This window comes from Falco biarmicus, chromosome 4 (genome assembly GCF_023638135.1).
Source record: "Falco biarmicus isolate bFalBia1 chromosome 4, bFalBia1.pri, whole genome shotgun sequence".
Taxonomy (NCBI): Eukaryota; Metazoa; Chordata; class Aves; order Falconiformes; family Falconidae; genus Falco; species Falco biarmicus.
In genome coordinates, this window is record NC_079291.1 from 50743993 (window position 1) to 51320708 (window position 576716).

General features: G+C 40.7%; 2 protein-coding genes across 12 annotated transcripts; one reads left to right on the forward strand and one right to left on the reverse strand.

Moving 5' to 3' along the window:
• The first annotated feature begins 51642 nt into the window (after nucleotides 1-51642).
• On the forward strand, nucleotides 51643-376873 carry DIP2C (disco interacting protein 2 homolog C). 4 transcript variants are annotated; one of them, XM_056336759.1, is made up of 39 exons: nucleotides 51643-52179; nucleotides 228562-228633; nucleotides 231138-231305; nucleotides 240302-240412; nucleotides 257673-257798; nucleotides 258638-258847; nucleotides 264903-265034; nucleotides 266394-266513; nucleotides 267505-267702; nucleotides 277748-277839; nucleotides 281742-281852; nucleotides 292294-292417; nucleotides 293044-293153; nucleotides 294494-294596; nucleotides 294952-295016; nucleotides 296852-296945; nucleotides 297063-297182; nucleotides 297997-298111; nucleotides 302595-302734; nucleotides 304313-304449; nucleotides 306712-306920; nucleotides 307717-307831; nucleotides 312310-312511; nucleotides 314604-314713; nucleotides 315503-315583; nucleotides 319303-319426; nucleotides 321069-321190; nucleotides 323902-324013; nucleotides 324133-324242; nucleotides 326996-327126; nucleotides 337096-337264; nucleotides 338200-338370; nucleotides 345891-345920; nucleotides 347624-347685; nucleotides 364906-364963; nucleotides 366081-366155; nucleotides 367259-367433; nucleotides 369107-369230; nucleotides 373718-376873. In XM_056336759.1, the coding sequence occupies exons 1-39, from the start codon at nucleotides 52095-52097 to the stop codon at nucleotides 373968-373970; spliced, it is 4866 nt and encodes a 1621-aa protein (XP_056192734.1). In that variant the 5' UTR covers nucleotides 51643-52094; the 3' UTR covers nucleotides 373971-376873. The 4 variants fall into 4 exon arrangements, with proteins under 4 accessions (XP_056192734.1, XP_056192735.1, XP_056192737.1 ...); XM_056336760.1 differs by lacking the exon at nucleotides 345891-345920 and having other exon boundaries at nucleotides 51644-52179; XM_056336762.1 differs by lacking the exon at nucleotides 231138-231305 and having other exon boundaries at nucleotides 51644-52179.
• Nucleotides 376874-389105: 12232 nt separating this feature from the next.
• On the reverse strand, nucleotides 389106-495470 carry ZMYND11 (zinc finger MYND-type containing 11). Of its 8 annotated transcripts, none has more exons than XM_056334511.1 (16): nucleotides 495248-495470; nucleotides 449840-449974; nucleotides 432343-432502; nucleotides 419061-419105; nucleotides 416104-416265; nucleotides 406960-407037; nucleotides 406480-406572; nucleotides 404931-405018; nucleotides 403660-403715; nucleotides 402860-402937; nucleotides 402201-402319; nucleotides 400181-400388; nucleotides 398249-398317; nucleotides 396162-396434; nucleotides 394910-395095; nucleotides 389106-390123 (listed from the first exon to the last, which is right to left on the reverse strand). In XM_056334511.1, the coding sequence occupies exons 2-16, from the start codon at nucleotides 449953-449955 to the stop codon at nucleotides 390001-390003; spliced, it is 1854 nt and encodes a 617-aa protein (XP_056190486.1). In that variant the 5' UTR covers nucleotides 449956-449974; nucleotides 495248-495470; the 3' UTR covers nucleotides 389106-390000. The 8 variants fall into 8 exon arrangements, with proteins under 8 accessions (XP_056190486.1, XP_056190487.1, XP_056190488.1 ...); XM_056334512.1 differs by lacking the exon at nucleotides 495248-495470 and adding an exon at nucleotides 494016-494169; XM_056334513.1 differs by lacking the exon at nucleotides 495248-495470 and adding an exon at nucleotides 476068-476090.
• Between the last annotated feature and the right edge of the window lie 81246 nt (nucleotides 495471-576716).

A 576716-nucleotide genomic window follows, 5' to 3' on the forward strand; every position in this document is an offset into this window, starting at 1 on the left:
GCTCCTTTGGGTTTATGCAGGGGACTAGCTCCAGCACGGCACCAGCTCCTGGCTGTTGTAGCTCTCCCTGAGGAAACAGGTATCATTATTCTCTGGAACAAAACATTTAGGAATTTCAACATGTTTTATGGGATAGAATTATTTTCTAATTAAACTGTGAAAGCTTAAAAAGCTAGGTCTGTGTGTACGTGCACCTGAATAACTGATGATCTCCTGAGACTTCACAGTCTTCCCAAGTCTAGTCTTTAAGATTTCTGAACCTTAGTTCTCCTCTCCCTGTAAATTTACATATTTTCATAGCAGAAAAAAAAATATTTTAATTAATGCTATTAAAAAAAAAAAGACAGGAAAGCTGAGTCTTCGCTGGTTAGGGATAGTGCACTGAGGGATCAAGGACTTGCTGCCTGGTTGTCTATGGCATTTATCATGCAGCTGATCTAGATCACGCTGGTTCCTTCTGGACTTGAGTCTACAAATCTCTGCAGAAACACCCCCTGCCCTGCGCTTTCTCAAGCAGATGGTTAGGCAGATGAAGACCAGAGATGTGCTACTTCAGCAAGCGCCTTGTTGGTGCCAGAAATTTTAAAAAGCAAGTTGGAGGAAGGAAAATGTGCAAGAAAAGTGCAACAGAATGGGCTGAAACTTCCCGGCGAGGAGCTATGTGCTGGAAGGACATGCAGGATGGCGCCTGGGGAGGAGTGAGGTCTGTGGCGGATCGGTGAATTGACTCTGAAGGGAAAATAGGAAAGGAGGGAACAGTGTGACCCTGAGGTGTGAAGAGCTAGGATGATCTCTGCTGCCTTGAGCGTGTTGCTTATCTCTCAGTGGCATGGGGAGTTTGCACAGCTTCCCTGCGTTAGATGAGCATAACCACACCGGCCGAGAGTCCCTTTAAATACTGTGGTGCAAAGGGCATGCAAACATCTCAGGCAAGTGTGAATTTTGCTATGTCAGGTGGGAAAATTAAAATGACAGAGAAAGCAGCTGGGAAGTGGGATGGGTAGCTGACATCACAGTGATTTTAGCAATGTCTAGCAGAGAGGAAAGGATGCTGACAGGTCAGGGAAAAACCAAGGATACAGAAAGTGGTTTCTCAGCTGAGATAGAGGAAAGCCCTCTGTAAGTGCTCTGGGATTTTTCATGGATTTAGGAGGAAGGTGACTTATAGCTGGTCCTGGAGCTCTGAGCTGAGAAAGGTGACGTCTTGCCCAAGACACCTTCAGCACTTTAAACCAAAGTCCATTAATAAATACCACAGCTCTGACTGTATTCTGCTGTTTATTGGCATGAGAAGTGACCTTTTTGCTTTCTTCCTCTCTCCCTGGGAGCCTGATGGGCTGTGATAACCCACTTAGCGGGCGCGTGGGCGGCTGGTGATGGCGTCAGAGTGACGAGAGGGAAGCAGCTCATGCCATATCCTTACTGCTACAGCACTAAAAATAAACGCCATCTCATGTCGGGAGCCTCTGGCTGTGCCTCGGCTGTTCCTCTCCCCGGCGTGTCTGTCAGTGCTGCTCTGCAGCAGCTGATGCGCTGCGCTGCCTCTGAAGCGTCTGAGTCACCCGGGACCAGGCTATGGGGAATGGGATGTTTTTGCACGGCAGAGGACAGAGAGCAGCCACGGAGCTGTCACTGGGCCCCGCTGCTGAAATTTCAGGGACCAGGGCACCTGCGGCCAGCAGCTCCTCTGGGTGCCCAGCTGGGAAGCAGAGGTTTGGTCTCATCCAGGTCGGCATCGGTGGTGACGAACTGTAGAGTGAGCTCATTCCATCACATCTGGCACAGGGAGCAAAACCACACTGGGAGCATCTTTGCAGGCATGTGAGCAGCTGAGGTAGCTTGGGTAGGAGGAGATCCCAGGCAGGGCCTGACCAAGGACGGTACCAGAGGTGGCGGAAGCAGGGGAAGGCAGCTGCCCCCATGGGCTGCCAGGTCCCTGCTGTGCTGGCCACTGGGTGCTCCCAGCATGTCCAGATGTGGGCTGGGGCAGCGCGGCTCCTGCTGTGCAGCTGCTTCAACACCTTCCGCTGGGTGCAGCAGCAGAGGGCACAACCTGGGCAATCGGACACATTCAGCGTGGGCTGAGAAGGCTTATCTGGAGAGGCAACACTTTGTGTTAGGCGACTCATTTACTCATAGCATGGATGGTTGACACAGGGTGTAGGATGGATTCTGCAAATGCAAACATGAGAAGGGAAAGAGAACAAAGCAGAAGACAAAACCCAGGAGGACAATGTTGCTGTAGGAAAAACACGTGTGTCGCTGCTATAAGAAAAGCACGTGCCACATCATCTCTCTTTCTCCCTTGTTTTCCTTGCATTTCGATGACAGGCCCAGCATGTCAGCCACACAGGGTGCTCCAGCCCCGCTGGGTTGGGCTGGGCTGGGGAGAGCTGCATCTGGGCTATGGTGCTCATGCCATCAGTGGGAGTAGCAGCTGTTCAGTGGGACCTGCTGCTGCTGAGATCCTCATTACCTTGTCACTGGTTCTTTATCCATCACCTACACGGTTCCTACTGCCTCTTTTTTCCAGTCCTGAGCTGGGACTGTTCCGCCTGGAGAAAAGAAACTGAAGGGGGTTCTTGTGTGTCTGTATTAGATACTTGCTGAGGGGAGTCGAGAAGAGAGAGCCAGGATCTCTTCAGGCTATCCAAGGAATGGATGACACAAAATGGGCAGAAACTGAAACAAAGAAAATTACATGGGAACATTAAAAAAAAAAAAAAAAAGAAAAAAAGAGCTTTTTCTTTTTTTTTTGATGAAGATGGTCAAGCACTGGAGCAGGTTGCCCAGAGAGGTTGTGGAACCTCCAACCTTGGAGATATTCAAACCTGACTGGTTGCAGCCCTGAGCAACCTGCTCTGGCTGACCCTGCCTGAGCTGGGGTTCGACTGGATGATCTCGAGGGATCCCTGATGTTCTTAGCCAACGTGTGGTTGTACGGTCACGCTCTTTTATCCTTCCACCAGCTCCTGCTGGACTTTTGACCTGCTGGCACAGCCATGCATAGCTTTCAACAAGCTGTTTCTGGTATAGTCTTTTTCCCCGTGAAGCCCATGGGTCTTCCCCTTGGTGAGCAGTGTCAGGTGAGATGGATGCCTCACCTTCCCTGGGGTGCAATAAAGTGGTACGTTTTCTTTGGACTGAGGGAGATTCAGTGGTAGGTGAGGGAGAAAAGAACTTCTCTTTAATTGCCTGTGTGACATGAAGGCAATGCTTGTGACTTCCAGCACTGCTCTCACTGAGCTGCCCTATCTCAGAGTTTGTCCCTAAAAAGATAACTAGAAAAGGCTTAGATTGTTTAGGGGTTTTTTTTAATAAAATTTAAAAGGCTTTAACTGGTAACAGGTCAGAGTTTTTAACATAATTTCAGGCTGAGATAATTGGGCAGTAGCATATACCAGCTTGCTGAGGAAGAAGGCATCAGTGTCAGGTAGGAAACACCCCTGGCTGCTGTGGCACTCGTCTGGCTGGGCAGGCTGACGGTGGGTGGGAGCTGGCACTGCTGGGCTACGGCCAGTGTGGGCAGGCTGCCGTGCCTCTGGACCTGGCTTAGCGCTGGTGGAGCCGGGACTCCATCTCGTGGGGCAGGGAACAGGCTGCTGACCCAACCCGCAGCATTGCCCTGCGTGCTGCCCAGTTGCATCTGAAAATGTTCTTGTGCAGGTGTGAGCCTAAGGAGCACACGCGTGCGTGTACATGTCTTATTCTTTATGTGACCTGAGATTTGTCCAACCATCCTGAGTACGGTTACCATAAACAGAAGCAAATTATGTCGGAAAGCTCTTTTCCTGTGGTGCTACCCTTTGTTTATTCACAAAGAGCACGTACTGTTTTCCTGCATCACAGGAGTTAACTGAAGTGAAGGTAAGCTTCAACCTCTCATGGGCAAAGATGAACCTCAGAAGTGCCCTTCCTCAGCTTTTCCATCCAGGCTTGCCTGTACAAGATGCTTTTCTGTTCCCCCACGTTTCACAACCTTCAGAGAACCCCCTGTACCTTGCCTGGGCTGTGTTTTCAGGGGAGTTCAGGTCTTGGCATTTTGCTGTGGAATTGTGACTGTTGCCACAATCTGATACTGTAAGAGAAGACTGGGGCTTCCCACAGCCAGCTGGAAAAAAAAGCAATGAGCATGTACTGTGCTCTACAGCATGGTTTGTGGGGGCTGGCATTTGGAGACATCACTAACTTACCTGAAATGTCCTCCTGTACCAGCCTGCAGAAGCAGTTGCCATAAGAAGTTCCCATATTTCATCGTTTCTTCCCACAGAGTGTGTATCAGATTGTAAGTCCCTGAGAACAGTAGGGAGCGGAAGAAAAAGGACAGAAAACGAGCATCCTCCTGAAACTCCAATTTTGATGTTGGAGGAAAGACCTCAGCCCACCCCTGACTAAACTAGGGGGTTTGTCCTGTTATCTTGCCTCCACTAGCATCGTCATAGCTGACTCCTTGTATCTTAGCTGAAGCTGCACTGCTGTGCCCTCCCCTCATCTCCTCAGTTGCAGAACCCTGTAGACCCTGGGTTTGGCAGGGACTTCCCTGGAGAACTTCCTGGGCACCTTGCTCTCCCCGTGCCCTGTGCAGGCAGGAGTTCTGTGCGTAGGAGGGTACGAGGAACTAACTGAGCAAATAAACAGACTGAAAGAAGCAGAAATTCAGACCTCAACTTGTCATTGTGTGACCCTGAGCAGCTCGTCACCTTGCAGCACTTGGAGTCGAGAGGGTAACACACTGGAAAGTTCACGCCAGAGTTTTAAAACATTTTGATTAGGATACACAAGAGAAATAGATCAAAATCAAGGCTAAGCATTTTGAAACTGACATTTAGTAGTTGGGCAAAATGTACATAATCACAACTGGGTGTTTCAAAGGGAGGATGTGGCTTAAAGCTCTTATTTTGTCAAGCAACAAAGACAAGAGGGAAGACTTTGTTCTGGTCATTCCTAATTGCTTCTTCTGTGACTGCAAGATGTGCACAGAGGATGAAAAAGGAAAGGATGGGAAAGACTGGGGGAACACAGCATTTTTGGGATGTCGTTGGTGCCCAGGGCAGCTCCAAGAGAGCCATCAGTGGCAGCCGGGCCCTGGGGCTGGACAGGGTGGGTCAGGGTCTCACCTCACTGGCCCAGGTGAAAGGCAAAGCAGCAGGTGAGGAAGGCGGCAGAAAAATCGCAGGGTTTAGAAGAAATGCAAGGAGGAAAAGTTCCCGTATCCCAGGGCAGTGCCCCTTCAGAGGGACAAACAGTTGGTCAGAAACCTGCATCTGATGTGATGCCCTAAGCATCAGAAGGACGTTAGAGCTTCGGAACCGCAGCCTGATGGGAGTTGAGGCAGGTGCGGCACTGCTCCATGGCCTGGGGAGCACTGCCTGTCCTCCCGTGGGCCCCTTCTCTGTTTGGTAGGCAAGCGTACTTAGCCACATTAGCCCTCACTAGGCTTGCTTGCCATCAGTCACCTTGGGGCAACTGATTTCCACGCCCACGCGCTGGCTTACCAGGTCCTCAGCATCACCCTTGGGTGGCATCGGTCAGCCCCGCTGCTCGGACTGAGCCAGTCCTTTACCTCCCTTTTGCATTTTCTCCTGTTGCTGTTTGTACCTGGGATGTCCTGGAGCTCTCATCTACTTCTGGCAGCCGAACATGCAGGTGACAGCTCCCCTCTTTCACAGAGGCTGCTGAAATTGTAGCCGCGTGGCTTTTCCCTTACGCCTTTGGTGAGCAAAAAGATGTCAAGTCTAGAAGCATGCAAAAGCAAACGCCGGCACCGAGAGTGCTCCCCCGGCGCAGCTGCCTTTCCCACCACATTTTTGGAAGAGAGCAGTCAGGGTAACAGGTCTGACTCAGCCCCATGAGGTGGTGTTCAGAGGCAGAGATTAAGAACAAGTGTGAATTAAATGAGGTTCAAAGTGTTAAACAGGAGGCACTTCCCTAGTGTAAATATTTTGGCACAAAGCTTTGTCAGGGTTTTAATCTAAAGGAAGCAGTGAGACGGGAACAGACATAACTTTGGGCGCTTATGGAGACACACTCATCCCGACCTGCGGCACCCCGTGGGGAGCACCTGCCTTGCTTGGGAGTCTCCGTCGCCTTTGGCAGGTTTGGGTCTGGTTCAACAACAGAAGCAATAGCACCATGTTCTGTCCCCAGCACGCCCCTCACAGCAGCGCGGCTGGCTCCAAAACCACACCATAAACCCTCCCTGATGGTGGCCCCTGTGACATTGCTTTTTCGGCAATGTTTTACCTTAACCGGTATCAAAGTATGCAGCCACAAATACTGTTTTCTCCCTCCTCTTCTATTTACCTAGTGCACTGTGAGAAAAAATATCGCAGTCTTTTTTCTTTACATTTAATTTTTCTATCTGGCACTAGAGGGCAGAAGGAAGGACGGTGAAGCCTTGCAACCCAGACTTGTCTCTTCTCAGCGGCTAGCCGAAGGTGCAGAAATAAATCTGGCTTGAAAGGCTCCTCCCTTTGCCCATTACAAATGTGCATCAAGGGTTTCATGCCCCAGCCTCTTTAGTGCTATTAAAGTTTAATAGTTCAATGTTGCATTTCAGAGGTAACACAATGCAAAGCAACCCGACGTGCTCCTTGGCAGGCACCATGCCGAAGCGGCGCCCCAGTTTGCTCTGGATGTAAAGTGAGTGTTTGTGGTTTCTGCAATTTGGGAAATGACTTTGTGTCATGGAGAACTTGCTTTCTCCCCTGCAGCAAGGCTGCTTGCCTTGCCTGCCCTTAGCGTCCTTTTACTTTGAAAGCCTTGTCCGGCCAGCCCAGCGCCTGCAAGAGGGTATTTCGCAGCTCCACCGCAGGGCAGGGGGAAGGGAAGTGGGATGTGCAGGGGGCGATTTGTCCAGTGGCACTGATGGAGCCAGGTTAGGAGCCAGGAAATACCAGCTCTTCACAGGCTCGAGGGATTTCTCATTAAAATCGGTGAAGATGGGGCATTTTCATGGTGTGCACAGCTGGGTGCCTCATCACATGTTTCTTCTCTTTGCCAGAGAAACGCTGTCTGGGAGCCACCAAGGCTGTGGCACAGAGGATTAAACCCCGCCGTGATGCCCCGGTTCCCAGACTGCCTTTGTCAGGAGGAGAAAAGAGCATGTGAGCCCCGGGGGCTGAGCACCGCGTGTCCTGGTCAGGAGGTCCCCAGCTGCTGAGATGTTTGTTGCCTTCTGTAGATAAGGAGGGGTCGCCACGGGAAAGCCACGGCGGGTTTAACACTGGTTCTCCTCTGGGATGAGGAGAAGCAGAAATTAACTGAACCAGCTCCTTCTGCATGTCCAGCTGCCGCTATTTGATGGCTGAAGTGCAAGGGGCAGATGGCAGCCGATAGCAACTCACTGGTTTTACGCCCCTGTTGAACTAGTTAATTTCATTTTTCTTCTGATTTTTGTAATGTCTGTAATTAACATGCATGATATAATCAGCTATTTAATCAACAAATACAACTAAAGATATTCTTCTGTTTTATTTTTCATTTGGTTCATCTCTTCCATGTACCACTTACTAGGATGAAATGATCTGACAGTTGTGGGTAGTGGAGAGAAACTAAATTTCTTAAATTCAAATGAAACTGTGCTGAAAAGGGTTTTCACAGTCTGCCACACTTTTTGAGATTATGAGTTTTATTCTGTTTTCCACAGAGGAAAAGGAATATTTCATATGCTGACAGTATAAAGGACACCAAAAGAGCTAATAAGTAGTCCCCTGGTCAGGACACTTAATTTGTGGAAGAGCTGATACTGGGTTTGTCGTCTAGTCATTTTGACCTCTTACACACGGGTTTTCAAAAGCCCTATTTTTTTAAAGCAAAAATTTTGGTTTCAACTGATCAGCATTTCCTGCCTGGACAAAAGGACTGTCAGAACTCCTGACCACATCCTACCAAAGGAGCGCTGAATGCTGAGGGAAGCTGGGACCGAATCCAGCGCTCCCTCGTCGCACCATGCGCTGCAGCAGCACCTGGGAAGGAGCGATGTCCTAGGTCCCAGCTGTGCTAAAGCTCTGCACAGACCGACCACAACGGTGCTCTTTCCCTGAACTGTCTTGCAAGGTCAGTATGCTGATAATTGCATCCTGAAGCTAATTTAGCAGCTTGGTTTTGTTCATGGTCTGACGCATAGTGCTCCGTCCCTGGGACGGAAGGGTCCATGCTGCTGGCCCTCAGGAGCCGCTGCGATGTCCAGCTCCTTCTCCTGGCCCTAGGGGAGATGAGCAGAAGGACATTGTCAAGGAAGAAATATGTGTCGTACCTGAACTCCTCTTTGTTTGGACAGCCGACACTTCTGTAGCGAGGCTTGATTGTTGAATTAGCCTTTGCTTAACTCGAAGACTATTGTCTTTCTGAAAGAAATCCTCCGAAAGCGGTTAACAAATGATACACACTCATACACAGGTTTTCAGGTGACCGAGTAATCCATTGTCTGAAATGGGTTTATAGGAGTTATTCAGCAAATACCTCATACCTTGGTGGCAAGTAGGATTATTTCTCAAATAACACGTAAAAAGAAAACATGCTTGCCATAAGTCATGAATAAAGAGTAATTCAACAATCCAAAGCATAATGTGTGCAAGGGACATCCAGGCTGGGGCTTCTGTTCCACCACCAAACGTTCAGGAGGTGGAATAAGTCGTGAAGTGTTTCACCCAGGGTAACATTTGGAAGATTTCAGGAATACGTGAACATAAACAAAGAGATGTGGGACAGGCATAGGAAATTATCCTCACTCACACGGAATAAGACTTATTCTTTCTCCAGTGGAAATAACCAGTTTCAGGCAGGAGGTGTTTGTGTTCAGTCCTGTTGGCCTTAAACCACTACTGAGCATTTTCATTTGCTCTGTTCCTTAGCAAATACATTAGACCTATGGGGCCCATGGAGAAGAAACTTTTACCTCTGTTGATATTTAATTTTACCTCTGATAATATTTTTATATAGCACAAAAAGTACCAACTAACTCAAAATCACTGCAGGGAAAAAGCTAACTGAGATCACTCTCTGGGACAGGTGCACATCCTTCCGAAAATTTCTGGATTCCGAGAGCCAGCAGGACCTCTTACTGTTTGTCAGAATAAACCAGTGCTTGGCTGGCCATAAACTGCTCCAGGAAATATTTTGGTTAATAGAACATTTGCACATTTCTGTCCTTTTTCCTTCAGCTGGATGCTCTTTAGGACAGAGATATTATTTATTTACTCCTTCATCCTCAGCTCACCTTCATCCTAATAAGGTGGAAACATGAAAGAGGATGGCACAGGCTGCTTTGGTTTGTATTGCCTATGGAACTGGTGGCTCCCCAAATGATTTTGTGGAGCAATGCAAGTGTTTCACAGGAACCATGCCAAAGAATGAGCATAGCTCTTGCCAGCCAGGATTTCCTCCAGCTGTAGATGTTAGCCTAGGGCTCTGTCTAACCCAGCTGCGGTGTCTCTAGCACAGAAAAGCCATCGGTGTGGTTTGTAGCACAACAGTGTGCTCAAGACAGCTAGAGAAATGGCCGGTGTATATTAGCCAGTGTATGGTTAGCGAGTCTGTGGTCCTGAGGGAACAGGCAGATAAGTTGCTAAGCCACTGTCCATATCTGAGAAGTTGTGGCAGTATGGTGAAATTCCCACTGACTGGAAAAGGGGAAACATGACCCCCATGTTTTAAAAAGGGAGATAAGGAAGACCTGGGAAACTACAGGCTGGTCAGTCTCACCTTGGTGCCCGGCAAGATCATGGAGCAGATCCTCCTGGAAACTATGCTAAAGCACATGGAAATGAAGGAGGTGATTGGTGACAGCCAGCATGGCTTCACTAAAGGCAAATCATGCCTGACAAATTTGGTGGCCTTCTGCAACAGGGTTACAGCATTGATGGATCAGGGAAGAGCAACTGACATCATCTACTGGGGCTTGCGCAAAGTTTTTGATACTGTCCCATATAACACCCTTGTCTCTAAACTGGAGAGACTTGAATTTGATGGGTGGACCACTTGGTGGATAAGGAATCAGCTGGATGGTCACACTCAAAGAGATGTGGCCAATGCCCAAGTGGAGACCAGTGACAAGTGGTTTTCCTCAGGGGTCCATACTGGGACCAGTGCTGTTCAACATCTTTGTCAGCAACATGGACAGTGGGATTGAGTGCACCCTCAGCAAGTTTGCTGATGGCCCCAGGCTGTGTGGTGTGGTCAACGTGCTGGAGGGAAGGGATGCCTTCCAGAGGGACCTTGACAGGCTTGAGAGGTGGGCCCCTCCAAACCTCATGAAGTTCAACATGGCCAAGTGCAACGTCCTACGCATGGGTTGGGGCAACCTCCAGTATCAAGAAGCTGGGCAGAGGATGGATTGAGAACAGCCCTGAGGAGAAGGGCTTGGGGGTGCTGCTGGATGAAAAGCTCGACGTGGCCTGACAATGTGCATTTGCAGCCCAGAAAGCCAACTGAATCCTGGGCTGCATCAAAAGAAGTATGACCAATAGGCTGAGGGAGATGATTCTCCCCCTCTACGCTATTCTTGTGAGACCCCACCGGGAGTGCTACGTTCAGCTCTGGAGCCTCCAACATAAGAAGGACATGGACCTGTTGGAGTAAGTCCAGAGCAGGGGCACAAAGATGACCAGAGGGCTGGAGCATCTCTCCTATGGAGACAGGTTGAGAGAGTTGGGGTTGTTCAGGCTGGAGGAGAGAAGGCCTCAGGGAGACCTTCCAGTACCTAAACAGGGCATGTGAGAAAGCTGGAGAGGGACGTTTTACAAGAGCATGTAGTGATAGGACAAGGGGAATGGCTTCAAACTGAAAGAGGGGAGATTTAGGTTAGATATTAGGAAGAAATTCTTCACTGTGAGGGTGGTGAGGCACTGGCCCAGGTTGCCCAGAGCAGCTGTGGATGCCCCATCCCTGGCAGTGCTCAAGGCCAGGCTGGACGGGGCTGGGAGCAACCTGGTGTAGTGGCAGGTGTCCCTGCCCATGGCAGGGGGGTTGGAACTAGGTGATCTTTAAGGTCCCTTCCAACCCAAACCATTCCATGCTTCTGTGATTCTGTTTGCTGGGGAAAAAGGAAAAAAGGAGAGCAAAGAGGATTTCTGTGAGTTTCCTTCGTGTGGGGTGTGATACTGCAGCTCTGTTGTTCTGACCAGTTTTTAGGAAGTGAGAGGAACATTTCCAGTGTCTGTCACAATGGCATCTGAGGGCACAGAGGGATTATTGGCCTGGCAGCAGCTACCCCAGGGCACAGGGTGCCCACCCCCTGTCCCACCACCTGCCTCACACCATTGTGGCAGATGGTCGCCTCCACATGGTCCACCTCTACAGATGTACATGCCACCACTTCCCCTGCCCGTTCTGCTCCCAAAGCCCACCTGTTAAAGCCTCTGCTGGAAATGTTCAAGTGAAGAAAGTGCTTAAATGGACTGATGAGACTTAGGGGTCAGCTGCAATCCCCGCGTACTGGCAGTGCCGGTGGTGGTATTCCCCAGAGTGGAGACATGGATCTCAGAAGCCTGACCCAGCCCGTCCCCACCGCAGCTGACAGCTCAGTCACACAGGCTTCAGGAGACCCTAAAAAACCTTTCCAGGTGTTCACCACCTTCATGTGCTTCAGAGACTGGCATGGCTGTCGGCGGAGCAGCTGGGTGCTGCTGGGCCAAAGCAGTTCCTCTACGTGATGTAGCTCAGCACCATTATGTTGGGGGCTCCTTCTGTGTAAGATGCCAAGGGGAGAAAATCTGTATCTCTGAGCAACCATTGCTGTTTCTTTTTTTTTTTTTTTTTTTTTAAGGCTAAAGATAGACTCCATATGGGCTGTGCGCAGTGCGGTCTGACCATACATGACATGGATCTTTTCTCTCACCCTTTTTTCAGGCAGCAGTAGACCTACGGTGAGAGGTATCCCAGTGGTGGACCTACTCCTCCAACAGCCTTGACAATGAGCGCATCAGATGGCTTTCACTCAGGTCATGACAATAGATAAACTTTCATTTTGTCAACTATACCTTACAAATATGACCTGATGCTGCAAATTGTCACCAGTCTAGGGAGGAGAGATGCACACAGGAAGGGAAAGCAGGAAGGGTTTGTTTCCCACAGCACTTGGGATGGATGCAGGGAAGGATGTCAAAACCAGTCCAGCTACCCAGCAGGATGTGGCTGGGCTCACTCAGACAGCCCCAGCCTCTTGCACAACGCAGCAACACAACCAGCTCCTTTTCTCTTCTTCCTCTTCTCCCCCTTCTTTCTCTTCCTCTTCTTCATCTTCTTCCTCTTCCTCTTTTCCCTTTTCCTCATCTTCCTCTTCTTCTTTATATTATTATTATTATTGTTATTATTGTTGTTGCTGCTGCTGCTAATATAAAAATTATTGTTATTGTTATTGTTATTATTCAGGAGAAGACAGCCAAAGCTGAAGGAGGTATGGGGTTCATGGGTGGGCAAGGGGACCCTAAGGTCTGATCGCAGCTAGCCCAACATGGGGGAGATATGAGAAGGTGACAGCGGTGCTCAGCACCACTGCCCTGCCTCTCCTGCAGCACCATGCCACAGCTGCACATGCAAGCACAGCCTCCCAGATCTGTGCGCTGGAAACTTGCAGCTCACAGCATCCCTGCATGGGAGCGGGACCACGCTGCTGCCGAGGGCTGCAATATCCAGTGGGGTGGCTCGTGTCCATCAGCCACAGCCCCTGCCTTGCCCATTTTGGGGATCGCTCACCCAAAACCACCCAGTCACCATGTGATGGTATTGCAGGGCTCCCTCTGTGGGGATGTGGACATGGGGATTGCCGAGTAGCTCTCATCCCAGTTTGAAAAGCCAAAAGGAAAACAAAGAGATCACTTTCATGTGTTTTCGCGGACGTGGTTCTGTTAGCAGGGCTTGTGACATTAGTACTGTCTGATTACAGAAAATAAAACAATTCCCACCTGACTGTTATCATTTCCACTGCAATTTTTTTCAACAGTCTTCAGCATCTTCAGTTTCCTGCTGAAGTGATTTCCGCAGTGATGGAGAGAGGAAGGTGGTTCCAGGGAATGACAGACACCACGCCAGGAGTGAGACAGCTTTGCTTCTGTTTTGACTTGTTTTACCTTGACATTTCTCTACCTCAGATATGCAACCAGCAAGCAGACCTAGGGAAAGGTGCTCACCAGCTTCCGAGTCCTGTTAATGACCGGGAACCCAATGCCCTGAAGGTTTTTGCATGTTCTAGGCATGGAAACTGGAGCAAATGCTGGAGCTGAAGCATGCAGCCTTGCAGGCCTGGTTCTCCCACCGCCGCTGTTTGGTTTGCTTGCTGCACCCATTGCTCAGCACAGAGCTGCTCTTCTGCGTTGGCGGGCCCAGGGCAGGAGGGGGAAACCTGGTCCCAGGGAAAAACACAGGAAAAACATGCGAGGCAGCGGGAAATTGCAAAATTTAAAACCCAGGCATGGAGGCTTCCTCCTCCAATCATGCATAGCACGACATGGGACATTTTAGGGGAAAAAACCCATCATGGCTTACTTGTACCTTGAGACACAACAGTTCCAAGACTTAACTTTGCTTTTCCCTGTGTATCTGTAGTATCTATTTGCGGGTTTGGATCTCAAAGAGCCTCTTCCAGTGGGAACCACTGCTCGGTACAGGACAGTTCCTCGGTGGCTGCCGCATACAAGCAGGATGTTTCCTCTCACTGCCCATCTGATGTGCCTATGAAGGTACGTGTTCTGGGGACACCACCTGCACGCAGCCGTTTTCCACTGCTCATTTTCTTTTCCCCTACCTACTGAGCTGTGAATTCCCTTATGCACCAGTGGAGCTACCGCTCATTAAAACTAATCAGCTGAGCAGATGCTGAAGGAAAGAATGGGCTGGGAATAAAGAGGACGTTGGTCATACATCGCCAAAAATCTCTGCAACAGGCTTTTGTAGTTCACTGAGTTTTTATTCTATTCCAAATCAACATGCAAACCAGCTCCACTGGGAGGAGAGCAGTTCAATGAGGAAAGGGAACTTCAAATTATGAAGGATTGATTGCCAAATGATACAGAAGGAACCCATCATATAAAATATTCTGCTCCGAACAAAACTTGCAACACAGTAATGGATGTAAATGCAAGTCAATCTCATCCTACTGCCACCACAGCCATAATTGGCAAAATGAAAAGTCTCTCCCTGCCTATGCCCTGAATGTATACCTGTGATATGGGAAGCTAAGAGGGATGCTCTCGCTTTCAGTAAATTGATATACGATGCAGAGAGGAACTAAGCTCGGAAAATGGCCTACATTAAGTTAATATCTGAGTATACAAATAACTTGGGGCCAAAATTAGCCTTCAGTTGCATTAGTGTAAACGCAGCATAGCATCACTGGGTGGGTGGGGCTTTCTGGACGTAAGTGGAGGGAGGATTTGGCCCTTAGAAGCCTGTAACGGGAAGAAGGGAGAGTAGATCCCGTTACCTGGCTTTGCAGGGGAATTGATAGTGGTTTCCGTATGAGCGTGCTGCTCATACCAGATGGCACGCTGGTGAGAGCCCTAACACCCAGCAAAGGCAAGGCTCAGGTGTCAGCCTGCAGTGCAGGAGCACATGGATGAGCCTGGAAAAAATACAGCAACAAAAGGTGGGGAGGTAAAGCCACGTTTGCTGAGGTAATTTTTTTTCTATGGATTCCAATTAAAAGTCAACATAGCGGTAGGCACATGTTTAGCATGTCAAACATACCTACTGTTTTTCTGGCAGGAATGTAGAAGGGGGCTTCGTCTTTCAGCTGTTTACCTTGGTGATGGTGCCTGGCGCTCCCTCGCATCAGATGCCCAGACAAACACATTTTCACTCCTAAGAAGATTTTGTCCTTTTGCTTTATAACTTTAATTTTTGATAGAAAGCATGGAGTCTCTTTTGGTTTTGATTCACACTGGCAACTTTTTGAAAGGTATTTCTGATCAGTATTTAATTTAGTTACAGAACAGGAAGAATTTTTGGGGAGGTTTTATTTGAATACAGCAAAAAAATCTGGTGACATTTTTATCAAACTAGCTCAAGCAGCTTCAGGAATTAATTTCCTCTTTCTCTCTTTTCTTGGTTCTTTGTTTGTTGCATTTTCCTGATTTTTTATTTCTTTTTGTTCTTTTTTTGCTTATTTTTTAAATCATTTTTATAGCCAAGAACACAAATGACTCACAATCCGAGCTGTGCAAACAGCAAGTTTTCCAGTGTAGTGGCCAAGCTGGAAAATGAAGGGTCAGTGAACTACATGCATTTGGAGCTGATTTGAAATGCAGTATTTCATCAGGAGCTAATTTTTACCCCCTTTAAGAAATCAGCTTGGCATCAAACGAGAGCAAACATTTCATTTTGCAAGGTCATGAATCCATCTCTCCTGGCTGTTTTTTGTTGTCTGCAACGCTTTGCTGGGCTTTGTTCCCCAGAACTGAGCTCTGTGGAGGTGAACCCTGGAGGAGAGATGATAACAGCACAGGATAAGGAAGAAGACGCTTTCTTGGAAACAGCTTCCTGGGGCTGTAAATTAGGAGTGAGGCCAGACTGAAGGATTCAGGTCCGAGTGTCCTCATGCTTTTTATGAGTTCATCCAAATATCCATGTTGGGGACCTGTCCTTCTGTAATTGATGGGCTTGAACCTCAGGTCTGAATGGGAAGCTTGTGAACAACCCTTCGTGAAGCCAAACTTTCATAACGCTGGGGCTCGACTCTACTTGGTCTCAGTGTTGCTAAAAGCAAGTTATTCTTTTTGTGGAGCTGCCAAGACGAAGCACTCAGGACCACTGGGAGAACTGAGTCCCCAGTGCAGTCTTAGAACAAAGACTCTGAATCCCCAGTTCCCCTAAATTCCACGTGTCCTTTCCTTTCTGCTTCCTATCTCCCTCTACACGTTCCTCTCTCTGGCTTTTCTCGTTTCCTTCTTTTGCCCATGAGAGTCTTGATTTATTCCCTCAAGCTTGGTGTGGATGGAGCAGCTCCTTCCCTCCTCCGCAGGCAGCAACGGGGGGTGGCTTGGGCCCCCTTTGCTTTTCATATGAATAGTACGAGGGTCACATAGGGAACATCTGTTTCCCAGATTGTTATTCCCAATGAGGCTCAAATGTGTAAGGCTTTTTTGCGTATGTGCTGCAGGTCTTAGTGGCTTCCCGGTGGCTTCTGAAGCAGACCACTGCGAGGTCAGGTGGCCAGCATGCAGATGGCTGAAGAAGACAGGACCTCATTCTCATACCCTACAGAAGGCATGGGCTGATCCCTTTTCCTCATTCATAATACTACACCTGGGTTTTTTTCACTGCCCCATTCAGTGTCATATCCCATGTCTCTTCCCGTGAAAGAGAGAGAAAGCATCTTTCTTTCTCGCATCAGCAACTCTTTTTTTCTTTCCTAAGCCTATTTCTTCCTATCTACTTCACTCCATCATCCCCGCTTCTCTTTACAATTTTTTTTTTTTAATGTTTTGCCACCTTTTCCCTGTTTGCATTTTCAGTAACCTCAATCTTGGGGTGGGGGAGAAGGAATAAAAATAACAACAAAATCCCTTACTCTTTTCATTTTTTAGATCAAAGATGACTGAGCAACTGAGGGGGAGAATTCAGGGCAGCCTTTGATGCACAGTATTGATGTTGGCTTAGCATGAAAATCTCCTTGTGCTATATTTGGGCCAATTACCAGGGGTCCACACAATTAACCTGAGACACACTAGCCCCATGTGAAGCAATGAAATTTGAGGCCTAGGGTAGTTAATTCAAATCTCAGATGTTTCTGTGATAGATTACCTACCCTGTTCCTTTGTATTTGCTAGGAATCTTTGTGACGAAGATTTTGATACTCCGTCAAAGTTGTGCTCTGGCAGCATGCCTCTCGCTGTGGTACGTGATTGCCTGCCTGTGCTGTTGGACTCTGAGCACCGTAGCTGGGCTGTTTCTACAGCAGAGGTGCTTTTTCTCTCATGCCTTCCAGCTTCCCATGGGAAATGCTTCCTAGACTCCTGAAACGGCATCTGAGCTTCTGCAGCGCTCTTCACGGCAGTGCAACACCCCCTAACCTCTTCATCATCCTGGTTCTGTTGGATTGATGCTTTTTCTTCTTTGTACAGAGTTTCCACTACCCAAGTTTTGGTCAAGGCAAGATGTCACACAGCAGAGACAGGGATCTCTGAGACCCACTTGCAGGCTGACACAGCTTTGTCTCCGATGGCTGATGGGTGCTGGGGTTTTCTGACTCCAGCCACTCCTCAGAAAACTCAGAATTTTCTGTAGCTATGAATGTAATTCTTCTGTAAATGAAAACAGCCTTTATTTCCCACCTGCCTTATAATGAAGTGGTACCAGTCCTGGCATCTCCTGCACCACATGATCTTTGTGAAAGGAAGAGCTGCTGGTTTGGGAAGGAATGCCTGACTGAGCCCCAAAGCAGCAAGGGACTGCAAAGAAGGTGGAAACAGGGACAGGCTGGTATCACTGAGTTGTGTTTGGGTTGCGTTCCTGAGAGTGCAGCTTGCAGGTCGAGGGAGGTGGTTTTCACAAGTTTTCACATGCAGGACTTGTAAAATTGCCCCAGTGTCCAATCTGTGGCTCCCCAGGATGAGACAGTGGGAGACTGGAATAGAAAGCTACCAAGACACTCAAGGAGACTTGTTGTTTTTAAATTTGCAGGCCTCAGTGTGTGATTTGATTATGTAGGACACCATGGCTCAGATCCACAAAATAATGTATCCAGCTGCCTGGGTCACTTTGAGACCATTGATTCAGAGAGGCTCTGAGAAAAGACCCCTCTGGGGCTTGCCTCCTTAGAGCCAGCTGGTGTTTCCACAAGATCAGGTGTGTCAACATCTGGAAGCTGGCACCCTGTCCCTCATACCGTCTTCTCTTGGTGTTTACTTTACAACTAGCTCTTCCCATGCTTGGAGGCAGGACAGCCATACCTCTTGCCTCTCCTTCACCTCATCTTTGAGAATAGAGCTGGTCACATTCATCCATGTTCTGGGCACTGGTTCAGTGCTAAAAGCCAGCCCCAGGTACACTAGCCATCTCCAGAGGTATGGCCTGGAGTTACAGTTCAGCAAGACTATTTGCCTTTGCTGGTGTCCTGAGACTCCTACTGGAAGAAAACGGACAAGGTCTGGACAGCATCAAAGCCAGATCCTATACACATTCCCTCTCCAGGGGCTGACGAAACTCCTTTTATTGCTTGCAGTCTGGCATGGAACCTGCTGGCACACACAACCTCCCTCCTCTTCTGTGGGCTCTGAGGCAACTGGCAATGCTTTTGTCTCCATCTGACAGGTCTACAGTCAGACATCACTGGACAGCTGATGTGGTTTCCTACAAGGACCTCTCAGCACCTGAAGCTTGTTTCTGCAGTCAGGTTTCTTCTGCTGGAGAAGGAAACATTCCTCTCAAGCCCCGAGAGCATAATCCCATATATCAGTCATGGGCACACCTGTTTTGTGAGCTGGAGGCTCCTTATCTCTAATTCACACACTACTAGGCTGTGATGAGAGCTTTGTCAGCACTTCTACTTTTTGTCTTTTTTTTGCGATTTGTACGGCCGGTTGTTTAATGGGTGGTGTGATCCCACTCTGGCTTGAAGAAAGCAATCTTTCTTTCAGGTGGACTCGGGTCACTTTTGAGATTTCAGATTTTTGCATTTTGCATCGCTGGATTAAGCAGCAGTGATAGGTTATCCCTGGACTAAGGATAACACAGTCACAGTTCAGACTTCTGCTGCACTTACACTAAGGAGCTCGCCTCAAATTGAACAGGCTTGCTTTCTGTCTTGGTCCTGTGTAACAAAAACGCATAAAGAAAATTTGTACCAGTTTGTGCCTTGGCATATGGCAGCCATGGATTTCCTTAGCCCTTCTCTTGTTTACTGCATCATTTTTTGTTACATGCTTGACTCTGACCATATGGACAGAGATTCATCAGCTTTTTTAGCTGCAAAGCACTATACATACACACTGACTGGGCTTTACAAATCTGAAGTGTTGCAGAAGAATGGATGGCTCATTACTTACAGGATGATAAAAGCTGGGGGACAGATAATAAATAGCCCATTAAATCATCCAGCCCCACCACTGGGAAAAGGCAATCTCTTTTTTTTACTCACGACACGACATTTCATCTTCTTGAACCAATTCAAACCCAAAGCTGATCCACCGCCGGGTTCATCAGCAACCTGCCAGCAGAAGACGGGAAGGGTGAGCCAGCACCAGCCCTTCTGCCGGAGTGGGGCTGTGCCTTGCCTCTCGCCGCACATGTTGCAGCAGCAACACCCGGGGCTGCACAGGCAGGGGGGCAAAGCAAACCCGTCCCCCTGGGGGCAGGAGCTCCGGGTCAGGGCTCAGGCAGCCACAGAAGCTGCCCATAAGAGGAGCTAGGTGAATTTGTCACTTTTTATTCTATGGAAGTTTTGCAGATAAGAGGAAGACTTAAGTCCCCAAGGCGCTCCATCTGGCACCTTTCATGAGCACTAAATAATTTAGTAAAGAAAGTCTTTACATGTTCAGTGCTCCCTTCCTATATCTGACATGGCTTGCCCAAAGCCCTCTTGAAAATAGAAGTGTCTCAAAGTAATGTTTTCTCAAAATAGACCAAACCCCAAATATTTTTAGAGTTAACATTTTCTGACCATTGGTCACTGTTCTTTATTAATGCCAAACCTATATAATATTAAAACCAGAATTACACCTGTTTTAATAGCCTTGTCTTTGTTAATTGCCTGTGCAGCAATTTGGATGTCTTAGTAGGTACAGTAAAAGTGCTTTTCTTTGTGAAGAAATTCTTATTTCTTTTTATATTCTGCAATTTTCTTAAGTGTAGTTGCTAACTGCCATTTTTCTATGCAAAACAGTTTCTTTTTTACCCCTATTCCTCATGTTCTTTCAGTTTTATATAGAGAAGGAACAGGCTGCCTGAGTTTCACATCCTAAATGCTCAAAAAAATGATTGGTATGTCTGGACAGCCAATTTGAGAAGTCTTCAGAGAAACCTGATTGGAAAACTGGGGGTGCTCAGTACTTTCTGGAAAAAAAACCAACCCTGAAACCCAGAAAACAAAAGACATGCCACTGCCAAGGTATTTCAAGCAGGGAATCTATTGCCACCAGTCTTTCTGAAAGCTTTTATCCATTTCCCTTATGTCTTCTCCAGACACAAAGGATACAAAGAAAAAAGTAATGTGACTGCTGCTTTTAAATACTCATAAATTTCTGCTCTACCTGTGACAATGGTGTCTGGCTTGTGGGAACTGGTGATGGGGTGCCTGATGTTTAGGGCCTGCCAAGAGGTGTGAGGTGTGAGGCTGGTCATCCTGGAAGCCAGAGGCTCCAGTCTCTGGGGGGGAGGTTGCTGCCAAGGAGGGATGTGAAGTCCTGCCGTGAGGGGCCCTCTGTGGTAAAGTGGATGGTCTCCTAGATAAAAACACATTTATATTCAAGGAAAGGATTCAGACAGACTGTAATCGGAGTTTGTGTGGGAGAAGGGGGCAGCACCGACTGCAGATGTTCAGAGGAGCCTTGTGGAAGACCATTTTTAATGAGCCACAAGATGTATTTTTTGAATCTGAAAGAGCTTGTTATTTCCCTGTCCAAGTTTAATCCGAGTGTATTTACTCCAGTCAGAAGCCCTATTCAGCGGGTCCTTACAGCCCATTGAAGTCCATAGGAGTTGAACACATGCTTCAGTGCTTTCAAAGCCATAGTATTATTTTTTTTCCCCCTATTTCTGTGTTCCTCACACACTGGTCCGTGCATGTGCCAAAGCAATACAAACAAGTCAGTAAAGCTGCCCGCAGATCACAGAGTTTCATCCCTGGCTCGTTTGAAACCTGTGGTCTGTGCCAACTCAAATCTCACCAAAAGTCGCGAGGAAATAGTGTGTGACATGCTTTACTTGTGAAAGACACACAAAACGGGTCTTCAAAGGTTTGGTGGTGGGTTAAGTCAGCAGACACTCGCTCAGAATGTGGCTGGGGAAGGTGGCAGGCTGGGAGATGCGGGCAGGAGTGCGGCAGGGGCCGGCGCGCGGGCTGCGGTGCCCCGTCGGGATAACCCTGCATGGGGCTGCTGGGAGCAGTCACCCTGCGTGTGACCTGGTGCCACCTCCAAATGCTGATCTTGTCAGCCCTTCTCACAAGTACTAACTACTCTCCAGGAACTTTCCCCATCTCCAAGGCAAAAGTTTTAAGGAAGCATCATTTTGTCCCTCTGTCCATCTATGCATTTCACGGTAGAACTGGCTCATCTACAGCCTAAAGTTTTGGGTCTCTTGGAAATTATCTGTCCAGTCTCTTTGATAGGAGATGTGCTGGATGAGTCTTGCCGTGTCCTAGTCCGGGTTAGGGAATTGTATCTGTTTGGAGCAGGAGCTGTGTCTTAATGGAACTGGCTGCCTCTCTATGAGCAGCTGCATTTAGAAACCAAGCAGCATGTACGGTGCTACGGTCATCGGAGCATAATGTGGATGAACTAGGCTGCACAGTGAATATGAGGTATATTTACACCACTTACCTCCCCACGGGTCAAATTCCCTCTTGGAAGGAGAAGCTCCAGCTTTCTGGCACACAGGCAATTTCAGAGACATTGCTAGGAATATTGCAGGCTTACCAGGAGATACTATCCTCCAGGGCCTTCCAAAGCTCATCGGTGAGCAAATGAAAAACAACAGCTTCTGGAAAGGCACCTTCTGGGACTGGGAAGCAGTGGAGCAGCGTAGGTAAAATGCAGGAGCTTTGCAGAGGCTTGCAAGAACCTAGGTAAAAGCCACGATAGCACAAGATCGCCTGAAACAGAAGGCTCTTGTAAATTAACATAATTTAACATAATTACACCTTTGATCTTGTCCACATTTACGAAATAGCAAATGTGGAACCCTGAAGGGATTCAAGGAAGAACTGACTTTATATGAACCCTCTCCATAAATCAAGGCCCATTGTAAATCACGTTTCTCAGCTGCCAGAACCTCAACAGAAGGGCTGAGCTTGCCCCCAGTGCTCCCAGCCCTGTTAATGTCAGCTCTGCAATGAGCTCTGCCAGGCCACTGCTGGCCAGGCTACGTTTTGAAAAATCACAGGAAAAGCAGCATAAAATGACTGCTTAGACTGCACAAATTTGGAGACGTGGGCTACATTTTTCCTGTCTCACCACCCTACGGTGTCAGGATACTTACCCCTGACTACCATCTACCTAGGATCCCAGATACTGCCCTACTAGCTATTCTTGTAATTACAGCTATAAAAATCAAGAGAAACCCACATCATTCAGGTATTTAAAAATAAGGCATTTTAATTTTAACTTTAACTTCCTTGAGAGCTGGAAGGTTATGTATATATGCTTGTATAACCCTCTTACTGCAGTGCAAAATGTTTGTTATCCTAATATGTGTTTTGAGAACACCAGGGGTAGTTCTGCTATACAAATAAACAAGCAGAGGAATGAATGGAAATACTGTTCAGTCAGGAGTCCCTCATTGATAAAATACCTGTCACATACCTCTGCCTAAAGCACACAGGCGCACTTGTATAGCAACGTGGCAAGTGGCCCACTAATCATGTTCCAAGTATGTCCCGAAAAGGAAAATTTCTACAGTCTTCAAATCTATAGAGGAGCAGATGGATGATGGTAAACTCTAAGTGCTTTACTGGCTGCCTGCCTGCCATCCTCTGAACAAGGGCTAATAATAATATCACTTAAAAGAGCCACTGAAAGGTTAGATTAGTTTCACTGCTGCAATTTGCAAATAATCCAATATCTGAGTTTACTACATCTTTTGCTATGACCTTGTTCAACAAAGCCCTGGGTACAGTATGTTTACCCACTGATACGGGCTTACGCTTACCTTTCGGGAGGAAGAAATCGATAGAGTGGATCTCGGTCCTAGTGAAGTCACTGGCAAAATACGAAGTTTCACCAACCATTTATTTTTACAGTAACTCCCAGTCTCTTCAGTCAGGGGGCAGGGAGGAAAGCTTGCTCCCACTCACCTTCTGTCTTTTTCTGCAGGTTTTTAAGCCTTTCTTGATGGGAGTTTGGAGCCATTGGTGTTGCACGTGACTCAAGGGAAGCACAGTCTCACCTTGAACTTCTGGGCAGGCATGTGGTTCACGCTTTTGTGGTTTGCTTGTCTCTGCCACCATGCAGAGCTCTGCCATGGCCAGGGCCTATGGGGACCTACCCTGCAAGCCACCTGCACCCACGTGGCCTGGGGCTTCATGCTGCTGCTGGCCTGGGGCTGTGAACAGCCCGGTCAGTGCACAGCCAAAATATTGCAGTGACTCACCCCCAGCAGAAAGTCCTGCTCTGAAGGAGGCGAGCATGGTGTCACCAATAAATGCGGTGAACTCTCTCATTGGACACCAAGCTGAGACAGGGCTCAGAAGTACTACTGAAATAACTCTGAATATATGAGTTCCCAGATTAAGAGGTTTGATTCCCCTCTTTTTTCTCCTCCTTTGTTTCTTACATGATGAGGCCTGTGAATGTTTGAGGTCAGAGCCATAAGCCACTGCCACCACTTTGCCCTCCCCCTCCAAGGGTTAATAAACTCAGATTTGGATTTTACTAACTGGTGAAACATGGAAGGCCATGTTTCTACATGAAACGGTTATTGTCAAAGCTACATCAGAGAATAAAATGATCTTGGAATGACTGTGGTTTGACCCCAGCCGGCAACTAAGCACCACGCAGCTGCTCGCTCACTCCCCCGCCACGGTGCGAGGGGACAGAGAATCAGAAGGGTAAAAGTGAGAAAACAACTTGTGGGTTGAGATAAAAACAGTTCAATGGTTAAAGCAGAAGCCATGTGCACAAGCAAAACAAAACAAGGAATTCATTCACCGCTTCCCATGGGCAGGCAGGTGCTCAGCCATCCCCAGGACAGCCGGGCTCCTTCATGCGTAATGGTGACTTGGGAAGACAAACGCCATCATCACTCCAAATGTCCCCCCCTTTCCTTCTTCTTCCCCCAACTTTATATGCTGAGCATAACATCATATGATGTGGGATATCCCTTTGGTCGGTTGGGGTCAGCTGTCCTGGCTATCCCCCTCCAAGTCCCTGTCCCCCTCCAGCCTCCTCGCTGGTGGGGAGGAGTGAGGAGCAGAGGGGGCCGTGACGCTGTGTAAGCACTGCTCAGCACTAGCTAAAGCATCCCCAAATTATCAACACTATTTCCAGCACTAATCCAAAACACAGCCCCATACCAGCTACTATGAAGAAAATTAACTCTATCCCAGCCAAAACCAGCACACTTAATTCCAAGTATCTTCAGAAAACATCTGAAAAAAAGAATAAGGAGGCTCGGCACCTAGAAAAAAGGCTGCGGCACTTGGATCTGTACAAGTTGACTGGTGTAAGATGGAAAACACTTGTTCTGCATTTCCTGAACCTGAGATCTGAATAAGACTAAATGGCCCATCCTGCTCATTCTGTGTATTTCTTTACTTATTTCCTTTCTCTGATCAGCTCTTCAGAAATGGTTATTGCTTTCAGTTTGATTGTGAATAAACAGGAGCCACCCCAGCTGCACCCTCCATATCGGTTCCCACTCAGGTCTTTGACTTTCTTGGTAGGAGGACCAGATTCAGTCCATTTGCCAGGAGTTTGGTCACTGTGTGACTGCCACAATGTCCTGGGCAGGGCAGGCAGGCTGTGATGCTCTTGTCACCGGGTGATGTTACCAGCAGGTTTTCAGTCCCCTAGATCATTTACGTTTTGATACCAATACGACATCTCTGCCTGTTGCCAAGCAATCCGAACAACACAGGCAGGGCAAGCATTTGCTGTACAAGGCCTTTCTTATACTATTGTTTAATAGCAAATGGAAACAAAATAAATCACAAAAAATGCCCGTAATGCTACACTGACCCACATTTTACAGTCAATGAAAATTTTCTTTCCCCCTGCAGCAAGAGCTGCCAGCATTCCCTAGGGAAGAGCATCAGACCGACATAGCTCACCACATTCTGGTTCCCACAGCAGACCAGGCTGATGCAGAAGGGACACACACACACAGACCAGCACACAGCTTCCCAGTGACACCCCCACACACACACACAAAGCACAAGGAACCCCAGCAGTCTCACACTAACCTAAGGACTGATGACAGCAACATCCAAATGGACTGGTGCAGGACTGTGTTATCACCACTGCTGTCAATACAAGCTCATCTATTTTGATCATTTAATACTTTGTGTTCCTGAGAGGTTCTGCATTGCTGATGTTTGCAGCTGGCCTCTGAAATGTTGTGGAAGGAATCCCTGGAGCTATGGAAATGCATTTTTTTCCCAGTAAAAATTAATCTAGGTTTTGCTGAGTTATGAATTCTGAAAACATTGATTTCTCTTCTGTCCTTTCACATTTCCCCTAGAAAAAGTTATTAGTAGCTTTTCAAACTAATTGCTCATGACTCTTCCTGTGCCCCGAAGCACATCTATGCCTGCAGAGGGGGGCTGTGTAGGAGGGCCGGCTCGAGAGCCACCAACAGGACAGGCTCCTCCAGCAAGAGCATTGCTGGGGCCTCCCATTAGCAGAGCAAGGGTGGGTTGGAGTGGCCTCAGCTGCCCTGTGAGGCCCTTACAGGTCTGACAGCCAGCTCTGGCTTGGTTCACGGAAACGGAAAGAAAGAGACAAGGATTCTTCAGCCCTCCCCTCTCCTCCTGTCTCCTGGCGGGCCACCCCGCACCCTGTCAGCAGCAACCTACACGGCAGCTTTGCACAAGCACCTCCTGGTGTGACCAGGCATCAGCAAGGTGGGAGAGGTGGTCGCAATGCCGAGTAGTCAGTGTGCCCTTCCCAGTAATACTGCATAATGAATGCAGACAAAAAAAGACATAACAGACATAAAATAATTGAGTTTTTTCCTCTTCATTTGAAATTACATAGAAAGCGGTATTTAGCAATACATTAAAAGAATTCCATTTAGGCTTCAAAGTCAAGCATTGGAGATGAAGGAAAGGAGTGATTAGTGTGCAACCTTAATTCTGTCCCCTATCTGCATTATGTTACAGAATTTAATTGTTGAATCATTTGTGCCTCAGGGAGAGTCCAAAATGGAAGTTCAAGAGGCAGAATCAAGACAATTTTAATGCAGCATTAATTTCCCAACTTTGCAGTACACATTTTTGCATCCTGAGCAGCTTTTTTTTAAAATATAATTTATAAGACAAAGCAAAAAAAATCTGCAGAAAAGAATATACAATTGTTTATGAATGGGTAACTAAGATGTGCAGCAATTAAGGAACCTGTTCAGCATCACACAAAAACAAATGACAGTGAAGAGGGAACTGAAACTAGTTTCCCAGTAGAGTTTTTGATCACAGGAAGCTGATCCATAGTGAAATACTTCTGTTCAACTGTTTAAATTAAGGTGACTTTTATCAACAACTTTCATCTACAATGCCTGTATTTTTACAGAGTGTTGGACCGTCATTTTCAGTTTCTCCTATACTTTAAAAGAAAAAAAATCCCATGTCCTAATTCATATGTAATGATGGTGAGATTAATATAGGAAAATCCTTTCTATATTTTCCGTTTATTGCACATCCAGGATTTTGCTTGCATTTATTTTCTTTGCTGAAAGATGAGTAAGAAAATGATGGCACTGGGACATGCCTTTCCTGCAGGCCACCCGTTCCTCCACATCGCCCTCTTGATTGTGGGGGCCCTGTGTGATGCGGAAGGCTTTCTGCACTTCTGGTAAGTGATGCTCAGCACCATTTTCCAGGAAAAGTAATTGCTCATTAGTTTTCCATCTTTGCACGTGTTCACACAAAGAAGGAGAGCCTGACAGGCATAAACTGCATTTGGTGAAGAACAAAGAGCTACAATTCAGCTACTTACAGCCTGTACCAAGACCCCACTGGTCCCCCTGGCTGGTAGGGATGGACATGACCAACAAAACAAGTATGTCTGGAAAGCTGTGTTGTGAAGGCTGGTTATCTCAAAAGTCCTGCTCAGTAGAAAAAGGATTTTGTGGTGTGCTGGGTGTCCTCACTGACACCTTGATGAGGCTGCTGTGAAGCTGCTCTGACCACTGAGCGTGAAGCCTGGGAGAAGACTCAATGGTGGGGTCTCAGCAGCTTCAGCAGAAACATCGTTGTGGCTACATCCTCCTTTGGTCCTTTTCCTGCTTATTTCCAAAATGCCCCATCCATGCACCCTGTGGCCCACACAGTGCCTGCAGCCCCTGGGGAAGGGCAGGGTAGGAGGGCCAACGAAACGAGGCTTTCCCCTCAGCCAGTGTCGGAGGGGACACCAGAGGCGTATTGCTCCCACCGCTCTCACCCCACCCCATGTTCCCAGCCCGCAGAGGGAGCATAACTGCTTTTCTCTGCAGCCCTCGGAGTTCAGCAGCTTCTTCTCCTTCCCCCCTTCTGCCGAGTGCCCAGCCCGGACCTGCTCATGTACACCAGCACCTGACTATCCCTGCCCCTATAGGCACCACATACGTGTGCCCCCTCCAGCAGTGAGACCCCTGGGGCAGGCAGCTGGGAGCCAGGGCAGGGCAGCACTGCGGGGACCCCCTCAAGCAACAGAAACCTCCCTGCCATTAAATCCAAACTCCTCCGGGACCGCAGCTCTGCCCTTCCTCCCAGCTTTCTCTAGGAAACGGCTGTGAGCTTTGGGGATTTTGTTCCATCCCAGGATACAGTTACGCAGCCTCTGCTTGTTTGCACAGATTTGTCCTGCCGTTAGCTTTGTGCTTTGTGCAAACAGCAGGGAAGCACAGCTGATGGCAGATGCAGAGGTTCCTGGTGCCTGGGCAGAGACACTATGCTGTGCTCACCAGGGCTAATGCTAGAAGGGTTAAGATGTATGCCTGAGCCAGAAGAGATAAATCAAAAAAATCCTGTCTCTTCAGCCTCTCTTTATCTACATATATGGCCTTCAGCTCTGCCTCCCACCAGATTACAAACATATCCCCACAGCTCCCTGCAAAAAAGCCAGGGCTTGACTGAATCTGTCAGAATACTTTAGGTACAAGATCATCCTCCCCTTAGCCTGAACTCTGAATGAAACCATCCCCATGCTCTGAAAGTGCTGCTTAACCAGTGCTTTTATTTTCTGCGTGCCTCAGTTCTGCCATCGGGACACCTGGTACACACAAAAGCCTTTATTTACTATGAGGGATTTATGGCACAGCCAGAAATGGAAGGGAAATGCTACTCCAATGCCTTGAGATCACTTTGCAGCTTCCATCCCACACAACCACCTTGGAAACTGTGAGCTGCTTTGTGTCCCCTTCTGCAGAAAAAATCCATCTTTCCCAGTCTTTCCAGGTAACCCCTCTCTTGCTTGGCCTCCTCAAGGACGCAGCTATATTTCCTTTACATGCACAGAGGAGTAACTCTGCAGAAAGCTGGAGACCCTGCTCAGTACTGCGGGGTAAATGAGGAGTGAGGGAAGCTGGGCAGTTGTGAAGATCTCTGCTGTGGCACAGGGGTTTTCCTGGAGCTCAGTACAAGCTCACTGAAGTGGCTGGGATGCTTGGCAGTGAAGGAGGATCAACCCTTTTATTTACTTCTGGAGCTGCTGTGTCTCCCTTTCAGTGAGGTCCTGACCATGGCCTTTTCTCCGTGACAGGCAATGGCTTAGAAGGTCCATGCAACCCACGGTGGGACCCAACACAGAGTTTTGAAGTTACCAATACTGACAACAGCCTAATTCAGGCTTTTCTTTTGCAGCTTACCCTGAGGGGAGCCAAGGGCTCAGGCGCACGGTGAGGACCAGCTGTGTGCTCACACCCAGAACACGAGGCTGGGCTCACTCACCCCAGCATGGCTCCCGTTGGGATGGATGACTCTCTGGACCCAAGCGACGTGTCACCCGCCTCGGACACGAGGAAGATGTCGGTTTCAGCTATCTCTGTTTGACACTGCAGATGTATGTCCAGACGTCTCCATGCTAAAGCAGTAGTAAAGGCACTGCAGAGCTGCCTTGAGCCTTTTACATTGCCACCTTTTCATGACCAAATGAAAGCTGGACAGTTTGGTCACAGACTCCTGGGAATATGTGGAAATCAGTGACAAATTCCAGCCAGTTTATAACATAATTAATGAGCAGTTAATTACCTTGGATGTGATAGCCTAGCTACAGGACTGCAGCATGGAGAGACACTGTGCACTGTAAAAATAGAAAAAACTGCGGAATTAAAAAAAGTTAGTTTTCAATGAAACAGATGCTAAAATAGTACAAATACCATGACAGAGTAAGCAAAGCTACAAGCTACAAAGGAATCACATTTGTTAAAAAGAAACGTTGACACATCTCTCTGGACTGTTTCTTCACCAACTTTCTTTCCCTAGCAGCAGGGTGTCTGAGTTGGGCTACAGTCTCTCCAAGGATGTAGTACAGCCTGTGACACAGACAAAATTAATTCCTGACCAAACCAGCTCACTGTATTTGGCTTCTGCAACAGTGTCCCACACCAACTGCAGCAGGGCACTAGCACAGCCCTGGGCTGGAAACCCATCACTTGCACTTATGCTTACCCAGGTGACCAGCGATGCTCTATCTCCGATACCAACCCAAGAGCATCTGTGCCCTCATCCTAGGGCTGAATCCAACCCTTGGACTAAATCTTCTTGGGATTTATAATGCAGTGCCTGGGTCGGAGTTTGGAGGTTGGAGGCCGAAGTTTGGAAGGGGTATCCTGAGGCACGGGGCTTCCCCCTTCTGGTCATTCTGCCCTGTAGGCACAACCTTCTGGGGTTTTTTGTGTAACTCCCATGGCAAGGACCTTTGTGGTGTGCATGTGTGAAAAAATAGCTGCTGGAGCACAGCTTAGTCTTGTGGCCTGTCTCTTGGGCCCGCCTTAAGGGTGTGGTGATATTTCCATGTTATCTAAACTACACCCAACTTCATCAGACCCAAACTGCTTCCAAGAAAGTAAGCATGGTGTCACGAGTGCTCCCTGCAATCTCCTGGGTATGCACCATCGGAGGGGTTTCTTCTTACCATGGCTTACAAGATCCAGTTCTCACTGCAGGTTATCCTAGGCATGTTTAATGTTTTATTTTCTCCCTGGATTTAAATGTCTTCCCACCTTACAGTCTGTATTTGTGACTGGCTCATAGGAGTGACTGCTGGGTGTGCCATCGTACATCCGCCTCAACTGTGAGATCCAGGTGGTTTCACTCTTCCCATTATTTCATTCCTAAATCACCAACCCATTACATGTTAAAATGTCAGAACAGATTTTGAAAGCTTTACTCACAAAGGTGAGCATTTACTCATACAAATAAGCTTCCTTATGTTATGGGTGTGCTTCTACGCCCATTGAATGAATAAAAATAGTATGACCCCTCAAGTATGCTGTTAGGAGGCAGATCCAGCTCTAATTTTGGTTTTACCCGTTCCTTATTCTTCCAAGACTCCCAGAAAGTCACATCTACCAGTGAGTCTTCCTGAGACAGGCTGGAGGCATGCAGAAATGCAGGCAAGGAGCTCAGCACTGAGGCACAATCTCTTGTGCAATCTTGCCAGTACACACATAAAGAAAAAGGGAACGTGGTAGGTTGTTGGGCAAAATTTGTCCATCACGTCAACTATGGGATGGATTTAACCATAACTGCTTACCACTTCTGAGTACCATGTGGAGCAAAATTTATGCTGTATGAATCTAATTTGAAGAGAGGGCATAATCTTTTCTTAGGACTTTCTCAAAGTCTGAGAAAGCTTAGAATAACTATAAGGTTAAAAACAGGGGGCAAAGCAATTATGGCTAACTTGCAGTCTCATACTTCTGTGGAAGATCAAAGTAATCTATGTATTCCAGGGAAGACTCATTCCCAGTGTAATGTTTCTTACCATTTCTGCAAATGTTGCTCTGTCCTTGAATTAAATTAGATTTTTCTATGGGAATTATTCTTCCAGCATCTTATATTCATCTTATATTCATCTTATATTCCCAGATAGGAATATGTTTTAATTCCAGCTGCATCAGTCCCATCTCCTCTTCACTTTCTGGAATTTGCTCTTGCTCATGCAGAAGTAACTGCAGCTTGGGAAACATAACTTGGGAAACATAACGTAATTTGGGAAAATAACTTGGCAGGTATTGTACTAGGAATATGGTGGGGGTTGACCATCTGAAGAGACATTACTTACAATGAACTCTATTTCTCTAATTAATTCAAAATGATTCTAGAGATTTAAGAAGCTAAGAAGCATCATCTTAGAGTTAAAAAAAAAATATCTCAAGATTTAAAATAGTGCTCAACTAGTTTCAAAGATGGGATATGTTACCCGTAAGAGCAGGAAACTCAGCCGAATTCAGTAGCCCAAGCAGACCTGCCCGTCTACCTCAAGTGGTCTATAAAACATCCCTGCTCCATAACCAGGCAACCAACAGCTGTGACTCATGCTGGAACTACACACAGCAAAGCGATGACTAAAGAAATCTATTTTTCGCAGTATAGATGACGGCTATGGATCCATAGGGCTGAGGAACAAGTCAGTAACACTCTGTATTTAATATTGATCTTAGTTTATGACCTCAGGTAGTTTGCAAGAGGAGCGTAGCTTGTAGTTCTGAGCTTCTTGTTTTGATTTTAAGGACACAAGAAACTAAACTAAAACTTCTTTAAAGGATTGTTTCAGTCCTTAAAAATATGGCACTTCTTTTCAAAGCACATTTTGCTAGCTGTGAGATTTACATATTGTACCAGCACGTATGTCCCATTCAGAGTTATTAGTGAGGGGTGCTAAATAAATTTGCTCTAGGAACTCAGCTGGAAAGTGTGCAGACTTTAGCCTTAATGCACTTCATGTTAAGTGTGACACTCCCTCTCTTTTCTATGTTCAAGTAACTTGGAATAACTTTATTTTAATACAGTTTGTATACAGAGCACATATTCACATGTCATCATTTTAAGTACAGATATATTTTGGCAGCAGGGTGATACAGCACATGAGATGCGATAAAAACAAAGCGTCCTTGGTTAGGCTCTAAATAACTGACTAATGCTCAGATTTTATGTCCCTATTTAACTTTCACTGGCTCGAAGTAACAGAGTGGGTCAATTAATCCTCATAACAGGAAGTAATTGCATTGCTGTTCCAATCTAGTCTGCAGAGAAAAAATGCTGTACTATTTTCACAGAAAGCAGCTGCTGTTACCAAGCCAGGGTCCTGGACAATTTATTTAGTGTCAATTTGTGACAGTCTCCAAGATCTGTGCTGCCACGTCTGTGCATTTAATGTCATGGACCTGGACATAATTGCTTGTCATGAAGGTTGCAAAGTCCATTTAAGACCTTACTCCCTCCAGGAGGAGCCAAACCTGCACCTGTGTTTTGTGTGGCAACGGCCTTGTCTGCATAGAACTGATGCAGCACTTGTGTGTCGTTTGTTCTGTGGCCCCAGATATCATGGAGATATTCCAATCAGCTTAAGCAGCTGATGGATTTGTCCTGAAGGCTTGCTGAGGAGCGTGCTCACACAATGTGCAGGCATTTCACGATTCACTATCTGTATTGCAAGAACGGTCCTATGCATTGTGTACTGCAAACTGTTTATACTCTGCTCCAGAGAAAAAGATGATTAGATAGGAAATTTCCTCATTAGTCTATTACATTCACCACAATACTATCTGAGGTCTATATCCAAAAGAGGAGGTGTGAGCACACTGGGTGTGGTGGTGCCTGGTTTCTAGACAACTAAAGGACTGAAGATGTTTCCTACCTACAGGTAGGAGCTGGGTAACACCTGGGTACCCAGAGCAGGAGGTACCAACACTAAGGTGAGAGAAAGGTGTCATTTACATTTTTTCCACCTCCCTCAGATTATTGTGCCTTCTAGTCCTGAGTCACCTCAAAATAAACAGTAAGGACTAAGCGCTGCAAAAAGCAGATTGTTACATATGCTTTTCTTTCCCCAGAAAGGAGGCAGTTCTCATTATAGCCAGTAACGCAGCGTATGGAGCATTCGCCCAGGATGTAGGCGACAGGTTAAATTCCTTTCTTTTACTGTGGAAATGTCCCATTAATTCCACATACACTCTCAGTTCTTCTTTGATCCAGTGAATGTGCCTGGAGATCAAATTTGGCGTGGTCCTTGCAAACTGTCTGTGTTTGTGGCTTTACCTCCTTCTTCCCATGTAGCCTTTGCATCATGCCTCATCTTCTCTGGAAGTATTAATAGTGTCTTTGCCATTACCTCAATGCTGGGAACCAGCAGTGGTCCCGAACAGAAATCTTGCCAGAATTCATTTAGACAATGGCTTGTTTCATTTTCTGTTTTATAATTTAAATAAGCCATCTTTCACACGTCTGTCGCTCTGCATGAAACTTTATATTCATGGGCCTGTGAGTAATGCTCCAGCACAATGTAAGTCCCTGAGGTTTGTTTCCCAGTGCCTTTCCTGTTACAGGCAAGAGTAACTGGTCACTGAACAGCATCAGAGACAGGAGAGAGAAATTCCCATGACAGCTGCTTGCAGAGAGGAAAGGCAGGGCCTGTGGCTGATGTTCTATCGATTGCAATGCAGGCGTGCACTTTGCTGTGAAGGGACGCAGTGTCACTGTCGAGCAGTGTGGGAGAGTTTTCCCGCCAGGCTGTGCTGCAGGCGCAGCAGGTGTGACGGCCACCCACTGCCCAGCAGAGCGGCCACCCAGGGCCCAGCAGAGCGGCCACCCACTGCCCAGCAGAGCGGCCACCCAGGGCCCAGCAGAGCGGCGAGTGCCTGGCTGCAGTGCGTGTGCCACGGGGAAGCGGTAGGTGCAGAGTTTAAGGGATGGCTTTGGAGGTACGGATGCAGGAAGGCTTTTCGCAATAAAAGTAACGGCACACAGCTGAAGGTGTGTTTGCTATGCATTCATGTCTAAATTTTCAGCGGGCCAGATTCACATGCCTGACAGACGGCTGCGGGGTACCTGCAGCAAAGGGCGCAGGATCACTGCAGGTGAGGCACTCGCACCCTTCCACAGGTTCACCACTTTTGTAAACATTTCACCTATGTAAAGAGCCTTATGGGCCTCGGCAGGGACAAGAGCTCTTGCATGATGTGTGAAGCAGCAGCAAACAAGGCTGCTCAGGATTTGCCTTGGTCAGAAGTCTTGGTTCTGCTGTACCTTCAGCTGATTGCCAGTTACATCTAATTAGCCGGCACCTTAATTAACCGATGCTCATCCAGATGAGACTGAATGGAGGAAGGCTGGTGTTTCTAATTCATTATTTGCAACTGTATGAGGGAAGATTCAGATATCCTCTTATAAATATAACTGACAAAGTTTAAAAATTAATGTTTTGACAAAAATGAGCTGATGAGGCAAACAATACTTGTTTCCTTCGATGAAAAATCAGCCTTTCTGGTATAAGCCAATTTATAATCATCTGCCTTGAATTACAACACAACAGAAATTATTTCTTCCAGTCTTCTATGTAGAAATAGGGAAATAAATAATTAGCATGGGATGACACAACTTCAAAGGGTGTCTTTAGTTCAACCATGTAGTCTGCTACACTACCCACATGTGGAATGCAATATTTTGATGACAAATGAGAGCACTTACTACATTCCTTACTGTGTAAGTGATTCTGCAGCCATTGGTAAATAGGTTTACATAAAGGCCTGGCACAAGGGATGCTATATTAAAAAGAACAAATTTATGGGGAACATCTCATGAAAGGCCTCAACATTCCTGCAGACTGGATAAAATTATCAAGGAATTGCAATCACAAGTTTCGCTAGAATATTTTCCTTTTAATACTGAATGACGGACTCCCTTAAAGTAGCATGAAAGGAGGAAATAAAAAGGAAAACAGTCTATTACCCTAAATTGATTCTTAAAAGCATGAAACAGTTTAAGAAAAAAATAGGAGGAAAGGGAAAATTGGGTTGCCAGGAAAACAATCTTCTCAATTTCCTAACTAGAAATTGTCTGAAGAGTGACACAATATTCTCTTAGACTGGCGCTCTAGAATTATATATCCAATTCTCATCAAGAGTCGTTCAGAGGAAAAGACTTTATGCAAAGCTGATACTGCTACTTGACAAATCTAAGACCTGAATGGGACACATCATTGCTTTCTGAGTACTATGAAATGAAGGAGAAAAGCTACTGTTGGTGTTCCTGCTTCTTCTATTATCTTTTATAATGAAAGAATGATATCCTACTCAAACACACTTCAGTTCAATCAGGAGTCCCTCCCATTCTCCCATCAAAGATTCCTGAACATCTGCAGGATATGGGCTTTGATTTTTTAAAAAATCATTTATAGTCTCTGTTTTTGAAGAGAAAAAACCCACAACTTTCAAGTGTGAAGCGAGTGCAAACTGGTGCTATTCTCTGCAATGAGCTGAGATAGTAAATCAATAGAGGTAAGGAAGATGACTCCCTCCCCATCTCCCACCTTTCATCTCAGTAGGCTGAAGATGCTGAAGATTGTCTCTGAAGGCTGATTTTAGTGTCAGTGTTGTTATCAATTTATTTTTCTGACAAAAGGCTGTGAGGAACATGGAAACAGGACTGAGAGGTCCTTCGGGGTCACCAAATTGACTCCCCTCCCATGGCAGCACTGCAACATACAACTCTCCCCATAAATATATAGCACTATTTTTTAAAAATCTAACTCTAGTTTTTGGCACCCACTGTTCTGATTAAAGGCTTCACTGCCCCAGGGTAGCAGGTACTTTCTTCTAAAACCAAAGCTGAATGTATTCACGACCAGTTTTTATGCATTTGATTGTGTGCCAGTACCACTCTTTGGTGTAAATAGCTCTCCTGCTTTCTTGATGTTAACCCCACAATGTAACAGTAATTGCACCCCTCTCAGCCTTCATTTGCTGGACTAAACAAGCAATACTCTACGAGTCTCCTTGATGCTGACACACCTCCCCCCCCCCCCCCCCATTCCCTGATCCTGCTAGAAACGTACAGACTATTTCCAATGAACATTCACCAGTACATTGTGTAAGTAGCAATAATATTTTCCTAGTTTTGCTTGGGGAAAGCCTCCTGAGAGTCTTTCTTTTCTTAATTCTGGCAGGTCTGAGAATAAGAAACCTATAAAAACTACCCAGACTGACGAGGCTGTTTAAAATACGCCTATGGGCACCTGGCTGATGGAGTGGCAACCCTTTCGATTGCCGAGACAGCACTGCTGAGGCTGAGGTCCCCAGGCATCTCAGCCCACACACAGTCTGGAAAGAAAAAGGGAAACAAGGAGCATTACTTCTTATTTCTTAAGTAATTGTTTTTGTAATACATATATTTTTTTAAAGCCCAAATGCTCTTCTCATATTCCTTTTCCCTGCCTTGGTGCTTGACACTCCCTGCTTCATAACAGAAACCAGTAAGGAAAACCGGGAACTGTGCAAGGCAAGGAGGAGGCTGGGGCATGAATGGACATGGGAAGCCTGGCAGGGGAGAGAGGAGGCTGGCACAGAGACGTCCGTCCTGAGGATGCTCCTTGTCCCAGTGGTGCAACCAGAGGGTGCTCCTGTCAGCCCAGCACTGTGTATCACCTATCTGAATGGTTGCCTTATGCCATCAATATTCGTTTCCCTGATGTCCCCACAATGATGGGAATTTTCAGAAAAGATACATTATAATAAAATGCAAATAGCACACTGTCTCTGAAAATGCCCATAGCTGAGTGGGTAGCATAATGGTATTAATTCAAGCTTCTAAACAACATCACTGGTACTGGTATTGATCTGACACTCATAATTGATATTAATGGGTCATATATTCAGTTTAGTTACTCCCTTCTAAAATATCACCTTGAAATTTTCCACTGCTGATAGTACGCGGCCGTGAGTTCATTTCCAGAAGAGGTAATGGAAATGTGGCCAGAGACAGAAATGAAAAGCAGCAGAGATGCAGACAGAACAGCTATGAAAGAGTGTCCATAACAAGAGAGGAGAGGAAAGGCAGAGGAGAAAAAGGAACCAAAATGGGCCATACTATAGACTGGCTATATTCATATTTATATAATGGTCATATCTCTTGCTGGGGATCTCTGAGTTATGCAGATATAGGGCAATCATTTTTTTTTGCTGTCAGCTTGGCTAAGAAGGAGAGTGCTGGCCCTCTTGCTGAGGTGACGTTCCAGCAGCAGGAGAAAGGACCAAGCGTGCTCGGTGCCTCAGGTCAGACAGCAGCAGCAGGACTGCCAGGAGCTCCCCCACGCACCGCACCGCTTGGAGCACCAAGTCCCCACCAGAGAGAGCACTTCCAGACCTTTTGGTCAGACAAAACAAATCTTGGATTCAAGTACTGAGGTGAGTACTTACATTTGTGATCTGTGCAGACCTGCTTCACCAGCAAACAGTTTAAATATAACCGACGTGTAAAGTGTGCAACCTGCTGGAGTGTGCTGGTGCGGATGCAATTCAAACTCCATTATGGGCAAGTCCATAAAGACACCTTAGCCTGAATTTAAAAGCACTTCAATAAATCTTGCATCCTTAGGTATGAATTCTCAATTAGGCTTAAAACACCAGTTATGTGGTTTGATTTCTGAAAGTGAGCACTCAGGACCTCTTTCCCAATGTTTCATATTGGTCTAGGGGCAGATGGAAATACCAAGCTTTGATCTTGGGGAAATGAGTGCTGAAAGCCAAGCTTAAGTACAGAAGAGGCTCCATTACAGTATTTTCCCTGACCTTATGATGAAGCAAATTCACAAGCTTGCTTTGACAGGCTTTCCACATTAGGTGTGTTGTCCCCTCCCTCCCTCTCCCCCATTTTTCTGGCTGAATATTCATTTTCTCCACCATGCTAGCTTGAAACTACAATTGCAAAGCTCATAGCTTTCCAGTGCCTGCTTTCCATAACTATTGACCTTTACTGAGGATGATGAGGGAAACCAAGGGTTTGCTGTCCTCATATACCTCCCAGAATGTCTGATAGAGACAGAGCACTCTGGAAAATCTATGATCACCTGTAATTTTCAAGAATCCCATACAAAAAAAATCATCCATGTAACCAAAAATAAGAAGGAAATATGCACATCATCTGAATGTAGTTCCAGTGTCCTCAGAACTAATTGCTTGAAGTACCTGAAGGAAATCTGATGGAGCATAATGGTTGTTGAGGTGTTTTCCCACTTCCCAGGAAACACGGTGCTGATTTTACTGGGGTTTGCATGATAATTTTGTGCAGCATTACTGATAATACTCAGAAACCTCTTGCTGTGTGGGTAGGATTAATGCAAGATGGTACTGATGCAAATATAGCCTGCTTGCTGAAAGAGAGCTGGAAAATTGTTTCACATGTTGACTAAACTATACCCTGGCCACATATCAAAATGTGTTCAGAAGTTGTTGTTATTTCTGTGCATCAAGAACACAAATCAGAATCCAGATTTCACAAAGACAGCAAGAGATGTATCTACCAGAGTGGGAGAGAGTATAGATTAAGACACACGGTTGAGTTTCCTCAGTTTAACGAGTCACCACAGACCACCTGAGCTGCTGCAGCTAACCATGGACATGCCCTTCACCTGTGGCAAAGCTGGCAGGAGGTTGCAGGGCCTCCACAACAGTGGCCCAGCTAATGCTCAGTAGCATGTCCAACCAGGAGTCACATTCTGCTCTGCACTCAGTGCAAATAAGCTGCTACCACCATCCTCAAGCTCCAGTCTGGGAAAGAAAGGAGTGCCTGGCACTGTTCACGAAAGGGCTGCCAGACCCTGTGCTGGTAGCTCAGTTGTGTGTTTGAGACATGGATCTCCAAAGGTCTTTAAAGGTTACTTTGATCCCTAGTGGTGCTGAATACAACATCTTGCTGTGAATTTAATGGGATCCAGAAAAGCTCAGCACTCCTGGAAAATAGTCTGCTTGAATCTATTGATGTTAAATATATTCAAGGGTTTTTTTCTTGTACTAGTTACTTAAAATGCTGAGTCAGCATCTTAGTTTCGGGGATAGTAGACAATGTTCTGAAAGCAGTTCTACCCCTGTCTGCACTGAACCAGACACCCTTTACAAGATGTGATTAGGGCAAAGGATCATCACAGTCAGGTTACGCTGATAGCACTGCTGCTAGCTTACACATACTGCACTGGGTATCTCATGAGTTGTTGTTACCTTTTCACTGGACAATACCATGATTTTTGTTCTCTGAAGACAGATGTGTAACTTGCTAGCTGGATGCTCCTGTGGATTTGGAAAAGCCTGGAGTACCAGCAACCCCAGCTGCTGAAGAGTGCTCAGGTTTCAGGGCTCCCTCCCTGACCTTTTGCATGTTACCAAGCATGGCTTGATTTTTGTATGAAAAAAGTCATATTAAATAATAGTCTACACCTACTTTTATAAGAGACATGGCCAAATATCAGGTAATCTACATATTAAACTCTGTTAATGTTTGTGATGAGGTCCATTTCGTGTTCTCATTTTAACTGTTATCTCATCTCTGTTTCCTGGCCCTGCACCTCCTCTGCTAGCTCCCAACATGAACTGCACCGGCTCTGATTCCATTTACTCTCATTGAAGACAGAAACTTTGAATATTCAGTGTACTTTAAAAGGCTATTTAATAGTTATAGTTCGGGAATATTTTAAGCTGATGACGATTGTTCCACAGACCAATAGCTTCTACTCATGTGTCAACCTTTTTGGCATTGGATATCATCTTTTAGCTTTTTGACAGTAAGTAAATGACCCACAAAGAGTAAAAAAACCTTAAGCTCCCTTTTGTTTCTGTTCAGTTTTTTTAAATAAACCTGCCTTCTTGCTTTTATCCCTTTCTGCTGAATTTGGCAGAGGAGGGAAAGACACTGAAGTTCTACAGACTTCACGGAAATGGATAGTGGGCAGAGGAAGGGATACAAATCCCTGTTTGTCGCAGAGAGAAGGGCTGTGGGTCAAGCCCAGGTGTGCTGAGGCATCATGCCCTGTCATGGGGACTGGGAACCAAGGAGGAGCTGAGGCTGGAATTCCCACTCCTTTATTAGGGCAGGGAGGCAGTGAAAGGGTGTCTCTCTCTCAAGCCCTCTCGCAGGGAAAGCTGAATGTAACAATTCTCATACACCATATAAAAACAATCAGACGAAAAGACATCGTACACTTTTTATCTTATATATAAACAAAAAGGATATAAATCCAAGCCAAGAAAAAATCCCAGTAGCCACCTAGTTCACCATCCCACAATATATATAACTCCAGTTGAAAACAGTACGTATTTACTCTGTATCACTAAGAAAAACTCAGGCCCTTAATATACTACCAATTACAGTTAGAATTATATATGGATTATTTTAATGGTTTATTGACATGCTAGTGAACTAAGTACCTTGTTTTATTAGCATCATTTAAGTCTGTATTAGAAAACATTATAGAATTTCACTCCTAATAACAATAATAATCTGAATTTTTGAAGAAAAGGAAAAACTGTCTATACGTCATTTCCATGATAGAGCCACATAACAAGACATGATCCTAAAAGTATATGAAATTCGGAGTTGATCATAGGACTGTTAGCACGGTAATTCAAGAGTTTTTAAATGCCACTTTGTTCACAGTGGTAATTTACCTTTCATGTGATATCCCTATAATAATCAATCATATCTGCATTGCACAGATCTTTTTTTCTGATGTATGCCTTCCCATTAATTTATCCATCGTAATTGTGCTCCAGTTACTACCTCTTTCTCTAAATTGCACCATTTTTGAAGTAGTCTATTAAAAAAAAAAAAAAAAAAAAAGAAGTGTCCATGACAGGATACACTGTAATGTACAAAAAAAGCTATTTCACTGAAGAGTACCCATTACATACAATAACAGTGATTTGTTTTGCAACATCTATTTTACGCTTCAAGCTATATAAAAAACACTCTTGTCCCAGAGTAATTAAAATAAGACAACACAGACAAGTTGTTTTACTCCCCGTTCTGTAACAGAAAGAAACCTGGAGGGACAGAAGTTTGTCATCCTTTTATGTGCCTGGAAAAATGACAGCTCAGATAACGGAGCAGGTGGTGAGCCATTCAGGTGTCACTGGCAACGGGTACGCAGATGCTACCAGGTCTTGACATTAATCTTATCCGGAAAGGTGGGTAAGCTGCAGTTCCTAGGAGCAGGAGCATTTGACACGTCTTGCTTGGTCTGAGCTGGAGTGCAGCCTCCCAGCGCAGCCCTCCTCACCCACCAGCAGCAGCTCCTTCAACACCAGCCCTGAGGAACCAGCCCACTCAGGGCTATCTCCTGATTGCTGTTTGAAGGTCCTAGATTATTTAGCTGTCCCAGCCCAGGCTGATCCCTCATTCAGGATCAGCAGAAGGTACAAAAAAGCCCCTGGGGCTAGAGATGTGCCCAGCACCAGGCTTTGGGTCAAACAGCAGAGGCTCTTCAGAAGCCAAGTCACAAGGACCACAGGGTCCCCAACCCGGTGGCCAGGGCCCCAGTGCACAAGAGGGCTGTGAGAAGCGAGGATTATGAGTGGCAGCGAAGACGAAGATTTCTGGCTAAACGACTAACTGAAAAATTAAGTTGGGCATCTCAGAGAAACAAAATTGCCTGTGAATTCTCTCTAGTGTGTTCAGAAAACATTGCTAAATGAAAACAATACATGAAAGAGTATACCAAATTTGTATAATCTGTATTTTCATCCTGCAAATGCACTCAAGCAAGGTATTAACTGACTACTCCGGCTAAAAAGGCAATAATATCCTCTTCCTTTATATGTGCGAAATTGTCGCATCAGGATTTCTTTCAGATAAAGTCCCGGAAAGCATTATAAGAAATCTGGACTTACCTCACCTGTGCTGACATAACATCACATCTCGGAGAAAGGTGACACCTTGGAAAAACTGTGAATCAAATTATTTCATGCAATACAAACTGGTTTGTTTGTTGGTTGGTTTTTTTTTTTCTTTTGTTCCAGAGGAATTACATGTAAGAAACCTGAGGACACAGCTTAACTCCAACGGGAAGATATTTTTCTTAACAATAAGAAAAAAGCAAGAAAGCATTGGGACATTTAATAAACTGTGCAAAGAAGGTTAGAAAAAATGAAGATACTTGAAAAATTCCCCTGGGCAGAATTTCATCTGAATAAATTATTTCAACAGTGCACAGTACTAAGTCTTCTCTATTACAGACAGTCACACCAATTAAACTGGTGCAACCATTTTTTTGGATTAAGGGCACTTCTACTTCATCTTAGTTTTGATTTGTTCTGAACTGATGCAAGCTAACTGATACAACTCCAGTTTAATTTGAATTAAAAAATGTTTTATATAGGTTTTAACTAGTGATACACCAGAAGGCTGTGCTGCTGTTCAGCGAGACTTGGACAGACTGGAGAGCTGGGTGGAGAGGAACCTCATGAAGTTCATCAAAGGCAAGTGCAGGGTCCTGCACCTGGGGAGGAACAACCCCATGCACCAGTACAGGCTGGGGCTGACCTGCTGGAAGGCAGCTCTGTGGGGAAGGACCTGGGAGGTCTGGTGGACAGCAAGGTGCCATGGGCCAGCAGTGTGCCCTTGTGGCCAAGAAGGCCAATGGGATCCTGGGGTGCCTTGGGGAAGAGTGGCCAGCAGGTCAAGGGAGGTGATCCTCCCCCTCTGCTCTGCCCTGGTGAGGCCACATCTGGAGTGCTGGGTCCAGTTCTGGGCTTCCCAGTTCAAGAGAGACAGGAAGCTGCTGGAGAGGGTCCAGCAGAGGGCTATAAGATGATGAGGGGACTGGAGCATCTCTCTTACAAGGAAAGGCTGAGAGAGCTGGGCCTGCTTAGCCTGGAGAAGAGAAGACTCAGAGGGGATCTTAGCAATGTCTGCAACTATCTTCAGGGTGAGTGGCAAGATGCTGGGGCCAGGCTCTTCTCAGTGGTGCCCAGTGACAGGACAAGGGGCAACAGGGACAAACTGCAATGCAGGAAGTTCCATCTGAATATGAGGAAAAACATCTTTACCTTGAGGGTGCCAGAGCCCTGGCACAGGCTGCCCAGAGAGGCTGTGGGGTCTCCTCTGGGGACATTCAAAACCCACCTGGACATGGCTCTGTGCAATCTGCTCTAGGAGACCCTGCTTTAGCAGGGGGTTGGGCTAGATGGTCTCCAGAGCTCCCTTCCAACCCTGACTGCTCCGTGATTCTGCTTAGAAGCAGTCTGAAAGTTAGTCCCATGTGACCTGGAGACCTCACATCAAAATAAACGTGTTCATATACAGACTTGCACCAAAACTATCCAAAGGTTTGAATTTCGGCCCATCTCGTCATTTTCCTTCTCATTATTGCCCAGACAAACCTGTGGTTGTGTACTCAGCAACTCTCAGTGGTTCAGCACTACATACCTTCGATAACATTGCGAGTCGAGGCAAGAGTCCTTTTGAAGTGATGCAGGAGAGCTTTTTAAAGGTCAGTAAACAGATCAGCTAAAAAAACAGACCAAGAAACAGTAGACTCAGAGCAAGAAAAGAGAATGAAGCAAGATCAAAGCACGTAACTGAAAGATCACCAGTTCCTGGGGTGCAGTGTTGCCCTGTTCAGAGAATACTAACCAATCCTGTTTTCTCTGAAAGGTCTAAATCCCAGAAAGCGAAGTGCTGTTCCTCTTAATTATGGTTAAAGGACACTTTTGTAAAATCTCAAGGACATTCTTCTCAAAACCAGAAGGAAATACTGGAGGTATTTTAATGCATAGAGTTGTCTTTGTTATTAAGTAATATTGCTTTCTTATATTGCTGAAGAAATGTTTAGCATTAGATTAACATGGTATCTGTGGCATTCATGGCATTTCCTAGAGAAACACACAAGTACTATTAAATAACTGGTCCTCACAACACCTGATGAGGTAAGTAAATATTATCCTATTTCTACACTGCTAGATGTTACCCCATTCTCTGGATGACGATGACCCAGAGAAATTAAGTGAATTCGTTGTCAGCTCCAATGGCCCCAGAAGCCAACAGAATTTAGATGGGTGTGTGTACTTAAAAGCATTAAGAAGATGAAGAAAAAAGTAATCTTAAACTTGGGAACTTAAGCTCCTAGCTGCCAATCCTGACCTGAATTTCCTGGACTATTCAAAACATAAATGTAAGAGCTTGTCATTGGAAGTTAAACAGTATAGGGATGATTAATTCGAGCCCCTGACATGGGGTTGTAGGCCAATGATATTGCGTTTGTGGAGTTTCAGTCTTTTCTGGTAAGAATAGCTCCCATGGCCAGAGAGGAGAGGGGGTGGGAAGCAGTGTCTGCTGTAATTAAAATGGTCTGCTGATCTCATGCCTTTGAGGAGGCTTGGATGAATAAATAGTCAAACATTAACCTTTGTAGCTTAGAAAGGAAAAGAAAACCTCCACGCACAATGAAAAGCAGTAAGGCGGTGAGCCATCCTCTGCCTGCGGCTCCGAGTGGTGCTGCCCAGCTGTTCGGTACCCCTCTGCTGCCAGATGTGGGTGCTCACAGCGCTGCTCACCGCAGCAGGCGTTTGTCCATATGTCAGGAACAGCGAGCAACGGTTTCTCATTTGAAGGGTATACTTTAATTCATTAATTGGCTGCATAAGTGAGGTGAAGACTAAATCAATGACTTAAGTAAGCCTTTGCAGAGAGTAGACAGAAAACAAAACAACTGCTGGTTAATCTTTTCAGCACTGAAATTAACTTCCATGTAATTATTTAACAAACAAAAAAAAAGTGACACAAAATCACAAATAAGTTCCTCTTCCAGGGTGCCCTGAGGTAGTGCTAAATCACGCACCTTAAATAAAAACTGTGACTGTGGCTTCATGCAAAACCATGCAAGTACATTGCCCTGGATTTTCCACTCATAGACCAAGTAAGGAAATGGCACACGAAGAAGAAAACAACTGGGCCATTTCATTAATGGTTATGTAAACAGCAAATGCTTGCCACTTAAGCTCTGGCAGGACTTATTTTTGCAAAAAAATCTGTGAGAAGAGTTTTTGCAGGGTAAAGTTTTAAAAGACAGTAGCAGGCCAACTCTTTCTACAGTATTTCTACAAAGAAGTTTTGTACAGTTCTCTGCAAGTTTTCTCCTGGACTTAGAGAGCCCTAAAGGACATCAGCCCATAGAGAAGCTGGTACTGCAAACTTGAATACAGAGAAATGTTAGAAGACATCCTTCAGAGGTTCATGGTAAGATTGGAAGGTAGAAATGGCTCTGAGACAAAAATAAGGATGGGAGTTTCAGGATTACAAGATTTTCTCAAAAAAAAACCAACCTAAAAAATCAGCTTTCCTACAGAAAGAGCTCAGAGGTGATGAGTCTGGCCAGAATTGAGGCAAGAATCTCAGGACAACTAGGAGGAATATCACAAGTGTTGACTTGCCAGAGGGCATCCCTGCATCTGGACTACCTTTGCTGAAGGCTGAGCAAAGCATGTACTTGCTTTTTGGAACAAGTATCTGGACACTGTTGAGCCAGCACCAAGGTGCACAGACTAAAATGTGAGAGCTAAGACTGAGTCTAAGTGCTATTTATTTCTATCCAGCTGAATTACATTCTTACATGGATCGTGACGGTGAAAGCGATGATGATAGCAGCATCTTCTCAAAAGACAACTTACTGTCTCAGAAAAGAAAGGGCTTTCTAGCTTCCAGAAAGATAGAAGAAAGTACTTTATACAGTTAAATAGTAAGATCAGTAATTGTCATACATTTACTGCCTATTGTGCCAAATTGCTAATGGTAGATGTCAGACGTAAGATAGTATGCAATTGGAGCAGATTGTAAAGATAATTATAACACAGCTTCTCAGAAAAGAAATCAAACTTTTTTTTTTTTTTTTTTGGTTGCTAAGTAAGAAAAAAAATGAAAATGTAAAGGAGGTGCCATAGACATTGTGAAAGCGTTTCAGAATGTTTCCACTATTGCTCAGAGGGTCATTTGGATGCAACAACAAGAAACTATTTTTGCTTCCAAGATTCACTGGTAATTCAAATGCTACACCTTGGTGGCATAAATGCTCCAAGTCTTATCAGTAGTAAACTAGCTTCCATGTCAGGTAGGAAAACAAGAGAAGATTAAGAAGAGTGTATTTTTTTCTGTAACCACTGATATCTCAAGTCAGAGAGTTATTCAAATATTTTGGATATATATCTGTTACTCTGCATTAACAAAGAGCAAGCTGTCATCTCCTTGATTATCTTCAAGAAAGCATGGAATTCTGCTAGAACTATCTCAAACCATCAAAAGTATTCAAAAGTGGAACGTTTTGAATTTTTATAATGCATCTTCATTGCAGATGCAAAACTTAATCCTAACTTTGGGTGACAACAATCAAGCTGAAATGGATTTAACCTATCTCAGATAGTGCAAACCAGGCAAAATGCTCAAGTTAAAATAACCTTTTGTTTGTAATAAAAAAAAACCCAGTATTTTTTCCTCGTTTCCCAAATAATTTCACATTTGTAAAGGACATTTTACATTGTCTGCTGTGAAACCAAAAAATATTAAGTCATGTCCAACGAGGAGCTTGAGTAGTCCACAGAGTAGAAAGAATCTTAAAATGTTTTCCAGGTATTAACAGTTATTTTTGTACATTAATTGAGCATTGACCTGCTGTAAATTTAATGTTCTGCAGAAAAGGTGAAGATGGGCATCACAGAGAGGTCTATTAAGTGACAGAATATTACTTATATTGCCTTTACAGTATGCCAACAGTTTTGTGTGACAACATCTTAAAGCAACAATCTGATTTTTTGTGCTAAAAAATATGCATTTACTGGAGGACAAGCTATAAAAAATTATTAGTTTCTTTTCCATACATGTATAGTCTACTTGAAAAAAAGATAGGAAAACAGGAAAATGGAAAATAATTTAGTTCAGGGAATTTACTGCAGGAAAATTGTTCTCAAATACTCAATTTCACATTTTAGTTTCAGTAGATTGCAAAATTCACTAAATCCAGTTTAAGAAATTTTGTTGAAGAAAAACTGCTGACTTTTCAGAAAACTGTCAGCATCACTGAAGTTTCAAACCTAGATGAAGGGGTGTACAATTATTATTCCTGTAAGATGCACAGTGCAGTGAGACCAGCTGTGTGTATGCATGTGTTGGGATCTTGTAGTAGAATATTGGGACATTTCCTATCTCCAGATGCCAGTTCCCTCGATTTCTCTGAACTTTTGAAATGTGTTCTCAACTCCTACCTCAAATGCAGCAGTGGAGAGGATCTTTTGTGTAAGCAGACTTCGCCAGACTGCAGGAGCCTAATAAACACTTTGTATGCAAGGCTAACTGTCAAACCAAAGTTAATTTAAACTGTGCCAGTAAAGGCTTTTTATTATATTTGTTTTCTTTTAATAAAAAGAAAGATGTAGGAGAATTATTAAAATGCACAAAATACCATTGTAAAAAATACTTTTAAATTGATAGTAATCAGATTGTTCCTCTAAGAACAAGGGAAAGGCAAAGTGGAGAATCATAAGAATATATTAAGGGAAAAAGATATTTCCCAAGGTTTCCTTTTCCTTCCTTTTCCTGTGCAGTACCTCACTTCTAGCCAAGAAAGTTCCCTTTCATGCATCTTAGCTCAAATCCAGTTTCATCAGCATGTGAACTAATATGCCAAACTATGTGCAGAAGGAGCTCAGGCATGAATTTATGTTCCCTGCTGCCAGCTGTGCTACCAGGCCAGTAAGCTCTGGCACAGGGACAGGCAGAAAAAGGAACTTCTCAGTTCCCCCACTATCAGAGCTCACCTGCAACAACACGAAGGAAGAAAACAACTGAAGATCATAGTCCCTCTCAGCTGTCTGGGATTTGCTTGCACACTTTTCTGTACACTGAGGTAGATCAGTCTATCTGCAGTACTCATTTGGCTTCCCTTGCATTCACTTTCATAAACCATAGTGAATTAAGACAGGATCATCTACATTATTTTAAAGTATTAAGGCAGAGAAATAAACGCCAAGATATGCAATGATTTACATCTGTCACACACCCACAGTAATTAAAGGGATCTAGGGTGTCTAAACAGCTTGGAGAAATGGCACTGGGCTTTTGCCCAGGCAGCACAACACAGAGTGAAAATCATAGGTGAGAAGTGCTGAGCGGCTGCCCCCCCTTTCCCTTTCCCTCTCCCTTTCCCTTTCCCTTCCCCTTCCCCAGGAGAGGAATTAGAAGATGAGATTGGCTTTAATTTTTACATGTTAAAAGAAATTAGAATCCAGTTTGGAATTAATTAAAGAACCATTTGCATGCCATTCGGAGGTAATTTGATTAATGCATCTAATCAATTATATTTTGCTATTTGAGGCACGGCAGCAGGTAGCCATCCAGCCACATTTGTGGTAGACACTGTAAAAGAATAATACAGTTCACAACCTGCGTATGAGACAGAAGCAGTCAGATGCAGATAGCGGGAGTGGGAGTGGAGAGGTGAAGGGAAAAAACAGATTGAGTTCAACAGGGAAAAAAACCACCACCAGCATTACATCTTTGCATAAGCAATGCCAGACAAGCATGTTCATCCCATCCCACAGTAGGATTATTTCCCTTAGCACATTCATGATTGCTTTGTCTGCTCTGGTTTTAATGTTTCAAATTATGGGGATTCCACCATTTCCTTTGAGAGCTTCTTCTGCAGTCTAATGCTGTTCATCCCTTGGAAGCTTTCCCTGATATGTTTCAGCTCCCTTTCTTATTTCCATCCGATTATTCAAAGTTGTATCCTCTTCTCCCTGCTTTTTCTCCCTCTTCAACTTCCTCGGTGCTTCTACTTTTCAAATAATCGTGGGCAGCTATCTGGGCCATCCCTTGCTGTTGCAAGTTGAGCAAGCACTCCTGTAATCTCTCCTTGTAACTCGGTGTCCAGAAGACACACACATTATTTTAGGATCTTTAGGTCAAGGTAACAATGCCTACATGAGAACTTTTTCTTTTTTCTAAATGTCTTTAGTGCCTTTCTCCCTTCCTAAAGTTATGATGCTGGAAACATTTTCTAGTATAGACCTGGCTTTGGGCTAAATATCTGCAAAATTGGATACATTGGATTTATCTAGTCAAGGACAATTCTGTGTGGTCCTTCAGAGGTTTCGCTCGGCTACCAACACCATAAGGTGACCTGTATGGAGCATAGTCTCCAATAGGATTTGACCACTACAGTAAATATTGTTCAGTAAAAGTACACTTTTTTTTTTTTTTTTTCATGAAGATACACGTGTTCAAATGGATCATTGCACACAAATAACACAAATAATTTTAACAAAAGCATTTGCGTACAGTCACTTGTAAGCTGTGTTGACCAGGGCCAGGGTTGGAAAGGCATCACTGATCATTTCTTCTTCTTGAAAGCAGATGACACCATACACCATGCAACTATCACCACGCCTATCAAAAAGCATGTCTTGATAGAAAGGTGTTCTACAGATCCTGACCATGCTAATTAGTCACTCCATCTAAAATACAAATAATATCTTGCTTTTCTTGGAGTCACGTTCCTACCCCTCGATAATTAGGATGCAGCCTCTTACCTATAAATCTGAAAGGATCCATGAATTCAGACCAGCTAAGTCAAATCTCCTGACTTGCTTCTTTTTCGCTGGAATTTCAGTGTTTCATCAAAATCATTGTGCAAATTTATAAGCTTGAGGTTTCATTCCTGGAGCTTAGGCCCTGATGCTTTGATTAAGTAAGAAATCTCTCCTTTTGAGATCACCCTAGGGGAACCAATGGGCTTTCCAAGGGAGGCTGCCATGGCCCCGCGTGCATCCCCATGCCGGCTCCATCCAGAGCCCCAGGTCAAGGTTGCCACAGTTCTTGCTCCTGTCTGCACCCAGCCCCAGGTGGTGGGATGGCCCTGACTGCCCAGGGGGCCCCCACAGCCCCCCCAAACGCCCTCCACTGGAGCCACCACCCAGCACATTGCCCTGGCAGAGAGTTTGCTGAATTCAGCCATTTCCATTTCTGCCAGATGAGTTCCAACCCCAAGTGACTGCTCTTCCTTGAGAAGGACCTGACGCTTGAAACGCGGGGCTTGTTGTGGAAGCGCCAAGAAAATTTCAGGTGCAATGATGTGAATGTTCAAATATTTCCCTTTAGGTTCCTTTATGCAACTTCACAAAAGGAAAAGGTTGGAAAGCAGGGTGAACACCACCAGTACAGATTCTGTAATGATAGATAACGAGTACAATAATCAGCTCCTATCAGGACTGGGGGACTGAAGGTGCAACTCAGAGATACATGTAAGCGAAGGAAGCTGGATCACCGCAAAGCCTTCCCTTGCCTCCCTTCTGGCTGCCTCCATCATTCCTGAACAAGCCACTCCTGCAGAAGGCTGATAGTTTCAGCCTATTTCATCCCACACATCACAACAAACAAACAAAGCTCTGATTCTCAGGTAGGAACCCTGAAGCATATTTGGATTTAATTGCTTTTCATTGTTTAGGTCTTGATGTAATGAACAAGAAAGACTTGGATAATTTTTTTTAATGTCTGTATTTGAAACATGCAGTGCTCAACAAAAGGTAAAACAATCTTACCCTTTCGTAGCACAGAGCTGGGGAGAGGTGTTTGCACAGCCCTAGACGGCGTGTCACCGTGCTGCTACGAGGGATGGCCCTCTAGAGAGAAGCGAGACACATGGCTCTCATCTTGCAGTGCATGAAAGGGTGGCCCAGGAACGGCTGCTAGAAATCCACATACATGACAATAAAAAAAAAATAGTAGCACAATAAAACCAAGGGACTTTGCTCAAGCTTTTTTTACGGCAGGCAAGCTCACCAAAGTATCCCAACCAGTTCTGCCACTGGTCTGGCTGAAGCGATGCTGGCATTGGCCACGATCTGGGTGTAAACAGCTCTCCTGGGTCTGGGGCTAGTAACCAGCGAAACCAGGAAAAACCACCAGCCCTGCACACGCTGCAGGAACTGCTCCAGCGTTGACGCACAGCTGGTAATATGACATCATTTGTTTTCATTCCACAATGTATCAAAAAATTATATTTTGTGGTATAGTCACGGCCTAAGAGTTACCTTTTGAAGAAATTCCTGCGTCCCCGCTTTTCTTGCACCGACTGAGGCGTGCGGCGGTGGGCCGCAGCCGGCCTGGGGAGGATCACGCCTTTCTGCTGCTGGCGCTGTGTCCCACCAGGACCCGCTCTACCATGGGGACTCCCAGGGGATTTTGAGCCGACAGGTGCTGTGGTGTCTCGTCCTTCCGTCTTGTGAGGGATGAGGGACGTGAAGAAAAACTCACCCAAACCCGACCCAAAGGGGAAAACAAAGGGAGAGAACATGGACAGGGAGAACAAGCGGGGAGGGCAGGTGTTCCCTGAGAAATTCGTTTGTTGATCTGGAAAGGGCTTTTACCGAATGTTTTCAAAGCGGGCCCTTCTCCCGTTGGAGCGGTGTCGCTGACACCACTTCGGGAGGGGGTGCGGAGCCGCTCGCCGGTCGGTGCCGGGCCGCTGCCCGCCCCGGGGGCGCGCCCCCCGCCCCGCTCCCTCGGGAACACGGGCACCCGAAGAGCGGCCGGCCGGGAGCCGGCAGGGGAACGGCAGCGCTCCGCCGCCTCGGCCCCAAGCCGCCGCACGCCGGCGGAGCGCTGGGAGCGGGCGGCCCCGGGCCGGCGGTGCGGGGAGGCCGGCGGAGGCCGCCGCGGCGCCGGGAGCGCGCGGTGGGGCGGCCCCGGTGCGCGGCCGCGGAGCGCCCCGCGGAGCGCGGCCGGCGCTGGGGCGCCCCCTAGGGGCCGGCGGCGGGGGCGCGGCGCGGCGCGGTCACGTGGATGTGACAGCGGCGCTGTGCCTGGCCGGCAGCAGTCGCGGCAGCGGCACCGCAGCGCCAGGCGCCGCCGCCAGCCCGAGCCGGGCGGGAGGAGCGGGCCGGGCCGGGGCGCGGCAAGGCGAGGCGAGGCGCAAGCCGCCGCCGCGGTGCCGGGGGGTGGGGGGCGGGCCGGGCCGGGCGCGGCGCCGATGCGGAGCGATCGCGGGCGGGCGGCGGGAGCGGCCATGGCGGGGCCCCGCTGAAGGAGGCGGCGAAGGAGGAGGAGGAGGAGAGGGGAGGAGAGGAGAGGAGAAACCTCCGCATTCCCTCCCCCCGCGTCCCGTCCCCCGCGCGGACCGCCCGCCCCCCCCCGCCCTGCATGCCCGGCTGAGACCGCGGGGAGGACCCAGCCACCCGCCGCGGCCCCGCCGCCTTCCCTCGCCCCGCTCCGCCGCGGACAAAGGGGGAGAGCGGGGCAGCCAGAGGAGGGGAGAGCCCGTCCCCGCCGCGCGAGCATGGCGGACCGCAGCCTGGAGAGCGTGTCCCTGCCCCTGGAGGTGCGGGCCCGGCTGGCCGAGCTGGAGCTGGAGCTCTCCGAAGGTAAAGGGGCGGCGGGGCGGGCCCGGCCCTCGCGCGGGCGGCGGCGGGCGCGCGGCAGCGGAGCGGCAGCCCCCGGCCCCCTCCCCTCGCACCCCTCCGCCCTGCGGCCCTGCCGCGCTGCTCGCCCGGCCCCGGCGGGCTGCCCTGCCCGCGGCCCCCGCGCCGCCGCCCCGGCGGAGGGTACCGGCGCGGGGGTTTTGTTCTGCCGGTGCGTTGCCGCTGCGCGCTCCGCTCCGCCGCGGCGCCGGCGGGGGCGGGATGGGGGCTCCGCGGCCGCCCCAGCCTCGCACGCTGCCGTGCGGGAGGTGGAAAAATCCGTAGGGCTGGCCCGGAGGGGCTCCTGCCCTGCCGGGGGAACGCGGCGCGGCGGGGAACCGCCGGTACCTGCGTGCAGACGCCCCTCCTTGACCGTACCGGGAGACTCGCCGCCGGGTCCACGCCGTGTGTGTGGGCTGCAGCGGAGCACCCCGCGATAAGGTCGTTTTGGACAATACAAGTTAGGTCGCCTAGAGGAAACATCCCCGCGCCCCCAATTGCGGGCTTTTATTTATTTATTTGTTTCCATGTCTAACTGAAAGCTTGCGGTGGTTTTCTTGGCGTGGTGGGTTTAGATGCTCGGCCGGTGCCGGGGCTGGGAGGGCTCTCCTGCAGCCCCCATGCTGCTGTTGCCGTGGCTGGGAGGATGAGCAGGAGCTCCAGCCCGCCCTCCCCACAGCCTGGCTCCAGCTCCCCGTTTCCATGTGTGTCAGCTCCGGTTAAGGAACGAGAGGCAGGCGGCGATTAGTGCCTGTCAGGATCCCTCGCTGATGGGGATTGAGCGTCCATCAGTCTTGGAGACAATTTTAGTGTATCAGATGTAATCTGTTCCTCCCAGTGGAAGAGACTGGGGAATATTTATATATACCGATGCTAGGGTTAGCTCTTGCCTGAAATGCAAATCTGCTGTTAGCTTCCCCTTTCTGGAAATAAACCCCCCCAAATATCAGGGTACGGTCACCACCAAGAGGCTACAGCACTTAACAGAGGGGCAAATGACCCAGCGTGTCCCAAATTAGTGATTGGAAATGGTCGATACATTGAGCTGTCTGTCTGTCTTTCTGTCTTTTTGTAACGGTTTGTAAGGGCTCCGAGCCAGAAAGTAAAATGCGCTCCAGTCGGTTTCATCAGCAGGGAGGAGCTGATGTTGACATTGTATTTTCCTTTTAACGCTTTGAGGGTGAAGAGGAGAAGGAGCTGGTCGGATGGCTTGTGGCTCTCATTTCTGTGCCTCCCCCTCCCTAAGGGTGCCCTGAAAACCTGAAATAAGAGGAGTTAAATGCAATACTGCTTTTCTGTGATGCACTGCCAGTCGATTGGCGCTTCTCTGTGGTAGTGAGGGTGGGAGGAAGGACTGTTTATATCACGGTATACATAACGGTCTTGCTTTATGCAGAAAATGCTTCTTGGTCTGTCTTGCATCGTTGTCTACACACCAACGAGATACTATTTAAACCAGCTGTTAGTAAATGCTTGCAGCAGACCAAAATCAAAGTGGCATAGACCTTCCATAAGAAATACGCTAATTCAGTGCACTGAAGTTGTGATACAGTTTTACGGTGTAGTTTCTGTTGCTGTAAGCATCATCCAAGAAGGCTCTGAGGAAGCGGGATGTGGTTTGCAATTGGACATCTGTATCTGCACTGCTGTAACTTCCCTGCAGCTAGAGCTGGAATGAATTTAGCCCACTGACAATATCTTTCCTTCTGTGCCACTGACGTTACACCCAGCAGATGGGATGGCTCGTGTTTTCTGACTGTGGCAGCCTGAATGAAGATCAGTTGGAATTGGGAAGCAGTGGAGGAAGGGTCAGCATCCTGGTTTCAGTGTCTTCCTCCAAGCTGCTCTTGATGTGCTCTTAGTCAAGCACATGACAGTGCGCAGTGCCTAAGAAAATGAAATAATTCACCGCTTAAAGCTCCTACCTTTAGGCACCCATGTTGCAACTCCTGGCCTGTTCTCAAAACTAATCCCTGCAAATAGCGGGATCAGTAAGTTGTAGAGTTTTGTTGCGCCATAGAAGACTGGGCATACTGTGGCCATGCTGACTCTGGGCTAAATGGGTTTCAAGGCAGCTGTGCGTCTTTACACCCTGAACATGCAGCACCTTGCGTATGTGCTTAACTTACGCCAGTCCATTGGCTTCAGCTGAGTGCATTCACTGAGGTACAGTTAGGCATGTACATAAAAGTTCAGAAGACTGAGGTTTTACCATGTGTTATGCTTGTGGTGTGTCAGGGTGTCTCTGCTGCCTTCGTGAAGCAGGAAACTGTTGAAGGCAGTAGACTGGCAATTGCATGCTTAAACATGTGTTTGGGTATCATTGATAACATTGGGAACTGAGTGACTGCTGCAGATTCTATCCCTTTGTAAAGTGCTCCCCTGAGCCAGACTTGCTGGGAAAATGTTTTTCAAATGCTGGATGCCTGGGTCGGTTTATCTGGTTTGTGAGCATGAGATTTTCAGTTCTGGTGCCGCTGAATGCTGTGGGTCTTACAGCTATGGCTGGTACCCAAGCAACCCAGTTCTCTGGTGCCAAAACCTGTTACAGACAGTGCAGCTTTAGGAACAGCTTCTGAAAGAAGCTGCTGCTTTGTGGCAAAGAGAGGAGCCACCAGCATGATCATTTCTTGGCTGTGACCTAAAGCCGTCTCCTTCCTAGCTCTTGGAAGTGTCTTGTGTAAGAGCGTGGGTCCTGCCCACGCGAAGCATCTCGAAACTGAACATAAAATAACTGGTGTCTGCGTGATCAGACCGCTAGTTACTGTGTCACTAGCACAGCGGGCACTGTGCAGATGTTGTAATTACAGTCTTCACTGGTAAGTCAGCATACATTTACATTTGGCCGTGGCATTTCCCCCCCACCTTATAGCCAAATTCAGAGTTCCTTGTTCAGCTGTGCGCTAGGCATAGCCTCACTCACGGCAGGGATGCTGGCAGGAGAACCTCAGGAAGTGGCTGCCGGACAGGTAGCTTGTGCTTTTTAGACGATAGAGCAAAGTGCTTATTTTTTTGGGGGGGGGAGGGAGTGTTTAGGCAGTTCTGCGCTGCTTGTTCGTTGAGAGGGAGGAGCAGTTCATCAGGAAGGTGTTTACTTGGTTTTCTGCTAAGATTGCCTCTGTGGCAATCCTAACCCCTTGGTTATTGTGGGCAAGCCACATGCCTTCTACCTCCCCTTTGTTGTGGTCTGAATAGGCTTTTTTGTTTTAGGCAAAGCTATTTAAAAGGTACTATGGATGCAAATGAGAAAAACCATTTTAGATTTCGTTAGTTTCATTATGATGATTTAGAAGGTGAAGATCAGTCAGAATCAGAAATGTTTACCAGCGTCCTCCGTGCTTGCGTGCTGGGAGCCTGCCTCACGCAAGGAGTGAGTGACGGAGGTAGCCTAGTGCTCTGATGAGTGCTGAGAGTGACTTTCACGTTGATGTGTTGGCATGTTATGTTTAGCTTAAGGCATCAATAGCACACTTCTTGACAGTGTTTTGACTTAATTTTGGGAGGGGGAAATTGCTTCTGTGTTTCTCAGAACACAGGCGTGCAAGCAGCAGTTTAAATTTTATGAATATTAGAAGTTGTGAAATCATCCCTATCTCCCTATCCCACCAAATCTTCTGAAGACATTTGTTTTGCTGTGTTTGAGTGAATGTGCGTGATGCTGGTATGTTACATGTGTGTTCTTTGACGCTCTAGTAAGTTTCCATTGAGCATACTAAAGCTTGCATTGTTCAAAACTATAACCCTTCTAGGCTGATGCAATCAACGTGTCACTCTGCAGTAGTTGTTCTTTAGGGCTGCTTAGAATTTTACGAGGCTTTAGTTTTCTAACGATGTATAAAATTGTACTGGGTGGAAATAGATGAATCATCTTGTTTTTTAGAATAGCTTGGGGGTTGTTAACTGACGAACGGATTTAATAAAACCAGGAGTCCTGAAATGTGCTGTCTTATGAAAAAAAAATCTAATTCTAACCCCTTCATTCTTAAAAGCACTTAAGAATTAAAAAAAAAAAAAAAAGCCTCCTAAATACTTTTCTCATTTTCCCCTCAATTTAAGGGTATACAGGGTTATATTGCCCTTCCAATTACTTCCTGAACCAAAATTATTTGGGAAAAGATGCTCTTTGTATAGTTCTTCCAGTGTTTTATGCAAGAGTCAGATAACATAGCAGAAACACTTAAAGATCCACAGAGGCCACATGGAAAATGTGAAAACTGTCCTGTTGAGAAACTATTCTCCTTATATTCCATACTGTACTTCCAGTCCTCTTCCATTTTAAACATATGAGGCATAACAGGTTTTGGGTTTTTTTTTCGGAAGTCTGGACTTTTCTCCAAAGAGCACTTTAAAAAAAAGTATCAGCAGATCATTAATGAGTGGTTACTTATTCCCAAAGGCACTGGACGTCCACTCAGCTAATTAATTTTGTCCTCAGCTTTTGTTGTATTGAGTGGCTCGATTATATTCCGTAATAGTATTTGCGTTGATTGGGTCATTGTCTAGCCAGGTTTATTATTTTATTGGGTATAAGTTCTGTCTTCTGTTGTCTGCATGGAGTTACTGGGTTGGGGCCAGAGAATGGGAGTTAGCTCCGCTAGTTACTATTTCTCCGTAACATTTGCCAGCTGACTCTTCACTTGTGGAGAGGTTTCAAGGTGTGAAAATTTCAATAACTAGCACACCTCTGTGATTTGGGACACAAAATCATCCTTTTAATTCACTCCTTGAGAGATAGTGCTCTGCTTAGCAAGTGGATATTACCTGTGCAATGACAAAGTGTTAAGACTTTCTGAGTTTAGGTGAGAAATAGACTAAGAAATTATGTAGTCACATTTGCTTCTTGTTTTTTTGAGCTGTTAGGGTGCAGTTGGCTCAAGTTTTAAGTTCTTTTTCTGGCAATGAGAGGACTAATTTACTCAAAATACATGAAGCTGAAATTTACATGTAAATTGCGTACAAGATCTAAGACTTCAAGAAAATTTCCCAAATACCACGGGAATTATGATGAAATTGAGAGTGCTGGCAACAGCAACTTTTCTTTCTTTGTAAGATGAGCTCCTCTCATCAGCTGTTTTGTCTCTGGATTGGTGCTCAAGTGGGAGAGGGACAGTACTTATTTTAAAAACAGGTTAAATTCATTCATGAGTTGCTAACCATTTGCATTTTAAAGCACTGGAATGTGAAGGTTTTGTTGTTCTGGTTTTTTTTTATTTATTTTATTATTATCTGCCTACTTCACTTTGCTGTGCTATTTGGACTTAAAGACTTTTAATGGGTGGTGGTGTGTTGAAAGCATTCTCTGTCACTCATTCACTTGAAGTACATTGTAATGCCTTGTGAAATAGAGTATGCAAATCTCCAGGATGCTCCTGCTGTCCTGAAGGCATACTGTAAATATACCTTTATTGCCAGCTGATGTTGAGCAGCATTGATGCCCAAGGGTTACACTTAATAGATCGTTCAGATGATCTTTGCTGTATTACACAACAGACATACGTGGAAAAACTTTTCCCAAGGATGTGTGAAAATTGCCGACGGGGTGTCAGTTTTATAGGCAAAACAGGCAGTAAGCAACGTATTTATAACGAGAACATGCACTGTAAGGAGCTGCCTTTTGCAGCTTCAGGGTACGTCTGGGTGATTCGGCTGCACTTTGCATGGAGCAGAAGCCAGCAGCGCGATGTACACCTATGGCTGCGAGTCAACGTGCGGCTTTTCTCTAGAAGGGTATTGACCTGCCTTCGTTACTCCATTATAAGGGGAGTGCTGTCATTTTGATTTGAATAGTCTTTATTCTAGCAAACTAAATATCCTTTGGTATCGAAGAAATACAGATTTAGCACACCTCTTCCCTTTGTGTTTAATTTTTCTCAGGGAAAAATACTTCCATGCTGTATAAAAGGCAGATGTAATAAACTAATTTTTGATGCAGGGTTTGGATTGGGAGCAGCAGAAAGATCAATGTTTCTCTGAAGGGACATCAATAGGCTCCTTTAGGTTTTCATAGCTCAGAATGGATGTTTGTGGTGTGGTACAGAGAATCCTAAATGTACCATAGCTCTTCTATGCTTAAAAATGCATTGACTGCATTTTAATTTTTTAAGAGGCTATTTGTATAACGCGTCAAGCAGGACATATAATTTTTTAAAAATAACTGCTTTAATTCCCCGGCAACTGTCAGACAAGATGACTCACTGCAGTGTAAGAATTCACCACAGCACATCACAGATTTGACACACACTCTTAATCTGTGTAAAATTATGTATGTATATTCCCCTACTTTCCTGGTGGGTGAGCTTCATTTTTGCCAAAATCCTGACAATCCCATTCTGCCTGCTCTCCTCCCTCGCCTCCTTTTTTTTTTTGCCCCTTTCTTCTTGAGAACCTCCTTGCTGCCAGTAGCCCCAGCCGCAGGGTCTGGGTGCAGCAGTCTCTCCCTGACTTGTTCAGAGCCTTTCCAGATTGTTAACGGCCCCTGATTCTCTTCTTGACTGTGGTGGTGGTGGTGGTGGTGGGGCATTTCCAAAACATGATTGCTCTGTAGGGTTATTTCTGGTCTTTTCTTGTATTACTAGGGTAAACATACACTAAAGAACTGGAACTGGTTTCATTTAACTCAGCTGGGTAGAATGCATCAGAGAATTGCTCATTTGAGGCCTGTGTAAATCAATCAATTTCCTCCGCGCCCCCCCCCCCCCCCCCCCCCCCCCAAGTAATATTAGCTAGGGCTTCTAATTGCTAGCCAGTATTATTTAACACTAGGATTAAGTATAACTTTGAAACATGTATAAAACATCCGGGGGACATCATGCTCTTCTGCAATAAAAAAGCACATACAGGAATAGAAATACTCAAAGCAGTTCTGCTGGAGATAGATGCTGGGAAAATTGTGGCTTTGGCTGGAGCCTCTGGCCGCAGAAGAGGAGGCTTTTGCCCTGAAGCCTTATGGAGTCCTACCAGGGCAGCCAGCGCATGGCTCTTGCAGGATGGACAAAGACATCCATGGTGCTTCTTGTAGTCCCTTTTCTGGGAGCTGATGCGGTTGCTCATTCTTGGCAGTTTGATGGGCATAGTCTACGTGACACATAACCTGCAGTGCTTAGAGCAGCATGAAGTGCTGGGGTGTGGATAGTTGTCATGTTATTTTACAGCAGAAGTTAACATTGAAAAGTGTATGATGTCTGGTCTTGATGACCTCTTAAAAAGAGTATGGTGTTAAATGGTTGAGTGACTAGAGAAAGAAAGAATTCTTGTAAAGTATCTTGATAACTTGGAAGGGAAGGTGTTTCCGATGACTTTGAGAGGGGCCGTTTGATTTCCAGAGTGAACTGGACCATGGATAGGCCATCTTTTAGGATGCTTGAGGTGGTGTTTGCTTTTATGTGTGCAGCTGGGTCTGCAGAATGGTGGCAGTTGAGGGGAAGAAGGGATTCTTCAGATGTTGTCTGCTATATGGAAGTAAGAATGGATGTTAGGACCTGTGTGTGTTCCCATTTCTCTCTGCATCCAGAAACTGTACCACCACACTAACCATGACATCTGCAGTTTCTTCATTCAACTCTTGGCTTGATCTATATGTAAGATTAAAATATCAAAAAAAGATCTTGTAAGTCTGGTCTGGTAGGTGCTGTTCAGAAGCCAGGAAAAGGTTTCTTAATGAAATCTGGGAGAAATACTGAAATGTAAGTAATGCTGGTAGACTGGTGGTTGAGTCTGCCTAGAATAGCATAAGTTTAGAGACTTTTGGTTGGCTTAGGCACCTAAACCAAGTTTGCTGGTGCTCTTTTTTCCTAGTGTGTGGATGTCCATAAACAGCCTGGCAAAATAAAGGCCCTAGCAACAAACTCTTTGCAGAAAGCAGGCCTGTATTATCCCCTCTGTGTGGCCTCTCCAGATAGAGTTACATGGTATTAGCAGAATGATTACAAGGCAATTGCATCTATTACCATTTAATGAGAAAACTGGCCGAATTGGTCTTTGGGATTCTAGTCTCTTGTTACGGAATGCTTCTGAAACTGTACGGAAAGTTTCCTTCTAGCATCCATATACTCTATAACTACAGTCTCATACAGCTAGATGCCTAAAGTTCATAACAAATAATGAAAATTCACTTTTTTTTTTTTTTGGAGGGTATACCCTTCGTTATATTAACTCATATTTTTCATTGTTATAATTGCAAGGAGGATGAGCAAAACCTAGGATTTTGCATGCCATGCCTCTCTTATCCTTGTTGAAATAAATGTTATTCAAATAATGGGATAATATTTTTGATGAATGCCTGAACAAATAAAATGATGGCATTGCGGTGACATGCAAACAGTTCAACTTTGGTAAGGAATCTTAAAATGGAAATTGCATTTGAAATGCTAGACTTCTTTGACAGATGCCTGAGGATGAACAAACAACAGTTATCTAGCAAAACAGTAAAATGCAGAAACCTCCCTATTCTTTCCTGAATGATGACAACGGCAAACCCCTCTGCTGAATTCGCTGGAACAGCCCAGTTTCATTTGGCATGTTTTTAAGTCTAAAAAAAAAAAATAATACATTGTTTAGAAGATGGCATAAGTTTTTCTATGTGTTGTGAAGTGAGGATTTAACTTTTTTTAAGGAAAAAACGAAAAAATACTGTTGGATTGTGGAGTGAGTTTTACTTCTTAGAGGGAAAATAACAGATTGACAATATTTTTAGTTGGCTCTACTTTTAATCAGCTTTATGTTGTAATGGAGAAAGTTGGTTTACTGTGTTGAGCAGCAACAGTGGATTAGCAGGAATTAAATTTAATGATTTTTTTTTTATGATGATGAAACAAAAGTATTGCATTTATGTTTATGAGTTTTATTCTGCTAAAGCATTTGACATATTCCGGTCATAACATTTTATCTGTGTCTCTTACAAACTCAGACTTTAATTGTACAAATATCCATACCGTAGACTGAGGAGGATTTGACGAAACAGTTTAAAAGAGGTCTTGAAGAGTGACCAAGAGTAGAGTCATGGATATTGGGGATTAAATCAGTCCTAATAAACATTGTTAACCAGGAGAAAGATAGGAAGTTAATTTTGATTATTTGACAAACCTTGTGTTGGGGCAGGAGGAATGCTTTGCTTCTCATAGCGCTAAGTTAGTGCAATGTTAGTGTTACAAACCATGAGAAGATCCAACTTCTGGGAATGGAAATTAGACAAATTCAGATTGGAGGTAAGACAGAAAATATTGATAAGGCTAGATAAACACTAAAACACTTGCATAGGGAAGAAGACTCAACAGCTTTCTAAAAAAAATTACCCTCTACTAGACTTGATAGAAGGGTCCTTTCTAAGAAATACTGAATGTAAGAAGTTTGTATATGTAGATATCTAAACCACTGAATCCATCCTTGATCAGAAATATACCGCTTTAAGTATGATTAAGTGCTTTTGTAGTGGCATTTTATAAATGTTTTAGTTCAATATTATGATATATATATTTTCCTGGTAACTTCGAAAAACACTGCAACAGTTGAAAATTTCAGTTTTAGTATGTTTTTGGTATTTTACAATGGCTTGACATTTACTTGCAGTAGTAATTTGTTTTAAATCAATGTTGAACACTGTAAGGATGTGCATACACTACAGTTTGAGAGGATATCAAATGCAGTTGCTTTGATAATACTTGCTTAAATACTGACCTGTAGCTCAGGGGACTTCTGTATAAGCACGAAGTGGCAGAACAGTAACATTTTTAAAAGCTCCATTACAATTTCTTAGATGTAGCTTGATCGTTGGATTTTACGTGAAGGTATTGTCCTTTTTAATCATTTGGATAAAGAGTGAGAAAGAACTTGCTTCCTCTGAAGATTAATCCTTCCTTCATCCTGTACCCCAATACTTCAGGGAGGTGAGGTCCGTACTTAACAATGGAATGAGTCGCAGTAAGACAGTGTATTATTTTCCTGCTTTAGTTGTATATTTCCTTTTAGCTTTCTTAAAGTAGATATATGTCGGGGTATATATTTTCAGTTAATAGATTTATGAATATTGTTTCTTTCATTCCCCTTCAGTTTTTCTTGAATTTTTTATAATTATTTGTAATTCTGTATTTTATTTTAACGCACCTTGAATCCATGCTTTTCCAGCATGCTAAGTTGCAGCTAATGAGAAGCCCCTTCCTACTTTGAAGGCAAACTCAGATGTCACTGGAGGATTTCATCAGGATAGCTGCTCTTTGCTCTGGTATCTTTGCCTATGCCTCACTGACCAGTCACGGTAACTTCGATGTCTTGGTGAGAGGTGAAAGGTATAGGAGCAGTGAAAATGTCTTTGTGCTTTTGTGCTGCCATTGGAAGGTCTGTGAAAACTGTTTTGTTTACTGGGAGTTTCACAAAGCTGGTAACTTTGACCTCCAGAGGCAACTACTTCTGGAGCACAGTTCAACATGGAGAGAACATATTCCTTTGTCTGCAGTGGGAGAAGTAATGTATTTCCTTTTGGCTTAGCCCAGACATCGTTTTTCTTCTTGAGCACAATGATGCCTTGGCTGATATCACCTGCTGATGGTAATTCTGAGGATGATGAGGGCTCCTGGCGAGTCTGATATTTCTTCTTCAGCTTTGAAGGTCAGCCTCCTATCTGTTTTTTGTTCCACAATGGATGCTGTGTGGCCGAGCGAGATGATGAGGGTCACCTTGTGGAAGAGTGAAGAAGCTGTGTGTGGGATGCCTTGAAGCAGAAATAGGCACAGTGGTGTTAAATGTCATCTTTGACTGCTGGACCTTTTAGAGACATTTGGTAACTGCTGGTAACCTAGTCTGTAACAGTTTTCCCTCCATAGTATACTTTTAGAACAAGTATGTGAAGCCTGGGCTCTTTTCTCATCAGTGCCAGTTTCTCTGTCCTCCTGGGAGGAATCTAGGCTGGTTCATGCACCAGCTTTTTGTACCATTCAAGAAATGGGCTGGGCTTTCTTCTGTCCCGAAGATCATGCAAAGACCACAGCATCTCTGAAGCTTGAAGAATTTCAGTCTGAGGTCCCGGTATTGTATAATGCTGTTTGTCATTCCTAGATGGTGGTCTGACTTTGGCTGACCTGCACAATGCTTTTCTGTGTATTTTGGTAGGAAAATACTACCTGCAGTGTTGGGTCTGTTGCACATCATTCAAAATGTCAAATTGCATATGTATGTTGCTTCAGATGCACTTTGCCTGTTGGTGACTGTAATTGGTTAATTCTGGTAAATAATAAATGTAGTTTCAGATTTAACTTCCTTTATGAGACATTCTGCTTCAGGATATACTAGAAATAACTCCAGTCCTCATCTGCTAGCTTGTTCTTCTGTACTTTTTTAGGACTGAAGCAAATTGAGTGTCTAGGACTATGGTAGGCTGGAATTAAGAAGAAAGAAGCCAACTCTAAAGAAGAGTTGGTTTTTTTTAGCATGAACAGCTTAGTGATCTGAATTTTACACAGTCTTTTTACTTCTGTCATAAATCTGGTCTAACTCAGCTGCCCAGAGAAGTCTTCCCTGACTTCTCCCTAGATACAAGGTTGTTTTGCTGGTAGAGGCCTTGTGAAAAGTAATAGTTTGAAAATGGCAGCTGATAGATGCTGTCTAAATGTCTTATTTAAGTAATGATAAAACATGTGATGTATGCTTCTTCATCAAAAATTGCTCACATGGGTATGTTAGGGTTAAGAGGGAGAGCATCTAAGTAACCATATCCTTCTGAAATACCGTGGCATCTGTTTTACTCCAGGCTCCTTTTGAACATACTGCATGACTGTTGTCATGGACTGGGTCACCCCCCTCACTGGTTTCTGCATTCCACCCCTGAGCCCAGCAAGGACGATAAAGTAGCCGTGCCTCCTGGAGCTGGGCTCCTTTGAGTGCACAATAGGAATTACAATAAAATTACAATAGGAATGGCGGTCAAAGGGGTGATTGAAGTCTCCCCAAACTAGAAGCATGGGAATGCTCTCAGTTTAAAAGCTGAAGCTTCATTTCCAGGGGCTTAAAGAAGGTGGGAGTCTAAGGTTTGCCAAAATATATTCTTGTATTTATTTTTTCACTCAGAATCAAGTCCAGGTCACCTAAAAATAAATGGCAAAAACTATGTTGGCATCAGGACTGCACTACTGGGTGTACTTCCACTTAAAGCTATGTCTGTGAATAGTCAGAAACAATCTGTGGTACTTAAGGATCTGTGCCGGGGAGTATGGTAGGAAGAAACAGATACTTTTTCTTCTCCTCTCTTTGTGTCCAGTCATTGCTGGTACTAGGAGAACATTTTGCATTTCAGACAGAGCATTTACATATATGGAACAACAGGCCAGGATGTACTCCTGGTGGAAAGATAGGGACCCTACTCAGGACTGGAAAACCAGTCCATATTTAGAGAAGTTGTTACCAGTTTGCAGGATGCAACCAGTTGTCACAAAAGCTCTGTAGCATTTCTGGTCCTTCGTGAAAGGTCGTTATTTACCTCTTCATATGTGACAGACAGAGAAAGCCAGCATATGTTCCTTTTGTTTTCAGTTTTTCCTTCTTCTCACCTCTCTTTTCCCCTCATAAACTGACCTTTGAGGACTCTCACCATTAGCATCTGAACCTTGTATGGCTGGTCAGGGTTAGTCCTCTGTCCTGCCCCATGTATTTCCCATTCCTTGGTCGTCTGTCTTTCCACCAGTCCTATTAAACAGCAGACTTGTGTGCAGGATCATGAAGTAGATAATTCATGTGATAGCTCCTTTTGCAATAGCTGCTTTTTTTCACATGAGAGAGTGCCCATGAGATATGTCAGGACCAACATGCTGAAAACTGAAATCTTTTATTCTTAAGCTGATTTAAAACAGGTTTTTGTCTTGGAGTAACAAACTTGTTAACTACCGAAGCTCAAAGACTGTAGAGATACTAGGTGAAGTATATGTGTTCTGCTAATCATGCTTGATGTTTGCTTTTTTGGTTTTTGCTGTCTACTTCTACTTTGTTATGTTTGCTTAGAGCTAGATTAGGCTTTTCTCCATGCAGTGTGAGGCATTTATGGAGAAACGTGCATTTTAAAAGTCTTGCAGTCTGGTCTGCAGATAAGTCATGACATTTATTTTCCATCTAAAAATGCATTTCTCTTAATAATACCCCCAGTGTGGTTTGTGTTTTTTTGTTTGGTTTTTTTTTTTTTTTTTTTTTTTTTAATTCACATGAAACCCACACTGAACAAAACTATACAACTTAGAGAGCCCGAAATTATAAAGGAACTACTTGCAAGAGCCGACAATACTGTCTACATGATGAAGACATAAAATTCATTTAAATTGTTCAGGCATATATCATGGATTAGAGACCGTATCTTCAAACCATCTTTGCATATGTATGAGTACACCTGTTACATAGGGAGTGGGAAATGCTGAGATTCTCCCTGCCCTGTGCCATGGTGAGCAGGGTGAAGAAAAACAAGATCGTTTGTCAGTTTTAGTCTTTTAAATCCAAAGTGAAGCCTTATCTGCCCAATAGCCTAATACCAGAGCAAGATACTCTTTGTGTTCAGCAGGGTTGTATTCATGTGACTGCCAGTGGCTGGATTACTGCTCTCTGTTCTATATAAAGATTCCTGCTCCCACCCTGCCCCTCCCCGGCACTGTCATTTAGCACAATGCTCAGCATGCAGTACAGCTATAAAACATCCCTGAAATAATCAAGTGTGTCTCCTTTTGCACTTGTATATGGAAAAGAAGAAACAAATTAAGAACCATCTTCTTGGCTTGTATTAACTTCCTAGCTCCGTTCCCGAGTCTTGTTACTTGCATGTATTTTCAAGCACAGCCTGTATTCAGGGGAAGAGTTGGGGAGTGTGTGATTGCTATATCCTGCGCCTCTTCCCTGCTCAGTGCAAGTGTTATGCTCAGTTTAGACTTTGGTGTTAATTTGAGTACCCACAAAATACTCCCCTGGGGAGCTCAACTTGCAACAGCAATGCTGAGGGTGCTGCATGATGTGGGGTGAAGCTGCCTGTTGAAAGTCCTACCCGGGGTTGCTGCTGCCGCGCTGCTCTTTGCAGGTGGGTCATGATTTCAGTGATGCTTGGGTTTACAAAGAAAAAAGCAAAACCAAAAGAAACAAGAAAACAAGAAGAGGAAGAAGGTCTTGTGGGTTGTTCTCCCCACCCCAAGGAAATTTCCTTTTGCAGCTTTTAGAAGTTGTGTCAATTCAGCAATCTGCTCTATAGTGCAGCTTCGTAAATAACTGCATTCTACTGAGAACAGCAATCTCAGCAGCATGGGTGGAGGCAAAGATGAATGCATTGGGGAGGGATGTGTGTATACAAACATGTTAATCCAGTTTTGCTGCTGAATAAAATGTTTTTGATAACTAGGAAATTTTTTCTTACTGTGAGGTACTAGGACAGGTTGCCCGTGGAGGTTGTGGACTCTTTATCCTTGGAGATACTCAGAAGCTTTCCAGACATGGTTCTGGGCAACTTGTTCTAGGTGGCCCTGCTTGAGAGGGGGGGTTGGACAAGATGTCCTCTAGAGACTCCTTCCAGCCTCAACCGTTCTGTCATAAACCCTTAAATTTCCACCCTTTCACTGATAAATAATTCTGTGTGTCCCAGTACATTTCTCCTGGATTTCACAGTGTATGTGGTTCTTGGAATGACGTGCTGAGCTTCTCCTGCAGTATGTTCATACCTGCTACATCAGTGGCTCCCTAGCTGACACCTTCTGTAACACTGCATTTTAAAATTTCGGTTGTAATTATGTCATGTGCACATTAGTGATAGGCAAGAAAAATACGCAACATGGGAGGTGAAGCATAATGAACTGAACAGATACTTCATTTTGAAACAGTTTCACTTAAAATAATGTTACTGTTTTTTATATGCAAAACTTCATAATGGCAAAAAATTTACATCTTATGTAAATGATCTAGAATTCAAGTGTGGGTAAGGTTGCTTGTGATGATTTTAATACTGTCATTATGATCATTGCTCAGGTATATGACTGCCAATTAAATAATTCCTAGGGTTTTTTTCTGTACACTAGAAGTATATGCCTGTTTATATCTGTGAAAAAGTAATTTCTTTGGTTCTGTCAGGAGCAGGGAAATGAACAGAACTGAAAGGCTTTGAAAATCAGTTTGATTACTTACTAATGCCAATTTTAGAGATGACAATATCTAGAATGTTGATGAGATCTTTTATTGAAAACTGTTTTGAGAGTTGCATGCAGCTGTAATAATGCATTTAAATATCACATATTTTTTTCAGAGTTTTATGTCAGTAATGCAATAATGAATCCTCCTGACTGAGCTGGAAAGCAGTCACCAGATAACTTGGTGTTGTAGAACCACCCACAGTAAGATCTTGCTTTGGTGGCTGTGGTCCCCTCCTGAAAGTTTGGCCTCACGCTGTTAATTCTTTCCCAGCCGCCAGGCTTGCTTTTCCTGTCTATAAAAAGGGAAGCTGGACTGTATTTTTTTGGGTATGAACACAGGTTTTAAATATGCAAGATCTTCATATCCACATCGTCTCCTGACTATTCAGTGAGCAGCTGGACATAGCTTTTGCAAGAGAAAGTTATGTAGAGTATGGTCCCAATTCAGCAAAGCATTTTAAGCATGTGCTTCAGTCCCATTGATACTGCCAGTTTAACTTAAACCAAATTGTCACAAACAGAGCGAGCATATCTGATTCCTGCACAGAAAAAACAAATCTTGTTTTTTTCCAAATCTTTGCATCTTCATTGCTTGCCTAAAAAGGAGACTCAGTGTTAATTAAAGGATCAGCAATCTTTCTGTGGGATTACTGTGTGAAAAGTTAGGGGTCTTAAAAACATTTTTTTTTAAATGACGCTCCACTATATATTTAACATTGTCAGGTTGTTAGATGAAGAACAACAGAACTTCCTATATCTGGTTCTCATTTTGTTTGCTTTCTCCATGCTTTATTGAATTCATAGATTTAAAAGATTTTGGGTGATGACATTCTGCATTTCTACAGTATGAGGCTGGAGGTCCTCAAACTTAGCTTGCTTCTGTGCCACAGCCTCTGAAACAGAATTGTATCACCCATGTTCTGTCTCAAGAAGTGTCTTTGGTTGCCTTCAGGGTAAAGACAGTGATTGCAGGTGTCAGTGTGGCAGTACTGGATTTCAAGACCTGAAATCAGGTTGATGAAAGTAAGTCAAAACCCTGCACTGCAGGCTACGTAGTAGCCCCAGTTCTGAGACGGGCAGGAGAGGAAAGTGTGAAGTCTTGTGATATTTGAGAACCTGCTTTAAAAATCAGACTAAGTAGATAACAAGGAGAAAATCTACTTTTATTTCCATGAGATGGTGCACGTCAGCAGAGGAATATAATATAATAAATGTTTTGGTGAAGAATACATTCCATATGCGTGCAGTGCGTTGTCAGGAGCCATGTGTCACGGAGAGGGGCTTTCTGTCTGCAGCCGGAGGAGTGCAGTCATCTTCAAAGCCCAAGACAGGTCCTTGCATTCAGTAAACCTGGTGCCTTTGAGTGACAGTGAGCGAATGAGGGCTTACAGCAATTGCCTTTCTTCCTAAATACAAGGAGATCTAGGCACCCATTTTCTGGAACCCATCTTCTGAGTGTGTTTCTCTTTAGCTTCTGCTGCAAGGCAGGAAGAGGGAGGAAACAAGGAAGAAAGAGCGAGGCTGGAGCTGTTACTTTTCTTCTAGTACTGCCTTAACAAGAGTGGTTCATAGGTCAATTACTGTCGTCGCCAGCCAAAGACAAAAATGCCTATCTTCTGTTTTCCAGGGCTGAGTTTGCAGCTCAGGCATATGGAAGAGATAGATCCAAGCAGGTAGCTTTCCCGAAGACTATACTCAAGCCCTGGACTTTCCCTATGGGAAAGGGGCAGTTGAGGGATGAGTGAGAAGATATTTTTTCTTTCATTTTCTGGATTTTCAAAAGGTCAAAGAAAGAATGGGAGAGACCAAGTGATAGGTATCTCCATCCTTTGACATTTTATGGTAAAGGCAGCATAAATTGTGTAAGTTTTAGGAATTTGATAGCGTATTACTATGATCAGGGCATGAAAGAAAAGATTCCGTTCAGGATCACAGAATACGGTTATGACTTGTTTTGCATTTTTATATTCACCTTCCTTTTACCATCCATCATGGTGTTTTCCTCAGTGTACCTGGGATCTACTGAACTTGGTCTGAGGGATCATTGTTTCGCACTGAGTTTGTTTTGCTTCATTAAGCTGTATGAAAACAAAGGGGCTGCAAGGTGCTTGGTCCTCTTGCAACATCCTGCGTTTATGGTGGTTTAGTCCTCTGTTAACAGTGTTTTGTAAGGTCTGAGTAATGAAAGAAGCTTTTGATCGTGCAGTAAAAGAAATGGTTTGCAAAGTCCAGTACAAAATTCTTGTTTGTACCCACTGCTATGGGGTGAGGAAGGTGAGTTACTCTGTCACCGTGATGGAATAACTAAAATTTAGGCATAAAAACTTACTTAGACAAGGACTGTGTATTCTGTTAAAGGTTAAATGTGACACATTAGAGAACCTAAGAATTTAGCTGTGGAAACGTCTCTTGAGGCAATGATTTATTTTCAGTGATATTTAAGGAAGTAGTTTCTGAAATTGTAAAAATCTGTACACAGACGTCATTATTTTTACATGCGCTGTGTGTGTGTGCAGGCATATTTAAAGATGTAAAAGAATATATGTGCAGAGAAGATGGGGAAGGAAAAACCTCACGCACTGACTCCCCAGATGAACAAATCTTCCCACTTCAGGGAATGTTATGGGAAGCAGCAACTCCCTTAGGCATAGGCATGTACAAGTTACCCCCTTCTGAGTCATGGATTTTTCCTCAGCTTTGTGGCTCAAATGTGCAAGCCCCTTCCCCACCACACTCCCAGTTCCTTAAGTAACTGCTGAGGTCAGGAAGGGCAAGGGACAGATCACTGTCACTGGGAGGCCTTCTAAATCACACCAGGGTATGTGGGGTTTCTTGATGCTCAGTCTCAACTGTCTGGTACAAGAAGATAATTTTAATCCTATTTTATTTATCACTTCACAGTAGTGTTTTGGGTTTTATACTGACTCACACCCTTTCTAATGAGTCACCGATGCTTTTGTTGTTAAACTGACTTAAGAAATATCTTTATTCCAGTTAGTTTTGTGATGTGTATATTTATACTCGGTCACATGAAATGAATTACACGCTGCTGTTGCTGAATTTACAGCAATGTCTTTTGGCTCAGAACAGTTAACCATAATAACCCTTGGTACCTCGAGATACAGAGTGAATAAAGTAAAACCCTATTGTATATATCTTGAGGCTTATTTTAACACATTGCGCCTTTCCACTTGCTGTATCTGGTGATCTCTGTAGGAGCATTTTGTTACAAAATACTTTGGCTCCCACTGAACCAGATTTAAAACTGGAGCAAATTCAGACCCTTATAATTGGTTGGGAAAATAATGAGAGAGGAAAGATCAATTTGGCAGACGGGGACACAGACGTACAGAAAGTCTTTGGATGGAAGCAAAAGAGCTTTGAAATCCAAAGCTGGCTCAAAGACTTCTCAGCAGCGTTAGGCAGAATTGAACCATAGGAGAGGTGAATGCAGCTTCTGAGCAGGAGCCCTTCCTCTGTCCTTGGGGTGGTGGCTGAACGTAGGCGCTCAAATGTTCCTGTCAGCGACAGAAGCAGTGTTTGCATAGGCAGAATAGGCAGCAAAGCTTCAGTGGTTTCACATTGTGAAGCAGTGGCTGCACCGACAGCAGCTTAATTTGCCAATGTCCAGGACTAGTTCTTCTGAAATGTCTCTGGATGAACATGTGCCCTTCAATTTATGTCTCCAGCCAACGCGTCAGTAAGTGCTCCAGCATATTGCTCCAGCATATAAATAATGACGTATCAGTAGCTCAAGGCATGAGCAGGGATTTTTAAATTTATCTTTTCTCTCTTTTTTTATTTTTTTTTTCCTGTGATATTTCAGGGATTTGTAAGTTGATAGCTGTTTTGTTTGAGTTTTTCTTTCAGGTCAGAAGAAATTAGTATGTCTGCAGATCACACCACACACACATGAAAAGGTTATGCCACTAATTCATACCTTGGGTCTAATATCCTGTGGATGAACTACAGTTCTTGTTAGATGAACATCCTTTCCTGTGCTGGGGGAAAAAACTGTGGTTTGTTTCCAACTTGAAGTTCTCCAGCAGTGATTCATCCTCAGGTCTTAGAAAAGGCTCTTATGTTTAGGAAACCAGTACTGTTTATGGCTTCTTAAAAAAAGTATTAGTTTTGGTGGTGAAGTTATGTATTATTGACAAACTTGAGGCTGATATAACTTATTATATTGAAGTTGGACTCTATTATACTTTTAAGAAATGGAATTGCTGCTGTGGGAGCACTGTGCTACCGCTTAAAGCCAAGAGCAAGTACTTACATCTTTCTTTACAGTGTATTGTAAAAGGCTGTGGGGCATTTTATTGTGGACTGTCCTGTGAAAAACTGACTGGATTGGAAATTGCAGTATGACATTCACATAGAAGAAATTTATATGGGAATAGTGTTGTGAAGTTGTGCAACTATGGATTATTTTATTTGTTTATGGAAGTGTGTAGGTCCAAACATAGTTGTGTGGGACATACTGTTTTTATTACGGGCTTAAGTCATGTTGAAGAACTGCGACACATGGTTAAAAGTGGGCATATACTTAGGGCATGGATGGTTAAGGACTCTGCTGTTTTGGGATGGATTACAGACCTGGAGCTAGAAGAAGAATTCTTCCACAAGGGCATGTAAAAAGAAAGGATACCTGGAAAATCCTGAAAGAGTTCAACTGGTGATGTAAGGGATTCAGTACGAGGAAGACCCAAGACTATATGAGGCATGTCAGCCATTTTGGGAGACTAAGCTGGTCCAGCATTTTTAGTTCCAGTAGTACTGTAGTGACTGCAAAACCTGCTTCTGCCCCATGATATTTCCAGTATTGATGTGATGTGGAGTTCTTCAGCCTCAAAGACTTTCACATCTGGAATAGTTTTATTCACTTTTTTTTAATAATCTAAACAATATTTGATTATAATACTGTAATCCTGTACGCTGCAAGAGAAGTCTTAAAGAAGGAGTGAGCCTGAAGGCCCTTTAAATTTTGTCTTTTACTGGACTAGATGCTTCCACTTTTAAGGCTGGATAAATAGTATTCTGGATGTAGCTGTAATTTTTAAAAAATGTTCTTTTAATAGGCAGGAACCGTAGTCCTGGAAACACATGGTTCTTATTCTCTCTTGCCCTTTTTTATATCTGGCACAGGCAGCGAAGGAGAAACAGTAGTAGTGTCCAGTGGACAACAGGAAAAATACAAATTTGGAACATTCTAGCAATGAAACAACAAGCATCTGTTCTTCAGCACCAAGACTTAATTTACCTTCAGACACGTTCTGTTGTTGAGGTGGGAATCCCTCAGGGTGGCATTGCCCCTGGAGTCTGCACTGTCCTTTTGCTTGTGGGTGAAGCTTGAGGCAGGTACCAGATGTGTTGTGGTACCCAGCTGTGCCACTGCTTAGTTCTGTACATTCACTAATATCATGATTAATGTACTGAACTGTGGATTGAAGGACCTGGTGGCACACGTTCACTTCTGCCACATATACCCTGGCTTTTGTGGCTGCATTCAGAGGGAAATGGTGGCAGCTGAATCCCAGCAAGAATGAGAGCATGTCTCTGCAGTTAACTTTACCCCAAAAGATGCAGCAGGATTGGAAATGTTTAGGTTGGTGTTCCAAGAGACTTACTTGACTCTCACACTCTGTTCTTCATGGATTTTAAAGCCCATCTCTAGTTTAAATATACTTATGGGTGTTAGTTTTCATGCTGGGTATAGTACTGAAAAAAAAAAAGTTCGATTTTTCAGACTTAATCATGGTAGTTTATCACAAGCTTTTATCATGGCTCAAAACCATTTAGTGTTCTTGAAGCTTTTAGAATTTCTTCAGTTAATAAAAAAAATGTAGGGAGTTTGGAGCATACTGAAGAGGGTGAAGGATGATAGGTCAGACCTCCAGAGGCAGCTAGTTTAGGTAGAGTCTCAGAGCGCCCGCTTGTCGTCTTTTAAATGAGATATCCACATCATTCAGCTGTGAAAGATTAGGATCTGAAAATCAGGCAACAGTTTACCCAAACAGCATTTGGTTTCTGTTCCAGAGTTCAGGTTTGTATGAGCTTTGTAAGTGCAATATATACTTGATTAAATAATTCCATAGACCACTTGCTGCACAATTTCTCATAGTTAAGATTTGATATGTAACATAAGAGTTCAATCAATCTGTTGTCTTTCCTACACAGAATATTATTTTGGGGGGTGTGTGTGTTGTAAAAGTAACACCTGAAAGCCTAAGCCCTGATCGACAATGCCAGCATAGAAAATCTTGCAGGGAGAGGAACCTGGTCCTGTGACCGAGTGGCTCAGCCTGGCTCACATGTAACTGTCTAAATCTTTTTGCAGCGTATGGTCATATCCAAACTGCCTACTGTGAACAGTCTGTGATATTCCCTGAACTGTGGCTGGGCGTTATCTGGGACAGTGCTGGCTGTCATGGGCCAAAACTGTGTCAGTGAGAACACTAACTACTAAAAAGAAGTGTGGGTCTGTGCTTGACCCTGTGCCCTGGCCCGGTTGTATTTCCTGGGTTTCTCAACTGTGAATGAAAACCTTTGTTTTTAAGAAGATAACATGAAAACAACCTCAAAACTGAAGCTCTTCCCAAAGAAAAGAAAGTCAGTGGAAGATTGCAAGCCAGCCTGAATACTGTGCCGTGGCAGCCCTGTGTGGGGCTTTTGCCATCGTATTTGCCTTGCTTCTTCCTTAAGGGGGTAAGTAGAGAACAGCAGAGAACTTACATTTCCTAGAAATTATCTATTTAACAGAAGGCTAAGAGGGATGAAATAGCCTTGCCTTGAGACATGGAGATTTCGAGTATTGGCATGCACACCTTTTGTTGAAAGCAATAAGAGGGAACATCACACAAAGGATTACTGCAGTCTGGGCTGAGCACTGTGTGGTGTCGATTCAGAATTTATGAGCCTGTAGTTGGTGACTTGGCATGAAGGTGGCTACTTGGCTTCCTTATGAGGAGAGGTTGTTAGTGAGAAGCAGGAAGAAGAAAATAGAACTGACAGAAAAATAGTTTCTGAACTGAAAGCATTTGCTTTTAATCAGAGATGCTAATAAATACTTATTCTAAGTTTTGACATCCTGTATATTGGTCAAATATATTCCCCCCCCCCCCCCCCCCTCCTTTTTTTTTCCATGAGCTGATGTCATTACTGGATCCACCATGCAGTTTCAGAAATACTGCTTTAGATTGCATCACAGTGTTAAAACTTTCCAGTTTTAACCCAGAATGCCTGTTTTAGTACGGTAAGCAGATATGCCATTTTAACCAAATCACATCAGTTTTAAGCAATGCAAACTGTAGAAACAAAAGCAAGCTGGAATCAAGCTGTTTGTGACTTCAGTGGGTACTTTTTTTGGAAACTGCAATTTTATGCTTGTATTTAGTGTGAGCGTTTCCAAAGGTTTGGGAATATGGCGGGAAATAGGTGGGTATGGAAGAACATTGATTAAAAAATGCTGTCGCCTCCTCTTGTTTTTTATCACCCATTTCCTTCTGCCCCCTTGTCACATCTCTGAAAATACACACAAGATGACCCTTCAGTCCATATTGTTGCGTGTTATTGATGTATTTTTCAATTTGATTAGGGTTTAGAATGTATTATTAAAAACAAGGATAGCTTATAGTAAAAATGAAGAGCCAGCCACATGCTTGTAGGTAGTTTGAAACTGTCATAGAATCATAGAATTGTTTGGGTTGGAAAAGAACTTTAAGATCATTGAGTCCAACCATTAACACAGCACTGCCAAGTCCACCACTAAACCATGTCCCTAAGCACTGCACCTACACTGTCTTTCAAATATCTCCGGGGAGGGTGACTCAACCACTTCCCTGGGCAGCCTGTTGCAATGCTTGATAACCCATTTGGTGAAGAAAATTTTCCTAATATCCAGTCTAAACCTCCCCGGGTACAACTTGAGGCCGTTTACTCTTGTCCGGTCGCTTGTTACTTGGGAGACCGACCCCCACCTCACTGCAACCTCCTTTCAAGTAGTTTTAGAGAGTGATGAGGTCTCCCCTCAGCCTCCTCTTCTCCAGACTAAATCCCCCCAGTTCCCTGAGTTGCTTCTTGTAAGACTTGCTCTCTAGACCCTTCACCAGCTGGATATTAGACTGCTTCTATACTTTTTTCTAAGAGGGTGCAATTATGCTCAGAGGGAAGGGATTCTCTCAGATATGTGCCTAACCGTGTAGGATTGCCATCAAGAAAGTGTGAAGTCTTAATTTCCTACTGTTTTAAATGAAATAATGATGAAGAGAGTTACCAGTAAATGACAGTAATGACTGTCATAAGAAGGTGCAGCATTCAGATTTGAGAAATTATTTATCATAATCTTTCAGTCTAAAAAGTAATAATGTTTACATCTGTGGATATTGAAAATATTTCTCTTGCATCATAACACTGATACGTTCTCCTGTTTTGGTTTGTGTCCCATCTTTAAATTAAAAGAAGTGAGGTTGACTGCCACTCAGAATAACTGGAGCCCAGCTGTTGGTAGCAAAGAGAATTTGTAATATCTGAAACTATCTGGGGCTAGCATTTTGATTTTTGCTCTATTTTCAGTAAGACCAAATAAAGGAGGTAACAAAGGCAAGATAGGTCAGGAGATCTCCTGTGAAAGAGGGTGTTCATATTACCACACATCATTTCTTCGGTCCCTTGACTGTGACATGATTCAAAAAAATACTCCATTATAAGCTTACATTAAGCCATAAGAAGGACACTATTTAAGCATATTTAAAAGTTACCCCGTATATCGATGCTTTTTCTTATTTAAAATAATTTCTGTCCGTTAAACACAGGTTGGGCTCTGTCCACTGAAGGACAGTGATTGTCAGGGTATATGCCAGTGTGTTTGTTTCGGGGAGCGCGGGTAACAGCACGGAATCGTTCAGTGTTGTTATTTACTTGTTTGTGTTTAGATTCATAAATCTTCTCTGTTTTTGCAAACAAAATATTTTCAGTCTTAGCAAAAGGAAAAAAATAACAATGGAAAAACATGCCTGGTTTCCATTCTTATCCCAGATTTATATGAATTTGCTGTATTAATCTAGCTCCATTTGTTTGTGTTGGATCTCTGCGTAGAAGACTTTTTGGCTCTCTTGCGTCTTCTAATTGGGTTCCACTTACCGCAACAATGTGCCTAATGGAATCTAATTCTGTGATCTGCAGTTTCGGGGTTTTATTATTATTAATGTGTGGTTTCAGATATTCTGGATATTTGTTGTTATGAACTATTACAGTTTGCTTTGTAAAATGATAAATAAAGTTAATAGTTAATCATGTTCTGCCAAGAATTCCATTTGTTTTTTGATTTTGGTTGAGTGACAGACTAAGCAACCCATAAGTATATAGCTGAATTTTCTTTTAATGTTCTCAGCCCTAGATGGGTGAGGTTGCCTCTCATGCATTTCAGTGGTATCATGCCACCACACCTGTGAACATCCTTATGCCACATCTGTTTGCATGAACTTGCAAAAATTTATTCCAGGTGTACAAAAATGCGACATCGCAAAATATCTTTTGAAGCAGTAGCACCTTTAACAACAGCGATATTTGTTTAGTGATCTCATTAATTCTTAGTGCATCTGTGTGTGCATATCAACCTGCAATAAAAACTGTAGGCCTGACTGTGGTGCTGGAAATGCAAGTTAGTTAATTTGTCTTAAAGACCATAGAAACAGTATGGTCAGATGACATAATCCCAAATCTCATTGTTACATCATGTACGTCTTGCAGAGGAATGTTCCTACCACATGTTAATTTTTCAGTGGACAGTGTTTCTTTTTGTGTATGAAATAGTGCATTGTGTTGCAGAAAACAGTGCCATACAGTATCAGGCAGAACTATAGATGGAAAGAAATTCTTAACAACTTTCACGTTTTCCGTACTTGTTCTGGGCAACATTATCTTCTGTTGGGTTAGCTATATAAAGATCTGATGTGACAAGATTTCATATCGTCTCCTTCCTATTTCAGTACATCTTCAAAATCTTAATGGTGTTATATATATACCTTCTATGTTACTATTTTCCCTTCCTATACAGATTACTGCTTGGGGCATATCCACAAAGCAAATTTAGCTGTGTCCTAGCTCCGCTGACAGCCACAAGATTAAATGTCTGTGTTCTAACTTTGGTGTTCTGATGCAGAAAGTATCAAAGATATTCTTGAATTCTTTGAAAGAGCATTCTGCTGCCTGCACCCCCAGCACCAATGTGAGAATTTCCTTACCAGCTGCATCTGCTTGCTCATGTTTTAACTGCAAGTTTTAAAGGAACGGTCCTTAAAGATTTAGGATTAGCTGGCATTCATTGGAATTTCCTCTAAATCTTTATTAGTCAAAGATGATAGTCTTGTGGAAAGTGTTAATCTGCCTGTTTATAGAAAAAAAAAAAGTTATTAAAATTTTTAACAGCATACATGCCCATTTTATCAGTTTAATCTCTAAAAACAGTCGAGAACCTTTATGTGATTTGAACATTTTGGATGTAGCGTAGACTCCGCAAACTGAATATAAGAGGTCCCTAAGGGTTTTGGAGTCACCTGGCTGAGACCAGTGAGAAGAGTGATACCCTGGGTGCATGATTGCACCTCTGAGCGTGAGCAGCGGTTTGCTGGAGGCATGAGAGTGTTCTGACATCAACTCTATACCATTTGTCGTGGATCTTACTAGACTGTCCTTGTGGAAGCCTGCTGCTGTAGAAGTACACCTTGGCCATACATGGAGGGCAGTTAGGTATAGAGAAATTGGAACACCTCTACTTGTTTGCCATCTTATCTGGAGTATTGGGAAGGTCTTCAGAAATGGTTGACTGGGGAAACAAGGGTTTGAGATTGAATATTTACATCAGATACTAGATATAAAACCAAAAGCTTCTGTTAAGTTATTGTTCCCTGCATCCTTTTCCCCAATAGACAAATCTTTCATTTTCATTTTACTTGCTTTTACCTAGGAGAGAAATACCAAGAAATACTGAGGAGCTGTTAACTGGAAAATTCTGACTCTTACTGTGTTTCTTGGAGAATATTTCATGTACGCTCTTACTTTTCCTAGTCATATGTTCTGTTGCTAGCTGATTTATTTATTTATTTTTAGTATGTCTCTTAACTGGCTTCATAGATGCTTTATGTGACAACGCTAAAATCATTTAATCCCATCCTCAAAGCAAAGCCAGGCAGTTTTCTGCACAAGGTGTGGGAGGACCCATTTTCGACATTACCCATTAGCAGCAATGAGCTGTTACTCTTATGGTGCCTTATGGAGGAGTTGTCTGCATCCAAAATAACCACTGCAGTTACTCCTGTCTAGAGATGTGAAAGCCCCTTCATAGTGTAAAGGTAAACTGGCCTACATTGCTGAGAAGTGCTTACAGTGTGAAATGCTATATTTGTGTCACCCAAGATAAAGATTTGAGGCTTTTTATAAGGTTGCAATCAGCTTTATATGGCTTATTGATTTTATAAGCCTTCTGTGACTGTTGGCTTAAAATGTAGTGTAAAAATGTGTTTGACCTTCAGATATTGTATCTAGTTCACATTTGTGGCTTTTGCTATAACAATAGAGTAGTATGGGGAAATTTTAATTGTATTTTTAAATTATATTTCTATTTTTAGTTCAGGTCTGTTGGACTAACAAAGTAGTATTGTAGAAAAATGGTAACTTACTGCATACTGTATAGCAGTGATGTACTTCTTATGCAAACTACTTCAAAGCAGATTGAACGTCAATGTCTGTTTTCAATCTTCTTGCAAAAATGTTATGGTCTGATGACTTGAGAAACGGAGACTTAAAGGTGAATGTGTCCAATATTGTAAATAGCTTGTATCAACAGGAAGCTGAAGAAGATACTGGTTTTGTCCAGTGTGAAACAAGAGGCAGACATGTCATATTCCTAGGTATTACCTCTGGATGCATGGGGAGATGGTGTGGATGCTCCTTGCTCATTCTTTGGGTGATAGCGTGTGAAGCTTTCAAAATTTGTGAAATGGAGACTGAAGTATTTTTCTTTGGCTATTCTTTTTGGGAGCATCCTTGCTTTTGGTGAGTGCAAGGATCAGTCAGTGGTATTACAGAATTATGTAAACACCCTGTCTCCCTTCCAGACAAGATTTATAGACCACGTTTTTCCCCAGCAAAAAGTTCTGAGTGAGTCTTAGCCCAGACAAAGCCAATGCAAAGCTTTCATCCATTCCTGTGGAGCCGGGGTTTAATCCCAGTGGTTTGGTGGGTAACAGCAGAGAGGAATTGGTGCGAACCTCGTCAGGATTACTGCTGCTTGCACAGGCGTTTCTTGCCAGCAGCCTGGGAGCCATGCAGGGTACCATATGCACCGTAATGTATATAGCAGAAGTGTGGTTCAAATGCAAAAGTGTTTTCTCATGCTTCAATGTGTGTATTACTAAATCTTAACTGAATAGTCTAGAGAAGTGAATGTTCATTTAACAAAATTCACTTTTTTTTTGACACTTGGACACTGAAAGCAAATAGTTACTTGTTTTAGTATCAATTTTTTAATCTACTAAAAAATAGTCAAAATCACAGAAGCATATAAATGTAAGAATATCACTGAATGGGCTATTATTCTAGAGATGTTTTTCTTGCTGCCTTGTCAAACAGGCAGAATTATAATGCATTTGTTTTTGAAGATGAATACATTAACACCATCGGTATGTCTCTCTCTGCTTGCTCATTCTGTATTTTTACTCCAGGGTTTGGACTGCAGGGGAGATTTAAGGCAATATCATTGTGAGCATTTTGTAGATCTCAGTCTCTAAACACCAGTTACAGTAAACGTCTGCCACTAAACAAGCTTGGTTGAAGACCATGGCTTGCAAATCTGTTTTTCTGTTTTTTCTTTACTTAAAATTACCAGATCTATAAAAATCTTCCTATCCGGATTGGATGCCTGGTTGCTGGTGTGGCCTTCTCTGTAAGAGAGGACTGGAATGGTATCAGCTGGTAGCTTGTGCCTTGGCTGATCAGTAGTTTAAGGATTCCTGATGAGTGGCTTTTTGTAGGCAGATTGACTGATGTGAATAAAACAATGCTGAAAGGTATAATAAAAGCACTTGAAATATACAATGAAAGTAGTTAAACAATGTGTGTTTGATAGTGATGACGTTGTTATTCATCTTAAAAATTCTTGCTAAGATGATTTTGGAAAGTGCTAAATTACATATATATGGAAAAACAACAAAAAAAAGGCAAAGCAGAACTTTACAGCAGAAGTTCCAGCTGTTAATTTTTTGTTATGACATGCCTTTTGGCCAGATGGAGGTTTGTGAGCTTAGTGTTTGTTAAGTAATACATAGCTCTTTTTCGTGTTGTGTGACTACTTTTTTTAATACTGTGGTTTTTTTAGCAGTAGTCTTTGAAGTGGTGGTGGGTATAATGCGTGTATGTGCTGCATAAATATATATAGTCAATTAATCATGAGTGAAGAATCTTTTGTAGAGAAGGGAAACATTAAGTAAAATAAAAGGTAAAATTATAATTAACATGTCATAAACTTGTATCTGTTACACTGTCTATGCAAGGAAGTACGCTGCTTCAGAATAGTGTTGTAGCCTGGTAGTGTTCTCTATGTAAAATTGCAAAAGCAAGTGGAAATGCTGTGTTGCATAGAGCAGTATTTCACACCCTGTGTGCCGTGAAAGTATGTGAACAGTACAACACAATATTGTACAATAAATATAAGCAGTATAAAATGAATCATATTAAGATAATCGGAGCAGAGACCTAATAAAAGAGCAGGCTTGTAAAATAGGCTCTACTTGAGACTAAAAGTGTATCTGTAGGCAGAATGGGAATGGGAAACATACTATTGCATTGTCACAGGAAGCTCAAGATACATTTATAGGGTAGTTTATAGCTTGCAGTGCTTTTAAAAACAGCAGGGGAGAAAAGAGTTAATGTCTTGAACAGTTATTTATGGCCTTTTTTTATTTGTTAGTTATTCACATCCAGGAAACAGAACTTTAAACAAAGCAAAGCTGTTTAAGAAGTACTCAAGATCCTTGCTAGTAACAAGGGCCTTGCTATAGCCACTTAACAAATTAAATCTAGCGTCAGAGCATTCTCACTCTCTGCTTCATTATCGTCATTGAACTTGACAAAGACTGATTTGTCATTGCTACAGTAAGGTGCGGAGAGGAGCTACGATCAGGGTGCTGTTGTGCAAGGATTGCACAAGTACATAACCCCTGCTTTGAAGGGCTCCAGAGCAAATGGATGGGCAGACAGCAGAGGGGTGCTGCGGTGGGTAGCAGAAACCAAAATCAAAGACTGATTTCCTTGTTGACCTTCGTGCCTTGGAAGCGCTTGTTGGTTGCCAGTTTCTCTGCTGATCCGTTGTCACAGCTCAGAGGCTCTCTTGCAGGAATCGCACATTTGTAATGCACATCCTACCTGGGATTCAGCTAGTGCTGGTAGTGAGCTAACATCCCTCCTCTTCCCACATTCCTCTTGTGTTCATCTGGCAGCCTGCATGCAAACACCATGGGTTAGGTGTTGAGAAGGCACATAGCAACAGACCCAGGATACAGCTGTGGAGAATGAAAGAACTGCTTAGAAATCTCCCTGGACATCACTGGTAAGAAAGCAAATGCTGCTTCACACTTACTGCCGGACTTTATCCTGAAGGGTTCTTTTTCCCAGTTTGTGCCCATAAGGGTATTTATCCCTTTTTTTCCTCACTGACCTTCCACAGTGAAGTTAGATGCCACATAAGCTATTCTGCTGTCATAAGATGTTAGTCAGAGACCTCCCCCAGGAGATCTAGCAGGGCTCTGTGTGAGGGTAGTAGATTGAAAGTGTGGGCAAACTACTTCCATATCTGTAAGTGATTGCTCATCATAAGGAGGATTCGGCAGTATCTGTTAAACTAGAGGGTTTTCTCCCTTTTCAGCTTAAAGAGCTTAAATATAATTCTGTTGAGAAAATCGTTCAGCTCTTTCACAAATAGTTTTTATTGATACAGCTGTTTTTCTTTGAAGAAAGCACTCTCTGTGCCCTTATTTCCCTATTAATCAAGGGATCAAGGAATGCCCTTCCTAGCTCTTGGATGCTGCAGAAATGCTGAAATTCTGATAGCAAATAGTCAGACTTGCAGTCATCTTTCCATTTAGAAAGGTGGTAATATCTGAAAATTATTCCAAAGGAAAATCTCTTAAACTTCCACGGAGTTTTTGCATTCTGGGGTAGACTGTAGTTGTCTTACGGTATGCATTAACTCCAGTTCATTTGTTTCCACGCCTGTTTTGAATGTTTCCCAAAATGAGCTGGATTAGAAGAGGTCATGAAAATGCCACTCTTGGATATATTTAAGTCATATAGATGCATATTAATATATTACAAAACTTGCTAAATGTTTAAACTAATTCTACGGTACTGCCAGGACTAATGAAGGACTTGTCATGAAATCCTTTTCAGTCTCATGTCTGGCCTAGTGCATTTAATTCTGCAAGCTGCAAGCCTGTGACTGTGAGACCTTATGCTGTTCCCAAAGTCACATGCAAATCTGTTGATTCCTATGGTATACTTCTGTGAAATAATATCTTGTCCTGTCTGGAAGATCTGTTTGTTTTTCAAAAGATACGCATTCTGCACAAGGACAGTTTTGCCCAGTATTCTGGCAAAGTAAAAAGCCTGTTTTGAAATGCATGGAATGGAACCATCTAGATATTTTTTTAACACAGCCCAACATTTTTTTCCTAATCAAAGCCTGAATTCTTAGAGGAAGACTTTAGGTTGCATCGTAGTGACACATTTGCTCTTCATCAGAGAGCAGCAGGTGAAGGAATAGTGATCTTTCTGACATTATGAAGTGCCTGCCATCCAAATTCTAACAAGCGCAATCACTTGTACTACTACTATTATTATTATTATTGTTATTATTATGACAAGAGGAAACTATTATACTGATCACACTATAGGAAAATGCTGTAACTGTTGTCTTTGCACTTTTGCAGTGATGAAATGTATTTAGTTAATGATAAAAATACAGTACCCTAGCTGGTAAAGTGACAGCGTGACATTCTGGAGACTGTGCTCAGGTATTCTGAGGTCATATAACCCATGTCGTGGGTTGCTCTCAAAATGGGCAAGCACCCTGAAAATACTGTATACCGCGTATGTGGCTTCATAGTGAGGTGTACTTCTACAAAGTGGCAGTGTGCCTTTTTTATATTCTGTCGATGTAGCTAGCAAACAGCAGCTTACTGTTTAGAAACCCATGATACTGTAATTTCAAGTGTGCAGAGAGAGTCTTTGAAAGACTGGAAGTTTTTTTGAACCTTTAATGGATTTTTTTACAGCAGCAAGAAAACCATAGGCTGTGCCTGAAGTACGTTGCTGAAAAATTCTATTTCTTGAAAACTTTTTCCCACCTTAGCTCACTGCTCTCCGGAGACATCAATAGAACCCCTCCTGAGGCTCTGCACAGCAACTAATTTTTCATTTCCATTTGTTTTCCTTCAGAGTGTCCTTGGGGCTTTGCAAACTTACAGGATGAGGGAAGAGAGATGCATCTGATATAAAGCGATAATTCCATGACGTTTAGCAATACAGTTCTGCAAGATTTTAGCAGAGAAAATCTGCCTGAATTGGATCCATTCTATCCCATCATCCTTATTGAGTGTTACAGATTAAGATCTGAGACAATATTTGGTTAACACATTTCAGATTTAAACTCAGGTGAGCTATAACAAAAAAAGAAAAATAGAATCTAAAGCTATCAAAGGGAAAAGATTAAACTTTGGAGAAAATTAAGTATTTCTGTGTTAGAGCACATACAGAATGGCACACTATTTAAGTGGACTGCATTTGGTTTCCATGGCGTCTTATCCTAGCAACACATTTTCATGTTTTGTTATTTTCCGTTCTGCCTTCCTTTTGCTGCAGAAGGTACAGAATGCAGCATGTCAGTTGAGGTCTCTGGGTGATACTATTGTAGGAGGATTAGATAATTTTAACTACAAAATATGTAGCTAGGATGGTACCTTCCACTTTGATGTTTAGGCTTCTTTAAAGTGAGAGTGCGACAATGTTACAAATATTAAATCTTAAGATATTGCACTTTATCCCATAGGAGAAATTCCAATTTGTGTAGAATATCAGCAGAATTTTATGCATATTTAGTGGTTTTGGGAAAAGATTTCCTATGATCTGATGTTGCCAGGCATCACTGACTTCTGGGAGATGTAAGAGTTGCACAGCTTCTGTGGAGGTGAACTTTGGAAGAACTTGGGAAGTATGAATGTGTCTAAGTGTTTTGATACTGTGGGCCGAAGTGATTGAAGTTAGATCCAGTACCCTTTCCAGTCTTAGGAATTCCAAGTAAGGATTGCAGAAATGGTCAAACACTCAGTGTTATGTAGCCTGGATGACTAGCTGCTGGGGCCTGAAGCCATGCTATGTAATTTGAGTCCTTTATAGTCCCTTTTTTCTGCTTTTCTTCCCCCGGGATTGCTGGTGGGTGATGAGTAGGCTCAAATGGGACCTCCTGCATTCCATGAACTCAATCCAAAGCCTTTGGAAGCGTTCCTGAATCTTTCCACTGATTTCAGTGGCACTTGAAACCGGTGTCTATGTTATTGCCTGAAATTTGAATACTAGCCCACTGCCTTGAGGACGAAGTTTAATTTAAATGAATAATTCAAATTACCTTATAGTACAGGGATCTACTCTGTTCAGCATGTTGAATCAGTATGTCATGCATTTTCTGTGTGAGTAACCGCTGCCACACTATGATTCATGGCCCATGCAATGCTTAGCATGGTAGTTTTGTCATTAGGCAGTGTGAACGAGTCTGGGGAGGTTATAAAAACAGCCTCCATAGGCTGCAACAAGGTGTTTGAAACCACCTATTTAGAGACTGTCAGCTTCCCCCCTCTGGAAGAGGCCTTGCTGGGTTCAGACCCCATTTCAGTTGAATTTGTGTGTGTAAATAAATAATGTAGTAACGGTTGCAAGGATTTGTACATCTTTGAAATGCCTTGGAGCAGGCTGAGGCGGTTTTGGTAGCTTTTGACACCAGGATCGCTCTATTTCTTGTTTTCTTACTCTTCAGCTGTAAATTCTGGTGTAAGACCTGTTGGGCCAGTGTAAGTGTTAGGGCAGTGGTATGACTGAGGCCATGTTTAATCTGGTGGAGTTCCTGCTACCTCTTGCTTTGAATGGAATTGGATTTTTTCTAGATAACTTCATCAGGAAATTGCAAGTAAAATGAGCTTTTGAAATCTCCAGTCGTGTCGGATTGGTCCCGTGGCCTGTACGTTGTGGCACAGCAATGATCGGTAGCAGCTTTGCACTGAGGATGTGGGTCCAACAGTGAAGTTTTAGCTGAGCTCCTGGTCATCTCGTCTCACAAAAGGGGCTTTGCTGTTAATGTCTGGGATCTCTCTGAACTCTGCCCAGATTGGAACATGTACAGCAGCATCCCAAGTCAGAATTCCAACTCTGGTGTTATTGAAGCTTTTTTCATTTGTCCTCATTGTAGTTCCTTAGAGGTGACAGTGTTTATTTTATAAAACAAAACCTGCAAAGTTTGTTTGGTTTATAAAATTCTCTTTAGTGTATTCTGAGATTGCTGTGTGGTTTATGCTATGCAGCAAATGAATGTTTGTTGACAGTTTGATTAACCTGTACTACTAGATTTCTAGTTCGTTTATTTTCTATAAATACATAATAACATATAAGTTAGTTTTAACTCCAAGTAATATCATTAAATCAATATAGCTCAAAATTATTGAGTCAGACTGTATAATGGCTTAGTAAGTTGGAAATTTTTCACTAGTTCATTTTTAATAGGAAGTTTTTTTTAAAAAACACCACATTCTTCTCATCTTTCATCACTTTATATATGTACAGAAATAAATGATGATTTAGACACGTGCTGGTATGCGTAACATGAGAGTATGCCTCCGGATTTCATCGAAGTGTATTTTCACTTCGATCTCTTTAATGAACATAAAGTATGAGTTAAAAAGCTTTAAAATCTGGTATTTGAGCCACAGCATTTCAGTGGAAGTTCTTGGGACAAGAGATTTAAGCTGGGCTGGCCTGCACATGTCGCTGCTGGGAAAGTGCTGAGCGAAACTTGTTTAGACCATGGAGGATGAGGAATTCCTGGTAAGAGCTGCCAGTGCTGCCAGGTGGGGGTGATGGTCACAGCAAGAACACTAGGAGGGTGGGTGTAGGGAGAGGCCAGCCTAAGGCCGCAGTGGGATGTTAGGCTTGCTTTCTGCAGCGATTCCTGCTGTTCTCTTTTCCCAAGCACTCACTGTTGTGCCATCCCTGCAGAGCTCTCCATACCAGGGTATTGGTCAGGCTTGAAAACTTTGCAGAGGTATTTTGTAGCTGGATCCCGTTCTTGGTGCAGTTAGCGGCACAACTCCACAGAGGGTACCAAATGCAGGAAGGCAGAGGGTGAGCCTTAGTGGTGGCCGAGGTGGGAGGTCCCTGGTGAACCATGGCTGGCAGCAAATGCAAACCCACAAGTTACTGGTGAAATAGGGGACACGATAGCAGCAAGAAGAGGAGAGGAGAAATGGAAGCCTATGGTGTATGCAGGACAGAAGTGAAAAGGGAGGTTAACACCTGGGGAGGTAAATGGGATCATAGGCTCAGACTGTGAAGTTAATATACATGGTCAGTTGGCAAATGGCTAGTGAAATACCTTGCTCCATCTTTCCTCAGGTACTTGTCCGTGTTCTATGTCTGGTTGGACTGGAAGTGTGAGAAACACAGAGACAGCTACTGTATATATGAAAGTATACACAGGAGGTGCAAAGCCTTTTCACTTCACTTTCAGGAGGCTGTTGTTTTACTCCTGGAATAAGAAGTCAAAAACAGAGCACACAGGTAGTAGAGAAACTGGGTGTTGGTTGCTGGGTTTGGACTTCTATGGAGTGCACATGGCATTAATCTGACCTTTTAACTTCCAACGTGTGAAGGTGTTCTGAGATAAATATTATCTATTTCTGAACATTGTTCTGCTCTTCTTTACTTTGAGACCACAGTCTTTTAAAAGACTATTTTATTTTCTAATCTTATTTTATTTTTATTTCATGTTACTTACAAATTTATCAACATCATTTGCAATCTCCAGCTTTGTATTCTCTTGAATTTTTATGATACCTTATTGCTCTATGAAAGAACACAAGCTGTAATAAAATACATATTATTTAATATTCTAAGTTTCTTACCAATCAAAGATGATTAAGAGTTACCAAGGTAAACTAGTTAACTGCTGAAACACACTTAGCAGTTGTTTTGTAAGGTTAGTATCACATAGTGCAAGCGCAGATTTCTCCATCCCTTGCTGTACTGTCCTTTTGTTTCTCTGAAGATGCATTTCAGTGGGTGTGGAGAGATCTGAATTCATGCACGTGCACTTTGTATTGCATTCCTGCATTAATTTAGAACCTCTTGGAGACCAACTGCGGCCTTATTTAAGAAGAGGAGAGGGTGGGTGTTACGCTGTGAAAGTGTCCTTCAGAGTAGGAACAGTCGTTACAGTTGTGAATGGAGGTGCTTGTTATCTTGTCTTGAAACTGTGGGGTGTGTATCGTTATTTTTTTCAAGTTCAAACGCTCATTTGTTTTTTGGAAAACTAAAGCTACCATTTCTGCAAAATTATAGTAAACAAGAAACCTAACGTGAGAAAGAATAGAGAGGGATGGATGCCAGTCTCAAGATTTATTAGAATTTTACAACTGTCTATTAAATCAAAAAGCCTGTTCAGTAGAATATAGATATTAAAATGGCAGATGTTAAGTACAGTGTTTGGCTATTGATTCTGTTAGAACTGCCCTGCCAATATTTAGTATGAAGACGCTGTTTCTGTAATATAATTACTACAAAGAAATGGAATTTGTAGGATGTATCATTTGTGCGCTTTTTTCATGAGAACAGTAGCAGAGGATTGAACGAGGTTGTGCTGAAAATTGCTCATCCTTTGAAAACAACCTTTTAGTCAAAACATAATAAACATGTGATGGCAAAGGTATTTGCTGCTTTGTTTCTAAACAAACTTTTTGCTTAGGGTAGAGCTGAGCCTGGAGCCCATGACTTCACTTGCTGCTTTTACTCTCTGAATTCTCTCACTGCCTGCTAGCATTTTATGGAATCACCCTGATTTATTTAAAACTATTAATTGTTGCTTGTATACATTTATTTATTTTTTTAACTGTCTCTGGTGTTACCTCCTGCTGCGTGACTAACCAGTTCAAATGAAATAGCGCAAAAAATCCTCCTCCCATCAAGAAGGAAATAGAGTTGGCTTTTAGTATTGAATTTAAGATTTATTTCTTCTGAGTTGGAGATGATTTTATTGGGCAGATCTTCAGGTGATTTAAACTTTTTCAGAGGCGCAGTCTCCTATAAGGATGGGCAGCGCTGCTGTCTTGTCAGGGCTGCTGGCTGACCCAGCTGGGGGCTGGAGCCTCCTCCTGTGCTCCCCACTTGCACAACCCTGCAGTTGTCAACCTCCTGCCACCCTGCAGTCTAAAACAGCCCGGTGTCACTAAAGACTGCGCTAGTGCCAAGCATATCTTCAGGCAAAGATCAAAATTACAGGCCTGGTAATTAAAAGTGATTTTCCTTTCTTAAGTATTTGGCTTACTTTTTACCTGTCCTCATCCTCAGGCTTGTGGCTTGGGAGTGGGTTCTTGTAAGAACAAGTAAAGGCAAAGGATTCAGACTTCTGCAGATGTGATAGACAGTTGAGATATATTTAAGGAAGCTGATTAGCTGTAGGATGAAATGACAACTTGGTTAAAATTACAGGATTTCAGATACAGTGTTTGGTTCCTTACCATGCTTTGGCTGTAAGCTGCAGCAGTGTCTTACCAGTAACTTCAAACATTTAATTCACGTGCTTAAAAACAGCTGTGTAGTATGTCTGATTTTTAGTATTTAAATGAACTGTTTGTTGTATTTAAAGTAAGAAGATGCCGTGAAATATAATTTGGAAGTTGACACTTCCCGTAAAAATTGATTGGCCTTTTGCTGTAGTCAGACTTGAAGGGCCAGATTGTGGCTACTGTGTAAAAGGAGGTGGGGGCAGAAGATCAATCCTCTCTAGATGCCCTAGAAAGGGTCAGGCACATTCAGACTGTAACTATGCATTTTTGTTAAAACAAAGTGGGATTTCAGACAATAATAAACTCTAATCAGCTCCTGTGGCTAGAGTCTTATACCTTGTCTTCCATTTTCTCTGCTTTTCTCTTGATTCACCCTAAACCCATTTTAAATTATACCATCTTCCCTTTATTCCTTTGGTTCTTTTTAATTAATTTTGTTTTAAATGATAACTTAGTCATTTGATATATTTAATCTTAAATTAGATCTTTTTGGATACTCTTGTCTTTTCTTGGTGGCTTATTGGTGCTTTATGAGAACCTTGTTTCATTTTTAAGGGGTGGTGAATAGACAGATGCTTTTTGGTAAGATTCTATGATTTTTTTAACCAATATTTTAAGAAAACACCTAGAACAATGTTTGTATTCATATAACACTTTCCATCCTAATTCCCAGACTGCAAGCCTATTTCTTTGCTGAATTGCAGTCACCTCGAAGGACTGTAGCAGCCAAGAACAAGGAGGCAGGAATCTGTTTTTTTTCCAAAAAGCCCCAAGGTATCTTCTTTGTCCAAGACAGGCCCACAGGTTATGGATATTTAAGGTCTCATCTGAAATATGCAAATGAACAGACTGCCATGGGTTAGAGGTAATTAAAACCACATACTTAGATAATCGGCCAATTCAATCCTTACTTTATTGCAGTCTGTTTTCTAATGTGAGGGATATGTTTTTATGGTGTTAAATTTTCTGTACACTCACCAATGCACAGAAAAGGCAGCTGCATGTCACCTGCTTGGGCCAGCCGAAAAGAAATGTGTTTGCAAGCGTGAGTGATTGGCATGCCATCATTTGTAGGGTGCATGTGTGAAGCTGTGTATGGACAAATGGGGAACATGTGAAAACTGTCCTCTCAGATATTTCGCTCCTCATGAAATACGGAGCAGAACTGAGCCTCTAGAGTCTTTGGTCACTTGGAAATGTCCAGGGAGAGGATTCTTTTTAGTGAAATTGTTATTACAAATTTCTCTTCCCTCTGCCCAAGTGAGTCATTTCCGGTGGCTGGTAGTAATGAGTGTAATTATCTCCTTGAAAAGTGGGATGGTAACAACAACCTTTTCCACCAGCGAGGGTGTATAAAGCAGTTATAATGTGCATGTGCCTGTGTCTGTTGTAGTTTTAAACTAGTGTTTCTCATGGTACTTGAGGACATCTTCATAGGTAGTGTACGATAGACTGACTGGTTGTCATGATTTTCATCTCTGAAAAATTTGGGCATTTATTTTCTAGGCATCTCTTGGAGTCTGTGGTGGTGACTTTCCCATCCTTCTACACTGTACGGATGTCACGGGCTGTGAACACCTCTTGCTGGGGAAGAGCTTTTGGAGCAGCAGCTCCAGTCCAAGCCTTCCCCTCCAACCCAAGCGTGGGACCAGTGCTTGGCCACACGCTGTTTCCTCTGCAATGGCAGCTGCCCCAGCTGCATCCAAGGGGGAGGCAGCAAGGTGCACTTGGCATTTTCCAACACAGTCAACAACTGCTTCCAGGGCAAGTCCTTAGTAGTTATCTAAAGCACTCCTATTTTTGAAGCTCCTTCTGTATTTAATTCACTACAGATGACATGGCCCACATGCTGGTCTATGCTTCATTTGTATTTACTTCGTGAATGAAGTCTCTTTTGCTTTGTCTGAACTTCTGTAATGAATGGCTGCTTTTAAGAAAGCTGGATCTTAGGTCTGAGAGGAATTAACCCAGAAGCAAGAATAGTAGCAATAATTGATGCCACTGTTAATGACTTAGCCTGATGTGGGTAGCGCTTCAGTACTCCTTCCAGGGCTGAGGAAATGAAGGTGAAGTGAGTTAGAACAGTATGATTTCAGTCTTCTGAATAATGAAAGATAATGTGATAGCCACACACAAAGGATTAATTTTTGCTTGGTAAGTTTGATTAATAACTTGCAGGAAGTCAGTTTCTACCTTCAGTCAAATGGATGAGGGACAGAAGATCAATTTTCCATCTGCATCTAGTTTCTGGCAGGTTTAGGACTGCAGGGGTCCTTTTTCCCCTCAGTGCTCACTACGTTTGGAGGCAGCTTCTTCTAAATGTGTGTTTCAGCCACGGTAGGGCAACAGGTGGAACTGATATTGTCAAATCTTACCTCTATTCATTAATCTTAAATAGTTATATGCCAAAGTGTCTGTATAAAAGCAATTATCATAGCCTGTCTTTCTAAATCAGTATGCCATGGCTAATGTTTTGGCCTCTGTTCCTGTGATGCTGTCATGCTCTGGTGCATCCTATGTTTTTGCCTTGAAAGACTTCATCCCAGAAGAAAACACTTGAGGGTATTTTGTTTTCTTTTTACATTCCACCCCCTACCCCCTACCCCCCCCCCCCCCCCCCCCCAATGCCTCCCAATGGATTCATTCTGTTTAACTGGGTTAATTGGTGTTAGCTAGAAAATAAATCTGTCCTGGCAAAGGTGTTGGATCGCAGACTGAAGCGATCTGTATTACCTAGAGATCTTTAACCCTCAGATAATGTGATGCCAGAAACCGTGTGTGGTGTTGTAACAGGTCTCCTTAGCAAGGAGGGATTTTCTGTGCACGGTAAGTTAGCTGAGGCTGTAGAAAGCCTCAGGCAGGGTTTCTCTTGCAGACAGCTCTGACATGAGTTCCTCGTGTGCAGAACAGAAATGAGGGTTCCTCTCTGGCCTTAGCAGTGTTGCCAGGTGTTTGCAGTAATGGTGTGACTTGTGCATTGAGCAGAGAGGAACACCTCAGAATATGAGGATCTTGGATAATAAATGGGTCAGTTGCTGATTGAATGCATGGGAGTATCTTATCTTTATTGTGGAGCTTAATTTTCCTCCTAACTCTTCACAAATCTCGGCTTTGATATCTGTTTAGACTGGAAGGAGAAATCAGGCATTAGAATTACTGCTCTCCAATTCCTTTTCTTATTGCCAGACTGAGCATGAGTTACTAGTTTACTCTCTAGCATTTCCTACAGAGGTAACTGGTAATACTTAATATTGACTTCTTAGCCGACAGAATGAAAGATCTGGGAGTTGCACTTTAATGCTTAAAAGTATTACTACTTGTGAAGCCTTCTTCAGGTTTGAGCTCCTTTTCCCACCTTGGTGCTTTCATAAAAGAGCAAAGAATGTAACATGATTAGATATTAGGAATAAGTTCTTCACTCAGACACTGGCGCAGGCTGCCCAGAGCAGCTGTGGGTGCCCCATCCCTGGCAGTGCCCAAGGCCAGGCTGGACGGGGCTTGGGGCAACCTGGGCGAATGGCAGGGAGGTTGCAACTAGATGATCTTTACTGTCCCTTCCAACCCAAAACATTCTATGATTCTACGACTGTATGTTTCTATGGTGATTTCTTTTCCCAAGAGGCTGCTCTCTACTGAGATGAGTGAGATTGGTGCTATTTCAGTTGATTTTAAGTTTACTATAAGAATCCTCTGCCTTGTGTTTAGGAAATACATTGCAGTTCTTTTTTGCTTCATTTTTGTGGCCTTGGATTTGTGTGTGATGTTAGTGTGAATTATTAATGAAACTTAACTCCTTCAGCAGCATTTATATGTAATTTACAGAGACTACTAGTGCCTTGAAGCCACTGCCTTGTAGCTAGTTTGGTTATCTGTGTTGACTGTGAAAGCATACTTTATTTAAGCATAGTACCTTTTGTAAATAAATCAAGAAATCAGTCAATAAATAAAGGGTAGATTCTAGGCTGAATTTAATTTTTGTTTATGGTAGAAAAACCACAGGATGCATCTATAATTCAGAGATGGTAAAACTACTTTCATACTCTTCCCATTGCGTTTTATACTGGTTTTGCAACTTCTTAATTTAGTTAACAGCTTTGCTGTTTGTGCAGTCAAGCAAACAAATGACTCTAGTATGTGATTACAAAGAGTGTAACAGATACTTCAATTTGAACATAACAAAAACCTGATAACCTGTAGAGTATCTTCTGCAAAATACTGTTCTGGCCTGTTAAAAATTAAACAATTCATTGACCTGGCCCAGTTCCCATAGCATTGTTACCTGTGTGTGCGCCCTTGTAGTGCTCTTTCTTGTAGGGAAATGCTGGTGTCTTTGCTTCACTGGGGGACGTAGCCTTATGAACAAATCAAGAGAGAAACCTCTGGAGGTCTGTGGGCATGACAGCACGTCATTTTTGGGTGCTTGACCCCCGTAGCTGAGTGCAGAACCAGAGCTATCTCCCTCCACATGCAACCAGGTCCTGCATGAGACGAAGTTGCCTTTACATGTTACCTAAAAAGAAATGCAGAAATCCTATATACTGCTTACTTGGGTTTTATCTTACCCTGCAGATAGTGTCCTTTATTGACTAAACAATAAATACTGTTTGTTACTGACTAAACAAAACAGTATATCTGAAATTCCAGCTCTTCTGTAGTGCTTTTTCTGCTGGGGATACAAAGATGCCTCACTCCTACTGGATCAACATCTTAATTTCCTTCTTGAGTTGTCTGCAGCTCTTACTTCCAAGAGGTGTTTGGTCATGCTCTCTGAAGGTGTACACTAAAAGTAGCAGGTGGTGATCCTCCATACCTTTTGTATTCGCTTTCCTCTACTATCCACAGTTGGCACTGCTGGTTTCCACTGCCTTGATAGCTTTGGAGTTCTGGTCTGTGGCTTGATGAATTCCCAATCCGCCCTAGTGTATATGGGAGTAAACCACTCTGTAATGGGCTATACAGACAAGGTAGGCATGCTAGAACAAAGAGTGCAGAGAATAGCTTGCAGAGCAGTTTGCCTCCTTTTATTATCTTCTTCTGTGCATTGTGCAGTGATGAGTTAGCTTACTATGCAATTCTGGTTTTCTCCCTCCAAAATATATTACTTGAAACATAAGATTAGACCTTGAATTCAGTTGTCCTAAAATAAGTTAACTATGCAGTTTTAGATTCCATAGATATTTTACTTTTTATGCAGAACAGGAGGAGAAAGCTTGAGAACACAGGGTCTTTTTTCCAGCTATATACAGTGCTGTTAGTATGTATGTAGAATTTAAGTGTCTGCAGCTCAATGGTGCTGTCTTTACTAATTTTTTATTTGAAAATTCAATCCATTCTCTTGTCACCTGCCAGCAAATATTAAACCAGGAGAAATATGTACAGTCTTAATGCCATTTGAATAGTACTGCTAAGAAGTGGTATGATCCTGGTAGATCCTAGCAACACCAACTGTGCTAATGTGGGTTCACTCGCTGGCAGGTCTGAGCATTACTGGAGAAAATGGAAATACTCCAAGCCAAATCTGTGTGTGTAGCTAATAATAAGGCTGATTAGGCTGTTTCACCAGGCTGCAACTCTGAAATAGTTAGCTTTCCTTTCCTGTAAATAGGAGACTGTAATAATAACTTGGGTCTGTAATATTTTTTTTCTCCCCCCTAACATCAGCAAGGAACTGTTGCATATGCTGTTACATACCATTTTTATTGGTACAAATGCTACCAAAGGGTGGATGTTCAATGACTACTCAAATCATTCAGAAATGAACAGGGTGTTTCCTTACAGCACGAGGTGTAGTATTTAGTAATCTGTTATTTATGAATAGGCATTGAAACCATTACCAATTACATGCAGATTCCCAGTTATAGACTTTCTAGAAGGGTAATACAATTCTGTAATTGTTCCAAATAAAACTTCCAGGGATTACTCTGTAAAAGGTCCTTAACCCAATGAGGTGTGAAAATTCTTTCAAATTTTTACCTTAATTAGTCATTAAATACATGATACATTTTTTTCTCTATTTTTCTTTTTTTCCTATGGAAAATGCATACAGCTTCTGCTTAAAAATACCGTCAGGATGACAAAATGCCCTGCATCTTAGGAACTCTAGGCAGATCAAAACAGGTAGTCAGGATGAGCTCTTGGATTTCTCTTTCTGTACCTTACCAAAGCTACCATTTCTTTCTGAAGATGGCATCCTCATTGAATGTAGAGCATAAATGGGAATCACATATTTCATAAAAAAGATTACATTCCTGGAAAGGTACCTGGATAGAGAGTCTTCATAAACGTGTTCTCAATTCTTGCCTGAGCCATAGACATCCTTCACGAGCAGGACTTGTTTTATTTGTGGTGTTTTTTTCCAGTTTCTAGCTCAGTATAATCTTTCAAGTAGAAATTCCACTAATGACTACTCTTCTCTGATACCGTGGTGGTGAAGATTTGGTAACTAGTTCATTGGTGAAGTATTTATGATACTTCTGAAGTTAGCAGCAGAATGCTCTAAGAGATGTATATTCAGGATCACGGTGCAGTAGGAAACTCCTTATGGAAGTTTTAAATGGATGCTTTGCCTGTCAGAATGGGAAGAATCTTGTCCGTATTTTGTAGGTTCTCATATATTCACATCCAGATGTTCTAAGTGAAAGCAAAGTGATTGAAGTAAGAGGTGGGCAATGTCAATTGCTTATTTCTTTGTTGTTAGGTTCTGTATCATGATGTTACTGTTACAAACCTTTCTAGTCAGCAGAAATCAAAAGCCTGAAAAAGCACCGTTTGTGAATCATATAATCCAAGTGGTTGGATTGGGTGGAACCAAGGTGATTCAGTTGTTGCTCTGCCTCTTCTGTGGATGCAGTAAGATAGTTTCAGTTACTCTAAATCAGACACCAGTCACATTTAAGTATTTCCACTTACTGCCCTTAGAAAGCTGTCTGTAGTAGTCCAGGAAGAGTCTTCAAGTTGACAGCAGCTGTGCTCTCTGCTTGGTAGCACAAGAGGAATGCCAGATCACCGCATCGTAGCAAAACTGCCCTGACAGAGGCACGGTCACCTCCGGTGTTCAAAGGACTGTTGTGGTTCAGGTACAGGCTCATGTGCACTCGGAAGAGACACTTCTTGCTGTGTCAATGGGACACTCAAACCAGGCTGATAAAAGGTTGGAAGCTCCTTGAGGCTTCTTTGAGAGGTCATTAATTGATGTTGTGTATTAGTTCCTCCGTAAAAAGTAGTACGGTGACAATATCTCCTTCTCCTCCTCATTTCATTAGTTTTAGGAGCCATAGCTGGTAGTAAATCTGAAGGCAAATGGGAAGGGCATATCTGGAAGTGATTTTATAGAAAGTAAAATGGATATATGTGGAGAATTGTTTATATTGTATCTTTTCACCTTTTTTATGAACCTGATTATGTTCCACAGTTTAAAGTCATATTTTTCCTGTTTCTTCTTTTCATTCTTTTAAAAATTCAAAAAGGCTGTATTTTTCTCTCCTCACGCCTACACTTCAAATACACTTTGGCAGGATGCATGAATTTGAAATGTGACGTGAAGTTTTCTGAACTGTGTGGCTAGCTAATAGCAATGCAAATTGGTTACCTAACGAGAAAAAGACATCAGAAAAATTTTGTTGAAGGTCCTATTGGAAGAATAGCATCATTCTAAATCTCGGCAAGGTCTGCCTAAATTCAGCGTACAGCACGTGTGTTCTAGGCAGTATCTTAGGTTATTTTGGTTCAAGAGATTGGGAGAAAATGGTTCAGTTTTTGTTTTTCCTCTCCTGCTTGTTCTCTTGATGTACTTGACACCATATTATGTTTAATTGTTCGAATGGCTTGGAAAGACAAGGCTCATTGATTTGCTGTGGTGATTGAGCTCATAAAACATTAGGCCCTTCTGGAAATCTTCCCCGTTGGTGGGACATCTGTGGCGCTTGCCCAGCACAGTGAGCCGGTGCCCTGCCCCTGCAGGGGGGCTTCCCACGGCGGGGGGCTTTGCGGCAGGGGGTCTTACTGGTGAGATGCTGCTTTGATTCATGCTCTCCAAGGCATGGCAGGGGACCAGGCTTCAGCGTTGGCAGCTCGCTCGGCTGGATTCTGCCCTCCAAACAGTGCTGTGCCGCTTCTCTGCTTTCTCCTTAAATGCCCGGAACACAGTTGAAGGAATTAGTACAATGATAATTATGTAGGCTCATGTCTTGGTATTTCTCTCAGCTGAGAAGACTCATCTGTTGATCTTTCAGGACTGCTTTTAAAGTGATTCTTAATATATCATTGGATTTTTTTCCTGTGTTAAGAGACCATGCTATTTTGCAGTGAGGCAGTTTCAACCCAGCTATATGTTTCTTAGGGAAGAGCACTTGTCTCATGGGATGACTGCTGCCAAGATCAGTGTCCTCACCTCCATGTCTTCAGTGCAAGTTCTTGGGAAGCCCAGTCCAGGCTTGGATTTGCAGGCTGTCCTACTCCCCACTTTGTCTGAGATGTGGCAAGGAGAAGAAATGTGGCAGGGCTCCCTCTCCTGCCACAGAAAGCAAGCATCTTTCCAAGTTTATGGAAATCCAGTACCTTTCCATCTTAGCTGCATGCTAGATCACTTAATTACATTTATTTTCTAGCTTCTTCCTTACTAGTATAAGCTTGGTGCTTTTCTCCTAAAAGTAATATTGATTTATCTGTCCCTTGGCAAGTTGTCTTGTGTTCCCCACTCCAGAGGGAGGAAAGGGAAGTTCTAATCTAGTATCTTTAATCTACCAGTCTAGGAATATATCTCAATTTGTTCCTTAAATACAAACAATTATTTATGCATTTCTCAAATACAAACAATTATTTATGCATTTCTCTAAAGCTGTCGCTTCAAGATGTTTCCATCCACTGGCTAAGGTAAAACCCGTAGCACACTTGTGATAAGCTATGATGAACAGTCTGAGATGTAAGCCTCTTCGAAATACAAAATTCAAGAGCTGAGTATTTCATCTTGCGTTTACCATGAAAAACTCTTTGCAAAAACTGAGATTGAGGTGTTTTCAGGCATTTCTAATAGCTTTTCTTGTCAGCATTAACAATAATGCATACATGCTAAATATAGAATGCAAATTACCTGTTCTGTGCTGCAATTATTTTTCTAGGTATTGTATTCATAGAGCTTCATTTATCATAGTTTCTAGGCAATTAAGTGTGGTGGAATGAGAGCTTGGACTTGGAAGAGAAGTGGCTTTCAATAGTACTTTTTGATGCATTTATATTTGCTCTTTATTTTATGTCTGCATCAAATTAGATGCAAACCTACTCTTTTTATTTTGGTGCGTCCGCATTTCTGGTTCTTGTTGGATCTTATTAAAAGGGAACGGCTGTTTAACGGCAGAACAGGTTTTAATGTATGACTCAAATGAAGTGTGTGAGCCCAGAGAAGGCAGTTGCTTCTAAGAAATGCAAATTCCATGTAAGATGGGAAGGAGTAGAAATTCACCATTGAAAATGTGTTATTTTAAAATTAAAATGTGATTAGAGGCAGTGTGAAATTGTGTTAACGATGACAGCTGTAGGTATGTTCTAAGGAACACAATCCCTGCATCTCGGAGGGCTGCTTGTGTTAAACTGCCGTGATCCTTGCGGAGGGCTCCTTGCTGCACATGGCTGGGGCTTTTGTAGCCAAGTGTCAAAGCAGTGAAACTTCCAATACTTACTCATCCTGCTTTGTTTCCTGCATAAGCCAGTCCTCCTTCATAGGCCAGTTGTAACCATTTGGCTTACTGTGGTTCCAGACTTGGAGACTGGAATTTCTTACGGGTGTTCTTCGACTGAGCATCCACTGTAGCAAGTGAACAGGTAGCGTTCCTGAAGTGTAAGGCTTAAGCAACGTTGCCCTTTTTTGAGTCCTGAGCTACTTTTCTCTGACCCCACAGAATCTGAGCCCTGTGCTTTTAGCAAATGGGAAGAAAACCCACTGGAATCGGTATGGCTGGACTAGCTGTGTTTGGGACATTTGGGACTGCCCCTATTTGGGACAAAAGATATGCATGGCAAGGTAAACAAAAGCAAGCTTATGAATAAGTAAAGACAAGTACCCATTTAAATGAAGGATCTGAGTTACCTTCCTGGTTTGCTTCCTTTTGATTTTCAGTTTGAGATGAAAAATGTTGCACGGGGGAATAAGCTAGCTACTTGATTCATAATGGTGTCAAGCAGCTGTAAGTTTGATTCTGCATGTGACAGACCGAGTGCATTTTACTCAGCAAGTTTCTGATGAAAACATGCACTTCTTTCATGATAATGTCCTTGAAGTAACCTCTATGCTTGAAGGATGAAGTTAGTTTACATTCATTTTTTCTTTCTGATGTGAATGAAGTAGAATCTAACTACTGTTAGTGGTTCCTTACTGCTATAACCATGAACTTTTTGGAGCAATCTCATGAAGTAAACACGTAACTGTTTGTAAGATGTAAACAACAAGGTTCATTTCTTAGTCCGCAATGAAGACGTCATCTTAAAGATTAATGATGGGATTTTATATATTTTTTCATTTTGCATAATTATTCAAACCTTATAATTAACCTTTTAATTTAGTTGAAATAGATCACTTAAGTAGGGATATTATTGCAATGGTCTGAAATGTTTTATTATATATAAGAATTAAATATCAAAGTTATGAAAGTTATATTCTTTAAAGAACAGAGGCCTAATTTGGTTTTTTCTTACTGTTTTCTTTCCCTGACGTAAGTTATTTTTTTGGTTGTAGGCTGAAGATGTTTGTACTTAACGGCAACGAAATGAAAAACTGTAAAAATTGTGTGCATTCATTTCTGACTCCTTTTTCCACTTTAGCAACTTAAAATGGCAGCAGGTATTTCACTGAATGGAGAAAGTGTTTTGAAAGAGATAATGGCTTAGTTCCACACTAAGATTCACACTTTGTTTCCGATGCTAAGTATTACGGTTCGGATTTTTTGTGATGAATAGATTCGTTTATGTGAAGTAACCAAAGCTTAATCTGATGATAACATTTGTCTAAAGCCTGGTTGTTGCCTTTGGAAGAGGATTCCTTTTAGAAAAAACTGTTTTTATCCACTGTGGTTGTTTCTCTTGAGATTCCTTTTCTCGTGTGCTTTGAATACTGCGCTTACGGAAAAACCGGTGGGAAAAAATCAGCTAGTCCCTGTGACCGTCCACTGTACTGGAAATGGGTAAAAGACAGATGGAGGTTACTGGGGAGCCGCGGTACACAGCATTCTGATTCTACACAGCTCTGACAGAACATGAGCCTTTAATGATGTTAAACCCCAGTATCTTTAAAACAGGGAAAAAAGCTCTTGCATGACCACTGAATTGCTGGAAAAATACAGTGAAGGTAATTTGCTATAAAGATCTCTTGAAATAATTTCAGCATGTTCACTGTTGGTTGTTCTTTCTAAACCAATCCTATTACCATAATGCAACTTTGATGTGTGGACAAGGCTCAAATTAGGTGCAGGACTGAATTTTTGCCTCTCTCACCCCATGGTTTAGATGTTCAGACAGTGCTTTATCAATCAAGGTTTTATGAAAGTGAAAATTGTTTTCTATAAGGGTGCTAATTTTTTCTACCTGACCAGTCCTCAGCTTGCCACATCACCTCTTAATATTAATTTCCTTTTTAGATACATCCAGGCAAGTCACCATTTCAGACTCACAAATAGCTCTGTATTAACTTCAGTAAATCTGCTGCATTTTCTTTTGTGTAATATAGTGGTATTGATCACTAAAAGGATTAAGTAGATCTTTATGTTTTCAAACACTTTCAAAAATTATTTGGAGAAGTTAGGGAATTTAACCTGTAGCACAGTTTATCATTTAAAATGGTAAAAAAATCATTCAGAGTTAAAGATGTCACATTACTGATGTGTTTTATGAGATCTTTTTAATTAGTGGCTGTGCTGGTGACTTCCTGTGGGTCAGTAGTGATTTTATATCATGACAAGTTTTAGCTCTTAAAAAAAAATAAAAAAAATGTTGCCAATCTGTATTATCCTTCTTGCTTTAAAAAAGCAGTGATTCATATTATCCACTCCTAAGTTATCTCTTTGGATTTGCTGTGACTATAGAAGTTCAGCTGAGAGAGTCCTACAGACAAAAACTGCTGAAGCTTGCTGCTTTAATCATAATTCCAAGTGCAAGTTACAAGCTTAAGCCTATTATTAGCTTGCAAAAAAAATATGTAAAATTAAATATATAATTTGACAACCAACTCCTACAAATTACCCATTATCCCTTTCTTTAAAAACTGTGAGCACTTCTGTATTCGGGCCAGTTTCCATGCTTGCTCTTAGTCACTGTCATGAGGCTCTGTGTTAATTTGACTGGAGCTGGCAGATGCAGGGTGTGCTGCTTAACGTGCTAGCCAGAACCCAATTGGAGGTTAGTTTGCAAAGAAATAATACAGGATTTGTTTTCAGAGAAGCAGACTTTGGGTTCGCATGTTTTCCTTTCTTCACATTCATCCAGCGGCCAGCTGCACGAGTGTCTCTCCAATTTTAGGGCTGTATTTCTGTTTGGATATCCAGGTTTAAACCTGAGTCTGCAAGCTAAAATGCCTGACTGTGATTTCAAAACCCACTAAAAAACAGGAGTAAGTTTTTTCTTTGTTTTTCCTTTCTTAATTGCAGCCTGTTCTGTCAGTAGTTCATGTGCAGTATGGGGCGGCAGTGTTTTCAGAAAGCGCCTATCTGACAGAATTCAATGGAGCCTGGGGACAAAGAGAGTTACTTTTTTCTGCCCAAGGAAAGTGGAGGAATACTTTCAAGTGTTTTTTCTTTTGTTTTCCTACATAATGGTATAAAGGCTTTCTTTTACAACCCTGGGATTGAATTCAGGGCTTCTCAATAGCATGACTGGCTCTGGCCTTTCACGTTTTGAACACAGAACCAGAATTAAAGGAGAAGGGAATGAGGGATGCTTCCTCCCACAAGTCACGCCAAACCTGAGAGCTGGATGCTCAGAATTCAGCAGACTGATTTGAGAGACTCCAGGTCGTGAGGTTATGCTCTGTCATGCTGGGACAGGTCACGGTGAAAGGATCCTTGACTCAGTGTTACTGCTAAAGGGCTCGGTCTCCCCGTGTAAAGCTCTCCTAGGAGAGGCACTTTGGGGTCATGGCTATTCTTTCTCAGCACAGGCAGGCTGTCTGTGTCGGACGTGCTGGCTGGCGGAGTGAGGTTGAGAGCTGTCACTTGTCTGCATGGGGTAGGGACCACTGGATGAGCTCCATGGTCACACAGCAGAGACTAGCTGAAGAACGAGCGTTAAAAGTGTAGGGAATAGTGGAGCGTATCAGGGAAGCATGAAGAAGTTCAGTTGTGAGGAAGAAAGTTACATGCCTGTGTTTTGGAGAAAGGAAAGGTGTAAACCAAGCTCACTGTGTACTGGGATCAGCTGTCTGGAGCATGACTGAACTGGCCAAACATAGGAAAAGTGGACTGAGGTCAAGGGGATGGCAAGCCTTTGGCAAAGGTTGAAAGGTCTAAAATGTCACGGTGGCACTTCCCTGCTTGAAAGGAGAAGGTTGGGTCCAGACATTCACACTGGCTGTTTCTGGATCACTGAAAACATCAAACAGGTTTTGAGTGTATAATGTGTGCCGATGCCACCTACTTTAAGAGGGAATTTCTGTGTTCATTACTTAGGCAATGTTGCCATTTATTTCGAGCGAATGCTGGCTGTAATGGCTGAGAAAGCCATCGGAAAATCTGGGCCTAACAGAGCAAATAATTGTATAAGGAACAAGCCTGTAATGATTCCAAATAAGAACTGGAACATTTGAGCTTCAAACACACAGATTGCTGTGTGCAGAATCTCTCCTTGCTTGATGTTCATTGACATTACCATTGGATTATAAAGACCACAGCATTTCTCTCTGATAAATTTTGTGCCCTTCTGTACTGCAGAAGTAATGGATAGAATCAAGTAACGCAAAGAGCAAGAATCGACCAGCAAAAGCCCCTTGTCAACATGTATTCCTAATGGAAAATGGTGGTTTCAGCAACCAGTCTTGGATGATTCCTAGAGATCTGCTTTAGGTTTTCTGTGGATTTGAACCAAATTCAGAAAAAAAAAAATCATTCCTAGTATCACCTTCAAGATCATAAATGGAGAATCATACTGAGTTTAATCAAGTTAATGAACTAGGCTTGTATTTCTCCCCCGATTAAAAGGCTCTGAGGTTGTGATTTTGGTTTTGGCCTTTTTTTGGCAGGAAAGGTACAGCAGAGTGGAAGGAAAATTGAAATGTGAAAGCGTGGCCAATGCATATACTCTGGTGTCCGTCCCAGGCTTTGCCAAGCAGCAGCTGTGTGTGCTCACTTTCTGTAGCAGGTGTCATAGTGAGACATTGCCTTTGGAAACAGCAAAATAAGTTAGATGTAGACTTGCAAAACTTTCAGTGTATTTAGTTGGAAAACAGTAATGAGGTGAGAAGAGATAAATGGTAGTGCAGAGACTGCAGAGATACCGTCTCTTTGTACTGAATAATTAACAGTGTCATAGAGAGAAGGAGCTAAAGTCTAGTGCGTCATGCCGGTTGCTTTCCCGTGAAATGCCCAACGTGTTGTTCTTAGTCCTGGCCATTGTGTGGGGAAGTAGGATCTGTTGAAGCAATTTCATAGAAAGGATCTGCTCAAGTGGTTCAGAATTACAGTGCAATTTTTATAATCCATTTACACTTGATGTATAACTTTATAAAGCAAAAAAGAACACAATACATCATGTTCTCAAGAGCTTTGTCATCAAAGCCTGAATAAAACTGTTACATTTTAAAGCACTTGAGAGTTTTTTTCCTCAGTTACATTGGTTACTGGTCCTAATAGAAAAAGTGAAAGCTGAAATGAAAACATTCAGGCATTTTGTTGAGGGGGAATCACACTCTGTTTTGGAAAATGAACTGGTGATGGATTATACTGTATTCAGGGAGGAACTGGGGTTAGAAAATGGCTTTAAACTGAGTTGGTGGAGTCTTGGGCTGTCTTGGAATGGCTGTCATCAGCTATGGCACTTTTGTCCCATTTTAATTTTACTGAAAAATGGATTGTGGATAAAAGGCTAGAATCTTTGACCTCCTTTTATAATCCTTATCTTCAACAGGTTCAGGTAAAAAGTGAAAGCAAAGACCATAAATTAGAGTGAACCTTGATAATGAGATCTGGTTAATTACTTCCATGTGCATGCCTTCAGTGGTGAGGTGAAATTTACTTAAACGCTGAATTCTCCCCTTACATGGAGGTCTTTCAGATTATCTTTCTTATCTAATGCCACAGCATGGATCATGGATTGACATTTTTAATAGTTTGTAAAATACCTTATTATAATTTCTGATAGTATTCTGATTTATTTTCTCTTGCTTTTAGAGGCTCAGTTCACAAGTAAGGAAAGTAGAGTCACACTCTCTAGGTATTTTAGTTATTATCTTGTTTTGTTTAATGAAAGAATCTCCAGCATATCTGCCTTTCATAGTTGGTGTGTGAAAATCTTTTTATAGTGTACTGTTTACACTGGGTAGAAGTTAGAATAATGTGTTTTGGACATTTCCGAACTAGAGGTATGCTTTCCACCTGATTGGAAGAGTGGTGTATCTTATCCAGAAAACCCTGTGCAGTAAAAGGATCATGTTCAATATTGTTCACTCATATGACTTACATGTCATCAATTGTTTTGCGGCCTCAAGGCCATTTTATACATGGTTGGACAGTGAGTGTTTAAAATGATTTTGGGAAGGGCCAAGAGCTAGGAGTCATTGGATTTCTTACTGTTGTGTTTGAAATGTTACAAGCAGCAGTTGTGTTGTGTGCATCTAAGAAATGTGGGCAGGCCAGCTAATCCAGCCGAGGGCTGATGGGCGGTTTTGCAGTTCATCTGTGACAAGACCTCATTAGCAGTGCGTAGTTCAGCCGTTGGTTAAATCTGGTGGCAAATGTGCCATCTGCTTGTGTACAGTCTAGGACCCTTCCAGACTTTCATTCAAAGGCATCCCTTAGATCTGCCTGAGCATGCAAGTCCTGAGAACGTGCTCATAGAGGTGATGGTTGTGACCGGTGGGAGCATCACACGGGGATCACCGAGGTGTGTATAACCTCAACAAAAAAGCAGGAAAAACTGCACTGAAGTGACATTGTGAGTTTTGTGAAGTTAGTCCAAGAAAATATACATACTGAACATGGTGGAAATAACACTCAGGTGAAGTGAGCAAAAAGAGGCTTCAATTATAGCAAGTAAAGTAAGTGGTGGAGATTATGGATATAAACTGTCATGCCCAGGGGCTAAGAGCAGTTGTAAATGAATGAGTCGTATGGAGAAATTTCCACAAGAGCAGATTATTGTGTAGTGGTTTCCTGAACCTTCATTACAGTATTTATAAGTCCCCATTGTCAGGGATAGGATATTGAACCAAATAGCTGACTGCTCTGATCTGATATTCCAGATCTACTTAAAAAAAAAGGGCTGAGCAGAAAGATACTGCAGTGTAAATTGTGATAGCAGAAAATTGCTTTTAATGAAAAACTTATTTAGGGCTCATACAGGAAGAACATGGAATGAAGCATTTTTATTGCAGATAAGAAAATGCATAAAGCAAAAAAAGCATTGTTTAACTGTGTGGAAGATTGAAGTTAAGTGATTTGAGATTTTAATGAGTCAGGAATACAGAGTAGAAATACACTGATATTTCAGCTTTGAAATATTTTGCTGCTTTCTTTTTTTGCTGAGATGCTGTAGCGTATGTGAATTCTAAAAATATCACTCTTGAGTCCTGTTGTGAAAATAGATCTCTTTCCCTTTAAAACTGCATGTAACAAAGCAGTATTTTCACTATCCAAAACTATCTTCGTGTGTAGTTATGCACATAAAGCTATGCACTTGAAATTATGTAAAAAACCATGAAAAATAGGTTTGTACAGTGAAATCTATATGCAGGGCATTGCTTAGCTCTGGTCACCTGCTTTGCCAGTTAGTAAGGGCTGCTACCTTGTGAGGTGATGTTGCACTCTGAGCAGTGGTTATCTGCATAATGCTAGGGACAGAAATGGGAATAAAGTTGGCAAATATAGAACTAGTGATATTTTAGAGTGTGTGTTTTTTTTTTTTTTTTTGTTTTACAGTCATTTCATACTTGGAAGTTTTGAAAACTTCCATGGTGTTGCCGATGGCAGTGGTTTGGAGTGCGTATGTGGAAGGTTGGTTGTCCTCCATCCTCCCATTCAGTGCAGAACTGCAGCCCTGTGTGTAAATCCTTGATTTTCCTGACCAGTGACCGAGGTGTTGTGCACACTGGAGAGATCAGTGACATGTTGTGAGTTTGTAGGAGTGAGCTTTTATGCCAGTGAATTCTGACCAGAGAGAGAATATTCCCATCCAGTTATTCTCCAACAATGAATTTCTTACAAAAATATCGCAGACATAATTTTGTCCTTACCTGTGTAAAGGAAATCTACCTGTATATATGAAAAGAAAGGATGTATTTATAAGGAAAAAAAATGCCTCTCTGCTCATGGAAGGTTTTTAGGTGAGAGACTGTAACCCCTCTTTTTTGTTTCAGGTCCAGTTATTTCTTTCTCTTCTTTTTTCAGTTGAGTAATGTGCATTGTCGCTCCTAATTCTGTACAACAATACAGGTCCTGTTTCAATCCTGTTCAGAACAATAAGATATCCAATTTGCTGCTAAACAGCTTGACAGCCTGTTTAGTTCTCCATAAGCTCCGAGTGAGTGTGAGCTCTTCCAACGTGGTATTCGTATGTCAGCTGCAATTTTATAGATACTCTTTACTGCTTTAAGTATATAAGGACATTAGATGGCAAAGAGAAAGTGCTGGTATTGTCTTCTGGAAAGAAAAGCAATTCAGTGTTTACAAAACTCGCATGTCAATGAGACAGTTATTAATGTTTAATTTTTGCTAAGAGAGACTGGAAGTTGTTTCGGTTCCAGAATAGGAAGAATTACATAATAAAATCCTGACACTAAATTAGGAAAGGATTATGCTGAAAAGAAAGCCCCATTCATTACTCAGAAATCCTATCATAGACAGAGAAGATCTTTACCGTTGGCTGAACAGACTGGAGATTTTGCACATGATGTATTGTACCGTTGTATGACAGATGCTCATTGTTTAATGACTTTTATACTTCAGCAAAATTCATACAGCTTACTTTGCTAATAAAGACTAATTATTAGAGTTGTATGCTGTCAGCAATGCACATTATAGGCTTACTGGATTTGAGAGTTTCTTTAACATTCTTAACAAAGCCAAGACCATTTATTGAAATAGGTATATTTTCCTTTTTTCCGCCTCCAGAATAATAAGCAATAATAATTCAAAATCTATCAGAAAGAGGGAAATTGGCAAATTCATCCTTTGAGAAGAAATCAGATTGTTTACCACTTGTACCGATACTGTCTAGGACTGTGTCTGACGATCATAATTGTTTTTTCAGACAATATATACAAATTAATTGACATTGCTATCTGGCATTCATCTAAGATGTAAATATGGGCTATGATTGCAATTCAGATTAGTCTGAAATTTAATATCTGGTTATAATCAGAATTGCTAAAGATGTCTGGCTAATTTAATTGACATAATTGTTATAACATCTCTAATTTTATGTTGAAGTCTGAGGTAATGACTGCTGAGTCACCTCTGCTTTGGGAGGCTTTTAAAATAAAAATGAGGGATACATAGGACTGGGTTAAAAACATGTAGGAGGAGAATTTATATCCGTTTTTCTCTCTCTTTTGATAGGTTGCTGGAGGGAAATGAATGAAATCTGGAGGTGTACAGCAGTATACCAGCTCTGTCATTCTCTAGTAAAGATCAACATGAAAAAGCAAATGGCTCATTTATTGGACTGAATCATTGTTACTTATTTACAGGACCAAAATAGTTTCCTTCATATAAAAAGCCTTCAGCAAGTTCTCCTCGGATAGGAGGATTTATTTATGAAGTCGCTCTGGGATAATGTAGGATGATTCAATGTTTCTGCTACTTGCCAAAAATTACTCCAGCAGATCAGTAGAATTTAAGCTATTGAAGTATTGAGTAACTTGTCAAAGCCAGCCAGTGACCTGACTCTGCTTAAAGTGTCAAGGGACAGTTAAGAAACTCCCTGATGTAGAGGGCATGCTGGCTGGCTGCTGACGTCCCTGTGTTGCCACAGCCAGTCCCAGCTACTTGGTCCGGGAGTGACTTTCCAGTGCAGAAATGAGGACACGGACAGTCCCCAGCCTTCCGACTGATGCAAAAGCTTAAAAATTTTCTTCAGTCGGCTGGAGTAGAGCTGAACATCAGTTTATGAGCTAAAATTATCTGATTACTTGACCGTGGAGACCAGTCTCCTGACTTTGACTTCACCCCATGTCTCCAGCTGAAGACAAATGCGTGATTATGTGTGGATGAGATACCAAACTGACTGTTTAATTCAGTACATGCTGACAGATGGACCTTGTTTGTAATTTGGGGGAGGAGGGGAGTGGGGGGAAGCTGGAGAAGTGATAGGAAGAGAGAAACTGTTGGCAGTTGTGCAGCCAGGCGGCTCTAGGGGATGTGGGCACTGCAGGCTGTGCCTGATGGGTGGCTGAGGTGCGTGGACCAGGATGGTGCTCGAGAGGTGGGCGTCTGTCTGGCTAAAGCCTGGGGTATTACTGCCTTCAGTTCTTTGACTACATTGTATTTTTTCCCCTGAAAAGTATAGATTCTGTACAGAGGTAATGATTGCCAAGATTTACTTTTTCTGTGCTCTGTGTGGAAGAAAAATGAATATGTTGTGATCTGTCTGGGTTCCATTTTCAGAAGGTTTCTCATTTCTAATAGAGTACCTGAGTTTAGGCTTTATGTGCTGTTCTTGAAATTCAGGTGGTCTCTATCAGCGTAATGGCTGTCTAACAAACCCTCCATCCTGCTGCTCTTGGATTTTCAGTATGCTTTTCAAGTGTCTGAGAGGATCAAGCTCTTCCTAGAGCCACGGTTCTGTCCTGTAGTCAGGTTGGTATTTTTTTGTTTGTTTGGTGGGTTTTTTGTAATTTGGCAAATGTCAGCAGATAATGTCAAATGTGAGAAGATGCATTCACAAGAAGATCCCTTGTCAAAAATGAAGTTTTTTTGCAAATAGGAGGATATGTCCAGGCTGCCCTGCAACAGTGGCTTGGATCACCTGCAGCCATGTCAGAGCAGACGATCACAGCAGTTTTGGGCTGTATCCTACTTGTATGGTTTTGTAGGTACCATAGAGGGGTACAATGCCGTGTATTATTTGAATATTGTTTTAAAAGCGGGAGGAGGGATTAATATTCCCCAGGGGACAGCAGGGGGATCTGCTGATGTCTCCACCTGCTCTTTCCCTCCCTGGAGTGACTGAGAGATGAACTTTCTGAAGAACCTTGTAGCATTTGGGAGCAGCGATTGCACAGAGGTATCCGTCAGTGCTCTGACATCAGATATCTAATAATAACTCCCTAGCAAGTCATCTGCTGTCTTCTGCTTCACCCACTCTTAGTCACTATACCAGTTTCTGTAGGCTACAAGTGGTAGGCTATTTATTAAAAGCAGTAGCTAGTGAAAAATGGTTTTCTTAATCAAGTTTCTCCTGCCAAGAATGTAAAATCAGTGAGACCAATTTTAGGTGCCTTGAATCCTGTCCAAGTCAGATTACTTGGCAACTTGGGTTACCTCAGCTGCTTCCATACCTTCCATTCACATTCCAGTTGCTGACGGCCAGAGTCCTATTTGAAAATTTGTGGTTTTCAAAAATAATGCTTTAAAATTCTTTGTAAGGGATTTGGCTAGGGTCCTTCCTGTGTCCCACCCAAGTCTAGCACTGCATTGCATGATACAGGGACTTCATTTACTCTGAAGGAGAGGGTCAGGGTTGTCTGAGAATAAATCGCCCTCTTCTGTATCCCTCTCATCGACATGTTACTCAGGGGGCCATTCCTGGAAATGCCAAGGGGAAGCATGAAACTGTTCAAAGTCTGCCTGTAGGCAAAGGGACTTGGGCTTTTTCTGACCTCGTTGGCTTCACATGCCAGTAGCTGTGCTTATGCCAGCTTTCTAGGTAAGCTCCTTGTCCCCACGTGTTTGCGGGAATGTGACATTTCACTTCTTTTTTATAATTGGTCATTGATTGACAAGCTCTTTGCATGTGGGAGCTATTCTGATGACAGGGGAGCAGCAAAACCGAGCACCCACTCCTTCCCACACAGGCAGAGGCTTGTCCTGTCTGCCAGGGAGGATGGAGAACTGGGAATGCCCTGAAGAGTTGCCTTGAATGCAATGCAGAAATTTGGGTTTGTAGAAAAAAACCCCTTTCTAATCTAGTTTGTTCAATTTATAGGTCAGTATCCTGTGATCAAAGAGGAAAAAGAATTTTATAGATTTGAAGTTGTCCAGTGGAAGGTTATTTCTGAATAAAAAAGCTTATGCTAGCATAACTCATTGCTCAGAAGTTACAATGATTTTTGACACCACATGACAATTTACAGTGGAGGCTGTCTAATGGTACAGAGGAGTGCACTGGAGCCTCCACATTTTCTTTTTACTTTGTCTTAGCTACATAAGTTTGTCAGTGTGCTAATTTGCAGGCATGTTCCTCTTTAATTTTTGCACCATCCTTTCTCTGTATTCAGTTTCCTATTTTCAGTATGAATTCTTGTTTTTATGGTTGGAAGAGGGAGCACAAATGAAAAACTTCAAATTCTAGAGTTTTTCCTCCAGGTTGGTTTATACCCTGTGTTTCTGGGCCAACTTCTTAGTTTGAAGTGGGTTCTTTAGTGGGTTTGGATTAGGTGTTTTTGCCACCTGGCTTCTTTCAGCCACCGTTTGTACCTCTGAGATGCAGCGTTGCTCTTTGGTACAGAACAGGTATGTTTGACGGCTGAGCTGGCTGGTTAAGGGAACTCAGTTTTAAAAAACTTACCTGCACTGAAACAGCTGGAAAACATCTTGCCCAGTCCAGCTTCAAGAAAGTGATAGATCTGTTTGACAGCATTAGTATTTCGCTACCAGTTGCCATTCATGATTAGAAATAAAGCAAAAAAGGCTCAGGAAAGCACTGGGACACAAATGGGTCTTGGTTAAGTGTCCGTCCAAGAGGCAGATGGCTGAGAGAGGGTCTCCATGAGCACGGAAGGGTGGTGTGCTTGTGGTTGTGTGAGCATGCTACGGTAAAGGACCGTGATGGGGAGAATCTGGGCCTTCTGTTGTGAGCGCCCGGAGGGTACTGAGTTGCTTTATATTTTATTTATTTAATTGCATTTGTGAAAGAGCGGGTGTATTTTTATATCGTGTGGTATTGTAGGACTACATTATAAATAGTTTATGGGAGGAGTAAAATATCATACAGCAGTAATTTCGTCTTTCTGTGTTGAATGGTCTGTCTTCTGGGGATGTTAAAAGTTCTTGCTGATGTTTAATTTTTGTACCTTAATAGATTGCCTGGAGTTTTAACTATCTTATAAGATTTGCTGTATGCTTTCTGCTTGAGAAGGACTTTTCTGCTCCCTTCCTCCTGTACAACTGCACTGCTTTGCAGCTGGTCAGCCTCTGTAGTATTTGCTGTTGAATGAGACGGCCATACAAACTGCGGTGGTAAGATGCCTGAGGCAGGCACCTAAGACCACTGTCTTTTTGGCCCGGGATCAGGCAGTGTAGCTGTATTTTTACATTCTTTTAGGTTTCCTGAATTTTGGCTTCTGTCTGTGAAACGAGGAAGGTGGGGCTGTATTAGGAAGAGTGTGCCCACAGCATCCTGGGCTGCCTGAGGAAGAGCATCACGAGCAGGTTGAGGGCTGGACTCCCCAGTTTTGTAAAGGACATAGGCATGCATGAAGGACCATGGCGACGATTAAGTAATTTGGAGCATCTGCCATATAAGGAGGGGTGGAGAGAGCTGGGGTTCAGGGGGGGTCTAGTCAGTATGTACTAATACCTGGTGGGGGGAGTAGAGAAGCTGGAGCCAGGCTCTTCTCAGAGTGTCCAGTCACAGGACAAGAGACAATGCGCCCAAACTGACATACAGAAAACTCTGCTAAAACACAACAAACAAGGCTGAGAACTCTCCATCCTTAGGGGTGTTCAAAACCCACCTGTTCATGGCACTGAGCAGGGTGACTCAGCTTTGGGCATGGGCTGGGATGGTCCTGGGAGGTGCCTGCTGACCCCAACTACTTGGTGATTCTGTGAATTGGTGAGAGCTGATGTGGAGGGTACTAGACGCTGTGCATGTGACTGTAGCATTCACTTAGATGTTGTCTGACCAAAACGGCTGCAAGGATATCAGTAAGTGTGTTGGCAGCTTAGGTTGATACAGACTATTTGTATGGACACCCCTAAAAGCATTTTACTTATTGTCCATTACTTTGAGAGGTGTCCGTAGTATAAAGTCAGCTTAAGCAGGTATGGGAAAATTCTTTCATGTGTTTCAGGATGTGAATTGTTTTTCACTGCCCAAAGTTAGGGAGATGCTGCACCCATAGAAATACTTTTGGATATATATCCATTAGGTGGTTTTGTACTTGGACAAATGGGTTGATTGAAGAGCCTTGTGAAAGACTCATTAGGCCTTTCTAACCCTTTTGGTTGCCCACACATTACCACACAGGCTAACGTTATCTATTAAGAACATGAGGGAAAAAAACCCATGGCCCGGGACTGTGTAAAATGAAATCGATTTTCAGTCCTTTGAGAAGCAGACTCCTTGCTGCTGTTTTCAGTCACATGAACAGCTATACGGGATCAGACAATCCCAGCGTGTTCCTGGCCAGTAAGAGACAGTATCAGGAAGGGGCCAGCACAGGGCAGTTCTTTCCCTGGTGAATCCCTTGAATTTCCTGCAGTTGGCCAGCCGGAGACTTTCCGAGCTACACTGTTAGCTTGGTCACATTGTTCAATAGTCAGCGATGAATTTACTTCCCCTGAATTTTTTCCATAAAACCATTTATACTTCTGGCCTCTGCAGCATAGAGTTTCACAATCTAATGATTTTGTTTGTGTGGAAACATCCATCCTTTTGTTTTAGAAATTTTTTTTTTTAAACCTGCTGAATGATAATTTCTGTGAGTCCCCATGAGCTTTCTGTGTTTACAAGAGAAGGAATAATAATTCCGAAAGTTAGATAAAAAACGAAGCTGCTAGAGAAAATATTCTCAATCAGATGGACCTTTGGCTTCATCCAGTATGACAATTCATGTGTTCCTGTAAGTGATTAGGTAAAATTCCTGTAAAGTCCTGTAAGTAATTCTTAAGGAAAGTGATAACTCCAGACAACTGGGCAGCTCCAGCCTTCGCGTTGACTTTTTATTCTTCTGAGAGTATGTTCATGTTCACCGGTTTTTGCCTTAGCTACTCTTCAGCACTGAAGTATCTCAGTAGGCAACAGTATCTAGGAGTATGGAAAAATCAGCACATAGCCAGGAGAGCTCTATGTTTTGAGAAATGGGGTACAGATACCTGAAGTATTCAAGCTTCATTTGAAAAACAGAGAATTAAAATGCTTCATTTTTCTCTGTATTGTTTCTCTCGTTAGCTTTCTACAGCGACTTTGAGATGTGAAGAGGTGGAGTGAGAAATTAATACAGTTATAAGATATCTCAAAGGTTAAAAAAAATCGAGATACATGCTCTTCATCTCTTTCTGTTCGAACTTGAGAATGGCTGAATAAAATGAGAACAGGAGATCAGGAAAAGGCATTTAAGAGCAGACTCATCCGAAAAGGGGAGCTGCAAATTTTGCAGTTTGCTTTCTTTTCTTTGGGATGTGTTTTAGCATATGCATTCCTCTTCTCCATAGTTTTAACAGGTATTTTATTACTTACCTTTTACAGAGGTCTTACAGATTTAAGAATGAAAATGTTGTGTAAAAACTGATGAGATTTTTTAGAGTGTCACACTCAGAACAAGCTATGCTAACCAGATACCAGGTGGAGTTCAGCAGCAGTGACAGCAGGAAGGGAATTCGTCTGGGTCTTACTGCAACCTGTTTTGAAGCAGGTGATTTTGTTTCTTACTAAAAAATACCTAGGCTTATTTGGAGAAGGGTAGTTTGGTGGTAAGGGTTTGAAAAAGTTGAAAATCTATTCACAGTCTTGGAAAAACAAACTTCACATTTGATGGAATATCTCTGTTATAACAAAAGAGTCTTAGTTTATGGTTATCTGATCATAAACAAATAGAACTGTCCTAGTTTTTGGTTTTGACTTGCAGATGGAAAAACTGGTGAAAGTCTGGGAGAGGAAACACAGCTCTCCTCTTCCAGCCTCTCATCATCCTCCCACCCAGAGCCTCCCCCCCAAGTATGCTCTTGTCAGGGTTAGCTGAGTCTATTGGTTTGTGTAGTACTTGCGTTTACCTTCCTCTCGAATGGTAGGAGAAAGAAATACAGAGTATTTAAACTGTATCTGTTGCCTTTTCAAATTCAATTATACTTTGTAATTTCATTCAGCTAGCCGTTTTTTTCATGAAGACTACATGTGAAGTTATTTACAGCTGTGATACAGATGGATGTTTAAAATAGCATTCTCCTAAAGCTGGTGCGGGACTTCATATGGCTCAGCTGTTGCAAGGTACACATTTTTAGTGATGTGTACATTTTAACAGGTATGTCATCCCTGTGGTCAATGGATCTTCCTTTTTTTTTATTTTAACGCTGCTGCTGCTTTCTCCAAAAGAATAACCAATGTTTATGCTGCAGCTTTTTCCTGTATAATTAATTGTAAGGTTTTTGTATTGACTCCAGAGAATCTAAATGGCACAACAGAAGACTAAAAGGAAAAGCGTGCTTCATAAGGTGATTGCCAGAGATGGAATTACACTGTTATTGTTAGGGTAAAAACAGTGTGAGAAAAGTTTGATCATGATGATGTTACAGCTTCCATTTAGTATGGGAATACGGTATCTAGAAAATGAACTGTTAGGTTTTCAAGAGTGTTTTGAAGCATGGGATTAAGCAGCTAGATTAATTCTGTATAAAATAATCAGTTCACAAGGTTAACATGAGCCAACTGGGTTTTCTAAAACAGATTTATTTATCCATAACATGCAATTTCAGGCTTGTGTGTATGCACAGACCTTTTACATTTAGAGTTTTAACATCTAATTGCACTGCTTTTCCACACAGCTTGCCACCAAGACTTTAAAACGTGTCACAAGAAAGATTTGAGCTAAATATAGCATGTCCTCTTCATTTGAAAATGAGGGCTCAGGAACATGAATGTGTAAATGATTTCTGTGATGTGGAGCTGGAGGGTAGCTGAGTGGCTGCTCTCTGCCTTTCTGAGCTGTCTCACTGCCGCTTGAGCTTGTGCGCTGTGAGTCACGCTGATGTCATTCCTCGTGTTGGCAAGGCAAAACTCAGTAGATCTGTGACTCTATTTTGGGATTTACAGATCTGGGTTTGGTAGCATTGTAAACATCTGAATATAGGAGTAACGGTTTTGCTGTCACCCCCCGCCCCCCCCCCCCCCCCCCCCGCCAGGACTTCAGACGTCATACATGTGATTGCTTTCCCACTCAGTAACACCTGAACAATACCATTTTCTCAAAGTTTTGTCTCTCTCTCTTCCTACCCCTTATTAACGCTTCTCATTAGAGGTGTTAAAGCTTTATGAATTAAATACTGCCAATACAACAGGAGCAGTCTAAAGCCTGGCAGTTGCTGTTCTAGGCTCCTGCGCGGCGTGAGAGCACCAGCCCCTACTGTGTGTCTGTCTGAGAGGATCATTCCTTTATGGCAGTGGTGATGGTACTAATGCAACTCAAGATTTCTGTTTCAAATAACTTTTCTGTGGAGGTTCATCACATTGTACTGCTTTTTGAAAGTAAAATTGGACATACTACTTACTAGATGTGTTGAGAGTGAGGATGCAGGTTGCTGAAGCCTAAAATTACTCACCGTGATGAATAAGAATTTTCATTAAAGGAAAGCAGCGGTGTCTCTTTAGTGGTGTGCAAGGTTTAATGACTGATGCATCATCTACCAAACACCTTCAGTTTCCAGGTCTGCTGGAAAAACTGGCACATTGCAGTTGGCCTAGGTGATCATTGTAGGTCCCTTCCAAATGAACTGCTGTTCTATTCTACTCTGCTCTGCTCTACTTTACTCTCCACTCTCTACTCTCCACTCTCTACTCGGTTCTGCTCTGCTCTATTCTATTTTCCTCTTCTGTAACTATAGTGAAAGTTGTTGCTAATCAGTTTTTACATTGAACTTAGATTTTAAATTAGTACTGGGTTGCCATAGTTTAATTATTTATTTTTTCCCAAGTGTTTCAAATGCAGTCTGTACATGCAAGCAAATTCTGTATAGTGTTCCCAAAGGAGGATTGTCTCTTCTTTTTCCATCTTGGATTTTGTTGAAGTGCTGCGTGTCTGTCAAACTCACTTTTGCCTGATGTCTAAAATTCTTTGAGCCCTCTGCTTTGCTCTCTGTAAGCCTGACTGTAATAGGACCCCTCAGGGGTTAGTTTACTCACAACACACAATGAAGTAGGTTGCAACTACATCTGAATGTTAATGGCAGCTGTAATAAAGCAAATGTTCGTTCTGTTTTTCATTACCCTTGCACATATTGCACTCCCACTAGTAATTATTTTGTGATTTTTTCTGAATGGCGTTTCACACTTAATAAAGACATTTTCAGTAGGTTGGGGATGTAAAGAATTGTGTATGAGTGCTATATTAAGAATATTGCTGCCTTCTTACTTGTTGCTCATAATAGAAGTATCAAGACAACAATCAGAAGCTGCAACCAAAGATAATGTAACTTAGTAGATCTTGCATTTTAAGGTCATAATTTACGGAGGCATAAACATTTTAATCTTTTGAATATAGCCTCTACTACTGCTCACTGGAAATGGAAAAATTTACTGAAGATAATGTGTCTAAAGCATGTGGCATGCACTGCAAAAGAAAGGAATTAGTTAACTAGAAGACTTCAGTGGGTTCTAAAAAGTGGTAGAGGTATTTATACAGCATTTGAATCTTCATAACCTCTGAATTTTGGATGCTGTTTAGTGTGTGACTAATTAGTTTTTTTTCAGTGGAGGCAAAATTCAATGTGGAAAAGCTTATTGCAGTAATCTTTTAGTAGGAACATAACCACAGACAGAACCCATCAGTACTTAAGGAATATACTCTTTTAATGCACTGAAATGCATTGAAAAAATGAGAGTGGGTTGGAAAGCAACAGTCGGTAACTCAGACAGCAAAATGCTTTCTGATTCCTGCCTCCTTTTTGGTATTATTTACACTTTGGAAATTACAGTATTGGTTTTAATTTAGATTAATGACAGGAAAACAAGGAAAGATTTATGGTGATGATTTTAACTAGACCTCACATACTGCTGATGGCAGACTGATGGGCAAACTCGATCTTATGTTTTCAGAACTGCCTTGATTGTGATGCATCATTGTGGCCAAAGCAGAGCCATGCAGTCTTTTCTATGGAGAAATTAAAAACTGTGGCCATTCTTTCCGTATTTACTTATGTACAGGACCACACATTTACTTGGGATTCAAGTGTAGCTGGCTGTAATGAGAATTGAATTCTCTGTATTTTGCAAAGCAGAATAGTTGGCGTGGTGCAATGTAACGGTGTCAAAAGTCTCCTTGTTATCCAGAGTAAATGAAACAGATTTTCTTGTTAAGTACTTAAACATCAACATTAGAACTAAAATATTTACTGTGAGATTTAGAAGTTTCTCAACAAAACTTTTGTTCTTGCTCAGTATAAAGAACTTCATGGTGGATTAATAGCATTGAAACTAAGGCTGTGGAAAATAGTTTTAATACCAAAATAATTGTTTAAATACAGTCTTAATTACAGTGATTAGTGTCGTTCTTATTGAGCGATAATGTATTCCAGCTCAAAATCTTATCTGGGTATTAGGTATTACTGTGTCACTATGCACTGAAGAGTTATTTTATTTAAAAACAAAACGAGAACAGTTTATCGTGAGAATGTAAAAGACAAGTCTGATTCAAATGCGTCTAGCATTTTTGTTTCATACAAGCTATCTCAAGAACGGGATGCCCATGTGTGTTCACAGGGGCGCTTCCCTAGCGGTCCAGTATTGAAGGAAAAATGTATTTCCCCTTATTTCAGTTTATAACTGCTGCTCACTCGGTGTTCTCTGGGGGGTTCTCTATGGTTCTGCTTTCCTCAGGACAGGTGATTCTCCAGAACAAGGGGCTCTCAGGTGCTTCTTCAAGGGACAGGGATTTTTTTGCACATTCCATGGCAGCGGATCAGGGCTTGAGCAAGTCATTCCTTACATGTGTTGGGTATCTGCTGTTAATCAGTGCGGTGGTAGCTGGGCTAGAAACTGAGGCATCCATTCAGTCACAAGTGCTAGTGTGTTCCCAATGGGGTGGTGTGTTACGCTCCATCTTTTCTATGCCAATTTTTAAACACTTCTTAAATTCCTTGGCTAGTTGACTTCTGTTTTCTTTCTCTAATTACATTTGTTGACAGAGTGGGTCCATGTAATAAACCTGAAGAATATGTTCACCATAGGGTTTATATAACAATGTTTGGAAGGCAAACATTGCCTTTCGACACGTTTGAATCATTATGTGTCTCTGAAGCAAGTCTTGGGCCTAAAGGCGATGGTATCTAGTCTGGGTTAAGTTCAAGGCTGCGGTCAGCAGGCTGCAATGATAGCCAATTTTGGCAAAAGGAAGAAATTTAACAGGCGTTTTTTAGTGTGATCTGAGTTATGTTCTGACTATTACATGTGAACAGCTAAGCCATGAGCCTGCTCAAATTTAAACATGTGACTGTTCCCGCTGGCTGAAATGAGACTGCCCATGCCTAAATGAAACGTAGGCATTGGAGTTTGCAGGGCTGGAATACAATGGAAAATGCCCTCTTGCATTTATTGTTTTACGCTAAAAAGGGGAGTATGGTCTCTCAAAAATGTAACCAGTGCACTAACAACTGCAGTTTATTTAATTGTACGGTGAACATAAACCACCTTGATCAAGCAATACTGTATGTTTAAGTTGATAGCAACAATTTATGACACAAACTGTAACCATTGCACACATCAGATTAAAAGCTGCATTTTTAGAACGGGGCATTTGATAATTATTTGGAGCCCTTTGTTTTAAATAGTCATGAAATTTCTGGTTGTATGTATATATATTTAATCTAGAAGTGCGTATACTTTAATCTCCCATTTTTTAATTTATGCTGGGCATAAATTAAATGTTTTGGACTCTGTGTATTAGGAGGTATGCTTGTCCTCTTTTGATTTCACACTATTTAAAGAAAGAGAATTGGTGTACTGTATTTTGCTAAACTATAGGAGGAATCCAGAATTTAGTAATAACATTCTGGATGCATTCTCAGGGAAATGGTTTCAAAAGAAAGCTTGGAAAACCTTGATTAAGTAAAGCTCAAATATGAAAGGAGCAGGAGATCTGTAAAGTTATTGATCTTGGCAATGCTTTTTCTAAGAATTGAGTGTTGCAAAACCTAATCAGTGGCCTGGAAAATATGTGGTAATTAAGAAAGGCCAGAATGGTCAGAGCTCCTCAAGCACAGGCATGAAAATTTGTATTACAGCAATTGAGTCAAACTGAATGGAAATGTGGCGCGGGTGGCTGCTCCTTTTCCCGATTAATGTCTGAAGGAAACAGATGGTGCAGCACAGCTCACAACTTCACATGCAGTTTTAGGTCGAGTTTCTGTAGCTCGAGAGAGAATATTTTAGCTAAAGTCAAGTCAGAAAGCATTCAAATGATCAACAAATCAGAAAATACACCCTGAGATCAGAGCTGCTTTATCCTGATAGATAAGTTTAGTAGTAGGACCTAGATATGTCTTTCTTTTTTCTCATGGATGTTGTAGTTGTGAGATGCAGAAACAATACCATAAATGGTGGTAAAAGCTCTTCACAGAACCTCCACTGTACAGTTTGGTTGTAGCTGGATTTTATTTAAATACAACCAAGAATTGTTAGTATGTATGTTTCTATGAAAATCTATTTTAATAAGAACTGTATTGGAGGAGTCCAAATAACCTCATTTTCATGTAAGACAGATCATAGCTTGTGTCCCAGTGTATTTTTTCAGACCTTTCAACCATGCAAAAAGGAGTATCTCAAAAATCTAACATACAGTTGCCAGTGTGCCTGTGGGGTTACAATGCATACTGTGCCAGTGTGTGAACATATATCGTTCAAATTATCTTTGTTAACTTGCCTTTTAGCATTTAGATAGCATTAGCGATGGGACAGGCGATTTTCATATTGGCACCACGGGTACGGTCTTGGGCCAGACTTTACAGCTGAGAAGCTGGTCTGGTCTCTGTGGCATTCGTAATTGAGATGTTACAGGTTTTCCCAAGGTAAAAGCTGTCTGGATCCAGGTAACGGAACTTGAAACATGTTTCATAAAGAGTAATTTTTACCTTTTTGGTCATTTTGGCAATTAGATCCCCAATTTTAAAATTATGTATAGTTAACTGTGCAGTTTTTACTATCTGTATTATGTTGATAGTTGCAAGGGGCCCTTGTGTTTGTAGCTAGTTTGTTTGACTGTGCCCTTGTCATGAAATTTAAATGTCTTTTAAATTTAAGGGTTGCTGGGCAGTAGGCCTTGATGCAAGTGACCCGGCCTCTTTTCCTTTGCTTTGGGCCACCCAGAAAGCTTTACTTGCCTTGCCTACCCTACCCCACCCCATCCCACCCTACCCTACCCCACCCCACCCCACCCCAACCATTCAGGACTTTATACCCATGCAGGAGAACGTGGCCGCGGCGCCATCCACTTCTCTTTACGTCAGGCCAAGGGCCTAGGGCTGTCATCGGTTCCTCCTGTGCTATTTGCATCCCAGTCATCGGTCCTGGCTTCCCGGAGGGTGGTGTCCCTGCGCAGGGTGAGCCCTCAGGCACCCAGGTGGGATGTGCTTCCTCAGCCTGCCATTCCTTGGTGCCAATTCATTGTTACGGGTTTGTCCTGGCATTCAGATTCTGTTGTTTATAAAAGTTTACTAAACACTTAAAATTTATTTACTATGCGGTAAGACACATTTTTCTTCTTGCCTGGCTTTCACTGCATAGATTAGTGTTTCGCCAGGGGTATTATGACACTTCATTATTTAAGTGGAGCTGTTACTTTTATAATGTATTCAAGCCAGTGCAAGACCCGTTGTTTTAATGCTATCAAATCCTGGTGCATGGTGATGGATGTGTTCCTAGCCAACAGGAGAAATCTTCCAATGTCCTGAACTTTTATGTGCAATCTGAGAATTTAAATGAAAAAAAATGTGTTTGCTTCCTTTGACCTCTGCCAGGACTTCTGGAGCAAAGTGACATTTGTCATCGCCAGTGTCAACAGTTCTTCAGGGGACTTTCAGGTTGACTGGCTATTACATTATCATACTCTTTCTCTGCGCCCCACCCCGCCTTTTTGGTCTATCTTTTATGGTGTTATCTAGGCTCTGTACTCTGTTGGAGTATGCTGCCATAGTTGTGTAAGACATCTAGTCCTGCTGAGCTGTTTTGGGGCATTTTTCTGGTATGGAGATAATAAATGGTGTAGATTCTTAATTAATTACAGTAGTGTGTAGTTCAAACCATTGCTGTTGTGTGTTGTGGAAAGTAAGAGGCAAAGCTGTCATAGGAGTTGACAATATAAATAGACATGAGAAATGAAAGCTGGTACATGAGATGCATTATTATCTCCCCCAGGTATGAACTCACAGGGTAAAAAGTAAAATGATCTATCTAGTTTGAACCACCTTAGTGACATTTGAGGTGAGACAGGAGACATCAGAGCCCTGTCATAATATCAATTGTTCTAATTAATGTCTCCTGGAGGAGCCATATAAATGTGTAGTGCTGATATATATGCTTAATACAGTCAGCATCAGGCTCAGTTTCTCCAGTTTACTGTACAAATGTATAAAAAGAAACAATTTTTACCCCAAAGACGTTACATTCCAGCTTCAGAGGAAGTCCTAGCAAGCAGATGTTGCAAGAGGGGGAAGCAGGGAAGAGAAGGTGTGTGTATCACGGTGCTGACAGACCTCATGGCTATGCAAAAGTAACTTTCAAACCACAGGAAGCTCTTGGCATCTTGCAAGATAAGGCCTCTTCAGGTCCTCATGCAAAGAATATACTCCTTATTCCACCAGGTGATAAATGTCTTTCGAGTGCACTCTAGCTCTGCTGCTGTTGATAAGAAATGCAGATGCTTAGCATCTTTCAAGTATTCAGAAAGAATGAAACGGAGATTTATGCCTATGATTTTTGTTGAACTGTTTAGTTTATCTAACCTGTGTGCATCCTTTCACCTGTTCCTTAAAAAGTACGTGTATGCCGTATACTGACTATCCTATTGGCTGTTGTGACATTGCAGAAGCATAATTGCCGAAGCTTCTGACGGGACTGTTCTCCATACAGATGTGTCTAGAAGCACGGCCTGATAAGAATAGCTAGTGCTTCTGTATGAAGTTATCTGTGTGAAAGCAAACTGCATCAATTATGAAATCATTTTGCATTTAGACTTTGAAAGTTGGTAAAAGCTCATGGTAACACTGTATAAAGAATTGATAAGAAAAGTGAAATATGTTTATTAATGCTGCTGTTGAAATGAACCCAGTATTTAGCATTCTGCTAGCCCCAGGTTGGTCCCATTAATCAGTATCACGCCAAACTTGATCGAAGTTTGTCACTGTATCCTGTATTTATTTCGCTGTCTCTGTGTCTCCTGTCTCTTAGAATCATCGAATAATTTAGGTGGGAAAAGACCTTTAAGATAATTGAGTCCAACCATTAACCTAGGCACTACCAAGTCCATCACTAAACCATGTCCCTAAGCACCACATCTACAGTCTTTTAAACGCCTCCAGGGACGGTGACTCAACCACTTCCCAGGGCAGCCTGTTCCAGTGCTTGACCACCCTTTCTTGTGAAGAAATGTTTCCTAATATCCAATCTAAACCTCCCCTGGCTCAACTTGTGGCCAGTTACTCTTGTCCAATTGCTTGTTACTTGGGAGAAGAGACAGACCCCCACCTCGCTACAGCCTCCTGTCAGGGAGTGATAAGGTCTCCCCTCAACCACCTTTCCTCCAGGCTAAAAGTTCCCTCAGCCACTCTTCGAGTATTCCTGCCTGCTCTGCTAGTGCTGTGTGTTGGGTTTAATCCTGCATGGTTTTGCCCAAGTGCACTTTTATTTCAGAATGAGACGAGAGTACTTAGCCGTAGGACTCTTACCAACCAAACAGAAGGGTGACTTTTTCGTAAAGGTAGAAACCCCCCAGATCTAACCAGGAGACCTTGTTGCGTAGGCTCTGGTGAGTCTCCGAGCAAGATGCAGGCAGGCTGCTTTAAGTTGGGAGGTACCTATTGGCCTGTCTTGTTGAAGGCAGCCTGCCTGTGTGCTGCTATGCTATAGGATCACCCAGATCACACAAATGAAGGGACCACAGTGTGTTTTGTAACGAGCTGGGATTTCCATGTGTTCCTGCTACTCAGCCAGAAATTTTCACTCCAGGGCATTAGAGCTTGGATTCCATGTAGAATTTAATGTCAAAAAATGGTATCTGAAACAAAATGTTTCTGTTTTGGCATTTCTCTTTTGTGTAACATTTGGAAATGTTATTTTAATATAGAACACAAGAGACTTACCTTAGGACGAAGGGCTGTGATTCCTATCTGGCTGTGATAACTCAGCCCCAAGGTAGCAGTAGAACTGTAAGAGTATATTTACTTCTTATTTTATCAGCCAGCAGTGTGATCAGCCATGCTGGGTCCTGGCACTTGAAGGTATTGGTATATTTTGGCTAATGGCTGCACGGAGGTTTTGATGTAAATTCTGTCAAAGCTACTGAAGCTGTGAATTATCTTGTATAACATCAGATAGCAGTTTAAGTGTCTGCCTCTGATCAAATTGTACTAGGATCCATATGTAATCAAGGGAGAAGTATAGGTTTTTTTCTTGGACACAGTTCCTCTGATCCCTCTTTTAGACATCTGAGGGTCAAGTGAATTGTAGGCTAGGAGTGCCTGTCTCTATCCATTGTCTAGGAGTAGAAACCAGATTAATGACATGGATTCGTTTGACAAACCTGAGACATCCTAACCAGAGAATCGCACTAGTGATTTTAATAAGGTTTCTGATCATGCCCCAGATGGATCGACTCAGTGATTCTTTCTATTGCCAAACAATGGAAAAATGGGACGTGAATTCTGACTGGAACTTTTATGTATTCTAGAAATCCAAGTAACTTGATAAGCGTGTATTAGTAAAAGTTATTTTAAGTACTGTATATATAACCAGAAAAGTAGAAAAGAAGGTTTTTTTTTTAATATATATGCCTTTTCATGTAAGAAAGAATGAATTCTTTTGTTGCAGCAGGAATAAGATTTGTTTGTTATAGAGAAAAAGTCCTTTTACTTCAGACTTCAGGGGCCTTTTAATTCCCAAAGCTGCTTTACAGATTTTACAGCTGTCCAACTTCAGACTGATAGTCTGTGGATAGATGTATCACAGGCAGTTACAATGCAGGGATGCATTACAGCTGATTCTCTTACAAGATTTGCTTATTAGAAGGGAAAATAACAAAAAAAGGAGTATTTTTGTTCATGGCTGACTTGCATCTGGGGACATTGCCAGGTATGTTCTTCTATTCCTAGGTTCCTTAATATGTCCTGAAAGGAAAAGAAAAGAACCAGCATATTACCACTTCCAAACTTGCTGGGAGCTGTTTTGGTCAGCGTACAGCTAGAAAACATCTGGGATGCTACCCAAGGTGCACCAGGTTGGGATGCCACCCACATGCTGGCAACATTGTCAACATGAGTGCCATGGGCAGGGAGGGCTCCGTGGGCCACCACCTCTGGGCCCACACTGAGGACATCTGGGGAACTCTTCCTCCACCCAGAGGGGCTTCCATCTGATGTCCATTCCAGTCCCACATCCAAAGGTCTTTGCTTATTGAAGTTAAGAGGGCAGCCTTTGCAATTAAAGTTCCATTTCACAACCCTTTCAGCTTGTGGGGTTGTGTTTTGTTTTTGTAGGAATGGAAGTTTCTTACAAGTTATTTACGTATTTATGTGCTGGTCAGAGAGACCATCCTTGCCTGGACCTCGGTGCACTTGCCCTGGAACTCAAAAGACCTGCTCTTTAATGGTTTCACGTGGCGCCCAGAAATGTATGAAACTTCAGGCACTGAGTTAAACATCCCTATACGGGGATAAGGTCTGAGATATGACTAGAGTTCATTGCCGTGTACAAGTTAATTGGCCTGCCTCTCTACTTTATGGGGGCACACTTGTCCCTCAGAAAATAAAGGAATTCCTGGACATAGCCAAGATTTTACTTCATTTTACTATATGGACCATACTGTACCATCGCTGCTTTCAGCTGTAGTCAGTTGAGATCTCAACACAAAAGATACTGAAAAGTGTAACAGAGTGCCACTGACCGAATGAACAGCTTTCCCACTGAACATCAAGGTTGTTTTCATCATGGTGCAAACAGTATTCTTTGTCTGCTTCAGTATTGGCACAGGATCACAGATTTGTAAAGCACCAATATAGTGGGAGCCCACTGACCTTTGTCCAGCATGCTGCCCTGCTCTTAGCTGCTGATTTCAATGACTAATTTGGGAGAGCAGAAACTCTTTATCCCTGTCATCCTAAAGGGTACCGTTGGCCTGTCGCTGCAGGGGTGAAACATGCTGATGGGCACTGGAAGGGAAAAAAAAAGATGGCTACTTGCACTGCAGTAGCTGTACTTCCCACAGACCCTGTTTGTTTACTCTGAGAGCTGGCATCTGTTGCAGCCTTTCGGAGACCCCCACTGTCACAGCAGCGTGTATTGTGGAGCTGAGGGAGGGTCACACACATTTCACCTTCCAAAACTCCTTAGGGGGATGGAGAAGAACCAGAGAACATGTGAGACCTTGATGCTGCTGCTACCATTGAAAGAAAAGGTACTGTTTTGGATAGGTGCTTGTAAGGATGTTCCCGAACACTTCTGTAGCATCAGCACTGCCTACAGTATCTACCCAGTTACTCACTGGGTAAGTTGTAGTGGTGCTTTGGTATTGTATTTTCTCAAATCTACAAAAGGCATCCTGGCTTCTTTGCATTCAAAATGAAATCTCCCTTAGCTGTCTTCATTTAAAGTACATGGCAGGCACCAACCCACTGCTTAATTTACATTTTGATGTGATATTTAAAAAAATATTTTCCCCTAGATGCAGAGAAGTTATCTGTTAACATAGAGCTAAATTATTTTTATTTTATTACAGAAATATTTTTATTGACTTCATTGGGACAATATCGTATCAATGAGGCACACAGTTTTTGGCTTGTAAGCAGCTGAATTCAAGATGCTATGCAATTTAAACAAAAATGCGGAATCTTAGATCCATTTGTCCTTTTGAGCTCTAGAATATGCTAATTTAATGAGTGTTGTGTATTGTATTGATTATAGTGCCTTTAGATTTTAATGAACATTTTTATCTTTGGTGTTTCAGCTTTGGAAAGCTAAAAGCATTTACTTATTGGCAAACAAAATCATTTAAGGGTTATGGGTGTATTGTTTATCAAGATGTTTTTAAGTCAGTCTTTTGACCATTCACAATTGTTCCCTGGGCTGGCATCCCCTGAACACAAGAAATCACTGAAAGCCATCTGTATCTCTTCCTGACTTGAACAGAACTGTTGTAAAGTAACTAGATCCTTTTTAAGAGCTTCTGGCCCATATCCTAAAAAGTGAGATGGGGAGGACTGGAACAGGGGAAGTCAAAAAGACCAAGTTACACTTTATGAGCACTTATGAGGTTTGTGCAAACTCTGTAGCTGCAGTGGGCTGGGCATGGTCAGGTGGAAAAGGAGTAGAAGAATACATTTTGGATGAAGAAATGTTATATAATTCCCTGCCAAGGAAAGGTTGGAATCAGAGATGCTGCAGCACAGTGGATTGTTTATGCCTGAATTGTAGTGGTTGTATATAGTTTAGACTTTTTGGACTTGACCTTGTGTATGTCTTGTATGTTTGCACTTTCCAACCATGCTGTTGAAATACTGGCAAAAATGGTGGGTTCAGAATGCCTTTTAGGTTCCAAATTACAATAAAATTTGCCCTAGATTTGCCCTAGATGGATCAAACTAAGCTATTGAAACCAGAGAGGCTTAGGGGGTTGCCTTAATTGCTAGTACAGAAATGAAATCATCGTGACAGCAGAACTTCTTAAGTTAATGCTAATTCTGTCCAGTTGAAAAAGCTGTACTGAATTAACTTAATTATGTAAATTACTTACATAATTGAAAACATGTTAAGGGGCTGGTTGAGAGAAGGGTGTATGGGAAGTTATAATGTTGAAAAATCATTCATTTTAGGTTTTGCGCTGATACTGTTTTGTTTTGAAGATACTTCCAAGGTCTTGCTTGCGGGTCAGGAGGGCGAGAAAAGGGATTCAGTGATTCTGAAATATGTTCTCCCACTGGTAACTGGTTTTTTTTTTACCTTCAGAAACCTGTGGGAATTCATTCAAGTGCCTAGTAATTGGTTAATGGTACCCATAAAGGTCTGGTGAGGAACATTGAGTTGTAAAATAGGATTCTAGGATGTACGTGTCTAGGATTCACAAAAGTATTATCGTGGAGGAAGAGAGAGGTTTACTCTGAAGATACATTGGCGAGTTTGGTATTTGTTGCTTTGGTGTAGTGTAAACATAGGTATTATTCAACCTTAGCTACATACGTTTCCTTGGAGGTGCCTGTTGTTCTCCATCTTGGATGTGTTTAAGCAGCAGGAATGGGTGCTGGGGGAGTGGGACCTTCATGCATGCCTTACCTTCAAAATAAAGGCTGCGTTGTGTGTCTGTCTTGCCAGTCAGTTGGAGACCTGAAACGGGTGGTATTTTCTGAGCTGGGAGAGGCTGGGAACGTGGCGTTGAGCTCAGCTGCTGGAGGAGAGAAACATTTTACTTTCTTCGGTAACAATACCTATGCCTAAGGATCCAAATTAGAGTTTTTGGCCTCAGAGGGAGTTGTGTTTCCTCAACCAGAACAAGGGTCGTGCCAGGTATTGGCTTTATCTGGTAGAGCAAAGTGGTAAGCAGCACGTCAGCACATCTCATCAGTAGGAATGCCATTTTAGCCCGTTCTGGCTCTTTAAAAGGAGTTAATAGTAAGTTTCTCTGAAAAAAGCTTGTGTTTAGACTGGTCATTTCAACGGGAAAGCTTATTTCTTATTTCTGTGATAGAATGACTATATGAAGTAACACAAAGTACGAAGAAGGCCAAAAGAGGGCTTTGTAAGGGGACCAGCAGCATTTCTCTCGGAGTTGAGTTCTGAGCAGCACTCACATGCGAATGTTTGCTATTCTGTGCTGCTTCCCTCTTTTTGTTTAGACACAGAAGAGCTTGTATCCTTGGGACGGGAGTGTGTACTGATTCTGGCTTGCTGTCACAAAACTCTTGAAGCAGCAGTAAACTTGTGGTTTCTGCACCTGTCTTCATGGATTACTGCCCAGAACCTGTAATTAATGTGAGTCCTTGTGTGTCTAATCTGCCTTGAAAAATTAGACTTTCACCCCAGAATGCACTTGGTGCCACACTCAAGGCAGCCCATGCAGGCTGCGGCACTGGACGGGGCGGGATGAATGCGCCATGTGAGATGGCAGCACCGACTCCCTGCTGTGGTGTGGAGCAGTGCTGGTCCCTGGGCGGCTTCTTGGTCTTGTTTTTCCCTTCTTGGCTTCATGGCCTGTTTTCCCTGCGTGTACTGCCATGTCAAACAGCACCAGTTGTATGTCCGCCGGGATATGCCAGGTACGTGCATTTCCTCTGTGGTAGGTCCCCATCTTAAGCCATCCCACGTGTCCTTGTGGTGACAGCACGAGGCAGAAACACTGGAAGAAGTGTGTTTTGGCAGTTGTCCTAAAATCCTTCCTAGAAAGAATGTGAAATCGCCTGTGAAGGAGACAGATGGGATTCGCAGGCTGCTGGGCGCAGGTAGCACGTGGGCTCTCCCTGAGCGGGGACGCTCCCAGAAGGTGGCAGGTATGCTGTGGGTGCTGGCCCCGTGCTGTTCCTGCCAGGTGCCTTGAGGTGCCTGTCGACTTTTAAGCTGGTGTGTCCTATAAGACCTGTGAAGAGCACATGTATAGCAATGTCAGTCTAAATTGCAGTAACCAGCTTTGGCAGACTGTTCTTGCAAGTGGCGTTGGCCCACCAAGCATCCTCGTTCCTTGCTTGGCTCATGCGGCAGGTGATGAATATGGATACGGACAAGGAAAGGATAAGGGATATGGAAGAATCTGAAGAGCTAGAGCCCGATTTCCTAGTGAGAGCTATTGTTGCCATTGTGTAATTGCAACGAATTTATGAATGCTGTGAACTTACTCAGCAACAGATTACCAAATTAAGAAATAAGAAGTACGATACACGCAAACCGGAACAAATTGCCAGGACAGATGATTAAAAAATACCAGGTTTCAATCTTGTATTTTAGTTATAAACACAAGAATTTTTTAAGCGCTAAGCAGCGATAGCTATGCAATCCTTGAACAACAGCTTTGTCTTTGCGTAGCTGACACTAAATGCCAGCTGAACACTGTTGATTGTGATTTTATGCTCTCTGGGAAGAGCTGCGCTGTGAGCCTGCCAGCCCCTGAAGGCTATGTTGGTCGGATTTGTTTTCCAGAACCAATTTCTGGAAACAATAGTCAGGAAAAAAATGTGGCACGTCGTATGTGCTCATCATAATTTTGTAATAAAGGGACTCTGTTTTAACAGGATTTGTGGAGTCTTTTTAGGAGAATTAAAGGTCACCGTGGCCTCAAGGTAATGAGGTATTGCTCTTGGTTTCTTTTCAGCTGGGATCTCACCATGGGAGTTAATTGTATTTGATGAGGATGAAATAGTGCACACAAGTACCAACTACCTTGAGCTTGTTACAATCATACTTTATTTTAACTGGGGATCATTTCAATGTTTGGGTAACTCTGATTGCCAAACCCATTTATTCCTTGCTCGAAGTAGCTCATCAGACCTACGTTTGTGAAATGACTGAAGGGGAACTATTGCAAAATATCGTAGCAGGTGATTCTCCTGATTTTTCCCAGCATACTTTTTTCTGTCTCTGTGCTATAATGTAGACTACAAAAGTGGCATGAATATGGGTTTTCCCTGTATCACCTGGAGCTGCAAAGTGGAGCTTATGTAACAGAGGCGGAATGATTGAACCAGCAGTACAACTGCTGAGATACACAGCGCTTGATGTCATTTGTGATAAATGTAGCTAATTATTTTGCTTTTAGTGGTGAAATTAATATAATCTGTCTGCAGTGTTGATCGAGACAAATGCAGTTGTAGAACTAATGTTTTGTTCAACCAAAACCTTACACAACCAAAACCTTAGCAGACTTCTTTTACATGTTGTTAAGAAGGAAAACCAGCTTCCCTGGTCTGAGATGTAATGGATTTATACTGCAAGTTTGGCTTGGTCATCGGTCCTGCTCAAGCAGCAGACATTTGTGCTGCTAAGCCTGCGCACGCATGAGCAATATATTAGATTGCAGAAATAGTATTGTCACTGTTGAATGTCTTAAAAAGTTAGCTGAGTGTTAAGGTTGTTGGCATGCACCTAATGCCATTCTCATTTTAATTTTCTAAGCCAGGGTGACACACATGTATATGAGCCCCATAGCAGTGAGATAAAACATGCTCTTGTGTGTTGGTGCATTCTTACTTTGGAGGGCTTCAGCCTTGCTTCGCAGTGGGTTGGGTGTTGTGCTCTCCTCCGCGCCTCCCGGGTTGTCATGGGGATATGTTTTCAGCTGGTGAGCTGAAGCAGAAGGGGGTTGCACTTGGCATCAGTGAATCACATCTTGCAAATACTGCAACAATATCGCGTAAAGGTTCGGAGGCTTTGTGATTTTTGGCAACTCGTAAGCACCGTTTTGTTATCAAGCACATTGTCTAATATGAGATCTCAGGATGGCATTTCCCTTCTGGAGGTTGGCTACCTGTAAAAATACCGCTGCCACTAGCTCACGTTTTTTCTATATTTACAGTACTGATCATACCTGATTTAAACATGCTGCTGTTTGCATGAGCAGGATAGTCTTCTGCCTTCGCCTGCTACTGATTCCAGCTCAGAAGCTGATAGCTACTGTAGCTGAAGCTGCTCAGCTGCGGAAGGACAAAAGAAGACTGGGTTCTAAGTGGGTTCAAAGTGTATCAGCATCCATCCATCAGAGAAGAAAACTCAAATCCATGAAACCATTGTAGAAATTGGTCCCCAGTTCTTGGTTAATTTCCTTCCCTCAGTCCCACTGAAATAATTTCTTTGGTGTTTCCTGAATATTCAGTCAAAGTGAAAATAAATCTCAGTGCTAAGAGATTAAAAAAACACAACAACAAACAAACCACAAAAATCTTCTACCCTTTTTACAAATCGATCATGTTTTATTGGGACAGAAATCTTCCTTTCATTTGTCAGAAAGAGGAACAGGTTTTAATTTTCCCAGAAATAAGACCAGAAGATATTTTCTTGTATGTTATGTGTGTATTATAATATCCAATTTAGTTAGAAATGAAATTGAGAAAGGATTTATAAATGAAACAGTATAATTTTTATTTAACCAGGATCTTTTATCTTAAATAACTTAAGGCATTTTGATGCCTTTGGAAGCATCACCCAATCAATTCACAAAATAACTCTTGATTACTGTCTTTGTCAAGTCATCTTTTCCTTTCACAGAAAGAATCTTAATTGATTTCACCTCTGTTCCTGTGTCCACTAAGCTGATTGCTTACTAACAATTTGCCATGTTATTACTGTACCATAAAACAAATTCCTTAAGTCTTGCTATAATAGCGATATGCCGCTTCCCCAGATTGTCAGAATTTATTTCTTTATTTTGAAGACAGGCCTTTGGTAATACAGGAAGCTTATTGTTGGTGCCATCTAAGAACAAAACCTGAAAAATGCAGGTACTTAATTCAGCTGTCTATGCCAATGAAGTGTTAGAACAACACCACACAGATTTTTGGTATACCCAAATCTATTGGTATCTAAGGCAGAAAAAATACTTTATACTAATGTGTGGACCAATCCCTTGAACACTGTAAGGAAGAATCTCGATAGAATTCTAATATCTTAATCTCAGGTTTGACTTCTTTTAGAGGAGCACTGAACCAAAAATGCTGTCTATTACATCTCAGCTCTGCAGCTGCATTTCAGATCCCCATAGGCAGATGAAAAGTGAGGGGTGGTAAGCATGCTGTGGAGGTTAATAGTTTGCCCCAAACTGCAGGAGAGGTGAGCTGCCTGTGCTAGACCTTCCCCTGTCTTTCTGGTTGTGAGTGCAAGATTAAGTTTTATTTTAAAACAACTTTCTTTTCATACCAAACACAACTGGAATGGTTCTTCATGGCCCTTTGCTGTGTTTGTAAAATATGTGTTTCTGGCTGTACGAATGTTATAGTAAAATGGCCAAAATTCCTTTACTTATTTTCTGGCAGTATCTTTATATAGCTTAAGAACTCCTGTGTTTTCCTGTTAGTGCAGAGACCATTAAATACCAGGTTTGGAATAATACAGCTTACCTTCTTTGTGAAGTAGATGTAGGTTTCATAGAGTAGGATTAGGAATCTGGATGGTAAAAGTAATAATCGAAAGTCATGTTTGATCCGTCACTGTTTTCTGAAAACGGATCTGTTCTGGGCTAAACCATCTGATGCATGAATGCTCTCGTTGCTCTTGGTGCTTTCTTTTGCAGAGATTTGTATTTCCTTGACAAGGTAGATTTTGCTTGTGTGATATATACAGACTGCTCTGGGACTCTGAACAGATTTGAAGTGCACATTTAAAATATAATTTCATTGAGTGAATGACCATAATTTATATTTATGGAAAGGTATTAAGTCAGTACTGTAGCAACAAAATGGCCAGAATGCAGCAGATACTTTAGCATGTTGTGTTTGACTGTGGGAGTAGGAGTACCATCATTAATTGATAAATTTGCTGGACAGTTGACCAGAGTCTTGTGTACTGGTGAGAGTATCTTTTGTCTCATATTGGGCACAGAATGTAAGTATCTTGAAGAAATGTATCACACTTTTTTTTTTTTCTCATTCCACACAATAATAATTCCATTGATTTTGGTAACTAACTTTGCATAAGGCTGATGTGGAATCGTGATTTCCTCTTTTGCTGTGTTTCCTCTAATTGCTCATATTTAACCAAAAATTGGATACTTAAAAAATGGTGATTCAGTACAGGGAAGGAAGTGCAGTAGAGGTAGTGCTGAGATTTGTAGAAAAATGCTTTGAAATCTGTAAATGTTCTAAAGTATTTGATGAAATCCCAGCCATTTCTCGGTTGATGCAAAGAGACATTTTCACCCCTTTCTCGGTGAACTAAGCAGTGATTGGAAGGAAGTGAAAAAACTGTTCTTTACTATGAATTTTCCCCCTTTTCTCTCTTGTCTTGTTTTCTAGCCAATTGAAACAAGGTTTTATCAGTGCATGGTACCAATTGGAAACTTCTGAAGCTTTTTATGTCTTGCAAATGTCCTCCCACATCTCTTTCTTCCCCCGCAAGCATACAGGAGAAAGGGAAAAAAGTGAGTAACATGTTTAGCTAAAGGGTGATTAAACAACCATGTTTCTGAATAAAAGCAACATTTCTTTCACAGCAAATGATTTTAGTATCATTCTCTGTAATACTATTAAAAGTATAAAATAATGTGATCCTTATATAAGCTACAAGAACCCCACCACCAGACTGGTGAACAGATCAAGGCAGTCAGCTGATGAGCCACATATGGTAGAATATGCGGTATATGAATTGTTAATGATCTTCACTGAGGAAAATAACCTTCTTCCTGTTGGTATGGAGCCCAACTGGAGTGTGGAAAAATCCATTAAATATATGAAGATTACAGTGAGTCAGACTTTATATCCTCTTTCAATAGGCTGTTGTGTGAAATGGTGATTTAGAAATATGTTCTGGTTTTTATTATATTCCCTGGCATCATCTGACCGTGATAACACCACTAGCTGAAACACCATACCAAAAGCTAGATGTTCATCTGTTCAAGGCAAAACCCCCAAACTGGAGTGTCTCAGGATGGGCATTTGCACTTCAGCATTTCAGTGCTGAGGGTAGGATGGGTGTTCGATCCTTCTCAGTCAAACGCTGTTTCACCTGAAGGCATAAACCAGAAGGCATAAACCATAAATGACAATGTAAAAATACACATTGTCATTTATGGTGGGTCATGGAGAGTAGCCTGGAAGTTCTGTCTTGTAGGCAAGGAAATCATGGTGGTTTAATACCACCACTGAGGTTTAAAAGGGATTTTTTTGGATGAGAATTAGAACTACCCTTAGAGTTGAGGATGGGAGCATCCCCCCTCCTCTGTTGGGAGCATCTGTGGCTTTTCAGGGGGCGGTGGATGTGGCCAGCAAACCGTGTGGGTCCCTGTGGAGCTCCCAGGACAGGGTCTTGGATCCTGCACCTTAGGGAAGTTTTGCTGCTGTAAGCCCTTGCCTGGCTGCTTGCCCTGCTCCCTTACTGTAACTGATGGAGGCAGAAGAAGTAAAGGGGGAGTTAATGGTGAGGGGTCTTGTTTCTGTTTTCCTCTGGCTTTGGAGACTCTCTCCACCTGTGCCATTGAACATGTTTTCTGTACTGGTGGGAAACTGTGTGGGTGAGGATAAACTTCCCTGTGCCCTGAGAAAAATGAACTGTGTCATGGAGTTCCTATTGCTAACTTCTTAAAGAAGTTACGGTATGCTTGCTTGTAGGCCTAAAAGCAAGGGCTGTCTTGATTTAAAAATAAAATGCGGTATACAAGGGCAACCTGCTGTTACATTGTCAGTGCTACTGACTTGACTGCACCCGAATGCACAGGATAAATTCAAGAATTTGGGGTTTTTTTGCAGCCTGGGGAGCTGGGAGTGCGGGACCCCAGGCAGGCAGGCAGGACAGGCAGCTGGCAGAAATGCCTGACCCAGATCGTCTCCGTTTCGTGTTGGCAGATCGCTAATCCATTATACTTACCAAAATATTGCAAGTACTTTAAATCTTTTCAGTGAAATTAAATGACAATGATATAAGTATTTCAGAGAGGTTTTAATTCATCATCTTTGAGGAATATTTCAGTTAAATCTGCCCTTCTGTAATTTTTGGTTGAGTTTATATGATCAAATACTAGAGATCTGTGAATGCCATCTGAAGAGAAAAATATCAGCGCAAATTTATCAGTTGAAGAAACTGAAAAAAAAAGGTAGAAGGCAGGAAAATGGAATACATTGTTTCTAGGCCTGTATTATCAGCCCCATTTAGTGCTCTGTTCCGCGCTCCTTTCTTATGTAATGCCGCTGGATAAATTCAGCTCTGCAGAATTTGGCCTTCGGTAAATATTTTTAAATCTATTTATAGCCTGTTAAAATGACAGCATAAAATTGCTACAACAGAAATGCTTTCTCTCTGCAGCTTCAAGTATCGTCTACTTATTTTGATCACCAAAGCAATTTGTAGCATGAGTTTTACTTCTCTCAGGATTGTGAAGCTAACGTGGTGTTAGTGGTGGGTCTGATGGTGCTGTGCAAACCAGGGAGATTGCAGCTTTGGTGCTTTGATGGAGGTTTCAGCCCTGGCGGTCAAATTAAATGATAGTTTTATTTTTATCATTGAGGAGCAATAAACATATCCCTACAATACCATTTTGAAGTTAATTTTCAGAGGAGGTCTGCACTCCCATTAAAACATCAGTTATCAGGCAGTAATTGTTTTCCCTGCATGACTTCCTTTTAGAAGGCCTAAGGGCTGTTTATGATAGAACTGTCAAATTTTGTGTCCTCCGTTTTACAGATCGCTCGTGGCCAGGATGTGATATTAAGTCCTGCCTGTGGGCATTGCATCGTTGTGCAGCCTCAGGTGGAAAACTGGGGAGGAACCATGGCTCAGAGGTGATGAGTAGGATGCATCTACCTTCACTCAGATGTCCAGCTTTGAGATGCCCCTGACTGAAGCGGTCCTTCTGGCTCTATTTATGGTCACTGGAGGGAAGCAGGTGCCTGCCAAGGGTGACTCACCTCTGCCTCAGCCTGCGCCGTGGGGCTGGGGTGGCACTGGGAGCAGACCTGGCTCTTCCATGGTGGCCCCGTTGCAGCAGGGTGTACAGCTCCAGCATAGATGGCCAGCAGTAGCCACCGCAAGTGTGCTTCTGACCGTGCAGACGTGCTGAGGCTCACTTTTCCCTGACTCGTTACATTTGCATAGAGGATTGGGGAAGAAAGTGGCAGCTGCACATTCTCAGGGGCTACCTTGAGCTGGAGCCTGGGGTTCACCCATTGCCTCCACCAACCTCTTGGCAGCAGGAGCTGGCGCCTGCCTTGCTCTTTAATCCCCATTTCCTATGGCTGTAGCTTGGACTTGAGAAGGTTAGAGAGGGAAATGCGCACATAGCTGGTGCGGTTATATACCCCTTTAAGACTGTATTAGAGCTATGAAAATCTGACTTTTGAATGGTAATGCCTTCAGAAGAGGGACTGCGTATTTTATCCTTAATGCTTTCACATATGACACAGCATGTAAGATAAAAGCAGCTAGTGAAAACTTTGGATGTTAGAAGTTTTCATCTCTGTTTTTATTTTTGTTATGTGGCAATACAGGTATGTGCAGATATGCTTCCAAGTGTTTAAACTCCGTAACAGATTGAGTTGAGTTGTTCTGCCAAGTTGGAAATCGTTTACTGTTATCTTTATATCCATCATCAAAACTTCAGTGGCTCTTCATGATACTTTTAAATATTTTTGTTTCTAATTGTGTATTCTGATATCATTGCAGTTTATCATGCACCTTCGTTGTCTATGTAATGCTAAAAACAAGGGGGTTTTGAATAGTCAGATGCAAATTTATGGCTAGTTCCTCACAAGTATTTTTTGTTTGGTTTTTTTAGTTGTAGTATTGAAATTTTTATAATAGACTGTATTTTAGAGAGTTTCTGCTGTCTCCAAGGCTTTTAATAGAACATCATGAGATATAACACTAAATCCTTGATGCTGCAAAGAATGGTTACTGCAGAGGAATTACCCCAGCGGGGCTGTGCAAGTGGTTTGCTTTGCTTTGTTTTTTCCCTGCTTGGGGATTAATCTTTGCTATTATTGTAGCTATTATTGCATTAGAAGTACCCCAAAGAAGTTATTCATCATTTCTTATCATGTCTTTTCCCAGATCAGTTATTTTTTGTAATTATTGTTTGAACTATTAACAACAAACTTGAGATGAGAGACTGTGTAGAAGTGCTTCAACTGATAAAAATGCACAATAACTTGCACGTTAAATATTTTAATTGAAAGTCTGAATGCTGTTGTGCTCCAGCTCTGTCCCGTTAAGGACGCTTCTGATGCTGATGCCACGTGCAGTGTGAGCTGGCCGCCTGATAGTTTCTGTGCTGAAATGCAGAGATGTAGAGATCTTGAACAGTGTGAAGTTCTGCCTTGCGCTGTGGCAGGCCTGTTAATTTAAGGCCAGTTGTGGGAAGCTGACTTGCTACTGAAATCGCATTTTACGTCAATAATGCTAATTAACAAAGACATGTGGTTCTCTCATGGGTATAATGGTGTGAATGCAGTTTTCTTCATTTACAGGCAAGCATGTCCCGTTGTTACTCTGAGGAAAGCTTCTGTGCTGTGGCACTTTGGTATAGAGAGGAGGGAGGAAAATCCTGCCCTCTGATCCAAATAAAACTTGGAGCACCTGTGGTGTTGAGCCTTGGACCAGCACAGTAGAAGTTTTACAGGAATATTTTTGATCAGGCACTTTTCCGTGCAGAGGGAAGTGCTGCGTTGCAGCATTGGAATGGTTCCCTGGTGTTGTGTGTCTTGGGCTGAAGAGCAGGGAGGCTTTCGGTTCACGATTTGCTCTTGAGGCTAACTCCTCACCTTCTTCAGGGTGTTTGTGCTTCAGTATCCCACTGTTTCCCTCCAGGCTCTTCACTTTCACCTAGTTTTGGGGGCTATGGAACCTGCGCCAGGGTGCTCCCTGATTAAAGGCACCTCATTTCTGCCAGGCTCTGTGGCACTCCCATGCTCCAGAAGCTCCCATGGGCAAAGGCTACCGAGATCTGGCCAGTCCCACTGGAGCTGGTGTAGGAGCGGAGATCCACCTGGTGACACTGTGCTCTGGATTGGCCCCGGCAGCCCCAGGCTGGGGTGGGCTGTGGGGTTCTCAGTGTAGTCCTGAAGTCAGGGTTGCCCTCCGTGCGTCGTGCAACTACTGGCACACCAAATATATTCAATTAATAGCTGGGATTCATTGTAAAGTTGACCGATTCCTTAACTCGCTAAAGGACATATGAGGTACTGTATCGTTAATTGTTACAGCAACAACTTAAAATATAGGAAACACAGCAGTGTGTATAATAACTGCTCATGCGTGTTCTTTGCATCCTGTTTCAGTAATTATTGCCACTGGAAATAAACATCTATTTGAGTGATTCATTTTTTTCAGACTACAAAAAGTGATGCATTGAATGACTTTTTGTTAAAATGTAATTACTGCTGTTTGAGAAGACTCCTGAAAAGAGTCAGCCATGTCAGAGCCATGGCTAAGTAATACCTTAAAACATACTTTACATGTGTAATCTTCTGGTACTAGCAATGTCATCTCAAGTCAAAGCTGCGCTAATTAACTGTTGCAGTTTCTTAGTGAGCTAAGTTTGTACTTAACGTCTTTCTGTAAAATTGTTCTGTTTCCAGGCTTTACCCGGAGTCATATCTGGGATCGTTAGATGGGAGCTAGGAGTGAACTTCAGTGAAGTCCACGGAGTGGCTGTGGGAAGTTTTTGGGTTTTGCGTGGGCTTCTTTTGCTCTCTAAGTATTCTTGGCAAGTGAAATTAAAAGAGTTTTGTAATTAAAATGTTCTCTTTTTGAGCTTTTATCATCTGGAGTTGGTGGGCAGTACTGATGTATCTCCTTTGGTGACAGAAGTATGGTATGCAAAACCAGGGTAGCTAAGGAGGCTGTGCGGGAGAGGGCTGGGAGAAATAATTTTCTGCAGTGTAAAAAGTGATTTCTCTATTGTGTGCAGAAGCAACATAATGGATCTAAGATAGCATTTGGGTTTTGTTTTTCCAATTTTGCGGACTAAAACTCCCTCCCAAGATCTCCTGCTCCTCTGGACTTCCAGGGCAGGTTCTACAACTGCACAGGCTGGTTGTCTGGTTTATTTATTTATTCACTGGAGAAATTAAGTCAAGCGCGTGCTTGTTGTTTTCCTCCATGCCAATCCAGCCTGGTGAGATTAAGTGGGGGAGGATGGGCTGGGCAGAGATTTCTGTCGGCGGGGCTCTGGGTTGCTGGTTATTAGATGACCCACATACATCGGGCCCCTGTTGTGACGTGATTTTTCAGCTCTTTGGTGGAAACTGATAGTGCGCAAAGCCCCCTTTGAGATGTGGATAGATGAAAGGAGATGAAACAGCTGGTTTGGTTTTATCCCATTCAGGTCAGATCTTTTGTAGTCAATGTGCAGCATTAATAATAATAAAACCAGCTGTTGTATACCAGAAAACGTGCCAGAAAAGGGACATAATTACTGAGGGGGCTGGTAGTGTCATTTAACCTATCCTCACTTCAAAGCAGAAATCTTAGTTTTAAGATCAGGAAGGATGAATGGCCATGGCATTACTATTAAAGTATTTGCATTGATTATTTTTGTGTTTGAAAGGGTGGGGAGGGGGGAGTGGCACAGAGATCATCCTTGATCCTGGAGTGTCATACAGACATACTTGGATGCATACGTAAAAATGTCGCAGAGATAAATGGTTGATAATTAACTTTCAGCTCTTGAGGTTTTAGTAGGAAAAGGGGAAGCCTTGAGCAGTCAAGAATCGGCAGAACCAGGAGGGTGTGAAGTCCATAGCAGAGAGAGGAGGACAGACCTGGTGGGTAGAAGGAGGAGGGATTGGCGATGGAAAACACTAGAACCCCGAGCCAGTGCAATGGCCAGACCCTGCTTTCCTTGCAGCTCTCCCAACTAGTACCCTTCTGCAACCAGTAACAAAAATATGACGGGTCACTGCCGCCACTTGTGCCAGGAGTAATTTTTTTAATGGAAAACATAATAAATTCGACAGTTGAGGACAGTTACTTACAACGCGTAGAGGAATCTGGATTCATGTAAGCCAATTAGTGAAGACTGATGCAAATCAAGATTTGATGGTAGATACTTGTTAAATCAATATTAGATATATTTAGCCTAATCCTGGCCTGAGTTATGTCTGTGCAAGTTTATCAGACTTACTCTTTTCTTCTGGGTCTTTCTGCAGTGAGCTATTTAGCATATGTCCTTCAACTGAAGCCTGGGGATTTTACGATAAGAGTCACAAAAGTCATTGTATCACTGACTCTGTGTATAAGCTTCATAACCATCTGATTCCTTCAAATACGTCTAGCTTCAAGTTCTTTGACTTCAATAAATTGCTGTTATAGCTTGTGCATTCTTATTTAGGAATTCAGTAGGTATCTAAGAATTCAGGAAGAAATGACAGTCATAGCTGACCTTGCTGACAAATGAATATTGAGATCACCTATAGAGTTTTCTGAGCTAGTTGCCTACATGTTTACATCCTATAGGTAAACTTCAGCTTCCTCAAATGCTATTCTGCCACAGAAAAGAAAGGAAAAAAAACAATTTCAGGGAAGCTCACCAAAACTCCCAGTTAAGGAAGTAATTTCATTCTCACTTTTTTTTTTTTTTTTCTCCTATGAAGAACTGAATGAACTGTAACGTCTTAGTATTGTCTAGTAACTTCATTTTGTGTAGCCGAGCATGGAGACAAAGGTCTACTTTTACTTGAGATACAAAGTCATGAGGGCAGGCAGGAATACAGTGGGCTTTTGAGATCCAGCTCTGCTTTTTTGTTATTTTAGGGGCATCTTGAGCTCTGGCTCGAACCGTCAGTGATCCCCACGTGCCCTGGGCTGATCCCCACGTGCCCTGGGCCGGGTGATGGCAGAGCTCCCCTAAGGAAGGTGCTGAACCACTTTTCCTGTCTGATCAAGTGGTATTGAAAATAATATGATGCTTTAAAAAAAGACTATAATCTGTTTTTACCTTAAACATCACCAGAGAGGTATTTAATATAGATTTTAAACTTAATTTAAGATGATGCTTGGCCTTGCCTGATTTTGGTTTGTATTTTAGATCCCGGGGTAGAGCAGTAATTGCAAGAGATTTTAAAAGCTTTTTAATATGAAGCACAAAAAGATATATTAAAACTATTTCTTTTATTGTTTGTTTTTAATGCATATGATGATTGATATAAACCACAAACTGACTGTTATTATTTCTAACTTACATTTGCTACCTGACTGCTGTGTTAACTCCGTCGATGTTTTGTGGCTATTGTGAGTATTCTGTGCTTAATTCTGCAGCAACGCTAATGAAACCCAGGGGATTTCTTCAGCAGCAGCTTGGGGGCACGTGGCTCGGAGAGGGGGGACCCGCAGAGCTGATGCAGGGAGGGATGTACACACCACTGGGAGAACAAGGGATGTTTTCTGCCTAAATGTGGGAAGTGGCGTTCTGGTATTGGTGAAGCGAACCTGAGATTGCTAACGATCTGTAAATTATGTGAAGCAAGATATTAGCTGAGGGTATGGCTGTTTTCTAGGTAGTTTCAGTGCTCGCTGATGTTTCATGTTGTTGGTTTCCTACATCTGCTAATAGATTTCAAGTTATAACTCGAAAAATCTCTTTATATGTAGATGGGCAATACGGGCTGTGTAGCTACATAATGGTCACAAGGGTGTGTGTGAGGAAAGTGTATGTGTGTTTATGGATATAAAGTAAATATTTATGCTAGCAACACCAACTCAGTTTCAAGTAAACCAGAGAAAGTTCACTGGTGTCTTACTATTGACTATGAAATTACTGTGGAAAGACTTTTCATGTGCTGTATGTGCCTTATTAGCCCTAAATGCAAACCAGCCAGATTATGATGTGTCAAGGGCGGAAAGAGGGAAAGGCAAGCACAGTTAAGTTTCTTGGGCTTCAGGAGTGAAAAATCAGAATCTTTTGCCAGCTGGGGAAAGGCTGCATTGCAAAGTTGGCTACAAATAGGTCCCAGTCATAGCTGGGAGTAAAAGAATAGATTTTATCCTACACTGATGGTACAGTTTGCTACTCTGAAAATTGAGTGATGTTTTCCACCTTTTTTCCTTCATCTTTGCTCCATATACTTTTTTTAATTCTATCTCGCATTAATCCTTGCTGAGTATAAATTGTTCTCTAATATCAGAACAATGAAAAAATAAACTTAGTTCTACTTGAATGTTTTTTTAAATCGTATTATTTCCTTCTCCTGCACAACCACTAATGTGTATCTCATTTGGTGACTGAATGTTTTTAATAGCTGAATAGTGCTAGAGTGGTCTAACCTCTAGAGAGATTTAAACAAAGTGGTTTAAATAATTTTTTTTTAGGAAGGTATTCTTTAAAGAAAACAACAGTGGTGACACAGAGTAAGATTAAAAAACCATGAGGTTGTTCTTGTCAACTTTAATATTCAAAATTCAGAATATTTAATGTTTTCTACTCCATGGGAATTCTTTTCATCTTGATAGCTTCCTGAAAATGTTTTCAGAGTGTCCTGATTTCAGCTGGGATAGAGTTAATTTTCTTCCTAGTGTAATGCTGTTTTTTGGATTTGGGGTGAGAATAATGTTGGTAACACACTGATGTTTTAGTTGTTGCTAAGCAGTGTTTATACTAAGTCAAGAACTTTTCAGCTTCTCATAGCACCTCACCAGCGAGCAGGCTGGGGGGCACAAGAGGTTGGGAGGGGACACAGCTGGGACAGCTGACCCCAGCTGACCAAAGGGATATTCCATGCCATGTGACATTATGCTTGGTATATAAACTAGTGGGAAAGCTGGCCAGGAGCTGCTGGTTGGGAACTGGGTGGCTATCAGTCAGCAGGTGGTGAGCAATTGCATTGTGCACAACTTGTTTTGTATATTCTGATTATTTTATCATCATCATCATCATCACATTATTGTTGTTGTTACTATTATTATTTTCCCTTCCGTTTCTCTTCTATTGAATTGTCTTTATCTCAGCCCACAAATTTTAGAATTTTTCCCTGCAATTCTCTCCCTCATTGCCCTGCAGGAGGGGAGTGAGCAAGCAGCTGTGTGGTGTGTAGCTACCTGCTGGTTAAACCACGATGGTCTATCCAAAACACAGAGTAGACCGCAATAGAAGAGTGATCTATAAACACACATTGATAATGCTGTGGGGATCAGTGACTGTTTGAAAATGTAACTACTTTCATTAGTAAAAATTCCTCAAAAACGGCACATTTTTGCTTTAGTTAGTCATATAACTTCACTTTATTTGGTTTATGGGACCATTGGCAAGGCACAGAAGCAAAACTTGTTTGTCTGGTCATTTATTCTATTTTATATCTGAATCTTTGCATATGTACAGTGGAGTGGTGATTTAAAGTCTGTTGGTTTGACGGAGAAGGCAGTGTTCTTACTTTATTCCAACATCTTGGAAACCTGGAAAACTGTGCATTAACTTCTGAGGAGAATGTATGCAGTGGGCATCTGATTCCATGAAAGCAAAGCTACATGAGTGGTACCCGAAAGAAAAATAAAGTAATAGTAGTCTTTTGTGTATCATTGGATCTGATCGCATTTGCTGGGCACTGCTATAATTAACAAAAGGATTGTTCCTTATAGTTTTACTTTGTTTTTCTGCTGTCTGTTGATTTGTTTCATTTATGTTGGGAAGTTGCATGGGTAACACCAGTAAGAGAGTTTTCTGAGCATCAGCCAGATTCTTGGTTTTCTTGGACTCCTCTAACATACAGTAAAACACCAGGCCACACCGTAGCAACAGTTACCTACATCCCTCCGTGGCTTAACTACAAGAGGGAAGCAGGAAGGCTCATGTGCTTGGGTACCCAGTGTGTGCTGCAGATTCCTGCTGTGTTGTCTGGGGTGATCATGTTACCTTGACAACCAAGAACATCCCTGTTTTCAGGGCTCGTCCCTGCATCACTTTAAATTTTATGAACACAACTGTTTTTGTTACATGCGCGCCAGTTTCGTCGTGTGCACTCTACAAGCTGGACATCTACAAACCGCCCCAGCAGAGCAACAAAGAGATCTCCGTTTAGGAAGATGGATGACAGGCTGCCTCACCACATGTGCATCACATTTGCCTGCCAGATCCTGACTCCTTTGTACTTTCCTCTCAACCCATTTCTTACATTATAGCCTTCCTTCAGTTCTGCAGAACATAGTGATCCCAATTAAAGCCAGTTCCTGTGTTCTTTCTTCCTCATTTAATCATTCGTTATTTATTAATTTTGGTCAGTCTAATGGTGTCACGTGGCTGGAGCAATGAGCAAAGTCACCTGTTTATTCTCTTGGAGCAGTCAAAAATAATGGAAACTAGAACCGGTTGGGGAAACGATTTAATATTTCAATTTCCTTAAGGAAGTCATGAGCCTGTGTAAGTGTAGTAAGTACGTAAATTTTCTACAGAAACTATGTATTTGAAAACATCCCTGCAGACATGAGTCCACATTTGATTTTTTACTGCGTCTCTTTTTACTAGTTCAGAGTAAGAAGTTTAATTATCTGTTAAAGTATTTCTTTCATATAATAGATCGCTTTAAGATTCATAGAACAGTGTCTAGAGACCTGTGCGTTCAGTTTCTATTTTAACAGCTATTGGTTTATTGTCAAAACAGAGCATTTTGGCCAGCGTGCTTTCTTGGTTGCCCCTTTCTATAAATTGAACATAAGATTGTAAAAAAAAAAAGCAAACAAACCAAAAACACTTTTGGGGAAATTTTGTAGGTTAAAGAAATGCTTAATATGCGATAAAATTCTGAATAGTGGTTCATTGGAAATGGCATTCCTTATTCAAGACTGTTTAATGACTTCTAGCTGAAATATGCATCATCTATGAACATTTTTCTCTGTCTCCAGACACCAAAGTGCCAACCCTATAAACTGAATGCTGGGCCATGTTTTTCATGGCTCAACACATTCCAACCAGGAATAGCAGCTCTGCAGCTGGAGTTTAACGGGTCCAATGATGTATGAGCCAGAAACAGTCTAGTTCCTGCTTTCAGTTTGTGCTTGATTTTGCATTGCAAAGAGCTGCAAATGAGTAGAAAAGTAATTTTATTCTCTAAAGCAACTAGAGCTAATATGGATGTCACATGCAGAGCATGTCTATTAAGAAAGGGTGGTTTTCTCATAGCTGCTTTTCTGAACATGAGCACACTTTTAAGACCACGAGACTGGTTTTGCTGTGCTAGGAGAAAACCTTCACAAATAAAGAGGGACTTTGCTAACTGTGAATTTAAGAAATAGTTTGGTTGGGTTTTTTTCCCCTAGAATATATTAAAATAATTCCTTCTTCAGTTTTCTTACATGGAGCTGCTTGTCAAAAGATGTTCAGGTGTCAGCAATCATCTCGCTCCTTGCATGGCTCTAAGATGTTACGGGAGCCATCACTATTTGTCTTTGCAGTTCTGTATTTTATCTCATACACTGTGTGGTAATTCCTCATTTCAGGAAGTTGGGCTTTAGCAACTGCTTGGTTGTACAGCTGTATTGCTGAGATCCTTGGGCAGGTACAGTGCAACAGACATTGAATTTATAGCAGTAATAGAAAATGGGTTTTGTTGAGATTTAAAGGCCTTAGGTCAAAACCAATTCACTTGGGATTGCAGAAAGGGACTTTACTGATAACGTTCTTAGGAAATATGGTTTGGATTGACCTGGAGAGATTGTCCAGCCTGTGCCTTCTCTTGCCTGGAATCAGCTGCATATATTTGCTTTTCATATATGTATATATATATACACAGAGACACACGTGTGTGTGTCTCTGTGTGTGTGTGTGTGTGTGTGCACGCGCGACTCTGTGTGTGTGTGTGTGTGTAACAAAATAACAAAGCTTCACCTGGACACTAAACAGGGCACAGAGGAAGCTTTCTAGACCTCTGCCATTCCTTGTTGAGTAACTCCAGACTGTTTTTATAGGTGCTGTGTTAACATATAGTGCCCAGAGCTGATGACTTGGTTTCACGTGAGGTCTAGCAAAGCTGAACACTGTGGCAGGATTGTTGGGGTACTGTGTAGGCGAAACACCTGTTTGTATGTCCAAAATGAGGTGATTTAGCTGCTGTCCAAGTGCGTGGAATTAGTAATATGTGTTCTGCAGAAAACCAGTTGTTGCCCCTTCTATAGTTTTGTGTGTGAAATTTTCTTTTCTCTGAACTCGAGAAAACAAATAACAGGCTAAGAATGGATCAAGTACCACAAAATTTAGGATATAAGCAACCCCTTATATCCATTGAATTTCCTCTTTGCTGAAAGCACATGGAGATCTTTTCCAGAATCAGTTTTTTTCAACAGAAAGACCCTGCTCTATGCAGTTTTCCTGTGGGATCAGGAATATTAATTTTTTTCATTTATCCATGAAAACTTACATGAAAACAATGGAGTGTAATTCTGAATTAGAATTCAGTTTTGTGACTGTTCCTCGTATTTTCCGCCATTGCTCATTCTTCTCCGCCTTTCCTTCATTTTGTATGTGAAACATGGAATCATAAGTAATTTTTTTCTTGCAAGAGACACTTAAGCCGCAGTAAATTCATTGGGTTTTGCACAGGGCTGTTTATTCTTCCCGACATGAACAGGAAATGCACTTGTGTGTCTGAGGAGATTAGATCTCTGTGTTTTTTTTATGACAGCTCTCCATCATGTTTTATTCATCACAAATAAATGAGTCATTTTAAGACTACTACTGTTAGTTATAATTATTTTACTGTTTACTTGTGCATTTCCATAGATGGGGTGCTCAAGAACATGGGAAAAATTTCTTTCTTTTTCAATAGAAAGAAAGTAGAAATCTGCTGCCTTCTTTTTGTCAGTATTGACATACAACACCAGAGCTAGTGACATGTGGGTGGAAATTAAATACAGCTCAGCCTCAGAACCCCATCTAAATTCTTGACTTTCCAAGTGTATAATAGCAAGTTATTTTCCCACCTCTATAGATTTTGTGGCTTAATGGTTTTAAATCTAGAACCAAAGGGGAAAAACTCCTTCGTGGTTGTTTTTTTTTTTTGGGTTGGGGTTTTTTTTTTATATTTTATTTTAGAGTTGTCTGAAGGTTAATGTGATCCTGGTCTTACTGTCGTTATTACAGACTAACAGTACTGTACCAGCTGACTGTACTGAGTGTCTTGCAGCTTTGGCCGTGACACTCTGAATGTGAAACTGAAGTTATGGTTGCCACATCTTAGTTCCACCATCTGAAGTACTCAGATAAATAACTTGAATGCAAGATGGCTTATGCATTCTGCTGGTGAGTGCCTGAGGAACTCCAGGAATGGAGACCAAGGTATAGGAAGACCAGTTGTCTGTGAATGGCACTTTAATTTCAGTACAGGCACTGGAGAGTCAAGGCTTCTTCCTGGATTTTAATGGCACCCTCTTACTGTAAGAAAAAGTTACATTCATGATTTAGAAGTTAACTGCTTTCTTTTCTTGGGAGCTGGTGTGTTGTGGTGGTGGTGGGCGATCTGGGAAAAAAATAAAAAGAAGAGTGATAGCTTTAAAATCTCCAGTGACACCAGAGGTTTAATTTGAGATCTCTAAGTAAAACCTTTGTGCTAAAGCCCAGGAAATAAAGGAAGGCGGTTTTTTTTTCCTCAGTCTTAGAAGCGTTAAGTTCTACTTTGATAATTAACTCTCCCTGCAGTTTTCTATAAGGAAACAATTGAGCTATTATTGGCACAAGTAGCTGAAAAATGCAAATATGTGGGAGTTTGGTTCTTGGTTCTGTTCTGTTTTCTTTTTTTCCTATCACTGTACCTTCATGAGTCGCAGGCTTTTGCATAGATTGGTCTATGTAGGCACAAGCATAAGCAGTGGCTTCCGTGGCACTTGCTTTTAATTGCTGTGCAATGAACAGCACAATAATAATCTTAAGATGTGATTTAATAAAATGCTGTGATGATTTAATTGTGTATTTTGGGTGATTTCTGAGGTATTACATTCGCTACTTTATTTAGAACTAGGCTATGGCAAACCTTACAGCTGGAGACATGTACTGTGGTGGGTGGTGTAGGAGATCAGCAGGAGCCTCACAGAGGAAGACTTGGTGCTAGAGATTTCTTAGTGAGATAGGTTACCCAGAGGGAATATCAGAGCTCTTTGGTGTAAGCAGTGAGGTGTTATCACTGTAGTTGTACCGTGGCAATTTACTTGGGCACAGCCCTTGGTGTACACTTCTGCTTGATGTTGGACCTTCTTCCGTCTTGGCCCTATAGGAGCAGCTGCTATGAGGGTTGGAGCACACGCCTCAAAATGCCTCGTTCTTTATTATATCAGTATGTCTGCTGTGGTTGCCACCAAAGCCGGCAGCAAAAGAGCTTTGTGAGTGTTGCTTTGCATGCAGTATTTCTTTTCAACTTGAGAGATAAATTTGCTCATAATATGTGATAAAAATAGTGAGTTGAAGGTACTCAGCAGTGACAGTTCATACTTGTGTAGCAGTTTTCATGTCCAAACTCTGCAGAGGAGCGCCTGGTGCTCCTCTCTGGTTGATGTGACACGACAGAGCCAGTTGCTGCTGTGAGCAGTGAAGCTGGCCATGATTTTATTAGAAATCTTGGGTATTTATCTTCCCCCTTATATTTTTCTTTGTTTACTGAGAAACGCTGGCAGCCCAGCCTGTGCCAGCTGTCCCTGGATGCCAAGGGCGTATCCAGCAGCTGTGAGTAGCTGGAACAACTTGGTCTTGGGCCCAACTTGGGGATGGCTTCTTGGTCTTGGTGTTGCCCAGCTCTTGCACACCCTGCGCGGGGTGGAGCGAGGCTGAGGCTGCTGAGGAAGGTACCTCCGTCAGTCCAAGGGGCTGGTGGGCTGTGCCCTCGCTGTTTGCTGTCTGCAGGGCTGAAGACCCACCTCGGCTGAGGATTCTCCTGTTCCACATGGTGTAAGTTTGTTGGCACCTGTGAAGCCATTCCCTTGGGATCCAGTGTATCCTTTTTTGTGTTGTTTTTTTCCCTGCCAAATTATACATCAAGTACATAAGTACTGGTGTGGGTAGTGGAGTACAGAGCATGTATATGCATATGTTAGACATGTTTTCTTACTATTTTTGGCAGTATGTTTTCTCTGCCTGAAATAACAAGTTTTGTATAGCCCCTCTCCATTTCTACCTCTCCAGTTTCTTTCCTTTTCTGTTCGTAGGCTTTTAGATTTTAAAGCTGGAAAGCAACTTTAGATCCTCTAGCCTGCTCTCTTGTATCACACAAGTCATAGAATTTCATCCAGTTATTTCTAACTTCATTAAAATGTAACAATTCAAAATGCCTCTGGTCTTTTTTAAAGAATTCTAGATATCTTTCTGCTTCCCTTTTTCTTTCTTTCTTCTCTCTCACATTCAGTAAGTTTATCTTCTGGTTAAAATTTTTGCTTATTTATGTCACATCTTTTTTTGTTTCATTGTGATTTCTCATTTAATATTAATTTATCTCTGCTTTCATATATACTCTCCAATGGGATTGTCTGCGTCACGAGAAAGGTGTTAGCATTCTTCCTTAAAATAAATTCCCAGCTGCTAATGCTGCTGCTCCCAGCAGTTAATGGCTGGTTAGCTGAAATATATGGCTGTAGCTTTGCTTGGTCACCTAATTGTGCTAAAGTATACTAAGGAATTCATATTTAGGGCATGTAAACGTTACTTGAAGTCCCAGGTAAAAAAAAAAATTAAAAATTGACCTAAATGGGCAGTTCATGCTTCCAAGCCCTGTTATAACACTGACTTGCAAACAGGGACTGCTGAGCTAGTCATTCTGAGCTTCTGGAAAACCAACCATCCAAGCAAACAAATAAATAGCTGCTGAGGGGTGCTGGGGCTGTGCATGTGAGTGCTGCTGCCGGTCGTGTCCCCAGGTACGGTGCGCGGTGGTTCTGCGGGATACCAGTGCTCAGGCACAATTTTTGAAGTTGCTTGACTTGCATATGCCATGCAGTTACCGCAGTAATTCATTGTCAAGTATCAGGTGTTTTCTGTACGTGGTACCTCCACCTACTTCTGAAGGTAATGGGAATGCTGCCCTAGAATAAGATTCCTGCCTTTTCTTATAAGCACAGCACTGACAGAAATTCATGAGCTCTCCTGATGCTTACCTGGGTGAGTTCAGGTGCTCTTCACCACTTAGAAATACCAGACAGTGACTAAGGTGTGTTTCCTGTTCTGTGCTTTGTACAAGATGATGCAGCACTTAGGAACGTGCATTCATAATTGGGCTCTGGTGGAACTGCTGGGAACCATTATCACTACTGTACTGGTGAAGGCAGGCACAGGGGACGGGAGCCAGGGACCGGGACAGGCAGCAGCTGAGTGGAGCCCCTGGAGAGCCAGGTGAGTAGCAGCCTTACGTTCGGCATTAAGTTGTAGGAGGACTTTCCACTGAACAGAGACCGTAGGACTCAGCACGTAAGTCTGACTGTAGATGAACGCAATCTGTTGTTGGCTGTGTGCATTAGACCCTCATGATGTGTATCATGTGAAAATACAGATTATAACTAATAGAAGGGTGCAGCCCAGAGCCACAGCCTGAATGCTGCTGAAGTTCAGCAGCTTCTGGTATGAAATTGTGGCCATTTGGAAAGAAACACGTCTTGGTCTTCATTCTCCAAGACAGGAGACTTTAAACATGTGAATAATCTTGTCTGGACTGAAATGTTAGTAATTTTGGCTGAGGTTTTATTTTAATGCCACATTTTGTACAGGGAGATTGTACAAATAGTTGCTTGTTACCAGGGTGGATAATAAATACTGCTGAACAGCTGCTGGAAACTTTGGGCTTTTTGGGTCGCTTTTTTTTTTTTTTTTTTTTTTTTTTTTGTTTTGTTAGTTTTGTTTTAAACATGCACTGTCAGTTTGGGTCTGGATTGGAACCGGTGACCAAGTTGTGAAATGCTCTGATTAACTGCTCCCCTGGGCCATTCAATCACCTGTGAAAATGTCTCTTGGTTTAACAGATGTTTACAGGTTAAAAAACAGAAAACATTTGAGTTATTTTCATAGCTGCTGTGTTTTGCTAGGAATGGGAGTGGAAGGGATACCCATGAGTTTTGCTAGGAATGGGAGTGGAAGGGATACCCATGAGTTTTGCTAGGAATGGGAGTGGAAGGGATACCCATGAAATGAATCCAAATGGATAGTAGAGGCACTGACTTTTTATTCTAGCATTACTCAAATGGGAACAAAAGAATGTGTTAGTACTTGTTTTTCTGTATGTAATGGTGTAAGGCTCTGTTTAGCTTGGTGGATTTTTTAAAAAGTAATTTTCTTTTGCTGATTGTTTGATTCCCCATTTGCAGCTCAGGATATTGGTGACTATGGTAGTCAAAGCTGAAGATTTTGCCACTCACAAATTTGTTGTGTACGCTTAAAAATGACTATATATTGAGACATTTGCTGAAATGTTTTTAAAGGTACATTTTCCCAGTGTAATCAACCATTGTCTATCCTGTTATTTTACTTAGAGGGTATTGAAGAGATGAATTCCCATGTTGCTCTGTAGTCGTGATCCTCAGCTTCAGACCTGGAGGTAAATCTCACAAATTTCCTCACGCTGGGCGCTATCACAAGCTGCTGTCGCCCTTTGGAATGACTGACCAGCATCCAGTTTGCAGCCAGGGCTTCACTCTAAGAAAATGTGAGACTCCAGATCCAGAACTAAATTTAGTCTGAGTGACCGTAATGCGGCTCAGAGCACATGTAGGTCAGACTTTTTTCACAGGAACTTGGGAGACTTAGGTAGTGCCGTTTCAATAAGGTTGTCATGGGTCAATGCAGTTTTTCAATATAGTTAAATTCCACACCAAGCTGTCAAGAAGTTAATTGTGACGCTTTGGAACATTTTTCTCAGCATGTAGCCAGCCTGGTAAATCATGAAATTACATCTGTTTCCATTAAAACCAAACCAAAATAGTTTTACATTAAAGCTTTTAATAAAAACATGACTGAAGTATATAGCTAACAGTTCAAAACCACAAGAGAAGTAATTGAATCAAAAAAACCCCAAACCTTTATAATTTGGTTACCTAAACTTATGATTTTGTGGGTCAACTTGATTCTCAAAATGGCAAACCCCTCAAACTGATAATTTTACTTTCTGTGTATACCTCAAGGGAACTCATTCAAGAACAAGCATGTTTCTAGCGTGGACTGAAAGGCATTTGAACTTGGTATCCGTATCTGCATATAAATCGATATCTATGAAATATCTTAACATTTTAATAAGATTATCTTTGTTTATTTTATGGTGCATCTTCATAGGGACGTTTAATATGTGAAAGACAGTAAGAGGATGTTTCTTATCCCTCTGTTCTTTCATACCAAAGAGTCGTCTGGGAGTTTGTTTTAAAATAGTTTATTCTTTGTTAATCAGTCATGGCTTTGTTTCAAATAATCAAACATTTTACATTTCAGGATTTTTAAATTTTGGACTTTTTAATCCAAACCTTGCTTCCTAAAGCCTGCACTGCAGAGGCTTTAAGTCTAATAGAAATTTCATTTTAGCTATCATTTATCATTCCAAAGCCTTTGGGGAAAAAATGTCACACTGCTTTCTTGCCAAGTAGGGTAGCTTCAGTGAAGAGAAAACACTCCTTTGGGATGGTTATGAAATATATTTATTACTCTTGAAAATGAACTTCTAAATATTTCAGAGACTTGCTGACAGGAGTAAGTGCGTTTTTTAGATACCTTGCCATCACCCGGAAAATATGGCACTCTCCGAGGCCTTCCCAACTTAAATGTCTTGTGGGATCCTGGGATCCACCGCAGCAAACAACTGGATTTTTTTGGGATCCCCAGTTTTTGATCATACATGATGGAAGAGTGTGTGTCTGCTTGGCTGCTTCTTCTCATGGGTTGCCTCCAGCCTTAGGTGATAGTTGTGGATGATCGCTGCAATCTGCAGCACCAGCTTTCCATCGATACATCACAAGAAAGGGAGTAGGGAAGTGTACCTTGCCACGCGTAGCTAGTGTGCATCTCGGTACCAGGGTTATAAACAGGGCTTGATGTATAGCATCAGGCTTGTCTTCGCTTTAAATGATGGGCATTCAACGTCTTGTTGTGCCCGGTCAGGTAGGCAGTGCTTGTCACAGCAGCAGTGCTGGGAGTGTTTCCATGATGGAGCATCTTTCAGCTCCCTGTTTTCAGGGTGTGTTTAAAATGACGTATGTATGCCTGCGCATTCATAACATATCAGTCTGTTTACTCGTAAAACTGAACTCCAGCTTTATGTCAGGCAGGGAACTCCGCTGTAGTTGTTTGTTTTAACTAAGCCTCTCCTGGGGTGCAGCCCAAGCAGGGAGACTGGGCAGTTTCTGCTGTAACAGAAAAAAACCCTGTAATTTCTTCTAGTCTTGTGCTAAGTGGTTTCTGTTCTGGCCGCAGCTCAGGCCCCTGTGTCAGATAGATACCTTGCTCCCTGCTGGACCTCTGTGCTTTGAGCCATATCTCAACAGAGGGCGAGAAAAATGAGGCTCAAGCAGATACATGTAACCCAAGGCATCACAGGCAGTGTGGCACAAACTTACAGGACACACTATCTTGGTTTTATCTTTTTGCTAGGTATTTGTTTTCTGTTTCTAATAGGCATAGCATGCAGTGGCTGGAGACTTGCACTGAGCCCTTTTGCAGTTGAGTTTGTCTCCTGAGGATCTACACGTTAGCAGTAGACAGGAGAATTCTGGGTGCCTCAGCCAGGGTGCATTGCTGCTTACCCCCACTACTGAGTCTAATCCACCATCATCCCTGCAGTTCACATCTCCCCAAGCACAGAGGCTGGTAAAAAGTACTGCACAGTCATTTGCAACTCCCTTTGTGCATTTCCTTTTCTTGAAAGAGCTCTGTGAAACTGAAAAGCTTCTATCAGAGAAAATAAATACTTCCAAGTGACTTCTGAACGTATAATCAACCTATGTAATATTATGACTGTATTAATGATGCCTGCTTCTTTCAATTATTTGCGATAATCATTAGTTTCTTTGATTTTTTTTTTTGTGTGTGTGCTTTCCTAGAATAACTCTCAACCTAATTGAGATCTCTGATGGTTGTTGCATTGCAAATAACCTTAAAATACTGGGTAGACCTGATCTAATAGAGGGCATTGGAGAGCAGGCGCTAGGCTGTGTCTCTGCTGTGGGAGTTTTCAAAGGATCTGCGGTTCCTCCAGACTTTTAAAGTGATTATACTGTGTCACACTTATGAATGGGGTGCAAAGGCTTCTGTGGGGGGAAGGGGTTTGCTTCCTTAATGAGTATGTTTTCAAAGGAAAATTACATTTCCTTGTCACATGAAAGAAAGTAATGTGTACACAAATGCTAGCCATTATTTGGGAAATGGCTCGAGCTCAAAAATTCTGGCTGGAAACCATTAGGAAGAAAACCGTTCTCCACCATCAATTAATGCATTGTTTTTCTTTTCCTTTCATGTTACTAAGCAGGCCAAGAGATAAGGGGCCAGCTGTAATCCATCTTGTCAGATGAGTTAAGTCGCTTCGTGTTATACCGGTCATCTGGAAGATGAAAACTCCATTTCACTCTGAGTGTGATTTTTAGATCATGTTTTTCAGATTATCTTTGCTTTTACTTAATGTTCTTGTATTCTACTTGTATTGATTGAGCATTCTGATCCAAAAGTATATAATATCGTGCTGCCTTTTACATGGTGTGGTGTTAAAGAAAAGGTGTTTGTGAATACATGCTGGGTGTGATAGATTTTGGTCATTAACTACCCTCTCTATCTTGAGAGCTGCATCTTCATCACTGGCTGATCACAGAGGGTGGGTTTGGGTAGGAGATACCCAGCTCTCCTTGAAACCAGCCCGACCAGGCACTGCCAGCACTGCAGCCCAGGAGGTGGGAGGCCAGTGTCGGACGCTCTGCAGAGCTAAGAAAGGCTAGTGGCAGCCGAGCTCCGGTAAAATTCACAGGGACAGTTTGAGATACTGGTGCATTTGGGTGCACACCGTGTTTTCACCACCTCCAGCAGAAGGGCTAAACGAAGGCTTTGGGAAACAATGGTAAGACTTAGTGGTAACACCTTCAACTTTTGCATCTCATCTGTCATAACCCAGAATATGCCGGTGCTTGTCCTGTGGCCTGAGTTTGCAAAGTTAAACCACCAGCAATACTTGAGCTAGTCAGCTGAAATGCTGGTCTTTTCCTGACTGTCTGTAGTACCACTGGTGCTCAGCTCGTTGGGTCCAAAGGGAGGGAAACACAGATGGAATGTGTACTGTGCACCATCCTCTACTGTATTAGAGGACCCTGTGTATGTGGCTTCCCCCCCGTACCTCACTTCAGGTGCTAAGCAAAATGCTGGCAGAGTTAGTGCTGAAACCAGACTTGCTGGAAGCTTCATTGGAATTAGCTTTTGTAGACACCTCTGACCGCAGGAGATGGATGAGGGACCTAGGAGTGATACGGGTCTGAGTCCTGGGAGCTCCATGACGTGGAGCATTGGCTGGGGAGGGGAGTAATGCCCTTGGACCGCTTACTCTCTTAACCCTTGTATTTAACTGAAACAATAACATAAAATCCATTGGCACGTTTAAAGGCACGTCTGACCTTTCCTATGTACAGCAAAATATTTTTGGGCTGCAAGAAGGTAGAGAAAGGAGCTTAATTTGTCATTTTAAAGAGTTATATTCTAGGCATTTTGGAGTGCCTGTGCTGAAACCTCAGTGCAGCTGTAGAAGGGAACTGTACTTACAGCCTGTGTTCTGCAACCATAAAGTCCCTTTTAAATAATGGTTTACTTTTATATCACTCAGACTTGTATACTAACAGAAATAGAACATGTTTCCCAGAGTTAAACTCACTGGGTTTTTAATGCTACCAAGTTGGTTACAGATACTTTTCCCTGGACCACAGGAGATCACTTCCCAGTGTTACGGTGTGTTGTCTGCTGGAAACACTGGCGGGGATTTGGGTCCACAGTTGGGGCAGAAGCTAACTTGTGTGGACCACATACCATTGGAGCTGGTTCTGCTCTTCAGTGGCTGTACATTAGACTGTTAAAGACAATGAAATGTAAAACAGTTGGAGATCCAAGGCTGGTGTGCCCTGTGTGATGCTGGTGGCCTGCTGTTGGGATTTGTCGGTGCACGAAAACGCTGCGGCTGCTCTGGCAGTGGGGCCAGCTGGCACAGAGGAGCCCCGGCCAGTACCACTGAATCCGTTACGCTCCAGAACAGGTTGGTCACATCCCAACTCATGGATGGGCAGAGCTCATTCCGGAGCTGGGCCAGACGTTGGCTTGGAAGAGCACTGCTTGGTTTGGGGCCAGGCACTGTCAGGGACCATCTCCCACTGTGAGAGTGTAGATGATCAGGTTCCTTCTCCAGGGAACATTCCCTGGCACTGCTTAATGTGCTGGGATAGATGGAGCCTGCAATCCTCAAAGAGTGATTTTATTAATATAAATCTTACGTAGGAGGACAGCTCTCATTTTATGAAGTAGGTTCAGTCTTGTGTGGGAAGTCGAGGAGAGGAGGAAGATGAGAAGAGGAATTTAACCCCTTGATTGCTGACAAGCATTCTTTATTCAAAGAGGAGATTGAATAAGCTATTGCTAAGTGACATGACGGAAAAGTTTGCATTGGTCATTCATCGCTGGGACACGCAGTTGCTGTTCTGCTGCCTGTGAAGCAGATGTTCAGTAGTTCGGTTGGTTCTCTGTTGTCTGGGAAGAAATGCACTTTGTCCTTCTTGCTGACCATATTTTTTCAACTGAAATTTCAAATGTTAATTTTAAAATAATTCTTCCTTTTCTGTCAAAGATGCACTTTTTAAAAAAATTTGGGTTTACTTTATTATCGCACAGACGTAGGGTAGGTACAGGACACTGTTGAAGTTTCATTGCTGTGTAGACAAAGATGCGTCGATTTTTCTCCAACACTGAAGTTGTCATATACAGCTCTGAAAACAAAAAACCTGTTAAGGGCTGTTTTTCAATTACTCAGGAATCATGTAAAGATAGAGACAAGCTCTGCCCTCCCTCTCTACCCAGCAATTTGGGAGTAGGTTTGTATTCCTTTTGCTTTACTTGGGCTTTATAGTAACAGATTTTAAGAATGAGTTAAATAAAAAGCCTGTTTTGTTTGATTTTAGACACCTGGTCAGAGTGTCTGAGAACAGACTTTAGAATCAAGAGCAGACTTAATAGTCTTGGATCCCATCTGTGAAGTATTTTACGTATTGCTGTGTTTCATTTCAGTCTAAACAGTTACATAGTTTTATTAATTTCTGTGGACTTGCTTGGCAGTCCTGACAATATAATATAATGGGAGTAAATTGTTTATTACTGGGTTTTGAAGTGGTGAGCTTTTCCACACACACACACACACACACACACACACACATGTATATATATATATATATGAGTTATTTGTTGAATGCCTTCATTCCTCTTTTTCTCCTTCTTCATGGAGTGTATAAATTATATTTAAGGTTGTGTAATCCTTTTCTTGTGGTGAACCCATTTTAGTATGTTTCTGTCTTTGACTTCTTCAGTTGTCTGAAATGAGAAACCAGTCAGTGTGTGTTTTTGTCACACAGACCCCATGGACAAGATGCAGGAGGCAAGGAATCTTCCTTAGCAGAAACTTACTCTATACGGAAGCTGGCTAACTTCTTAGCAGATGCAGTCGGTGATGCTATTCATTTTAATTCTGTTTCAGAATAAACATGGTGTGGTTTAATTTGTGGCGAGCAGGTCTCTTCTTTTGTAAATCACATCTTCTGAGGCTATTTACATGAGATTTTTCTTTTTTTCCATCTCACTCTCTTTTTTTGGCTACAATCTGGAGAAAATGAATTCTCCTTCAAATAGATAACACCTCCCACACCAGCTTCCAAAGGCTAAATGAGAGAACAGAAAAATGGGAAGCTCTGCAGAGCTGAAAACCGTCAGAACCAGACAAGCCCTGGAAGTTAAGTTTCCTGCCTTGGAGGATACTTTCTTAGCTTTCTGCAGTTGTGGATTTCTTGCACTACTCCTTTGCTGTTTTTCCTAAAGATTTAAAATATGTGACTGTTGGTCTAGGAAGAGAAATTGGTAATAGATCCAAACAACATTATAAAGCTGGCAACATAAATTAGATTTCTTGGTTTAGTTTCTTTTTTTTTTTTTAAACCAGAAAAGGAAAAAGATTTCAAACTGAATTAAACTTATGTTTAATTCAGAGAGCATTATATATCTAGTAGAGATATTTTAGTTGAATTTCTTGTCGTATGGTGGAGAGAAGAGTGTGCCAGATTATTTTATGTTTCACAGAAAATGTCATTATATCAATGTTTTGCATTTCATCTCAGTTTTCTGCCAGATATGTGCCAAAATATTTTAACAAAGCAACTTAATAAACATGCCCTTCCAATATTAAAAAAGTGAAGTCAACCTTTGATGCTCTTGTGTGAATGTACCCAAACATCCTATTTAGTGCTATTAACCAATTTATGCTCTGAGAAAACGGCACTACTTTTGTTTTATCTACAAATGTGATAGAAATAATTCCTACCAAGTCATGAAATTTGTCATTTTGAGGGCAAGTTACAGAGCCTGAGCAATATATGATGTAATCAGTTTAAAGAAAATTTCTGTTATTGTGCAATATGTGTCAGTCAGAAGATTTCCAGATTTTGTAGACCTGGCAAATTAATGCGCCAGTCTTTTAATTGGGAGCATGCAAACCTGCCTGTGTCTTGAGCATCACAAGATTACAGGTTCCAAACAGAGTGATTTTTGTGATTGACTGACTGTTTTTGAAGCAAGTCGAAGAACAAGCAGGAAAGTTAGAAATGTCAGCAAAGCATTCCTCTGAAACTCAGCAGAGTAAAAGGAATTGCATCTGCAGAACTAGCTCTTTTCTAATGCATCTTGAAACCACTGGATTTGCCTTAAAATGTTTTTTTCTGAAAAGATAAGCTCATTTCGTTTATGTCTGATTTGTACCAATAAAAATCAGTTTTAGGCATTAGTGTAGGGCAAATTTCTGTGGAGAGATCTCTGTCGAGAAAAGGAAATCATTGTAGTTACTATGTGGTATGTGCTGGCATAGGCTGACTTGTTATTAGCAGCCAATGTATTTGAAAGGTTTTCCGTTAGCGTGTGATGCTGCTTTAATGCAGTCGTTAGGCCTCGAAGTAATGACTTTCACAGGTAATAGCAATAACATTTTTTGTGATCCAGTTTCTTTCATGAATGCATTATGGAATAGTTTCCAAGTTCCATAGCACTGCATTTTTGGCATACTGGCATCATTTTGAAGTGGTATGTTAGGTACATTATTCATAACAAAAACGCCTGTAAAACCTGTACACGTATCTATGGAGTGGGGGGGGATTCTCGTGAAAATCCTAACTACAAGTCTGAAATAAAACGGAAAACTTCATGAGAGAGAAATGGCAATATAATTATTTTCTGCTGTTCACAGAGGTGCTAAATGGCAGCTATTAGATTCTGAGTTACTTCAAGGTATAATTTTAAAAAGAAGGAATTGTTTATAAAAAATAAAGTTGGATAAGGTCACAAGATAACAAGTTACTGTTGGTGATTTACACTGGAAGGAACCAAGAGGTAAAAAAGCAATTTTACTCAGATCAGCTTTCAATGGAGAGATAACGGCAAACAATAAGCGTGTGATATGATGACTGTTGCCAAGATGATGGGAGAGTGTGTCCGGCAGCCTGGGAATGGGATGCTGCTGCCTTCGTGTTTGGGACCGCAGTTTGCCACAGGATGCTGGGGCAGGGCAGGGCAGCACCGCCGGCTCCGAAGTGCACAATCCTTCAAAAGAGAGAGGGTTAAGGAACATGATAAAAATGCTCCGGTGTTGTTCATTTAAAGATAACTCCTCCATGGTAGCTGGAGTTGGAATGTGGCCTGTCAGGCCGCCCTGCTGCCCTGCTGCTCCGTGCCTGCAACAACAAGTTCTGTACAGTGACTCTGAGGCAGCAGGTTGTAACAGCTTTTCGGTTATTAATTTTTACTGCTGGTGCATAGATGCTGTGCAGTAGGACAACTACATGCCTCTAGTAGTTGTGCAGTACTTTTTTTTTCTGAATGCAGGTATTTTCAGATGGGCGATTCCCTTTTTTTTCATGTGTGCTGCTTGGGGTGGGAGGGGGTTGGAGGAGAGGGTAGTTTATTTTTTATTTTTCTCTCCCAGAATGATTTCACTTTTACAGAAAATGGTATTCATTTACACTCCTGAAGCCTAAGGGAAGAGAAAAAATCAAATGTTTTGGGAGCTGGCAAGTCTTGTTTCAACAACAGTTTCCTTTGTCTTGTTTTCATGTATGTTGTTGGGGCTGGTTTTTTCATGGAACACAGTTCATGTTCCTCCTTTGTATATGGATTTCTCTGGTAATTATAAGAGCCTGTCTGTGTGAATTTATCACATTTTTGGCAGCCAATGTTCATCTGCAGACACTGTTTCTGTAAAGAAATGGCGTACGTGGAGCAAGAGGAGGGAACTAAGGCTATTTTCCTTCTGAGCAAGCTTCTGAGCCCAGCCGCAGATGCTGCGTGAAGCAGGACAGGTGTCTCCATCTGCCTGGGCACAGTGCTCCTTGTAGCCACTAATTGCTGTGTTACTGGCTTGGTTGTATTTCCTCTTTTAATATAAATGATAGTGTGTACTAATAGCAGACACACGGTGGTCCAGCTATCAAATGCCTTTACCCCAGAAGCATCCTCCTCTGCCAGACCTTTCCCTTTTCTTCATGCCAGGCTTTGTTCGTGAGGCTAAAAACACTGTTTATAACAGAAGCCAAAAATAAAAATGATTAAAAATAGAAGGGGAAAACAGCAATTGCTCAGGCTACTGAGAGAAACCTGTGCACAGCTGTGCCATGATGGGTACCTCTGTCTCCTCTCTGACTACCGGGCATCCCCAGGCAGAGGGAGAGGCTCCATGCCCACCCCCCACCCTGGGTACCTAACTAGAGCATCAGTCTCCAGCCTGGTGCCAGGCATCCGTATTGCTGTGCAAAAGCCTGGGCAGACTTCTGCTTGCAAGGCATCCCAGGCCGCAGGATGTGTAAAGGGCAGGGATACCTCTGCTATAGCTCATTTAATCTTTCTCCTCCTTTAATTTCAATTTAATCTATTTTTGGAATTAATTAGGGGGTAAAAGAAATTGCCATAGATTTTCCAGTTGCTTTCTGTCACAGCGAGAGCAATGAGCAAAATCACAAGTGTAGCTTGGTGCTCCTGACTCCTTAACCCTTTGCTCTGCTCTAGTTGTTAAATAAATACCTGAGCAGGTAAGAGAGAGGTCTGGGATGCTTTGATTTCTTTTTCTTTTTGAAAAGGTGTTTTCCTCCATGTCTTATTACATTCTCTAGTGTTAAATTACTCTTGATCTGCTTAGAAAATGAGTTGGAGTTGGAGCTATACTTAGGAAAAAAAACCCAACTCAAGTTATTTTTCAACATTCTAATTTTATTTAGATATTTAATGCAAAATTCTGCTGTCTCAGGATGTTGGTTGTATTGTTCTTGCCAATTCGAATACATGGCTAGATGACAGGAATTGCTAAAAAAGCAGGAGACCAAAGATGTATCCTGAAGTTCTGTGCGCAGTTTACTTTTCATTTTTGAAATGCGTATTACTGCAGTCATCGTGTTAATGTTCTTCACATGAAGGTTTGCAAACTCGACGTTTCTTTTCCAGGGAGATGCTGTTCAGTGAAGCTGAGTGAGGCTGCCAGTTAAGTAAAACCAATCTGTTCACAACTGCTAATAGGTGGAAACAAGTCTGGCAGCAGTTATTAACGTTGGAGTGATCTGAGGCTTGTCTTGATCTGATAATCATTTAGAAAGGAATAATAACTTCTTTTTTTAGGTCCTTAGAAGCTCTTATTTCTAGCAGTCCAGAAAGCAGAGTAAATTAGGCTTGGAAAATGTAAACATTGGTCATCCCCAGCTGTGTTGTGTTATGTGTAGTTAGAAATGTAGAGGGTGTTGATTTGAAGACAAACTAAGTGGTTGTCAAATTATAATGAGATGTCCGAAGTGTCATTTTGGTTAAAGAAATTGTTTTTGGGTAATGTTGTGTGCTTCCTTAGACACAGATGGAAAATTAGAGGCATTTTAATGTATTTAGTAATTTTTAAGGGCATTAAGGTAGAGAGATAGGGGTAATAAAACTAATGGGAGTACCATTGGAAGCTGTAATAGAGCTTCCTTTAATTTTGGCTACCCCAAAATTTCCATCAGTAACAACTTCCAGTGTGAAAACTGCTTCCAAAACTGTTCGAACTACTTCTGAAATAAAGAGCAAGAAAGATTTTTGTAATTTTTTCCCCCCCATTAAAACCGTGCTTTTTTTTGACATATTGGTAACCCATAACAGTGTTTTACCTTCCCCCCCCCACCCCCCCCCGCCTCTTTTCCTGTGAAAGTCTAGCCCAATGTTTGCCAATTTTTTAAACCTCTGAAGAGGTACCTTTCTGGGAGGGAGTACACAGGCTGCTCAGAGCAGATAGTGGGACTGTTTGGATAAGGTGGGAGATGGGGGGGGGGGGGGGGCGGGGGGGCGGGGCGGGAAGGACAGATGGAGTCAGCCTGGAGGAAAACCCCCGGACAGAACACAAACCTGTGCCTCCTACCAGGTTTGCAGCCACGCCAGGCAGTCTGGGCTTTACCTTGACTTGTGGGAAGCTGCAGCTGAATATATGGAGTTAAACCTGGGAAAAATCCCAGTATGAAGTGTCCTGGCCACTTCCCTTCAGCTCTCTGTAAGACGTGGCCTCGCCGAGTTGCTTTTCTTGCCCCTGAATGGAGCCAAGGGGAACTGGCACCCCATCAGGCTCCGGTCTCGCTTCCTTTGCTTGGCAGAAGTCACCTTCGTGCCTGGATTATGGAAATGCATTTTCAGTGTGAGACTCCGTGGGAGGAAATGCCAGGCGAAGTTTGGGACCGTACCGTTAGTGGCAGTATTAATCGACTCACATCAGGAAACCATTTGTGAGAACGGTGCTGTATTTTTAGGGAAAGACTGCAAAGCAGCTGCACACCTTCTCATGAAAATACTTGTATCGAGTCTTTTTAAAAGCTGCCTGAATTCGGGTTTCAATGCAGGAAAGATTTCCATAGCAGATGGAGACAAGCAAGGGATTTGGGGGTACAGTATCCCCTCACCTTTAAGGGGGTGTGTGTGTGTTTAGAAACAGCACACCTTTTGATGTGAACTCTTGGCTTTTCTAGCTGGCTTCTTACATGTGAAGTGCTTTGTATCTAATTTAAACAATTCTCCCATGAAGAACATCGGTAACATCCAATGACTTATATACTGTATTTTCCTCAATTAGAGCCTGACAGAGCTGCAAGGTCACATGGCCATCTTCCCACTTAGAAATTCCTGCTAACTATTTAACCTTGATCTTCACTTTGCAGTGCTCCCGCGAGCGTGTGACTGGGGATGGAATAACTTAGCATGCTGCATTGGTAGTCATCGCTGCAACTGGCAAAGAGGGAACGTAGTTATTTATAAAGCCTTAGGCCATCACACAGTTTTAATAGACGTTCGGTTCCATTCAGATACTAAAAATATTAATCTCAGCTGCAATATAATCTGATTTTTGGATAATGATAAGAAAAGCTGCCTTTCAAAAATACCTTTAATTATTTAAGAGATCTCTTTTCTACATAGGTACAAGCTCAAATTAGTTTTCTTTTCCTATGCGTTTTTTGACACTTGCTTTTTTCTGAAATGATGAAAGATCATCAGAATAAAATTTTGCCACTGTAAGGAGGAAAAAGTGCAAGTTTTGAGCATATTTTTCTAAGTCACTTTCTATGCACAGGATAGGGAAACAGCCACATGAGGCATCCATTTCATTGCTGATCTTTCAGTGTTTGCAGCATTAGGCTTGAATTATAGTGCATTGTATCACTTTGAAAGTTTTTGTTTGTTTTATGAAGGGGTTTGTTTGTTTGTTTTATAAACGGGTTGGTTGGTTTGTTTTATGAAAGGGTTGTTTTGTTTGTTTTATGAAGGGATTGGTTTGTTTGTTTTATGAAGGGGTTTAAATTGTATCTAAGTGAGAGTGTATTTTGTAAACTTCTGCTTTCTTAGAATGTCAGCTGCTTTGGCTTTATTCTCTCCATTTTTGGGGGGGATGTGTCAGGGCTTGGTTATTCCATGTAAAGTAAATTTGTCAGTTGTATAGAATTTGTGTGCTGTGGTGCACTGTAGTTGAGCTGCTCTTCCTCTGACCGTAGGAGGCAAGCGCTGAAGGAAGCAGGAGCAATGCAGTGAACTCAGACAGGTGCTGCATAAGAAACCTGAACTATTGACATGGTGTTGGAAGACAGGAGATGCATGCCTGTATGCCTTTGCCATCATCAAGGGAAAGGCATACTGATAATGGTTAAGGGGAAGAAAGAGGGGAAGAGGATTCATGGTGACAGTAGTATTGCAGTAGTGTAGAACAGCATGGTGTGCTGCCCTTTGGATAACTTTTTTCTTGTTGTTTTAGATGCTGTTCCTTTGATAAATAGTTTAGTCTTTCAGATGTCACTAAGCATCTGCAGTCCCCTTTCAGGTGGAGGGTTCTGTCTGTGTGTGGACACAATAACTGTAAAAATCAGACCTTTGGTTTGCGATGGGAAGGGGCAAATACAGCAACGGTGCGTTCTTTAACCTCATAGACCATATATTCAGTGAATTGCCATTTTGTAATTAAAGGTTTTAACCTAGTTTCAGCCACTCTTGAAGAGGCCAGGATGCCAGGGCGGCTTTGGACTTGCAGGTGAAGCCCTACTTTTTCCTACCTTTTTCCTATATGACTGAGGATGCCATCATTTCTGGAAACAGCAGTTGACTGAATATCCAGATGTCTTTTTCTGTGATTTTTAAAGTGACTACTTCTACCATATGGTAGAAACATTTTTTTGAAAGGAGGACAGAGTTGGTGGAGTAAAAAGAAGTGCTCCAACATCCCCATCCAAAGTAGTACCTTGGCAGAGCATGACAGAAAGAGGAGGATGTTCAAATTCTTTTTTCTTTCCAAGAAACTATTAATGTTGGGCATTGTACATGGAGAGCCTTTACCTGGTGTTTACACCCTGCTGGGCTTCCTTCTCTGCTGCTTCTTCCTGCTCGCCAACTGTTCTAATGGAAGATTGTGGAAGAGGCTGAAGCTGAACGACGTATCTCACAGTGTCACTCCTGAATCATCCTCACTTTATCCCCAGCAAATCTGATGCAGGCTAAACCTGAACTGAATTAATCTAGCCAGAAGACTTCCATTGTAAAAGGATACAACACATGTCCAGTGAAGAGCTCTCGAGCATATTACTAGTCAAAAAACATTTTTTTTTCTTGTATTACAGTATTTTCCAGTCAGTTCACCCATTATGCAGCTTTTTATGTGTGCATAATGGGAAACAGTTAACTATCAGTGAAAATCCCAATAGCTCCTTTGGTAACTGGAATTTCAGATACGTCTCATGGCAAACCTAAGCCATGGGTCTGTTGAGAAAGGCTGAACTTTGGCATCTTCTTTGTAATGGCCTGTGGTGCAGCAGAAGTAGCTGCTGCAGCTTTCCAGTCCTGGAGCACACACCACTGGCACACTGTTCCTGTGCTTAGGATGGAATTAATATTAATGCCATGTAATTATTAATGCAATGATTTTATGAAGCAAGGATTCCTCTTAGCCCTTGCAGCCTCCTGACAGGTTTAGAACTTAATTTTCCTTCTCTAACTTATAAAGGGCTAATACAATTTCTATGCATCTCTTCATATGTGTGTGCATGATAAGGTCCTTTGGAATAGTTGCAGGCTGCTACCCCAGCTTCATCTTCCCCTCTCCATTTGCTGATGATGTGCCTCAGGCCCCAGTTATCTCCTGGGCCCTCTTCCCTTCTTCCTTGTGCTTCTTGAACTGATTGATGCCTGAAAATGGTCACAGTGTGGCCCAGGTGGGGTGAGTCAGTGGGATGGCCCTGTGATCCTGGCTGTGCTCCTCCTGATGTAGCTCAAAGCGTGGTTTGCTGGGGTCACCCTGAGAGCGTCCGGGTGCCCTTGCTTTTGCCGGGGTCTGTTCCAAACGTGCTGTGCTGTTGGGTTGCTTCTGTGTCTTCTCCGGTTTAAAAACATGTTTGCATGACTGCAGTACTACTTGGGGTGCTGAGGGCTCTAAATCTACTTTAAAGTCGTGATCATAAAAATCCTCAGTGTGTGCAGGCGAACAAATCTTTCTTGTGGATTGTTTTATAAAACTAGCTGAATATAAGCAATGGTTAGCAAATTCATCTGTTTGAAAAGACAGTATAAAGATAAATCAGCATTTATGTATTTAAAATATATATATATATATATATGTCAGCAAAATGGTCAAATACTCCTGATGTTAAATGTTCATTACTTTAACTCCCGATCTGGCTCAAACTCAGTTCCCCTGCCCCCTCTACCATATATCATTGATCAGTGTGAGCCTAGGCTTCAGAAAACTGTAACTTAGGATAAAGCTTCTTTCTTTTGAAGTTTTCAATTCTAGTGAGTGGAAAGATTGAAAACCTTTGGGAATTAAGCCTATCTTCGTTTTATAGCTAGCAGGACGTGAAAATTACAAGCTGAGGGAAGGAGAAGGAACAGTTTCTAAAATGGACTGTTGGCAAAACCTCCCTGAAAGATTTCATTACGCTTGTAATTTCTCTGTCATTATCAGGTGTTACTTTGAACATTAGTGATATCAATTAGTAATAAACAGAGGTAAAAAGAAAATGTAAAGATTTTGAATACATTTACAGTATGGTGAAGGATTTGGCCTAATTTGCATAGTGCTAATAGCCACTGTGAGGGGACACAGAGCTTTACAGTAGCTTTAGCGAGGAGTTGCAAAACATTAAACTTAAAAAAAAATATCCCTTTGATCCCTTCTGAGTGTATTTATAAACTACACAGTACCAGTCTCCAGAAGTGCCAACCTGGACTTTTGCTGTCACACAGTAAGGGCAACCCTTACAGCTTGCTTACAATATTTTCATAGGTTTAGAAGTGAGTATGCGGTGTTTAAGTCTCATTTTCTTTCTTTGAAGACAACTAGGGTTTGTCTAGGTGTTTATAACAGATATTAAGGATTGTGTGTCTGGGATAGAAAGGGAGTATTTTCATTCCATGATTTCAGTTTATCAGGAGGTTGGAGGGAAGAGTTGACCTGGTAACTTTTCAGTGACAGAATTTCTGCAGGGCTGCAAAGTAGCGCAGTTTAAGCTGTTAATAAATTCCTTTACTGGAGAGTGGTTACTAGCCCAGGAACAAAATATTCCCTAGCCTTCAGTGGGTATCACTTCAGGAACCTGTGTTTAGAAGAAGGAAGAGGTTTTCTCCAGCAGTTGGCATTTGAGTCAGTTTGGGAGATTGATATGGCAGGTTAATTTAGGTATCTGGTGTCTAGACGAACCCCGAAATACTTCCTGGTGCTGTGGCCTGTGTGAATGTGGTATTTGAGTGCCAGCATCCTAGATCTCAATATTCTCTTGTCTTTGGTGATGTGTCACAAGGATCAGCTGGATGTGCTACAGAAATACATCCGGGTGGGTTTTATCAGTATGAGGAATTGCTGAGCTGTTTCCATACCATGTACCTTGGCAGGGCTTCATTTACTCAGTAGTTCATCTCCCCATGTCTTACTCCAGAGTTTTAAACCCTTGGTCAGGTCCTGCCAGCTTCTATTTAGAAAAAAGGAGGGCGTTTTTAGTATGTGGGTTGTTTTCACCATTGTTCCTAAGCCCAAACACAAAACAGGAATGCTAAGAGTGCATGGAGGACTTCCACAGAGGTAGCCAGGAATACTGAATGGCCGTAACATGCAGCTTGATGTACATACAGGTCAGCTAGTAGCAACAGAGGAAGAAGAAAAACTCACAAACAGACATTTTCTGGAGCAGAGAGGCACTGATTCAAGGCAGCCCCATCACCCTGGCAGACACAGTCTCCTCATTCCTCGCTGCCACGTGGAGAGCTGTTCCCCGCCGTCAGTTCTCATCCACCCCAGGCACCAAGGCTGGGTGTTTGTCCACTGCTGTCAGGACAGAGAAGGGACTCTGTGTGCCATGAGTATGGCAACAGAGGACTAGGCAAGGACTCTGTTTTTTCCATACCAAACCTTTCCTTGCAAACCAAAACTGGGTGTGGGGGTAGAATGGGAGGAGTGAAGGTCTGGTGGAAGTCCTCTGGCAGCCAGCTGGGGTCCCAGCTGGAGACCCCATTTTTTTTCTCCCTCTTTCATGGGAGGTACTGTTGAAATGGTCTTCCTTAAAACTCTGCTAGTTCACCTGTGTTCTGCAATTGTCTGAGTGTCACGTTACAAATACATGATTTCATAAGGAACCAGAATTTTAAGCAGATTATACAGACAGTTGAAAAATACAAAAAAGCCCAAAGCCTCAAAATAGCTGTTTTCAATTTTCACTGCTTGAATAGAGTTTCAGAAGGATTTAACCTTTGTTCTTTGATCATGGCACAAAAGAATATATACATGCAAACGAGGAGGCTGAGGTAATGATTATATGCAAAGATGCTGCTAAGTATATAATTAAAAACTGCCCTGTGAGACACCCCCAAATTTTATATCCTAATTTTATTTTATACTGCCATGTAGGGGAGAGATGATTTCACCTCTCCCACACACTCTTTGCACCTGTTTCATTTAATGGGCAAATTCAAAATCTATCTTTGTAGGAAGTCTGCTCCATATTATTTAGATAATATTATGCTGTATTTGTTAGCCTAAATTTTGCCCCCATCAGATACTTCAGTCTAGACTAATTGGCTGCAGTACTTAGCATTTAAATTATCAAGCGATGGGTTCTGTGAAAATTGATCTCCCAACATTGGATACTAATTCTTTGTTTTCTACTACTTCACAGAGAAAATTGCAGCAATTGTTCTGCAAAGTTTGAAGTGAAGGAAATAAACACACGCTTATGGCCACGCTTACAAACATCAGGAATAGATTTTTATTTTAGGGCATTGTTATTTTATGTGATGAGATGCTGAAGCCAGGAATTCTCTAACCTTAGAGTTACAGGATATCATATTGTAACATACATCACACAGTTATATGCCAATGAAGTATGTGAAGATGAGTATCTTGATGCACCAAGGCAGTTCTACAGTAGTCCTTGTAGTTTATGTCCTGTCACCAATATATTTGTTCTCCTACTCGTAACTTCTATATTTTTTTTCCCCCAACCCAACTTCATGTCTCTTTGTATTTGAACATCCTGTGGAGTGGGGCCTTGATACCAGCTGAGGCGTCTGTGGCAACGCAAAGACTTAAAATAGAATTTCAGAATATAATACCACAAACTCCGCCGACAGTGTTGCAATGTAATGCAACAGCCAGGTTTTTCTACTGGCAAAGGTAGGAAATTTACTTTTGCTGGGATTTTCTTTTTCCTGATCCACAAATTGCTGCATTCTTTTGAAGAAACTTCCCCTGTAAAACATATTTTCCCTATAGAATCTGACCAACAGAAAGCACTTATGTGTGCTTGAGATAGTGCAAACATCCATTGCTGTTCCTCCCAGGAGCATTTCTCAGAGCTATTAGCAATAGAACTTGTAGTTCATGTGTTCCTGGCTTTTCCATCTCATATACCCTTTTTCAGGAGAGGAATGTAGGCTTGAGGAGCAGCAGATACACTTACTTATCAGGAACGTCTAAGATTATGTTTAGGTATCAGACTGCTTCTGTGACCCTTGCTGCAGTTGCATAGGTTCCAACAATGAATGCATCTTAACAAAATGGGTATTTGCACAGATAAGCTCAGAGAAATACAAAAAATTGCCTTCTGTAATTATGGCATTTAGCAGATACTCTACTGAGTGTAGTCAGAGCAGATTTCCAGGTGAGTTTAGGCCTGAGCTGCGAGCTTTGTATTTGGGAAGGGGATTCCTCCCAATGTTTTGGAAGCTGTACCAGAAAAGCAAAGGGGCCAGCTGCAGAGCCAGGAGTTGCAGAAGAGGAGGACAGGCTGTTGCATGGTCTGCAGGTACCTGATAGGTAACTTAAATCATTGCTCTTCAAGTTGAAGTGTCACCAAGGAGCCACGCTTCAGCGCTAGGTACTCTGTGTTACAGAACCCGGTGTACTGGGGCTGGCTGAGGTGGAGTTAATTTTCCCCGCAGCAGCCCTCATAGTGCTGTGCTTGTACTGGAGGCTAGAAGGTGTAACTCAGCCGTGTTCTGGTTACTGCTGAGTAGTGCTGGCACAGCGTCAGGCCTGTCTCTCCAATCTCCACCCCCCTCACTAGTAGGCTGGTGGTGAGCAAGAACCTGTGAGGGGACACAGCCAGGACAGCTGACCCAAAGTGACCAGAGGGATATGCCATCATGCTCAGCAATAAAAGCTCAGAGAAAGGAGGAGGAAGGTGGGGCATTCATTTTTTATGTTTGTCTTCTGGAGCAACCACTACATGCACTGAAGCCCTGCTTCCTGGTAGGTGGCTGAACATCACCTGCTGATGGGAAGTAGAGAGTAGCATCTTTTGTTTTTCTTTGCTTCCGTACGTGTCCTTTGATACTGCTTTATTAAACTGACTTTGTCTTGACCCATGAGGGTTTTTTCCATTTTATTTTTCTCCCCATCTGCCCTGCTGAGGAGGGGAGCGGTAGAGTGGCTTGGTGGGTACCTGGTGTCCAGCCAAGGTCAACCCTCCACACCCAGTTGTATTTCTAGCCCTTAATGACCGAGTAAATGTTTCCCTTTGTCAGTTCAATACTTGCTGTGTTTTGTACCATAAATTACACACATACTTGCATTTCATTAATGCTGCTGGCAGTTAATCTAAGTGGAAGAGCTGCGGTCCATCATTGCTACATCTCAGATGTCTGGTCAGAATGCTTTCATGCTCCTTGTTTGCTCTAGGCCCATCTGGCACGAGATCGCTGTGCCTGCAGTACACTGTTGGCATTGGGCTGCCCCATAATAACGAATGATTTGTTGCTGGATCACTTGAAATAACAGGCCATCATCTTGCCTTGCACAGTGCTAGATTTTCAGGAGCACGGTCTCTGTGGGGGGCCGGCCCTGTGCTGCCCCTGTAGCTTTTGGGGGAGGCTGTGGCAGGCGTGCGGGGATCAGCCAGGCACCGGGCAAGGAGACAGGTGCCAGAGTGGGACATCTCAGCGCTGGTGCCCCAAGGCTCTGGGGGCTCCATCACGTACATGGCACGTGGCTCGGGCTTTGTGGGCTCTGGAGGAAACAGCCAGCTGCAGGACAAGCTTTAGTTTGTGAATACAGAAAATAGAATGTAAAGGAGCATGGGTGTTTCATGCACTGGGTAGCTGTAATTACGGTTTTGGATTCCTGGCAGCATTGAATGCACTGGAGGAGCCAGGGCCAGATGGGCAGAGTCTCCTGATGTCTACCAGGAATTGTTTCAATGCCTTTTCCCAATATCAATCACCAGTTTGTGTAACTCTTTCCCCCCCCTCCCCCAAATCAGAGCAAATAAATATCAAACTCATTTGCCTCACACAGCATCTCTTTATTACTGTTAAAACAGTGGCAAATGAACAGAAATTGGAATGACTCCTCAATTTATCTGTGACAACCGCTGTTTATTTCTTGTGGGAAGAGAGGGCATGTTCCTTTGTAAACATTTCAGCTGTCTCCCTAGATGTACTGCTCTTCTGGCCCATGTCTCTGTAGCATGTGAGCATCTTGCAAATGATAATGTAATTGCTGTTGTAATGGAGCTCAGGTAATGGAAAAAACGCTGTTATTCACACAGTCCAAAGGAGAGGTGATGTGATTTCTAAAGATTGCACAGGATGTTCATGCAAGAAAAGGGGTTTGAACTAGCTTTGATAATTTTGTATCAGCCTTTTCTAGATCAGTTGTGAGAGGAAGGCTTAATCCTATCCACTGTCAAGGAAAGCTCACCATCCATTTCAGGATGCACTAGGAATGGTCTTAATTCAGTTCAGTTGTATTTATTACAGCTAAGGTTTAGGCATATGCTGTTGAGAGGTAAGCTAGGGTGTAGACAGCCGACGTGTGAATGAGCTGCCTGAGAACATGCTCTGCCCTGTGAAAAATGTGAGTTTTCTTTTGCCTGTGTTCTGGTTTCTGCCACACCATGCAGTATACTGAAGTGTTGCAGAACTCATGAATTCAACACAACAAATCCTGTACTGATGTATGTGCATTCACTCTTCACTTGTACACAGAAATACAGTTTTAATCACATTTTTAAACTGGAGCAGAAAAAGTAATTTTTAGAGTATGTTATTTATGGTTTTTATGGAAGATGGTTTTGCTTTTTTGTCTTTTCTGAGGACCATTTGTTTTTTTTACACAGCAGTGACTGTAACAGAGTATTGACCAATGTTTTGGCAAAACTCTTAGTGAGCCACAGCAAATTAATTATTTCCTCTTCTGGAGTATTATGTACTGATGCTCACTGCCATTGAACAGCTACTGTAGATCAGTGGGTAACAGAAGGATTGAGTGTGTATGTAAGCACTAGGTAGGTAATGGAGGATCATCCTTGATGACGGCTGCTTCTGTATTTAATGTCACATTGGCAACCTTCCTGATCTTGCTTGGAGGGCAATCCTTGTGGCAAATGCCCAGTGACTTCAGTGGGGGGGGTTGACCCTGTGCCTTTTCCTCTTGGGTTTATTTCTTTGTGCTTGGTGGTTATGTGACAATCTCACCTCTCCCCCCCCCATCCCCCTTTAAGTAAATCAGTAATCCTCAAGATGTGGAGAAAATGTTGAAAATGGGACTTGGGCATACGCTGTAAGTTAAGAAGCAAGGGAGGAGGAACTTGAGCCCGTTATATGTCAATCTCATAATTTGGAAGTTGAAGCCAAGATTATTTTTTAATGCTGACAGTAGTGGTATTGCAGCACATAAAGTAATTGCTTTCTTATTACTGATGTGAAGGAAATTTTGAAAATTAAGTTTCTCAATAAAAAATGTGTAAATCCTCATTCAGCTTTGGCTATACTGCCTGTGCTTCTGATCCTGGTGGGGTGGCCAAGATAAATAGAGCTGTGCTGTTATGTGAATGACCCGTTTGTGGCTAAAAGAATTGGCAACAGTGTTATGAATCAATTTGCATGAAGGAATTACCATGAACATCTAATTAATAGAATTCAGGCCATTTTTGTGTTCAGAATTAGTATAGGAGCCAAATATTTTCAACCTTTTCCCTTCCTGCCTGCCACATGTAATTGTTTTTCACACATTTTTGTACACAGTTTAAATCCTGGGAATAACTCAGGAATAATTCATTACACCTGTTCCATAGGATGGTTAATCTTTGTGGTTCAGAGAGTCTGGCTATATGGGTGATAATATAAATAGCATGTTATTTCTTTTGATCAGATGGTTGTTCTGCAACACTTTATGGTCTGTGACTGGACAAACCATAGCCATCCGCTCACTTTTGCTTTGCGCAAACAGCTGAATAGAATACTTTTCAGTACAAACAGACTGAAGAAGTAAATTGAAGTGTTGCAGAAATCAAAACAAAAATTACTAAATTCTTGAAAAGATTTTCCTTAATATTATCTTGAGCAATCAGTACCAAACGCACTCTTTTCTGAATGTTCCATAGAGCAGCCTTCTTTCCTTATGTGGGTCTGTCGGCTGAATATCATTAATTGATGCAGTGAAGCCGATCATATTAAAACATCAGACTCAATCTAGCCTTCGGTGGCACTCCTCTTACAGTCTTGTTTGAGACTGGACGCAGTATTCTAGAAATGTTGTCAGAAATGCCAGATAGGGGGAAATAATAATTTCTGTAAGCCTGCTGGCTACACTTGCTAGTACAGCCTGCATGCAGTCATCCTTCCTTGCCACAAGGGCATACAGCTGACTCGTGTTTGCCACTTTGATTCACCAGAGCCCTCAGGTCTTCTTGAGTGAAGCTGCTTCCTTGCCAGTTGGTCCCCACTCCATATATTTGCATAGGGTTATACCACACGGGGCGCAGGACTTCACGCTTTTCATTGCTGAACATCAGGAGGCTCCTGTCGGACCATTCCTCCAGCCTCCTGGGGTCCCTCTGAATAACAGCCTGGCTTCCAGCATATTGACCGCTAGCTTGGTACCACCCACTAACTTGCTGAGGGCGTGCTCCGTCCCACTGCCCAGGCTAGGCATGAAGACATTCAGCAGTATTGGCCCCAACATCAGTCCGTCAGAGATACCACTAGAAACTGGCCACTAGTTGGATTTTGGACCACTGGTGACCATCCTTTGAGTCAAGGATACATTTTCCACCTGCCGTGCCCACTTTTCTAGTCCTTGTCTTACCAGTTTAAAGTCTCACTCATCTTAAAGAAAAAATCTTTGTCTCAAAGAAGAGGGTTTTAATCCCCTGCCTTTCTCCTCCCACTCCCAAAACCTCCTCCAAACAGTAAGAAAAAGTCCTAGTTCAATTTCATGAGAAAGATAACTCTAGAGAAATGATTCCTTTTGTAGTCATGTCACATGCTTGATGGTGGGATGCTCCAAATACAGCGTGTACACTGTGGTCACCGTACTCTCTGGTTGAGAGGTCCAAGATCTTCATCAGAGGGCCCAACTCCGAAGCTCAGGTGTGAGGATGCACCCACCCCAGTTTGATCTCCCTCTTCTTGGGTGAATACTAATTTATGTGTCATCTAGCAAATGGAGGTTATTTTGGCAGTCATTAATCAGTAGATCTGGTTCATCACTAACATGACCCCGGAGTTCATGTGTCTATCCTGTTGATTACAGGAACAGGGCTCCTGTTGCTGTCACTTCTTCCCTTTAGCAGCTGTTCCCAGGGCTGAGGCTCATCACTAATCTCCTTTGCCAAAGTAAGTGGCCAGGATTTTGTCTAAAAGTAGGTGTGATTGCCCAGCACTGGAGGGAAAAGCTTTGAGACCAATACCCACATGGACACCTTGAACACTGTATGATAGGATGATGATTATATGACTATTTTATGCAGCATATGTGAATTACATGTACCGAGTAAGAAATTTTTGGCCGAGGAGGGTTCAGAAAAAACAAGTAATGTGTTTTATTTCAGTCTGTTTTAAATGTATTGCTGATGATTACCTTTATCTGCATACATTTTATTCCTTCTGGTCATTTTGACTCCCTATCTCCACTTTCTTTCCATTATTCTTTCCATTACTTCTGCCACTGGGTTGTACTCCTGTTAGGAACAGAGTGTGTTTTCAAGTACAGATTATTCTGTTAATGTTATGAGTGGAAGGGTTGCAGCTGTTCGCTGTTTAGGTATTCGAACCATGGAGATAGTCTGAGGGCAGGTATCTACTTTTCTTGTTAATGATCTAGTCAAAACCTAATTTAGAATAATATGAAAACTTTAGTTGAATCATAAGAGACTGCAGATCAGGGCTTGCTGGAGCCATTTTGGATGATTCTTGCAAAATGAAAATGCTGTTGCATTTTATGATATCAAATAGTTCTTGCTTACTATAGTAACTTGGTAACTAAGTGGCAGAGCTCAGGTTTATAATAGAGCAAAAGCTCTCTGGAATGTTAACAGTCAGAAATAGATACCTCTGGACACTTGGACATGCCTGTAATTACCCAAATTGTGTTTCATCCTTCAAGAAAGTAACTCCCTGGGTGTGTCACTTCAGGATTTAACGGAGAGGTTCAAGAAGAGGCATCTTTTTTTTTTTTTTTAAATATAAAGTGCAGTGTGTACAATTTAAGCATCAAATGCTGAAATAGTGAAATTGCTTTTAAAAAGACATTTACATTGTCTACCTAACAGCAGAGAATTTACATGAAGATTAAATTTGGGTAGGCCTGATGAACTTTTAGATTCACAACCCATTCGGAAAGTGTTTTGTTTGAAAGGAAAGAAAAAAAGAGAAAAAAAAAGTGTGTTTTGAAAGACAACATATTTGAATGCAGTGGCATATAGAGAAATATAGACTAATTAGACTAATGTGGCTGCTTTTCCCTCAGGTGGAGCTGGAGCACTGGTCCAGGCTGCTGAGGGTAGAGTTTCCCAGTAGGAGCATACAAGTGGTGGCCCAAATATGTGATTTAGGGAGAAAGAAGCTGTGTTTTGGGAAGACTGTCATAAATAGTTTTCATTAGGATCTACATGTTTGGGTCGTCTTTATATGTACTGAAGGGCCCAAGTATATTAACTATTTAATAAATAGGTTTTAGAAATTGGAGAGATGGATTTGGACATGCTGCATTTCCATGTGAACACAACAAAGTTCCCAAAGAATCCCGTGCATGCTTTGTCCTTAGATTTAAGCACTTTTCTCTTTGAGTCAAATAATTACAGTTTCCTTGGTGATCTTCACGTCAGGCACTGAAGATTGGACTTTTAAAAATCCTTTTCTATTGTAAAGAAAGTATTCTGAACAAGACTCAACAGTGTGTACCAAAGGCATGTTATTAAATAATAAGTGGTCCAAGTATAGGCTTCTGAGTTAGGGTATCTAGAGTTTTTTGCTTAAACAGGCACTGACTGTACTTACCATATTTACTTACAGGTAATAGAAGTTACTAGAAATTTGGTGTTCCCATTTTATTATTAAAACAAGGAAGAGTTCCATATGCTGGTCTGTGAAATTGTGAGTGATTTTCAGTTAGGAATCTGCAGATATTTGCATATACCTGAAAAAGTGGAAATAGAGGAGTATGCATATGTAATTTAATGTATGTGTATGTAATTTCTAAACACGTCTTCTGTTTATGAAGAAGTTTTACTCTTTATAAAATTGATATTTATGAATTCTGATGTATTTATTTATTTATTTATCTGTAAGTAGATTTGAGTTCTCAGCTATTCTCTTTAAACCCCAGGAACACCATAGTAATCCTATTAAAAACCCTTAGGGCTGTGTATATGTCCCAGTGCAACTGGAGGGATATTCTGTGCAGGTAGTACTGTTCTTGACATAAGATGGAGAGGAAGAAGTTGAGTTTCAGTCCAGGCGGAGGGCTGGGTTCTGGCTGTTGGGTGAAAACACTTTTTATTTTGCAAAGGAAGCAACCGTAATATGGTAGTGTCTGAAATCCTTCAAATACAAATCCAATAATGCTAATCTTACAAAGCAGTTTTTTAGTGCAGATACTCGTTACTTACACTGGGTTGTTTGTCTTTATCCCTTGGAAAAAAAAAATGCAGTCAGGAATGGAGTTAATCGAGGTGTCGGCACTGGTGTGCACGTCAAGAGTATGCAAAGAGGAAGAAAGGTACATGAAAATGGGAAGTGGGACAGAAGTAAGTTTGTGTCCCAGACATGACAAGACATGCTATCTGGATTGAAGGATTTGCAATCTAAATTTAGGTAATGAGAAGCAGCAGGCAAGAGGGAAGGAGAGGGCAATGATGCTGAAGTCATGCAGTGTGTTCATCCATGTAAGTGTATGCTCACACCTCCATCCGGTATGAAGGTGTGAACGCCGAGTTGCGGTCGTGATGCTTTTGGCAATATTTTCCCTTAAATACAAGGAATTTGGAGTGAGTTTTAGAGCCAGAGTAAGGGGAAGGAAGGTGGCAGGTCCAAGGGTTGGAGGTGGTAGAGCTGATGGGGGAATGGTTGTCTCTGTTGTCTCCAGGGAAGCCGAAGCTCCCTGCCGGAGAGGCCACCTGCAGATGTGGCTGGAGGGCTGGGCAGTGGGCAGAGCTGGGGGGTCCGGCTTGCCCTGCCACCCCCCTTCATGGGAGGGACAGGAGACCTGGGCAGGCCAGGGGGGTCCCTGTGCCTGCCCCACACTCTGCCCACAGGCTTCCTTATTTTTGCCATCCTCGTGACAGGGGAGGTCACCTGAAATACTGAATAGAATGAAATATGGGACTTGTATGGATGCTCATCACATCAAAGCAGAGTGTCAGAAGCAGGAATCAGAGCTGATCTGATTTTGTCATCGCACCCATAGTAGGATGCATGCCAAAACGGACCATAAATACAGTCACATTCACGTTCCGATATGCTAAAAGCAGATAGATACACTTTTAATGGACTTGAGGAATCTGAAGGATATTATAAGTCTAAAGAAATTTGATCTTATATATTTAGTTTGAAGGTGAGTCTGTCACCTTGTGGCTTTGCTGTGAGTGGGGAGATGGAGGCTTTTCCACCTGCCTACCTTTCTTCTACCACGTTGGACATCGAGGTGCTGTACCCCAAAGTAACCTACGCCCCTGGATGATTTTTCAGCCACTGTGAAGTCCAGGAACCAGCTATTCCCCACTTCCTTCATTTCAATAGAGCTTGTAAGGAGGTTTCTGCTAGGAACTGAGACTGGACAAGTAGTGGAAAATATGCTGATCATAGTTTAATTTTGCAAAGCTCATTCAAAGAGGTGATGTGATTAGGTCACTATTGTTTTGCATGAACTGTGTTGTCATTAATGGAAACATAGTTAAGTGTAACAAGATTTCTTTTGTTAAGTAAAGTATATTGCGTATTTATGTGGCCTTGCAAAGACCGTAAGGGCTGCTGGACATTTCCCCACGCTGTGAAGGAAGGCTCTGTTGGTTGCCTACCCTCAGACCACCTGTATCACAGAACTTACTTTACTTTTTCTTGTTCTGTCAGCCAAACATAATTCAGCATTTAACACTGTCTTGCAGTCCGAGTAGCTGCTCTCTCCTATTTTCTTTCTCTTTACTAAGCCATCAGATGGCAGCAACTCCATCGTTAATTATCAGTGATGGGGGTGCAAGTTTATTTTAATGTCTTCTTTGAAGCTCACCCAAGAGGCATGGAGTGAAGGTGGGGGCAGCTCCACAGGTGGCACTTGCTGCCCCGATGTCCCGAGCCAGCTCCCTGCACACGGTGTGATGCTTGCCTAGCTCTTGGCTGCAGAAGGGAGGCTGGCAGCTCCCACCTCGCTAGCAGATCCCTTTGGGAATGTCCCCTGGAGAATACCTTCCCAGCAGCCGAATGAATAGCTCCTGGCAGAAGGATGATCTGCGTGTGGCATGGGGAGGTGCGGCGTTTTGCGCGCTGCGCTGTAGGTAAAGTTCTTGTGTAATCACCTCTTAATTATATTGAATTTAGTTCCCAACATGTTTTCTTGGAGCCTTTAGCCAGAATTTGATGTTCACTTTCCTGTATCCATCTGATAAATGGTGACATAATTTTTTTGTTAGAGACATTGGCTGATTTCCTTTAATCATCTCCTGCTGCAGTTACTGATTTCTTCATGATGGGAAATGCTTGACTGATAAGTGGCTGGCAATCTGATACTCGTTTGTAATTACGAACTAGCAAGATTATGCTTCCTTAACATTCATGAGCTTTAAAAAAATTATCTTCTCCCAGTCGTCTTCTCAGTTAGAGAAAAAAAGTGGAATAGTGGCAGGACTGAGTAAAGGTTGTTCCAAAAAGTATTGCCCTGGGGGATCTGAAGGAGCTCTGTACTGAGAACTGCGTTTCTTCTTCTGTCTGCAGTGGTGGCATTCAGAAGCACATAATTTAGGACATTAGTATTTTCCATAGATACATATTTCATAAAACGGTGGAGGCTCTAGCTGAATTCTTAACTTCCTGCGGTAGTTTTAGGATGTATATACAACACCTCATAGAATTTGAAACCTTACGCGTTCCCACAGAGCACGATAGTATGTCTAGATAGAACGTGTAGATAGACGTGCAAGCAAATGTAGTAGATTAATTGCTCTGTGTTTTCTTTAAAATATCCACAATTCCTTAAAGCTGCTGTGCGTTTAGCCCAGCTCTGGCCAGCAGTGCTCTCCAGCGGCGTTGATGGAGCACTTGGTGTCAGTTCTGGGGCTTGCTGCTGCCACTGGGCAAAGCCCCTTTCCCTCCCTGACCGCAGGTCTCACAGGCTTTATGCAACAAAGCCACCTAAAGAAGATTGCAGGTCACTTGGCCGGTATTAACCTGTGCACTTTTCACACCTCTGGCAGCGTGTAAAATTCATGCCACAATAAATTTGCTTCTTCAAGTCATCTTTTTAAGGAGCACTCAAACTGAGCCCAGGAAAATTAATGTACCTCTAGGGCCAGGGACTGTGGCGGGGAGAAAATCATTCTGCTGTTAATATTTAGTTGTCATAATGGACAACGTTTAGTTCCTTTCATCATTCGAAAACCAACTGTGTTCAATTTTTCTCAAGTCGTATGTCCTCAAACTAATAATGCAGTTCACGAATGCAGCCGGGAAGCCTGTCTTTTGCAAAATGTGGTTTACTCTGCAGAGCCTGCAAAACCCAGACAAATTTGTGTTGTGGGGCTTCCTCGTTTTTTTTGTGGACACCCGATTATTTTAATAGATCTGAATTAAAAAGTACAATACATGTGAAAAAAGATTGTATTGGGTGTGTATGGCAAGGTTTCAGTAGTGGGGAGGCTACGGGGGCGGCTTCTGTGAGAAGCTGCTAGAAGTGTCCCCCATGTCTGACAGATCCGATGCCAGCCGGCTCCGAGAGGGACTCGCTGCTGGCCAGTGCCAAGGAGGGAGAGAAATCGGGAATGAAGTTGAGCCCGGGAAGAAGGGAGGGGTGGGGGGAAGGTGTTTTAAGATTTCTTTTTTCTCATTTTCCTACTCTGATTTGATTGGCAATAAATTAAATTCATTTTCCCAAGTCGAGTCAATTTTGCACATGATGGTACTTTGTGAGTGATCTCTCCCTGTCCTTATCTTCCTTATCACAATCTGTGAGCCTTTTGCTGAATTTTTCTCCCCCCCAATAATAATAATGATGATGATAATAATGATAATAATAATTATAATAATAATATATTCCCTGCCCCTGTTAAGTAGAAACTGAATATTGCAGTTCTGTAGAAGCACTGAAGTAGTAAACGGATCTTTTTGTTTCCTAGTTCAGGTGTTCGTTAATTTCATGTTTTCCCTGGAATAAAATAGATTTCGAGTTTTTGAAACTGTTTGGAAAGGTGCTCCTCACCTTTCTGTATTGGTAATTGCTGACGATGTGGTCAATCAGCATCTAGCTCTGAAAATACTTCATTTCTTATCAGAACAGTTATCTGTGATGACACATCTCAATTCAGAATATTAAACTTCTCCGGGCTAGAGACAGGGAAGGAGTTATTAGTCTGAAAAAAAAATGCTTCAGAGCAAGAAAGCAGTTTGGAAGCGCTTTGCCCCTTTCTAGCAAGAAGCTGCTGGAGGAGCTGCCAAGGGACCTGGAAGGTGCTTGTTTCACCTCCAGGGCAGCCAAGAGGCTGGCACTGGGCAGGTGGGAGCTGTGCCGCCTGCTGTCAGGCTTCCCTTTCCGACGGGCTTGCATTCCCAGTGGAAAAGAAATGGTGTAAAGCGTTTATACAGCAGTACTGTGGTGCAGAAATATGGAAGGGTACCTCATCTAAAACACGGTGCAAGAGAACAGGGAACTTCAGACCATTTACTTTCATCCATCCTCGATTAACTTAGAGACTTACAGATTTAGTCATTAAGCATATTAAATATAACTAAAATCACACACAGTGCTGCGAAAATTTGAACAGAGTATAATACTACAAAAAACCAAACATACCTAAAATAGATTTGGGTATGGTAAAAAAAAAAATAATTTCAGGGCACAATTAAGAACAAATACTGTGCCACAGAAATATTTGTTTTAACCAGATGGTCTTAAGTAATGCAGTCAGAGCTGTGGTCACAGTACATTAGTTTTGTTTCCATAGTAACACTAGTTTGGCAGACTGAGTTATTTAGATCTGCACTGCAGTGTTCGTAACAGCCTAATCCTAATATACATGCTTTTATTAAAATTGAAAACGATAGTTAGGTGGTCATACACACTTAAAAAGTGTGCAGACATCACAAGAAGTCAAATTTCCCTAAGTCGAGAATGTCCACATCTTCAAGATGGTGTTTATTGTTTCATGTTAGTATTAAATTTTCTATTAAATATAGTGTAAATAGATATACACAAATATAACTGCAAATATAGACATAGAATGTGTGGAAGCAGCTGTGTGCTGGAGAGGTAGCTCTTGAGTGGTGAGAGGCAAAGCTGAGCTCCAACTTTTCTGTTCCTGTAAAACTTTGAAAGAAGCTAAAGGGAAAATAACTGCCAACAGTACAGAAAACTTCTCAGCCAAACAAATCTGATGTAGATATAGTAAATCATATTATTAGCTGTGATAAGTTGTATGCTTATGGAATATGCCCCAAATAAATAAGAGTGATGGTGATTTATGAAACTGAGACTCAGTTTTGCCAGATGGCAACGGCCAGAATTGTAATATATTGTTTGCTGGAGAAACGCGGACAGGTACCGCAGCACTTTGGGATGCAGATGGGATGTCCAGGTCCATCTGCAGCTGGGAATCCCAGTTTATAGCGCAACAGAACTAAATTTGTATCTCTTCTAAGTTAATCAATTTTGGACTTTTGCACACATTTCTGCAAATATTATTCCCTCGAAATGTGGATGACAAAGTAAGATGATGCATTTTCTGTACACGGCCACGAAAAGGGACCTTGGCTAAGGGTGCGGGTGCTCTAACCCAGCAATTTCCCTTTTGCCCCTCGGCATGCCAGCAGTACACTAATTACAGAGAGCCTTCAGGCATTCGGGAGCAGGAGGGGATTCAGAATTGGTTTAGCCAGTTTTGACAAAGGCCAATAATCTAATTAAAAACAAATGTCCTTTCCTTTTCAGCTACAAGTGAACAAATCAAATGTAACTATATCTCACTTCTTATTGATCATTAAAAAAAATTATTATCTTAATATAATCTTATTGTGTCTGAACTAGATAAGCAGCAAAATTCATATTTTTAGCAAAAGTGTGTTGAGCACTTGCATGGAAAGAGAGAACATATTTTAGTGTATCAGATTACTGGCCTGTGTGCTTTTTCCAGGGTCATTGGCTTGCTTTACATTCAAATTATAAGTGTCCAGTTATTTTTAAAGTTGTTTTAGCAAAATATGGCTTGTAAGGGGAACAGTGTAATACTCAATGCGTCATTTCCCTCTGCCACAGCAGAGATGCTGGTCACCATCCTTACTTAACATTTGAGAGCCCTGGACTGCGCATCATGTGCCCTGTGGAGAAAGAGTCATACGGTCTGCATGAACCGAGTTTTCCATTCATCTTTGGAAATGCCTCTAATGGCGAGATTCTGGGCAGGCGAAGGAATTGCCTGAGGAAGAGTAAGGAATGTTTATTTCTGCTGTGTCAAATCTGTTGTACACAGAACAGTGATTTTTCCACCCATTTTGATTGTTTTCCATAAAATTGGTGTGTTTTTATAAACATCAGCCTAGTGGCTGACTCTTTGCTTTGCATTTTGAGAGCTTCTCCCTGGAGTTTGTGTTTGAAAATTACGTAGCACTGGATATATCTGTGAACAGCATCCTATTAAAAAAAAAAGAAAGTAATTTTAAACCAAAATGAAGTAAAGATGTAATAAAGGGAAGCATACTTACTAGTTTTAATATACCACACTTTGCTGGTGTGCTATAGTATATATAGAAAATATTGTGACGCTTTTGGAGTGATCTTGACTACATAAGGAACGATGAGTTTAAATCGTCAACATCAGTTTTGAAATGGTGCACATAGAAATATCTTTATTTCCATTAGGAGAAACACCTAAGAAGTCAGTGACTGAAGTAGGTCAGGGGAAATTATTTTGTACTGTTTGTCATGGGCTTTTTGCTTTGCCTTTGATGTAACATTCAGTAGTGTTTACAGAAATAGCTAGGCTCACAAATAATTTATATCCCATTGATCTTTTAGGTGGTATCCTGAATTAAGAAAAAATGTTTGTGGTCAGTTTTTATGCTCTCCATATGGTTCTGTTAGGGGGTTTTCTGCTAAAACTTTGCTTTGTGGAAGAGAAGAAATTTGGTTTTCATTTCAGAGTAGGAGGTGTAAGCCAAGGAATGCATTTCCAGCGCAATAACTATTAGTAATAGATATTAGCTGAGAGCTGCGTCAGGGGGTGTGTTGGGGGTGCAGGATCAGACTCTCTGCTGACTGTACACCCTGCTGCCAGGCAGCTGGAGGTGTTCTGTGATGCACAGCGCTAACGTGGCTACCCCGTCTTCAGGTAGAGTTGCCTGACCGCTGGCCAGCTCAGGGCAGCGGACTCAGCCAGCCTGCCTTCATCTTCAAATGGTCTTGGTAGAAGTGCGCGAAGTGTTAGCAACTCTGAGCTCTTAAGCGGTTTCTATATTTATTCCAGGCAAAAAGCAATCACGAGTTACAAATCAAAGGTCCGCACAAGGATTGCTTTAGAAACAAAAATTAGTGCTGGACCACGGTGTTATTATATTTTATTGGTGTAGTGTGTGATAATATTACAGCAAAATTAAATTTTAATAAACAACTCTAAATACAGTTTTTCACTTAAATAAAAATTTTCACTGGAAAAAAACTTTTTTTCTAGTAGAATTGATGAAATTAAAATACATAGTAGCAGAAACAAAACTACTTTCTTATAAAGTGAGCACATACTTGACTATTACACTTTCTCCTGAATTGCAAAAAACCTTGTATTAATATGCTTTAAGTTAGAAAAAACAGAAAAAAAATCTTTTATGAGGTGTAGAAAGCACATAAAATGACCTGAATATAGCTATGCACAGCCAAGTAGTGTGCAGCCCTAACACAACCAGCTCACCAGCATGCTCTGGCCCGCTTTCACCCCTATTCCAACAGCAATGAACTGTTGCTAGCACCCTTAAATACTTTTTTTTAGTTTAGATTCAGTGTGTTTTGATGAAATACGTTTTAATCAGGGAAGACACAGTAATTTTTGATTTGTTGCCCCTTCAGGAAAGAAAGGACCAGGTCCTGCAGGATGTTAAACTCAAATCATGTGACTGATGGAGTTTCATTCCTGATCCAGTGCTAGCAGCGATCATAAGCTCTAATTTAGACTATGCTTATCTCTCCCCTCCCCACAACATGCATCTGTGTCTTCTGGACTTGCAGGAATAAATTTACACAGGCACGAACAGTAACTTGTAGGAGTTCAGACCATGCCAATGTAAAAAGCAGAACATTAAACCAAGTCACTTTGCAGGCAGGATGGCTTTACAACAGCTAAGCCAGCCAGTGAGACCACCATGTGATATTTGACAAATCTATTAACTTTTAACACCCTTAAATGTACTGACGTGTCCTATCTAACCACGTGAGATGTAACAGTGCCGCACAATACATACCATCCATAGCAGCGTGCAAGAAGATTTTCCATGGTGCCTTGATACCTGCTATCGCTTTGGCTGGCAGATACACTCAGGCTCGGGTTGACAGCAACTAGCTGAAATAGTGAGAACTGGTAAATGGATCAAAACTGTTTGTAACATTTTGGCATTTTAAAGCATCTTCCTGCTATATTTTGAGGAACAGAAGAACGAGCGATGACAGTCATTTACACCTATCTTGGTGCTCAGAAATACCTATGACCTGAGCAACGTGGTGGTTTAATTAAATGATGAGACGGGCTATGGAATCAATACCTTGAAGCACTTGAGCACGATTAATTTTAAGCATGTGAATATTGTGCTTGTACTTGGCTGTTGTCAGCTGAGTTGGTATGGCAGACTGTCAAACTGATAAACCGTAGCCACTAGGGTCAGCTGAGGGCTGAAAGTTAAGCATGAGCTTGAGCATCTTTCTCTGCTGGTGCCAGCGTGGAGTGGGAATACTGCCCTGGAGCATTATGGCCTCTGTCAGGATGGCTGTCGTGCAGTTCATGTATGCTTTTTTTAAAACACAGCAAATGTAACTCTTTTCACTTGGCCTTCTGCTTCTTCATCTCTTAATCTTTTCCCAATATTGTTATTTTAAAATAAATTGCAGCTGGTTTCCTGTTAGCTGAATGTAGGCATACGCCATTTTGCTGCAGGTGTATTAGAAGATTCATAAAACCTGTCTTATTTTTATATCCGAACATCTTTTCACCTGCAGTCTGTACAGAGCATTCTTTGCCTACCTCTAGCTTTTTTATCAGTGGATATGGTTAAGTTGCTTCCAGAAGGAAAAGATGTGCTATTGAGTAAGTAGGTCATGGGAACAACCAAATGATGGCGTTTCTGCAAAGAAATGGAGAGTTAAGACTGGAAGTGGAAAATTGCTCTGAAGAAAGACCGGCATCTCCTGGGAGAGAAGGACATGCACAGCCTGCGGTGTCGGGCTCCGCAGAGTGCTGTCCTGCCAGTCATGCTCACAGAGGTGATTGACTCAGTTTACTTCAGGCGTCCTATTTAGAGATTTATTCCCATAGGTTGCCTTTCCTAAAGATTACACTATTTTCTGCATTTAAGTGTACAAAACCGTTAATGCGCAGTAGCAGAGGAAAAATGATCTGTGCGACTGAGTCTCTCCTCACCCAAGAGAGCCTCAGTCATTTTTTGCAAATTAGTCATGAGAGTGGAGATAACTCCCTTGAATGCACAAGGTGTAACTGCTGGAGGTTTCTGGGAGGCAGTAGTGTAGTAAAGGTAATCACTGTAATATTACTTTGCCTGATTTTCTTGCTTTCACAACTCAGATAACAGCTTAGAGCTTTCTTCTTAAAACCTTTGGCCAAGCATTGCATTCTTGGTACGTGTTACATTCGGAGTAGCATCATTTTTGTTTGAATTGTTTAAAATCCTTCAGATGTGTACAAGGTGATCGTCAAAAATTGTGTAAACTCAGGTTATTATGAAGGCAAATGTTTCCCTTCATTTTTCTTAAAAGTTTCTTCCTCGTTACCCTACTTAGAAAAAAGTTCACTTTATTCCTAAAGAAAAATGAATGAACAAATAAATAAAAGCCTAATGTTACCTTGGTGATTCAAGAATGGAAGAATAGAATGGTACTTATACTGAATCTGTATCCTTTAAAAAGAATGGAACAGCACTGCAAAATTTTTTGAGCAAGTTGGTATCTGGGGAAGCTTTTGTGCTCTGTACCAGTTGCAACCATCAGCCGTGTCTGCGGGGTGGGGGGGAGGTCTGGAGTGCTGACAGTGCCTGCAGAAAAGAGCTCTGCATTACTTGGCGTAGCGCATACATTTTTTAAACAGAGGCTGCAGATGGAAGAGTACAACATCGTCAGCCAGATGTGGCTGACTATGTACGACTACGTGTACTTAAATGGCCAACAGATAACGTGGTCATGGATTGCAGTATATCGTGTAATTGGGTGGTAGGGTTCAGGCCATTCCCACTATTGGAAAGATTGCTTTAACTTAGCCAGTGAGTTAAATTGCTCCGCAACAGAAGAAATACAAAAAGTTTTACGTTTCACTTGAAAAGTCCTTGACTGGAAGGCAGCGGAGTGCAGCGTTTGTGCCAAGGCTTTCTGCGCCGGGCTGGGATGGCTGTGGTATCCATAACCCGGAGAGATCCAGCTGTGCGGATTTGAAAACCATACCGCATTTTGACTGTACTTTAGGAATCAGTTTACCTGATGTTACAAAAAATAGTAATCCATGAAGAGTCGGTGGGGAAGAGAAATGGTCTTTTTTTTCATTGTTATCCCATTTTCCCCTCTTGTTTCCCATTTAAATTTTAAATGCATTTTAACATTTCAACAGTTTATGTCAGAGATTTTAAATAATTACTACATTGAGCTAAAAATGAATTTTTAACCTCTTTTCTTCAGAAGCAAAGAACACGTAAATTTACAGTTATTTTCCTGGCCCAGTGCCGAAACGTCTCTTTTGTCATCGTGAAGGAAAATAGAAAGGTTTGATTAAAACCTTGCTCGGTAATTAAATGTCTGTAGTTTTTCTCCTGTAGCTGTTGTTCCATTTTGGTGGTACTTGTTATAAGGCTCTGTGGAATTTTAATAAATCCCTCAAATGAACCCCCAGACAGTTTTCAGGATTTTTGTACTACATTAGCAATTACAGAAATAACACTGCAAAAATAATAAACGCCTGTTAATTGCAAGCATTTAATTGTGCAGATTATTAATTTAGCATGCAGAGCAAATGACGGGCTATATTCTGCTGTCTCTTGCAGAAGTCTTGCACGTATTTTTAAGTTCTGTAAGCAATTTCATTTGGAGTAATGAATGATGCGTCTGGTACTTGGATCTTAAACTGAACACTTGCTGAACAAATTTATTAGTACACAGCCCTGCTCAGCGCTACCTGCTCAGCATTGGTACTGAACACAGCACGTCTGAGAAACCTACGGTTGGCAAAGCTCACTCTTAGAGTTTGATGACATTTTAAGCTATATGATGCGTAAAGGTCCTAGAATAACTCATATTCGATGAGGCATTCAGGAAGCATGAGGGCTTAAGGCTACTTCCATGCAGAGGGAGCTGGGAAAAGATGTGACTACTGGGAGGGGAAGAGCCGTTGAGAAGCACGTGATTCTTTTGGTGGAGGTTGACTCTTCTGAGTTAAAATTAACTAGACCATCTAGACCTTTTTCAAGTTTTGCTTACACATGATTACTCCATTAAATATCTGTAGGATTTTTTTTGCTGGTGAAAAAGCCATGACCAGTATCAGGCATGTTTCCTATACTCAGAGCTTGCAGGCAGCAGTGCTTCAGGCTCTGTTTTTAATTTGCTCCGAAGAAAATCACCACTACTGGTTAGAGACTTGTCTGGGAAGGGTTTTAGAGACGATGGTCCATGGGACCTGCACCAGGGTGAGAACTGATGCTTTCTGTTGTGGGGCCTTCCATGCGTTCCAGCTTTAATTTAAGAGAGAAAATTCTTTTTTTAACCGTTCTAGTTCACCCCCGGCAGCACCCCAGCGGCTGCCACCTTCTCCCTCAGCTTCCGTTCTGTCACTGTGTGGTGCTGGCTGTCATTTCTGGGACCCGTCTCTCCTGTTTCTGCCTTTCCTGACACAGACTCATGCTTTTCTTAATTTTCTCTTCTCTTCTGTACTTTTTTTCCTGCTCATACAAAGCTGCTGAAGGACTGCATAATTTTTGTAGGTTTGTGTGCGGGACATAGTATCCTCCACCCATTTTTCTGCAGACATGACACTTGTGGTGAGCCTCTAGATTTATATACATTGATTTCTCTGAGCTTCCAAGTGGAGGAGAAAACCTTTAACTTTAACTTTTTTTAACAGTTCTCTTTTAATGAAACAACTGAAAACTGCATTATTTAAAGCAGAAACCAGCCCCGGAATGCAACCTACAGCTTGTGAAGGAAACTGGGAAACTCTGTTTGCACAGGCAGCAGCAAATGGATGTGCTGGGCAGAGTGAGCTCTTGCAAGGGCAACAGCAAGGTGCCACACAGCAAAACCAGGCAAATAACGCGTCAGCAAAGCGAGCAGCTACAGAAAATGGATTGATTTGTGGAAGTATACAGATCTCCTCTCTGCATTGACTTCTGGGGTGTTTTGCCAAAATACGTAACTGAGATTATAATAGATTCTAACAAAGGCCGTGTAATTGCCAAGGACGTCAAGGTTTGGTCAGCTGGTGTAGTTAGATATAACAAGCAGTTCTTCAGGTTACGGAAGTATTTCTGCGTAGACAACCCTGTAATTTAATAACCCAGAGGCAAGTGCTTGCTAAATCAAGGTGGTATCGTCTTTTATTTTAGGTAGACCTGCTTCATGCTGACTTTAAAGCATGAGTTTCAGTTTTACTTGCAATACTTCTGTTTTAATGTGCATTAATATGCTAAAATCCTTCAGTTTGAGGTTTAGTAATAAAAAAAAAAAAGACTATTAGTTGGATTTTCTGTCAGTTGTTTTTAAATCGCATAGAAAAAATTAAGGTTGGGAGATGTTTTGTGGGGTGGTGTAACAACTTGCACTAAACCAAAATACTTGCAAGGAACCAAGAAGGTTTTGGACCCGCAAGTTTTTTGTGAAAGCTATACTTTTGGTGATCTCTGCCTCTAAATGCCATTGCTCTCTGACGCTCTTTCTTCCTTCCTTTTTAATGGTGCCAGTAAGAAAACAGGGCTGTGCTGCCTTTTGAATTTCCCTTTCACCAGAGTGTGCTGTCTTCTGCGTCACACAGGAGTGCTTTGTGCGGCTGGGGCGATGTGACAGGTCTTATTTCTCCTTTAATTAGGGACAGGCGGTGGGTGTGAAGGCTGCTTTTGTAGCTTCAAGATTGTCATACACTCCTCCCAACAAATCAACTAGTCACCTGCTACAAAACATCTCCTCTTTTTTTTATATAAAAGTGGATATTTAAGGCTGCGGGAGGGTTACGGTGTTTATTATCCCACCATGGGGAAGGATTGTACTTGACGGTTGGCTGGCCAGACCTTAGTGGTGGTCAGCAAAGCTGCGGGAGGGGAGAAGGAGCTCTGGTGAGCTGGAAATGGCAAAAGGGTTTTAATTTATTCAGCCTGGACAGTGTACGGTTGCTGTCTGAGAAAGTCTCCCGTGGCTGCCTGGCGCGGCTGCTCTGCTATTTATGGATAGCCAAACTGCAAGTGCGAGCTGCAGCTTTAATTCAGCGGAATACTGCCAATCCTTTGCAGCCTTATGATCCCCTCCACCCCTCCGCAAGACTCAGCCCTTAGCTATGCATTTTATGACTTTTTTTTTTTTTTCTTTTTTTTTTTTTTCCTCCTGGTATGATTTGTATCTCACACATCACGCTGTTGACTGCAATGGTGTCACTGTAGCCCCAGTGAAGCCAGAACAGCACCAGCCTGTTGAAGCAGAGGAGGAATGTGAAACTCCTGGTAATAAAAATAGCCTGTTTTATATTTTACATGTAAACTAAACTTTGCCGTTGATATGGGGCTTTGCCAGGTATGCATACCATCTGCTTGGTGACCTCTGTAGGACTAATGCAAATAGCAGTTGACTTCAGATAATTTGATGTTATTTAGCTCGTTATTTTATGTCAGTCAAAAGACAGGAGGACTTTTCTGCCAGCAATAAATTAGTTTCTGGTATTGATTTACTGGTAGTGACATGGAAGAATGAGGAATGGCATTTAGTGTGGCTATGTCAAAAACTATTATCTTAATATCACAGCGGTCAAATTGTAATAACAGCTGCCATGTTACTTCCCTGAATAGGGTGTACTTTCCAAAGTGTGGAAAAAAATACATGGCATTACAGGGTAATAAAGGGTGGGAAATGCTTTTTCTATACTCCGGCAGCACCGCTTCTCTCTGGATCAGTTGCGATTGCTATGTACCTCTCAGAAGAGGTTATTTTCTGGTTCTAGCAAGCAGAATTGTTGGATCCTACACATGCCTTCAAGCCATCTGGCCACATCTCATTGCATTCGAAGAATGCTGCTGGGCATGTTTAACTAGGTCCCCATGCCAGGCTGCTCTGGCTGGGGGTGCTCCTGGGGGGCTCAGGGGGGATGGATGCTTCCCTACTGCAGGATACAGCTTTTCCTTATAAGTGTGTAACTGGCTTCGGTTTATATACATATTTTACTGCCTTGTAATCTTTTTATCGGAGCTTTTTTTTCTTTTCTTATGTATATCTGGCTTTCTTTTTGGAGATGGGAAATTTTTAGCACATTTTCAAATGGTTTGTTTTGTGGCATTTTGAGGAAATATCCCTACAGTGTTCTCTGTGAAACATTTTATGCATGTTAAAAAATAATCCGTAAAGGTCTTGTCTGCCAGAGTTTATACAATGAGACCTTTGAGTTTGCATGATGTGTCTCATTTGTGGAATGAAGATTCTTTGCTGTGATGCTCTGCCTTTGCAGCTGAGACGTCTGTGCAAGGCCCATTAATTTTCCATTAGTGTAGGTCCCAGGAGTTCTTTTATCGATGGTGGATATTTACCATTGCCAGTATCGGGTGGAACAATCTCTCACTTCACAATATTGTTGTTGACAGTTTCTTGTCTTTTGATGGCACTTAATGCTTCCTTTTATTTTGCTTAATCTGTTAATCTCAGACTTATTACTGAGTTTGTTTACGTGCAAAGCTTTTTCTTTTTTTTAAGAAAGGAAGAAAATGCGCAAAATCTGTCTGGCCTAAATTTACATAAAGGAAGAAAAATGGAGAGCTTTGGAAAAATGGAGAGCTTTGTGTTGCTTTGCATGTCTGCCTGACTTTTCCATGGACATCCGTAGAGAAGCAGCCCCCTGAAATTACATAGTCTGTTACATACTTCAGTATATTCATTTTGGTTGCATAGAAGTCAGTTACGCGTTTGTACAAGCTTTCTGGCTTCATTTATAGTACCGTATCCCTAGAAATTTAAAATACATGCTGTGTTATGAGCGATGTGAGTGTGTTATTTATTTTCCTATCTTTCCTATGGCCTTTTACATATATTGTGTGATTAAAGAGTTAGCTTTTCAAGAGGAAATGAATGCTACTTCTGTGTAACAAACCTTCCTAATGAAATGTTCTACCCTGTTACATAAAGAGAGTAATTTCATTGTTGAGTTAGGTATCTGTAGTTGAATATAGTCTACTTTTAGTAATAAATTTTCATATTTTTGTTATTTATTTTGAGATCTATTTATTTTGCCACTAATTTATCAGAAGTTGGAGTACTAGACTTAAACAGACATCTTTGCATTTGTGCATTGGTAGACATTAGGCTGAGTGAGTGCACGTGGGTTTTCTTCTTAAGGTTTCCCAAGGAAAGGGTCATCTGCTGCCAATGTAGTTTCTTCTACGGTCAGGAGCAAAACACACACTTGCCAGTTAAAACTAGGTTTCAGAAGAGGAAGTAGTACATAATATAACACCTTCTTTAGGAACTGGTGGTTATTTTGAGGAAGAAAACTAGATTCATAGACAGTTTATCAGAAAGAAAAGAAATCACATGGTTGTTCTACATGGAGTGTAGCTGCATGAATCAAAAAATCCTAAATATTAGCAGATGAAGCATGCCCAGAAATGAGGCTTTTTTTACTATACCTCCTTTCCTCAGCTTTATTTCTTATTCTCCAGTTGGCAGATATTTTTGTGCTGCGGCTGGTAAATTAATTTCATTTAACTTTAGCTGCTAAGTTCAGTCCTAGTCAGTGGATGTGGATTGAATCATCCTTGGAGATTCCTGTTTTATAAACCTATTTTAGGATCCAGTGAATCACTAGCTGAAAGTGCCTGTCTTTTACTGCTCATTCTAGAGGAAGTATCAGTCATCGCTGCAGAACAAATGTCAAGCATATATATGGCTAAAATGAATCTGATCTCAGGACCAAATTAAAAAAAAAAATCACATCTTCATTTCTGAAATACAACAGAGGGTAAATTTAGGGTTACTTGAAAAGTACAATCTGTAAAATCCCATCTACCCACCTAGGTGTCACAATGGCCATGGGTATGAAGCCTCCCCGAGGCGAGGTGGCTGCAGTCCCACTGCCCAAGGTACCTCTCAGCCTTCCTTCAGCGGTGGAGCTCTGCCTTTCTGACTGAATACCATCTCACCAGGCATTTGTACTCCTTCTGTAATGTGTTTATGGTCCACGTAACTCTAAACTGGCAAATAACATGGCATTGCCACTCGCTGGTGATCTGTGTCGCTTTCATGTTTACAGGCAACCTTTGCCTTCCAGAGTTGCAGAAGAGAACTCGCTTAGTTCACTACCATTTAATAGATCTACTTGCTTCTTTCCCAAGGTATTTATTTTGGTGAGATATTAATTTTTATGGTACCGTGGCACCTAATTTTTGATATTGTATAGAACTGAAAGGGCCACTTGAAACAAGTTGCTATGACTGTTAGCTAGCGCAGATTTTCCCACTTTTTTGTTAGATGGCTTTTTAAATGCCTTTAATAGTTTTGTAAACACTGTCTATTTCTTTTTCCCTGTTGGCTGCTTTTCATTTCCCACGCAGGTATTGCTTTTTCTGTGAGGCAGCAAAGGTGTACACACCTGCAGTGGATTGCTACCAGAGCTTGCACAGAGAGGATTATCCTAGCAAACTTTAAAGTTCAACCTCTACCATTTACTACCAGTGGGAAAATGCCTTTTCTTTGGTCCCTGTGGCCATATTGCATTAAATAACCAGTGATAGGTGACAGCATCTCCTTCAAATCTTTCTGCTGTCGAGACAATGCATCGTAATTTGAGGCCCTGAGTATATAAAACACAATTTTACTCTCTGATTACAAATTATAAAACCATTAAATGAAATCTCTATAAAGAAAACATGTCAACAGCCCTTTCACCTGAAACCAAATTAATATCTTCTAATTTTCTAGTGATGTTAACCGATGTACGAGATTGTCTTGAGTGAAAAAAATATAATCTGAAAAATGATCTAGACTTGTTAAAATTGCATCTCTGATGCACCTAGTATGCCTTCCAGCTGAGAAATACACTGATTTGACTATGCTTTGGGTTTCTGCGTCTCCTGCAACAGATTTCTTTACGGGATAAAGAACAAGAGAGAAGAACAAAGCACCACACTAGGACATACTGTTCAAGGAAGTGATGTGGCAAAGCAACGTCTGGGTTGAATTAAAATTATTACTTATATTTTCTAAGTACCTGCTGGCTTCCTCAGCTGGGAGTCTGGCAGTGAGCAGGCAGGGCTGGGGGGTGGCTGCTGCCCCTGTACCAAGCACTCAGAAATGACCCCCCCCAGCATCTCTTTTGATGTGAAGAACTCACTGCGGTGGTTAGAGGCAGTGGGTGCTTGCAGGAACCCAACTGGGTACCAGAGTTACTCAAGTAAAGCTGAAATCTCTCTGAGGTGGGAATGAAGTGTTTGAACGTGCATAAAATACGTTGATTCACAGCCTTAGAAGTAAAATATGTGATTTCTTCTCCTGATGGACTGTGAATGATTTTAGTAACAGATCTATGAAGAGTTTGAGCCACATTTTAAATTTTGTAATTTTGGAATAAACCCAGGGTAAGTCAGAATGCATCGATCTTTGTCACTGTGCTGCAGTTGGAGATGTAGTAAGAACAAGTACGGTGGTGGCTGGGAGCAGTCCCTTGACATACCAGTTCTGCCTGGAAATACTGGGATCACATATCTGGCAGCAGAGAGGTTAAATCCTTTCAGCCGGCTACCAGCAATCTGCTGGCAAGGAAATGAGTTTTCCAAACTTTTGCATAACGGGACTGTTGAACAAGTACATTTTGAAGCTGGCTATGCAGAAAAGCTTTCTCCCTTAGCATTTCTGTCCTTCCAAAGACAAAATGAAAACGGGGTGAAGCCTGGAAGGTTAAACACCTGCATGGTGAAGTAAAACATTAGCATTTCGATTGAAGTCCGAATGTTTCTGCTCCTAATTCCAGTGATTGTGGTGTTTATTGTACCAACATCTGGCTTTTGTCTGTGTGTCCACAATACTGAAGTAAGTTTACAATTTGTTTTCACTGCTTAATACTTTTACCTTCCAACTGATAACTTCTTTTTTCGTCACCCCTTGGAGTCATTAGATATTTGCCAAGTTACTCTTCTTGCTGAACTTTTTTTGTAAGAAGCTTACATTTTACCAGGTTTTTCTATTAGACTTCACAAATAATTGAGCTATAATTGCTACAGATCAGCAGGCAGCTGTCTTTAAATGTGCAGACCTACAAGAATATGGTTGGATTGAACTAAAGAAATCCAGCAAATAAAATACAGCACTGTCCGGGGCCTGCCTCCTCCTGGTGCACAGATTCTCTTCCCTCTGCAAGCACATGCATCCTCCCTTCAGAGAGTATAGAATCAATACATCGAAGAGGCTGTACAGCCAGCCTGCCTTGCCGAACCTCAGGCTTTGTGAGCAGCCTGTCTCCCCCATTGGGTTTGCAGGGCCACTGGCCCAAGGAATAGGATTTGTTCTGGGTTTCATCCACTGTTTTCCAAGCTATCCCATCCTCTGTGGGGCTGGAGCCTAGGCTATCTCCTCCATATGCTTGGTCCTCTTCCTCTCAATTAGTTTTGCACTTCAGGAAAGAAACTGACTGGAAGGAAGGGTCTTATTTGAATGTCCAAAATAAAAAGGCTACGGGGATGTGCAGGCTGCTTGTCCCTTGTCTGCCTCTGTGACTGTCCGGTAGCCAACTGGCTGGCCAGCGCTTGTCTCATCACATCAGCCCAGCCATGGTGGCTCCTACTTCTACCTGCTTTTTCATTAGAAACGGACAAAGAAAAAAATAACAGGAGTATCTCTCTGAACAAGTTTTGTTTGGAATTGTGTCATTTTGCACCAGATATGTTACAAGGAATATGCAGAGATACCGATGCTAGAACTTACTGAAAAATAGGAAAGGCCTAATGAATGTGGAAACTGAAGTGACATAGGATTACTAAAAAGACTAAGAAAAATACTATTATTGACCGTATGATGGCTATAATAGAGAATAATGTCAATAGAAAACGCGTAATGGAAAGAAATTGTTTTCAAAAGGATAAAGATAAATGACAAAATAAACAATATTAGCTTCTTCAGGAAAAAATACCGAGCTGTCCCAGCAGATAAAGGCACCCTATGGGAAATATCAGTGGAAAGAATAAGAGGGAGGGGTGTTGGCATTTCAGAGTCCACTATCTAAAGGCTACAGTGTGACAGGGTAGCTCTCTGATGACTACTGGGTTTCTGCCGCTGGAAAGGGTGTTTTCTGGTTTAGACATCACATCTGATAATTTAGCAACATGAAAATGTAGAAGTGCATGCAGTCTTCTATAATCAGAAGAGCCCAGGCGCTGTTCTGCATCAGGAATGATAAAATGGGGCTTAGCTGAAATATTTAGTTTGCCTATATTTCTTTCACCAAGCTATGAAAGCTATTTCTGTAGCTTTAGTTATCGATGTCACCTTCCACTGTTCAGATACTGTAATGGCTTTCATGGGGGGATAATCATACAAAGGGCTGTGCTTTTTGCATAAGTATATATGCTTTAGAGGGCAAGGCTGGCATACAGGGGAGCGGAGAGCCAAGGGAGAGCTCTTACTGATTTTGTCTCATAAACTGCTGAAAAATGCATGCAAGGCTGAGCCCCTGGAGAAACCTGTCCTGCTACATAGATATATATATATCACTGGCTTTGACATCCCAGTGTGGGGTAGACAAAATTGGGGAGCACTTGGCAAAGCATCCGCTCCTGCTCCCCTCCCACACACAGGCACTCCCGCTCCCCTCCATCCTTTTAAATTGTGACAATGGAAAGAAAAACGCAGAAGGACTTGCAAATGGGTTTGTGCTTTTCAAAATGATGTGTGCAGGGGGAGAAAAATGGGTTTAAATTTAAGCATTAAGCTTTAAATTGAGGCGTGTGGTGGAAAGGTGGGGGCAGTGTGCTTGAGCAGCCGGGGCGATGCCTTGTATCGGTCCTGCCTTCTCCCGTAGCAGCAGGGTCTGGCCCTGTTCCCAGAGCCTCCCTCCATTGCCTGGGAGAAGTCCAGTGGCCAGGTGGACATTGCAGAGGGTCTGGCTCTCAGTTGGAGTATGTTCGCCCCAGCCAAAGGGTGAGGGAGGAGAAGCAAATCTCCAGCTGAACTCCTCTGCAGGCTTCCCTTCCTGGCACGGCTTAGGAGGAAAGGCAGCCTGATGGCTGCCTTTGGGTCTTAAACATGGAGATCTCTTCTTTGGAGTTGTCTAAGGCTGTCATTGCGTACCTCATGCTTCCATGGAGCAGCACTGCAATGACCAGGGACCAGCTTGGCTTGCCTCTGCACAGGGGAGCGCAGCAGCCTCACACCCTGCGTAGGGCAAAATGCTTCCCAGCTGAGATGGCAAGACATACAAGATGAAAAAAACCCCCGAAGGTTGGTTTTTTATTTTTATTTTTTTGCCAAATAAACATTTCTTGGGTGTTGTGTTTTCAACTAAAAATGAAGGGGTTTGTTTTTGCTTTTCCCAGCAGACAGAGCACTCTCTGTCCAGCTGTACAGTTTGCACTGGGTCGAGTAACATCAGTCCTGCTCAGCTGGACCAAAACAAAAGTGGCTGGCTCTGAACCACTGCTTGGTGTGGCTTTGAAGCGCAACGGTAAATGTAAAGGTTTCTTCAGTGACACCTGTACTGTATTTAAAGAGTTTTCTGATTAAGTTTGCTGCTTGTAAAGCTACTTAAAAAGAAGAGCGGCTACAATTTAAAATATCGGTTCACGGGTCAAATGTCTAGCTACATGAAAATTTATTTTTCTTTTAACATTTGGTTGGAAATTGCATGGTGGAAGCAATCTTTGATGCATAATGAACTTGTATTTTTTGCAAATATGCAAAGAGTTTTGAACAATGCTTTGTATGTGCTTTGAAGTGGGAATGACGGGGCCGGGGGGGGGGATTGGGCCAGAAGGCTGTATGCACAGCCTGCGTATAGGCTGTATCAGAAATCCTCAACTTGAAAGTGTTTGCTTTGGCTGTGGCGAGTTGTCGGAGCGTCTGGATCTACACTCAGTTATCACTACCAGCTTTCAGCGAGGAACACGTGGTGCTTCTGTACACAATTAATGTGTCTGTTCCATAAAACATGTTTCCTAGCCTTGAGGAAGGTGCTTTTTCTTGCTTTCAAACCTCATGAATGAGGGGCAGCCTTTTAATTAAGTATACATACTCTATTTTTTTTTATGTTCACTCTAATGCCTTTAGTAATAACATCTACTTTTTAATAGCTTGAGGAACTGTGTTTATATGGATTTTCTACTGTTGTGTAAGCTCTGTCTTTTCTGTGATGGAGAATAGCTACTGTCCTCTGCCAGTGCTGTTGCAGAAGGGACAGGACAAAAATGGGTACAGGTGCTAGAATAGCACAGGGAAATGGGTCTGAAGAGTCCTCAAACCCACGTGGTCATCTGGCTTCCTTCCTAAGAGGTCATTTCCTCTAAAAAAAGTGTTTTGAATGGTTTCTTCATGTTCAAACTGCATGAGGTGTAAGAGGAGACATGGCAGTGCTTACAGAGGTGATGAGGAAAGGATCTGTTTTGGCTTAGTGTTATTCATTCCTGAAGCTCTTGTAGGACCTTTTTGGAATTACATTTGAAGGGGATGTTTCTAAACAAGCCAAAAAGGTTAAAAAGCATGGATGAGACTGATGGACCAGGGCAGGGAGTGGGGTAAGTGTTTTGTAGACCGTTCTCATTAAACATCTGCGGTATAGATACTTTGGGCTGTGGGGTACTACACACAGTTGCCTGTGGTGTTCTTTCGGCCCTGGCATGCCCATGTTGTTTCCCTCCTACTAAAACAGAAGACTTCATGTAATAATTACATTGCAATTTCCTGTCATTCATTTATTTTTAAATGGACAGAAGATTTGGAGCACAAATGTCTTAGCAGTTAGTGGGAGGAGAAATGTTAGATTTCACAAGCTGTGCTCGGTAGTAGGAAGAATAAATTCAATATTCATCTTAACTGTAAATACAACTTTCAATAATACACTTGCTTGCCATATGTACAGACCTAGACAGACGTAAATTGAGCAATGCTATGCAACACCCAACATAAATGTAATAAACGTGCACACAAAAATGTGGTCTGAAAAGAGGGGTAGAAATTTGAGAGAAGTGATACATATAGAAATACAAAATCATTGTCCTGCTGTAATGAAGTATTGTCACATAGACATTTGTGTGCTATGAATATAGCTATTCTTATATATATATATATATATATTCTTATATGAATATATAAGAATATATTGCTACCACTTCCCCAAGAATCTTCTTTCTTAACCAGTCTAAAGACATATATGCAGCTGCCGGCTTGATAAAATAAGGAATTGTATTGCTTTTATATTGTTACTCTAAGGAAAAGCTTTTTATTGCAGTATGGGGAAAGGAGGGCAGTAAGTTCCAAGTCATGATTTTAATAATTTTATTTTTCAGTATAGAAAACTGTGGATAAATTTTACAGTCTTACTACCTAAAAAATGCAGACTTCTGCTTTTGAGTGTCACCAGCAAAGCAGTAGGGTGAAGAGAACAAAGAAGATCAAAGAGAAGTAAGAGAGTTTACTTCAAAGACAGCCATAAAAATAGTGGGGGTTTAAAATTTTATTAACAATGGCCTGAATTAAGCTTAACCAATTTGGGCCCCAATCTTGAAAATAATTTCACGCATGCTTAACCTCAGTCACGTTTGTTGTCAACTAATTGCCTCTGTTTAAAAACTATTAAGCAAGCGTAGAATGTTTGCAAAATGAGCAAAATACAAAAGTTGATAAAAACCAGATACACTAATGTGAAAAAGCAGGCAGATACTCAAATAATACACGTAATTCCACTTTTTAGCACTTGGAAATTCAAGAGATGTTAATTCCATATCTTTTCAGCCATTGTTGAATTTGATGAAACCTTTTGATCTGAAAGAATGATTTAAAAATAATAATAATAATAAAAAAAAACCCCAAACCCAAACATCCCAATTGTAAGTTGATGGGAGAATACTGAACTTAAATAAACACTGCAGTAAGTTATGGAGACCAAGTAGATTTTTGGCTTAAGGCCAAAAGTTGTTCGGTTTGGCACCAGTCTTATAGGTGTTTGGCTTATCGCTGGCTATTTGAATGTATATTACATTGAAGTCGTTAAAATAGTTCAAGTACCGCACACAAAGTAAGTAGCAGCATGACAATTAACTGTTGTTCATAGCAATGCCCAGTAAATCAAAGCACTGGCATTTAAAATCAAAAGCAGAAATCTTCAGCCGTGACTTCCAAAATAATACTTAGTTCAGTCAGGCTTACACAAATGAAGGTGTAAAATTGCGAAGATAGCAGGTAAACCCAGGCAGAAGAGAGAACCAAAGCCTGCGATTCTTTTCCATGCATCTTCTTGCTAATAGAGAATGGATTTTTTCTGGGATGGGGTTGATGGTGTACTATATGTAAATGCTTTAAAACAAAACAATAACTGAAGAACAGAGGCACTGTACATTTTGCCTTTGAGTAATTGACCTCTGTGGAAGCCATGCATGTTAAACTGCAGATGTGAGCGCGTAATGGATGTCAGGGTCACTCTTTGGTGGCGCTGCTGGCACTGCCACGCGACTTTGACAAACGGGTTTATATTCTCTCCAAATCAGTTTCCTGCAAGTTTATTTGGTTTCTACCAGTTTACTTGGTGGGCAAGAGCTGTACTGAAAGTACCTTTTGTCTGGAAGTGAGCTGGAGGCACTGTTTTAGGGAGACTGTGGCTGATGCAGGCTGTGTCACCTGTCGGGACTTCTGTCCTGGTAGTTCCCAGGGGTTTCTGAGCAGAGCCAGCTGGAGGGGCGAGCGGCCCTTATGGGATGCTTGGAAGTGAATAATTTCCACTGCATGTATGCTTATCTGCTCTTTCGATGTGGAATTAAATGAACACAAATCTAAATTCTCCCAAACTTGCAGCTTTTGTGTGGTTTTGGTAGAGAACCCAAACACAGCACAGTTGGAATGTATGGGGTTCAGATTTGGCAGGAAAGACTGCAAACCTTTGGTTGGCCTTGCCTCAATTTTGGGTTCATCACTATCAATCCAAGTGATGTAAGACAGGTTTTGGATGTTGTTGGTAGGGATTCTGATGAGTTTAATTCTACTGAATTACTGTCTGTTGTACGTGGGAGCCGAATTGGGGCAATCGCCTGTCGTCACTGCGTTGCCCCTTCTTTGCTGGACTTGCCCCTTAGGTCAGTGAGCAGTCCCTGCCTCTGGCACCTGTCAGGTGGGGAAAGCAAAGGCCACCTACCCAGGAGAAATAAAAGCAAATATAAATTATATTTGCGTACCTATTTGGTATACAAATGTTGGTCTTGGAGTGTTCTTACTAGTTGAAAGGACAGGGAAAAACCAAAGGGCAGAAAACTCGTTAAAAGTCTGTGATAATTTCCCCGTGCCTATCTCAGCTCCTGCAGAAGATGGGACTCTTCTAACACAACTGAGTACTGCTGGGTTTGGATTTGTTGGGTTTAAATGCCCGCATAATTCTCCATCATCTCATTTCCATTGGACATTTCTGACAGTTTGGGACTTTTTTTCTGAGGAGGATTTTGGAGGGGAAGATGTTGAGAGTTTTTCCTATTCTTCTCCTCACCTGGGCTTTTACAGTACTGCAGGGAAGCAGCTCCAGTCCTCGCTAGCTTCAGTATGCAACACCTCCGTGCCCATGTGTGCGCTTCTATTCCATGGTGTGACACCCCAGATCTGCAGCCAGGAGGGACGGGCACTGGCCAGATCCCACCAGTGACATCAGGCGCTCGCAGTGGGGCCCGGAGCTGGTGTTTTCCCTGTTTTCCCCGTGCCCTCAGCAAAGGCAGCTGACCCAGGGACTCCGCAAGTTGACTGGTCTTCTGTTTGGGAAAGGTCGTGCTAACAACGGGCACACTGGGGCTCTGTCTCATGTGACAGGGAGGGGGAAACCTGCGCTGGGTCACAGGCAGCCGTCAGTTTTGGCGCCATGAAGGCAGCATTGTTTCCAAGCAGAAGCTGGTGTTTCTCCAGCCTATGGCTTGAGGTCGCTCCTCGTGAGTGATGGAGGGAGCTTTGTGTTCCTGCCAGGGCTGTTTGCATCCCCTAGCTATCGTGCCCTTAGTTACACATGGGCTGTGGAGAAAGGACCATCCTTCCTGGTTGCAGAAAGCTGCAAATTACACCTCGCCTTTGCTAAAGAGGTCCATTGTGTTCTGAGCTGGCAAATCACCCAGCTCGAATAAGCTTTAATTTCTCATAGGACCCTATTGTTACCCTGTGGTGAAAGCTACAGTGGGAAATTTCCATGATAACAACTGTAAATTCCTACCCGATCCTTTCTGGCTGCTGCCTGCTTGGAGAATGAGGGCAGGAGCAGGGGCCGTGCTCCTGGAGCTGGCTGGCCATCTCCTGTGCATAGCGCTTGGCCTCCTCCAGCACTCCCGTCCCGACGCAGGGCTATTTCTGTGCGGCTCTGTGTTGCTGGTCTTCCCCAGTCCGAAGCGGTGGAACATGAGGGCTGCATTGACGGGTAAGGAAGGAATTTTGCGTGCGTTTGATACCCTGGCACAAGGCACGGGGCAGGTGAGGGTGCTGGGTAGCGCTGAAGGAGCAAAACCTTCTGCTTCTCCCTGGCGCCTGGTGGAAGTGAGCCCTGTTGCATGCTGTCATGCCACCCATCCCTGCCCCTGTGCCAGAACCTGCCAGCTGGCACCGTCAGCAGCCCTGTGCTGGAGCTCATGCCCTCACCCTGTACGCTCAGCGCTGCAAATGCCGCTGGAGACTGCTGGTCTGCAGCCACTGCTGGGTTTGCTGGAGGCTTCACAGGCAGAACGCGCTCAACTTCTTACTGAATTTAAATTCCCAGCAGAAAAACAGCATGTGCATGCACAAGCATACAGCAAAGGCCCGCGTTGGTGTTTGCCTGGTTCGCCCAATGCCTTTGTGTCAGGCTCTGGTGTGTGTTTGTGAGACCCCGGTTATCACGGTGGAGAAGGGAACCCAGAGCTGCTCCCAGCTCACTGCCTGAAGAGGGAGAGTGAAATTGCACTTTTGAACGTTCATTGAAGGAATCTTAGAGCTTGAGACGTTGTGGATACACATGGCTGCCACACATACTCATTTTTTAATTTCAGTCTGTACTAGTTGATTTCCCCCCCTGCAAAATTCCTGGGCATCGTTTTGACTCCATGGTCCTCCCTGTCTGCAGAAGGTGCTGGCAGGTATATGGTTCTTCACCACGTAAAATTGCAGCATGTATTCCCATTTTAACATTTTATGGCAGTGAACCACTTGTGAGAAGGGTTAGTGACTATCTGAAATACCTTTGCACCCTTTTCTGCGTTAGATAAGGGGTTATTTTTATTGCATTGCAATGAAAAGGCAAAAATTGTGTAGGCAAAAGAATGTTTCTGAGACAACTCTGAAACCATAAGCTTCTCTTTCAGTCTTGCACAGGAATGGGGGAGGTCAGACAACTTCTGAAGTGTCATTTAACTTATGTTTCTGAAATGATTGGCTCCAAAAAGTTTATTTAAAACATTTATTTTAATTGCTTTCTTATCCAAATGTCTGTCTTAGAATAACTCCCCATGCTTTTTGATTCAGAGATGCAGAAAGATAGGGTGGTACCCCTTTGCATGGTTTCACCTTTTGTTTCTTGGTAGGTGTCAGCTGTGAGACATTTTGGAAATGCTTTACCATTTTGTTTTGGAAGTGTAGGCTGGAAATTATGCTTCAGTGTCTGATAAATGCATGCTGTCCATTTTAAACTTTCTAGACAAATATTTTTGTAAAACTTTATAACTTTCTTTTGCCTGCTTAAAAACTTTAATGTTCCTGACTGTGACCTTGTAATTGCTCTCTGGAATATTTTTGTTAAAATCTTAAATCCAGTGCAGCCTGGAAAATCACTCAATTTTCTTAACAAGAAAACCCAGGAATGGGCTTTTAGGTTCCTGCCTTTTATTTTTCAAAATCAAACTCTCTTGAACTTGGCAGTAGTTGTAATTTTCATTTTACTTTACTTTAGTTGCCCACCCCTCTGTGGCTTGTATTTTAATGTTTTCAAGTAAAATGGTAAAGGGGTTGGCAAATAATATCAAACAAAGCTATATATTCTAGAAAGATTCCAAATCCCATGGATTTTAAGTTTGTGAGGTGCACCATTTTTAAGTTCTGTAATGCAGGAAAATTTCATCCTGATTTAACACCATCTATCCTACATGCAGGAAGGAGATGTAGGGTTTTTCTTAAAGTACTATAATATTAGTGAAACCAACTCCATTATTAACTCTTTCTAGTTCTAATGTTTCCAGTCTCAGGTAGTTCTGAGCACACATCTATGCTTTTTAAACATTCTCACCCTTAGCTCTACACTATTCAATGCTGTCAGTTTATATGCAGTTATTTCCCTTTTTTGAATAGTTCTGCCCTCAATAACTCACACACTATTCGTGTGGACACTGGCACAGGCAGCCAGGTGCAGAGATGCTTGAACTTGTGCTTCATATGCAGGAATAGTGTGTTTGCATGTGGGCGTGGAGGCTTGTGGATCTCCAGAAAATTAAAAAGCCATGTCACTGGGTTGTATAAAGCAACAAAGGAAGAATTTCTTCTCCTTGTCAGAGCTTTATTCTAAATCTGTGGTACCCATGAAGCCCCTTCTGCACACATTGCAGGGCTCTGTACACCTGCTGAAGATAATTATACCTTCTTTAATGTTGCCTGCTAAAATACTCATATAAATTCTTACCTGTTTGCTCAATTTTGTGGTTTAAGCTGAAATTGTACAGCAGAAAGAGGCTTTCCCAGCTCTCCCTTGTTTTTGGAAACAGCAAGGAGGTTTTCTTAGGGGATGCCTTCATCAGACATGGGACTTGTGAGCATTTCAGAGGTAGAGTGGTATTTATCCTGAGCCATCTGGTAGCTCAGCAGTGAGGGAGAGGGGGACTTCCAGACTGGCTACCCACTGTATTTAGCTACTTGCTTTTTCTTCTTTTTCTTCCAACCCTCTGAGAATTTCCTTGGGTGGTTTTCCCTCCAGAGTGGTCATGCTCCCTGCCCTGCAGGTGTGCTTTCAGAGGTGCTGCCGTGGTGGCTCCACAGACTTCCTCCCCAGACTTCAAAGGGTCTTTTAGAAGCCCTTTGAAATTTAAGCACTTGGACCATTTTCCAACAGCCTTTAAATCCCTTACAATTGACTCAGCTGATTATTTTTTTTTTCTCCAGTAGGAAGGAAGAAGGGCATGGGCAGAGTAAATATGTAGCAATAATAAAACCTGCAGATGATCCAGCTTCCATTATTGTCCCATTAATGTATTTGTGCACTCAGTAAAGGTGGCGAAAGAGTTAAAGATACTCAAGACATTGAAGTCTTTGAGTGTCCTCCCAGCTTTGGTCATGCATGGAGAACGCAACCACCTCCATTTCATGCTGATGAAGTCTTCACATCAGCCCATGTTTTATATATATGCAAATACCTACAATCACATATCGAGTTGCACATTCAACATCCTTTGCAGGGTGACCTGTCACACCCAGCACACTGATACCAGCTGAAGCTGTCATGTGCTTTAGCGGCTGATGGTCACATGGGAAATGTTGGGTTTTTAATTGAAAACTCATTTCTTAGAATTAGTACTGCAGTTCAAAAGATTTCTCATGATTAGTGGTGCGTGTGTCTCACCTTCACAAGTCTTTGTTTCGTAGATTAAATCAACTTCCTTCTGTTGACAACTGCTTAGGAAATACTTTTTTCCTGGAATATCTATTTTTAAATTGGAAACTCAAAATAAGTAGGTCATACACAGCTTACTGTTTAAAATGCTTTTATATATATATATATATATATATATTTAAAAATACACTAAATTATTTAGTTATGAGGTAAGATGAAACACAAGATGTCAGGGGAAAAAAATCTCATTACCTGTACTGTCAACCAAAGAAGCTTTGAATTGCTTGTCTTTTAAATTAGTATCCTGCAGCTTCAAGAACATGTTCATATATAAAATGAACATACCTGCTAGTTTAGATTGCAGATACAGTGTGTGATTAATACGATCTTTAATTTATGTTCTCCTTCATTTGCCAGAAATACCCATGCTAGTGCTTTACATGCATAAACACAAATCATACAAATGTAGCAGGAATTCCTGTGCCTAATTCATATGATTTGTCTTCTTGCCTAATGAAACAACTGTGCCCAGACTGACATGAATAGCCACGCGTCCCTCCAACTCTTCACTTCTTGGAAGACTGAAAGCTTGAATTATGTCATCTCCAAGGGAAGGGGAGAAATTATTCCTTCTTAGAGAAAACCTGGAGAAAACAGGCTGCTGTTCATTCCTGCTGCTTCTTAAACTGAGCCCTGGCAGTTTGACATCAGTGTCTATGTAGCCAGGTGACTGGTTTCCTTTCACCATTGACCTCACACACACAGTGATAGGAGGGGTGATGGAGGAGGCCCCAGGTGACAACCTCCTCGTGCACTCCAAACAGTGCCTGAGATCCGCTTAGCAGTGATTCATCTGGTACCTGCTGGAGGCTGCAGATGAGACTTCTTGATGAGATTCCCTGCTTGATAGCAGTTGATCTTTATCCGCATTAAGGAGAAGATGAGCCTGTGCAAACAGCAGCTTCTGCACCATGCCCATGGATGAAAGAAGGTTCAGTAGAGGAGAGGAGCCAGGATATCTGAGAACTCCACCACAACAGATGTACTGCATCGTTGAAATCATTCATCTCATCAGACGCCTGTGTCGGCTCCATCAGCCACCAGTTATGGATAATTAAGGGAAAAATATAGCACAAGTTAGGTATAATATGACTCAGCCTCTCATAGAACCTTCTAGTTCCTGAAAGTAAGAGGATAAGTCATTTTATATCTGGTCCAACATAGGTCTGGACCCCCTTTTTCCGTAGATCCCTTTTTGCAGCTGATCTTGCTGTTTGTCCTTTACAACATGCTGGAGCAATCAGTTCCATATGGGAGTTACATGCTGTGTAGAAAAGTACTTTTCTTCAGTTTCTTTTAAATCTGCTGCTTGATAAGTTTCCTTGGGGTACCTGTTTCTCCTATTTTGTTAAATGGGAAACCGTTGTATTGCCATGCGTCTGCTATTCATGATTATATAGAAATCTACCATATCTCCTGAAGAGACTGTATCTTCATAGACCTTCATTATACAGAAATGTTTCTGCAGGTCTCTTCGCCCTCACTGTTGTTATCTCCCAGATATATCCTCTCTAAGCTGGGGTGACTACCACCAAATACACTGCAGGATGAGGCTCACCATGAGTTTAGATGGTGTTCTAGGTATGTAGTTTCCCACTCTCTCATATTATTTCCATAATCTGTTTGCTTTTGGCTTCTCGTTGTTTCTAATCATATTTCATAGGCTTAATCCCAATAATTCACACATTTTTCTTGTCTTGAATTGGATATGTACATTATTATATAAAAGAGAAGAGCAGAGATTATTTTTTTCATGTTGTTTTAATGTTCTTTTGCCAGGCTGTGATGTTTACCACAGCTCAGTATTTAATATGATTCTATGGGGGACACGTTTGGATGCAATGTCTTGGGACAGGTCCTTTCTTCCTTTCAGAGATGCGAATCACTATCATTAATGGGTTTGCTCTTCATCCTATAGCTTTTCCCCAACAAAAGCATGAGTGAGCTGGTAATGATATGCAACCAACCTTGCCAGGACTGCAGGAGAGCATTATCCAATATTAATCAAAAAGGCCACATCAATCATAAAGAAAATCGGTGGGGCCCAAGCATTTGTCAGCCTCTGTACTTAAACAAGATGTATAATCAGTCCAGCCAAATTCAACTGAGCTGTCTTTTTTTCTCATTCGGAACAAGCCATTTGCATAGCCCAGTGACCTATGAAAGCAAGAAAGAGGGAACACAGGATCCAGTTAATCATCAGAAAGGAAGGAAAACATCATGTTCTTAGGAATCTTCTACTTTTCTTTAAGGGGTAGTTTAATAGTATGGGTAATACGCTAGCTGGCAATCAGTTCTCTTTACTGCCGTGGTCTGCCTACATGACTTTTGGCAAGTCACACTTATTTTATTTCCTCATGTACTAAAATAAGTATAACAAGAGGATATGATGCTATGATGCTGTCGATAATCACTGCTTTACATGGAAAGATTTGAAATGGAATATTGCCACTGTCGTATGCAGAAGAGCAATGAAAATGATCCTGTATTCTGGCCTCAAACTGAAGGAGACAAGAGCTGCTGCATATCAGGCACCTCAAATGATGGATGGGTAGATGGATATGTTGAGCTTTTCATTTCCGTGGCTTTTGTAATATGTGGGTGGCATGTGGTATTGGAAACAGTTTCATCAAAACTCCATCCCTGTGCCACTTGGCAGGACCTATGTATGCGTGCAAATACAAAAAAGTATTCTGTATTAGCTGCTTTAAGAAGGCAAAATCTCAGATACTGTTGCTTCTGTAAAGCTGTCCTTGTGTAGTATTGCTTTCTGAAATGAATGTATATCTATAATTATTTATAGTGTAGTTCTTTTCTTTAAAGAATGATTTATTTTTGGTTTTTATTATTTTTTCTGAATTTCCCTGTTCTTTCTCTGGAGCATCTAAAGGAAGATTTATGTAAAACAGTGATTTGCCATCAGGTTGCCTGTGGTTGGGTGCCAGAGAAGTAGGAGTTTGGGGATAAATCATGTTCCTTGTTTTCCCTTTTATGAGGTAAAATTGTGATGAGTAACACGTCAAAGCCTTCTGCACCTATGACCAAGAGTTTCTTACGTGGGTTTGTGAAATACATGGAAATGTCGTTTCAGTACCTGGTGTTTCATTAACTTTATTTCACATTTAGTAAGTGCATCCATCTTTTTGCATCCATCTTAAATGCTGAGTATGACATGGACAAAAGACTTCTGTTGTTCGTAAAATCGGGAGGGGAAGTTAGAGTGGTTCCCTTGTGTCATGCTGTGGTAAAATTTGGATTATAAATCTCAGTATTCACTCTGGAACTGGAACTAGAATGCAGTAGTAGTTTCTTTTTTTTTTTTTGAAAGAATAACATATAAATTGTAGAGAGAGATTTACATAGGAAAACTCATTCAGATCATAAAATCAAGTCACATTTTTCAAGCACATTAGCATTTATTTCTGTGGGAGCAAATTGCAGATGCAAGTAACTATACAACAATACGCAGAAAGCTGAGCTTTCAGAGGCTTTTTCTTGTGTCTGTACTGGGATTGCTGCTTGCAAAAAATGGAGGCTGTGGCTGAAAGAAGAGGAAATGTAATACTAAATTAGGTTTGTATAAATGAGAACAGAGCCAGCCTCCATGTTGTCCAATGTAATGTTGTTACTGAAGATTTGCAACCTCTTGAATTTTCATGAACAAAAGAAAAGTGTTGGTTGCTGAGGTTCACAGATCTGCAATCTATCTCCTTCACTTTTCTGAACATTGTCCCCGTACAGCTCGTATTTCTCAGCCAGAACCAAAGATTTCATCCCATGTCTTGGTTTTAAGTTTAAGAAGGGAGCAGCAGCAGAGTTCTGCTCTTAATGTCTTTCAGATTGGCCGTCTCAGCACCGCCTGGAGTACAGCAGGAGCACAATGAGGGTTATATGCCCGTAGCTGAAAGAGAACAGGTTGAGGTTAAAAGAAGAAGCTGTAGGCGGTTTAAATGCCATTTGGGTCCCAATGTTCCATCTGGGTTCCCCGTGTTCCTCCTTTCCTCCCTGTTCTAGAACGTAAGGTAGTTTTGTTCAAAGTTTACTGTGGCTCTGTATTTTGGTGTCTGACAAATGTAACAGAGACTTTCCATTATTGTACTTAGTTCCATTTGTTATCAATAATGTATTTATTATGATGGATTTATATACTTGCTTTTTATAAAAATAAATACATAATGGAATATTATATAGTAATATAATAATATTCCATTCTGATATTGGTTTCCACTCCTATCAGATAGCCATTGCAGCCCACGGCTTTGCAGGAGGTGGCAAGTTTTAACAGATTCTGTTAGTCCTGTGTTGGCGGGGTAGCCAGATAAATAAGTAGCCTGCTGACCTGAGGATCTTTCTAGTATTTACCAGTGGGAGCAATACCTGGTGAGTCCATCTCTGAAGATCCACCAGTGGATTAGCCATGCCTTGCAGGCACTGCGTGAGGAGAGAGAACTGCCATGGTTCGTGCTTTAGGAGGACAGAAGAAGGGGAGGAAGGGTGACACGGCAGTCGGGTCACCGGGCTTCAGCTTTGTGTGGAAAACTCGTGCTTGCAAGCAGTGCCTGCCTGCAGGTTGGGACGTGGAAGTCCAGCTCCTGTGCAGTTGGTAGTAATAACATCACTGCAGCCCAGGGCAGGCTGCAGCAGTGGCTTGGCGGATTCTGAGATAAAAGCAAGCAGTGCCATTTTCTGTAGGACATAGGTACGGTCAAGAAGAGAGGACTCAAGCTGTGAGTCTGGTAGGGTCTTGAAGAAAGTGCATTGAATGACTCTTACAGGAAAGGGAATTCATAAAATTACAAGGAAAGTATCGAACAAGTTTCTGGGGGGAGGGAAGGCAGTGGTGAGGCTCAGGACAGATCTGCGATACTCTGTGGTCAATAGAATTACCGAGTTGGATTTTGGGGATGCATGTTTGGGTTGTTGTATTTTAAATAAGGTCTGTGTCCTGCCCTGTGATCTTCACATGTAGCATTAAGTACTTTGGCTGCGTTAGGGCAGTTATTTCCCTTGGGAAATGAAGGATACTTTCCTGTATCTCCTTCTAATCATGGACAGCAAGCATCTTTCTTGGCTCACCTTTTTATCTGGCTAGTGTCCTCCCAACCTCCTCTGCTTATAGTAGAAAGAAATTAAGTAAGCCTCTTGATAGATACATGCTGAGAGTGGAAAGAAGAGTGAATGCTACTGCAATACATCTGGTATTCCCTACATATACAAGCAGAAGTAGTGAACCATGGCCTTCATGTACCTGGAAGAAACATGGGCCTGTCATTCATTACGTTAGGTCCATGGCGAAGGTCATTCATCTGTCAGATGGAAAAAAAAATTGCAATTGCACTCCAGTGACTTCACTGATACGGTAAAAATGAATCCAATCACCTTTTTGATTAGGTGACCAAAAGACAAATAAGCTGAGCTACTTTTTTTTCCTGTAAATTCTTCATACATATGTATGCAGAGTGTAACTTCTGGAATAAGATATTATGCAGTGCCTGACTTCGCAAAAACTTGTGCTTTTTAAAGGGGCTGTTTGACATACAGCTCGCAGAGGTTAAAGAGTAAAAATGTATACACAGCCTGATTTACAAAACCCAGGGCAAGTGTTTTTTCATGGTGGAGGTACAAATGTGCTGTTTGTTATTATGCATTATTTATTTTACAGTGGTACTTAGAAGCTGCAGAGGAGAGTGCTCTCCGAGGCTCTGTGTGACCTAATACGGCTCTGCCGGTGCACCTGAAACTGCAGAATAAGTCAACACTAAACCAGGATGGTTTCTTGGTCTAAAGAAGTCGGAGTCTCAGTTTTGTAAATTAATACAATTTAATACAATTTAACAGGAAGGTATGTCAGTGTTTGTTCCTAGGAGCTGTTAGCTTTACAGCTCTTTCAGCAGGCAGGAACTTACCCTAATAAAACCATTGTAGCCAATATATTTTTTTTTAAAAAATTAGACTCATATCCTTGTTCATGCACTTTCCTGTAGTCAGCTATTTACCAGTGGTGGCCCGCTGGTAGGTAAAGATACCTATAGAGCCACTCCTGAATTTGCCCAAGTTCTTCAGAGCATCAGCCAGTCTTGCCTGGACGTGCCTGCAGTGTACATGTAATCACAACCCTAGCTGCAGCTTTAGCATCCTCTCCTATCTCAAGCCCTTTCGGTATTTACAAGGCCAAAGAGTGATTTTATGTTGTACCATAATTTTGTGCAAAAGGAGTCTCAGAAACCTTTACGCGACAAATACTTAAATACCAGTGTAAATGCAAGTGGAAAACTGAAGGACTTTAGAGATTATAGGAATTTATGGCTCTAGTTTACTGAGATGGGTACTGTTTTCACATTGGTGCTCATTGATAGGACATTTGCATTCGAGTTTTTCACAGTAATCCTGTATTTGTGCAGATCTCTTGTATAGGAGTAGCCATGTATAAAGAAATCAGCAAATATTTGGGTGTAGAAGCTTGGCTGCATTGCTTTTTGAATTAAAATGGAAACTGTTCTGGGATTGTTTTCTCCAGCGTCTTAAATAAGAAATAAATTGATAGCCCCTGGGGAGAAGACGTGCTGTTAGTCTGTTTTGGACTGCTACATTGCTCTCGCTAGTTGCAGCTCTCAAGTATCTCAAGTTTCAGTCCCCTCTATTTTATATATATATGTATTTATATATATGTATTGCATTTCAGACAAATAAAGGAAAGGAAACTGTATGTGCTTATCTGATTTAAAAGCACAGACTACTAAGATACTTAGAAATATTTATACGTTTGCCAATTACATTAATCACTTTTTGGAGAGAAGTTGTAGGGAAGAGGTTGCTAAGTGTGGTGCATGCAATGTGGTTTTTTGTTGTTGAAAGATTTGGAACAGAATCCTAACAAGAAAGAAGGGGGAAAGCGACTTTCTTTTATTAGCTAAAGTCTTCTTTGTAACATTGAGGAAGCAAAAATAGGTCTTCGTCTTTGCAATCTCTTCAACCCTCTGAAGTTGTGCCATCCTGAAGAAAAAGTGGGTTTTACATCAGAGCCTTTCAAAGTCAGTACTGGGCGGCCAAGGAAAACAGAGGGGGAAGTACAAAGCAGAAAAACACAGCGAACCAACAGAAAAACTCAGTCCTAATGACAACATAATGATTGATGGTCCTAAAGTCGCAAACATCATAAGGAAAGCTTTTATTAATACACAAGTGTATGTGATGTAGAATTAAATAATAATATTGTAAATTTTTAAGAAGTTTTGGTTTTCTTCAGATGTATGAGGTACTCCAGATGTGTTCTGTGTGGGATCTGTGTGCCAGGATGAATAATTATTATTTTTCTTTTAAACCTCTGGCCTTGGACCACCTGAGTCTTAACCTCACTATAAAATCAGATCTGTCAAGTTTTCTCAGTTAAGTGTAGCTAATCTCTGCTTTTGGGAGCTCACTCTGGGATAAAGGTTTGTATTTAGAGTTTTTTAGATGGAAACAGTCAGGTCAGAATAGAGATGTGAACACTGGTGTGGGCACTTGGGGTAGGTGAGCAGTGCTGCACAGGGCTGGCAGCCATGGACTGGGAGCACTGGGAAACCCTGGACTGGAGCATCGTGCCGAGTGCTTTTCCCTGCGCTACCCACTGCCTCACCTTACCCGTGGGGGAACTGGCCTGGAGCGGTGATAGGGGAATGAGAATGATGAATGGCATGGAAAAAATCTGTATCTAAAGCATGTTGAAAATCTGGAATTAATTACCTTGCAAGGAGCCAAACGAGGAGGAACTGACAAAAGTGTGTCAAATAATGAATGCTGCAGAGAAGGTATGTCATGAACTTTTCATGGCAGAGGGTAGGGGGATATTTAATTAACTTAAAAGTTGGCAAATTCACAGTGACTGTAATTAGGTTGTGGAATTAATTCCTCATTGAAAGTTACTGAGGCCAAGACTTCAGCCAAGCCTTCAGCAAGATTCAGAACAGGATTTCAGTTTTATTTGGGCAGCAAAAGGTACTCTGTAGCAGTGAATCCCAGAAGTTTTTCTATAGTGTCGTGCTCTGAGGTTTAGGTGAGTTTCTAACAGTTTTGATCAAATGACACTGTGTGGAGAAGGAGGATAGATTATTTACTTTTTCTGTTTCAAACTTTTTGCCTTACTTTGTCTTCTAAGTACCTGTAAGCGCTGAAAGACATGAAGGAGCATTGGGAGGGATCCAGTGTGACCACTCCTCTGTTTCTGACTCTGGGCAGAATCCGGTGTGGTCGTGCCTGTGTTTCTTACACTCTTCCTGCCATAAAAACTAGTAACTACCTCTTCAGACATTCAAAGCATGAAGTTTATTAGAGAAGATGCAAAAGCCATTATTTGTGTGCTGGAAGACACGAAGATGCTGTCCCTCTCCATCTTACCTGTACAAGTTTTCAGATGCCTCTCACTATTTTAATTACATAATAGGGTGGGAATCACATTTTATTTGATGAAAGCATCTGATTCTAGTTGTGCTGTCCATGTTTGAATTCTAAAAATGAAGATTGTAGTGAAATCTGGGATGTTCAGGTGGGGAGATAGGCATTGCAGTCTTACCGTGACATGAAATCATCCAGTAGGTGTGACGTCAGATGGCAATGGTGAGGCATTCCTATGGGGGCCGGATAGTGGAACCCCAGGCTGCGTGCAGAAGGGAGCAATTGTGAGGTCTGATGTTAGCCTTGGCCATGGAAAGCCTTAGCTGGACAGCCGCTGATCCACCAGGATGTTAGGATGAGCAATATCTGAGATTGTAGATGATTAATAAAGGTAAATAAATAATAAAAAAAAAAGATCATAAGCCTTGCAAGTATTACACAGCACAGGGGTGGTTAAAGACCGTTGCAGTGCAGCTGTAGGATCAGCAGTTCTGCGTGTGGCCAGCCAGTGCTCGAGTAGCACATGGAGACTGGGACATGGGCACCCATGACCTGAAGCAGAGCCGAGCAGCTCATTGTTTTGCAAGGCAGAAAGGAACGAAGGTGACTGCAAATGTGATTCTCACCCAGCCTTGCAGCATCACTGGAAAGAAGAGAGGAATGGGTAAAGTATCAAGTCTGGGTAAGAAATAAGCAGAAGAAGATAAAAGCATGGCTCATGCCTTGTATTTCAGGATTATCAAGTTATTTCTAAGTAATTACCCAGGCCACCAGGTGATCTGATGTGGACTTGCAGTCAGAGGAGACCTGTTTGGATGTATGGATCTGCCTGTGTAGGACAGCAAGCAGAGGTACAACTTCAGCTGGGACTTCATCTGTGGCTTTGTCAGGTTTAAGTGGACAGTTGTCAGCTCATGCTGGGCACTTGGATCAGCAACATTTGGGGGCCAAGCAGCTGCTTGAAGACACAGCTGCAGGACTGAGAATCCTGGACTTCTGTGTACAGGTTTGAAGGCTGACAGCCAATGTGTGCGTGTTGGTCACAGGCGTTTCTGTCCGAAGCAGTCTACGTGTATGTTCCATCAGAATTATGCTGAAAAGTCAGTGTTTTGTGTAGACTCATAAGAGGCTGTAAATCCTACCTTAATTCTTGCATTGTTCATTTCTTAAAAAAAACCAAAAAACAGCTACTTGCCAGGCTCTGCTAGTCCTATTTCCCAGCTAGGGGTTCATAACGGAGTATGAAATGAAGTCTCTTGTTGATTTTCTGCATGTTAAGTAATCTTTGTTGGCACTTCTAAAGTATAGCTGTATTGTAACTGTAAAAACAAATGGGCCGATGGCTTTTGTAAGGTATGTGATCCATGTTCCTTTGGACCTCAGGCATTGCGTGTCTGCCAGTTTACCTACTGATGCACAAAATGAAGTAAGCCGCAATGGCAGTTCCTACAAACCAGTGAATTAAGAAACATTTCTGATAGTAATTAACTACCTGTCACCTTGTGAACAATTGAGAAACAAGGACAGAACAGTGTTGGGTTTGACATCTTGATACAAACATGCATTCATGGGCTTTCTCAGAAGCGTCTACTTCCAAACCATCAGTCCTTTCCATGAAAGCCAAACTGAAGTGCTGAACTTTATCATGATGGGAAATGACCTTTGATAACGCCTGTGAGAAGGGCATTTCTAGTTTTGGGTTCTAGTACCGATGAAAATGAACATTACTCAGTGAAAGTTTGCTGCTTTTATTTTACTAAGTATAGCTATGGTTTAATTCCAGCTTCTTTTCTAAAATAACTCTGTACTGCATGAAAGAAGGTAACAAAGATGTGAAAGCGGTACCTTCTTTCAGATTTGAAATACTATGTTATTTTTGAAATCTGAGGGAAAAAGATACAGAAATCATGGCATAACCTCATTAACATATGAAATAAATCATAAACTCAGAACAGGGGAAGAAAAGAAAATGTTTGTGCATCTGTCTTACCGCAGCAAATTTCTGTATCTTGATCAAGAGTTGTTCTAAGCTAGATGTGGAGAAAAATAAGAAGGGTGAGAATAGGGAGATCTGATTTTCCAAGTGCACAGAAGTGTGTGCCTCAGACCTAGCAGAAAGTCCCAGGTTTCCAAGTGCCATATTTCACAGGCACAAGAGGATAATGCCTCCTATGAGAACAGCTGCTGTGTGCTAACATCAGTATGAGCTGTCACATTGGGTCTGTAATAATGTCCTGGACCTTTAGGAGCCTTCAGAGGTGCTATAGCAGGGAAAAAATGGTATTGTCAAATATTGTGGAAGCTGTGGAGTACAGGGACACAGATTGTGTCTTGAGGTAATTGAAGGCATGCAACTATTTTTCCTTTTGAGTTGTTTTGCAGGCTTAAGAGAGTAGGATCTGAGTCGGCCTTTGGGTAACAGAAGTCCTTGAGTCAGAGGATGCGTATTTTCAGCACTTCATAAACACCTGGCCCCGTAACAGAGAACAGCGAGTTGCTTTTGGGCTCTTCTGTTCTTTTAGTAACACACTTTGAATCGAGTTGAGCAACCAGGTGACGTTAATTCATCTTGCTGTTTCAGGTCTTTCTGGAACAAAGCGGGAAAATGACATGAATATATTTTAAGTTATTTCTTTTAAGAGTGGAATTTCAGTACTTAGGTGCATACAGAACTTACGCTAGTGACAGTTTTCAAATGTTGTTTTTTACATAGAAAAGATGAAGTGATCTGGGTACCTTATTAACATGCATTGCAGTTCACGTATTGCGAGTGCCTTTAAATAGCTTTCGTTTTATTGTATCTGCCTGTTAGATCAAATAAGCTGTCAACAAAATGTATTTTGAAAAACCATCCTAAATTGCATCTGCAGGCTGTGAAACAAGGTTTAATTTTTTTACTTCTTGAAACCAGAGACAGATTTCTTTTACTCTGCATTACCAGGACAGGCATATTCTAACATTTATAGTTGGACATAGATCAGTTTGTTCTGCATACATCTTCCTTAGTTTTGAGCCCCAGATTTGGTTAAAAATCCAAACTGGGTTTTCTTTGAATTGCAAATTAATTGCAGTGAATATTTAGTTATGTTAGCAGGAAAATAAATACTTCCAGTAACTGTGCAGTTTGGGAAGCCTTCATCTTTTTAGAAACAGTTTGGATAGTGGTTATTATATGTTTACAGCAATGGGAGAAAAACTCAGTTTGCTGAAGTAGGCACCTAGGTAATATCAGTGCTGGAATATTAAAAGCAAAAATACTCGTGGGGGGAAGTCCAGTGGTAAGAATTTGTAATTTTCAAACAATAAGTGGCATTACGAGACTTACGAGTCATGACTAGGAATGACGTTTAGGAATGGGGAGAAAAGGTGATCTGAGCCACACATATAATTTTAATGGAATGGGGTACTTCAGATGCATTTTGAAGGCAATGTAGAGAAAGACAAGGAGATAAATGGAAAACTTGATAAAGTACAACCTGAGTTATCTTTGATAAGATAGGTTGCACAAGACAGGTGTGATCAAGACTCTTGCTTTGTTAAGGTAACTCACTTTTTTAGACAAACGAAGTTTGTCTACATGGAGGCCAGGAAAGCCTGTCGTACAGGAGAGGGTGGAAAAGAATTATTTCAAGATGAAAAGATGCAGACCAGTGGGAAAATTGCAAAAAAAGGTAAAGAGGGTGCTATAATATCTTGGTATAAAAAGTTGAGTCCAGCTGAATTTAGTTCCGGATGGAAGTGGATTATTTTCTGTAAGGGTTTGACATGCTCTGCTGCAGTACAGGGGGCTGGACTCAGTGACCCAGAAGTTGCCATGTACCCGTCTGATGACACCTTTTAAGACCTCCTGAAGGATAAGGTTAGTAAAACAGCAGGTCAGGTTTTCCTCAAGTGAAAGTGAGCAGTGAGGTTTGTGAATAAAAGTATAGTCCTTCCCCCTACAATGCTGCTTCAGTGAAGGCATCACTTGCAGGTGGCTCCATTTATTCTGTGTGCAGCCTCCGTGTTCTGTCTCACCGGTCGGCAGTTCGCCCCTGACCTGCAGTGGGACAGATGTAGTAATTCAGAGCATTTGCTCTGCAGCTGGGGTGTAATTTTGTGCTAAAGTGAAGTTCCGAGATGCAAAATGATGAATGGATTTTCTTCGAAAGTCAGCACCAGTATGTATGTGCTGTGGTATTACAGTTCAGAAATTCCTGAGTGGAGTGCTTTCTGTGTCTACCAGTAACACCAGAATTGTTTTTCAACTGCGTGAGAGGGAGAAGGGTAACACAATTTTGTACCTGTTTTGGATTTGTTGGGCTGTGGGTCAGGGAATGTTGATTAGATCCGTCAAATGCCCCTGAATGCTAATTCTTGCTGTGTCTAAGTTGTGAGAGCTCTTCTGCTTGCTGAAACCTTGGTTTCCAGGCAAATAGCATTAGGGACCATCACAGCCATCTTAGCAAGAATGTAATTGAAATCTGAGAAGAAATACTGTAGAAAGAGGTGTGGGTTTTGAAAACTCTGTGACTTACTTTATGATTTGGACCATCTGCAGCCCATCTCACAAAATACAACTGGGGAAGATGTCTTCATTCAATGCACATGTTAGAGCACGTTTATCTTCCAGAGGAGATTTGGAGCAACATCTTGCCTCTTAAGTAAATCCATCATTAACCATCTTGCAGAGGGCATTCTAAGAAGAAAACTCTAAATAAAGTAGTCCTGTTTTGCACAGAAATGTTAAAAATCTGCTGAGACAGAGAAGATGTGAGCAACTGGTGAACATTGTTGCTAGAGTGCTCATCACTCGAAGGATGTTGGCTTTGATCTGCTCTTCCTGCAGAGCAGGATGTTGAACATGGTGCCTGAGGGGGTTATTCCCTTTTGTATGCTTTTAAAATGAATATGTTTCCATGCTTAAGATTTATTTTTTTTTTAAGTAAAGTTATTTTACTCTTGTTTGGAAGCTTAAGAAGCGAACCGGAGTTCCTAGGGACTGGAAGAGAGGTAACAGCGGTGCGAGTTAGGTTCTCGGGAGGATTGCTTATCAGAACTTGTAGGTATCTGGAGGCTTCCTCAAGCATCACTTAACAAATTAGGGTTGGGCACTCTGAGCTTGTGTTAGGGTTGTGTCTCAGCTGTTGGAAATATGAAAGCAGATGATAGGTGTATCAGGTGTTTCTGGGCACAAGGCATTTATGGTTCTTGAGCACTGGCGATGAAGTTTGTGATTGAGGGGTTGGACTTAAAGCAGTAGGAAGTAACTTCCTAACTGGACTTAGTAAATTAACCACTGTCATTTCAAGAGAAAAATGTGAATATTGTTATGGAAGACACTTATGTTCCCTTCATAGATGATTATGTTTTTTTAATTAATCAAAATCGTATGTGTCATGTATGTACTAAAATGGTAGACCAGATTATTGAGCACGATGGTCTCCCAAGTGATGCATTTTTAAAGACATTATGGTCACTCAGCATAGTCATTATGGTAATTCAAGTCCCTGTTCACAACTACTTACAACTTCTCAATATTCTTCCACAACCATTAGCAGTCTTATAATTGTTTGAAAAAAAGTATTCCTGCTTCAGTTTCCCCTTGGTAGTTAAGAAATCTGGGCTTTTCTGCATTTACATCCAGCTGTCAAAGTATATGGAAATTTGCATTTGCATGAAGGGGTTTTTTTTGCCCAGAAGAGGTTCTATTTTTACAAAAACTGTGGGAAGATATTTGGACATTTTGGTGCTCTAATACTGTAGTACAACTGCTCTAAATACCTGGGGTTTTTTTTCAATCAACATAATAACCCACATTACGGTAAAATAAAATTATTTTAGGTAGTGCTGAAACACTTTGATTGTTGACTAGCATAACTAATCTCAAACACAAAAGCTTTATGTGAACCCCAGTCAAAAGTGAAAAAGTTGCAATACATCAGGTAAAAGCCATTTTTTTCCCCCTCTCCCAGCATATGAAAATAGGAATTCCAGTTTCTATTTTTACATGAAATTTGGGAAGAGCGCTGCAGTCATACTGTGCTGTATCAAAATACTGGAAGCACAATGATGGATGACAGATTTGGAAATCTGTTGCTTTTTGGAAGAATTGCATTCTCTGCCAGGAAGGTTAACCCATTTGGACTTTTTGGTTAAACTTAGTAATGGCCAAAGTAGTGAAAAAACAAATAGTTAAAAAATACAAAGGCACAAGCAGGAGAGTTTTTTTCATAGGCTGTTTCCTAGAGAATTGGCAGAATAAGACATTGGCCTGTTAATCAATTTTATCATTTTACTTCGATATTGCAGGTTTTTCCTTCTGGAAAGCCTGGGTGTATTTTTCTGTCCAAAGGAGCAAATGTGCTTACAGATTGGTTCGGATAATGTATTCTCGATTTTGTTTCATACATCCATTATATGTTCCTCCTTTAGGATTCCTCCTCCTCCTCTTTTTCTTTTTTTTTTTCTTTCCAGACATTTTCAGAGCTGGGAAAAAAATCGGGACACAATTTTGCAGTACCCAGCACAGTGCAGCATTTATGGAAATGTTTGATTTGCTGTGAACTGTAAATTCTAAATAATGATAAGTGGAATTATTGCTGTAATTATCTTTCTTTAGGGAACATTTATAACTTGAAATATCAGGCCTGTCTATTAAATAACATTTATCAGGACTGTTTCCTTAGGCATACTTTTCAGAATTGTGTTTTATTTTTATCTTGAGCAAGATCTGACTCTGCACAGTCTGTGTTAGAGACAGGGAGAATAACTGGAACAGGCAAATGCCTCATAGGCAGCAGGAAAGCGAGTGGAGAGATGAAAGATGAGCTTCCAGCAGCTGCAAAAAGGATATACACTTCAAGGGTGCCCTATAAGCCTTATAAAGCAATAAAGGAAGGAAAACAACATTATGAAGGGTCCTAACGACCATAAAATTCCAAAAATGGCAAGGATTGCTTTCATCTTATAAAGTGTTCGTTAAAGCTTTAAATAACGAAACAAACTCTTGACTCTGAGAATGGAAACCCTTACTGTTCAGCCAGCCTCTGTTTACTTTACAATATTTCAGGCCATAAAAGTTGTGCCGCAGAGATGCTCCCTCCTGGGGAGCCCCGGTGTGGCTGAGGACCGCACAGGTCAACTGGCTTCAGTGGCGCGGGGTCTCCGGCTGCGCACCCGCTCCCTGCCCACCGCCACACCAGCTCGGCCGAAAGGGAGAACGTCTGAGTCGGAAAATCCTCAGGATTGTTTTCGTTAGCTTAAATTAGGAGTTTTGGGGTTCTCTTTGGAGGAGGTTTTTTTTACTTTCTTTCTTTTGAAACCCGGGAGTATTTTGGGTATTGGAAAAATGTGCTGAAGACTCTGGGAGCAGAAAGGAAGTGGGGGAACTCAAGGGGTCCTCTGGGATTCAGGGTGGAGGTACTCAAAAGTGTCTTCTATGTAAACTGATTTACTACTCACTTGTTTAAAAATGTAAAATTTGAATTAAAACTTAAGAATTTCGCAGATTATGCAACAGATATTTGTCTATCAAAAGAATGGGAAGAAAGTACCGATTTTGAACAGTAATACTTTCAACATTCAGAAGACATTGTATCTTTTATTTTAGCAGTGCCAATATAGTTTACCTTATCTGTTAACAGCATAATCTGTTTAAATATTTTTTCCTGAATTAGAAGCCACTTTAGAAAGCATTATAAGCTGTAAAGTACACATGGAGCACTCTTCCTTATCTGTCATTGAAATTCAGCCATATTCTGCTTTGCTTGTGACATACAGGAACAAAATGTATCCTTGGGGGAAAAAAAAAAGAATTCAGCTATATGTGGATAATATTATCATTGAAACCTTCAAGCTACAGCATTCTCCTCTTAACAGGCACTTGAGCAGTACTGTAATTTATGGTATTGTTTGCACTGAAGTGTGGGATAACATTAATTTTTTTGCCCGGTGCCATAGTTTACCGTTTGTTTCTTTGTCTTAGTTCTGAGTAGTTTTCTGTGCTGCTGATGAGGTTAAACATCTTTTTTAAAAGACATTGGAAAAGAAGGTGGCTCCTGATAGATATTTTTGTGTTCATGTACGTGTTACATGAGATGTATTTGTGCGGTTTTGAGATCTCTGTACTTGCACCATCCAAAATGAAATCCTTTGTCTCTTGGCATATTTTTGGAAGACCAGACAGGGAGACTGTCTGCATCATGAGTGGGAGAAGTAAATGAGTCACAGTTCTCTTATGAGGAGCTTTGTTTCATTCAAGTCCCTCCTGCCAAGATGCTGACACTGAATTTGAGTCATCAGCAATAAACAAGTCGTACAGAAAATTGAATCTTTAGAGGGCAGAAAATCATGGGCAAAGGAAAGGCACTCACCGGCGAGCTTGGTGTTAGTCTGTGTTTGAGAGGAGTTATTGATTGCGTTATTCCCTGTGGTGAATTTTTCTGTAAGTGCCTTAAACTAATTCAAAGTCCCAGCCTGACTTTTCATTTCAAAACACACATGTGTAGCAAAAACCAGCAGCATCAGTCAGGCTTCGAGATCACTGAATATGAAATTGAGTTTTCACCGCGCTAAGCAAGGTGATTGTAGTCCCTGGTTTTATCATTGGCTTTGCACCTGTGCTGTGTCCTAAAGGACTGAGATCACTTAAGAAGTGCTGGCATCTTCCAGGAAAAAGGAAAAATTTGGTGTTAAGTTTTCTTCTGTTGGGTTTGGTTATGTTTTTTTCCCCCAGGTATAATGCAGTTATCTTTAGCTTGAATTAATTTACTTCCTATATCATGGTAGCAGTCCATCAGGACTGGACATGTTTGTGTTCAGGGCGTGATAATAGATCAGCTAATTTATATTTCAATTGAAAAGGAAACTTTTATACTATATTGACTCTAAGCATTTTACTGTCACAAAAGTAGCACAGCACCTTGCTTGTCTGTGGTACCAGCATTTCTAGCTGCTCAGCTTTTAAAGTGTAAATGCTTTAAAGGAGGGTGGTAATGTACAGATATTTTTCATGTGGAAGTATTTTCACATTTAATAACCTTCTCCTCAACAAAAAGCTAAAAAGTCAGTATTTTGCTGATTACTTAAAATGTGCCTTTTTACTATTTTCATTTTAAGGTGTGATTCCATGATCATTCTAGGACATGAAATACAAATGGATGGAGCTGACTCATGGAGGGGCCAGGAAAGGGGATAGGGTAATAGGAACGACTTCAACATTTACAGGCATTTCTTACTCCTCAAAATGTCTTGTGCAACATGGAGTATCCCAAGGGGCTCTCTCTCCTTCCTGGCTTGTGATGAGCATGTGCTGTGGTTGTATTGCTGTGACCTGCCTCCCCCTGCTTGTCCCCGTTGTCTTTGTAAAGAGGCAGAAATCCAACACTGTTGAAGGAAAGAGAAAAATACAGTAAATTTTCAAAGCAAATGGAGGGTATAATGCAAACAGTAGCAGTTGTGGTGAGCGTAGTCGAATGAACTCGCACCACAGAGCTGCTTTGCTAAATATAGCTACAAAATACTTGTTTGTGAGTGCTGATTGTAGGAGAGCATTGCCATCTGCAACTTGGCAAGTTGCAGAAACAGGGGCACAAATCACAAATAAAGAGAGATGGCAGTAGGATTACAGAGTGACAGAGCGCTGGTTACATACTCTGCTCTTCTGGGCAGCCTTCTTCCTTGGAGGGTTGGATGGGCTTCCGTTTGTCCTGTCCCTTCCCTTGCAGAAGGGGCATTTTTCCCTCCTGTGCCTGCAGAGTCTCAGGAAGAGCAGAAATAAGAAATGAACTTGGTCTTGTGGAAGGAGGCTTGTTGTACTGCCTGCCTGTTACAGAGCAGTCCTTGACAGTCAAGTTGAAATATAGATGGGGGAAATATCAGGGTGAAATCTGCTCATTGTTGGTGAGTTCAGGGTCCAGGGCTTGTGCTCTGCTCTCCCCGCTGACCCTCCGGCACAGTACCCTCCAGAGTGCACGTCTGTGGCCCTCCGAGGGTGGGAACCCATCAGATCCCTAGTGGAGGCGAGGCGGAGAAGAACGACGTGTCCAGAGGAAAAAAAAAAAACAAAACTGGAGAGCGCTGGTGCAGATGGAAGGCTGCGGTCCTTGGGTGCAGTGAAGTGAGTGTGCAGCTGGGGGGAGGGGAGTGAGGAGGAGGAGGGCCTGGGGACCAGCTGTGGGATGAAGCTGAGCAGTAGCGGAGCAGGGCAGAGTGCTTGGGAGCAGAGCCAGGGCCAGGGGCTGGGGCCAGAGCCAAGGAAGGAGCCAGGCGGGCAGAGCAGAGGGCTGCAGGGAGCTGCTGAATGGAGGTGCCACCTTTTGGCTGCCCAGCATTATGTCATGGTGCCTTGTCCCAGGGAGACCCATCCCCAAAGCTCCCTGCAGCCGCCTGCTCCTGCGTATCCCTGGTGCTGGAGTCTTTTCTTCACCTCAGTCCGTGGCCTGGCCTTTTCCCTTGAACCCACTGCCAGCCTTGTCCTCTGCTCACAGCGGCGTCTCTCCCGGACCTGGGCTGTGCAGCATCACCACCGGGCTCAGAGATACCACACAGAAGCAGGCAAAGGAGCCATCAGAGGAAAGCTAGAGAAGGATGCAACGAGGAGGTCTAAATTTGCAGGGGCTTTGAGCGTTTTGTTCATGTAATAAATGGAAAACCCAGCATGTACTGTCTGCTCAAAGGATGTTGTGGATGAGACCCTTTTCCCTCCTGTCTTTAGAGGTGGACTCTGAATGCATGCAGCGTCCCGAGAGTCTGCTGGCTTTTTAGGAGAAGAAGTGTTAATGAAAAACAGAATTGTAGCATAAATCCTCTGTTTTCATTGCAAGGAAGTGTAGTTCTTGTAATCCTGTTGATATTCTCCAAAATGCCAAGCCCAAATTCAATATTGTACTGTAGATGAACATGATCTAGCTGCACTGACAGCTGAAGAGGTTTTTTTTTTCCTCAGATGATACTTCTAAAATTATTGCATTAGTTTGCAAAGGAATGAAGGACATAGACCAAAGGTCTTAATATTGTGTTTAGAAAAGTGAGTGAATGGTAATTTATGATAAAGGCAGAGTTTAAGCTCAGTTAACTTTTGGTGAGCTGTGTTAATTGTATAGTAGGAGCTTACACAATGAGTTCAACAGAGCTTTGAAATGCAATAGTTTTGCGTATGGTATGTTGTACTAATATTTTAATGGTTAATCAGTTACTGTTGGTATCCTGAAGTCAATCTACCTGAAAAAATACAAATTGGTACAAATACCATTAATCCTGATCAATAAAACATAGTACTTTCCCAGACTACATGATGCAGTCGTCTTCCTTCCACCTCAGAATGGTAACAGTGATACTACAATGAAAATCTGGTGATTTTCTATTTTTCTTTTACATGGCTTTTTTTAGATTTGGTTACCAGGGCAATGATGGACATGATTATAGAAAGATTAGTGTTAATTCTAAATGAATTGGCTGCTTGCTCCTGGGAGTAGAAATAATTGGATATTAAATTGTCTCAAAGAATCATTTTTTTGGTGATTTTTTTGGTGGAGACAGTGGTCTGAGGAAGAAGTCACCATTGTTTCTTCTCAGAATAATTCCTTTATGTGGTGAACTTCAAAAAAGTAAGTTTGGATACCAACTTGAATGAAAACTTAGTATTGACAAGAGAGAACACTTGATATTTATCTTTCCCACTTCGGTGCCAAAGAAATTGCTTGTTCTCTGCATTTCTTCCCATTAAGGACAATATAGGTTTAGAAAGTAGTGGACAAATCTTATATTGCACGAATGGATTCAGGCTGCACGAACAATGTCTAGAATGTATAGCTTGAGACACCGATTGCCATGTGTATGTACTACCATGTGTGTGGAAGAGGAGCCGGTAGTTAAGCACCTGTTCTTAATAACAGTTTCTTATTTAAAATGGCATTACCAACTTGCGTGTACCACCATGGAGCTGTGGTTCTCCATAGGACATCTCTGTTCTCATTAAAGAGCAATAATAAAATAAGAAAACCAAATTTTTACTCGAATTGAGATACGTCTGGAATACCTAAGAATTTGGTATTGAGGAACACAGGAAATCAGTGGTAATTTCTTTAGCAAAACTTTTAAAGATCATTTTGTCCATATTTTACAATTTTCAAATAGAAGTAAACACATTTTTCATTAAAACATTTTAATGAAATGGTATCTATAGTTACTGTCTGGTTTGTGAGAAGGTGGTGATTACAATGGAGAGTTTCACTAGTTTGAACACATGCCAGAAGTATTTAAAATGGGAATAAATGTGCTGCAGGAGTCACTGGGTTTGAACTTTAAAGGTTTAGGTCTTCTTGCCAAGTCTGCCACTTCTTTCCTGGGTAAATATGGGACAGTTATCACTTGCAGTGCTTCACTCTCACTTCCATCATTTAAAAACACAGATATTTTAGTGGACTTCTTTTGTTGAGCAGTTTGAGATATGGTAGTGAAGAGGATAGGTGTTATTTTAAGCACTGTTTTCAACCAAGGGTGAGGGGTTGGCTCAGGACACTGGCAGAGAGGCTTGGAGAATTTTGCCTCCTTATTGCTTATTGGAACCATCCCCAAGAAAAGGTCTTTCATCGAGGAACATTGGAAGACATTTTAATGTAATTACTGATTTCAGACAAGCCCACAGGAAGCTCTATCTGTACGTTGGTGCTAATTTAGCATCCGTTTACCCAAGCGGCTGGGATTGAAATGAGGATGTCATTCTCTTGGCAAATGGTCTCTTTAGGTGAAGGTTGAACGCAGGGGTGGAATGCATTACTGTGTCTAGCAGGACATTACTGCCAAAGCTCCCCTTCTTTTTGTGGTTTCTGCCCTCCTAAGCCCTCAACGTTTTACAAACACAAGTCCAGCGTTGCAGCTGAGCGATAACAGCGTGATTGAGTCTCACAGTAGCAGATACGCTTATTGAAAGGGCAGGGAGTACAGTGTTACTTCAAAGATCTTATAATTGTCAACCCCATCTCTCTTTTTAGCATCCCAAGCAGCTTGTCTTGAATTTAATACATACTTTTATGTGTGTGCACACGTGTTCACGTATTTGGAAAGAAGAATCTGGATACTTGAATTATACTTGAAGAACTATTTGAACTATTAAAGGTAGCTCTAAAGCTCCAGAGCCAGGACTGTATCCCAGTTTTGGTGCTAAACCTCTCCTGAACTCTAATAAGACTGAAGTTATATGGTTTTTTTAACATATCTAATTATCCACCACTTTTTTTTAGGAAGCTTTTACAGAAAAGTATTTTTTAATCTTTACATTAAAAGAAACTTACCTGAGGAAATTGCAGACACAGTGAAGGGTAATGTATTATTGAACTTAAGAAATTCAGACATTTGTCTCCAAAATTTTTTTGGAGATCTAATTGCCAAGTCAGACAAAGAGTCTGTATGGTACTATTTTCTAGCAGATCTGTGATAGATTTGTTTTGGTTTGGTTTTGTTCCTCTCAGTACTGTTTAGAAATCAGCTAAAACATTTATATTGCAGAAATGATATAGCAGCAGTTTCAAGTCTTTTGTGCCTTACATGCTTTATTAGAAAAATCCCATTAATGATAGAAAATGCTAATCAGTGATGTGTTTTGCCAGCCACCACAGGCCCCCGCACTCTGTGTAATCCATTGTTTATTAACCTAATGAAGGTCATTGTAGCTTTTGAAAGCTTGTGTAACAGCATATCAAAATGGTTTTAAAACTCTGTGCCACTGGACTCCAGTGCTGGAATTAATCAAGGCTGGGTATTTACTTGTCAGAATGGCTCTGGCGTAGATGAGTTCTTTCTGGGAGGAATTATCATATTGTGCTTTTCATTTGTTCATTATAATTGTCAAGACAGACAAACAGTGCAGTGGTGGCTAAGCTGATGGTGCTGCCATTAAACAGCTAGATACTGTTTTTATCCACGTCTTATTGATTTTCATTTTCTTTTCTTGGCAGGTGACATCACACAGAAGGGATATGAAAAGAAGAGATCAAAATTAATTGGGGCCTACCTGCCACAGCCTCCCGGTACGTGTATCTATGCTTTCAATATATGAAGATGTCAAGTGTACTGATAGTTGCCACCATAAAAATCTGCATCTCTGAAGAAATATATGTGGCAGAAACAAAGCTATTTTATGCAGAAAAAGCTTATTCCATCCATTTTATGTGTATTTATATATATATATGTCTGCTTTGATGTGTGCGTACATTTTTTACATACGTTGCTGTGGGTTTGGCAGTCATGTCTGGATAATAAAGTCAGCCAAGGCTTGTTAGAGAGGCATTGTTTGTTAGAAGCAGTCCAAAAATACAGGTGAAAACATAATGTCCTAACTCATTAAGACCTCAGCCAAGTAAAGCTTTCTGAACAGAGGCATACACAAGAGTGGAAGAGAACTTCAGAGCTTGATACCTTCCAACATCTCTGGGTTTTCTGTCCAGGTCTGCCTTCTGAAGATGCTAGAGAGACCAGCAGCATCCCTAGAGTTCAGCTTGTCCCGTAACATGTGGGCAACCAATCCTTTATACGTACTTGGTCTCAGTGTTGAGGGATGGGTTGCATGCACTCGGCCAAAAGGTATAAAAATATCTTCAAACGGAGTTTAATAATGTATCGCTTCATTGAAATTTTTTCATAAATATTTATAAGAACTTTTCAGAGTTCTTTCACTCTTCTGAGGTACTGGATCGTGAAGTTGAATATGTATTTGCAGGTATTGGTGTTGGCCTCAGTTTTCCTCTGAGTCCCGTTTTTGTTGCAGGCCTGGGAACCAGTTTCCTCCTCCTTTTACAAAATCATGCTTTTAGGGTGGAGTTGATGGTTTTCTATTTAAACTGCTCATGTGTGGAGGCACTGCCTTGTTCTCTCTTCTGCAGGTGTACATATATTAGCTAGCTCCATAGCAGAATGGTATTTTTGTGCCTTTGGATTTCACTTGGTCTGCTCCGCTGGTGGGAACTCCACAAAAGAGATCAGTGTTACAGACACATCTGTTTTCTGAAGTGATCCAGCCTGATTTGAGGGTGTCTGTGACATTTCCTAACCATTGGGAGCCACTAGAGAATGAAACAAATCAAATCAATAGAATTAGAATACCAGAGGTGCCGTTATTAAATTTCTGGGTGTTTTTTGGTCTGACCAGACTATCAGACATACAATATCTTCACAGTATGTTCTCATGAGACCTACTTAGGTTTACTGAGTTATGGAGTGACTGTTGCCTCACAGTAATTCTCAACACAGCGGTGCAGTTGGTGCTGGTATTTGTTTATACTATCAGTTGTGCCTTTTTTTCCTTCACACAAGAAAATACAGCTTTTTCCCCAGAAAGCTCATAGTCTTCTGGTCAAGCTGTTTCCATGGCTGAAACTGCTGAGGATTCATCATGCATGTAATGATGAAAGGAAGAAGGTGAAGAACCCTCTGAGGTTTATCTTTCAAGGTCTCTGTAGTGATATTAAAGTTCTCCGGTGTAAAGAGAAGCAGAGGCATCTCTGTAACTCAGTCCGATAGTGGGGTCCATTCAGTAATTTGAAGAGGTCATGATTGAAGATGCAGCTGGTTTAGGTCTGTTTTAAAGATAGGACGAAGTGAACATTTTCTGCTCTGCCACTTCCCAGAAAATCCTGCACTAATAATGTGGGATATGGATGAGTGAAGGAAGATTATAATAGGATGAAGAGGAAAAGTACTGAAATATTGTCCACTGTTTTCTTGTACAAACATCAAGCTCAATCATGTAGCTGATGGCTAAATTAATTATTTTATTATAGTGGAAGACACTGCTTCTTCTGTATTGAAGTGTTTTCCTCCAGAAACTGATATTATTTGTGCTTGGGTCTTTGCTGTCTTTGTACTTTTTGTTTGTTTTGTTGTGTTACCTTTTGGACAGAACTTGAAACAGTTCAATTTGATATTCTCCTTCTAAGACTTTACTGATCTGAATGGCTTGAGGTCCCTGCTCATGGGGTTGGGGGAGGTGAATCCTTTCCAAGAACAAATAGGATAACAAAACAGATGCTGCCTTTTGTAAGCCTCTGTTGATATCTGAACAACCACATACATGACCAATTAGTCATTTGGACTTTTGTTGTAATTTGTTTTGCTGGGGAACTGCAAGAATTTATAAGCTCTGCTGGTCTTGGATCTTGCTGTTAAAAGGGAGTAGATGTTTTGGAGGTATTTTAAAACGGTACGGAAATGGACACTGTGCTTTTGCTGGGATTGGAGGCGTTGGGGAAGGGCAGGGATTTGCATTCTGTGATGGTGTTCAACAAACTAAAGGAAATCCAAAGGCAGTTCCCCTCTGTTGGGACATCCAGCCCTCGCTGCACCTTTGCTAACATTACTAACGCCCATGTTGGCAGAGTGGAACATTGACCCGCATTGGCTCCGTGAGTGTCCTGTGGTGTCTGTGTGTGCGTGTGCGTGTGTGCTCTACTGCATGGGGGCAGCAGCTCCATTCGTTGCTGTAACAAATGTAAAAAAACTAAACTTGAATTAATTAGTTTTTTTCAACTTGTTACAGCAGCGAATGGAGCTGCCGCGGTACGGTGTAGACTGCAACACAGTGAAGGAGCTGCCAGAAGAGTGCTCCGCACTGCCAACATTGGTGTCTGTGACATCCGGGAAGCGGCCGCTAGAGAGAGAGCAGCCAGCACAGCAGGAAACCGGCCTCTCTTTTATTTTCGGTTTGGTGAGCACAATGAATGTATCTTTTCCAGTCCATATCTGTCTGTAACCGTGCCTCATCTGGAAGCCTCTGGTAGACACCTACATCAATATGATAGACCAGGAGCTGCCAGGGACAAATCAGGACAACCCAAGGAGAACATCTGGAAGGCCGTTACCGAATTCTGTGTGCCCAGGAGTGCAGTGATGGGAGGGGAGAAGGAACGGTCCTTCTTACTGTCATTTGAATGTTAACATCTCTCTAGCTTCCATACGGTGGATGCGTCAGAGGAGGTTTCAAACAATAACTGGCAAAACAGAGGAAGGCATGTGTTTCTAATTCCCTTTTTGGCACTGCCTTTTTACAGGGCTCTGGAAAGATCCGAGCCTACCAGAATCTGGAGGAAGCTATAAAACTAAGCACCCCTAATTCCATGCTATTTTCAAGTAGAGATTCCTGCCTGAGCTCCATTCACATCCAAACCATTCTGAAGCAGGCTGACTTTTAGAAACAAGCATCAGGATGGTAGAGCAGGCTGGAGCAAGAACATTCCGCAGGGCCACGTGTCTGCAGTGTGGACTGGCAAGGTGTGAGCCCAGCCCTGCCTGCATAGCTGTGCCCCTCAGCAGATACCCGTCCTGCCTGCTGGGGGTGGCCAGAGGCTGGTGGCCAGCAGCCTGCTCCTACTCCCTGGGTTTGTAGCAAGGCTGCAGAGGATTCACAGCCCCTCAAGACCCCAGATTTTCTCTTGCCAGCCATGTTGACACATGGACGATATCACACTCTTGCCTGTGTGCTTATCCACGCTCCCACAAGGCAGTCCAGACATGGTATAAGAAATGGCTAGAGGGAAGATAAGATCTGCAGTTCTGTCAGGACAAGACATACCTGTAAAAAGATGTTCCCTTTGAGAAACCTTCCCCACTCATTTTCAAACCAATTTGATGTAATACTATGGGAGAGATCTGTATTGGATTCTGACTGTGGTGTTTGTATTTCTCCTCTTACACGGGACTGGCTCTAAGTCAGGTTCTCTCAATCTGACATGATTAACTTCCTCTGCCTAAGATTTTTGCAAAATGGGAATGATTAAATTGCAATTTCAGGTTTAACAGAATTAATGATATAAAATCACTTAAGTGCTAAATGTAGGCAGTAGAAGGGTTGGCTATATATGTATATAAACGTGCATACATACATGGTCATTTTGTTGTGCTCACTGGGATGCTGTCATTTTAGAAAGGGAGAGCTGTTACTTTTCAGTAATGGGGTTAATGAAAGGTGAAGCTGGGCAACGACGCGGCTGATACTCTGCCAGGTGATGTGAGTTCACTCGTAGGCTCCCTGTTTTGGACAGGACAATCCCAGAGAGTACAGCAAACGTGCAGCAAGTGTGACACACAGGGGACATGCTGGATCGGCTGCACATCTGCAGGTTGACTCTGCAGTGAATGCACAATAGGCCTGTCACATCCAGATGCTGCACAGACTGCACATATGCAAAGGACATTTGTACTGTTCCGTTCAGGCTGTTGAACATCCAGAAATCCGGAACGGATATGCTGTGTTTGGCAGTGTTAATGGGAGAAAGGATAAGGGGAGCCCCCTTTTTCTTTCTCATTAAATCCCCACCTGCTTTAACTTAGGGAGAAAAGGTACAGCTTTGTTTCCTCAGAATGCCTTCTCAGGATCTCAGTTTGTAGCTGGAGATGTTCTGTGTGCCGAGTAGGTTTTCTTTTCTCAGTTTACTCGTATGTCAGATATCTAAAAATAATAGTGATTCTGGACTTTATATCTGCACATGTATCCCACTCTCTCTTGTGCTGTGACCTTTCTCTTACTGCCTCTGTAGAGGAGCCATGACAGCCAAGAGCTGCAAGAATAACCACTTAAACGGGCTTTTATTTGCAAATATCTTTCTGAAGATTGTCTTGATTAGATCAGTCAGTTCTGGGTAAGATAACATGTGGACAGCTGCATGCACACTGTTAAGAGAAACCCTCCCTAGATGAAAAAATAACTAAATTACCTGCATCCCCCATAAGCTGTGTTTTTGCCCAGTTTGCTTCCAGACTTTTGCCAGGAAATGTGATTGAATAATCACAGAACAGAGACAATGTTGTTATCAATTAAGCTTTGCTTCTAACAGCTTAGACATGGGAGGTTCATTCTCTCTTAATCAAGTGCTGTGTCTACACTAGATTACTTTCTGTAATTTCCCATCATTGGTACCACCAGTGTAGCTCTATTTGTAGTGTAACCATGTAGACCAGTCACCAGTGCTTTATTTATTATGGCTAATAAACCTGTGAGACGCAGTGTTTAAAAGGCACCTGCTGCTGCTTTCACAGGCCTAGAGACAGATCACTGCATCTCCTGCTGCTGGAGCCCCGACAGCACAAGCACGGGGAGATTTCAGGCTATGCAGTGCAGAGAAGATAATACATTTGCACAGAAGATCCCTTTACCGTATGAAGAAGTAATTTTCTGTAGAATTGCAGGAGCCGATTTTCATAACCTCTGTTATTAACAAGACACATATATTTATATATATGTAATGTGTGCATACATTTGCATACTTTTCTGTGTGTATGCGTGCATACATTTGCTTTCAGCTGTTCCTGCTGCTAGCCCTTTGGGCAGTCAAAGTAAACCTGGTGATTACAATTTCATTTTCTCTTCCACAGACATCATTTGGATTGCAACATTATTTGGATTGCAAAGTTTGCAAGGAAATGTTTAAACAAAGCTTGATTCTGGAATTGAAAAAAACCCCTCATGTATTCACTTTATTAATAATACTGAGTATTCCTATCACATCTGGTTTCCTAATTCTTAAAGATCTTATCAAGGGATAACCACGATGGGGCATTTCAAAGCATATATGTGTTGTTGAGAACATGGGTCTCTGTGGAAGGCATATGCTTCGCACAACTCATGGACACATTTCTGAAGACAGTGTGACAGATGTTTCGCAGATGAGAAACTATGGCACATGGACGAATGCTTAGTAAGTCTTATTTTTAAAAAAAGAGTTTTGGTTTGAATTGGTGGATGCCTTGCAGAGCCTAGGTTCTGAAAGCATCTGAGAAACTACCCCTTGATGCCATCACTTAAAGTATGATGGTTACATCTTTGCTTTTGCCATGCTGACTGAGAGCCCAGTTTTATGCATTCTTTGTTTTATGATGGCACCTCTGTTTCCTATCCTGCTGTAAAACCTCAAAATATTAAATCTTGTTCAAACACAGCAAAAAATACCTTCCCTCAAAGACTTTACACCCTAACAGTAAGGCAAAAAAGCAGGTGTAAAGAAAGAAATGAGTACACAATGAAATCAGTTTGTAATGTAGGTAGTGGTTTCAGCACTCAGCGTGATTTTTTTTTTGGGAGAGGATATTTTTAACACACATTGGAGTCGGGGTGTTTTTCAAAGGATTTGAAGAATTTCTATGAAATATCTGTTGATGTTCATGGAGACCATCTGTGAAACATAAGGGCATAGGAGGAAACATGAAGATGTCATTCTAAAAATCTGGCAAAGGGGTGAGAAAAGATGGCTCAGTCAGAGGTGAGTGGTAGAGGGTAGAAAGGAAATATGCCTTGGAATAAAGCTTGCCTGTGATGGAGCAGAGGAGGTGAAGCCAGTGGAGGCATGTGAAGAACTGGGTCCTGCTGTCAAAATGAGAAACTGCTGGAATTCACAGTACTGCCCAAATTTCTCTGCAGTGTAAGTTGACCAACACATTGGTGAATGTGCTATGGGGGTAGGTAGCCTTTTCCTACATACTCTTTTAAAAGAATCTTCAAATGGTACACTGAAGCTGTGGGACTATCTAGATAAAAATGGAAATCAAACATTGCATGTGAACTGGAGCTGTAATGTGATCTCCGCCATCACTGAGATAATGGAGAGAAAAAAGAAGCCCAAGATAGCTAAAGCTTGTAAGGAAATGCTGGAAGGCAAGATCGAGATTGTAATCAGCAAAGAAGAAGATCGGTTTGAAGTATGTGCATTGTTTGAAATCAGACCCAAGTGCAGGAGGAAGTGTGAAAGCACACCTGTGAAGAAAAGGTGGTTAATTAAACATATCTAATCAGAAATTCCATTTTCCTCAGATTTGTCTGGCATAAAGTGGCTCTACTTTCCTGGATATCTTTGGGTAGGAGTATCACATTTTAAATCTCCTTTGGCTTATCCATTAAATTCATTACTTAGATACACATTTGATGGGAAGAGTGAAATGAAAGTTCCATGGGGATGGTGTGACATTTATCCTGTTTACAAAATACAGTATGTTATCACCTGACTTTGCTTTTAAAAGCTGAGCCACCAGCCATTGCATAGAAGCTCAGGAAATAACTTCGAAAGGAAGGTAAATACTGTTTCTTAAAAGTGCACTCAAACACTGTTTGCCTTCCTTCCCACTAGTCCTGGAGCTGCTGGATTTACCCTACAGCTCTCTCCTGGGGGCACACACTTCATAAGATAGTTTTAGAACAATAGATGTAACCAGTGTCTAAGAATGTCTTCTATTTCTCGTCAATTAGACGTTTCAGCTTTTAAGTATTTTTAGATTGAAAAATTTGACACAAACATAGGAATAAGAGACACATCAAAAGCAACTTGTCAGCTGTCATTAAGGGAACGATTGTCCTCTGTTGGAGAGGGCAATGCAGCTATTGCCAGTTATCAGCACAGAGCACTGCAATTTAGCTACAAGAAGAAGTAATAAAGGGGGAACAAAGAGGTGAAGGGAAAAAAAAAAAAAAAGAAAGAAAAAAAGGAGGTGGAGCCTGCTTCCAGCTGACAGTTTTGTGCTTTCCATGCACTTAAAAATACAACCATAGAGCTTGCTGTGGTATTGCTTAAATAGCTTTACGGAGGCTTTTACATTTTTAGCTAAATACAGTCAAGGCAGAATCCAGTTTGCCGATTGGGATTTGTAGATTCATGTATCTGCATTAAGTTGTCCGTCTGTGAACCTGGTAAGAGACACAGTTAATTCAGTTGATGAAACCCAGACAGCTTTTCAGCTTATTCCAAAGCAGATACCACCACTGACCACCTGCGTGGCTTTCAAGGCTTCACTGGGCTCATGGAGTTACCTGAAGATGGGTATCTAATACTGTTCAGGATTTACTATGGTACTGGAGACATCTGGACAGAGCGAGCGTATATAAAAGAGGTCTTAAAGGGGACATATGCCATTCTGCTCAAGCCAGGTATCCTAGCGCACAGCATCTCAAAAGACACTGGACACCTCTGTTTAGACTCCTGAGCCCTGGCCTAGGTCTCTGTTTTTCATAGCAGGAGCTTAGCTTAAGCACCTTCTTGTAGACACCTAAATATAGGTGTCTTGATCTGCAGGCTGAATCCCACATTAGCAGCATTAGATAAATGAACTAATGCTTGTATTAAGAACGTGGCTGTTTGCTCCAGTGCACCTGGTAGTGCTTGTGTAACGTGATGAGCATAAAGCACCTATTTCTCAGCCTTTTGTATAAAATAACTGTGTTCCAGGTGTATATATTTTGCTAAAATTCTTCATGACTTGTAGGAGTCAATCTTTAGCGCTAATTATGCTTACTTTTTAAAGTCCTGCTTTAGCTGCAAGACTGGGGTAGGCTGTGGCGTTACTAAGAATGATGCCGGTTTGACAGTGACTGTGATTGTGTCTGTGGACAGGGCACTGGCGTAACACTGTCCTTTCTTTTATGAAAGCCATTCATTTCATTGCTCTGCTGCCTCCTTAAATTTAGGAATTGATCGAAGTATGAATTCTCAAAGCCCATTATGCCACCACTTTCACTGATTCACAAATGCATCTGGGCGAAGCTGCACTTGAACAAGCATTAGCACTTAACTCATGGACCCCATGTGCTGGCTGTGAAAGCTATCAATTTTTTGGGTTTAGTTATGTTCAGAAGTAGAAGTGAAAAAAAAAAAAAAAAAAGGATGCTTGTTAAAAGGGATGCTTGTTACTGCACTATATTGCTAGAGCCTTCATGGAGGTGAACAATTCTGCTGTTAACACCACTTTGCTATTTATGGCACCACTTCACTGATTTCATGGTATTCATTAGTCTGTATGGCTTTTACTCCTACCTATCGCTTAGGAATGGCAGGGTGTAGGTTCTCGCTATTGTGTACTTTGTCTCACACCGTTGTCGGTGCTGTGCGAGGGAGCAGGTGCACGGGAAGCGAAGGCTTGAGTCCAGGCGGTGCCAGCTAATTCCTGCCTTGGCCCCTTCAGTGAGGAACTATCACCAGGTTTCTTACTGTCTCTCCGAAGCGGGGCGATGCCTTGTGTTTTCTCACTTTGACGGAACTTAGTGCAAAGAGAGCTCTCCCCACACATTGCTGATGGAGAGCTTTTCCTCTGTGTTTTAGTGCCGAACTGACTTCCTCGTGTAGATCAAGTGCTGTCAGCAGCCAAGTTCACATCTCCTGCTTCATACCTGGGTAGAGGTTTATTCGCTGTTTTCATATTTACGGGAAAGTGTGAAGTAAAGCCATCAAATGATCCCCAGGCCTCATAAAAGCAGAGTGTTTGATACTGTCCTTGAGTTTGCTATAGCCTTAAATGACTGCTAGTGCAGGGTGCTGGGGCTGTGTCTTTCCGAACTGTATGCAGGAACTCCGTGTTAGCTGTTGTGTCAGAACAGGCTTCCTTAAAAAGAACAAACACACAGATACAAAGTAGGAGGGAGGTAAACTAGTTGAAGTGTCTCAGTTTTAAGATTAGATGAGAGATTCCTGTTACCTGCAGTAAGAGCAAGTAGCAGCATAATCTCTGTAGTGAAGCAGAGGAGGGACGAGCCTTTTGCAGTGTTGGGGACCATCCTGGGCAGCAGCACTGCCTGGCCAGCTGGCTGTCCTGCTGTCCTCTGCAACGATGGGGTCAGTGTTTGAGGTTACCTTACAAGCACTGCCTTTTTTACATTTTGAAAAGGAGCTTTGTGCGGTGCCCCCGCAGCTGCAGAAGAGACTGAGACACCTGAGGTGTCTCCTAGCCACATGGCCAGCAGAAGGACACCACAGACTGGAATGCATGTTGCCCAACGGCTTTCAGGTCTACCTGAAAGGTCTCCCACCGCAGCTGTGCACCTCTGAAACTGATGATTTTCCTCACAATTCCATTTCCCGTTAGTATTTCTAAAGCCTATTGCATGTGGTTTTGTTGTTGGAAAGATGCTTTTAATCCCCTTTTCCTGTATCGTCATGATGTTGTACTTCAGCAGCAGCACCTCAATTATTTTTGTTTGCTCTCCACACGCCGTTGCTCTGCACAAGTCATTTGCCATGGGAAGTTGTGACACTGCTTTCTTCACAAAACCTCTGTCACACGGCAGCAATTTTAGGTGCATGATTTTGGGGTGGTGTTTTTTTTTAGGATTTTTGAAAATGCATGTCATTTCCAGAAAGTATTTACTTCCTGACAATATGGATAGGGACTGAGATGAATTAGCATCTCGTACAGACCGAAACGTTCTTTGAAAATTTTTGGTCAAAATTAATTTTATTTTTAACTTTGCATTGCTGGTTCTCAGAGTGACCCAATAAAGAAAGAAAAACTCTAAATATACAAATGAGGAGAACGTATTTCTTCTGATGATATCAATGATTCAGCAGTTAGGTTCTCCTGCCTTAAAGAATATAAAGGCTTGAGGGCAAGTGAAATTACACAGTACTATAGTGTGGAGACAGAGCAGTTAAATGAAGACATTTTATTTGATTTAAGAGTATGAATTATTAATCACAGTCTGAGTAGAAGAAAATTTATGGATTCAGTCTTTTATGCACCAATGAGATTTTACTCCAAGTATGTTTTTTAGCCGACTAGCCACTTCTCCACAAAATCAAAGCAGAGTGGACATAGCTGATAGTCCAGAGATTTAAGAGAGAAGCTCTATTGTGAGTTCAGTTTGTTTTCACAAAGAAGTAAGTGTACAATGCTAATTATTTTTTAAAGTTGCTTTTGAAAGAGTCCATTGAAACGTAATTGAGAGGTAGCATTTTTGTTTGGTCTGTATTCTACATGGAAATTCTTGTTTCCACGAATGTATAGTCTTATGCCTCTCCAATAAGCAGGCATTGAATAGTTCAGAAATAGTAGTGGAGAGTTTTTACATTGTGTCTTAATAAAAAGATATGAACATGTTTCCAACCTCTGTTTTGTTGAATCCAATTTCAATTTATTAGTCATCCATTTGAATACTTAATTATTAATCATTTAATTAAGTCATTTTAACAGTGTCATTTAAGGAGCCTTCAAGAAAATACCTATTTTTTTAAAACAGGAAATTCACTATGAGAAAGGGATGCATACAAGGTTTGACTCCTAAATACTGGATGTTTAGACCCAGCATTCTGAGATGCTGCAGGTATATATATATTATAAGGCTGAGTTACTTTAGTTGTTTTGCTGGAACAGATTACTGTTTTCAGCCTGGTTTGGTGCAGTTATTGTTTAATTTCTGGCCCTTGGTAGCTGAAAATTTCTATAGATATTAAGGTAGTTCCCACAGGGTGTCTAGTTTCCATAAGTTAGTATTGTGTTGTCACCAGCTGATACCACCCAACCGCGTAAGGATTTAGATAATATGCGTGGGCTAAGTCTTTTTAGGAACTGTTTTTAACCAATTTGCAGGAAAGCTTCAAGAGCCATTGCAATGGTGTCTGCCATTATTAGCACATTAAAATATTTCCAGAATACTCCTTTATGAAAGGTCACCAGTCTAGGACAAAAAAATCCATCACCAAGCTTACTGTCTGTATCCTGTTCTTATGTAGTCCATGATCCTGGAAAACGAATGTCTTAGAGAGAACTAGGAAAATAACCACACCAGAAAAGCTGACCAGAGGCACGTACCATGTAACTATGGACATGACATGGTTTAGCCACTGAATGTTAATTTTCTACTTCTAATGTAGGCTGAGCTCCTCCTCACTAATAAGCTTCTGGAATTCAATCAGAATGAGCTGGTTTGTTTGTTGTTTTTTTTGATTAATGCAGGGGTGGACCAGGCATTACCACAAGAACGTCGAACTCCTGTTACTCCGTCCTCTTCCTCTCGATATCACCGTCGCAGGTCCTCAGGGTCACGGGATGAGCGCTATAGATCGGGTAAGTAAAACTGAAGGCCACGGAACTGGAATGAAAATTTGAAATGGTTAGTTCTGTTCATTGCTTTTTTAAAAAGAATGTTGTTGTATACTCAATGTAGTAGCTACACATGGGAAATATTCATTGTACAAATACAGAGACACTGTCCAAGCATGCAAGGGTGGAGTTACAAAGCCGAGGTACATCTGGAATTGAATCTGGCAACAAATGTGAAGGGCAGCAAGAAGGGCTTCTGCAGGCACAGCAGCTGCAAAAGGAAGACTAGGGGAAATGTGGGCCCACTGCTGAATGGGGCAGGGGACCTGGTGACAAGATACTTAATGTCTTCTTTCCTTTTGTCTTTAGTGGTGAGATCTGTGTTAGGGACTGAAGGCCCCTGAGACCAGTGGGAAAGTCTTGAGCTATGAAAACCTACCCTTCATGAGGGAGGATCAGGACAGGGAACATTTGAACAAACTGAACATGTAGAGGTCGATGGGACATGATGGAATACAGCATTGGCCACCATCATTGTCTGGCCACTCTCAATTCTTTGAAAGGCTGTGGCAATCAGGGGAGATTTCTGAGGACTGGAAGAGAGCAAGATTCATTCCTGTCTTCAAGAATGGCAAAGTAGGATGTGGGAGACTACAGGCCAGTCAGTCTCACCTCAGTCTCTGAGAAAGTAGTAGAGCAAATAATCCTTTTTTTTTTTTCCCATTAAATTTTCATGTATTTTTTAAATACATGAAGGACAAAGAGGTGATTGGGAGTAGTCAGCATAGATTTATGAAGTCCCCTTTTTAGGTTGGTCAATCCATGCTTGATCAACTTAATAGCTTTCTATAATGAGATGACTACCTTGAAGGTTGAGGGAAGAGCAGTGGATGTTGTATGCCTTGACTTTAGTAAGGCTTTTGACAGCATCTCTCATAACATCCTCATTGACAAACTGGTGAAATACTTTTTAGATAAGTGGATAGTGAGGTGGACTGAAAATTGGCTGAAGTGTTGAGCTCAGAGTTAGGATCAGCCATACAAAGTCCAGCTGGGTAACAGTCTCCAGTGGTGTACTCTAGGGGTAAATACTGACCTAACAGCTTCGTCAGTGACCTTGCTGGTGAGAAAAAGTGCACCCTCCACACATCTGCAGATGATACCAAACTGGGAGAAGTGGTTGCCACTCAGAGGTATCTGGACAGGCTGGAAGAGTGGGCAAACAAGAACCTAGTGAAGTTTGACAAAGGGAAATGCAAAGGCCTGCGCCTGGGGAAGCATAACCGCCTCCGCTCGGACAGGCAGCGGGCCCACCGGCTGGAAAAAGTCCTGGTGGTCATGTTTGTAATGTGAGCTAGCAAGGTGCTCTTATGGCAAGGAAGGCCACAGCCCCCTGTGCTGCACTAGGAGGAATGCTGACAGCGGGTCGAGGGAGGTGATCCTTCCTCTCTGCTCAGCACTGTGATGCACACCTGGAGTGCTGGGTCCAGTGCTGGGCTCTCCAGTACAAGAGAGAAATGGACGTACTGGAGTGAGTCCAACAAAAGACCACAAAGATGAAGGACTGGAGCCTCTGATACGTGAGGAGAGGCTGCAAGAGCTGGGGTTGTGCAGCCTGAAGAGAAGGCTTAGGGGGGTCTCATCAAAGTGTGTAAGTGCCTGATGGGGGGAAGTAAAGAAGATGGAGCCAGACTCTTCTCAGCAGTGCTCAGTGACATGGCAAGAGACAGTAGGCACAAACTGAAGTATGGAAAATTCCATTTAAGCATAAGAAAAAACTCTTTTCACCCTTAAGAGCAGTTAAGCACTGGCGCAGGTTGTCCAGAGAGGTTGTGGTGTAACCGGGCTTGGAGATATTCAAAACCCCACTGGACATGGCCCCAAGCAATCTGCTGTAGGTGACCCTGCTTTGAGCAGGGAGTTGGACTGGATGATTTCTAGAGGTTCCTGCTGACCTCCACCAATCTCTGGTTCCGTGGCACAGATGGATTTTATTGTACCAATTCTAGTTTGGTGAATATCATAAGAAAAATATTTAAAGTATAGCAAGTTTGGAACATCATTATACCCTAAATAGAAGCACTGATTAAGGGAAGATAAAATTAATTTCTGAGCTGAACAAAAGGGTAAAATCTCATTTCCAAATGAATGGGATCCAAGTTTCTTCATGATGCTTCCAGATATAACACAAAGTTAAGTGATTTGTTTATAACTGAAGGAAAAGTGAGCTCTGAAACATCTTTGCTCTCAACTTTGAAGGCACAAACTGCATGTACTACACCTTAACTGGATGAAGGATAGGTGTGCCCAGCTGTTGTTCCAACTGCTAGGAGGACAGCTGCAGTACAAACGCTCTTAGATGACAGCCAGAAGCCATGAGCTGCTTTATCTGCTGCTGCCTCTTTTGCAGCTGCAGAATAAGGGAGCGGTAGACAGCAGAACCCATCAGCCGTTGTGGCAGGGAGACCCTTGCAAGCTGAGTCAGGAGCCAGGGACTGATGGGTGTGGAGGGTGCTGAGGAGCCAGCTGTGGAAGTTCTGGGTGTATTTGAGTGATGCATCTTGCTGGACGCAGTCAGACTCATTGTGCTGACACAACTGGAAAATGACAGAGAACTCCTTATTAAACTTTTTGTAACATACCTCTGGTTCATTTCATTAGTCAAAGAGCTTGCCAGTCCTATTTAAAGGGAAATGAAATTATAAGTGTTGGCAGGAAAAGTTCACGTATGTCCAGAGCATTCTGATAAATTTGAAAAACTCCCCTCTCCCCTCAGAAACCTTGGGTTCACACCGTAGACGCTGCCAGTTTTTCACTGAATAATGGTTGTGGGATCTGCATAATAATTCACTGATATATAAGCTCCTAGAAGCTTCTCCCACATTACACAAAAATTTGTCTGATTTCTAACCAGTCTTTTTAAACAGGTAAAAATACTATTCCTGAAATTGTCTAGTTTGTGGGTGTGCAACCCATGGTCCTGAAAGCTCCAAGCTGTGACTCTCCAGAGCAGTTCTGCTAAAAACATGGGTATTTGGCCGTGTGCTGAAAGTCATCTGCTTGAGCTGTGCTTGCCATTTGTAAACTAAGATGCTGAGTCAGTCAGGCGACAGGCAAAAGGAGACATCGTGCACATCTTCCCTGTGTGCCTCTCCTGATACCCCAGGAGTGCTCTCAGTTGGTGTCGCTGCCTCTTGGTTTCAGTCACCGCCTGCTGCCTTAAAAGAAAGGTGTTTGTTCAGAGAAATGGTACATAAGGTCCTGCCTTAGGAATGGGGCAAAGTGTTGTAATGATATGTAAAAATACTAAAGACACAAACTTTGTCGCTGAGAGGAAAAGTAAGGAATTGAGTGCAAAGGGTTGCTTGTTCCTAGTGCAGGAGTCTCAGGAGAGTCAGGTCTATAAATTCAGATCTCTCTGCTGCTCTGAAAATGTCCTTGGTGTTAAAACTGGAGAGCTTCACAGTATTTTGGGGGCTTATGGCAGGGCTTTGAATTCCTGATTCCTGATTGCTGTATTGCCTGACTCCTCACCAAGTCACCATGCTCTCCAGCAAATTGGTTTGAACAGCTACTGCATGTTCACTCACTCAAAAGAAACCAGTGTGTAGAAAATTCAGTGAAGGTAAAAGTAAACTTCCATTTCAATTTTGAGAAGTTATCAGATCATCTCTTCAAATGTAGTTGCAGAGGAGCTTTGCTAAGATACAGTGCAATGTTCCTATCCTGAATTATATTCTCCCCTTCTATACGTTGCCCCTGTGAGATCAGAAGTCTATTTCTTTCTTGGTCTCCTGGCTCATACTCTATTACTGCAGGTTACAAACTTGCAAGTCAGATTGCTTTTTGGTTATCTCGTCTTCAGGTTCAGGTTTGCCTCAGGTAGAAGCCTTTGTTTTGCTTGTTGTTTTGCTGTGCTTAATACCTCAGCCTCTCTGCTCTGATCACATTGTGATTATTAGATCCTAGCTGTTACCCGCTTTCAGTGCTTGTTATCATATTTGGCACATCTTCTTGGAAAAGGCCCAAAACAAGATGAATGCACAGTCTTTAACCAGTAAGTAATTCACTTCTAGGAAAATACTTCCCTCCCTTAGTTTTTTTGCAAAATTTATTTCAATTAACATCTGTAAGCAAATCCTCTATTCCAGTTCTGATCAAAGTCCTTTTCTGTCTCTTCTTGGTAAGGTTTTCCTAATTGGAAGCCTAACATCCTGAAAGTCATCCAGCTCTCCTTCCATGCCTTTGTTTTTTACATAAATTTAGGTGTCAGCGAAGATTGTTTAATGAACTCTCTTTGGAGACTCAAAATCGTTGCTGCCACTAATATCACCTTCAACTTATGTTCTTATATTATGGAAAATGTCAGAATGTGACATTTTAAATCCCTACCTATTTTCTCACTTCAGTCTTTTTTATTATTATTATTTCATTAATGTTGTAGCAGAATTTTTCAGCACTATAATTTTCAAAACCTGGTTTCTATGATTTTTATATTCTAAATAAAATTGACTCTGAGTTTATGGAAGTTATTTTTTTTCTTAAATGTTCCTGATACGTTTTGTGTTAAGGTAATTTGATTTTAGAATTCAGCCTACATTAGGAATTTAGCCTAACTCTTTAAAAAAAGAGTTTAAAAAAATTTCCTGGCTGCTTCTTTTTATACAGGAAGGGATCCTGAAATCACTATATTTATTTCAAAATGTCAGCTGCTTTGATCATTTGTTGGGTGTCTAAAGAAACAGATAGTGCTATAAGTGTAGTAACTGAACCAGTACAGGGTTAAGCTATACGATTTTATACAGATGTGGCAGCTAGTTTAGCTGATACTAATTCAAAGCATTTTTTATTTGTTTACTACTGAATATAAAAATCCTCTCGGCATTTACTCACTTAGTATTTGGAAAGGTTTGCCAAATGTAGATCGTGGCGATGTTTTTCTCTGAGCAGCTGCCGTTCCTGTGCCGGTGCCTGTACTAAAACATTATCTGGGGGCTCAAGATGACACCGAAGCCAAATGTTGCTGTCCGCTGAATCAGTAACTTTTGCCAAGAGGCTTTTCTGGCCAGTGGCTTTCCAGGCAAGAAAACCCAGTCAAAGGAGAACTGGCTTGCACTTCTGCTTCTGCGTGCAGAATAGATGTCAGCATCTGGCTTGACCTGGCTCCAGCGGTGTGACTGCAAAATCAAGCACAGACTTAAGTACCAAGTTAATAGTGGTCATGTAGATGTAGCTGCAGTTGGACATACAGCTTTGTTTCCTTTGTGCAGTTTAGAACCTAGGTTTCTCAGGTTTTGGAAGCTGCAAATCCATGGATTTGGTATGGTGTCTTGAGATAAGGAGACAGGAGTTATGTGGTGGAGTAAAGAGGTCGGTAACCTGAATGGCTTAGCTTTCACAGTCTTATCATGCTGTCTAAATGAACTCACCCAGTCAAATCCTAAGATTTTCAGAGGATGTTGACCCTGATGTCTTCATGCAGTCACTAGGGACCTGTTGGCTCGCTGGTTGGCACTGGCTACATCCTGCTCCTGCTAACATTGAAATCCCTCATAGGAAAACCTGGAGCTTCTGCCGCCGTTATTTAAAATACCGTCATGTAGGCGGTCTTGCTTTTGGAGGAATGATCTTACTGATTTGGTGCTTAAAATACTGATCTGTAACCTCTCCACCGCAAAGCCCTGAGCTATCACTGCTGGGGGAGCTTGGCCCCTCACTGTGGCTGGCGTGCGGGGGCCTGAGGCATTGCTGGGCTCGGCTGCGGCAGAGGGGCTGCAGCGCAGAGACGGTGGCAGTTCTAAGGAAACACCCCATGGGTGAACTGGGCAGATCCTCCTGATCAGAAGTTGTTTTGTTGGTCACGGTAAATCTCCCCCAGATCTGTGTTTCTCAGCTGTTCATGGCCTGCGGGGTTCAGAGAGCAGCTCTCCTTTCAGAGCCCTTCAGCACCCATTTTCACTCTCCAGAGAACAAGTATGTTATCCTCCTCAGCTGGGTGTTCAACACATGGAAACATGAAATGTCAGGTCCTTAGCCACTTCATTTTTCTGAAGGGGCGCCACTGTGGCCTTTAGATTACACCAAAACAAAAAGCTTAGGTTTTCCATCCCCGTGCTGGAAACCAGAGCACCTTCTCACATGCCAGGCCCCAGCTTTTACTGTTTCCATGCCTGTCTATAAAAAATAACAAGGGTTATGTAAATGCACAAAAAGTATGCACCAGCAAAAATGAAAAAAATCAACATTAAATCATAGGGTGTAATATGTTCAAATGGACATGCATGTGTTAGGAATGAGATAACGACTCTTGGCTCTATGGTTTCTGCCATAGAATTCTCCTCTGATGAGATGAGGATATGACAGATGGGTTGGGCCAAGTTTATTGAATCCCTTGTTTCTCTAAGAGGTCTTGAAGATGACCAGTGCTCTGCACTGCCTGGAGCAAGTGTAAGGCTTAAGAAAAATGAGACCGGTGAGCTCTAAAAGCAAGTTTTCCAGATGTCAGAAATGGTGTGGGAAGTAGTAGTGTAAGTGAAATTGCACTGCCTCTGTGGCTAAGGGTTCACAGAGTCCTAGAGGAAAGCCCAGCAAATGAGAGCACATGTGTTACATGAACTATGTGGACAGATTTTAAAAGGCATAGCAGTAGATGAGCATAGAGCTGGGAGCTGAGAAATGGTGTGTTTTTAGAAATACCGTAGGTGAAATCAGCATCTCCCAGCTGGTAGTATAGAGAAAGGGTACTGCTGGAAAGGTGGCTGTGGTACCTGGACTCTCGGCGGGGAGCACCTCACTTCTACTCACGCTTGCTGATTTTTTTTCACATGTAACTTCTGAAGATGAGAACGAAAAAATCAGTCTAGTACACCATTCTTGGGGGGCTGCCAACCCCTGCCCCAGAGATCCCACCGCTGCAGAGAGCAGCTTATTTTCCAAGCACACTCAGCACTTCTTTTAGAAGACATCTTCATACAGGAGAGTTTTGGAGATACTGCCAAAACAAACGCATCCTAACTACAACTCTCCCAGCTCAAATTCCTGAGCCACCTTTCCCACACTGTGGTTCGATAGGGAAAAGACTGAACAGCTTATACTGAGCGTGAAGTCATTAAATGTCAAAACAAATGATCCCAGGCTAGGTTTGAGGGACATGTGAAATAAGGGAGCTAGCAATGAAAAAACATTCCCTTTAGACCCAAATCCTAGAGGAGAAGTTGGCACCAGGCCCTAAGTAGCTGAGCTGTTCTGCTCTAGGAGCATCGGTATGTGCCTTACGATGTATTTATTCTCATTTACCATGAGGTAAGGGTGTGTATGAACTGTAACAAAGGTTGCCGACATTTTGCGTGTTTACAGCTTACCTCATGGTGATTTTAAAATATATGGGTAGCTTATATTTTGCGTTTTTGAAAGGACATTCAAGATCTCATTCTGCAATCTCGCCAGAACTGACAAAAAAATAATTACACTATGAGAGTGTAAGAGTTGTAGTGCGTGGTAGAGGGAAAAATGGAATGGGAAGATTTGAGGAATCGTTTTTATTGAACCCTTATCATTTTTCATTTCTCCAAGGAATAAGGAGAAGGAAAAAATATGACAAATGTCCTATGTGTCAAAATGGGACTGCACATAAGTGTTAAGGTGGCTTGTCATAAACCAAAGAACTTGTTAAACCTTCAGGTGAGCAAGGGTCATTTAGAAGAGTTGATCTGAATTAGTTAACCTGGCTGTAGACACACCTAATTAATCTCATATTTGATTTAGCTGACTTACAAATACAATTTCAAGCTACAACTCAATCAGGGCAAAACAGAGGTTGAATAAAAACTTCTGCAGAGATGTAATTTATATGACCACATCCTTGCTTTTGACCCAGCAGAAAAATTTGTAAGGGTAATTGCAGAACTCCTGAGGAAAATTACTCAAGGATCTCCAGAGAGAAACAAATAGAAAGTTGATTTACTTCAGATCACATAATAAGGGGGCCTGAGATGAAGTCACTATGTGAAGCTGACTTCCAGATTGCATTACAAATGAGATAATAAATAAATGGAGGGATGGAAATTATTAGTGGGAGGCCTGCATGCTGGGGGTTTTTTTATTATTATTTCACTTATGAGTGGAGTTATATAGTTTTAAATCTCAGAGTTTAGAGAAAAACATTTTAAAATCTTTATTATAATATCTGAAGAAGCCAAAGTAAAGCAAAAAGTATGCCTTCCAGCAAAACTAGCCATGGTGTCATAAAGAGTTCAATCTTCTGTTTTGGTGTCCTCTGTTTCCATCACATAACCTCTGTACACACAACCTGCCCGTACAACTTTCCCAACCGCGCCTTAGCTTTTACCTTCCTCCCACCCAGAATTACGGGTTATCACCACTGCCATCCAAAGTGGGCAGTGACAGCCATGCTTTTCTTTTTTAGGGTTAAGCTTTCTGGCCACCTGAGAACATACAACGCTTCTAGCTTCTTCATGTGTGCCCCAGGAGGTGGGCACCAGGTGCCCCGGAGGTACTCGGCAGCGGCTGAAGGATGGCACAGCACAGCCCTGTGCCGAGTGCCCGGAGCGCAGTCTCCTGCATCAGTGGAGTTTGTTGGCTGCAACATCTTAGAAGAGCCAGGCCTTTTGCAGTCGCATGCTCGTGGGAGTGCAGATGTTTTCTAAAATGCTGACTTTTCACTGTCAAAAATTGTTCAGGTCAACAAAATCTGGCTGAGAATTCATGAAAAGTCAGCAGAACTTTCCCTTGCATATCCATGTGTCCCCTTTCTCAGTAAATCCAGAGACCCAGTATATATAGCTTAAACAGCCCCAAAACTGAAAAAAACCCCACACTTATTTGTTCTTTGAAATGTAAGGAACAGTTTATTTCTGTTGGTAACATCCACGGCCCTTGTATAAATGAGTGTCATCTTAGAGCAGATGTTCTTGCATTCAGTTGAGTATTCCCTGTGTTTGTTGTGAATGCCTTATTTCAGAGTTAATAGCACACCTGCTTGCAGCTGGAGCGAAATTAGGTGTCACAATGTTCGGACGTTGCACTTTCCTATCTTACTACCCAGAGAGATTGCAAAAGCATTCTGACACTGCTGCATTATAGCGTCACCCACAGCAAAGATCTGTTATTATATGGACTCACTTACTTTCACATTCCCAGGGGTGAGATGATTTTCCAAGGACTGAACTGTGTTGGATGAACACTGCAATTTTTATGAAATCACTTGTCCTGTGTCTGCCTGAATCTAAGTCAGTGTTGTCAGCCCAAGACAATCAAAAGACAAAGCCTAACTGTAATCTCTTCTGATGATACCACATTTACTGTGTCTCACCCTATTTAGTACGTCCTGATTGCATTCCCAATAGTTGTAGCTACCAAATTATCTCTACTCAGAGTATTTACAGGCCATGTATTAGGAAATGAATTCTCAGTATATCCTTTGTTTCCATGGTAGCTACAAGAAAAAGGTCTGATTAAACTCATAAGAGACTTTCGTGCTTTCAACTACTAGTTTCCTGTAAGGCAGCAGCTGCCAACCTTTCCTCTGTATAATTACTTAGCATACTATTGCTATACTTAGCATTACCTTATCTAGGATTTTCAGCCAAAATTCACCTTTGATAGTGCTGTTTTCCCATAGTACCAGTTGCCTCCTTAGAAGCTGAAAGGGTTCAGCTGTTACACTGTGTGTTGATGGAGCAGTGACTGCTCTCGCTCCTGTGTCCTCCTGCAAGCCGCCTCTCTGCCTGTTCTTCCAGCTCTTTTCCTTGATGCCGCCCCATTTGCTGACTTCTCTGAGACAGAGATTTATTTGTAGTTTTGCTTATTTGTTGAATGTCTGACTTCAGAGCTGATCCTTTACCGCAATATAAATAAGACCTAAGTATATATTATATGTACATAAATAACCTCTTTTTAAAAATCCTTTGGCATTCTCGACTCGTTAAAGCAGAGCATCAACCTTCTTGATCTTAATAATTTGCCATTCTGCAAGCAAGTCAGTTGCATTTATGGACTATCCCACAAAAAGCAAGGATGCTAAACCTTCTCAGAATCCTTGGGCCTGTCCTGCTCCCAGCTGTATCGTCATGTTACTGGGAATTGGCTACTAAAGCAAAGGAAGAAAGATTGCTTCCAAAGCCTAAATCAAAAAAAGACAAGAATAGCTCAGGGGAGAGGAATTACATGAGACAAAAGGAATAAACAGATGAAATGGATGCATTCAGATCACATCTAGGTAAGTCTCCGAGCAGTTTTATTCTTCCAGGGGTCAATCAGTCCCCTGAAAAGAGGGATGGAAGTACCATTACTTCAGAACTAGAAAACCAGGCTGCAGAAGATGATAAGGACTCCGTTAGATAATTCTGCATCTGTACAACAAAAATTAGGCAACAGCCTGTTTTTCCATATTTGTGTTTCTTAAACAGCTGGTGATTGGGGTATCAAGGCTGTATAATTACTGGGAAACTGAAAATGTGAGTAAAACCAACAGAAGGAATATATTTTATCAGAAACAGGTAGAAACAGACTTCTGCTATCCTGATTCTAGCAATGCATGACTCCTGTCTACAGCAGTCTTAATTTCTTGTCTTAAAAAGGAACAGGGCTGTGTGATAAATTAGATACAAGATAACTACTTGACACAAAACTGCAAGACCTGATTTAAGTACAAAAGAAGTCACTGTTTTTCTTTTGTATACTGCAGCATTTTATGAAAGGAGTGTGAAGAACAGTTTTATAATGTGGGAAATTTTAATGTAGCTGGTGCTTTCCTGGGAGGAGCACCCTGTTTCATGATCCATGCAGAACTAACACCCAGATCCCTGATCCTTAAAGAGGTATCATTTTACTTACAATATGTTGAGTGTTTGACATGCCTATGGAGCAAATGCCGCTAATGCTGAATAAAGGGAGCCACTGAGGCATGTTAAACTTATATAGGAAAAAAAAATTAACAACCCCTCCACACTGAGAAAGAAGGCAACTGTAATTTTTGAATATGTTTTTGTTTTTTAAAAAGTAAGAGCTGAACAAAAAGGAGCAAACTCATGCTGCTAAAAGCTGCAGAAGTCTGTGGGAGGACTAGGAATATGCAGCATATTTCAAATGTCTCCGTTACAGTTCAGAGCTTTCCAGGACACTCTATCTGGCCCAAGTAAGGAACGGGGCATCCCTGTTCATGGGGTATAAGGGGAAGGGCGCATCAGGGTTATGCGCCATGCCAAATGAGGATGCACACTTCAGAAGAGTGCTCTTCTGGCAGCTGTAGAGAAACACGAGATACTGCAGCGTGGCTCCATATGTGGACCAGGAAATGGGTGACCTTGTTCATCACACAGTTGCTTTCTTGCTTCAGGAAAGGAAGGCTGATTTGCTCGTGGAGTTCATCGGAGCCTAGAAGGATCATACGTACTGTCTCCCCCAAAGTAATGGGCTAGGAGAGGACAGCTTGTCATAGAGCAAAGTCGCCACTTTTTCTAAGTACACGTGTTTGTGCAAGGAGGAGAGAAAGTATGTTCTCCAGAAAAGACTTCAGTAAAAGTTCAGAAGACTTTTCTTATCCCAGAACCAGTACAAACCAGACTAAAATTCCTGGCCAGCCTCTCTTTCTGTGTGCCAACCCAACTTCTGACTGGATAAAAAACTGTTGTGTCCCCCTGTGAAAAGAGGATTAGGTTCCAGGTCTTCAACAGCATAGGGAATAAATGGTCAAAGAACACTGTGAACAAGGAGTCAACAGTGTGAGCAACCTGTAATTAGCAGTGTTTGCTTCTGTATTTCTGAGCATTATTATTTAACCGTTGAACACTGCGCACCTATCGGCAGTTAATAACAGTTCTCCCCCAAACAACCTCTGTCACCCAGTTTTTCATCTTGAGAGTAGGTTGCTCCCTCACATGTCACCACGTGTTTAAAAAGCAGTCTCTGAGCAGGGGCTCATCCCTCTGGCTGGGCTGTGTACTGATCACCATCTCCTGTCTCTTGCCGGTTTGTTGTGCCAGGGGAGATCACATCGAAGCAGCATGCCAGCGCAGGTAGGACATCACTTTGTTCCACAGAAACAGAGAGGTGGGCTCGTCGTCTTTTCCATGGACAATCAAATGCACCAGTGTTGATCATACAGCCATTGGATCACACTGAGAGATAAAGAGGGGAAAGACGCTGGAGAACATGGTGTCCGTATCGAGTTGGTGCTGTGTAGTAACGTCTGTTAGTGGGTTGGGTTTTTTTCCTAAGCCTTTTCAGTTAAACAAGGAGCACAACAGTGTGCCAAGTTATGAGATAAACCAGATGAAAAGAGGGACTGCGCTAAGCAGAGCCCCTCCTGGGAAAGCTGGGCAATTTGTCCTGCTGATGGAATGAGTGATTTACCTCTGTTTGCAATGGATGAGAGTTTCGGATTATGGAGTGCAATGGCCAAACCCATGGGCCATCACTCGGGGAGTCTGAGCTTATGTACCATCATTCTCTATGCCAGTTTTAATTTCTCTACCCTTTGTTTTGAGGCCTCATCTCTTGTTTAATACATTGTTAAATCTTTGAAGGGAAACCACCTTTCTATCATGTGCTTTTTTTTTTTTTAAGTTCCAGATTTTTGTATTTTACTTACTGGCTTTGCTCCCAGAAGTATGCTCGCCCTCTCTATCCTGTCATAGAAGGTAAAGGGAGAGAATAAACAAATAAAAATTCTGGAATGCAACAGACAAAAGACTGGGAACAGAGCTGTTTTGTCTGAAGTGTGCTAAGTATTATCAGGCAGCCTGTAAGAAATATGTGTCAGGTTGATTACTGAACGCCGGGTTGATTGCAGTAGCACAAGCTGAGCGATTAGCTTTCCCAAGCATTTGCTTTATTCTTCCCCATTTATGGATTCCTTGAGTACAAACTCATAAATTGGATTCAACGAACAGTTGGCCAACCTAAAACAGTGGACAACAGCAGGTAAGGAACTGCACATTGGTTCCTGCTACCAATATAATAAAATATCATCACTCTATCCCCTAGATTTTCCATTGAGACTTTTGTGGAAAAGCCAGGTGGGAAGAGTATAAAGGTTTTGTTACCTATAGGCGTACTTTGAAGGGTCAGGACCTGCAGTGGTTTTATCAGCTGTAACAGGGTAGTTAGGATGTCACAGACTCCTACATGAAAGAATATTTCGCCTAAAAGTATATTCTTTCCACTTAGACCTGGGACTTTTTCAGAAGGCTTGAGTGCAACTACATCAAGGTATATCTGTGTTTGAAACTCTATCAGAAGTTTATAGTAGGTGGGAAATTGTAGCGTGCCACACGGTGAGGAAAGAGAGGACACATCGGGGGTTTGTGGCTTTTTTTTTTTTTTAATGATAGCTCCTGTGTGGCATTTCTGGACAAAATCTTCATACTTGAACAGGTTTTCTCAGGAAAATTTAACAAGAAATCTGTATTTTAAAGCAGTGCTCAATCACAATATGATGAATTCAGTTAGCCTGAGTGTGCCAGGGTAGATTGAGAAGACAGTTCAGACACTTTTGTCAGACCTGCAAGACAAGGGGCATCACCCTGCCAGAGACAGTTTGAAATTCTAATGTGGTGTTCTAAACTGATGCTCTGTGTGATATGTGGAGAATACAAATAGGATTCAGGGGGATAAGCAGTTTTCTGTCCTGAGGGAACCTGGATATGTCTTCTTACCCTCATTATACTTTGTCCCAGTGTGTATCACAAATGTGGTTTCCTTCCTTTAGTGAACAAGGAGCTTCCAGTTACTGTTGTATAAATTCCTATTACAAGTCTCCTTGCATTTTTTCAGTAGCTGCTAGGGACAGATTGTGGGCAAGCAGTGGGAGAGAATGGGTCACATACATTCTGATGGGCTCCATAGCCCATCTTTCACCAAGATAAAGGCAAAGAGCTGCCATGCTCTTGCTCACATTGATGAGACGCAAATCACCAGTCACCTTTTGGTGAGGAATGGATGTTTCAGTGTGGGTTTGAATCCATACTTCATAAAAGTAGGAAAAGAGGTTCTTAGTTCTGTTTTGGTTAACATTCCTTATGATACATCAGCAAAGTTCACTTGTAGAACGGAAAAGCAAAGCTAGACCCTAGAGGAAAGCAAAGGATGTGTAGGGCAAGTGCATACCTGAAGCTGATATTTGGTGGGAACAAACCTACTTACTGTTTCTACCTTGCTGTGGTGACAGGATAGGTGGTGTTGTCTAGTGCAATTCGTAAATACCCATCTGGCTTTCCCTCATCTCTCCAGATTTTTCAATATACTTTGGGACTTAGCCTCTAGGTATGAATGGCTTGAATGCTGTTCATTCAAAGCTTAGCAAGTCCAACTCTGTACAAGACATTCAAAATAGGTTGAAGAGCATCTTCAGAAACCATCAATAGGCTTTCATTCAAAAAGAAGACCATACAAACTACATTGGCTATTATTCATTCTTTACCTCATCATTAGCCTGTTTTGCTATGCTTAGAGACACTTGGTTTAGCCAAGAGTTTTATTCCTGGGAGAGAACATTGTAAAAAGATTTTTTATCCAAGCTTAACTGTTTTTGCTGCCTTCCCCACCCCACCACCACCCCCCAAAGAAAAAAAAAAAAAAAAAAAGCCTATAAGCTCTTGCTCATAGTCCCAGGACCATCTCTGGACTGTCTGTCCTCAGCCTTTTCCAGATATGTGTCCTGGGTTTTTTGGTAGCCTCCATACTCTGAGTAATGCCTTCAGAATAGTTGACCTTGCAGGCTGGGCTGGAAGCAGGTGTGCATGTTCCTTCTCCCCAGTCGGCTTCCCTATGTTTTTTCAGTTTCTTATCTTTTCCATTGTTTTTGCTTTCCTGTGGGGTTTTGTTGTGTTGGTTTTTTTTAGGAATCTATGGTTTGGTTTATTCCACAGTAACCCATTAGAAATAAACATATCAGGAATGTGCTTTATTAAGAAAACAATTCAATTCCTGGACTCCTGTGGTCTCATTTGAAAATCAAAACCCTGCAGAGTGGTTTGTTGTTTTTTTTTTTTAAACTGATGAGTTTACCTTCTTACATCAAAAAAGCACCAAAAAGAAATCAAAGAATTCACAAGTTATGATTCAGTGTCCAGCTGTCACTAAGCATTTTAATAATGATTTTCTGTCAGCTGTCCTCCTTTAAAAAACTTCGGAAGAATTTGAGTTACAGCTCATCTCCCTCCTGACACTTAGGGTAAAAACCACGCCTAAGTACAGTAATATACGTACAGTTCCTCCTTTCTTGATCAGCAAAAATTATGCTCTTCCCAAAATTGCTGTAGAGTTTGGGATTTGTTTTTAAAGGGAAAACTCATTTTTTACTGATTGATATCTAATTGCTATCCTTTGAAGGAAAACCAAGAATTTACCCTGTTGGATAAGAAACACAAACTATTAGTGAGCATGTTCGGTCCTGTATACATTATTGGCATTGGTGTGGAGTGAGCAGGTAGGAATTTATCTTGGGGACATACTGTTAGAACTTAGATTATTTTCTTAGGCTGATGATTCTTTTTACATAAACTTTTCATCAGGTTTTAATTATAAGAAAGACCTTAACTCTTCTACTTTAAAATAGTGGCTTGACAGGAGAGAAATTGCTTTCTGGTTAGCATCGCAGTTTGCCTCCATTGTGGTCGATCAACCACACGGCTCTTTTGAGTATGCTTTTCCAGCTTTGCTGTTTGCTTTTCTTACTTTGCTTTCACCGACGTGCAAATCCTCTTCATGATTTAAAACAAAGCAAAAAAACAACTCGGAGGAACAGCTGATAACATTCTTTTTCTTAGACTTACTCTTCCCTGCAGTCTTTCCACTAAAAGGTGTTTAAACCTTGGCAGAAGATAGGGAACACCATTATGAAAAATGAGACATTGCAGCTTATCAGCAGAGTGTATCATCTAATGCTTCTAGTCATCCTTCCCAGTTGTTACTTACAAGTTGTTTATGCTGATGTGATCCGACCAACACATCTTTAAATAAAGATACGTATACTCTTCTCTTTCCTGTTACTTTTGTTGGGGAACATTGCCCATTCAGAGCTGCCACCACATTGACACAGGAGTAGGAAACAGGCTACGTACTGCCGACGCAGCCTGCAAGGGTGGTCTTCAAACAGTTTCAGCAGCAGTAGAAGTGGGATCACTCTGGATTAAACCTGCTTCACTCTGCTCCTACTTTACAAACGGGAAAAGCTAAATCATGCACACAACTAGCTGCAGTTTCTACAGCTGACTAGCAGTGACTGGTTAAAAGGCAACATCTAATGTGCTTCCAGTTGTGTACCAGATGGTCAATATGTGGCAGCTTCTTTAACCACAAGTGACTTTTGTTGCCTGCCATGAGTTTTGCATACAGTCTCCTCATGTGCGTCTTGTCCCAAAGCCATAGAAATATGCAGACAAACAGTGCAAGATGGTAAACTAAAGGCAGTCTTACTTCAATGTGTAGTTATGGTAGTAATTAAATAATTTGCACAAAACAAAGTCCTTATCAAAACATGTCACTGGCATCTTTTAGACATGATAAATGGCCTTTTCCAAACTTTGGGAGGCAGACAAATTTTATATATATATAGAGAGAGAGAGAGAGAGAGAAGCTCTTCACTGGGGATGGGGATGTCCCCACAGCGACAGGATTTGTTGGATGCTTTGGAGTGGGCTGGTGTGAGCTGTGTAGCACCAGGCCAGTGCTCAGGGTGCTTTTACTTCTCATTCCACCCTAGGCCAACCCTACCTAATACTTATTTTTCTGTGAATGATGCCAAGTGACAGAGGCAGGAGGAGGATTTGGGAATGGGGGACCTGCTACCGTTTCTGTTGTGACATTTCACATACCTCTTACTACTTTGCAAGCAAATGTTCCTATTTGCTTAGTCTGTGTGACTTTAGTGTAAATTGGAAACCTCATTCACAGAAAAAATGGGAAATGTTAATGCACCACACTTCCACTGAAAACAGTAATGAATGGTTGCTGAAGTAACAGCTCTTGGTTAAACAGAGATTTGCTCTGGGGAAGCGGCGTTCCTGCTCCTCAAATAGTGCATCACTGTTCTGGAAATAGCATACAGCTCAAAGGGCTTGTTTGTTGGTACAGCACTTCTCACTATAGCTGTTTTTTCTACAATGAAGAGAGCTCATGCAGTTCCTCTGAGATGCTGTGCGTTCCTGGCCTTTCGTGGTTAAATATGTGTTGTCAGCCTAGCTGGCATACAACGTACCTGAATGCACAAACAAATGGCTCATTTCTGACTGAACGCTATCTTGAAATCTCTCTTTCCTTCTAGATGTCCACACAGAAGCGGTTCAGGCAGCCCTCGCTAAACATAAAGAAAGGAAAATGGCAGTCCCCATGCCCTCGAAACGACGTTCGTTGGTGGTGCAGACATCAATGGATGCCTATACACCTCCAGGTGAGCATCTCTGTGTAGTTTATGACAATGTTAGAAACAGTTCTTTATGCTGCTATGAGCTAAGAATCTGCCTGCGTAGGCAGAAATGGAAATGCCATTTGAGACACACTGAGCCTTGAGGTAAGTTTGAAGAGAAGGTGAACTGAACGGTTGGAAAGTCAGCCGGGGCACTTGGCATGATTGCTTTTGCCCTTGGTGGTATCTCAGGTTGCATTGGTCCTTCTGGTCTTATGAAGACCTAACTATGGCCAGCTTGTCTTCTTTTATTTGAGTCAAAGCTTTCAAGTTTCTGGTTTATTCCCTAACACTGTAATGTAACATTGTCTTTACAATTAGCCATGCCATTCCTTTTCAAAGTTATCTGCTCTTTTACCTACTAGACTGAAAATGCCCCACATCTCATGCATTTCCATTCTCACTGAATCCAGATGGGACTCCATTTCTCACTGAGGGGTGGACTTTCTACAATTGGGAAAGTGTATCACAGACTTTGTGGAATGAGCTTGGGAAAGTATTTTGGATATTCTGTACTATTAATGCACGGCTGGAGATCTTCAGAATATTCTCAAGCCACATTATAAAGGAAGACTCCTTTGCAATCTTATTTTTGTACAATACAGGAGCCATGGCCCTACAACAGGAAAGCTCTCTCAGTGCACGGTTAGCATTTGACTTCATGTCAGGGCTTTCAGTATTACAGGCTTTTCTTACTAAGTTTGTGTACCTTCGTTAGCTTTTCTTAATGACACTTATCTTTAAACCTGTAATATCAACATGCCTTATTTCTATTAAGAAATCCCCAAAGTACTGCACTTTAACAGGCTGTTTTTAATTACTAGATACTTCTTCTGGTTCAGAAGATGAAGGCTCCGTACAGGGCGACTCCCAGGGAACTCCCACCTCAAGTCAGGGGAGTATAAACATGGAACATTGGATCAGTCAAGCGATCCATGGCTCTACCACGTCAACCACTTCATCCTCCTCGACACAAAGTGGAGGCAGTGGTGCTGCACACAGACTAGCTGATGTTATGGCTCAAACGCATATAGGTTAGTATATGGATGTTTTGAGCATATCCAATTAACATGAATTTTGACTTTCACGTTCAGCTGTTATTACCTTATGAAATCTTACAGAAGTCTTTCACGTGCTTTTTCTTCTTTCCTTTTTTGTTTACCCATGTTATATGGAGAGATAGCCCTATGTTCTTATTTCAGGAAGGGAAGAAAAAAAGTAGCAATTTAGATTTAGAGGTAGACTTAGGTTGTGCCAAACAGGGTCTAGGTATTGGCTGCCGAATATCTTAAAACGTGCAGTTGCATGATTTCCATTATTTAGCACTAAAAAGGTCTCTGTAGAATCCATCATTAAGAAAAATCAGTGCATGCAGCATTAGGGGTTGCTTGCCTATGAGTTTCCCCAACTGCTGCACCACTTTAATTACATAGCTTGAGTGATTTTTGATAATTCTGTTAACAGTAGGTCCTCTTAAATGTATGTTTTTTCTGCCCTTAATTGAATCTAAAATACTTGGGCTGGGATATCTAGCTATTATAGTCCTTGGGAAGGACTATTATATACCTTCAGAGAAGGGAGCTGTTATTATTAGCTGTTTGTTTTTATCCTTTGGAAAGATCCTAGGAAGTCAGAGCTTTATTTCCATTAGGGCTAAGCTTCACAGACATTAATTATTTCTGAATATTGTGCCATTGACATTAGTCTTCATTAAAATGAGGCAGCTATTCGATTAGGCATGTGGAAAGCAAGGCTTGTTTTCCCTTCATTCTCCAGTAACTGTTTATCATACGAGGCATCTGCTTTGGGTGCATTCTCGCTGGGGCTGTGTATTTTGGGTTGTCTCACTGAAAATCTGTTGGAATCTATATTGGAACGGATAAAGCAACCTCACTACTTCACTACTGTTCTACTACACATACGAAATGCAGTTTTGCACGACTGTTCCTCAACTGATCATTCCTTTTCAAGTATATGTAGAAAGATACATGAAGCTTCTTAAATGTTCCTGATTTTATGTGCTGGAACAGTAGTCTGCATCCTTTTTTTTTTTTTTTTGAGTATAGCTTGATATAACACCTGTATTTTCAGATAAGTAGTCCGTTCACCATGGTCTGGAATTGCTGGATTGCAGTCAGGGGGAGGATTTGTATTGTATTCTTAAATTCATGCTAAATGAATAGCTTAGAACCTTGTTTTAGAAACACATACACTTCTGAACACATTAATCATTGCATTTGGTTATTTTCTGTGACTTCATCTTGAAATGCTAGAGGAAATTATAGCATAGAGAATTAAATTTATCCAAACTCTGAAAGGTTACATTACTCACACACCAAGTCTTAATGTGTCTTTAAATATAGCTTCTTTATAATGTGACATTTCAGTAATTTTAAATCTGGCACAGTAAGTCTCCTTTTGTAATCACTGAGTTTGCAGTAAATAATACAGCATTTATAGAACTAAATTAAGATGGCAGTATTCTGTAGAAGAGGAAGAATACTACTTGTTTTACTTGTTTTATTTTGCCTTGTTGACTAGAAAGATTTCTCCTCTGAAGGAAACAGTTAAGCTTATCTCAGCGTATTTGTTCTGACAATAAGATACTTTAAATTACATCTCTAGTTGGACAGTAGTTGTGATATAGTAGTGTAAAGGTCATTTGGATACAAAATATGAGTGATATCTGCTAACAGAGATTGTGATCTTAAGGTTACCATCAGTCATTGTTGCTAAAATAACTGGAAATGTAAGAGAAGCTGCATAGATGATAACTATAGGATGTATTTCTTCATGGGTGAGCTGTTTTCTGTTAGAATTTGAAATTAAATGGCTCTTTTGTGTTCTTTTTCAATCCAAGAAGGTGGATTTTGCATATAATTGTTTTCTAAGAGGTAATAAATTTCAAGTATTCCCACAGATAGCCTTGCTCTTTTAGAGGCAGTGTGCCAGTGATCATAGATGAATAATCCTCTTTGGTAGGGGAGAAGGCAAGGGAGAACAATAATCCTGTTCTCTGAACCTCTTCAGCTACTGGAAACAATTTGTTCTTGATCACAAAGAACATGTATTCCCATGGCTTGATGTTTGTTTGGTCCAGGAGTTGTTCTCCAGAGACCGATCGGCCTGCAAGAGAGAAATCATCTGTAAATATGTAAGGACGTATTGGCATGCTCTGAAGATACCAATTCTGATAAATACAAATTTAAGGGGCAACAAGAAAGACCTTTAATGATAACCAATAAACCCCCTCCATTCTGATATCCACTAGGATTTGACCTCCAGAGTGCATCACAGAATCAAAGGGAGATTTTTCCAATTTACTGTAATGCAGTTCTGGGAAGGGATTTGATAAAAGGCCTTGGCTATAATATAAGCAGAGTTCAGCTTTGTGGATCGTTTAGATAATTTGCATTAGCTATTATATGCTTTTTATGTTGTACTGTTAATTTAATTTGGCTGCTGCTGCTTTATTATGGCCAAAGTTCTAGTTTAGGATAGATATCCTTTAAATGTTTATTCTCAGCTTTAAGATGCTCCGGCATCTGTGCTTTCGTTTGTCTGTATTACATGTTTTGGACGTATATGTATATAAAAATCAAGGAGAGGAAGCACATCCCGAAGTTCATGTAATGAAAATCATATGGCACTTACCTATCATTGTAAGTTGATGTAAACATCTCACTACAAAATGTTGATCCTGTAGATGCATTTAATGTTTCTTTTATATGCTTCAAATATGTTTCTGTTTAAAAATCAAAGGCTTTTATCCACATTAAAGGCTACATAGATTTCTTATTAAGTAAATATAAAAACATGTGCCATAAAGCATGACTGAGAATTCTCAGACAACCTTAAAATTCTTGTCTTCTGAGGGGGAATATTAACTCCTAATACAGGGGACTAGTTTAAAATCCTGTCACCTGGACTTCAGTATGGCAGGAACCTAACTGATGGAAGAAGCTACAGCTCTGACTCTGGATTTCCCTCCCCTAACAATGAGAAGAGCCAGCTTGTTTGGGAGAAAAAGCTGCATTTTCTTCAAGTATAGTATTGCAGAAGTGCTTTTTGAGTTCCTGGAGACTTTTCAAATACATGGTGCTCGTGTGCTTCCAAGCTTCCACTGAAAATATTCCCCCACCTCTTGGCTCCTCCTCATACATGGGGGTCTGTCAATTGCACATGCTCTATCCCTATGTGAATGTGCTCTGCGTTGTTGGTTCTTTCTGATTTTCGTGAAATGGGTGAATTATCTCACTGCAGTGGCAGAAATGCGGAGCGCCTTAACTGGAAGCAGCTGTTCTGTCTGTGATCTTCTAATGCAAGAATATTGGAAGAGATGGGAAGAGGAGGTGATGCAAATATGTATGTTTGATGGAGGAAATGCTTTGAAGTCATGCAGCTGTCACAGTTTCTACTTCTTAGTCAACAGATGTGTCAGGATCGTTCTTCTTAACTAAAGCTCAAACCATGCTTCAAGTTACCTGACAAGACCAACCAGCTCTGTACCAATTGTGTCCATGGTCTAAACCTGGAATGACTGTTCTATACAAAAAAGGGTACATTTCACATAACAATTCATCTTTTCCTTTAGAAGTCATTCAGACTAAATTTTTGTTGGTATGACTCTCATTTCTCCAAACCTGCCTCTGAGAAGGGAACCAACTGAGGATTTGTGAATGTGATGGTTGAAACTTGCAGCTGTAGATACTGCCAACAGATAAGACATCTGTTAAGCAGATACTTTAAAGGAATATGGCAAGACAAACCTGAATGTTCCTCTTCTGCTGTATAAGAGTTCTTAATGGAAATTTAAACAGCGAATGGGCAGCCAGGGGGCTAAAACCCCACTCTCTGGCTAGCCAGTGGGGGCCACCTAGGGAAGGGAGTTTCTTCTAGGTGATTTCAATTGCCAGTGCTGCTTGTTCAAAAGGATGCCCTTTTACTAAAGAGCAGGAAATGTCTTTCTCATGTTTTTTCTCCCTACCCAGCACCATGTGTTACAAAGAAGTATTTGGCTTCAAAGGTATACATCAGAAGGGAGAGCACCTCTGCTCTGTGGTGCTTTGGATCATGTATCTTCTCTCCCATGCATTAAAAAAAATACCATCTCAGTGCTAAAATCTGAAAGAGGATACTTTAACTCAAATTTAATTTGCCTTGTAAAGTCTGAAAAGATGGAAATACTTCACTGGGAAGATGTAAACAATTATAGCTAACTTTAAAAATACTTTCTCATGTTACTAATAGCTAATAGCTGACTAAGTACAATTATTTTCTTAGTCATGATCTCTCCTATTTGCATAGCCAAACTGCATTATAAGTAAAAAATAAAAAGATAAACATCAGCATTTTTAATTGACTTATCGAATAGTTCAATCATGATCTATAAAAAGCTCTTGCTACTTAGCAAGAAAGGGCTAAAATTGTGCTAAGTCTAACTTGGTTGATAATGACAAGACATCTAAAATGACAGCATTATTCAAACAATTACCAGCGTAAGCTTCGTTGTCCAAGCTATTATACTTCCATTGATCACTTACAGCACAATATAACATGTTTGTTACAGTAAAATGATAACAGTGGATGTGATCGAAATCAAAAGGCTCAATGGGACATTTGCAGGATGCGAGGTGTTTCTGAGTTGCACGATAAAAGCATCCTGTGTTTTCCTCAACCACATACTGTGATTGAGTGATAAGGTTGAGTCCTTATGATGTTCATGAATACAAACATTAATGCCATGTCTTACTTTTTCATGATGATTGTCAAATGCCACCTTTAAATGAGAAGTATGCAAAATAAGCATCTAATACAGCATCCTGTTACTGTACGTGTAGCAATAAAAAATAGTTGTGTGTGTTGATGGTGCATGAATTTGGGACTGAATGCACAAGGATTACAGTGATCCAAAGCTCAAGACTCATGAAAATGCTTTATAATTACATTTGAGGTGAAATTTTCTGTAGAAGTTGGTGTTTTAGTAGAGTTATGTCACCGTAATGCTTGTAGGACATATTTATTAAAAAACACATCTTGAAAATAGTATTAGGACAAGATGAAGTTTTCCCAGAATTGTTGCCTTTTTAAAGAGTCTTACCCTACTGTAAAACAGAGAGCATTCCTCTTCACTTCAGTGGCAGCAGAATGAAGACCTGCCTTCTTTTGTGTCTCGGAGGCTGCTGGGGATCATTTATGTCAATCGAAAGAGAAGTTATTTGCTCATGGTATTTATCTCCACCTACTCTAATGCTGATAAAAACCTGGAAAAAAATTATGAGACAACCCATAAAAATAGTACAAATACGTAGGTAATACAGACTCAGACTTGAAAACACAGGAAAACAAACTGTGGTAGCTTGCTGAGTTATCAGGCTATGAAAGAGAAAGATTAGCTCTGTGGAACTGTTTAGCAGTGCTGGCATGAGTCAGACCAAATTGTGTTTGCCTTCTGGAAGGCAAGTCTTTGTAATGCGGAAGAATTAAAATAACTCTGTCTAAAAATAGTGGACAAGCAAGTGTCCATGCAGAATGCAAAGTTCATGTTTCTTTAAATTTTATTTCTTTCTCCTGGGTTTCAACTCTGCTGTGATTGATTTTTTTCCTAATATATATGAATAAGTTCCTTTCTTAACAAAAATTGGCACATACAGAATACAGAGCTTATAAAACTGATCTGTATTGACACTTGCAAGTGATTGACAACATGCTGTGTTCTTTTTATTTAGAAAACCTACGCAATAATATATCAGAAGTATATTTGTTGGCATCTTTTCTATTTGAAGCTGTTCACAAGCTTTAGCTTAGTATAAAATTAAATGTCAGTGGAGAACCTACAACCTAATTGTATCATTTTTTTAGCCTGTTGCTTACATGATTGCAGATATACAGCCCCTGGTTTAATCAGTGGAAGCTTTATTTATGAAAATCATGCTGTACATTATAGTTTTATACATTCATTTTGTGCATTAACTTTAACACCTGTTCAGATGTTGGGGGAAAAAAATCAAATGGTATCCTTTCCCCTTTGCTTTTCAGCTCTTCAACACTAGAGGTTCATGGTTAAACCTTTTACCTTGTTTTTCACAGAAAATCATTCTGCCCCTCCAGATGTTACCACTTACACCTCAGAACACTCAATACAAGTAGAAAGACCACAAGGATCAACAGCACGAGTGGCACCAAAGTATGGAAATGCTGAACTTATGGAGACTGGTGATGGTATGTCACAAAGCAAAACTGGAGGTTTTTTTGAGTATCGTAACATTTTTAGTGGTTACTGTATGCATCTGTTCTTTGTTTCTTCTGGGCACTTTTCACCTATAAACATGTACAAAGTTGCAGCATCTTTACAGTCCTAAACCAAACTGGTATAAATAAAGCCAACAGAGAAATATTTCTTGATCAGCAGAGCTGACTCCCCACAGAAATTGTTCAGCAAAAGAAAGCAGTGAATCTCTTTACATCTGATTATATCATGCTGCCTGTTTACAGCTAGTATGTTTTTTAAATTACAAAGAACGTGACATGGTAGGATGGCTACATCTTGAAAAGTGATGTGTTTGAAGTTTTATTTTCTGAGTTTTGTTTTTTGGTTTTTTTTGAAAAACAGTTATTTGTAAACCCTTTCTTATTTACTGCTCCTCTTTTCTAAAACTTACTAAACAATATTTCAGCAGGGTGTGGAATTGTTGACCAAGTGTATCACATCCAAACTTAGCAGCTTCAGTTCTAAAAAACACTTGGTAAAAGTTTTGGAGCCAACCTTGTGGAAGGGTAGGAAGCAGAAATTCCTGCAATGCAGTGACAGAAAGCCATTAGTTCAGGAACAGTTGGCATGAATGATGCAGAGGCTTTGCTCTTGACTAGGGAAAAAGAAAGGGGAGGTGATTGATGGGATTATATTATAAAAGTGCCCCTTGCCCCATACTCCTAACCAGAATTGTGTTTTTCAAAATGCTGTATGGGCACGCATGCCTCCCTTTGGAGATTGCTGGCTGGTGGGATTGGCTGTAGGGATGTTCAGAGAATACAGAGTCATGCTGAAGTAACACAAAGATGTGAACCATGTTTCATGTGGATATGGGACAGGCGTCCACTACAGTGTAAAGAGCAAACCAGAGTGAATGATGGGCCAGAGCCTATTACCCATACTCCTCGCTGAGCTGCAGTCTAGTCAGACAGTATCGGTATGGCCAGTGATCATGGGGAGTGCCACTGCCCATCTTCTCACTGACCACTGCCAATGCTTAGGGAAGAGTTCTGTAAGGTTACTGGTATTGGCTGTAGGGAGGGGTTTTTCACTGTGCTTCTCTCCCTCAGTCTATGTGCCATTTCCCCTCTTAATTTTGCAACCTCACTCTGACATTGTTGTACTGTTTTTTATTTAAACTCTAGGCGTCATTGTTCTTTTTTGCTGAAATGATCTTATGTCTTAATGTTGAATACTTGAGTCACGGTATGGCATGAAACTGTAGTGGTGGTGGCCTTGCAGTCCTAGACCTTTTCTTACCCCACTTAACATCTGGTGGCGTTCAGCATAGCAGTCGACTGATGTCTCCATTGATCCCTGTCCTGCAGGAGTACCAGTGAGCAGCAGAGTGTCAGCAAAGATTCAGCAGCTGGTCAATACACTAAAACGGCCCAAACGACCACCATTACGAGAGTTCTTTGTAGATGACTTTGAGGAATTGTTAGAAGGTAAAATGACTGTTTTTCAAAAGGTTTGGGGATCTCTTATTAAAACTCTGTAAAATGTTTGTCTCATAGATTGACTTTCTAGAAAGCCAAGTAAGCCTTCGCTGTATTGGCAAGTACCAAAAAGCATCGGTATTTAGTTGAATCTGTTCGTAGTGAGCTTGGATGTAGTGCTGTAGAGTCAAAAGTCTCTCTTGTTTGCGCAGCTCCTGGTTCTGCTTGCAAAGAAACAACAGAAGGGAGTGGAGGGAAGCTTTGCTTTATGAACATTCAGCTGTGGGTTACAGCCATTGCTTTTGAACACCAATATGAGAAAAACTGTTAGTGAGGGAGCATGTTAAGTGTTTTACACATCCTTTGTGTAACAGAGAAGCATTGAAAAAATGAACTAAATGTAAGATAGAAACAAGGATAAAGTCAATGAAGAAATTTTTCTTTTCTGTTTTTTTGGGGGTTTTTTTGTTTTGTTTTGTTTTGTTTTTTTTTTTATGGAGGTCAGTGCTTTGAGAATTAAGATCTGCCAGGATGTGGAGATTTAAATAGTCTTCATTGTAGTTTATAACAAAGTATGGTAACAGAGCATGACTTAAATCAGTCTGTTACTGATGACTTGTTAAAGTACATTTTTTCAGTAGTTCTGCAGTTTCAGCTCATTACTGTGTTTTTGCCAGGAAGAAGTATTCTCCATCCCTATTTAGGAATAAAGATAGTTGATTATTTCAGAGATAAATATATGCATGCTGCCTCAGCAGTTTCTTTCCCTGCTTGTAGAGCTAGTGTAAGGATAAGCACGTGCATTCCTGAGACGTTTCAGTTGCTTCATCTCTCTTAAAGTTAAAAGTTAATTATTCTGTTGTATTTCTGTGTTGCTTCTCAATACCTTCTAACATTATTTTCAGGATATTTTGCAAAGGTAACTTATTCTCTTGGTTACACAGGTGTACACAAGGTATAGAATTTACATGGTAACTGTGTATCTTTTCATAATCATAAGTTCAACAGCCAGATCCAAACCAGCCAAAGCCAGAAGGAGCTCAGATGTTGGCTATGCGTGGGGAACAATTAGGTGTGGTTACAAATTGGCCGCCTTCTCTGGAAGCAGCTTTGCAGCGATGGGGCACCATCTCACCGAAAGCTCCTTGCCTAACCACTATGGATACTAATGGAAAACCACTGTATATTCTCACTTACGGTGAGTGCTCTTCAAACTCCTTGTGCTTTTATATATTGTGTACAGTGTCTGCAGGTATAGTAAATGCATAAATACACAGTGAAAAAAGCCCTCTAAGGATTCATCTGTTCCATTTCTGAGTAAGGTAAGATGATTCTGAAGCTCTTGGTGTCTGATGGATTGCCAAGATGTTACAGTATGATTTATTTCACAAATAGGAAAAGAGCTGAGTACATATACCCATGGAATCACAGATTATAAATTAAGACCACTTTTTACATACATCCTAGAGAAGACTTTCCTGAAGATTAATTTCTAAATCCATTGCCCTTGGATATTGCCCAGGCTTTGTTCTGCAAAAGCAGAACCTGGTATACAAAACTCACCAGCTTCCTGAAGAAATTAAAATAGGACTTTTTCCTATGTTCTACTGACACTCTAGTAAGTGTGTTTTGAATTATTCCTCCTGATACATAGTTGTACAGCTAGTAAATATACCCCCTGAAATAGATTTGCCAGGATATATTTCAGCGTGATCTTTGGTATGTTGATATAATTCAACAGGTACTGCCTGACAATCTATTGCAATCAAGAAAGACCAAATAAAAATAAACATAAGGATACCTCTGACAAATATATTCTAATTTTGAGATGTTCAGGGGCCATTTGGGAAATGTTCAAAGGAGTTGTTGTGAATAACCATCCAACTTTGAAAGCAAGTTGGAGTATTTATGTATGTTTTTTCATATGGATGTAAGAATTTATTCTGTTTTTTTTATTTATTTCTACCTTCTCAGGGGCCTAGAGTTCTGTGCAGAGAATGTTTTCACATGCTGTGATATAGAGGTTTGCCTGTTTTGTTCAGTGCTGAATGCTCCTTTCTGTTCAGCAATCAGATTGAGTGATGGTCCCTGGCCAGAAAGATGTCTGCTGCAAGTTTGGCATTGCACATGTAGTTAAAGGCTTTCAAAGCATAACAGAACCTTTGCAACTGAAGGTCATGCATGAAACATTTTCCCTTCAGGTACTCGGAGTAAAGAAGTTACTTAAATTAGGAGGCAAACCTATGATTCACCATTGATCAATGTTTTTTCTTCCTTAAGGACATTTACTCAGAACTAGAGAAGAATTTTGAGTTTGCAATTACATGCTTGCGGAAGAGCAATTCATATCATCTACTGAATGGCCTAAATAAATTGGACAGGAAAAGAAATTAAGATGTTAGTGAGAGTCAGACCATTTTCCTGAATATGGGATTCTGTCCAGAGTCTGAGCATATGTCCTGCTTTGCCCAAAGGGCTGTAGGCTGAGCAAATCAACCTGAGGAACTCATCCATGTGGCTCATGGAGCCACCTAGCCTGCTTCTCTGTCCTAACATAACTCTTTCCCAACCCCTCTTGTGAATTGTCCAAATTCTGAGAAAAATGGGACTAAAACTCATGTTCTCATTGCTTCCATTTGGCCTTTCTGTAGTTTCCTGAGTTCAGAAAAAAACAGTTCTTTTGTCTTTTCTTTTTTTTTAATTGATAAAAGATGTTACAAAGCAAAACATTTGTAAGAGATTCAGTGAATTCTTCTCTGCTAGCTAGATTTCAAGCTGACATTCTTCCTCATGGGAAATGTCCACTCAATGTGCCATGGCAGTTTTCTTAAATGACAGCTGCTTTGAAATATCATTAACTTTACAGCCACCTGCCATTTTATTTGTGACTTTATGAATGATTTTGCTGTGGCTAGTCCATCTTTCGTGTCTAGTATTTTCTAGCAATCGTGGGCATGGCATTTTTTAAAACTTGAATATTAATAGACATTAAGGCTTAAACTCAGCAAAGACACTTTTATTCATTAATTTTTATCCTTGTGCATATTTCCACTGGCCCCAGTAGGTAATAAACTTTGGAAAAGGTGAGCTTATTCCATAATCCTACCACATGGTATTAATATGACACTTAATTTCCTTGTGTGCATGCTATGATCAGATGACCAAAACTTTAAAATATCAACATTGAAGTCTTTTGGTAGCTTCTGAGTTTGTATCTCACAGTTAATTTTAGGTTCTTTGCCAATTTAAGTAAACACTATTACCAGGAATTTTCGTATGTTCACTGTTTGAGAAATATTAAAGAGTTTGAAGAATAATTCTAAGTTTCTAGAGGTTCAGTCTTTGGCATGTTACCTAGATGGTCACTATACAACTCTTTTTGAATATCTTACCTCTGTTTACTCTTTCAGCTTCAGTCTCACACTCTCTTATGTCTTCATGGAAATCCTCTTGATTCATCCTCCAACTTTCTGGTTAAGAGGAGGTTTCTACATGTTGTCTTTTGGTCATTATTTTTTTCATACACAGCATCTTCTCCAGATTCTTGTCTCTGCATGGATGAATTGCAGGTTTGCCTGCTTATTCCAGACTTCTTTCATCTTTGCAAACTGGATTCCAGGAGTGTCTCCAGCTGTCAGCTAGGTCATAGCCCCTCTTGAGTAGTAGTAACTTATTCTCATAACTTCAAGCATATTTATCTCCTCCTTTGTGGATCACGTAAGCAATATTGCCATACTGCCCGATACTCAGGCTGTAGCTTGAGTATCGTACACAACCTGGACATTTTACTTTTGTTACAGCTGTTCTGTGTCCAAACCTCGCAGGTTATTTTGGGAGCAAATCTTTTCAAATGCAGACCTTTTGCTGCATCTACATGGTGAAGTCTCATCCCATCTGTCACCTTAGTCTTGATTCTTACAGCAGGCTCTCTCTGGCCCTGAAAAACGCAGTGTTGGCCTGTTGCATCTCTCCAGGATGCTTTCATACTTCCCCTTGGTGGCTTTGCATGCTGAAAAGGAGCTCTCTGAGAGTCTTCAAAATTCTCTTTCTCCAAAACCTTCCTCACAACTCTTCTGCTGTCTTGCCCAGACATGTCTGAGAGTGGTCAGACGAATGGCCAAGCTACGATATGCCATGACAGACACTGGTAGGTTGGTGTGGTAAGACTACTTTGTGTGATTTATTGGAATAAATTGCCCTACCTAACAGCGGCTGATGTGGGTATGATACTGTTGGTGTGGATTTAAGTGGTGAGTGCTCTAGATCATGATATGCTGTTGTGCCATAAAGAGAACTAGTTTAAAGAAGTTATTCTTTCAGCTGTTGCTTAAAATCATCTCTGCCTTCCCATTCCTCTTCAGGAATTCATCTAATCTGTAATGCCTTACATCTCCTGTGTCTTTTTTAGCATGTTTTTTGAGCTTATTGTCTTCATAGCATGTCAGGACTGTTTTCCTCCATGTGTCTCAAATTACTGTAGATAGAAGAAACGAATACCTGCACTTGTAGACTTCATCTTTTTTTCAAGCAAGTTTTTGAAGTGGTTTGCCTCAGTTCTTGAAGTTCTTCTCAGTGCCTCAGTTGTAATCTTTATTTAATGTACTCAAAACTCTTAAACTCCTTCTGGTGAATGAAACACTGAATATTACTTATTTCTCAAATATTTTGTTCCTCTGGGAACTTGGTTAAGTGGAGAACATCATAGTTAAGTTATTCACAATCCCTTTATAAATCAAATCACTGAATATGCATAAATTGAAATGTCTGAGATATGGGAAGGAAGGATGTCTTTACTGAGTTTTATGTAAGTCTGAACTCTGACTAGAAACCTAATATGTGCTCTGAGGAAGAGGAAGACAATTTCTGGCTCAGACAAAGTTAATCAGAGTAGTCAGGCATCTGGTTTTGGTATTGTCGGTATTAATAATGAAGTGCTTAGTTATTTCTTAGAGGAAAAATGTGAATAAAGGACAGTTAAATCCTATATAGTACTTACACTATCACAGTTACTTTTCTTGCTTAAAATGATTATTCTAAGAATAATCAGAAAGACTGGGGAAAAAGTAAAAAGCTGAAAGTAATTTGGGATGAGCAAGTTCTGAGCTTTCTTATTTTAACCATTATTAAAAACAACAAAATGAGTACCACTTAACTACATGTGCTTCAAAGAGTCTCATTTTCTTTATCTAACACTGTCTGTAGTCATGTTTTTTTAAAAACCATTTTCAGTAGCTCTGATGTATTGTTTCACATGTTAGAAGCCTGTTGGAGACAGCAAGGCTAGCAAAAAAGAAGAGGTGCTGTGGATAGAGAAGTATTTTTTCTTTATCCATTTGGATTCTGTGGAGAAATAAATGCCTGAAAAAAGCTATTTTTTTTTTTTCAAATTAATTGCCAATAAAAAATAATACTCTGACACAACTGGAAACATTTTGTGGCCAAAGTCATACTGCCTTAGAAGAGGTGATTTAGCTTATACTGGAGATACCTTGAGGTGGCTGAAACTTAATAACAGATTGAAAATAGCCAACCCCAACCCACACTACACAAGGTGTACGACCCAGCTCCTCCCATGTCCTCTGGCTGTGAGAATCAACTCAGCCAGGAATTCACGATTGTCAGGAGGAGAGGGGGAACTGAGTGTCTCCTAACCAAGTAGCTACATAACCAGATTGTCCTTATATCTGAAATAACTCAGTGCTTGCAGAGGTATGGATAGTCATGGTTCAAGTCCGTACAAAGATATCAATCTTGTGATTATTTTGTACTTTAAACCTTTATTTCTTTAATAAAAAGACAGAAAATGACTTTAAAAAATCTGTATTACAATCTATGATTAAGATTGGGATATCAAGCACTGTAGTAGCAAGGTTACCTCAATTCTGAGTATGTCTGGAGCCTTTTATTCTCTGCAACAGAATATTTTTGTTCTTTTTCTTTGGATTTTTTCTCCCAAAAAGCAGCAACTTCATTTGCTGCTTTGGATGGATCTAAAAAAGGTTTGTGAAAAAAAGAGCTAACAGAGCAGCATAACTGTGACTGTTATTTTGCAAAGCAGAAAAAACCCTGCTTTACCTGCATAGCATTAGGAAGTTTGCCATTTATACCAGTTTTAATAAATACTCTTGTTTCTATTTAATATAAGAAATGTCCTACTGTGATACTGAGAAAATGAATATTTGACAAAATTATTTGCAGTTAAACTTTGGCAGTCTCGCAATTGCTGTGCACGGAGATTGGTAAGCAACCACTGGTTTGGCTTTGTTGAGTTAGTGCTGTGTGGTTCTGAAAAGCATCCTGAAGATGATAAGGAACTTGACTGTGGTTTGTTTTCTCTCTCAAGTTTTCTCCCTGATACAGCTTTTCTCTTATAACCTTCTTTACATTCAACACAAATGTATAGTCCCTTTACAGATTGGCAAATGAAGAGGAAGGGCATTTACTTCGGTGTCACGTGGAAAACATCTGATTTTTGTTAACTGATCCCTTTTTATGTGGATTTTAAGACCTGGTGGTTTCCTTTACTCTCATAATGTGTTGCTTGTCCAGATGGAACTGGCTTTTAACTCTAGCTTGCTAAATTTCAGTTGGTAAAAGATACTGCTCTCCGAATAGACTGTTAAAAAAAGAACAAGACCGAATACAAATTAAATGTAAAATATGTGGTTGCTACTATAGTAGAGTTGCTACTGTTCAACTAAATCAAGATTCCGGCGGCAAAGGAACAGGGACATGCCCCACACAGGTGTTAACAGAGTTTGTCACAGCTGCCAGAGAGATGCTGTTTTCCATCCTGTCCTACTGAGAATATTTGTGTACACGATGGCTGCTGGATATGGCTGGGGTTCAGAGGCATAGCAGTACTTGCTGATACTTGCTGGGCAGTGGGAGCACTCAGTTTAGTTTGCAACTATGTGAAGAGCATTAAAGGCCTCCCTGTATAAACACTGCGCCTAGGGCGTGCAAGCCTGGCAGCAGCACTCCGGGCAAGTGACAGAAGTGGCTGAGGAAGATGCAGTCATCTTTAGAAAAAGAAGATTTATTTCAGTAAATGCTTAAGCAATTATAAGTTAGGCAATGATAGATGTGGAGAAAAGCTTAATTTCTTACCATCTTACAGCGTTATACAAGATCTTGGAAAGCAGCACCACAATTAGCGGCTTGATGGGAGGTAGGAACAAGGTTGTAAATTGTAGTAGCAGCAAGTTATGTGTTAACTGGATGTTGCTGGGGTTTTGTTTCCCAAATCAACTTGGGAAGCTCTTCTGTGAGCACCTACCAATCTGCTTTGTTTAGGAGATAGTTTTGTGACCTGAAAACTGAGTGGTAATTCAAGTACTTAAACATCTAGGTACTAGTAAACACCTAGTGCCCCGTGTTATCCACAACGTGTGTGTGACTGGCAGACACAGCACAGGGTCTGCAGAGCCCAGGCCCCTTCTGGAGGGTACTCTTGTGCCTGGACCACCACTAGAGACTCAGATCTCTCACTAATGACTTATCTCTGTAGATCTTTTACCACTTGTTCATTTTTAAATACAAGAAAGTAGCTGCTCATGTATGGCTGGTAAGCAGATCAGAGACCAGCAGGGACAAATCCTGTCCCCGGTGAGGCAGGTAGGGCAGTTGTAAAGGATGGTGCTACAGTGGGGATGCAGGCAGGAAGGTGAGGAAGAGGAGGGCTGATGGGGTCCGGTCTATCCCCGGGGAAATGGTGGCAAGGCAGCAGCACTGCTGGCAGTTCCCGCAGCTTTCTGCTGCAGCAGTGTGGCTGGAAGAAAGGAGCTCTGGCACTGAGCTGAAACATTGGCTGGTCCACTCACTGCTAAATGAAACTCTTGCTTGAGTTTCCTACATCTGCCGTCCTGTTTTCAAGCCAACTAACTTATTAGAAGATTAATGGCAGCGTGTTTATCTGCGGAGGACCAGTGTCTCGTTGCACTCCGGCTGAGGACAGCAGGGCATATCCTGAGCAGCTGCAGACAGCCAGATTTCTGCTGTAGCCCGTGTAACGAGGACGGTTTAGCCCGTACAAGGATCGGCCCGGCAGCCCTAAGCCCTGTCTCAGAGAGAAAGCCTTGGACGAAGCACATCTGGCCTCCTTGCCAAGGCCTCCCCCTCCCACTGCACAGATGTGGCACCGTATGGAGGTCACAGCAAGGTCTCAGCGTTGGGATTTGTGGGAGAGGTTTTAGCAATCGGCTTTTTCCCAGCAATGTCTAATCTCTCAAGTTTGCAAAGGAAGAATTACACTGAATTGCAACCTAGGCAGAACCAAGGAAGGAAATACTTCAAAGATTTCCTTCTTTGTAACATCCTCCGTTACCGAGGGCTTTTATCCTGCAGTCATCAAGTCCTTTGTGTTTGTCAGTGATGTTGGGGGGGCCAGGCAGCCAAGATGGCAAAATAAATGCGTGGTTCAGTGCACCTCTGGTCAGAAGCTGGTACCCCATGCAGCAGCCACAGATGTGGCCCTGATCATTCATACACTCCTGCCTCCAGCTTCTGGATTACTGCTCCTTTTGTAGCCCTTTATTTATTTTTTTTGGAACACAGCGATATACCCTGGAAGAAAAATTATGGGCTTCCTGTTGAACACGATCCAGTTCAAGATGCGCATGGACTTTGCTGTGCCTGCTGGCGAGGCTGCCCCGTGGGCTCTGCCTGCCCGTGGCTGCTGCTGCCTGCACGGGGGCTGCCTGCACAGGGGCTGCCTGCACGGGAGCAGAGGCAGCAGCAGCTGGGAGTAGGCAGGGGCTGGGGTGAAGGTATAGAGCTTTAAGGGCTTCAGGAGAGACTGTCTATTCCAGCTCCTTCCCAGCTGAATGCAAACTAGCTTCTTTGTTCTGGTTTTCCACAGTTTCATACACATGTGCACATGCAGTTAGCTCGGCTAATTAACATAGTTTGATATTGCACAGGTAAATAGAGCAGGAAAGGGCTGTGGTGACAGAAAATGGAAGTCTTTGACAGTTAGGAAGTATTATGGGCACTTTCTGTGCAGTTCAAAGGGTATTTAAATGGAAAGGTGAGGAATTAGGGAGGCAGCATTATATATGCTCTTATGTTTCAGAAGCTGAAATAAAATTTTGGCAATAAAAGAGGATTATGACAAAATGTATTTGAAGACTTAATTATTTAAAACTTTACTAGAAAGTACCCTTTTAAATTTAGTTAGTCTTTGAGACAACGTAATTTCTGCATTTACTCAGATCACTTATGTGGAGATGGTTGCGCTGCATACCTGGGTACTTCTGAAAGAATGCATCTAAATACTTTAATATGAATAGCCCTTAGATTTTGAAGAAAATATTGTAAGATGGCGCACTTAATAGGTGAAAAATTAGTGTGAATGTCATAAATGCAAATTTAAAACTTGTAACAGATACAATCTCTATAGCTCAGACAGAACTTTTCACAGCAGCCCCTTATGTCTCTCAGAAAAGCAATTAAACATTCAATGTTCATTTCAAGCTTGAAAGTGTTTTGTGTAAAGATGGTTCTTTCTTGCAATTCAGAACTTTTGCCAGGCTTTTGATTTCCATTCTCCAATTTTCTGTATCATTACTAATTGCTCTTTGAAGTTTGTTGCCACTGAAACTTTAATGTTGGAAACCTTTAAGAATATTTGCTTTCTTAAGGCATCCTTGGTTTTTTCCAGCTTACTTGTCAAATTCAAGTGTTGACTGTGCAGCAGGGATGCTTTTAAAGACTTTCTTTCCATCAAATGCAGGTAGTTCTGTCATAGTGCTGTGAGGATTAATCCTGCAGACATACTCCTGTATCCATGCTGAATTTCTAGTGGAACAGAATTGAGTTATGTTTATTTCTGAGCATCGAGGCAGTTCAGCATGCAAATACTGGAGTAATTGCAAATAAACAAAAATTTTGCAAAACATTGTTTGATGATACAATATTACCATTTTCATAAGAAGTAATTGCATTTAGTACTTTCTCAGTAACAAGCAGCAGTGACCCTTCCCGTTTCCCTTAAGAGGAAAAAAAGAAAGTCTGGCCTTCTTCTTGTACTTTGTATTTACACCAGATTTGCACTGGAAACTAATTGGATAGTATTGCATTTTATAACCAGGATGTGGAAGAATTTACTCTAACAACTGCTTGGCTTAGTTATAAATAGCAATACCGTATGTTTGGGAGCCTCAACTGCTGAACCCCATAGGTAATCTGTTGTCAGAACCTATTATCGTTGAAGTTATTGGTGGGCATGAATTAAAGATTTGTTACTGTCAGATTGAATACTGCTTAAAGACAGTACCTAGGGGCCAGCCAGGAACAAGGACTGTTACACTCGGTATTGTTCAAATGGAAGTAACAAGGTCTCTAAACAAAGGCCATCTGAAAGAGCTTTCATAGTTGGAAGATGCTGATCGCTTGAAAGATTAATGAAAGACGTGTAACATGGCCAATGAGGTCTTGGTGAGATAAACTGAGTGAGTATTGGGGTGAAATCTTGGTAAGGATTAACTAAGTGTGGAGCTGGAGAGATGAAGCAAGGGAGAGACAGTAAAAACGAAGGGTACCTGGAGCAAGTGAAATGAAACTGAAAGAAGGGAGAGTATGGGAATAGGTGAGAAGAAAAAGCCAGGTTAAGTCGAGGAAGGGCCAGAATTAAGAGTGAAACACGGCCATATGGATGTCCTAAGGATCAGAGGGTCCCTGCTGCTTGTGTGCCCCTTTGGCTGTGGCGTGTTTTCTGTTTGCTGGGGTTTTTTTTCTTTGTCTCTGCTTCTTGGGACCTTTTTCCTTTTTCTGTTTGTGGCTTGGGGTGAGAGAAGTGCCATCAAGAACCTTGAGCAACACCCTCGGAGGTCAGTCTGGGCTGAAATGCAACTTGTCCAGCTTGCTACAGCTAAGGGTGCTAGGATAGTGTCTGGACTTGGTGATGTCCCAGCCATTCTCTAACAGTTAACTTTTGGAGCAAAGATCCAATTTTCTTCAAAGTAAGAAATTTCTGCCATGAAGAAAACTATTTTTTTTCTTTCTTTTTTTTTTTTTTTTAATGCTGCTCTCTCAAAAAAAGAAGCTCAAACAAAGCTTCTGATAAGTATTTAAATATTTCCCCTAGTCCCAGTAGTGGTGTTGTGTTTAGTTGAAGAACTACTATAAATGTTCCTAGTCTTTTTTTTTTTTTTTTTTCATTGCTCAGGTATTCTTTCTCTTTTATAAGCTGGTAAAACATAAAAAGAATTTTAAAATTAATTTCACAAATTTTGTGTTAATAGGCAAACTTTGGACCAGAAGTATGAAGGTTGCTTACAATATACTACATAAATTAGGCACAAAACAAGAACCAATGGTACGACCTGGAGACAGGGTGAGTATGTTAATGATTTTTTAATTACTAATAATTGAGATCCCACGTTGACTAAGAGAGAATGAGGTATTTGGGTGGTCAGAGGGAATTAATAAATGAACTGTTGGGGTGTGTGTGTGAAATCTGCCTTTTAGTTAGAAAAAGAATGATCATTCAGACAGGTGTTTTGAACTGCATAATAACTAACCTGCACTGGTACTCACTGAATAGTAACTTGGAAGTTGTGGCAACATCAACAATAAACATTCCCATGGAAAGTCATTTTTGGACATAGAACAGCAGTGTTCAGCAAAAGCTTGCTTATGGAGCCTGGAGGTGTCATGTGGGTAAAAAAACCTACTTACTAATGACTTTGTCATTGTGGAGATGGTAGAAACAAGAGAAGCACTGCGGAGGACAAAGACAAGCAAAGTAAGCACATTTTGGCAGCTAGTGAAATAAATAAATTACGCTGACTGGTAACATGGAGGATATTTCCATTCATAGTTCCTGACTCTGATGCAGCTATTGCTAAATGCTGAATTTAGGTGAGTGGATGAAATCTGTAGAGAGCAGGGGTTACAGAGGTCACATTTGAAGTTGTTAAATGATGACAAGAACATCCTGTGATTTTGCTAATGATGTACTTACACACCTACCCCTTCATCTCTCAAGGCTGGCCAAGCCTGCTACCCCTTTATCTGCCAAAGCGTGCACAGAAATTTCCACAGGTCCCATTCCAGGTTGGCTTTAAGCTGTGGAATGGATATTCCAGAACAAATGTGTCAGAAATGCAAATTGTAGTCTTGCCGTAGTGCTTGAAGTTGTGAGGGTAGAATTAAATCTTCCTCCCCCAGGGTCTGACAGTAATTCTGAGACTGTTGGTTCACTCGGTCCTTTTGTGCCACAAGTGAGAAACATGCCCGTTTGCATTACACATTTTTTAGGGCTTCAAAAGTGAAAGCATGCAATAAAGCTTCCCAGAAGAAAATAGAAAAAAAAAAATTAAAAAGTGAAACCTGACAGTCCTTCCTACTTTTCTTTTTCAAATAAATCATAAAGAATTTAACTAAAGGATCTCGAGATCCTTTATCTAAGTTGTTTCCTACAATGGCTTTCAGCCAGGCGTGAGATCTGAAGAATCTTTTTTACTTGACTTACATGTCTGTCTCTAAGCAACAGCAGAAGAAACAAGTTGTTCAAGTGTACACATCAAAACAATCCACCCAGAAGGCTCCGAAAGGAATGAAGTTCACATATGGGCAGTGTGCGTCTCTCCATATCTGTTGTGTGCTAACTGCCCAGCTTCGTATTCATTTACTACAGCAGTCCTTGGCATCTTCTAACATTAAGAAAGGATTTGTGGATGATTCAGGCTGAAAGCTGGAAGTTTAGCTAGTGCAGGACACATAAAGAGCAAATTGCAGCTCTTCTAAAATAAGTCCACCTAGATTACAGTGAAAAAAATGTTTATAGCTGAGTGCTGAAAGCATATGCTTTGTGTTGTAAAAACATCCCCGTGTAACAGAAACATGATCATTTGAAGCAGCTTCGTGCTGAAGATGAGGTGTTACTGTACTTCTGATGTTCTAGGCTCTTATTCTGGCTGTTATGCCCCTGTTGTAATAACGTAAAAGCTTTCTGACCTCTTTGAAGATGGCTTTTTATTCTAAGTAATGTAATCTGTGTGACAACAGTTAAAGGTAGTTTTTTAAATACTAGATGAAATGCAGGCATATATTTCTGGTGTTTTCTAAATGCAAGTGTAATTGTTTCCGTATGTTGATATTATATAGAATTCAGAAAGACCTTTTTCCCTTTAAAAGCATTTTCTATCAATACAGTCTCTATTTTTCATGACTACCGTTACATCACCTCTTTGGTTCTTTATCTGAGCCAAAAAATAAATGAATGTGCCTGCATTTCATTCCCTGTTTCTGGTATTATTATAGTACATGACGAACTGCATTTGTCTTCTATAGTAACTTCAGAAATTTAACCTTGTGTCACCCCAGACAGCTGACTGGAAATCAAGCTTGCCCTCTGAAATATCTACTAGATAACCAGATCCTCATCTGGTAGTAGGCACTGTATGGTTTGATTTCCTTCAGCTTTATCCCTTTTTGCTTTTACAAACATTATTTATTTATTTGGTATAGGTCTGTTAGTGATTAATGTTTTTTTGGAGGAGAAGTTAATGCCTCATTCCCACTGGACTTCAGTCAGATTTTTTCACCTCCATCAGCTGCTTTGCAAAGATTCCCAGCCAAACCTTCGCTGCCTTTATGTAAGCAGAGACCAACACAAAACCCAACAATCCTCAGAGTGCTGGGATCTTTCAACATCTTTCAGATGTTCGCTGGGCTTAGCAAACTCTACCATCTAGTCAGTGCACCCAGCAAAATCCCTTTCTTTCTCTTCCCCCTGAGGCTCTTTATGGTATGTGCATATAGATGGATACAGTAAGCTCCACTCAGCCATCTCCAGCAGTTGGATTATTTCATGTGCAAGCGAACAGATAAAGTAGCAATGTACTTTCTCTGAAGTTTCTCTAAACAGTTATGAAGTTACAGTCTTCAGCCTAAAACCAGATATTTTGGACCCAGATGAACAAGGTTGGTTAGATTTCTTGTAGTTTGAAGAAATAAATGGAAGGCAACTATCTTTGAAGCCATGTGAAAACTCTGGAAACATTTATAATTTCTAATAACTAAACCTTGGTGCATATATAAAAACATGTTGATTTTAATTTGAGAAACTGAAACACAGAAGCCCTTGGGTGTCAAAACAGTCAAAACTCAAGAGTTATTGAATAGTTTCAGCAAATTTTAAGGTGCTGTAATAGTACACTGGGATGCTGTATGCAAGCCCAATGGAATCAAGTCTGAAATCACTCACCACGCGTTTTGCATGCCACTTCATTTGACTGTGCAGGGTAGTTACCAGCTGCATTACAGCTGTTTAAGACATGAACTGAAAACGTCCATCTGATGGAACCAAAACAAAAATATAGACAGGATCTGGCCACTGAGGTCATTCACCAGTGAGAGCAGTAGCATTCTCTGTCTTTGCAAGGAGGGTCATGGCCCAACTCGCTGGATCTTCAGCGAGACCGAGCGCTCTCTCTTCTCCTTCCCCTTTGCCCCTGCAGGATCTAAGACATTCTCTGCAGTGCCCACAAAAGTAAGCTGCACAGTTCAGCACACCAGGTGAAGAAGAGCACCTAAGAAGCATACAGATGATTTTCCGTGGTCTTTTCTTTGGCATTCTTCTATCTAAGTAATTCTGTAGCCCTAGCCTTGAAGCTGTGAGGTTCAAAAAATCGAAGCCTAGATTGGCATGCTGTATGCCAGCTCTGGATGTGATGTTTGCTTCTCTAGATATCAGGTATTTGTGTTCACACAGTACACAGAAACTTCTACACTTGGACAACAGTCCGGTCCTAAAATGAAACTGTTACATGAGGCAAAGCATAGCGAGGCAAAACGTAATATGTTAAAAACTTGCATAGTGGCATAGTAAGTCTCGGTAATCTGAATTGGTCACAGATCCACTTAGTTTTTGGTAACTTCAAGCAAATTATTAAATTGGAACGCAGAATTATATTAATTCCATTTACTTGGTTAGTTAACATCTGTAAAGCAATCAGTAAATTGAGAGCCAGATGAAAGGTATTGTCAGTGTAGGAAACAATGCAGTGTGAAAATATTTTAATTATATCCTGAGTAGAAATGTTCACAAAAGGAATACCTATCAGAATAAATGCCGTCTGATTCCTCATTTGTCTTTCATTAGGTATTTGAATAGTTTATCATAGAAGTGTTTTGGTAATCATCTCTCTCCAAAAGGAAGCATGGAAACTCCAATTATCGTTAGTTGAAAGCTGGGATAAAACACGTTGAACATATGTCTCTCTGTTTCAGGTAACACTCGTATTTCCTAACAATGATCCTGCTGCTTTCATGGTAGCATTTTATGGCTGCTTGCTTGCAGAAGTTGTCCCTGTCCCTATTGAAGTGCCACTTACAAGAAAGGTAAGGGACTGAAATTCTTCTCTGTACTGCATTTTAAAACTTACATCAGAACAAATCACAACTGACCATAGCTTTCTGAGTACATTCTTGTGGTTAACTAGCTCTGTGTCTGAGGATACAAAGACAGTGCTGTGTGGTGAGTTATATATAGATCCTTCTTTTCTGTGATGGAAATCTGAGGATGCGCTTGCAGTTTCAGTAAATGCAGGTCTGTCTGGAAAAGGAAAGGAAAATTTTCCAAGAGAACAGATCTACCAATCCTAGATGGATTATCTTTGTAGCCTCTCAAAACATTCTAGTGTTGCCACTGACAAAGAATCATTGGCAACAACTGCTGATTTTCCACCTGTCCCTGCAACGCAAGCTATGTTACAATGCCACTAGCGCTGTGTATGCTACTTCAAAGCAGTTATGAAAATGCCTTCTACTGTGTCTGTATGTGCATATGTATCCTGAAGCTTCTGTCACCATGGTCATCTCTGTCACGGGTGGCACTTGAACAAATAAAGCTTGGGAATTTTTGCCGCAGAGCATACATTCATAGAGGTTACTGGCCATTGCTAATCACAAGCTTTTCATGTCCAGCATTGCATCAGAGATTCAGCAGCATCCTAGGGGAGTGTTAGCAGACAGGTACAGCAGTTCCAGCCAGAAAGAATGCCTGGAGGCAATGAGAGGAGGGGGTTTGGTGGTGTAGGCGAGCCACAGCTGGGAAGCTTACACTGATGTTGCTGAATTTGCATTTTCTTCTGAGGATGTATGCCTCGAAGACTGTAAATGCAACAAAATGTATTTATTCATTACAAGTTCTTTTTGTCGTATCCCCTTAATTTCACCATGGCTGGCTGCAATGCCTGTAGTAAGGTTCTCCCAAATATCTGCTTATATAATGCCTTTTTTATTAGCTAGCACTAATAACACCTTACTTTAATTATTTGGTCAGGAATTGTCCACACAAAGTGTGTTCTTTAATCCTTAGAAGCTTTTTTTGTTAAACTAAATTCTTTTGGATAGTGTTGACTGAAGCTATGAAGTGTTCCCAAGGAAGGGGCTGGGGAAATTTATTGCTTTGCTCACAGTTTCAATTTTTCAGTTGCCAAGGGCTTTTCTTTGAAATGCTCTGGTGTCACAGCACCCTGGAGCAGAAGCTCAGATCTTTGTTTCATGAACAGGTAGCCTGCCTTTCAAATGAAAAATCATGAAAACAAGTTTCTAAGCCCACATAAAGACTGCAGTTTGCACATCTCACGTAACAATTTAACAGCTAAAAATATCTGGAGATTCCTTCCTAACTGAACATGTTGGAACCTTCCTCACCTCTGACAGGCTGAGTTAATCTCATCGTTTCTGCATTGTGTTCACACATGCCCTGGCCAACATCTGTGGTGAGCCCTTGCCATGATGAAACCAGAAGCTGACAGGGAGAGAAGTGGTGGTAGCTGGAGGAAGGGATTGTTTGGTGAACTGGGGAAGGAGTGGAGAGAATGGGGGAAAGCGAGTGGATTAGAGAAGAAAAGGCCATGATCCAGCTGAGCAGACGTGAGGTAGCTGAGTAGAAGGAAGGACACTGGGAACCAAGGGAAAGAGGAGACAGGAGGTGCCCCAGCTTAACTGGCTGAGACTGGAGGAGAGGTGCAGGCAAGCTAGAAAGGCCATGCAAGGAGAGAAAATGGGACCTCAACTAGTCTACCTGCTTTGAGGAATAGGGTTATGCTATTTTATTTGTAAAATGATGAGAGCTCTGGGAGGTGGACATGAGTATAGAATGAGGATAATTATTTTAGTAGAAATACAGCACTTTTGCATCAGGCTATCGCCATGCATTCATATGAGTGCAGTACCTTAAGACAGTTTGAGGCAATTGCATAACATGGTGCATTATTTCAATATAAAACAGATTTTAAATGCATCAGCAAAAAATGGTGAGCAGACTATGTACACTTTAAGATCGTACAGAGTGCTCACATGGGTAGGTCTGTGTTCAATCTGTGAAAAAAAAGAAGCAACACGGCTCTGAGGGATAAAAAATCTAATATGTCTTTCCCTGTTACTATTTTTCAAGGTTTAATGACATTTTAAAGTACATGGATGAGTGTAAATTTGATTTATTTTGGAACATCTGATACCACATCCATCCAGTAAACTATAAAATCCAGCTGTTCAAGTAAACACTCTATGTCAAATTAATAACTTACCCTAATTTGGTTGAAACTCCTGGGTGGGCGTTGGTTTTTTTTAAAATATGTGTGTATATATGGATATATAAATACACACTTACACATACATATGTATATATTTATATAAAGGAATATCTATAGACTTAGACTGATTAACTATTGCCAAGATCATTCTGTAATGTTTAAATATCAAATTAATAAAACAATAACAGAAATGTCAGTGGTATAATTAAAAAAGCAACATGATCTATAAATAAAACTATGCAATCTCACAGCATATACTATTGCAAATATTTTTGCATTTGTTTATATGGAATGGGATCTGGAGTGGAAACAATGAGATGAAAATTGTGTTCTGACTAGTCCCAGAAGGAATACCTCTGTTTGGTCAAATGGCAGCGAATTGCTTCTGGCATCCGTGGGAAGATGTCATTTGTGACATCACACAATGGCCTAGACTGTTCTTTTATGCTTTCCCATTATTTGTGCTCTTTTCTACATGCTTCAGTATGTCCTGGCACTGGACATTTTTTGGTTTGCTTTTTGGAAGACAGAGGTGTGAACTAACAAATAGACCGTCAATTATATTATAGGCTAATACAGACTTACAGAATAATAAGCTGGTACAGGATGAGCTATTTTAGGGAGTTATATTATGAACACATTTTTAATATTAAAACTTTGCATTAGCAGCTTTAATACTGTTCTGCATTTTCATAAAGAAGGGTTTTTCATGGCTCTGTGCAGATTTTGTGTGCCATCTTAAAACTGAGCAGTAACCTTTGCAGCCAGATAACCTTTTGGCTTATATACTGCTATGCAGACATCTCTATTGATGTGGAAGTAAAGGCTTTTGCTTTACCAGCCCATAGATTTTGGGTGCATTCCCCTTTCTTCATAGCATGACTGTTACTTTTTTTAAGGTTCTGGCGGGGTTTTTTTCTGGTTCATTATTAGATGAGGATCCATCTCTCCTAACTCTTACCTTCTATATCCCACCTTTGTGTTGACAGAATACTTAGAATTAATTGTACTTCCCCCAAGGACTTCAGGAGACCTGTCTGATGTAGCATCTAGGATGGATTGCCTGAATACCCAGCAACCACGCAGCCTTCTCCAGTTTAGTTTTATTCCTAGAATGTCTCCTAATGTTCAGCAAGGTCCTGGGAGCTGGCATTCACATCAGCATGGTTTTGGCTCTTTAGACTTTGGAAATCAGATTTAAAATTAAAAACTGAAATCCCAGGCTTTTTCTGAAGTACATCAGAACTACCTTTTAATTCTCAAAGCAGCAGTCAGGGGTTCCATGGTCATTGTGGCAATAGAACAAACAGCATGTTTTAATTTCTTCCTCTTTCCTTGCATTAATAGCACTGAAATGCCTATATCATGAACACGCCACACGATTTTTATAACTAATCCTCATCCCTTGGATTATGGACTAAATTCCTTCAGAATAGTGTCTTTCTCTCCAAATATTTTGTTTCCCAAACATTAGCAAATACTATGTTCTATACAACTTCTCTTCCTTTGGAGCTGCCACTTTTGTTAACCTTGTCTAAAGTTGGAGTATTACAAATCGTTTCATTGTTTGTGTGATGTGATGGGAATTTCAAACTGTATATCATAGAATGTGCCATCAAAATAGATAATAAGGGATTTTCAACATGTCAAGTTCTAGCTCAAATAGTGATTTGTTATTTCTCTTACAAAAAAGATTGAAAAATACGGGGTTTTTTTATTTTATTTCTTTAGATTTTGGGGGGGTTAATGTTTTATTCCATTTGATGGGCGCCATGGAAATTATTATTATTCTGCTCTGATACAGTCAGGGGAGCTAATCAGTTTTAATCTTAAAATAACATTTTTGTCCGCGAAGCATTATCATAGTTATGCATAATCACATGCTGTGAACATGAACAAAGCAATCCCACATAGATCTTTTTGGCCTCCTTATCATAGGCAGTGAGGATTTGTATCAGAGTATGACATGAAAGTATGTAAAAATCTATTTCTCAATCAAAACACTGTATTTCCTAGCCTGTAGCCTGTTAGATTTAATGCTATGTGTGCTTCCAGCAGGCATTTCTGTGCTATTCCATACGCTGGCTCTGACAGTGTGATTGGAGGAATGTGCCTGTGTATTGTAATAGGAAATCTGGAGATACCCGCTCCAGGACACTTGGGGTATTTTAAAGGATACTTCATACAGGGTAAAAAGTACAGCTTTTGCAGAAGCTCTTTTTATGAAATCCTGAGAAGTTAGGTTATTAAAGCTTTAACAGTAGCCAGAGATGTATCTCATTAAAGACAGTGAAATTGTCCCAGCCTTGCCTTCCATTTGAAGGCAGAGTTGTATTCCAAATGAAATACACCCTGATGCCTTTCCTAGTGTTTCAGGACCTGAGATAACATGAGCTTTGTTTTCTCTCAGCTTTAGTCATTGTTGGGCTGTAGTGTGCCAGAAACACAGGAGCTCTGCATCCTTTTGGACATCTTTTGGCAATGCATCTCTTTCTCCACTGGATTTAAATTATGTGTAAAATGTTATGAATTTTCTTTTTGGTGACATAGTCTTAAGTCCATCCAAAGAATACAAGTTCCCTCAGCCCCACATGAGCCGCTGTTGCACACCGCTGGACCTCTGTAAGCCTGGTGCCCATCCTTCCCTCTTCATGCACTTCAGCAGCTGGGCACTGAGCAAAGGTCTTTGCTCAGTTGGCCACAGTATATCTCAGGTCCTTTAAAGTGTATGTTTTCTTTTTATGTTTTCAAGTTTAGAAAATGATAGTTTCCTAGACAGCATGTCACATTTCGTGCAGTGTCCCCTACCAAAAGTAACCATTGTCTTGCTTTCATTAAAACTTCTGGACATTAAGACTGCTCGTAGTTGCAGATTTTACGTGCAAATTGCAGCCAGATATCAAAGCTCTGTGTGAGAACAGAGCTCAACATCTTAAAGCTGGTTATGAAGATTGCAGCTGCTTTACCTTTTAATTTTTATTAAGATCTTTGATATTTGTGTTTTCAAAATAGAGGGTTTCCTTGATGCCTTTTCACTTTCAGTTCAGAACTGGTAATGCTTGGCCTTTACATTGGATGGTTGCCCTGTTTGTTCTTTACCAGCAATTTTTTCTTAGAGTAAGGGCAGGTGGAGCTCAAATAAGCATCATAACAGAAAACAAGATTAGTTCAGTCTGCAATGCTTTGCCACATAATTCTCCTTTTGAAAGCAGTCTAGGATTTGCAGGTGGACAGGAGTAACCTTTATCAGGCCAACCTTTGCACAGGCTGTCTCTTCCTTCCTTCCATATTAGATAAGGACATGCACTCTCACTCACAGAGAAAGAAACATAATTGTTTTCCTTTCACACGGATATTCTCACAAAGCATTATAGAAATGACATTAACAGCATGCTGAAATGCAACGCCACGTGGGATTTTTTTTGTCCTGACAATGAATTATCACTCTCTGCAGCGGGAAGAAGACAATTTGCCTCTAGGTACTGGTGAAAACCTTTAGGGAACCTTTAATAAAAGTCTTTAGAGAACCTTGAATGGCTACCTACAGCAGAGAGGATTTCCCACTGGCTTCATCCGAAAGATTGATCTCTCTAGGTGTGTGCAGACATAGTCTAAAGCTATGCAGACCTCATTTTTCGTACCTCAGCAAGTGCTGTGCCTTCAAGAAATGTAAAATGATAGTTCCAAAGTCAGCAATTGGTCTCAAACCTCATGCTATAGTACCTCATCTCTATCTTTTGCCTTCCACGTGCATTACGTGTCATTTCAAACTGTGACTTGTGGAGAATTTGACAATGAGCATTGCCGGCAAGCCTGTCCCCATCTGCACTTGGGACTGCACTGGTTGTTTCACCTGGTCTCCACTGTCTCCCAGAGGTTTTTTCTACCTCACCAAAATGTAGCAAAATAAAGTCTTCGTGGCAAGTAGGGGGTTGCCGGAGTAGCAGATTAACATAAATTACCGAAATGGCAGGTAACACTGCTGACAAAACAGTGTCCCCTGAAAATCTATTCCATTTACAGGCAGGATAGTGATTTTATTTAAGTGGGGAGGATTATTATTTTATTTTTCAGCAGTAGATATCTTGGGTTTTTTTTTTTTCTACTTACAAAGCAGTTTTCAGCATTGCAGACATTAATTTTACATTACTCAAAAGGGATGCCGATAGCTTGTCTCTGAGATCCGAAATAATCAATGCCTTTAAAGTCAGTATTCTTTTTCCTGGCCCACATGGAGGCTTTGACTGCTTCATGCAAGTGACTGCACTTTCAACTCAAACTTCATTTTTCAAACTAGAAGTTTTACCCAAGGCCCTCACTGCTGCGAGGCTGTCATGCTGAGGTATGAGGAACAGCGAAGTGCTGTTGAATGTGTATGTGATGTTGTGGTGTGTCTGTGGGATGTATAAGGTGCTCAGCTTGAGATGGTTTCAGATCTTCCTTCCACCTTCTGCTTGTCCATCCACCACTTTGGTAGTTAGAAACAATTGCTTCTGAGGGGCAGCAGGTATCACAGGGGCACCTGCATGGGGCATGGGGTATTGACCCCTTTTTCATGTCTCTGTTCTCTGCAGTACTTTTTGCTTCTAGTCAGGATAAAGCCACCAGAAGCAGGCAAAAGGAGGTGATAACTGTTTAGGAAGTGCAAGACTGGGACTGAAAGTGGGGATGATGGACATAGCTTAGCAGACTGCCAGAAAGCTTCATTGTGTTCATACTGTAAGATCCTCAGCTGGAGCTCCTGTGGCCATTGATGACAGTGTCTATATCGCAGTACTTGTATTTCAGTGTCTTGATTCGCTTTTTTCTTGCAAGGCAGGATTTAGTGTGGACACAAAGGCATGGTGCAGGATCTGAAAGTCTGTAAAACACACTGGATATTGCCCATGCATGATGAAATTCTTCCAGCCTCCTGTGGTAGTATTGCATCGTGTAATTGTTCAGCCATGTTGTCCTTTCAAATAAAGAATTAACTCTACAGGAAAGAATGAGGTGAAGATTTTAATGCTATTTGAGATGGGGTTGTCCTGATGTGAAACAGTCTTTTTTTAGAAAATGACATGCAAATAGATTGTATTAAGTAATCTCTACATGATTCCCTCTGCTTGTGTGTGAACTACTACAAATGAATGAATAATACTTACGTGGACATGCTCTAAACTGGCTGATATGGCACTAAATGGAAGCATAGTTATTTTTTCTTGTGTTATCTAAAAACTCAAACTGTTAATACAAGTTTCCTTTTCCTGTTATTTTGTTTTGCTATGAGAAGAGCTTGACAGATCATTTCTTAACTCATGCATCCTCCAGGGCTGTGATACACTGATGCTCTAAGTTCCACACTTTCTACTGGTTTATGTATGTTAGATTTCTTAATGGAATTTATTAGGTTAGTTTCTGCTTACAAAGTCCTGCATTAAATGGATTTTGTTTGCTTGAGAATTTACATTTTCTTGGTACAGTGGTGAAACAGTTTGCTGGCAGTCTTCTCTAGGTCATACAGTTACAACAGCATTTTAATTTTAATTTAAAATTGAGGGTGATGCGGTTGCTGCATTCATTTATGAAATTTGTATGCAAATCTTTTTAAATTGGTAGTTAGAAATCCATACATATACATACATTGGCAACCAATGTTTAGATTGAATTTAGTGGCAAATTGTGGGTAATGTAGTATGGATCTGGTATTTTACAAAAGTGGTGGTCTGCTTTTATGATAGAGTAGCAGGTCTCAGAGCCTATGTCTTGTCCGAGGAGTGATGTTCTCCACGGAGCACTCCAGTTCTCACCTTCCTCCCATTCCTGCTGGGGGACTTCCAAGGAGAACCATCTGTCCTGCACTGTTCAGGCACCCCCATTTCTTTCCACTGAGCAGGCTCCAAGAGCGGAGATGCCAGACCTCATCCTAATGTGGAACCAGGATCTGATCTGACTAACTACTTGTCCCAGGGGTTTGACAACATAGATATGGACCAGTTAACACTTAACTGGTTAAGAGTCAGTGAGTACAGTAATGTTTGATAAAGCCCTTTATGCCCTGGGAGCTTCCATGGTGCAGGTACAGTGAAGTTGGCCACACACTCCCCAAAATGTTGTTCATGGATACACCAATATTATTCTCATTTGTTCAAAGGGTATTCTCCTTGTCTGTTTTTTTAATTGGAAAAAAATTATGCTCAAGCTTAACTTTAAAAATCCTTCCTGGGAAAGTACCTTGTAAATTCTTCCTGTTTTTATATGTATTCTGGCTATGGTAAGGAAAACCAAATGCAGTGATTCTGGATGGAAGGAGTTACATAGCATAGTTTTGACAGATCAGTTTATTGTCCCACATTGTTTGGTCAGCTAAGTTCTAAAATTGGTGTAATGTACATATTTTGAGGTGGTATGGAAAACAAGTAAACTTTTGGTTTCCCTCTGATCTCATTGCTTCCCCATTTTAGGTGGCTTTGTTTGACTACATAAAAATTGCACCAAAAATTAGTCAGGCTTTGGGGCTTTCTTTCTGTCATACAGTTTTGCTTTGAATAAATCAATAGATTAAGGCAACTGTTCTATATTTCTGGTTGCTTCCATGGTTAAGTGTGCTTTATGGTTGATTTGAGAGACCTTTTAATTTGATTTTTAAAGACTGTGAAGGCTATTTTCTGTAGAATCATTGTGTGAAGAATGGGTTAATACTTTTATGTGCATTTGCATTTAGGGCTTTGCTCTTTCGAAGAGCCTAGTGAATAGATGTAAAGTTCATGAAAGAATCATGACAAGGCACTACACATAAAGCAGACATAATGCTGTAGAAGCACAGCATCTCTTAAAGAACAGCTATGGCCTGGACTTGAAAATCATTACATGACTTTTTAGCCTCACTGCCTATATCCCCCTGATGAAAGTAAAATGTCATGTGCTTTCTCTAATGGGCACTTCACTATCTGTAGTGCTCCTGAAATGTGTCTGTAACTACTCAATGAAATGGTTATTGACAAATCAGGTTAGATCAGCATAAATAGTCATACTGTCACCACTGTGTGCCCATCATAACATCTTAAGGGTTGAAAGCTTTTTCTGGGTGGAAGCATCTATAACCCATATTTTTTCCTAGAATTGTCACAGAATAACAGAATGGTTGAGGTTGGTGGATACCTCTCAAGGTTGCCTGGTCCAGTGCCCATGCTCAAACAGGGCTGTATAGAGCAGGCTGTCGAGGACTGTGTCCAGGTGGCTTTTGAGTATCTCCAAGGATGGAGACTCCACAACCTCTCTGGGCAACCTGTGCCAGTCACCCTCACAGTAAAAAAGTGTTTCTCACCCTCACAGTAAAAAAGTGTTTCCTGATGTTCAGAGGGAACCTCCTCTGTTTGGTTTGTGCCCACTGCCTCTGGTCCTGTCACCAGGTCACCAAGCCTGGCTCGGTCTTCTTTATACTCTCCCTTCAGATGTTTGTACACATTGAAGAGCTCCCCCCTAAGCCTCCTGTCCTTGAGGCTGAGCAGTCCCAGCTCTCTCAGTCTTTCATTATAGGAGAGATGCTTCAGTCCCTTAATTATCATAGTGGTCTTTAGCTTATCACTACATGGGCCAGTAGCTCCATGTCTTGTACTTGGAAGCCCAGAACTGGACCCAGCACATGAGATGTGCCTCACTAGTGCTGAGTAGAGGGACAGGATCACCTCCCTCAACCCGCTGGCAATACTTTGGCTAACACAGCCCAGAATGCCATTTGCCTTTGTTGCACAAGGGCACACTGCTGGCTCACATTCAACTTGGTGCCCACCAGGACCCCCAGGGCCTTTAGTACAAAGCTCCTTTCAGCCAGGCAGCCCCTGGCCGGTGCTGGTGCAGGGGGTTGTGCCCCCCCAGGTGCAGGACTATCCATTTGCCTTTGCTGAACTTTGTGAGATTCCTGTCGGCCCATTTCTCCAGGGGTCCCTCTGGGTGGCACAAGATGGTGGCCTATCAGCCATTCCTGCCAGCCACTTCTTGGCGTTCCTGAAGATACATGAGAGCAGGCGCCATCCAATGGCTTCAGTTCTCTTCATGATTTATGTTGTTACAAACAAGAGGATATCTAGGTTGTGGAATTCCTTTGTCGATGTACGAATGAGTTTTGCTAATGAGCTAAGTTGCTTAAAGGAGAGAGACTGTTTTCCTCTCAAGATAACGTTCCAAAGGACAATAATGTTTTCAGCCTGTGATCGCCTCTAATCAATTCTGTGCATTGCTTTTATTTTGTCATCCCTTAGGATGCAGGAAGTCAACAAATAGGCTTTTTGCTTGGAAGCTGCGGAGTTACTGTGGCCTTGACTAGCGATGCATGCCATAAAGGACTGCCTAAAAGCCCCACAGGGGAGATCCCACAGTTTAAAGGTAAGATAACCCTTGCTTATCGCGGATATCACAGCTTATTTACTACAGTAACAGCCATTGCACTTATTTAGTTGTGGTGGGCAAGGACCAGGCCTGTGGTGAAGCCCTGGCCGGGGGAGCAGGCAGGCCGCTGGGACGCGGTTGCCCTTGCTGTGTGTCACTGGCTGGCAGAGATGGCTGCTCCCGCCTCATGGCTGCCGAGCAGAACCGGCGCTCCCGCTCTGGTTCTCCGCTGGCTTTGCTGCGCTGCCGGTGTCATCTGTGGCCACAAGCAAAATGAGACCAGCAGGCTTAGGACCACAGTAGATGAGAAGAGTTTGTACATTTCAGTCCTATAGCTAAGTGGTAGGGGCAGTAACCTCTGACAGAGTGGTAAAAAATTGGGTCAAATAACAGCTTAAACTGCCCAGCCGTTTCTTCAGGGATTGCCTAAGAAGGCCACGATACCTGTGTTAAGAAAGTAGTTCTGGAAAATCTTCTTTCCCATGTTACACTGAGGTTTAAAAGAAACAATGTTTAGGTAATGGTGACACAGGCATTTGGGAAAAAACCTCTGTCAGAGAAGGGGTTTGTCTTGTCTTACATGGCAGAAACTCGACCAAAGCTGATTTTTCTTTGTACCTCAGGCTGGCCAAAGCTGCTGTGGTTTGTCACAGAGTCTAAACACCTCTCCAAACCGCCTCGCGACTGGTTCCCACACATCAAGGATGCAAACAATGACACAGCTTACATTGAGGTGAGTTAATAAAGATGCATCATTGCATACGGCACTTCTGTATTAGGTAAGCATCATTATTCATTCACTAGTCACAGAAGCAAAGAACATCCTGGTTTAGCCTGTTAATAAGTAATACTTTCTAATAAATTATACTGGATTTTGATTTCAGAAAAGTTAATGAAATATTCAAGTATATTTTGGAGTTTTTTAACATAGATGGTTTTATGTCATCTATGTGGCTGCCACAGTTTTATATGAAATTTGCCTTGACCAACCTCAATCTCATCCACACTGTAGGCTTGCCCACTAGCCTTGAGATGGATAGGCAGCAAGTTTCACAGTGAAGCTTCAGTTCTCTTATCACAACCTTCAGACCCTTTGAAAGAGAAGGAACTTCTTGTTCAAATGCTTGCCTGTCACTTACTGCTTTGTGAGTCACACTCCCCCCAAAAGACCAGCATCAGGAAGCGGAAATTAGCAATGCTGTTAAGTTTAATTTTTCTCTTTCATTTTTTTCCATTCTTTTTTTCCATTTCTGCACTGACTCAAATGCCTTGAATTCAGTGATTGTATTGAATTTAAATGATTATGCGAAGGGAATAAGTTCAAGTGAAGGGAGCAAAGGTTTTTCCTATCTGTGTGCAGTCAGAACACTGGGCTAGAGAAGCAGAGATGCCTCCATTCTCAATCTTGCTGATTATCTTCATCATGGAAAAGATAAATGTTTAAATTACTTTAATTGCCACTGATAGTTTTCAGACTCTTGCATAAAGTTGCAGAAATTACTGCATTCATCAGCAATGATCTCCCGTCTCTTTTTTATGCTGCTTTCTCATGACTCTTTCATATTCTTCTGATCAAAGAACTGGTGTCTTTCAGACTGTGTACATACAGATTATTATAACAGCGCCCAGCAAGGATTCTGCGGTCAGCTCTTATCCCATACCTTATAAGACACAGAAGGCAGAAGCAGCTCAGGTTTATGAGTTGGCCTATAAAATATAATGTGAACACTGAGCAGACCAAAGTAGGCTTTTCTCTGCTAAATCTAACCAGTCCTTTAGTTATTAACATGATCAGAATTGATAGAATTATTTTTCCATAATGCTGTGTTCAAACAGCAGACGGATTTCTGTTATCAAGCCTGGGAAGCCTCAGTCAAAAAGAGCCTATATGAAAAAAGTGTCTTTTAACAAAAAAAAAAAGCCTCCCAAACTCCTCAATACTGCTGCCCCCTTAAAATAGTCATTAGATGTGTCCATCATTCACCTACTTGGGAAAAGCTTCAAATGCAGCTATTAAATAATGGAAATAGGGCAACTATTGCACATTGACTTTCCATGCTTATTTCTTTTTAGTACAAAACATGTAAAGATGGAAGTGTGCTTGGGGTGACCGTGACAAGGATTGCACTGCTGACGCACTGCCAAGCTCTGACCCAGGCATGTGGATACACAGAAGGTATGGAAGTACACTTCCCTTGCTTTATCGTTAAGATCAAGAATGAATTGTAATTTGTTTCTCATCAGGCTTCTGTCTTATGTTTTACATAGATCTGTGTCAAAGGCTTCTAGATTTAACAACCTGGTTTTTTTTTTTTATTGGTTTTGGAAAATATGTATACGTTTAGAATATCTTTGTGAGAGGTACAAATAACGTCCTAGCCAATAGAAATCCTACAATGGGGACTTACTACGAAAGTTAAGCTTTCAGGTCATCAGTCATGTTATACTGAAGCTTTCTTCCTTTGAGCGGGTTTGCCTTGGATCAGTGCCATGTTCTAAAAAATAAACTCATCTTTGTTTTTGTTGGACAGCTGAAACAATTGTGAATGTATTAGATTTCAAGAAGGATGTTGGTTTATGGCATGGGATTCTTACAGTAAGTATGTTTGTTTTTTATTTTGTGTGAGTATTTGAAAATAAACTAACCTAATATGCTTATTACTGTCAGAAACTGGAATGTCCTATAGTTTCTTCTAGTACAAATTTTTCTGCTTTGAAAGCAAAAAATATGTGACTTAAACCCATGATCTTCTGCTGGTGTGCTTACCCATAATGAGCATGGTAAAGATGCCACTGTGGTTTAATGCATCATGTCAAGTACTCTGGCCCCATTCTTCCCAAGTTATTCTGATCTTACTGATGCGTGACTTTGAGATCAGTCTTTCTAGTAGGAATGAATTAAATCAGTACTTGCCTCTGTAAGCATATGATCCAATGGCATTGCTATATCGCCACTGACTAGCTCCTCTGTCAAAACTCTCACCAACAGATGATTTTGCTAACATTAAAGCATTTCTGATACTTGAAATTGCATAAATTGTCTCTTTGCTGTTTGAATGTCTTCCTCGATTGACATGGGAGGCAACTGACTTATTTTTAAGAATTGCTTCTAAAGGTGCTGCTGCAGTCAGTGACTGACAAAATACTTACTGATCATTTTAAGAACAGATATCAAGATTAGAAGGGTTACTGTTGTTTGGGGGTCCCAGGATGTACAGGCCTTACATGCTATGATTCACAGGGATCCCATATACTTTTCCCATGCAGTGCAATACTGTTCTTAATATCAAAGGGCAGTAATAACACTTCTGAAACAGAAACGATCTATTGGGCTTAATGCCTGTAAGTAGCTCGTGTTAAAAAACCATCTTTATCACTGAAGTTGCAAGCAAGTGTCTAATGGAGGTTTTCTGTGCCCTCCTTTGCTATTAATCTTGATATGAACTTCATTTTCTTCATGACTTGCCTGTAAATACTTTTCCTATACCTACACTTGTGCCAGACTGAAAGGAGAACTATCTTTTACATTTCTACCAGTGTTTAGATGACTAATTGACTGGGACACTTAACCTTTCTTAAGCCTAGGTTTTCTGAAACAAATCCTGTATTTAACCTGAGCTGCTATGAGTGGAGATGTGACGCCCTCAGAAGATGTTTCTAAATGGTAACAGAAGTAAAGCAGCAGGTCATTTACAGGCTGTTTGTTCCATAGTCACACTGAGAGATCACTAAAGCAATTGACTGCCTCAAACTAGGAGATCGGTTTTGGATCTGTCATCAGTTTCACACAACTACTTTTTCTAAACTTCCTGCAACTTTTTGAGGCCTTGTTGAAAACACTGGAATTAGGCCACCTGGAGAAGGACTAAAAACTCCTTCATTTATTTTCTGTTAAAATAAGTTGATCTCTGCTTAATTTATGACTCCAATTTCTCTGTCTACTCTCTTTTAAATAATTTGTGCCCTGCTACCTTTAGTACTTTTTCAGTCTTCATAGAGAGGGATTTCTTCAGACAGATATGTTGCTGTTACTTGTCCTTTTGAGTAACGAGTCTTCATATATACTGAAATTTAGCAGGCATATGGATAATATTAGCCTACATAGCAAACGTACAGACATTGATCATCTGGTATTTTTTTCTTCTATTTAAAGTGAATCACCTGGAGTATAAATAGAAAGAAAATCAGTTTCTTTTTTCCCAGTACCACTTCAAAGTTATGATCTGATTAGTCTAAATCCTTAATCCTTAATTAAAGCATTAGAAAATGGGGATCTGCTTCATCTTAATGTAGGTAGCTAGATACAAAAAGATAAATGCCAGCACTGACGATAAAACAGTCATAGAGTGATTTGCATAGATGCCCCTGCCCATAATACAATATAAATAATTACCGTCATTGTTGTATAAAATTTATCTGATTTGATTTCAGAGTGTCATGAACATGATGCATGTTATAAGTATTCCATACTCCTTAATGAAAGTGAATCCACTGTCCTGGATCCAAAAAGTCTGTCAATACAAAGGTAAGGAACAAGAATATACAAAAGCATGCTTGATAGTCAACATTAAAAGTACAAATTGATAATACAGCTGTATAGCTTTTATATGGTGTATTAGAAATCTACCCATTCTTATTGCAGCAAAAGTTGCCTGCGTAAAATCCAGAGACATGCACTGGGCATTAGTGGCGCATCGAGATCAGAGAGACATCAACCTTTCCTCACTGCGTATGCTCATAGTGGCTGATGGTGCAAACCCATGTAAGCTATGCTTCTGTAGTCCAGTAGAGAACGGGAAGTGTTTGCCATCTTGCATTTAAAGTTTCAGTCTTCGGTCATGTTAGCTAAAACATTTAGAAAGTATAGGGTTTGTCTACTGCAAACTATGTGATATTTATGGAAACAGGAATTAGTTTGGGAAGTTTTTAAAACAGATTTTTCATTAGTTGGTCCTGATGCAAACTTGATGTTGCACATAACATAAGCTGCAGTAAATCCAGTTTTGTTTAACGTGACAGTCATGTATAAAGACAGAAGTAAATAACCGTAAGCTATAGAAAGGATCAGATCATTTTTTCTAAGTGATGGTGCTCAGTTGCAGAAGTAACTGAATTTTAGGGGAATACTTACACTACTCTAGAGAACCACATCTGGATCACTTCATGGCAATAAATAGCAAGAACCATTTCTGTGTATTATTTAAGATACCAATGTATAGGTGTTCTGCTTGTTTGTAGTAGTTTGCTTTGAGTTCCTAAATTCAATCTTTGATTTGCCTCATCCTAAAAAAGAAAACTGTAATGGAATTCATATTGTAGATCTAGCAGTGATGGCTTTTCTACATGAACAAAGTGAAAGGATTCAAAAATTAATCTTTATTCTATGCATGCATACACAACTGTATATGCATACGTATAGTTCTAGCAGCTGTGACTTCTTTCCCAGTGAACATGGTTCTTTGTAATTTTTTTCTCCTGAAAAGCCTATACATTCAATAGTAAGTTTGCAGTTTGAATGGCATCACTTCAGAAATCAGATTATTTTTCTCCTCTGATTTTTTTTTTCTTTACCCCAGGGTCTATTTCTTCCTGTGATGCATTTCTCAACGTCTTCCAAAGTAAAGGTCTAAGACAGGAGGTCATTTGTCCCTGCGCTAGTTCACCAGAAGCTCTCACTGTGGCTATTCGAAGGTACTGTGCTACACCAGTGGAAACAGGCCCACTGTACAATATGTGTGGTAATTTGAAAAAGAAATGAAAAATTTATTCAAGTATGAATCTGTATACTTAACTTCTGAATGACATTTTTGTTTTCATTTTGTTTATGTCCAAAGCAGACATATAAGAAGAATTTGTAGAGTAATAATTTAACTTTAGAGTGCTTTATAATATAGTTTCAATTTCTGTCATTTTATCTAATTTTAAATTAAATGGACTGAAATGCAAAAACTAATTCTGTAAAAAGGAGTGGAAAAATGCCACTGTAAGTATAAAGTCAATTAAAATGTGGAAATTTAAGTGGCATTGCTATCAGGGAAAATCATGCTTTAAATAGCCTGGTTAATGAGAATGATGACATTCTGCAGGTTTGTTTTGGCTGCCTTGAGCTTTTTAACCATTCATAGACTCTCAGTAATCATCTGGAAATGCCCTTTAAGACTAGGGGATTTGTAACTAGAAATAAAACTGATAAACCTATTAAGCCTTATGTACATGAATGTCAGTATGCAGCAGTCACCTGTCATGACAGTTGTGGCATACAGTAAATGGCATAACTGTTGTCTGTTTTAGCAGAGTGTTCCAAAAGTTGTACCTTGAACAGTAGGCACTTTGGTTTTAAGTTCGGATTTCGGCAGCCATTTATAATTTTCACATGTTAAAACAGGCAGTATAAAAGCATAAAGCACTGTAATAGCATGAAGTAAAATACTTTCCGCCACAAAGTTTATAATACGCTGTCCAAGTGAAAGTTAACTAGACTTTCAATTAGCTTTCCAACAAAACATCGCAGGAAGAAAGACATGAGGCCAAGAGTGTGGTTGACTTTCAGCCATCTCATTATTAGCCTAAAACATCTGAAAGCTATCCATCAGGGACTTACCCTGCCCAGGCTAGTTGTCTTTCTGTAGGATCTCACAGAGCCCTTCATTCAGCTCCACCAACTGGTTTTTTTCCCTTGTATGTTGTTTTTCCCTTGCAGTGGGTTTCCCTGCCATAGGCTGTGCAGACCTTTGCTCTCTTGGAATGAGCTGTTGCTTGTAAGTGCAGAGAGGAGGTGGAAAAGCAGTGGACATTGCTTGTACTGAGCACTGATTAACAGGAGAGCGTTTTGCTTTCCTTGCTAGCCCTGGAAAATCTGCCCCAGATCACAGGTTATGTAGTGGGAGAACTCACAGTATCTCAACATGCCATGGCTGGCACGTCCCTTCTAGATTTAAAGTCTATGCCTATAGCCATCTGAAGCACTAGAGATTCATTTTCAAAATAACTAGTGTTGAGAGCTTGCATTTAAAAAAATTTAAAAATTAGCCCATAAAACAGTGAATAATTAAAAAAAAAAGCATTTTTATCTTCAGTGCCTTACTGTGTAATTACAGAGCAGTTCTCACTACAGTGTATGGTACTGAACACATATCTCCTTTTTTTGAAGTCTGTTTAATGGTAGGATAATACCAGCTGAACTTGGGAGCTTTAGTATTTTTCATTTTATTCAAGCCATCTCCACTGACAGTAAAGTCATTATCATACAAGTTCCAAAGAGTTACAGCTGAAGTATGCATTAAAATGACTCCCTGCAGAGCACAGATCCAGAGAACTCCCTGTTAATGCTCCAACTCTTTCAAAATCTATGGTGTATTTTTACTGATCTTCCTACAAGGAAAAGTAACAAAACCAGTTCTCAGTTGAAATACCCTTATAGTTTAGAAAAAGACAGTCAGTAATAGACTAATGGGTACTTTAGCCTTAGAGCTGAATCAGGAAGCCTAATATTTAAGTGACTGTGTCATGCAAATAATTCTTTATGGTATTCCCTTTTGGTTCATTGCATATTAGTCTGAACCCACTTGTTTAAATGAATGCAGAAGTTTAAGAACAGGTCTTTTCCCATTTAAACAACTGGCAGAAAATAGTGGCGAAGTAGATTGTATCTGTAAGTGGTAGTAGTAAGTTCTCAAAATGCTCTGCAGCTACTCACTATGAAAAATCAGCGTTGAAGTAGATGCTCATTGTCCCTCTTTCATGGTTAAGGAAACTAAAGGGGTAGGTTTGTCTGGTAGTTTAAGCTAAATTTACTTAGTATATGAAGTAGGTAGAATTACACCTTTGTTTAGTTGCTCCTCCCTTAACCAAAGGATTTATCTTTGTCTAGCAAGCAGCCTTACAGAATTCCAAATCCAGTATTAGAAATACTGAACGTGTAAAGTAAATAAAAAATGTGAACTTTAAAATAAATTATAAATACATTGGAACTGGGTTATTTATATCTCATCTTCTTTCCAAGTGATTCCTGTCCTGCTTGGCAGAGGTAGTTGTTTTAGTGTTGTTTTCATGTGGATAACATGCACAGGACAAAATAAGATACCATATATTGCAGGGTGGTTGCTGACAGGGTACTTTCTAAGAGGATATATAGGTGCTGCCAGGTGCTTAGCTCCCTACCTCTCTTCTGCATCCTGGTCTCCTGACTGTATTCCCTTTCGATGTCAAGCCTGCAAGAAGAGCCTTGAGCACAGTTAACTGGTGTCTCATTCAAGGATCCACCTCAGAGTACCAGGATACCAGAAGTACTCTGAAACAGCAGCCCTGAAATGCATGTCCTGTGGAGCCCCCACCCTCGGCACCGACTCCTTCCTTCTGCACACCTGCTTCCATTGCACGGCACTTCTTGCTAACCCAGGCAAAGCTGTTCCCTCAGCCCAAGCCACAGCAAGTGGAGCTCTGTTGACAAGTTCTCCAGCGTGACCCTAGCGGGTCTCCTGCCTCCAGCTTCCCTCACTGGCACCCCTGTCCCGTATGCAGCCAGTGTCTTTCAAAGTGACACCTGCTCTTCTTTTTAGCAATCTTTGGATGTGATAAGTAATACCAGACAGTGTATGTGATAAAAGTCTAGATGGCCTCTGCTCCTAGATGCTTTTGAGAAGCTCTGTGTGCCTGCAGGAAGCCTTTCTTCTTGTGAGCAGTAAAATGTGTGTTTTGGGGAGCAAGGATGAGAAGGAGTTGATCAATAATGTCGCTGAAAGTTCCTTTTGTGTAATGGGAATGTTGTTTATCACAGCTGCTTGTTTACTAGCACCATTTGTTATGCTCTAATGCATTTTCAAGCGTGCCCACATCTTTCTTTGTTGACAACGTCACTTGAGAAATATGCCTCACAAAACCTATTAATTGAAATTTATAATGCTGATCACTGCAAGGCTTTATGTGAGCATGATTGGCTAAGGCCCATTGAGTATTTTGAGCATAGTAGAGGAGAAATGTCGTATAAAAGGACATAATCTGTTAAAAAGCAGTTGTGTTATGATGGAGTATTTAGGAAAAATGCAGAATCGTGAACTAAATATTGGCTGTTTTATCCATCTTGAAAATAGCAGGAGTCTGGCTGCTCTGCATGGATGCATTATCCACACTCAGATCAGCATCACATTGGCTTCCAGCTTTGCATTTTAAAATGCAGGACAGTATAAGAATCTTCCCAGACATGAAAAACCCTGACATATTCCCCTGACTTAATAACTTGTATACGTCAACATTCATTTACTCAAGCCACACTCTACATATGTATAATTGTATCCACTGATACATCAGGCAGTTTTATATTGAAACAACTTGACAGACAGCTTGTGCTGATGCTGTGGAATTGTACAGTGTGTCAGCAATGAATCTAAGCAAACTGAGGCGTTACAAAGAGGCTGCATCCACAACATTTTGACCATGACTGATGAAGGTGTAATTTGTTTTAATTTTCACGTGGTAGATTAGAATGGGAAGAATTCAATTATGTGCACTAAATTAAAGATGGTAAAGTCCTTGTAGCTTCCACAGATACTTGGCGGTGAACCTATTACAATCTAATTTCTTCTGTTTAGTAATTTTAAATGCTTAAGTATTGGGAGTGGAAAATTGTATCTCGTGGTTTAAACACAGCATGCTTGTATTCTCATCTTGGCTTTTATACCAGTGCGCTAGAGGTAGACTTTTATTCTGGCAGGTGAGTTTGGTTTCCTAGTTCTAGATTGCCTCAAAATAGGTAACGTAGAGAGTTTATCAAGTTGTTTACTGATTGGTTCCAAATATTTAGAGTGCAGTTTCACTCCACATCATCTGCACTGCCTTTAGTGTTTTTAAAATAAGGCAAAAGGCCTTTACTTGCATAATCAAGCAATCCTTGTAAATCTATCTAAAAATCAGATACAAGCTGGTTTAGGTAAATGTTAGTGTTGATTTCATCTCTGCAGCCCCAGTATATGTGGGTGGCCACTGAATGGGAGAGTTGACAGACCTAAGTACTCAGAAATTACTGAAAACCAGCATTCTGTCAGGTCTAGTAGGGGAAAATAGAAGGTGAAATTTTGACCTTTCAAACAGAGGAGTATTTGCAATAGTAGTCCATTAAGAATAAATAAACGCTTACATCTGCCTGATGGTGCACTGGTGTTATAACCCATGGTTGCAGGCCAACAGATGACAGCAATCAACCACCAGGAAGAGGAGTTCTGTCCATGCATGGTCTCACTTACGGAGTAATTCGAGTGGACTCTGAAGAAAAGCTTTCCGTTCTGACTGTCCAGGATGTTGGCTTAGTGATGCCAGGAGGTAAGGAACTTTCTTTGAAACTTACTATGATTCCTCAGTTTAAGTAATTATCTGTAGAACATCATAGGTGGATGTACTTTGCTGTCAAACAAACTTGTGTTTTGAAAACATTTTAGTCCAAAACCATTACCTTGTAAAACTTAATGGTTTGGAAATCCCAAGGTTTCTTCTCTCTGGTTACCCCAGTGCCTGTCCATGCTGATGTTAGTAGCGTGTTTTGAACAACCTGCCACTACATCAGAACATCCGTTCCCTAACTGTGAGATACTGGTAGAGAAAATAAGAAAGTTGGAGTGTGGTGTCTGGAAGCTATAAATACTCGTAAGCCTGACCCAGATGAGACTCGGTAGTGCATATTTTCATAACCTATGCTAACAATCAACAAAATTGCTATCTGAAGGCTTGCAGAATGTTTTTCCGAAGATCTTGTGCTATCACCTAGTTATTAAAAAAAGGAGGTATGACTGGACAGTTCTTGTTGATAAATTCAAGCTGAAACCATTGTTTCTAAAGATGAAGATGAGATTTTTCATAAGAGAGCTAGATTTTAAATGAGATGTTACAGACACTAGAAAAGGATAATACTGTAATTTTTCATAAGAGAATGCTGTTATGCTTCAAAGGAATAAAACATAATGATGCATCTTATAAAATTTAAGTTGAACAACTGAAAATAAAGGGAGATAAGATTGGTTGCGTGTAAGATATTATAGATGTGCCATCTTGCACTTCATACTACATTCTGATCATTTTAATAAAAGTACACACCCCTGTTTATCTTCAGAGTGAGAGAAGGGTCATTCAAGATTCTTTATCCTTGTACGTAAAAGACGTGCTGATTCATTTTTGGTCTGCCTTGTTCATTGTATCCTCTTTCCAACTCCAAAATCTACACATGCTGTAGTCCAGTCCAGGAATTATAGCTAAAGCAGCATACCTGTTTCTTATTCACATGGCTGACACATAAAATAGTGCTTGTTCCTCAGACCAGTGCTTTCTAATCCCTCCTGTTTAGCTCCTGCTGTCTCTGCAGTCCTGTAAGAATGGTGAAAGGGAGTCTGAGCTCTGATAAATTCTTTAGTAAACCAACTGTACTAGTCTGCTAGAATATCTTGATCTTTCATATGCTGTTACTTACTACTTTGAGAGAGGTGGATTTCCTGGTTGCCTGCCTCCTTGGCAGTACAATTATTATCAAGAACTCCATTAGGATATTTCATTTTGCACTGACTGCGGCAAATCTGGTCTTCAGTATGCAAACCTGGGAACACAATCACATTTCACAGCGATATTACAGATCAACTGAAATTGTAGAAAGCAAGGCAAATTAGGGTTTGTTATCAGTGTAAAAACTGAGTCTACATAAAGATCTTTACATTCTTTGTATAAATATTATTTATAATATAAATAATATTTGATAATGTTGAACACAATGTTTGAGAAACCAGTTGTTAGACATTAGTCTGCATATAATTTATTTGTTTATGTCAGCTCCACAGCGATGTCTTTCCCACAGCATTTATGTTATTCTGTAGTTCATTTTATAATACTTTTTAAAGTCCTTTTCTCTCCCTCTAGCTATAATGTGTTCAGTGAAGCCAGATGGAATTCCTCAGCTCTGTAAAACAGATGAAATAGGAGAACTTTGTGTATGCGCTATTGCAACGGGTACATCATATTATGGACTCTCGGGCATGACCAAAAATACTTTTGAGGTAAGCTGACCAAAAAATGCTACATAAAATCCTTCCTTTTTTACTTTTTCTATTTCAAGATAGTATTTGACATTAAATATTCATAGTAATAATATCAGTGTAGCAGTAATAATCAATGCTCGTGGCTTGGGACCTGTACTCTAGCCAGATAATCTGCACTGAAGCCCATTTCATTAAGTGCGATAGTAGATCTTTATGTGGGTTTAGTTTAGGCTCTGAAGAGCTTTTACTTTAATTTTGAAAGAAGATACCACGGACTGAAACAATCAGAAGGAAAGCAGCAAGAAAGATAAAGTTAAAAGGTAATACTGTACAAGTCTATGAGCTAGCTACATGCAGAATTTGATTGTTGCAAACAGTAGGAAGGCTGCTGGGTGTCTTTAAAAAACAGTTTCTAACATTTCCACAATGCAGCCAGCATTAAAGGCTTGCATTTATGCAGAATCCTGACAGATGTACTCTCCAAGAGGTATCTGAATAGGAAAGATACCTTTTCCTAATTAGTCCCTACCTGCTTTTGTTTGAATTGCCTTATGTAAAAGCCTTTTTACTTTGTGGAATCTGTTTTCCAGTAGGTTTCAGCTCCAGTGCAGACAGCTGTATTGATAGCTCTGTTGTACCTGCTCACTTGTTATCATTAACATCTGCTGAAGCCAATATGACAGGCTGAACAAATCAGAGAAATACTGAAAAAATTTGAACTGAGATTTTTATTAAGTTCTGAACCCTTCCTCTTTTAATATTGGAGAAGAAAGTTAAGAAAAATACATTTACATTTCCCTTAACCAATGCTCTGCTATTTCCACTTTTAATAGACCAAACATGACTAATATCTCCTGCAAAATGCAGATCTGAATGTTGTAAACACTATACATTAAATAATTAATGGAGATTAGTGGATACAATTCTCCATCCCACTATTGAAGCCAGGAATCCTACTATGCTATTTGATCTGAAATTTGTTGGTAGCTGATTACTGTGCTACAAGTACAATTGGCAATACTCAGTGTGAATGATAATCCCACATTTGACATATTTCAGGAAAGAAAAGTTCTTACATTCATTTTGTTGCAGTTGCTGTAATTATAAAATCATTCATAATTCATAACAGGGTCTGCAGTTTAACAGCATATTTAAACTGATTTAGACTTATTCCTGATGGTAAGCAAATAAATTGCCATTAAGTGAACAGGATGACTTGTTTTTAAAGTTAAGTATGTTCTTAGGAGCCCTCTCCAAGTGGGCCTCTTTTCTGTTCTACTGTGTAATTCATTTTGCAGGTCTTAGAGAGTCAAAAGATTTTGTGTTCCTGAAATGAATTATTGCTGAGGATGTATAAATATTAACTCTGTTCAGTAAGAGTCACCCATGGGCATCTGGCAGCAGAATTTGGCCTTCCTTTTTAGATGAACCTTGAAGGACACTATATAGCCATGGTCTTCCACTTGCCATTTTCTTAAATAACTTGCCTTTAGACTATTTCAGTTTAAAGAAGCAACAGCAGAAACTGTGGTTGTGTCAGAATGCAGCTCAAAGTACCTCGCATGCCAGAAGGGTAACACTGTGCTATTTAGAATAGCAAAAGCTGTAGGAACCTGTCCTGCGCAAGTCATGTATGCGTCTGGTGTTCAGACATCCAGAGAGGTTCTGTATAGGGCTGTATTTTCAGTTCTAGACATGCTACAGAAGGTTTTATCACTGGTATTGTGAGGACTTAATTGACCTTAGATAAAAATGTAGTGAGCTGCAAGAGTCATTAATGTACAGTACCTTAATATAGCTGCATTTCTAGCCTGCTTATTTTTCTATACTGTACTGGAAACGAGGATGAGGTACTGAAAAGAAGCTCTGCTGTACTGTAGATTGTTTATGATTTACTGTTTATGATTTAATCTCTCAGTAACATATGCATAGCACTTCAGGTTAGCTGCACTCTGCACAACTTTTTTTAATTATTCTTCAGTACTGTTTATGTTGATTTATATATTTTTTAAGGTCATAAATGATTTACAGAGCCATGATTAGGGAAAACGTGTATGGTAAACAAAGTGTGATTGAACTTGCTGGAACTCAGGTACTGAAAATTACACACACTAGTCTAGGAGTTTCCTGACACTCCCTTTACAGTCAGTGAAGAGTAAAGAGCATCACTAGCGACCTATTTACTTCATTCCAGAAGAGCCATCTGAGAGAGTATGCCTGAAATATTTCCCAGCATGATCTCTGTGTATAGAATTCAGGATGTGTTTCTTTGTCTTACAGGTGTTTCCTATGACCAGTTCTGGTGGCCCGATCACTGAGTATCCTTTTATAAGGACTGGACTGCTAGGCTTTATAGGACCAGGTGGACTTGTCTTTGTTATTGGCAAAATGGATGGTTTGATGGTTGTCAGTGGAAGAAGACATAACGCTGATGACATTGTAGCAACAGCACTGGCTGTGGAACCAATGAAATTTGTCTACAGGGGAAGGTTTGATCCTTTCTTTTCTTACATTATCTAGAAATCCTTAATTTGCTTAGACCAGGTGTAAGCGAGCCAAAAGGCTTTCAGAGGGCAGTGCCTAATCTGCACTGTGGTTTCCCTCCATTGCTATTCATTTTGCTAGAACGAGGAGACAACAGGTGGGAGCCTAAGACAGTGTTGAGGCAGATTTTAGATACCAAGATCTGAAACTGTGATTAAAAAATTTTCCAGTTGAACAGCTGGTTAATTCTAAAGGTGTTGACTCAACAGAACCCTTTCTGTCCGAGTTGAACATTTCCAATACACATAACACTGAAGTTCTTGAATATGACAGCAGTTCCTTGTGTGACTTTCCTAACGTGCTGAAATTGAGCAGGAAACATCTAAAGCTTCTGAAGAGCCTAATGCAGTAACATGCGCTCCTACTTTATCACACAGCAGACCTCTCACAAAATGATGTTGCAGTTCTAAGATGGAAGGTGCCTGTGTTGGCTGTTATATAACAGCTTAACCTTGGTGTGACCCAAATTTAGTGCTTTTCGTATCCCAAGAAGGTTCACTTCTGCAACCCTACTGTGACATTATGCCTGTATTTACATGATTCTAGAACAAAGCCCCCTGTTTGTCCTCCAGAAATTACCTAGAACTGTTCCTGTTGCTTTTTCCCCATTAATAAAATACTAATTGATGCACTAGTTGTCTGACTAATAAATAAAAAAGTCAGTTATGAAGGATTAACTTAGAAGAAAGTTTTTTCCATCTGTCCTGGCACTAAATACTTTTCTCTCCTTCTCTTCTATAGAATAGCAGTGTTTTCAGTGAGCGTGCTGCACGATGAAAGAATAGTTATTGTTGCTGAGCAAAGGCCAGATTCCACTGAGGAAGACAGTTTTCAATGGATGAGTAGAGTTCTCCAGGTAAGTTTCTTTATGTATGTTTGGATGCTATTTTTTTCCTGCTTTATATTCTTTGTATTGATCTTTCAGGCCCCCAAGGTCACTGACATTTGTCTTTGAGTAATTGTAAGTCCACCTTCAGTTGCACTTGCACCTAATGAGCACAAAATTAGATTCTTCTGAGTGACAGTTCCTATCTGGGATGCACAATCCAGAAAGCGATCCTTTTCCTAATCAAAATGCTATAAGAAAACAGGGATGAATTGAAGTAAGCAGTAGCAAGGAAAGAGTAGCATATGGTTTATAAGGATATAGTAATTCATTACTTCAGAAGGGTAATGAATAAATATATTATATACTCTTACTGTCAAAAGCTACCACAGTCTCTTACTAATTATCAGCACTGACATGGAGCTGACCTCATCAAAAGTAGATATATGTATCTAAGCCAGATCTCCAGTTACTTTTTTTTAATCAGTGGGACAGAAGTATATGTTTCTAGTGCACCGTGTTGATAGCTGAAATAAATGGTATGAAACACAGCCTAAAAATGCTGATTTCTCTCCACTGAAATGAAGGGTAGTGATTGCTTAGCTCAGATCTAAGTATCTACAATGTGGTTAACTGCAGAGAGGACACCTATTGCAAGGAATCCCATTCCAGCTGTCTGGTGGTTCGTGTAAGGTACATACCACTGTGCTGAAACCCACCTTGGTGGTGGTGTTTGACAGTTTGACCAGAAGACAGAAGCTACTGAATGCTAAAAAGTTCTGATCTTCTCCTTACATACAGCAATCCAAGTTAAGGCAGTATCATTACCATAATCAAAGTTTTTTCAACTCTAATGTCCACACACAAAAACTTAGATACTTTAGATAGCAGTCATCTTCCATCTCCTCCATCTCCACAGTTAAGCCAATTCTTACTCAAAAGTGATAGGTTTAATGGAGATGTAGTCAAATTAAATCTGTCTGTTGCTACCTTGTGAAATGGTCCCACCTCTGTCTGCAGCTGGTCACCTGTTACTTCCATTTCCCTTTCCTACCTGCCTTTCTGTCATTCTTCAAGGACTCTTCTCAGGTAAATATATTGCAAACATCCTTTTTGTTTTACCCAAAGCCAAAGAAGAAGATCCCACACATTTCAGAGAAGATGTTTTAATTCATTATTGCTTTTTTCTGGATAAGAAAGGGGATCTGTCTACCGTGTCTTTGAAGAAACTGAAAAATAAGTTTTTATCCATCTCAAGACAGCTTTATCTGCTCTCTTGATTTAAAAGATAGCTACATTTCATACAGCTAGAGGCATTTCATATTCACAGTACATCTAAATTATTACCAAGAAAAGCTAGAATGTCTAGCTTGTCCATCACACAAGAAAGCCTTTGAAGCACCTAGTAGCACCTAGGGCAATGGCTGTAGAAGGAAAGGCTTTTGGATTGCCCGTTTCAGTAATTTTTATCAGGTAGCAAGCTCCTAAGGAAAAGGTTGAAACTCTGGACTTCTCCTGTTTGGTCAGCTGAGCGTTTTTGTGACTTTTACAGAAATCATGTCTTACAACATCATAGCCAGTAGAATTCAGTACTGAACGCTGTGGGAGCCCTGTGTCAAGTTACTCCTGCCAAAAGACAGTTCTGTTATTCTGAGATGATCAAGTCACAGCAGTGTCTGTGAATGGTAGGTCATATATCAAAGTATACACATGTGTGGCTGCTTTCATCACCCATGTGTGAAGTCTGCAATTCTGGCATGCTTCACTATGTGAACAAGAAGTTTCTGGTTCCACTTCAGCTGAGAGCAGAGATGGAAAACAGAAGCCAGGAACATGTGGGATGCTTTGTGGCTCCTTCCCTATCACAGTTTTAATGACTTATGTCAGGAAGTGGTAACCAGTTGTATCTGAATCGTCTGCTAGTGATGGGCAACATAGTGATACTACCCTTGTGTCATGACTCTCAGTGACGACGATGATAACAAACTTGACCAAGTTGCTACTCATTTCTGATATTTGTGAGACTTGTATGGCACCTTGCGTGTGCTGCCCTGTGCCAGCCCAGCCCTGCACTGCCTGCTTCTGCTGTTCCTTGATGTGTCTCCGGCGTTTCTTCTCTAGAGTTGAGCTGCAACTATTTGCAGAACTTCTTTCCAGTGGGTTGCACATATTCTGACTTTCCCTGACCCTTCCTTCACCTCAGTAGAATGCTGAAGGATGGTAGAGCTGCTGTACGTACAGGACTATGTTGAACTGCATCTGTGTGTTTTAGGAGAGGCATGGTTGGGAGGGAGTGATCAGGCTGGGTATAGAGTTTCTTGAGAGTACTGGAGGAGGAGGAGGGTGTTTAGTGACAGTGTGAGTGAAGATCCCAGGCCACCCAGGAATTCAGTCAGATGGATCTAGATACTCTATTCATCTCCCAGGCTGCTGCAAACTATTCTGACCCTTGTGGTTCCTGTACCTGGCAGGCTGGATGTTAGTTTTACCAGTGCCAGTGCAGTGGCAGGACTCGACAGGACTAGGCAAAGCTAGGAGATCTACTGCAGAAATGGAGAGTGTCTGCCCAGAGAATTATGTCAGAATGAGATGTTTTCTCAGCTTGAACAACATAGCAGTCTGGACTTTCTGCAAGTTCTGGTATCTCTAGTCCATTTTCTGAATGAAACAGAGAGACAGAGATTTCAGGTACTCTTTACTTCCAGCTGGACAAAGAAATTTCAAAAAACCAAGCCATCTCATCAAGAGGCATAAATGCCAGCAGTATTAAAGTACTCTTCTGTCTCAAAATTTTAAGTCTCGGTTCATCAGTGCTCATCCTTGTGAAACAAAGTCATTCCCTGCCTCAGAAATAGGCCAATATGAAAGGTGACAATTTTGAATGACCCATGACATTTTATCAGGCATTGCGCTGCAGATACAGCTATCAAAGGAGACAGTTTGGAAGTCACTGGGTAATCATTATATACAACGACCCTCATCCCACCCCAGCTGGGTATTGCTTTCCGTTCACCAGCTCTAGGAGCCACACTGTTTTACATTTGAGTAAGAGTGGTCAGTTGCCTTGTAACGTTTTTCCTTCAAGCTGATGTCAGGTGAGGATCCTATGATTTATCACTGCTTTTCAGAACCTACAAATAACATTATGATTAGGAGGTTATGCTGGTGTCTGCCAGAAACATGAGGCATTGTGTGTTGTCTGTCATATATATCTTGCTATTGCTGATCTTTCAGGTAAGGTGTCTGTAGACCAGCAGAGAGGTCTTCCGATACTACCGTGAGATCTACCACTACTACAACTGCAATGTTTGTAAAAGGAGTAACTGCTTTATTATTCTTTCTGATGAAATTTTGCAATCAAATCAATAAAAAATGAAGCAAACAGAAGCCAAAAGCAAAGCATTACTTAGAGTGTCTGTAGAAGTAATCAGTAATTTATTGGTCTACATTTAAGTACATAACTATAAATGATTATTTGATTCTCAGAACACAGATTGTATCTTCAAGGCAATAGACATATGCATTATCTTCTCTCACAGTTAAAAATTAAAATGCAAGTTAAGTAAATTATATTTTTGAACATTTAACTGCTCATTAGAGATGCTATCTGTAATTTGTTTCTCAGTCTGCATGGATGTCTGAAGTTGTTTTTCTGACTCACTTGCTGCACTTCTTTTTATTACTGATGTAAGGAAAATAACCAGTTAAAATGTGTATGCAAATAAAATCTAAGTGCATGGATATTCATGTTTACCTGAATAAATTACATAGATACTGTACGTTACAGATTTTTTGAAAGTGATGGAGTTTACTCCACTTGTCAGACAATGAACATGATTACTATAAGATTCAAAGATACTTATTTTTTCAGGTTTTCATTCAACAGATTTTTTTTCAAATGGATAGTTTCATAGTTTTCCCTTATATTGTTGTTATTTCCCATTCCTGCCTGACAATGGTTTACACCTTAATCAGGGAGTGGAACAGTTACTATCTTAGAAAAAAAAATAAAAATTTGTAAGTTACATACATCAGTAGGTGTATGATGATAGATGTGCAGCCTCTGAAATTTTTCTTTGCTCTGCAAGACAGAGTAGATGTTAAGTTGATAGGAATCCTTTGAACTTTAATTCCGAGAAGTGCACAGGTTAAAATCAGTTTCACATGGGCTGCCAGCCCATCTTAGTAATAAATCTCCAGGATATGTGCCACTAATGTGTGCCTAGGAGGAATGCCTAGGTAGCATTTCTTAATAGATTTCTGTGTATTTATGACCAGGTTTTTGTTTGCTTTTTTATCTTTTGGAATGAGTATAATAACATCAGTGTTACATTTCCGTCCACCTGTTCCCACTGAAAAGAACCTCCTTATCACTGACATTACTGAAGTGTCTTTCCATTGCCAGTTAATTATTAGGGTTGTTTTATGCAGTAATTCAGTACAGCATGTGCTTATTAGAATGATGAAAAATTAGCCTTTCATTAAAATTGCTTCCTGCTTTTTTTTAGGCTATTGACAGTATTCATCAAGTGGGAGTCTACTGCTTAGCGCTCGTACCAGCAAACACACTTCCCAAGACACCACTGGGAGGAATACACCTGTCAGAAACCAAACAGCTCTTCTTGGAAGGATCACTGCATCCTTGTAATGTTCTGATGTGTCCCCACACATGTGTAACAAACCTGCCTAAACCAAGGCAAAAACAACCAGGTAAGACAAGTGAAGGCAAAGGGACCATGACTTAATGGTATGTGTTCATGGTACTGTATGGAGCAAAATCAAGTAACTGTTAATGTAGGTGAGAATCGACTCAATCAGCTGTTCCTGTTAAATATTCCAGGTGTGTTAAGGACATCATTGGTTTTGGCAGAGGGTAGGACTTTCACAAAGAGTGCAAGGAAAAATGCCTCACATATCTAAGCTCAGTAAAAATGACGACATTTTTGTCACTCTACAAGGCACTGCTGAGACCACACCTGGAGGTTTCGCAAAATCCGAGTCAATTTTATTTAAAGAGGATGGACTGAGATCAAAACAGAGGAAGATAAAACCTTGGCTTATTTGAAGGCTGAATTTGTGAAGTAAAAATAGAGAGGAAGAGGACTGTTGACTCTAAATAACAGTGTTGGAAGAAGACCAGATACTTAAAAACTGGTCATGAATAAATTAAACCCAGGAATGAGGATAAAAGTTTTTACCTGAGTAGGGAGGTTCTGGATTATTCTTACAGCAGGTATATTTGAGGGAAAACCCTAACTAGTTTTGAGATGGTTCTGCCACACTTTATGAAGAATATTGGATGAAATGGTACAGCAAGGCACTGACTCAAGAGACTGAGAAAGCCCTTGTCGCCTACTGTAGTCCGGTCACTGGTTACTCATGCCCAATGAACAAGCTAATTTCAGCAATTTTTTTACTTTGAAAAAAGCAGATTTTAGTGCTCAAATTAATTTCAAAGTTTTCTGGATCTATAGCCTCAAGTTTAAGACCTGAATTCAGCTATATTAGACCAAGTGTTGATTACTTTCCACTTTGAAAAACAGCTTGGAATATGAAGTGCTTTTATCCTCTGGATCTCAAATATGGGGGCTATCCATCATGACTTCAGTGCAAGTTTGCCAAAACCATCAGCTTGTTTCTTTATTTAAAACCTTTAGACAAATGTCTCAGAAGTCAAAACCATAATCTCAATTTGTGGATACTGGGTGCCAGAGGTTAACAGTGACTTCCACTAACTTAATGAAAGCAATGAAGCCTTTAACTGCAGTGCTCACTTCAGTATTTCCTTGTTGCTGCTTCACAAAGTGATCAATTAATTTGGATCAGTGCAGTGAAGATACTTATAGATACATTATGTACACATTTTGTATCACTGTGTTAAAACTAGTGCCAGGAACACAGAGACCAAACTGATAGCATCACATTCTCCCATTTTGCTTAGTTGTGACATACCCAGAGGACATTTCTTTCCTATTTTTAAAGTCGAGTAGTCTGCAGATATTGTTAATTGTGCATTATCTGGTTAGTTTCACATCTTGTATTTTGACACTTATACCACATACCATCACTGTGACAAAGCTTGGACATCACAGAATAGAAGTAAAGCCTGGTATCAGTTGGTCAGCAATCCATGCTGGAGAAGCAGAAAACAAATGTTAACATAAGCATAAATGCTATCTGTGAGATGGGTATTTTTCCCTAATGGCAGCCACAAAACATAGTGAAATCAACCTCATGGAGAAGTGTCACCTGTGGCATCTTCCTTTCTTCTAAAGTTAAGTTATTTTTCTTCTGTCTCTACCTTGTGCTAAATAATTGTGCTATAATATATTTTATTATATGCACCATCTGCCTTCCTAGTCCTTGTCGTTTCATGTCTATAGCATTACGGAGTTGCTAGTACAGATGCAACTTAGCCCAGGGAACAGAAGAGAGAAATAGGAACATTGTCCCTTGCAGCCTGAATAAGTCTCATGGTTTTAGGCACTGGAATGGGCATGCCTAAATTAGGAGCTGAATTTTCTAAAGATTGCTAATAGCAAGGCAGACAAGATGTGTCTCTGGCTGTAGAAAGCCCATGCTAAATGGGCTCCTCAGTTAGATACCTTTAGAGAGGATGAATCCAAGCCTACGTATCTTCCAGCTACTTCAACCAAAGTTTGTATCAACAGAGATGTGCTCCAGGTTTGATGTTGTGGCTAGCAATGAGGAAAATATCATGGAATGCAAAAGAAATAAAAAGAATTTTCATCCACAGGCAAAGGATTTTTATTGCACTTAGCACATTTCTGCTTCATTCTAGAAATTGGCCCTGCCTCTGTGATGGTGGGGAACTTGGTCTCTGGAAAAAGAATCGCACAAGCCAGTGGTAGAGACTTGGGGCAAATAGAAGATAATGACCAAGCCAGAAAGGTAAGCTAAACTTTCCTGATATGGGTTATATTTAGCTAGTTAGCTTCAGACGCTTAGCAATACATAGGTTGTATTACTACTATTGCAGAATTTGTTGGTGGGGGTTTTTTAATTCACGCTAAAATATTTGAGACCCCCCTTTAGAGATATATATAAAATAGATGTGAGGGTGGATCACTGCATTTCATTTGTATGGATTTTTTTTTGCAAATTTGCATGGGACAACAGAGCAAACATGGTGGAAAGTGTTAATGGGGCTTCTACCGCAAATCACCCTCTATTACATCTTTTTTACTAGTTCAAGTGTAGTCCAGGGAATTTTCTTTGCATATATGGTCCTGACCTTTTTTGTTGTTATTTTGATCCTGTAAAATTAAGTTGAAATTCAGCTCTTTTGGGGGCTTATGTGAGTAATTAAATTAGTAAGTTCTAAACTGTATAAATATTTGTATATTTATAGTAAGAAAAAGAGAGGAAGCTAAAGAAATCATGCTTAAATTCAGAGAGATCTGTAAGAAATGTTTTATTGCTTTGAAACTGTATGTAGCAATATATCATAATAACAGCAGTGGCTTTACTTCCAGAGAGGGCACTGCTACCATGCAAAAGCGCCTTGCTTTAAATGTGTGATGACAAGAGAATTAATTCATGTTTAGTGCTTCTGGGTAATGATGTAAAAGGTAGCATATAAACAAGAAAGACATAGCTAAATTAGCAAAAATAGTTACCTGGTTTTTAAAGCCAAAAAGTGTCATTTAGTGTCATGACTATCACTCTGCTTTATTTTAGTTCCTCTTCCTCTCAGAAGTGTTGCAGTGGAGAGCTCAGACCACTCCTGACCATGTGCTTTACACTCTACTCAACTGCAGGGTAATAAGCTCAGACCATTAGTCTGACAGGCTGTGGTATGGAAAGTGGCGCACTGGTATTTCAGCTGTACCTCCTTGTGCTATGGCTGAGCGTGACCTTTCTGTTTCTTTTTCCCATTAATACTCAGCTGTTATATTTAATGCTCACTGAGGCAGAAAGAAAAAGAGAATAATCATTGCCAGTTGTCAAAATATAGATTGCTTTTGTATCAGACAGCATGCCTTACACATTTCTCATTTCTTTTTCCACCACATATGTGTTGTGGGTGAGCTGACACTGCAAATCTATCTTAATGCTGTTCATTCCTAAACCAAAGAGTAGTATAGTATTTAATACTGCTCACCATCCTGATTTCCAATTTGAAAAGCACAACCTTGGCAAAATCAAAGCATTTCCCAAAGTAAAAAAGTGATTGTTGCTTTTGAGACTGAACCATCTGGGAGGGGTGTGAGAATGGGGAAAGGAGGTAAAGAGAAGTATGTCCAGAATCCATCCAGGGCTGCAGAGGTTTACTAATAAATCTCTGTGCATAGATTACCTGAGGTGCCAACCTGGCACAGCATTTCATTGCTTATCAAAAAGGAATTAATGCATGTCATGTGGTACAGAACTTGTCTTTACTAAGAGCAGGTGATACAGACTTTCTAGAGGATTGTAGATGACAAACCAGTAATTCCCAAGACTGCTGTAGAGAATGAAAGTCTGATTTGAAACCATCCCACCACAATACATCTAGGCACATCTGTCTAAACTGGGAAACATTCATAATGTATGAGGGTCTCCAGGAGAGGAGGGGCCTGGAACAGTGCTACTCCCCTGGGCCCCCTGGAGTAGCTGGTGTTGTCTCAGCCCATGTAGTCCCTACGCAACTTGGGTGGGTTCTTAAACCTCCAGTAATTTGTGAACCTCTTCAAAATGACCACTACTGTGTTTACAGAGTATGCTTTGCCAGCCCAGATTACAGTGCTGGTACCAAAGTTCAGTTTGAGGCTACCAATAAGTCATTAAATAACCTTTTTTAAATCCAGATTAATAGCTCACATTATGTGAACATGTGCAACTTGACAGATAATGGTAAAGTACTAATGTAGTTGTCTGTGGCAAAGTAGAAAACCTGAGAGGTAATGCTGTTTATATATTCTATATTACACCATTAAATTAGTGCATTGTTCTGGCCTGTAAGTTAGGAGCAAAGATGCTGTGAGAGTCAGTGATACGTAATGTCCCATCTCCTCCACACAGGCTGTTGCTTTTGAGCTTTACATAAAGTCAGACTTCCCCTGCTGGCAGAAGGGTTCAGACAGTAGGAGGGACAGACAAAACGTGCAAAACAAGGATTAACAAAATAATTTATTATTACATGGAATTGAGAAATAGTTGAATTTTGAAATTCAGTTTCACCACTACTCTCGGTGTGGAGCATCTTAACATGTGAAATTTGTTTGAGATATATAATGCTTCATGGAGAGGAGAGATTTAATATTTTATGGAAAGGAGTGGCAAGTTTGATGGGGCTTAACCTAGACAAGTTTTATTACCCATCTTGAATTTTAGTTCTGGTTTGTGACTTTTCGCTCTTTCTCTTCTGTGCACATTGTCTGTACACTTTGTTCTAAAACATCCAGGCATCTTGCAGTGGATGACTAATAGAAATCCACTGAGATTAGTGTTTTCCTGTAACCCAAGCTTTCTGAGAATTTGGAATATTTCAAAATCAGCGCAGGACATTGTTTTTAGTGTGTGTCACAAAGGATTGCAACACCTTTACAGTGCAGGACAGCTCATATAAAAGACCTAAAGGGAATAGTTGCCTGGTGCTTGCCAATGATTCTTGTCCAACAGCAGGATTCTCCTTCCCTGCACTTCATAGAAACACTGTCTTTCCACTGGTTCATATGTAAAGTGCCAGAAGTCTTAAATGATTTCTTAAGTTTACATGATTTGCAGCAATTCCCTTTCTTTGTCAGTGAGGGCTGTGTTTCTAATGTATGTGGGGATATAAAGGGTCCTTCTTCCCATAACTATGCAAACAGGCAATTTCTTGAAAGAAGGAATGAAGAGTTTAAGCACATTCCTACTGGCAGATCTACAGTGACAAGGACACCCAGACCTTGGCCATATTTAGGGCTGGACAGATGGAAGCCATCTCCAGTCCAGCATCCATATAGTCTAATGTGTCTTTAGAGGAAGCTTTCTTAGTGAAATGATCTCCGCATTGTTCAGAAGACTGATTAAAATTGCTTTTCAGTAAGTATGGTTGCTGAAGATGCTGAAGAAGAAAGCTAAGCCCTGACTTTGTCCTTTTTATCTTCAGTTGGATTGTCCTCTTTGTTGACAGTTTATAATTAAGTTAGCGAATGCCAAGTGATGCTGGTAACATGCCACTACTTCCAGTACTAGACCTTTGTCAAACTGCTCTCTCCTCTCTGAAATTTGTGGTCAACAATACTGCAGTGGGGGGATGGGGATGGGGATGGTAGATAGAAGCCAGCAACCAGGCCAAATATTATTCCTTGCCTTGTTAAAATAGAGTGTAAAGAATATTTGTTTAAAACGGTAGACCTTCTTGCTTTCTCCCTTAATAAGGATAGCAATACAATATTTTTGATTGCATTGCACTGCATTTTTGATACATTATTCTTTTTAAGCGTGTGTATATATATTTACACACACACACACGCACACACACCAGTTTTTTCAGACTCCCTATTTTTAAGTGAACTTAGTGCTTGTGATAGGTGCCAGGTGTATCACAACAGTTCCGGAGTCTGAAATCCTCTCTTTCCACAGAACGGGCGCACAAGCAGAGGTGTAGCCCTTCCCATACTGCCCTGTCCCTTTATCTCAGCCCAGACCTGGCCAGCTCAGCTCTAGGCACAGTCAGTCTGTCCTGCACGTTCATTTTTAGAGTTCTCTTCTGCGGTGTCAGCTGTGATAGGGAATATTTTGATAGAGATGTATATATTTCTCTAAATGTGTGTTTTTGTGTGTACATACATAGACACGTATATATATTTAGGAAGTGTGAGAGCTGTAATGCTCATCCAATTTAAAACACTGTATCTGTTTGATATTTTTGGGTTAGCATTTTTTGAAGTGGTACCAAAAGCCAAACTGTAGTATGTTGTCTCTTCCCCTTTTTTTTCATGCTCAAATTCAAGGAATGCCTTTCTTCTCTATTTCTTTTATATGCATCTGCTTAGCTTTTGTTCCAGGCTAATTCTTTTCCCCATCACAAAGTATTGTTTTCTCCTGTGTCTTTTGTCTCTTGTCTTTTATTTCTGCTGTGCCATTTGGCTTTACTCCAGCGTGTAGACAACAAAGTGCAATTTTCAGGATTGCTCTCCACAGATTCTCCAGTTTGCTGCTGAGACCATAAAGGCACGTTCCTGGCTGTAGCAGGAATGCTGCCTGTGCAGCAAGGGAAGTATAGGTTACATGGGCAGGCTATTAGCATACTACTGTACTCCCTTGATTAGAGCAACCACACTGGTGGGGGCAGAAGGGACAGAGAAAGGAATAGAGAATGTTCCTCTGCTTTACAAACATCTTTTTTCCTTCCAACTACAGTTTGGAATAAGGCTGGAGGTTTCCATATTTGAGTTGATTGTATGGCATATTGTGGCTGCACCTCATCTAGTTAACTTCTGAGGTGCAGAGGAAAAGAGTTTCAGCACATTGTATTGTCTTCTGTGATATTTATCTTTCTTCCTGTGCAGGGAACAATAGCCAACTCACTAACATGTGTCCAGCTACATAAACGAGCTGAGAAGATAGCTGTCATGTTAATGGAACGGGGACATTTACAAGATGGAGACCATGTGGCTTTGGTTTACCCACCAGGTAAAGAACTGACATGTCCTGTACCTTGGTAGTCCCAAAAGTTTATCAAGATCCTTTAGACAGTGCTACACTGGTGATGGTAGCAACCTGTAAATGATGTTAATTGGTAAAACACAAAATATTTGCCTTGCTTGCATTTCTTTGAACTTAGTCAAACGTATTTAAAAGAATTTCTTTTAGCATGTGCACATAGATATTATTTCTTTGTGTTCAGTTTAAGAATAACTTGTGGTTTTAAAACCTGTCTTTTATAAGCAGTCAAATTTAATTGCTGCTTTTCTTTTAATTTGCTGGAAATACGCTATTTTATGAGCACACACTTTCTGCTAAAATATTCCATCTGCTGATTGTTCTTAGATTCACCTGTTGAATTTCCTCTTGGAAGTGCTGCATTTCATAAAGATAAAGCAGCAATACCTAAGAAGTAACCCATGATTTTTTAGAGTAGAAGTATGAAGAATAAATAACAGATTATCAAGAAAATCCAAATTATAATCACTCTTTTCTCTATAGATCTTTAACCTAGATGGCTCTCTGTGGCTTGGATTTTCATCCTTTGACGTAAAAATGTTAAGCTCGTGTTAACAGTACCATGTTTGACATTTGCTTGAACTTATTTCTGATCCAGTGCTGGTTGGTTGTGTTTAGCTTTTCATGTGTGTTGGTGAAATAAACAGTCTGATTTAAGCTCTGCTTTGTGACATTTGGTTTGTAAGAGCTGCAAGCTACGGGTTAAAATCTTTATAGGAGTAATTTCTCAATGGTTAACATGAAAAAGTCTTCACAAAAGAAGACTAATATTTTAAACGTAAGTTTGTATTTTCGGTATTTTTCTGTATTTCAGTTCCCATGAATAAAACATTTTATTGACGGAACAATAACCTACCAGTACTGCAGATCCTTTTCCACTGAAAGAATAAAATGGTGCCCATTGTCATCTTATCACAGCCTGTGTACAGCACCAGGGAGCTATCAAACAACAGTATTCAACAGATCTTTGTGCTGTTGTCTGTTCAGCCTCCTTAGAGAGTGTGCTGTCCACAATCTGTCACCTGCAGTCAACATTTATATAGAACAACACCTAATTTTATATTAGAAGCAGGATTTCAAAATCATTACTCCTTTTTTTACTGTAAAATTTCAGGTAGATAAGTCAAAGCTGCATATCTGAGGTTTAAAATGACATGAGAAAGAGAGTATTTAATGAAACCTCCAGATGTTCTTTCTGCAGCTTATAGGAACAGGCATCATTCTACCTCATCCTTTTTCTGGGGCATCCCTCTTCTTGCAGACTCTCATTTGTCTATAAATGTAAATTTAGGAAGATAATTAATCTGTAGAAATCAGTCATTTTAACAGGTTACTTCCAGTTCATAAAGTGGAATTCGCCTAAATGATGATATCTGCTGGCAGCTTTGTGTGTTGCCTTTGGTTTTTCATGCTCAGAAGAACAGTACGATTGAAAGGAATCAGTGAAGCTGAACAAATACTGACAAGGGGCTAAAAAAGAAGTCTGTTAAAGGGCTTAGTCGCTCATTTAACCTTCTGAGTTGAGTTTCAAGTAATATTTATGCTGACATGGGTGTCTGTGATTAAATGATTTGATTTTCAGGGGAGGATTTTTGTTTTGTTCTTCATGCAGGAATAGACCTGATTGCCGCATTTTATGGATGCCTGTATGCAGGCTGTGTGCCAATAACGGTTCGACCTCCGCATCCCCAGAACATAGCTACCACGTTACCTACAGTGAAGATGATTGTGGAGGTGAGCAGACACCTGAAAGTGCACAAGCAGATTAGATGAACAATGGATTTGTGTATTCTTTAGAAATGGTAACTGATCTGGGTGGGGATGCAGGTTGAAGAGTTGTATTCCTTCCAAAGATTCAGGACTTCAGTGTGTTGCAGAGTCAACACTGCTTGGCAGCACACAGCCTTCTGACTTCCAGTGTCACTTTTTGCCACAGTTATGCTACTCCTTTCAAGAAATACATTTGAAGTACCTTCTTGTATTTAGCTGTATGCCAGTAATGGTAGGATTCCTCACCTGGCAACACTACACTGACCATTGAGAAAAATCCCAGTGGAAAGCTTAGTTGACCCGATGGTGATTTGTGCTCAGCTCTGTACATCTAATTGTTTCACAGTTTGAAGCAATTTCAAAGTTCTCTTGTGAAGATGGTACTTTGTTTCATCCAGAGAAGTGTTACTGGGAGTTTTTCATTCAGTGCTTTCTTTTGATATTTTGGTTTTATCTGTTGAAGTTTAGACTTTGTTGCACATAATAAGTTCGCTGTGCTTGTTGCTGAGGGAAATAAAATGATTGCCAAGAGAGAACCTTTTATATCTGGCAGTCTCTAATCTATTGAATGGAATTCTGAGCCTCTGAAAAAACAAGTTGAAACAAACATGATACTAACATTTCTAATTAATGCTGATATTTTCAAGTAATAACTACTAGAGGTAGTTATAATTTGTGACTTTCCTTATGGCATCGGATGCCACAAAGGATCAGTAGAGGTATGAGAAATAGTCCTATTGTCCCCTGGTTTCTCATTTTTTAGTGTTTTGGCATTCACAGTTTTTAAATATCAGTTGTTGAAATTATAGAAATTATGTAAAATGTGTTGTTTCATTTTTCCTTTGATGTTTAATAGCCAAACTATAACTGTTTGGTTTCATGATGAAAAACTAGGACAGGTCTAATCTGCCTTGTAATCATTGTCCCTTCGATAGACTAAATGAAATGTTGACATTTATTAGCCATATTAATGCCAGTTTGACTTAAAATCCTCTCAGCTCTGTTTTACACAAGATTTTCTTTCATTTTGGAGAGGGATGACCTTGTAGAAATCAAAGTATTGAGGCATTTCCTTCATTGCCAATTCAGCCATACAAGTTTCCTGATGTGATGGAGTCAAAAGCCTGCTCTGACATGCTATATATCTACACAGCATCTTTTGAAGTCAGTAAGAATGACTTCTGAGTAAAATTTGGCCTACATAATTGTGTCCTGTTGATGAACTGGTAGTAGTAAAACACAACTGAGCATTATTGAGCCCCATCTAGAGCAGCTACTACCCTGTAGCTAGGATAACTTCTTTCTCCTTTCCATCAGCCCTACCATCCCTACATGTTTACCTCTGAATTGCTATTATCCAGGCACAGACATTCTGTATTTTAGTGAACCTCCTGATATACCACATAATGTAATTCCTGAGACATCTGGTAACCACCAGCTCTTGAAATTCCTTTTGTTTTATTGCTTCATATGTCCCAAATCAAGATTTTCATAGATTAAGATTAACTACATAAGAACTGCCTTTCCTTGCCATGACAGTGACATGACTGCATTGAGGGATGCTGCAATGGCTTCATTTGTTTTCGTTTTTAGCTTGAAGTATTTAGTTTGTCCATTCAGGAAAATCATGGGGTTAGAGGAAGTAAATAGAGCTTGGGTCAGTATTTCTATGCTCCTGATTTCCTCACGTGCTCTATAAAGTTGACCTTCATGAGATTACTGTCAACAGAAGCTGATCTTTTCTGCTCCATGGTAAAATTTAGTGTACATATGGTTATTGATTTCCTTAGGTTGAACACTGGCAATTCAGTGTGCAATGAAATGTTTCAGAGTCCTTAAAGAAAAAAATACTCTTAACAATTTTTGCACAGATTCTCAAAGTTCAGGGAAAAGAATAATGATGCTGCCTTTCAGTTTGTCCTCTGTACCACCTTCAGTGATTAATAGTGTTCATGTTTATGTTTGTCTGAATATTTCCTTAAATATATTAATTTTTGTAATCAGTGAGAAATATTATTATAGTTGCTACTTACGATTTTTTTAAAATAGCAAATCTAGAAGGAGAATACCTTCAGCATGTGTCATCTAAAATTCAGGGCAGATGGTATTTGCAGTAAACTCACCATTTCATTTCTTAGTGCCATTTGCACAATTTCTGGTTTAGAGCTACTCATGCTGATATCAGAAGAGTTCCCAGTGGTTTATCACTAGCACAAGAACTGGAAATATATGGCTAACATAAAATTGACTTAAGATAGTAAAATTATTCATATAAATGTCAGGCTAGGTTTTGGTTTATGTGAAAATATTGTTTATCAACCAAGATATATTACCATCACATAGGACGTGTTTTGGTCATAGTCTTGTGCACTGGCATTCTGGGTTCATAACTGATATAATGTGTTGGAAAAGCACATTCTCACTATTAAGGTGCCTTCAGTTTCATTACAATGCTCTTCTGAAAGTGCTATTTTCATGTAATTTGTAAAACTCACATGACTTTGTCTGCTTTGTGAGCTGCATTTTTTGTGCATCTTTCTACCTCCTGATTGGAAAACATAAGGCTAATATACCTGTGTCCTGTTCTGGCAGAAAATAAATCATGATCTGGCTCATTTTCATGGGAGAATTAATCAGTATCCCATTGCGTTATTATTTATTTCTTAAATTCCTAGGTGAGCCGCTCTGCCTGCTTAATGACTACACAATTAATATGTAAATTGTTACGGTCGCGAGAGGCAGCAGCAGCAGTGGATGTCAGAACATGGCCTCCAGTACTAGATACAGGTGAGTACTAAGGCTAGGGGACCTCTGTGTCTTCTTTTATCATTGTATTTGTCAAGCACTCAGAGGTCTATCTGTCGTGGGAGTAAGATACACACATTTTCTTTCTCTCTTTTCACTAGACGATTTGCCAAAGAAGCGGCCTGCACAGATCTACAAACCTTCTAACCCTGAAATGCTTGCTTACCTTGACTTCAGTGTCTCCACAACTGGCATGCTAGCAGGGGTAAAGGTAGGGACTTGCTGTTAAAGCTGGCATTCCTGCTGTCACTCCTGGCTGGCAGGTGGTACATTGCTCCTGATTTATAACTCCTCCTGATTTTTGGTAGTAGACATTGAATTGCTTCCTACCTTGCTGTCATTATTTGATTCCGTTAACATTAAATTAGTTCTTCTGTACTCACTATGGTACTGTGTGTGGCGAACTGAGCCCCTTTCCTCCTCCTCAGACTAAAAATTTCATTCCAGTACCCCTGTGGATAGACTACTAGCTTGTCTGCCTGAAGCATTCTTCAACTGATGCATCCACTGGTTCCATTTAATGAAGGAAATGAGAATTAGTCACCCTTTTTCTACTTGTTCCAGTGCCCATTCATTGTTTCCTCCTTATCACAACTCAGTTACTGGCTATTGGTTTTCAGTATTCTCTTCTTCATGCAATTGAGGTAACTGCTGATGTCTCTGATATATTCACTTGGTACAATACTAGATTAAGCAGTAAAACATTAATTGATGCATTTGTTTGATAAGCTCAGGCATGTTGAGCTCTTTAAATCTCTGTTCTACCATTTTTTCCAACCCCCTAGCCACTATTCATCAAAAGTGTTTTACCTAGCTGCTAACTTACATATTACTCGCAGGCAGAGGCAAAATCACTCTTTTATTCTTACCTTTTACTTCCTTAGGCCTGTCTGGTTTATATCCAAGGATTATGATTCCTTCAGCAATCTCTGCTGACATATCAGACTTATGTCCTATATTGAATTCCTCATACTCTTTGGCATCATCCATCTATTTTCAGAAGCTGTCAGCATACTTTATAAACAAAGAAAGCATCATTTTCTCAGTTTTCAGATGGAGAATTTGAAGCACAGAGTGGTGAAGTGGCCAGCTCAAAGTCAACTGACAGTTAAATGGCTGAGCTGGCTGATGGTCACATACTGGACACTCCTGGAGGATTCATTTCATCTGGAAGATTCTTTTCATCTAACTTCAAATAGCTACAATGCCTACATATGTGGACTGGTCATTTGACTCCTCAATAGACAACAGAGAGAAGCAGGGACTTTTAGGGTGTAATTTATCTGAGTTGCCTGAAACATCTATTTTTGAGTGGGGTGAATGTCACATAAGTCTTCATTTCTTCTAAAGGGGGCCTTAAATGATTGTTTCAGATGCAGTCATCAATATTAAATCAGGTCTGAATCCCACCTTATCAGACTTGCAGAAATGACTACTAGCTATGCAGAGTCCATTTCTGGAGAGTTTCAAAGATGGTCAAAGGCAGGGCAAGTCGACAAACTTTTTCTTAATGTGGCTAAAGGGAAATGCAGATAAATCTGTCAAGGAATTAATTAACTTCTGATATCTGGGTCAAAAAGCCTCTTGATCACTGACTCAGCAGGTTTGTGTAAACAGTTACCATCTACTAGATCATCACTAGTGATTAATTTTTGATAGAAGGATCGTAAGAGTCACAAGGCTTATATTGATAACACAGTGATGCTAAATTATAAAGATGGCTAAACAATTTATGTGGCTTCTGAAAAGCTGTTGTTTTGTAATCACTGGAAGTAGTAGAGTCCAGTTACATTTACTCTGAACTTTTTCAATAGTTTGCACCCAGTGTGGTGCAAAAATTCACAGTATGAAACTAGTTCTGGACTTGTAGAGTTCAGTTTGGTCCTGTGTGAAAAAGTAGTCTTGATTGAGTTAGAGTTAACAGCGTATGGGCACCTGTTTTGAGCCTGTCCTTTTTCATCACTTGGAACATGTCCAGCCTCAGTTATGGCTCGCGTTGGCAGTGGAGACAAAGTCACTTCTGGAGCTTTATTCCCATTTACCTTAAGATCAAATAAATTTTACCTCCCAAGTGCCTGTTCCACTCCATTGACTCTAACAGTATATAAAGCAGGTAGCTCAGTATGTGGCAGAGATCAAAGGTTAGACGAGTTAAATCCTATCCAGGCTGTATTTCTAACATAGGTCTCTTTTTTGTTATTAACAAAGAGGACAAAGATTGAACGATGTAATTCTGTCCCCGCTGTAGTTAGAACTTCTAAGCCAAGATGGGTGAGTGTGGGAAACACCCTAACATAGAAAAATATTCAGAATTTCCCTTTGATCTTTTTTTTTTTGTTGTTGTTTCTATTTTCTGCATGTTTTATCTCTGAGAGCTTTCCTACCAAGATTTTAAGAGCTTGTTTCTCAGTTAGAAGCTGGATAACATGAAGACATTTTACAGAAACTTTACTAACTTTACCAAGGGTCTTTATCAATGAATTATGAGGTCCTTAGTACCTTTTCACATGCAAAATCCTCTTCAGTTTAAGAAGTGCATTGGCATTTTTTATTTATTGTACTATGAAACGTGTACTTAGAAATATATTACTGATGATCAGCAAAATACTTCACTGAGATCCTGCAGTCATTTATTCCTTTATTCTTGCAGAAAATTTAGCTTGTTATCATTAGCTTTGCATAAAGCTCGGAGCACATACTTAAACCACTCACAGCTTTCTCCCTAAATCACTTCAAACTTATTCATTCTGTCTCCCCTCCCCTTTCACAGTTATTTGGATGCCCTCTTGAAGGAGAATTATGCTTCCTTAGATATAAATTACACGTGTGTTTACATAGAGCACAACATCAATATTTATTTGTTTTCTTTATCCTGTAACTGATTTAAGCACTTGGCGCAGTTTGGGAATGAGCCTTCTGAATGACATAGTCGATCATTTTAATTACTTTGCTGTTGTCTTTCAGATGTCTCATGCAGCCACTAGTGCCTTTTGTCGTTCTATTAAGCTGCAGTGTGAGCTTTATCCCTCCAGAGAAGTTGCTATCTGCTTGGACCCCTACTGTGGACTTGGGTTTGTCCTCTGGTGCCTCTGCAGGTGAGATTTCTTCTCAACCTTTTAAAATACTGTTTCTGTTGTACTATAACACAACAAACTGGATGATGTGAATCATAAAAGGACAGGAAGAACAGACAGTTCCTCTGGGACTCACATAGGCAATTGGAATTGCTGGAAGCTGTATGGAGAGTGCTGTACGGAGAATATGCTTTCTTTGAGCGGGGCATGGCCGTAGGTATTTAGACTTACAAGTGCAGAGCATCAAAAAGGCTGCTCATTGACCTCCTGCTGTTTTACTGCTGTCTCTGCAGAGTCTGGCTAGTTTTGTTTGATGAAGACAGAGCTCTACCAATACTACCTCAAGGAAGTGGTTTCGTGATGTACTCTTTTTTTATTCTCTAATCCGAAAGCACAAGTAGATATTGGGGACTTCCTCATTTGTGGGACTTATGGATGTGATTTTTGCAGAGACATGGAAGTATGTTTTCTTGCAGGATACTTCTATGGCAGTACCAAAGCTGTCAGAAAAAGGCATTTCTAGTGAAATGTGAATCAGCTTTTTTCTTTAACAAGGAGTTTAGGAATTTAACAGTTCTGTCAGTCTCTATACTCCAGGGAAGTTACAGTTCAGCACTGAAAGCAGTTCTGTCGATTATTTTTTTTTAAGTCTTCTGGGTTGATGCAGAGGCAAGGGGAAAGAGCTATTGGAATGTTAATGGAACACATTTTTATGAAGACATCTCAGCGTCACAGAAGTCTGACATCTTTGCTCCTTCCATAGGAAATTCTTTGGCACTAGCAGTGCTGCTGGTTTTAGTTACAAAAATGAAGATCATCCAGGGAAATACTTTGGATTACATATCTATCTATCTATCTATCTATCTATCTATCTATCTATCTATCTATCTATCTATCTATCTATCTATAGATATATATATATATAAAAAAATAATTATAATTATATATATATTTATGTAATTATATATATTTTTATATATATTATATACACACCCTGGATAAAATTTTACCAATTTATTAAATACCTGAAGGAAGCAACTGCAACAATTTGTTTTCAGTGATTATTGTTTATTTGAAGGAAGGCTATTGGTCTGGTTTTTTGCCCCTTTAAAATACTTCTTATTAAATATTAAATGGGCCTAAGATTAACAGTATTATCTTACTCATTCTTGATCAGCCTTTCTTGATTTAAACTATACTTGTCTTGATATTGTTTCAGATTTTATGTAGGGATTAGAGGTTTCTTCATTTTGAAAAATCATTTCTTTCCAATGTCTTATTTCCCCAACACAAAAATAAATAAAAATATTGAGGCTACAAAAAAAATATCAAGACACCTTTCAGAAATTTTGAAATTTTAAACAAATCACTCTTTTTAAGTTAATTCTTTTAAGTGCTGATTTTTTTTAGGATTTTTAAAATTTTAAGAAAATTTTTTATATAGGCATATGAGTTCCAGCATGTCCTGATGTCAACACTGTTTAGGCTGGGAACTAAGCCACATCTGCAATGGTGCATTCAGTGAGACTAGGGAAGGGCTGAGAGCACCACAGGAGAGTTCAGCTGAGGAGTGTATTATTGTATGGAATAATGTTGATACATGGAGCATCCAAGAATAACTTCCATGCACCATCACGATAGAGCCATAAAATACAGATAAATATTGACCTGTCCAAAATCCAAGTAATTTGTGGTGCTCATGACTCTTGTGAATACAGGAATTTTTGGTTCTTCCAGAACCGTATTTGCAACAAATAAGCATTTGCTGCCCTTAGGTCCTTACCAATACTGCTAATATTCAGCCTTTTAGGAGAAGAAGATTTTTTATGTCTGGCAGGTGAATTAAGGCAGCAAGCCTTTGGGAGAAAGCAATCAATCAAGGTCTGTGCTTGTCTGTAGCTTGTAGTAGGAATAGAAAATTTTATACCATTTTCAAAGAAGAGAAAAGAAGTGAGGGAGTTGAAGGAACTGAGATCAGGCCAGCAACATGAACCATCATGTCAATCTCTTCCTTGCCACTGATGTCCTCTTCCTATAAAACCAGAAAAATTGCAGGTTGCTTGAATTGTGACTGTCTTTTAGAGAAATCTGACATCAGATACAGCTCCCTTAATTCCACTTACAAACTTAATTTCCATTACTATTTTAGAAATTAGTATTATTGGATGTGATAGCAAAAAATACATTGTGGATGTTATTGGACTCTTTGTAACTTAAAGCTTTGCAAGTTTGCATTTTACTCTTTGTAGCTTAACATAAATCCTCCCCAACATTTCACAGCCCAGATTTCTACCTCAGAGGATTCTACTGTAAAGTATGATTCTGTGTCACCACTCCCACTAACTAAATTAATACTTCTAATGGCATATGCAAATGAAGTTAGATCTTCAATTTTTGATCAGCTAGGGGGTTTTGAGCGTTAAATAGGAACTAACATTTTAGGAGCCCAGCAGGAAGAGAAAGCAACCTCCTGTGCTGGGTGCAGCTAAAATGACAAGTACATTTTAAACCCTTTATTAACTAGACCAAAGGAGGCATTGACTAAGGAATAAAAGAAAAACTAACCTTTTATCCCCCATTGTAGGTGCTTAGACGTTGTGCTGGGCTGCTCCACTGCGGTGCCCCAGAATGCCCCATTCTGTGAGGTCAAAGCTACTTAGGAAAGCTGCTGGAGCATGGAGCCCTTTGGTAAGTTTAGAATATATTGCATAGTTTTGCAAAGTTTTTATTTTAAAAAAAATTTATTATTTTATGACCTAAAGGGCATGAAATAATAAAGAAAAGAAACCTTGCAAAGCAGAGCAATACATTTTTTAAAAAATGGAATTTACCATGTTGCCTCTAAACTGGCTGCATGCTCCAGCAGGGTTTCCTTGGAACCTTTGTCATTGAACAGCACGTCCTGGGTGCGGCAGCAGTCATCAGCCCTGTTGTGAGTTCACAAACTCCAAACTTACTAATTTTAACAGGTTCTTACTAATGGCTCAATAAAAGAATACCTTATTTTTGTGTTTTTCTCTTTAATGATGTCATTTCTCCATTCTAAGAGGGTGATCCTGGTATTCTGACCTGGGTTGCATTACATTTTAAAATTTATTACATTCTTTAAAAGAAAAAAAATAAAAGTGTCCTCCAATGTAAAAAAATCAATACTAAATCTCATTGTTCAAAAATGTTTCCTGAAATTAAGATGTCCCTATCTTAGTGGTGCTCACTGTGGGGCAGAATAGAGCATTCTGCATTTTGTTAGTGAGGATTTATTTCATCGATAGTTGCTGAGTGGTGCAATAGAATAAGAATTTTCCCTCCATTTTAGGCCAGCTAAGCCAACCCATATTGCAGTTCCGCTTTTACTACTGGAAGATAGAATTGTCCTTGCTCAAATTAAAATGAAGTACATTCATAATTTATAATGAATTTTATACATATTCTCACAAAGTGAGATTGTAATAGTGCAAGTCAGTAAGACTCAGTCTGGATTTAAAATAACTGAATTTTCAAGTCCACAGTAGCTACATAAAAAATGGCATGAATGCTATAAAGTGATCTTGGGAAGGCTTTCCAGGTAAGGTGCAGCAAAGTGGCTTTCTCCTGTCCTGCTCCTGCTGTCTCTGTTCTGTAGCCACAAGCTTAAGTCCCCAGCCTTGCTGCCAGAGAGCTTCTGGAGCAAGAGACTGCAAGGTTTCTTATTAACCGAACAGGTGGAACTGTGCAAGAAGTAAGCAAGGAATTGCCGCATTAACATGAGAACTGAATTTTAGAAAACTTTAGTGTGCTACAACTAACTAATTATTGTTAGGGGTTTCAGGCAAACTTGAAGATATCTGGTAGGCATGAGCATTTCACACAATTTCAGCCTATTTATAGCAAATTAAAGGTAAGACTGCATAAAGAAGCCTAAATGCCACACCGGAAAAGGGTAATTCTGACATGGGAAGTGAAGGACATGAACATAACCATCTCTCTCCTGTTTTGTGAAGTGTGTAAGCGGGGCAGGGGAATGTAAAGGTGCATCTGTCCACACAATGCCATGTGCCTGTTTCCAGTGGAGTCTTTAGCCAGTGGCAATCTGTGAAAGAGGCAATCTGCGTTTCTTCCACATTACTATAGGTCTGTTAAACCTGCCTCAAGTCTAGAAGGTTCAAGGGCAGCTGAAAGCCCTGAGTTACCTTGATATGCAAGTTCTGAGGTGCGCTGACAGACTGACTAACTCCACCTCTCTGTAGACCTGCCAGTACGTGGGGCAGTAGCTGGGACAAGGGGGGGAGTGTTGCTAAGACACCACTTGAGTGGTCCTCAGGTCTGAGCAGGGGCTTACAAACTGTGCTATAATGAACTGAGCTGGATGCATTCAGCCTTAGGATGTCTCTAATGCCAGTGACAACAGAAATGGCACTGCCATCTGCATCCTCCAGTTTACCTCAGGCTGTCCTCCATGCAGGGCAAGACATCTCTCTTTTTTCTTCAATACGAAATAGAAACAGTGGCCAAATTTTTAGCACTTGCTCACCTGCTTTACGTATTTAGATAAAGGGACTTTGTGTTGAAGTGGCCCTGAGCACTCCAGTTCCACAGAGTGTATGATTCCCACTCCTGGTGCTGCCAGGTGATGTGTTTGTGCTCAGGAGCAGTCAGCAACACACTTTCCAATAAAAAGCTACATAACAGTTCAGAAGTGCCCTGGAGCAACCTGGACCCGTGTTAAGAAAGCTTCCCTTGTCAGGCTCAGAGATTGCTGAAACATGTCTCTGGAAGGGGGAGGCTAAGGCCTTTTGAAGACGTGCCAGTGATGAGAAGTTGGAGTTAACCTCTGGCTGTCATTCTGGGCAGACAACACTGTCCCAGCAGGTGGTGCAGGCACTACAGGGACAAAATACTGCCATTTCAGTGGGAACCAGTGACTTGGGGGTATCTGATTGGAGTACCAGCACCAGAGCTTGAGTTACAGCAAAGTGCTGGGTTGGAGCACCACTTTCGCCGGCTCCCAGTACTCTGATGTGGAAATTGTAAAGACTGGACCTATTCTCAGCACCGGAAGCCTATCAAGATTTATGGGTGAGATCTTTTCCTTTTGGGGAAAATCTGTGTGCCTGATGCAATAATGTCTTTCACTGTGCATTAGTTAAACTTCTTTGTGAGATACCTGTGTCTCTTCAGTACTGGTTGCTTATCCGCTTACCATGTTCAGTCTTGCTGCTAGTGCACTGTATGCCAGCTGCACATCTTGGATTCTGCAGGTAGTGCGAAGTCCTTTACATGTTCTCCAAAAGCCCCTTTTCGGTGTGTGTAGTGGGTCTGCAGCAGAACTGAAGATTTAATTTTGGCCCAAGTCCTGTGAAGCCTAGGGCAGACATATGCACAAATACTCTGCTCTGTGACCTCTACTGTCCTTCATACAAGGTCTGGTCCAGCTAATTGTGAAGGCTTTTGTTCAGTCCCATTCGGGTTTCCTTGACACGCAGACTCTTTTCACAGACTTTGAATTATAGGCATGGCAACTCAGCTATTTTGGGCTCTGGCAATTGCTCAGTTCCCGTACCTCTCCCTCATCACCAAATCCCAAGTATTATCTCTAGAAATGCAGAAACTAAATACATCTACTTACAAGACTCAGCAGTACCTACCTGCCTCCTGCAGTTAAGTGGGAATTCAGCTGATACCACCTGAGAAGGACTCCAAAAGTAAGGGCAGTGGCAGGTCAGCAGCCTGCCAGAATGCAATTGCAAATTGCAGTTGCCATTTGTCAGCATTTATTGCCCTGCTGAAATTTCTGGAACTATAATAAAACCTCAGACTTGACTGTTAATCTGCATCAGCACAGCATGGGGTAAATCTTTGATTCAGTGGAACAGTTAAGTGCCAAGATGTCCTTCCAGGTACACTGCCAAAACAGCCTGGCAGGCGGTGGTACCGGTGTTGTGATCAGATGGTGCCGTCATACCAAAATACATCCTGGTGCATTTAACTGGAGTGTTCCTGTCCTTGGGCAGCCCTTGCTTAGTGCAGGCAGACAAGGCTCTTCACTTACTGCCAAAATCCAAGACTCGTCCACCATGTGAATACCCTTTTTTCCCCCCGATTGCTTTGCAGTCCTCTAAAGGAAGAGAGCATTTCTAAAAGGTGATCTCCCACCTCAACTACCGCAGCATTTCACTCTGCATCTGCATCCTAAATGTCATCGTGACAAGATGATGCAGGGGTGCTCTGTAGTCACTCTCCTTTTTTGTCGTCTTTTTTGTCTGCTCCTTTTGTATTTCCTAAAAATGGTGGAGACTGATAAACAGATGTCCAGGTCTGTCAGCTAGTCTCTGCAGTTCTGCACTGTGTCTACTCCCGTTACAAGACTTCCGTCAGGAGACAGAGTTACTTTTGTGACAGTAGGTTTCTACAGTGATGGAAGAAACTATCTTGCTTCAGTTCCTTCCCAATATTTATATAACTGAATTCTTGCACCTACTCCAATATATCATACATAGCTGCAATTTCAGAATGGTAATTTTAGCTTCTACAATTTATATTTAAACCCCCAACTTTTCCTAATATCCCATCTGATCCCCCTGATGCCACAGTGTTCACCATGGTTTTGTTGCTTCCAGTATGAGAGTAGCAAAGCTGACAGCTTAATCATCTCTTGATGACTATCACGTTTCAAGGTGAGATGTAACTGTCTATTTGTTTAGCGCCTCAGTTTCGGGATTAACTCTACCATATCTAGAATGTACCGTACCTAGATGTGCCTACCAAACATCTCTACCATACCTAGAATTACACAGAGGCAGCACTGACAGAATTTCCAGTAGGTTTGGGACCACATCTAGCTATATCCAGCGTCTCCAAAGCAGCCTTCCACAGCTGCAGTCTGTTCAAGTGTGTGGTCCTCTGCTTGACTGGTGGCATTAAAACTAAGCAAACACCCTCTAACATCTAACAGTGATTCGAAACCACCAGAGTTGTAGAAATGTTTCAACCAGCTATACAAGGGAGTAGCTGTTTTTCCTCAGCTTCTCTCCACCAAAACATTGGTGACATACAGCTTCGCAGGGGTCAACATGGAAGTATAAAATATGCGGATTTGCAAGGATGTGCAGCTACCAGGAACATTTTGTTGCTTGGAGTGATTCACAAAACCTGCATAATGCTTCTGAGTTGATTCAAGGAGGTGAGCCAAGTTATGACTGACATAGTGGCAGCCGGGTGCTGCAAACCACTTCAGCTCTGGAACTGGCACGTTCACCCCAGACATATGTCTTTGTAGGTCTTCTAGCTCCACCAGCTGCTCTAGCAAATCAGTTGATAAGCGTGGTTTATTAAACCGTAGCTTGGTAGCCAAAGCCTGTGTTGGTCATCAAGTTTCCAGGCTTGGTATCTTTCTGTAGATGTATGTACTATGGACGAGAGCAACACACATCCGAGGTTCTGCACCACAGAAAGTTTCCTTCCTGCTAGATATTTTCTGCTGCTCTACAGTTTAATTCTGGACTCTTTAGTATTTCTTAGGGATCATAAAGATCAGAAAAGGTACTAGCAACATCTGATTTATTTCTGCCTAATCAGAGTGATTTTTCAGTCAAAGTCTGATCGTAAGGGTTTTTGTTTCCCTCAGTCTGGAGAAGACGGGGTTATTTTGCCCAGATCCTCATGCTTTGCTGCATGGCTGCTGGTGGGAGGTTAAAAGCAAATACAAACGTCTTGCTTACTTGTCCAGCCCAAGCTGATCAAGAAAGGTAGACAGTTCACTCCCACTCATTAGTGTTACTGAGGGGGAAAAGATTTGTCTTTGATATAAATCCATATTCTCAGATTCCACCATTTTGGACTATTTCCTTGGAATCAAATCTGTGTTTTTTTCCACTAAAAGCAATACAGCTTTTTCCTCCCTTATTACTGTGGAGTTTTTGTGTGCACTTTTCAGTACAGGGATAAAGTTTGTTCTTTTGATTTTGTTTTTATTTTGGGATGTTGAATAAGTGGCACTTAAGGGGTCTTTATATGGTTCTGAGTAATAACTCTCCCACATTTGATCCCCTGGCAGCTTGTTTATTATTCTGTAGTTGTTGTTTCTTTTTTTTTTTTTTCTTCTGCTATTGGTTGCATCAACAAGAGGAGTTTAGGGACAGGGGGAAGGCTTTGATGCTGAATCTCTGTGTACCATATTCATGCAGTTTGCAGCCCATCCCAGGTTCTTACTCAAGTGGTTACAGCTACCTGTTTGTAAGAATTATTTACCAGACATACCACACACCTTGATTGTTTGTGGGACCCTAACCTTAAATTTGCAAAGAACTAAGACCTTTCGGCCTTCTCTGAAAAACTTAATAGAATTGGCTGAGAAAGAAAGAGTGTAGTAGTATTTATAGTATAAACTGTTGCTACTCCCTAGCTGGGTTTGATCTGTCACTTGAGCTCAGGGCATACTCCTTGCAGGCGTAGGTAACTTTGCCAACATATTTTTTCAAATGTTTATAAAGCACATGCTCAGGGTTCAGTCATCCTTTATTCTGATTCTGTAAAAGCAACATAAAAGCATAATGCTTCATTTGACCATCCTGCGCTATAGTCGTTATGTCAGCCATATTGAGAACAGATCAATTTGTAGTAAGTCACTGGTCATAAATCACCAGGAGTGGTGTAAATGTGGACAGGCAGTCAAAGATAATTTTTTTATTGTATGATAAATGAAATTATTTTAACTGTAGTTCATACATATTCCATGACAACCTCTGGCTCATACTCCAGCAGAGACCTAAACTGTTTGGATCATTAACTGCCATTGTGGCTGGGCTTGTACACCTTTTATGCCTTTATTGTACCGAGTAAAGGCATCCAGGTCACACAAACCTTCTTCTAAATTGCACAGCTTTTGAAAGCATTCTCACCTGGGTTTGGGGGAGGAGTGGGAGCACTCACCAAAGAGGGAAGCTAGTGAGCAACATATCTTCAAGAACTGCAAAAGTGTGTTAGTTATAGAGAGATGTTCGTACTCCTGAAATTAAAGTTCCATTTCGTGTCTTACCTCGGGCACTTGGATTTGAAAACGTCAGCTGTACTTTACCAAGCCGGCATTTCAAGTTTTCAAGTCACAAATTAATTTCTCCCATGTGCGTCATAAATCTCTGGGGCTTTATGGTCCTTTCTCAGAACTTCTGTGTTGGGGGTTTTATGCTATGACCATTCTGATTTGATATAGCTACAAATCACAAATTAAGATGTGAAGGAACTGTAAAATTGATGGTAAATCTGCCTGTCTGAGATGAATGAACAACATAGGACCCATGGGAAATAAAATCAAATTGGGAATACTTTTTTCCCTTGGGGACAATCTTTGGTACCAGGGAAATTAGCTCGGACAGAATTGTTTCCTTCAGGGACCCTGATAAGTGTCTTTTCTTAACACTTATACTCACAGGGTATCCAGTAAACAAGAGAGGTAGTATATTTGGGTTTTAAAAGTTCATAAAACTTCCACAGAAGAAATCTGAAGCCACAAGGATTGTTAAATTGGGGCCAAGTTTACTCCTTGAAAGTGATTGCAAACCTCTTGCTTGCCTCAGCAGGAGAGAGGTTATTTCCATATTAAGTAATCAAGTACTCTTCTAATCAAGGTATCTTAAAATGGTAATTGCCCAATCTTAATTATTTGTCAGCAACACATAATTTTTGTTGATATTATAATACTGTTTATTAGCACCATTAATAACCAAGCTATTTTGCTCTCTTCAGTACAGTTCTAACAGCAAAGTCTACAGGCATTTTGAATAAATTAGTATTTTAGGAGCATGTTCTGTCTGCATTCCTCATGATTCCTCGTAGACTCTGAAGCAAAAACCAGTTAAACTTCACGTTAAACTGCTGGACCTGTAGAGCACTGTGAGACTTTACATGGTTCATCCAGCACTGTGATAAACTTTGTATTCTAGTACCCCATAGCCTGTATTAACATCTGCGGGCGCAGGCATTTAGCATGCATTAACGAATCTTGTGTCTTTACAGCGTTTATTCAGGACACCAGTCTATTTTGATTCCCCCCTCAGAACTGGAGACAAATCCTGCTCTGTGGCTTCTTGCCGTGAGTCAGTACAAAGTGAGAGACACTTTTTGTTCCTATTCAGTCATGGAGCTTTGTACTAAGGGACTCGGTTCGCAAACAGAGTCACTGAAGGTGAGTAATTCTGCTGTCCTGCACAAACTGGCGTCTGCAGGGTGGGGTTTGAGAGCCCTTCCTGCCCTGAAGGGCTGTGCTAAATGTCTGCAGCGAGAGAAAGGCATCGGAGGGCGAGGGCAGCTTCTGCAGAACCTGTGTTATTCCGTGCCAAAGTCTATAGTCGAATATCAGTCAGTCTCTTTCAGATCCCGAGGCTTTTAAACATCAAGGGAAGGCTTTTATTTACCTAAGCTTTCTGTTCTGTGTTGCAGCCTATGTTGATAGGCAAGTGTTGGAAAACAAAGTTGTAAACGTGCAAGAGACCCGAAGAATATTATGTTGAATATTATGTTTTATGAATTCCTTGATTGTATGAAGTACTAGTTTGGTTTTGGCCCCTGTAGTTCAATAATCACTTATTAAAAGTACTGTATTGTTTTAAGTGGGTTGTCATTGTATGGGGTGGGCAATTTTTCCCCCCCAAAATTAAAAGCCACGTGGCCAGTTACATTGATGAAATGATCTAGAATTTCCAGTATGCTACTGAAATAAATTATATCTTAGGATACTGATATTTACAATGTCTCCAGCCCTTAACCATCCTCGTTTAATAATTTCCTAATCAGCTTTTCTAAGGCTAGACACTGCTTCCTGTTCGCTGTTATTCACTGGCTTTCTGAATTAATATTAGGAAATAGCATTGCCTCCCTTCAGAATTAGCATACCCATCTCTTCCTATGTGCTAACACTGAGATGACAAGCAGGTATGTCTGCTCTTCTACAGCTATTAGGCTGTCATCTGGCCATCCGGCGTCCAGGAAAGTTGTAAATTATACTGGCACCTTGGCCTGTATTCTGCTATTCCTCTTGAATCACAATACACTTAAGTACTACTAACTTTTTCATTAAATCTGTCCATTTGTGGCTTTTGTTACATTTTAACTTCTTTTTAGGCAAGGGGACTGGACCTTTCACGTGTACGGACATGTGTAGTAGTGGCTGAAGAACGACCTCGGATAGCTCTTACTCAGTCATTTTCAAAATTATTTAAAGACCTTGGTCTCCATCCACGGGCTGTCAGCACATCACTTGGCTGTAGAGTTAACCTGGCAATATGTTTGCAGGTAAGATTTTTCACTCCTTAAGCTCAAAATTATTTTAAGAAAACAGTTTTCAGAAAAAAGCATTCATTGTATTTCCTTTGGCTGCTTGGTTACAGACATAATAAAAAAAATGCATGTGGTACTTCATGTTCTTGCATATCCAGGTAGTAAATTTCTGTTACTTTGTCAACTATTCATCCCTCTCATGTTGCACTCATAGCATTTATTCTGCCCGTGAATACAGTAATTCAGAGAAGTGCATGGTAGTGACAGAATGCATACTCTGTGCTCCAAAAATAGTATTTAGTCATGTAATGTAAAATCCAGTTTCCAAGTGCTAATTTAGCATGTTACAAAATGGATTTCTTCTGTTTGTAAAATAATTCCAACCATTATTTAATTAACTAGATATTTTCTGCACACAGTTTATCTTTTACAGTGGAAAATTGTTTTGCTACATCACTTCCATTCTGTTTTAATCCACTAATCGGAAGAAAGTACCCAGGAATAATGCAGGATTTAACTTGCATTCTCCAGGAATCTTTATTGAGTCGTGATTTTAAGGACAGATGGAGCACTGTAGCTCTCTGGTCCAAATTTCTGAATACCCTCTAGGTTTTCATCCAATGATGATTACACCAAGCAAATAGTTTTAGGCTGATCTACAGTATATTATTTTATCTTTCAGAACTTCAAGTGCTGAACGTTAATTTGCCTTTTTATAAGGTGTTCAATTTTTAATTAATTTTGCCTTATTTCTAGTTTAAATTTATCTGACATTAGATTCAATCACTTTTTATTTTATTACATTTTTCTAATCTAGAATAAAGGATCTCATATCATGACTCTAATACACATCTTAGTCTTTGATAAATAGATAAAGAATCTTAAGACAGCCTTTCCTGATCTGTGTCTGCTTTTAATGACTCCTGATCTCTTTCTGTCTAAATCTGGTATCAGGAATTCATGTACTATTCCTGCAATAATGCCACAGGTGTCCTACTTAGATGCAATATGATTTTGGACTTAATAATCTTTTTAAATAACACAAGGATCATCTTCTGCATTGGCAGCCACATCGACTGTAAAGTTCCATATCCATTTGGTCACCTACCATGTCTCTAACCTCTTCAAAGTCACTGTCTCCTCAGCAGAACTTGCCTCCACTCTATATGGTGCATCTCACACTTCAAATCTGGCAGTTACCCCTAGTTCACATTAAAGGATTTCTCATGCATGTAACCTGCATAATTGCTTAGGTGTGGAAGCCAGAACAGATCTTCTCAGTGACTTTGCAAATAAGGGACTTGCTATTTTTTTTTCCTGATTGTAAATGTGAAGATTTTTTATTTTATCAAAAAAATGTGACAAATACAGCTTATGGGTTCAGCACAGACCAATATGTCTGTATGTTATGCTTGTCTTAGCCTCTTGCCCTGTTCGACATCACTAAAGAATCCTGGCTTTCATCAGACCTTGTCTAAAAGTGACCTTGTAGTTCAGCGTGTTACCAGAATATGAATACAGGAGGTATGACACGTCTCCAGGACTGCTTGCTTTCTCTCTGACTACCAGCAGAGTATCCCTTCAGCCCAGGGTGACTTTAATTATTATTATCAAACGTATGACAAGGCAAAGCTGAGCAGGGTTAAAAGTCATTCTGTGTCCCAGAGGTAGAGTTCTTTAGTTTGACATTCTGTAATTGCTGTCATAAACATTCTCCAATAATAAAAATTTAAGAAAGTCTCCTGTAGTCTAAAAAATGGCACTTGAATCCTTCAAAACAGTTTTACCCTAATGAAATTTTATAGTTATGAGAGAAAAATGCATCTTGTAGTTTAAACATGTATGAACCCAAGCAGTATCTTCCCCTGTATTTCTGTCATGGATTTGATACAAAAAGTACTGACTGAGGCTTTGAAATCTCTCCTGCTGAATTTCTTTGCAAGAATACAGGCCTCTTTATTTCTTTTTCCATATCTAGAGTCCTGAGTGATGACAAGGCAGAGAGGACAACTCGGAAAACATCTAGGAAATCTTTAGGCACCCCCCATGAGACAGCACAGTTTGGATGGTGCCAGTTAGCAGGTGCAGGTTGGTCTGCTTACCCAGTCAGCAACCTAACCAAGCTTAAAACCTTGGCTGGGAGGGGCACAGCAGGCAACAAGGACACCACTTTCCCTCAAGTAGAAAACAGAGGAGAAAGAGATGAGCTGGTTACTTGGTAACAATCCTTATCTAATTTGCTCCTGTATCTTTAGACACTGTGAAGTGCCCATGGGATGATGGGATGTCTCTTACAGAGGAGGGGAAGGAGGGAAGTAATAGCATACATCCACTGCTCTGACTTCGCTGACAGATCAGGATGGGGCCCACCAGCCCACCCCTGCAGCTGTGGTGGAGCTACTGACATATAACGGAACTTCTCTGGCTTCTGGTCTTTGGGGAGACCAGACATGAAGGATGCTGTAGACAAAAAGGAAAAATTAGCCGCAAAAGTTTGCTTGCCACTAATGAAAATCTCCATTTCAGGGTTGCAGTGATCTCTGGACTGTTTGTGGTGGTTGCTTCATTTACGAGATCAAGTCATTTATTCAGGACAAATAATAAAACCAGGGAATGACACTAAGCAGCAGTAAGCCAGTTCAGTGCTCGAGCATGTGGCCTTGGAAGTAGTACTGTACTGGGTCTGCCTGGGATGGAGTTAACTTTTTTGATAGCAGCCTGTAGGAGCTGTGTTTTGGATTTGTGACTGAAACAATGTTGATAGCACACCAGTGGTTTAGCTATTGCTGAACAGTGCTGCACAGCATCAAGGCTTTTCCCATTTCTCACTCTGCCCACCGCACCACCACCCCACTGCCCCTAGCAAGTAGGCTGGGGGAGAGCAAGAGGTTGGGAGAGGACACAGCCAGGAAAACTGTTCCAAGCTGACCTGAGATACCCATACTATATAATGTCATGCTCAGCATTAAACAGGGGGGATTGGTCTTCCAAAGTAGCCATTGCTCAGAGACTGGCTGGGCACTGTTCTGCTTGTGGGAGGTGGTGAGTAATTGCTTTTGCATCACCTAGGGTTTTTTTCTCTTTCCTTCACTCATTAAACTGTCTTCATCTTGACCCATGGGTTTTCTCGCTTTTGCTCTCCCCTCTCCTGCTGGGAGGGGAGGGAGTGAGCATCTGGGTGGGTACTTAGCTGCTGTCTTGGTCAGCCCACTACAAACATGCAGGAGAGCTGAGTACACTCAGAGAAACTGGAAGTTGTAGTCAGCATGGAGTTAGGCTGGATTTTTGCTTGACTAGGTATATCTGCCTTTTGATTGTGTTAACTACTTAGCTGACGTTTGCTTCTTAGATGGTTCTTTACAGAAATTCTGGAGTTATTGAATCAAACTGTTAAAGTGGATAACTCTGAAAGAATATTATTAATGATACTGACTATGAATTTCAGAACAGGACAGGATGAAAGCCTTGAGTGGGGTGGTTAACAGCCTGGCTGATCATCTCTCTTTGTATTGGGCTTCATTGAGATCTACTAATATGTTGCATCTTAGTAAAACTTAGACAAACTAAAAGCCATACACTGTCTAAAGAATGGTGTGGCTGGAATGAAGAAAAGCCATTTCAGAACACGCTATATTTAGTAACATTACCCTTCCAAGCAGAATGATTTTTGAAGCATTTAAGCCGAGGGTAGTTTGGCAATTTTAAAGAGGTTTGAAAAATTACTAAAGATGTTACTTACAAGCATCACCACAAAATACGTCATTTTGATAGAGAATATAAAGATACAGGATTGCATCCTTTGAAGCATCTGGTATTAGACACTGCCAAAGACTGGATACTGAATTAGACTGAAAGCTCTTTCCAGACTGTCTGGAAGTTTATGGCTAGTGATATTCCAGAATAGCTTGTGGGCTGAGGAACAGAATGAATTTTAATCCTTGATCAACAATGTTCTTGAAATTAGCATTGTCTCCAATATGTTCCAGAAATGGGTCATGATTTCTAGATTCTTCACACTGCAATAAAATACTTATGAAGATGTTTGAGTCAACAACATCTGCCTTTGCTTTTTTTCTTACAAGTTTTGTCATCCATGAGATCAGCATGTGGTTCCTGGAACAGCATCTTCTATAGGGATAACTGTGATCCAGTCTATTCTACGGTCTTTCTAAAATACATATCCTACTAATCACCTTTCTAGACATATCTCAGTATTCAGCTATTGACACCAGCAAAAAACCTACCCAGGCTTTTTTCTTTATGGACTGCCTCTAATGCAACTTTGATGTGATCTTTGATAACTTCTTCACTTGATTTCCAGTTTTTTGGACAAACTTAAGACTCAAGTGTTTACAAGGGGAAGGTATCCTGATTTTTCCAAAAAGCTTTCACTGTTGTTCCTCCTTCCAAGAAGAAGGGGGGATGGAGGGAGATGTATGTGTCTGTGTGTCTGAGTGTGTGTGTCTAAAAACTTTCTAGCAGAATTTGATGTTTCATTGAAGATTACTTTTAAAAGGAAATAATTGTGATAATTCCTTTAGTACAAAACAGCGTTAGTCTACCAAATGATCTTAATTTCAGCGTTAAGATCACTGACAGCCTAATGCATTGCCATTTCTATTCATTTCGTCTGAAATTCAGAGCAAATTTCCTATGTTTCTTTTGATGTAGTCATTTTGGACTAGGTTTTTAGAGGTGTGCTTCTGAAAATAAATAATTTTCTCCATCTTTAGGTACTTAAATACCATTAATATCTGACCTTTTATGGCTGTATAGTCCCAGATAATGATCCAGGGATTTCTGAGATGAAAAGATTGCATCCAGCATATTTTAATTCTCATTAACTAGCATCTTAGTATTCTCAAGAGAGAGAGAAAAGTAGATATGAAAAGTAGCCTGTTTCTTACAACAGCAACAGCACAGATGGTTCTCTAGGATTTTATCTAATTTCCATTTAAACACTTGAAATAAATATTTTTATTTTATTCAACCTGCTACTCAATTCCAGTTGAGGAGGAATTCTAGAAGTTGTTCATTTTCCTTAGTTAACCCTGAAAATATACTAACAAATCTGCCCAAGCTATGGCAGGAGGGCAGGCTTCATCTTGCTTCTTTTATGTCACCTTTTTTACGTGAGACAGCAAGGCTAAGTGAGTTATCCAATATCCATCTATAGTCAGTAGAATCGAAGTACTTCAAGAGAGAGCTTCTTCCAGCCTGTCTCAGGTGTCCATCTTGTCCCATCACCATCAGGAGATACTTCCTACCTTGTACTGCACACTTACTTCTTTGATGGCTGAAGTTATATGAAATAAATCCTTTCCTCACTGTCTACCAAAGCATACAGTTAATGTTTCTTTTTACTGAGTGATAGATCACACTTTTTGAGGATCTTCCATATTAAAAGTAATAAGGGATCGCTCTGTGAAGAGTGCAGCAGGAGACCATGCACTTTATCAGCAGTATGATTCACACTTCGCAATACAGTACAGCTCTGGATGAGTTCCCTCACATTCTGTGTTTTCCCACCTTTACTATGAGTCATGCCATGAAGTTCTTTTCACAGCTCCAGCTGCTGTGCTTGCGTACATGAGATCGTTAAGTGTGCATCAAAAATTCCATTTCTGGGCATCACTGGAGCAGAAGCACACTCAGGGTAAACACTGAGGCCACATCCTTAGATAGCAAAACAAAACCCCAAACAACAGGTTTTTTAAATTCTTAGGACTTCTGATTGCCTAGTTCCTGTTTTTTAACCATGGGGAGGGAAGCAGGGGAGAGCATGCAGCTTGGCCTTTGACTTCAGTGGAAATTAGGTACAGGCTGAGTGCTGGCACAGTCATCCGTACTGCTGACTTGTTGGGGTGGTTCTCCATGCAGTGTTGACCTGCAGGGTTTTCCCAGAAAATAAAAGCCTGGCGTGTTACAGAGGTCTGCACAGACCAGGGCTGGTTCAGTGGTGGCAGCCTATGCATGGGCAGGAGATTTATTTATTTAGTCCAAGGGATGTGACTTTATGATGCACCTGTTTGCAGACAGAAAATTATGTTTGGCCTATTTTATTTCCTTGAACACTACCTGGCATGGCCTTAGTAAGTTTCAGATAGAACAGAAGTTGTGTCGTTTTTTAACTATTAGCAGCTTTCCAGATGCTCTCTATCTCTGTCTCGCAAAATAAATGTGCACAGGCAGATAGAGTCAGTCAGTCTGGGCTTGGCTACGACAGCTTCTTTTGAAACACTTTCAGAGCATCTCAGCTGCAGCTGGCTGCAGAAGGACGGTGCTGAGGCTTCAACTGCTGTTTCTCAAGTCCTTCCTTAGGGAAAAGCTGTATGAGGCTCTGGTGCTCTCAAAGTCCTCTCCAGACCTGCAGTATGGTCACAGGCAATGATTATATCACTCACGGATTTCAGCAATTCTGCTTTCTTGCAGTTACACTGCAGCGTTCTGCCTGGATTATTAGTAATATTTCTATTTTGGGGCATCAATTTTAATAAGTAGATCCATCCTATTTTCTTAAATGCTTCATCTTCCCCCACATCAAAAATAAACCTATTTTAAGATGCTGCTCTGGCAGCTTCCTGTAGTCTTTAACTTCGCTGGAATTCAGAAGTTCGGTAAGAGGGATGTGGGATAGCAGTAGTCTCGGAGCTGTGTATTTTCACAAGTTGTAGGGCAAGCCCCACTGCAGCCATCTGGTGTTAGATGCTCCATGTGACAGTAACAGGTTAGGATTAGTCACCACTGTATTTTGTCTCTTTGCTGTGTTATCGATCATGGTGCAGAACTGATGGGGTTTCATCAGCTTTTAATTTTACTGTTCTTTACATGCATTACACCGTTTATCAACACAAATAGGCTAAGAATGAAGAGTTACTGAACTATGAACTATGAAGTTACTCTATTTACTTAGGGTCTTCTAGTAGGTTGTGCATGAAGCCTTGATTTTATTTCACTTTAGGAGCAGGTTAATCTGTATGAAGCAAGGTGTAAGTATCTTTCTTCATTGTATACTAATATTTTGTTTTTCCAAAAGGAAAGCTTACTTTTCATTTCCAGAGGACATTGCTTACAAATTTCTTTTAGTAGTGAAATGGCATACCTGGAACCCCTGCCTCAGTGGATGTTCATTAAAATAACAGGGCCATAATGTTTACTGACTTCTTCACCAAAACAAACAAAAAAATAATATATCAGTATGCTAGACACATGTTTTCCACTAACAACATTGTCTGTAGTGTCCTAAAACCATTTAAGTCTGTCCAAGGTTAGCAGTCTACAGCTGTCTCTTCTGTTGCTCTACTAAAATGTTGACACCTCATTTTTTACTTTTTTTAACCTTTAATGGTATAATGGTTAATTTGTAAGATTCCTGTATTTGACATTGTTTTTCTTTTTATTTTACTCCCTGCTTTTTGCATTCTCCTCTTTTTTTTTTTTCTCCCACCCTTCATTCCCATTTTTTTATTATTATTTTTGTCTTGTGTTACCTTCTTTCCTTCTCTTCCTCATCCCTGCTATTCCTGCTGCTATAGCCTCACAGGCTGGGGAAGCTGGCTGAGCAGGTAGGGGATTTTCATGTTCCCTCAATACCCACCTATCAGCTTCCAACAGTGGGACAGACTAGAAATTGAGTCTGGAGATTTGGGGATTTTCAGATCCTTCTATGAAATTGTAAACAAGTCCGGTATAGCTGTATCTGGATGCAGGTTTCATCAGATATTAGCTGTCTGTTGTAACTATTTCATTCACACTGAAAATAACAAATGCTATAGTGATTGTCTTTGATTTTCAAACGTGACTGTTTTCATTATTTTATTAATCAATTCAGGTTTAGTTTTATTTTTGAAGATAACCAATCTTTTCTTGATTTTGGTGTTTTTTTTTAATGTTGCATATATTTCAAATAAGTTCTCCACTCAGCACTAGTCTGTTACACTGCTGAGTTTACTAGTAGACTGAAAATTGTGTCGTTAATAGTTAGAGAGGATATTGTATCTTGTATTGTGTATAACAAGCTAAAGAGGCTAACATGCATGTGCAGCTCTATTACTCTTTTTCTCCTCTGGTGGTGGGTCACTATCAGTATCTGTACAGTAAGTATCAATTGGTAATGCTAATTCTTTTCCCCTTTAGATACAAAAATTATCCATTTGTGGAACTCCATCACAATTTTTAGTGCTCCAAAAAACAGTGGAACTAGGAGCCAGCGTTGCAGAAATGCAAAGTTTAGCCCTAGACCTTCCTAATATGAAGAATTATACTCTATAATATATGGCAAATGGGACAGAACTCATTGGGAGTTGATGTTGCCTGCTGTTTCAAGTAGTAAACATCTAAATAACTGATAAAGGAGTTCCTGCACCTGTAGGTTACAAAGGTTAGGTGAATTTATCTGCTGAAAAGAAAATTTCCAAAGTTCCAGTGTTTGAAAATGAAGCTATGCTTTTCTTCTAGCTTTCTGCTTAGCAGTGACGTGAGGTACGCAGCCGAGAGAAGAGCCCTAGACTAGAGCATTGGGAATTCACATGATGTTCAGTGGTGATGAATTTGAGGTTTTGGATAAGGGAAGATCATAGCAGGTTACAAAACTGCAGCAAAGCTGTGGGTGGAAAGGCCTAGAAGACTCTTATCATCTCTGCATGAAAGGAAACTAAAATTAGTCTACTGCTTCTCAAGTAACTAAATATTGTGACATAAAGCAAGGATGTAAATTATGCAGTGGAAGACTGGAAAGGATCAGAATAATTGCTTACAGACTTTCAGTCCACATTGATTCGTGTCATGCGTGCTACCTTTACTATCTTTAGCTTCGAGTATATTCTCTGTTGCATGTATGGAAGACTCTCAGTAAACCATGCTTCACATTCCTGTCCATGTGCTTCTGCCATTAAACTGTGTCTCCTCAGCAATTTCAGCATTCCTTTATATGGCAAAACGTGTTTAACATTTTTTGTATGTATCCACGTCCTGATTACTTGGCCTTCTGTAGCAAATGAAACCTATGTTGACATGTGTTTGATTAAGTAGTATGACCGCTTGATGTTTTTCCGATCCCCGAGGTAACAAGTACCTGACGGTAGGTATGTTTTCCAGTGCTCTTTCCGATTCTGTAAAAGCTGAGCTTTGTTTGATGAAGAGCTTAAATATAACTTATCATTTGATTAGCATAATTAGCAGTGAAATGAACATTCAGTTATTTGGGGGGGTAAAATTCTTTCCTCTTCCCAGACTTCAGGTTCTCATTAGCTGATGTTGTTGTTTACAGGGAACATCTGGACCAGATCCCACCACAGTGTATGTTGATATGAGGGCACTGAGGCATGACAGGTCGGAACCACCTTTTTCTTTTTCTCTAATACACACAATTATCAGAGTTACTAGCAAGAAAGCTACTTCAGCACACTTCGCGGTCCCTGAAAACCTTTGTAATCCTCATTAATAATTTGTGCTAACTCCTACCAGCCAGCAGACGTAGACATTTTTATTAGTTGCTTAATTAATTTTACCATTGATAAAACTGAAGCATCTGACATCAGCGCTGCAGTGACTAAGAAGATGCCTTGCTTTTCTTGCCTTCAGGATTTCATGATGCTGGTATTCTGGGGGTGCAGCCCAGCTGGTCCCTAAGAAATGGAGTCCCGTTGGGCCTTTTAGCTGCACAGAGGTGTTTCCCCTGGGCTAGCGGTTGTTAGCCAGTGGGGATACCATGGGGGAATTTTGCTGCAATTCTTAATGCTGCAAGACTATGAGGGAATAGACTGTCAGCTTCAGCCGTTGTGAGCAACCACATTCTGTAACTGTGGGTATTTTCGAGTTCTGTCTTTAACGTTAGATAAATATACAAGAAGCGAGAACATTAAGGAGATGTCTGAAATCTTAAAGTTGGAGGGAAACTTCTGATTTTAGGTGTTATTTTAGAAAATACCCATTCACATACAGTTCAGTTTTCCAGTACTCTGGTCAAAAGGCCAGCAAGTAGTCTCTTTACAAAATTTTAACAAAACAAAACATTTTCTATTAACTCTGGGAAAGGTGAACATTAATTGACAGTGTTCAACAGTCCTGGTTCTTTTAAAAAAACATTATTCAGATAGGGGTGTTTTTTTCCTTTTTTTTTTCTTTTTCTTTTTTTTTTTTTTGTTCTTTTTCTTTCATCCTTCTTAAAAGCTTAACAGAGAATTTGTCCCCCTTAGGTGAATACCAACTTTAGCTATATCAAAGTGACCGGCTCAGCTTGCAGGGTGCAGACCTCAGGGCACTGCAGGCCCAAATTATCCTCTGGATAGTTTTCACATACAGTTATTTTCTTCTAGCACGTGGAGTTTGGCAGATGGAGGAAAGGAACTGCAAGATACTTGACTTTCACCATTTCTTTATTCCTTTGCACACAATGTTACCAACAATAATGCTTATGTCTGATCCATCCTTTGGGATGCTACTGTCTGCATAACCCAGCCATAGAAAACTTGGTCTTCCTGGCCAAGCAACTGCAAGGGCTGCTGTGTACAGCACAGTCCATGCTCATACTCAACCAAGCAAAATAAAGGCCTTTTTTTTTGTAAAAAGGTGTTATCGTTATGTAAGCCTACCATCTCTGCATTGCACTTTCAAAAGGAGATTTACTTGAGAAGTTGAAAGATTTATGTTGTAAAAAAGAAATGAGAAATGGAACATATCATTACCTAAGAGCGGAGCAAACCCTGTGACCAGAACAGATCTCATCCAGCCTGAAGTGGTCTGCCAGGCTCCTTCGGCAGTCACGGGAGAGGCACACACCCCACCAGTGTATTGCAGCTATCTCAGACATGCACCAGCATGGGAGGAATTGACCTTTAAGGTAGTTTTATTTCTTTATTGGTGAGGAAGGAAGCTTACATGACTAACTTTGGAAATCAAATGTTTATTTCTAACTTTAGAAATCAAATGTTTATTTTTTAATGGACACAGTAAGGTAAGACATATTTACCCATAGTGTTTGCTCTAATCTAAGAGCTCTGAAATAGTTTAAGTTGAGCACGATGTACATAGATAGATGTAAGCATCATTCAAGTGCAGGAGAAAGAGCTAATGAATTATTAAAAATAAAGCTGTAGCTATAGAGGGGAAAGAAAAAAGCAAATGTAGATTAATTCCTTATTTGAAATTATTTTTTCTGAGAGGAGAAAGACACTTACAGACTATTCATTAGAAGGTAAGTATTTAGAAACATATATAGAAAGAGAACATAACATTCACAGTTAATAAAAATTATAAACAATAAAATCATTTATATTTATATAGAGGAAATAATATTTACTGTTAATAAAAGCTGCATAAATCATGGGCATACTATTTCTCTGCCTTTGTCATGTCATTAAGAAGTAGACATTGTTATCAGGATCAGACTTGGTAGTATATTAGTTATATTTACTGACTAATTCTACAGAGCACGGAAGATGATCTTTAGAGTTGGTTTCTCAGATTGTGGTAATGTAGATTTTAGTTTTATGGATTAAAGCCATGCTTCATTTACTCAGTCCTGTGGAATTTGGTATTAGATTCATGGGTCATAAATTAGGTGAGAAAACAATTTTATTTGACATAGTGTCATCACACTTGCTGTTTCTAACCATTTTTATGGAACTGAATGTCACTATTGCTTAACAGTAACTGAAAGACTGCTGTACATAGCTGTGAGACTGTATAGTAACAACCCACCAAGTCTTTGCAGGTCAGCCAGTCCCCCAACAACATAAAAAGTGTGAGAAATTTTTTTTTCAGATTTTGTATTTTAGAAGATATTTTACAGAATTTGGAAAAGACTGAACATTTTTTTTTTTTTTTAGTTGCCATGATAAGACTTTCTAGTTGCTGCAAAAGCAGCTGTAGTTCATCTTTCTGAGATTATTCAAATCCTGTTCACATCTGTAAAAATTAATAATTAGTTTGAATACAACTATTTCAAGCTCATCTGGACATTATGTGTGCACAATTCACAGCTTACAGAAATGTTGCTTGGTAGGAGTTTAGATCAAAATGCCTGTGTGATGTATGATTTGGGTAGAGATCTAGGGGTGGTCCATCAACCAAACTAGACATGTCCTCCCAGCTTTCGCATTATTTGGATGGTTTGCTTCTTAGGTCAGGTTGAAGGTTCTCAAACACCTTTTTTGTGTGCCTCTGTGTGGTTTTGAGCCACCAGCCCACTGGTTTAGCCGCTGGGACTCTGCAGCTCTGGCTGTAGTTGTCAGCTGAGGGAAATGGCTGGGGCCGGGCTCACCTGGAGATTTAGGAAACTTGTGCCAGGGATGCAACCACTCCATCAGTGGCTGGCATCAGTTACGATACCAGGAAGAGATGTGATTGCCTAACCGCAAGCATCAGTGCCGTTTTAGATGCTATACCTACTGCAGCAGGGTCTCCCATAGAGCTCGTGTTGTGTTTGCTAGCACTAATGAGATGTCCAGGCACCCTGTGCTATCTCATGGGGTGTTAGACACCTCTTTTTGGAAACTGAGTAACATCCTAATAGCAGGAGTATACAACTCTGGCTTGCTCTTGGTGACAGTACATCAGTATTGTACTCGGCATCTCATTGATATTCTAAAAAATCAAGAGTATCCCCAGGATGGCCGAGAAAGAGTGAGCAAAGACACTCAAGTCTCACCTGGGCTGTTGAATAAAAAAACCAGGAGACTCCTGAGTTGGCACCAAGTGGCTGACATGCTGTTTAGAGAGTTTAGCTCAGACCCAAAAGGCAAAACAGGTGGATTAATGCTTCACCACACGTGAGCTGGCGCACAGCAGGCTGTGCTGGCACAGCATGGCTGGTCCCAGTTGCTGACTCACCGTGCAACTCAGGTCATGTAGATGTGCCTGGGTGCGTCTGCAGGGAGAACAAATGCAACAAAACTCCAGGCATGAGCACCCTGTCAGGTTGTTGGCTGCATTTCTCTGCTGCTGCCTTTGGGAAAAGAACTTTATCTCCTCCCCCTAAAAAGGAAAAAGAAATAGAATGAATATATTCATATTCTTGTCCTGCTGCCTAAACTGCTGGTTTTCAGATCCATCATCATTTTAGATCAGTGATGTTCTCCTCAGAGAGCTTTTCAGGTGGTTAAACACAAGGCACCTAAATATGCTAAAAGCTGAGAAGTGCTTGGAAGATAAAAAGGAGAGAGAGTGAGCCTCTTTTCTCATCATACCAAAACACCATATACTTGAAAGATGTTGGCTTTTATAACACTTACATGCTTTTGTAGCAGTAAAGATGTAAATCTAAAACCCAAGCATCCCATTTATCCAGGGTGTTATAAAACAATATGCACATGTGCTTATAAAATTAAAAATGTCCCAACAAAAAATACATCTGATAATAGCATACAAATGCCACAGCCTCCTCATTCTTAACAGCAGGTTAGTTCTCGGTAGAAAAATTATTTATTGGCAAAACAAACCACTTCATCAAACTGAGAATAGACCTCATGTATTCCAAAATAAATCTTCCTTTCACATAGACAGGCAAAAATATTTTTTAAGTGTTCTTCAGCAGGTCAGGCTTGAATTTCAAATGTCTCAATATATTTGCAAATACTCTAAAACATATTTTTTAAGAATAATTCAATTTTTTTTTTCAAAATGTTACTGTTTTAACCTGCTAGTTTAAATTCTGCAATTACCTTAAATTTGAAACTAAGCTGGTATGAATAAGAAATAAAATGTCATTTAAAATGTTACAATATTTTGACTTTGAATTTTTGCTCAAAATTTTAACATAGGCATTTTTTTCTGCATTTCTGTATCTTTCACATTTAAGATGTTGTATAGAGGATTTCCTCAGAAGTTTTAATTAGTGAGCTGAAGGATCCATCTGGTGATGGCTGAGGAAGATCATTGATCCCCTAAAGTTGAAAGTTCCTGCAAATCTTGTAAAGATAAACATCCTCCTGCATTCTAATATTCTCTTCTATTACAAAATCTTATCCATAAAGAAAAAAAATAATTACGAAAATCATTGTCCTGCCCTAAGTTGGGTAAGGAAAGATCTGCTTTGATATTGGAATTTATTTTAAAATTACAAAGAAGTAAAAAGGAACAAAGTCAATCTATATCCACCCCCAAAAGCAGGGAAGAATGGCACCAGTCCTCTTGTTCAGTAGCAGGGAGTGACAGCTTGGGAGCTCTGGTGGAGTGGAGGCTTAGACTTCCAGGGGGAGAGAGCTACTAATCAAGTCAGGTATGTATTGATGGAGATTTTGATAGCATTTTGCATGCATTTGTAGTAGAAAGTTTCCCCTTATTTTGATTACAAATTGTGATTAAGCTGATTGTTGAACTACACCCACATTCTGTACCAAACTAGGGAAGGATGAAGACTTTCAACCTGTGCTAGTAAACAATGTTCTCAATTTTATTTGATGCCATCTGTAGTTTCATATATGCAGGCACCCTTACCTCTCATATCCTTCCTATCCTGTCTTTAAATTCCAGTATTCCTTTTGGTGAAATAATTGGTGCATTAAATGGTCATTTAAATTATTCAATTTCATCTAGTTGAGCCTGTGTTTTTTCCATAGGGTTAGAAAACTTGAGAGTTTAATTTATTAAACCCTGCTGTGGTTTACTAGATTTCCTTTTGAGCCACATGTAATGGTGAGCTGCTTGGATGGTTCTTGGTCACAGGCATGGTGAGGCAGCTGGCACCAGACAGGGAGCCAGATCCAGGTGTGGGATATTGCCAAAGAGACTAGAAGCACCAAGATGTATTTGGGTTTAAGTTACTAATTTTTTTAGTCTGGCTGTCATTCAGTGGGTGGCTTGTGGTATCCATAGTCTCTCATTGAAATACTCCCACTCCATCATTAGAACAGTTATTTTAACCTGATTACCTCCTGTATTTATTAAAGAAACAGTTTGTGGAGCTGTACAAATAGGTGTCTTCTCTTCTTATGCGATCACTGGCATCTTCTTGGAGTGATGCAGATTAGTGTCTCTCTTACAAAAAGGTACCCCTTGTATATATTTACGTCATTAGCAGACTTGATTTCTTAGGCAGTCACTTGTATGTTGTGCTAAATCTTCTTTTTTGTTTTGATCTTCGGGGGTATTCAGAGATCTTTGAACTTCGTCAGACTTGCTGAGACATTGTCTCCTTGACAAAGGTGATTTCAGAGGTTGGAAATTCTGAATCACATTCCCCAAGAAAAGAAGGGCACACTTGCAGCATTTCAAACATATGTGAAAACAGTTACTTCGGATTTATTTATATAGATTGCTTATACTCTGAGCCCAGTCTCAAATGCAGACTCTATCAAAAGGAATGAGTTAAGGCTTTGGCTTCATTTTAATATATTTCAGCATTTCAGACTTCATGCAGGAAAAGAAAAATAGCCTTTTATTCTGGCTGTCAAATGTTTATCCTTCTCCATATTTTACTGAAACGTTGATGTTGTATATATTTTTTTGTTTTGGGTAATACCAAGCAACAAAGCCGTGGGAGGTTTTTTCCTAATTGTCAAACACTTCTACTCCATCTAGTTTGAAAAATACTCTTATTACTGGGTTACTAGGCAAAGAAAAGCTATTTAGGTAAATTATTATCTAAGCTATAGCCGTAGCAGTGCTCTGTAGTACAGTCACAGCATGGAGGATAACCATTTTATAGTCACGTAGTAGGGAAAAGAAACTGGGGGGAGATACGTCTGAAGGAGACATGCTAACGGCAAGTGACAGTGAAATAGTTACCTTTTGTGAAACTTCATTTGCTTAATCATACTTGAAAGCCGTTTTCCAACGGTAGCAAAAGAGGAGCTTCGAAGAGTGCTCCCTGATGCTCTGGGGAGCAGTGCTTTTTCCAGCTCTTGTAATGAGTTACAGCATACAGAGCCCAGCTGCAGGTTAAAGAAAATACCAGGCCTCAATTATTCACTCTGTGTGGGATCCAGAAGGGTAGTTTAAATCTACTGTTGCCCCCTTTGACAACCAGCCATCTTCTCCCTTGTGGTAAGATTCAGTAGGCAAAGTGTGTAGAGTATTTTGAGGTTTGAAGTGCTATACGCCTGGGAAACTGGTCAAAACATAAACCTCACAAGTCACTGGCCTCAGAAAGCCACCGGTGAGTGCTTTATATGTAGTAAGCTTGTTTACAAATTGAATTGTCAAGTGCTACCTCCAGCAGTGCCATTCTGGTCATCCCCAGCTTTGAGGATCTTCTCATCTGGGTGCCTCCAATTCCAAGTTTCAGACATCACCCATGCTTTTTTTTCTTTTTTAGACTATCTGTTGCTTTAGCGGTTTGGGGTTTTTTTTCTTTTATCACAGAAACAGGTTTCCCATGGAAAAATGAGAAGACTTTCACTGCTGTGAAGTCAGTAGAAGAGGTAGCTCAGTTGGGAGGAGGAAGGGTTGAGGTCTTTAAAATAAAACCGAAATCCGTCAGAGTTTTAAGTATGATACGTAACGATGCAGCTTCATGTTGAGGTGTCTCTGTAGAAACGTCTGGCTTTCAGGCATTTTGCCCGTTAACTTGCAGAATCTCATTAGTGAGTTTAAGCTGTCATGGTACTGGCAAAATCCTCCTCGTTCTTCATGGTTTTGCTCAGGAGGAGATACAGCCTTGGCCTTGTAGCAACGTTGTTTTGTTTCTGCCATGCAGATCCTGCTGTCTCAGAAATCCCCTTGGTGCTGTTCCTGATCTATGGGAAACAAATCTCCCAGGAAAAAAATGTTAATTTGGGCTGATAAGCATCATGTCAGCACTTCCAGTTCTGGCTTAGAGGAGAAGTCCCAGTCTGTCTAGAGGAAAGATTCCCTCTTGCTGTTCCTGCCTGTGTCAGGGGACAAACCAAGAGACTTGTTGAACCTCTGTGCGCTGGATAGTCAGTGGTTAGGGACAAAGCTGATGACCTGGGAAACCGAAGAGGAGCAAATAACATCTAAGGGATTGCACTGTTTACGTATGAGGATCCGGAGTTACAGCAAAATTTGTAAATATACCTGTTTTAAGAGCTTGTGAGGATGCTTCATGTTTCCAGGCATAAAGCAACTTTTATTCCAGGGCAGGAGAAAGGGATGAACATCCAATGACTTTCAGACAGTAAGTCACCCCCTCTTGTCCCAGTCAGTCTGAGCTGTGAAATTAAACTAGGGGGGTGGGAGCCCTACAAAGCAAATTTCTGTGCTTGCTAAGGCAAGACTACTAGCTCCTGAAATATTTCCTCCCTTGAAACAAGTCTGTTTCTTCCTTGATAAAGTCATCTTCAAGGGATTACAATATTATGATTTCAGTGGAACAGGACAATGAGAGTTGGCTCTGAGTGCAGGTTTTGAGAGAGGATGTGGTTTAGCATACTTTTAACTACAAATCAAGAAATTCCAGTTATATTTCCCTGGAGGGCTTAGGGGAAAGAGGATACTGTCATGTGTACCAAGTAAGACAAAAACAAAGGCAAAATAAAAAGCCCTAGCTTTCCAGGAAAGACAGCGGACTGCAGTTGGACATTTGTTTGATTGTTTGCAATTGTCATTCATGTGCATGTTACTCTTCAGCCATGAGTAGAAGAACTAAATGGAAGATCATTCAATTTTTGTTTGTTTTGACAAACCAGTTTGAAATTTCCCAGTAATATTTCAGCTTATTAAAATACACCAACATTTTTATTCCTGAAGAACGTCTGATGCTGTTTCTTAAAAAAGGGATTTCCCATATCAGAATATACTGTGTTTCTTTGGTGTTATAGTTTCTTCTCTTTCAGTCATGCTCCTTACAGAAGCTGGGAATTGATAAAGCAAGCTGGCTGCTTACATTTCTGAGAAGATGTATTAGAAAATCTTCCTTTTTTTTCCCCATATATATATATATATATAAGTTATTCCCATTCTTCTTTCTTTCTCTTCCCAGAGTCTGCCATGAGTCTAACCATACAGGAATGTCTTAAAAAAACGGAATTTTCATTATTTCATTTTCTTTACAGTTAAAATGTCTTATGTAATTGATTTTTGCAGGTAGTGTATGCTGAAGCATAATTTGCTTTGTTTCCCTCATTTTGGTAGATACCACTAATGGAGCACTAAACAGTGATTCTTTAAAATGCGGACAGTGATCAACATAGAGTACGTTTACTGTTTCAGTAGTGGAGGAAACAGTGCTGCTTTCCCATATTGCTACCTTAGAGTGCATTTCACAATGGAGACATCTGCTCTGGAAGGAAAATGTTGAATGAATACATGTAAAATTTGGAGTGAGCTTTTGTAGCTTCTGCCAGACCCAGCCGCAGGCTGTGGTGTGGTGTAGGAGATGGAGCTTCCTAAGTGCTTTCCATCCCTCTTTCCTTTCCCCTTTTCTCTTGCCAGCCTCTGCAGAAGGACAGGACCTTTGCTGTCCCACACGCTGACAGTTTCTTGCAACAAATAATTCAGCAGAGGGTGCTGTGCTGGCGGTTACCCCTGGGAAAAGGGCTCTGCCACCTTGGAGACCCACTCCAGCTTTGCTAGCCTCAGGCACTTGTTTGGCTCCTGTTGGCAGTGGAGTCTCTGGCTGTAGGAATACTAAATGGTTATGGCTGGGAAGGAGGGCCCTGAAAAACAGTAAAAGCATCCTATATTTATATAAGGATCCAACACTAAATTGGTTAGAGGTGTAATACGCTCTTAAATAGCTCTCTTCAGTAGCTCTTAATATGTTGCTTCAAGCTTCACATATCCTTAATATTGCGTATACTAAGTGTCTGTTTGCAGAAGATGAGCTTACCTATGTGAAGAGTCTGAAGCTCAGCCAGGGTTCTCAGTAAGTCCCCTGGGAAAAGGACAGTTCCTTTTCAGTCCCTTCAGGTGTACCAGGCACTGCTGCTCCTGGCACCACTGACCTTTTCTTCAGAGTGGTAATCTGCAGTTTTATTTCAACTAAAAAAACAGCTCTGTGTGTTGAAGTTTGCCATGCAAAGGAAATGTCTCTGGTGCTTGTTAAGGAGAGGAAACTTTCTGCCAGTTCTTCCCAAGAAATGCAGGGTGAATTCTGAAGGTTGCAGCAAGACAGGAGGGCAAGTGAAAGAGGATGAGTTGATTTCAGAAATTCCACCTTTGATTACATTGTGTGAATGTAGAATATGAATATTGTGTCAAGGAAGATAAAATTGTTTCCATCATTTTTTAACACCATATAAACTAATTCAATTAGATGCAGATGTTTTCAGATCCCAAGTCTGTTGTCATGAAAGTTTTCCCTGTGTGTGGAGTCTCTTTTTTTCTCGATTAGAACTGGGAAGATAAAGATGATTATGAAGTAGAAAAAGCATGTTGAATTAAACAGAATCATCAGATCACAACTGTGATTATGAAAAGTGCTGTTAAGACAATTAGTGATAAACACCATGTCCTGGGAGGTTTGTCATGTAAATAAAAAGATACCAGCTGAGAGCAGCATTATGCCTGTTCTTGCAAATACGAACCTGAGGCACAGAGCAGGGTGATGCTGTGCCTGATGGGGCACAGTAGGTGTCAGGTGGGGCCAGGAGGGACAGCAAATTCTCCAGAGTCCCAGTCCACAGCGTTCACTTGACATGGTTGCGTATTGTGCTATACACAATGTGCAAAAGTTAATTCAAGCAAGTTCAATGTGGTTCACATATGATGAGAGCTGAATATTTTAAAGTACTCCAAGGTTGAAAACAGACATAAACATAGCTTAGTTTTTTTACATATTCCCATAGTCTTATATGATAAAATTGCTGTTACTTTTTTATTCTATGAAGTTTTGAATATCCCTTTCCTGAACCAGAGTTTCTGCCCCATTTCAATCCCTTTCCAGTTTTTCCAAAGCATCTTAAATCCTTGTGTAACCTTTTCTGCTGCTTTGTTCAGCTGTCTGAAGGATTGGAAGCTGTTTGCTTTTGACCTCAGGGAATTTGCCACATGAAGTGTAATTTAGGTTTATAGTGAAGAAAAGTCTTTACATTAAAGGAAGTGATTTAGTGCTGATTCTTTAACTGAACTTGTTGATTATCGAATTAACAGGACTGAAATACGTCCAAGACATATAGAACATTTAATGGTTGTTCATTTTGTTGGCTATAAAGTTTGCCTCAATCCAAAACTCCCCTTTTCAGTCTCAGTGAATTTATCCATTATCTGAATTGGTCATGTGATGGGCGGAAAATTGCTCTGAGGAAACCAGGATGATGCAGGGAAACTCTTCTTCATTAGCTAGATTTTCCCTTCAGCCTAAGTGTTCAGCAATGCCATTTTCCTCCTTTTCAGATCTGGCTATTTGATCTGTGTATGTCATTTTGGAAGGCAGAGCTTATGTTTTCTGTTTTTCCATTTTTGGTAGAATTAGCTCATTGACTTGTAAATTCTGGAATAGTTTATGTATAAATATTTTAGTATTTGAGTAAAGAGACGATGCACTGCAAGTCTTGAGTGTCAAAGAGCCCTGACACTAGTCCAGGCTCCCACTGTTACCTACAGTGCCCATCTTTCCTCTTGCTATAGAAAATCAGAACAGGCTGCATCAGCCCTTTCCCACCATCAGTCTTACCCAGGCACCATCTCAACATTAGACAGCAATATATATATATCTATATCTATATATCTATCTGAAAGGTGTTGATGATGGCAATAGGTCATGACAATAGTTCCTGGCCATTTGAGTTGGAACTGGGAAGTCACTGCGCTCTGGATATAGCAACACGAAAGCATATGTGCTCTCTGGCATTAAATGCCTTACAAATAGATGTTAGTTAAAATTCCTAGTTAGGTGGTTGTCTTTTTTCACCAGAAAACACCATTGTATTGAGATCAGAAGTCAGTTTTGACAGATCTTTTTCAGCTTAATGAAAAAGATGGAATTCTCAAAGTGGTCAAAACACCCTACTTGAACTTTTAATTTTTGTTTATGGTGGTGGTAGTAAAAGCATTTTCAGTTTGGAGAATTAATTAACTTACATTTCAAAACAAAACCAAAAAACTGAAACAGTAAACATAAATAATCTCTTTCTGACCTGTGATATTATTTTTTTCAGATTCTGTTTACAGCTTCTTTCTATATTACACTTTTTTATTCCAGTGTAATATGCAAAAATTTTCAAAGCATCAGTTCTTTGCAGGATAAGAAAACACCCACCTTCTTCCCCGAAAGCTCAACTGCTAACATAAGATGACAATCAGCAGGAAAATTTAAGAAATAGAACTGGAATGAAACCAAAAAGAGCATCAGCTGTTTCTTTCTGCCATGGAAAGGCTATAGGCAAGGAGGGGACTTACATACAGTGAATTTTCAATATATATTAGGTTGTGTGTGCATCACATCCTATCTGGTTTCCTCTAGGTTTTGTTGCTGAAGGTTTTCAAGAGTGGCAGCATCTCAAAATAGCTACCGAAAGAAATCAGTGTGCAAAATAGCTAGTATTAAAGAAACCAAAAAGCTGGACTTCCAAGCTGGCATGGCTGCAAAGTGACATGGTGTAAGAACAGACCGCTTAGGGCAGGAGGAAGGGACAGGAGGGTAAACAGACAAATAGGAGCTTGAGATGATGGACGGTGCCACGCTTCAGTGCCCAAACCTGGCTAACAGCAGAAGATGCTGGCACACTGGCAAGGAGGAGGAGGGCAGTTACCATGGCTCAGCTTCTGTAAATGGCTATAAAGGAAAGGAAAAAGTTCAAGATATGGGGTTTGACCAAGTGTTAGGGGAAAAGATAAACTCTTTAGCTGAGTTATATTTTAAAAGAAAGGGGACAGTCGGAATAACTCCTTTGAATTGGACGTGGACAGCTAGTTAGAAATAACAATGGAAAGCGAAGAACGGTTTGTGCCAAGCACCACAGAGGAAAAAAGATTCCTGAATATAAAATACATTCAGCTGAGAAATAAACTCTGAAGGGAAGTGGAAGAAGCCCCATCATCTGAGATACTGTAACAGGAGTAGACAAAGCACTCGAAAGTGCACTGCAGGGAAGTCTTTTTTTGGCAGGGAGCGAGACTTGGATAACCTCACAGCTTCTTTCCATCTCTATTAGAATCACAGAATCCAAAGTCTTTCTCAGAGCCACAGCACAGCCAGCTTTGAAGGTTTGCCCAGTTTTGGCATTGTAACACCAGTTAGTACCACTCTGCACGCTTCAGCCCCTGCGGATTCCCAAAGCAATAGTTAATAGCTCAGCTGACAAACTCTCTGATTAGTGCAAAATACTAGCAAGCTGCAGAACGTATTTTGGAGAGTTTTCATCACCAAATGGACCAGATCTGAAAAGAAGCATAAACAAAACTTGCAGTTTCATGTGAGATAGTTAGGCAGAAAGACATTGTTACAGTATTTCGATATCCCCTTTGCTGCACAGCGATTACAGTGCCCAGTTAGTTACAGCTTGCCAGTTTTCATTCTGAAGTCATTTCAATCCTGCTTTTCTATAGTAAATGTTTGATTTAAAGGAGATGAAATCTGTCCAATGTATTAAATCGTAACCCAAAAAAAAAAAAAGTTCAGCACATACTGGTGTTGTAGCTTCATTCCCTGTGAAATCCCAGCAGCCAGATTTGGAAGCACAGGCAGCTTTCTCAACTGTACAACTCCAGTTAGAGATTTTTTTTTAAGAAAAAAGACTAATTTTTAGGAACCAGTGGGAAAAAATATAAAAATCGTACTTGCCTATACTATACTATATAAATGCTACAGATTCACCGTGTATCATCACTGCTTAGAGCTTTGTAACAGTGCAACGATTCTTGAATGTTTTCTGCTCCAGTGTGACATTTTGGTGTGAGAGAAACCCTGTGTCTGCTCTACAGTGGGTCACTCATTTTATGTTTTCCCTCTCAGCTTGGCTGCAAACCACCAGAAGGTGCAAAAGTAGTTTTCACGCCCAAGGGCAGCATTTTTATCCCATCCACTTGATTTTCAGGCTCTTTGCCCAGGCTGGCTCTACAGCCACGTTCGCCTCTGCCCTTCCCAGCAAGGCTGGAAGGCAGCAGAAGGCAGCGGGAAGGCTCTGTACTCACTTCGGAAGAGATCGGGTTTGCTCCCAACAAGGAATGGCTGGAGCACTGCAGAGAAACAGGACTTGCCCATGCCGGACCCCTGCTGTCTGGGAGCACATTATAGCTGTGAAGTTGGAGAAGGCTCACTAACATTGTCCTGAGAAGGCTATGAGGAGCCCTGGGTTTCTTTGCCAGCAGCACCTGGGTAATTCAGAGGTGTTCTGGGGTCTGGGGGACCCTGTGCTCTGCCTTTTTACCTTGCCTGCCAGACCAGCCTCGAGAGCGATGCTGCTCACCCGAGAGGGAAGCAAAGAAGTTTTCAGTTGTGTCTGCTGTCTGTGTTTGTCAGTGGAAGGATGGATATCTCTTAGGGAAGAGTGGGAACAATTGAATTATTTTATGCTGAGGCACAGTAAAACTAATTTTAAAAATTATTGCCTGATGTCCATAATTTATTCACAGTACTAGTCCCAGTTGAATTAATAAGACTATTACACACTTAAAATTAAGTATACACATAGGAGTTGGTAACATCAGAGTGTAATGGTTTACTTCTATTTTTTTGAAATCTCTTTGGGGCAAAATATCTTTTATTATTTCAGAGTTGTTAAGAGATTTAACAGCGTGTTCCCAACTGCATTGTGAGCTTAGCAGAAACTTTTTAAAAAGGAGTCGAAGTTTTTGAGCGCTAACAGGGCCCTCGCAGAAAGCCTCCAGGAAATGCCATTTCTGTGTTTAGTGCGCTGCTGGGATAAATCTGTAGGGATTGAGGCAGAAAGCACTGAGTGGGAGAGGTTTAACAGAACTGGAAGCTGAGAAATTACGCCTTCTGGATCGTCATGTGCTAAAAAACCAGACAAGGTTGGAGGAAACAGGTGAAGGGAACCAGAAGAATATGCTAGTGATAATAAGAACAAGGTGGGAAGCACAGATGCTGAAAGCAAAGAAGAAAGAGATTGTCAGATTTATGAATGTTGATTCATTTCCAGTAGTATGGCTTTATTATATGTGATTTCTGCTAGGCCTGGAGTTCAGCAACACTTCACCGAGGCATGTCTTAACAATGGGAAGGGAGCAAAGGCCAGCAGTGACCCTGGGCAGCTGGACAACACTGACAAACACTTCTCCTGCCCCAGAGGTTTTTTGCTACTGTTACGCAAATCGGATTCTTTTTAAACCAGTCTTAAATTTAAATAAAGTACTTCCTGACCTTTGTTACACCATCACTCTTAGCAGTGCTTATGGCTGAGGTTTTTTAAATTGTCTCCTTTTTAAGATTTTCTGTATTTGACAAATGTTGGTAAGTAATAAACAAGATAACTGTGTCTGTTAAAGGAGATACCAAGTGGTGGAGATGATGACTGGTTCTTCTAAGAGCAGCTACCTGTCTGCAAATACAGATCTAAAGATTGGAGATGTCAGCTGTTTGGAAGAACTCAGTTTAAGGCATTTTCTATTTCTACACTAATATGGATTTTACAGAACAAAGATATATATATAAAGCCAGATATACAGGCATTATTACAACTGGGGTTTGCAATATTTTTTTGTTTCCATATGCACAGGATTATTTTTAAAGCCTTTGCTGCATATTCCTAAGTACCTATGATTTAGCTTGCCATTTGAACAGCAAGGCAAACATGGCTTATATCGACATACCCTTTATAAAGTAGCAATCATTTAACCTTGCGCATACACCTTATAGTGAAGCCTCTGTTGCCTGGGTTTCTGCTGCCCCATTTCTGTGTCTCTAGTTGAATCCAGTGGTGGCCCTACTGCTTTTCAGCAGAGAACGTTGTAGAACACAGGTGTGTGTGCACTCCTGTAACAAAACAGAGGTTTGAGAGATCAGTACGGTGTAGAAAAAGGACAGTATACCGTTACAGGTTACACACAGAAGTGGTAATTAGTGCTTCGGGCTCTGTCTGGGAGTTCTGTGGCAGTTGAACAAACATTGGAAGGTGGTTGCTGTTCACACCTTGCAAGAGAGCAGGTCAGGCTGCAGCTGCCTAACCATGCCTGCTCCAGGCAGTGCCCCTTGCAGGCACTTTACATACTTTCCTTCTCAAAATAACTTGGAAAAGCAGTCTGAAATTGCTGGGTATTTGGGTATCTCTTTCTGTTAGCGTAAGGAGCTGTTCACAGTGATGTGCAGTGCCTCAGGGCTTAGCCCTGCCCCATCCATCAAGGTTGAGAAACTTCCCAGAACTGCAGATAAAACACTTCATTATTCCTGCCTTGACCTCGACAGTCCCAGCTTTTATATAGAAGACTTTTGGAGCAAAGAAATAGGAAAAAAAAAAATAATCTTTTTCTGTCTCCTTTATGGTTAGGGGCTGAACTTCCCAAGGCTTTGTTCTTCTCCAAAGGGATCTCTAGCTGAGGTGTCTGTGTCTCATCGCTCCTTCCCCAAACTGAGCACTGTAGTACTCTGCCTATAAAAGACCTCAAAACAGGCTGAACAAGATCTATTGTGACTGCCTCTAACAGGCTGCAGGTTTATGATCAGTTTAACCAGATCTAGTTCTCCACCCACCTGCTCCTAGCTATGTCTTCCTCTCTTGCAATGTTTCATCTTTACCTTTTACAGGGCATCTTGTCTCGCTTTTTTTCTTTCTGATCACAGCTGAGGGGAGGAAAGAGGTAAGAGCAGCTCTTTTGACAGAAGTCCAGATTTAGCTTGGTGAAGTGGATTATGAAAAATGTTCAGGAGTGGGAAGTTTGAGGGTTTCATGGCCTGTTAGAACTTTTAAGTTATCTCACTTAGGATACAGGAATGTCTAGGCGTTACCAAAATTTTCTTCATCTACTGGCTGAGATCGTCAGCTATTTTAGGACTTTAAAGACTCTTTCGTTCTAACCTGCTGAGTACTTTTCTAAGGTTAAATGAGGAATTTCCTTCCAGACCACCATACCACTGAAGGATAGCTGCCATTCATGTTCCTTTAGTGGGAAAATAAATTATCTAGGAAAGGAAGAGAAAGGACCAGAGAGCCACACTCAGAGAAAGGGCCTGACCTCAGCAGTAATAATGTTTTTCGTTAAAACTATTTTTTTATATTAAAATGTTAATCAACCACTGTCCATTGAAAATAATTAAAAGATTGCAAATGCGGATTCAAAGCCGAGGCCAGGTTATTAGTTATTTCGATATGACTTTGATTTTAACTGTTAACTACTCGTGGAATGTGGTTGCTCACTCAGCTCACATGCTTTTCTGTCTGTGCCCTGGCATTTATAATGTTCTTGTGGGAAATCAATTATTTTAGATCCTTCTTCCTGTGAATAAATTTGTGCATGGAATTCCATTTACAAAAGTCTATCAAAAACAAATAAAAGGCACCAACTACATCTGAAGAATTTAATATTTAAGGAAATGTTCATACACAGCATTTTTTCATTATTTTCCCAGCCCTAAGTCTTGATTAAGATTAAATATTGGGCCTGATTATGACCTACAAGATATAAGCTTCATCCATTCCAAAAATAACATTAATCTCTGTGACCATTAACCTTTCCTTTTAGAAATAAACATTAATGAAAACCAAATAAATGCAACTGTGTATTATGCATATTATTTTTACATGTATTTTACAGAGTTCGTTTAGTTGAAAGAGGATCTCCACATAGTTTGCCCCTCATGGAGTCAGGAAAAGTAAGTACTGAAAGAAGATTTAAAGATACCTTCTGTGGAACATCTTTTCAGTAAATTTCCATTTCGGTTTATTTTGACATGTAGTGTCGAGAAGGGCTTTATCAACTGTGTAGGCTGAAGACCTTTCTTTGCTGTTGAGTTTACAGCACGATGGCAGTAACTGGTGTGTTACTGCTCCCTCAGGGGCTGTGCCTCCCTCTTGTACACAAGAGGCATTTCCTACTTTCCTGCAAAAAGAAGGTATTTCATCCTCCGCGTCTCACTCTTGAAACAGCCACCCAATGTGCCACTCGTGAAGGCACTTTTTATCGATGGAGACCCACCTCCACTGAGAACTGGTCTGAGATTACTGATGCTATCTACTGATCACGGCATCGCGGTTGGGGCAGGGTGAGGACACAGGACTGGCTCACAGGGATGGGGATGCTGCTCTCAGCTCTGTCCCTGGCTGCGCCGTCTGGCCGATTGCCCGTGGCCGAGGTCTAAGTGCGCTCTGCCTCCAGGCAAAAGGAGGGGTACCATCCCCGCTGCACCGAGCCACCAGGGCACTGCCTGCTCACTGACCACCCTCGGTGCTGTGGGTGCTCATCCAAAGCTCTCAGTAACCATCATTTTGCAGAGACTCATGGTCATAAGATGTTCCCTTTTCTATTTTGGAGTTCAACACCTGCCCACCTCTGTAGCAGTTGAGTGTCCCTTCCATGAAGTCATTTGCAGGCCGTTGTTCTGGGGAGGTTGCATGATGCCGCTGGCTTTCTTTTTGTTTCAGGACAAAGTGCCATGTGACTAGCATTTTTTTTTCTCTCTTCTAGTATATACTCTCAGAAAGACAGGGCCACTTGGTAGGATCTTTATATTGTAGGTGAACATTTGATTTCTGAAGAGTTTTTCATGATGGAACAGCTTTCACAAAGAGAAGAGGGTTTGTAGCATTTCCCAGATATCTCAGAATTTATTACATCTACAGAATATTTTAATTTTTCATGTTATAAGTCTACTTTAACTTTTTAAGGATTTCTTCTTATTTCTAATGAAGTCTTTTGGGGGACAAAGAGCCAGCATATGATTGCATAAACTGGTATCTGCTTTCTTACTGCCTCATGTTTTCTTTCAATAGATCCTCCCAGGAGTACGTATCATTATTGCTAATCCAGAAACAAAGGGACCCTTAGGAGATTCTCATCTTGGTGAGGTGAGTCATGAAAACTTAACCTTTATATGCTCTGAACTAAATTGCAGAGATAAAGCTATTGTTGTGTATGCCAATGGGCCAATGGTTTCTTCCTATAGTATGTCTTCTCAAAAGCCCAGTTAAGAAAGTTGTGAATTCTACAGATCTTTATAGTATATAAGCTGTGCAGCATGGTATTTGTATAATTGTTGAAATTGTTAATAATATAACCTGATAAATGCTAATAATAGCTGAAGTTTGTTAAAAAAATTAAAAAAAAAAAATCTGCTTTTCCTAATTATTTTCTACTTGGTGCTTCACTAATTCTATTGGAATCTTACATGAAAAAATCAGTTTATTGATTAGTCCAATTTCACCTAGATGGTTTTCTAGTGCTATTCTCTTTATAATCATTGTGCTTAAACACAAAGATGTACTCCCATTAGCTGAGTTGAGCAAGGCTGTATGTTTCTCCAATTTATTTTAAGTTTCTAGGGAGAGAAAAAAAATATTATTTTCAATGAGCAATTAAGGATCTAATTAACAACGTGAAGAATTTGCTTAGTCATAATTAAAACGACAATCTAATATGTGAGATTCATCTGTAAGATTTCATTACCGTGAAACTGTAAAAATTTCCATGATGCCTTGAGTTAGAAGAGATGAATCCTCCAGAAGTGAAGGGCCCTGGCTGCACCCTTTAAAATAATCTGTCTGGTGTTTACGGAGGATGCGCTGCTGGTGTAAATACACTGAAACGGGGCAGGGAGGCTATGGAAAGAGCACTGTGGTCTCTGGGCTTTTCTGAAAATTGCCATAACCAAGCAGACCTCCAAACTAGCTGAGCCATTCCAGGAGCCAGAGGGCTGCGAGGCAGGTGTCCCCGCAGACATGAGTCCGGCATGTCTCTCCTGAGGCACAGCTCCACTCTGCACTCCGACAGCAGCAAGGTCACACTGGGGTCTCCGTGCCTAAACCTGGGTCAGCTACAAATTCAGCAAGTGTTAAGAAGCGTTATAGTATTATCTAGCTATGACTAAAAACATTCACATCAAAAATTTTCAACAATGCTTCGTTCTGGAAAGCTACTTTAATTAATACCAGTATAATTGCTTTTAACTTAGATATGGGTTCACAGCACTCACAATGCCAGTGGGTATTTTACCATCTACGGAGATGAATCTTTGCAATCAGATCATTTTAATTCACGACTCAGCTTCGGAGACACACAGACTATCTGGGCTCGAACTGGCTATCTGGGGTTCCTGAGAAGAACGGAACTCACAGATGCAAACGGAGGTAAGAGGTTTCTCGTCATCTGGGTCTGTGCATATATTTTGAGACTGACACTGTGTCTCTTGGTCTGCGCTGCCTGCCGTGTATGAAACCTGTAGAACTGCAAAAAAGTCTTAGTTAAAATAGTTGGAAAGTAAAACAGAGGGCAAGATTTCCCTGCTGAGACAGTTGCTTTTCCTTTGCTGTACCTCAGGTGCCACAAATGCCCTCCACCAGTGACATTTTGGCACTGTTAATGTTCCAAGTGCTTCAGCTTGAAAAATAGGAAATGCAGCTTAAAATGCCATCATTTGCTCTCGCAATTGTACCTGCAGAAACACATCTGTGGAAATAGGAAAAGCCTTGTTGTGAGTGTGATCGCCATCCCTCCGATGACAGCCACCTTCTTTGATAATTATTGTGTTATAAACTTATTTACAGAAGCTGTCCATTTCTCCAATTTCCCTGTCTTTAAACCTGCGGGGATAGTTACAGAAATGTAATACAAGCAGTAGCCTGCAGCAGAAGCTACAGGGTGTCTGGGTTTCTGTCGGGAAGGTACAGGATTTTGTTAATTGTTTTTATGACATCCCTTGTCTCGTGTACACCCGTAAGCCAGCCAGCCCTGCCAGGCACACAGTGGCTCTGCTTGGGCAGACGTTGCGTTCCTGCGGCTTATGCGGAGCACAGTGCGCCGCCGCCGGCTGGCTGAGGCGGCAGGCGAGGCTCTTGGCACAGGATGGTTTCCAGCAATGCTGCAAGTGCCTCCAGGAGTGATCCCAGGGCCCCGGTGGCAGGGCGGTTAGAATAGCTGCTATTCGGCCAACCAGTCAATTCATCAAATTTGAAAGCATCCTAGTAATCACTGTGGATTATGACTGCTGCCGGTGTCCTTATGTTAGCATCTTCCAGAAGAGATTTACTTTCTGTTGCACAGGCTTTTTTCATTTCATGATAGCCCAGCCTTGAGAAAATTTGGGATTCTCTGAGGATATTGCAACTTAAGCATCTAAATGGCTTAAATCTTCTGGCAAAGATTTGCCGAGTCCCTGTTCTCCTCCCACTTTTAGCTCCCAGTGCAGAAAGGTCTCTGCGCTTAATTACCAGTAGAGGTTATATTGCCATTGCATTGCCACCATGCAACTATCTACATTAATGTAAAGAGCTTGCCATTTGCCTGAATGAGCAATTTGCTATCTGGCATATAGCTCATATTTCTAATTTATTGATAAACACCTTTGTAAGACACTTTAAGCATCAGTACTGACCATCTCTAAACTACTGAAAAAACATCATCTATACTGTTAGGGTCAAATCCATCCTTTTTCTTTCAAAAGAAACAAGAGAGAAAAAAGGAGCCTATTGTCTATTTAGGGCACCTTAAAAAAAAATAAAATAAAAAGAGTCTGTTTTGCATCCACCTGGGAGAAAAACAGGAATTTCTGCCACTGTCTTTGGATAAAGATTTCCACCTTTCTCTTCTTCAAATGGGAATAGTGCTTCTGCCTTCCTTCTGCGTTCTGCTCTGCATCCCACTTTAGTAATGGAAAAATCTTACCAGTCTGGAATTTGGGGTTTCAGAAATTCAAGGATAACTTATAAATGCTATACTTATTTTACTTAATTATTAATGTGAACATTTTTTTATTTTAATGTACTGGAGAACAGAATATATTTTTTTTTTTCCTCACAACCAGAACGCCATGATGCACTTTATGTTGTGGGTGCATTAGATGAAGCCATGGAGTTACGAGGGATGAGGTACCATCCGATCGATATTGAAACCTCTGTAATCAGAGCACACAAGAGCATCACAGAATGGTAAGGATTATATAACACCATGGCCCTTATATAAAGCTGAAATATCTATAACGTCTGGAGTTTTTTCTTGGATATTGCAATTGATCCAGGAACTGGCCTGTCAGGATGGTCACAGGATTTATAACTCAGCTGTAAATATGTCCTTAGGATGAAACTTTTCTACAAACAGATCTAATAAGGAGGAACTGTTTTCTGGTAAGGTCATTCACAAGTGAAGGATTAAACTTGTAATTTGACAGACCCAAGCAGCTCTCAGGTAGGTCAGTAGCTGTTTCTTGGAGTTAGAGATTTATATTCTAACCAGGAAAAGCAAAGTGGCATGAGTTCAAGCTTTAGGAGTTGTTATTAGAAGGAGTAAGCAAGCAAACATTTCAAATAAATGAACACACTAATAAATTTTATTAGTGAACACACTGTTAGTTTTGAATTGGTTATTAATAAATCAAACAGTGATCAAATCCAGGTTACAATGGAAATTGAAGCAGTAAATCAATGACTTAATAATGATGTTGTCTTAATCGATGTATCACATCATCAAATGAATACAGCAGGTAATCATTTCTTGAGGCCGACATGAGAACAAATTGCTTTTCATTATTCTTGCATCAGAAGATTGAGTTAGGTAGTTTGTTTTGATATAACCTCAGCTCGGCTGTTCTCCTTTCATCCACAGTGAACTTGTCGCAACAGCCAGAGCAATTTAGTGGGGATAAGACGTGACTCTCCATTTTTCTTTTCAATACTGCCTGCAAAGGTGTAACCTGGAGCAGTGAACTTAATAATGAAGCACAGCGACTGGACTGGTTTCTTTAGTCAAAACACCTTGCTTTTTTCTTTAATATCTGTTAAAATTAAGGCAGTTAATTGCTTGGCTGACTATAACTGAGGGTTTGCCTTACTCCCTCTTCCATAGAGCGTTATCCCTGCTGTATGGTCTTGTGCCAGCTAGCCGTTACACAGGGCGGTGGATTCTGTGTCCTGATACAGACCAGTGTGAACGCTTTAAGGATGCTGTGAAATTCTCCTAAATGTGTCAGATCAGTATCAGCAGTGGATGGAGAGTTTTCAGATTAAGGTATTTAGCTCTGTTAGAAGATGGCCACAGATTCATAAATCGATGTGTTCAGCAGTACCTGTTTGTCAGAGATGTGTGTGTCCTCAAGGTGTGAACTCATGGGCAGTAAATGAAGTAGCCCTCTCACCCTGCAGAAATGGTCATCGTGAGTTTCTTTGGCCAAAAATGCTTAAATTATATTCCTTTTTCCAAGACCACTGAGAGCACTTTGAGGATCCTTTTCCTTCCATTATCATTGAAATCCTGAGTGGGATAGTGGCAACTAAAAAAGCGTTGGGGTAAGCTGGGAAGACTGAAGAAAAAGGCCAGTGTATTTCTGCAAGGAGGTAGAAGTACATGAGAGTAATTCTTGGTGCCTTAACTCTTCCCAGCAGTTGGGTGATAATGTGCAAGGCACGTGAGCAAGATTTCAGAAGACACACTATACTATTACTACCCTTTGCCCAAAGGCCAAAATTGAAAGTCTTCAGGGTTGTTTTTTTTCTCAAAGAAGAGAGAATGCCGATGAGTTAGACGTTGCTCTGATGTGGTCCCTGCAGAAAATGGACACACAGTAGTTCAGGGCAACAACATCTGGTTTGTTCACAGTTCCCAGCCTCTTCCTAACCAGTGCTCTGCCTAAGAGCTCTCTCAAGCCACCAGCGTGGAGTTTTCATTCTTAGTCCTAGTCCTGACTGTCCTTGATTTATCTCAACTTCTCTTTCAGCTTCTCTTAGAGGTGCTCCTCTTCTCTTTGTGAAACACAAAATAATAGCCAGTTTTATATATACTTTGTATATGCCTTTCTTTGGACGGGGCCATGAGCCTCTGTTGTTGGAGGCTGCTGCTGTTTCAGTTACAATAACCCATTAAGGATTTAACTGCATCAGTACCTGTTGCAAACAAAAGACAGTGGGTACGTGCAGTTGCTAGATTATAGAAATAGCCTCTGTGTCCAAGGCACACATGCTCATTTTTGTAACCTTTAACACTACTGAGGATAGCGGTGACTTGTTGACTGACATGTGATCCTGCTGTACAACTTCTGTCTTTGAGGATCAGCTCTAAAAAGTTATTTAGAAGTATTTTTGTCTTTGAAAAAATTTAGCGCAAAATCAACAACCTCTGACTCTGGACCTCCTGTGCCTCCTGTTGGGTGTGAATTTCTTGAGAAAGTGCAGCCTTCCTGCATCCCTAGTTTTTTGGTTTGGGGTTTTGGTTTTGAGGTTTTTTTTTTCATCAGGACTGTAAAGCTACTGTATTCATAAGTGATACATGCTGGCTAATACATCTTCATCTCAACCGGTGAGAACATAAAGGGCAATATTTCCTTTTACTTACAGTGGTCATTGTTGGGTTAGAATCATGACATATGAAGTGAGTTTTAAATTAAATGGAAACTCTCTTAGGCATGTCAGTCGCTCTAGGACATAATATAGAAGCTTCAGGAAAGTTCTGGGAATCAGTCTTCTGAACTCAAACTAACTACTGCTAAGCCATGTTCTCGGGACCTGCTCCTGAATCTTGCCATTAATTGCTTTCCCAACTAACAAGCTAACAGCAGGTTTAAGGCATGGTTTCAAGTGCTAACTTATATTTTAATAAAACCTCCCCAGGATTTTTTGTTAAAATATATATAATACTAATTTAGATGTTTGTACAGTAATCCATCAAAATTCTAGGACTTCTCTGGAGATGGTCCCTGTGCAGACTGATACTTAACTTTTTTAATATCCAGCATCAATCAAAACTTACTAAAAGGTCTGTGAAAACATAATTACGAATTAAAATTCATTTCCTAGCAGTGCAAAGTCAAAATGAGCCTGCACAGCCTTGCTTTGGCTGCCCATTAGTTTTCCAGATCAATAAGCACATAAAAGTTCCATCAAATAGTGATTTGGCAGGATCTGAAAATGCATTTTTTTTTTAAATCGTAAGTACTTTTCTCCTAAAATCCATTCTGTTAAGCATCAACATAGATCACATTTTCATAGCTAACTTTTGGGCAAAGTAAGATATGTTTCCAAAGTACAGGGACTTCAGCATGTCTTAGTAGACTAAAACAGTGCCCTTCTGTCTCAATCAAGTGTTAACTTTAGAGTAGGTACCTCTTTTTGAAGTTGGCTTGTATACTTAATATATTCTAACTTTCAGATGCTTATGCTCAAGACAGTTCTGAGAAATTAGCCCTCTCTTTATTAAGGTAACAGAAGATAAAATAGAGGGCTTGATATAAGAGCTGCATGTGTAGAATATTATTATTTATGCTATGGAATAAGTTAGAGGGAGAATTAACCATGGTCTGTGTCTTAAGCACCTGCAAGGCAGAATGAGATTGCTCTTTGTGGAGGCTCAGCCCTGCTGACCTCCTGTGAGATTTCACAGGCTTTGGAGACATTTGAGACATGGAGAAGAGGATGGAAGGAAGCATACACCAGACGTTCATACCCTCCCAGCCTCCACATTTGGAAGGATAAATACATTATCCTTAGCCAGAAAAGATGCCCAGTAGCAAAAACCAAAATTTGTCTGCTTCAGCTCAAAGGCTTAACCAAAAATCTGGGGTCTTACAAAGTTATTTTAGTAAAGAGGAGATACTGGTAATAATGATGTTCCCTTGACCATCTCACCTGTTACTAAGGAATGTAAAAACTCCTGTCTCCTTAAATTCAACAGAAATAAAACACAGCTGAGATAAAACAGATGGAGACATTGCTTATTTCTGTGTAAACCAATTGGTCCAGAAGAATTGCAGCTCTTTTGTGCTGAGCTCTGACCTGCCTGGACAGCAGCCAGCCCAGTCCAGAGGGCACATAGCCATGCTCACCTAGCACCATCCAAGCAAGGAAGCCCCCTCCCCGGGCAGCCGGGGACCTCTGTGCAGCCTGCAGTGTGCCATATAAATGTTCCCAGGGCTCCGCACCCCTTCGGTAGGCAGAGTTTATCCCAAAGAGCTTTCAGCTCAGATTGTGTGCCTGCTGTTGCTTTTGGTGCCTCCTCTTAACCTCCATTGCTCTTCTTGGCTGCTCTTCAAAAAACCCCCGAGAAGACACCTCCACCCACACATTGCTCACGCATGCCTTTGTGAACACAGCGGTGCTGTGACAGTTCTCTGGCTGCAGAGGCAAGCACACGTTGGCTTACTACCTCCGTACGTGACAGGCGAGGATTAGATTTGAGTTTCTGTGACGATTAGCCCACTACTTACTATTGCAGCAATATTACAAGTGAGAGTTAGCGGCGGCTGTTTTCCTGCCCCTGCCTGCAGACATGTTCTCTCTTGCTACTTATGCTTTACGGTGAACATACAGAAGGAGCCCTAGGAGTTGAAACAAAAAGTAACCAAGGTGAAATGAAAAGGATAAAAAAGGAAATGGGAAAAAAAAAACCCGAAAAAACCCCACCGCTAAAATTATTTTTTCTTTCCTTCCAGTGCGGTGTTTACCTGGACAAATTTATTGGTCGTTGTAGTTGAGCTGGATGGATCGGAGCAAGAAGCTTTGGACCTGGTTCCTCTGGTCACCAATGTGGTCCTGGAGGAACACTATCTGATTGTAGGGGTGGTGGTGGTTGTGGACATTGGTGTAATTCCTATCAACTCCCGTGGAGAGAAACAACGTATGCACCTACGAGATGGATTTTTGGCAGACCAGCTAGATCCTATCTATGTGGCCTACAACATGTAGTCTTGTACCTTAAAGCTTCCATGGACTTTACTATAGATGTATAAAATTTTTTGGTGTCCACTAAAAAAGTGTGCAGATAAGATGCTGACACTCATCAGAATGGAACTGTTTCTATTACAACTTTTAAAAGCAGTCACGATTGGCGGGAAATAAAATGTGAAATGTTTTCTTTTACCACTAAATTTTAGAAAAGAAGGACTATGGGGTAAGGCCCTTCAGTGTGTTGGAAAAGCCCATTTTAAACTTTTTTTTTTTTTTTTTTTTTTGCTTATTGGACAATACTGCTTTTTGAGTAAATGTGGCTTTGTATTTTACATTAAGTAAGCTGAAGTAGATGGTTTTTTTTATTATTATTCTGCCCTCCAAATGGATTCTTTTAAAACAACTAATACAAATAATTGTTTTCTTCATTTGTTTTGATATGTCATAAAAAGCTGACGAATACAGATCCGTTACTAACTTAAGCCATTTTAGATCCCACACCTTAGGAAACTATGTAGTGGTACGAGGAGAATACCCAAAGTAGCACCTTTCAATTAGAAATCTTGCAGCTTTCTGTCAGAGATGCTGAAAGCCCAAAGGCCAGAGAGCCTTTGCTGTTAGCATTAGAATGGAAGAAATTTATAAATAAGGTGTATTTCGGCAATGAACTTGCAAATATCTTTGTACTAAACTAAAAAGATAAAATAAGTTAACTACTTCTTCTGTAATTATGTACAAAACGTTTAATTTATTTTGATCTCTTTAGAAGTATAAAAGAGAAAAAACATTCAAGAATATTAAACTCTTGAAATGTTTGCTAATATAAAAACAAAGTGTTGTATTATCTTGAGTGGATAGTATCACATCAAATATATATATATGAAATATAAATTCACTAATGACAAAAGATTTTAAAGTTTAAAATGCAGTACTTGTCACTTGCATGGTGTCTCCCACTGTAGATAATCAAATGTTACTCACAAATTTTTTGGAAAAAAAAAAAAAAAGCAATCCTGGATTGCTAAGTATCCCTGTCAAAAAGAATCCTCTAGATACCAGCAAGTGGAATTATTGCTGCCTTTAAGGCAGTGAATGAATTTAAGACTAAAAATGCACTACAATGATTTTCTTTTCTTTGCCATGGAGGCAACAATAAATATTCGTGCTGGCATGTGCATACACTTGTTAGACTTAGAAAAGGCAGGTTGAGGAATAGCACTGTTGTCTAGCTGCAAAACTTTGTTGCACAATTCTTTTCATTGTTTTAGTTGGTGTTTTTATTGCTATAAGGAAAAGTTTTGGGGTTATTTGCACAGAGTTATCAATTTGCCTCTCAGCTAGGACATATAGCTCGGTGGCCAATGCATCCAGTTTACATTTACAGGAAACGATTGTTTCGATGGTCTTTAATTTATTCCTTAACAGAGAGGAGCATACAGTCACTACAACGGATTTGGCACGAATCGTGCATCTGCTAACTAGTCCCTAAACGCATTAAAACATCAGAGGAACCGATCTGCCTGTTGAAAGAACGGAGGAGTCCCGCGGTCTCCGATACGAGGCCATCGCGGGAGAAGAGTCCGAGAACATGCATCACAGCTGCCTTCATTTTACTACCTTTGGATAAAAGAGAGGTTTGATTCCCCCATTCTGTTGTCTTCCCTGCAGCCCATGCCCCTTTTTTTAAAACCTTCCCCTTCCTCCATGTGGTTGTAACTGAATTGACCTGTTCGTGATCCAGAGTGGGATTTACCAGCCGCAGTCCAAGAATGCTTTTCTTATTGTCCCAAATGACGTTCATGTGCTGGCTCTCATTACCGGATATGCATGACTAAGATTGTTGCAGGGCAAATGTAATCATGTTTATATCACGTATAAGGAAGTCTCAATGCTGGGTGTTTAAAATCTTTTTAAAGGGTAGGGACGTTTTAGTCTGCATGTACAGTACAGAGCATCTTGCCATGTCAGACGCGTTTTCTTTCAGCCCATCCTTTCCGGCTTCACTGTCCTGTGAATAGCCCTATTCATGCTCTGCAGACCGATCCTATATTTTGTCAAATTCATTTTCTGCTCCCTGAAAAGAATAAAATCTGTTCTTTATGGCAAGTTGTTGTAAGGTTTCAGACAAGATGTTGATTGATTACAAACATAATTGCAGTGTGTGAACTAACTTGTGAATTCCTGCTATCGCTGATCTCAGTACTGCAAAACAAACCTCGTCGTTCAAAGCATCACTTTAACCTTCACGAAGTCAACTTTGCATTTGTAGAGAATAAAAGAACTGCAATGCAGTTGTGAAACGCAGTTAATAACAGCTCTCTTCTGCAACCTGTCATCCATGGTTGTTAAATTCTGAGTTAAGAGAAATGATAAACTGAGTTTCTGGTTTTGTTGTGCAAGCAAAAGGAAGGAAACATTTAAGCACCATCAGACTGAGCAATAAGGAAGGATTGTTCTGTATTAGAAACTGTACTGTAGATAAACCATTCATGAGAATGTATAAAATGTTTGTCTTGTGACCTTGTGCTTTTGGAGTCAGACAAAACCATGTAATCAACTTGATGCACATGCACAAAAAAAAGAGGGTACACAATGAACATTTAAACACAAAACTAATCAAACAGGAGCAGATTCCTCATGGTGCTTGTTTATTATATATATTTAATCCTGCTTGACACTTTACCCAAGGGAAGACTGTCCCTTTTATCAGTTGAATGTTAGCAGCGTTATTTCATAGAGTGTGGTGACTGGTTAGAGAAATTCATGTAACTCAGCCAATCACAGTTTCAAACAAAAATTTTTATGTGCAAAGGACAGCAACCTTGTATGTTAAACCACCAGTACGCTTTGTACATCTGTGATAACGCCTGTTTTATATTCAAATGAACAAATAAAAGCTTTTATTTTTGTTGCTCTGAAAATATCGGTTTCTTAATTAGTCATCTAAAATGGATCTTCCGAGAGCTGCGGATGCTCAGTGGAGGAACATGGAGAGCTATACTGTAATTTTATTTTGTTTACCTCTCTTGTTGCATAATTTATTAGTACAAATCATTATACTTTTAACAATGTTTAAATACTGGTGTGGGCATTTATTGCTGAAAGACTTTCATATGGCAACAAATGTTTTTTGTGAAATGTTTTTTTAATTCTTTTTAATATATTCAAATATACTGTTCACATTTTTGCTGAAAGTGTAAAGATTATTGTAAGCTTGGTAACATTTTGTGAGAAGCAATAACAAGCATTAGTACTGTAAAACTCCTTAAATTTGTCACTTATCACTTTTGTTGCAAGGTCTTGCTGCCAACATATTGCTAATCAGTCGCTTAAGCAAGTTACTGATCCAGGTGTTACATCTCTGCTGGAGCTTTCTGCCAGTGGAAATCCATGAGTAACTGCTTGGTCACACACATGGGGCTAGAACCTCCGTATCGATTCAGAAGCCTTGGACGACCAGGTAAAACCTCTAGGAAATGTTGTGTGCCTTCTTCCACTGGCCTTTTCCAAAAGTTCCTTGAGTTCAGACCTGGCTGCCAGCTGCAGAGTAGCAGCATCCCCAGAGGAGAGGTTCGGCCCTAGCTCTGATTTTCCAAATGTGATTTCAAAGGGTGAACCTCTCAGTCTTCGTGTCTTTGGTAGCCTGTCTGAGAAGTTCAGGGTATAAAATCCCATGTCCACTTTCAGGTTGCTGATCACAAGAGGTGGGTGCAGGGTAGCAGACCCACAATTTAGAGTGCAACCCAAAAATAGTGGAAGGGAGAGGGCAAGTCAGGGGTTGCAGAACCAAGACAATGGCAGAACAGCGATTGGTTCCCCATTCAATTTTAACAAATAGTCTTACTAAAAAAGAAAGGGGTTTGGTGTTTTATACTAATGTGGTAGGGATTTTTAAACGGTCAAAATATTTCAAGTACACATTTTAAAAATCATTTTGGCAAACAGTGGCTATAACACTGACAAGCTAGTGGGGAATCTCAACCAAAAAAATTGCAGGGGGGTTAGAAGCATGATTTCATGCACATAGGAACAGTATCGTTCATTATCAGGTTGATACTAACAAGGTAAGAACAGGAAAAAAGCTTGATAAAAGGCCATGCAGCCTTTTTCGTGTGCTTTTCAACAGAAAAATTTGCTTTATGTGCCATTATCATCTAAGCCAGGGGGGAATGGGACACATGCACAGAGATGGACAACAAATTCTCACCAGTCACCTGATGAACAAACTCACAGGAGAGCTGCGTTTGGGGGAACTTCTAACTTTCTCCAGCACAGCTTTTTGCAGCCAGCCTGAGCCATCACCAGCTTCCCCCTGCAGCCCTGGGGATACAGATCCCAGCATGGCTCCCACACTGGGCACACAGGTGGGTCTGGGGGTCCGGGCTGGACGCTGGCGTGGGCAGCACAGCGAGAAGTAAAGCCCAGAAAGATCATCCCACAGAGGGCGGACCCCTCTGGCCCCAGGGTATGAGCCAGCCCCAGCTTTGAATTTTTTGTTTTAGTAGAAGAGCCTTTTGCTTAAAGCTGGATGAGGTTTGAAGAGGAAGAACACCGTAACCTGGATCTACATTCTGAAAGTAGTCATGAATCATTTAATTTGGGGTTAAAATGTAAAAGTTCAACCGGAGCTATTTTTTGGTATCTGGAGTGCTTCATTTGGCAGCCCACCTTCCCAAAAGCTCTCACGCAGCTTACCAGAAATTAGATAAACAGGCTTTCCTTTCCGGGGGGGCGGGGGGGGGGGGGGGTTGTGTGTCTGCTCTCCTTTGGGGAGTATCACCTTAAAACCACTCCAAAAATACTCCCAAGACTCTGTGCTCTGCTTCATCGATGTCACCACCTCCGGAACAGCAGCTCTCCCTTTTTTACCCAGCAAACCAGCACCAGCCCATTTCTATACATTTTTAGCATGCACCCTGATGCTAGAGACCACATGGCATTTAAGACCAGCCATAAGATCCCTAAGCACACCCTGCTGCATCGTGCCACTCCAGATCTGCACCGTGAGTGCTTGTCATTCTGCTCTGCGTGGACAAGATTTCTTCAAAGCCAAGGCACTACTGCATTCTGTATGTTCCACATGGGGGGGGGGGGGAACAAAAACACCACACACCAAAATCTTTGCCGCAGGGATCCCACAACATATCTAATAAAAAAAAAATCGCAAAATATTGTGCAGCTATAGCCAGTTAATGGCTGTTCCTAAAGGCACAAGGGCGTTTTGTTTAATTTTGTTCTTTGGTGGATTGACGTTGGCAGGCTTCACACGAGGGAGCATCTGGTGGAGCGGTCTGAAGGAGGGGACAAAGCCAGTGGAAGCACCACGACAGGGTCCCAGGTATGAGTGGCAGCACATGGGAAAGGTTTGGAGATGCTGGGAGAGGCGCTAAGAGGGCTGTGCTGAGCATCCCGGCTGAAGAGGAAGGACACCAGTGGAGGAAGCCATGAACCAAGGGCAGGTCTGGAAAGAGCATTTGGTGTAGAAGGGCCAGAAAAGAGCATGTTGTGCATGTGGAGGTAAGGGTGAAGCAATTGAGACTGCCTAACCCCGTGGTATCGGGCACCTGCACACTAGTTTTCTCACCCAGGTGAGCCCGTTTCAGATCAGGCAGCTGCAGGTGCTGGGACACAGCTCAGTCTGGAGGCTCAGATGAAGCACCACCTGCTGAATTCAGCCAAGGGGCTTTAGGGTAAAACCCAAGAGAGGAAATGGATGGAGATAGGAGGACAGATGTGGTGCAAGATGAGGACAGAGGTTCTCCCAACCCAAAAGGTTCGGGAAACTAAAAGAAACCCCAGGTCTGTATCGGGGGAAAGGCAGGGAGTGCTGAGAGAAGGCTGGGGCAAGAAAAGCAGCGGCATGCAAGGAGAACATAACGTTTCCATGAAGCAAGGTTGGGAGGGAGTATGGCACGGCCAGTATTCACAGAGCAGAGGAAGATGAGAATTTGAGCTGACAACTGCCCAAAGGAAGTCAGTGGCCAAGGAGATACAAAGGAATTAAATTTTCCATTGCAGACACACATGCGCCTTAACATTTCCAGGATGCCTTTCACAAACATTTGGTTTCAGATACTGTCCTGAAGTCCACAGAAGGATTTTTTTTTTTTTTTTTCATGCTCCCTTCTCTCCATACCACACAATGGGGTGAGGACACACACCCCTGTGCACCTGCAGGGTCCCACAGCCGGGCGCCCATCCTGCCTGGCCGTGCAGGGGGCGGCTGCCCGCAGTGGGGCACTGACAAACCCACAGCCCACACTGCCAGTCCAGGGTGTGGAGCCAGCAAAAACTGAGTGGGTGATGTTTAATCTCTTCCCTTCCCTCTGCCTACAGCTCTTTGGTTAGCAAAGAGAAAGAGAAAAGCAAATGAAGTGTAGTCTCAGCTGTAACTTTTTTTCATGCAAAAGGATGGAAGTATTTTTCCATCTTGGGGCAAAGCCTTTTGACAGAACAAGAGGCTTTAAACTGCTGGTTTAAGTCATAATAAAATGCCTATTAGAGATCACTCGGTTTTGAAAATTTTCCAAGAAAACCCAGATTTGCTTAAATGAAAGCTTTTGTTAAAATGCCCCCTTTTCCAGGGGCTCACATAATAGGCCCGTAGCCTCCCTGAGAAAACAGCGCGACTGCATTTTTGCTGTGCATGCAGGCAGACACGTGCACTTTCATTGCACTTTGCTTACAACTAACAGCAATATTTATATCTCCAGAACGACGAAGCCAGAGCACCTGCAGGAGAAAAATGAAGTCAGGATGCAATGTGTCAGTGCAAGGGACAAAGCGTAAGTGCCAGAGAAAGCAACCAGGAGTGCAGGTTACACTTGGACTCATTGGCAGTTTGACTCAATTTTAAAGTAAAATATATTTGCTCTATTTACCCAGTTTTGATTTGGAAATGCGGAGCCACAGGAAGGATAGCATTTAGGGGACATCGAGAGCACTTCCTTGGTGCAGACCTGCACTTCCAGTTACACCCTTTAAAACAAAACAAAAATCCCCGAGACCACATCTGACTTCGGGTTTGAATATGAATTGACTTTACCCCCAAGGGAGAGCCTTCTCATTAGGGTCCTTAAAGAGCAGCAGGCATTACACGGCTTCCTCGCAGTGCTCAAATGGTTCCCATTAGGAAGTACACGAGCATCTGAGCATCTTGGAGGGCTCTTCTGAAGTTCGGCATGATCAGTTCTGCTCGCTGACGCAGAGCTGGTACCCTGCGCCCCGCTCCATGGGGGAATGCTGGGCTGGAGGAGCACCCTGATCCCAGGGTGCCCCATGGGGGATGGGCGAGGCAAGGAGCCCCCTTTGCCGCACCAGTGAGCTCACACACGGCATCCGAGGCTGGAGGAATGTGACCATGCAGTGAAGTTTAGTTCAGTAAATGGTAAGAAAGCTGTCTAGAATTGCCTTCAGGGCACAGTTCACTCCACAAAAAGCCTTTGGAAAACTTCCTCTGTCCTTTGTTACAGGAGCATTTCTGCTCTGAACACAGAGCCAAGCCAACTGAACCATGGATTAAAAGGTTGCTAAAAAAAAAGTAGAGGACAAAAGAAAATCCAAGCCAAAAAAAAAAAAAATCCCCTGCCCCAATCCCATCTCTGATGCAGTACTCACTAATTTAGGACAACCTGACAGACTCTCTAAGTTGCTATGAATGAAGGGACTTCTAATCAAGGCAGTCAGCCCTGGGAAGGGCGAGACACCACGAACAGATAGTGAGAAGAACACCGTTATCTACCTTACGCAGAAAGAAGCCTTCAAGTGAGGAAAGTTCTGGCTGTAAGAGGAGACAGGCTGGGAAGGTGCTGCAGTCCACTGACATCATCAGCAAATTAGTCAAAAAATAAGACAGAGATAATTCCCTCCCCTCAAATAAGAAAAACCCCACTGGGGGGACACGCATAGTCAGCGGGGACTGGCAGCAGCGCTGTCTGAGGGTGCGTGTGCTCCACGTGAGACACGAGGGGCTGGTGACCAGTCCGGGGTGTGAGGAATGAATATGCCATGTACTGGGAGGTATAAAAAGCAGCCAAATGAGGGGAGAAGGCAGGGAAGACCCCATGGTAACTTCTGGGATCAGTCAGCAGGCTCAACCGTCTTCCCCTCCCTAGGGATGCCTATCGGGTAGGAATTTTTCCTGTGACTAACTTATGCTCGCTGCTATTACATGTATTGTTTTATGCTTGCTTTGCAGTCACCGTATTATCACCAGCAATCTCTGAACCTTACTCCGTCACGATTTTATATTAATAAAGAGTGTTATCCTGTGGACTGTTAGTGTTAGTCCTTCGTGGACGTTAGCAGCTGCTGACAGCGGGTAACACGTTGGAATAAAGTGTGAGGACCCGCCAAGGGCTCCCCCTGATGCTGTTGGTGTGTTTCCCTGGACAAGGCAGCCACATCGCCCTCCGATCCAGCAGGGCCATTCAGTGAGGGGTCCCTGTAATGGGATGCTGATGAACTGGTTGGGCACAAGGTTCTCTGCTCTCCTGGGGTGCTGCCAGACAGATCAGTCACCCAGGACTGAGCAAATCTCTCCCTGCCCTTCCGTGTGACACCATGGTTACTCCTTTGGAAACAGTTCTGCATGTCTTTTATCCAGTCAGCCCTTGTGAAGCCATGTTCATAGGAATATAGAGCGGCCCACATAAAGGATGCTCAGGAGTGTCCCAAGGGGTGTCTCTAATCCTACAGCTGAGCTACATGTCCTGCACACACTGAGTCCCCAGTGACTGCCACCATGTCGTAAAGTGACTTTTTTAAAAAGCCCTATGGTACCAACATGCAAAAGGACACATTTTACCCATATACCAAACTGCCACCCCATTTTCCTACTGCAGCTTCCGGATGGGCAAGTGAGAATGGCTTTCCTCTTCTTCCTCCTCCTCTGCTGCCTTGTCTTCCAAATGCTACTGACACATTGCTTTGAATTCCAGCCATAGCAGTCGCCATTTAGCAAAGACCCTCCAAGCTCCAGGAGCCCTCAAGGCTTGGTGACTCAATCATTCAACAAGCTGGAGGAGCTCAAACCACCATAAAAATGTCACAACAATTTCTGCTTCCAAGCGCCGAATGCTAATGTACAGAAACAGCTTTCTAAATCTGTCACAGCACTATCCAAACTAGCTGGCTGCAACAAGGCTTTTACCACCCATACCAGGTTAACTTCAATAAGTAGCTCCTGCACCTTGCCCCAGCACAGCCACCAATGCCCCACAAGGTTTCAAAAGTTCACCTACCATCTGCACAGTTTCTCCATCCTTTTCAGGCCAGTCCACCCTGCTTCTCCTGGGGCCTCTTCTTGTCTCTCCTCCCTCTCCTTCTTCTGGGTCTCTCTTCCTCCAGGGCTCCTCTTCCACCCCCCTTAGAGCTATTTAACTACTCAGCAGGAACCAGCCACAGCTGCACATTGTCCACATCAGCCAACCCACCGCCCCTGAAGCCAGCCCCCAGCTGTTAATTAACCTGCCTTCATTCCTCTATAATTCCTCTACCTAAATCAAAATTCAACCTCTTTTTTTTTAATAAAAAAAACCAAGGGTTGTTGTGGGACAGGGGGCTTTGGACACCACTTTGCTGCACCAAGGGGTGATTGCAGCAGGCGGGAGAGATGGAAACGTTCCCCCTGCCCAGGGAGGTCCTGGCCAGAGATGAAGATTAGATGAAGAATCAGCAAATTCTGAAAAAGCTGTTACCAGGAAAGCCTGTAAATAGGTTACATCTCTGCAGCTAATTCTGTACAGAGGCTAGAGTCCCTGGGAGACTCCTGCTAAAAAGGAAGGCTTTGGGGTTGGGGGTCCTGCCTGGGAGCAAGCCCTGCCGCGAGGTGCAGCTCACCCCTGTGCAGAGAGGTGCAGGGGAGGCCTGGAGCTTTTAAGCTTGAATTCCTGGCTGCTTTTTCCCTGCGTGGGTTTTTCCTGCAGCAGTTGATGCTTATTATTGTCAATAGGTTTGGAGTGGAGGCTCCTGCACCAGGCCAAGCGTGAGGTGGCTCAGAGCTTTCTCAGCTGGAGCTGGTGGCAGTGCTGTCGCATTGGTGTGGCACTGCAGGACAGATCCAGCACCCGGTGGCAGAGACCCGCTGTGTGAGCTGGCTCGTGCTCCCTCTTTGGGCACCAAAACCCCACCGACTGCAGTGAAATACCAATTCCAAGGCTTGGAGTCTTTTTTTGCAAGCACAGCATCGCACCCATCAAATACTGCACAGAGACGCAGCGGCCACGCTGCTGTGGGAAGGGGCGAGGGGTCCTGGGCTCCAGCTCCACATCCAGCGCCGACTCCCCGCCAGCTGGCTTAGCATGGAGCAGCTTGCTTGCTGCCGCGGCCGCCACCGACATTAGGGAGCCCAGAGTTAAAATGCTGCTGGCTCCAGCATCCTCAGGAAAAAAATAACAAGCGATTGCATTACTGAGCTGCACATCTTTCGTATCTTCAGGGGGGAAAGAAAAGCCTTTCCAGCACTCACGGTCTTTACAAACTTGTGAAAAGACAGGGAAAGGCTATTTTGCTTAGTCAAGTGTTGTGAGAGCCAAAGAAATTCTCTTTCTCGCGCATACGCCACGCATGGCAGAGTTTCTGGCGAAAGAGCCAGCGCAGCTCCTGGTGGGGCTGAGCCGGGGGCTGGCAGCAGCAGAGCTCCCTGCCCAGGCCGTGCTGCCCGTGCTGCTGGCATTTGGGCACTGGCTGCGCTCCCTCCGGAGAGCACGGCAGAGCCGCGCCGCTCTCCCATGGGAACAGCTCTTGCAGCCCCTCATGAGGGCAGGTAACGGGGTGCCCTGATCAGCCCAGGCGTGCGTGGGTGGCCCACACCATGTAAACCCCTCTTTCCTGATGACAGCAGCTTTGTCTGCAAGGCACCGATTCCCGTTTTCCTTTTAATGAAGCCATTTTTCACCCTGAAGGCCCTGTTACAGGGGACAAAAGCGCATTGCTGTGGCTGAGCGCGGTGGGATCGTGCTCAGCACCACCCCGGCGCAGAGCTGGCTCCCACACGCTCATCCCTCGGGAGCACGGGCCGAGGAGAGGCAGAGACCTCACGTGGCAGCAAGCCGGGTCCTCAGCCACCTGCAAAAGATTCTTTGCATGTTAACAAAGTGATTAAAAATAAAATAGTACTCTGGCTTTATAAATAAACATTGTTTTCTGCTGCAGAAGCCGTTTTCCAAACACTAGTAAAGCATTTTGTATAACCAGCTTCACAGTGTCTTATCTATGCAGAACTCCAGTTTATTTTTAGGTACACCTCTGGGGCAAACCCTGCTTCTGTTGAAGCTTTACACCAGCTTAGTTTTCACTTCCAGGGAGTTAAACAGAAACCAGCCCATGGCTTCATAAACAAACACATCCCTCTGCCTTTTAGCATGGCCCGTTCTCACCCTCTCGCCTTTTCTGCTGTGTTATCTTCAATTATTAGTCCCCTTCTATGTAAAAATTATCAGCCCCCTTCTACGTAAAAATTATCTGCAAAGCAGATGCTGTATTTAATCTCAGCCCCTCCGTTGCTGTTTGCCATGCCAGTGGGCATCTTTCTGCACTTCACCACCAGCTCCAGGGCTGTGGGGCTGGAGAGGTCCCAGGGCAGGCATGGCCAGGGGGAGCAGGAAGGGCAATTTAAAGTTAATTTTCTCTGGGTTCTCTTTCTGATTTTATAATTTTGAACCTTTAGCAACCCAGCATTTCTTTTTTTAAAGACCATTACTCTGAGTCTAAACGTACCTTGGAGCCTTTTGACATCTGGAAATGGGTTTTATTAAGATAAAATATAACAGTTTTTTCTGGGTTTTGGAAGGTCCAAGACAGATGCTTTTTTCCTTTTACATTAGGTATAAACATCTTCCACTTAAAATCAAAAATACCTATTATTCTCATAAACGGATAGACCTTTCCTCTTGCATTTGAATTTCCTTAACGTAAAACAATGCAAGAAGGGCCTCTCTGCCTTAGATACCCCACGCCAATTTGATTTATGAAAGCATTCAGAAAGCATTCGGAAAGCATGTGCACCGGCTGCGTATGTGCTCTCGCTCAGTGAGGCTACAATTGGCAGGGTAGCCCCTAACTACCGGTAACAAATCCCAAACATATTTCACATACTCGTCACTTAAGATCTGGGAAGGCAAACAAGCCCTGAGCTGGGCAGCTCACTCCACCTAAAGGAAGCAGGAGGCAGAAACCACTGCTCCTCCAGTTAAGCCAGAGTTAAAACGATTAAGTAATAATAACAACAACAACAATAATAATAACAGCCAGGGAAAGCCAACAATAAAAAGCCGAATAATGCCTTCAAGACCGATGCTCTAAAAGCACCAAGATACATCCCCTGCCTGCAGCGGTGAAGATGAAGCAGCTCAGAGAAACCCCTGCTCATCCCAAGGCTGCTGGTGGAAGGAAATTTGCAGATTTGGGGCACTGCAAGGACAATTCCTTGGCTTTGCAGGGGTGGAAGTGACAGGGTCCAGCGTGGGACACGTGATGGGATACGGCAGGTCACGGAGGGTCTGTGTTGAGCAGTGGGGGTGGGAAGCTGCCGTGGCACTTCTAAAGCTTTTAACTGGTTTGGTCCTAATACTGGCCCCACTGGTGACACCTGAACTGGCAAATGCAGGTAGGGAGGGGAGTGGGGGGAGTGCTTCCAGCCGGGATCGCTGCCAGCGGGGTGCTGGTGAGCAGTGCTGTGCGCGGCGCTGACCGCACTCATCGCAAGGGGAGGAAGCCTGGGAAGGGGAGCTCGAGGGGCCGCCGCTGCCTCCTGATCCTGCCTTGCTGGCTTGATTCAGCGTAAACGATTCATTTAAAATACATGTGCTATGCTGGTTATTTGTATTTAACCGAGTTTCATTGAGGTGAATGAATAAAATTTGCACTTTTGCATAAAATGCTATGACTCGTGTAAGAACGGAAAAGTTTGGATAGCAAAGTAATATATTAGATACTTTTGAGGGATCTCTAAATATTTACAATATGGGGTTCTAACTTTTTTTTTTTCCCCCTGGGACCAGCAGGTCTTGCCAGGTCTTAATTCCCACAGGGAAATTATTAACTGCCACAGAGAAAAGCAATTCCTAGAGTGTCCTTCTTGCAGCCCTGAAGTCACGGTGGGGCTCCAGGACAACCCGCCCTGCCTGCTACTCGTCCCCAAATGTGCCTTTCTCTTGGAGGCAGCTGTGGGACATGCCCCGTGGGCAGCAGCACCAGCATGGGCCCTCTGCTCCCTCGGGCACCTCGCTGGCGGCAAGTCCTGACTTTTAACTTAAGTGGGGGAGACTGCTTCCCAGGGCTGTGTTCCGAAGAGAAACACTGCCGCAGTTCAGGCTGGAGCTGGATTTGTAGTCCTCTCAGCCCCTCCAGATAAAATTATTTTATCAATAAAGCATGTAACGGGTGCAGGCGAGGGTTGGCGCCTGGGCTAGCGAGGAGGCAGAGCAGGGCCTCAGGCCAGAGGAGCACAGGGGAAGGGGTCTGCGAGCCCCAGGCAGGCTGCCGGCCGCGCAGGACCTGCCGTTGAAACCAGAACTGGAGGGATGCGACCCTGGGAGGCTGCTGGCCCTGAGCGGGCTGGAAAGCTTCACTTCTGGTGCCGAGAGTTGCGTTAAATGCTCAAGCCCTTGCATGGACACACCGGCTCACCTCGAGTCAGAGGCAAGGTCCCCACGAGCTCAGGCGCAGCTCCCCATCCACAGCCCCGCTCCTCCGAGGTGACAACAAGTACAAGAGCAGCCTCGTGCCCGCCCAAGGACGTGAGGACGACTGGCCATGATCAACACAGACACTTTCAGTAAGGTGTTTTGTTTTTTTTTTTAAATACATTTATTAACCAATGTTAACACATTAAATGACTCTATATATTGCTAGTCAGAGCAGCTTACAAAATGCCAGAATGCATCATAAACTGGACAGCCACAATGAATAATTACAATGTGCATAGTGGCTAAGCTCAACACTTTAATATAGCTTTATGATTTGCAGAAAAATTAATTTTAAATCATGAATCCTAAAACAATCAATTGTAATTTTACCTAAAACTTATACAAAACCAGGCCACAATCTTTTTTTTTTTTGTTTGTTTTGTTTTTTTCTTTAAAACACACAGTTTTCACGCTGTAGTAACTTGGAAATGTGCAACCGTGTCAACAGAGACAAAAAAGCCAAAGTAACACGAATCTTACTTTCATGCAGCTATCAGTTAAATATTACATATTCTGGAATGATTTTACACCAAAAATATTTCCACAATAACTTGCTTTCATAGGGGTGGATCGAAGTTTTGGAACTTGTAAAAGTAATCGAACAAGATTGATTTTTAGTTGTGAAGTCTTTTACAGTCACAACACAGAGGCGACAAAAGTTAATTACACATTTATCAGGCAATAATGCAGCTGTGGTAATACAAGTTACCATCTACTTACTATTTTTTCCAATCAACTTACCGCTTAATTTCTGCAACATATTGGGCATTATTTGGCAGTATCTAGTCAATTAACTTATATCACCACTGTAAGTAAAAAAGATCAGGATTTCAGTGGTAGTTCACAGAAGTCTTAGTTATATTTTCATCTTTACAATGACCCTGACAAATCCTAGAGAAAACTTTTTTAAAGGCTTTCCTCCTGATTCTTCAGCTTCCATCGTTCCATCATGTAATTGCTTTCAATAAATATCAAAGATCTAAATAAATATTTACAAATTATTCCTCTAACTTCTCAAAAAATAGCTGGATGATTAATGGGCATGTGACTCAGTCTAAGACCAATCTTTGAAAGAAACTAAAATGCGGAGACACTTTAAAAGAAAAGCTATTTAAGTAAGCTTTACATCTATTTAAAAAATTGTCTCTGAACATGGATGCAATTCATATATCTATATATAAAACAAACAAAAAGAAAATAATTTTTCAACTATCGATCCATTCCTATTGGTAATGCTTCTTAATCCAGACATTCCGCAAAATACAGACTTTTTACAAATCACGGCATCTTTAATACAAGAAAATTAACATGCATTATTCTTCATTCTGAGTACAGTGATGGAGCTCATTATTAGGCAATGACCCATTACTACAAACATAACGGCTTCTGTGAAACTTAAGTGCTTTTTCTCCTTTCATTATCAAGTTACAATGGACCAGGTGACACCAGATCGCAGTCAAATGACGTTGGATTGGGGAGGCTGAAGAGGGGCACAATAAAGAAATTTGTATGCCTCATAATTCCGTGTATGTATAAAGGTAGTTGCTTCTTCTTGGTTTTTGGCTTTTCTTATTCTTGTTACAAGCACTCATGTTAGGACAAAGATGAAATGTGCAAACTTCAAAATTTAAATATTCATTTTTCTCTAAGATCCAGCTCAGTAAAAGATTACCCCAGTTCCCTGTGATTTTTAACTACAAGATCAAAGCTAATATTTTGTTATAAAAGTTATATATTGAAAAGAAATAATGAAAATAAAACACAGTTGGGAAATATTTAAGAAAAAATACGCAGGACAAGCACCTGCTGTGTCAACCCTGTTCCCTAAATTCAATCATGTACCCACTGGTATAACCAATAGATAATGCCTTTAAACAGTAAAATTAAGCTGAACAAAACCAGCTCAACAAGGTTAAGAAATAAATGTTACATCAAGGTAGTATGCTTTGTTTTTCTGAAACAGTTCTATACTTCTTACATTCAGATCTAGTTTTTAAATGTTCCTTTTGTTAAACTTGCATGATTTTTTATTTTTAGATCTGCTGTTTTTAAAGATTAAAATCTCTGTAAAACCTAAAAATGTTTTAAAATTTGCTGAAAATGCAACAAATCCTCTAGTTTAAAATTACTTAAAGTAACCTGCTCCCACAGATGTTAAATTCATTTTGCTGACAAAATTTTGGAGGAGCATTAAACAGAAGATTGAAATTACTGTGCAAAATTTCTTTTACGAAAAGTGTTTAAAGGCTGGTGCAAAATGGGAAGCAAATTCTAAACAATTTTGGCTTCTTGGAAACAAAAACCGCTGTGTCTGAGAATAGCAATCATCGGGGTGGTTTTCTAGGGGAGGAATAACTCTTTCATCTTTTTCTGCGGCAGGTACGTTTGTGTTCAGCATGCCAGTGCTCCTGCTGACACTTGATGGAGCAGTAGGAAGTGTTCCAGCAGCAGTGGTACATGGCCTCCTCTTCACAGTTGTAGCACTGGAGAGAACAAACGAGACGAGATTACCACCCCCGCAGGATCCCTCCTTACCAACGCGCAAGTGTTCTCACCTGCTCACGGATGCACCAGCACACGCAGAGCAATACTTCTCTCTTATTTATGCTTGGGGCATCCCGAGGCAGGAGGGCATTTTTCACACATGCTGAGTAAAGCCGCAATCTTTAGCAGATCTGCACAATGCTTTCCTATTTTCAGGAGTCTGGATTATTGCTTTTGAAAAAATCATCGCTCGTTTAAGAAAACTCATCTCTCAGGGCAGCGGAATGACATTTTTCAGCTACACATTGCTGGAACCATCTTTTACCCTGCATTTGTATAATAGCACCTTGATCTATCTCTTAGAAGACACGATAAATCAACAGGCGCTTTTGGTGTGAACAGGTTCTGTGCAAGCTTGAAAACTGGTGTTACTGAGGTTTCTTTACAAGCCTGACCTGTCCAGAGGTTGCTGGGGAAGGTCCTTTTGGGCTAGGAAGATCTCAAAAGTCACAACAAGAACATCACTGGAGAAACGAATAATTTGTTACCAAGTGGTTTGTTATAGCTCATTTAGGGTAGATCAGCAAGGAGACTCCAGTCATTGGGGTCTGCTGCCAGACAGCACTGCAATCTCACGAAAAGAAAACCTCGTGCTACATCACTGCTACTGAGAAGATCAAGAAAGTGCCTTTTCCTTCAAGTCTTCCAGAAATCAGAGAAGACCTGTCGTACACAGGATGGCTACACAGGCTTTTGCCCCTTGTCATGCCTGCCAGGACAGCACAAAACTCCTGGAAGGAAGAGATGTTGTACAGACTGTGATTTCTGCAGAAAAACTTGGTTCTGGGGAATGCTGCAGCAAAAAGGATTTCTATCCTGGAACACACACAATGCCCCCAGTTCCCTGGTAGCTGGAAGAGCTACCTCAACAATAACCCCATGGCTTCCAAGGAACTAAAAAAAAGGAATCTACATGCTGGTCAACACCACACGTGGTCAACAAGGAGGTACGGCACCCAGATGGGCAATGTGCCTTCTCTCCAGGTGGTTTTATACCCCTTAAGAGACTGCTGCAAAAGCATTAACTATCATTCCGACAAAATCCTGTGAAGTAAGGTAGCATTGCTGCTAAAGGAACCACTTAACACTCAGTGCCCTTGAGAGCCAGGTTCTAATGATCTCAGATTTGTCTTTCTGAACTTGGACTGCTCAAAATCAGAGAATATCTTTACAAATCCAGTCTGAAATGCTTATTGCATGATGGGGAACAGAGGGAGGGATATGACACAGTCTGTGCAGGCTGCTATCAAACCACAGAATAACACACAATTTAGTTTTTATGTTCCTGCCTAGCTACAGCATTGTTAATAAAACAGAGAATTACAGAGAAAACAAAACAAACTGCCTTAAAACAAAACAAAAAAACCAACAACCCTACACACTACTAAAAGACAGATCCAAGAAAGCCCACATTTACATTGGCTAAACTGGTACCTTTATTTTCATCAGCGATAAAGAGACTGCCTTAGCTGCATGGGAAGGGAACCTCTCCATTTTACTTTTATAACTTAGCTCCAGGGAAGTTTATTTGTAGAAATGTCTGCAAACAAGTGTCCTCTCGAGAGCTGTTTTCCTGGTTTTTCATGTTGCTGGCTGCCCGTAAGCCTGTGGGAACCATTAGGATCATCCGCTGGAAAGGTGCAGGGAACAGCTGTGTCTCTCCATTACATACAGCATGGGCCTCAGCCCAGAGACCAGCTTCACATCTGCTTGCTTGGAGAGCTCAAAAAAAGCTAAGACAGGAATAACTGATCTGTGGGTGCTGCACTTCCCTTTGCATACGCTGGCCATAAGTGTGGGATGCAAATCTCCACTTACAAAAGGAAAATAGTGTCATCTAAGCTGGTACCAGCACATGTGGCAGAGAAGGCAAAATGCCAGCTGGCCTCAGGCCTCGTCTCTTCTTTGTGTTTTCCTCTTTCTAAACATTATCAATCACTTGGGTTTCTGCTTCAGACACTACGCATCACCAACAACGGTCATTCACTTAAAATCAAGCTGCTGCAAGTTAGAATAAATATACTTGTAAATATAATTGAAAGAGACAGAAATTAAAATTATCTGTTAAAGTGAACTATGCACCAATTTAAATGAGGCTTATATGCAAATAAAAGAACTGGGAGAAATTAAAAAAAGAAACATTGTCAAGACTAGCACTCCAGCCTGTATTCTGGAGGCCATCAAACTGCATAATCTCATGATTGTTATCCCTGCCTTCCCATTTCTTCCTTTTGTTTGCTATTCACTTGAGGTATCTGTATTAAATCCAGTTTCTTGGGGGGTATAAAAGTAAAACTTGATTAAGCCAAGGGGACTGTGACCGGTTAGAGCAAATGAAAACATTCTTTAACTATGTCTTAGGCTCCTGAAGGGCTGGGAGCGCATCTTCGCGTATGCCTGTACACCACCAGTAAAACAATCTCTTCACCCTCACTGGATTATTTTTCTTTTTTAGGTTGGAGAAGACGACAAATACAGTGTGAATAACAGCAGCTGTATTCTCCAAGCCTAGACATCTGCATTATGCAAAACCAGAGGTCTCTGCTTCTAATTAAAAAGCAAAGCCACCAAAACTCATTTAGTATGTTTGTTAATTACATGAGATTTTGGTAAAGAGGTATCATCATAATAGCAGCATGCAAGAGCGGTACTACACACCAGGGACTGTCATTAGTACCACCCAAGGAAAAATCACTGGGGAGCTCTGTAATTGGACCAACTCTAGCTGCCTGAGGCTGTGTGTTGGCAGGTAGATCCATCAGCTCGAATGCAAAGGTGTTTATCCTTACCCTCCCTCCCTTACCACACGCAAATCAGCTGCCTGTATGATGCCTTCATTTAAGGTGGTGATTGACAGATAGTTCTAGGGCCACAGAAAGAGGCAAGACTGTCAAATACTCTTTATATTTGTAACTGTTTTGCTTGAAAAGAGGCTTTATGCACATGATCTTAAGATGCAGTGATGTGGTACCGGGGCGCTCTCTGATCAGGCTAAAGGATGTGGCAAAGGCACATTGAGGCAGATGAAAGTAAGTCTCAGGAGCCTCTTTCATAAATTCTGCCTTCAAAAACACCAAAAAGTAGCTATGGCTAAGAGTCCTGACTCACAATCAAGTTACAGTGATTGATTACTGCCTATCAGCTGAATGGTGGCAACAGCTGACATGCGCCACTCTTAAGTTTTGACAGAAGAGAGCTCATTTGGTGCTGTCCTATAGCGGGCAAAGGCGATTCAATTTCCCTCTCAAGTGCCACAGGCAAAAGCACGCATGCAGGCACCAGCAGGTGGTGATGCATTAAACCCAGTAACCTGATCAAGTCGGAGACCTAAATAACTTCTCTGGTCTGCAGAGACAGGTAGACAGGGAGGAATTTTCTACTTGACAGAGACCCAAGCACTGCAGTATCGTAACACCCACACTAAAATCTCTACCCGGAACAGAAATTAAGACTATACAGGAGCTCTAGCATTTGAGATCATTCTTCTCTTTAAGCATACCCAAACTCCTAACTGTGGTAGTCAGCAACCGATTGTCTCGCCTTCGTATTTATTGCACTCTCCCACAGAGCAGTTTTCTCTGCAGGGACCACCGTTTCATCTGTAAGAACAAGGACTAATGAGGCTGAACATAAACAAACAGCCCTTTGGCCTGGAAGACGAACAGGAGCTGCGGCAGGGAGCCAGGGCTGGCCTTCCCCAGGCAGGCGGCATCGTGGCCGTGGGACAGGTCCCCCGTGGCTCAGGCCAGCGTGCCATCTTGTGGCAAGGCACCGCAGGCTTCTCAGCCACATCTGGCAATGTCAGAGCTCAGGAGAGCAGCAAATCTCGTAGCCACCCTCCTGCATGTCATAGACAGCTACTACTACAGTGCAGTGTGATTTCCTGAACGACGGCTTTAATTTCCATGTTCTATGAAAATTAGCAAAGAAATAGCAAAGCGTGTGTGTGTGCCAGGCGCACTGCCCCTCAGCCTAACGGTTTCCACCTGTACTGTGTTACAGGCTAGCAGCACAGTACTACAGTCCTTGCAATGTCTGAGCAGATGCTGTACAGCCATGTGGAAGCACACGCTTCTGACTTGAGAAGAAAACGCAAGACACAAACAAAACCAGGGAAAAGTTTGCAGCCTGTAATAGGATGGCAAATTAGAGGTCTGTTTTCACTTTTCTAAAGGGCATGCAAACGTGTTTTCTGTAGGCAATGCTGCAGATTTGGGCTTAAGGACTGAACAAGGGAGAGAAATGTATTTCAAAAAGTCACGTCTTAACATACAAAAGAACATGAAAGAGCTGCAGAAAAAGCTAGGAGAGGAAAAGGCCAAAAGGGTATCACTACCAGCATTATTAGCAGGGGAATCCAAATTGATGCAGCCAGGTGTAGTACCCTCTGGGGCCTTGAGATCAAAGGGCTATGAACACAATGCAAAACATGTCTTATATGGGGTAAAACTGCATTTAGAAAAAAAATATGTCGATGCTAACATCTGATTGGACTCAAGAAGACGACGATGTTAACACTACATAATTAAGAGGGAAAGTAATCAGAACGTCCAATTGAAATTTGGCGGTTCAGAAAATTTGAAAGCAATAATATGAAGGGGGAAACCTTAAAGCTGAAAGACCAGTGAAAGAGCAGTGCAGTTAGAAGTAAGGAAGAACGAACCTTCAATTGGCCCACAGAATGCACTATACGTTTCTGCTTAGTAATACATTTTTGACACTTACCCACTGCTTCTTCTTGGTCTGGGAAATCAGCTGCTTGTGCTGGCCTGCTAGCTTCTTAATTTCTTCTAAAAATTCTTCTTTGCACTTCTCCTTTACCTGCTTACATTTTCTGTCCATCTCTCCTTGTGCGTTGGCCACAGCTTTATTTACAGCCTGCCTTTTCTCTTCTTCCATCTCTGTACGCAGCTGCCATAAGAAAGTCAGCAAAACAAGTCAACGGACAGCTATTGGAATAAAAGTGTCTTCTTTAGACCTCCACTCTTTAAACCTCTATTACTGATGTGGGTGGAGGTCACATAGAAATTTCTCCAGTTTAGAAAACAAGAAGTTATCTCCTTTAGAGTTATAACAAAACTTCCATCTCATAAGAAATGTTCAAAATAAAAATGTCACTGTATTTCTATTCTGCTAGGCATCTACAAAACCAGCTGAAAAGCTTCCATGTATATTATGTCAACGATCAGTTTACAAATTTATGAATTCATCTTAGACAAAGTTTTTCTTTTCTGAATCTACAACTGCATATAAATCTACTGCAAGGGCACGATGGAAAATACAAGAGAGGACATCCCTCAGTTCAGTGAGAGATACCTTTTAGTATTCATTGTCAGTGGGATTCCTTTGTCCTTGCTCAGGTATCTGAAAGTTTGGTATCCTAATCCTACAGAATTAACATTTAAACTCTCTAGGCTCATTCCATAGTCCTTCATTCAGAAGGGAACTCATTTTAAGACAAGTATTTAAAAGAGGTCAGAGAAATCACCCTCTAAATTGTCCTGCCCTCTCCAGTGAAAGGTGACCAGGTCAGGCTTCGATAGTGAATTTTAATTAGATATCAGACAAATGTCAGTGAATCTATTCAATGTTTAGGTCAGAAGACTGACAAAAGAAGAATTCTTTATGAATAGCATTTAAACAATGCCATTGTTTACAATCACACTGACAATGGAGAAAAAGGCTTTGGAAAGGGATACTCATGAATGAACAATTACTTTCGTTTTTGGATCACAAACCAATTTCACTGGACAAGAATCACAAAAGCAGGAGCCTTCTGTTTAAATTAAGGTCTGTCAGTATATAAATGGTCTAAAAAGCAATAATAAAGACTATTTTTTAGGTGGTCTCTTTAGAAAATGCTTTTTATTCATTTTCTTAAGGATGGATGTTACAAAAATAGAAATGAATTTGAAAAAAAAATCCACACTCCTCCTCTCCTCAAACCAGAGTGTAGGTGGTGTTTGACAAGTGTTACCTTTTCTACTGCCTCTCGCACAACTCTCTCAGTTTCTCTTTTGTGATCAGCTTTCATCCTGTCCTTGAAATCATTAAAGATTTTGGTGTATTTGTCATGGCACATGTTCTGACACACTCCATCATTACTTGTCTGGGTGCTCCGATGCAGCATTTTTGGAGAAGAGGCACTTAACTTCTTGGTCTGAGTTGAGACTGAAACTTTTTCAATGGGCTGAGGCATTGTGGGAATTTCCTGGCTTGAACTTACTGCTTCAGTTTCAGGTTCTGGCTCCTACAGAGAAGAACAAACTCGTAAACCCAGATATCAAAATAGAACAAGTGAACTCTCAGTTCCCCCTGGAGGAAGTGTTACATGACTAATGCCAGTGCAATTAATGTAAAAGGTGTCTGTTGAAGACCTTCAGTGACGATGGGATGTGGGATCCCTGAGGAGAACGAGCATGACAGTGGGTAGGGTCTTTGGTCGAGATTTTCTGACTTCAGCTAGGAGCTCTCCAGAAGGAAGCACACACATGGCATCAATACGCACATATGCCACACTCACCAGCCTCGCTTCCCAAAAAGTACTACATAGAAGAGGCTGTGCAGAATTACTGCAGATCCCTTGGAATTACTGAAGTCTGCTGTAGAGTTTCCCCCCTACCATTCTCCCTGAAGAGACTGTAGCTGTGTGGCCAAGGTGCCTGAATTTTTTTGGCAAACTCTGGGCTTACTCTGGCCCAAAAGACTCCACTGGAATCTGTACTACTCCACTGATTTCATAGAACTGCTGCAAAGATTGATTAGTACTTCAAAGGTGCTTTGAAGATGAAAGGCTAATGAGCATCTAAGTTTTGTTTCCACTAATATGGAACTAGTCTTGGATGACCACAGAAGCTTTCCGTAATTACATAATTATCAAGAAAGAAATCATAGGTGCTGCAGTGTACTGTTCTGAATTTAGCTGCCTATGTTATTACACTGTAACACCAATTGCTCCTGCTCTTTAGAACAGAGAAATAATATCCCTGCAAGCTCTTACTGACATCTGAAGTGTCTGAAGACACAGATGGACATTATTTGGGGTTTTTTAACTTAAATTTTTTAAAGCCCATTTGACAGCGTACAGTGTCCTTGTAACACCAGACTTGCTCAGGAGTGGACTTTGTGCCTGTCTGTGTGATGGGGCACTGCTCACAGCAACCGAAAGTCTGACCGTGTATTCCCTTTTGCAGTTACTCTCTAATAGGTCACTGTGATTGACTTCTGGATCAAATATAAGCAGACCTAAGATGGCAAACATTAAGACATACGTATGAAGCAAATTAAAGCATTTGCTTGACAGAAAACATGGTAAAAATGATGAGACATTCTCAACTGCAGTCTCCCTATCCTGCACTCAAATACAGTTTGTGCCTCAGGGAGCACAAACTGCGTGTCAATGTCTCCGTCGATGAAGGTGCCTCCTGCAGCATCAGATACAATGGGCAGGCAGGTGTCCAGATATGTGGACTGGCAATTGCCTGTATTTCAGGCACCAAGGCCATCCCACACACCTGAACCCTCCTCCATAATGGAGTCACAAGTCCTCTTCAGAGGACTGCATACATGCAACTTTTCCTAGTGTTCAAGATGCAGCTGAAACAAAGCCAGGAAGAAGTACTCAAAAGTTAGGAGATTTATGGCTGTCTTAGTAACTGCCCCCTTGTGTACAAGCATCATAATACAGTCCTTCGGTTACATGATCATTCAGTGTGCAAGCTGGATAAACAAGGAAATTCCATGGAAAAAGGTGGATATGACACTTCATAAACTGAATTTTCTTGATGGTGCAAAATACTTTCTCGTTCCTGCCAAAGCAAAAGTTGTAAGCTGACTGTTGACTTATTCATGATACAGAATATTACCATGATGACACCAGTGCCTTGCATGTGGGAGGTATAACTATGTTTGTTAGCAAGGAAGACCAAGCTATGGGGCTGGAACTGCCCTAATTAATACTGTAAAATCAGTGAAAGGTGACAAGACATTGAAGGGGTGTCTATTAAAATTTCAGCCTTCTTGTACTCTGCTATCTCTACAAACATGGTAATTGAGGTAACTTACTTCTTTCTTCAGTTCCATACTCTGGTTACGTCGTCCTTTCTTTGCTCTTGGTTCCTGAGTAACCTTCAGCTGTGAACATTAAGAAAAGTGTATTGAATCAGTCCAAACCCCATGTCATATAAGTAGCATTAATTGTAACATCTCTGATGTACCTTTTATTTACGATTATCTGCAATTATTTAATTTAGCAAATATAAAGTTAAATACTGTCTTAAATGAAGAGTGCATACAATAAACTTTCCATATTACTGGTAACTATGATTGCATGAAGAAATAAAATTCACAAACAAGTTCTAACGTTCAATATGTATTTGCTAAAATACTCTTAACCATTCTTTTCTTCATTTCACAAACAAGTTCAAACACTTGTATTCTGGAATATTCAGATATCAGTGAGCCATAAAAAGGCAACAGATCTTGCTGGAAGCCAGAAAACAGCAATAATTATAAAGAAAATGTACATATATATATAGATGGTAACATTATAGACTTGCTATAATTCATTATAACTGTATGCTTGGAGGGGTACAAAACTTCATGCTTTAGACTAAAAGTCAATCTCCACCAACAGAAACAAGGGTGAGATCAAAGTGGATGGTATATGGCTTACTGAAAAGTTCTTACTCCTGTCTTTGAAGCATCCAGCACTAGCTTGTGTTAGTGACAGGGTTTTGCAGATTACTGCAGAGCATGAAGTTTGACAGCTGCTCTTAGGTTCCTGCATCTGGGAAACCAGTGAAGCAGGTATAAGCACTAACCAGGTGAAGGATGAGCAATTGGGGTGGAACAGAAAATCTGCAAATGAACACTTCAAACCCTATGACTGATACTTCTGAAAAACTGGGAAAATACCACTGTTATCTTTCATAAACGCTATGTGTGACTGTTTTCCTGCTTCAGCATACACTGTTGCAAGACTGCACACACAACATTAAATAAAGGACTACAAGGGGTTAGCTGAGCAAACCAGGCTAAAAACACCTAACACCACTTTAATAAGCAGCATCTCCTTAATGCAACATCCAGTTTTATAAGCTTGAATTCTTAGCTACAAATTAGATGGCAGACCTGTTTGACAGAAGGGCAAAGGAAGAGGGTCAAAACACACTGGTTTTTAAAAACACAGGCTTAGAAAGAGCACAGTGGTTTTAAATGAAGAAAGATGTTGTCAGGGAAAAGGCTGCCAAAACTACAGAGAAGCATCCTGCAACCTATGAAAATCTTATGGCCAAGTCAGTAACAGTGAATATATAACACCCTCTTGGACAATGAATGACTAGCAAGGTTCAGTTGTGATAAGGGAATTTCCATATGGCAATGCAAAGTTTTTTATCTTGGCCCTTTGTGCTTTTCACTTTTGTTAAAGCAATATAATTTTTCTTGTTTCGCACAATTATTTTTCATTACTTTAATCAGTTGCTGGTCACATGATTCTCAAGCGCAACATTTCAACCTAACTTCAGTTGGACTTGCTGAAAATGTCATGGTTGGTGTCACTCAGGGATCTGTAATGTAGAATACTGTCCAAAGCGAACATACTCCAGCTGTGACAAGGCTGAACAGCTACAGGGCTGTCCCTTGATGGGAGTCCAAGAAGGCAGTGTTGCAGTCTATCTGATATCCATGACATTTAACTTGAACATTCCTATTTAACTTTAGAAATCTTGGTCTGTCTCATCAAGGTGCTATAGGTGACAAACATTTTGAAACTTCCCAGAGGTCATCCCATAAACCGAGGAAAGAGGAAACCCCTATATTCTTGCTTTTACTGAGCTACAAAACATAGGGAAAACAAGTCTTTGAACCCTCTTCTTGTCACCACAAAACTGTAGACAGAGCACAAGGCTAATTTAATAGCAGACCAATCAAAAATATGTAATCTTTCTAACGTTTATAAATTGCTCTGATTGCTAACATTGTGGCAGCACTCACCTGCTCATTGCTGGTGGAAGAGATACTCGACTCTGCCTCCTCTTCCCCTTTATCCTCATTCTTTGATTTCCAGAATCTCCCCTCACGAAGAAAACGCTGGTGCAGCTCCAGCTCGTCACAGGCCTTCTTCCACCCCATACTGCGTTTCACGTGCAGCCGATGGATGTTAACTGTGATATCTTGAATGTTTTCAGAGGGGATCCAGGCCCTTTTGAATACACAGCACAGACAGGTTTGGAAACATTAAATACAGATGAAGGATCGTGATGTGAGAAACTGACTTCAGAAGCAGTTTCTCACAGTGGCCAATCACTGACAATTCCTTTTTACTCAGAATTTTTGTATATTCAACACATTTTTAATAAAATAAGACTGCAAACCACTAGACATTTGTGTTACTATAAGCACTTGTTAGCTGTGGATGCTACAGCTGCAAGTCTGTTTCATTTTTGGTGAGCCACAAACCTCCCCCCAGCACCACCAGCAGTCACACCTTCCGCCTGCTTCCTCGCTAAACGCTCCGCGTCAGACACATCTGTACTGAAGGCTCATATGCTAATCCAATTTAGCCTTCGACCTCTTTGCTAAAGCTGTCAAGGAACGTACCAAATGACGACCTTGAAGAGCGACATTTTGTAGTTTGGACCTCTATCAGGACTGAACTCACATGGGGACTGTCATGCTCTTTTGGACCGAATTCATGCCAGTGACTTGGTTCCAGAGGTACTTTGTCCTCTTAAATATTTTCAGAATCCTCATAGACTTCCATGGGCAGCGCTTGACATTTTAAAAGGTTATACCAAGCAACATCGGACATTAAAGAAAAAGAGTCACTGCCATGCACATCTACATAGCAGATTAAATACTAACAAATTAAATGTCTGTGGACAGATTCTCAGATCTTGCAATACAAATTGCATTTCAGTGAAGTCAAAGAAACAACGCTAATTTACATCAACCAGGAATTTGGCCTTTTGTCCAAATCCAGCACAGTAACTAAGCAATGGCACTCCAGTAAAATGTACTTTGCCTTTTCGATCAGCATGTTTAAGAAGTTGCAAGCACCTTATCCCGCAAGTGCCATGTTACTTTATTAAACAGTATGAAGCTGTGCGAACTTAATGTCAAAACTACTCATAAGACAAACTGTATTTGCAAATAGATTCTGTGATTGAGACACAAATAAAAATCCTTCACCCACTTTATGCCTATTAGAAAATCTTGGTAGTTCATATAACAAATAAAACCATGTTATATACTGCACCAGTTACACTAAAAGCAACTTAAATAAACAGCCTTATACAACACTGTTACTGAACTGTCTAGGCCCTTTTGGGATGCACCAAAATAGACCCCCTTCCCAACAATCATGAATTACTTTGCAAATGTCTCCTCTGCTCACATTATAGGCATATAAGTCCAACAGAGAAAAAAATCCACTGTAGTAACAACCATGTGCCTCCCCAAACGCTGAACAAACAACTGGAGACAGAAGTAAAAGCTGATCTCTAAAAGTGAAGTTTCCAAAGTAAAGAGTTATTCTCTGAAATTGCCAACTGGCTCACAGCAGGAGCTCTCTGTGTTCTAGCAGTAAGACAGAAACATTTGTGATGTATATTATGTTACCAAAACACAAAATTGCAATGTGCCTGCTCAGAAGAGAAAATTGCACAAAGTCAATACTACTGGTAGTAAGAGTACATTTTTGTCCAATTTTTACCTTGGCCTGGATTAGCAGGCTGCTACTGATTTGAAGAAACAGTTGGAAGTTCACTTCCTTTCTTTAATTAAAATGGCATTAAGTAACATCCCTATGGCAACTGTGGAAAGGGAATCTCTGAGCCATTTGGCAACTTTGGATGTGTTAGACTGCGCTTTACATTTTCTGAAACAATTATGGCAAAGTACTCAGTCTTTCTAATGTTGGCAACTAGCTGAGCCAGGATTTACAACATGATAGATGAGATAAATTCTTTTAAGTATCACTTGTAAAAAGCAGCACATGGAATTAATAAATTACCTTTGGTGATGATGGCCAAAAAAGCGAACATCAACTTGATTGTCCTCTTTCTGCATGACTTTAGCTGGCCAAAACCCAAAGCCTTTCATTTTGGCCCAAACCAACTCATGATTAGGTATCTGGAAAAAATGTTGCATTTATTATTGGATATGAAGTATTATACTGATATCTCCCACAAATATTTTGCTGTAATACTACACTAGTATCTTAAGAACATGGTTGCTGTTTATGTAGTGCTATTTTCATTTTTATCTTCCTACAATATGCATTTCCCTGTTAGACGTATTGCTTGGATCAAAGTAGAAAAAATACGAAGTCTGCAAAGGGTGTAACTGTCTATTGAAAACAGATCTTAAGCAGCCCAAAAATTAAACTTGTCTTTATAGCTTCATCCAGGAGCAAAATTTTAGTTCTGTAAGCTCCTTATTTTCTTGTGAAACCATTGTAACTGGCTGATAACCAAGTTTTACAACCTATATTGTTACAGCTTTGAACTTCAATCAACATTTCACTTGTGTAAAATATCTAGGCTTACAGAGTCTTAACCAAGCTTTTGAAACAAGCCTTCTGAAATGGAATATTCAATGCATTAATGACACCAAAACTGCAGGCTTTCATACAGAAAAGCAAACAAATAAAAGTCTGTGTCAGCAACATACACAAGGATAGCAGAACCAATTGTCAGGTCGCGCATTTGACAAATAGAAACAGTTCTTGCAAAGCTGCAGTTCATCCAGCTGAAAAACAAAAAAAGGTAAATAAGCCCAAAAAATCCTATTTGTGTGACTTCAGTAGTATCCCTATCTCTTAAATAGTAAAATTTTTCAGCCCTGCTTGCTAATTTGGTGGAGTTACTTCCGTCTGTAAAAACTAGGTGTGAAACTGAGGTGAGCTGAGAGTGGATGAAAGACAAGCTGCAGAAATATAATTCATATTCTAAAAAAAACAGGCAGTGGGAAGAGACTAATATACACCTTAATGATTTATTATAGCTAAAGTGCAAAGAATAGCTCTTTAAATTCATCAAATATTTAATGATATTTACATTCTGAAAGAAGTAATTCAACTATACAAATGGACAAAGCGTGACAGCTCCCCTAGTTTTATTTTTTGGTCTCCTCTGAATGTTTAGAAATGTTTCAATGCCAATTACAGAATTTGGTAGGAATCTCACCTCAGGTTCAATATATTTACTAGTAAGTACAATTATTTCTAGGCCAACTATGTATTATTAGAGTATTTTCAAAACTAAAATTCGAATACTGGTATTTTTGAAATGATAGTCTAGTTGCAAAAAGAAAAAAAAAAAAAAGGAATTCTGAAGCTGCTGTTAGAAAGTTAGGGGAAAAAATGTAACAAACTTCACACCCCTGCTATTGTTGTAATATGAAGAATAAATTTTCTTAGATTCTGAAATGAAAATCAAATATCCGTAACTTGGTTACTTGGTACTACTTACTTCATGACACGTGTCTTTGTAAAGCATCCTTGCTATATCAGCTTGTTCACTGTCCGCTATAAATTAAAAATAAATGGTATGAACAATCACAGTATGATCACAGTGCTCACAAAGATTTGCAGCTGTCAATGCTATGACTTTCATGCTATATTTGTCTTTCTTGAGAACACAAAACATAATTTAGTCACTTGGGTAACCCTTCCACTTAAAATTTTCTAATGATCAGTTCTATATTTGTTTTCTGTTTCATATTTATATGCAAAAATACCGTTGGGAGCTTTTAAACTGAACACTACAAGTACGCATCTGAGGAGCAGCAGCAGAGAGACAGAATTGCTCTTAGCATGGATCCAGTTTCTTTCTTCGCTACTGTCTTAATGACACACCCTGATTGTCCTAAAACACGGCTCTCTGCTATCACCACTTGACAGGAACACAGGTACAATCACAGAAGTATTTCTTCTCAGAGCAATGCTTCACAGACTATTTATCACTATGTGCTTCCCTTTACAGCCGTGCATTTCTCTATTAGCACATTCTCTTCTCTTCCTACCAAGGACAGTGTGGATCTCCTGTTGCTGCAAATAGACTGATCCCACCCTCCTCCCAGTTTCCCTGATGTGGGCTGTGTTTGCAGGGGAGATTCACATCCTTCCTGAAGTGATGGCTCTGGAGAACCTTGTTACAGGACCTGGCTATAGCTTCTGGACACAGTGGTGGTATTTCTCCACTTGCCATCAGACTATCCCACCATATCAGTCACCTATTACCTTCCCAGTGGCTGGCAGCTTCTCTGATGGCTGTGCCTCCACACACTGCACCACCAGGACATTTCTAGTCTGGATGTAGCTATATTTGCTGTCGTAATATAGCAGATATTGCCCACAAGTGAAAAATACGTGTCTATAGTACATGTTTCTGCTGACACAGCCCATCAGAGATCAGATCTCTTTCCACTGTAAAACAACATATATATACTGGCAGAAATCTGCAGTATAGACTGACTTATGACTTAGGCTGCAGAAGCAGACATGGCAAAGGAGTAAATTTCTACTGACAGGTTTAGTCAGAGAGGATGGAAATAGTTGTGTAGTAGGTGGGGCAAAAAAGACCCTACAAAGTCCTCTTGCAGCTTACTTTGATTTTTAAGGGCTCTCAAATGACCTCACCCACATTTAAGATTACCTGATACCAAATTCAATCCTGAACTTGTGAGTTTCCTACAGATAAAGATAAATCAAAGAAAGCAAGTGATAAGCGTAGTATCTTACCTCCATAGAAAATCACTGTGTTGTGTAGAAGCAGCTGAGCATCTGCTTTGAACTCCTCGTAACTCCTGTACTTCCCTTCATTTACTTTCTACACAAAAGAAAACACAGGACTGTGAAAAAAACTTTGAAAGTGCTGCACCTGTTTAATGCAGAGAAGCTTTCACAGAAATCTGCATTATGCAACACAGATCAGACACTGCCTTTCCTGCACACAGAAGGAATACTTACAACTCTTTGACATGGTTTGCTAGTACCTGAACATTGGTTGCACTGGTCCCTCTATGCAACGCCCAGAAGTAAAACAGGTGCTTAGATATGTGACCAAGTTACAAAAAAATATTCTCTTGGTTATAACAGGGTGAATCTGGAGTAGCTTTGTCATAAAGGTATGGCTCAGAACACTTGTTCAAATTAAAATATATTCCCTGAGGTGAAGATTTTGTGCCTTAAAATACCAGCTAGTTTCAAATCAGTGTTGACTGCCTTTATACTTCCAGGATCTTCACTTGACAGTCAGTGTTTTCTGATGGAGGTTGATTGTCTTAGTCTTCCAAACTCGTAACAAACTTGACTTGCAGTTCGTTTTCCTAGTATGGTCTTTTGTCTGCTAAGGGATGCAGCATTTTCAGTTGTGCCCTGTGAAGAACACCTATGAGAATTCCGATCATCTAACAAAACATCATCAGTTTCTAGGATGTCATCAGGGTCAAAAGACCTTCTGTGGAAGCAGGTGAAGGTGACAGTGAAAGGAAAGCTTCTTGACCTCTTTTCAGGCTCAAACAGTGTCATCAGTACTTCAAGCCAGCCAGCAGTGTTGGTCTCCAGAACTGTCAGCGAAGCTATCGTTTATCCACGTGTTTCAATAGCAATAATAAAGCAAAGGCTTTTCACTTCTGGGTTGTAAAGGGCAAGATATACTATGGCACTGCATAGTAATCCAGTTGCAGCAACGAATAAGGATGAATATGCTGTTCATTTTGATCATGTGCAGTTGGTTTACGTGAGTCATGGGCAGACTTTTGGTTCAGAAAAAAAGGACAACGTATTTACTAATACTTAATTTTTGGAACAATTAATGCAAAACATGTTTTGAGTGAGTCTTGTTTTTTCATGATCAACAAAATGATTGGTTCTTTATGAATCATTTAGATGTTTATAAAGTTGACACCTACGCAAGGGCATAATGACTAAAACTGGAATACGGTCAAAACCATTGGGCCAGATATACCAACACAGGCACTCAAGTCCATATTCAGTGACTTAGATAAAGAGTACCTTCTCTAAAGATTTCAGCTACCTACAGCTCCTAGTAAAACCCCAGTACAAAACAAATTGAGGATACTCTGTGTTTAAAAACTAGGCACCACTCAAAATGGTTTTACTCGGTTATCTATTTATGAGGAAGCTCCCCTATCCAATGCTGGATACAATTCTGAAATACCGATCACAAGAAGAATTAAACAGGATTAGTGCTTTAGTCCTTAAGCTTTATCTTCATTGTTAAAAGACACCATAAACAGTGTGGAAGTTAGAAAGCAAGTCACTCTACCTCCTGTATAGTAGGAACATCAACAGCTGAGTGCACCAGCCTTCTATACATTGGGTGTTTGTTGTCCTTCCCTTTCTTGTTTAGATCTATAGCCTGAAAGGACCACGAGACAGCATAAGTTATTGTATTTAGAATCTGCTTAAAACATAAATAAAAGATTTAAAAAATACAATAGTTTGGAATATTTCAGGTGGGGAATACACAGGGCAAAACTGGATCCGGTCTGACAGGCTACATGTGTCTCAAACCTCAAAAATATCCATTTCAGAGGAGTCACAGGCCCATGACATAAACCACTCCTGCCAGAATGATACTAATTCGAGCAATAAGACCTGATAAGTGTACGTTGAAATATGACAGCGTAAATAAAATGACACCCTCTTGTAGCCCTCCTCCCTGCACAGTCACACATGGCCACTAGTAATGCATCCTCTATAGTGCAACCCAACACTTCGATCAACTGCCCTGTTTCAGACTCACCCGCTCCTTCATACGAGAGACTATGAATCGCAGGTATGTGCTCATCTCTTGTTTACTCGTGTTTTTCTTCTTGATACTCTGTCAAAAGAAAAACAGAATCATATTATTATTTTAAACTTGACTTCAAAGGTCATCCAATACAAATTTTCTCTGCATCATGACATTATTTAAGAAAGGTAACTTTGAATCATATACCACACAATTTTTTACCTATAATCTTTTCTGGGAAATTAGCAACACTAACACATCACAACAACTATATATGTTGCTTTGAATTATGTCTGGGCTAAGGACTTCAGCTACAGGTTTTATTTCCACTTGTATCCATAATACTTTGTCAAAACCTCTCATGTAAAAAAGTATCTAATTAGAATAAAGTAATGAAGAAAGGCATTTTAGGGAGCAGTTTAAAATTTATTTGATGTTCTTCTTTATAGCAAGCCATTAATATTTCCAGTAAAATAAGAAATTATTTTAAAAGAATATCCTGTACTATCTACATATTATGTGCTTACTAGGCAAAATGATACTGTCTAGGAGGAAGTCAAATAGGCTCTAGCCAGTAAAAACGCAGAGCAATTTTTACTGCTCAAGAAACATAGAAGTTGTTGATTTTTGTGGTTCTTCCTTCACAAAATCTAACCTAGATTCTAGAACACAGACTGCTTCTTTTTAGCAGTTCAGTATCCAGAGCTTTTCCCTTCATCTTAGCCTAGTCCAGAGACTTATCCCCACGCTTCAAAGTCAATCCAGGCTAGTGGGAAGCACTGCATACAGAAAACACGCTGCTAAGGAGAAGGCGGTTCTTTGCCAATGCCTGGTGTGCTCTTACAAACCAGCCTTTCCAATTCCAGGTCACAGCAGCTGTGCACAGTTCCACATGGCCTTACGACAGCTGGCTCCAAAGTGCTATCTCTTCCTTGCTCTGGCCTACAGTAGTTCCCCAAAACAGAAGCACAGTGAAACAACAGCATGGGTTCCAAGTTTATTATCCCAAAGTGATCACTAACTGCTCACGTCTCTTGCAAAAATGTTTACTCTTCATACCTCCAAATGCACCAAGTGCCAAGGTGAGTTCTGCCCTTCTCATGCCTCACATCACCACCTGTATGCAAACTGTATGGACTAAGTTACACCTGCACCCTCAAGTTTTGATGGTCTTTAGCAAGATCCACATAGTTGTGCAGATGACTGTTGCTCAGCAAACGCAAGAAAAAACAGAATCCATATCATAACTGGTAGATTAAAGAGGTATGAGGCTTATGAATTATTAATCACCAGAAGTGTGCTGGTTTCTACTGAATTACTTATATATGACTCTGAACATATAGAGGGAGCAGACACATTGAGTACAGAGCAAATACTTTTACATATTTACTTGGCAAGAGAAAAAATGACACATTAGCGCAAAAAAAATTGATAGGATTTGACTGTGTCTCCTCTGCTTATGTTCCTCCTGCAAGACCCTGAAGACCCTGAAAATCACAGGTTGGACCTCGCGCTACAGCAAGTGTGCAACCTATACATCTCAGGATTGTACTTGCTACCTCCTTCTTAAATCAGAATTGTACACAGCACAACCAATGAAGCTGTTCATTTGACTGCTGAACAGTATGCACAGAATCATTACAAACTGTGCTGAAATACCAGCTCAGTCACAAACCTTTATATATGCCACCGTATGCATAACTGACAGGACACTACCACTGTTAGGTACCTAAGACTCACGACTGTGGAAAGGGCCAGCACCAAGTCTTTCTAACATTTCTAACACTTACAGTGCATTTAAGCATTATTTTCATAATATTAATGGCTCCTTGACCTTCTTTCCGAACTCTGGAATGACACAGAATTTGACCCTGCGCTGTATGTGTGAATCACCTTCTGTATATTCATGTTTTACTTTGTCTGCCGTGAGAACGTGCATTCTGCTGGAATTCAATTCACCCATTCAGTTTTGCATAAACCAACATTGCTACTGCAGATGCAAACCCGTATGTGCATTAAATTATCTGCATTATGAAACACTGCTGTCATTTTAGGCACTGGAGTGCTGTATGCTTGCTAATGACACAGCATTTTAAAAGCCTGAAACTTCCTAGGACACAATAAAACTCACTTGCACTTACTAGTCCTTCTATATGTCTTTTTCTGACATGGTTCTGAATTTATCATCCTTTGAAAGTATTTCAGAATTCACGCAAACCATTTTTCATGCCCTGCTGGGCAAGACAGTTTGTAAGAGACTGTGTTGAGATAGATGGTTTACAGTCATCCTTCAGATCATAAGAAAAGATAGATAGCTGGCTTTGTATCGTTATTGATGTCAGCAATTAATATCATCTTAAGCATCAATGAAAATTATATAATTAACTTGCCAATTCAGGCAAACTTGAATTTCTCCACTTTTCCTTCAGTTCCCTACCCTGATTTATTTTAAGAAAAATTTGATCTCTAGGTTCCTCTACTAAATGTTGAAAGGTAATAAATTTAGGGAATTGGAGCCTATGAGCCAGCAAAATGTCTTTTTATGGCAAAGTTGCTCACCCTTTGTAGAAAGCAAGTTATAATCCAACTGCTTCATTCACTTTTCAACAAGATTAGTGCTTTAGGAGGTACCACTCACATGTTCTTTGGAAGCTATAATGGAAAATGTGTAATTTTTTAAATAAAAAAACACTCTAGTTTGTATTTTGAAGACTTATAGTGTTCTCAGAGAAGTCAACCTAGAGCCACTTAAAGCAAGAAAATAAGATACTAGGTAGGGGATATGATTTGCATAAAATCTATTTATATTGCTCTGACACAAGAAAATATTCCCACTTTCAGGTCCCTTTATAGCCAGAGTGATATAGAAGCAAGCATAAATGAAAATTAGGTGTTTTAATTTCCTACTTTTAGGAAATGAAAACAATGATGGTGGCTTGTTAATCTGTAAAAGTGGCAAGATCCACTGTGCATCTTTTCCCACAGTCAGATCTACTAAGATACGCTACTGCAAAACTTGCTAAAGTGCAAGTTTCTTTCAAAGAGACTGCTAAGATTCAATCCAGCCCCAAAAGGTTATCAGGATCTTTATATATGCAGATATCCCATTTGTAGGATAAATTAACTTTACATAGGATTGTACTGGGACGTTAATTGTCTTCATAGCAGCTCATATGGTTTTGTGGTTCAGATCTGTGACCAAAACAGTGTTGATAACACAATAATGTTTTAGCTCTTGCTGAACAGTGCCAAGACTTTTGCTGTTTCTCGCTCTGCCCCCACAGTGAATAGATTGGGGGGTATGCAAGAGATTGAGAGGAGACACAATTAGCCAGATGACCTGAACTAACTAAAAAGATATTCCATGCCTTATACCATCACTCTCAGCAATAGAAAGGGAGAGGAGGAGGCTTAAGGGGGTTAGCCATCTTTTGCTCCAGAATAGGCTGGGCATCAGTCTATCCATGATGGGTGTTGAGTGATGGCCTTTGCGTCACTTCTTTTGTTATGTTTTCTTTCTCTCTTCTTCCAGTTCTTCACTTATTAAACAATTTTTATCTCTATCTAAAAGTTTTCCGGCTTTTGCTTTTCTCTTCCTCTGTCTCGCTGGCAGTTGGGGAGAAGTAAGAGAGCAGCCCCGTGGTGCTTAGCTGCCTACTGGTGTTAACCCACAACAAGAACAATTCCTAGAGTCACACTATTTTTTAGAGAACCTGCAAACCTTCTACTTTGAATCAAAGTAAACTCAAAGGCTTGGTCAGCCATATGTGCTTACACAGAGGATGTAGGAGTGAAGTAATAACCTTCACAACAGTGATCCTCATGTAGAAGATTAATGAGATCTGGTAGGTGGAAGGCCAAGGCTGCAACCTAACTCTTCGCTTATGGGTGCAGGAAATACTTTATACATAATGCCTTACTCTCTGCAGCACATCTATTTCTCAGAGGCTGGTACCTGAAGGTTGGATTTACATTGCTGTTTATATTCAATATTCCAGATTAATAATACTGCCTAGCTGCTAAAGAGGGTAGCAAAATATCGCACTGTGCAAGTGTGACTTATTTAGCAATTCTGACACGCTTATTGCACAGAAATTCACTACAAGACTTTATGAACCACACGAGGTTAGCAGCAGCTAGGGGTACTGCCAAGAAACACTCCATCCTGCAGGAGCACCATTTATGATGGAAGTGACTATCCTCTGCACCCCAAGTTGGCATGCAGTTCTCGGCTCCCAGGGGGACAGCGGTACTGTGCCGCAGTTGCTGCAATCTTTCATTTGAAGAGAAAAAAAATAGTGAAACTCTAAGAAATGCAAGGTGTTAGTGCCAGCATTCTGTCTATAAGCATTTAAATTACAAGTTCTCCATGTAAAGAGGTTTCCATTTCCCTACAATCTCCCATTAACTAGTATTTCCCCCCCCTCCTTCCTCTCTCAACTGCCATGTGTATACGTACATCAAAGAGCTTCATTTCAGCATTTCAGTTCAGTGACGGATTAGGTGAAGGCTGCTCAATGACAGATACATGCTTCTAAGGCACCAGTTCCATTTTCAGAGGCAATACAGGTTTCCAGGGGTATATCTGCAGAGGGGAACTATGCGCGTGAGTCTAACATACGTTCACCGCTGCTGTTTAGAAACTCCTTACTTTACCCACTGGCTCTCGGATTTTTGAAGGTCTTAAAACTTCCAGAGGAATTTGGTGCTGCATATCGAAAGCTGGACTGTTCTGATGCCCTCTTCAAACCCTCCAGTCCTCAGGTTTTCTGCACCATTAAGAAAGGTACGCAGGCACACAGGACGGCTCTCAGAGCAACTAGTGCGCTGTATGTGCAAAGCAGCATACAGAAAAGCACCTGCATGAGCAGAATATGGCATAAGGCCTGCCTCTTTCAAAACCACATGCAGTTCAATGAGACTTTTCAAAACATTAGGCGCTTTTGAAAATGTTACAGCTGAAACCACAAATTGGTTTGTACTTGTATGGTGCATTAAGCACCTTCTGAATATGAAGCATCACATGAATTAAATATGCTTTTACATGCACAAAGAAGGTGGAAGGAGGCTCTAAGTGGAGGTTTCCCAGTTTTCTCACTGCTGTTGACACATTCCTTTATACTTTACTAAATAGACCCTATGCAGTGCCCAGTTCTGCCAGCTTCCTGATTTACTCAGGGGTGCGTGTGGCTGCAAGGTGAATGGCAGGGACCTGCAGAGGACTAACACTTCCCCAGGTGTGGGCTTTGCACACTGAACCATGTGGTGCTAATATCAGTCCCATACCATGACTTCCCTTCACCCACAAATCCATGGCTATTATTTGTGTGATTATGCCAAATTCTGTTTATAGAACATGTTCCATCATACAGTTGTCTAACAAACTCCTACCGTAACACCCCATAAAGTAAGTCAATAGAGCCATACTCTTCCTTCCTTCCTTGCATTTTACATGACTATCTTGACTGACAGCTAGTACCTAAAACCTCCTTATCTAAGTACCTGAGTTACTTAAGTAACCTTCATCTTTCTGTGCTTCTGTCTACTTTTTATCATTCTCACTTGTCAAATTATGTCTAAAGATGATTGTGAACTGCATGACGGTGTATTTTTATGTACTCCATGAAATGCTTAGTACAGTACCAGAACTCAGAAATGGCCTATTTCTAGAATATTTATCAGCACAGCATTAAATATCTTGAGCTCTACAGTTTACTTCACTTTCATATATATAAAACCCAGAAATACTGAAACACCCACTATGATAGGTAAATTGGACATAACTCCTTGCAGAACACATGCATGAAAGATCGATCTCTGATCAAATGACTGTAAAAAATTAAGGAGTCAAGTGAAACCATATGAATAATTCTTTTTTTTTTTTTTGTCACAAATCAAAACCTGTTCCTCTGGGACAAACTATATACAAACTATATAAACTATATACTATATATATATACTACATAATTCTGCCTTTCTCTAAAATTCTTTTAAAAAAGAAATAATAATAGTCAGTTACCTTGACACGTGATCAACATTCTCCTATTCAGAATTTTGTATATAACTATTTCCCCCCAAAAAAACCCCACTAGTATTTTTGCTGTACTTTCTGTAGTCTTTAGGTGCTAAATTAACAGCTGGAGAAAATATTCTCCTTGTATCTAACCAAAAAGCAGCCATAAATGTCCAAGTCTCCTGCATCCTTCAGAGATCGAGTTGACTAACCCTGTCTTGAATGGACCATTCCAGTAGTTGGGAATGTAATCTCTAAGTTCATTCGAGTCTTTCTCTTGTGACCTGTCTACCAGGAATTTTGCTGATAATACCAATTTATTTCACTTAGGACAATGATTAGTCCATCAGTCATCAGGGAAAATTTTCAGTCACTGCAATGTGGTTTGAATTGAACTTTGTTTGACTCCTGCTGTGAATTATGCCATGTAAAAAATACTCAGATTGGTACCATCAAATTAAAAAAAAAATAGCCAGGAACTGAACATTCTCGCTTATGGATGCAGGGCAGAAAAACACCAGCAGGGAAACAAGAGTTCAGGTTTGCAGGGGTTTGCAAGGGACTGTTATAAATATTAGGGAGGAAAAATATTTTAAAGTTATGAACAAATCCTTGGCAATGTCCTTTATGAAATGTTTCTGAGTAGTCAAGTGTGCAAGATAAAGCTGCACAGGTTGATTGAACTAGTACAAGCAGCAATTGTGAAATGAGTAATCCAAAGGCTTGCTGACCTTGGCAGCGTTACAGAAGCAATCTTTACGTAAGAATGAAGTGTTCTTAGATTATTTCTCCCAGTATATTAGGTTTCAAACATACTTTTACTTAACCTTTGTAAAGAGCTTTGAAATCCCCAGGTAAAAAGTGCTATGTCCAGTTACAAGAATAAAGTATGAAAATATATGCATCTTTCTGTCCCAACCATTACTTTCCTTGCACGTACATATTTACTGCTGATAATGCAAAGTAAATCCCATTGCCCTTATGCAAGATAGTTAAGCTCTGTTATGTCCTCTGGACATCAGCCAGGGCTCTCCAAATTACCATAGTTTTTTTAATATAGGCCCCTCTCTTTCTTTTAAAATTAAATTAGAGAAGTCATTTCCTAGGAAGGTGGGGTGAAAGTAACGGAAGAAAGGATACTAACTCCCAGGCCAAACTAGTCCTCCTTTGCTTACAGAGACTGTGCAAGCCTCCTTAGTCCAAGTTTGCAGAATTAGGGGTTGAACTGATTTGGATTAATTACAAGGAAAATAGGAGCTGCCAGCACAGGGGGAAAAAGGATGCCATGGCATTTAAAATGGCAATATTCACCAAAATAGGCTGATCATCACCTGAGGCACTGAGCAAGCCAAAGATCTCTGGGGCAGGAGGCATTTAAGAGCCCCCCAAAACCTCTCCTTAGCCTTTGTAAAACAAAAAGGGAACAAATAGGCAGAAAGACAGACACAGTGCACATGGTCTGAGTTTCACGGAATTTTTTTCCGAAGTAAGTATTTGTTTAATATCATTGCCATAAAGAATTTCAGGGCTCTAGGATGGAAGTCAAACTGTTCTCAAAGCTGACCACCCTACATACCTTTGCGTATTTCATGCGATTACTCAGCATTTCTCTGACTACTTCCATGTTACAAGCTAGATGTTATAAGCCACCTCATATTCAAGGTGGCTTAAACCATTTACATTCCCTACTTTCACCAGGTGTCATCTAAAATTATTGGTAAACAAAAGACTGGATCCAGTTTACCCAAATTTAAATATTTCTAAGAACTATCAAAACTTATTACAAGAACCAGCAACTATTAAAGAGATTTATTTAAAAATCTGAAAGCAATTCACCTATATATGGTCATTTTTTGTTTTTAACAGAGGCAATATTGAGTAGCTAAATTAAATACTAGTAACTCAATACGGAGACATACAGTACATGTCCTTAACTGCTTTTTCCCTGCCACTGCTTTTTTTTTTTTTTTCCCCATTCCTTTCCACTTCCTTGAGGCAGACTCTATTTCCTTGCTACTTCCCTAAACCCTGAGAGCTCCCAGTCTGAGGCAACAGGCAACAGGTTTTTTACAACCGGTTCTAAGGTAACAGCAGTCAGAAAGCACTGCTTTGAAACAAAACAATCCACAAGTTTTCAAAAACCACTTCTCCACACTAATGAAGCCCCTGAACCCTTACACTCCTGGCAGCACAGATCATCTGAAGGTCAGTCTGCGGCTCTAAAGCTAGATCTGAGCTTTTAGCATGGGATTTCTTCTCCCTTCAGCAATCCAACTGGCAGTTTTATGCCACTCTATAGCAATAATTTTCTCTTAAACATTCATATGCCTTACTCCCTCCATTTAAAGAAGCCTAAGAATGTGCTGCACAGGGGGAGGTGACGTGGAGATGACAACAGTAAGGAGAAGTATCTGGCTGATTCCAGGCCAGGTACCAGTAAACACCATTTTGGCTAGAATGTTTAAGTCTTCTAATAACATGTAGACAACATACCTGCTGATTCTTGGGAAGTATAGAAAAAATATTCTTTGCTGTCTCCCTACCATACTCATAAAAATAGCAGTTTTAAAGAAAAAACAATACAGATATGGATGCTATGGGTGAAATCCAGATTAGCCTTTCTGCAGCAATAGAATCCACAGAAGTAAATGGGAAGCAGGATTTCACCCTGTATTTTTTGATACTGCCCTCATCAGTAACATGACTGTGGCTCTATAATGTAAATTATTATTCCAACAAAATATTAAGAATGCAGTCATCAAAATACAAAAAAGTTACATTATGATTCATTAAAATGATGTTAAGTAAAACCAGTAGCATCTTATACAGCAATTTGTTTACTCATGTTGAAGATATTCACAATATACTGCATTCACACGTAGCATACATACGTACACACATTTCCCACACAGTATGCTGTGTGTGTTCAAATGCATAAGTAAACTTTGCTGAAGTCTTCAAAAATGACCATCTGCTACATGCACCGTATTTTGGTATCTCTGTATAGATGCTCTAAGTATGTACCATGGTTTCAATATTCAGTTCTTTATCCATTAACCTGGCCAGACCATCTGGACACCTTAATGAATCTATTAATGAATATCAATCCTCTAATCAGCACATGAAATCTCATAGGTACTCACCCTGCAAACTGGGCACTGCCAGTGACTACTGCTGTCTCTAAGCCTGAACTCATCAGACAAACACTTGGAATGATACACACGAAAACACAGGTCACATATCAACACCTCTCCAGGCAAATGGCATTCAAAACAATACCAGTCATGATTTTCTGTTTCCCAGTCCTACAAAAAATACAAAATATTTTGGTATGACATTCTGTCAAAATCTGCAGGAACTAAGAACAAAATTGATATGTCTTGAAATCCAGCAGCAATTAGACATTATAAACATTTTAAGAGTGTATAATGTTTAAAAAACAGGGGAAAACCTACATGCTTCAAGTTCTTTATCAATTTAATACATACTAACTCCAATAGAAGTGAATGCCAAGTTTTAGTTTTTTCAAGTGTCTGATTTGTAACAATTTCAAATATGAGCTCTGTCCACAATGAAAAGTGGGTTTGCTTTCTAGCTTTGTGAAAATACTTCTGACTTCTCTGTATTAGACTACAAACAGAAGTTTGTGCACCTCAACAGACCATACCTATTTCCTAGGACTATCCCCTTGTTTTGATTGTTACAGTATATTTTCAACTGTAATTTTCTGAAGGGCGGTCCCTTCCAATCTTTACTCTTTTAAAACTGACAACTTTTCAGCATCAAAGTGTTGAGTTACAAGAAATAAATGAAATAGTGAACCTATTACTGCAAGAAATGTTTCTGTGAAGCAATCCCAATGCAATTCAAAAAAATTAGAAAATGTTTCACTTGCAGTGCCCAACAGCACTAGGCTTATTTCTGAAATGTTCTACAGAAGACAAAGGATATGGTTCTGCTGATGCACAGATGTCTTTAATACACTCTTCCTTGAAAATTCAGCCCCAACGGCCGAATTCTGACCTTTGAAACATGTGCACAAGCTTTGCTGAAGTAAATGAGAGCAGCATGCATATAATTTGGAGGCAGAATTTTGCTCTAGGAATCTATAGTACTAAATCCAAGCAGAATTGCCAGTGGCCACCAATACATGTTTGTTGCCTGAAATGCCACACTTTTCCCTACACTTAGAAGACAAAACAGCTGTCATATCTCAGATAAAACTCCCAATGCCTTTTCATGTCACATGTTAATTTTCAATGGGTTCAGATCTCTGAAAAAAATTACTCCTATTCTTCAATAAATTATCTTGATAAAAATCTGATCAAGCTACTTTTAACATCATGTTGTAAAGGTGGCCTTAGTAATTCCTACCAACTGCCAGAACTGGCATTTATCTGATTCTCATTTTCCCGTGCCTGGGAACTGGGGTCATTCAAGTCCTTGTGTGAGAGGTCTCCTCCAACAGAGCAGTGTAAGAAGTGCTACACAGAAGTGGCACTTCTAGCCCCTTACGCTGAAGAGCAGCTGTGTTGTGTACATAATTCAACTGACCAGAGCTCCCATGAATATAAGAGATTTAGGGACAGCCTCAATCCAGATTGCCTACGCTTTTATATACCATGAATGCTGGACCGCAGGAGCAGTAAGTTTAGGGAAAAAAAACCCAAAAAACAAACAACCCTTAAGCAATGATTTTTGAACACAGAACTCTGCCCTCCTTTGTTGTTCAGATTAGTAGTGTAGCTTGACTCTTCTATCATGTCTCCTCATTTAATTTTACTTGCCAATTCTGTATATGTCAGAATAGCATAATAATACCACCAAATCCGGCTATAAAGAACACATCCTCATTTCACCAAAATCTCTCCCCTTCCACAAAGTCCAGTGGCAGTACACTTTGGGACCCCTTTCTTTATGATATTTTAGAAACAACTAAAGATACTGCATTGTCAATGTACTTGATTTTCCTGTAGACTGAGAAAAATCAGAATAAAGTATTGCTTTATATTTCTTTCATATTAACTGTAATAGTTATCTTCTTTATGAAACAAACAAACAACAAAAAAAGATCGGATGGCAGTTAAGGGCCAATTAAGCAAGAAAAAGAATCAGTTTTGATTAAAGATCTATCCAGATAAAAATCAAAGAAGACCCCAATAGGTCCTGGCTATGGAGGAATTTCACCACAGAATCAGGATTCCAGGATTCTTAATTTTTACTCATACTGGTTACTTATTGGTATATCCCAGATATTCCATTGTTAGGAAATATGCTGGCAAAGATATGTGGAATTTCATAAACATACAGAAATATACTTGCTGGCAAGAAAAATCATACACTCAAGCCAGAAACCATGACATTAAATAAAACACCAGAAGAAGCTTCCTTCAGTATTCACACTGTAAAGTTTTGAAAACATCATTATTTCTAAATGTAATCACCCGGGTTTTTCACAGAAAAGATTTTTAGTTGAATGCAGTATATTTAGTGCATACGTATATACAAAACATTCATTTGTGCAATATATTTGAAAAGTTAATAAAGACAATAAAAAAGGTACATAGCCCTTGTGAACAACTACCCTATTGACTTCAATAGCAAGGTCAGAAGCATTAATTTTGCTCCAACAGCAATGAAATGTTATTGCTTCTCTTGATTTACATAAGTTTGGATGGGAGCATAACTTGCTCCCGACACATTTCTTTCATGCAGGAGATCAGATTCATTTAAATAGCTCAAACTGCCTGTCAGTGCTCGGGGTTGGACAGGTCAAAATTCTCCGCCAGCTGCAAACACGGTTAAGTCTGCAATTACAGAACACACCACCAGGTGTCACCAGCCACTCCGAAAAGGACTGATTAAAGGGCGACCATTGTAACAGCTTGAACTGTAACATGTGAGTAACCACTTCCAGCCCCCGGGAGAGAGAAAAAATCATCCAACTACATACATACATAATGTAGACTAAACTCAGAACTGGAAGTGATATGGATGATGGTGGTGGTTAATATAGTAAACTAAGCTATCCTAATGGAAGACAGAAACGGAATAGAAAATATGACAGAATTCAAAACCACATAGTGCAAAAATTGTTCACCTTGTTTTTTGCTGCTGTCTGGGAAAAAGGCTGCATACCGTAGGCCTTTCAAAATAAAAACAAAACAAACTTTGTATCTATACTGTAAGCCATCCGATTATCAGGATATACACAAGGCTAGAAAGAATTCATGCACAGTGACCAGGAAATCTGTTACTTCTAACATCTGGCTGCATACATTTCCTCCTGCGTTTCTGGAATGCTACCTAACACTTTCAACCACATTTTGTTTCTTTAAAGTATCCCATGTACTTGTATCATTACAAGAACCCAACACCCATCTTCTTCCCCATACACACACCCACCACCAGGCCACCTTAAAAACTGTCAAGAATATTAATGATTGTTAATTAATGCACTCTTTTCGATACATAAACCTTCTTTAGGCATCTAAAAAAGATCCCTGTAACATAATTTACTGCTTAGGGAGTGGCCACACCAAAAGCAAAGGTACACTTCGCTGCATATTATCAAAGATTAAGCTATCACTTTATCAATAAAACTCACGCTCCTTAATTGTGTATAACAGGTGATGTATTTTCCTGGGGCCATGTGGAATGAAGGAAAGATCTCCCCCACAGCGCCTCGATTTGTCAATATCCTTATTTCCTGATGCTGGGCAGGGAAAGCCTCTTGGATCACCGTGCTGGCAGGTGACAGGGAATCCTCCGCCAGCAGCACCCGGTGGCCCAAGTTCAGCAGTTCAGCGGCACCCAGCGACTGGCCACAAGCCCCAGGAGGGAGTGGATTTGGCAGCAAAGCTGCACAGCTCAGATGTAACAGGAGGCCTTCCCCTTCGTTTTACTCAGCTGCCCATTGCATTCGTAGATAGATGCATCAGCAGGGCAGCAAATGCCTGTTTGGGGGATTGGATTTAATAGCCAAAGAGCTATGCTCTGTTAAGCAGAGTGGGATCTTGCAGTGATATGGGTCACTTGTGGTCACTTGCTCTTTATATTCAAATCAGTCAAACATTTTATCACAAAGGTCACTTTGCACTGACATAAATAGTTGACATTTTTCAGCAACATGAATGAAACAATGCAATAATTTCAAAAATACAGCTTAATTTATGACCGACACATAAGCTTACTTTTTTGTGATTTGGCTTAAGTAGGTTGTCTTAAAGCAAATACCTAAATTTATTCTGAAAGTACAGAAAAATAATATGGGACAGAAAATGTCAGGCTATCCAGAAAGAACATTTGACAATTTAAATACAGATAAACCCAACAGAAAGGAATGAATCATCATGTCGTAGCCTTTACTGTAGAATAAAATATATAGTTGTTGTCAAGGAAAGAATAATTTTACTGCATAAAGAAAATGTCCATTATAATGCAAATGTACATGGAAAAGAAATGCTTACTCATTAGTAATGGAGATTTACTTAGCTGTAATTGAAATAGGGAATCTGTATGTTGGAGAATGTGACATCCTGCTGTACAATTAGCATACCATTAAGTAGGAGATGTGAAGTACATACTAGGAGTAAAATTAACAATAACTTAGAGGTCACAATTGTAAGTATTAAGTCACTTCCATACCTCAGAAGTCCATAATCATTATTAAAACAAAAAAAAGATGTAAAAACAATTAGTAAATTTTTGTTTACCTATAAATTACATGTAGGCATTGCACATGAAAACATTATAACCTCCCTTCTCAGACTCTGTCTAGAAGGACCACTTTGCCTTTTCATAATGCACATTCCATTAACATAGCTCATTTCTTACCTGTTAATCTGTTTTCTCCAAGTCCCTTAATGGTAGCCCAGATACTCGGTATTAAGTCACTCTACTATCAGGCGGAGAGAGGAAAAGGGAGGGGGGGAAAAAGGCAAAACTCTATTCATGAAACTCCCCTTTACGGGGATTTGCTGGTTTCATACTGTTGAATTAGATTTCCCAAACCATCCAAATTATGGATATCCTTTGGACCCAACCAGTAAGCTAAAAAAAAGAAAAGGATCACATAGATGGGAAAAACAATTGTAAGTCAGTTATCTCTTTGGCACAATCATGTTTATTTATGAACAGTATACATACAGTTCTGTTGTCCTAAATTCAACATGACGCAAATGAAGGAAAGCATGTTCCATGGAGCTCATGGTTCCCAGCATTTCTTGTGTGGCACTTGTTCCATAGCACTCTTTAGACTTTTTTTTTTTTTTTTTCCCCAGGTGTTCTGTTTCAAGTCCTTCTGCAGAGTTTCTTTGCTTCTTACATACATGCTGCTGTGGTGTTTCTCTGTATCTCTCATCCACACTCACCCACACACGGCTCCTTCCAGATCACCGGCTTTTCATTCAGACACACCTGTGCGCAACTCATGGTCAGCCCTGTGTAGTGTCTATGCTTTAACAGATCCTAGAGCTCTAGCTGTCTAGCAGATAAAGAACAGTTTTTCACATTTAGTCTAAAGGGAAGAGTATTAGCAGATACAGAGTGTATTTCACCTACTTTGTATCATAACAACACTTTTGGTCTGACACAGTGGTGGAATCCAGAATGGCAGCAAGGTCCATGCTGGCAGAAAAATACATTTACTAAATATAAACTATTTAATAGTAGTATTAATAGTAGTATTTATAGTAGTATTTGCATGCCACATTTATTTCAAGACATTTTCAGATCACCAACCCAAAATTTGAGTGTAATCCTTTCCTGACTATTTCATAACCTCTTAGGAAACTGAAAAGGATCTGAAAGAATGAGTTCCTGCCATTTCTCAGATTCTCATTTCTTTGACATCTCATAAGATAGGCCATGCCCAATTTGAAGATACCATTTCTGAGGCAAATGTTCTGGATTCTGTATTGTAGGATTTGGGAACAGCCATAAGGAGCACTTCTTCCTCCTCTCCCCACCTTCATCAGTTTTAATATCAGAGTTCTTACAATTTTCCCACCTTCACCTAAGAGGGAAACTTTTAAAATCTTGGATCCTGCTGTTAAGGTTTCTTTGCTGGCTTTCAGTAACTCTTCACTGAAACCCAACAAAGTTGACTGCTGGTCCATATCAAGTAGACAGATACATTGAAAGAAATGCCTCCCACAAAAATTACACATTACTTTTTTCACATCTTTAATTTTGCTTTGGGTTTTCCAACCTGCATCTATCATCACCTGCTGTTGGGAAGTAATTGCTATCTTCTGTACTTAATCTTCCGTATTTCAAACTTTCTGCTTTAAATGAGAAGCCTTTATTGTAACAACAAGTGGTGGCAGTGCATTCTAGCATGGGTGTATCAACCATACTATCACTTTTGTCCCATATCCGAGCCGTCTCCTTAAGAGGTCTCAGAATATGTCACAGGAACCTATGCCCCCATTCGCATGAAACAAAGCAGCATCTATTTCTTTCTAAACACATTCTCTATTCCTAATCAATCAGTTCCTTTCTGTCTTTTTCAGGCAGCATGTTCCTATCAAAGCTTTCTGGATGAGACACAAGCTTTACTATTGCTAACTGTTAAAACTTTGCAGTGCATTTTGCAGTCTTTATGACTCCCAAATATAACGAACTGCTGTGGGTATGCACTACCTATGTGCACTCCCGTTCTCCAGCACAAAACCTGAAGGAAATGCTTCTTACTTACACGTTTGCTGTAAATAGCTACTGCACACTGAAATTACTTGTCTGTTCACCAACACTTCTCTCAAAGTGTAAATACCAGAATCTGTGCCCCATCCAAAACACAGTCTTAAACAGGCTCAGACAAGAGCAGTTGTAAGAGTCCTTAAGAACCACGGAAATGCTAAACTGTGCTCAGCTTTGAAAAGTCTCTCCTTGCCCACCTATCCACTGCTTTTGCAATCCTGCTGAACTTCCAAGTAACTACTCTGTAATAAGAGATTTACAAACTATGGCTGTTTATCTGTAGAGCTGGACAGATTGGAGTACGGCTTTTTCAGAGGAAGACTAGCGTGCACCTTGTACGTGCACACTGGCCTTTTTTAAACAGACTATGTCTTGTCGGGTACAGTAGCTAATAAGAAATCTTCAGCTTATCATGGATCTCTGGCAGAAGTATTGGTTTTCACTCAGACACTAGCATGCATCAAATACTACCTGGGTCAAACAAACATAATGTGTCACGGAACACCATTCCCAGTATTTTTTCAAACACAGTGGGGATACTGTGTATGTTTTTTTGCCAGAGTTCTGTGCCTGCTGTGAGGGCAGTCCTCCTCCTGCCCTTTGGGTCAGCCTTCTCTTCATGCCACAACATCCCTGGCTCCACCTGTTCCTTAGCAAGCATGAATCCTCTTGTAAACTTGCTCTCAGTAGCCCACTGAATCCGCTTTTATCTTTTCATCAGAATGACAGGTTAGGCTCCGAACTGAGGAAGGCGTAATTAATTCCTTGATGGCTCAGAGAACTTACTCCATCTTTGAAGCACGTAAATGTGAACTAGCTGTTTCTTTCCCTTTTGTCATTGCTGTACAGGATCCATACTTGATCAGGATGATTGCTTTACAATGATAAAAGTTTCTTAGATCAGCCCATGTTTTACATTTAATGTTAGAGCAATGCATTAGAGTAAATCCAGCATCAAAAGAAGCTTATTTTCTCCCCTGTAGTTTCCTTGCATGTATGTATTTACTAGATACACTGCCTCCTGTTTTGCATTTATTTTTTTCCTACTGCTTTTGCTCATCAAAAGTGCTCAGCAAATAAACAAGCATCCATCTCTCCTTCAAAGCCAAAAAGATTTCAGCAGCTAGAAATCCTTTATGAAAATTGTTTCACTTCATTTTTTCCTTCCTTTTCTAGAAAACTACCACAGCAGGTAGCTACAACGATGTGTGCTCTTACAGACAGGAAAATCTATCCATTGTAAATCAGTTGCCTTTATAGATCCTTTCCTTTGATGACCTGAAAAAAATGGATTTCCATAAACTGACTGTAGGACACTTAGCAGGTATTCATTACTCATATTTTATCACAAAGAAATCCAAAGCAATTAGGAGTTCATATGTCCTTACAACTACCTAGACATCTGCTTAATTTCAGGTTTGTTTATTTATTATTGCCAAGATTTTCACAATTGGTTTTTTACATTGTTTCTGATTTCTCTCATCTCAGAAATCAGTTTTATTCTATAAAGAACCAACACAAGATCATCAGTCAGGAGACAGACCAAATTCACCTTCTCTGTAGTGCATATCAAACAGACCTATTTATAGGCTCATGATAATCCATTTCAATTTTCTTCACTGATAAAAGCTTCCTCTTCTGATGCACTGATGCAAGAAGACTCAGGTTCTGCAGTGAATTCCACAGCCTCTCAGCACACTTTTGTCCTTCTTTCATTGAGTTTAGTCTGCAAGCCTAAGGTTGTCTAATTAATTTATTGCCAGTTTATCTTAGAAGTTGTCTGTTTCTGGCAGAAACCACCAAAGTTTTCTCTGGATCCCTGCCAAGACAGGTAGACTTTTATTCCCTCTCCTACCCTGCAGTTGTGTTCTGGACAATTCAGGGTGATAGAACCCAAAATACAGAGCCAGTCTCTAGCTCCCAGAGCTAAAGGAGAAGTAAAATTTTTCAATAAGTGTAGTAGCATGCCAGCAGCCAAAATGACTGCTAAACCCCCTGTCATGCTTATCTCCTCAGCCTACAAGCTGTGTTCGTGAAGTAATGAATAAATCTCAGTTTCCCTCCCAAGAAGATCACGTTTGGGTAGCAGTAGTTTACACTATTTGAGGTGAGACAATACAAGTATTCTCCTCCAGGATATCAGAAATAGCAAATAGTTTCCAATGAACATATTCTTTTTTGTTTCTTCGCATTCCAAGTGAGTTCAAGCTTAATAGGAACTTTCAACTTGATCTCCTCAGAAACTGGATTCGCTTCTGCTGTTAACATCACCATTTTTTACATAGATTGAGCCAAGTGGAGGTTTGTAGGCTATTTTGATGAGGGAGATAAATCAGTGACGCAGTGAAGTATTTATTCAGTGCAATGCCTTTTATTTCCACATTACATGCATGAAGGTTTCGTTCCCCTAGAAAGAGGATGAATCCACACCAGAAAGAAACCATGTCTTTGCTTGTAGTTCCAAATGTCCTTCCAAGACTTGTGCCCAAAGGGGGTCTCCCTCCCCTTTTCTTTCTTAAAATGTTTATATTGCTTCTCTGGCCTTATTTTCTTCATGGGATTTTGTAGTATTTTTCTAGGTTAATGCTTCTCCACACAGAAACATTTTATCTGAACCAACAGTTGAACCTCCTACACACTTTAAATTTTCAACTTCTTGTCCATGTTCCCTGTGCTGCATGTGTGGCTGGTATTGTTTCAGCTGTCAGTGGCATGAGGGCTACATTTATTGTGAATAGAACATGAATATCAATAAGCCTATCATCATCAGTGAAGTCTCATTCAGTGACCAGCATGACATAATAATGGAAGATTCAAAACAGTTGCCAGAGTTGCAGAGCATTTTGAACCCAAAAAGTTAATAAAAACTACACTACTAGGTCAGGGTTGGCACAAAAGAGGTGGAAAAAACCCAAGATGCATGTTTTTGGAACAAACTCAAGATGGACTGAAATATGTCATCTAGTCTATTAGCATAACTTAAGTCCCAAGATGGAAGCTTTATTGACTATTTTACTTCAAACCTGTAAGTAAATTATCATTCCTCAAAACATGCTTTCAATCAGAAGAAAAATTTTGTAAAATCTGTGAACATCATCAGTATCTCAACTCCAGAACAGTGACTGAAAGCCTCAAACAAGAATACAGCATTACCTTGACTGAATTTTTGAAAGTCAAGTTGGCAAATCTGAAAGAGCCAAATGAAGATGCTGATGAGGTTGTTTTACCAGTTTAAAAGAAGCATCATCACTTAGATGTATGCAATAAGATGCATTTTACTAGTGTCATCCTCAGCAATATGAAGATCCTCCAAACAGTGTGAGCTCCTTTTTTTAGGGGATGAAAAATAAGGATGAGCAGAGGAGAGGGAAGAAATACTCCCAAAGAGAAAAAACAAGATGAGAAAAGGAATGCAGAGAATTGTTCATGACTCTCAACCCATCTGGAGACAGGAAAATCCACTGAAACAGCAGTGAAGCCATTCTCATAAGCTGCATGCTAATTGCCTTAATGCAAAGACAAAGGAGGGTCTTGGCTTCAATACAGCAAGAATTTCTCATCCACAAGGTGGGAGTTCAGAATTCTGATTTGTTTCTCAAGGACAAAATAGCCTATGCTTTGATTTGGCAATTTGAAAATATTTGCTTTCTGAACTTTCACAAATCCACAGCAGGATATTACACCAGTGCACGCTAATTTTTTGTTTATATAAGCATTTATTCAAATAATTGTATTTAAATATTTAAATATTAATTACAATAATTTTACACTAGTGCACTGTTGTGATAGTAACTTGCAAGAAAAATCATTGCTATTAGCACACTGTGGGTTAACGTGGTGGCAGCCTCTTGGCAAAACAAGCTCTGAATGATGGGACTTTAGAGGATGGAAAGGTAGAAAAGAAAGATTCAAAGAGTTCCAGAAGCTCATTTCCCTTGAGTGCTCGCACATGACCAGACTGTTACGTGGCCTGACCCTCAGAGCCTCCTCATACTCTCCCTGAGGTGTGGAATAAGAGATGGAATCAGTCTGAACTTTTCTCTCCCACAGGACCATTCATTAACTCTTTGCATCAGTGAATCACCAAGTGTAAAGAACACTGGTACTTTCACAGTAATTAGGAATCTACCTGGAATGCTGCAGCTGGAAAATCCTCGATTTGTTACAATACGTTAGAAATAGTAAATAGCATGGTTTGGGCTATGCTTGGCTTTGGATCAGTGAATTCACACAGGACTTCAGATTAAAGGCAATACGGATGGGTAAGACAAATGGAGAATTTTTTAAACACTGAAGGAGATTTTTCTTCATTTGGTGTGACATGTTCTTCCTCTTTGTGCACTCTAGTTGTGTGAGCTTTCAAGATGAAGGCACTGGCTGTCACTATTACTGTTTCATATTATCCTTCTGCTCCTAACAGAAATGAATGGGATGCACATTAAAACCATTCCTCAACCTAGTTAGTTAGAAGCCGCTAGCTTGCTAGCAGTAACTGGTAGCTATGCAGATTGTTTTTGGTTTGTGGTTTGGTTTTGTTTTTTTTTATTTAAAGTGTGTTTTATGTTCAGAAAAGATTCAAACCCTCACAATGACCATTCTTAAGCTTTTTACCATTATCTTCATATTTATGGAGACTCAAGATGACATAGCCAGTTCAAAAAACAGCTCCTGGCTACCAACACTGACCTAGCATGGAAAAATCAATATAATTACAAAAGCAATAAAGCATGGCAAGTAAGGAACCCAGCCTTTGTTCAATCTAAAGCAATTTAGATTAACAGAAATGTAACAGCCAAAATACTCCCTTCTCATAGATTGATCCTAGCAAAATTGAACCTGCAATACATCAAATCACAATAATTACTGGGTGTGAGCCTAAGGTCACTAGGGTTAACAAAATCACCTTCAAAACTCACAGTGCTGGCAGTGGGTTATAACAAAGGTTAAAATGATGGGAAAGCAGACAGAGTGAAGAGATGGATTATTCAGGCAGCCTTGCAACTTGAAAGTATCCGGAATCACTTTGAGCATGCACCAGTACTTTCTAGATATAAAATATCAGAAAATCCCCAGTAATCAGTTCGCAAGTTATGAATACATGGGTGTGTTGGGAAAAAGCAGATTCTATTTTGAATGTTTTCTGAAAACAGGAAAGCAAGCAAACTACCCTTCCAAATAGCACGTGCTCCACTAAACTAAAGAATTAGAGGAAAGAATTGGAGAGGATTGGGAATTGGAAAGAATTGGAAAGAATTCATTTAGACATGGAGAGGACCAAATGCACAGGAAAATGACTAACTAAACCTCAAAGTCAAACTTAACTAGCCAGGAGAGTTACTGGCTCTTTACATAATCAATTAAATGATCAGAAAATAGAAATCTGTAAAAGAGTAACTTCTTGAAAGCATCATAACTTTGTATGTATTTTGTTAGTGAAGAAATAGTTCAAAGTGCCTTAAGTATGAAGCCTCACTCTTTGTACCTCATTAGAGAATTTGGCCACTGTGAACCAACTTTAAACCACAGCAGTATTATGAGATATGTTGGATTCAGATGCAAACAATGAACCCGTGTTACTAACACATCTCCATCTCAGAAGAGCACAATATTGTTTGGCTTTATGAATACATGCACATTGAAATTATACATTCATAATGCCTCTCTCTGGGTCAGTGCAGTTTCATGATTTTAATCATGAGGAGAAGAATTAGTATGTTAAATGCTCAAAATAGCTCCATGCACACTGTAGAAAAATCACAAAATATGTAAATGAGTAAGACTAACTCTAAGAACTGTACCTTACCCCCCCATAAAACTACATTACATTGGTGCTTTAATTTGATTTCTTTCACTGGGATTAGACTGAGCACTATTTTACACAGATAAAAATACGTAAAAATCATGACATAACTGAAAATAGAAACAAATAGGTAAGGAGAGTCATGATTCTTTTCCTCAAGAAATACATTTCCCTTCTACTTTATCAAATGCATTGAAAACATAGTTAACAACACTGATTTGCAATTTTTTTCCTAAACCTGAAAAGCAAGGAGATATTTTCTTTCATGTTGATAATAAATAACGCCTCCAAATTCCGCAAGTTCTGTGAGAAATAGAAATAAGGCTTTTAGAAAGAGAAAGTAAACTTCCATTACCAGATTTCAGGACTGATATTTCCCTTGCAAGGGAAGAAGCTGCAGAGAATTTGTTGAATTGCATAATAATGGCATCGACAAACTGTGAAAATGCAAAATTCCTAACTAAAATCCTAGATACCAATTGAAAATAATTTCTTCTCTCATGATAAGGAAGTCTGTAAGATGAGAACACATTCTGAAAATGTGCAATACATCTGTACAGACGGCAAATAAGCAAACAAAGTGAATACCTGCACAAGAACCAGAGGTATAATATCTGCAGCGAAGTTCTTGTATCGGTAACAACCCTTACATATCACTTGGAACACAGTATATTTGGCAACAGACTCCAAATTTTTAAACTTAGTAACTTATATAAAAATATTTCTCCCACATATATCTGAGAGAAAAAGTGAACAATTTCATACTTTTTAAATCTGATCATTCTTTTCCCCAGTTTTTCAGAATATTAACTTTCATATTCATTTTGGAAGGACCTCCTGATACCCTCAAACTGTTTTGTCTTTGCACCTCAGCTTGTTCTTTTGTATATCTCTAAATATGAGATTTTGCTTCATTTTTTTACCACAGCTTCAACATCCTGGTAGAACAATGACAGCTAAGTAGCATAATTTTTTTAACACATTCCTCTGAAGGCTAAGAGTAACCCTATCAGAGATGGTGTCCTTACTGCATAGATCTATCATCATGTCAATCTATTGGATAGGGGAAATGTTTGGAAACACGTAAGCAAGCACCATAGATTATCTAATGAATCTTTTCCAAATAGAGCTGTGTTTTCATAATCTGTATACTTTCAATTATTGTTACTATTTATCAATCAGTCCACAGTCATCGTTCAAACCAGTACTTCCAGGACTTGTGGCAGTGTCTAGTCAGGCATCTATGTAAGTAACAGATACAGGTGCTCAGCAGTTCCGTGGCCCAGGCCAGTAATTTATTTACTTGAATATGGATTTAAAATGCTAAGATTTAGATCTAAAACTTCAAAAATGTAAGAAACATCAAGCAAATACTCAAATAATGGAGGGAGGGATGACAAGAATGTGTCCCTTTCCTAACTCTTTGAAACAGCTGGTCCTTACTGACTTCCACTGTGGTGCCAGTAAACAAGCCAAATCCAAGGGCATTCTTGATCTGCTGTCAATAGGTGGTGGATCAGTTCTCAGGTCTTTCTGCTTCACATTATGAGCTTTCCAAGTTCCTGTAGTACCAGCCAAAGAGAGTTTGACAATTGGATCAAGGGTCTGTCTGTAAGGGCTAAAGTTTGATAAGCCTGAAATCCCTGTTCCAACATCAACAGCCCTGTTTCAGAGAGTTCTATCTCCTACAAGTGGATCTCCAAAAAGACGGCTGTGTGTTTGTCCTTACTCAAGTGTAACTCGAGCTGATGGTTCAACAGTCATTAGTACTAGATCTCAGCAGTACTGAATTACAAAGAACTACAAATTGCATCTCAATCAAGTGCAGACAAAGCATCTGTAGAACTACCCAGTGTGTCCAATGTAGAGAACATGCCAAACTTCATGGTTTTGCACCAATTGTGGAAGAATGGAGAATACTCGATCTGATGTGGAGTGATGACAATGACACTTTGTTACTCATTAAAAAATTTTGAATAAAAGAACAAAGAGAATGACTTTATAGCAAGTCAGTGTGTTTTCCTTCATCTGTCTGCAGCATTTTGATTCAAGGATCAAGAAGTTGGAGGCTGGGGAATGTTGAAACATGGCCTGGATCAGAAGCTGATTCCTATTTTTGCATAAAACTGTTCAGTCAAGTGCACACTGGTGTTCTGAACAACTAAGATAGCCATCAGCCGTATGGTCACAGCACAATGCATCAGTGATTAGCAGTCATGCTGAAAATACAGTCAATACTTCCAACCAAAGGGCTATTCACAATGTGACTTAAGCAGCATTTTCCATCAAGTCAAAGGCAACTCTTTTCATTCAGAGATAAAATAATTAATGTAATTCCAATGACTCACTGGGAATGTACATGCTGGTTATTTTATAGACAAATGTTGCTAATAAGTAGCAGGAACAGTTTTTGAATGACCACTTAAGAAATGGCTATTATGAGGCATTTTTAATCTTACCTCCCCCCCACCCCCCCGGCCCTTTCTCAGTAGAGGAAACAAACATACTGAATACTTAGGTAACTACAGATCTCAGACTTTATGTCATACGGAGTCTACACAGTTAACATGACCTCTAAACAGACAGAACTGACACAAGAAATACCCAAAAGAGCTAAGCTGTAATTTTGAAATGTTTACTCTCAGGTAGAATAGTAAAAACAAAGCTAAATACCCTTAAAAGGCTCCCTTGAGGGTTTCTAATGAAATTATAATGAGAATCTTAATAGTGAAACAATGTACATTAAATACATGTTTCAATACTTTAAATGAGTGTAACTGGGATGATTTTAACCGTAATGTTTTCTGTTATGGATACTGCTTGTTTCCACTTCCTATTTCTCTCACTTCAAATAAAAGAATTATTTGTTGCTTCACTTTCAGGATCTTATTGATGGCTGAAACAATGCAATGATTATCCTGGTAGGTCTTAGAATTTATTTTCCTGTATTTTCTGGGTTTCCTCAAAATTTCAATTATTACCTATGCCTATGACAATGCTGTCCTTTTTACCAGTATTTAACGTAATTTATATACCAAAGCAACAGTTCCTAGTTCAAGTATTTTAAAGCTTTGCTAACCTCTTTTTTTTTTTTTTTTTTTTTTTTTTTTTTAATTGCAAGAACGTGGTCTTGTAAATATAGAGACCAGGCTTCTGAGCAAGGCAAAGGAATTGTGCAAGCTTTTTCCTGTCTATGGGACTATTCTCAGTTAACTTCATGAGTGCATTCCATCTCAGCTATGGAGAGATAGAGAAAACATACTTTTCTTCCCTTTACATAACTTTCAACCTGTTTAACTCAATTTAAATATTTATTTTATAAGTCCAGTGGAACAATGTCTGGATGCCTCTAACTAATTTACTAGGAAAATCATCCCCAACTGAATGCCCTGGTGTTCACAAGTAGCTGTAAAACACATCTTTTCATGTCTGTTTGTACAACTTCTTGTTGCACTTTTGAAAGGGAGGAGTTCTTTGCTCCTCAGATTCAGATTAAAGCAAGATCAATCAACAATTCTTGTTGTCTTTTTTTTTTTTTTTTTTTTTTAAGATACCGTCTTTGGGATTTGAGGACATCTGAGGATTTCAAGTAATACCAATATTTACTGTCTTCCTGTACAGCTGTAAAAGAGAATACTACATACAAGTGAGGGATGAGTGAGCAAAGGACTTTGACAGTGTTTCATAGCAGAAAACACAGAATTCAAGGAGAGAGAACCTTTATGGAATGGAAAAGGTTAAAAAAGTTTAAGAGTGCATTACTTCCCTGTTCATAAGCACCAACACAGCATCTATAAATAAGTTCAAATAGAAATTAAAACAAGTTTCATGCTAAGATACCAGAAATTGCGATTTATTTTCTCAAGGACTTTATACTCACAATCTCATCTCCTGGCAACCAATATCCTTCTTGTTCAATACCAGCTTTTGACCCTTTACACCCCACCGTCAGGGTTTCAACAATAAGACCATCCTTGACTGCTAAACTCAGCTGACGTGTGGTTTCTTTTGGATGCATACCATGGACTCGAGACATATACCTGCACACAAAGCACAGAAGTCTTTAAGTGTTAGTGTTAAACTATAAAAAGTGACAGCAAAAAAAAAATACTCTTTTTCAAATGATTTAAAATAATACACAGCCTATATTTTAGGTTGTTTTTAAACCCTCAAAATTTATACAATTTACTCCTTTGCTACAAATCATCTTTTCTTCCCCTTGAAGTTATCATGTACATACCTAGACAAGCAGTAGCACAGTAATTTTCTACCAGAAAAAATTATTACACTCCAAAACTAACAGACACGCTGGGCTTGTCTCTGCTAAACTTCCACATCCGTTTGTGCCCCTAAAGAGACTTCTTTAATTTAATTAAAACTTGCATTTCCGTAGTATCTCGTATAGCATATATACTATAGAATGATTCTGGAGATGTACCAATGCATCTATGTGATGCTCTGGAGTACAACACATGTATAAAAAACAGAAGTTTATGCATCACATACGAAAACTCAACAGCTAGTTATAGACTAAGTGTTTTTTCTCCTTTTCTTGAGATAACCACAATGACCCCACTATGATGAAGTGCACTGGTGTGAACAAAACATATACAATCTACACTGTGTATATACATGAGAATCAGTTGTGTAATATTGACTTTTACCCAGTATAATTTACTTCTAGACCAACATCACATATTAACTTGCAGTAAACAATATAAAATGATCTTCCCTCAAATAAAGATGACCTCCCTGTTTTAAGATCATTACACTTCAGATCTTTTTTAGCAGAATTCCAAGAACGTATCTATGAGCCACTGCACATGGAGAAGTGACGAGAGCTGCAATCACATGCAATCATCAGATAAGTGAACTGACCTGGAACCAATTTTTTTGTGGACATATTTTTCTAGTTACAGCTCTCTTACAGTTAGAAGGCTAGCAGAATTTCTCTCCCTTTTGGTTTCTCAAGGTACTCTGTTCTACCTGTCTCCTAGGAGAGAAATATGTATTTTACCTGCTTTAAGACAAAGCTGTCAGCTATAGTATCCTCTTTTTCATGCTTCATAATGAATTCCAGCAACCATGATTCTTTTGTGACTGTCATCAAAAGTGTCTTCACAAAAATTATAATTATTATCAGGAGCAAACTTGAGGGAAAGTTTTTTTAAAGCAGTAGCATTACATGAAAGAAAAAAGCTATATCAGTTCGTATTTTCTGGGTTTTGGGGTTTTTTTGGTAACATGGCTGACAGGAAATTTTAATGCCTTAGAAGTTATAAACTTGCAATAAGGGATGAAGACCACTCTAGTGGCCAACCCTCCAATCAACCCTCCTCTTTGAAGGCATACGCCTTTCAAACTTATTGTTTTGGATGCATAAAGGTCTTTCCCAATTGTGCCTACTCTCAAGCTTTTGCTGGAACTGGTTCGTGCTAATCTAATCTTTTTGTTTTGCTCTAAAGGAAACTAAATGCATATAATCATACAGCAAATTTCTGATTGAGTAGAAGTATATATTTGTGTAGAAAATTATACAATAATGAGAGCAACACAGGACATTTATAAATTTCTGCCTGGTATCAGAGGCGTTTACATAAATGCAGCATGTTTGCAGGATCCTTGGGGGCTGGGGGGTGGAGGTTAGGGTAAAATCTCCTAGAGACAGATGCTGCCATTCACTATGTTTTACAATGTCTACCACAACACAGTCCAAGTCTGGTTGATTTCTGCATGCTACCACTGCACAAAAAGTAAGTGATAATTGAATTAATAGAGAAAGAACAAAATTATGTGGAATTCTGTGATCCAAGCTCATATGAATCTTATACTGGCTAGAAAAAAGGATTGAAGGCCAAGCACATTACTTCAGTTCTCTGCCACACTGGGTGGATGCTCATGTTCCCAACCTGATCCTTTCTGGCTTCTGCAGAACCAAAATCCAACGTGCGGGCATGTTCAAGTGGCATTAAACACTTAATTGAGTTTTCTGAGTTCTCCAAATTCCAAGGTGGTCTTGAACAGGCAGAGACTCAGATCTATTACTTCACTTTCAAACAGAGTGCAAATGAACACCATTAGTTTGCTGAGGCATAAAGTGCTGAAGCTTTTAAACTGCCTGAAATAGAGAAAACAACTTATATGTTTATATACTCTTGTTACGTGTATTTCATGTGTGTGTGCACATATGTATATATTCATGCAAACAAAACTAGCTTTTTAAAGTACATTATCTTTGTCAACACATCCTAACTTTACTGGTGTTTCAGCAGATTTCCATTTTAACTCTGTACTAACAACCTCCCTATCAAGAGCCACAGCACTCATGTCTTCTGCAGTTTCTTCCAGTCTTTAATAGGTCTCAAAACACACAGCACAGGTACTATCATCCTTCCCATTCTACTGATGGAACAAATCAGGCACTGAGCAAGGAAGTGATTTCCCTGCAGTTATACACTAAACTGCTGTAGGTCTAAGAACCAAGTATTAACCCAGTGCCATAATCTTCAGTACACCCTGCTGAAGAAACCATGTATTTTGCATTGCATCACCCATAGTTACAATCCAAGTCCTGACTGTAAGCTACACATTTTGTGATTATTTCTCACTCACATCTCTGAACAGAACAGATATATAATACAAACCAAAAAGCCTTAAACCAACTCTAATCAGCTAAGAGATTTAACCTGCCTATTTCAACTGTGGCAGGGTGTGCACTAGTGAAAAGGAGCACACAGCTCAGAATCACCCATTTCTCAAATCCAATCTGTGTTCTCAACCAGAGTGAAAGTACTGCTACCATCTAAACTATCTCCTCATTTCCTCCAGCTGTAAACTGGGAGTAATAACTCCCCAGTGGCTTTTTGAAAAATACTTTAGTTAATGTTCAGACTGTGCAGTCTGGAGATGCACAAGGGCTATGTTTTCCATTTTTAAAATAAGATGCTATCAGCTTTCATAGGAAAGCACACAAATGTAGAGAGAATGTTTTTACTTCAAAGAGTAGAATTGCTCTAGAAAAGTGCCCCCTCCCCCAAAATTTTTAATTATATTAAAACCTGTAAAGTGTAGGTGGCTAGATATTCGCAAAGACTATAGAACAACACTGGCAGGGTCTGGATGAAATCCGATCTTGTTTCTTTTCAGCCAGAAGGATGGCAGCTAAACTAAGAAGCAATTAAGGCACAGGATTAGAACCAGAAAAGATAGTTAAAGTTCTTTAATAATGAAATATGAAAAACTGTCACAACATGCAAAAGATGTCAGAAGCACAAAATAAGTTAAACTCCACCCTACAGACAGAAAGCATGATGTTTGGATTCTTAACTACCTCATCAGACTCATTACTGGACTGGGGAAAAACAATATTGAAATGTCTTTGTGCAGACGTGACGCGAGTAATCCAGGGAGTGCAAGCCTTTTCCTGGCACTGCATGGACTGAAGCATCTGGCACCAAGAAGTTAAAAAACAAGTAAGAGAGCTAAAGCAATCCCTGATTGCTGTTTTCAACAAAAGCTGATTAGCCTTACCTTGGAGACAAGGAGCTGAAGCAATATGGGTTTGTTATACCTTTGCCCAGTCCTTCCTATCGACAGACTGGGAAGTGTAATACAATCCCTATACTGCTATTATGTAGCCAGCCACGAGCAGTAAAGCAAATACACTCAGATGGTGAGAATAAGACATGGAGACAAAGTAAAATCCCCTAAATCAGCAAACCCGTCTGTATCAGATAGGGGGTTGAAACAACCATTTCAAAATACAATTTAACTGTGCTAATCCCTTCTACATAAAATAAGTGTCTGTCTGATGAAAAGAGGAGGTTTGGCTTGATAATCTGCACGTTAAATTCCAAATCTCACCAAATGAGGCTGCCTGTCTGCAGGATACAGAAGCAACTGAACTGCTTCTCAGTATTAGAGCATTTATAGGTCAGTATTTTCTCCATTTAGAAACTGGCAGCGCAAACCTCCTTGACATTAGCATAGAAGAATCTAGCAAATCTAGCAAAATTACACTTTTTGTAATCAACTTCTAAGAGCCTACTAAAGCATGTTTTCAATTATTGCCACACCACTTTGAAAGCAAAGGATAAGAATCTTTAGCGTCTAGGTTGCTCGTTCCTACCCTTAAAACAAATCTCAGGATTGTCACACCACCAAAGTATATGTAAATGTTCTGACCTTCAGAAACAAGATCCTGCCAATAGAATCAGGTAAATAAATACACATGTGCATATAGCTAATATATGTGCACACCTGTCTGAAAACAAAAGAAAAAATTTAAATGAGAACAATAGAGGATAACCATGAATAGATCTGTAGATTGTGTATGTGTGTGCATACTCATCTGTATTTAGTACACAAAATACCAACCAGAAAAATGCAAAACAACAATGTTAAACTTATTTGGCACTTCAGATGAGAAGTAGTCAGATCTTTTCAAATTTAGCAGTGATAAAATACCTCTATATTCTTCTGTTTATATACCTCACTCCTGTTACATATCCTAAAACCCTGACCACCTTTCAGACACCATGGGGACAGCCCAACGGGTCAGCACTGCTGGAGGTGAGGACTTGAGCAGTTTTCACAGGCCTCATGGCATCCAGGAGCCACACAGCCACCTGCTGCACACCCCACCTGAGTCATGTTGCAATGACAGGGGAGGAATGATATGCAGGGAAACCTGGTACATGGCCTTCCAGAGTCTCTCTCCTTCACAGCAACAAAGTGCAGAAGCTCCTGTAACTTATGCCAGCACCAAGTGACAACTGGATCTTGCCACCTCCCTTTGCTAAACAAAACTGGACCACAGGAGTACCAGAATCCACATCTAAACCATTTGCCTGCCCTATATACAGGAGACATTATAGAAGCACTATAGTCTGTCAGTTCACATAGTCAGTCTGTTTACACCTCAAACTTCAAAAACATTTTCTCAAACTAGTCAGTGTTCAGCATATCTTTCTATTTAAAACCTACATCTAATAAATGTGCTTCACAACATACCTTGAAACTCAAGAAAAGGGTTTGTTTTGATCTAAGGGGTGTGAAGGAAGCAGACTCTAAAGCTGCGATCACCATGGGAGCAAAACAGATACAAAAGTAGCTGGCACTTGCAGGGATCAGATGATGAACTTTTCGCCTACAGCTGTCACACAGCTGACAACTCCTGCTTGGTGCTGTACCAAGACAACACAAAGCCAAACCCTGTCCCAAAGCTCTTAGTATATATGGCCACAAAATAATGTACATAAATAAATAACTCTGCTCCTAGAGAGTCCTCAAAGTCAACTGTGGTCTACTGAGATGCAGCAAGTGGTTCACATGGGCGCAGCTGTGTTGTGGCCCAAAAAACAAAGCTGGCCGAGGAAGGAAGTGAATAAGATTACTTAAGGTGGAAAGCTGACACAGGTATTTACAAAAACAAAAATAAAATCTCAGTTTTTCTGGACTTATAAGGAATGGCATTTTCAGCTACCTGAACTCATCAGAAGGAAAATACTGAAAAAAATACACAGCAAGCATCTCTGTAAAAGACTAAAGTAAAATACATATAGGAAATACCTGCCTCACATAGTGCGACAACTGTAGGTAGATGCTAATTTTAGTGACAAACACTGCAGTCATGGTCTGATCAATTATCTCTGTCTATGCTGGATGTCTCCGCCCTCCACGATATGAAGGGAAGTAGCAATCTGCTGGCAACAGCAGCTCGTCCAGGGAGAAACAGAGGTCTTAAGATTTCCTTATATGCAGAGCCCATCTCACAGTTGAGATCTGATAAAATACAGCACATCCCATTTAACTCAACTGAAAGGCTGCCATTAATTTTAAATGTTACCTACAGGTATATAAAAATGTCCTAGATTCAGGGACAGACCTTAAGGAATAATACATAAAATGGAAGGAAAGCAGCCAAAAATCTATTCTGAGTTTTATATTGTGTTCCTACCTCTGGTGAGGAATGCCTTTTGCTTTAGATTCAGGGTATGACAGCAGTTTTATAGAAGGCCGACACACTTTTAAGACTTTCTAATTTGCAAGGAATAGGTCACTTGGTCATACTGAAAGTATAAATGGAAGAGATGGCTATGAATTTTTTTTTTTTATATATATATATATTTATTTTTTTTTTTAACAAATACAGCTACATAGCGTAAGAACTTAAAATACACAGGCTCAAATCTTGGGAATCCAATAATTATCCTTGTGGAGAGCCAGGTGAAGATTTGTAGTCACAGTCGTATCTCAAGGTCTCAATTCCAAAGCGCAGGTTGCCTGTTCTCACCAGATACAGCACTGTGGTACAAATCAACTTTCACAAAATATGGGCTAAACATTATGTGTATTTGTATTTCAAAGCAATATATTTGAAATATATATTCCCTACTTGCCAGAAACTGAGAGCTGGTCTGAGAGCTGAAAACAATGTAGACACACAGAGACTAAGTAGAACTTTTTACAGTGGGGACGTACTAGCACACTTGTTTTCTAGGATACTTTTTGATATGCAACCAAAGCGTAACGTTCTCCCTCTGTCCTTATACTTCACAAAGAGAGATGCATGTATATGAACAGGCTGCAGTTGATCTCCACAGCAATCCACATACCATCAGCACAGACCATGCAAGCATTGACAGAGCTGCTGTTTATGCTATGTAACACTGATTATACACTCTGTATTTTGTGCAGTCCGAAATTCCAAGTGTGGGACACAGAGAAACTGAATTACAGAGAAATGATGAATTTTCTTTTTTCTCTGACATCTGCAACATTCATTTTGAAGACACACACACTATCTAAGTAGGAAATATTTCTAAAATTTGTTTCTCCTTCATAGTGTAGAAATCCAGCTTTTGCATGAATACTGAATCTGATTTTGTGCAGTATTTTTATAAAACAAGAAGGACGCACACACTTGATAGTGAAACAGTGAGATCCAGCAGTTCAATGGAACTCAGGTCTTCCTAATGTTCCTTCTGCTGCTGCTAAAACAAAGCTAAAGAGTAATCTTGTCTGTGTGTCCTTTAGATACCCCAGGCACTACACAGTTTTTTTATAACTTTAATCACCTGGGTCATTTATGTCAAAACCATGGTAGTTTTAACTCAAGTAATTTCTTGTTTCAGTAATGTAAATTCTCACTCACAACTTCACTGTGCCCTTAAGATTGTGTAACCCACCAATAAGATCATGAAAAGCAGGTAATCAAGGCACCAAGCAATGCAGTCCTTATCCATAAAATCTCTTTCAGAACTACTACCATCTTCTTAAGGAGGAACTTATCTAAAAAAGGGCTTTTTTAGATACTCCCATTTTTCCAACCTAAAAAGTTGTATGGGATGCTGCTGGTAATGTACACCTATGTGCACTGAGGACTATTGGCAAACAGGAGCACTAACCATTTAGGGGCACTGCACACATATGTACAATTGCCTATGTATATGCAGAGCCACTGTTCCATCCAGCACTTTTCTGTGGATGTACTGGAGACAAACACGTAACACATGACTCAGAATGTAACATCCTAAATAATACCTTGCAAATGAAATATTCAGTCAGCTCACATCGAGAGTCTCAGTTCAAAACATGCTTAAAAAACACACATTCCAGTGCTTTCATGATTCAGGTTTTTAGTCTTCCATCCAATTTTTCCATTCTTACCTGGGTTAAAAGTAACAAAAACTTTTTGGGTTTTTTTCGGTCAGATTAGTTTTACCTTGGCTGAGTTTCAAAATCATCACACTGTCACACAAATGTTCACCTAATTACCAATTGGAAAAGCCATCAGGGCAGGGCTGCTGCTTTTGGTGATGATACTGTTTAAATGAATGGGAATATGAAACCGCAGCCTAAAATAGACAGTATGAGTAGTGCTTTGGAGATCATTCTCTCTCTACTGATTACAGAAAAGCCTTGATGAGCACTTCAGGCTAGGTAACAACCTGTTAAATGGCCATGTCACACTCATTTTTATCTTTTACTTCTAATAGGAAGTCTCATTTATTTACAGCAAAGAAATTAAACATAAGCTAGAAGTGTTACTTTCAAACATTATAAAGATGCTATGATTGAAGCAAAAATCATTACTGCTTGTGACATAAAAAGTAAACTGGTTTGCTTTTAGTAATCAGAAATAAAGGTAACCTGTTATGTATTTTTTTCCATGTAAACTTACACAGCTTCCACACAAATATGGAATACATGAGACTGTTCATTAAAACAAAAAGGGGGATAGTGATTGTCAAGTCAGTTATACTTCCACCACTTTCCTTCTAAGTATTTATACTGGAGTTCATATTTTGCATGTATTCTCTAAGAAAAGTATTAAACATTGAACATTACAGTTTTTATAGTAACACACAGTAAGGACAGTTCAAATGAGTTTGCACTCATTAGCAAACACCAAACAAGGAGTATGGCTGTTATTAATAACCATGTGTTTGTGCTGTTTGTGTGAATCACTTTATTTACTACTCATACTCACGCTCAGCCCAGAGCATTCACCTACTAAATCAATGAAGAACATTTGAGCTTTGAGATGAAAAAAGAAAACTGCCTTAGTAGCAATACCAAGTAAGAGCATTATTAAGAGAAAAATTATTAGATAAGGAAAACTGAACGAGCAACATTCTTTAGAACACCTGAGCACCTATTTATTTAATTTTGCAGGATGAACTGTAGGAACTAGACTTGCATGCATTAATATTTCTGATCTAAGCAAATCCACAAAAAGTTTAGCCTCACCTCAAGATCTAGTCCTCAATAAAATAGCCATTTATCCTAAACCCCTACAGGTGTTAACGGTTGCACAGCCAGCTACAGCATCCACTCCATTCCATGTAGTTAGTGTAAAGCAGGTGGCAAGGCTGGAGGAATCTCTCTGTCAGTCCCATGGTGAAGAGTTTTCTACACCAGGCACTGAATCAGCCTTACAACAGCCATCACTGAGAAGCAAACCCAGCAAGTCAGGTAGCAATGTTTTGGCTAGCAAAGTAGCAAAAAAAAGGTAGCAAAGTATCTAAAATTTATCACATGGTGGGACAGTGGCTCAGTACCAAGTTGGAGGAACAGTTATCCCTAACAAATGACAAACAACACTGCTTAATATATCAGGACTTCTTTTTATGTATTCCTTTAACTGGTTTAATTAATTTGATTAAACAGAATCATTACACAAATTGAAGACATTACCTATATTAAACAAAACAGCTCGATGGGAAAAAAGTAATTATTAATACTCAAGATGACACACCTTCACCAAATCTACTAATTCAGAAATTTTAATTCTACTTCTCAGAGCAAATGCAGCCAGGTTCTTTATAGTCTTTTTACAAGAAAAGTTTACATATTTTCCTGTCATCCCTGCTTCCATCCTCCTTAGTCAAGAATATCTAAAAGCAGCTCTTAAAATGGACCATTAATAAATACCAGCAATATTAAAGTTACATAATATACAAAACAGAAAATCATGAACTCACAAACAAAATTAAGATTAAACACCATATTAAAAATAGATAAATCCTTTATGACAAGCGTAGCTACCTAGAGTTAACACAGGTGATATTTAATGAACGTACACCATTACGAAAATTCCTTGTGCAATGACAATCTGTCATTTCTTCTGAAGGACCTTATAAACTATCAGTGTTTAGCTTAATTAATTTCTTTTCAAGATTTTTGTGAATCTGGATGTTAAAAATCCTTATTAGCTCGCTCAGTATTTTCTCACTGGTCAGTCTCTGTACAAATTTAGAACCAAAATTGTGTATCAGTTATGATGCAAAAGCTGGTGAGATTCCCTGTACTTTCCTGCATACATGCAGTTTTCAGTGTCCTTTTTATTACTTTATAGCATATATCTAAACCTTTGAAAATGTCTGAAAATTTCAATCTGAATGCATCACTTAACCTCAGTGCAAAGCCATCAGTATAAAAAATTAACATATCAAACAAATTAAATGTTTTGGTGTCCATCCTATTTCTATGCAATGTATCACTATGCTTGTAACTGATAGTCATGCACACATAATGCAGAGGTTTTATGTATGACCAAAATAGCACTTTTACTAAATTTTTTTCTATTAGGGAGTCAAATGATCAGTTTTATACTGCTTTTGTTTTATTAATACAATGATTTTTAAACAAATCAATTGATAAGTTGCTGAAAATGCACAGAGGACTTCCCCCCCACACACACACCCCACACACCCCAGATGATCTATCTATGCCTAAGGGTTTCCATGCCTTAGAAGTCTAGACTTAGTTCATTCTCTTGGTTTAACATAAATAGTGTTATGAAAACAGAAAAAAAACCACATTGGTTTGGGGCTAAAAGAAGCAACTGAAACTTATCATGGAAAAGAGAGAAGGAAAGTAAAAGAACTGGAGCAGGAGATTGATTTAGGGGAGTCAGAAAGAAATGTCTTGTCCTTGACTAGTAACAGAAAACAAGTGAAGAGGTACTTAAGAGTTTTCTACCCTGTCATACCTAGTTAGATGTTTCTATGTTTTGTTTACTGTAGCGCATATATCTATAATTAAGCCAACCCAATACAAACTGAATTCAGTTTTCTCAAGGGTGAACACTCAATAACAGGCTGCCACTAAAAGCAGCTATGTGGCCTGCAGAGGAAGTAGTATCATGCATCTCATTGTAGGACCTTATACTCCACACTTTTGCTTTGCTTACCCTTGCATAATTACGCATGGCATGGACAAAAATTTCACAGTACTGTTCTTCCTCATCCTTTCCTAATTGCTAAATGTGAGCTTTCCTGAGCACCTCCTTCAATACTGACCTGTTCCACCACAGTACAACTGACCAGGGTTTGATTAATATGTACCAGATTCTGAAGGGCTGGTTTGAATAATACCATTTGCTTCACATGGTCACATTTAAAACATACATGAGGATGATGTAAAGATGTGAAAAAGGAGTCAGCACCACTGGTTAAAAGTGAACTCAAGCAACCAATGCATTTGTCTGTGTAACAGAAGGATATTTTACTTCAGAAAATTGTTTTCAGATAAACCTACTCTCCAGTTAAAAAGGACAGATATTTTAGGGGAATGGCTTGACAAAGGGTAAGAAACCAACAGAGCAGAAAAACATTTCTAAGCTTTCATTTCAGTCAAAGATATATCAGGTGCTACAAGATGTCTGCTCATGTAAAGTTAAACAACAGGATTATCTAGTTATAAATCCACAGTCATCTGCTCTCCTAATCATTCTTACAGCTTACTATTTTTGTTTATGCACAGCTATTTAGTTGCAACATGCAAAATAGTAGGAAGATTTAAATTTTCATCAAAGGTACTATAAATAGTGACAGATTTTTTCTAACAAGTTTCTGAGCTTTGAATACGCAATACCGTAAGAATCTTATTCTTTCATTATTTTTTCTTGCTACTGCATTGCATATTCTTATTTATAGACTTATGTGATTATTTCCTATCTGTTCAAATTGAGGATTTTCTTATTTATACTCTCTTGTGATGATTCTCTACCTGTTCAAATTGCTCATTCTCATCTTTGCTTTAATCATTGCTTCTAGAAATTGTTTTCTGTTAGACAGCCTAGAAAAAGAACAGCAGAAGAACTAAGGCAAAAAAAACCCCAAAACAAAAAAACAACGATTTATGGATTTGAAAGGCCCTTACTTTAACTGTTCTCAGAGACTGGCTGGAGAAATTTCACAGAGTGGTATATGAAGAAGAAATCCTCCTCCTAGTACTAAATGTCAAACTGAGAGGGTCACATACTCAATCTACAACTGCTAGTGACTTCATCTCAAATGTGGGGCCAGAAAATTTCATCATTTTACAGTAATCTTTCATACTGAGGAATTCTTTTCTGGCATGCTATCCCATCAATGCTGATTAATGTCAGTCCACACAAAGCTAACAAGGGACTGACAGAGTCTGCTCTGTATAGGCTTGGGATCTGTTCATTTCTTTTAGATGTTCTGACTTAGCTGCACTTACACTATATTAGAATATAACAAAAATGAGTCGACAGAACAAATACACAAAAAATGGTTATGACCATTTAGGATCCAAGTGCTAGACCATCCCATTTGAAAGCCAATTAAAAAAGATGAGTCTTTGTACCTATTCATGAAAACAAGGCATTTTCTTGTATCACCAATGTTGTAAACCAGCTGAGTGATGAAACTGATAGTTTCAGTTTCGCTCAATTTGAAACTAACACAAATTCTCCAATTACAGCACGACAGTTTTATCCTAGCTAACGGTCTTTCCATCAGCTTCATTCCCCCCAAAGTTGGGATACCTTTATCCTGTGGACTAGAGTCACTTTTGGTTTCATTCCCAAACTAACTCATTCTCAGGCTCCATTCTAGAGAAAGCCAAATTGCTCCTCCTGTGAAAAAGGCAAAGCATGGCCAAGAGGTTAGTTTGCTCCTGATAGAGAACATAGATGTAAACCATGCCAAGACTGGCCTCTTCTGCCAAAGGCACTCCAACACTGCTCCAGCATGCTGTGTGTCCTCAGATGCCTTCACATCATGCCCTATGGCAAACGATCATGCCTTTAGCTTCATGTTCAAGAACAGCATTGCTGTGGGCTGTATTATTTTTGGCACTTAGAACTGAAGAACCACACACACATACAAAACAAACAAAAAATATGTCAAGGCCAAAGAAACAATTCCATGAGCCAAAGGCAATGTGATGTGGTCACAGCAGATCTGCTCCAGACAGTGCCAGGGCTCTTCCTGTCACAGTACACAAAGACAGTATAGACACTGCCTTTATAAGGAACAGGGAGAGAAGCTAATCAACTAAATAAATCATGAAAAACATCAAAGGGAGAGAGAAAAAAATATGAGGAAGGAAGTACGGAAGAAAATAACTATATTTTGGTTCTTCACATTAGTCTTCATGAAATAGTTTAGAAATCAGAATACCTGTTTACAATGACAAAATCCTGAAAGTGGCCAATAATTGTTCTAGAACCGTATTTGCCAATTGGGTATTTTAATAACATTAACTTAATAGATAATGAACTCTGAGCTATTCATAAAGATCATGAAATGTTCATAAATTGCTACTGAGAAAACCCAATACTTTGTGATAAAAAGGGTAAATATTTAATTAATAGTTAATTAAATCTTAGGAATCCAATTACCTGTAGGGAATTATAAAGAAAACACTATAAAAGAAACTGAAAGACTGGAGTAGCCAAAGAAAGAACTTTAAAAACAGGCTGTACAGAAATCCTTATCAATCTGCTACGTAAGTGAGTGTCAATAATTTATCCTACTCATTTAAATATGCATGCCTTTTTTCCAGTGTTTTTTCAGGCATTTCATTCCATAGAATCAATTTTTGAGGTTACCCGAAATCTAAAACAGATGGAAAATAATGAGGAAAAAACAGAAAGTCAAAGCATAATTATAATTTTTAACACACTTTTAGGGATGAACAATTTGTCAAGCTGCACTCTTGACAGAGAATTCACAAGATACGGGAAGCCATTTCTCTGCTAGTGTTTATAGCATAACTAATGCCAATAATACTCATCTAAATAATTGACATATTAAGGTCAAATTATCCCAATATCATCTGGACAGAAAAATAAGTCATATTTCTTTATAAATAACTCTTAGAAATATCATTTTGTTATGAAGTAACTTGGTAGTTTAAAAATGTTAGATACTTCTAGTAGCTGGATTTTAGATTATTATAATTCATTGACTTGAGATACACTATGACAATATAAGCCAGGTGAGAATATTTATTTTGCATACTTTTACAGAAATGTTACCACTGCCTTCAAATGAGCTTTACCATAAAATAAAAATGCACTGAATATGCTTAAGCCTATGTACAAATATAGGAAGTTACATATATATTTTAAAGTTCTCTTGAAAAGGCAGTTTGCACTTTTAGTACTGATTCCTTAAAATTCACTACACTGTTACTTCCTGTTAGCATTGGTTTTCAGTCCTTTGTTTAGTTTTCAAGCTACTGAAACATGCTTATCTCCAACCAATGGAAAATACCTTTCCAACTGTAATGTACCCCCAACATATATCACTAAAATTGCAGAATCCCTTTCATATAACGATTTGTTGATTACTATTTTTTGAGACATTAAGTCTGTGCAGTGTGGTCTCTTCCCTACCAATGCTTTTATCTAAGTATTTATATAATACTCCAATTAACAGTGTCATATACTTGCTGTTTTTCCACACACACATTTTTAATTCCTTCAAAAATAGATAACTTTCTTGTGTTTCTTAATACTTCTCTGCATGCAATGACTTTTCTAAAATATTTGCCAGAAGTTCAGTAAGCTTACTATGTTCTTAAAGGCTCCAACTTGCGTATTCAACTCTCTCCTCAATGTAAGACAGTTTTCAATCACTTCTAATCACTCATTTTTCTATTCTTGATTTTCCTCTTCATCAATTTAAAAAGCAAAGCATACTTTTAATTAAAGAGCCTATTTCCTTATAGGTTTTTCCTGATAATATTAGAAGTACCTTCTAGTGCTCTTGGCTCCTTCTACACTATCCTCCTACTCTTATGTTCTCTACAGAAAATGCGTGGCTAGTTCTATAGATTTTTCTTGCATACTTTCCATTGCCAGCATCTTCTGGAAGTCTTTCTTTACCCCAGATATTTTTTAACAATTACACATAAAATGCACAGGTTACATTTTACATATTTTAATGTGTTATATATATCTGTCTTTTTAACGTACCGAGCTGAAACACTGCATATTCTATAAGCAACGAATCTTCTTTTTATATTACAAACATTTCCTCCCTAGTCATAGGAAGTAAATGCTCCTTGATATGTATAATGGCTTCTACTGGGCACCAGAAGACTAAGCAAAGCAAGAAGTAAATGAAATAAAATACGTTAGGAAGAGGGAGACAACCATGACGAGCTGTCAGTTACAAGAAAAGCCAACTAAATAGATTTGCCTAAAAGTACCAAACCACCTGACAAAGAACGCAGCAACAGAGATTCTGCTATGAAGGTGTTTGGATTAACAGGTCACAAAATATAAAGGACATCTTGTCTCTAGCAACAAATGAATCCTCAAACTACATCAAAGAGAAAACAAAATAAAAAATCAAATCATGAATCATCTTTTCAACTTGTGAGGTTTTCTGAAAGTACACATTTGTCATCCACTACATGACTGTCACTTACCTTAAACATGTATTTATAAAAAAAGATTATCTTTCTGTTTTTCTGTATCCTTACTCAGGAGTAAGACATGCTTCCATACATTTCATTGTCATCATTACTTGTGAACACTTGTAACATGCAAAGCCATTCTTTCAGTCAATCCCAAGAGGTATAAACAGTTCTAAAAAAATGTTACTAATCCAAGTATGAGAATTCTCCCTACAGCTCCAACTATGTACATAGGCTCATAATTTTCACTTTTGAACCACTGTTTCGTTTTGGTCTTTCTTATTATTCATACATTTGCCCATGTGCCCAGAAACTGATTGATCTTTGTACTTGGCCAAATGATCTCTGAGCTGCTCAGTTTTCGTAAGAAGAGATATTCTGATGCCCTAATGATTTCAGAGCTTTATTTTGAATGTTATGTAACATGCATACCCATTTACTGTCATCTGTGTTTCTTCATCAATGACTAGTACCGTAAAGCAACTCAAATGTCTTTATGTTTTCCTTGTCAAAAGTTATCTTCTTAAAAATATCATATAATAGAAACTAGATCACTGCTCATCATTCATCACTGATGTGCATGTAGAACATTTACAATGTCCAGGCACTTTTTAGATTGCTCTTCACTGCTAACACCTTGCACATCTTTCTCAGAGTACTGGGGCTGCTTGCATCTCTGTTTAGTCACTTATTTTTCTTCTGATTAGTGATGAGTCATAGAATCTGGATCTAGCCTATTTTTAAAAAAATCAAACTACCCTTCAGTTACCAAGAGCAGTACTTCTTTTTCTACCATCTAATTACTCGTTTTCTCAACCTTGTTTGTAACAATAGTATTTGTCTTACCTAACTTTACCTAGCTAAATGTTATTCAAACTTCCTTAAAATAGGCATCTCTCACAAGAGTGGGATGAATCCCCAGCTAGATGGGCCTGTCTCCCTTTATTACGTATAAAACGAGCATAAACAGCTAAAAAAACGCAGCTAATATATGGCCTGGAGCAAGTAATTTGAAATGTTAAAATGGAAAGTGTATAGCATTAGTTTATGCACTTGTCTCCTTGGAGACATGATGCAAATATGTATGCTTTAAAGCATTCTGAAACTCAAGTGCAACCTAAATTCCCTAAAATACAATCTCCCTCTCAAGCCCACTTGGAACTCTTATCTCTGGGAAGGTACTTTTCAGTTTAATGGTGTATCTTTATTTGTTGTAGGAGCCAGGTACACACTAATTCATTTGGGACATCATCTTTTTTCTTTCTCCTGTTTACTGTTCACTGTGTTTGGAGAACCTGAACTGTTACTTCTTCCACTTACGAAGCCAGTTTTGCCTGTCACTTCCACCTCAGAGCTTCCAAACTCTGCCAGTGGACCAAGTTATAATGATTTTCTTTTAGTTACCTGCACTGTTTATAACTCTCCTTTTAGTGGTCTCTGGCCTCATTATCAGTTCACATTGGTTCTGGCAACTGAAGAGATGCCAAGTGGTTACTTTTGCTCTTTTAAATTATTCATATTGATTACTTTGACAAATGCGACCTACATGTTGGCCTAGAAATGCAAACAAAGCAGAGAGAGGCACAAAACCTCCCTCAATTGTTATTACAATGGCTACTCCAAGTTATCTTAGAAGGTATTTCAAGATAGAACTTTACACATTGCAAACTCCACATCTCATGTTTTCTTTAATAGTGTCCTATGCTAATCTTAGCAAATATGGCTTCTTATTTGTTTGAACAACCCAATTTCAGGTTTATTTTTTCCTTCTAGAAAAGAGTTCTCCATTGGCCTATCACATTTTCCTAAAGAAATAGATTATGTACAGATTTTATTGCCCTCTTCTCCTTAAACGTTAATCTACTTGTATTTTGACCAAGCTATGGAGTACAACTCTTGCATGCTTAACTTAGTTCAAGTACTATAAATATTGCATATTTCCTAAAGCTGCTTATACAAAACAAATACAGGGTCAGTAAGATCTCAGACTCAATGGATTAAACCTCACTAGAGGATCTTTAGGTGCCCAGTTTCGAAGTTGGTTTTCTTTTATAATTAGATAATTAGTAACACAGAAGTGCATGTAACTGTTTAACAGTCTCTCACAATGTTTACTGTCTCTGTTTCCCACGGCTTTTAACAACATCAACCTTCCCCCCTCATCAAGACTTTTTTTGGAATGGATCACTTACTTTGTAATACGGTCAATGTTAGCAATTTGCTTCTGGTTCCGGATTATTTCTATAGCTGCCCAAAGATGCTGGATAGCCTTTGTATCTGCCTGTCGCCTCTTCGTTAAGCGTGCCATGACCTGTTTACTTGGTCAGCTGCAGTCGATAAAAAAAAGAAAAAACACACCAAAAAAGTTAATAATGAATTATGAAATGGATTGCATGATGGTCATGTTGCAATAAATATGATTACAAGGAATATTCTGTTAACCTACAGCAATTAAATTTGTACGCAGCATGTTCTCTTGTGCTTAAAGAGCAGTAAAAAGCAAAAACTAGTTTACGAGAACACCTTTCACATCACATTATCTATACAGAAGACAAAAGGCTACCAGTAAAAATTATCAAATCAATACCAAATGACTGAACTTATCAAACTGGTTATGAAAAGTCAAATAGTTCACATCTCAGTTCCCTAAAACTTGGTAAAAGCAAAAGCTACCCAAGCCTGATGTTTCCACAGGCTCCTGCATTGCCCAAAACCCTTTAAAAACAGCGAGTGATGCTTTACTGCATCACATGGTGTAAGCATGAACTCCAACACAGAGGAAAAGATGGACCCACCATTTAGTATACAACACAGTCCTCAGAGTGTAACTTTCCTATTTTTATAATTTACAACTATTAAAACCAAATTCACTCTATGAGAAGAAACTATAAGTAGATTTTCATGGACAATAAATATTTAAATAAATATTTTGGAGCAACTCCATTTCCTGTAACATGCTAAAACCCAACAGGACCAAAGTGATTCTGATGGCATTTACCCATCTAACCAACCCTGAACGGGAACATAATGAGCATCTGGCTTTGTTTACAAATTTTCCAAAAGCTCGAGGCAATGAGTACAGATAAGCCATAAATCGCCTACAGCTCTACTACAGGCACAGAATCTCTTTTTAAAAGCTTAACGATGCATTTTGATCACTAAATAACTTTCTTCCAGTGCCACCACTTTCTCAATGAAAAAAAAAATGACTGATTTATGACTGCTACCAAGGTCTATAATTTATTTTAGAGCTCTGTCCTCAAAATGAACTCTGTGGTATGCACGCAGATATTTGTAGCTAGCAGAATATTAACTTCAGTAACCCAAAATAATATAAAAAATGCAAAAACATTACACCATCTGTGCCATGTTAAAGATGGAAATTTAAGTATTAAAAGTGTTCCTCCTCTCAAATTCAGAAAAATTAAACCAGATTCAAGTAGCAGTTGCAGCAATGTAATTTTCAAGTCCATGGGATGTACAGGTACTTGTCAAGGAGGACTGTCATGTTTCAGATCCAGTATTTCTCTCACTCTACAGGTGTAATGAAATGAAGTGCAATGTTCTGTTATTAAGGAGAAGAAACAATTTAACAGCATTATACTTAACACTATGTAGCCCGTCTTTTTTAAAAAAGGAGGGAGAATAAAAGAGATTATGTGAAGTGATATGTGCACATCCAGGCACATGAGGCACCTCTGGCTGCTGGAGATAGCAGGGAAGGGCAGAACAGAGCAGTGCTCGCAGAGACATGGTGTGGTCACACATTGACCCCACGTTTCTGCTTCAGAAATCTCTTACCACTGGATTTTGAAGCAAGGACAACTGGATGGATCTCACAGAAAAGAAAGGCCAAGAATGCATTTTTGAGGAAAGGATAAGAGGGACTATGACAGACATACAGCTAAGAGTGGCAGCCAGTAGATAGCATCACCCAAGAATGATTCAGAGAAAGTCTCTGTTGGGATTAGTGGGAAAAAAGACACTGCATCCCTGTGAGCCCCTCTGCATTCGTTTCACAGACCATGAAGCCTTTACAAGTTAGAAAAAAAAAAACAACCAAACCCAAAAAAAACCAACCTCCTGATTGCTGATTGTAAGACAAACATATGATTATTTGTAGAATTTAGTTAAGAAAAATAGACCTGTAAAACACAAAGGTTAGACACTAACATGAGAAAGGACAATCTTTACAGCACTGCTACCTCAGCATAAAATTCCTTTCCCAACACAGAACTGACTAAAAGGGAAATTATTCTTTTTATTATAGCTTTCTACACACTATCTGCTTTAAAATTGTTAGCTGATGTGACAGTCGACAGGCTGGACATGGAGCCTCTTATGCAGTATCACATCCACATGTGAGGATCAAGGAGGAAACAAACACTCATCCTTCTCGACCCTGATATCAGTGTGAAACAACAGACCAGTTTATTTTGTAATAAATGAAGCAGGTCCTGTTATCCCAACTACTTTAAAAATAACTGGTCTTTTTGGCAGCCTGGAAAATGGCTGCCCATGTGAGAGCCGCGCTCAGGGCGCCTGGCGGAGGGGGGAGGAGGTGGTTTTCTCTCACACCCCTGCGACGCCTGGGTGCCAGGGCCAGCACAGGGCAGGGCCCCAGGGAACCCATCTGCCACCTCAGCTTGGCCCCGCAGCGCAGCTGAGGAAAGGCGGACCTCTGGGTCTAAGGAATTCCCTCTTCTGTCTCAAGGGCGCGAGAAAAAGCCCACGTCTGAGACAAGGAGCGGGAGAGTGAAAGATCACTGTAGTTAGGAGTTCCTGAAGCCCTGTGGTTGCAGAGCTGCACCCAAGATGGCTGCCAGCGGACAGAAGAAGGCCTCTCCCTGCAAAGACCTTGTGGGCTCCCCCTTTCCTTTGGAGTGTGCTTTTGGAACAAACCTCCCCACCACCACTTTGCCCCATCTTTATGGCACTTTGTGGGCTTGGAGCACACCAGCACTGCTATGCCCTGTGCCAGGCCTAACTCCAACCCACAGTACAGGCACATGCCTCCCAGGTGCCCTTCCGCTATTGCGAGGTCACTCTGGGGGACCAGGCTGGCCTGAGCCTCCTCCTCGTTTGTCTGGAAATAAAAACAGGGAGAATTCGCACACGTGGGACATGCCAATCATACATGTTCTGTTCTTTTTTTTTTTTTTGTCAGATAAAACAGTTTTATTAGGTGTTCTGCCTTCAAAGAATATACATTTTCATTGCTTGTTTACTATTTAAGGGCACTTTTGTTAAACTACAGAGTTGGCACTCCACTACTGAAACAGCAGTTCTTATATACCACACATCCAAAAATATAAAAATACTCCCCCCACTCCACCCAAAGCCTGGACCACTTTAGCATTATTTTCACCTTTTAATTGTGTACTGTAAATGAAATATAGAGCCTTTTCACATTAAAAAAAAAGATTAAAAGGTTGTGGCATATTTCTTGCTGTTCATTGCAGTCACTCTTCCTCCATGATAAAACTAACCACAAACGTCTACTCCCTGCATTCCTGCAAAAATATAAGCATTTTTCTGTATTATTACGAAATCTTAAAGATAACTTGTATCAGACTGTTAATCGTTCATAAAATGCTTTGGAGTGCTACTTCCAAGCAACAGGAAATGTTCCCAGTGCTTCAACATGCACAACTTTTTAATGAAAGTAACAGTTCAAAATTTAATGGGAGACATATTTATCTGTATTTATCACTCCTGATTATTTGCTTATGTGTGGGTGCGTGCGCACACAAGAGAACAAGCATAAACATCCAGTGCGAGTCAGCATGTGTAAGAATCTATGGCTGAGAGGTTAAATACCAAAAGAGGCTGATTCATCCATGCAGCATTTTAAAGAAGTTTGAACTCCAGAGACTCTTTAAAACCACAACACTGAAATGTACATTTACATATAAGCACTTGAAGATGTTTTTCACTCCCCTCTTCCATTATAGCATTCATTTCAATATCCTGGAAAGAAAAACTGAAAACTGAAGTAAACATTAATTTCCTGCACATGATGTGCTGGCCATCATGCTTGTTTAACTATGGTATCCCCTGTCCATTCAAAATTATTTGCTTCATGCCATTTCTGTCACTGCTAGCAAGTTTATGGCAGGATACAGCTTCTTGGAGAAAGGCTGGCAAACAAAAGATGGCTAAAAATCTAAGAATTTATATCATCAGGATATGTCTTAGGTTTTGTAGACATCCACGGGACCTAGAGTTTACAAGGATTCTCCTAACAAAGGAAGTTTTGTGTGGCTGACATGCCAGCTCACACACTTCCATCACACGCTCACTCGTGCAGGGGCCAAAGCAAATAATTTACCTTCTCAATTTTCAACTCTAACTGTTCCTCAGTGCAATCTGAGTGAGGTTTTACAAGATTTCGTATTTTAAATCCCTCTCGACTGTCCTACGTACAACATTCTGAGAAGTATACCACTCTCTTGTACACAACTTTCCTTAAGAGCTAAATGTCACCCACATTTCTTACAACCAAGCTCAACAAACTGTGCTTTATCTTGTGAATACACACAGCATGGCTTATCTTCTCAAAGCCCACAGCAAAGTGTGCATTGCCATGCGGTGGCGACGTTACAGCAGTGGCAAACCAGACTCACTGTCAAAACAGCAAGGCTAGTAGTTGTTAGACATGGGCTTGGCCAAATCAAATGCTGTACAGCTGTCTGTTGCAACAGTAGTTGAAATGGAAGTGGAAATTTGCCCTGCAAGTCAAAATAAACAAAAATCACCTTGAAGCATGTCTAGGGATTTAGCCCAATGAACCTCCTGACCTCCTGCTTGCATCCAATCTAGCAGATACTGTCAGGTACCAAGTTTAGCTAGAAACTCTCCCTACAGACAGAAACAACTGAAAGGTAGTCAAATCTTGCCATACTTTAGCTGTTGAATACCATCGTCCAAGCAAAATATGATGCTTCTGAAAATTTAACTAATGAATTGGACTTTGCACTGCAGCAGACGGTATTACAGTTGGGTGCTGCTGCTCTGATGGGAGCTGCTAATTAAGAGCTGACAAGTAGTAGCTTGTTAAATCTTCTGTTTGTACTTTGCTGTAAGTGAAGTTACCTGTGGCGCTCGTCCCTTTCAGTGCAAAGTCAAACAGGTTAAACTTCATCCCTGCTATTAGCCACCATTTGGCTGAGATTTGGTATGCAGTTAATTGCAATAGAAAGACAGTTTAAGGAGTTGATCCTTGCCACTGCTCAGCAGCTACTTTCTGACTTTCAGCAGTATGGGGGCTTGCTGTTATTTCTTCCACACCACACAGTGAAGAGAATTCAGGCTCAACAGGAGGAAGAAGCCAGGCTCAGTCCTAGTTTTTGTGGCTTTCATGCTGTGGGACTGGCTGAGTTTGGGCAGCTAGGAAGCCTGGACACAGACTGAACTTCATATTTATATGCACATTATAATATGGGGTCTAGTACTTCTTAAAAGTGTAACTTTTTATAGTAAGCATAAAAACTGTATGTATCAGAAGTACAAGTAGTTCCAAATGTTTAATGCTTTGTTCTTGTATTAAATAGGAGTCTCCTATTAAAATCCAGATTACAGGTTTGCAAGTTAACGTAGAGTTTGGGTCCCTGGACTTTATACACAGTCTTTGTTGTACTCTGAAATTCTGCAAGTTTATAGTTTACAATTTAAACTGCTGTTAAAACATATCTTTCATCACCAGTTTAGTGGAAAGGTAAACTATTTCCTTCTAGGACAACTGAGAGCAGAAGTGGTAACTATCCTATTTTTACACATGGAAGGTGCACATTAACATGTTTTGACTGAGCAGCAGCGGAGGTCATGTGTGGGGAGAAAAACAAGAGAAAGTTTAACTTCAGATCTGCTTTCTAGATCTAGTGATCCAAAAGTGTGGGGAGTAGCTGCCAGGATGAGGACAAAGCTTTTGGCAAGAGTAATTCCACATTTTGCTCACCATTCACTTGTCTTCCTGAGTGTGCAATACTAAGAGCATAATTCAGGATTAGCTGGGCACCTGGTAGCAGGAGACCCTCTTTTGCAAGAGCATAGGTTATTAGAAATAAAGATTTTGCATACAAAGTCATTTTCAAATGTTTAAGAAAAAGCAAGTGGTTTTGGTATCATTAGATATTTATTCTGGACTTAATCCAAATCCATTAAAATCAACAAATGCCTTTCTGCTGACTTTCCAGGGTTTTGCAGTAAACTTTCAACTGCTGACTGCTCTTCCACATCCTCACAAGGAAAATCTTAGGGAGGTGTCCAATGATGTTCGTGAAGCTGAAAAATATAACGAAGGCTTGTGGATGAAAAAAGAAAAACTTCTTTGCTAATTAAACTAAACTCAGAAAATTAGACTATAAATTAATAAAAGTCACCAAATTCTTCAGTGTGCCTCTTTGTATGAAGAGATTAGTTCATGCTGTAATGCTGTCATTTTGGAAGTTATTAAGCTACAGGAGACTTCTGGATGTTGAATGTGTGTCATTCCTAATGAAAATCTTTTCATTTCACTGTTAGATTAAGGTGTACACAGTCTATTCAAAAGAGATGTTTATTAGCATAATTATCCTAAATATTTCACATGTGCAACTGACATAATCGTGCTGTTACTCACAACGCCACCTTTTGCATTTCCTGATTGCTAGGTTTACAACCTTCATGTCATACAACTTTTTGGTGAGGTTTTGCATAGCTCCATAAAGTGCAGTACAGACAGAAAACAGGACTATGTGAATACAAAACTGTAGTGTTCTGCTTCTTTCACTCTGCAATTTAATTTTTTTCCAACTTCAGTACACAGAATACAAGAAAGCTCTTGCTATTACCTTGTGCCATTCCAAGATGGCAGTGAGCCACTGTTGAAACCAGAGCCAAGGACAGTACAGAACTAAAGGCCCCAAGAATACTTTTACTACACATATGTGTAAGTTCTATTTTAATCCCTTATATTGCATTTACTTCATTTGTATTGTATTTCATTCAAAATGATTAAGTAAGTGTCCTTCACTGAGGCTAAGGCATATGATACTTGAATTTTAAGTGCAGACATTCTGAACCATCAGTACACAAATAGTAGAACAAACTCTTTTTCTTTTGGAACCAAACCTGGACTTTCTTGTTTAATTAACTCACCCTGCTAGAAAGAAGTTGACACAAATGTTGAGGCATCACCCCAAATGAGAATTTCTAAGGAAGCATAAGTCAGTGTAAATGGAATATAACAAAACCTAAGATGAAGCACCAACAACAGATGCTGAGAAAGACAGAATAATCGCCATACACCACAAACAAGGCCGTTCAAAGTGGTTTTGTTTGCTATCTGATACAGACATATGTACACGGCTACAATGTAATCCTATATTCTGCTGCCCCTTCAGCCAACCCCAGCCTGAAACTTCACAGACAATAGCAAGTGCCATCCTAAAAATTGGAAGGAAACTATCCTCTCTTCCCATCTGGCAGAAATCCCTGAATAGAACTGTATCTAGCAAAGTAAGTTTGGAGAAGAGAACACAGCTGCCAAAGAATGTAATATAGGTGAAAGGGCTGAAAGCAAAGAGCCAAATCTGTTATGTAGCAATGTAGCTACACCACCTTCTTTCAGTTGACTGTATTTTTTTGGTAATGGCCATCATGTTTTACTTCAGGTAATAGGCCTAGATAAGCTGAACCACGTAATGTATTTTCTGCTAAAGATTTGTCTCAATACAGTTTTTCATGTGTACAGGTTCCACGTTAATCTTTTAAAATAAGCAGTATGTTCCTTAATATTTCAGCCTTTAATAGCTATTAAATACATGGAGAATATATATATTTTTATAGCTAGTAACAAAATTAAGTTACATAGGAACATAAACACCCACACAAGTTTTTGTTTACAGACGAAAAAAATGGTTCAAAGCTGCACCGGGGAGGTTTAGGCTGGACATTAGGAAGCATTTCTTTACCGAGGGGGTGGTCAAACACTGGAACAGGCTTCCTAAAGGGGTGGTTGATGCCCTGAGCCTGTCAGTGTTTAAGAGATATTTGGACAATGCCCTTAAGAACACACATTAACTTTTGGTTAGGCCTGCATTGGTCAGGCAGTTGGACTAGATCATTGTTGTAGGTCCTTCCAACTAAAATATTGTATTCTATTACATTTCTAATTCTATTCTATTCTATAGCACCACTGAAAATGCATAAACCATTAATGTATTTAGCAGACTTCTAAATGAATGGAATTTCAATTAAAAAACAATTTAGTGTGGTTTGGCTAAGGCTTAGTTAATGAAATTAAGCTACACTGAAGAGGTTTCCACAATGGAGCTTGCACTAGTATGAACTGCTTTAACAAATACAGTTCTTGTAGAGTGATGCAAGTTTCTCATGAAGATAAGCTTTAGCTGCCATAGTAACAAAGCCCCTTATTTCCAGGATGATGATACACTAGTATTAAACAGCCTTTAAGTTCATCTCTAGAAGACTACTCATCTTTGTTCAAAAAATCTTCTATACAAAAGACAGTCCAACATAACTAATTTCAACATCACTAAATAATAGATGGCTCATATGAGGTGTAAAAGATCATCCTACACACTTCTTGTCCCCTGTCATCACTGAAAAATAGTAAGTTCTCACCAGATTTGTTTACTTGAGGAGTTAGCACAAATAATACTAGCACCCAAATTGCCATCAGCGATGCTCTGGCTCCCCTGTATGAATGCACAGATACACAGACACACAAGAAAGTTACACACACATGCTTTGATGTAAGAGGCTTGAACTAACACGTTTTACCTTCTATTTGCCATACACCAAGAGCATGAAGAGGGTCAGTTACAGAAGATCAAGTGACACGTGGAGACAGGATCATGTTCTGAACCCATGCTGAACACTTATACAGGCTTTCTGTGGTTTAACTACATCCCACTACCAAATTCTGTATTTTCCAAAGCAGTCTAAACCTAAACCTCAGGAAGATGCTCGAGGAGAATTCATGGAAGGAGTTAATGCCTAATGAGCAGTCTGAGCTATTTCCCATGTAGACAAGCCCTTAGTAAATAGATGCTTCCTGTCCACTTGCTTGGCTGTAGGGAGCAGAGATGATTAATGCAGCTATGCATCCTGACAGGCTCCAATGCTCACTCAGTCGTAAAAGGGTAAAAATCATGGCCAAAAAAGGCTGACGGTAAGGGCTGGAAATTCGGTTTGTATGATAAATAGATGCCACTTCGATTCTGCAGCTCTCTCTAATAAAAGTGAGAGGTAGAAGACATCTTAGAAAACACTAAGAAATGTCAATGAGAAGAGTAGCTTTTTCTACAAAAGCAAGCTTTTGATCATCTTCCTTTCTGAAATTGAAGGAGCTTGGTTATTCTGTAAGCCCCAACTGAACTGATGCAACACATTTCTTCATCTGTAAGTAAGGTATAATAAATAAGGTATGATGACATAAATAAATGATTTTTCATGGTATATTAGCAGGGAATGTAATTCCGCATAAAGTCAGTTTCACACTAAACAATGAGAGAGAGAGAGATATTTTCCAGGTCAAAGAATTAGGAATGTATGGAAAAGCACTAAATCATGAAAAAATGTAAATTCACTGGAGATTATGTAAGCTATATGGTAAAATAAGTTGATGTTGACTTTTTGCAGTGTAACGTGAGATTCCAAGTTGCTGGTTCTTCTCTTTCTCTGAACTGCACACAATTGACAGTATCTTTAAAGTGCAAACTGTGATTCTGCTGTGAGCCACAGGACTTAAACCTTACACGTTGGTAAAAAATATTCCTCCACCAGGCTGCATTTTTATTGACAAAAGGCAGCTGAATCAATTTTTGTTGCTCCTTAACAAAAACAAAGGCTGCCTGAACTTGTTTCTTTCAAAGCCATTTGTCGGCCTCTCCCTCTCTATAATAAAAGTACAACTACACAACTTCGGAACCAGCTCAGATACTGAATTATTTGACAGTCAGTGTGTTATGCAGGCACGACCACTTTTCTCCAGAAGTCAGGCCATGATCAATGTTAGCCCAGAGGAGACTTTCCCTTGTCAACAGTTATCTCGGGGAAAGCTGATACTATATACAGAAAGCAAGTGCGATTCTGAACCAACTAAAGTTTCCAAACTGAAGCTCCTTCAAGTCCAAAATGTCTGGGCTTACCCTTGGAAACCTCCTGAAGTATGCTCAGAATTTACAAGTTAAAATGCATTGATCTGTAATGCAGGTAAGACGAGCCAAAGATAAACACTGCCAAAGCTTACAGGCTTTTACAGCATTAAATCAAAAGAAACATTAAGGCAGGGAGAGGATCAAATTGTAAAATCTGAGCTTTAGATGCTGCTTCTGAAATTCAAGGCTAATATCAGAAATAATGGACCTGAAAGTTTCATGCAACATCCCCCAGCTGTTCATCTCAGAACTGAGACAGTTCATCAAAACAAGAGCAACAAAAAAAATACTATACTGTAGAACTGGAAGCCTTTCCCCAGGTCCTCACCTTGCTTGGTTTTCTGCTCTCTTTTTCTTAGAGAATGTATTTCCTAGGTTGGGCACACACATCTGGCTTAAAAGTACACTCTGAAGTGTATTTGGAGCATATGCTCTCTCTCTTCATCGGCAGTACCCAAACTCACCAATTATACACATTCCAATAAAGCTTTCCTCTCCTCCTGCCCCAAACCAAGTCTATCATCACTCCTTAGTGAAGCTTTAATCTCTATCCACTTCAAAAGTCAATTCTGATTATTTTTTTTTTTTGCATTGACATTTCACATTTTTTTTATGTGAAAAAGCAGGTAGTTTATTTTGTTTGCACTTTCTTACTTCAGAGTGCCCTCAGATCTCCCCCCAGAATGTTCATGCCTGGACAAGGACAAAGCTTGCCTACAGGACAATTTAGAGACATGTGAGAACAGCATTTTTCATGAAAACCAATGCACAGTGATAAACAACTGCATTCATAACTAAACAAATCCTTACGTGGAAAACAGCTGTGTATAATCATGATCCTTTTCTTTTTATCTTTGCTGCAAAAATTGATAAATGAAATGTGGAAAAATGATAAAAACTAAGTTTTAAAATGACAAACTTTATAAAGAGAAACTTTAAAAGCAAAAAAAAAAAATATTCAAAGAAATAAAGATCTTCCAAAGAAACTGGTCGGGTAATGACAATATGTTGCCATTACTTCAGATAACACCAGTTTTGCAGCAAACCCCGTAACAACTGACATCAAGAAAACTTTTGCCTTATCATTGCAGAGTAGCATTTCCTTCCTAGAAGTTGTTTAAAATAGATGGGAGCAAGAACAGGAGGAATATACCACTTATTTTTCTAACCAGCTTTTGGTGTGGCTAATGGTGTGGAGAAGGTTGGCAAATGAGCTTTTCTGACATAGAATTTTTCCCAATACCATGCATGCTACCTCAGACTGCAGTCTCAAATTTGTTGAGCTGTTTCTTTCCGGTATCTTGGTGGGAACTCTAGCGTGATCTCTTTTGATACACTTTCTACTACTTTCAGGTGCTTCCAACTCTTACTTCTCATCTCTTACCTGAAGCCAACTTACAACATGTCTTACTTTTTAACATAGAGAATTCTTCTTAAGGCTTTTCCAGGACCAGTTGTGGGTCAACTGAATTACACACCTTTTTGATACCGAAATCCACCTGACATCAGGATGGTACTTGCATTTTATATCTGCTCTTCGACCAACAGTTTGCTGTTATATGCATGTCCATGGCATATGCTAGAACTACAGGTCAGAGAGACAAAAGGGCCCTCTGCTGCTCTGCGAGACTATGATACTTCTCACTTGCAAAATGATGTTCTGCTTCTCCTCTCGCAGGTGCATCTGAAACCTATTTCTTCAAGCACTGGTGATGACGGTGATGACATGGAGAAGAATGCAAAGGCCCTTTAGGGAGGAAATTACTTCCTGAACACTCAAGAGCTCTTCCTGCTGTATCATTATCTAGGGCTGAGGTTTATTAAAGGCAACAGGACCATACTGTTCTCTTCTCAGACATTTCCTTCAGACACAGAAACACAGGATTAATAATTCTGTCAGCAGAAGTAGGACTTCGTTTTACAGATTATTTCAGTTTTCTACTGCCAATGTTTGGCGGGGTTTTTGTTTTACTCCTTCAACCTGAGTGCGGATGAATAAGCCAAAGCTCTGACACAGAGACTTAGCCCTACAGGGTGAAGGAAATTCACGAAAATGCAGGACATAAGTGAATAGTATGCCATCGCTGTGGCTACCAACAGAAGTTAAAGCCCAGGAAAATTAACTAATCCTACCATGAATCTAACATAAATTTCAGAAAATGTCATTCACAAAATATAGCCTCCTGTTGTGATTTCTGCGAAAAACTTTCTGCCTAACCCAAAGAAAATGAACTGCAAGAGTATCATAACATTAAGGTGTTACAAGAAAGGGCATGTGACTTGAAGCTTGGATTTAAAATATAATATTCTGCAGGAAATAGACAAAATGAAATGCTAGAGTTCTGGCAGTCTTTCCAATCAGTATTTTATTTTGTCATGTGGCTGAAGGCAGAAGACCTGCAGTCGACTGTGCTGCTGAAGCACCTGCCTGCAACAACTCCAGTTGTGACGCCTGATGCTAAATGGGGCATTTTAACTCCAGGCTACTTCACCAAGCACTATAGAAAACATCTGAAACACAACCTGACACTTCATCATCCTCTTAAGCTGCTCCCTGTCCTACAGAACCAAACCCAAAGTGGGAACGGAGAGGTTAATTTGTTCATGACAGAGTTTTTGAAGCTGGATTACCAGACTGCTTGATTTCAGACAGCTGCTTCTTAGGAAAGTGGTTATTTTCTCACAGAGGTGTACTTTTATTCTCACATAGTCAAATCCATTAGTAAAGAAAACTATGTCTAAATTTGGGAAGACTTGATCATCATAGTAGTGACTTCCTTAAAGGCTTACACACAGAAGTTTTTGATACACTTACATGCTAAAATTAATTCTAAAACTGTTTAGAATGTGCTCAGCCTCTATTTCTATTTTACTTGTTCATGCCTGTTTCATAAAGGTTTAATTTCATTTTTCTTTTTGCTTTCTTGCATATGACATGACATAAAGCAAGACTGTAAGAGCTTCTTTCACTTTGAGGACCTAGGTTTCTTTGTTTCAGTGATGCTGAGGCCTCGGTGGGTGCCCACAGTTGAAGTGATCATCTCTTTGTTCTACCCTATACCATGAAATCCGAGATGTTTTTCACTGTTTTCACCTCCATTACCAGAAATAGAATGTGTCTGTCCAAGTGATGACATATGCTGAACAAAAAACGCCGGGAATCCCGAATTGGTCATTTTTAAAGTGATGAAAGACCACAGTATTGTTTTTAGCTTTCACATCTATTCTTCCAGTGTTGAGAGATTCTGACTTTTACCACCTTCTTTCTGTTGAAGATAGTCTGCTATTTTATTTTTAGATGTGAGATTTCCTACCAAACCCAATTTTAGGTTTACAGTCTCCGCTGAGCTCCAAAAACAGAAAAAAAACCCTCCTTTTGGGGAGTCTTCCAGGCAGTGTTTGTCTGCTGCTGCTGCCACCACAGTGGTCACCCATGGTTCAAAGCTCTAATTTAAAGTGACCACAAGAAATTTTACTCCTCAGTCTAGCAGCATGGCTGTTAAACCAGACACTGTCCTGCCTTGGTTAGGATTTGTGCTCCTTCCCCAGCCTTCAAGCACAACTGTTTCAGTGTGCTAAAGAAGACACTGACATTCATGTCAGTCTCTGGATTGCAGCTTCAAGGTTTATGACAGATGGGAAACCAACAGAGGAGTTAAAATCCTGTGAGTCCACACAAAGCTTATAGCCAGTAGCCATCTGGCTGGGGATCTACATAATACCATGAGAGAATGAAAAGGGGGAAAAAAAAAAAAAAAGGCAGTTACATTTGCACTTCCATTTCTCTTCCTCTTCTTTGTGCTGCCTGGTTTGAATATACTTAATGATCACGTTACAAATAGTCTTTCAACTATTTCATACAGGTTAAACAACCGCAGTATTTTCTTCCTAGCAGTTTCACACAGGAAAATATATTCAATATTAGGCAAAAAAAGTCCAACACATGACAACGTATAACATTTGTTTACAGTAGGTAACTGCCAAACAGGCAGCATTTAACAAAAGCATAAGCACTTGAGAAGAGAACGGAGAATGGAAAGCACCAAGAAACCACATTCAGCAGCGCTGCCCATTGCTCTATAAAAACAATTCAAGGCAGAAGTTGTAACACAGGGCCCCTAAAGTATAATTACTTGGGAAAAAAAATGTGGCTGACAAAAGTTACCTAACCTGTTCGGAGAAGAAAGCAGCTATTTACCCCCAAAATGTGCTGGGAAGGCTGAAAATCTGGTTTTCAAAGGAAAAAGCACAAGCTTCATTAAAACCCCCTTTTGCAGAGCAATGTCTCCTGCTAGAGCAGGAAACAAGGAAACACGCAAACCTCCTTCACAGACAGAAACCATTTTTTACCTCAACCTGCTGCAACGTTTAGCTAGGCGTTTTCAACCTGTAACTGCGTGTTTGTTGGGGTTTTACTTTTCTCAAAAGAGTGGATTTCTGGTGTAAAGAAAGAGTAGACCCACTAGACCAAGAACTCTTTTCCCTATGTGCTGTGTTGCAAAAATGAGAGCATATTAAGCAACTCGAGAACAGGAAATAACGCTGACAAACAAACTGATATTCTTTCCATAGCATGGTTGCTCAGAGGAGGACATATGAAACTTCATCTCCCCAAATCAAGAAATGTTTATTCTACTTTTGGCAAGGCTGCTGCATGCTTGGTTACTCTCCTCCTAGTCCAACTGTTTTATGATCCTTTTAGTGAAGTAGTCACACTAGAGTAAAAATGAATATAGAGCTGAAAATCTTTTTAATAAAAGCTCTCTACTTCAAAAAATGTTGTTCTATTGGTACCAAGATGGTTTGTGGAAACACACCAGTTCTAAGTGGTGTGTGTGGGAATGCATCTTAGATCCCTTCACCTCATCTGGAGTATCTGGCACCATAGGTGAACCCTGTAGAAGTTCCAGCCATATAGCCAGTGTCCTACAGTGAGTGTTATTTTGTTAATGTAACCTCCAACATCACAGAGAGATTGGAAAAAACGGATTAAATGCAGACATCTATTTCTGAGCTAATCACTCTACGCTCCCTTCACACTTGACATGATCTACTCAGTGCAACAATTCATCTTGTTGTGACGCAGACATCGCAAATAGGTCAGATGAATTAAGGCCTAAAATTAACCATTTCTCTCCACGGAAGATAAAGTGAGAACAGGATGACTGGTTCATGTGGCTGGACTTAAATCACACCCCCCTACTCAGGCCGTCTTTTTTAACTAACGCCTACACTTACCCAGTCTAAAGTCCTGCTTGAAAATGACTTTCTTAGATCTCAGCTGAGGGCTCTAGCCACCATATTATTGACTTTTTCTGCTACTTTGCCTTTTTTGGATGAAAAATGTCATCAATATGTTTTCAGTTTCCATATGGACCTCTTTGAATAACTGAAGATATCTTATTTATCCCATCTGTTTAAAGTAAAAAAAAATAAATGTAGTTGTGTTTTTCATTGAGAAAGGCTTAAATAACTGCATTTTTCCCTCAAAAATAAAAAATAATCAGATAAATTTCAATTATAACCCTAGTTACATCATTGCAATTCTAAAAATTGGCTGATTAATGGAACTGCCTTATATACATTCTAATTTTCAATGTGAATAATGTATATTTTCAATTATTTTTTTCTTGACAGATTGAGTTTTTAATTAAGGAAAAAATTGCAGTGTAAGACGTTTTTTCATTTTTCTTACAAGAAGTGTAATTTTTATAAATGTGGCTATCTAGCCAGACAAAATGAAATTGCAAAAGCGTAACCATAGAATTTTCTTGTGTTTCACAACAACACCTTGATCAAGTAGAAACTGAGCTAAGAAAATTAATATCCTTAGTAATTTCAGGAGGCTAACTTTCACTAACTTTGACTCCTAGGTCACAAGGCTGTTTATTTCAAATCAGTAGTACCTTCATTTAAGGTAAAGTACAAATTTCTCATCCCTTTTTATAACTTTGTGGCCTTTGTCCTCTATATGATATCCCTACCGGAACCATTATCTCACCCTCCTGATATTATCAGGATGCAGCTAAGCAAATGTATTTTGTTCGTCTGAGTTTGATTTCTATATGTGCTGCCTGCAACTACCTCCAAACAGCTGTAAAAAGAAGCTGCAAACATCTAAGTAGTGGAAATTCTCAATCCTGATGTCTCTGTCTACAACAATTTAAAATAAACACTTCCCTTTATTCACGAGGGTTCCTTCAATTGGACCTTGACTTTTATGAACTTCACACAAAGTTATAAAATAGAATGTAGAATAAGAAAAATGTTGGAACCACAGGTACAACTTCCCTTCCCGGAAAAGCTGTATGTGCAGCTACATCCCATGGGCCAGTAAGCAGCCCACCGAGGAGCCACCCTGCTCACAGGCGATACCCCAGTCCCTTCAAGGATTCCTCTCTACAGAGGGTGCTGGAAAAGCAGTTCAAAACATTTAGGATTCATCTGACACTAGAATTCAAACCATCAGCCTCGGAAGCCATCTTTATCTCTTTCTGTGATTTATTAAGGATTAATAGCATGTTCTTCTACCTGTTAAAATATGTTACTCTTCCCTAATTTGCTAAATAAACAGTACCAAAGTCACTTCCTATAGGTTTTATTTAGAAAGGGGGAACTCACAATTCAACTCTGTAAATACCCCTCATTTTGCATTTTAAATAAAATATTTTAACTTCAGCAGTTGTTATTTAGAACAGACTTCAGAAATTTAAAAAAAAAAAAGTAAAAATCAGATATAAAATACATTTCCATTTATTTTTATTTCAGAGGAAATCACCTATTCCCATGTATTCAGTTTGTACCTTACTACTGCTTATGCATGCAGGGTTTTGTGGGTTTTTTTGCATGAACTGTAACACCTGATTTAAAAAAGAATTGAATTAAATCCCAAAGTAACATGTAAAACCCATTCAAGTTCACTTCTATTTGATGGTGGATCAGGCAATTTTGTGCTTTTGCAGCTAGCAGCACCACCACATCACCAGGTTCTTTTGTTTCAGACCATGCTAGTGTCATTCAACACAGCAGCACAAAAAAGCAGGGCAACATTCCGTGCAAGGTCTGATGCGATACGACAACATACAGAAGACTGTATCCTATCCCTAACGATTGCTAATAGCAACACTTCAAAAAAATTAGATGCTAGAAATAGTTACAATGAACCTTGCTAATTGCAGAAGGCTTTGCAGGTGACAGGGAGGAATGAGATGTTTCTAGATGCTCACATGTAATGCGCTTATGTCTTAAATCATAAGATTTGATTACCCCTCTCTAAGCATGCTTTGCTGTCACTGTTATTAGCTTTTATATCATCAAGCCCTGTTTGAAAATTGGACCACTATATTAAACTATATGACCTGCATGGTGAATTCTACAGGTTAAATCCTCGCTATCTGAAAACACTATTTATACCTTACAAAACTACAAGCTCCTCTTAAACATCTGATTTCTTGATCTTTTTTTATGAAGCTGGAAAAGCTGAGCAAAACAACACAACCTGATCATATTATTGTATATCTCAAACATATATAGTACATATACTATATATCTCAAAACTATTTTTTTTTCTATGTCATTTCCAATACAGAATACACCCCCAGCCTACTCCCTGCAATCTCACAGACAGGACCTGTTAGTCCTCTCTACACTATTTAGTAGTCCAACACTCTACAGGACTTAGAAATATTTAAAATTTAAATTTCATAGGCTGAAACCACTGACTCTTTAGCTCTTCTTCAGGTTTTGGGCTCTCTCTTATGGTTTTCAACTGCAGCAAGATGACTTTCTGATACAACACTTTAATCCAAACCCCTCCGGTAGGACCACAGAGGAATGAAAAGGAGAGTTCCAGAGTTGTTTTCTTCCCCCTTCAGCGACTCTCCTTAAGAGTTACAGGTTTTTCTTTACTCTTTCAAGACATCTGTATTGGATTACCCACACAACAGTAATCCTAATGAAACCAAGATTTATTAAAACAAAGAGAAAATGGAATTTAAACAAAATAGTTTGCTTAACATAGCTGAATTTACAGTTCTCACAAGTTAAATTAGATAAGGCATAAACCAGATAAGCTTGACTTCAGATAAAAAAGAAAAAATGAATCCTGTAGTTTATCCTTTGAAATTAAATATCCTTTCTGACCACACCAGTCAGCTCGTCAATGCCACTTGCTGCCTGGAGACCAACAATTCCCTCTTTTGTCTCCCACAGATATGCTTAATAAACCCCGGTTCAAGTTTCCTAAACATCTTTCCAAAGACAAAAAAATGGCCTTTGGTAAACAGCTTCAGTCTCCATCTCTGAGGAAACAAAAAACCTTAATTATGATTTATGACTGCCTTTTCAAGGTTTATGATCCTGCTCAAATATAGCCTTTCACTAACCATCTCGGCTGGCTCTATCTAGGTTTTGGCCAGACCCATGGGCAAACCTCACCTAAAGCCGTTCCCTTCCTCTTCCACTTGTCACGAGCAATGAGTTATAGACAAGAGCTAAGGCTCGCACTTACGATCAGCTACGTCCCAAAACAAAGTCCAGTGGACGTTTGAAAAAAATCAGCTTTGGCTGATGTCTCAAATGACTGATTGCTCTTTGTTTCTGCCTTTATGGGTTTTAGGAAGCACATGTACATAGGTATGCTTGAATATGCCGTTTCATTTAGTGGGTGGTATTTTGCTGATATAAGAAGGGTATGACTGTTGGATAGCTATAATAAAAACTGGTCTGTAATAGAAACTTTTGCCACTTTGGAAGTAGAATGAAAATGGCAAGCTTGTGCCTTCTTATACACATGCAACTATGGATGCAAGCATGCCAGCAGAATTGGCTTAGATAAGCAGAACTTACTTCTGTTAAGGAAATAAAGACAAATTAAAACCAGTCCCACTGAACAGCCTCCATACTGGAACATGTACCAATACAGAGGTACCAGAAGAACAAGGAGAACAGCAGTGAACAGATCACACCTGTACACTGTGTTATTAAGTTAGTGTAACTCTTCTCAACCTAGAGCATGGTCTAAGCCATTCTCAACTCTTTCATTCTTCGGCCTCTCCAAAAAATTTGAAAAAAGGAAAAAACCCAACAACCCAGACAAGAAACCCTGAAGGCATGAAAGTAATGGAGATACTATTACAGAGCTACTTAACGATACCCACATAAACTTGTCTGATGCGATACAGTCCAGCACTAAACCAGGACTACTGTAGGCAGGCAACAAAAAGAAGTAATCATTACTCAAAAGCATATTCCTATAGAAGGTTAGCTTGTAACTCCCAGAGCTGGAACTATGTCACATATAATTTTTTGACATAACAGGATGCTTGGAAGAAACCCTCCAGGAGCAGGAATCAGGCTGTGGCTGCACTTAGGTTCCCTAAAGCCAAAAGCAAACGATCTGAGATCTATTCAATAAAACATTACATTCATTTATTTTTTTTAATTATGAAATCATACATGGGACAGCCTTTCCAAGCTCCAGATCAAGTTAATTTCATTCATTACAGAGGCACATAGAGTTACTCAAACATTCAATTAAAATTACCTTACAGAACTGCATTTAGATTGTATCATCACTCTGATGAAACCCAAAGCAAAACATAAAATAAAGGTCAAACTAGAAAACAGTATGGAGCAAGTTAATACCCATGAAAAATGAGCACAACAAACCCAAAACTATTCCCCAGTAAAAAATGGTAGCAGAGGATGTGAGAAGGGATGTTATTCCTCTCCTTTATTGCTGCTCATCTCACAGAAGAAAAGCCAGAGGAAAAGAATTTCAACATTTGTAATTGGAAAAGAAAAAGACAACTCTGCCTTACCATGTAACAAGGAATGAAAGAGTTAGAAAAGAAGATGCGTGACCAAAATAGATCCTCACTACTTGTACATCTCTCCCAAGCCCTAGGACACAAAACCCCTGCTACAGGTGATTTAATTTTTTTTTGTTTGTTCAACAGTTTCTTACAAGGAAATCATTTTGTAAATGACTTAAGGCAAGGATTCCTTCTTAAAAACAACCAGAAAAAAAATCTTAATGCTTTGGTAATCTCTCTCTTAATCCTCTCTATACTTGTCACTGGAAAAGACTTCAAAAACTGATTAATCTAAAGATAATTATACTCAACTGTTCTCCAAAAAGGAATAAAAATGGACTGGAACTCAGCTAATACACATCTTCCTTAAATAAATATATTATTTAGAAAACATTCTTTCAGAATGATTTCAGATGCATATATTATCAATAAAAATTAATGAATCTTACCTAAAAATCCCTCATAGATTCCTTTCAAAAGAAAGTTTTTCTTAATTTTATGGCGTTTCTGCACACATCTGAGGTAAGTCCAAGATTCTACCAATGCATTTAATTATTTCTAATGTAGAAATGTTTTGATAGCATGCCTGTATCTGTGAGGAGAAGGGAACGGCCATCCTTCTTTTTACAGGAAAAATATGTAATATATTAGCCATAAATTAGCATGATACTTGGAGTAGTAACCATGAAAAATCAACCTTGCAACAAAATTGGAATTATTCAGAAATATATTAATTTTAGATCCTGACCTTCTGGCTACCACTGCAGCAGAACACAATTAACACTCTCCTAAGGCTCCCACAATGTATATTCAAAGAGGTTTTTTATGACTAAGTGATACCTGAAACGATACAAGGGAACTCTCTGAAGTACTGCACACTAACAAAAAATTAAAAAACATATCTGCTGTGTTTGCACACAAGTATTCTGTATAAGCAATGCTAAGCTAAACATACCACCAGGACAGATTTTCTTTACAGGTGGTGAATTTGGACCAACATTATTGACCCTACATTAAAAAAAATATGACAGAATGGCAGAAGTCACTTAACAAGGGAATGCTTTATAATCAAGGTTTGTCTTCAGTGAGGACAAAGCGTATTTTGAAGACTCACTAAAATGACGGAAAGGTAGGTGGAGTTTTGATAGTTGCCCACTACTTGAGGTGGATCCTCGTACAGTGGGAGCTGGGGCTGCATTTCAGGGGTATGTAAGTATGTACCAATTCTGCTAAACAGGCTGAGATCATGTCTTTTTAAAAAAAACTCAAGTAATTTTAATTTTAGTAACTGAATTACCCTATTGCCAAATACCCAACGCAAAGCGATTAACAATTGTGAGTGTGCACCTGGGTTCTGTACAAGCATTATGGATCGCTGTAGGATAACCAACAGATGTACAACTCAAAACAAATATTTGTAAAGCCTCTGGGTTATTATTTGCAATCATTTACCTGAGTTAAAATTGGCTAATAAAGGTGTGATTCACCAAAGCACTCGACTACATGGTTTACCTGGGATTCGCAGAACCCTCAGCAGCACCCTTCATGGCAAGGAGGTGTTCCCCACCAACAGCGGAGCAGCTGATGGAGCCCAGGCTAAGGAGGGCTCAGCTGCTCTGCTGGAGTGCTGCCACTTGCATAAATAATTAAGTATTTATTCCAACATGGTTCAAACCTTCACATCCCAGATAGCTGCACACTCCCTAAGGTTAGAAATCTGGTGTCTGCATGCCTTGCTTATCCACTAAATGCAAAAGCTGAAGATCATACCAGACAAGAGAAACTAACTCTCCCATAAATTATAAAAACCTCCAGTGAAAATACATTCATCACTGTGATACTGTCCATTGGTTTCCACCTGGAATTTCATTTTTCCTCACTTCTAAGTAAGGAAAAATTAAAATTACTGTGGTTTTTACATTTTATTTTTATTGAGTAAAGAAAGTGAAACTCTTATAAAAACAAATATTAATAACAAACATACACATTTCAATTTTTGCAAAAGAATCCTGAAAAGGGAAATCATGAACTACATTTTCTTAATACATTATGCCTACTGTGACCTTCAGCTCTGAGGAAAAATGGCACAACTCATATTTTTAATTACTAACACAAAGCTCTGGATTAGTTAAAGAGCTTATCAACTCTTCAAGACTTTAGGTACTCACAACATTTTAAATGCAAAAGGTGACAATTCTCACGGTGGCACTGTTAAGAAAGCAGTGGAAATTGCATATGGTGGTTTTGAATTACACCAGGACAGAAGCTGGCATGTCCAAAGCAGTCTGAGAGGGAAGGAGGAGGTTTTGAGATGCCCACCACTACCACTCAAGAGCATAAAGGCAAACATGCAAGGACAGGCCTGGCGAAGAAGGGGCCTCACAAGGACAGGGCCAAAGAAGATGAAGAGCACTCCTTGGGCAGGTCCCCACAAGCAGGGGAGTGCCAAATGCTTTAACGGGAGACAACAGGGCACCACTGTCCTCAAAAAGCAGCATGATGATAGGGATGGTAAAAGGAGCTGCGCACAGGTAGAAACTGGCAGAATAAATATTCCGTGGGATGACTGAGGCTAATCCCAAAAGAAAATGTTATCCTCCACTGCTGCACCAGGCAGCCCATGGCCACAAGCCGGTTCCACTGCAAAATCCCACAGTTCAAACCATAAATGGATGTATTTGGCCAATACGTTCAGTACTGGACCTGCCATATGGTACAGAGCTAGCTCTAAGTTACTAAGCTTTACCCAAAACCCAGGAAAATATTTAATTTCCAAAGCTCATCGATAACCTTTCAAGAAAAGATACTGACTGGATAACTCATTTTCTATGGTGTAGTTCTAAGTGCCCTAAAGAAGTTGGGACTTCTTCTATTAATTCTTCTGAAGCACTTCAAAAACCTGCCCCCAATCTAAAGTGGGGGTGGTTGTGTCTTTGCGAGGTTACACAGCTTGCCCAGGATCTGTAAATAGCAAAGACAAACCCCCAAGCTACATCTCTCCTCCTGTTCTTCCCTTACTCCACTGTCATGAATCAGATACAATCCTGCCCCAAAGCTTTACTTCAGGAATTACAGAAATTATTGTAAAAGACTGCATATGGGAAACATACATAAATCAAAAGTTCTGGCATGACATCCAAATAATTTGGTTTTAAGAAAAATAGGGTTTCATTTAAATTCTCAGCTCCAGTTATATTCTCTCTCCTAAAAATCAAGAAACTAATTTCAAAATAACCATGATGAATAAACACTCTCTCCAGTAGAGCAGCGAATCAGGTAGATGGCTGTCTCAAAGGTACCTGTTCAAAGTTTAACATCTCATCACTGTCTACAGCCCTCCAGTCTCAATCCTGACAACAGTCAATAGTTTTTATGAATAAGCATGTTCTGGAAGAGATGCTGGACTACGTGGCTGGATAAACAGGCAGATAAGATGGTAGAGAAATACAAAAGAGAAATACAAAACATCCAACAGCTATTTACCACAGGTATCAGCCTAGGAGCTTGCAGTAATGTTTCTGCAGATAAGAAGATCAAAAACCAAAGTATGCAAGCAGTTTGGGTCTATTATTTTTTATAAGATTTTGTCTTTGTAAATATAAATCAAATACAAATGTACAGCACTGCCAAGGAATTAAATCATATTTGATATCTATACATTAATGTATTCCAGTAAAGCAGACTAAGAAACAAATCTAGTCATAATTCAGTCAAGAATCTGTATAGAACCATACTATTAAATTTCTATGGTATGTGAAGAACAAAACAAGTTTAAGCAATGCAGTTCTTCAAATCATATCAAAAGCAAAATGACTGCAAACTCCTAAAGCAATGTTCCTACTTTATCATTGTTACAGCTTAATAATATAGCTACATCACATAAATTGCATCTCCCTCACGTAGTATCTTTGAATCACTCAATCTGAAAAAAAAATCTCCAAATAAAATCCAAAGTGTATTACAAAGAGACTGCACTTTTATAGCAAAGGAGGTAGCAGACGGTGAAACAAGAAATAACATAATGGCATGAAGAATTATATGCATTTTGTATTGGACTTATCATTTATACGATAAACAGACAAGTGTACAAAAAAAATTGAGATACTTGATTTTTTCTCTTGAAGGGAAAAAATCTGTTGATATAGGGTAACTAGTTGGAAGACACATGGATTTTTTAGTAATCACAAAAGGGACCGAAGTAGACAGTAACAGCTAAAATGTATCTCATACTATGAAATGCCTTTTCAATTTTGGAATGTTAGAAGGTGCAGATCTGCTTTAATTGTAAATAGGGTAAAGATACTCAGAATCCTACACAACAGGCACATTATCACTACAAAAATTTGCCAACGAAATTCAGCTTTGTCCTTCCTGGATCTCATCCAGAAGGAGTAGTGGACTACATAATTTTTTTCACTTGTAATTAAAAAAAAAAGTCAGATTTCTCTTCTTCTCAATTAGGTATTTTTCTGCAAATCTTTCTTTTCAAAAAAAGAACAAGGGAAACATCAGGGGCAATTAATTTCCTTCAAGTAATCTACCACACTGATACAATTTTTGTACCCTTAATTCTATGACGACTCCAACATTCATGACCTGCTTGCTGCTGTTCTACTTCGCCACAGTGTCTGAGTACTTCTCTGCTGACTTCAGTTATTTTAGTGATTTTCCCACAACAAGAGACTCTTCAGTTGTCCAGCTGATTTGCTATAAATTTTCATGGATTATAGGCCACCTCCCTGACATCCTCCCTATTGCTTGTTATATCTTGTTTCCTGCAGTCGTGGGAAAGGGATACAGGACATTTCATCTGTCTCTGCCTGATTTTCTTGGTGGTCCTTACTTCCTTTTATTTCCCATTTTCCAGCATCTCAAAATGCCCAAAGAATTTCTAAAAAGCAGTACCAATGAATAAATTACAAATCACCCCAAAATCGCTTTGAAAGTTTAGTGCGTATAGGGAACATGAAAATGCTAAATATGAGGAATAAAAAATAAACTCACTTCTGTTTTTAATTGGCAACAGCTAGAAGAAAGCAAGCAAGAGAAGTACATATTGGAAAGCAAATTTGAATATTTTAAAATATATTTTTTACTTTTTACTGGGAATGTTTTAGCTGCCATTTCAAGATGCTTCATGAGAAAATATGAAGAATAATTGTATGTCTCCATTTATTAATTTATAAAAATACTATTTTTAATAATTTAAAATCTTATACAAAGTTTTCTTCTCAGTCTTTTTCTTGTTGTTTTTCTTCAGAAAAGGAAAATCTTGCGTAAAATCTGTGCAACTTTTTTTTGAGAAAGAAAAAAGACTGCCTGGCCTGATAAGCACTCTAGAAGAATCCACTAAAAGTCTAAGAAATAGAAAAGCTGAGCTGCGGGAAGACTGCACTATTTTGGTAACAAGTCTCCTGTCTCATGTGCCACCCCTATCTGTTTTAAGCAGAAATGACAATGCACGGCCAGCTGCTGACAGCCAGCTTCAACGGTATAGCAAATAAATTTGTTTAAGAAGGTCTCTCCTGCAGGTATGTCCAAGGTAAATTCCTGGCAGTGTACAGACGTGCTGTGACACCAGGAGAAGTTTCTTAACCTCAGTTAAAAAAAGGTATCATAGCTGTATTCTTTAGCAGTTCATAAATTGCCTTCACCTTTGTAAAATGGAAAAAACCTCAACATGTATATTTTGATTATAGTACTCTCCAGGGATTCTTGAAAGATGGGTATTCAGATTCAATGAGAGAACACTGAAGAAGCCACTCCTGTTTAATTACACTCAAGAAAGAAATCCAAGAGGGTGTTTCCAAGTGTAGGGCTCATGTTCTGTAGCACAAGCACCCTCTGCGCTGAAGTCTGAAACCTGACAGTGTCTGTAAGAACAACAATATTCAGTTCTCTAAAAAACTATGAGGGGAGGTCCAGGTTTTGTCGCAGCGGATGCCTCAGTCAGTGATGACAACAGAACTACTGATGCCACGGCGAAAAGTAAAGACTGGGCTATGAGGAAATTTAAATTGAAATACATTCCAGTCTTCCCAGAGAGGAGACATTCCCTTTGAACAAAGCAATAGTAGTAGAATACTAGTAAGAGAATTGCTAGCAAGATTTGTTGTCTCTTGGTGTAGATTTTAAGGAAGATTATTTCATTGAGGAAGACAATACTATTTATCGTGACATTCTTTCACAACTTATTAGCAGTTCCTCAATTTCACAATCACACTAATTTAGTTATCAAGTACAACATTTGCTACCTTTAATGTAGTACTTTCTTTAAAACTAATTTGAAATCATAGTGGTTTTCATGATTTATATGGCTTAGGCACAGTTTCATTTCCTGCTAGTAAAGAGGTATCATCAACTTGAAATTCCAGCCATTTTTACAGAGCCATCAAACAATTTAGTGCATTAAATCTGCTTGCCTTTCAGTTTTGCACTTACCTTCATTTTTATCAAAACCACTTTCTCTCCGTCTGTTGCTCCCACAAAAATAATATGCACAATTTCTTACTTCTAATTTTTTATTCTTCTAGTGCTAGAAGTATTGGCATATTACCTCCATCTGCTTCTGGTCTTAGCAGACCTGTCCTCAGAGTAAAATGGAAGTATTTGCCTTAGCAACTGTTCCCCGCTAATTTATACTCCAAATGCCTAATATAGCAAAGTGCTGATACTGCTGTTTTACAGGGAGGAAATCATGCCATAGAGAAGTATACTCAAAATCTGTTACAAGCACGAAAGTGAGACAGCATGACTGGTAAATCATTTCAGAAACCTGATGAGTTATTCTCACCTGCTCCATACAGAGCTGCTGAAGCCAGTGGTGGCCAGTGCACAGCTCCTGAACCACTCCTGGCTCAAAATATTTCACCTGTGGTTCCCATGAGGCTGCCAGTCATTTATCTGGCAACAAGGCCATGCTGATGCAGCCGTGGCTGAATAAATTCAAATTATTGGATTTGGAAGAAACAAGTTAACAAGGGTTGCTGAAGCAAACATCACCCTAGCACTCAACACTGAGACAAGTCCTGACCCACTTTCGGGAACCCTCAACTCTCCCAAGCATACGATATGGGGGGGGTTAGCTTTTATTCATATAGGAATTTTAGTCTGTAATCCATAGGGTGAGCAAGTTTGGTCATACTTGCCCTATACAGTAAACACTGAAAAGCAGCCATGACATGACACGCATCTAATATAGACATCATGACAGGTTCTTCCACCTGCAAATGCTAATGATTAGAAACTACAGCGTAGCTTCCGATCTGCATTTACTCAGCCTGGCTGTATACACCAATATTGGTCTGTGCCTTAAGTGGCTTTTTACTCTCTTCCATAGCCATCTCCTTCTAGACACATTTATAGAGATCATAAGAACCATAGGGACTGATCAAAGACACATCCACTGATTCTTTGAGTATCACATGAAGCTACTCAAATACATGGGATATTCGTAGGCTAAAAATGGAGAAAGCAACAAGAGGTAACAGCATAGTTTCAGCCTAGAATGCTAGAGAAATGTCAACATCTAATTCACAACAAATCTCAATTGTATCTTATTAATATAAGCAGACTGTAAATAAGTTATAAAGATTAGACATTTTTACTGACTCAGCAAACAGACCTCCATGTTTCAAGCAGGTTCTTTCTCTAAATCAAACTCTGACTAGGATCGGGTACATTAAGAGGAAACTTGAGAATCTTTTACTTTGAAGACAACATGAAGTATCCTGGGTCTTCCCTGGGGAGCCTTTTTGTTGTGCCTAAGAGAAGGAATCCTAAGGAGAAATGTGTCCTAAGCTTGGAGGCTCTCAAGGTTGGTGTCAGCTAATTGAATCCTTGGAGGGAATGGTCTCTAGCCTGTGGGATCAGGAACAAACTTCAACTGAGGAAGTTACAGGAATTAATTTAAAGGAAACAGACCACATGACTGTTCTCCTGCCTGAAAAATTTACTGTAATCCACTCTAAGTGATGGGGCAGAGAAAAGCCAACAAGCTGGGCCAAGAGCTCCTCTCGTACCTACAGCACACACATCCAACATGGTCCAGTGTCCCTCCTCAACATTTTTGAAAAAGCAAGGAGAGAAAAGTGGTGTCTCTGTGGTGAGTAGCAGCTGGATAAGGCTACTAGTGTTTTTTCTGCAAAGCATCTTGACTAAAGATCCTGCGGCCTTGAATGCTTTTATGCTCACAGCACTCTGTAAGATTCATTTTTGAAATGTTTTCATTTTATAGCTGGGGAACCAATACACAAAAAGCTGTGTTTGGAAGGCCCAGCGGAGGTACCCAACTTCAGCACCACAATTGCCAGGGTGTGCAATTTCAGAAGTCTGACAAGTGGGTTTTAGCCTCTGCCCCCAGTGAAATCAAAATAATTACATCCAACAACTAACAATATCCAGGCTATTCTGCTGTGAATAGTCCTGGGCATCTCCAGTTAGCTTACAGCTCAATGCATTATTTTGGTGACTTCATGCAAAACAGAAATAGTCCCCATCACAAATTTCTACTACAGGCAAAAATAGCATGAGCACATTAAGCTGCTTTCGCTTGTCACCCCTGATGAACTTCATATGGCAACCAGACCAAAAGCCCCCGCTGAGCCCCCTAAGCTGAATGTGAAACGGAAATATCACAAAAAAACACCGCCAGCATCCCAGAACATGACTCACACTGCTTAAGTACCAAATCATTACACTTAGAAGATTCTCGTCTGGAGATTTTGTATGGATAGATCAAGCACTCTGAAACTACATTTGCTGAAGAAAGTAGACTGAGCGCCAGGGCTCCAAACTTGGTACAGCCTCCTCCTGTGCTGGTTAACTTCAGGCAAGTCACTGCATATCTCTGTATTACCATTTCCAAATGCAAAACTAATTACACTAATCCCCTTTGTGTAGCACTTAAACATCTATGGATGAAAATAATTATCCTAAGAACTATTTATGTTACTACAGCACAGCACCACAATACTATGTGGAAAGCCAGGGCCACGTCTCTTCTGTTAGTCTATCCCTCCTGACAAGTATGAATGCCAAGTTCAGAAATTACTACAAAATGCTGTTTATAATTGATGGACCTTCCTGCACAGAGTAAAATGGGGAAATGCTAAGGGAAAACCACTGAAACAACACAGGGAATGCTGTTAACTGTTCTAAGGGCCAGATTTTCAAAGATGTCTGAAGACAAGAGATGAGGTCCATACGTGGTGGGATTTTCAGAACTAATGTTTATTCAAAGTCCCACTAAGATCAATGGCAGCTAAGTACTGCAGCCTTTGCAGACAGTCCCTGCAACTTTAATCACCTTAACCATTGAAAATCTGACCCCAAGTAAACAAACTAAGACATTGTTTAATGTTACTTGTATGACAATTGTGGAAAATTTTTTTAGACAGAAATGTGACTTTTAAATTGCAGTTTAGCAATTCATAAATGCTAATGAAATCCCATGCTGTCTGCCCTGTGATAATTTTTTCCTATTAAAAGCTTGTTCTTTTTTTAACTTAATAAGTACATCACTAGTCTAAGCACATTCATTGTTCAAAGTTTAAATTTATAGTTCAAATAGAAAGAGAGGTCACTTACCAGTAACCGGAATTCTTTCAGACATGAGTTCTTCATGTATATTCAAACTAATGAGCTATCTACATGTCCCTTCACTTAAGACTAGTCTTATATCTTTGCAGTGAGTAAGTACATGAGATACAGACTGTGCCACTTCAGTTTCCCCCAAATCATACAAATAAAACTCAGGGAACTTCCAAAAATTCTGAGAGGGAACAAAGTAATCAAAAAGAAAACATAAATGTGAACTTTACTTTACATAAAAGTAAAAAAAAAAATATATATCCTATTGGTAAATCACCTTTGTCTCTTTTGAAGTGACAGTGCACAAGTACAGTTTATCACAGCAACTTAAACAACTACACCTGGTCACTAAGTACCAGAGGTTCTGGAGTCTTTTGTACAAACCACTCTAACACTTCTTTACCAATATATATGTTTGAGTAATGTTACAGCACATGGTGAAGGTAGGGATGGAGCTCCAGGTAGCATCATCCCCAGCATCTCCACTATTTCTTAACAATGTTGTGTGCACTGGAGTATTCTGTAGTAACAGCAGGAGATTCATCGTAGCAGTCTGATAGCAAATTTTGACACAGTCTCCAATTGACTTTGACAGGCTGTGTGGGAATGGCTGCACTGTTAAACCCTTCAGAAAACACACATGAATAGCCTGAAGCGTTTAAATGTGTGAATATAGAAGTAGACAACCCCCAGCATAAAAGTATAAAAAACAATTTCTGCTTTAAAGGCAGAACACCAGAAATAAAATTTGGAGATTAAATAAAACCTGCTGATTAAAAAGTATAATTCTACCATGATGTGAGGCAGAAAATGAAGAAGAACATATGCATCTCCTGCAAAAGCCTCTGAGGAAGTGGCTTTGATGAAAGCAGAAGTAGTAAACACAAAGCCCAAGACCTTAATGAGGCTAAGTGAGAGTTCAAACTCGTTTAGCCTTAAGCAGATATTCCATAACAGCTTTAATAAATGATACAGAAGAAAAAAACCCAAAAAACCAATGGTAAGAAGCCACATGGATCTCGTTCCCAGAATGCGCAGCACGTGGGTGCTGGATGGTTTTCCTCGTTGAAGTATTCCTGCTTCTTTCCATAAAAAAAGCCGACAGATGACAAAAAAACAGAGCCAACTAGACAGACACCACTAAATGGGTAAGATGCCCTTCGGCCCCACAGCGCTGAAGGATGTATTTTCAGTGCTTTCACTCACACACGACAGGCTGACTGCTACCACAAAGACTTGATATGGCATTTTCAGTGGGCATGATCCAGGAGAAAGGTAACCTTATTTAAGCTGGGTTACACGGGAGCTGGAAGAGGTCAGAATAAGTGATCGGTGTAGTTCTGCTAGAGAAGAGCTTAACATATCTGTGACCTAAAGTGAAAAATATTTTTGTTTAAATTCTTTCCAAAAACAATGCCAAGACAGATATTCCAAAAAAAGTTAAATAGACCAAAATAAAATTAGAAAGAACCACAACTTTCAAAAGAACATGCATTGTCCTAAATCTTTTGCGTAAGTACATAGTACATTATGTACTACTTTCATTAGCAAATGAAGTCATGTAAAAACAACTAACAATAAGAAACATCAATGTTAATAGGCAAACTCCAAGATATTTTCAAAACCATTTTTTTCCATTTCTAGAAAAATAAAACAAACAAACCCCCACCAAATTCTCTTTTTGTGAACAATCTATTTGAGACAAGTATGATTTCACTCACAAGTACTATTCAAAAACATTTTTCTTGAAAGCATTTTGAAAATGAAAACTGTTTAGAACTTTTTCCCATGTACTTCTAAAATCTGTGTGAAATGGGTACATCTGGGCTGTGGAAGAAGTGTCCCTAAGCAGGCTTATGTATTTTTGGAAGAACAATGGGACAGTTCTTGTAAATATTAGACCGCTATGGTTATGCAATATAGTCTAATACTGGATTATTTTGAACTCGTTTGGAAATCTATTCAAGGTTAACATTGATTATTAATATCAATCAGTTTTAAGAGTAAGCCTGCAGCTTTGAAGTTCGTATTTCTACAGAACACCTCTCCACAACAGGATGTGGCTTGGGTTCTTTTTTTCACCTACCTGTTACTCTACAGTAACACACAGCAAACTCTTCCTACCATAAATTAAGCAGGATCCTGAGTGACTGAGTGGTAAAGGATAAAATGTGCCTTTGTATGTTGAAGAGGAACATTTCTACACCAGCAGATGATTGCCACGTGACGGCCACATGCAGATTTGTGATTGCCTAAGTCCTGCTGACATGTATACACACCACCACATAAACTGACTCCCCTTCCCTTGTTGATACACATGTAAAATCCATGCCAAATAACCCTGTAAAACTATATATATATAGTTTTAACTACAATACAAACAGGTATTATTCCTCCTACCAGTGAATTATATACATTCCTGCTGCACAATATATCATACGTTTAACAGTGCACACTACTCAGTAACTTAACCCATGGTGTACCAGCTTTTGCAGGAGTATCTTCTACAAAGCATTCTTGAATTACACCTCCTCCCTTTTCTCATCCTTCTTAGATCTACCTAGTTTTCTCCCCTCTCTGCTTTGTCTACATCACCCCTTTGCTGTCTTCTTTTACACTTGCACGTCATGGATTGCACTTTGTCTTCTATTTAATAAACTCTGGAAACCTACCTCTGCTACGAATGCTATTACCGAATGTGCCACTTTGTATTTTTTGTGTACTGTATCATGCCACGCAATATTTATTCTTGCACAAATACTAAATGTAATTTGGAGCAGGGATTTTTCTAACTTTCTTATCCTGTGCTGTTACTTTGTAAACTGCCAAGTACATATGCATTACTATGTAAATAAACAACAGTAACAAAATCCAGATGAAACTTTACAGAAATGTAGGTAGTCAGAATGTAATAACCCAAACTGCAACTTGGCCAGGACAAGAGGTCAAGCATCCTTACTCTTATGGAAAGTGCCAACGTGTCATACAAATGGCTTGGATGAGTCAAAATCACTACATAAATACATACTTTAAATGAAATTTACACATGCAGTACTACACCATCATCTATCGCTTTTTAATTATCTAGCATACCTGTCAAGGGTGATAGGGCCTCATTAGCAAACACCTTCTCAAGGCTACCTCCCATTGCAACTTGCTGTAGCCTGAGATGCAGGAAGTAAAGGTCATCATTTAAATTCCTGACAAAGTGATTGTAAAGCAGCACATTCTGCCTGAGATGTGGGGTTCTTGCAACAATGGCTAATCGGCAGCTCTCCATCAAGTTTGGCAGTTCAGTTAATTTCATTAATTCAGTGGAACTTGGAAGAAATGCTCAAAAACAGGGTTGTAATTTCAAACCTGTCAAGAGCTCGGTTGTTTCTTAAGCTTCATAATATAGACATGAAAAGGTCTGCAATGAATTGTAATACCGTACTTCACTTATTTGTTTGATAATCATCTGCCCACCATACCCGCCAGAATGGACTGAACTCAATGGGCAGCTGTTAACTCCCCTGTGCAGGAGGGCTTCAGCCTGCTTCACCCATGTAGCTAAACACCCTTCCCCTTGACAACTCCTAAAACAGTAATTCAGCCACCCAAAACCTTTTTCAATATGCATCTTCAGCTCCTGAAAAAAACCTGCATGTATGTTGCGTTAACACTGACTTTTTCCTTTTATTATCGCTCAATTCTCATTCACCTTTGCCCTGCAACTGGGTTTCAGCACCATCTTTTTTTAACCTTGCTGAGCTGCCTTCCATAACCCTATTTACCAGTAAAGAAATACACACTGTGGACACAGCACGGTGGTCTAGTTTCAACACTCTTCCAAAAGAAAGAGAGCAAAAGTATCAGATCCCTATTTAACCTGCCTTGCTGCCCTGAGGTTTACTCAGCAATGGGATGGCAGTCATAAAACCTTTAGTCAAGTCCCTCCTCTACAGTCGGACTCCTCATATATATATATATATGAGTGTTACCTGAGGAAAGTAATCACATCCTACAGTGCCCAGATTAAAGTATAACAAGAAGTTGTACAAAAATTGTCACAGACTAATACAATAAAGCAAAGGGGCTATTCAATAGTCTGAGTGTGAAACCATTGAATAATTTGCTTATTAAGAAAACACTGCAATTAAGATGAACAACTGGCCCCTTCCCCTGTTTAGTCTCTCTGCTGAAGGTAAACTGAGAGATACTTAAAACGATCATAACCGCTCATTTGACAAAGCTTTCATGTACATCAGGAAAGCACAAGGAAATAAGCCAAGGGATCCAGGCGCAGACAGAAGGAATCTCTGGATTCTTAGTTTTCATTTAACAAGAGGGTAATACAATTCCCATCTTGTATGAAACATGACTTTCTCGTTCTACCTGCATTCAGACAGATTAAAATAATATCTCAGAAGAGCATAAACGTTCCTTTTCATCTCTATAGGGAATATAACTGAAAAGCACGTGGGTGACCCTTTAAAAAACTCTGCTGCCAACTGCATCATCACCAAATAATTTACAAAATACTATCCTAATTGCATACCAATAAGTGGTTTATTTCACTGTGAGTAGCTCCCTCTCCAAAAATACAGGACATTTAAGAGCATCACAGCAATCTTTTCCTCTGCTTTTCACTGCCACACATTAGCTGCTACCACATTTATTTCCCTTTTTATATATCTAGATCACTGGGCTTCTACTATTGCAGCACTTACAGCCTAGGAAATTAGCTTCCCACTACTGCTGGATACCTAAAATACACACTTTTCCCACATTTTTACATGATTATACTTAAAGAATAAGCAATTTTTTAGAGTATTTTTTAATTTCAGAAAGTTATTTGGGGTTATAATTTTAAAATGTGGCTTTCTTTTTTATGCTCACAAACTACGTCTCTTATATGAAAATATTTAATAGCAAGCTGCTGCCTAATTAGATGACTTCATGTTGCAAAATTCTGAATTTAAAAGCAAAACAACTGCCAAAGAAGATCAAAAGCAGATTTTTTTCCTTTGTTTGCTATGATGTGCATTTTTTTCTACTTATATTATGTACAGAAAAAAAAAAAACAAAAACCAAGAGTTGAATGATAAGACCGTGAATTCACATTGTTTTTCTTTATACTGTTTATAAGTTAACTGGGATGTGTGTAGCTTGTTTGGCTTTGTTGTTTGTTTGTTTGTTTTTCAAAAGTGACATTTAGAAGCCAATAACCCAAAGTATATTACTGAACTCCTTAACAGTGTCCGATAGGTAGATGACCTAGCTGCAGTGTGATTAAATAATCTAACTGCTAGATCAACGAATGCAGCATGAATTAAAATGGCTGCAAGCTTCTCCAAGCATAAGATTAGAGATCCAAAAAAAGGTTTCTCTTACTTTTTATTTTACATTTCAAAGAAAATGTAACCATTTATTAAAAAAAGTAAAAAATCCATGTTTCCCTGACAGAAATAATACAGTATTATTCTAATATATGGTGACTAAACCATATATTTTTAATGTCAAAGATGTGACTACATTTTGCCATTCTCATACTGACTACCCTCATTCAAGGAAAAAGCACTCTCTGCTCAAGAAACATAATGGTGTTAGGATCTGGTCCAAAGCGAACTGTTATCTCACGCGTGAAGATAATGAATGTTAATTTAAAATAATGTTCTTTCAACTCCAGGGTTTTTTTTTTCATATAATCAATCAGGCCTGAAAATGTGTGCATGCGCTCTCACTCTCGCACACTCTCTCTCCCTGTCACTCATCCATAAACACTTCATTATATATTCTCACTCCCAGATATTGAGGAAAAAAATCTTCCGCAGGTGTAAACTAATATTGCTCCACTAAAGTCAACAGTGCTGCACCAAATTTGGTTAGCAAAGACACTGATCCTCTCGCACATACACTGTGACATGTGTACCTTGACTTTCTCTTAATGCGCATTTCATGCCAAACTCTCCCTTTCTTCTTTTCATATGTGTGTTTCCCGGCTCTTATTTGTACTCAACCGACAACTGCTATGGCCTTTCATTAACTCTCCCCTCAAGGTCTCTTATCTCCATCAAATACTGTGCAGACAGGCAGGTATACATGGTTCTTTTCTGCAGCTGAGGAAGGCGCTCTCGGTAAATGCCAGAAGCGTACTGCAGTGGGAGGCTGCAAGGCATTCAGAGAGGACAGAACAGGCTTGACCTAAAAAGGAGTAGGTTTTAACATTATTCGCTAAAATGTTCAGTTATTACAGTAAATGGAATTTAAAACATTCCAAAATCGAGCAAATAAAAATTCTGTATATGTAAAAGCTGAAACCATAATGTAAATTATTAGTTAGGGCACTAGTATGGGGAAATGTGTTCTATAGCTTTCTACATCAGAATACTTTCTACATCAGTATTCTATAGCTTTCTACAAACAGCCATACTATTGGCTGATTTTTGACACCTTTTTAGGAGACATTTGAGATTAGCAGTGGCTGGCGACAAGACTCTGGATTACGTGACATGCTAGTTTTACCAAGAAAGGCAATTCTCGTGAAAGAAGAGCCAAGCAGCAATTTGGATACCATTCCTTCCCACTGGCCCAGGAAACACTGTAACTGCTTACCCAATAACTTGGCAGAGCAAACCACTTTCTCCTTCTAGGCTCCTTGGCACACCTGTACTCAAAGCATCTGAGCCATCAATCAGCTTTCACTGATATTTATCAATATTTCCTGTACCACTATAGGAGAAAAAAAATCATTCAATTTTATCAAAAGCTACACGCCTTCAGAAATTAGTGCTACCAATTAAGCTTACGCTTGGATAACCTGTAAATGGGTAATTTTTATAAAACTTTTAAAAACTATTGAGAAAAAGAAATGTCAGCATGGATTAGAAAACCTAATAAAACTGGCACCAAGAGACACTGATAATCCCTATTTCCTAAAAGGAACAAGGTGAATAACAAGAGATCTCATGTCTGGAATCAGCGAGAAGTTAGGAGTATGCCAATGAGGTTTTTATAAAGAAGCCTTCTGGGAGCCAGTAAGTGGGAAGTGTGCAGGAAAAGGAAGAATCTCCTCATTACAACAAGTATTTCCTATAAGTCTGTTTACTTCAGGTCAGTGGAAGAAGATGACAAAGCTACACAACTGAAAGATGCCATTACAGATTGAGAGGGTCCATGCTTCTTGCCTTCCAACACTGTCAGTCTGAAATGCTTCCAGGTATGCATCAGCACTCTTGTTTCAAAAAGATATGTCAGTGAAATAAAACAATCTTTTTTTTTTTTTTTTTTTAACAAGCAAGCAAACAAACGAGATTTTAATATAGCAACTTTTAAACCTGACAACACATTCTAGTCAGACTGATAAAGAGATCAGACACCATGAGTTACTGATGAGCAAATTGTACATGCCTTCTCTCTCTTCCTCACATTTTACCAAGACAAAGAAAAGTTTTTAGCAAGCTATTTTGATTGGTGAAAAAAATTGTAAATTCTCCTTTTTTATTAAGAAAATGTTAGTGTCAATGCCAATACTGTGTGCCATACTGTCTTCACATGTCAGCATGCATGTGATGACTGACACTGAAACACCCAGCTTCCTGAGAAAAGGTTCACGTAGTAGGTTCTTGGGAAGATCCTAAAGTCTCAAATATAGTTATATGAAGCTAAAACCGGTGCCAGCATGGTGCCTATGAAAACAACTAACAACAATGCTTAATGCTTTGCTTTTATTTAATATAGAAAGGAAAAAAGTTTTCTGAGATTTCTGAACTGCAAAACAAAGAAAGAACAGAAGCACAAGGTGAGGAGAACATTACTTTTTCTAAACTCTTTGTTGCATGGAGCAAAAAAAGATTGCCTGGGTTTTGCAGGTAAATGCTAGAGTCAAGGATGAGGGTGAGTCAAGGTCATTTTCAGAATTCACAGATTTTCAATTTATATTCAGTGATTAAAAAAACTAAACTAAAATCCTGTGATTGTTAAACTTGCTTTCACATACATCATTTCTGTAATTTTGAAGTTACGTTAAAAATCCTCAGTTTTCTGATGTATCTGTCTCCTAGGTTTCCTAATGTAAAAATAAACCTTTCTTCTCATAATGGTATTGGCTTTTCCCATAAGATTCTTTGTATTTCTTCTTTTACCAGTTCCCTTTATTTATAATTGAGGCTTTCTATAACATAAAGGACTTAAGATACATAAAAAATGTTAAAAGTCACAAATAGAAAAATGTTATCTGTGTTTCCTCTGTTCTTTTCATATACACTGTAAATTCCTTTAAAAATGAATGTACATGTAGGAAAAGTGCCTTCACTTCAATGGGAACAATCCTCAACATAAAATTTAGTATGTGCAAAAATAACAAGTCATACTGTTGATATTCAAAAGGCATGGAAAATGCCTATGTAACACTGCATACTCCAGTAGAAGAATCAAAAATAGAACATTACATAAAATTATACAGACAAAACAAATTGTAACTGTGTTCTTGAGTGTTAGAGTTGAATGTAAAGTTCTAGTTTTAAAAAATACTTTTTCTAAATAAACTTGATTCATCAGTATGCTCCAAGGCCTATGCATTTTTGTGCCTATGGGAAACAAGTGCTTATATGATCAAGGTCTCTATCATTATATTAATATTAATCTATTGGTAACAATGGATTTTCTGCAGTGAACATCATCAATTTTCATCAGTGAACAATCAGTGGCCTGTGATTACATTTATGAAATAGCAATTCTTTTGTTTTGATTTTCTAGAATTTTGAACCTGAATCTTAAGTAATTGGCTGGGGAGAGGGGATTATGCATAAACACTGGGTTAAACTTGTCTCTGAAGTCAATGACAGCTCAGATGATACTGATAACAAAATTAACTACTGACCAAAAGGAAAACTGAAGAAACGAAACCCCCACTATTTTGGGGTAAAACTTCTTTAATTTGTGTGTGTGATCACATGCACTGCAATGTTATGCAAGACACAGACTATCTCCTCTTTGGAAGTTTTCTTTTACTGGCAAAGACACCAAGAAAATAGTAAGAAGGCACACACAGCCAGTGCAGACTGGTTTCTGACCTGTTACTTGGTTTCTGACCTGAGAGGCATCTGTAATTGTAAGCAGGTATCTGTAGTGTGAGATCCCGTCTTACTGAATGCATAAATGTTGTGCGAGACTTAATAGAAAAGGATGATAGCGTGCTAAGAAAGATAAAGCTCTCTTCTTTCTCAGATCTTGTCAAAGATTTGTTGAGCAATAAACATACCTCACATCCTTTTAATTTATTTTTTGCTGTATAATATTTCTATCTACTTTGGGATTCTGCTAATCATCTCTCAACTCCATTTTGTTTCACTTCATCGCTTTTCCAAAAGGATCCAATAAAATCTAATGCTGAAAGATAAGAATCGCTCTGCTAAAATTAGTGAACTAAGTACCATATCCCGTGAGTCACTGCATGCGACTCCCATCCACCTATCTTTAAAAGACCAGATAATAATGCCATGCTGTAAGTGCGTGAGATCAAAGCACAAATATCTACTTTCCAAAATGCGGCTTTTGAGTACTACACCTACTAGCAGACTCCTACGGTCTGTAACCAAAACATTATAGTTTAGTTAGCCGCATTAAAATCATATTTTTGAATATAAGGCAAGCTGGTTTCATGTTTAACTTACTAACAAAGTGAAAGAAAATGAAGCATAGGAGAAATGAGAGGTAAACAGCAAAATGTTTAACTTCTTTTTTAAAATCACTAGATCTCAAATCCATAGTATCCTATTATGGACAAAAATGAATTAACACAGCGTGACCAGTTCTTTGCATGTAAAAAATGCTATTTCCACAAAAAGGGTGAATGGGATGTTACTGGTGGTTCTGTAGGTACGTTCAACTTCATTTTCTAACCAGTAAGTGGATTTTAGCACTTCAGATTTCACTGTCTCTGGTGCTAGAATTATGATATGAAACTAATTCTTAACAAATATTGCAATGGAGAGTTGTACAAAAAATCATAATCATTAATTCACAATGTTTTATTTTGCAATTATTTAATCTTGGAATTCAACACTGAATACAATGTACAGGTATATGCAAAGATACTCTGACTGTTGGTACACCGGTAACAGTATTTTATTTACATTTTTAAAATATTTTTTGTAATTTTGAAATTACAAATATTAGAATCCTGCTGTTTTAACCAATAACAACATACTTTAAACTCAAATTACATATCTCTATACTTTCATGGCAGAAACTTGGGCACTTCAGTGAAGTGCAAAAACGAGAGACTGGAAGAAAATCAAAACCAGTCTCTTCATACACAAAACTCTCAGTAACTACACTTTGGATTTATCTACATGGTACAGCTATAGGATCAGGCTCTGACAGGATATTACCAAAGCTGGCTGACCTAAAATTAGACACCATGAGCTTTACCTTGGGTTCATGGACATGTCACAGAGTATCACCACTGTGCCTGCTGTTGCCTGCCCACAAGACTAAAAGACTGTTTGTCTCAGGGAGAAAAAAAAAAGGAGACATAAAAAATATGAATGAAATCTTAGTGAAACATAAGGAAAAAATAAGCCTCTAGCACAGCTTATGATTCAAGTTAGTTCACCCTTTAATAACGTGTATTTAAAGAAATTGATTGCAGCCATCTTACATCAAAAAGCATCTCAAGCCAACTGTGAGCATTAGCATGACTTCAGACAATCAGTGAAACAGTATAGTTGGAACAAGCAGCTTATTTACTCCTTTTGAAATAAAAATTATGTTAAAAATCCATTATATAGTTATTTGTCTAGTTTTACCCCTTAAAATAAATTCTTCATATAATTCAATATTCACAGCGTAGTTAAAAATAAATAGTGAGACAAGAGTTCAGGCTTCCTCAATTAACTTGATGGCAGACATTGGTTTAAACAGATGATAAAACTATGTTTAAAGACTAAAATTTAAAATATGGGAAAAAATATCAGCTTGACTCAGCCCTGGTGTCGCAGGGAGATGATGTAGAGAGGCCTCTGAAATCAGACAGCTCTGTGTGCCACAGGAGTTCACCCATTCAGGTTAGAGGCCACAGTTTTTATTATACTGTACACAGCCACTCTGGTGTCTATCAATCTACTTCCAGCCACCTCCACTACACTCAGGAATGAAGATTTTTTTGCAGAAATGTTATTTTCCACCATTTAATGGCAAATTTGAGCTTTATGTCAAGAAAAAGTTTTCCACACTTGTTTTGCATTTTGTATAGATGACGAGGTACTCCTTCACCACTACTGAACTTGCAACTTTACACTGCACTGAAAATCACTGAAAACTTTTTTAGGAATGTAAGAGTTAACTTATTAAGAAATTCCTGCAAAACTGAATCATTACCTCATCTTATAAACTACCTATTTTGCAGCTATATTCTCCCGACTGGCAGATTAAACCCTAGAACAATAACCCAATTATGAGCTAAATTTACATGCAACTGATCAAAAATCATCCAGAACCTGACAAGAACAATCTTTGTTCACAACATTTAGCGCAAGCAACACTGACAGACTAAAATGTATGAGCTATGTAAAAGATGACATACGTTGCACTGCCCAGCTACCAAGGGCACCATGCTCCAAGTACTACGCAAGTACTATGGGAGTGTTCACATCCTGAGACTAAAAACACCCAAAAAAACCCAACACACAAAAAAACATACAGATAAAGAACATGATCTGAGATTAACTCCTAAGCAATCAGTACAAGAAGAATGGCTAAAGAAAGCCCTACTACATGGAAGGAAACCCATCCCAATTAATAAAATCACGGGTCAGGATTTGAAAGAAATATACATGTATTTACTGGATAGACAGGGGAAAAAAATTGCTCCAACAATTCTGACGTAACTCTTGCAAAAAACCAAAACTTTACCTTATTAAGGAAGGCAAACTCTTGTATGCCTCTGGCCAGTAATTTTGAACAACTAAGCCTTTTATGAACCAAGTTCATCACTGGTGTGAGACACCTATACCTTGCATAAATTATAGTCTTACTTAGCATTTTTAACAACCTACACTATGGGTAAAAGACTTATTTTACCAACACTTATGCCACACTGGAGCTAGCTAAAAAGCCATTTAAGAAGAAAATTCAGAAGTTTACTGAAGACATCATCATCACCCTTCCCTCTTTCATAACTTTTATACTGGACAGATTCACTGCCTGCGGTCCTTACACACTTCTATACTTAAATGCTCTGAAAGGCTGTGGAAGGCAGTAACTATGAAAGCTTGTTACAGGTATGTCCAAAATTTGTGAACTTTAGTCGACTGAAGTTGGGTACTCAATCCCAAAACAAGTCTCTTAATTCCAAAATTTGCCCTGACTCTCAATTTGCGTGCAATGAGACAACTTTCTAACAGATTAGACAATGCAGACATTTATGGAGAGTTTTAGATGTCTAAAATTAAGAAAACATCTTCAAATGTTGCTTTATTTCTTTTTGAAGTATTTCATCCTAATTCAGAGATTGCAGATAGCACAATTCAGCAGTCCCCAAGCTGTGGTTCACTGGTAGAAATGCACAACAGTCTAGATGTAGCCTAAGCCACTTCAAGGTCAGCTTCAGGCGAAATTTATTGCCCATCCACATAGTTGTCTTCTCCAGGAGCACCACATCACTATGAGCACCCAGTGGGTTATATTCACCTGTGACGTGGAAATGCTGAGCACACTTCCCAGCCTTTCACCATCTCATTTGTTCTTGAGATGATATTAGGCTGAAAAGGTGATGCAGGCTCTTCCCCAGCAGAAGCCTCATGTCTTTCCTAAATAATCCCTTCTACTCTGTGCTACGAGGGCAGGCAGGACTCCCAGGCAATCTGAACACTAGCTGCATACAGACGGCCTATCACCTACAAATAGTACGGACACACAGCATCAAATCACAGCAAACAACCTAGCAGGCACATACTGCATGCACAGCAATTACAGTCATGAAATTCTTGTTGCTTCTGCAGTGTTCAATCTTTCCTGAAAAGTTAAGAAGTACTGCTCTGGCTCACAATGCATATGGATTAAGACAAACTACTAAGAATTTTAGTTCATGGTGAACAAACTCAATTTGGTTTTATGTTTGCGTTTAAAAATAATAGCTGCAGGTGCTTGCTTAGATTAAAAAAAAAAAAATACACTAGTTTAACTGGTATGGAGGGCACTTCCATGTTAAATTAAGTGCTATAAAGCTCCAAACTGTGGAAGAAGAGCATCTTCTAGCAAATCGTCAAAGTTTTAAGACCCCTACCCAACATCCGCGCACTCACAACTCCCCTTACATAGCTGACTTCATCACTAGTAACTTCCATCACAGTGCCCAGCTCATGAGGAGTGATTTTTCTCACTCAGTCCTTTGGTGCTGAACCCGATACCAAGGATCGGTTGCAGATGCCACTTCTTGAGGGCAGAGACCACCATCCATAGCACTATCAAAGAGTCACCAACACAATAACTTTTTTTCCCCCACTCGTTAAAACCAAACTCACTATCAGAAAGATAAAGTACTTTGTTACACTACCTAGCCCATGAACCATTCCCTTCCTAATACAAATATCTGGTCAAAAGCAAAGAGGGTTTGTTTAGGCATGGAAAAGCTGGCATTAAACATAAATCTGTACTTGTAACTATTTTGTGAGTACTTCCAGTTTCATACAAAACAGCAGTCAACAAATGGTCTACTTCCCTAAAGACTTTCCGTAGTGCACTAAGAAGGGTTGATAATAAAATAATAATAAAAAAAAAGTAAAAAAAATGTGGAGAGATGCCAGGTCCTTCACGCTGAAGGATGAGGGACTAGAAAAACCCAAGGGACTGCAACCTGAACCACAAACTGGCATTTCCACTCCCACTCTTCCCACCTCCCGACACCTGTCTCAGTGATAACCCCTAAAGAAATAAACAATTTCCTACAAAGGATAGCAACAGAAGTGGAAATAAAATAAAATAAAAAAAAATATTCAGCATTTCTAGGAGAAGAAAGCATTCTCTGCTTTTCATCCTTTCCACTGAATAGGATCTTCTCAAAACTACAACAAATATTATTACTCCTACAATACAGTGACCATGGCAGATGATTCCAGGGTGTTAAAATGTCAAATTATACAATTATAAGACCAACCAACACCAAATTAAAACAGTTTTTCATCCCTTTTCCTCTTCTCAAGCCACCCCAGCTCTAGCTTATGTAAAGTTGTTTGCCATATTCGCAGAAGACAAATAACTCCCGAAGTCTGCCATATTCAGGATGAGCCCCAAAGGACACACAAAGTTTCCCAAGTCCTTAACATCAGGATTTTACAGGGGGGATGGTTTCTGAAACGCACGGCAGGCCAGGACAGCGCGCAGCAGCTCCCTACCATCCTCGCCATAGGAAACCCCACACCCACGCGTGCATCCCTACCCGTGATGGAGAGGAGAGGAGGCAGACAGGCCTCTGGACAACCCCTGAGGCGGGGGCAAGGAAAACACCTCACGAAGTGAGCCGGGGGAGTTATCTGGAGACGCGGTTTGGGGGACGGGCGCACACACACACACACACACACACACCCCTCCCGGAACACCACAAGCAAGCCCCTCCACAGTTCACATTCACACCCGACCGCGAGTGCGGCGGGGCTGCGGGCAGGCCCTGCGGGGCCGCGGACGTCGGGTGAGCAGTGCCGGGAGGGCCCCGGCCCGCGGGGCTCCCCGCACCCGCAGCGGGGTGGGGGAGCGGGGAAGGACGGCGGAGAAATTGGCCCCTTCCCTCCCCAACCCGCCCCCGCCCCGCGCCCTACCCCGGTGCAGATAGGGAAGGCGAGGAAGCCCCCGGGGCTGTGCCGGGGGCCGAGGCGCTCCGCCAGCAGGGCGATCCGGGAAGCCAGGGGGCCCCGTCCCCCGCCGGCCCTCTCGGCAGCGCCGGGCGGTAAGGCCGTCCCCGCCGCGGGGGTGGCGCAGCCCGCCTGCAGCCGCCCGGGGGGAGGAGGGATGGGGCTCTAAGTTTACCCCTTTCCCCGTCCCCTCCTCTGCCCCCCCGCGGGGAAGCGGGGCCATGGCCCCTCTCCCGCCGCGGCCGGCCTGCGGGGGCCCGACGTCTCTCTCCTGTGGAGACTCGGCGCTGTCGAGCAGCTGCCATTACTCGGGCCAAGACCCGTCCTCCAAGCAGACATCCCCCAGCCCTGCGAGGAAATGCGGGGGCGGCGGGGGTGTGCGTGACAGAAAGGAGGGGAGGGGGGGAGTGGGGAGCAAAGCGGTCGCCCCGCGTGTGGGGAAAGAGCGGGGCCGGGCGGGGGGGCGACGGGGCCGAAGCCAGGCTGCGCCACACCCCGCGCGGCCTCGCCTCTCACGCGAGTCCCCGGCTCCCCCGCTCCCTGCAGGCCCGCGCGGAGCGCTGGAGGCAGCGATTCCCTTGTGCGCCCCTCTGCCCACCCCACCGCCCCCCGCCCCGGCCCCGGGGCTGGCTGCAACTCGGCGCGGGGGGCCCGCCGCCGCCTCCCAGCCGAAATCCGACCGGGGAAGATGTGGGGACAAAAATAATCGCCGTTAATAATCACACGCGCTCTGCCGCCGTCCCCTTCTCCTCCTCGGTTTCCAAGCGGGCTGCCAGATAATCCTGCCCACTCCGAAAAATGAAATAATAATAATAATAATAATAAAATCCCGCCTTCCATCCCCCCCCTTCCCCGCAGCCCCACACATTTTATTATCAAGTATAATTGCTCCCCCCTCCCCATATGGCACCCCGCGGGGCAGGATTGCCCCCTCCTCTGGTGCCCAGCCCTTCCCCTGTCCCCTCTCCCCCATCTCCTTGGAACAGTGTGTACATGATTTTGTAGTTTTTTTAAGGCGCCATGTTTATAATCCTCCATCATATTAAAAAAAAATCCACCCAGCATGAGACACGGCGTCTCTCGCACCCCAAAGCCACGGAGGCAGACACAGAAATATCCACAGGGCTGTAAATTCACCCCCACCCCACCCCCCTCCCGCACACACACCCCTCCTCCCCAGACTTAAAAGTCTCTCTCACCTTGTGCTGCAGGCGCTGCTTCTGCTGCTGCAGGGGGGGAGAAGTTAAGCCAGGGGAAACTTTTCAATCCCTTCCCCAGGCCGCTGCTGCCTCCTCCTTCCACATATTTTTCCCCTCAGAGTTTTATTGTGTCTGAATTTTCTCTCTCTCTCTCCTCTTCTGTCTGTCCACAGTTCAGGTTTCTGGGGTAAACAGGGTTTAGGATGGTGCTAGGGATATTTGGGAGAAGGAGAACTCTAGTGGTGTCTGCTGGAGTTGCTGTTTGTTTCTTTTTTTTTTTTTCTTTCTTTTTTTTTTTTTTCTTAATAATACATTTGAAACGGATCTTTAACTATTTCTTATATAGGTATTTTATCATACTTTTAGGTCTGGACCCTATCTTATTGCAGAGGAAAAACGTGCTGCTGCTTTGGCCCTCATACATGCAAATTCCTCCTACCATGAAGTCAACTTGGAGACATTCTGGTTAACGTCTTTGAAAGTAGATAGTCACACTGAGCAACAAACTGAAACATACAGAATCAGTGATCTGTTTCAGAGTTGGCTATGTGTTGCAACCTGTAGATCACAGAAACATAGAATCATTTAGGTTGGAAAAGACCTTTAAGATCATCAAGTCCAACCATTAACCATCCTTTCACTGCAGGATTGGGAAATACACGGTAATGTGAAATACATAACTTTACAGGCACATATATATGTAAGCAGCAAGAAAACATGTACATTTTATCCTGTTTTTATATGGAATGTGAGGTAAATATTATTACTAATAAATGTCTAGGCAAATACATTCTGAAGTTTCTGAAGTTCTTCAGGAATTATTTAATAAAAAAGTAACATACTTCACAATTAATTAATCTTGAATAGAAATGTGACATACTTTATTAAAATACACTGTAAGCTTAGTTCTATAAACATTTATGCATGCAAATAGTTTTAGTCATGTGAGGAATCGTTAGTATTGCTAAAATAGTTTTGGACTGCTAATGCTGAAAAAGATGCATCCATTGTGCCCGGTCAGTGAAAGATTTAACAGAGTTTGCGCACTGAACAGCGAAAGTTTCTCCAGTGTCTTCAGTAAATAAGATTTCTAGTAGTGTCTAAAACCACATTTTGTTTGAGACTGCTGCATGAGGACTTTATGTCCTCTTTTAACAAATAAAATGCAAGTAACATAGTTGCATGAAAGAACATCTTACATGATCTAAAATAAATAGATAGGAAAGAAAGTGCTGGTAATCTGCTTTCAAAAGGTGCTTGAGGAGTTGGGCAGATACCAAGCAGTGGTACTATCATTTATTAACTGCATTATATTTCTTGTATTAATAAAAAACAAATGTAATTTACAAGCAATTCCTTAAGGAAGAAGGGATTTACCATCAGTATAATTACAGAAAGGCTACCTTATGTTGAGCATTTAGTTGTGATGTTTGGCTCTGGTTTCGTTAAGGCATGTAATTTTCAAAAGAAGTTTGATAGAAATATATGCCAAGTTTCCATGGGATATTACTGGCTTGGCTGTCTTAGGTTTCTTTGAAACCTTCTCTGTACAAATTGCATCTGAGCTATATTTATGTAAGAAAAAAAAGTCCTTATGGTTTCTACTGTTTCTGCCATGAAGTCAAGCTATCAATTCTGCTCAGGCTGGCGTGGTGAAGGCACGCCGCTTTTTGCATCCAGAAGCAAACGGAGGAGAAGCATAGCTGGCAGCACACATAACCATCTTTAATTCTTCAGCTGGAACAGCCAGGTACCCCCTACAAATAGGTCAGCTGGGGGAATTTGCCATAACTCCAAAACAAAGCTCCAATTCCAGTCCCAAGTTCTTTAGCACAAAGATTTACTGCTCTGCCACAGTGCCTTCTCCTTACCTTTGTAAATATTTATTTAAGGCAGAAGTTCAGCTATCTTCAGTATAAAAAGGTTTTAGCTCTTTATCTCTTTAGGTCTCGTAGAGAGCTGTCAAATAAATATTTAGGCCACAGTTTCACCAATGCGGAAGCATATTCAGGGTTGAAGCTTTATGGTTTGCCTACCTTACAGGTTTTTACCTGGTGTCTACTGCTTGCCGACAATTTGCTGTACTTAACATATTTGTAAAGGCTAGTCTGCACCATCTCCAAATATTTGTTTCAGGATACAAATATTTGATTTTGGCAAGAACAAGGTATCCTAAAGCAAACATGTAGGGAGTGTCTGCCACGTTACCTTGTCTGAGCTGGTGGGCAGTAAATCAAGTTAAGTGTAGAAAGACAGGCATATAGTTTATATATGGGTGTTTGTGGGCTTTGTTGGAATACATTTTGTTACCCTCATTAGGGCCCCTGGGTAACAGTTCGCATTATGTAGCCTTCAGGGTACACATTTAAGAATAAAAAAGATGCATATTTTTTTTGTCGTTTTGACTTATTTTTATCTGCATTGGAAAGACTTTTGAACGCTCGTCAATATACAGGTTTGCAGCCCTGCTAGCAGCTCTTGGGGAGCCCCGATCCCTGCATTTGTCTGTTCAGTTTGACACCGAACGGGGGCCCTTCGCGGATCCCTTTTGGCCATTAACTTCCTCATGGAGCTGGCGCTGGGAGCGCTAAACAGTTAACCGGGAGGGCCGAGACCGGCAGACAATGGGAAGGAAATCCCACCCTCCCCCGGCCCTGGGCAGCCGCGGGTTTCCTTATAGGCAGGGGGAAATGTTTGTTAAAACAAAAAGCGGGCTCAGGGCCGTCCCTTCCCCGGGCGAGGGCTGGGGGCGGTGCGGGGGGTGCACTCCGGCATTCCTCCCCTGCCCGGCCGGGAAGGTCCCGGGAAGGTCGGGCGGGGAGCCGGGTGCCTGGCGTAGGACGGGCACCTCGGCCTGGAGTAGCGCTGCCGGGGGGGGGGAACAACGAGTTTGCTTGGCAAAGACGCCTGTAGAGCTGCAGCCGGTAGCTCGGGGGGTGGGGGTAATGGCGAGGGGTCCGGCCATCTGCTTCCTTACGTGGTTGTGGGGAAAGAAACCGCACCACTAATGCAGCATTAGTAAGAAAACGTGATAAAGTTACTTCCTTTGGAGCAGAAAGTACTTGCCCTAGGAATACATCAGGCTGCGTGTGTGCTATATGCTTTTGCCAGCGTTGCTGCACGGGCGTGTAAGCAGTAGGTTTGTCGGTGCCGTTTGATTGCCTGGGAAAGGGGCTGGGAGGGCAGGAGAAGAAGCTGCACAAGCAGAAGCACAGTTCTGCCAGAATAAGTGGCATCCAAACTAAGAACATAATCTACTGCCATGAATTAAAGGGGCTATCAGGTGGGTTCACAGGAAGGAAATCCCCTTGCAGGTTGGAGACACACAAACCATGACTCAGGGAATCCCCGAGCTGAAAGCAGTCGGAGGCTGGGACACAAATACCCCAAGTGCCTCACTGTTACCGCGTTTCCCAAGGTATGGAGAGTACTATGTCCACTATACTTTTTTTTTTTTGTGTGTGTGAGAAGACTGCCTGCCTGTTAACATGCAGGCTGGTAAATACACCTCCATTTCACATTTAAATGATACTCTTCCCCTCCTCCTTTACAAAAGATAATTTTAATTCCAATGCTGAATAGCACAGTCCTGTGCGGATATGCCCTTCTATTCTTGCCATGATCTTTTCATTCTCTTGGTTCAGTGGTACAACCGTCAAACGTGCAGATGAAGAAGTACATCATTGCTGGCAGGTTGTAGGGACCAGACTCAGGACTGTGAAAGTATCAGTTGAATGCTGCCCTTAGCAGAGCTAGGAGCATTGTGTCCTCTCCATGGTGGGACTTGTGTTAGGCTAATGAATGCACAGCCCAGCCTTCTTCTCCAGGACTTTCTACCGTCTTCCTGGCTGAACCAAACCCACCCACTAAGTGCTCAAGTCTTTATCTGGCTTTGTAACATAGCTGTCTCTTGTTGTTAGTGCCAACCCACTTTACTGTGTGCTCTGCTCCCAGCCTCACTGAAACAAAAATAATTTGGATGCGTTTCCTGAGAGGCAGGTCTGCTGTGTTGTGATCATAGAAGTATTAATGCAGAAAATTAGTGTAAATTTTTCATCAGAAGCAAATTTTATCAACATAGTTTTCTTTGCAGTAAAAATCTCAGCAATGCATTTAATTTAGGAAGCTGGGGGGAAGGGAACAAAGCCTTAATAGCAACAGGCTCAGGAAATCCACGGAGCTGAAAACAGTTGGAGGAGGGGAGAGTCTTAGGGAGAAACTTATGCCGTTCCTTTTTTCCCCCCTCAGGCACTGAACAGAAAATACCAAACTTAAGAGGGGGACACAGAGCAGAGAACTCCCAGTAATGTTTGCTGCTCTATGAAGCTAAGGAACAAGTTCATGCCACCCAGAGGTGCTGTCCTTGCAGGCTTGATCTGATGAGGACTGAAGCAGACCCTGCAGCAGTCAGGTTTGCTTCCTTCCCACTATGGCCCTGGCCATGCAGACTGGCCGTCCAGTGCTGGTTAGCCACAATGCTCTGATGCTCTGAGGAGCTTGATGAGGAGTTCTGTGACGTGGTGGGGCTTGAGAAAGTAAGGGTGTAAATAAAAAGGTAGAAGGAAAAGTACAGGCAGAATTTCTAAAGATGTTCCTTGAAAACAGTACATTGTGAGGAGGTGGGTCTTTGGTCTGACCCTCTATGGCCAGTACTCACATGTGGGTGTAATAACTGGCAGTAATGAAACCAGAAAAGCCTGTCAAATATAAATGTAGGCTAAGATACAAAACACATCTTTTTCTCACTGTGTTCTCTCTTTACATTTTCATGCACAACTGGGAATAGAGGTTTATCCTAAAAAGTTTACCTGTGAGTAAACTGACATATGTTTGTGACATATGACATGTGTTTACGCCAGCATTATGCTTCATGAAAACTGTATGCCTGATTCAGCACAGAGTCTGTCAAAGGAAACTGAGCTCCATATTTTTTTATCTAATTCAAAACAACAGAATGAGCTTGTACCGGTTTCAGACTTTGTGTTGTGTCATTGGCTACTATATTTTCAATACAAGAGGAGATGCTGTAACATGAAAAAAAGTTTTAACATCTGCTTTCAAGTATACACCGAATTTGCCTCACGCAGGTTTGTCCAGTCTTGATGTAATACCTAAAATAATTTAAATCTATGCACAATAAATCCACAAACCTTAAATTTGCATTTAGACTGACATAGGATCTGTTGTTATTTTATGACGATGCAGTGACTGGAGATACATAGTTTACCAGGATTATGAGAAAACAAGTAGTACCTTTTTGTTATTAAAATAATTATAAAACTAGAGTTTTTACTTAAGGAGACATTGTCGCAGCACTCTCCAAACTAATAAGCTGCAACAAGGTCTTTTACTATCACGTACCAGCACACTCTTCATGTCAGTCCCTCTGCTGTCTTCTCCTCGTCTCACCTCATCCAGGGCATGCTCTTTCTTCTCTTGCTTCTTGCTCATGCTCTTTCTTCCTCAGCTGCTCTCTCTTCATTGGCTCTCAACCACTTAACAGAACCAGCCACACCGGCACCTTATCTACATTGGCCAACCTGACACCCCTGAAGCCAGCCCACAGTTGTATATTATCAATGCTAATTAACCCAGCTTCATCCTTCTACAGAGACATTATGAATGTCATAATTGCAGGGAAATACTAATTAAATAGTACATCATATTAAACGCCATATAGCCAATAATAAGAAAAAAACCCCTATATTTAAAGTAAGTGGAGCCCATCATCCCAGGACAGTGGAAATATATGGGTAACGGAGGTATCACAGCATGCACTAGGAGCATGCAGAGATGTCCAAGTGCTTTTGCTCTGAGTCGGTTCGTGACAAGCCAGGCTTGACCAGCTTTGGTCCAGCACTGGCTCTGAGCTAATTATTGCAGAAATACTCTGTCTCTGCCCTGTGCTTCAAAGCCTCCTGTGGTCAAAGTTTGCTCGTTAGCTCTGATGTAATGCTGGACCCAGGCTTGTTCCGTGCATTCATGTGGCACTTGTCTGGGATTAACAAGTCTTTCCAGTAAACAGACTTCTGTCATGTGTAGAGCAGAGACATCCAAATGTTTCTGAAAGAGTTAATGCGTTATCCCTAGTACTTACCTGAAGCTACTAAGCCTTGGTGGACCTGAGTTGGTTATATGCAGAGCTACCCAGCTGTGGCTCTGCACAGCTTTTTCCCAGGCTCCAGTTTCCAGGAACACAGTGTTTTGCATGGCATTAGATCCAGTCTTACACAGATTATTATGCCAGTTGTGATGTTACACAAAATTGTTTCTGGAACAGAGTTGCTCTCAAATCTAACACATTGCCAGAGCTATGAATCCCCACCAGACTGAAGCTGGGCTGGCATGAAGCCATTTTGATGTGCTTGCAGCTTTGTTGTCTTCTGATGTCATCTGCAGCTTGAATAAACCTCCTAGAGATGTCACCAATTGGCTGTACAGGATAGGTGTAAACAACAGCAACATTTGTGTCAGTTTTGAACTATTATGGCCAAGATGAAAGCTAATCTAGGAAAAAAATAAACCCCACATCTGCCATTCTGTGGTTCTGACCCCTTATTTAAAGCATCTTCTATTATCCAGAGCTGAAGATAACATGTTGGGTAAGATAAATTAGTTTTGATCCAGCATCACCAATTTAATTTTCGTTGCATTCTGTAAGGAATCATCTGCTCAAAACTAATTGTAATATTCAAGTGTAATTGTCCTACCACTAACAACCTTCTTACACTGACAACATTGGAAGAGAATGCCATGAGAAGCTAAGCAAAGTGGAACTTATGCACTGGCACTATTTGAAATGATGGGATTTGAAAAGAGTGCTGGGACAAATAGATTGTATATTGTCATGTATATGTCATGTAGGATATGTATTATGTATAATTCACAAGCAATAGATATTATTTATATGTCTATCTTATCTAATAGCTGCATTATGTTCAGTGGATGGCAATGCAATCACTTAAAAGATTTCTCATTAAAAAAAAATTATAAACACCCTATTAACTTTAATAAGAATAATTTGGGGTTTTGACATATTTCCTAAATTTAGCAGGCATACTATTCAAAAGTCATGGATAGCTATTAGCAGAATAACTAAAATACGGTTACCATTGAAACAGTAACTTTGAACATCCCAAACTGCTGAACTGAAAAAGTTCCACCGAATTTCCTCAGTCCTGAACACAAAAAGAAAAAAATCACATTATAACATGCTGAACTGTATCCACGCATCACTTAGGGCAATCTTGATAATATGTTTTGTGTTTGATACCTGCACTTACTAAATTTTTTACACTGAGAAATAAATCCACATATTTTATTTCTAGTATTTGCATGGTTTATAGCCTCTTCTTCATGCTGAACTGGTGCTAATTTTGTTCATTTGTTAACATAGAAAGGAAGATTTATCATACCCATATTTCAGTTCTTATCTGTAGGTCATGCTACTTTTCATCTCAGTTATTTATGTGAACATTTTCCCTTTTAGATGACAACTTTATTGCATTCACTTTGGAAATAGTGTTGCCTTTGAATGGTTTAACACAGCACCAAAGTGTTGGGACAGAGTGAGTCACATTTTAACTCTCCCATAAGTCTCTAGAGATCTAGGGAGTCCTGCTCAAGTGCCAGTTAAATAAATGTTGTGTTTCTTTTCTCTCTCTCTCTCTCTTTTTTTTTTTTTTAAAAAAAAAAAGCACTGCCTTTAGTTGGGGATTATGCAAATTTCTTCTCTAAAGACTGTTTGTGACTCAAAAGCAGGTCCATATATTTAAGTTTCCTTGGACCATGTCAGCCATTTAGTATGTCCCTCAGCAAATACAGACATTTGAAGGGAGTAGGATGCAGCCAACAATACTGCAAGCACTCTTTCATGCTTGCAGTGTAAAAACTGTTGTTAAAACTATTAAGCGTCATGTGAATAAAATGCTCCTGTTTCCTTTATTTGAGCTCTGAAGCCTGTTGTATGCAAAACTGCAAATAGAGGAGCAGAGGCTGGGCAGAGCCTATGAAGGTCACTGAAGTCTCTGGAAAGATTCCCATTGACTTTGGTAACCCTGGGTTCAGAACATAGGTAACTTTCTTTATTCTGGACCTAGCAGGATTTCCAAATCATTGGAATGCCAAATATTTATTCTTCTGATTCCTTCCTGTCTCCATTCTGTGAGATGCAGTTGCACAGAACTTAAGACATTTTATGCTTTAGCTCAACTCCTCAAAAAGATGCAGCGACGCTGGTTTTGGACTAGTAGAAGTATTCTGCATTATGTAAGATCAAGGTAAACATGAAGTGTTGGTACCTTTTTAAAGTCTAAGCAGTTTCTGTGTGACTTTTTAAACAAAAATAAAGCAGAGTGTTAATTCTGAAATCTGTGGGTGAAGTAAGTAGAAAAATTGCAAAATATCAGAAATAGAAAGAATTGTATTTAGAAAATGAATCAATAGAACTGATGTTATACAATCACACTACGCTTACATTTAACACTATTTTTCCAATGCTATTCAGAAAAGTTGCAAAATGGTAGGTGTACACCTGGTAGAGACCAACACAGTAACACAGTTCTGCCAATAAAAACTCAGGAAATTGCAAGAAGTTTACAAAAATTTTCAAAGGGGATCCTGTAATAAACATCAAGCAGCAAAGCATTGTAATCATTTATTATATTATTATTGGAAAAGTGATATGAATTGCCAAATGGATTCTTGATTTGAAAAGGGGGCAGAGTTCCTTCCAATTCTCTTATTTAATATGCTTCATTTTAGAATCAAACTCTTAACTTGATTATATGAAAACAGGAAAAATTGACTCACAGAAAAGCCTGTGGTTGAATTATTTTCCTGGACTCATTTTGTCCATAAGAAAACTTTGCAGAGGTTTTATACAAAACATTGTATCAATTAGTTTCCTGAGAACATGAGAATTTACTTATGAAGTTGTATTTGCCTCCTAGTACTGAACTGTGAGCATATAAGGTGGTAGTGCACACTGTACATATGAGCAATAAAAAAGATAGTATGTGTCTTCTGGAAATCATAGGACTCAAGATTATTCCAACAGATGTTCAAAAAATTAGAAGAGGCAAAAAACCCCAACCCCAAACCCCTTTAAGACCAAGACAAAAATATTTTTTTGTTGCGAACAGCCAGAAGACAGACTGAACCGTTTCAAAATATTTTATATACATGTAAGCATACATGAAGAGACAAATTAACCCTTTCTGTCAGGTTGGAAGTACTGTCCAATGAGTAAGAATATCATGTTGAAGCGAGGATTATAAAAGTAAAATCTTTCCTCCCCCAGGAATTTAGTGACTGGAGAATAAACTCAAAGTATATTTGTGGTAGCAGATTGGCTTCTCTCCACCTTAACGTATGTGACTTCTGGAGTCAAGTGTCCCAAATTTGTATCCACATTTGTGTTTTACTGGTTAGTATGGCCACCTAGATGACAGGTGACAATAATGCTAGCAGTGTACTTCTCTTACCTTTTCATTACCACAGTAAATGAACTCAAATCCCCCTGATGGTAAAAAAGATAAACCAAAACAGATTTATGCACAGTGTTTTATAACATGATGTCCATAAGGAAAAAAATATAATCTACAATCCCCTTGTGGAACATTAATTGAATTGTTAAATTGTGCTATTTGCAAGAATTTTCACTCAGTCCTGCAGAACTCCCAGGCTCAGGGAACGTGGGCAAGTATGAGCTATTTTGTAAGCAATTAACTTGCCACAAAGTAATGGCGGCAGTTCGTTTGAATGCCTTCATGAGAACAAAGTGTGATAAGGAGACATACCTTTGGAGTATTGGAGTCTCGATGTTTTTTGTCTCAGTTACTAAGTTTACATGGCACAATACAGACCTACAAAAATCTGCACTTGAGTTCTAGCTTACTGTTCCTGGAAGTGTAAAAGTCAAATCTGAACTCATTATATGTGACAGCAATTTAATTACAGTATCTTTATGGGAATACCCGATCAAATATGATACTGAAAAATATATAAAAGAAGACTTTAAAAATTGGGAAGCTCATGAGCTGCCAAAAGTGTTACAAAGAGATGTTTCCAACCATTCTCAAAGGTGAGCCCTTCTCTTAAACAGAATAAAAATCATTCTTCCTTCCAGAAATGAAGAATATAGACCAGAGGTATAAGGCTAGAGAACATATGACATGACTCGGTAGTTTAGTAACTCTGAAAGGAGCTGATGGTCATGCCAGGTAATTAGTTGAACCTGAACTTGTGTAGTTAATGAAAGGAGGATATTGTTGCAATAAGTAAGGTAAAGTAGAATGGATTAGAGGAGGAATAAAGAGTTGAAGACCAAATTAAAAATAAAAAGCCTTTGCTCTATTTCTACACCAGGAAGTCTACAGGAAGGTTGTTATGCCAATGACTTAAGATTAAAATCATGTATGTGGACACCGTTGAGAAGTTAAATGAATTTGTCATAGCTGAGGCTTCAAAAAGAGGTAGTAAAGAATAAAATGCCAGAATAAAATGCCCTCTGTAAAATTTTTCAATAGAAGCTTGGATTACTATTTTGATCATAAGCAGCAACACTGATTAGTAAATAAAACATGTTCCTGCCTGTTGTCTAGCCCTGACACTAGCCTATACAACATGGCTTACATTCAGGTGGCTTAATTCTGTTACCTCTGAAATACAATGTTCTCATTTAACAGCCTATTGGGAATAATGTGTGGCTTGTACTGCCCCTTAAGTCGTGCTTAACCTTTTTTTTTTCTTCTCCAGAAACGATGTCAACCATTTAACAAAATTGGTGACCTAGTGCCAGTGCCTATGCTTAGGCCATAGAACTGCTTATTTTATCATACAGACATCGCTTCTTCATTTATACTACCTGCATACTGCAATTTATAGAAAAATATGTGAATCCAGTATGCTTAAAAAAAAATCATCTTCAGACAACCCTGAAATCAAAACAAAATTCCCATAACCGTTGCCCTAGACAAATAATTTTGTTACTATTAACGTGAGCAAACTGTTTGCAAAGCAACAAGCCTAGCAAGCAATGAGAGATGGATTTGAATGTGCATTTATGGAAATACAGTTTACAATTACTAGATTTAGGTACATTATGTCTAGTGCCTATTTGTATGTGAAAGACATTAATTTGATTGTTTACTATTTAGTTCTCAACATATATTCAAAAAATAGAAACACATAGGTGCTGTGTATTGAAGGCCCATGATTTTCAAGCATTTAGGAACTTCTTAAACAGCTTTTTCAACTTGTCAAGACATGTTTGAGTTAGCAAGCACAATAATAACTGAATAATTTATTTAAACATACATGTACATGCTATCATAACTAACAACATTAGAAATGTTGAACATAAATGTATAAAAATCAGTTTTGTAAGTCAGAAAAGTTAAGACAACCTTAAGCTTCTTATGTCCTAGTTTTCACAAGAAAACAACAAAAGTTAGAAGCTGAAAAAGTAGGGCCTGTAGTAATAGCAACAGCTGTCACATATTCATTTTTGTCTCTCTTGGATATTGAAATGGCTAAACAGAATTGATTAAACTTTTCCTTAGACCTGCCCTGGAAAGGAAGCAGCTATGACAGATTTCATCCAACAAATTACTTATTTTTTAAATTGAGGCTTATAATGAAAAATCTTGGCATTATTAAATAATATTCCTCCTGTGGTACTATGAAGTAGAGAGGGGATAGTGGAACTCCACTGCCGTTTGTCTTACTAGAACCATAGAAGCTGTCTGAACTCCAAAAGACTTGCTCAGTATGCCTGTGGTTTACAGGAGCATATGTGTGAATCTTCTAATTCAACAGCAGAAGACACATCATACTGATTATTTCTGTTGCACAGAGTTATTGCTGATCTCTTCCTATTCTGCAGTTTATTATTGGTAAATAATGCTTATTTTCAGACAGTCTACGTATTCCTTGTGCTACTATTTAGAAGGCACAACAAGTTGTAAGTTAACATCACTGGAATTCAGGGAAGGGGAAATGGGAAGAAAAGTGTTCTGATCCCCAGCACCTTGTTCTGAACAGATCAAGTAATAGTGCATCCAACTCTCTTTTATTAAGGCCATGAAGAGTGTAGTAGTTAGGTATCTGATCAGAGGTATAACAGTATACATTTAAAAAAATCACATAGCATTTTTTTTTGGCCACAAAAAAATGTTAAATCTTTAAACATGATACACAGGCAAAGAGACACTGAGAAAATTCCAGTTATGATGCCATTTTAAAATACTTTCTGTTACCCGCTGAGAACCATTTGTAAATACTTAGACTTTTGAATGTTCTTTGTAAAATATAGTAAGAGTCCCTGCAATGCCAAAATTTGTAAGTGTAACTCTGAGAGCCAAAAAAACATGATCAGGAATGATTCCTTATGCTTTCATATTTCCATTGCATCTGTGCTGTTGGACCCTCTGTTAAACCACACTCTACACCTCTGAGTTCAGAGGGAATTTAAAGCCCCTTAGAAGTCAAGAACATTTAGCTTGAGTGAGGCCTTTAGTGTTGTCCAGTTCTTCTGTTTACATTGAAATCTAGCAAAGTAATCTCATAGGTTTTGAGGTTGTTTTTACAGGCATGCATACAAAAGAGAAATAGGAGCCCACTTTTGATACTTTACAACAGTGATTTAGCCAGGCAGAACAGGAAACTCCATTCTGTCTTTCTAGTAAACTCAATAAATCTGTCATGTTCCACTGAGTTTCAAAGCCTGCTGAAGTTCTGAGTTGTAGATGAGCCGGGGCCTGCTTCTTACCATGGGAAGTTTTTGTAAATGCTTAAATGAATGTGAGAAGAAATAAAACTCTATGATACAGTAACAGCCTAATCTGGATTCCAGTGAAACTGTGTGGAGAGAGTCCTCTGCCTTACACAACAGAGAAGAGGTAACAGATCACACTTACACATCACTTACACAACTCATGCTGTACCTGACAGGAGACTGATTCTTAAAGCAGAAACAAGCATATGCCCATGTACTTGGGGATAGTCATATTCATTTTCTGTCTGTCATGGAGTAGCATTGGTGACAGTCCGGAAAGCGAGGAAGCACCTGAGACCCTGCTCCGCTGGAGAGGTCAGCAACTGCAGAGTCAACAGAGACGCACCAGAGAAAAGAGAGGACGGGAGAGTAATTTTTTTTTCACCAACCTTGTTGTCTTGCTTATTTTTTTTCTCATTTTATCTCTTTTCCTTACTGCTTTTCATATTGCTCCCTTAACTTCACTGATTGAATCTTCCATCGCAGAGAAGGACTTAACTTACGTGAACTTCAAAGGAGGAAGGCAGGCAGTGGAGGCACAAACCTTTATATCTGAGTGTGCATTGCTCAGGAGGGGATCAGCATTATGCTGGTGTGGCCTTGACTGAATCTATAATTTCCAATACTAGAAACATATGTGTGCACCTGGGTCAGTATTCTATTTTCTAAGATATTTCCTTCAAAATATTTTGTAAGCTATCAGTTTGTGGTTTTGTTTTTTGTTTTTGGTTTGGTTTTTTTTGGGGGGGGGTTGGGGGGGGCGGTGTTAAGCCTTTGCACAAAACACTCAGCCCTGTATATTTGTGCAAAATGTAAAATAGATGCCTGGCAGGCAAATGTAGAGTACGTACTGCCACAGTAAACTGGTGATTGCTTTCAAACCATCGCTTTCTACTTCATTGCACAGAAATATGATTCTCTTAACCCCTTTGCTTGAGTTTGATGGGAAGATCACGAGACTTTCAAACAAGAACAGCTAACAGCAAAATAAGAAGGAGCATCTTAGAGAAAAAGGGCAGCTCAAGCTCACTGCCATAGCTATGGGCCTTAAAGCACTGGTGCTTCTGGTGTGCACTGTCTAAGGTATCATTCTCGTGGGCCAGCTCCTAAGTATGAATAGCTATAGCCAGGTCTTCATTTGAAAGAACTGTATGCTATGTACTGATGAGGCACTGAAAATAGAAAGCTGACCTGATTATACTGTCTGTGAATGGCGGCATGCTTTTCTATCATAATGAGTGATTTTGTCATTTTGAGATGTTGTGGGTTAACACCATCAGGCAGCTCAGCCCCACACAGCCGCTCCCTTGCTCACTACCCCACTGGAAAGGAGGGGAGAATCAGATGAGTGAAAGTGAGAAAACTCGTGGGTTAAGATAAAGATGACTTAATAGGTAAAGCCAAAGTTGCACACTCAAATAAAGCAAAGTAAGAAATTCATTCACCACTTCCCATTGTCAGGCAGATGTTCAGCCATCTCCAGGAAAGCCGGGCTCTGTCACATGTAACAGGGACTTGGGATGACAAATGCCATAACTCCAAGTGTCCCCTTTCCTCCTTCCTCTCCCAGCTGTCATTGCTGAGCACGATGCCGTATGGTGTGGGATATCCCTTTGATCAGGTGGGGTCAGCTGTCCTGGCTGTGACCCCTCCCAGCTCCTTGTGCACCCCCAGCCTCCTTGCTGGTGGGGCAGCATGAGGAGCAGAGAAGGCTGTGCTGCTGTGTAAACACTGCTCAGTGATTGCTAAAGCATCCCTGTGTTAACACTGTTTTGGCCACAAATCTGAAGAGCATCCTATGGGCTGCTATGAAGAAAATTAACTTCATCCCAGCCAAAACCAGTACCTGAGATTATGTTATTACAATTCATCATGTAACTCAAATCTGTTGAGAAGGGGCGTCAATAGCATCTTTGCTAGATGAAGTATTTACCATAAGCACCAGGCGCTTGTGCTCCTCCGATCTCTTTGACAAAGATCAGTGTTGACCTCTTCATCTGTGCAGATGGTCACTCTAGGACTAGTTTGCTAACCAAGGTAATCAGATTCTCATGATGTTCTAAACTCTTTAAAAATACTTTCAAAAAGATGTCTTTTAGTAGTTGCTTCTATTTGTTACTACCCAGGGCATAGTCACCATTTTATTTTTCAGCTCCTATTTAGCTTGGCAATGCGAAGCTGCGAACAATGTGATTTAATTTTGCTGGTTGGAGATTCAAATATTGGAGAAAATTGCTTCTCATCTAGTTTTAAAACAACTTCAACCAATGGCAATACATTAATTTTGAGGTGGATCTTCTTTTAAATGGTCTTATCTAAGATATTTTTTAAAAAGTATTCCAGAAACAAAGCAGGTGAAAAAAGATGAAATTCTGTTGTGGGAAGAGTGAAGCCTTTAGTAACAGTGTTCATATAAAAATGATAATGTAATAAGAGATTGCAGGAGTTGATGAAGGAGAATGTTAGGAGGAGGTGAGAAAGGAGACATACCTAACTGCTGTTATGAAAGCTTTGTAAGAGAGAAGGACTTCAGACTTGGCACATACCAGAGGCAGAAACAGCACATAAATTTTTAAATAGGCTGAGACATTGCTGCATGTGTACTCCATCCACTTCAGTACGTATATCAAAATGTAAATGAGAAGGAAATCAAGTCTTGCTATGGATACTAACACCTGTACATCAGGAGGTATGAGTTTGCCATCTATGAACATATCATTCAATGCTAAAATACCTAGCTGTACCTTATTTGCATAGGCATCTTAGAAGACTGCTAGGTTTTCCTACTAAGTTCCATTACAAACGCAGTTATAAAAATAAGGTATAAAAATCCATTCACTATGTGGTTTTAAGATTTATTTCTGATATTTTGTGGGGATAGTTATACAGTCTTGGATTCTTTTTCTGCTCTTTGAGAGAACATGAGAAAACTGAGGTGTATTTGCAGTTCCTTCTCAGGTCTATAGATTGCTTATCCTACAAGGATAAGTGCCACGTCAGTGGCAGTCCCGATGTGTTGAAAATGTTTTTTTCTCTGTTTCTTCCAGACACTCCAAATGCTGTATTACATCGGTTGCTGACAGTACGGATGGGAGTAAAGTCATCAGGGTCAGTCTGAAAAAAATAGCAGTGATGGTGACAACATGAAAACAGCTACTGGATTTGCCAGCATGGTTTGCAGAGTTTGAATTGCCCCGGGTCTGGCCATCTGAAAGATCACTCACTGCTCATCTTGTGTTCTTTCACAGCAATCATGCCTGTTTGGTTTGGTGGTCCAGCATGTTGCCAGTGTTGCACCCCTCAAGAATTCAGAGCTTGTTCAGTAGAGGGTCTGTACTTCTGCAGCCTGCTTCTGACAGGGTGGGATGCCAAATTTTTGAAAGTCCAATGTTGCAATGTAAGAATTTCTTTGTATCTGATTATTTGGAGAGGGAATGGGGTGAATAGTTAGGGTTTACTTGGTTAATTTATTTGTGAATTACTATTCTGTAATTATTTTGGATTCCCAGATGCCAAACTTATTGGACATGCTAGGACATTACAAAGTAATGGAGCTTTTTACTTTAAATAGTGATTTGGAACATTTAAAAAAATAAGGAGAGAGTACAGAAATGGATAAATGATTCACACACTCTGTTTTCCAGTCCGAGATAAACGTCAGTTAACAAACTGAAGCCCAAAGGGTATAAGTTGGCAATCAATTCTGCTCCACCAGACATTCATAAATATGATTTATTTAAATTATGTGCTGTTCAATAAACATCTGAATCTTTATTTATACCTCTTGATTTGCCAAAATGTTTTGCTAGAAATCTAAGAGGATGAGGAAATATGGTAAGAACTACTTTCACCATCTGTTAAAGGGAAAAACTTGACATATTTTTTGGAAGAAACATGCATATTTTCTTCTGAAAAAATATTGTGAAAGACTGCTTATGGCATGGTCAAGGGGCAAAAGGAACATAAAAAATATTTTAACCTACTCTTTATAGGCAAGTAGCTAAAATAGTTGTTTTGATAATGTAACAGGGTTATAGAGGAGTAACAATGAATTTCAGTAATCTACTACCTTTCCTTAGACAAACATTGCAGTTGGAAGACAGTCTTCCTGGCCTTTCATTTCTTTACCATGGCAGTTTGTTATCACAAAAGCAGGCTAGTCTGTGCATGAAAGGGATATGTCATTTTAGAATATTATGGGGGAAAAACCCAATGGAAGTAATTTTGCATTAAGCAAACTATAAACAAGCAGGAACATGAACTTTTGGCACGTATTAGCAGGTAGAACTCCAAGAAACTTGTTGATTCCTATTTGCAGTGGTCCCTGTAGATATTCTTGGCTTTTCTTTGGCTTCAGTTCACTTTACTACTGTGACAGCTAGGAGTTATGTGTTATTTTAACTCTCAAAAGCCATAAAGGGATTAGGCCCACATTGTGCTAAATTCTGCAAGGATAAATAGAAAAATGCTTTTCCTCCCTGAAGATCTTACTCTGTTTTCTTTAGGGACAGTGACAGAAAAGGCAGGGAGAAGAGATGCAGTATGTATGTAGAAATATTAATTCAGCGTGCAACTTTAGTTTTGGATTTTGTTTGGGTTATATGTAAACTATTATTATAATTTCATTATTTTATTCTACAATGTCTTTCTTCCCAAACCCTCTTTGGGTACTTCCTCACGCCTTTTACTCTTATGTTCCTTTAAAAAATTGAATCCCAACTTTTCTTTTTATCCTTCTTTATGAAGGAAACACGCCGTCGTATTTTGTTTGTGTGAGAGAGAGGAAGAGAGAGAAAAAATTATTACAAGTTTTGTGAAAATATGTAGTATGATGGATAGAGGAGAGTCTGCAGAACCCTTTATTAGATGATCCAGACCCACACTTCTACAAAAAGCCATATGTAGAACTGCTTGTGTCTACTGGTGAACTTCCTCTCTGCTGGCACTTTGTTTCAGCGTGTAACGTGGATTTGTAGATCAGTCATGCACCTGTCTGGGAGATGCAGTTTCATGTCTGCACAAAGAACTGTGGTACCTAGATAAGCACTAGGGCATCTGGGCACTTGATTTTTTAAAAACATTCTTTAAAATTCAGAACACACTGTTTTCCTTAACAAACACTGTTGCAAGAGGTTAATCACAAATGAAGGATGAAGCATAGTAACTGATAAATATTACATGTTGAATATCACCGGGAGATAACCAGATAACCCAGCTGGTCACATGCAATCCAAGGAATCGCAACAGGCATATTGTTAGGACTGTTAGTAATAGTTAATTGTGATTGCCTACAGGCATATATTACACCCTTCTGTGTCACCTTCAGCTGTTCACTCTGTTGTGTCTGCAAACAATATGAATGCCGTTGTCCTGAAGAGATAAGAATCTGAGAAGTACCTCTTTGTGGGCACTTTGGTGAGCTTGGAAATAATAACAGCTTCTGAGAAGACACATCTATCACCACTATTTTGTTCACGTTTGACTATCTGGAATGCAAAAAATATTGAAAGATAATAAGATATTTTATAGGATGATTATAGATGAGATATATAGTGTCTGACTTGGCTTAGCTTAGAGGAATTATAATCAATTTTTCAGTGAAGACATTTCAGTGTTACACTTCTGAGAAGCTCATATTAACAGTAAACCCTTGAGCACATCTGATATGAAGGTTCGGCATGAAGCAGTATGCTTTCAGCTACACCTGTGCATTTCAGCTGAGTCCAGCGTGAAATGCTTTTCTCATCTCTCTCTCACATAAGTATGTTTATAGAACTGAAAGCACAACTGAGGACAGTGAAATGGGGCGTTGATGGAAACAGAGCACAAAGACTTGACATTTTTCTTCTTGAGAAAGTGCAATGCCTGGACAACCACACTGAGCAGCACCTTTGGTGTGGTCAGCATATGAAATGCTTTAATTTCAAAAAAATAGCTGATAAAGATCAATTCCTATTTAGACTCTTAGCCATAGGATTAATAAGATGTGTACAGTCAGCGTTCTGCTGGTAGATTAGATGGTCTCTTCTTTCCAAAGTGACAGGAGATAATAGTGCCTTGAGATTTTTATTGGCTGAACTTTGTAGTCTGCTGAATGTTAAACCCCTTCAAAGGGTTACAAAAGGGGCATCTGAAAACTGGGAAACCCCAGTCAGTGTCCATTTTTTAAAAAATGCGTTCTAAATAATGAAGAGGTCACATGGCTTAAAACCTGCTTTGGTTCCCATTTAAATCAATGATAAATATCTTACAGAAACAGGAACAACATAGTTGAGTTATGCTCATAGGAGCTATTTTTCAAATATAAGAAAATATACAGTCCAAAGCTTTCTTTCAAATCTTAGTCTGCATATTACTAGGGATTTTAATGCTATCTCTTTTTAGTAAGTTAATGTATACATTTGTAAGGAACTCAACATAAAAACCTCAGGATCTAGACATGTATTTACATGTTGTCTAATACGAGATGCATCTATATATATCTAGAAAACTGAGATACACCAGATTTGTTATTTATAATTTAAGTCCTATGAAGCACTTTTTCAGAGGAAACTCATTAATGATCTGAAGAAAGGCTCAGCTGGCATGGATTTGCTATTGGTTATTAGGATTAAGAGTAAAATTAAAATAGTGAATCCTCTTATAATAGGGCCAGATCCTCAGAAGCTATAAATCACAACAGCTCAATGTAAGTAAAGTAAGCTCTGACAATTTACATCAGTTTAGGTTTTGACCTTCTCTCCAGAAAATGATTTCTCCGAAGATCATACTTCCTATATTTGTCTTACTTTGTGTCTGGCAGAGAATTAATGAACACGTAATTGCTTTGGTGAACTCAGGATAAAACTTCTCTGTTCAAGAACTCTATTCTTTTACTGATTAACTTGCTTCATGGCTGAGTTAGTTCTGCAGGGTCAAGCTGTACTAATGACCAGAGCACAGGAACATCGTCAAACCAATGAGGGCAAGGTAGGCTTGGAAGTATTCCAGTTTCTGTTCAATTAATCACTGAAATCTCAGGAGCTTTGGGGACAGAGTTGAAAAGTAAGTTGAAGAGAAAGTACATAAAGAATTAGATTCATATTCCAGGCGGTGGGGAGTGGGAGGGAGACCTTACTGGATGGGATGCAAATAAAGATGGATCAAACAAAAATGTGAAGAAATAAATATTTTTTAAAAAATCATTAAACATGTTACTGATGATTTTTCAGAGGGTTGTGATTATTTCTTCTTTACTGTAATTTATTTTTGGTTTTTTTCTCTCTAACACTGCCTGATAGTGCAATCTTTATGTCAGTGTGACTTACTTGTATACGTACAGACCATGCTTGCATAAAGGTTCAAAAGATCTAACTCAGATATCTTTTAAAAAAAGTTTCCACTTTCTTTTTCACAGTCCAGATTTTCTGCCACAACACACTGCTATATGTAACCTAAAAAAATTGCTGTGTTTAAAACCCCAAACTTGCCCCGTTTAAGGTCAATGAGAATTGCAAATGCTCAATATCTCTCAGAGAGGTCCCAGAGACAGACATGGTCTCTAGACACATGGTTCCAAATCCCATTAGCACTACTGAGATAATGGCATGTGCGCTGGAAGGAAAATAGGCTGCTCAAAGATTAGAGGAGACCACGTTTTTCTCATAATCAGCAGTTCAGTTATTGATTTTTTTTTAAAAATAGCACTCAGCTGAAAACTTTCAGCAGGTGCAGTACTGTGCCAGCTTCACACAGGTTAGGGGAAAAACTGGATTTCAGGAAATTGGACGGAATCTTCCTAATTGTGTCTTAGGTTTTCAGCTAATCTTTTTATGAGCACTATTGTATCAGGTGATTTGAACTTGAATTGTAGATAATAAACACATCACAAATGTCATTTTTTAAACAACTCTGGCTGCATTTTTTTCTGGGAAAAATTGATTTCAGCCATACTTAATTGAATCAACTCAGATACAATTAAATTCTATTGAAAGCTAAACTCTATTTTTAGTTTTCACATCGGTTAGTAGATGAAGTAAAAACTGTTACTATGAGCTTATTTTGACCTGCCAACTCATGTCAAGGTTGCAAACTGCATGGACTTCAGTGTTACCTTGCATTATTTAACTTCCTAACTCAGTATGAAGACTCAAGTTTTTTTCTTGTAAAGATGAGACACTAGTACTTCAGTTTCTCACTCTCTAGAATATGGTCAGTATTTTGGTTGCAAGTGAGAAGTTAAACTAAATTCATTAAGTTTGCTTAACTTTCAGAGTGTTGATCAAAAAGTACCATAAAGAAAATCAATAAAGGTAGGTGTTGTTAGTAAACTGAATTTCAGCACTGGATGTCTGTGTAAAGACAATACAACTACCATTGGGCTGTACAAATTGTGAGGATGATTTTGATAATTTTTTAGATAAGGATCATAATATTGCAACAGTTTTAGCTTAATTACAATGGTAGATGAAGGTTGGTGTATTTTTTTAAAGTGAAGTAAGTTTCCAGAAAAACAAAACAAAACAAACTGTTTCTGGGGTTGAAATTTTTCAAGTGTTTTATTTTTTTTTTTTTTTTTTTATCATTCAGTAAATTCTAAGTATTGTATTCCTATAAATCCACTGTATTCCACAGCTGGAGTCTGATATTCTGGTTATTATGGCGGAACTTTTCTGTAGGAATTTCTAGATACTTCTCTGTGAACCAGTGAATACGGTTGAAAACCCTGCCAAATTCTATCTAACAATATTTGTAGTATGCTCAAGATCTCATAGTAGATCAAAAGGAGATTCGACCATTTTTCCATCATTTATCTGCTTGAATCTTTCTCTCCAAAGAATGAGGAAAAGATTCCCTTACCCCTTCCCCTCCCACCGTAGGAGACAGAGTTCTTCACTAAGAAACAGAAATCTTTGGTAGATTTTCCACCTGCTCTACTGAAGCCAGTATCATACCATGCAAACAACTTTCTAAGTTAGCTGAGATGCAGGCAAATGTTATAGACTGTGCAGTGACTGTTGTTAACCTTTGTAGATTACAGAATTAAGCTTTAGGGAAGGCTTTGAGAGGGTGGCTGTGCTGTATATCAGACTCCAATCAATGCAGATAATATAAACCCTGCAACAAACCCTGAGAAAATGGAATGATGTTACCATAATACAACATTGACTAAAAAGTCTGAGAACAGTTCTTTAAATTGATAGTTATTAATGCATTGTAATTGTCTTTTTACAGCAGGGTTGGCATTAATCTAACCAAAGATGGGTTTACATTTGAGCTAGTTACCCTAGTCAGTGGAGGAGCAGTTGCTTTTGTCAGTACAACCTAGGTAATAAATTCAGCTTCTCCAGGTAGATGGCTAAAGAAGATCAGAAGAACATCATCCCAAAACATATTTTAACTCCCTATAAAGAGACACTGGACTGACTTCTTTAGCTGTAAATATCTATGCTGTTGATGTCCGAAGTTAGATGAGGTGAATGCCATACATCAAGGCTGAATAAAATTTTCTTATTCAGAAGTATTCTCTATTGAAAGTTTAGGACTTTGTACGTGACAACGTATTCCCTATTTTGCAGTGAAATGACATCAAGTAACCAAAAATTTTCTAAATGTCCAGAAGCGTGGGAAGAGACAAATACAAAATTCTGCTGTAGCAGATATTAAATTTTATGACGAGTCACATATCAGGGAAAGGTGGATGTTGTCAGTAAAAATATAGATGACTTTACAAGTTATTTATATCAATAAAGTGTGCTGAAAATTTTAAAGCATAGATGTGGGCTTGCTTGTTTACTTAATGTTGGAACTATATGTCAAACCCAAGCATAGAAGAAAACAGCTAAGAAATCACACTTGTGATGTATTATACAAGTAAACATCAGTAACACAAAAAAGTTAACCAGGGATATTGAAATTTATATTACCGGAGATATGTAAATGCAGAGATAAGTAAATCTTTTGTTTCTTCCTTTAAATTTATATTTTCCACAGTGTTAGGTCTCAAAATAAAGATGTCTCAAATCATTACAATACAGACGAAACAATTTTCTAGTTGAAAAATAGAAAGGGAGCAAGATCTCTAGATTAAATTATCCAGACTGGGCTTCCAAATGGGACTGTGAACAAGTGGTAGACATTCAGCCCTCACCAGTCTGGGCTTTACATCAGCGCCTTTCACAAGGGTGTTTGAGCTCCGTAGTTCCCCTCTGCGTCCCTCCGCAATTCCATTTAGCAGTCTGCACTCCCTCCACTTGCGTTTGTGGGGCAGAGGCAGCACACTTTTGCATCACTGTCTTTCTCACTGTGTATCACCTCTAGGTCTTTTTGGCAATGGACAAAAAGAAGATCTTTGGAGGAAGCAGGAGCAGCTGTAGAAAGCTACCAGCTGGAGATCTCTGAAAACTCAGAGAATCCAGGTGCATTGATCCCTGATGAGCGGAACTGGTTTCTTGAGTGTATCTGTTTACCTTTGCAGGTCATTTGTCTAATTCAGAATAGAAGCACAGAGTCCTATATGACAAAATAGTTTGGAAGTCAGCATCTGCTCCATGAAACCGTATCTTTTTCACTTCAGTAATCTCATGAACTGCCTTTTATCATTGCTATTCTACAGACTCTAATTTTTAACCTAAAGTGTCTCAAATCTCAGCCTTGCTGATGTTTTGATGAAAAAAATTGAAACAGGCTACTCGTGTTTGAACCATTTTGAGAAGCTGGTACAGAGCGTCTCCCATCGCTTGGCTTAGGTCAAGTAAGAACAGTAGCCCCAGGTTACAGCCCCTCTTTTGGCTTCCAGCCAACGCCGGTTTAAGGTTTTAGTGTTACTTTTCAATACGGTCAGACTAAGACTCGTGGCCCCACCTTCTCGAAGTAGGAGTTCTTCATATTTTTATTATACCAGGAATGTGCCATCAGAACAACACAGACTGTGGGACTAGTATCTGAGAGCTGGAAGTAAAGCACTGGCCACTAGAAAGGTCCAGATAAACTTCCAAGAGATTGGTTGAATGTAGTGGACTGATTCTTTCTGAGAAACACTGCATTCTGAAAGATCCTTTTCAGCAAATGAAGGGCATTCAAAGTCGTCAAACTCTGCCAGCTTTCCACCCTCAAAGGCAAAACAAACAAAAAAAAGTTAAACGGCTTTTTTAATTGACACGGCTTTTTCAAAATGTATCCATTGTTCCCAGACTTGATCCTTGTCCAAAATGGGATACAGATGCTTGTGGAGACTCTATGACTTTGTTATTGCCATTGAATTTGTTTGAAAAAATGTTCAAAATTATGGTGCATGGATTTTCAAAATTTCAGATGAATAAACTAAAAGTAATGCATGACCTGTAGCTAATTAGAAGACTGATTGCATGCATCCGTTTTCAGTAGTATGTTATTGGAAATTGCAAATTGCTTACAAGTTCCATGTAAAAATAGTTATAAAAAATCTGTCAATTCTGAGTGCACAGATTTTACTTTTGGGTGTCACAAGATGGCACTGTAAGAACATATATTGCATTTGTTTACTGAGTGCTTTCATTGTCACCAAAACCTGCCACACTTACCTACACACCCAGGCAAACAGTCTCATTACGATCTGCCTGAGGGGGTTATGCTGGCAGCTGAGTGTGGTGTATGGTCAGACACCTCTGCAGACCCCTCTACTTATGTGGCATTAGTGGTAGGGCAGGGCAGGTGTGCAGAGATCTGCTCCATCCTCACAACATATCCCGCATGGGTACAGAGTTTGCTGATCATCCCAGGAGACTGAGGGATACTGTAACGCATGTACACGGAGCCTTTATGAAATTCAGAATTCAGAGCTTTGTAACAGGGAACCCGCCTGGCACATCGTCCCTCGTTTCTTGAAGTCAGACCTTTAGGAAGCTCTCTGGAGGTAACGGTCTGTTAGCTACAGAGAAGTATCTTCATACCAGGGTAGGGATGGCCATGACACAGGATGCCTGTGGCTGCAGATAAGTCATAAAAGAGGCAGATGGAGCAGGCAGGAGCAAGTGAAAAGTGCTGTGTGAAAGCCCCCATGCTACACAGGGCTTTACTGGTGTGTATCTGCAATCTCTGACGTATAGTGACAGGCTTGAGAACCTCCTTCTACCTCAGACACACCGTTGGAGACTTCTAAAAGCAATGATTAATGTCATCACATGCTATTGCTCATGTGCACTGTGGTGTTTCCAGCACCATATGTGTTGTCAGGACTGGTCTAATCACTCTGGGCTCTCCTCCCCACCTGCCCACCCCTGAGCAGCTGCCTTGGGGAAATTACACCTGTATCTCCTGTACTGTGAGGTGAACAGGGGGAACACCTGAGGCCGGCTACAAGAAGAGGCCTCAACCTATCATCTCTGGAGATTGCCTCAAGTGACTGCAAGTGGCAACCTTCACCTGGTCATGTCCATGGGCTCCCTGGGCTGAGGGCACAGCTGCCTCACCATGTGCTTCACCACAGGCTGCTGGGGAACCTCTGCTCCGGGGCCCGGAGCCCCCCCGCCTCCTCCTGCACCCACCTGGGGGGCTGCAGGGCTGTTCCTCTGACATACTCTCACTCCCTTCTCCAGCTGCAGTTGCGGTTGCCCAGGTTTTCTTCCCCCTTCTTAAATACATTATCCCAGAGGTGCTACCACCGTCACGGATGGGCTGACCCTCGGTTAGCTCCCTACGCTGATCACATTAAATGTTATGTGCCTCACAAAGGTTTTGTGATTCTATTTCATGTTGTTAAGGTTTGGGTAAGAGGATGGTAGAAATGCCTGTAAATGATGGGCTCACAGCCCACATCTTTCAGTGAGAACAGAATCTGGATAAAAATCTGCAGCTTTTAAACTCCAAATATGTATCACAGTTCTAAAAGAGCTCGACATTTGAATTGCTCCTTTCTCTCTCTGAGTTTTGAAATTCTAACGTGAGCTGTAAACAGCCTGCAATGTTGTCATTGTCAGGACTGGAACGTTGTTTGATTGAATTTAGTTTTTCCTTATACTGTCAATGTTGGCTCTGCTTGTCCTGAACATCCTCCTTACCACTGACATTGTGCCAAAACCCCAATTTTGTGCTTTTTACAATCAGAACAAATTCGTAAGGGTTTTGGTCCTCTATGTGCATACAAGAAGTACCAGATATTTTTAGGAAGGACAAGTGGCAATAACAGATAATAACTCTTGTAAAGATTTCCATCAAGGTTCAACTCATGGGAGAATAAACCCGTAGTTTTGAGAAACAGCCCTGGTTTTGTCTTGATGCCTGGCATGACAAATCCTCAGTGTTCTATAAAATGTTTTGCTGTCATTTGCTTCTATTTAAACCCAAGTTCACTTGGTAGAAACACTCCACCATAAGGTCCACCATAAGTATGTATGAATACTGTTGGAATTAGTGAATGTTTGAAAATGTAAAATTCATAACCTTACTGCAATCATTATGTATACTATAAATTTTAATTTTTATTGCAGTGTATATAAAGCCATTCTGGAGAACAGTGAAGTTAATGGCACTGTCATATCAGAGTTATTTTTCTAAATGGATATGAAAAATATTAGAGTGTTTGCACAATCCGTCTCTAAAAAAATCACTTATCTTTCATGTAATATATATAAGAAATTAGACAAGTTTACACCTATGAACTTCCTTTACATAAAATGAACAACAATAATTTTTCCAGTAATCTATTTCATAAATATTCTGCTAAAATCTCTTAGGAATGTTCTTCTTCTGGAACTTATTCTGGGGCTATATAAGCTTGCACCTTGGAAGGAGCTGAGAGTTTGTGAATTCAAGTGATCATGACTGCCACTTTTTTCAGGATCCAAAATACTTTCTCGTAATCATGACATCACAGAATCATTTAGGTTGGAAAAGACTTTTGAGATCACCAGGTCCAATCATTAACCCCGGCCTGCCAGGTCCATCACTGAACCATGTCACTAAGCACCACAGCTACCCAGTTTTTAAGTACTTCCAGGGATGCTGATTCTACCATCTCCTTGGGCAGCCTGTTTCAATGCTTGACCACCCTTGCAGTGAAGAAATATTTCCTAATACCCAATCTAAAGCTCCCCTGGTGCAACTTGAGGCTGTTTCATATTGTCCTGTCACTTGTTACTTGGAAGAAGAGACTGACCCCCCACCTCGCTACACCCTCCTTTCAGGTAGCTGTAGGGAGTGATAAGGTGTCACCTGTGTCTCCTTTTCTCCAGACCAAACCACCCCAGTTCCCTCCGCTGCTTCTCATCAGACTTGTGCCCCAGACCCTTCACCAGTTCCGCTGCCCGTCTCTGGACACGCTCCAGCACCTCTGCGTCCCTCTTGCAGTGAGGGGCCCAGAACTGAACACAGGGTTCAAGGTGCGGCCTCACCAGTGCTGAGTGCAGGGGGACGATCACTGCCCTTGTCCTGCTGGCCACACTATAATACATCAGGTCAACTAATCAGATTTTATTTGTGTTTTAAGCAGTTGCTGCTTGGGTGATTTATTCCATCTGTTCTAGAAGTCAGAATAAAACCAACATGTGACAAAGAACTAATGTCGGTTAAAACACAGCTTTGGTAGTATAAGGTCATTAGCTCATATCTTCAGGTTTTGGTTTTGCTGGAAGAAATTTTGCTAATTTTTTTTTCCTTTTTTTTCCCTTCATGATTCTTTAATTCCTGGCTTGGGTCAGTGCAAAAAGCACCATTTTATGGAGTACATAGCAACAGCTATTTTTGTGGCATTTCCTGTCCTGATTGCCCTCATTATCATGAAATTTCATGAGAAAAAAAGTGATCCTAGTAATTCTGGACTTTTCCCATCCATACTGCTTCTTTGGAAGATAATTGCTGTCTATTTCAAACTGTCTCACTGGCAGAATAAGGCATGCTCCTGTAGCAGCTCCTCTCCCACTTTGCTCCCGGCCATGCACCATTTACCTTACTAGAAGTCTCATATATGTGCTGTCTCAAGATACCTTGCCTTCTGCAGTTTCTGCAAACTCTGGTGTCTGCTTCTTATTGCAGGCTTCTCTGACAATGGCTCTGCTGTATCCTATGTTCCTCTTCCATGCTCTTATCAAACCATGAGGAATATATCTGGGAAACTTGGATTAATTTTGTTTGTTTGTTTACATATTTGAAATAAGAAAGAAAAAGGGTCTAAAAGCAAGAGTGTTGTAGTCATTACTCCTATATGTATTAATGCCACTAGTAATGTCACTGAGGATAGTTTCTCATTCCATTGCTCACTGCCAGGCAGTTCAGAGAGACTGGAGGAACTCTGATTTCAACTCTGTTAGTCTACTAGACTCTAGACAATCTATCATATATTTTTAAGCAATTATTATACCTATATCTATATTTACATATAATCTGGGAAGGCAGAAGCCTTATAAACAAACCAGTGAGAGCAATATACAGAAAATAATAACATATATGTTCTGATCCTTCATTTATTCCCTCCTGGTTCCCCATGAGCCCTGCAACTAATGTGGATGGAGACTGAAAGGGCTGCTTAAGTTGCACAAGAAAGAAACAGCTTTCTTCTGGGCTTTCAGCGGGTCAACGCATATGTCTTAAATTATTGTTCTGAAATACATAGAGCACGAAAAAAACGCCTGGATTTGTCCCAGAGCCTGGGATCTATCAGGACCCCTTGGGATGAAGAGTCCAAATTTGTAAGCAGAACATTCGCTGTTTCCCATCACATCAGCAACCCGAGTTTGGAAGCCGAAGAGCACAGCACTGTCCGCCTTCGCCAGGGTGGGAACCGTGAGCTTTAAACACACTGACAGCAAGGGAATTGCTCTGTGTACATTCCAAACACCTGCTCCTCAGCTCAGCCTCATTGTATCTGATAAAAATGTATTCTTTATTCTTCTTTAATGAATCCCTAAAAAAAAAATAAGGCTCTTGAAATCTAGATGTCTATACTGTCTTGTTAAACAAGAAGTATGCACACAAATGAAAAGGCTATTTAAATGGGATGTAAGTTCAAAGCTAGCGGTACACCTGCACCACTAGAAAAACAGGGAAATTGAGATCTGGATATAGATGTTGTGATCTAGGCTCATCTTTCAGATAAATAGTGAGGTTATCAGCTGTGCTCATTTTTTTATTATTATTACTGCACATGTATTGCAATTTTAGGGTGCTGAATTATTGTTAATACTCAGCTAGCAAACATAAATATGAAAGTTACACAACAGAGAATCTTAGTTACTTTAAATGTAAAATGCAAGAAGAAAACCTAGTAAAGCTATTTTCAGATTCAGAACTGCTGTATTATTGTGTCCCTCCAGCAAAGTGTGTACAAATCCAGACACTGAGAATAAACTCAAACCACCAGAATCTCAGAGCTACAAATTCAGATGTTGTGACATGTGTGAAGGATGTAGATTATACTTCAGCATGCTAATACCTTAACACCGTCTCCGTAGCATTGCTGCCAAATTTGTTCTAAGCCAGAATATCTATAGATAGAAACAAAAATACTATATTCATAAACAGACAGACATAAACAGAGGCAAAAACACTGGTATCTGCAAAATGAAACAAAACACTTTTTTCTTAATAACGCAAACCTGAAGATTCAATATCTTTTTAAAGGATTCAAAGAGCACATAGGACATAGGAAGATAGAAAGATACATCAGTGTCCCAGTAAGGAAACCTCATGGTTAAGTGTGGTTGTGTGTAGAGCTTGTGAAAGGCAAAGCTGAAGTAATAGTCTCCTTTTCAAAAACATTTGAAGAGTTTCTGAAAACTGTGACCTGGATAGACAGAACTTGCCCCTTCTATTACAGATAAAGGAAAAAAACCCAACAAAACAGCTTGAAGACTTATATCCTGATGCAAGGACTTATATTTTGGCCACCCAGTATTCCTGGACCATCTTGTTCATCCCATTTGCAGGACCTACATTTTTGTGGACTCCAATTTTTCCCTTTCTGATACAGATAGATCCAGAAGAGAAGGTGTAGAGGAATTTTTTATTGTATTCAAGCTGTTTACTGTATGATTTACATGGTGATTTGCCATGCTGCATTGCTGCATTTAGGTTCTCAGCTGGGTTGTTTTCATGTTACTAAAAGTTTTAATGAAATCAACTGAATTGTTACTGAGATGGATGTTCAGTGAGAATTATGTGATTAATTTTTTGCTACAGTGTATGACAGCATTTTTTTCTTGATTTCTGAATAATTTTTATTTTTTTTTTCAATCTCATTGTGGGTGTCTAAAAAAGGTGGACTATTTCACAAAGAGCTGAACCAAATGTTTTTTATTTCTGCCTGCAACTCAACCAACAGGATTTAATACCTTCTTACATGTGTACATTTAATTTTAATCATCTGTCTGAAGACTGCCCATCTAGTGCCTGACACTTCACTCATTTGCAGTATGTGGGCAAACTTTTTTGGTTTTGGCAAGTGTGGCAATACTTAGTTCACCTCTGTGTAACCGAGTCATATTCTCCTCTTGGTCAAATACTTAGGCAATTTTGAAAAGGAAATTGTGAAGCTTTGTAAAGTTTTAATTCTGTCATTAAATCACGCTTCAGGGTCCTTGGTCCCTGCTAGTATGATATAAAAGAATGTGATGTCCCCAGCATTGTTAATTCCCTGCAGCTCTTCAGCTGCCTGTCAGGAACGCAGCCTGTGATTCCTAATCCTTTCCAATGTGTCATCCTTTTTGACAACTACAGTTACTACAATATCTATCCTTATTTAAAGTATAAATGAATACATGACTCCCAGGAATGGAAAAGAGCTATTTTTCATTTTAATGAATTTCAGAATGTCTGGGAAGATAAAATTCCATTAAAAGTGTGAGTCTTTTAAGATGAACCAGGGCACATAGTCTTCCTAGGACTTGCTGTACTGCCATGGTTTATGATAATACTGTGTTGAAATTAAGTCTCTGGGCCAAACTCTTGCCTTTGTGCTGAATTTTGGAAATATTAATCTGACAGAGGAGCCCCTGGAAAGGGCACGTTGAATGTCTGGGTATGCAATGGTGGTAGTGATAACTGCTGTAAGAATCCCAGTCATGACTCAAGCACTGCATAAATCCAAAGCAGAAATGCAGTCACTGCCTTACAGCACTGAAAATGAAAAATATTAGACAAGAGGCAAAAGGCAGATTCAGAGCTAAATATTAAATGGAATTACCTTTAGGAAAAGGTAACGGTCGTGTACTGTGAGGTGCATCTGCAGGGATGTTGCTAGTCTGCACTACTTTACAACCACCCATCCCTAACGGAGAAAGAAGCAACAAGGTGTTAGTTTTCACTGTCTCTTCCATTTGAAAAATGGTGATTGTCACTTTTTTGGTAAAATGTCTGCTCATAACTACTTGTTATAACTATGTAAAGTTATACAATATATAATATAGAGCAACTATATATATATAATATACAAACAGCTGTAGTTACTTATGATAACTTCAGCCTTTTTCTATCTTCTTCTGGGAAAAGTGTCCAGCTGAGGTGATGCTGGGATGCTAATTCAAGTACTTGTTTGAAGTTTGAAGTTTAAACACATATATGAAATAAAATGAACCAACTAACACTGCCATGGTTAGAAAAATCACCGGTATTTAGTTCTTGGCTACCTGGGGAAATACAGCTCCATATCCATTCCCACTGGCATATGTTAACTTGTCTTTTCATTTTAAACTGTTTTCATTAGATGAAATAGAGTGTGTCAGGCCTTAAAGCTTGTAGATAACAGGACATGGCAGTTTGTCATTTAGGACAGAAATAACTACTGCTTCACCGTCAGAGTTCATTACTGTCAGCTGGAGTAGATCCCGGCTTTGGTTACCATGTACCTGTCTGACAACATGCTATGTCCTCATTGTATTTGTGAAGGGTTGTATGTATGTTATAAATACACTTAAGGTAAGCACTGCATGCCCAGTCCCTTCAGGGTTACTGCCCAAGGTGAAAAGACAGGGAAACTCTGAAATGAAGTTTATGGCTGAGGGCTGAAACATCCATAGTTGCCAGTTTAAACTCAGACTAAATCCTTTTTTTAATCTGTATATTTAGTGAGATGACTGAAGTCATTGCTTTTCCAGGTATTTAATAAATTAAAGAAGAGTTAGGATAGGAACCTGTAGTTGAACTCGGTCTGTTTTCAAATACACTTCAGAATTTTGCTGGATTTTGAGATACCTGGTGATTTCAGATAAGGGAGATGACCTCAGCTGATCTATGCCAATATTCTTCCAGATGTTTTCTTGTAAATACACTGTCAGTGGAATGGAAAATTCCTAATCAACAACTGGAACCACAGAAGGTAAGTGTTAACTTATTTTTACCAACCAAATTAATGAATACTTGTATGTACAAGTCCAATATGCTTTGACATCCAGGCCCAGAACAGCAGCCCACAAATATGTCAACATTACATTATAAAGAACAAAATACACTTGTAGAGATCTGATGAGAAATTTTCTCATTAGTGTATTGTATTGAAAGATTACTAACAGCCTTGTGCTCTGCATGAGTTGTCAGAAGTCTCCATAGCTCTGGGAACGTGAGAAATAGTAATAATAATAATAATGTAACATTAGCAAGTTTGACTTATTTATTCAGTCCTGGAATGAGGAGATCAGCAGAGCAGCTTCCCTGCAATCTGTTGACATCATGGAAAACTAAACTTGAGTAAGAAAATTGAAGACGTAAGTAAGCAAAGGAAGATAATGACATTCAGGAGCCATCCAAACTCAACGTTAAATCCTACAGACAAGGACAAATCACTGAAGGTGGGAACAAAAGAGTCTGCCCACAGCAGTTCTTGTCTGAAATCCACAAAACATTCAAGTAACCTATGTTTCAGAGACCCTCAAATGTCTTGGGTTCTCACATTTTGGATTGCAGAGTCAGACGTGTCAGTAATTGCAGAAATAGTCCTCTGGGTAAATAAGTGACTTGCTCAGAGCTAAAACCCTGCTGCAATTCCAGTTGGGAGGTGCCTACATTTTTCCATCAAAGACCAGGTCTCCAAGTCTTACGCATAGCATCGTAACACACTGTAGGGTGCCTGAATCCAATGCAACACACGGAAGCTGCTGCTGATTTCTCTCCGCAGGAGGTGCAGAGGAGGCACCTCTGCCTGCCTTTTCATAATGACCTTGTGGGTTTGCAGTGCCACAGATGAGCCAAGCAAGCCAAAACGCCAGTCTTTCTCCATGCAGCGGGGATTGCAGGAGCCTACCCAAACCACCAAATTGTGGAAGAGGCTTCACAGGGCAGCTAAAAATTGAGCCATGGTGTAACTTCAAACACAAGGAATGTGAAGTAAAAGGACAAAAATGAATGAACTGTCTCTAGCCTCCTTTTGATGGAAGGTTTGGCCCTATGTTCCTTCTTGCAATAATTGTTTTCGTGTTTCTTAGTCACCGTACTTTTTATATAATGCTGATTGCATGTAAAATGCATGAGCTAAGATGCTGGCAGCAAACAGGGCCCAAGTGTTCTCTCTCCAGTGAGGCTGCTTCTGGCTTCCTGTGGAGCTTTAGAGTCTTCTGAGATTACACGTGGACTAATTAACCCTTATTAATATTTCTTGGTTTGTCTCTCACCGGAGATGAAAGGAAGTCACAACCTTGCTTAGAAAACGTGGTAGAGTGAGCATTATTTATGCTAAAACAGGCAAAGCATTTTTTGCTAAGTAAACCCTGGCAACAGTTTAAGCATTCCCTCTTAAACATTCCACCTATTTGGCATAACAAGATGATGAAGAGGTGTAATATCTACCAGTTTGGTGAAAGCTCTAAAAAAAACCAAACCTATTTTTAATCCAAACTGTTTTACGTACTTATTTGTATGTACACGGTACACATGGAATAGTTTTGCTTCTGGCTTCCAATTACATTTTGCTGTATTTCTAATATCATTTAGGTCTTTGATAATAGCTTTTCAAAATAGTGTGCTCTAATAAAGTCTTCCTGAAACTTCATGATCACCTAAATTGAGCTATTACATTCTAACGAACCATTCTTGCTTTCTCCAAAGTAATCCCTACTTCTGTTACAACCCTCTAGACCATGCAGAGGCCAAATTATTTCCTAGCTACACTTCTCCAATTAACACAATCTTTGCACTCCTTATCTTGTTTTCCTTCCATTTCCTATTTTCTAGCTGTAAGCAATTTCTGTTGGACACCCCTTAGAGGGACCTAATTCTTTTCAGTCATTGAACACTGGCCTTTGGAAGGACTTGACTCTTCCCATTGAGTGTACAGAGCAGCCTTTGGCTCTCTTAAATTATCCTCTGACCCCAACCACTGAATTTTTAGGCACTGCAGTTCCCAAATTGGAAATGCATAAGCTTCCAAGAGTCTTCTTGTCCTTAATAGATATAAGATGGTGATTATACACCTGTGTAATTTTATGGGCTGTTCAAATGCTAACATGTTTATAAAATCAAAGTTAATGTTTACAAAGTGCTTGCAGGTATGTAAGAATAGATACAGAGGGCTCTGCTATATTCTGTGAGAATTTTGCTGCAAATTTTTTAGCATTAAAATATGCACTTATTATATTGAGCAATCTAGATTATGAAAAGCAGTCTTTGTAATGGAGAGAGCTATTACTTCAAATTGTATTTACCACCCTGAACAAAAGTTGTACAGTTTTTACTATTTGATTCAGATACTTGGTGAAGGAGGAAAACTCTGAAGATGGAGTGTTTACTACTGGAGTGAAACACTCTGACAAGACATTTGCTTTTAGAAGTGAAGTTAGTGTACTTTTTCATGGTTTACACTTGGCTGAAGCAAGTAAGCAGAATCCATTTAGTCCTGAGTAACGTACATATATCTCTGTGATTTTGTGTCATTTTTTGCTTTGTAACTATGCAGAAGTTTTGGTTACGTGGGAAGCTATGAGAAAAAACAGCTGTCTGGCGCACATGATGACTTATCTTAAAGTGGGTGAATCAAAGTAAAACTTGCAGTGTTTGACATGCAGATGTATGAAGCCTGCTGTTATCCAGAGGTCAAAAAGATATTTATAGATTAACTGGTGTTAAAAAAAATAATACAAACTATTTACAAACTTAGGATACACCCAGGGGAAAAAACCCCACACGTCTGTAGCGCATTTCTAAGGCATTACTTTATCCTTTGTTTAATGAAAAGACATGAGTTTAATTTTCCCTCTTTTGTTATTTTCAATAGAAAGACAAAATATTCACTTACTCAGAGTATCTATCGGTGTTTATGCGAGGGTGAAATCCCCAGACACTGACTCTTCAAATGCAGTATTTAAAAGCTACCATGTACTGCATTAACACTCCTTCAGCATTATCCAAAAGATGCATCAGTTTCGTTTCCTGCTAATTATGGGGGGAACTATAGCAACCTGAATGCCATTAGATGGGAATTCTGGAGAGATGGTGACTTTTAAATGATTTTGTAGTAATGGAAATATTAATAGAATTTTATTATCACTTTTAGGCCTTTACTAAGAGGAGCAAGAACTTGCAGAACACCCTTGAGTCAGGAGCTAGATGGATAATTCTTTGTTCAACTCTATTTGAAGTAGCTGTATTGTATACATCTTACAACTGATATATTTTGTTGCAGCATAATCACAGGGAGATAGGATTGAATACACTAAACTGAAAGAAGTGTATTTAGAATATATCCATATAACAGCTCCATAGTCTCTGGTGGTGTGTGAAACAGGAGCAGCACTGGAGAAGTGGATGGTCCCTGAGAACAAGCAGAAAACAGTCCAGAGGGGTTCAGCTCCTGGCTTCCTTAGGATAAACACCCGGAATATCACAATTATCCCAAATGGTGTTTCATTCCAATAAAACAGCTTTGCAGGAAAGTGAATGAAAATTTTATTTTATTTTATTTTATTTTATTTTTTAGATTTTTTTTTTTTTAGGGTTGTGGTGGTTTTTTTTGTTTTTTGTTTTTTGTTTTTTTTAGTTTGTAGACTTCTAGATGGTAAAACTGCTGAAGGTATGGAGGGCATTATGCATCTTGCTGGACAGTTTTGAAGTGAAAAGGCAGCCACAGCAGTTTGCCCAAGGTACTCGGAGGCTGAGGGGCATCCTCTCCCAACAGCTACTGTATTTCTGCACTTCAGTAATATCCGCATGATGGCAGAAGAGAACAGCCAGTTGCAGACATAACCTGACAGCTGGACTTAAGAGAATCAGTAAGTTAATTTCTGATCTTTTGTAAAGTACTTTCTATATTTGTCTATTAAAATATGCAAACATCTAGAAGTGTTTAAATATAAATATATAGTATAAATGCATATGTGCATAGTGTGTGTGTATATCTATATAGTATGCATTTATAAATATAGTCATCTTATAAGTATGAGGAAAAAAATTTTGGTTTTAGTTTTGGATGGGCCTTACTGTTCCTAGGAATCAGAGAATAACAAGGATACCAATATAGTTGACTTAAATCCCTTCTTACTTTCATTACCAGAAGTTTGTTTTATCTTTACTGTTAACAGGTTAAAATCCATCATTAAAGGAGACTAGGATCAGACTCTGAAAGGGAAAAGACCATAATTTTAAGGACTTCCATGGTCAGTGAAACTCCAGTTTTACTAACGGAGCAGGCTGCACTCAGTAACTGGAAGGAGCAACAAGTTATAGCCACAAGCAAGAGGAAAAAAGTGAACTTTGTTATTCCGAATCTACATAGTTAAACCAAATACATTGCACATGCCAATGTTTAAAATCTCCCAGCCTCACTAATTCAATGTGATCTCAGACATGCAATGTATTTTTACAGGCAGCCTTGTAAAAATAATCTTTCTTGGTTATATGTTTGGAAACTGTTGACTACATTGCAGACACTAAATCAGTTAATAGTAATTGGGGGGGGGGGGGGAGGGGGGGGAAGAAAAAGAACTGGGAGCACAATTAGCAAGTGAATTATATGTGGAAAGTTAATAGAAACTATGAATTAAGCACAAGGCTAAGAATCACTTCCCCAGAAATCCTACTCACAGCTCTGTGGTCTGATTCATTGTACAATCACAAATAAATTTAACGTTTCTGTTTCTCATTGTTATGAGGATTAATTAGTGAGTGGTTGCACAACACTTGGGAAAAAAACAAACCAAAGCAAAACAGAAAATGCTGAACATCATTATGACGAATTTGAAGCTCCTTGGTTTGACATGGGTGCACAAGTAGATGGCCTTTTAACTGCAAATTACATAAAAGTGGTACTTTCAGAGTAGCTGATTTCTGATTGCAATTGTATATCTAAGCTAAGGAAAAAATTGTAATTTTTAAAATTAAGTTTTAATTAAAAGTAAGATGCACAGGTTACGACACCCTTGCTTTGTAGAGCATGCTACTATTTCAGAGCATATTACTGCAAGGCAGCTGCAACAAGAAAGGACAAGAACTCATCCCTGTATTTTAGATACTATGGTACCTACACTGCGGAGTAAGTAATAGTGGTTGGATCGCCACAAATGCTTACTTATGCAAAAGAAGGAAAAAGAATATGGTGTGATGAGCAGCAGCCTGTGTTTTCTGCAGTGCTTTCTGGAAGAGATACTAGCATGAGATGACTGTGCCACACTTTTGGATGCAGTAGTGTCTGAGCCTCCAGCCTGGAGGACACATGGAGGCACAGCGTCGTGCCCCAGCCCCATGCCTCTCCTTGTCCCCTGGTTTCCATGGGCAGAAAACCAGGACTCCTGGCTGGCTCCAGTAATATCCAGACCAGGGAATCGGGAAAGCAAGGGGATGCCCTCAAACACTTCCTACGCTGAACCTAGATGCAGGCTGCAGTATTCAAAGTAACCCACCAAAGAGTTTGCTTTTACTTTGTTTTTCTACGTTCCACTGTTCATAAGCATAGAGGATACATTGCTAAGCCACTTTTGCCGGAGACTAGCAGCTTTATGCAAGAGATGCATCTTTCTCTCCCTCTTACTTTCTGCACCAAGTGTTTTCACGTGTTTGTATGCTCATCTGTTGCTTTCTTATGTATTTTTCAGGGTTAAAAAGCAAATTTACATGCTTTGGTACTAGGAACTCATGTGTTACAATGTAATACGGTGATTTCTTCCTGACTCCCTGACCCAGTGCAGAGATTGAGGGAGTTGGAGGACACTGCTGGAGCACTGAGTCCATCCTTCTTGCACTGCCCAGACTGTAGCTGAAGGTGAGCAGCCCTTGCATCATCCTGGATGCAGGATGACGCATGTGTACCAAAAGGTGGCTGTTTAGAAGCAGAGGGCAAAGTGGCATGTGAATAAGGGGAAAAGGAGATAAAGAAGACTAGGTGTAGCATATGTTGGCATGAAAGTTAGAAATTAAGAAATACATCTGTCTTATCCTGAAAAGAAACTGAGGTGAGTACACCCAGTGGTGTGCAACATCAGGACTTGTTCTGAAAGATCCATGTGTCATGTTGAATAGGAGCTAAAGACAAAGATATCCAGAAAGTACTTTTTTTTTTCTTAATGCCTCCAAGCTACTCTATATCAGACCTCCTACCATGATGACTTCGCTACACTATGACAAGACTTAAAAACACGTGTAACCCAGTGCTGCCATTCCTTCTCCTGCCCTCCTGAGATATTCTAGGGTGAGATTAATGAGCAAAACCTCATGCAAATGGCCCCACTAAACCCTGCACAACTGTTTTTGTGAATAACTGGTTGGTCACCTTTGTTAGAAACTCACAGTCTGGCCTCTGGCTGTTGTGTATCACAGGATAGTATTGCTGGTGCTGTGGCTTCGATTTCCATTGCAGTCTTTAACAAAGGCTACTGAATTGGAAGAAAAAACATGATTTTCAGAAACAACTGAGATGAATTACCATGCAGCCGCTATCTAAAGTGATCTCTCACAAGCTCACTGGAGCTGCTAACTACAGTATGGGTAGAAATACTATTTCTTCATTCTAAAAAATCCATAATAAATACTAATTTACCAACTTTGCCTGCACACCACCACCTCATCCGTGGCTAAGTAGAATTTGCCTCAGTGGAGTCAGGAACAAGAGTTATTTTGTAATCTGGTTGTTCAGCACTAGCTGAAAAGGAGTATCCAACTGGATTTTTCTGTTTAAAGAATCTGATTCCCAGAACAAATCTAATCACCTCTGGGGGGAAAATGCCTGTCTTTAGTTGCATGGTATGTGTTCTTTCAAATAGTAGCTACCTGTAGCACCACTGGCAAACTTGACACAGTTGGACCTTTTGGCAGATTATTTTTGGAAGTCTGTCAGCAGGATTGAATTGCTTTAATTTTATGCAGCAAGAGATGTTCTGTGCCAAACTCCAGCATTACCTGAGCATTTAATTATCTTAGTGACAAAACTGTTGGCATTTGTAATGTAAGAGCTCTTATTAAAATAGAATTGTAACATATAGTCTGAAAAAGTTTATGAACACAAAATAAAGGGAAGTTGGATGCTGGAAGGTTACTTTAGTTCACAGAGCAACCTAAATGAATCTGTGATTCTATGATTCTAAGAAGCTTTAGGCAATTGCCAAGGTGGCTAGACATCTTTGAGTTGTGAGATGACTGAGCAGAAGAAAGAATATGATTTGGGTTCAAAGTCTGATTTTACTTTCATGCTAAGAGACATACAAGACTGGGTAGGGAAGATTTGTCTCTAAAATTAACCAATGAATTGATGAGTCAATCCCTAAAAGGAAATATGGTGTGAATTGCTTGTTTCTTTGTTTAAAAAAATCACCATACTTCTTCCGATGCTCATCAGTACTACAGTATTCTTAATTAAAAATGACATTCTGAATTATTGGCAGGTCATATATTATGGACATTGAGGAAAATTATATATATATAAAAATCAGGATAGAAGTGGTTTTCTGAAATTTGATGACAGCAATCACATTTACTTTGAACAGCCATTTCTTTGCTGCTAACATGGGACGTGGTAGCTGCTTTCTTTCTGATGGCACAAGATTAAAGAAAGCATTCACTATCGCTGACCAAAACATTAAGTTTGACAGCTTCTGTAAAGATCCCCTGTCAGAACGTCTCAGTAACTGGAGAAGATGTTCTAGGGTACAACCCAGTATGTGAGAGAAAGATAAAAGTGGTAAGCAAAAGGTTAAAATCAGGCTGAGTCCTGACATCTAGAAGACTGTCTTTATGGACATAATATTGCAATTATGCCTGAGTGCAATTTATCTGCCTGTTAAAAGCAAGCATTATTTTTATCAACTTTAATATCTCAATAGATATGCAGATCAAGTTGTTTTCTGTCTTTTTATTTAAGAATTTAAGAATTATTTAACATATTTAGCTGTTTCTCAACGTTTCTATGCATTCATTTTCTCCTGTTAGTGAAGTGACACAGCCTCTACATTTAATTTGATTTTATAGCCCTTCTAACTTTCAGCTAATGCTACTATTTTATTTAAAAAAAAAATAATCCAAATTTGGCTTCAAGAAATCTAGTTTTTGCTCAGAATCAATACGTTTTATACAAATGTTCTGTGAAAATTAGTTTCCATCTACAAAGATCTTGAAGAACAACTCACGGTCATGCTCTTCCTGGTGGAGTCTGGCAGTGATGGGAAAGCCAGATGTTCAGTGTTGGTTTTGGTACATACTTCTGGATATGTGCTTAACTCAGCAGACTAAAGTGTTTAAAGACTACATGCCTGACCTTCTTGCTTCAGTTGGACCAGACCTTTGAAAGCATCCGAGTGTGCATTATCATACCACTTCATATCTTTGAAATACAATCAAATTCAGCTTCCCACATAACCAACCTGGGAATCCAAAGGGGGAAATAAGAACTTAAGACCCAGACAACAGCTGATTTTTGAAGCAGATTCTTCTTCTCCCTTTCCCATGCCTGCAATGGCAGAGGGGAGACTCCCAGAAGGGTCATTGCCCTCCTGGGAAGCAGATCAGGAGACTGTTCAAAGGAGTGTGCCTGCTAGTGAGTGTGTTTTACACCCAACAAAATGCCTGTGCTTGTACAAAAATATGGTTTGGCCTTTGCCGATTTTTTGCTTGTTGTGGGCCAAATGTTAGTCTTGGTTGCAATTAAGAATTAAGTAAATTGGTTCATGAGGCCAGTGAAGCTGCCCTCAGCTCAGTTCTCTGTCCTCTGGGAGACCAGAAGTTGGACCTCTAATTTTTAAAAGATTTAGCTTTTCTTAGTTGAAAATTGCTCAGGACAGACTGATATGGTTAAAACAGTACTTTTTGCATAAGTGTACTGAGAAGAATGACTGAAATGAAGATGTTCACTGCTAGGCTGTAAGTTTGGCCAATTTTGTAGTGTTACTTTGTGTTAACTTTTGCTTGAATAAGCAGTTGTGCATGATGGATTTTGACAGAATCAGGGAGGATATTCTGAAAGGCAAAAATTATTTACATTTCACAGCTGACTGACTAATGGTCTTTCTCTCCATGCTGAATTCAGCAGCATGAGTTCTGTTTCCAGTCCTTCTCAACTAACTGGGAATCAAAACAACGTGACTTTCAGCCCAAGCTATTTGGGTGGAGAACTCTTCGCAAGGGCTTCCTGTGGGAAATCCATTGCCCCCTCAGCAAGCCTATTTGGCAGGAGTGAAGTCAGTGCCATGATCTACTCTTCCTGCCATATCACCACGCCACGAAAGGGAGATCTCAGGAATGTCACTTTTGAAAACAACATGGATGTAATCTATTTAATAAAGAAAGGTGATAATTTTAGTGCCATTTTAAAGACATATAGTACACCAGTATTTTCATATAAAGTTTCTTGTTAAACTGAAATCTTCAAAATCCAGGTCAGTGAAGTTACATAAATCTGAGTGTCTGGCACTGCTGGTTCCCAAGAAGATAATTGTTGATACCACTGCTAAACTGTTTTCACTAGTTTCTTGGTGAAGTAGGCATCCTGGCCTGGAATATGCTAGTTATTCTACTGGTATAAACGTTGGATGCCTGAAGCTACTTTGCAAGGAATTAATTTAGAGGAGTCTACAGAGTATAACATGATACCTTTACAGGATGAATTTAATCAATGTAGAGTTGTTAAAACAAAAAGGGCTGGGAGGGGTTTCTTTAGATCATTCCATGTGAAGTTTGTTGACATTTCAAATTGAAAATTATTCCTCTGAAAGCAACCACTGTAAAGCCCCCTAAAATCGCCGTGTGGCTTCTTCTCATTTTTACCACCTCAGGATTACACTAACGTGTACCTGACACCATTACTCACAGAGCAGAATCAAATCTGGCTTCCCTGAAACAATATTGATATTATAGTAAGATAGAACTATTCTTACATAGCCTTTAACAGCCAATAAAAGCTACTTGATTGTATTATCTATTTTTAAATACTTAAGTGTTTCTACCTAAGAAAGAAAACCAGCTGACATTCCTTCCATATATCCATTACTGCATACTATGGATTGTCTTTATTCATAGCAACTTGAGATCACTTTGTTTTCATGTGATTTAAATGAAAAGAAATGCCTAAATGTAGCCCTTGGAGTCAGTCCAGACTGACACTTTCTGTGTGGTATCTTTTTGAGATCCAGATTTATGTGATGTATGAGCCAGAAAATAGACAGCAGTTTGGCCACAATTTTTCAAAAGGCCATCAGTAACGTGAGATTCTTCAGGGTCTGAGCAATCTCATGTTGCTTTAATGGGACCTGCTTTCTCAGAGCTTGTGTTTGGTTGTCTTCAGTGATGAAAAAGTGCCCAGCTCCTCACATCCAAAATTCTGAGTACCCCTCAACACTTTTCAGGCTGCCTAAATGATGGAAGAACTTGGACCTTGTTTTCAAACCTTGTCTTGAAGACAAAACTTGAGCTCCTAAGCTGCACAGTGATTTTGAAAATTTTCAAGCCCTGCTCTTCTGCAAGGAAGTGGACCAGTGGAGTCACATCACTGCCAATCCAAATGGATCTTCATACAGAGGAAGGCAGGCGTCTGAGCCTCACTTGGGCTGAACTGGCTTGTGCTGAAGACTGCTTCCCAAATGACCACCATAAATTGCTTTTAGCTATTAGGGCTGGAGATGTCCTCCATATGGTATTTGCTAGTTGCATCATTTCCTTGTGCTCTGCTGGCTGTTGGGATGTTGCAGCACTACAGGTGATGCTCTGACTTTTTAATGACACTCTGCATTATATGTGGTGTCATCTTCATCTTTCTCATTTGTTTCAGCCTGTCAAATCTGCACAGGAGGAAGCTGGAAGAAACAAAGCTTTTGAGACCTGGGTCTAATGCACTTGTTTCTCCTAAAAAATAAGTATTTGTGTAATAATCTACAGGACCCCTAAAGCAGCTGTGAAATGATCAAGCCATAAGATCTCATGAAAGGATCTGGGATGTAGGAAAACAGCTAGCAAAATCTTGTTTACTTCACTTTGGGAATACTAAAACTGGAATTATGGATAAAACATCTGTCTGAGAGGATACTGCCAAATCTGAAACAGCTGCAGAGTATAGAGCTGTACCTGTTGTGCTGGTGTAAGAAGAGGCTTTCCAAGGGACATGGTGACAAAGGGGTGCTGGGGAACCGTCATCTGCCCTCCTGTGAACAGCTCATTCCTGATGCCAGTATTGTGCTCCTGTGTTTATTCAAATTCATCTCTTTGTAGTTTGCAGAGTCTGGCCTTTTCTCAGCCTCAATCCTTCCCTTGGATGTCTCCCACTGGTTTCTGACCCCCAGCTACCTTTTCTATGCTATTTATGGCACAACAGCTGGGGAACATTAATGTACATATCTGTTGTATTTATATTTTGAAGAGTGACTTTGGTTTTTATTTACATTCACATTAGTTCAATAAGTCATCTGGCATCATTTGGACTTTTCTAGTCAGGCTGCCTTTGCACTGCATTTATCACATTGCCTACTCTAGTTTTATTTTCCTTTTTCTTTCCCCGCCATAACTGATTCACTCTGTCCTCCAGCTTTCTATTCAGCTGTCTCCTTTGTTTGGAAAAGTGTAACCCAGGGTATATTCTTTCTTTCTTGAAAGGTTCATTTGTTACTAGGAAATAAGCATACAGATTAGGTGGAAAGTAGACCCCAGTCTCAGTATGCTCATCTGATTTCTTCTGACCTCCTGCACACAGGATATCTTTCTTGTAGATGCTGTGTGGTAGCTTATTTCAACACCTCAACCATTGTACACTGCTCATCACCAATTCATTTCCAACCAAATTGTTCTGCTTTGTTTTCATTTCTCTGCACCTCCTGCACTTTCATCTGCCCTTTCACATAGAGCCTTTCAATTGGATCAGATTTTATCTTTTGACTATTCCATCTTCTCAGACATAAGCTCACGTAACCTGGGTCCAGACTGTGAATACTGTATGTGCATAGATGGGGAAATACTCAAAGGATTAGATGATCTGTGAAGGGAGTAAAGGATTTAAGGTCTATCTCAGTTATTTTTACTTTTTTTTCCTGCTTAGAAATAAAGAATAATACTGTACATCCATGTCATGTTAATAACTGTGCATCATTATCATCTCAAGTGTTATCATGCCCTTATAAAAGAGTATATGCTTCCACTGTGACGTGAGGCAGTATAATAGACTCCATATACAGTTCTTATTTTATAGAGCCTGTGGATAGGACATAACACCTCTCTTCACAGATAGATGTATTCTGTGAGCATTTAGTGTTTGACTACCAGATTCACTTGTGCCATGCACAGGTGGTATCCTGTTTGTACAGAAATAAAACTCAGTGATGCATTTGCCTTTATTTAGAAAGTCACAAGAGACTATTTAACCACTGTGACTGTCCTTGCTTCTACAGCTGAAACTCCTTGATATTTAAAGAAATTATTTTTCTTCATTCAGTTTACAACTAACTTAGGAAACTGTCAGTTGTTGGCAGCAGATTCTTTGGGTCAGTACAAAACCAACAAGTGCAGCCACTGAAATGAAGGTTACCTATGGGGCGCCTGCTGTGACTTCCTCTGGGGACTTCAAAATGCCATAAAAATCTAAACTCCAAGATTTGTCATTTCAGATGTGCATGACCATTGACAATTCCCTTACTATCCATTTGGTGGGTTTTAAGCATTTTTACTACTATTCAGTGGAAATGTTTGAGTAATGGAGAAATTAGAATGGTGAATACCTGAAGCTCTATGCTTTTTGCACAACTTCACAAACTTCTGCATCATGTATTTCTGCAGAAATTAAATATTACATCATGAGGGTAATCTATATGTCTTACAGATACAGAAGCACTGTACATAAATAGCACTGTACATATACAAACAGGGTATCTGACTAAGCCAAATATGGCTCAGTTAAGTGGAATGCTAGGGCTAAATTTTTGGCAGCTTGCTGGTTGGATGCAATGCCAAATCCATTACTTCAGGCTAAAAAAAAGTATAAACAATACAAACCCCACTATGAATATGAAAGGATTGAATTTTCTTTAGATGTGTTATAGTACAATGCTTGTGGCTTTCTTCTTTCCAAAATTTCAAAATAGCATGTTAAGATTCTGTTCTGCCTCTTTAATCTACTATTATTCAAAATGTTAAAAAGACACTAATAGCTAGGCTATAGACAGAAAGCACTATAGGGTATGCCTACACCATCAAGTAGGGCAGATACATATAACATTTGGTCTTAGTGCCTACACCATACGTACTTCAGTGGGTTTTACTCTGTTAGCTGTAGGTGGGCCCCCAGGACTAAACTGCCCCTTGTTTTTGGAGCCCATGAGGAATGTGCCTGGACTTCCAAAGCAAACTCTTTATGCTCTCCGAGACCTTCCCATGAAGTGAATCAAATCATGGGAAATGGAAACAAAACACCCTCCTGACTAAAACCTTAATGTAGACATGATCTTAGATTAATTCACAAAATCTCACTGGCACTTCTTGTAAAATAAAACTTCATAGAGTATTCTTGATGCAGCTTGGCCTTTTTCTCAAAGCATAGTATCTTGCTGTTTAGTAGCTTGGCCAGAAACTCTTCCCTTTGTGAAATTACTGTTTTGTAGAAGACTTAAAATTTGCATGTTTGTTTCCATCCCATCCCTCAGACTGAGTTTTAAATGTTTACTTTCCTTGTGCAAGAGGAACGCTATCTGAAGCGTTTCCCTTCAGCTATGAAAAATATTAATGAGACTTCTTCAAAGTTTGCAGAACCAACATAGTCCTGTCAGCAGGAATCCCTGGGCCATTAGTCTTCCAAGCCTAGGAAAAAACAAACTTGCACACTTACTATATGTGTATTAATACATCATTAGGCCTTGACTGCAGTTGGCACATACTGGTCCATACTGCTAACTCATACCATTGCCTACTCTTTCCTGTGCCCACACCTTGCCTAAGGTGATCCAAAAACATGTTAAGAATTTTTAATGGCTACCTCTTAGCCTTATTAGCTTTGTCTCACTCAAACTAAGCAGGTTCAGGGGATAGGACCCCAGTACTACAATTGTCCCAGCCATTAAGCGTAAAGATTGGCCTGGCATAGCTGCAGCTCACTCCCATTAGTTTTCCACCATGAGATGCCCAGGCACCATGCAGGACATAGTACAGGCTGGGGCATCTTGCTGGAAAAGGGGCTGGATGCAGTTGCCTACTCCGGTGGGTGGCAGGGGACAATTGCACAGATCCCATACAGCTTCACAGCCAGCAGTAGTCCATATTATTTACCACTGTGGATGGTTAGCTGACTAATATGGAAATAACCTCAATGACCTGTTGTTGCATCCTCATCAGCTTGCCTCACATGGGGCACCATTTGTTGCAATTTAAGTTCCAGCAGTCAGGAAATATCACAACACACATAAACTACCAAACGGCAAAAAAAATTACCACCAGCCAAACTCCACTGTCCGTGCTATTTCTCCATCCTCCAGAGGCCAGCCCACACTGCTCCTTGTCTCTGCTTCATCCAAATTTTCCTCTCCAGACTCCTCCTCCCTTCCCACACTCCTCAGAGCTATTTAACCACTTTGCGGGATGAGCTACAGCTGCACATCGTCAAAGCAAGGTCACAGCTACATATCATCCATGTCAATCAACCCACTACCTGTCCTGTTTAATATTTACTGGAAGTCCACTATGGGATGGCAAGTCAGCCATGAAAATGGAAATTTTTCATAATGAGAAAGCATCCTTCTTCCCACCCAGGCAAGAAAAACATCCTAAGATGTGTTGCATCCATATTGGCTCCTCTGGTTCATCTGTCTTCCTTTAACTGCCTCTTTCCCACCACCACAGGACTTCACTCTCTTCTTCAGATTTCAGCCCACCACAGGACTGTTTTGCCATCATTACAACCACCATTTTGGGGTATGTTGATACCAGCACAGACTCTCCTGGTCCAGACATGAAGATGGATGTGAGCTGGGATGCACAGAGGAGCACACAGCTGGGCTGCGGAGGAGTGTGGATGCAGAGGGCACTTCTTTGACTATAAAGCTACTACAGGTAGGGGCAGGGCTACTACAGCCTACCGCATGAAATTACTGTCCAGGAACAGCCCCTAATTACTGGTTGTAATGTTCATGCCTGCCAGGGAGTTATGTTTTCCAGCCAGAAGTTCCTTCGCAAGGAGGTGAGAAGGGGCAGTAGAAGGGAGAACATATGCTTGCACCTGCACCAGCAGTGATAATCTCTTCTTTTCCCTTTGGCTGGGACCGGAATGGCTGCAAGCTTTTATTAGCAGACCTTAATCTTCTTTAGATTTTATTATAGCTCCCTCAGTCATTGTACCTCAGGGGATGAAAAACACCAATTTGTACTACTAAATATTTATTTAGTAGATCAACCCCTCCTTCCACCATGGAGCCTGCCTTTTCCCTCTTATCTCAGAAAGAAAAGGCGATCAGGAAAATCCAGGAAAATACAATGTGGCTGAAATTTCCCAGATTTCCTAGGAAAAATATATATAATTCCACACTCTGTTTGAGATATTATTTATCTTTCTAGAAATCTGCAATTGATGAACTCTCAAGTTCCATCATCTTTAAAGTGTATTGCTCAATTCCCCAGGGCTGACAGTAAATGGACAGAACATGAGGCGTGTTGAAAAGCTAGCACAGCATGTGTACTTCCCAAAGAGTACATAAAGTGCCCAACACTCACGGCTTCAGAGGGAGAAAACTCCTTTTTAATCATGTCACATTCCTGACTTGCTGGAAGTTTCTTGGAAAGCAAGAGGGCAACATTTCCAGTTCTGTTTGTCCACAAAAGTGATCATTATGCAACATGCTGGCAACAGCATTTATAACCCGTTTCTTTAATATTTTTATTTCCATGCTGTTTTCTCTATTATCCTTCCTTCAGTTTTTTTTTTACTTTTTCCTCATCCTTCAAAATGAGGACATATGGTTCTTAGTTTTCTTTTGAGTGTATTTATTTCTGTTCTCTGTATGGAAAGTGTGACTGTTGTTCCAATTTGCTTTTCTGACCAGCTATAGTGTTTCTATTCATCTTCACTGCTATGCATTAAAATAATTGTTTGCATTAAAATAATTTTCTTCTATTTTATGCCTGGATTTGTGTTTCAGATCTAACATTAGAGCCTACTTTTATCTCATTATAGGACTTCTGCACCTTCAGTTAAACCCAGTTCTGGTGACTAAAATACAGTTTTACATCTAAACTTCAGTAAAAATTTTACTGAGAACAGTTAGTTTGGGTTTTTTTCTCTTCATTTTCCTCTTCCATTTAGCTCAGCACATGCCCCACAACTGACTTTGAGGTATCTGTTATTCCTGTCTTCTGCTGTATCTGAACCAAGGTGACAGCTCCTCTGAAATAGTATGGTTTTATTTTACAACAGAACATGGTCTAGAGTGAACCAAATTTTTGTTTTCTTTTCACCTCTGCTTGAAGCTTAAATTTGATTCACAGAGGTCTATAGCTAACTCCCAGGGCTATCAATATGAGGTGTAGCTACCTTACAGGATTACTTTAGTATTTTAATGCTTTGCCTGTGGCAAAAGAAATGTGTTTATATGAAGCTGAAATATTTTCTGTGATTGGTTGGTTGTTGTTTTTTCCCTGCATCAGGCTGAAGTAGTTGATCACTTTGGCAGAGATGCTGGTGCTTTAACTCTAGATTTGGGACAGATTCACTGAATCAAATGTTCTTGACAAACTCTTTGGGGGAAGTGTCAGGCCAATTTACAATCAATTGCTACAGACAGTAGAAACATCTGCTTCCCATCCTCTTCCTTTCATTCACCGTTAGAGACAATTCTGGCTAAAGTGGAAGAAATTGTAGGATATCCATTAACATGCATTACTTTATTTAGCATCTGCATTTCACTCCTCTTTCATTTGTTTCTAAACTAATCTTCATCTGCTGAGCCAAGAACAAATGACAAAAAGTACAAAATCTGGCAAGGCAGCAAAGATCAGCAAGTGACTGCAGGGGACAAGAGAAGGAATTAGTTTCACTAAGATGTTCAGTTGACATCAGACAAAGCCTCCAAGACTCTTAAGTGCATGACTTAGAAAAAAATATTTTGCAACTACATTTTTAAAAATAAAACCTATTTTAGTTTTTGATTATATCTAAAGCAGTGGCAGTCAGTGTTCAGTTCGGCTGCCTACATATAGGTGTGTAGCAATGTCTGAGATGCCCCATGACTACGGGCCCCCTTGGCTCCAGAAGGGCATGGGTAGGCCACTGGTCCTTCCAGCCCCACACAGATGACTTGGGTGCCCTGGAGCATCTCAGATCCCATGACAAAATGTCTACTGGTCAGATGAGTGTGGACATTCACTATCAGTATCTAGGGATGGAGCCAATGTTAACATGCCTTAACACCTGATGATAATACAGTAGAAGTGTAACATTCATGTACAGCTTTTATATATAATTTTAAATTTATACTTAATTTACATAAAAGTTTAAATTTTAAATATGAGGTTTAGGCACAGTATCATGGCGACTTTGCCATCTTGTTAGACCATGAGATGTCACCTGGATTTCCTGGACTCCCCCATGCCCTAATTTCCCCATGTTTCCAGCCAGGAGCTACCCACTGCCCTGGGGTTGTTCAGGTACGGAGGCTTTGGGTGGGTGGGGGAGGGAACAGGGGATGCCACTTCACCCATGCCTAAATGGTGTCTGTGAGATCCAGATTGGTCCAGCAAAGGCAAATGCACAATCCCATGCCACCCTTGCAGCTGGCTCTCAGGGTTGAGAGGCTCCCACCATGTGCACTGTGTGATGTACACAGCTACAGATTTCAGCTGTGTCCTGAATTTAGACTAGGAAAACGGTAACTGGGCATAGGGTTGGGGATTTTTTTCTGACATTAGAAGATTCAGTACAACACTGGTGCTGCTCAGGAACACTTTGGCCCAGAGATTGCCAAAGCATTTTTGACAGTACCCATCACATTCAATGGAAGATGTCCTGAAGGCTGTAAAGCCTGACTGTGTAAACACCCTCCTCTGTGTAAAGCAGCACAGTCCCTTTTAGAGGGCTTCCTCTGGGACTGTGGTGCACCTCCCTGGTGGATGCAGTGGTTTTTCTGGAGAAGATGGCCTCACTGTCTCCCCTTCCTAATCACTTATGAGTTAACTATGCTAACATGGATGTTAGGGACGATCAGCACATATCCTAGGAAAAAACTGTAACAGTGGTACTTTTATTTGCAATACGAAGTGAAAAGATGAGAAAATTGTGACTTTTTTCTTGGTTGCAAGCATCCAAGGTTTAAGCATCTTCTATTCTCTGTTCCTATCTCCTGCACAGCTAAAGGAGGATTCTCAAAGAAGGCACAAAAGCCTCATCATGAACCAAATCCTCGTCCTCTTTCTGACTGTTGAAAAGGTGAATTTGCTTATTCTTCCAAAATTGCATTATTTAATGAGAAGTAAAAAAATATTAATTGCTTAATGCCTACACCTGGAAAGAAATCTCTTGACTCTATACTTTACACTGAATGTGATCCTTTTTCAAAGCCCATGTCAATACTGGCCTATGACATCTGAAATTTTTAGCATTCTTTCCAAAGAGGTCTAGCTTTATGAATGATTTCATGTAATAACAGCCAGAAATAGTTCCATTTCTTTTGAAGTTAACACAGCGCTCCCAAAACTGCAGTGAATCTCCCCCACCAAAATATTTGACTAACAAAGATCCACTTTTTCTGCTGGAGACTAATGTATGCATTTGTTAGGCTGACTATTTTCTAGAACACACGTTTTTATTATTGATCAAAACTTAGAATCTGCGTTTATTTTAGTCTTTCACATAAAAATGCTAAAAGCTCTAGATCATTAGTTCTTTCTGCTTTTATTTACTGGAAAATATTTCATACCACTTTTAGAGATTAAGATTTGGTAACACTTTATTTTAGCTGTCATATTATTTTAATTTATGCAGTCTCAGGAATAACAGAGATCATAACAAATTCCTTTGGTATTAAAGGTTGGTATGTGCACACTGATGGAGAGTCAGCTACAGACATTTCTTTTACTTTCCTTTAGAATCTATTATGCTGATTTTGAAGGCTCAGGCAACAAATGAATCCTGAGATGTTTATTTTTTGATGATCAGCCAAACTGGCCATTTTAAAACTACACTGTAATATTTAAAAAAAAAAAAAAAAAAAAAAGAAAAAAGCTGAAATGGAAGGAAATTTTAGGTCTAAGGATAAATAAAATATTGGCAGGATGCTGATTCTTAAACTATCTTGAGAAATACAGGTCATGCTTAAATATCAAATGATTTTTCATGTTCTCTACCCTCCATAGTCTTCATGTAGGCTGGCAGTGAGTCTGCAATCTGTATCTCACACTGTAGAGTAAGTCTACAACAGCAGAAAGATTGAACTCGGCACAGTTTGCTGTTTAGAAAAGTTGTAGACTGGTTTTTCAAAGGAGGCTGGAGGAATGAGGTGCTCAGTTTTCCGCAAATTTCAGTGATATCTGTCATGAGCCAAACGTCTCTGCCCTGAGCGGGTCTTCAGAAGGTTCCCAGAGCCTCCTCCTTTTCCTGGCTACATACCCTGTCAGCAGTAACTGTTCAACAGGCAGGACAAAAGAAACAAAGGGAAATGTTCTTGTCTAAATGAGAAAGATACGGTGAGAAAGTCTACCCTGAGGTTAAATATTCTGAATCTCTGGCCTCAAAGGAGAGGTAAAAGAAAGAAAAACTGGCTAAAAACATCACAGGAACCCTTGTCTAGGCAACTTGCTACATAACCATAATTCCTGGCAATGAAGAGTGAGCAAGCACAGCATACTGCTAAAGCACTGGGAGCACTCTGAATATGAAGAGTAACCTACTCCCATTCATCCCCAGGTGTAATATTGTCATCCTTGGTACCAGAAACGAGAATAAAGAGATCTATCCTGCATTTACCTGGACTTCCATGGGTGAATGGCAGTTCACAGGAACTGAGGGAATTTCTCCAGAAATTGTTCCTTACTTTAACAATAGATCACTGTAACTGAAGGTGAGCTCTGTTCTTGGTATATTTTTCAAACTGTGGTGATCCAGGAATCTATATAAAACCTTTTCTGGGACTGTGAATGCTGGGGATGGTGAATTATTGCTTGGAGGGCAGTGGGAGTCACCTGGGATGTACCTGCATGGTGGGAGACTCTCTGGGACACACAAGCTGGTTACTTCCAGATTGACCTTGAGTGCAGTTTCTTGATCTGGAAGTAACCATGGGTTTTTTTCCTGTCTTACCCAAGAGGTGTGGACTGTCTACAAGGTAATTTAAGCAGATATGCCCTAGTTGGTTCTCTGTCACTGTAGGCATTTGGGTGTCTTCTGTAATTTCTGTGCCATGCCCTTTACCTACAGTTGATTTCATTCCTCAATAGGTCAAGTCTTTAACAAAAGGCACTATACAAGAAGTCAGACCAACTGATACCATAGTTTCTTCTAGTCTGAAACTGCAAGAAATTCTATGAGATTTTAAACTGAAGGATAAGCAGCAGAGTGAGCACCTTAGAGTTCAGAATTATGTAGCACAGGAATTAATGTGGATTAAAACTTAATCATTTTAAGAGAAACTTTTCCTCTTAGCCACATGTTAGTCATCCCTAGTCCAAGGCGGTTGGAACAGGCAGGGAGAAGCATCACTGCTCATGCATACGAACAGCAAAACCACAGCAACAACAAAAAAATGGGCACTTTGGATCCAGATTTAGGCAGCTAAATAAGTGACTTCACTTGGAGCTGTGCTGCACACTTGAAGACATGCCCAGTAGTGTAGGACCCACAACAGATGCTGATTATTATTGACATTTGCTTTTAGCCAAACACAAACCGCCCAGCTGACAGCTGCACTGGCAATTTTCTGTTAGCCTCAGAGAGGTCATGGAGCTATACAAAACATTGTAACCACCCCTTTTCTTGATCTGGCATGCGGCCAAGGGGAGTTATAGAGCCTGGTATGCAGTCCTCATAGAGACAACAGTAGGGTCACAGAATCAAAATGGATGATAAAAGCTCAGGCGGACAGTCTGCTGGTCACGTTTTTGTATTAGAGAAACTGATGACTGTGGGAGGACTAATTATGGGACTCCTGATCACATCATTCTGTAGCAAAACAACATTTTCTCTTGGGAAAAGAATCAAAAATCCAATTAAATAGTAAGTGGTCCAACTCCTAAATGTGATCTGTCTGGCATCAAGAATGCACAATGCTTTGATGGACACCTAAATTGCTATGCCTGAAGTATTAAATGGGGCAAAGAAAGGGATTTAGAGCAACTGCAAATTAAATCAACTGGTAGAAAATGCTAAGCTGAGTGCTGCAGATGAAATTATTTCTCCCTTCCACACAGGTTTCCACACAATTCAAGACTTTTCTCAATTGCCTCTGAGTACTTTCATATTGCACAGTGCATGTTTACCTTCTGCTCACTGAAGTTCATGCCTCCCATACCGTGGGTCCTGAATCAGTTCCGCAATGCAGATTATTTATTTTATTTTTTTACTTCTGAATAATAGACCTGTAATGACTCAGACTCCAATAAATCATGATTGCAGACATTCTTATCAGGACACCTGTGATCCAGAGTGCCCTGCGAGGAGACACGTTTTCAAACCAATGTGAAAATTCTTTGCTTGGGACATACACCTCAATATGTTTTAGATAGATAGATAGACACCTTTGTTATAAATGCAGTTATCTAGACAAAGGTAAAATGCATTTCCTTTTTTTTCCAGTGACTGACTGAGTTTTGATGCTTTGTTAACAGGTGCCATATAACATCAAACCAGTGCCAGGCTAGCTTTTTTTTGCACTCACAGCCTAGAAAGATTCAAAAGTTATCTCCATTTATAACACACTTATAATTTGATACATATCATATAATATAATGTTCCATTTATAATTCGATCATTTTGGTTTTTTAGGAAATAAGTTTATAGGTTCAGCTTGGTGAGACTCATGATACTGTTTTCAGTCATTTATGTAACTGCCTGGAAAATAATTGTATCCTGCATCCAAATGGAGTGGTTACTTGGCAAAAGCAGCACATTTGCTAAGGGAGTAAGTGTAACTTGTTTGAAAGAGTAAGAGCAAGGCACTAGGAATTCAGGAATTCTGAATTGTTTATTGTTTTGGAAAGGGTGATGAGAGGTAAGTAGTTCTGGTATTGAAAATTGTGACTTTTGAATGAGTAATAAGTAGTGAAAACTAGTAGAAACATAGCATGGGCAGGAGGAACTACAGAACTCCTGAGTTGTCTTGACCTTAGAAGTTGCTACTAATAAACCTGTAGAGGTAAGGCTTCTAAACAGAGCATACCTGCTCTATGACACAGATGTAGCAAGTAAGTTGTATTTTTATTATTAAAAAGAAAAACAGGTTAAGTTATCCCCTTGGCTCTCAAGTACTGAATTATTGCAGGGATGGGTGAAAGAAAAATAAGAAAATGTCTGCAGTCAATGGAATGGGACAACCCCACAGGTTTAAAGAGAACATGTGGGTAGAGATTTCTTGACATTTCTACTCCTTTATGTCTATCCAGGGAATTATATCTACAGATACATTTGGAGAACTAATTTCTGGTGTTTATATTAGCAGGTAAGTACATTTTATTCCAAATGCGTGTTTCAAGATATAGTATTACAGTGGTACATATTAATCTAATGTTTAGAGACTGAATTTTCTTCATCATACCTAAAGTATTTTCATATTGAGGCTCAGAATAATAACTAAAAAAGCACAACTGTGAGGTCAAAATAGACATAACAAAAAAGAAACAGTGAACAGCCTTAGGGACAGATGCCTCTGTGTGCTTAATCGAGTAACCCCCGTTAACAGTTTGTATCATGATTTGTGATGTGCTTCAGGATGCTTCAGAACTCGAATAATGGCAAACTGCCATTGAAGAGAATTATGACAAAGCTAACAAGGCAAAGCCTAACACATTCTAAAATGGATAGCTTAGTTCCTTTGGCTAGAAAGGGCTTAAATAACAGAGGCAGAGGGCATGTAGTTTAGAGGAGGGGGATTTATTTGCTTTCTTCTGCACCTGAGTTGACGATTTGACCATTTCAGACATTCAGAGTATTGACAGGTTCACAGTAAGCCAACTTTTTGTTCCTCTGCACAGCCTGAATAATGCTGGATATTGCTTTTGCATGCCTGACTCTACTTCCATGTACACTTAGGTGTCCTAAAGATTTTGCCCCAGAATTAGCATATACCCTAACATGACACTTGCCTAACAGAAACTGTAATGCCTGTGGTCCTCAGTGATTAATGAACTACCTAATGAAGACCAGCATTATTCAGGAAACTCAATCTTTTGGCTTGCTCTTGCTAGTCATGTTGACAAAGGAAAAAGGCAGGAGAGATTTGCCTTTGAGAGAGAAAGAAAACAGTCACTGTTGGATTTGCTTGTGCATGTTGCTAGCAGAAACTTTTAGCAGTGTAGAGTACTTACCAGGAAAAAAAAAATGTTTTCCCCAGTGATTAGTATTTTTATATAGGAAATCCCTTCAAGTCCATAAAATAACACTTAACAAATTTAAATAAATACTTCCAAGTTCCATATTCGTTCTTATCCAATGTATATCTTTGTTTAGTGATGAGAAAATAGTCCAGTTCTCCCCGAGAGTTGCAAATGTGGTCACTTTGTGCAGCTGACAGCATTTATTATACAATATGAAGAATCATTGTGCTACTACATGATTGTGATGAATTTTTCTGGTGCTGACGCATGTTCAGGGGTGGAGATTACCAGAAACTTTATTACGTGGGCCTGACTGCATAATTTTTTTCTTTTGCTTTCCTTCCTTTGCCACGTCTTCTCATCCCGTCCTTTTCTGCTTGACCTGGGCCCTCAAAGGGTGTTCATTCCACTAATGCTGATCATCAATGTACTCAAAGCCATCTCATTGCCTGCCTTCAAATCACTCCTGCTCCCCAGATCTCTCACCAGCACTGAAGCTGTGGGTCTCAGCAGAGCTTGTGCTCCTAAGCTAAATTCCCAGCAGGTTTTTAGACTGCAATCCCTATCCCACCCCCAGCTTCTCATGATGAGGAGTCATTGCATACCTTGCTGCTGAGCACATCATTGCCAGAGATGCCTGTGACTACTGAGGAAGAAACCTAAAAAATAGTGGAGTACTGATACCTTGGTTCAAACTGACGTAAGAGAAAAGGACAGCATCCACAGGCAGACAGGTGAATGTATGAAAAATATTCTGGGTGGAAATACTAAAGAAATAAGGTTAAAAAAGAAAGAGAAGAAGGAAAGACAGCATGAGTAAGTCAAATAAATAGGCTTGGAGTTACTGAAGTCCAGTCTTGCTAGTATAAAACAATGGTTATTCTATTTCCTCATTTTGTGGCAAAATGCATCTTTTTCTACTGCCAATAACCTTCATCTACCAAGAGATCCATCTACAAGCTTGAGTAACGAATTATCTCCCCCACTGAGTTTTCTAGTGGACGTAAATGAAATGTGCAAATTCCCTGTGCTTTCAACAGAGAGAGGAAGATGCCTCTAACCCCTCCAGAAGGAGACCCCATGTGCCTCACTTGCTTGTGTGCATATTGTCTATGGGGAGCGGCAGGAGACCCCTGGCCAGGCAGTGCAGCCTGCCTTGAGAGCACACTGCTGCAGCCATCAGCCTGGGTCTCCTCCAGCCCCCACCCAACAGAGTCTCCTCCTGGGGCAGGTTCGGTTTTATTGTGATTTTGAGATTTACAAGAATAAGCTAATTCCTTACCGTGACTGAAAGGCTTTTTTGTATGTTTGCATGTGTAACTACATATATATGTATTTCTGTACATGTAATTAGGGCTAAATATAAGTATTTGAGTTAGGCAAGTAGGATGTCCTTCTGGAGGCTTCAAAGGTGTCTGTCTTTCTCCCTGTATGGAAGGCAATGTGGGCACACACCGTGTCTGATGGACAGATCCAAATTACTATGTCTACTATGGATCATGAGCTACTTATTGCACATCGTTTACCTTGGAACACTTGTAAGCCTCAAATATCAGGGCTAAAGAGGGAGAAAGAAACTTTGATTCTTACATACCAGCTGCAATAAGGATGCAGAAACTGTCGCTCTTTCCCCTTCTTAAACTCAAACCTGCAAAACTCAACTGAGATACAGGTGTGAAGCAAACACCTCTGAGTTTTAAAAATAACATAGTGAGGAGGCTGAAATCCTGATGTGGCCAGCTGAGTGCGAAGACCCTAGCTCTGCTAATGCAGGAAGGTGTAAGGCTAAAGAAGGCTGCAGAGACAAGGGACAGTGACATATATGATTTAAAAGTTGCATGGTTATTATTTCAGCGGGGACACACCAGCACTATTACAAGCAAATAATTACTAGTAAACACTATTCGTATAGTGGAAGTGTTAACAGCCTTAGATTTCATTTTGTGTAGTACTTGTAGTTCTCCTTTTCAAGAAAAAAAAAAAAAGTTCTGTATGAAAGAAAATCTGTCTTACGTTATTTAGTAAGTTCTCGCAAATGCATGAGCTCAATTCTTGTTCAGCTTTCAAACAGATGTTATCTTTTTAAAAAATTATCACACCCCAAATGCAGTAATTTTAAGTGCATATTCACTGTGCAGTCCAACGCTTGTTGGGTTTAAAACCATATTTCATTACAAACTAGAACATCAGTATCTTGAAACAGAATGTGTACATGTTCCTTGGAGCAGGGACTGAATAGCACTCTTGGTCCCAGATGAACCGTAAAGGTGAAAAATCATTTTCCTCTTCCCTCTTTCCCCTTTCTTTCATCATATGCATGATGCACATTTAATTTTCCCACGCAACAAAGCACTTCTTCCACAGGCCAGGTCACAAACCCAGTCTATCTTCCGACATGGTGAATTAGGCCTATCAATTAGAAGAGGTGGGTTGAGATGTCCTGGCAGAGAAGTTCTCCTTCACCTCCCATCCCACAGCATGGCCCTCACTTGCGTACAGCCAAGTGCTGCACGAATCCAGCCAGGCCAGGGTTTACAGAGCAGGACTTCCAAATCAGACCTCAGAAGTGTTTGTGGATATTTGCAAAATTTTGGGATCAGCTAAATGCCTGGTTGCTCAGAACTATTAAGACGTATTGTTCTGGGCATGGCCAAAGCACACGTGGGCTTTGAGGCTATGGAGCTTTTGGAAACTAGGAAATTTCATTCCAAATTTTCCTTATTTAGAACTAGGAAACTTAAGGAACACACTGCTTCTTTGGGGATGTGGCATCTGAACAGACATATAAATGTTTTCCATTTCAGCAAGTGGACTGATCCTTTTTATAGACCTGCCTGAGAGACTTAAGTGTGGTGTTCAAATTTAAATTGTGTGTAAGGCTTGAAAGTAACAGCAGCTCCTTCCTTGACGTGCCCTGTCCCAAGGTAGCGTCTGCATTGCCAGGAACGAATGTCTCTCATATAGGGGGTGAGCCTTGCTGTGAGAGAATTTGGCCCGGTGGTAAACACGGAGAGAAGCGGCTTCTCTCTGTTTTTCAGTCTTTTTTTTTTCTTCTTTTTTTCCCCCTTCACTTTGTCATTCATGACTGATAAATCTGGCAGACGGGGAAGAAACTGAATTTTTGTTGTCATCAGCCTGAAAGAATATAAACTTTTGCAATTCACTTGTGTTAATGCGGCACAGCTGTTTGATGGTCTGACTGTAATAGACCAAGAAGATACTTTAAAGTCTGGACTTTTTCAGACAATGTGCTCCTGATTGCTTTTCAGTCAGCTCAGAAGCAGTCTGGTTGCAGAGATAGGCTGACTCTGCTGTTCACGCTGCTTTAAACTGAGACACAATAATCGATGCGGAATGGAAGTCAGTGTTTGGTGAAGAACCCGAGCGCAGGTAGAAGAACCCAAGTGTAAAGAGAGGACTCAGAAACACCAAGAGGTTTACCTTCATGCTAGAAAGGGGTCTTTGTGGTGGTGGTGTAAATTAACGGGGTAAAAACTCTCAGAGTCTATAGCAGTAAGATAAATGAAAAAAAAAACCTCACCAACAAACCAAACACAAATGAGGTCAACATTAGAAATATTGTAAGGAACAAGGCAGTTCTTGTGAAGTGTGAAAACACCTGAATGAGTTTAAAGACCCTGTGTAGTGTTGGAAACATTTGAGTTCATAATTACAGTGTAAACGTTGGTGAAATAGTCTGTTTTAAATAAAAGATGGCAGGGCTGTGAAAAGAGTTGACCTGAGAAAGAGATGGTCTAGACTAGCAAGTGATAGAAAGGTCACAACTCACTGGGATAAAAAATGCATCTTAAATAGGGTTATCAGGCTCTAATATATAGTTGATGAGATTTAGAAAATGATCCTAGATTAAATTACCTAGAACCTTTCTCATCCTTCATGAATGCAGGGGTAGATTTTGCTCCCCTCATGTTTCTTCGGTATTGATGGGTTTTCCTGTCCCAAGACTGGGGCCAGGCAGACAGCCCTCACCTGTTTCCCACCCAAATAATCCAAAGAGTCCAACTGTATTTCTCACCTGCCAGAAACCTTTTTTTCAGAGCATACAGCTATCTCCTACACCCCCAGCAATGAGGCACATTACTGATGCAGGCAGCATTAAGAGCTTTTTGAATTGTTAGAGAAAATGCTGATAAGTGAATGGAGGATGTTGCTGTGAGTAGGGAGAATGACATTTATTTAAAAAGAGTATGATTTGTTCAAGTGGATTTACCTCTTGAGGTCATCTGTCACATTTTAAAAATACCTTTTGCAAATTCTTCAAACGATACCTTTGCAGCATAAATACCGTTGTTCTGAGTTTATTACCACTGTGTAGGGAATTAAACAAGCCCTTTGGTTTCATTAGTTTTCCTGGCCTGCTCTTTCTCTAAACCTTTTCCCTGACACAGCGCTGCAATGGAAAATGCTGAAGTTCTGACATTAAAAATTAAACAAAATACTATTATATTTTATTTATTTTTAATTGGAGGTGAGAGGATAGGGACTGCTGCACGTTGTACCCCATGCTAGCAGTGTCAGAAGAATTATGTCACTTTTCAGCAAAGCAGAATTATTTGGTTTCACAGTGCCAGTTGTAATTAGATCTTCCTTTATAAAAGAAATTCCCAGTGTATGTAAGCAAGATCAGCTGCTTGCTTTGTGTGAATTCTCAGATGGCAGAGCTACTTTCCCTTGGTCTGATTTCCTTTGAAAAGTCCTATTTCTTTAGACTGAATTCATTCATTTCCATTGTAAATGCAGTATAAAACGCAATTACTTTATAAGAGTTGGAAACTCAGAATGGCCTTGTTTGGAGGGCAGAAGCATTGGGATTGCTGTCAATTTGTAAAGAGTTATAACTGTTGTTGTGATATGTCAAACTAGCAAATAGGAATATTGTTACACATGCTTTAAAAAAGAACCATGAGAAACAAATCCTACATTCCATACTGCTCAGGGGTCCTAAATGAGATCAGTAAAAGTGCCTTAACCTTTCCTCTTCATTTTCAGAAGTTACAAAGGTATTTAAAAGGTTTCTATCTGTTAGTGGTGCAGGATAATGTGATGCAGGTGAGGTGAAAAGGGTTTTCTGTTTGTTGTTTCAAATTAGCAAAAATGGCAAGTAAAGGATAGATTTTAAAGATGATAGAAATAGCTGTGCAGCTTCTTGGAAGAGGAGAAAGAAGAGGAAGTTAGAGAGTGATCTGAAGAACTAGAGGAAGAGGGGAACACATAGACACAGCAGTGAGAAGAAAATTGAGGAAGAATCCAGAAAGGTGGAATATATGAGACAAAGAAGAATGAAAGCCTTTTTGTGAGTTTTCTCCACAGACAGAGAAACATCAAAGCATTTGGAAAAAAGAGGGTGAAAAAGAAATGCAAATCAAAGTTTGAAGATGGCAAATCAAGGGAATAATAACTGCATCCCACAGACAGCAGAAAATTTTGTCAGTGGAAGAGACCTTAGCGTGCTGGCAGAAAAGCTGTAGAGGTGGGAGCAACTGCATAGGAGCCAGAGCAAAAGGAAGAATGGTGGGTGGTGAAGACAGAGCGGGGTGACAGCCAGCACTGGCTTGGAAAGAACAAATATTGTCAGACCTTTCAAATTTCCTTCTGCAGCTGTGTGAAAGAAAGAGGAGCGGAAGATACCCTGTGAGGTGTCTGTAATAAGGCTTTTCACGTTGCTTTATAGAGCATTCTCACAAGCAGGTTTTGAAAATTTATTTCTAAATGGAATTACAACAGGCTGAGGTGTAAAACAGGCTGGAAATACGTACTCTGCAGTGATAATCAAGGGGGATGCTTCAGAGCCTGTTTTCATTAACAATGGAAGGATAGAAAAGGAGGATGCTCATTAAACATACAGAAGACATGCAATGGTGAGGAGCTGCCAGGAGATTGTACTATATGATCAGAATCATGCGGGAAGAAAGGAGAGAAAAAGACATCATAGGAGAAGAAGCCTAAAAATTAGGACACTATTCTATGGGAATAAATCCTGGTGCACACTTTTTAGGCAGGTTTAATGAGCTACAATATATGAAAGATCTGATATTCAGAGAGAATCTTAATCTTCTGAATGGTTCTGGCTGGCAAAAATCTTAAATAAGTGTCTGCAAGGAGAAAACCTAGAGATCAAGTCAGTTTTCTTCTCTCTTTTCACAAAATGGACTCCCTTGTACTTCCACTCCTTGATTTTCACCAACATTTTTAAAATATAATGGTTTTATCATCTATTGATGCGACCTGATACCATCCTGTCTCTCCCTTCACATACTAGAGCTAGAAGGTCTGAAAGCAAGTTTCAGCAATTTGCTCTTGCAAAATTAATTTCCTCTGGAAAACAAAAAAAATTAATCATTAACAATCCAAGAAGCAGCAAAGTCAAACTGTATCCCTAAGAATATGCATTTAATAATTTAAGGGGTTTTGCAAATCTGACCGACAGCTGGACTCACCAGTGTACTTTTTCTTAAAAGTCCAGTCACTTTTTACGTGTTAATTTTTATTTCAAAGATCAATAACTGTAATGATGAGAAGGTACCTGACTATCTTTTTCCTGTGAGTCCCAAGGCCCATCCATTTCCTGCAGTTTGTCTTCAGCCTCTGCAGACTCTACAGTTTCCATGTTGCCTTGGGCTCCTGGGAAGTCCCTGAACATTTTCATAGATGCCACTGAAGTATGAAAGTAAGTCAGTATTTCCCTGGCAGTTGGTTAGTACACATACCCACACAAATTAAAAAATCCATAATTATCTGTCATGGAGTTTCATGCCAGCATTTAGCATTTTCAACAATTGGAAGAGAGGAAAGTATGTTTAATGAACCACTAGTCTTACTTGATAGACTAGCTCTTATGTATCTTTATTTTCTGCACGAATGGAACCAGAGAGCAAAGATTTTAGAAAAAAAGAAACAGGAAACAAAACACTGAGTTATTTCCTTCCTACTGAAAGTTACGTAAACCCAGTGATTTAAATGTTGTTCATGGAGCTCTAGGTTGAGGGCTTTTCCCTTGCATGGTGGTACATAATCCTATTTAAGCTTTTAAATAAAACTTGAAAAGAGTTGCATAAAGATTAATGTGTGCATCAGAAATATGATTTTTTTTAGGAAAAGTGCAAGGAAAACACTTAAAATAATCTGCTTGTTTGTTCTTAATAACCTTTTTACATTGTGTTCCCCTACTGATTGCTAAAGAGAAGTTGCTTTACAAGCATGAGCAGTAGGGGAAGGCAGATGAGCTCCCACATACAGATTGCACATGCCTCATCAGTGGGTTTTACAGTTTACAAAGAACAGTGCAAAAAGCACCACTGGGTACAGATGCACATGTATTAAATCCAGGTTCTCTGTTAACAAAATGTCTGTTTAAAGCCCGTTCTTTCCACTGGGCTTTTACTGAGTAAAAAACAGTTGACAACTGTGGACAAAGAGCCCTGAGCACTTTGTGTTTGTCAAATTGCCTCTTTACTGGCTGCATTAGGAAATCAGAAGCACAAGAAAAATTGAAATTGCTTCAGGCTTTTGTTTTGAAAGTTCTTTGACCAGAGGCCTTACTTGACCTTCACATACACACATCTTTCATTAACCTGATGATCTGAAGACATACTGTTGGGTTTGTTTCAGGACAAAGAAACAATAAGAGGAAGGAATTAAGAGCATGTAACCCATTAAGACTCATCTCTAGGTAACATTGAACTGCTTCTGCAGTGACTCATACTCCACTTTTTCACAACCACACAAACATATTCTCTGCAACTTTAATTTAGCATCTATATAGATGGCTTTCTTCTTCTGGTTGTTCTTTATTTTCTCATACTCCATTATCTTTATTAGTTAAAATAATTGCTTTATTGATATAATATGAAGTGCTAAGTTAATAGAAACATTGGTTAAATTCCAGGTTATGATTTAAATCTGTAAGTGAAATGGATGTGATTGAAAAATCTGTAGTGAATAAGCCCTTTTCCTTTTATTCTTTGGGAATTCACTTGTCATTCATGAGTGCTGCAGATGGCTCATTTGAGTATTGATCTCCAGGTTATAGTAGGGCAAAAATCCAGAAATATTGGTTCATTTTTCCCTTGGATGAATGCAAGCTGGAGCAGTGAATAGAGTAGACCCCTATTCCTCCCTCCATCATCAGGAGTCCTTTTGAGCCAAGTTTCTTTAATCTTACAGACAACAGGGAGGAAAGTTCATCACTAGTCCTGAGAAAGACAAATGTATAATACTATACACAATATTGCTATATTGTAATATTGTATAGCACATATATTATGTATGGTATGCATACGTAGATGTTAATATATATAGTGTAATACTACATATAAAAGGGAAGGTTCTCTTGTTTCATCTGAAGAACTTAACATTGGTTTTCATCCAACCAATGAATGAATGTGTGGAAAACAAGAGGCAGGAGTGAGCAAAGGGCCATTAAACACATAAAAATGACAACTAGAAATTTTCACAGGTGTTTAAGGACACAAGAACTAAGGTTAATCTTACCAAACTTAGATTAAAAATCTGAGTTACTCATTTAGATTCAGTAGATAGTCAGTGGAGAGAAGGTGGCATATTTTAAGTTGTTCCAGTAAAGGGATCTTATTTAAGTTGGATTAAATGCTTCCTGGTAGTGCCTGTTTCTTTCTGTTACCTATACAGAGTTATCTGGTGGCCAAATCAGAAACAGATGTAAAGCAGGTGTCCACAGCTGGTGAGATGAATCCACCAGAGGAGCCACAGCTCCCCCAGGGCTGTGGTTATGCTGCTATCAGTAGGTGAGGCTGGGAAGCAATGCTAATGGCTGATCTAATGATGTGTACCTTTGAGTGCCCTTACAAACGCTAGTCTTATAATGAGTGGGCTTTGAAGACTCACCTGATAGCTTTCAGAAAAACTACAAATCAAGAAAGAGATGTTGTCATGTTTTCTCTTCTTCAGGGTCACTCCTGAGAGTTACAGCTGTTGAGGTGGTGTTGTCATTTGAGCTGTTGTCTCAGGCATGTGGACAGTCCCAGTCTGAAAAGGACTTAGAAATGTGATGGGTGTTCAGAGGTGTGGAATGGCCTCAGTACAAGGAGTAAGTAAATAAACTGGGGCTTGTCAGTCTGGAAAAGCATTTCTAAAAAACATCTACAAAATCAGAAAGATCGTGTAGATTAATAGGAATTATTTTCATACCATTCTTAGTTTCATTAACGCCCCCTTATTCTTGTACTATGAGGTGACAGATTCAAAATGTACCGTGTAGGTGTCTGAGGGTTTTTTTTAAGACTTTCTTACAGGATTGGATCCCTAGGGAGAAAAGAATCAATGAGACAATCTGGTAATGCCTGGTGATCACATGGAAAATATCTCTGGGTCAGTACCTTCCAAAACTGTGGAGTGCTGGAAGGCAAGAGAGCACATCACAGGAGCAGGCGATTTATGCTTGCCCCATTCCTATAATGTTTACTTGGTATCTGCTGTCAACAGGTACTGGCACCAAGGTGCTGAGCTAAATGGGTCAATGGAGGCATACCCATGTCCTTACTGTGTGCAAAGAGCGTGCCTTTTTATTTACAGTCTGGTACCTGAGATGTATGCATCCACAGGGTAGATAACTTCTATCCTGAATTTGGAAAGGAACATCTGAAGCATACACGGATTCCAAAAGAAAAAGCTCAGATCTCAGGAGATGGAGGAGCCTAAGTAAGCGAAGGGACCTCACCCCATAAGGGCACTAAGCAGTTCCTTCTCATCCCCTTCCCTACTGTCCTCTCTTCTCTAAAGATGACTTCATGACTTTAGAAAGATCACAAAGGTTGAAGAAAAAGCATTTTCCTAGCCCTTACTGGTGCTTTGCAGTAAATCAGATTCTCCAGAATAAAACTTCTAATGTCAGGATTTATTTAATTAGCTATCCCTGTACTTGAAGCACAGATCATCCAGGGACAGGAGCTCTTGAAGCAGGTGTCCCATGGGAAATTGGAAATAATAAGCTATTTTATTCAGATGACACACAAGCATCTCAGGTCAAGTATGGCTAAAGTTAATTAGTTTAAAATTTAAGATAAAGTATCCAAACCCTTGCACAGGCCATGTGGGAATCACAATAAGGCCAGCTTACTCGGCTCTGGACTAGGCTAAGAGAACATGAACCTCAGCAGTATGGCTCTATATGACTCCTATGGCAATTTCAAAATCAGCACTGATGGAAGTTGAGAAGAAAGACAGACAGTATTCCTCTCTACCAGTGTGACTGCCTCACACGCTGCCTTGAAATGGATGGAAGAGTCTGTGTTCAAAACCAGAGCCATTCCTTTGAGGCAAAGGGCTGGAGGTTTCAAAAGAGGGTAGGCTCTGAGGGTAGGCTCTTTGCCAGCCTGTGTTTCAGAATCTTGTCAGCATCACGAGTTCGGAAGTTGCCACTGTCAGCTGGAAGCAGCTGCCCTGCAACCCAGCCCTGAAGACTGACTGTGTGGAAACTAAGCCAGGTGCAGTGGGAAATAAAAGAATTTTACCGACCATCTTCACTGACGCACCGTAGCCTTCTGCAATGGTTTAAGCAAGAATATTTTAGTTCATATTATGAAAAAACAAGGACCATGTGCAATTACCCCAGCTCTGCTGAGAGAGGCTAACATCACCACATACGCCACTTGGTTTCTTGCAGTTGTATCATCCTTAGAGGCCGGTCTCAGTTTTGCTCCGTTCTGGTTCAACAGTAAGCTTTTAATTCCTTGGAAAAGAGACAACAGAAGAAAAATTACCGGGGAGAAAGTTATCTGGTGGTTAGCTGTACTAGAGTTTCTCTGAGCCTTCTGGCAGGTACCAGCCTCTGGGGCATGTACATCCTAGGGTATAGCACTGGAGTTTATGGACTTATATTCTTGAAAATCATTTACAGTAAAATTTAATTTAAAGTCCAATGAAAAAATCTTTGTAGAAAGCAAATAACTAAGCAATCTTCTTTCTCAAGGTTGCAGCTTAAACCTTTAGTCCATTTGTTTTCTCTTTGAAGAGCTGTGAGCAGACTGAAGGAGCCCCCGTTGGTGCAAGGTGTCCCGTGGGAAGGCAGATCTGGTCAGGGTCTGCAGTGCTGGAACCAGGATTATCTGTCCAGTTTGTGAGAGTAGGGGAGTAAGCAAATAGACTTAGTTTCTTGTCTAAGCAGAGAAACAGCAGAAATAGACAAGTCTTCATGGTCAACACGGTATTTCTGATCTCTGCAGTACCTTGATCATCATCTCCTGCTGTGTCAGCTATGAAAGTGGCTAAGCTGGCTCAGGGTTCCAACAGGCACAGTGTGTAGCAGCCCCGTTGCAGTGAATTTTCTGGTGCTGACCCCCAGCCTGACTGGCTGGGCCGGCACAGGGAAGGTGACACTTGCAATGCTTTAACCTCCCAGAAATATTCGTTATCGGAGTCCTTCCCAACACCTGGCCCAGGAGGGCTATGGACACAGCTAGGCACAAGCCAGGAGGCGATGTCGCTGCTAGGTCTGCGCTCTTCTGCCTCTTCTTTATGGCCCTATCTATTTGCAGTGGCTTGGATCCATGATAGGGACTGAATTGCCAGCACTACAACATGTGGCAGAAGGCAGGCTTGCTTCAGGGCCAGCTACGGAAAGCACCTCAAGCTAGCAGCAAGCCCATGTCACTGAGCAGAGAAGAAAGCTGTGACTGGCACCTGGTGTCCTAGGCTCATCTTCAGCTGGGAGAACTGGAGTCCCTATAGTCCCCAGCCTGTCCCAGCCCCAGGCAGCGGTGTGACAAACCTCTCTCAGTGGGTCACATTTGCTTCAACATCTACTGCCATAGACAGAGACTCTAGGTGGGATATACCCACTTGAGAGGACAGGGCAATTATCTGTTGGCTAATGCACGCAACAAAAAGCCAGGACTTACAACCTACTGGGCTAAACATTAATAAATCTCACCATCTCCAGTGAGAAACCCTGCAAGCCTTCACTGGAAGTGCTGACGTCAGCCCTGTGGGAAGGGTTGGTTGCTGCTGGTCCTTGTGCTGTGGAGCTGCCACCTTCCTATACCCTGCTTTCCGCCCCCACCCCCCCACCCCCCCCGGGGTTTTATACCTTGCTATACTCGTATTTATTCTCTTGGCTCACTGAGCTGCTACTCATGTCCCAGCAATTACACCTCTCTGTTCTTGCTTTTCTTACCTTGCATGGGTTCATCTCACAGCCCTGCTTTCAGCTCGATGGCCGTGCTCATGGTTAAACCGAGACGAGGTCTCAAGGCTGTGTTGCACCAAGGGACGCTGTAAGTGCCTACCAGCTCGTGCCACCACTGAGGGTTGCAGGGGTTTAACTCGTAGGAGAAAATGGTGCCAAACAGAGAGGAGCATGCCAGGTTCCAGCTGCGTGGCCAAGACAGGCTCCATCGCTACTGGGCAGCCCTTGGTGGCAGCTCTGCGTGAGAGGCTTTGGTGAGAAGCACCCCAGTGCTGGTGTGACGGTGTGAATGAAGGACAATGCATACTGTCTGAGCTAGCTCTGAAGAGCTGCATCATGTACCAGGCTGTGCTCCTGTAAGGGCTCAGCAGTGAAAAATGCAGTTACCTGAACACAGGTCATCCTGAGTCCGTGGACGAGTGCCCTGCTATATGCCTCAGCTTAGAGGGATGAAGGCAGTGGGTTGATCAGCATCGATAACATGCAGCTGTGGCCTTGCCTCAGAGGCAGTGGGTTGATTGACATGGACGATGTGCAGCTGTAGCTCGTTCCTGCTAAGTGGTTAAATAGCCCTCAGGAGTATGGGAGAGGGGCTTGGATGGGGGAGGGGAAATGTGGTCTGGTCTCTGGAGGAAGGAGAAGCAGCACAGATGGTAGGGTTTGACCAATGGTAAAGCCTTGTTGTAACCTATTTGTTTGTGCTGCAGCATCTTGGGGCTGTCTTCAGTTACCCCTGCTTCTTTCTGCCTTGGTGCAGCAGTCCTGATGTGCTTCTCTTCTTCCCAGAGGGCCATCCAGCAGTTCATGGTGTGGGGATGGGAGGGATCAGGGCTCATATGTGCTCCTGGGAGAGGAAACATCAGGGCTAATACAGCTCTGTAGATGCCTTTTAGGATCAGAGAGTCAAAAAAGTAAGATAATATAAATCATGAAAACTGTTACAAAAATGTTAATCCTTGTCCTCTCCATCAGAACTGTAATCATGTGAAGTGCTATCTGCCTAGATTAAAATCAGAAACTTTGTGCTTCTAAAATGTTGTGAAATCCCCAGTTATGTTATACCCTGAGACCAGTTTATCACTGAGGGAGGGCAGTCCTGTGTGCTCGGAGATGCTGCTGGCAGCTGTGGTACTTCACAGCAAATGCCTTTGAATTCTGCTTTCTCCTAGGAGGGCTTCCCAGTGGGACAGCTGACTTCTACATTTGTTTCACACAGGTTTGAATCTTGGTAAAAACTGCAAAATAGTAAAGTTCCATTTATCAGGTATTTTATAATGCATGTTTTTTGCTAGTCTGTGGGACTGCTTTTTGGTTTTTTGTGAATATAAGGAAAACAGTGGAAAAGATAAAAAAGGAAGTTATGGGGTTTTTGGAGGCTCTTGTTAAAGTATTTTTATTCAAAAAGCAGAAGTTAAAATTGTCATGATTAGGTGGCATTGGGCAGCTGCGCTGTACAAACCTACCTTCACAAAGTTGAATTACTGAGCAATTTATAGCTTCCTTACCATGAATCTGGGAGGCTGAATGCTTTTTGCAAGGTGCTGCATGCACAGCTTGTGACTGCAGAGATTTCGTGGCAGCATTTCTCAGAAACAGCCCTTCTCTTTCTTCCACTCCCTTGTCTCCTGCTAAGTAAACGCTCTCTAATAGTGACTCTGGCACCCTGCTGTGGTTGTGGTACAGCAGTATGTATGGGTCTCTGGCCAAATAAGTATCAAAAGGTGCATAGGTACTACTAGCGGTGAATTTAAAGCAATTTTCCACATGATTAATTGGTAAGCAACATAAAATCCTTTGTATGTATGTAAGTCATACATCCATACACTGATAGATATTCAGCAAAATACTTATTAGAGAATCTTGGCTATAGGAAATTAGGTAAAATTCTAACCCTGTTGGAAATAATTTACAAAAAGAGCTTAATGCCTTTAAGGACAGAGCAAGACTGCAACTGGTCATCGGTATTGGTGCTGTCTGCCACCGCTCTCACAGCTAACACAAGTTTTAAAAGTCTGAAATAGAGGTGCCTAGTAGTGTTTCAAGATCAGTTTAACACCAAAGGTTTTTTTAACTTCTTTCTTCTAACATGAGAGAATCTTCAGCACAAGCCAGAGCAGGTGCCAGAGGACAAGCTCATTCCCCATGGCGCGGGCGGGTGGCACGGTGTGACAGGACCCGGACCCTGACTGATGGGAAGCGGTGGCCAGCGGTCAGAGCGCTGCAACAGGGAAACAGAAAATCACGGGTTTGCTAAGGGGTGTGATCTCATTTAACAGAAACCAGACATACCAGTATCAGTCCCCAGATGTAAGAAAAATCTGTGTACCTGAGGATTCCCACGGCACTGAGAAATCATCACTTCCCGTGCTACACCAGAAAAGACTTTCTCGCTTTCTGTGGCGGCAAAATCCTAGAACCCCAAGTCTAATCTGCTGAGATGAACAATTAAATGGAATTACCACAATAATTATGCTCATACAGCAACTGCTAAGCATGACACTGTGCCCAGCAAAGGATTTGTGGTCTAGCAACTTTTATTATAAATTCAAATATTGCATCAAGAATGTAAGTTAATTTATAACGCTATCTATTGGAGGCACGTTCATCCTTTTAGACAACAAATGTTTAAAAGTAGCTGCTTCATTTTGTCTTGGACAAAGGCTTTCATGTATCAGGGAGTAATATGCAGCCTCTTTCTTTCCAGACCTACGTGTTTAGGTCATTTTACTTAAAAAGTGTGTATTTTTCAAGCCTCTCTAAACAAAAGGCCAGCCTGTGTAAACTGTGGAAGCATTTCTGAATTCGCTGTGCTTATGACCATTTGCCAGGGGCTGGTCCTTGATCTCCAGACTGGAGTTACAAACCTGGAAAATGCTACATCAGAGTTTTGTGGTCATGTTTTTATGCTAATGCTAGACAGAACTACCATGGTCATGACCTTTGTCCTGATCTTCTAAGAGGCATCCAATTTTCTCTTTTCCAGGACAAATCTCTGTGTTATCAGAACAGCAGATGAAACCCACCTCTTTTATCCTTCTGAAAACAACCCACAAGAAATAGGCATCACCTTTGTACAAACTTGCATTGGGTTGTGATTGTTTGGGTTTTTTTTAAAATCTAAATTCCTAAAGGAAATATATCCTAATTTCCAGAGTTATTTCTGCATAGCCAAAAAACAAAAGTAAAATGCAAGAAAAACCACAAGTCGTATGATATCTGCTTTTTATCATCCTCTCTCCCCTTTAGCTCCTTTTCTGAATGGAAACCGGCAGAATGGAAATCAAATGTAAAAGAATATATATAAATGCAGCATGGGAAAAATATTTTACAAATATTTAGAATCATGTTTATTTTATGGCTTTAATACGCGATAAAAATAGCCCCCAAAACTGTGTGCATGTGGAAAAAATGCAAACTGTGCTCTGCGTCTTCAAAATTGTGTTAATGTTACATAGAAAGCCAGAGCAGTACACTGCAAAAATGGATTTCCATGTGTAATCAGAGTGGGTAGCACAAGCCTGTTCCTCAAACTCTTACCATAGAGTAAATGTGGTCATGTCAGGTCCTGCTTTCGTATTCTTCTGACACCACCACGTGTTCAACAGTTGTCTGTTGTGTTTACCCACTGATACGATGTTCTCAATTACAGACTATTTGTCACTTCTGCAATTACCGGGGTAATATATTTTGTGAAAACTGCCTTAGATTCTGTTTGTCAAGGCTTTCATATAAACACAAGCATCCACTTATCTATTTTCACTCAGCCATATCTCTAAAGATAATGGTAAACTAAAGATCTCCTTGGAAGAGCTCTCAGATTTGAATGTCTTTGGGGCTGTGAGGACAGATATGCCACAAACGCAGGCTCTGTGTGTAATAACAGTAGTAATCGCCTATCACTTGTGTAAGTAGGCAATAACCACCTTTTTCGCTTTGCTTAACATAATTCTGAACACATGGAAAAGGCCTTAGGAAATTAAAAGCAATCTTCAAAATAACTTGCAAAATAAATCTATCAGTGTGTAACGAGGAGGGAGGAGTTGCCCTCAGCAGAGTGAGCTCTCCCCAGCTTGACTACGATAAGACCTGTAACTACTGATACATGAGAAACATTTTCAAAGGGAAAAGAAACATGCCACTGTTTACTAAAATATTGGTTATATTCTGTTTAATCCTTTCATTGTTCTTTTTTTGGCCATTCTTTTTTCCTTTGCTGCCTTTCCATGGAAACATAACAGTCTATTGTTTTGTTTAATTTTTGTCATTTGTTTTTCTTCTATCGACCTCCTTTAATATGTGTCTGATTCTATTTTTTTTCAGACAAGTTAATGATTCAGGAAGAGGAAAGACATTTTCAGGGCAGCTCAAATATAAATGATAAACTGTAAGTCACATTTGTTTGCACATGGATAGTATTTGTGTTTTCACACTGTTCCAAATCAGCGTCTCTGCTTCCAAGAACTGGCCGGGTAGTTTGCCTGTTATTTATCACACTGTCCCAAGCAGATGACTTCTGGATGATTAACAGAGCTGTCATTGCCCTCTTACTTGCAGGCTGAACTGATCTTTCTGCTTTTTGAATACTTAGTAGTTGTTAGAAAGAAAAAAAATATCCCAGAAATACTCATGTACTAACTACGTTGTTAAAGGTCTTCTAAATGCTAGCAGGTTTTTATCTGTAATTAAAGCGTAGATGAACTTTCCCATCCTTCCCATTCTCCATGGCTTGCAAGTAGTTGCAATCCCAACCTTTCTTTAAATCACAGTGAGGAGATTGCACTAGTGATTATTAACTTCTTAAAATGGGAAAGGATCTCAGAGACAATACTGTCTTCCAAAAAGCATAGGGCAATTTTCCTTCAGCGTCCCAAAGGGATTAATTCAAAAATAGCCTAAACTACATAATAATCCAGGTGGGTTTTTCTCCTTCAGTTTAGAAACTAGATTAGCAGAGCTCTGAGGTAGGGTTGACACTACCAAGGGAGTACTTTCTATGTGCCAGTGGTCCTCTTCTGTTTATGGAAGTGAAGGGCATAATCTGAGGCTGTTCTTGGAAATGCCAATTCATTGGGAAAACCACTGAATTGTGTGCCTTCTTACTGCATGGGTTTAACAAATCCAAATTACAGCCACTGCTCTGTAGTATTTTGGGGGAGTTATCTGTAGTCTACTTAGGAACATTTTATGATTAAGCAATAGGAAATTATTGTTTTTACTTCATTGGGTTAAACTGCTCACATTGAACTGTGGTAGCAAAGTCTGTGACTTGAGAAAGTGTGCCAAGTTCCATGACACATCTCTCAGTACAAGCAAATCATACATAAACCCATCTCAGGTTACTTCATTTTCCTTTTCTGGGCTGTGGGAAGCTAAAAGAGAACCCGTGAGTGTTATTATTATCGTTACATTCTCTTTCATATCACTGAGCCTGAGCATCAGCCCTGTGGAAACAGAAAAGGTTCAAAAATATTCTTTAAATCCCTTGCCATGGACTCTAAGCTGCATTGAGCTCTACATTTCCAGTTTATTTATGCAATTAATCTATGTAGAGAGGATTCAATCTCAGAGTATGCAAAGAAGTATTTTTGAGTATAGTTAAGTTCCTAAAGATGAACTGGAAACACAATGGATTATTCAAAAGCAGCTAAGCTGCTCTATCAATTTCTTCATAACTTTTTATTGTCTGTAAGAAATATGAGTGCTAGCCCAAGAGACAATAGTCAAGAAATAAGGCTTAATTTTACTAAGAGGTGAACTGGTCAAAGTTAGCCCTCTGTCCCTGAACTAACAGGCTTTGGCCAAGAGGAAAGTGCTATGTTTTAACTGTTTTCCATCTTTAAATACCTCATATGCACTCACCAGCCCAAAACAAAGGGGGAAGGGTGGTGGTGGGAAGCTTGTTTTGCTCAATGAAGGCAATCCTTTTGACTCTTGATTAAATTTGAGATCTAGTTTTTTTAGGAAATTGTTTAATCTAGTTTCTCCTACAAAGAAAAATAAACTCAGTAATTTTCCCCTTCTTTATATAGATAAAACCGTAGCTTTAAAAATGTAGGGAAAGATACTTCATTGTACTTCTTCTGTGGTGGAGGGCTATTTTGATTCCATTTTCATAAGAACAAGACTCTTAACCTGACCTGCAGCATTTTTTCCCTTTTTTGCTCTGTTCTCCAGATGCTATCTTCTACCTTGGCCATATGGCCATTTCCTGGCATAGGAGCACAGCAAAAGGAGGAAAACAAATGCAAAATTTCCTATTGAAAGATTCAATTCACCTGGAATAACATTTAAAATAATGAGAGCAGTCTTCCATTAGCGAAGTCCTGCGTACATTATTTAAACTAAAATGTGTGCTATAGAATTGCAGTCCTATCTGCTTGGAAAGGTAAATGAAAACTTTCCAGAAAACTTCAGTTTTCCTGCTTTAGAGGGTACCGAATGCGAAAAAACCAAACCACCCAACAAACCCCAAACAAAAAAAACCCCACCCTGCTCAAAATACCACAGGGATTTATAACACTCATGTCCAACACAAGAAAGTACTAATTTACAGGTTATTCATCAGAAAATTTGCAACACTTTAAGTTTCCATTGTTACTGCATTATGCAGTGTCCTATTCCCCAGGGCCTTGTCACCCATCTGTAGATGGTGATAAATTTTGAATCATGAGGTTTCCATTTGGTTTTGAAAAGCAGTTAAGTTGCCATATTAAGCTTGTAAAGGTCAATGTCCTAAATCAGGTCTTCCTGGACACTTGGTTTGCTCCCAGATCACTGGTTTATGTTCCAAAATTTAATTGGCCATAAGCACATTATTTGGTCAAATATTGTAAGGTCAGTTACATATGCTGTGATCAGTGGCCTGAAAGATAGCAGAGGGTGAACGTGTATTCATTCCCATGCTATTTTCATATAAATTGTCTTAAATAGTCATTCTCATAGCCAACAGTCCCACTGCAACCAGTGGATTAGCTGGTTTAAAATGGTTATGTGTATGACAAGAATCTGATCACCAAAAGATGTTGAATCTGTACTTCTGGGATTCACAATGTTTTCCACTTCAATGTGAAGTGGTACCAACGTCCCTCATGAGGCCTTGAGAGAGGACTCGAGACAACAAGAGGATTGCCAAGCAAAGAGGTGTCTGTTTAAAAGTGTTCTGATGAAAACAGAGTGATGCCTTCCTGGCTCAACGGCTCATTGCAATAGAGGACACGTTTATGGAGTACTGTGGATTTTAAAACTGTTCTGGAGTAAGTCTGATCCTCTAGATTATCACATATGGGACCAGCTCTCCAGTGTGGAACCAGGATGTGTGAAAAAGAGCTTTGCAAACTGATGAGAGGGAGCACCAGGGTGTTTGGTGCCAAACCAGCATTTCTACATGCTTGTTGTAGTCCCTGCTCTGAGTGGAGGAAAGGATGGGCTTATGGTGGAGCTTTCTGTGCCAACGGGCCCAAGATAGATCTTTGTTATTTTGATCCTGTGTTTCTTTCAGGGCTAAAAAGGTATTGCTATTATTGCTTATCAGTTTTGTTGTCTTTATGACATTGAGAATTACAGTGTGATTGACTTCCAAGAGACTATTTTTGATATTTTTTTTTGGTATCAGTAATAACAGATAAACTGCTGGATTCTTCTAGAGAAAACTTAGTGGTGTAGTGGTAGAGAGAGACCACTCGTTCTCTTTCTAGTGTTTAATTACATTTGCTATATTTCAACATTGCTACAATTAAAAAATATTTTGTATGTATAATGAAAGAACATTTTGTGTCTGTGATGTGTATGTCAATGCAGAAGTAGTTGGGAGGTGACAGGCTCATTTTACAATAGTGGGAAGCAAGGTCAGATCTGTTTTATTAGGATGAACCTTGAGAAAACTCTACCATATATCAAGAGTAAGCTCAGTCCTTAGCTAGCCCCACAATTTCAGTTGAGACCTTGGGGAATATGAAATTTCCCTGCCATTTCTTTCCCTTAAAAAAATACTACAGACCTCCATCTAGCAGCCAATGTCTGTTTTTCATTAAGTCTGGTAGCACCTAGAATGTTCAAACATAGCTCAGAAAAGGGTCATTCAGGTGCAACTTGTTATTCTTTAAAATCTGAAATGGATGTGTCTCCATGACGGCTGGGGAGAGTTGTGCTGGGTGATGAGCCAGGATATCGGCACAGTTTATGCAGGGCACTGAATCCTGGCTGCCGTGTACCAGCGTGCGAGACCAGAGCTGGGAAAACCTGTAAGCTGCTGCTCCAGGAATTGCCTTGGAAAAGATTTTGTTACCCTCCAACTTCTTCCTGTTCAGAGCAGATTGAATTGAAATGAAATTCAGGATGGGAGTCAGCCATAATGAAAGAGAATTTTTGTTGTCTGGTGACTGTTCAGCTCGCAGTTAGCTGTAATTAGCTCTATTGTTCCCCTATTAGCAATTGCTGGCCTTCTGCCACTCTGCTTCATAATGATAATATTAAAGAACTGAATTCACGTGTAGCCTGCTACAATCTCAGGGACGCCAGTGTGGGCTCCACTCAGAAGCTGCTTATCTATGTTTTTGTAAAAGAGAAACATTTACATTAAGCAAGAACAGTTGAATGAATGGGGCACAGCAGACTGAGACTTGCTGCCTGCTACATCCTACTGTATATTTTCATATACTTCTATAGCTTCAGACTCTGTTTTTGCATGCAGATCTGTGACTGGGGACTTGACAGTTGGCATTTCATCCAGGCATTGTTTCATCTTTTGGTTGCTTCAGTGCTAATGTATCTGTAAAAGGAGCTTAGGTGCAATTCATGCATCTATGCATTAATGGGTGGTCCACCAAGAAACCATCTAACTCTTCAGTCCTTCTGATTCCTGAAGACATCCTTAATTTTTGCACTCATAAAAAAAGTGTCTTTGCCACAGGAGAGACAAATAGGTGTGTAGGTCTTTCCCTGCTGGGTGCCTGTCTAATCCCTAGGCACCTTGCACACATCTTGGCACCAGGGGGCTTTTGTATATAGCCCCCTCCTGCCTAATCCCCTCAAATTAATGTGAACTTGATCCTGACCTGCAGGAACAAAATGTTATTCAAAAAGAGTTAAGGCTCAAGCTCACAATTTGCATCCTGAGAATCTCCTCAGCTCAAATATTTCCAAAGGGCTGCAAACTGATACACAAGACAAGAAACAGCAATAGCTGAGTGGCATGAGGGTAAGTGATGTTTTCTCTTCATGATTGAGATGTTCTCAAGTTACTGCTGCACTGTGTGGTTCTCCAGATTCAAACCGTTTCTCGGCATCCAGGTAATTTAGTTAGATTTCACTACTTGTACATAAGCACCAAGAAAAACAACAAGGATAGTAAGAAAAAACTGTGGGATAGTAATTACACTATTTTACAAGAATTAAATTAAATCTCAGCCTTTCTTTCCAAACTACTAGATTCAGAAGCTGGTCTTGCATTTCAAATAGCTGTAACAGACTTCCCTCTTTGAAAATTATAGTCATATCAGAAACAAATTAGCTTTCCTAACTAGCTCTCTTTGAACTTGCCCATTATTTACTTTTTTACATCTCTTGTAGGACTCTCAAAGCACTGACGCTCACATTATTACTCATGTTCAAATTACACTTTGAGTGATACTAAATTTGAGAACATGGACCTTGTATGTGTGACAAAAACATTTATCACTATTTAGCTAGGCTTTAAAAGCTCAGAAAGGTAAGAATTACCATGAGGATAAATCCAAACAAGTTTTATTTGAAAACAGCATCTAGTGTACCAGGGCAACTGTAAACCATTGTGACAGCATTCAGTGACCCTATTCTCGGGGCTAAAGCATTTTATAATTCTTACTTCTAAAGTAGCTTGAACGTTTAAAGAGGAGTAGATATTTCCTCTTTGTGATTTCTCTCCCAGGCACATGTATGATTATTTTAATTCTACATTTTTCTGCCTTAATGTTCTGATTTCTTTTAAGAACTTCATTTAATTTCTTCTGTGTAGCAGCCTTTATCTTATAATCATTTTGTTTTATCATCTGTGTTTCATTTGTGGAGGTGAACAGGATGCCGCTTTCTTTTGAATTTATCTTGTTTTGAATAAGTCTTGCGATGAAGTGGAAGTAACGAGGTTGAAAGCATCATTGTACCTGTACAGACATGTTGCAGAACCAAAAGAATATGGTCGACTCAGTCATCAGTTCTTTCCAAGTAGCACAGGAGGAGAAATACACACCAGTTAATAAAGCATAGTGCTTTTGAAGTAGACAGAGGAGGGAATGAAGCACCTTGTCTCCCTTGTGCCAATATGACAGATACATCTTCCTTTTGGTCTCCCACTAATTTTTGTTGATTGTTTAAACCAATAGTTCAAACTTTGGATAGCTGGTGCTATCTAAGCAATGGATGGCTGCATTGGCTACGTCAGGCAGTTCACCTTTAATTAGCACATTTTACTAGCCTTTTCAGCAATTGTTGTTAACACTTATGTAGCACCTTAATGATATTATGTGAGGACTGACTTTATATTTTTCAGAACTAATTGCTGCCTTACAACAGAAGAGGAAAGTGGGACTCCAGATCCCCAAGGTAAAGTTGAATGACAGCTTTTGCACAGTTTCTGATAAATAACATTGAGTCTCTATTGTGTTACAAAGGCCATTTGTCCACTTAAGAAACACTTCAAGAGCATCTGTCACCGTGTTTTGCTTCAGTGCGCTATGCACTAAAACCATTACTTCCACAAGGGAAATTAGAATATCCACCTGCAGTATTATCCCCTTACTTCCAAGTTAACCTGAGAATATTCACAGCAGCTTCTTGTTGTTATTGGATTTGGTTAATCAAGAATGTAAAATAAATCCAAATTAAAATACTTAAATAAACATGTGGGGGTTTCCTTTCTTTCCTCTATGCCTGACAGTTGCATTAACATTTAAACCTCCTTTCCTTTAATGCCCAATGCCTTAGGACAAATCACCTATACTTTTATAACTGTGCTTTAAATTGATAGTCTTTATGCTCTGTAAGTACAACATATTTTCTGCTGGGGAAAGAAATAAATATAAATAAATCAGTTCTGGCATAGTGTAGATACTGCATGAACCTGTTGGTCAAAATCCTTATGTCTGTTGGATCTTTCCAATATGAAAAGTTTCTGAAATACGGCATATTTGCTGAGCTGGAGGAGATAACGTGGTCTACTTGAACACATGTCCTGGGACCTTGGTGGTTTAGGATCTGTAGAGAAAGCCCTGAGAACTCAGGAGTCTAATGTGCCAGAAGAGGCAGCAGAACAACAAAAGTCACATAAGTGCCTGTCAACAGGAGAGAGGACAGTTGTCCCAGGACATTACCAAACTAGCCAAGGGGCAGGTACAAGCTAGCCACATGCTCTGAACAAAGCCTGAGGCTGGCTTCAGAGCCAAATCAGGAAAAAAAAACAACCAAAAAAACCAACAGCTTATTGGCTGGGAAGGTCCTCAAAAGCCTTTTTGTAATATGAGAGAGGGAAGGAATCTCAGAGAGACAGTGAAGGAGACTAATGACATGGATAAAGTAACAGAATTGGAAGATTATCATTGCAAAGGTCTTCTGGGTGTATAGAGGAGACATGGGATTTACTCAGGCCCAAGAAAGCATGACACATGCATGAGATGAGAGCCTGGATAACAGTTGGAGCTGAATGAACGAACCAGAAATGGTGTATTTAAGAGATGTCAGATAGAAAGATGCTTTAAAAATGAGTGTAAGGACTTCAAGAACATGAAGGTCAGGTTATTGTCCAGTGTGATCAGATTCATGATAGTTCTGTCCACAAGAAATAAGCAGAAAAATACTATGGGGGTTATTAGTTTTACATGAGCTATATTGGGCCAAAATGTCTACAAAGAAGTGTTAGAGACTAGGATTTGAGTTTGGACAACAGAGTAGGATTTATCCTGTCTAACTTTATATAGCTACAGTGTAGATATTGCTCTTTATAGTGAAAGGAAAGAAGCACAGTTAGATCATCATTCAGCTGCCTTATTTTAGAGATGTTCTTCAGCAGTTGGTGTAATTGCACTGTACAGTTCTTGAAATATTGGCTTGATTTTCAGAATACACAGAGAGCCTACAATGGGGGGTTTCGAAATAAATACCTACGTTCAGACATATGAATCCCATCCACAGAGACATAATACAAGGGTAGAGGTGAGGCACAAAAGTAGAAGAATTTATGTTTGTAGATAACATTTACTTAGAAAATATGTATACAGAAAAGACAGACCTGTAGCAGATCCCCAAAGAGAGATGGAAAAAGAAAGGGACTCACTGAAGAACATACAGAAGGAACCGTTAGAGAGATAGAAGGGTTTATTTACTGAGGTCAGTAACTAGAGACGGGGGAGAAACACAGGAAAGAGGGCTAAAGATGATGAGTTGAGTATGCATGGAAAACCATACCAGAGTTTTCTCTTGGAATAAATAAATGAGGGGTTTTGGAAAGTGAGAAGCAGAGTCAGGCATGAGGAAGATTCTGAGGGATGGGTCAAGTTGTGAGCAAATTATTTCTGCTCACATTTTTTTCCAGAACTCAGTCTCCATACCTGTAAAATGGGACCACAGCAAATACTGCATCCTGAATCATCGTGCAGGGCATGGAGATACTCTTCCTGGAGGTAAACGACAGCAGGAGCCAGAGCCACTCTGGATCCTCAGCAGAATTCTCTTTTTGCTTCTTATTGCATTTCCCCAGGTGCTCTGTTACAAAGATCCATGTACTCCGTTTCCTCCAAGGCCACACTTTGTAGAGTGTGATGCTTCTTGATGAAGTACGATATGGCGAGACAAAATTTGATTCACTCACTTTATACCATAGTTTGCATACAGTGCACATGAGCAATTGTGTTTCCGTGAAGGTTCTCCTCGCTTTGTTTCTTTTCCATCCTCCCTGTCTCTCGTGTCTTCCATCTCTGTCTTTAGGGCAACAGCCTAAAAAGGGAAAATTGTAAAATATACTATTGCCTAACTATTCATTGGATGCAGTTAAAAAGTCCTGTGAAGTGTGAGCTCGATGGTATTACAGATACATCAGGAATAAAACTGGTTAGGGTGAAATGTTGCCCATATATTACTGTTCTGGAGCATAGACGTCACAAGCAATGAGGAAAGATTTTCCAGTAGGAAAAAGTAAGCTGTTCAGCTCGAAACGGGCAGCATGGATTATGAATCAGGTTTCTCTCTTTTCAGCATAGTAATTAATAAATTGAAATAAAGTTTTACAGAAATGACAGTTGCTGATTCAAAGGAATATCCCACCACTAATATCTGGGTCTCCTGGGGTAAGAGGGATTGATTGTTTTGTTTTGACACACAGCACTAGTATCTCATAACACTGTCATCTTCATCACTGCAAGATGATTAAACCTTTTTGTTTCAGTTTGATCCAGGCACTTAAGTAAACTGGTCTTTTTGTGCTATAGGAAGTATGAAAAATCCAGAGCGAAACTATAGGTATGCCTCAACCTGGGCAAAACTCAGGCTTATGTTGGTTCTTATCTGCTACAAATAATATGTAGTTGGCTGTAAGCCTACCTGACAGGGGACTTGTGAGGGTTTTCAGGTCTGAAACTCTGCTTCAGGCATTGACTGTCATCTGCCACCCTTTTGGCAAAAAATATACATGGAACTTGGATTTTAGGCTAAAGGGG

Bases quoted from the DNA above. Each gene is read 5' to 3' on its own strand.
- DIP2C (XM_056336759.1), top strand. From the start codon at position 52,095: ATGGCGGACCGCAGCCTGGAGAGCGTGTCCCTGCCCCTGGAGGTGCGG. The intron at 266,514-267,504 runs GTAAAATGACTG...CATAATCATAAG, and splicing joins CTTTGAGGAATTGTTAGAAG to TTCAACAGCCAGATCCAAAC. The intron at 297,183-297,996 runs GTAAGCTATGCT...TCTTTACCCCAG, and splicing joins GGCTGATGGTGCAAACCCAT to GGTCTATTTCTTCCTGTGAT.
- ZMYND11 (XM_056334511.1), bottom strand. From the start codon at position 449,955: ATGGCACGCTTAACGAAGAGGCGACAGGCAGATACAAAGGCTATCCAG. The intron at 432,503-449,839 runs GTAAGTGATCCA...CTTTGTGTGCAG, and splicing joins AACATTGACCGTATTACAAA to GTATATGTCTCGAGTCCATG. The intron at 390,124-394,909 runs GTAAGTGTCAAA...TGTTCTCTCCAG, and splicing joins AGACCAAGAAGAAGCAGTGG to TGCTACAACTGTGAAGAGGA.